The sequence below is a fragment of the Taudactylus pleione genome, unplaced genomic scaffold (genome assembly GCF_031769625.1).
Source record: "Taudactylus pleione unplaced genomic scaffold, aTauple2 ptg000070l, whole genome shotgun sequence".
NCBI lineage: Eukaryota > Metazoa > Chordata > Amphibia > Anura > Myobatrachidae > Taudactylus > Taudactylus pleione.
Window position 1 is genome coordinate 16,549,441 of NW_028284472.1, and position 576,716 is coordinate 17,126,156.

Genomic DNA, 576,716 nt, shown 5'->3' on the forward strand with positions numbered 1-576,716 from the left:
CTGTGTCAGGGGACAGTGCTGCAGTTCCAGGTGCTCCTGGTGTGGGAGGTGCCAGCTGGACATGGGGCCGCCTGTCACACTCTCAGGCAGTCCCCAGGTTACAGTTTGCATGGGGTAACCGTAACTCCATTGTATTGTACTTTCTTCTATTAGCTTGCACACTCAAATGACTCCATCTAAAGTGTCTGTCTGCTTAATTGCATAATAAAATGAATCATCCAGCCGATCAGTGGCTTATTGGGGCCTGGATGCAGAGCGCTGTGCCTCCCTGCATCAAAAGTGGAACCCTTAGGCAACCAACGCCCCCCCCCTCCCGCAAATAAAAAAATACTGGCAACTAGAGAACCTGATTTCAAAGGAATGTGCCCACTGTTACATGTATAGGGGTATTACCCCACTCCCACTCATCAACGTACAGTAGGAGATTGTCAAAACTACTTTAACCTTTTAGCTGAGTCTGAGATCTAAGGGGAAATTTATCAAAGCTTGGAGAGAGATAAAGTCACTGGAGAGAGATAATGTACCAACCAATCAGCTCCTGTCATTTTTCAAACACAGCTTCTAAAATGACAGTTAAAAGCTGATTGGTTGGTACTTTAGACCTCATTCAGAGTCGGTCGTAGTGGCCGCACGGTCGTATGCCACTGATGTTTGCTAAACTGCGCATGCGTAAAGTTCGCAGTGCGCGTGCGCAAACTACCCGCTACGATCAGAAATTTCTCTCTCCTTGAACACAGCCAGGTCGGTAGTTTGAGTGACAGATTGAGGTGTTTGTGGGTGGTAACAAGGGAAGGTGCTTGAAAACGGGGGAGTGGAGATCCGAACGCAGGCGTGCCTAATTATGCGAACGGCGTTTTATGGGAGTGCATAATTAACAAAGTAGCGTAATGGCACACGTGACATGGGAGGTTTTTACACTGACATGATCGTAGAACTTAAGAGAGGGTATGGTCAACCTTAAGCTCTATGACCAGTTCCGATGGTTCCCGATGGTCTCGATTAATCCTTATATGTCCGGAGATGACGTGTAATGCGTACGAGAAGGGGGCGTATTTTTTTTGTCTTCCGGCCGCTTCCTCCCCTTGGTCGGCCAGCTACCGAGGGCATCATTTGCATATCCGGCCCCTTTTCCCGTACGACCGTGCAGCCGCAACGACCAACTCTGAATGAGGTCCTTTATCTCTTTCCATGCTTTGATAAATCTTCTTACTAATCTATTGGTCAAAATACAGCTGTTCAGGAACATAGACATTGCTGCTGTGGAGATTCCTTTGTTCTGTACTGTACATCAATCTGTACCATTGTAGCGCCCACAATACAACTCAGTCCCGGAGAACAGTATATAGGTGCCCATAGCTGTCTGCAATGTGTATGTATATATTATATAAATTAGGCACTGTTTTATGTTATTAAATTCTAACTTGGACTCTTGTTTTTCTTTATCCTCATCAGCTTTATTATGAGCTGCAGATTTGCTCTGATAACTATCATGTGTTATTGGGAAATTTACTAGGGGTCTCTTCCCGGGACATTGACTCTGATAAGAGCCCGTTCCCAGCGAAGTTGGAACATTACATGCGTGGCCACCGGACTCTGATTGTGTAAGTGTTGTTGTTTTGTGATTCATTTGATATGCGACACTTGTACATGTGTACGAATGAGACTGGATCTGTGTACAAAGTGCTATGATGCAGCAGCCGCGGCTTTTTCTCACGCCAAGTTCCATTTTGTGTCATGTGCGACTTTGTACAGTATATATATAAAAGGAATTCCTGTGCGGTTAAAGTCGAAGCCCAGCGTTTCTAATACAGATTGAGCGGTGTTTCGCTGCGGTGCAACCGAGACGTAAATTAAAAACAAGTGACTTTGCACCCAAAGCAGTTAGTAAGGTCTATTGTTGATGAAAACAGACTGATACTTTTCAGAAAATGCATGTAGCCATAGGGATCACTGTGCCCAGGGTCGGAACTACTGGCGGTGCAGCCGGTGCACTGCACCGGGTCCTGCCGCAATATAGGGGTCCACACTGCCCAGCGCCATTTGTAGTTGTATGGCAGGTGCAGTGCAGCTGCTTTCTGGGCAGTCATGAAGACTGTGACTGAACCGGCCGGCAGCTACAGGCAGAGAGGAACAGGGCACAGTGCAGTCAGGCTCAGCACTGCAGTGCAATACTGTGTAATAAATCCCAGTAATCTCAGCAGTGGAGTCAGAGGAGCATGTGCTGAGCTCTGATTGGAGGAGCCCATCACATGCTCCTCTGACCTGGAGTTTAGCGGCAGCGCAGCCTCATGGGTGTGACTCATTGTGAGGCTGTGACTGCTGCCCTGCCGGCTGCCTGAGGATGCTGCTGGTGAGTACACTGTGTGGGCACTACAGGTGGCATAATGTGTGGGCACTAGAGGTGGCATAATGTGTGGAGACTACATTGTAGCATAATGTGTGGGCACTACAGGTGGCATAATGTGTGGCGACTACAGTGTAGCATAATGTGTGGGCACTACAGGTGGCATAATGTATGGGCATTACATGTGGCATAATGTGTGGAAACTACAGTGTAGCATAATGTGTGGGCACTCTAGTGTGGCATAATGTGTGGGGACTACAGTGTAGCATAATGTGTGGGCACTACAGGTGGCATAATGTGTGGGGACTACAGTGTAGCATAATGTGTGGGCACTCTAGTGTGGCATAATGTGTGGGGACTACAGTGTAGCATAATGTGTGGGCACTCTAGTGTGGCATAATGTGTGGGGACTACAGTGTAGCATAATGTGTGGGCACTCTAGTGTGGCATAATGTGTGGGGACTACAGTGTAGCATAATGTGTGGGCACTCTAGTGTGGCATAATGTGTGGGCACTACAGGTGGCATAATGTGTGGGGACGCTCGCGAGCGGGTCTGAATTAGGCCCTCTGTTCTATCGGGTAATTTTTGGCACTAGTTTTCTGGCCCATAAAGACAGAAACCACTTCTACAGTTTAATGAACTAAAATTTTAATAACATTGGCAGCAATAAAGCAGCTATTTAGTACTATCTGGATTACACAGCATTTTCCTGTGTAAGAATCTCATATAGTAACAACCCAGTGGAATTGTATCTAAAATGTAATATTAATCCCAAATTAACAAATCAAATAAATTGTCTAATTCCCGAGATACTGGATTAATAATTCATCATTTAATTATTCCATGAGTAAGTACTGTTTGTTTAATTGGTACTGCTCAGTATCTTAATTTGGCTGATTGGACATACTAATTCATTACTCTCATTACAGAGATTACGGATACTGCTGCTTCAGTATAAAATATAAATGGCCCGCATGTCTCTCACTGCTGTAATGTAATGCGTTCTGCACTCTGGACACTCATTTTAACACTTTCCAATCTGAAATGGTCTAATTGCATCTAATGAAATTTGCATTTGTACAGTCTGTCCTCCTGTGTGTATACAGTTATCATGCACAAGATGCCCAAATATTGTGTAATGAAATTACCATGAGAACATTAATAAGGAGTGATTATAAAGCACGAGGCTACAGGCAAGTACTTTTCACAGGTTCCAGACCTGCAAGGTGACTTCTCGTATTAGATGAGTTGACACAAAAGTCACAGGCGCTAACTGCGACATGCCCGCCACACTTCCACATCTGGCTAGTCACCCCCCTGTTACCACCCAGGAAATTGCCTTTCTCTGCTTCCAAATTGGTTCTGCGTCCCCCGGTGGTGACCATCGTTAAAGCGCTAATGGACGCATCTTCCCGATTCTGAATCCGTAAACATGGCGTGCGCATGTGCCGTACTAAGCATCCAAAGTAGCAAGTACTCTGGACGCATCCTTGCCGCACATTGTGTGAACAGATACTAATGAGAAGTCGCCGTTTCTGGGCAGCGACTGGGCATAGAGTATGAAGGTGCATGGAGCGCGGCTCTTTCTGGTGGGAGTGATTCGTGGTTGTGCGTCACAACGTCAGGGCTTCAGTGAGGGTGTTCAGATGCAGTTGGGACAATTGTTTCAGACTGATCTCTGGCACCTAGCATGGGGCTGGCGCAAGTCCATATACTAATGATGACAGCTGAAGCACAGATGCCAAAAAGTAACCGAGGACATAGCGACTGGGACTCAGGAAATCACAAGAATATACACATAGATGGACATATACCTATATTAGCATATCTTAGACACAAATTTGGGCGTGACTGCATTTGACTCAGAATCAGTCCCTGTGTGCGCAACTAGGATCAACTGTTGGTAATTAATTTCTTTATATGTCTGAGACAATCAGGGCCGCCATCAGGGGAGGACCACCGGGCCTCGAGTCCCGGGCCCAGTGGGAGGGGAGAGAGAGGGGCCCGGATTGCAGCGGTGCTACACCGGCAGCCATGGATGCAGGGAGAATTTATACAATGAATCAAAACCAGTGGCCGCAAGTCAGCCTGAGATCACGGAACGGCAGCCAATCAGGAGCAGCCGCTGCTGATTTACTCTTGGTTCGCGAGCTGCCCTGTGCTTCCCCCCTTGTTCAGCCACCTTTCCTGTCCTCCGCCTAGTCCAGCCAGCCTTCAATGCCTTGTGCTTCCCCCCTTGTTCAGCTACCTTTCCTGTCCTCCACCTAGTCCAGCCAGCCTTCCCTGCCCCCCCCTCCCCCTTGTCCAGCCAGCCTTCCCTGCCCTCTGTACTTCTACACTTACCCTTCCCTCTGGCTTTTTATGTGGATCCAGTCTTTTCAGTGTATTTTATGTATGTATATATTTTATGCATGTACATATTTATGTATGTACAATTGTACATATTGTATTTATGTAGCTGAATATCAAGGAGTGCAGGGCACATAAAAAGTACAAACAGAGAAAAAAGGAGCCAGCACTTCCAATTGAGTAATGAGAAAATACACAAGGGACACATAGCAGTGCCCCTTTTACACAATGCCCACATTTGTGCCCCTTATACACAATTCACACAGTAGTAGTGCCCCTTACACATAATTCCCACTATAGTGGTGCCCCTTATGCAATGCCCACTGTAGTGGTGCCTTTATGCAGTGCCCTCAGTAGTGGTGCCCCTAATGCAGTGCCCCAGTAGTGGTAGTGCCCCTTATGCAGTGCCCACAGTGGCAGTGCCCCTTATGCAGAGCCCACAGTAGTGGTGCCCCTTATGCAGAGCCCCTCTTATGCAGTGCCCCCAGGAGTGGTGCCTCCTATCAATGCCCCCTTTAGTAATCCTCCTGTAATAGTGCCCCCAATAGTAGTGCCCTTAGTAGTAATGACCCCTGTAGTAGTGCCCCCATGGTAGTGCCCCCAATAGTAGTGCCGCCGGAGTAATGCCCCCAAAAGTAATGTCCCCTGAGTAATGAACCCAGTAGAAGTACCCTCAATAGTAGTGCTGCATGAGTAATACCCCAATAGTAATGCCCCCAGTAGTAGTTCCCTCAATAGTAATTCCCCCAGTAGTAGTGCCCCCTGAGTAATGCCCCCAATAATAATGTCCCCTTAGTAATGCCCCCAGTAGTAGTGCCCCCGCAGTAATGCCCCCAGTAGTAGTGCCCCCTCAGTAATGCCCCCTGTAGTAATGCCCCCTGAGTAATGCCCCCAGTAGTAGTGTCCCCTGAATAATGCCCCCTACAGTGAAGCCGTTTACGCAATAAAAAACTAATACTTACCTTAAGCCCTGCTCCCGCGTCTGCTGCCGTTTGGTCCACCTGGCTGCTCCTCTCTGAACTGTGGGAGAGACGTCATGACGCCTCTTCCATAGTGCACTGCACACTGCAAGAGCCGGAAGCTGGAGTTCAGGTGCGAGTTTCAGCCTCCAGCTGCCGCAGGTGCTGCGGGGATGGAGCAGGGCGCCCGCTTAACAAAATCTCAGCAGATGCCCGTAAATGGAGCCTCCCAGCACCAGGCTGAGGTGGGTCGTAGGAGGCGGAATTCGTTCCGTCTCCAAATAGAAGCGCAAGAACGCATTTCTGGCCCACTTTTACCCCTACATACTGTGTGTATATATATATATATATATATATATATATATATATATAGAGTCTGGTTTGTGTGTGTGAATGTATAGTTTTCTCTCCAATACTTTCATATATTATATGATAGATTGACATGCTATAGAAACAATCACAGCCCAAAGTTTAAGAATTTTTATATACACCAATTGATGTCTCACCACCCAGTGTAGCACCGCCCAACTCTGCTCCACCCCCACACCCGCCGGGGGGCCCTGCCTATATTGACAGTACCGGGCCCCACAATTTCTGATGGCAGCCCTGGTGACAATGAATAATTATCAGCGCCTCTAGACTAATACACATGTAGTTCACTTCTACTCCCTACACCAGTGACGTGCGGTGAGGTAAATGGCTGGGGAGGCACTGGCTAGTATCAGAGCAGTGACATGTGGTGAGGTAAATGGCTGGGGAGGCACTAGCTAGTATCAGAGCCAGACTTACAGATACATATATGAACCTGAGGGTTCTTGTGGGCATTATACAGAGGTGCAGCAGTATATAGTGCTGGAAATTTGGTGTGTTTTGATCAGGGATGTGCAGGACAGGTAGACAGGGGAGGCAGTGCCTCACCTGCCATACACTTTTTACTCCAGAGTTTTAACTATAAAAATGATTTGAATAATACAAGGAAGATATTTATAATATTTTCTTTACATTGTTCTTATAATTTTTATAGTCAAAACTCTGAGTATGACAGGACTTAGTATACTTACTATACTTAGGGGCATATTCAATAAGAAGCGAAAAATCCCGTACTTTTTGCATGCCAGAGTCTTCGCCGACATCGCTGGTTTTCCATGCGAAAAAGTATCGTGCTCGTCTTTGCTTATCCCCGTATTCAATTAGAAATCTACGAAAACGGAACAAGGCGAAACGCAAACAGGCGAAAAGTGCTGTCTCGATTTAGGCAAATTAGCCTGACACCCCCCAAAATATGCACTGACATTGGGGATCACTATAGATACCCCCAAATAGGCCTGCTGAAGGTGTTTGGGGTACTTAAATACTCTAAATAGCTGCTAATTAACGTCTTTGCAGAAGTGGTGAAGAATAGCATTTACCAGGTTTTGTTGGGTGAAAATAAGTAGTCCCAGCAAATTTGGGGTACACGATATTTGGGTGCTAGCATATTTTAAAGTTGCTAAAGTGAAGACTTAATATTTTTAAAAATCCATCTGCTGCAACCACCTGCAAACATAAAAACACCTGGGGCATACATGGGGACCCCCCTGGAGTCTATTTCGCTAGTTTTTAAATTTGTTACCCAACTGTGGAATTTTTCACCCCCAAAATGAAACTACTTTTTTTTTGTGATCTAAAGTATTTTGACGCAGTTTACCTTTTGGGGGACTGTCCCAAGGGTGCAGGGGGGTTTTCCGAAGATTGCACCACAAATTCTGCACTTTTTTTCGACATCTATTCATAGGCGAAACTTTTCCGCCGGTTCCATTGCACTGAGTTTCCGCACCGGCGAAAAGTTTCCGGAATTGAATAGGGATGAAACTTTTCGCAAAATGACGTCACTTGCGATACTTTATCGCTAAAAGCGGCTTTTCGCTGCTAATTGAATACGACCCTTAGTATACAGTACTTACTACATACTTAGGTATTTTGTCTTAGGTCAAAATACCTAAGTATGACAGGAAAGACTCTGCTAACCGGCCTCACCTGACCGCGCATCACTGCCCTACACACAGGGCCTGATTCAGAGATTTCCGCTAACGCAATTGCGACAGATCTTTCACGGAACGCAATTGCTAAAATATGCCAATGCCTTCCAAAACATAGCCGAACATAAGAACGCCCACTGCTGCCTTCTCATATCTGTCCAATTACGTAAATTAGCGTAAACATCGGTCACAACGACGCACATTGGGCAGCCGCGCAGCATCTAAGTCAAGTTTGAACTGTCTCAAACACTGCGGCTCTCCTGACACTCTGGCCCTGATTCAGACCCTCTCGCTGCCGCAGGCATTCTCGCAGGGTCTGTGGGCATGTTTTTTTTCTCTGGCCGCTCGCAAAGCTGTGGGAGACCCTGCGATGAGACCCTGTGGCAGGATCTCGGCTACCGTAAGGCCGAGTGGACTTCCTGCTCTAATAAAGCAGGAAGTCCACTACTGATATCACGAGTGATGTCAGTAGGGCCACCCACAAACGCCAGGCGTTCCTAAGGTAACGCCTGAATTTGTGCAGCCACCCCTCCTCCCCGCCTACAAAATGGGGCAAGCTGTCACTCACCATTGACAGCCACCTCGTCATGTAGCGAGCCCCGTACTGACTGAGCTGCAGTCACTGGAAGGGCTTTGCGGATGCGCATGCCGGACACGGCTCATGCGCAGTGGGGTAACATCGAGCCGCTTGCGAGTGCTGTGCGCTTGCGAGCAGCTCTGAATCGGGCCCTCTGAACGCCCTCATGCTCTGAAGGAGATCACAATGGCTAATTGATGCATGCCCATGGAACAGCATTTAAACGGTCAGACATGTCTGCGTTTTTCTAACCACTCCCTCGTTACCTCCCCTAAATATTGACTACCTGTCACTAAACTAGTGAGTGAATCTTTTGGGCACTTGCTGCACATGCACAGTGCAGCTTTCACGCATGCGCAATGGCTAACAATCGCTCAATCTCCGTATATGTCGGCATTGTGTCAATATCAGAAACGGGCCCACATTCCGCAATGTTTGCTCTGAGGGCCTGATTCAGTAAGCACACTAGCAGACGCATGCACCTGTCACTGCGAGAATATGCTAATCAATGCATACGCACGGAGACCACAGCGCAAGATGCTGTCGAAGCTGGATAATTGGCTGAGACAAGATCAGTTTAAAATTGAAGCGTGCACGACGCCATATTGCGAATGGCAGCTAGACTCCATTTTAGAAACAAGAATCTACAATACGCCATTTTGCGACCAGCGCCATTTTAAGTTACAACTCACAAGCTAAGTACAGATAGCAATGTTTTTGATAATCTACCAAGGGCAACTGGAAGAACAGCTTCCTGAGAAAAAGTAAATAGAATAGACAATGAGTGTTTTTACATACAAATTGGGAATCCCTGTATGCAGACAAGTATAGTTGTGGCAATTGTAATATAATCCAGGCATTGATCTACACAATTGGATTTGTCTGAATCCTAAACAGGTTTTAGTCCCACACAGGATGGCCCCAGCTTCACAGCTTGGGGTAACACATTTGCATTCACACAAGAGTCTGGGAGAACAAAGGACTTTTCTTTAGAGCCTGGGAAAGGGGGGGGCTGCTGAGAGAGGGGGGGGCATGTGGAACTATATGGCTCAGCATTCCACACTGCTAGGTGTTCACTTAGTAAGTGAGATTTAAGTGCACCATTTTTCATACACACATTAATACGCACAATTGCGCTGGTAACTAATTGCATATTAGCGAATGCATAAGACCATGTATGAAAACACTGTTTTATTAGCTAAATGCGCACATGCATCTGTCCCCAGTTAACTAGCGTCTTTATATCAAACCCCATACACTCACACATTACATATTGACATACAAGGTTTCATAAGCTTTAAGGTATAAGATTTAAGTTTGTTCATTAAGTATAAATGCTATGAAATAAAGATTATTTGGTAACTAAGGTTTTATACATGCTAAGTAAGCCGTGTTTGGTTTTGTACTGATGCGTACTCTTTCAACAGAATTTCGGTATTATCGGTGTGGAGATCGCATCATGCATTCTTGACTTATGAACCGCAGAGACTTCAAGCAACAAAATGTATATAATATGAACAACTGTTAGGATGTTGCATGGGGCGGAAGGGCAGAGACCCCCAGTTGTTGGAGGCTGGGTTGAGTCTATTTGAATCAGCCTGTTAAACGCTCTGTAACAGATGTATCCCCCTTGGGAACCAATGACATCAGCAACAAACGTCTCTATTGTTTTGTCTATTCCTGGGGGGTATAAATATGTGTGCTCAAACGCTGGGTTGTTAGTCTTCGTGCTGAATGCTGATAGACGAGGGGTTTCTTGCTGATGCCTAACATCTGGTCCAGAAGCGCTTGGGTCTGTATAATTCCTTTGCGCCGAATTGTGTCTGGATCAATAGCATGTAACTGACTGTACTTTTACCTGAATAATACCGCACGGCCGCCTCAATGTTTTGCCAGTGCGCATGCGCATGAGGGAGCCGGCTCCCTCGTGAGTATGCGTGAGACCCGCTACGACCGACAGCGCCGGTCGTAGCGGGTCTCTTTCCAAAGGGGGCGAGCTGTCGATGTTGATTGACAGCTCGCCCCGTTTGGAAGGTGGGCTGGGGGGTGGCAGCCCAAATGGAGGCGTTCCCATGGGAATGCCTGCCATTTGGGGGAGGCCCCACTGACATCACTAGTAATGTCAGTGGAGAGCTTCCGGCTCTGACAGAGCCAGAAGCTCTCCGGGGCTTACGACAAGTGAGACCCTACCCTAGGGTCTCGTCATAAGCCCCGATGGTCGCGATGGTCTCTGACCATCGCGACCATCACCCGAGCGGTTGTTAGAACTGTGGGTGTTAATCCACAGCCTAACGACCGCAACAGAGGCGGGCGGTCAGGATGCAAGTGGCCACCCAGTTTCTGAGCGACCGCTTGCATCCTCCGACCGCCTCTGAATGAGGCCTTATATCCCTAGAATTATTAAAAATTATAAGGGGACTTATTTTACAGGTGACGTTTCCAAGAACAGGTGTAAGGTGATGGGTAACAACACTAAGATTATCCCAGACTGTCTTTTCCTTTATTTGTCCCCCTTTGAGATACTGTTCAAACAGGCAGCCTCATGTGAAAATATGATAATAAGGTTACTGTGCAGGGTCTCACGAAGATGAATGAGAATAACCGAAATTTAAAGTATTATTAACTAACATGTGTAATGCAAACTTTCATAATGTCACACCTGGAGAATTTGTTATGATCCAAATTTTTTTTAGCTCAGGTTGTTTGACTGATCAGTGGAAAGATCCGTACCTGACGATACCACATCCTCAAAGGGTGGCCGAGGAAGATACGTGGGTCTATCCCACTCACTATAGGGAGGTTAACCAACCGGTGGAGATACAAGGTGGAGGCAAGGCCGATAACGTGGACCTGTCGATTGCGAGCTTGTGCCAGAAGGATTAAAAAGGTGATGGTGAGATATCTGAGCTAAAGAAATGTGTAGATCAGTGCTTCCAGCAATGGAGTGGTCTGCTGTGGTCATCCTAGTTCTTTCTTCCAGAAGTTTCTGTCGTGATGATCTGTTTGGGGATACCCAGTTTCTGTGATGGGGGACCGATAAAGGAAATGTGAGCTGATGGCAGAGCTGATGGAGTGGAGTCAGGAGGAGGAGTGCTATACCAAACCAGGGGAGTGTCTGACCAATCTTAGTATTGTAATTGTTATGTTATTTGGGAAGAATACTTCCAGAAGTTATAACCCTCACACATGTTGAAATGCTTGGTATACATAAAAACACACCATCACCATATCTTCACATGCAATATGAACACAGAGGCAAAAGAAATATGATACCTGGTGACGTGCATAAAGCCACTCAGTTAATTAGTGAGACAACTGGCTTTCAAGTTTTAGTCACACTGGATCTCACCAGGATTGCTCGGGGTACATTAAACTTTAGATATATTCAGGAACTTGCTAAATTGATAGATAATATCACCAAGCTGTACAATGACACATCCAGGTATACAGGGAGAGAATATAAAGCGTACAAGAAAGAACTGGTGCAACACAGGCTAGTGTTAAATTATTTAACTGCTGTTACTGGAGGGTACTGCATAACTCTGGCCACCCAATTTGGAGTAAAATGTTGCACCTATATCACCAATGATACCAGCGACCCCAAGGAGGTGATAGACCGGAAGATGGATGAAATTCTGCAGCTAAAATGGGAATTTCGTAAGAACCATAACGCTTCAGTGGCTGAAGTAGGGGAGAAGATAGAAGGATGGGTTTCATGGCTGAACCCAGTGAAATGGTTCTCAGGTCTAGGGGAATGGGTCCAGAAAGTGATCGCCAGCATAGGCAAATTCTTGATCTTTATACTAATTGTCATCATAATAATTGGCATATGCGTCCAGTGTGTTCCTATTGTGTTGAAGTGTGGAAAATGTAAAAATAGAGTAAAACGCAAGAACGAAACTATGATGGTGGTCAGTAATGACAATATGAATACCGAGGTAAATATAGAACTGCATTACAACCCTTAACTAGGAAATACCATCATTTAATGTATCATATTTGGACATGCACAGAATGTATTATTGAAATGTTATTTTTAAAACACCTCAGCTAATGTAAAGTCTAAATCCTCCTTCAAGACTGCTTTTATAAGACTGGTGCATCCCCACACCTTTCACATGATCTTCCAAGATCCGCGGTGTGCGTATAATAGTGGTTTTATGTCCCCACTCAGAGACACATTATTGATGGAGTAAGAACCACCTTGTGCCATCCCATAATAACACTAAATAATATGTAAATGTAAGCCTAAATTAAATTCTAATAGCAGATTGTGATAGCATGTTGTTCGCTATCAAAGGGTGGACTGTTGAAGCTGGATAATTGGCTGAGACAAGATCAGTTTAAAATTGAAGCGTGCATGACGCCATCTTGCAAATGGCAGCTAGACTCCATTTTAGAACCAAGAATCTACAAGACGCCATTTTGCGACCAGCGCCATTTTAAGTTACAACTCACAAGCTAAGTACAGATGGCAATGTTTTTGATAATCTACCAAGGGCAACTGGAAGAACAGCTTCCTGAGAAAAAGTAAATTGAATAGACAATGAGTGTTTTTATATACAAATTGGGAATCCCTGTATGCAGACAAGTATAGTTATGGCAATTGTAATATAATCCAGGCATTGATCTACACAATTGGATTTGTCTGAATCCTAAACAGTTTTTAGGCATTGATCTACACAATTGGATTTGTCTGAATCCTAAACAGGTTTTAGTCCCACACCCAGACAGGATGGCCCCAGCTTCACAGCTTGGGGTAACACATTTGCATTCACACAAGAGTCTGGGAGAACAAAGGACTTTTCTTTAGAGCCTGGGAAAGGGGGGGCTGCTGAGAGAGGGGGGGCGTGTGGAACTATATGGCTCAGCATTCCACACTGCTAGGTGTTCACTTAGTAAGTGAGATTTAAGTGCACCATTTTTCATACACACATTAATACGCACAATTGCGCTGGTAACTAATTGCATATTAGCGAATGCATAAGACCATGTATGAAAACACTGTTTTATTAGCTAAATGCGCACACGCATCTGTCCCCAGTTAACTAGCGTCTTTATATCAAACCCCATACACTCACACATTACATATTGACATACAAGGTTCCATAAGCTTTAAGGTATAAGATTTAAGTTTGTTCATTAAGTATAAATGCTATGAAATAAAGATTATTTGGTAACTAAGGTTTTATACATGCTAAGTAAGCCGTGTTTGGTTTTGTACTGATGCGTACTCTTTCAACAGAATTTCGGTGTTATCGGTATGGAGATCGCATCATGCATTCTCGACTTATGAACTGCAGAGACTTCAAGTAACAAAATGTATATAATATGAACAACTGTTAGGTTGTTGCATGGGGCGGGAGGGCAGAGACCCCAGTTGTTGGAGACTGAGTTGAGTCTATTTGAATCAGCCTGTTAAACGCTCTGTAACAGATGTATCCCCCTTGGGAACCAATGACATCAGCAACAAATGTCTCTATTGTTTTGTCTATTCCTGGGGGGTATAAATATGTGTGCTCAAACGCTGGGTTGTTAGTCTTCGTGCTGAATGCTGATAGATGAGGGGTTTCTTGCTGATGCCTAACATCTGGTCCGGAAGTGCTGCGTATGTATACTGTACTTGGGTCTGTATAATTCCTTTGCGCCGAATTGTGTCTGGATCAATAGCGTGTAACTGACTGTACTTTTACCTGAATAATACTTGTGCTTTGGAACCACAGATTCCAGGTCTTAAGTCTTTATTTACTGTATGACTGCGTACGCAAATTAGCGTCATCCTTAGAGGTTTATAGGTAGGATATTAGAAGGTATAGGCAGGGGTATTTAGAGGTTCTGATCCAGTATCATCAATGCAGACGCCCAGCCCCATATTAAGCCGCCCATCTCCCTTTACTCCCTTTACTGATCAGCACGCAAGATAGCGTAAACATTGGTAACATCAAGAACCATCGGACTCATACACACAATAGTGGTTGATCTGACCTGCCGCAGGATATTGGCCGCTTCCTGTGTTACAGCTTACGGTATGGCTGCATATGGCACCGCGCTGCCTTAATTATGCACGCCCCTATAATGGCGTTATAATGCCTGCATTTGCCTGACCACCCCCCATCACCACCCACAAATGGCACTTCCTGTCAATCAATATCGGAAGCGTCTGTGTGCAAACTGCGTATGGTCTGCGCACCATAATCCAATCGCACTGGCTAGTTCGAGCACGCACAGTGTGATGCATATGCATGCTCAGAGCAAAAACAAAGGCCAAGTGCGTGCGTTCTCCTTTGTGTTCCTTGCTGAATCAGGCCCTGAGTCACAACAATTACAAGCATTTTGCTGTCTTATATACAATAGGCATTTCAGAGACTGATATACAGTACAGTGAGCATTCTAGTGACTGATCTACAATACAACACAGAGCATACTAGTGACCAATATACAATACAGAGAGCATTCTAGTGACCAACAAACAGCAATCTAATGACCAATACAGAAGGAGAAATCTAGTGATCGATGCACAATACATTGAGCATTCTAGTGACCACGATACAATACAGAGAGCATCTTAGTGACCAACATGTAATACAGGAAGCATCTTATTGACCACCATAAATCATTGGTAGACTAAATTTATTTTTATCACATAACTGCATGGAACATGTCAGCAAGGAGATGAGGTGAACAAAGACTGACTGAGAACACATAAAAGAAAAATTGTTCCATTCATTTAATTTCTGTTTGAATTGACTGTAGTTCCATCTACATGCCCACAACACACACTCAAAACACTTAGGACCTCATTCAGACCCGCTCGCAAGGGCTATGTGCTCGCAAGCGGGTTGATGGTGTGGGCCTGCGCACGCACAGCGCTCGCAATGCGAGAGCGCAAGCCGCAGAGCGAGTGACAAATTCACTTGCTCCGGGGCTCGCTACAAAAGGGGCGGCTGTCGATGTTGATTGACAGCTCGCCCCGTTTTGTAGGCGGGATGGGGGGGTGGTCGGACAAACGGAGGCGTTCCCGAAGGAACGCCTGCCGTTTGTAGGCAGCCCTACTGACATCACCAGTGATGTCAGTAGGGAGCTTCCTGCTCTGTTCAAGCTGGAAGCTACCTGGGGCTTGCGATAGACGAGACCCTACCCCAAGACCATCGCGAACATCACCTAGTCACTCACTAAAGCTGTGGGTGGTAACCCACAGCTTAGCGAGCGGCCAGGAGGCCGCCTTTCAAAAGAAAAGCGGCCGCCCTCATTCAGAGCGAGCGCTCGCTTTTTGCGAGCACCTCTGAATGAGGTCCTCAGGCAGAAGTCAGAAGCAGTAGAGCAGCTTGGACATTGTTCAAATGAACAACCCAATGGGCATTTGCAAGTGTAAAACAGTATTTGGTGCACTAGGGTCACACCTGAGAGACTTTATGGGGCATATTCAATTGGGCGCGAGGTAAAAAATCTCGCACCCCTCGTGCCAGTTTTGGATTACCATGGGTATCCAATAAAAAGTATCCAATAAAAAGAAGTGGTTGCGAGGTTTTCAGTTCTGAAAAACCCATGGAGAGTAAAAAAAAGTCACTTACCTGCCCGGGGGTCTCCGGTGGTCTCCGTGGCTCCCGATGTCCTCCATAGGCAAACGCAGGGGGGGTTTCCAGTTGCCTGGAAACCCCCCTCCCTAGCCCACATCATGACCACAATAGAAATAGTAATATAATAGAATATTACTAATGCTGCATGTTCTTCAATATGAAATAATTAGCACCACCTGTGGATCTTTTAACGTATGTTATCCAGTAATAAATACACTTGTGCATCAACTAGGAGATCTAGAAAACATGCATTGTTAAGCTGGCCACACACTAGACCAACTTACATCCAACCAGCCAACTTGTTGATTGGTTGGAATGAAAATCTGGTAACGTATGGGAGTAAATGATGATCAGCAATTTGCTCCTAAATGCCAGAAAACAGATGAAAATGGTCGTCAGACAAGTTTGTTAAATGTTTGATCTAAACAATTTGTTCAAACAACACTTTTTGTTCATTTTCCGGCGTTTGGGAGCAAATTGCTGATTGTCATTTGCTTTCATTCCTTACCAGATTTTCATTCCAACCAATCAACAAGTTGGCTGGTTGGATGTAAGTTGGTCTAGTGTGTGGCCAGCTTTAGGGGTGCACTGCTATAGACCATCAATAGGGTCAATTATTAATACCATATAATAATACACTATCTAGTGCATAATGAAACCAATATGTACATATATGTCCAAGGCAGAGCTACGTTCTTCTGCTACTCCCCCAGACTCCTGGACTTGCTCCCATACTCCCATGGCCCTACCATACTGCTGCATTTAGTGTGATCACTGGTCCTGTATATGCTGGAATTATGAGACACAATACACTTTGTATGATGCATATTAAAGCTGGATTATGCCCTCTAAAATCTAGAATTTGGAAACCCTCCTCTAGAAATCCTGCGTTTGCCACTGTCCTCCCCTCCTTTTTCTCACTGTGGAGGGGGCTGCTGAAAGTCCCGGGGCTGCTGGTAGGCTCCGGGGGCTGGTGGGAGGAGCAAAGATTGCTGGTAGATGTATTTCTCCCAGCGCCCTTAATTAGCCCTCAGGGGGGGTGCCGCCAGTTCCCAGAGCACGACCAACTGATTTTTCCTAAAATTAACGATTTTAGAAAAAATCAGACTTGCTCTGGAGGTGCTCAAAAAACTTCCCGGTGCTCAAATCCTGAAAAACCCTGCACCTAATTGAATAGCAAAAATCCCGCACCTGTAGGAAAACCTTGCAGGTGTGGGATTTTTGCTATTGTCGCCTCCAATTGAATATGCCCCTAATTATGTATGCAATCACTCTGCTGAGCAGCTGTAAGTGTAAAGCAGTAGACAGGCATATAATATATTCACAGTATAGTCACACCTTTGAGACTTTAACTACTGCATTCCGCTGGACAGTCACACACGAGATACCTAATTGCAAGTTTTGGAATAGTGAGATGACATTTCCAGGAAGATATTGTGGGGCTAATTCAGTAGTGCACATAATTATCGGGACTCTGCACATGCGCAGGACATATTCTGTGAGTGTGCAGAATGAGTCCTGCTAACATGCACACTAGCCCTTGAATGCAGAGGCATTTAAGAGGCGGTGCGGGGTCGGGCGCTGTTCCCGGAAATGTGGGCGTATTCGCCTCATCTTCCGGGAGTGGCAAGCCCAGGATCTGCATTGATCAACTCAGTATCCTGTGCTCAGAAGCTTGCCAGGCTGAGTAAGCCACTGTCTGGCTGCCCAGCTCCATCCACCATCGCGACCATTGTCCACCGATGGTGATCTAAGCCTGCGACCTCCGTCGCAGTGCTGGGATTACAAATGCAGCAGGGGGTGTCATACACCTTCTGCTGCATTTGCATTATTGCAAGGACGCAATTGCAAAGCCGCCTGCGTGAGTTAACAGGGCTAAGGATTATTGTGTTAATAGAATTTACAATTCCATTTGTTTAAAGTTTTATAAATGTTTTTGTTTTATAATAAAATCACCACTATATATATATATATATATATATATATATATATATATATATACTATTATATATTTTCTTATCTGTTCCTTGTGTGTTGTCTTATTGGGTAGGGTGGAGTACAACATTCACCGCACCAGCATTCCCCCCCCCCCTCCCCCCGGCCAGCTGCCTATCAGGGCTCTTCTGCAGGGGAGCCTAATGTGCAGCCCCCCAACAAGTTGTGGCTTTAGAAATGTGCCTCACGTGCCTGGTGGGAAGTCCCCCACTGCCCCGTTCCTTCATAAAGCGCCCCTGCCAGGGGCAGAACTATGGGAGACTATGGAGGCGCCTGCCGCCGGGCTCCAGCTCTGAAGGGGCACCTCCTCCATTGTCCACAACATATTCACCTCACTTAGGGCTGTAGCTATGTACCCGGAGTGTACCGTCATGGCCACCCAATACATGGCACCCCTTCCCGGCACCTGAGAAGCTACCATATACTAGTGGAGAGCTCCGTGTTAGACCATCAGTTGCTGCCTTCATCTATCTATAGCCTGTCTGCATGCAAATTGTTACATTACAGTGTCAGTGACTGTGATTGGGGGGGCACCAAATTATAATTTGCCTCTTGGCTTCTAGGATGAACTTATGCCACTGGCCCCTGCCCTTAATCTAAATTGTTTAGGGTGTATTTTCCAAGAATAAAAGTGAATAAACATATGGGCCTGATTCTGAGTCAGACCCCCATTTTATTTTTGGGGTTCCCACTTTCTGAGAATTTTCCAGCTCTGGGCTGACCAGTCTGGAGCTGGTTTATATTAAGTCAGGGGACTCCATGCTGTGGTTCAGCCAGGTGCTGGATGCTGGAAAATAGAAGGGACCCCATGCCGTTTTTTTCCCTGATTTCCCAGTACCATACCGGGCTCAGAGATCCAGAGCTAGATCTGTGCAGGCTTTTGAGTGGGGGGCTGGTGCACACAATGTTTTTTTTAATTTTTTTATATTAAACCATGTTTGTTCCTTTTCACTCAAAAGCCTGCACAAATCATAATGATCTGTGCAGCCTTTTGAATCCACTGCCGACTGTCAGTGGATTAATGCTTCTATTTGTCAGCAGAGTCTTATTTAAAATCCGTCTGATCTTGCACATGCCCGAAACTGATGACTATCGACAATCAAATACGCTGCTTAGTTAATTTGTGGTTTTGAGTCTAAAACATTCCAACGATGTCCACCGATTTGGTTTAGAGATAGACGTCAAACACGATTGCTAGTAACTTTACCCCACATACATGTTTCCTTTGATTTGCTGCTATCCATTAAAAATGTCCTCCCTTTTATTTTATCACTGCGTCTTTGGTTTACAATCACCACATATCTGAGAACCCCTCATTCCATTTCCTACCACTGTCATTTTCATTAGCGGAGCCCCATGTATCATACCATAGTCTCTGCTTCCCAGCGTGTAACACAGACAATGATTCACACACAGCAGATGGTACAGATACAAATAAATAGATTTCCTGGGTATGGATGACACCCAGCTAAATTCAGCAATTAAGTTAATCTCTATTAAATGATGTCAACTCAAAAGTGATAGTTTTAATATTGCATTTTTTTGGCTAATTAATAAGAGTTTTTCAACATTCTGCCATCTAGCGTGATTAATGTTATTATACTGTATATTACAAGTTTATGGTAGGGAAATGCACATTTCATTACAGCTAAATAAGAAAAGGAATATGTAGTAAGGCTGAATATAAAAGTTGTCCTCTCACTTCCATTCTACAGCAGCAAGATTTGAGTTAGTCTTATAATAGAGTTTATTTATCATTCTATGCACCCCAGCACCCTGAATATATATATATATATATATATATATATATCTATATATAATACTGCATCTTTGTGTCTAGAAGCTGGCCACTGAAAGCTGCCTAGCCCCCTCACAGCTATCACTGTACCTTAAAATATTTAAAGAGGGCTCTCCCATCACAACGTTTTCAGGAACCCGCCAAATAAGTTATTTGTGATAGGAGAAGGACCTGGATGACCCCCTCTATTGCACACAAAGCGAGAGAGAGAGAGAGAGTAGAGAGAGAAAGAGAGAGAGAGAGAGAGAGAGAAAGAGAGAGAGAGAGAGAGAGAGAGAAAGAAGGCAAGGGGGGATGGGTAGAGCCAGATAAGGGATAAAACAGGAGGAGGAAGACACAGAGAGATGGGGGAAAGAGGGGCAGACAAGATAAGGGGAGGATACAGAGAAAGGGGGAGGGGGAATGCCACAGAAGCTAGCAGCCCTGCGAATGACTTGGAATGATAAATATTTATATATATTTATTATTGACAAAAGTCCAGGAATGATGATGTTTGTCCATGCAAGATGACGTTTTGCCTCTTTCTGAGTCCCGTTTTTTGGAGGGAAAAATCCGAACTCGGTGTGCAAATTCGAACCTATCCGAGCCTGCACATCCCTAATAAATATATATATATATATATATATATACATTGATCAATACTTACCCCACTTTATGCCACAGTAATTGATCCAACATAACAATAGCAAACAATCTATACCCATAACATTTATGACAATGTATCTTGTATTCTTTTCCACAAGGGATATAGGAAAAAACATTATTATAGACAAATACCACATCCTCTTATAGGACTCTTCTCCACTTCATTCATTGAAAGAGAGGCTGGAAAATTGCCATGTGTATTGGGCAATTTATTACAGTGCTCTCACCAATAGAACGAGGGCCTAGTATAACCAGACGTCTGCAACAGGTGCTAGAGCTACTAGGGGATAATATGTTTTGTTTGTCTTTTTCATCATTTTCATACAGACATACAGTATTTCTTCTGCAGCTGCTCTATCTCCACTTCACACAGAGAAACCCAGTGACATCACTCTTGTATGCAAAGGATCTCCATCAATTCATACAAAGGTCCAGGCTAAGCTACATTAAGTCAGGGACAGACTTTGCAAAATCATCCAAAATCTAGGAGCTAACTCCCACAATTAGATTCTGTCATTGCGAAGGGATGTCTAGTGCCAAGCATTATACACTGAGCCATATCCAATGATGTAACTCCCGGAGGCACTGGAGGTGTTTGTCTCCGGGTGCCAGGTATTTGTGCATGGGGAGAGGAGGGGGAAGGAGGGTTATGGAGAAGGCTTTAGGGTGAGTAGAGAATTCTGGGCCCGTACCCTAGGGCACCTGGTCTTTGTCCAACGTCTTTGTAGCCTGTGACATGCTCCGCCTGTGGTATTAGAATGGTAGAGCACGGCCATCTACACAGTCAGCACTGCTTAGTGTGCCCCTGTGCGTCATTGCCCACTCCTGCCCTTTAGCTCCAATCCCAAGAGTGAGAAGCCTCATCAGAAGCCCAGCACAGGAGATACTGAAGCTCAGGGGAAGGGGACTGCTATATACTAGCTGTAAGAAATGAGGGGAAGGGTGGCGATATTGCCTGTATGCAGTGGGGATAAAGTCCTGCCACTGGCCATATCTGCTGGAAAGTATAATACACTGAATATCTATTTCTAACCTAAAGTGACCCACATATGGGGGGAGATGTATCAAACCTTAAAGAAAGATCAAGTATAGACAGGGCCATTGGGACATCCACAGGGCCCAGGTACTAAGGGGGCGTGCAATACAAAATAGTGGTTGCTCATGATCAACCTAATAGTTTTTCACAGGTGCTTGTAAAAGGATGGGACCAGCATTGGGAGGGTGTGCTGGATCCTGTAGTGCTATTTGGAGGTCTCTGGGTTACCTTCAGGTGAGTTGGCTCTCAAATTATTTATTTTGTAATATGGGGTATAGAAATGAGGATTCCAGACAGGCAGGTATTCGGTAAAGCAGTGTCTTTTAATGGCAGAAGACATTGCACATAGCAAACATGAGCTGACTCCTGGACACACAAAGGCATATAACACAAATTAACAACTAAACATAAAAGTCCCAGCATTTCTCGTACTCAGTAGTCAGCAGTGGCTTGCAGCCACAATCGGCCATGCTCTCCCAGTATAGCCCTTGGTCCCTGCCAATACAGACACTTAGTTCTACTACCTGGCCACTAGACAGCATCAGGGCAAAGAGCATCAAGTGTGTGAGAGTTTTAAACTCTTCCTCTGCTGCTCAGTGATGAGTTGCAGCTGGGCCTGTGCAACTGCGAAAACCTGGAGTTCCACACCTCCCTTGCTGCAAACTGGACAGGGTTCACTCTAGACTCCCTTGAAGGGAGCTTATCCCACCAGAATGTGGGTAATTCAGGTGAGAGACAACCCCTATCACCACAATATCTACAGTATGTAGTGCTGTTATCATGTGGCACTACAGTATGCAATTATATGACTCAGAGTGGGTGCTGTTATCATGTAGCGATGGTAACGCCGGTACAGAGAAGCCTTGACTTGGCCCGGTGGTTAACCATGTATTTGCAAATATATGCATCAATTTCTATTATCATGTAGTATTCACATGTTTTTGCTGTTTCTTTTGCAGTGTGGTGGAGGGGAAAAAAATTGTATTTTATTTCTAATTTAGAGTAAACCCCCTGCCTTTACAAGCTCCGTTGATCACGAGCAACCACTATTTTGTATTGCTGTTCTGACAGGCATGACTGACCAGTATTGGGAGGGTGTGCTGGTTCCTGTAGTGCTATTTGGAGGTCTTTGAGGTACCTTCAGGTGAGTTGGCTCTCAACTTAAATATATTTATGTATGTGCTGTTATCATGTGTCACTACAGTATGCAATTATATGACCCAGAGTGGGTGTTGTTATCATGTAGCTTTAGGGATGCCAATACAGAGAAGCCTTGACGTGACCCGGTGCTTAACTATGTCTTTGCAAATACAGTATATGCAAAGATTTTATAGAATTCAATTCTTTCTGCTGTTTCTTGGGGGGAATTTTTTTTCTTTTTTTTCTAACTGAGGGGGCATGGCCAAAATCCAGGAGGCATTGCCACATCCCCTCCAAAAAAAAAAATCAATGTAAAACTCGGCAAAGGTGGACATTCGTCTCCCCTCAGCAGCTGGCCCAGGCCCTCCAACAGACCAGGGCACATGTACTAATTAGCACCCGCCCCCTCCCCCCCTCGAACACACACACACACTTAGGGCTCTATTTATTAACATTATTTTTACTAAAATAAAGTGAAAAAGGGTGTTTTCACACCCTTTTCACATTATTTGAGTATCACCTATAGTTATTACAGGGCAATTGGAGTAGAATTCCTAAAATTCTACTCCAACCCCTAAGTATCACTTATTTTTAGTAATCAGATCGCATTTCCCATAATTGTAATGGGAAATGTGATCCGACCAGAGTTACTAAAAATAAATTGTGAAAAAATACCGGGGAAAGCCCTGTGATAATAACGCCACCTGGAGGTGGCGTTATCCAGGGTCTCCCCCGGTTACTGGACTCCTGCTCCACTCTGACGGGGGAGAGCAGAGCCCGAAACCGGCCCCAGTGATCAGCTGTGTGGTCTAAACAGACCACACACTGATAGTGTGTAAAAAAAAGTTAAAAAAAGAAAGTTAAAAAAAAAAAAACTTACCTGACTCCAGGGACCAGTGATCTGGGCTCCGGTGATGTTCTCTCTCCGGTCATCTGGTCTCCCATGCTGCATTGCTCCACTGGTCATCACCTGACAAAGTCCCAGTGCAGTATGGGATGTCAGCTGACCAGAGGACATGGAGGACATCACTGGAGCCCGGATCATCATGGGAGAGGGGGGTCGCGGGGGGGTCCGCGATCGTGGGGGGCGGGACTTGGCAATGTGGGCGGGGCTTAGTGCCGGGGGGGTAGCAGCAGCGGCCAGTCGGCGTATGCGCGGGGCACTTGTCACTGTATTTTTTTGCAAAAATACCGTGACTAGTGTGCGGAGGGGATTCGCAGGGACAGAGCTTTCTCGCAAGCTCTGTCCCTGCAAGGGATTTGTAGTAATTCCCTGTGATATTGCCTGAATTCACAATGTGAATTCACTCGATAATATCACACAATTTGCATTACCAATGCGGATTGTAGTAAATGGAGCCCATAGTGCCCCTGAGTGGACAAGTTGCCCATAGCAACCAAAAAATTTCTAGCTGTCATTCATCAAACATTGTCTATGAAATGACACAATTTTTTTTTCGTTGCTATGGGCAACTTCTCCACTTTATCTCTCTAAGGTTTGATATATCTCCCCCTAGGTGAGACAAATAGTTTACAATTATAATTTGAGCCATACTGTATCTGATACAAGTAATGTCAAATATTCACTTTCCTTCAAAAATGTATTCAAATAAATATTTATATTATCTAGCTCTGCAGACACAACCTTTGACACATATTAATATTAAACTGTGTCTTTATTTACTCTTTAAAGATAATTATCTTTTTATCATTGTCCCGTACAAGGCAACCAGTGACTGGAAAAAGATACAGTACAGTATCTGCGCTAAAGTATACTTTTAAGTAAAAACAAAGGGTTCTCATCTTTGTGATAAGAAAATAAAAGATTCAATGCACTCTGCTGTAATTCCATAGCAAGCGGCTTTCATGGCTGTCATTAAATTCTGGTATCTGCCGGCTTGCAGAGCGTCGCCTCACCTGTAATAAAACCGCAACCAAGAGGAATATTAAATTCACGCTACTTAATCTCACACGGGGAAAGGGATATTTGTTTCCCCCCTTAAGGCAGCAATATGACTTATAAATGTTCCTAGCAATCTGCATTAAAATCACTTAACTCCGTCACCACCATCTACGATAAGGGAAATTACGGATGTTCTCACTTCATCCTGGAAAATGTGTGCTTCCAATGGTTTTATTTCTAAAGTAATTATTCCTTTTATATAAAAAAAAAAGTTTAGTTAACCTCAGGTAGTTCTCAGAAAAAGAGGAAATACTTCTATGAAGTTTATGAAACAAGAATGCCCTGAAGAAGCGGCATACTGCTCAGATGGGAAATGATTGCTGTAGCAGCTGTCACATAATGCCCTATTTTATGAGCAACACGTTTTTATTGTGCAGAGAGGAGGAAACGCCAGAACTGTACCAGACGCTTACAAAACAGATTTTGTGATGGCTTTTCAAATATTTTAAATTGCACCTGTCAATGCCAATTGGCATTTTAAAATTGAATAGTATGTATATGTACTAAACTACTTACACCTTGAATTCAGAATTGCAGATATGAAGGGATGTGCCTAGGTATAGTACCACCTAATCAGGGCCGGTGCAAGGCTTCTAGGCACCTGAGGCAAAATCTCCGCCTGCTGCCCTCCCATATTTATATATATATATATAGATATATATATATATATATATATATATAAAGTGGGGGTAGAACTCGCCAGTCTTCCTAAAAGCATATCTTTATTACATCTTAGTAAAAATGTCACAACATTTGAAAGTCCGATGTTTCGGTCCTGTGCATGGACGCAGAATTAGTGCCCCTTTTCACATTATGCCACACAGTAGTGCCCCCCTTACCCGCTACCTCTTACTTCCCCGTGTCCCACTAGCATCCTATCACCTCCACATCAAGCAGTGGCCGCAGACCTCCCTCTCATGTGTCAGCAGCAGCAGGTGTGGATTTGGTGCCAGGCCCAGCAGGCATCCATGGAGAGACAGAGGCACGGCGCCGCAGTCATTTTGAATCTGGCAATGTCCACTAGCCAATTGTAGCTCACAGACTGCTACATGCACAGAAATCCAGTCTCTCCTGTGTTGTTGACAGTAGGTAAGTGGGCAGTAGATCGGTAAGTAGTAAGGTAGGTAGTTGGAAGGTGGGCAGTAGGTAAGTAGACAATTGGTAGTAAGGTTAATAGCAGGTTGGTAGTATATAGGCAGGTTGTAGGTAAGTAGAGAGTAGACAAGTAAAAAATAAGGTAGGTAGTAGGAAAGTGGGCAGTAGGTAAGAAGACAATAGGTAGTTAGGTTTATAGCAGGTAGGTAGTATGTAAGCAAGTGGTAGGTAACTATGTAGATAAGTAGTAGGGAATGTAGTAGGATGGTGGGCAGTTAGTAAGTACACAGTAGGTAGTTAGGTAGATTGCAGGTAGGTAGTATGTAGGCAGGTGGTAGGTAGGTAGGTAAGGAGAGAATAGGTAGGTAAATAGGGAGGTGGGCAGTTGGTAAGTAGATAGCAGGTAGGTAGTATGTAGGCAGGTGGTAGGTAAGTAGAGTGTAGGCAGGTAGATAGGAAGGTGGGCAGTTGGTAAGTAGATAACAGGTGGTAGGTAGGTAAGTAGAGAGTAGGCAGGTAGAAAGGTATGTAGGTAGTAGGCAGGCAAGCAGATAATAGGCAGGAGGCAGGTAGTATCGATAGCAGGGCACCAACTCCTCTGCCCTCAAACAGCAGGAGCCCCCGAGTGACTGGAGAGAAAGCAGCAGCCAGGTGAAAGACGCTGTTCTCAATCCGGGTGGAAACAACAGGGGGAGGTGGAGCCAGTGGGCCGAGGTGAAGGCGTGCGGAGGGTAAATTTTGGCACAGAGTCCTTACAACTAGAAATCCGGGAGGAGGGGGGGTATCAGCAAGCCGCTCCGAGGTAAGCTGCTGCTGCTGTTCTGCACTTCTCCTCCTGCGCTCTGCCAGGGCTCCCAGGCCGACAGGTCCACGAGCTATAATTGGCTCGCAGACCTGTCAACCTGGAATCCCTGGCAGAGCGCAGGAGGAGAAGTGCAGAACAGCTAAAGGACCTGTCAGCCTGGGAGCCCTGGCAGAGTGGGAGAGCAGAAATGCAGCAAATTACCTCGGGGGAGATGAGGCTCAGTGGCAGTAGGGACTTGGTCCGCTGTATCTCTGCCCCAAAAGTTATCCTCGGAGGGCGGGAGGCAGCAGCGGGAGGTGGGGGGAAGACACTGGTCCCAATCCCGAGCAGACCGGGGTCGGAGTAGAAGGGTGGGCCGGCCGATGACACACTGACATCACATGACATAGCTGCAGCAGTGTTTCACTCTCTGCTCTTGGTATGTGGGGGGGGAGGGTCGCCTTCTGCGGGACATGGGTGTAGATGGACACCTGCCGCTGGGGTATAGGCAGGTTTCAGGGGGTCTCTCAGCCAGCAGGAGAGGCACTCGGGAGAAGCAAGACAATGCCCCCTCTCCAATGCAGCCTCAGGTCCCAGCGCCCTTAGGCAGCTGCCTAATGGAAGTACCGGCCCTGCACCTAATGCAGTAACTGGTACGGTGCAGTTATTATTCAGTACAGCAGGAAACAGGCTTCCATATCGGCAGATATATGGGGTACTAAGTCCAGTAGTTAAACATATTTGGTTCTAAACCCATCTACATGACGATATAGAGATGATCCATTAGACAACCTAGAGTCCTGCCTAGGACCCAGTGGGCACTAGGGTGCACATATTCTCCTAACCCATTTTTATGTTGTATTTTATTTACTAATGGAGGTGGGAAGCAGGTCCAAAGCAGTATGTTATCTATGGCAGGGCTCGACAAATTTTTCTAAAATCTAGGAGCTAGCTTAAAAGTTTAGGAGCCAGACCATTGCCCCAACTAAAATATATGAAACCTTGTATAGACCACAGCACAAGCCCCTTCAATGCCCCTCAGAGTTCCCAACATGCCTTTTCAGTGCCCATCACACCCAACCACATGGTTATCTCAGATGCCCAATATATAGTATAAAACACAGTATGTATGTATATATATTGTGATGTCTTGGGGTTAATTAGCTCGGCAGAGGGTGAATGGGTGCAGTGTTTAGGTGCTTAATGAGGGTCCACACAAAGCTTTCAGGTGAAAATAAATGAGGTGATGCTTTACTTCCAGCATAAGAAATCAGGAAAGAAAAAATAACAAACAAACCTAGCCCTTGTTTAGGGCACTATCTCACTTCTTCAAACCTCTCTATAAGGGAGCAGCTAGTCTGCCAACATAGTCTCTGAGATTGTGGTCCTTCCTGCCACACTCAGGACTGGACCTGGCCTCCTGGCCTGGTATAGCTTCCTCAGCTTACAAACACAGTCTCTGTGCCTTCCCTGTATCCTCCAGGTATACAGAGGCCCTGGCTTCCTAAGCCTGCAGCTTAGCTGCCTCAATGTCACTCAGTCTGAGAGTTTGTGGTCTCCCCTTGCCTCCTGCAAGGTCCAGACACCGGTCTCCTGGCCCCCAATGGCTTGCTCAGCTTCACTGGGCTCTCTGCCACCACAATCCCACATGGACTGTCTCCCACAGCAGCCTGACTGGTCTGCCTTCACATAAGCCCACACCTGAGCTCTATCCACAAGGCAGCAATTAGGCATCTTCCCACAATGCTTTTCTAGACTGTGTGGGCGGATCTCCCCTGCCCCACACAGAATCTGCTGCTCACCAGTGCCACCTCTGGTGATACTGACAAAATATATATATATATATATATATATATATATATATACACACACACATGCACTCACAGTTTGTTACATTTTAAGGCAAATGTAATTATATATAGGCACACACTGAGCACATAAGTATACATACAGTATATATTGACCTGGGAATACCTTGTATGTATAGGCAGCGGGCGTCTGAGCTCTGTTGTCCGCCTCTCACTTCTTCTGGTCTGCAGTTCCCCAGATTGCGGCTGTGCAGGGTATAGACAGGATTATAGGCGGGGTGGCAACCTGGCGCTGAGGAGCTGTCACAGTACTTTGACTCATCATCTCACAAGACTGGTACTGTGACAAATCCTCAGTGGCCACGGTAACAGGTAATAACAGCTGAGCCACCGGGGAGGAGACCAAGGACCGGAGCTGACACAGCTAAATGCTGTACTCCGGGTGTGGGGGCACCGGGGTTGCCGCCCCACCTATAATCCTGTCTATACCCTGCACAGCTGCAATCTGGGGAACTGCTTCCTCGGATTCTCCCTCCCTGAAAAATCTGGTCGCCAGGCAACAAAATATAGTCGCCATGGCGACCTGGCCCCCGGGATTTGTTGAGCCCTGATCTATGGCCACATGATGTCGTTGGGGGAGATGTATCAAACCTTTGAGAGATAAAGGGGTCTATTTAATAAGCTGTGTTAGGAGATAAGGTGAACGGTGATAAAGTACCAGCCAATCAGCTCCTAACTGCCACGTCACATGCTGTGTTTGAAAAATGACAGTTAGGAGCTGATTGGCTGGTACCGTTCACTTTATCTTCTAACACTGCTTATTAAATAGACCCCAAAGTGATGAAGTTGCCGAAAGTAGCCAAACAGCTTCTAACTGTAATTTTATAGACTGTGATAGACAAATGATAGATAGATGCAGATTGGTTGCCATGGGTAACTTCTCCACTTTATCTCTTTCAAAGGTTGGATACATCTCCCATTTAATTTGGCTCTGCCCTTAACCAATGACAATCTGAATGGAGCATTGTTGGACAATATGGAAAATGGCCACAGGTAACCTTTTAGCCTGTGAGTGTGGCCATCTTCCAACTGCATTAACAGACCTTAATGACGCTGGAAGGGATTTGGAGGCTTGACCCTAACAATGAATTATGGGATCCAAGGGGAGATGTTTCAAACCTTGGAGAGAGATAAAGGACCACATTCAGAGCCGGTCGCACAGAACGTGCGACAAGACGTCCTCCTTTGCGGTGGTAAGGCTGTGGGTTAACACCCACAGCCTTACGACCGCCTAAGGTGATGGTCGCGATGGTCAAGACCATCGCGACCATCGGGGCTTACGACGAGACCCTAGGGTAGGGTCTCCCTTGTCGTAAGCCCCGGAGAGCTTTCGGCTCTGTCTGAGCCGGAAGCTCTCCACTGACATCACTAGTGATGTCAGTGGGGCCACCCCCAAACGGTAGGCGTTCCCATGGGAATGCCCCGATTTGGGCTGCCACCCCCCCGGCCCGCCTTCCAAACGGGGCGAGCTGTCAATCAACATCGACAGCTCGCCCCCTTTGGATCGAGACCCACTATGACCAGCACTGTCGGTCGTAGCGGGTCTCACGCATGCGCACGACGGCACCGGTGCCGTCTTGCGCATGCTCTGTGGGGGGCCATCGACCCAGTCCGAGCGCATCGGCGCTAACGACCGGGTCTGAATAACCCCCAAAGTACCAAGAAACCAGCTTCTAGCTGTCATTTTACAGGCTGTAGGGGAGACGTATTATAGTGCCATGGATTTTGCGTCTATAGCTCTTCCTGCTTTGCCTCTTTACCTTCGCAAAGCCGGAAGCAGTACCAACGAGATGTATTAACATCTTGTCTGCCAGAGTGGAGGAGTGTAATTACCCCCCTCTGGCGATCCCTGCTAGATATCACAAAGCATCAGCCTAGTGCAGATGCGATGTGTCTCACCTCCCGGCCGGCTCCAGTGGGAAAGCGTCACAAGAAATCTCATTCACAGCCTGGAGCCCAGAAGCCGACACAGCCAGGGACTACAGTTGCATCTGTCGAAATCGATAGCTGCAACTGTCAGAATGGTCATTACCACTAACCGTTCATAAATTGGCTGGCACATCAGTGCGCTATCTTCACATTCCTATCACATATAGGCAGGGTTACATATAGAGACATACACACACATACATACAGACAGGGTTACATATACAGAATACATACACATACAGACAGTTACATATAGAGACATACACACACATACAGACAGTTACATATAGAGACATACACACACATACAGATAGTTACATATAGACATACACACATACAGATAGCTAAATATAGAGACATACTGTACACACATACAGATGGTTACATATAGAGACATACACACACATACAGATAGCTAAATAAAGAGACATACTGTACACACATACAGATGGTTACATATAGAGACATACACACACATACAGATAGTTACATATAGATACATACTGTACACACATACAGATGGTTACATATAGAGACATATACACACACACATACAGATAATTACATATAGAGACATACACACACATACAGATAGTTACATATAGATACATACTGTACACACACATACAGATAGTTACATATACAAACATACTGTACACACACATACAGATGGTTACATATAGATACATACTGTACACACACATACAGATAGTTACATATAGATACTACTGTACACACACATACAGATGGTTACATAAAGAGACATACACACACACAGACAGGGTTACATATAGAGACATACACACATATTTAGACAGGGTTACACATAGAGATACAGTATATAATCACATACAGACAGGGTTACATATAGAGACATACACACACATACAGACAGGGTTACATGTAGAGACATACTCACATATAAAGATGGTTACATATAGAGACATACAGACAGGGTTACATAAACAGACACACACACATACAGACAATTACATATAGAGAGTGACATATGTACACATACAGACAGTTACATATAGAGATATATAAACACATACAGACAGGGTTACATATAGAGACATACACACACATGCAGACAGGGTTACACATAGAGATATACACACACATACAGACAGGGTTACACATAGAGATATATACACACATACAGACAGGGTTACACATAGAGGCATGCACACACATACAGACAGGGTAACATATAGAGGCATGCACACACATACAGACAGGGTTACATATAGAGACACACACATACAGACAAAGTTACACATAGAGATATATACACACATACAGACAGGGTTACCCATAGAGATATATACACACATACAGACAGGGTTACACATAGAGATATATACACACACAGACAGAGTGGGGGACACAAGCAATGTGCTCCCCTGTAGTATCACCATCTCTCACATTGATGTGGAGCCTCCAGCAGTTCCCTCATCTTCCATGCTGCCTGAACTGAAGAGTTGAGTAAGCTAGTATAGCCCCGCCTTTCTACTCAGGTCAGAGAAGCATGTGTGCTGGGATCCTCCTGTCAGCACTCATCACATGCTCTGACCCCCAGGTGTCTCACCATAAAGAAAGAGCAGGAAGGAGCTGCCTGTAAGTACTATGCCCTATCACTGCCCCTTTCCTGATGCAGCACGGCGGTAGTAGACAGGCACCATACCCCCTAAAACCACCGAACACTAGGCGTCCTCAGTTTGGTGCTCTACGAGGCCACCTATCTGGCATATTGGTGGGGCCAACCCTTCCTAGGCAACACAGAGTCAGCCATTTTGTGTGCTGAGCTAATATTCATTCGAACGCAGCCTATGAATCAACACAGAATGAATGAGGCATGAGGCACTTTGCGCTCTTCCTGGGGAGGAATAGGGATATGTCCACTTTAGTTAACCATGCACGAAACAAATGAGGTAACTAGTAGATGATTAGCCTCTTTGCATTGGTGCCACAAGGGGGCTGTGGGGTGTGTGGTCCACACCTGGGTGTCACCCGCCGAGGGGTAATAGGCACGGGGGTCCGGTCCACACCCGGGTGTCCCCCCAAGTAATAGGCATGGGGGTTCCAGCTGCATGGCCACGCCCCTCCTCGCGTTACCATTCCCCCTTTTCGGCATATCGTCCCTCCCCGCACCAGGTGACACCGCGGGGAGGGACGCCACTGCCTCTTTGTGCTGAAGAACTGTAAGTGACTGGTGATCGTTAGTACTTGTAATGGCAATGCACAGTATTAACCATAATTATTACACTACAAATGTCCTTACAATGAATTACTGTAATATAATGTCTCACTTTTACTTAATGAATAATAAATGCAGATTGTATTTATATTAGTAAAATTAAGTTGTGAGCGTAAAGTAAAAACACAATAAGCTGCATAAAGGTGACATATTTCAACTATAGTCTTGCCAGCGTGCCTTGTTCCAGTTTTATTTTCCCATTTCCAGGTGGATCAAAGAGAAATGACCTCTGGGCCGGTCTCCATGTGTTCAGTTCTTCCACGTCTCTTTGTTCTTCTTCCAGGTTCTGCCTCCTAATCTTGACTCTGAAGGGAACGCTGCGGACATCGGGCAGAAGAGAAGACAGAGCTTGAATGTCAGATACTTTGGGACATATTCAATTGGGTGGGTGAATTGCAAAAATCCTGCACCTGCAAGGTTTTACCTGCAGATGCGGGATTATTGCTATTCAATTAGGGGCGTGGTTTTTTAAAATTTTTGTGCCCCTTGAGGTTTTTTTCATGCACCTCCAGAGCAAGTGCGATTTTTCCAAACTCTTTACTTTTGTGGAAAATCACTGGGACTTGCTCTGGGACCCGTGCGGCACCCCCCTGAGGACTAATTAAGCAAATGGAAGTATCCAATTAGCTTAATTAGTCCATGATTAATCACCATCTGCAGCGCTGTTTTCTGCATTTCCTTCTTCATCCAGCGCCGGAAGCCGGGTCCTCTGCTGCAGGGTGAGTGTGTCAGTGTGTGTGTATAAGTGAGTGTGTGTGTGACTCCCGGTGTGTGCCCCCCCCCGTGTCTCTTTGCCCCTACCCCCCAGAATGGGCGCTGGGAGAACTACATATCCCAGTAGCCTTTGCCCATCCTACCAGCCCCTGGAGCCTACCAGCAGCCTCCGGGGATCCCAGCAGCCCCCTCTCTAGTGAGAAGATGGAGAGGAGGCCATCGGGAGCTGCGGAGACCCCCGGCCAGGTAAGTGAAGTATTTTTTTTTTCTCGCGTCGCAGGGTTTTCAGCTCCCAGAGCTGAAAACCCCGCAACCACTTATTTTAAATTGGATCGGGAGCGCGCATACCCGTGGTATTCCAAAATTACGCTGAACATTTCCATTGCTCTCTATGCTGCCTACGATTTCATTTGATTTGAATACTATGCTCAGTAAGATTATTATCAGTCCATATCTCCTCTGTGTACTAAATGTAGCTTGGAGGAACAGCAGTTTGCGAGAACCACCATCCCCGTGAGTTACATCCTGGCCACATTGGAGGAGTCTTTCACTTTATGGCACAGTGGGGCAGATGTATGAAGCTCTGGAAAGTGATAAAGTGCAGAGTGATAAACGACCAACCAATCAGCTCACAACTGTCATGTTACAGGCTGTGTTTGGAAAATGAGAGGTGGGAGCGGATTGGTTGGTCATTTATCACTCTGCACTTTATCACTTTCCACAGCTTCATACATCTGTCCCATTGTCAGTTACCGGAGCTGGGCGGAGGCTGCGGGAGAGGGATCGTAAGGAGAATGCCTTCATAGGCCTAAGCGGTTAACACCATCTGAGAATGGTGTTAACCGACTGGTCCAAACTTTTTTACATAGGGGTCAGACCACAGTCCCTATTAATAATAATGGGGACTGCGGTCTGCAGCGCTAATTAGGCCTATTGCAGGAGATTAAAATTATTCAGAAACTGCAGTTTCTACATAATTATATGGAAAAAAGGCTTAATACATAGGCTCAGAAATTTGGTAAAATGTAATATACTGTAAGTAAAGCTATAATGTCTTGGTCAAAAGCAGATGACTAGGACAGGCCCGCCAAGAGCCGCGGCGGGCCCGGGTAACAGGGGGCATGGCCTAATCGCGGGAGGCATGACCACGCCCCCTTCGGGAAAAAAAAAAATTTCAGCGTCGCGAAGGGCTGCTGTGAGGGAGGGGGGGTGGTGTCGGGCCCGGGCCCGGGTAATTTGTACCCGCTCCCCCCCTCTCAGCGCCCCTGGACTAGGATACCACCCTTTTTTGATTTCCATACTTACCAACACGCAAGATATGATTTATTTCCTGTGACAGGCCAATGTAACATGATGTACATAATGGAGGTTGACAGTCAATATGTCGACATTGACTATATCGACACCACAATGCCGGCACCATTATACCAATGCGATTCTACTGCTATTTAAAATGTTTTATATGATGTTAAAGTACAGTATATTTAAAGTTCTAATATCAACCTTGTTAAAATGCTTTAAGTAGCTTACAACCACGTCAGTGTCGACGTACCAGGGCTGTAACTACTGAGGTGTGACCTGCGCTCTACTTCCCAGAGCCGTCATCATGATGTCGCGGTTTTAGGGGCCGTCCTGTTGAGGCGCTGCAACGTACTGATTGTTGACAAACTAACCACAGGCCATAATATACCGTACAAGATCCAATTAGAGGCTGTTACAGGGGGCGTGCATAAATTAGCCACTGCGATGTCATACACAGCCTGGGCTTTCACTGCGTGTGCTGAGATTAACAATTCCTGAGTAAGGTCAGAGCTTGTGCAAGTGTGGGTGAGGCTGCGATGGTACTCCATGTCACCGATGGTTTTGCAGTCTTGCTAAGTATTACGGATTGTGTAAGGTAAGGTGGGCGTCCTTATGTTGTGTTGTGACGGCATAGCGATCGCAGTGGATTAGCATATCATTGCAGAGAGACTGCGTGCATAATCGTAACCACGATCGCCGTTTCGATCCTTGCTGACTCAGGCCCTAGATTCACAATTGTGTAGGGGTATATATGAATAATACGAACACAAAACAGAAAAAAGGAAGAGCTATTGTATTAGGTGCACTAGAGACATAGGTATATAAACAATTTAAAAGCATACATTTTATTTATATAGCTTAAAATAAATTGGGAATTCAATATCATATAATACTTCGCCATTATGTTGATTCCCAATTTATTTTAATATATATCAATAAAATGTATGTTTTAAAATTGTTTATATACCTACAGTATGTCTCTAGTGCACCTAATACAATAATTCTTCCTTTTTTCTGTTTTGTGTTCGTATAATCTATTAAGAGTTTTAGTGAGCACCTCATTGTACTATAAAGACATTTCTAGGGGTTTTATCCCTAAAAACATTTTCAATGAGATGAGACTTCATATATAATAGATTAAAGATCATGTAACTGGTGCGGGATTGAAATATAAGTTAGTGTTTTGAGTATATATGAATAATAGCTCATTTCTTTCACTTAGAATTCAAATTTGACTCTCTGGCGTGTCAGTTTAAACAGGAATAACTTTATTAGTTCTCAGATAGTAATATATTGGATACCTGCGCAATGGACTTGTATCGTAAAACTCTAGTTGTTTGGGAGTGCTGCTGGTAAAGAGCGTTTGCCTTTCCTCTCGTGATAATTATATAAAGAACAGGAAGTACTTTACCACGCTCACCCTTGGTGAATGGTGTACGTCTAGTGTATAAATTCAAGTCCCTATGTACAACAAACACTGTCTAGGTATACACCAAGAGAAGCATAATTATGTTCAATCTTTTACTATGTCATCATAAATAAAATGTATATTACACAAATACAAAATGAATATTCCTTAAATCACAAAACAATGTCAATAAGAGCATGAAAAGAACGATCAGCAAATCTGTAGATATATAATATCCAAATAAAGTAAGGAAAATAAGGGGGGGGGCGTGGCTGATTAAAATGGATGGTTGTGCATCTGTATCTAAAGTGAGTCGCCATTTGCCCTTGGTTAGTCCTCGGATGGTTGGACTAATTGTACTCAGGTTATGAAGTGTCCAGATGTCTTTGGAATAATCTGTATATGTAGATCCAAAAAAAAGTCTAAGTTAATGGTTGCCACGGCGTCCCGCTGATATTGATAGGTGATGGGTTTGATGGACGATCAGTGTGGTGCAGGAGCGGTGTATTGCTGGTGGATGAGGTGAACTTGCACAGGGTTGAGTCGGGGGTCTCCGGACTGTGCTGCCTTACCTGACTGCCAGGTGCTCGAGTCCGTCTTTCGGAGAGACGTGCCCGGCGGTCGTGGAGGTGCTACTGTCTGGGGAGGGGAAGTCACTGGTTCGGGTTTAGAGAAACCTGTCACCATGTGCCCCTGCCACTCGGAGACTTACCCGATAATCCCTGCGCTCTCTGTCTCTCCGTACCAGGGTCCTGTCCCATTGCTGGCCGCGGCGTCTATTTCCTCCGTCTGCCTCCTAGTTGTACCAGTCACGTGACTCCTGTGAAGCTGGCGCTCGTCTCTGCCTAGGTCTCTCTTGTTGATAGGGTAAATGGGGTAATAATGGTGTGTCCCAACGCGTTTCAGCTTGTTAAGCCTTCCTCTGGGGTTGTGAATACTGTTTGTTTGTTCAGATGCGTTTATATAGGCCTTGTGCAATGTTCTTGTTGAGTTTCATTATTGGTTAATTGATCAGATTCTCTATTTCTGTTGTGCTCTTATCTTGCAGTGGACATATTCTTGAAGCCCAGTGTATTATATGGGATAAGCCGCATGTGCAGGGTTAATCGGCCATTTTGGGTTGGCCTTAGTTGATCTTAAAGGTGAAGACGCAGATATATACATAAGATGTGATAGTAAGGTAAATAAAAGGTTATATAAAGGTAATTTGATACACTCTATGTCACTGAATGATTGTTATTGCTAATATATATAGGTACACTTTACCTTGTGTATATAATAGTGGGCAATAGTTGTTATTTTTTTAAATATATTTGAATATCCTCATTTCTATTAATGTCTGCATGTATAGTTCCCACCCTCCCAAAAAGGCAATGGGGGGGATGTATATCTGTATAGGGACAAAGGTAATTGGTGGTAATCATAAATGATAGGGTGATGATGGGTGGGATAAATGTCTACGTGTTAGTTGTGACAGATGATGGACCTGATCTCGTTGTCTAGATTCAGTCCTTTTGGGGCCAGTGTATCTAGTTGCATCATGGATTTGAGTTCTTCTTTATTAATGAGATGAATGTAATCTCCTCCTCTCCATCTTCTTTCCACTTCTTTTATGCCAATAAATTTTAGATTTGCTGGGTTGCAGTCGTGATGATCTTTATAATGAGATGATAGGGGATGGTCTTCAGTACCCCTTTGGATATTTCGTATATGCTCCCCCATTCTTGTTTTTAGGGGTCGAATGGTTCTACCTATATATCGTTTAGGACATGGGCATAGTAATGCATATACCACGCAGGGGCTGGCTGGCAACTATTAGCCTGGGGGGCAAATGCATGCAGGCGGCCCTGGCAGAGGAGTAGCGTGTAGCCAGGGTGCCCGAAGAACATGCGTGCTACGGCGCCCCCCCCCTCAAGTGTTCCAGGGAGGAGGCTGGCCATATGGGATTAATGTAAAGTAAAAATAAAGATTAGGGACAGCCCCGTCATGGTGCCCATATGCAGTGCCCCCATGTGCCACAGGAGAGGACCCCCTTATGCAGGCCTCCAGTAGTGCCCCCAGTAGTGATCCCCCCTATGCAGTGCCCCTTATACAGTGCCCCCAGTAGTGGTCCCCCCTGTGCAGTGCTCCTTATATAGTGCCCCCAGTAGCAGTCCACACCCCATGCAGTGCCCCCAATAGTGGTAATCCTTATGCAGTGCCCCTTAAATAGTGGCCCCAGTTGTAATCTCCCCCCTATGCAGTACCCCCAGTATTGCCCTTTTTATATAGCCCCCAGCAGTGGTCCCTCGATGCAGTGCCCCCAGTGGTAACCCCCTCCCCCCTATGCAGTGCCCCTAGTAGTTGTCCCCTCCCCTTATAGTGCCCATAGTAGTAGTAGTCCCCCCCTTGTAGTAGTAGTCCCCCCCCTTGTAGTGCCCCCAGTAGTAGTCCCCCCCTTGAAGTTCCCCAGTTATAATCCCCAGTAGTGATCTCCCCCTTGTAGTGCCCCCAGTAGTAGTCCCTTCCTCTTGTAGTGCCCCCAGTAGTGGTTCCCCCTTTGTAGTGCCCCCAGTAGTCCCCCCCTTGTAGTGCCCCCAGTAGTAGTATTCCCCCCCTTGTATTGCCCCCATTAGTAGTAGTCCCCCCTTGCAGTGCCTCCAGTAGTGGTTCCCCCCTTGTAGTGCCAGACCCCCCCCAGTAGACACACGTAATATAAAAAAACTAAATAAAAAAAAACACTTACCTGAATCCCCGCTCCCGCCGCCGCCATCCACTCCTCCGTCTGTCCTCCCGGGCTGGGCCGCTCTGCATTATGGGAGAGATGTCATATGACGTCATGACGCCTCTCCCATTACCCACTGCGGGAGCCGGAAGATGGAGTGGCTCCCGCAGTGGGCGCAGCAGCAGCTAATGAGAGTCTGACAGACTCTCATTGGCTGCTGCTAACAACAAACACACAGCTGCCGGAGCCGGAGGCTGTGTGTTTGTCACTTGTGTAGCGCTGACCGAACTCCGTCCGGTCAGCGCTACACACGCACCCTGCCCCCCGGACCAGCCCGCCACTGATACCATGCACTTGGAATTGCAAGCAATTCTTTCTTTGATTTTGAAAATGACATTGTTAGTAGGAGACGTGGTCTCTGTGGTGGGTTTGGTGTTTCTGTATCCGGTGATTTTGCACGCTTTACACGTCCCACAACGGAAAAATCCGCACCTTAGTGTACTGAACGGTAGTGTTGACTGTATCTGGGTGGTCGGAGGGGTATGGTTTTTAGTCAGTTTCATTTTGATGTCTGGGGCCTTCCTGAATGTAATTGTGGGTTTCTGCGGAAGAATATTCGCCAGAGTGTCATCTTGAAAGAGAATGTGCCAGTGTTTGTGTATGGTGCGTCTTATTTGATTAGCTTGCTGATTGTACTGTGTTATGAAATTGATGGATGTGTCATCATGTTGGTATTTGTTGGATTTGGATTTGTATTCTAATAGTATCTTCCTCTCTGATTCCCTCACTTATTGCTTAGCTATCTTGTTTTTTGTAGGATCGTACTTTTTAGAAATAAATTTGTTCTGCAAAAGGTCACTTTGTATATCATAATCACTCACTTTCATGCTGTTCCGTCATAGTCTTTTATATTGTCCTAGTGGTACATTATCTAACCATTTAGGATCAATATCAAAGATAGAATTACTTGCAATTCCAAGGGCGTGGTATACGCATTACTATGCCCATGTCCTAAATGATATATAGGCAGAACCATTCAACCCCTAAAAACAAGAATGGGGGAGCATATACGAAATATCCACAGGGGTACTGAAGACCATCCCCTATCATCTCATTATAAAGATTATCACAACTGCAACCCAGCAAATCTAAAATTAATTGGCATAAAAGAAGTGAAAAGAAGATGGAGAGGAGGATATTACATTCATCTCATTAATAAAGAAGAACTCAAATCCATGATCCAACTAGATACATTGGCCCCAGAAGGACTGAATCTAGACAACAAGATCAGGTCCATCATCTGTCACAACTAACACATACAGGGGTATTCAATACGGAGCCAAAGTAATTTTTTGCGATAATTTCGCACCGATTACGTAATTTTCGCTGGTTTTGGTTTTACACCGTATTTAATTTCAAAGACTTTTTGCAGGTTCGAAAAGTCTTTGAAAAAAAACGGGGATAACTTTTCACCACTGAATAGGTGGCGAAAAAAAGTGCAGAATTGGGGTTTAGGGGTGCAGGCTTAAAAAAAATAGCCTGCATCCCTGAGAATGTCATTTTAAAATAAACTGTGTCAAAAAAGTTTTTTAAAAAAAATAGGGACACCCCCAAAAAATAATTTTAAATTTGGGGTGAAAAAAAAAAAAGGGAAAAAAATGTTTAAAAATAGTGAAAGAGGTTCAGGGCTATTCTGCAAATATGCGGCAGCTGTATTCTAGAATAGAATACACCTGGAAAAAAAAATGGGAAAAAAATGTTTAAAAATAGTGAAATAGGTTCAGGGCTATTCTGCAAATATGCGGCAGGTGCATATTTGCAGAATTTTTAAATACAGACTTTAGGGACTTAAAATATGCTAGTACCCATTTTCATGTACCCCAAATTTGACGGGACCACTAAAAAAACTAAAATAAAAAACCTAAGTGCTCTTTTGCAACACTTCTTCAATGTCGGGAGAAAAACACCTGCAGCCTCTATTTAAATCCCGACTTTCATTTGCAGGCTAAAAACAGGGGTAGCCATAGTGATCCCCCATGTTTTTACAGCTTTAGGGGGGTCCTACAATTTATTCCAGGAAAATTTTGTATTTTTTTGCAAATCCCACTTCGCAGGTTCCCGTTTTCGTAGTTTTATATTGAATACGGGGATAAAGCGGGTACGCGCCCGATACTTTATCCAGGAAAATCTCCGATGTGGAGCGGAAAAGTCCAGCATGGACTTTTGACTCCCATATTGAATACCCCTGATAGACATAATTTATCCCACCCATCATCACCCTATCATTTATGATTACCACCAATTATCTTTGTCCCTATACAGATATACATCCCCCCTATTGCCATTTTGGGAGGGTGGGAACTATACATGCAGACATTAATAGAAATGAGGATATTCAAATATAATTAAAAAAATAACAACTATTGCCCACTATTATATACACAAGGTAAAGTGTACCTATATATATTAGCAATAACAATCATTCAGTGACATAGAGTGTATCAAATCACCTTTATATAACCTTTTATTTACCTTACTATCACATCTTATGTATATATATATATGTGTCTTCACCTTTAAGATCAACTAAGGCCAACCCAAAATGGCCAATTAACCCTGCACATGCGGGTTATCCCATATAATACACTGGGCTTCAAGAATATGGCCACTGCGAAATAAGAGCACAGCAGAAATAGAGAATCTGATCAATTTAACCAATTAACCAATAATGAAACTCAACAAGAACATTGCACAAGGCCTATATAAACCCATCTGAACAAACAAACAGTATTCACAACCCCAGATGAAGGCTTAACAAGCTGAAACGTGTTGGGACACACCATTATTACCCCATTTACCCTATCAACAAGAGAGACCTAGGCAGAGACGAGGGCCAGCTTCACAGGAGTCACATGACTGGTACAACTAGGAAGCAGACGGAGGAAATAGACGCCGCGGCCAGCAATGGGACAGGACCCTGGTACGGAGAGACAGAGATCGCAGGGATTATCAGGTAAGTCTCCGAGTGGCAGGGGCACATGGTGACAGGTTTCTCTAAACCCGAACCAGTGACTTCCCCTCCCCAGACAGTAGCACCTCCACGACCGCCGGGCCCCGGGCACGTCTCTCCGAAAGACGGACTCGAGCACCTGGCAGTCAGGTAAGACAGCACAGTCCGGAGACCCCCGACTCAACCCTGTGCAAGTTCATCTCATCCAGCAGCAATACACCGCTCCTGCACCACACTGATCGTCCATCAAACCCATCACCTATCAATATCAGCGGGACGCCGCTGCAACCATTAACTTAGACTTTTTTCCTGGATCTACCCTAACAGATTATTCCAAGGACATCTGGACACTTCATAACCTGACTACAATTAGTCCAACCATCCGAGGAATAACCAAGGGCAAGTGGCGACTCACTTTAGATACAGATGCATGACCATCCATGTTAATCAGCCACGCCCCCCCCCCTTATTTTCCTTTCTTTATTTGGATATTATATATCTACAGATTTACTGATCGTTCTTTTCATGCTCTTATTGACATTGTTTTTTGATTTAAGGAATATTCATTTTGTATTTGTGTAATAATATACATTTTATTTATGATGACATAGTAAAAGCTTGAACATAATTATGCTTCTCTTGGTGTATACATAGACAGTGTTTGTTGTACATAGGGACTGGAATTTATACACTAGACGTAGACCATTCACCAAGGCTGAGCGCGGTAAAGTACTTCCTGTTCTTTATTAGTTCTCAGTTTACTCAAACATGTTTTATATTGATTCTGTTGGGGCAATTAGGGCTTCTGTTAAAGATACAAAAAAATATATTTTTTCTTTATAATCATTATTGTCCTATAAAACAGACACCAATAGAAACATATCCGCTTTTTAATGATTATTTCCATAGTTACTGTATTGCAATTAGTGTTGTCTCAAAGATGATGACTGCAGCAGGGAACCCCTTGCTTTGTGCCTTCACTGGCCGGCACAATTGTTATGCCAACTTAGCTGGCAATTCAGACTGTGGTTGTACCCAATCATTCAGTTGCATTGGCGGCTGCTTTAGCACTCTTGTTATCAGCATCAGCTGATCATCCCGGTTCAGTTGCTATGGCACAAATCCGGCCATATGGCCTTCAATGATGAATAGGCATCATTGTGTGTAGAAGTTATAGAATAAGACTAGTAATTGTAAATGTAATGTTTTTGATACCAAACATTATTGTGTACAGAAACCGATTTATGTCCAACACTTTAGCAGCCACAGAAGGAACAGTTGGGAAAATATTATGATGGTAAGAACTGCTGGTTAATACTGTTAAAATACCTTCACATTATGAGGGGTATTCAATATGAAACGTTAACTTCACTGCCGAAGTTAACGTTTCATATCAGAGTTTTTACCTGCGTTAAAGTATCGGGCGCGCGCCCGCTTATCCCGTATTCAATATAAAATTAACGAAAACGGGAACCTCCGAAGTTGGATTTGCGTAAAGTTCCGAATTTTTCCTTAAAATAATTGTAAGACCCCCCTAAAGTTGTAAAAACATGGGGGATCACTATGGGTACCCCCGTTTTAGCCTTTAAATGAAAGTCAGGGATTTAAATATCCCAGGCAGGTGTTTTTTTCCCGACATTGAAGAAGTGATGCAGAAGAGCACTTAGGTTATTTTTTTTGTTTTTTTAAGTGGACCCATCAAATTTGGGGTACATGAAAATGGGTACTAGCATATTTTTAAGTCCCTAAAGTAAGTTTTTAAAAATTCTGCATTTGTGCACCTGCCGCTATAATTCTATTCTTCAAAACACCTGCCGCATACATGCAGAATAGCCCTAAACCTATTTCCCTATTGTTAAACAATTTTTTCCCATTTTTTTTTTTTTCACCCCAATTTTTAAATAAATTTTTTGGGGTGTCCCTATTTTTTTAAAAAAACTTTTTTTGACACAGTTCTTTTTTAAATGTCATTCCCAGGTGTGCAGGCTATTTTTTTTAAGCCTGCACCCCTAAACCCCAATTCTGCACTTTTTTTCGACACCTATTCAATGGTGAAAAGTTATCCCCGTTTTTTATCACAGACTTTTCAAAACTGCGATAAGTCTCTGAAATTGAATACGGTGTAAAAGTAAAACCTGCGATAATGACGTCATACCTCCGATATTAACGCAAAAACTGACTTATCGCTCCCATATTGAATACCCCTGTAAATGGTTATGTGCTGGACTGGATTGAGGTTAGTAACAAACCTGTGAGGGCCCCTAAAAATAAAGTTAATAAATGAAATTACTAAAAAGTATACTGTTTAAATGCTCCCAGCACCGCAAATGTCTTGAGCACACTATAGTTCCCCCAGTTCACATTATGCCGCACAGAACACACAGTTCACATTGCGTCGCAGTGTCCCCCATGTGTGGGGGTCCCGGGGCGCCTGCATCAGCCGCCCTGTTGTCAATCCAACATTGGTTAAACATAATTATTAAAGTCATATTTTAAAAATGTATTAAGAATCAATAAATTAGATTTTGCAACTCCTAAAACTTTTATTGGCCAATGCAAGGACCATGAGAATCTGCAATGCCAGCTTTTGACAGTCCCAGACTTCACTAGCCAAACCCCACTGTTAGTTTCCGTCTTGCACACCATTGGGAAAGAAACTGTACTTGTACTTACCAGGGTTCTTTGGGCAGCTTTTGAAGAGGAATAAATGTGTCTGCTTTAATCTTATAGGATCCCCTGCAAATTACAAGTCATAAAGCTTATCAAATGTGCTAAAAGAATTCTTGAATTCCTGACCGTTTCACTTACATTTTATAAATTAATTAGCACATTTTGAAAATTAAGTCTTACGTACAGTATGTTAGCTGCAAATGTCATTTATTATTCGTTACTTATCATACAAGGAAAATATATTAGGCCGTGCAACATTATATTGAAGAAAAAAAATCCAGCATTGAAATACCTGTTCATCTGGACACTTGCCCAAATTTTTAAGAACATAAAACTTGTGCACTGCTAGCACTTCCCTGATAGCTCAGCGGCTCCCCTGAAATCCGTAGCTGGCCGAAATGTTCCTGGCAGTAGTCATTTAGTGGCATTACAGGTGAATAGCTCATTGTTTAACGGCTGCCTGCATACTGCATAACGTGTGAGCCAGCAAGTTACGCAAGCATTTGGAAATGCGCGCGGCGACCATTCAGTGCAGGGAGGGGGCTGGGGGCAGCCCAGCTACTGACGGAGTGCTGGGCTTGCCCCCAGCATGATGTAAAACAGGAGGTGTGCCAAATGGGCACACCCCCAAATAACACCATATACTGGACGTGGTCTATGGAAATGAGACCACACCCACATTTCGGATGCACTTGGCTGCGCCGCGCGTGGGGGATAATGGGCGCCAGCCTACACTGGCACAGGACGCTGCTTTACCTGGAGCTGACCATGAGACTGTAGAGGGGACAATGGTGATATCCATGGAAAGGGAGTCATGGGTTTCACAGGTTCCTGTATTTATAAGGGCCAGCAGTGCTTTGGTATCTGCATGGTAGAGTGCTTGTAAGTAATGGACAGAGCATATCTAACTAACTAACTAACACACCCACATAATGAGCCTGACTTCAGAGGTGGACACAGACACGGCGCCATCTTTAGGCGGTCACCCAACTCCAACTACAAAGCCCTTCCCTGGTGCACACGTGTGCGTATGACGGTGCAAGGACTGAGACACCCACTTAGAGTATCTGTAGAGGCAGTAACACCGCCTGGTGCATCTTTAGACGCCATCACCGGTCGCACCATCAAAACCTGCACCAGCTCTATGGCAGGTGCAGATTTCCTGTCTGTGTGTCGGTTCCAATGTGAGCGATTGAGCGTCTAAGTATGCAAATGCCAGGCCCGCAACACCCTCTATAACACACCCATAAGACAGATCATCTTCGTGCGTCCGCTTAGCCAACTCAAAGGCACCTCCTAGGAGCACCCAGCACTTTTCCAAGGCATCTCCGATAACGTTTGTCTCAATCGCAGCAGCGCCTCTGTGTGGACACTCTGTGTAACGCATGCGCCGTTGAAGTCTTCGTGCACGTGCAATAGCGAAAAAATGCTCAACTGCGTGAACAACATAGGCATTATGTGCAGCTCTGAATCGAGGCCAATGACATAACATATTAAGCTAACTCTGGGTGTGCAAACTCAAATGTAAAGTGCAGTGTACAGATAAAGCTGGGCAGCATTCGTGGTCTACAGCACACGCAAAACCAGACAGTATTTACCCTGCATGCAAAAAGAATAAATGTATTTGTACCCCTTGCAGTGCAACATGATTTGTTCCAGGTGCACAGTTATTTGCTTTTTTTTACTTTTAACTCAGAATCAGCCCCACAGTGTGTGGCCTGTGATACTAACTATAACAATGAGTTCCTGGTGAATTAGTGGTTTCCTATATCATAAAAAAACATAACATAACTCCTCTCTTCCCTCTGTATAGGCAACGGGTGCCCTTTAATAAGGGTAGGGTATGGATTGCCAGCAGTCGGGATCCCGGCGGTCAGAATCCTGGCACCGGGATCCCGACAGGGTTGACATACCGACACTTGTTGGTCGGTATGCTGACCCTCCTCCTCTCCCTACCCTAACCCTCTCTTCTTGGTGCCTAACCCTAACCTCCCCACCTAGTGCCTGAAACCAGGGGCGCCGAGAGGGGGGGGGAGCGGGTACAGTTTACCCGGGCCCGGGCTTCCAGAGGGGCCAGGCGGGGGCCCGGGTCGGGCGCCCCCCCCTTACTTCCTCCGTCCCTCTGCAGCAGCCCAGCACACAGCGTGTGCTGGGCTGCAGCGGGAGATTGCTTGCGGCTGCTAAGTAGCAGCCACAGCAATCTCCTATGCCTGGAGGGGGGAGCGATCACACTGATCACGCCCCCCACTGGCTTTGCGCCAGGCTGAGGGGCTCACAGCGCCCCCTCCTCGGCGCGCAGCCCGCTTCGCGGCGCTGCAAAACTTTTTTTTTCTCAAGGGGGCGTGGCCACGCCTTCTGAAATTAGGCCACACCCCCTCTTTATCAGGGCCCAGCATGGCTCTCTACGCCCCTGCCTGAACCTAACACCCCCCCTCCCAGCTCCCTAAACCTAACCCTCCCCCATTAGTGCCTGACCCTAACCTTGCACCCTAACTCTCCCCCTAATCCCCGATATTAACCTTCGGGATGCCGACGGTCGGTATTCTGGAGCCGGGATCCCGACTGCTGTAGTGATTTCGGCGCCGGTATTTAGACCACCGGCATCCCGTCAGCCGGGATGCTGACTACATCTCCATTAATACACACCTGAAATTAACGACTGGTAATGTAGATCCAAATTTGTAAAAGCTGGGGCTGTATTCCACTGTATGGAAAGGTTTATCCCCCGGCTGGGCTGCAGGAATCCCGTTCCTAGGATCAGGCACTAGGAGGTAAAGGAGAATATTCACAGAGACATTATAAAATCTGCATTTTAACAGGTGATAAACGCTGTGTATGGTCTGTGCAATGAATCACTGCAGATACAGTACAACGTAAAATCAGCTTAATTTATAGGTAAGCCATTCTGTTCTATTAAGGATTTATAGAGAAGGCAGCTGTATGAATATTTAATTTAGACACAAATACTGCAACTTTCCATTCTTTATGGGAACAGCCATGAGCTTTTCTTATGCGAAATGAGTACATCAGAGTCAGTACATCTCATCACAAGAAAGGATTACGGACATCCATCTATCTAGTGATTGTGACAAAGCCGACAACTAATTATGCACCTTGTAATCCTAAACAACAGGCATGAAATTACCTTAGACTATGATGGATTATGACGGGATTGATTTAATTAATAAAAATGTACCATCATTTATGATTCAAGTGATATTGCATTTATATGTTACTTTACGGATTTTAAGATTGTTTGCTTTTTCAATGTACTAGTGAACTTAAAGTGTGTGTGTTTGTGTGTGTGTGTGTGTGTGTGGCTGCTGAGAGACTGACACATTATCAGACGCCAATATAAAAACATTTATTGGCGACAGCCGCTTTTGCGCGACTTCTGGCGGTGTGTGGTACGATTGGAATGATTGAAGACAGAGGAAGGTCAAAGAAGCTCAAATCGGACGCATTTTGTTTTTCAAACTTGTTCATTTACACAAATCGCAATAAAAAGTCTCCAGAATGTCTCAATTAAAAAACAGTTTTAGAAAATATAAAGTGTTTGATTATGTTCCATCTGGATGGACTGCAGTCAGGCCGGTTCACGTTAACTGACATGCCTTCAGCATTGTTTAATGTTTGTTGTATGCACTTTTTCTGTTTAAGTTCCCCGTAGTAGTCAGCCTGACATAAGCTTAGGCTCTACCTCATAGGCTTCCACCGGAGCTCCCCAATGCACCCTGGGCATATGATAGTACAGGTCCACCATTTTAGCCTCATTTTCCCATCAAACAGGCACAGCGATATTCTTCCTTTTAAAGGAGCAATGAAGGTAAGAATTCTGATTTACATTTGCTACTGTACCATCAGATCTGCTGACGGTTAGAATTTAGTTATGTCTGCATTTATTACACGGTAGCAGATTCTCCTGTATATATTTCATGATGTTTGCATACATTGCCATAGTTCACACTCAACACACAGTATTGTTTGTAATATACATGAAGTGCATATTGTAATTCCATTCCATTGCTTGTTTGTGTATCAGTTGTACCCAGTCACTTCACAAATCATAATACTACAATAAAACACCATGCTCCAGATATTTACATCTAGTTTGGATTAATTGAAAAGTACGAGTGGTTACTCAATCTGTCAATTTATACTCAGGCCATAGGGAAGTTTATAGAGAGGACAAAACAATATAAATTTTCAGTTGTGAGCCTTGAACACGCATGGTGAACTTTAATCACAATAGTGTTTGCAGTTGGAATTTGAAAAAAATACTTTTTTATTTAGAAATACTATTTATCATTTCAGCACAAAGAAATGTAAAAATGCTTTCTGTAACATGAACTATGAATGCAAACAGTGAACTTCAGGTGGGGTGAAAGCCAATCGCCAGCAGCAAACGTGATCTGCAAGAGCGAGCTGCAAATTTCAAACTACATATTTGAATCGTGTTCATGAAATATGATCATGGCTGTCCAACTGATAAAATTCCAACAAAATTAGAAGCGGTGCAACATTTTGGTATTTGGAGCCCAGGGCATATTTGAAAAGGGTGGCGCGCGCGTAAAAAAAAATGGTCGTGGTCACTTAAAAATGGAGCGTGTCAACATGACACACCCCTTTATTTTCACGCTGAACATTCCAATCCATATGCACCTTAACCCCAGTAGTACCCCTTATACAGTACCCCCAGTATGCAGTTGTGGTCCCTCTTATGCAGGCCCATAGTAGTGCCCCTTATACAGTATCCCCAGTAGTGGTCCCCCTTATACAGCCCCCAATTAGTTCCCCTTACTCAGTACCCCCAGTAGTGCCCCCCCCAAATGCAGTGCCCCATGTAGTATTCCCCCTTATGCAGTGCCCCCAGTAGCAGTCCCCACAATGCAGTGCGCCCAGTAGCGGTATCCCCTTATGCAGTGCCCTTTATATAGTGCCCCCAGTAGTAGTCCCCCCCTATGCAGTGCCCTTTATATAGTGCCCCCAGCAGTAATCCCCCCCATGCAGTTTTCCCAGTAGTGGTCCCCCTTATGCAGGCACCCATTAGTGATCCCCCTTATCCAGTGCCCCCTGTAGTGGCCCTTCCTATTATTGCCCCCAGTAGTGGTCCCCCCAGTGCAGTGCCTCTAGTAGTAGGCCCCTTTTATAATGCTCCCAGTGGTAGCTCCCCCCAAGTAGTAGTCCCCAGTAGAGGTTCCCCCTCCCAATTAAGTGCCCCCAGTAGTAGCCCCCCCCCAGTAGAGGTCCTCCCAATAATGGTGCCCCCAGTAGTAGCCACCCCCCTCCCCCGTTGTGCCCCCAGTAGTGCAGACAGGTTTAAAAAATATATATATAAAAATATACTTACCTGAATCCACGCATCAGAGCACCCAGAAAAGGGGGACAGAGCTACTCTTGCACGATTTGGGGCTTTGACAATTCAACTCTAGGGGTTATACATATGCTTCTCGGCGGGTTTGAGGTTAAAATTTAAAGCGGCACTAACATTAAAAATAAAGTTTCTGCTTCATAAATACTTACTGACTTTCTGGCTGTCCCCTCCGGATAAGGACAGACGGGTCTGTGCTGCAAGGGGCATGACAGCAGCAGTGCGGGGGTATGGCAGCGCGAACTGCATCATCGGATACCCCGGACGGCCCACTTTCACTCATTAAGTGGACGGCTGCAAGGAGGGTAGGTGGCTGGGAGGAGGGTGGGTGGGATTTTGCGTGGGTGGTGGCCGGGCTGTGAGAGTTGCCCTCTTTTGCGGGTGGCCGGAAGCGCAACCAGATTTTAATGAGCCACCTAACCATTGCGGTAGAGTCAGCAAGTATGGTAAATATGACCCCAGGGATCAATAGGCTTAGTGAAACTGGTTGGGAGTGGCAAACCAGTAATTCTTCTTGTTGGGAGATTAAAGTTTCCCTTGGGGTTAAGTAGATTGAAATGATATTATTAGTAATTTAAATAAAATAAATCTACAAATAAATTTAAGAAACCACAATGTTCCACTGTCCCCTATAAACCAGAGTAACTTAGAAATTATTAAAGTACTATCTTTATGTAATGACAACTCTACTCTGAAGGTCTATAATACTATAATATTTCACTGTGAAAATTTAGATACAGTATTGTTACACTATTGTGTTCAGAGCCCACGTCTTACGTAAAAACGTCCAAAATAAAACAATGATTACAAGTATTATAGAGGAATGCTGATCTAGAAATTGGAGGTGTCTTACTTGATCCATTTCACCTCCACTAAACAAGGAACTTCTACAGAAAAACACAACAGAACTTTTTCATTGGATCCCAGTTTATTTGTAGAAAAAAGTTTTCATATGGCAAAGCATTTTAGATATTGCTAACTGGTTGACTTTTATATTATAGGGCACTTCTCTTATTTGCAAGACACTGAGGTGTTTATATACCTGCTCCTGTTTTCTTCAATTTCCGCTACCTCGTTATATTTTTTCAGTTATAAAAAGAAGCGTGAAACATTCATTACTGGAAGAAGTGCAAAGGATTCTTGCAGAAAGTTATTGGATTTTATTGTGAACTTGACAAGTTATACCTGTAATGCACAGGGTCCCCCTGGTGGATGACATATGGAATTACAGTTAAAGATTGTTTACTGTATTACGGAAAAGTAACCTTTGTGCAAATTTTTTTTTACATTTCTTTCTTATTTTATTTTATTTTATGTTGCTGATCTGCGAATAAGGCGGTTTAAATACCTTTAATTGCTAATTGTAGATATTCTGAATATAGAGATGAGCTGTTATTGCAAAAATGTTACAAATTGCGATGTGATTATGGGTATTTCAGATGTAAGCATTGAAAATGTCAAGTTAAAGTAGGTATTAGTCATACAGTAAATGTGAAACAAGTGCTGAGGATATTTGGAAAACTCATGCAGTTCTGGAAGCTTTTAGTTGCTGAATTATGAGCAGCAAATGCGAACTTGTTTAAACGTAGCTTTTCCATTGTCTTATAAAATAAGTCTGTGAAAATATTCTGCATTTCTTTTCATGTATTTCTATGTTTTATATAAATACCATAATGCTTATATAATCTATTATACAAAAGTGATGGGTAATAGATATAACATCACCTCGTTTGGACGTGTTTGTGCACGGCACGCACAGTGGGAGCTGGAGGCACACCCTGCAGGCTCCCACCAAAATGATATTACAGATGGGCTTCCGTAGAAAAGGATTGGGAACAGGGGGTAAGTATAACTGGATGGGGCGGGCGAGATGGGGAGGGGGTGCCTGAGGTGACCCTGCAGATGCTGAGTCAGTAACTTAAGGCCTCGTTCAGAGATGTACGCTGTTCCGACACAGACGTATGTGCTGTGTTGTTGGCGCACATGCCTATGCGTAACCATGTGCCTTCGAGGAACACAGTGTGATTGACAGAAGGCCACAATTTGGGGGAGGAAACTGGGGAGTGCAGGCACGTCGGTGCCGTTTTGGAGGCAGGTCACAGCAGGCATCTCAGTCCCGGCGCCCATGCATTTGGTGATGGGGGCGTGGCCATACTATCAGCATCATTAGGCCCCGCCCCTCACAGTAAAATGGGCGTGAACCTGCATATGTAAATAGGTGCCGGGCCAAATGATACGATTCTCATAGAATTGCATTATTAGGCTCCACCCCTTACTCGCAGACCGACGGTCCTGGGAAAATTCTCCCCATTCTGCCAACTTCACTAGGAAGTGGGCGGGATGCAGTAGAAGTGCCTACTCTTCCGCGGGCGCATGGGGGTTACCTGAAAAACCGTGAGCTTCCCACAGGTCCCAGGAGAGTAGGCAGGTATGGTATGGTATGGGCTGCGAATGGGAACTAAGTTGCGGTGCAGTTGGCAATGGCTCCGGTGGGTGTCTCAGTACTATTAGGGGAGGGTGCGATTTTACTTAATCACAGCTGCGATTGCAACACTCTCCATCTCTGAATCAGGCCCTTAATCTGTTATTGATAAAGGGAAATTGGAAAAATAATAATGATCTAAACAAAAGCTGCAGTTATTTATGTTCCGTGTTGCAGGGCTGATACTGTTGTGCAGCGCTTGGCACACACATTTCACTCTCGTTCTGCTCAGCAGACTTCCTAATCAAGTGAGGTTACTCTATAAAAAATTCTATCAAGGTGATAAGAAAGATTTTATTATCAAAATGGAATCACTATATCAAATTTAATATAAATTCCATTAAAATTGCTCATAGAATAGTCCATTTTTATTGTATTTTTTCCTCAGGAGTAAACAGAAATAAAATGTCTGTTATGTGCAAAGTAGACATTTTTTTAACAGTACATTCACATATGAATTACAGTTTAATAATGAGTTTTTGGAATAGTCAGTATTTATTTGTTTTAGCTTGCCCAGTGGCCTGCCATATTAAACCAGCAATGTATGTGTTTTCCACTATTTACACTGGATGTATTTTCACTAGGATAACAAACCGTATTTCTATTTCATGCAGTATGTACTAGAACAGGGATGGGGAACCTCAGGCCCGGGGGCCGTATAAGGCTTGCAGCATCATTTGGTCTGGCCCTCGGAGCTTTTTTCTGCTAGCCTCATCTGGCTAGCAGGGGGCCTAGAATGACAACCTGCAGCCAGAATCTATGCAGCAGTGCCGCCTGGAGCATCCTTAGGACGCTTCAGACAGTCACACCGCTGCCCTTACAGCTCCCCAGAACATTCTCAGGATGCTCCAGGTATTGCTGTAATCACCGGTGATTGTGGTCAGGCCCCTGTGTGACATCACACAGAGGGGGCGTGGCCTGCACCAGGCCCGCAAATAAATTTATATATATCAAAATGGCCCTCGGCAGAAAAAAAGGTTCCCCACCCCTGTACTAGAGGGACTCAACTGCCAGCCCGGTGGCTGCCTACTGACCAGTTTGTGTCTGCCGAGTTCCAATAAGATTTTCTCTACATATACTGTAACTCAGATGCATTTGTCCGATAATTATAAAGTAATACGCTTGCTAATAAGAACAATAATTTTATAGGGAACAAGTCTATACCTGGATTCCACTATCCATAATTCTGGATATACTATGAACTATTTTTCAGTATATTAAGATCTCTCCTTTTAGTGCTATTGTCACAGATCAGTTTTGCAATTTATGTCCATTTGTTGTTCATAATAAATAAAACAAATTGTTATATTTGGCACCTGTGCAAGTTTTATTAAGAAGGTTATATATACAACGTTATCCACAAGAAGTGTTGTGAGGCATCTGGTGGGATTGATGGATCTAAATGCTTGCTGGCGTGTCATTACTTTTTTGGGGCAGGACTATCTTCCAGGTCTAAGTGTTACCATTCCAGTAACACTCGGGGATTCGCAATGTCTACATCATCCCTGTCCACCACTGACTTACATTGAGGATGTAGGAATAGCAGAATGCAATTAGTTAGAACAGCCAACCTGGCATCTAAGAGGGGATGTTCTGGATTTCAGTGAGTGCTCTGCAGAGTCCAGGTCCATCAAGAGCTCTGGCGGGCCTGAAGCTCCCACTCTCTCAGCGCTTCCCCATTGACATTAATGGGAATGACCGTGGGTGACCCGGTCATTTTGCGTTAGGTACTGTACCATATACAGTGCTGTCTGTGTTGGCTCGGGTGTTCAGTTATTTATTTTCTGAAGACCCTGGACTACTTGATGGATCCAAGATGACCCAATCTAAGGGTTGGTATTTTTTTTTTTTGTTTTAAATAAAGAACTTCCCAATTCGGAGTCCGTGCCCTGACATTATTTTTATATTCTCTTCACAGTGGGACTACAGGTGCTTGCTGTTCCTGAATGTCCGGGCATGCTGGCACTTGTTGTTCCACAAGTGCTAGCATGCTGGAGCAAGCGGCTGGGACCAGTAGTCCCACTGTAAAAAACAATATTATTTACTATATTTTACACCATTAACCCCGCACCAAAAAACCTCCAGGGGCTGGTGAATCCTCGGTAGGGGAACTCCATTTTTTTGGGGGGGGGAGGAGGGTCCCGACTTTTCGAGAATTTGAAGCCCTGTGTTGACCAAAGGTGCATACACATGAGTCGATATCTGTGAATGATATGAATGATAACGATATCGTTCAATGATATATCGTTCATATCGTTCTGTGTGTATGCAATGAACGACCAACAATGCGCGCTCCTGCTGGATGATAACGATATCGTCCATCGTCCATGCATGCAGGCCAACCTGGACGATATCGTTCATTTTCCATATGGGAGAACGATCGTTGGTCGTTGATGATATCTTTGGTGTGTGGATGAACAATATCGTTCATCCAGCACACTGGGAATTTCAAGGGAGATCGTTCAGCAATATCGTCCGCTGAACAGATCGTCCTGTGTGTACCCGGCATAAGAAAGCTGCACAGGTCATAGTGACCTGTACAGTGCTTCTCCCAAGCTCGCCTGCCACAGGCAGGTGTATTGTTTGGGCGGGGTAGCCGTCATTTTTACATCAGGTTTTGGTCAGTTCTAAAACCAACCTTTCGTAAATCTCCATTTTGTATAGTTTTCTATGTAAAAAAAATTTATGTTGGTCCGATGTTCGATCTTGGTCGAAAGTCGTTTTTCTTTTTGGGTCAATTTTTTGTCCTACTTTACTTTAGCAAACTGTGAACAAAGAAGTGTGATCGCAATGTGAGGTGATTTGGAGACTATTTTATTTGTTTTTTCTTTCCATTACACTACTACACCTGTGTCACCACGTGTACTGAGCTGTCTATGGAACTTGGCATTACAATGGGCCTGATTCAGACCCACTCGCGAGCGGCTGTCCGCTCGCAAGTGGGTCGATGGTCTGCACTGAGCATGCGCACGACGGAGGGAGCTCCGTCGCGCGCATGCGCCAGACACGACGAGCGAAGGACTTTCCTTCGCTCGTTGTGTCCGATCACATGTTGATTGACAGCACGCCCCCTTTGGTGGGCGTGCCGGGGGCGTGCCTCCCTGACGGGGGCGTTCCCACGGGAACGCCTCCCGTCAGAAGCCGGCCCACTGACATCACTAGTGATGTCAGTGGGAGTGATTTTGGCTCTGATAGAGCCAAAATCACTCCGGAGTTTGCGGTTGAAAACCTCAACCGCAGGCTCCGGCTCGCAATTTCGATGGTCGCGATGGTCACGACCATTGCGGCCATCAAAATGCACGCTCGTATAGCCTGTGGGTGGTGACCCACAGCTATACGAGCGTCCAGGAGGACGCTCCATGAAAATGGAGCCCGGCCCTCATTCAGAGCGTGCGCTCTGCTCAGAGCGTACGGCTCTGAATGAGGGCCAATGTCCCTATTACACTTAAATCCCTCAAAGCCTGACTAACATGGAGAGAGGAATGAGCTACCGTTGCTACTGGAAGGTGGCTGTGACAAACACCGCTGTACCATGCCACAAAAAGTGTAAAAGAGGACTTCAAACACATAGTTGGTATCACTAGCTGATTACATGCTTGGTTACGATAATGGGATTAGCAAGGAACAGTAATAAATTCCCTAATTTCCTAAAATATTCCAGTATCTTACCTTTCTTTTTCCTTCCTAAGCCCATTGGTAATGTCTGTATAGGTGTGGACGTCTGGCTGCTCCGGTGAATTCCATCAATAACACAGCGCTTTCCAACGTGGTAAGTGAGCGGAAATCCACAGTTGGGATAAAAACTCCATTCAGCTCCTATATCTAGGCTGCTTCCTGGAAGATATAAATACATTGGAAATAGCTTTTGGGATATCTTACCATCATCCTTCAGCATACCTACCTACTGTACCCTCCTTGAAGGTGTGGGAGACTCACAATTTTTCTGGTAGTCCCCCGCACCCATGGAAGAGTGGATGGATCTCTCACATGCCGCCCAGTATTGCGTGTTTGTATGGAGGGTTGGGGCTAAAATTATGCATTTTGCATTATTTTAACCCCACCTCCTCCATATGGACCAGCAATCAATGGCATTTTGCTACAACGGAAGCTTGTCCTAAGGACATGAGAGCCCAGCTCTGACCCCAGAACGGTCAACTGCATCTTCTTTCCGCGCTTCTCCTGGAAAGGAGCACTTCAAAGTTGGCAAGTATGTCCTTCAGCAATGCACAAAATCCAGGATATTATCAAAGTTTGGAGATAAATAAAGTGGAGAGAAATAAAGTACCAACCAATCAGCTCCTAATTGTCATTTTTCAAACACAGCCTGTAATATGACAGGAGCTGATTTGTTGGTACTTTATCTCTTTCCTTTCTCTCTCTCCAAGGTTTGATACATCTTCCCAATGGTTTGGTATCCAACTGTAGTCTTTAGGCTACATCCATATGGACATCTGGCCTGGTGGCTATACCTACACGTCTACACTCTGAGGAAAGCATTTGTGTTGACATAGCCAGAGGAACTTTAAAGCAAAATTTGGGTTTGCTGTTTTGAGTCCTTCACATCTTGCCAGCTGAACCCAAATTCTGAGTCATCTGAATCAATTTAAATTGATTTAAGTTGATTTCAATTTGTTGAAATATTGCTGTCGGTAGTTAATGGTGTATGCAATATGTAAGAATTTGGGCCCCGACTCATCATTTTTAACATGCAAATCAGAGTGTCATTTTGATTAAGTATTTTTCAAAATGTTTCCTAACAGAGATTAGGATGTAGAGAAATCTAAAGAGAGGGTTTTTGTGCATCCCTGTGGTCCTTGCTATGATGAATGACACACAAATATTAGTCTGTGCACAATTCATTTAATATTTATTTTGTCATCCTATGGGGCATATTCAATTAGCCGCAGGGTTTACCCCGCGGCTAATTGTCACGCTGGATGGGAATCAATTAGCGGGGATTCCACGCGCGGGTGTCCCTGAGACCCCGCGCACGAGTCCCCGCTGTTTGATTTTACCTCGCACCTCATGTAGGTGCGAGGTAAAATCACCGTGAGGCCGCCGTATTTGGCCTCGCGCGAGAGGTTAATACACACTGATTCCGCAGTTCTCGCGGAATCAGTGTGTTCTCGCGCAGGAGTCCCGGTCTAATGACACGGGGAAATAGCTATTTAATTGAATAGCTAAACCCATCGTCGCGGGTCTTTTGCCTGTCAAATAGCCGCGGGTGAAACCGCGCGGCTAATTGAATATGCCCCTATGTGTGGCTTGAAATACAAACTCCAGACCCAGCTTTCATAACAGCAATCCAACCACGATTAATGTACATACTGGAATTTCTCCCCATACATGGGTAAAGTACAGTAGTATATAAAATATGTAGAGTAGACCTATACTATAAATGCTGGGGGGTGTATGATATGTGGAGAGACATATGAGGTTTGCGTCTGGAGATGCAGTGTGCAAACCATCTCTTATGGCTTTGTGATGTTCAGTATTATAAATCGTCACACATGAATGCTGGTGAGCGAAACACCGTTTTTATTAGGGATGTGCGGATCAGTTCCCCAGAAATCCGAATCCACCCAAGTTGCATGAATCCAGATGCATTTGAGTGCTGGTTCTAATCTCCTGAGGAATCTCTTACAGATCTGAGTCACAGTTCTTTTTGTTGATCAGATTTCGGATTTTAAATCTAAATTTCAGGTTTTGGATTGAAAAAATTCCATGTTTTTTTTTTTTTTAAAAACCAAAGCCAAAACATGAAGATGAATCCAGATCTAATACCAAAACCTAAAAATGGGGTTAAGCTAACATACTTAGGGCCTGATTCAGAGCCGCTCATAAGCGCCGCTCGCTCGCTCCGAGCGATGTTCGCACATCTGCGCATGCACATGGGTCGTAATGCGCATGCGCCAACCAGTCATTGCGGTCGGAAATCGTGCACTCGCAAAACAGCGAGGGCCTGCTAATTTGAGTGACAGAATGAGGCGTTTGTGGGTGGTAACAGGGGAAGGTGTTTGAAAACGGGGAGTGGAGATCCGAACGCAGGCGTGCCAAATGGTCAAAACGGGCGTTTAATGGGAGTGCATAATTAACAAAGCAGCGTCATCGACCACGTCACTTGGTTGTCTTTTAGCCTGAACTGCTCACAGTGATTGCGGGAAGTAAAACCTACCACAAGCACTGCGAGCAGTTGAGATGCCTTTCGATGTTCCCGATTAATCTAATAAATAGCGGAGATGACGTATGATGCGAAAGGCCAGGGGGCGTCTTTACAAAATAGCGAGCGCATGTTTCATTCGCTCGCTCAGACATAGAGGCGTCAACAGACCGCAAAGAGCGAGCGCTCAATTTAAATAGCCAGCCCCTTTTTCTGAACGACCGTTCGCAAATAGCGTCCAACTCTGAATCAGGCCCTTAGTCTTTATCTTTGTGAGGAGCATAACTGGGCAAATCCTTCCATTACAAGAAGAGTGGTGGTAATTGGGCTTTATTTGTTATTAGCTATTATCTGTTTGCATTTTAATTAGGATGAGCATAGACAGAAACTCACAAACCAATTAAAAAAAAAATTGATTGTCTAAAAACTTAAATTTAAGTTCAAATCAATTATTTAGTTGCCTAATTGTGTCTACTCCTGTCACAATTAGGCCACTAAATAATTGAATCATTTATTTGATATATTTAAAAGGTTTTAATGAAGAATCTACGCACAGGAGCGTAAAATACATTGGAGTGTGCTCCAAAATATTTGCATATGAAAATAATAGGAGCCTTTGGGTAAAACTAAATGCTGATAGCGTCTCTGTTTTTCTTGTGGAAAATGACCCTCATAGTCCTGATTGTGAATTCCCTTAAAATAATGGGCAGTTTAATTGTGCTCACTTGGAAATGTTCGTTGAAGTTTAATTCCACCCAGGAATTTAATGTCTTTGACATGGGGCAGAGGATCATTTGAGTATCGAGGAGACGGCAGCCATCGTACGCAAGGTTTCCAATCAAGGTCGCAGCTGTGGGGAAAAGTATATTTTCTTACATATATTACAGGGAATGTATCACAGGGATATTATTAATTGTAATATACAGAACTTAAAAGCTAGAAAATTATTATTATTATTATTATTATTATTATTATTATTATTAGTGTTAACATTTATTTATAGAATTACAGCATATTCCGTTGCACTTTACAATTGGAAAATTTTATTTTAACACATTTGCGCTCTTATATGTTTTTTGGTAATTTATTTTTTGTACATGTTGTTATTTATTGGTTCTTGAGCGCTGTGTCCCGAATATAGGAGCAGAGCAATGTATTGCTGTGCCCCATAACAAGATTTGGGTAAGGGCTCTGCAAAAACACTTCAGCCTCCTGGGCCCCTACTTTGCATGTGAAGGCCTAGTACAAGTGCTCCGTGGTGTAAGTTCATCACAGTCGCCTAGGGGCAAGTTAGAGATTGTGTTCCCCCAGACAGAAAAAACACTCTAAAATAGAATTTGTAAATGTGTTTCTATTGGGTCTATTTACTAAAGCAGATATCGGGGGATATCCTTAAATTTATAATGTCCCTTAAATGTATCTGGGGGGGACCATCTATGTATATATGTATATATATATATATATATATATATGCCTAGTTTCCAGTCAGTCAGCCCGCCCGCCTGCCAGCTCCGTGGCCCCTAGAGATGCCCTGCATGAAGGCCACCAGCACCCCCAGTCAGCCAGCCTGCCTGCCTGCCTCACCAGCCAGCCAGACCCGCGGCCACCAGCTACATCAGCACAGCCAACCAGTCTGCATGCCTGCCTCACCAGCCAGCCCCGCGGCCACCAGCTCAACAGCACCCCCAGCTGCCAGTCTGCCTGCTTGCCTCACCAGCCAGCCACGCGGCCACCAGCTCTACCAGCCAGCCCCGCGGCCAGCAGCAATTCCAGCCAGCCAGCCCTGCAGCCACCAGCACCCCCAGCCAGCCAGCCCCATGCCCACCATCACCACCAGCCCACCAGCCAGCCCTGTGGCCACCAGCCAGCCAGCCCCGCAGCCACCAGTACCCCCATCCAGCCCCATGGCCAAAAGCACTGTCAGCCTGCCTGCCAGCCCCACAGCCACCAGCACCACCAGCCTGCCTGCATGCTGCACTCTGCTGATGAGGGACAGGTAGGGGCAGAAAAATTTAAATTTATATTTTATGTGGCAGCCAGTGTTCTTTGGTTTTTTGGGGGAGCAATGTGGGGTTTTTTTTCTTTATGGGCCAGCAATGTCTTTTTTTTCTGTGGGGACCTATGTATGTGTTTTATTCCTGTAAGGGCCAATGTATGTGGGTTTTATTCCTGTGTGGGCCAATGTATGCGTTTTATTCCTGTGAGGGCCAATGTATGTGGGTTTTATTCCTGTGAGGGCCAATGTATGTGGGTTTTATTCCTGTGGGGCCAATGTACAGTATGTAGGTTTTATTCCTGTGGGGGCCAATGTATGTGGGTTTTATTCCTGTGAGGGCCAATGTTATTTTTTTCTGTGGGGGCCAATGTATGTGGGTTTTATTCCTGTGGGGGCCAATGTATGGGTGTTTTATTCCTGTGAGGGCCAATGTATGTGTGTTTTATTCCTGTGGGGGCCAATGTATGTGTGTTTTATTCCTGTGAGGGAAGGGTATGTGTGTTTTATTCCTGTGGGGGCCAATGTACAGTATGTGTGTTTTATTCCTGTGAGGGAAGGGTATGTGTGTTTTATTCCTGTGGGGGCCAATGTACAGTATGTGTGTTTTATTCCTGTGGGGGCCAATATATGTGGGTTTTATTCCTAAGGGGGCCAATGTATGTGTGTTTTATTTCTCTGGGGCCAATGTAGTGTGTTTTATTTCTCTGGCGCCAATGTATGTGTTTTATTCTGTGGAGGCCAATGTATGTGGGTTTTATTCTGTGGAGGCCAGTGTATGTGTGTTTTATTCTGTGGAGACCAGTGTATGTGGTTTTATTCTGTGGGAGCCAATATGTATGTTTTTTCATAGGTCGTATCATCAGATGGTGCGACTTGCTAATTTTAAGATCTTGCGTAGTGTGCCTCGAGTTAAAAAAGGTTGAAAATCACTGCTGTAATGGACACTGAGTAGATTTTTCTTAAAGGTTGTCATGTGTTTAATTCACCTTCTTGCTGATTTTAAAATATCTGATAAAGTTAATGTTTTATTTCTTATAAAACTTTGGGTACATCTGACATAAAAGCAGAAGTGTGTCTAAATCTAGGTCCTTTTGTCTCTACACATCTTTGATTCTTTCCCTTCCAAAGCTACGACATTGTGTTTGTAAACTGTACCAATGGATTATATAGCTGGAGCTAGCAGCCCTTCTCCTCCTCAAGCTTCACAGACAGTCAGTTCTCCCTATTGCATGGTGGTTGCAGTGATACCTTTCCAAAAATTACACCTGAGGTATTGTACTCACCTGGAGCTGGACAAGCAGAAGGTAAGGTCAGGTGTATGTGTAGATGGACAACCATGATCGTATGATACATTGGTGCAAATATTTTAGGAAACGAGTAGCTACTTACTTAGGATAGGTGGGCACGTTGTAGTGAATAAGTGGAAAGTAAACTCGTTTACAATGCTCTACTTCACAATCTGAGGACAATTCATGTTGGTTGTAATTCCCACCACGATGAAGTAACTTATTGCAATCTTCTACATTATCTGCAAAACAATTAGAATACAATTCTATTGCTGGTACAAATGGTGACATCTTTTATGAATGTACTTTGTTTCGTATAAGTAAAAGTGCACTCGCCACCACAATCTGTCCAAATCAGTTGAACAGGTGAATCACTCTTGGTTATTGTTGTTAACATAAAAATACTCAGGCAAAATTTTAGATGGTGCCCCTTAGAGCTGATAGGAGAGGTCTTGTGATCTGCTGGCGGATCCTCTGTCCATCTCTCCAGTAGCACTGACATGGTGGGGAGATGCACAAAGGAGCCGCCAACTTGACGTCACCTCTCCAAAAAGCAGCACTATTGTGACAATGCTGCAAAAAGCACCGACTGTAGCAATGATACTGAGAGGTCAATACTGCAGGTGACCTCTCCTATAAATGTGTGCTGGGCAACATGGTCTGAAGTGCTTGCTGAGCGCCGTCCAGGAGCAATTGTGCCCTAGGCACTCGCCTATATGACCTTTGCTCAGGGCTGGCTCTGCTTACTGGCTACCTGCAGACATGGCCCCTCCCACTTATAACGCCTGCATATGGACATTCTGTGTGCTCTGGCTAAAGGTCTTCTAATTCCGGCCACTATATCTCCCAGTGATTTAGGCGGGATTGTGAGTCAGATGGATCTCTGTACACAAATGGTATTTGTCCATGCTCCTTGTTATGATAGAGGTGGTCAATTAGGCACATTCACAAAAAAATGGAAGGAGCTCAGACACTGAGCGCAGTAATGGTAGCTCCTTTCTGGCTAAGTGTGTCTCTGGAGGGTCCTCAGTTTGCTGGTGGTCTCAGGGGGCTCGGGGTTCACGGGCTTTCCCGCCGGCCCCGGACACTGGATGCCACCATGTTGATCCTGGTCAGCTGACCACTAAGTCTCCAATGGGTATCCAGGTCGGCAGCCACTTGATGGCATCAGCCAATCCTGCTGAGGCACAGAGTATAAAGCCTCACTTCTCACAGCATTCAGTGCTTGAACTTTGTCGCTGACACATGCTCTGTTTCTAGCTCCCATGCTAGTTGCGCTAGTCACTCTAAAAAATCCGGCTCCATTGTATTCTCCAAGTCCGGTTCCACTCCAACTCCAGTGTATTCTCCAAGTCTGGTTCCACTCCAAATCCAGTGTATTCATGAAGTCTGGTTCCACTCCAACACCAGTGTATTCTCCAAGTCTGGCTCCACTCGAATTCCAATGTATTCTCCAAGTGTGGTTCCACTCCAATTCCAGTGTATTCTTGAAGTCTGGTTCCACTCCAATGCCAGTGTCTTCTGCAAGTCTGGTTCCACTTCAACACCAGTATATTCTCCAAGTCTGGTTTAACTACAGCATCAGTGCATTCTCCAAGTCCAGTCTTACTGCAGCATAAGTGCACTCTCCAAGTCTGGTCTCATTTCATTACCAGTGTATTCTCCAATTCCGGATGCACTCCGGTCGCAATCCAGCCCAGTGCCTACCATAAGTGCTGCTCTTAGTCCTTGCTATCTGATAACACCCACGTGTATAGTCCTGTTGCTTATTCCATCTATGAGGAGGACTTATATACGACCATCTCTCCTGTACCATCAGTGAGCAAGTACCTGAGCCTCTACTGAGCAGTCCTGAGTGGTAATGTTCTTGTGAAAAGTGGGCTTGTCAGCAATATTTGTGAGTCACAATCTGTAGGAACCAGGGACATGCAGTCAGGGGAGGCAGAGCCTCCCCTGTCATTAATGATTAAAATAATACAAAGAAGATACTTATGACACATATTCTGTGTCATAAGTACCTGCTTTATATTATTCTAATAATTTTTACAATGGAAATAGAGTCAAATTTGTTTGGGAGGCATCGGGAGCTGAGAATAGCAAAGGAGATGAAGCAGGGGGCGGGGCCAAGCTGCCGGCAGTAAAGCCCATTGAGAAAAGCAGAGGCGTCACCGGGTCTAGTGAGAACAGGTTAACGCACTCTGGATACCCCCGCTCGCCAGAGGCAGCTTGGCTGAAAAGGGGGCGTGACATAAATAAAGGGGGCGTAGCCTCACGGGGGATGCCGATAACATCACATGATGCCACTGGAGAAAAGCAGGAGACCTATACAAGTGCCTCATTGACAGGGACATGCTTTCAGGCCACGTCAAAGCACACCCCAGTCAGTGAGGCAGATGTGATTGGGCATCAGATCCAGCTCTGACAGTGACTGTATCCGGCTGTCACTGTCAGTTCTGTACTCTGTGACTGGGAGAGTGTCAGTGTCAGTCTGCAGGGCCCAGGCAGGCATCTTGTGAGTGATTAATACACTCAATACATTCACTATCACTACTCACTAAGTGGCTATTTTATTGTCCAGGTCTTTCGTTAACTTAATATCGCCGCACCCGCTATTAGGTAAACTGAAGCCCTGGACAGGATATTTATATATGTTTTAGTGTTAGGTCTTAACTGGAATAAATGAGATTATTTACATGAGTATAACCACCTATTGCAAAACTCAATAAATCCTGAGTTGTTCAGATACAGGTAAATGTATTTCTAGTTATTGTGCTGTTGGCTTTAAGTATTCCTGTGCTGTACATTCTGTTTAGATATGTATCATGCAACCTGCCAATTGAATGGTGAATATAAGGTACCTCTTTCGAGTCCATATACTATATGTGTGTATAAATCTGACTCTGATACTGGCCAGGGCCTCACCAGCCACTGACCTCACCGCACGCCACTGGCAGGAACCTGAAAAAAACTTACCACCATTGTGGTTGTGTTTGGCTCAAAGGGCTTATTGTATTAATTATTTATTTTGTGAGTGTACCCAGCTTTGATGTACTGTAGGCAGGGATAATATGGTCTCTAGCGAGGGATGGATTGGGGCTTTAACCAGGCCCCAACATTCTTTCCTTGTGCGTGCCTTAGGGACAGTAGCGTGGTCACACATTACGGGGCATTTAGTGAGTCATAGGGTGTGGACTCATGTCATGCCCCATCTAAACATGCTGACTGAGCAGAGCGCCTGGAGGTTTAGTATCTCGGTAAGGCCTCTTATACTGTATGAGTAAAATCTGATATGAGGAGGGCAATGGAGGTCACTGGAAAGTCACAGTAAGGTAGTGGAGGTTACTACAGCAGAGTAGTAATATTTTTAGGTTCCTGTCAAATTGATGCAAGAAAATTGTATTGAGGCCTGCACCTCTCCATATAAACAGCCTGTAATCTTATAAGATGTCTGTAAGCAACTTTTGTTTATTTTATCGGAATTTTGCTCATGCCGAGATTTTTGTAACCTTGTATTTCCTGCTGACATTGTACCATGAATTTCTACCTTTGCCTAGGAAATATTGTAAATACAAACATTTACAGTACAGTCAAACCGTAGCAAATTCTTTATATTCCTCATTGTAGGTAACTAGTACGATTTGGTCAAAATGATCATCTTCAGTTACAGAGTGTTCAAGATACTGTTTTTTGCATAAATTTAAATATGCAGAGTCAGCTCTAATAAAACTTAGAAATTGCTGAATTGCAAAAATACTGCCAGGCAAAGCAAATGTATTATCAATCTACAAGAAAAAAGTTCTTTTGGCCTATGCAAAAAAAAAAAAAATGCATTAGATGTAGGTCTGCTGGCCTATTTTATTTGGAAATATCATCAGTCACAAAGATCTTTGTCTGGGGATAAGAGCTAATTGGACGGGGTGAATGTAGTACAGTTACAGTATATCTGAATCCAGACAGAGACCAGACAACGGGATAATAAATGGAGTTAAAAAGTGAAACATGCACTAGATGGATACTATTAGAAGTGCAATAATGAGACCTCTGTACAGCTATAACACACTACACAGCAGACTGAGGGCCTGATTCAATACAGATCGCTATACTGCGTATGCACGCACTGCATCTGCAATAGCAAGCTAATTCACTGTGATCGCAATGCAAACTCAGCAATACACAAGGACGCCCACTTTACCTTACACACATCCGTAATGTTTATTAGAATAGCGAAACCATCGGTACAATCGAGTACCATCGCAGCCACATGCACACTTGCACAAGCCCTGACCTTACTCAGAAATTGCTAACAACCACGCACGCTATGAGATCACACACTGCGTATGGGATCGCAGTGGATAATTTGTGCACGCCCCTGCAATGGCGTGCGAACGCACTTGCAGGCCTGTGTTCGGCCGGCCACCCACCCATCACCACCCACAAACGGTGCTTCTTGTCAATCACTATGCGAGGGGTCTGTGTAGTCATTGCGATCACAATCCCGATCGCAATAGCTAGTTCGCGCACTTGCTGTTACGCACGCAATCTTGTCTCAATGGCGGTTGTCGCTGATTTTAATCCGCAGCCTCTGAGTAGGATAAAAGTAGGGAAAAAAATTTATTTTAAGGTAAATATGTCGGGACTGAGTGCAGAACCTCTTGTACACCCTTCCCAATGACTATTTGTGCACTTGGAGGAATTTAAATAGCATAATTTGGCCGATAATGACATCATTTTTCAGGCGATTTTCAGTAAAAAGCTCAAAAAAGGCATTAATTATGGTAACGTATTTTGGTTGCTGTATTGATGGGGAAGTGCTTTTTGAACTTGCATTGTTTTTTTCCTCAATATTTTTACAACCTTCATAAAAAACATTTTAAATAATATTACAGACATTTTTCTGTGCCCCAAAATATTCTAAAGCTATAATCTGGTTGAAAAACATTTTTTCTCTAATAGTTTTCCACCGTTAATGAAAAGGGTAAGAATCAGCCATTTGACACCTTTAAGAACCTCAGATACTTTGCTTATGGCTGCTAATAGCCTTCTATATTTTAATCATATTTGCCACGTTTATGGGTTCAGGGTGCTTACCACACTTCTTCAACGCACTTCGCACTATAGAATTGCCGTTGCAATAAGTATTTTATAATTGAATATCATGGCCCCTTGGTGGATTTAGATTCGGGGGACAGTTATTAAATTCCTCATTTATTAATAATAAATGAAAATGACAAATAAAGCACCAACCATCAGCTGTGTTAGAAATATGACAGTTAGCAGCTGATCGGTTGCGATGAGCAACTTCTCCACTTTAGCTTTCGCCAAGATTTGATAAATCTCCCCCTCGGTGTATTTGTTGTAATACGAAAACTCAACGAAAGTGAAGAGTGAGGTTACGTGTGGACTGTAAGGGTCGATTTATGTAGATCGGGAAGCCATGAAGGTAATGTGGGCGACTCTGGAATATGATAAGCTTGTCTGAAGAGGTGAGTTTTCAGGGAACACCTGAAGGTTTGGAGACTAACGGAAAGTCTTATTGTGCATAGGAGGACATGCCGCAAAGTGGGTGCAGCCGGAAAAAAGTCCTGCAACTGTGAATGGGAGCAAGTAATGCGTGTGAATTAGAGACGCAGATCTTGTGCAGAGTGGAGATGTCGGGTTAGGAGGTATTTTGAGAAAAGTGGAGAGATGTATGTTTGTGTGGTTTGGTTAATAACCTTATGTGTAAGTAAAAGTATTTTATATTGAAAATGGCCACAGCGGCCATTTTCCAGTCGTTTTTGCAGCGCTGGACTCCTGTGCCGATGTGGGACTCCAGAGAGGTAAGTATTACTGTGGGTGCAGGGTGTGCGGGACACCCCTGGACCATACTTGCCTACTTTTGAAAAAGCTTTTCAGGGAGACTGTGAAAGCAACACCTATGAGCATGGCGTTAAAGTGGGTGTGTACTGCTACATCTGAGGGGCGTATCATACATGTGATTGGCGTGTACTGCTACATCTGAGGGGCGTGTCATACATGTGATGGGCGTGTACTGCTACATCTGAGGGGCGTGTCATATATCTGATGGGCGTGTACTGCTACATCTGAGGGGCGTGTCATACATGTGATGGGCGTGTACTGCTACATCTGAGGGGCGTGTCATACATGTGATGGGCGTGTACTGCTACATCTGAGGGGCGTGTCATATATGTGATGGGCGTGTACTGCTACATCTGAGGGGCATGTCATACATGTGATGGGCGTGTACTGCTACATCTGAGGGGCGTGTCATACATGTGACGGGCGTGTACTGCTACATCTGAGGGGCGTGTCTTAACACTGACTTACATCCAAATGTAAACGAGCCCCAAAGCAGTTAGTAAGATCTATTTGCTGATGAAAAAACACACTAATACTTTTCATAAAATGCATGTAGCCATAGGGATCATTGTGCCTTATACCCAATGCAGGGAAATTATACTAATGATCCCATTTGAATGTATATATCTCTGTTCTTTAATATATATAACAGCTTCACAATGGGTGTAAGATGGAATCAGGGAGATTGCTAGGCTCTTCAGGGAGACAGGGAGATTGCTGCTATTTCAGGGAGTCTCCCTGACAATGAGGGAGAGTTGACAAGTATGCCCTGGACCCAGGGGCCCGTGTGCCCCCCACACCATGCACCCATTATATATACGCCCATGCTAGACTAGAATAGTACAGAAATACCAGTACAGCCAATAACCACAGCAGCTGAAATACATACAATTGAATTGATATGGATTCGGTGTACCAGCATTAGTAATGTATAAGTAGTCCCCTGGTAAGGAACCTTGTTTTTCCCCACTGGCCTCTGGCTAACGCATTAATTGATCACTTTGTGAAAACTGCTTTGTACTTTTGTATTTAGTAATCACTTGCACATACTTATAGAGGAATTTGGGCCTCATTCAGACCCGCTCGCAAGCGCTATGCGCTCACAAGCAGGTCGATGGTGGGGCACTGTGCACGTGTGCCGTGCGCAATGCGCATGCACGATCCCCGGAGTGAGTGAGAAATTTGCTCGCTCCCGGGCTCGCTACAAACGGGGCGGCTGTCGATGTTGATCGACAGCTCGCCCCATTTTTGTAGGCGGGTCGGGTGGGGTGATCACTGTCTCAGTCCATGGATGGGATGCATCCCGTCTCCCTTCACATGCATGCCGGCATTAGTTACATGAAGAAAATCGCAAAGGACAGCTCCCTCGGTAAGAGCTGTGCTTTGCAAATGAGGGACTTCTGTGTCTATGACCCCGAAGTCCCTCTGGCGTCCTTCTGCGCATTCGCAGAAGAACGCGCGCACTGCGAGGGGTGCTAGGAGGGATCCGTTTGGATCCCTCTCACAGCACTCTCTGAAAAGAAGTCCATAGGCTTCTATAGGGTAACGCCATCTTTAGATGCATCCAAGTCGACTGTGGGCCTGATTCAGACCCGGACGCTATCCGCAGTGCGCTCGCTATTGCCGATGGTTGCTAATCTGCTGTGCGCAAGCTACACAGTGCGTTCGCAGATCCCTCGCTCGCACATCAAAGCCAGCCCAGCAGAATGAGTGACAGGAGAGGCCGTTTGTGGGTGGTAACAGGGGCAGTCCAGTAAAAACGGGGGAGTGGAGATGCGAACGCAGGCATGCCTGAGTGTTTCAACGCCGTTTTAGAGGCATGCATAATTAACAGGCAGCGTCATAGTACACGTCACCAGACATTTTTTTACTCTGTTTTCCTCGCAATGCTTGCGGTAGAAAAAAGCTACCACAAGCACTGTGTTCACATCCGGTAGTGATCGATGTACCAATGTTTTCACAAACTTCCAGGCGATGACGTGGGGCAGTGGGTGTCTCTGCATTTGCTAAGTGGAGTCTGCATACACAAAGCGAACACTCTTACAGGTAAGATGGGCGTGGTTATGCCTTGGCGAGTGATCGCTCCCCGCCGCGTCACTTTCAAATATTTACATACGCATTGAGCGAGTCGCTCATAGCGACCGGGTCTGAATCAGGCCCTGTGTTTGCAGTCAGATTTGGACGATATCATTAATTTTAAATACTGCCAGAAATCGTTCATCATTCATGAAATCGTTGGTCAAATCGTTCATCGTTGATCTAGCAAGTCTGACCGTGTGTATGCACCCTAAAGCTGGTTACACACGTAAAGATTTTCTGTCCAACCATCCAATTAGTTGATTGGTTGAAATGAAAATGTGGTAAAGTATGGGAGTAACTGATGATCAGCAATTTGCTCCCAAATGCCAGAAAATGGACAAAAACTGTTGTTTGAACAAATTGTTTCGATCAAACATTTAACAAACTTGTCTGACGACCATTTTCATCTGTTTTCTGGAATTTAGGAGCAAATTGCTGATCATCAGTTACTCCCATACATTACCAGATTTTCATTCCAACCAATCAACTAGTTGGATGGTTGGACAGAAAATCTTTACGTTTATATCCAGCTTAACAGCTAAATCTCAATTGCCTGGCTTCTTTTATTGTACTATAATTGGTGCAAATGTGCAATATGCATGCTTTATGAATTTACCAATCATGCACTTCCAAAAATAAACCGCTATAATAATAATAATAATAATAATAATAATAATAATAATAATAATATATTTCCACCTTTGTGCTGTAATTCTTAATCTTGGAACAAGATAAAATTATTTTTAAAGTCAATTGAAAACAGATAAAGCCTTTTCTTGGCTACATTGTGATTGTCTACATATCCACTATCAACATTACGACCATATCAACATTCTGGTGTCAACCTTCTGTATGTCAACATAATGACTACATACCATCAAAAGCTATAGGATAGATATAGTTATTATATCCAGGGTGGGGTTTACTGATATCATTTTATGGGCAATTGCAGATGACTCCTTGATCATTTAGTTATGGAAGTTTATTCTTGACATCCTCCATGATTAAATACTACTTAAATTTAAAAAAAATGTAAAAAAAACCCATCCTGGATTTGCATTTAAAATCGTTGCCCTTTTGAATACCGCAGGCAGAACCACCGAAAAATGTTAAGGTCACCAGAAATTAAAGTTGTGCGGTTCGGCTCTCCAGGAATCTGAATCCACCAGAATTTCGTGAATCCGGGTAAACCCAAGTCGCAGTTCTAATCTCCTGAGGAGATCCGGGGTAAATCGATTCTGATCTTTGTGCGGTTCGGAATTTGGATTTTAAATCTTAATTTCGGGTTTTTGGATTGCATAAATTATATGATTTGAGCTGTTTTTAAAACTTTTTATCTATTTTTTATTTAAAAAATCAAAATCCAGATCCAAAACCAAAACTCTTGAGGGTGGTTTGCAAAACCAAATCCAGATCCAAAACCTTGAAGGAGATACAGATCCAAAACTAAAACCAAAACACGGGGGTCGGCGCACATCCCTACCAGAAATGCCGATTGCTCCTTCAGCATCCGATGTGCCTCCCTGGTTTCAATTGGTAAGCCCGTGCCAGAGAGCTCCCACAAAAGTTACCAACAGCAATACCCTGCAAAAGCCATCGCCCTCTGAGGTGGCCTTTAATATCTTACAAGTTGTAACATGGAAGCAATAGGACTGAACCAATAAAGGAGAAACTGGGCACAACCTAACTGATAGAGGAAATGATGTCGGTGAAACATGCATTATACTGTATCACAGCAATATCAGGAATAGGGTGAAAGTTCCATGTCACTCATCACTACTAGAACAGGAACCGGGATGCAGAGACATTTATTGGGCCCTGCATGCTATGGGGGGTGGGTATGGCCACCGTAGAGGGGGAGCAAATACTCCCCCATGTTGCTTATATATTTATGATGCGCGCCAATGCGTTATGGCTGGGAATCGTGCTGATGCCTCACCTGCGCTACTGGGCAGAGGCCTCGGCCTCCCTCTTGGCACCCTAGAGTATAAACACAGATTATAGATAGCCAACCAGCAGATCTTACACTGTTGTGGAACTATAGGTCCCAGCATGCTGGAATTTGTAGTTCCACTACAGCTAACGAGTGACAAGTTGTCCAAGATGCATTGTATAAATGTGAGGCAATCTGTAGGCGTGCTGGAACACAGAGCGTTAATGAGCTACCTGAGAACTTGTTGACATTTATCCAGTTTCCTGTATTTCGTTATAGAAAGTGGATGAGTTACCTTTATGAGATAAGTGTTCTTGTAGCTCTGCCATGGGCTCTACGAATGACATATTCTCCGCAGCTTATGTACAGTAGATCATACTGTATGCTAACTCTTCCCCATACTGCAACGCACAGTCCTGGCATAGTCAGCTGCATGTTGTGGTAAACAGAACAAACCATTCATTCCTGACAACAGTTCCTGTAGTGAGAACAATAGTATCGCCTGGGAAACAGGCAAGACAAACCCCGGGAGCCACTGTATAACGTCAGTCTTCTGCTGTGTCACTCAGGTTACTGTGTAATGACAGCTGACAAATATTGTAACGGTGAAAGGCAATGACATATTTTATTGCTAATGCAGATATTTGTATAAACTGGCAGTGTTGCAGCATTTCCTGTGCCAATACTTACAGTATCTATGTATTTTTTCAGTGTTCTGAAATAACATTATGTTTAAAATAAAAAAGTTAAATAAAATGCAAACTGTACAATGTACAATGCTGTTACTGATACAATTGTTTGCATTTATATCAAATTCTAATTTTCTCTTAAAAACAAAAATACACAAAAATAAATGCCAACCCCATAAAAATAAACTAGTGATACTGCAGCTGCATCTTGGAGGCTTCTCAGCTGATGCCGTGGGTCTTGTAGCTGTCATGTGTCATGAAATATTGCTATTTACACTGTGATATTGCAAATAATATCTGGTGTGTGCCCCTTTATTGTAGCATTTCCTATTAACAATAATAATAATTTTCCCGACAAAATCAATAATCAATCAAGAAAAAAGGTAGAAAAAAGAAGTGTCTTGTGGTCAATGCCAATTAAATCATTCTGAGGCTGGTGCAGAGTGGGCAGCAAAATGGGCATAATTTATAGTGACAAAAATTATATGCAAAACAATGTTTTTCCAGTGCACCCATATGCTAAGTTAAGCCATCACTTGACCCCGCCCCCTCTATTTAAATATGCACTATTCGCGTCAATTTACAATTAGGGGGCTGAGCTTCATGACACTAAATGTCAGGCACCGCCCCCATCGACACCCACCTGCTTCTCCCGGGGAGGAAAAATGAAAAGTAGGCAAGTACTGTATGCTGCACACATCTCAAGGAGTGCTCAGGGGCATTTGTGCCCGGTTTACATTTGTTTTACTAACAAAATGTGTATTCTCTATTAGGCATGAATAAAACTTAAAAATGTCTCACTGCAGATACAACGCTCCAGATCATGTATGAAAATTTGTGCACATAAAAGCATAATATTTGCACAAGCAGCAAAAACGCACCTCTCAGTATTGCTGCATCAGTGCTGCATTTGCATAAAGGAAATCACAAATAATTCACTAGTGCTGGTGACGGTCGTGGTCATCATCCAGTATATCATCCAGATCCGGGCCTGGATCTCTCTGGGAGCGTAGTGGAGGAAATGCCACACTCCATAATATGCCATGGCCGCTCCCCCTGGGCAATGCAGCATGTGTACTGAAACCATGTCTGGCCCATGTCCTCTCCCCAGTACATGGGCCCTATAGTCTTGTAGGCCATGTTGGACTAGGTTCCCCAGGAGAGAGTCATGGCAGTTACACTTTTCGTAGCTCTCTCATGTTCTGACCCATTAGAGTGAAGCCATTTTGCTGGAAATATGTCAAACCTTCTAAAAAAAAGTGAGCAAGTGGAGAAGTTAGCCATATCAGCCAATCAGCTTCTAGCTGTCATTTATCAAGTACATAATATAAAATGATAGGTAGAAGCTGATTGGCTGCTATGGGTAACTTCTCTGATCCACTTCTTCTTTAGAATATTTGATACATGTCCCCCTCAGAGTCTGTATTGGTTTGTTGCCTTCTAGCCTATCATTATTGCTGTAAGGAATACTTGTGCGGTGTCAATGCGTGGTTTTTATTTTATCCTTTGGATTAAAATATGGAAGAAACAAGAGGATACCTCTGGAATTAAGTGGGCAATAAATGAATGCAAAAGAGATTGGGGTAAACTATAGTTAATTAAAGTATTTTTTCATAGTAAGTTTGTTTTATTTACTGTATATTTTATGTGGCACTACTGGTACCAGCAGGCCCTAACCATAAGGGCATGTTAGTGCTTATAGCTCTACAAGTGCCTACGTGCTCGGGCAGCAATGGGTATGCTTTGTATTTCTACAAGAGTCAGATTGCTAAACAGTTTATGACTGCCGGGCCTTGCATGGACTAGTACAGAGCAGGGCTGGCACCACTATTATACAGCTTTAGGCAGCTGCATATGGGCACCGGCCACTGGAGGGCGCCACTCCTTGTCCTTATGTTAGTGACACACAGACAGTGTATGGTCGCCCCTGTGTAAATTCCAAGCGGCGACCGCGGCACTTGTAAAGCCAGTCAAAGCCACCACGTTATGTAAGGGTGATACCTGTAGTGTGACTGCAGCACACCGTCTTCTTTTCCAGCTGCGTCGATGAGGTGCGCAACATCCCGACCACCTGCGGGACACTTCTGAAATCAAAAATGGCTGGGAGGGGTGCGCCCTCTATGGGGTGGCGAACGCACCGGTCGAACATGCCTCGAGCCGGATCTGACTGTCTAACATAAAACATGTACTGAGATTTAATTTTTTTCTCCGTTTCAAAAGAGAAGCCTGGGAAGGATTGACTGGAGAACCTGTGGGATTGCCACCTCTGGTGCATGAACCATGGTGGTGGTGGTGTGTGTGGGGGGGGGGAGGTAGGGGGGGGTAGGAGCATTTGACAGGAGTGGTGATAATAACAGTTTTTGGGATGTAGGGTTTACAGTCATACATAAACCTATTTGGGAAGTTAAGGACAACACATTATTGTTTAAATCCTTGATGAAGTTATTCATTAATTCAAGGACTGAACATATTGCTAATAGGGATGAGCGGGTTCGGATTTCTGAAATCTGAACCCCCCCGATCCGAGCCGGATACGAGTCAGGTTCGAGTTTTCCAGCCTGACTCGGATCTGAAATCGAGGCAAAATGTCATCATCCCACTGTCGGATTCTCGAGGGTTTTGGATTCAATAAAAGGTCCCTGCGTCTGCGCCATTTTTCACTCCAGCTGTGGACAGTGAAGAGGGAGTGTGGGGGTTGTGCTGCTGTTCTCGTCCATAGGGGCTGTGTCCACTCCAAAGTCCTTAGGGGCTGGCTGGGCTTTGTTGTGCAGTCTTTTGTCCATAGGGGCTGTGTACACTCCAAAGTCCATAGGGGCTGGCTGGACTGTGTTGTGCAGTGTCCCATAAAGGCTGTAGTCCTACAAGGGTGCTGTAGTGTTGTCCAGGGGGTGCTCTGTCCATCAGGGGTGCTCCCCCCAAGTGAAAAAAAAAAATATTTTTCTGTTTGTGTGCGCTGTAGCCGCATGTGCATCAACAAAGTAGCACCAAGCGTGCGCCTGTGTCATAAGTAAAGGGCCGGCTGGTTTGTCTGTTGAAGGGTGGTGTAACCCCCAAAGTACGCTCCAAAAAAAGAAAATCTTTTTCTGTGTTTGTGACTTGTGTGCGCTGTAGCCGCACGTGCATCAACAAAGGAGCGCCAGGCATGCGCCTGTGTCATAAGTAAAGGGCCGGCTGTCTCGTCTGTTGAAGGGTGGTGTAACTCCTAAAGTGCGCTCCAAAAAAAAATAAAAAAATGCATCAATATCACATAAATGGAGGACAAATATTTGTCAGATAAAAGAACCACTTCCTCCTAGTGGTGAAGCTGCTGCCACTAGTCATGACATAGACGATGAAATGCCATCAACGTTGTCTGCCAAGGCCGATGCCCAATGTCATAGTAGAGGGCATATAAAATCCCAAATGGCGAAGTTCAGGAAAATGACCTTAAAAAATAAATTTAAATCGTCTGAGGAGAAACGTAAACTTGCCAATATGCCATTTACGACACGGAATGGCAAGGAACGGCTAAGGTCCTCCCCTATTTATTTATTATCAGTTATTTATATAGCGCACACATATTCCGCAATGCTTTATAGAGAATATTTGCCCATTCACATCTGTCCCTTCCCCAGTGGAGCTTACAATCTATATTCCCTACCACATGCTCACACACATACACACTATGGTCAATTTTGTGGGGAGCCAATTGACCTACCAGTATAATTTTGGAGTGTGGGAGGAAACCGGAGTACCCAGAGGAAACCGCAAGCACAGGGAAAATATACAAACTCCACACAGTTAGGGCCGTAGTGGGAATCATACCCATGACTTCAGTGCTGTGCGGCAGTAACGCTAACCATTACACCATCTGTGCTCCCCTATGTTCATGACTAGTTGTTCAGCTTCACATGACGATGGAAGCCCTCCTCCCGATACAAAAATCAAATGAGTTAAGCTGGCAATAGCACAGCAAAGTGTGCTTTCTAATTCTAAGAAGATATCACAAATCCCCATGGAGAGTCCAAGTGTGGCGACGGTTGCGATGCCTGACCTTCCCCACACTGGACGGGAAGAGGTGGCTCCTTCCACCATTTGCACGCCCTCTGTAAGTGCTGGAAGGAGCACCCACAGTCCACTTGCTGATATTCAAATTGAAGATGTCACTATTGAAGTACAACAGGATGAGGATATTGGTGTAACTGGCGCTGAGGAGGAAGTTGATGAGGAGGATTCTGATGGTGAGGTGGTTTGTTTAGATCAGGCACCGGGGGAGACAGTTGTTGTCCGTGGGATGAAAAAGCCCATCACAGTCACACCTGGGCAGAAGACCAAACATTCCACCTCTTTGGTCTGGAAATATTTCTATCCAAATCCGGACAACAACTGTCTTGCCATATGTACCATATGTAAAGGTGGAATAAGTAGGGGTAGGGACGTTAACCACCTAGGAGCATCCTCCCTTATACGTCACCTGCAGCGCATTCTTAAAAAGTTACTGTCAAGTTCAGAAACTATGGCTAGGACCGTAAGCAGTCCAGGGACACCTAAATCCCTTTGTCCTGTTGTATCCAAGCACCTGCAAACCACACCGTCAACCCCTCCTCGTCAATTTCCTCCTCTGTCAGGATCGGAAGTAGTCCTGCAGGCCATGTCACTGGCATGACTGACTCCCCTATCCACTTCACTAGGCAGGCGATACCGAGAATGTACAGAGACGTCAGAAAAAGTGTCCTCAGTGTCCTAAAAAATGCGGTTATACCCAATGTCCACTTAACCACAGACATGTGGACAAGTGGAACAGGGCAGACTAAGGACTATATGACTGTGACAGCCCACTGGGTAGATGTATCGCCTTATGCAGCAACAACAGCAGCGTCACCAGTAGCAGCATCTCAGAAATGCCAGCTCATTCCAAGGCAGGCTACGCTGTGTATCACCAGTTTCAGTAAGAGGCACACCGCTGACAACCTCTTCGAGAAACTGAGGGAAATCATCGCCCAATGGCTTACCCCACTTAGACTCTCCTGGGGATTTGTGATATCTGACAACGCCACCAATACTGTGCAGGAATTATATCTGGGCAAATTCCAGCACATCTCATGTTTTGCTCACACAATAAATTTGGTGGTGCAGAATTTTCTGAAAAATGACAGGGGCGTACAGGAGACGTTTTGTGTGGCCCGAAAAATTTCTGGCATGTTGAAGACTGGAGCAACAGCAAACACTCTTGCACCTGCCCTGTCATCACCTGAAGCAAGAGGTTGTGATGCGGTGCAACTCAACCCTTTGTATGCTTTAGAGGATGGAGGAGCATCAAAAGGCCATTCAAGCCTATACATCCACTTATGACATAGGCAAAGGAGGGGGTATGCAACTGACTCAAGTGCAGTGGAGAAGGATTTCCATGTTGTGCAAGGTTCTCCAGCCCTTTGAACTTACAACACGTGAAGTCAGTTCAGACACTGCCAGCTTGAGTCAGGACATTCCCCTCATCAGGCTTTTGCAGAAGCAGCTGGAGAAAGTGAAGGAGGAGCTAAGACAGTGATTCCGCTCGGTATGTGGGACTTGTGGATGAAGCCATTCATTCGCTTTGCCAGGATTCGAGGGTGGTCAATCTGTTGAAATCAGACCACTACATTTTGGCCACCGTGCTCGATTCTAGGTTTAAAGCCTACGTGGTGTCTCTCTTTCCAGCTGACACAAGCCTGCAGAGGTGCAAAGACCTGCTGGTGAAAACACTGTCAGCTGAAGCGGAATGTGACATGTCAACAGCTCCTTCATTTTCTCCTGCAACTGGGGCTGCCAGGAAGCAACTTAGGTATCCTAAGCAACCCGCTGACTGTGATGCAGGGCAGACAGGACCAAGTTTGGACATCTGGTCCGGACTGAAGGACCTGCCAACAATTTCTGACATGTCTACTGTCACTGCATATGATACTGTCACCATTGACAGAATGGTGGAGGATTACATCGGTGACAGCATTCAAGTAGGCATGTCAGACAGTCTGTACCTGTACTTGAAGAAAAAGAGGCAATTTGGAGGCCCCTGTACAAACTGGCTCTATTTGACCTAAGTTGCCCACCTCCAGTGTGTACTGGAAAGAGTGTTTAGTGCAGCCGGGAACCTTGTCAGTAAAAGGCGTAGGAGGTTGCTTCCACAAAATGTGAAGAAGATGATGTTGATCAAAATTAATTATCAATTCTTCAAGGGAGACCAGCCTCCAGAAAGTACAGAGGGACCTGTGGTGGTGGATTCCAGTGGGGATGAATTAATACTCTGTGAGGATGAGGATGTACACGACACTGAAGAGGGTGAGGAATTGGTGGATGAGGAGGATGAGGATGATATCTTGCCTCTGTAGAGCCAGTTTGTGCAGAGACAGATTAATTGCCAGCTTGTTTTGTGGGGGCCCAAACGAACCAATCATTTCAGTCACAGTCGTGTGGCAGACCCTGGCGCTGAAATTATTAGTTTGTTAAAGTGTGCATGTCCTGTTTATACAACATAAGGGTGGGTGGGAGGGCCCAAGGACAATTCCATCTTGCACCTCTTTTTTTCTTTGCATTGTGTATTGTTTGGGGCTTAGTTTTTTAAACTGCCATCCTCTCTGCCACTGCAATGTCACTCCTAGATGGGCCACGTGTTTGTGCCACCCACTTGTGTCACTTTGCATTGTCATTCAGCTACCTTGGTGCAACCTTTTGGCCTAAAAACAATAGTGTGAGGTGTTCAGAATAGACTGGAAATGAGTGGAAATTAATGTTATTAAGGTTAATAATGGCATAGGAACAAAAAAAACACAAATTCTGTGATTTTAGCTGTTTTTATGCTTTTTTCCCAAAAAATACAGATCCAAAACACAAAACCCAGAACCCAAAACACGGAAGGGTGGTTTTGGCAAAACCAATCCAGATCCAAAACACAAAGAAAGATCCAGATCCAAAATCAAAACACAAAACACAAAAAGTGTCCGGTGCACACCCCAAATTGCTAACTGCACTAAGGTTTGTGCCTCAATAGCTGAGGCTATTCTGCTTAAGCTAGCATTAGTAGCAAAGGCACTGCAGAACACTTGTGGCGCCATATAAATAAATGATAATAATAATAATAATAATAATAATAATAATAATAATAATAATAATAATTAATGATGGTGGAGAAGTTTTTGATTGTTTTGTTATGTTTGAATGTCCATGAATTATATTTGTGATTGTTGAAATGCAGAAATATTTTGCATCATCTCAACTGCAGGAACCTTTGCTTGCATGTATGCTTAAGGTTGACTTGGTGAAGGTGCAGTAAGGACATGATCAGTCTTTTGTGCTCGTGGGGGTGAACTGATTGGGTATAGATCAATGGTCACCAATACTTCCTCTTCTCTAATAATAGGAGATGCATCCAGATCTTTTGTGTCCAACGTATCTTCATGAGAACATCCTGTGGAAAAATTGAACTGGTAAATATCATAGTAAAATAAATCCATTTGTCAACATTGTCACATATTGTTACATTAAATGACCAAAACACAGAAATTGTACATCTGTGTACTTGCAATTTTTAATTCTGGACAGTATTTTAGTAAGTTCTTACAAAGGTGTATGGGCCATTAGCAATTCTAAACACATGCTGTAGTGACTTTAAAAATGTTTGAAAAACCATATAGAAAGGGACAAATATTGCTTAAGAACATTTACAAAATTATTCCCATTACTTATTTTTCTTTTGTTTCGCAACAAAGATTTGTAAATGGAAATCAACACAGATAACATTAAGGGCTGTTGTGACATGTAAGGACATACAGATGTGATTAGGTGCTTTGCAAAGTAAGGCATAATTGTATTCATATTTTTAACTTTTACATTCCATGACAAACTTCCACAAGGGTGCACTCTCCAGCAATATTCTCCTGGGCAGCACAGCCATTAGATGGCTGATATCTCCAGCCTGATAGAACTGCAACATTCTCCTTGGTGGCAGTGGTAGCAGTTTGCTGACTTCTCTAACCTGATGGACCAGCAACATCCTTCAGAATGGCAGTGGCAGCAGATGGCTGACTTCCCCAGCCTGATGGATCAGCATTGTCCTTCTGGGTGACAGTGGCAGCAGATGATTCACTTATCCAACCTGAAGTACCAGCAACATCCACCTGGTCAGCAGTGGCAGCAGATGGCTGACGTTTGGTCTGATGGGGCAATATCCTCCTTGGTGGCAGTGGCAGTAGATAGCTGACATTTGGTCTGATGGGGCAATATCCTCCTTGGTGGCAGTGGCAGTAGATGGCTGACTTATCCTGCCTGATGGATCAGTAACATCCTCCTGGATGGCAGTGGCAGCAGATGGCTGACTTCTCTGGCCTGATCGACCAGCAACTTCCTCCTGGGTGACAGTGGCAACAAATGGCTGACATCTCTGGCCTGATGGACCAGCAAATCCTCTTGGGTAGCAGTGGTAACAGATGGCTGACTTATTTAGCCTAATGGACCAGCAACATTTTCATGAGAAGCTGTGGCAGCAGATTGCTGACTTCTCCAACCAGATGGACCAGCAACATTCTGTTGAGTGGAAGTGGCAGCAGATTGATGACTTCTCTGGCTTATGGTCTTCTCATTTCCTCCTGGACTACATGACTTGCTGAAGGACGTGCTTGTTATCTTGAAGGACCTGTTACTCACTATGCCAACTGCTTGGGATATTTTATTTTTTCCTATTTGAGGCTGCAATATTACCAAACATGCTTTACTTGACACTCAAATTGCAGGATGAGATCTGCATATGAGCAATGTGGCTTCTGCACACACCCAGGTCTCAAACCATCAAAGATGTATGTTAACATTGGAGTTCCATAAATCTCTGAATTAGGCCCATTCATCCTGTGTACAGGATGTAGTTAAATTGCCGGCGGATGTGTTGCCAGCCACCAAAAAACCGAAGCTGGAATCTCGCCGCCTGGCAAAATGCAGACACCAACATCCCGAAGGAGATCAGGATACCAGTGTCGTCATCCCGAATGCCGAAATCCCGAATGTCTGGACCCCAAGTATCACAGAATCCCCAGGGATGGTGGGTTAGGTTTAGGCACCCCTGGGGGGAGATTAGGGTTAGGCACCCCCCCCAGGGAGGGTTAGGGATAGGCTACTGGGAGGGGAGGTTAGGGTTAGGCACCCCCAAGGAGAGGTTATGGCTAGGCACTAGTGTGGGGAGGTTAGAGTTAGGCACCAAAGAGGGAGGGTTAGGGGTAGGGATAGTATACTTACCACCCCTATTGGGATCTTCAGTGTTCTGTCTTCCGGTGTCTGCATTATAATCGCCGGTATTTTATACCGGTTCCCTGTGTACTAGCTCTGGCAGTATAATCCTTTGCACCTCCTCTTCGCATTCAGTATAGTCCATATTCAGAGAGGGACCAACACCTGTCCTTAATGCAGCTGTGTAGTATAAATTAAGATGAACTTCCACACTGGAAAGCAGCCCAAAAATAAAAAAATAATAATATTGCAATTTTATGTAATTGTATGCAATGTAATATCAGATTCCTCTAAAGTCTAAACCAATGACTAGTGATCAAAAAATGATTTTTGTTCTACGGTATTTAACGAGCAACCTACTGTAATTCTCTGTTGTCTCTACACAACTAGCTGTGCTGATATTAAGGAGTATCTATACTAAAACATTATAAAAAATAATATTTATTTCAATACAATCCTTAACTGGGTACAACAAATGACGACACTAAATCCTTTTACTTGAAATACAACTTGCAGACAAAATCAGCTGTAGGAAAAATTAGACATGGCTGCTATAGCATTTGGGAGAACTGCTGTAAATAAGTATAACTTGGGCTCTGTGGCGCAATGGATAGCGCATTGGACTTTTAGCTGGTTGTAGTTATTCAAAGGTTGTGGGTTCAAGTCCCACCAAAGTTGTTACTTAGTTTTAAATGCAAATATTTAAGATTTACCTCAAACTATTCATAACATTATGATTGGAAATTGGAAACCCTTATACTACATAAACAAAATAATGATCGGTTGTTGACTGGAAAGTCCCTTTCAAAGTAACATCACAAGTTACAATTCAATTTAAATTCCTTTAAACCAGTAATTGATGTTTAGAAAACAATTTTGTCTCTACTCAGCTAGCTTTACTCAGATTAAGGGGTATGTATTCTAAAACATCATAAAAATATGTCTCCCTACAATCCTTAATTATGTATCACAAATTATGTCACTAAATCCGAATATTAAAATAGGACTTGTACCAAATATCAACAGGAGGAAGACTCAGACATGGCTGTTTTTGCATTTGGGAGACAGCATTTAAACAACATTTGGGAGACAGCATTTAAATTGTCAGGATGGCTGTGGCACAATGGATAGCGCATTGGGCTTCTAATCAGTTACAGTTGTTAAAAGGCTGTTGGTTCAAGCCCCACCAGAGTCATTATTTAGTTTCAAATGCTAATATTTAAGCTTTACATACAACTATTCAAAACAATATGATTGGAGATTGGAGACCCTTATACTACATAAACAATATAATGATCGGTTGTTGACTGGAAAATACCTTTCAAAGTTAGATCACAAATTCACAAATTACAATGTAATTTCAGATTCCTTTAAACCAGTTAATGGTGTTTTGAAAACACTTTTGTTTCTACTCTACTAGCCTTGCTCAGATTGAGGGATATGTATTATAAAACATCATAAAAGAAATGTCTCCCTACAGTCCTTAATTGTGTACCACAAATTATGTCACTAAATCCGCATACTTAAAATAGGACTTGCACCAAATATCAGCAAGAGGAAGACTCAGATATAGCTGTTTTTGCATTTGGGAGAACTATTGTAAATTTCTGACACTCCTTTGCAACTCTATGTATTCTACAAGTGCTGTAGTCGAACCAAATGCTAAAATCACCAGGGGCTCTGTGACGCACTGGATAGCGCATTGGACTTCTAGTTTGTTGTAATTATTCAAAGGTTATGGGTTTGAGTCCAGCCATGGTCGTTCTTTAGTTTGAAATGCAAATATTTATTTTTTGCATACAACTTTTCATAACAATATGATTGGAGATTGGAGATCCTTATACTACATAAACAATATAATGATTGATTGTTGACTGGAAAGTCCCTTTCAAAGTAAGATCACAATTTACAATGTAATTTCAGATTCCGTTAAACCAGTAATTGGTGTTTTGAAAACACTTTTGTCTCTACTCAACTAGCCTTGCTCAGATTGAGGGGTATGTATTCTAAAACATCATAAAAAATGTCTCCCTACAGTCCTTAATTGTGTACCACAAATTATGTCACTAAATCCGCATACTTAAAATAGGACTTGCACCAAATATCAGCAAGAGGAAGACTCAGATATAGCTGTTTTTGCATTTGGGAGAACTATTGTAAATATCTGACACTCCTTTGCCACTCTATGTATTCTACAAGTGCTACAGTCAAACCAAGCCCTTAAAACGCCAGGGGCTCTGTGATGCAATGTATAGCGCATTGGGCTTCTAGTTGGTTATAGTTATTCAAAGGTTGTGAGTTTGAGTCCCACCAGAGTCTTTCTTCAGTTTTAATTGCAAATAAATAGGATTTACATACATCTTTTCATAGCAATATGATCGGAGATTGGAAATCCTTATACTACATAAACAATATAATGATCGGTTTTTGACTGGAAAGTCACCTTTCAAAGTAAGATCACAAGTTACAATGTAATTTCAGATTCCTTTAAACCAGTAATTGGTGTTTTGAAAATACTTTTGTCTCTACTCAACTAGCCTTGCTCAGATTGAGGGGTATGTATTCTAAAACATCATAAAAAAATGTCTCCCTACAGTCCTTGATTGTGTACCACAAATTATGTCACTATATCTGCATATTTAAAATAAGACTTTCACCAAATATCAGCAAGAGGAAGACTCAGATATAGCTGATTTTGCATTTGCGAGAACTATTTTAAATATCTAACACTCCTTTGCCACTCTATGTTTTCTACAAGTGCTACAGTAAAACCAAGCGCGTAAACTGCCAGGTGCTCTATGGCGCAATAGATAGCGCAGTGGTCTTCTAGTTGGTTATAGTTATTCAAAGGTTGTGAGTTTGTGTCCCACCAGAGTTGTTCTTTAGTTTTAATTGCAAATAATTAGGATTTACATTCAACTTTTCATAACAGTATGATTGGAGATAGGAGATCCTTATACTACATAAACAATATAATGATTGGTTGTTCACTGGAAAGTCCCTTTCAAAGTAAGATCACAAGTTACAATGTAATTTCAGATTCCTTTAAACAGGTAATTGGTGTTTTGAAAATACTTTTGTCTCTACTCAACTAGCCTTGCTCAGATTGAGGGGTATGTATTCTAAAACATCATAAAAAAATGTCTCCCTACAGTCCTTAATTGTGTACCACAAATTATGTCACTATATCTTCATATTTAAAATAGGAATTGCACCAAATATCAGCAAGAGGAAGACTCAGATATAGCTGTTTTTGCATTTGCGAGAACTATTGTAAATATCTAACACTCCTTTGCCACTCTATGTATTCTACAAGTGCTACAGTCAAACCAAGCACATAAACTGCCAGGGGCTCTGTGGTACAATAGATAGCACATTGGACTTCTAGTTGGTTATAGTTATTCAAAGGTTGTGAGTTTGAGTCCCACCAGAGTCATTCTTTAGTTTTAATTGCAAATAATCAGGATTTACATTCGACTTTTCATAACAGTATGATTGGAGATTGGAGATCCTAATACTACATAAACAATATAATGATCGGTTGTTCACTGGAAAGTCCCTTTCAAAGTTAGATCACAAGTTACATTGTAATTTCAGATTCCTTTAAACCAGTAAATGGTGTTTTGAAAACTCTTTTGTCTCTACTCATCTAGCCTTGCTCAGATTGAGGGGTATGTATTCTAAAACATAATAAAAAAAGTCTCCCTACAGTCCTTAATTATGTACCACAAATTATGTCACTAAATCCGCATACTTAAAATAGGACTTGCACCAAATATCAGCAAGAGGAAGACTCAGATATAGCTGTTTTTGCATTTGGGAGATCTATTGTAAATATCTGACCCTCCTTTGCCACTCTATGTATTCTACAAGTGCTACAGTCGAACCAAGCGCTTAAACTGCCAGGGGCGCTGTGGCGCAATGGATTGCATGTTAGACTTCTAGTTGGTTGTAGTTATCCAAAAGTTGTGGGCTCGAGTCCCACCAGATTTGTTCTTTAATTTTAAATGCAAATATTTAGGATTTACATTCAACTTTTCATAACAATATGATTGGAGATTGGAAATCCTTATACTACATAAGCAATATAATGATCGGTTTTTGACTGGAAAGTCCCTTTCAAAGTTAGATCACAAGTTACAATGTAATTTCAGATTCCTTTAAACCAGTAATTGGTGTTTTGAAAATACTTTTGTCTCTGCTCAACTAGCCTTGCTCAGATTGAAGGGTATGTATTCTAAAACAGCATAAAAAAATGTCTCCCTACAGTCCTTAATTGTGTACCACAAATTATGTCACTAAATCCGCATACTTAAACTAGGATTTACACCAAATATCAGCAAGAGGAAGACTCAGATATAGCTGTTTTTGCATTTGGGAGAACTATTGTAAATATCTGACATTCCTTTGCCACTCTATGTATTCTACAAGTGCTACAGTCGAACCAAGCGCTAAAACTACCGGGGGCTCTGTGGCGCAATGGAAAGCGTATTGGATTTCTAGTTGGTTGTAGTTATTCAATGGTTGTGGGTTCAAGTCCCACCAGAGTAATTCTTTAGTTTTAAATGCAAATATTTAAGATTTACATTCAACTTTTCATTACAATATGATTGGAGATTGGAGATCCTTATACTACATAAACAATATAATCATCGGTTGTTCACTGGAAAGTCCCTTTCAAAGTAAGATCACAAGTTACAATGTAACTTCAGATTCCATTAAACCAGTAATTGCTGTTTTGAAAATACTTTTGTCTCTACTCAACTAGCCTTGCTCAGATTGAGGGGTATGTATTCTAAAACATCATAAAAAAATGTCTCCCTACAGTCCTTAATTGTGTACCACAAATAATGTAACTATATCTGCTTATTTATAATAGGACTTGCACCAAATATCAGCAAGAGGAAGACTCAGATATAGCTGTTTTTGCATTTGCGAGAACTATTGTAAATATCTAACACTCCTTTGCCACTCTATGTATTCTGCAAGTGCTATCGTCAAACCAAGCGCTTAAACTGCCAGGGGCTCTGTGGCGCAATGGATAGCGCATTGGACTTCTAGTTGGTTATAGTTATTCAAATGTTGTGAGTTTGAGTCCCACCAGAGTTGTTCTTTAGTTTTAATTGCAAATAATTAGGATTTACATTCAACTTTTCATAACAGTATGATTGGAGATTGGAGATCCTTATACTACATAAACAATATAATGATCGGTTGTTCACTGGAAAGTCCATTTCAAAGTTAGATCACAAGATACAATGTAATTTCAGATTCCTTTAAACAAGTAAGTGGTGTTTTGAAAACTCTTTTGTCTCTACTCAACTAGCCTTGCTCAGATTGAGTGGTATGTATTCTAAAACATCGTAAAAAAATGTCTCCCTACAGTCCTTAATTGTGTACCACAAATTATGTCACTAAATCCACATACTTAAAATAGGACTTGCACCAATTATCAGCAAGAGGAAGACTCAGATATAACTGTTTTTGCATTTGGGAGAACTATTGTAAATATCTGACACTCCTTTGCCACTCTATGTATTCTACAAGTGCTACAGTTGAACCAAGCGCTTAAACCGCCAGGGGCCCTGTGTCGCAATGGGTAGCACATTGGACTTCTAGTTGGTTGTAGTTATTCAAAGGTTGTGGGTTTGCATCCCACCAGAGTCGTTCGTTAGCTTTAAATGCAAATTATTAGGATTTACATACAACTTTTCATAACAATATGATTGGAGTTTGGAGATCCTTATACTACATAAACAATATAATCATCGGTTGTTGACTGGAAAGTCCCTTTCAAAGTAAGATCACAAGTTACAATGTAATTTCAGATTCCTTTAAATCAGTAATTGGTGTTTTGAAAACACTTTTATCTCTACTCAACTAGCCTTGCTCAGATTGAGTGGTATGTATTCTAAAACATCATAAACAATGTCTCCTTACAGTCATTAATTGTGTACCACAAATTATGTCACTAAATCCGCATACTTAAAATAGGACTTGCACCAAATATCAGCAAGAGGAAGACTCAGATATAGCTGTTTTTGCATTTGGGAGAACTATTGTAAATATCTGACACTCCTTTGCCACTCTATGTATTCTACAAGTGCTACAGTCGAGCCAACCGCTTGAACCACCAGGAACTCTGTGGCGCAATGTATAGCGCATTGGACTTGTAGTTGGTTGTAGTTATTCAAAGGTTGTGGGTTTGAGTCCCACCAGAGTTGTTCTTTAGTTTTAAATGCAAATAATTAGGATTTACATACAACTTTTCATAACAATATGATTGGAGATTGGAGATCCTTATACTACATAAACAATATAATGATCGGTTGTTGACTGGAAAGTCCCTTTCAAAGTAAGATCACAAGTTGCAATGTAATTTCAGATTCCTTTGCCACTCTATGCATTCTACAAGTGCTACAGTCGAACCAAGCGCTTAAATCGCCTGGGGATCTGTGGCGCGATGGATTGTGCTTTTGACTTCTAGTTGGTTGTAGTTATTCAAAGGTTGTGGGTTTGAGTCCCACCAGAGTCGTTCGTTAGATTTAAATGCAAATAATTAGGATTTACATACAACTTTTCATAACAATATGATTGGAGTTTGGAGATCCTTATACTACATAAACAATATAATGATCGGTTGTTGACTGGAAAGTCCCTTTCAAAGTAAGATCACAAGTTACAATGTAATTTCAGTTTCCTTTAAATCAGTAATTGGTGTTTTGAAAACACTTTTATCTCTACTCAACTAGCCTTGCTCAGATTGAGTGGTATGTATTCTAAAACATCATAAAAAAATGTCTCCCTACAGTCATTAATTGTGTACCACAAATTATGTCACTAAATCCGCATACTTAAAATAGGACTTGTACCAAATATCAGAAAGACGAAGACTCAGATATAGCTGTTTTTGCATTTGGGAGAACTATTGTAAATATCTGACACTCCTTTGCCACTCTATGTATTCAACAAGTGCTACAGTCGAACAAAGCGCTTAAGCAGCCAAGGGCGCTGTGGTGCAATAGATAGCGCATTAGACTTCTAGTTGGTTGAAGTTATTCAAAAGTTGTGGGCTCAAGTCCCACCAGAATCATTCTTTAGTTTTAAATGCAAATATTTAGGATTTATATTCAACTTTTTATAACAATATGATTGGAGATTGGAGATAATTATACTACATAAACAATATAATGATCGGTTATTGACTGGAAAGTCCCTTTCAAAGTTAGATTACAAGTTACAATGTAATTTCAGATTCCTTTAAACCAGTAATTGGTGTTTTGAAAACACTTTTATCTCTACTCATCTAGCCTTGCTCAGATTGAGGGGTATATATTCTTAAACATCATAAAAAATGTCTCCCTACAGTCCTTATTTGTGTACCACAAATTATGTCACTAAATCTGCATACTTAAAATAGGACTTGCACCAAATATCAGCAAGAGGAAGACTCAGATATAGATGTTTTTGCATTTGGGAGAACTATTGTAAATATCTGACACTCCTTTGCCACTCTATGTGTTCTACAAGTGCTACAGTTGAACCAAGCGCTTAAACCGCCAGGGACTCTGTGGCGCAATGGATAGCGCATTGGACTCATAGATGGTTGTAGTTATTCAAAGTTAGTGGGTTCGAATCCCACCAGAGTCATTCTTTAGTTTTAAATGCAAATAATTAGGATTTACATACAACTTTTCATAACAATATGATTGGAGTTTGGAGATCCTTATACTACATAAACAATATAATGATCGGTTGTTGACTGGAAAGTCCCTTTCAAAGTAAGATCACAAGTTGCAATGTAATTTCAGATTCCTTTGCCACTCTATGCATTCTACAAGTGCTACAGTCGAACCAAGCGCTTAAATCGCCAGGGGATCTGTGGCACGATGGATTGTGCTTTTGACTTCTAGTTGTTTATAGTTATTCAAAGGTTGTAGGTTTGAGTCCCACCAGAGTCGTTGTTTAGTTTTAAATGCAAATAATTAGGATTTACATTCAACTTTTCATAACAATATGATTGGAGTTTGGAGATCTTTATACTACATAAACAATATAATGATCGGTTGTTGACTGGAAAGTCCCTTTCAATGTAAGATCACAAGTTACAATGTAATTTCAGATACCTTTAAACCAGTAATTGGTGTTTTGAAAACACTTTTGTCTCTACTCAACTAGCCTTGCTCAGATTGAGGGGTATGTATTCTAAAACATCATAAAAAAATGTCTCCCTACAGTCCTTAATTGTGTACCACAAATTATGTCACTAAATCCGCATACTTAAAATAGGACTTGCACCAAATATCAGCAAGAGGAAGACTCAGATATAGCTGTTTTTGCATTTGGGAGAACTATTGAAAATATCTGACACTCCTTTGCCACTCTATGTATTCTACAAGTGCTACAGTCGAACAAAGCGCTTAAGCAGCCAAGGGCGCTGTGGTGCAATAGATAGCGCATTAGACTTCTAGTTGGTTGAAGTTATTCAAAAGTTGTGGGCTCAAGTCCCACCAGAATCATTCTTTAGTTTTAAATGCAAATATTTAGGATTTATATTCAACTTTTTATAACAATATGATTGGAGATTGGAGATAATTATACTACATAAACAATATAATGATCGGTTATTGACTGGAAAGTCCCTTTCAAAGTTAGATTACAAGTTACAATGTAATTTCAGATTCCTTTAAACCAGTAATTGGTGTTTTGAAAACACTTTTATCTCTACTCATCTAGCCTTGCTCAGATTGAGGGGTATATATTCTTAAACATCATAAAAAATGTCTCCCTACAGTCCTTATTTGTGTACCACAAATTATGTCACTAAATCTGCATACTTAAAATAGGACTTGCACCAAATATCAGCAAGAGGAAGACTCAGATATAGATGTTTTTGCATTTGGGAGAACTATTGTAAATATCTGACACTCCTTTGCCACTCTATGTGTTCTACAAGTGCTACAGTTGAACCAAGCGCTTAAACCGCCAGGGACTCTGTGGCGCAATGGATAGCGCATTGGACTCATAGATGGTTGTAGTTATTCAAAGTTAGTGGGTTCGAATCCCACCAGAGTCATTCTTTAGTTTTAAATGCAAATAATTAGGATTTACATACAACTTTTCATAACAATATGATTGGAGTTTGGAGATCCTTATACTACATAAACAATATAATGATCGGTTGTTGACTGGAAAGTCCCTTTCAAAGTAAGATCACAAGTTGCAATGTAATTTCAGATTCCTTTGCCACTCTATGCATTCTACAAGTGCTACAGTCGAACCAAGCGCTTAAATCGCCAGGGGATCTGTGGCACGATGGATTGTGCTTTTGACTTCTAGTTGTTTATAGTTATTCAAAGGTTGTAGGTTTGAGTCCCACCAGAGTCGTTGTTTAGTTTTAAATGCAAATAATTAGGATTTACATTCAACTTTTCATAACAATATGATTGGAGTTTGGAGATCTTTATACTACATAAACAATATAATGATCGGTTGTTGACTGGAAAGTCCCTTTCAATGTAAGATCACAAGTTACAATGTAATTTCAGATACCTTTAAACCAGTAATTGGTGTTTTGAAAACACTTTTGTCTCTACTCAACTAGCCTTGCTCAGATTGAGGGGTATGTATTCTAAAACATCATAAAAAAATGTCTCCCTACAGTCCTTAATTGTGTACCACAAATTATGTCACTAAATCCGCATACTTAAAATAGGACTTGCACCAAATATCAGCAAGAGGAAGACTCAGATATAGCTGTTTTTGCATTTGGGAGAACTATTGAAAATATCTGACACTCCTTTGCCACTCTATGTATTCTACAAGTGCTACAGTCGAACCAAGCGCTTTAGGAGCCAAGGGCGCTGTGGCGCAATAGATAGCGCGTTAGACTTCTAGTTGGTTGAAGTTATTCAAAAGTTGTGGGCTCAAGTCCCACCAGATTCATTCTTTAGTTTTAAATGCAAATATTTAGGATTTATATTCAACTTTTTATAACAATATGATTGGAGATTGGAGATAATTATGCTACATAAACAATATAATGATCGGTTTTTGACTGGAAAGTCCCTTTCAAAGTTAGATCACAAGTTACAATGTAATTTCAGATTCCATTAAACCAGTAATTGGTGTTTTCAAAACACTTTTGTCTCTGCTCAACTAGCCTTGCTCAGATTGAGGGGTATGTATTCTAAAACATCATAAAAAAATGTCTCCCTACAGTCCTTAATTGTGTACCACAAATTATGTCACTAAATCTGCATACTTAAAATAGGACTTGCACCAAATATCAGCAAGAGGAAGACTCAGATATAGCTGTTTTTGAATTTGGGAGAACTATTGTAAATATCTGACACTCCTTTGCCACTCGATGTATTCTAAAAGTGCTACAGTTGAACCAAGCGCGTAAACCGCCTGGGACTCTGTGGCGATGGATAGCCCATTGGACTTCTAGTTGGTTGTAGTTATTCAAAGGTTGTGGGTTTGAGTCCCACCATAGTCGTTCTTTAGTTTTAAATGCAAATATTTAGGATTTACAATCAACTTTTTATAACAATATGATTGGAGATTGGAGATCCTTATATTACATAAACAATATAATGATCGGTTGTTGACTGGAAAGTCCCGTTCAAAGTAAGATCACAAGTTACAATGTAATTTCAGATTCCTTTATACCAGTAATTGGTGTTTTGAAAACACTTTTGTCTCTTCTCAACTAGCCTTGCTCAGATTGAGGGGTATGTATTCTAAAACATCATAAAAAAATGTCTCCCTACAGTCCTTAATTGTGTACCACAAATTATGTCTCTAAATCCGCATACTTAAAATAGGACTTGCACCAAATATCATCAAGAGGAAGACTCAGATATAGCTGTTTTTGCATTTGGGAGAACTATTGTAAATATCTGACACTCCTTTGCCACTCTATGTATTCAACAAGTGCTACAGTCGAACAAAGCGCTTAAGCAGCCAAGGGCGCTGTGGTGCAATAGATAGCGCATTAGACTTCTAGTTGGTTGAAGTTATTCAAAAGTTGTGGGCTCAAGTCCCACCAGAATCATTCTTTAGTTTTAAATGCAAATATTTAGGATTTATATTCAACTTTTTATAACAATATGATTGGAGATTGGAGATAATTATACTACATAAACAATATAATGATCGGTTATTGACTGGAAAGTCCCTTTCAAAGTTAGATTACAAGTTACAATGTAATTTCAGATTCCTTTATACCAGTAATTGGTGTTTTGAAAACACTTTTGTCTCTTCTCAACTAGCCTTGCTCAGATTGAGGGGTATGTATTCTAAAACATCATAAAAAAATGTCTCCCTACAGTCCTTAATTGTGTACCACAAATTATGTCACTAAATCCGCATACTTAAAATAGGACTTGTACCAAATATCAGAAAGAGGAAGACTCAGATATAGCTGTTTTTGCATTTGGGAGAACTATTGTAAATATCTGACACTCCTTTGCCACTCTATGTATTCAACAAGTGCTACAGTCGAACAAAGCGCTTAAGCAGCCAAGGGCGCTGTGGTGCAATAGATAGCGCATTAGACTTCTAGTTGGTTGAAGTTATTCAAAAGTTGTGGGCTCAAGTCCCACCAGAATCATTCTTTAGTTTTAAATGCAAATATTTAGGATTTATATTCAACTTTTTATAACAATATGATTGGAGATTGGAGATAATTATGCTACATAAACAATATAATGATCGGTTTTTGACTGGAAAGTCCCTTTCAAAGTTAGATCACAAGTTACAATGTAATTTCAGATTCCATTAAACCAGTAATTGGTGTTTTCAAAACACTTTTGTCTCTGCTCAACTAGCCTTGCTCAGATTGAGGGGTATGTATTCTAAAACATCATAAAAAAATGTCTCCCTACAGTCCTTAATTGTGTACCACAAATTATGTCACTAAATCCGCATACTTAAAATAGGACTTGCACCAAATATCAGCAAGAGGAAGACTCAGATATAGCTGTTTTTGAATTTGGGAGAACTATTGTAAATATCTGACACTCCTTTGCCACTCGATGTATTCTAAAAGTGCTACAGTTGAACCAAGCGCGTAAACCGCCTGGGACTCTGTGGCGATGGATAGCCCATTGGACTTCTAGTTGGTTGTAGTTATTCAAAGGTTGTGGGTTTGAGTCCCACCACAGTCGTTCTTTAGTTTTAAATGCAAATATTTAGGATTTACAATCAACTTTTCATAACAATATGATTGGAGATTGGAGATCCTTATATTACATAAACAATATAATGATCGGTTGTTGACTGGAAAGTCCCGTTCAAAGTAAGATCACAAGTTACAATGTAATTTCAGATTCCTTTATACCAGTAATTGGTGTTTTGAAAACACTTTTGTCTCTTCTCAACTAGCCTTGCTCAGATTGAGGGGTATGTATTCTAAAACATCATAAAAAAATGTCTCCCTACAGTCCTTAATTGTGTACCACAAATTATGTCTCTAAATCCGCATACTTAAAATAGGACTTGAACCAAATATCATCAAGAGGAAGACTCAGATATAGCTGTTTTTGCATTTGGGAGAACTATTGTAAATATCTGACACTCCTTTGCCACTCTATGTATTCTACAAGTGCTACAGTCGAACCAAGCGCTAAAACTGCCAGTTGTTCTGTGGCGCAATCGATAGCGCATTGGACTTTTAGTTGGTTGTAGTTATTCAAAGCTTGTGGGTTCGAGTTTCACCAGAGTTGTTCTATAGATTTAAATGCAAATATGTAAGATTTTCAATCAACTTTTCATAACAATATAATTAGAGATTGGACATCTTTATACAGGTACTACATAAACAATATAATGATCGGTTATTGACTGGAAAGTCCCTTTCAAAGTTAGATTACAAGTTAAAATGTAATTTCAGATTCCTTTAAACCAGTAATTGGTATTTTGAAAACACTTTTGTCTCTACTCAACTAGCCTTGCTCAGATTGAGTGGTATGTATTCTAAAACATCATAAAAAAATGTCTCCCTACAGTCCTTAATTGTGTACCACAAATTATGTCACTAAATCCGCATACTTAAAATAGGACTTGCACCAAATATCAGCAAGAGGAAGACTCAGATATTGCTGTTTTTGCATTTGGGAGAACTATTGTAAATATCTGACACTCCTTTGCCACTCTATGTATTCTACAAGTGCTACAGTCGAGCCAACCGCTTGAACCGCCAGAAACTCTGTGGCGCAATGTATAGCGCATTGGACTTCTAGTTGGTTGTAGTTATTCAAAGGTTGTGGGTTTGAGTCCCACCAGAGTCGTTCTTTAGTTTTAAATGCAAATTATTAGGATTTACATACAACTTTTCATAACAATATGATTGGAGTTTGGAGATCCTTATACTACATAAACAATATAATGATCGGTTGTTGACTGGAAAGTCCCTTTCAAAGTAAGATCACAAGTTGCAATGTAATTTCAGATTCCTTTGCCACTCTATGCATTCTACAAGTGCTACAGTCGAACCAAGCGCTTAAATCGCCTGGGGATCTGTGGCGCGATGGATTGTGCTTTTGACTTCTAGTTGGTTGTAGTTATTCAAAGGTTGTGGGTTCGAATCCCACCAGAGTCAATCTTAAGTTTTAAATTCAAATAATTAGGATTTACATACAACTTTTCATAACAATATGATTGGAGTTTGGAGATCTTTATACTACATAAACAATATAATGATCGGTTGTTAACTGAAAAGTCCCTTTCAAAGTAAGATCACAAGTTACAATGTAATTTCAGATTCCTTTAAAGCAGTAATTGGTGTTTTGAAAACACTTTTGTCTCTAATCAACTAGCCTTGCTCAGATTGAGGGGTATGTATTCTAAAACATCATAAAAAAATTTCTCCCTTCAGTCCTTAATTGTGTACCACAAATTATGTCACTAAATCCGCATACTTAAAATAGGACTTGCACCAAATATCAGCAAGAGGAAGACTCAGATATAGCTGTTTTTGCATTTGGGAGAACTATTGTAAATTTCTGACTCTCCTTTGCCACTCTATGTATTCTACAAGTGCTACAGTCGAACCAAGCGTGTAAACCGCCTGGAGCTCTGTGGCGATGGATAGCGCATTGGACTTCTAGTTGGTTGTAGTTATTCAAAGGTTGTGGGTTTGAGTCCCACCAGAGTCGTTCTATAGTTTTAAATGCAAATATGTAAGATTTACATTCAACTTTTCATAACAATATGATTAAAGATAGGACATCCTTATACTACATAAACAATATAATGATCGGCTGTTGACTGGAAAGTCCCTTTCAAAGTAAGATCACAAGTTAAAATGTAATTTCAGATTCCTTTAAACCTGTAATTGGTGTTATGAAAACACTTTTGTCTCTGCTCAACTAGCCTTGCTCAGATTGATGGGTATGTATTCTAAAACATCATAAAAAAATGTCTCCCTACAGTCCTTAATTGTGTACCACAAATTGTGTCACTAAATCCGCATATTTAAAATAGGACTTGCACCAAATATCAGCAAGAGGAAGACTCAGATATAGCTGTTTTTGCATTTGGGAGAACTATTGTAAATATCTGACACTCCTTTGCCACTCTATGTATTCTACAAGTGCTACAGTCGAACCAAGCGCTTAAACAGCCATGGGCTCTGTGGCGCAATGGATAGCATATTGGAATTCTAGTTGGTTGTAGTTATTCAAAGGTTGTGGGTTTGAGTCCCACCAGAGTCGTTCTTCAGTTTTAAATGCAAATATGTTAGATTTACATTCATCTTTTCATAACAATATGATTGGAGATTGAACATCCTTATTCAGGTACTACATAAACAATATAATGATTGGTTATTGACTGGAAAGTCCCTTTCAAAGTTAGATTACAAGTTAAAATGTAATTTCAGATTCCTTTAAACCTGTAATTGGTACTATGAAAACACTTTTGTCTCTACTCAACTAGTCTTGCTCAGATTGAGTGGTATGCATTCTAAAACATCGTAAAAAATGTCTCCCTACAGTCCTTAATTGTGTACCACAAATTATGTCACTAAATCCGCATACTTAAAATAGGACTTGCACCAATTATCAGCAAGAGGAAGACTCAGATATAACTGTTTTTGCATTTGGGAGAACTATTGAAAATATCAGACACTCCTTTGCCACTCTATGTATTCTACAAGTGCTACAGTTGAACCAAGCACTTAAACCACCAGGGGCCCTGTGTTGCAATGGGTAGCGCATTGGACTTCTAGTTGGTTGTAGTTATTCAAAGGTTGTGGGTTTGCGTCCCACCAGAGTCGTTCGTTAGTTTTAAATGCAAATAATTAGGATTTACATACAACTTTTCATAACAATATGATTGGAGTTTGGAGATCCTTATACTACATAAACAATATAATGATCGGTTGTTGACTGGAAAGTCCCTTTCAAAGTAAGATCACAAGTTACAATGTAATTTCAGTTTCCTTTAAATCAGTAATTGGTGTTTTGAAAACACTTTTATCTCTACTCAACTAGCCTTGCTCAGATTGAGTGGTATGTATTCTAAAACATCATAAAAAAATGTCTCCCTACAGTCATTAATTGTGTACCACAAATTATGTCACTAAATCCGCATACTTAAAATAGGACTTGTACCAAATATCAGAAAGAGGAAGACTCAGATATAGCTGTTTTTGCATTTGGGAGAACTATTGTAAATATCTGACACTCCTTTGCCACTCTATGTATTCAACAAGTGCTACAGTCGAACCAAGCGCTTAAGCAGCCAAGGGCGCTGTGGTGCAATAGATAGCGCATTAGACTTCTAGTTGGTTGAAGTTATTCAAAAGTTGTGGGCTCAAGTCCCACCAGAATCATTCTTTAGTTTTAAATGCAAATATTTAGGATTTATATTCAACTTTTTATAACAATATGATTGGAGATTGGAGATAATTATACTACATAAACAATATAATGATCGGTTATTGACTGGAAAGTCCCTTTCAAAGTTAGATTACAAGTTACAATGTAATTTCAGATTCCTTTAAACCAGTAATTGGTGTTTTGAAAACACTTTTATCTCTACTCATCTAGCCTTGCTCAGATTGAGGGGTATATATTCTTAAACATCATAAAAAATGTCTCCCTACAGTCCTTATTTGTGTACCACAAATTATGTCACTAAATCTGCATACTTAAAATAGGACTTGCACCAAATATCAGCAAGAGGAAGACTCAGATATAGATGTTTTTGCATTTGGGAGAACTATTGTAAATATCTGACACTCCTTTGCCACTCTATGTGTTCTACAAGTGCTACAGTTGAACCAAGCGCTTAAACCGCCAGGGACTCTGTGGCGCAATGGATAGCGCATTGGACTCATAGATGGTTGTAGTTATTCAAAGTTAGTGGGTTCGAATCCCACCAGAGTCATTCTTTAGTTTTAAATGCAAATAATTAGGATTTACATACAACTTTTCATAACAATATGATTGGAGTTTGGAGATCCTTATACTACATAAACAATATAATGATCGGTTGTTGACTGGAAAGTCCCTTTCAAAGTAAGATCACAAGTTGCAATGTAATTTCAGATTCCTTTGCCACTCTATGCATTCTACAAGTGCTACAGTCGAACCAAGCGCTTAAATCGCCAGGGGATCTGTGGCACGATGGATTGTGCTTTTGACTTCTAGTTGTTTATAGTTATTCAAAGGTTGTAGGTTTGAGTCCCACCAGAGTCGTTGTTTAGTTTTAAATGCAAATAATTAGGATTTACATTCAACTTTTCATAACAATATGATTGGAGTTTGGAGATCTTTATACTACATAAACAATATAATGATCGGTTGTTGACTGGAAAGTCCCTTTCAATGTAAGATCACAAGTTACAATGTAATTTCAGATACCTTTAAACCAGTAATTGGTGTTTTGAAAACACTTTTGTCTCTACTCAACTAGCCTTGCTCAGATTGAGGGGTATGTATTCTAAAACATCATAAAAAAATGTCTCCCTACAGTCCTTAATTGTGTACCACAAATTATGTCACTAAATCCGCATACTTAAAATAGGACTTGCACCAAATATCAGCAAGAGGAAGACTCAGATATAGCTGTTTTTGCATTTGGGAGAACTATTGAAAATATCTGACACTCCTTTGCCACTCTATGTATTCAACAAGTGCTACAGTCGAACCAAGTGCTTTAGGAGCCAAGGGCGCTGTGGCGCAATAGATAGCGCGTTAGACTTCTAGTTGGTTGAAGTTATTCAAAAGTTGTGGGCTCAAGTCCCACCAGATTCATTCTTTAGTTTTAAATGCAAATATTTAGGATTTATATTCAACTTTTTATAACAATATGATTGGAGATTGGAGATAATTATGCTACATAAACAATATAATGATCGGTTTTTGACTGGAAAGTCCCTTTCAAAGTTAGATCACAAGTTACAATGTAATTTCAGATTCCATTAAACCAGTAATTGGTGTTTTCAAAACACTTTTGTCTCTGCTCAACTAGCCTTGCTCAGATTGAGGGGTATGTATTCTAAAACATCATAAAAAAATGTCTCCCTACAGTCCTTAATTGTGTACCACAAATTATGTCACTAAATCTGCATACTTAAAATAGGACTTGCACCAAATATCAGCAAGAGGAAGACTCAGATATAGCTGTTTTTGAATTTGGGAGAACTATTGTAAATATCTGACACTCCTTTGCCACTCGATGTATTCTAAAAGTGCTACAGTTGAACCAAGCGCGTAAACCGCCTGGGACTCTGTGGCGATGGATAGCCCATTGGACTTCTAGTTGGTTGTAGTTATTCAAAGGTTGTGGGTTTGAGTCCCACCATAGTCGTTCTTTAGTTTTAAATGCAAATATTTAGGATTTACAATCAACTTTTCATAACAATATGATTGGAGATTGGAGATCCTTATATTACATAAACAATATAATGATCGGTTGTTGACTGGAAAGTCCCGTTCAAAGTAAGATCACAAGTTACAATGTAATTTCAGATTCCTTTATACCAGTAATTGGTGTTTTGAAAACACTTTTGTCTCTTCTCAACTAGCCTTGCTCAGATTGAGGGGTATGTATTCTAAAACATCATAAAAAAATGTCTCCCTACAGTCCTTAATTGTGTACCACAAATTATGTCTCTAAATCCGCATACTTAAAATAGGACTTGCACCAAATATCATCAAGAGGAAGACTCAGATATAGCTGTTTTTGCATTTGGGAGAACTATTGTAAATATCTGACACTCCTTTGCCACTCTATGTATTCAACAAGTGCTACAGTCGAACAAAGCGCTTAAGCAGCCAAGGGCGCTGTGGTGCAATAGATAGCGCATTAGACTTCTAGTTGGTTGAAGTTATTCAAAAGTTGTGGGCTCAAGTCCCACCAGAATCATTCTTTAGTTTTAAATGCAAATATTTAGGATTTATATTCAACTTTTTATAACAATATGATTGGAGATTGGAGATAATTATACTACATAAACAATATAATGATCGGTTATTGACTGGAAAGTCCCTTTCAAAGTTAGATTACAAGTTACAATGTAATTTCAGATTCCTTTATACCAGTAATTGGTGTTTTGAAAACACTTTTGTCTCTTCTCAACTAGCCTTGCTCAGATTGATGGGTATGTATTCTAAAACATCATAAAAAAATGTCTCCCTACAGTCCTTAATTGTGTACCACAAATTATGTCACTAAATCCGCATACTTAAAATAGGACTTGTACCAAATATCAGAAAGAGGAAGACTCAGATATAGCTGTTTTTGCATTTGGGAGAACTATTGTAAATATCTGACACTCCTTTGCCACTCTATGTATTCAACAAGTGCTACAGTCGAACAAAGCGCTTAAGCAGCCAAGGGCGCTGTGGTGCAATAGATAGCGCATTAGACTTCTAGTTGGTTGAAGTTATTCAAAAGTTGTGGGCTCAAGTCCCACCAGAATCATTCTTTAGTTTTAAATGCAAATATTTAGGATTTATATTCAACTTTTTATAACAATATGATTGGAGATTGGAGATAATTATGCTACATAAACAATATAATGATCGGTTTTTGACTGGAAAGTCCCTTTCAAAGTTAGATCACAAGTTGCAATGTAATTTCAGATTCCTTTGCCACTCTATGCATTCTACAAGTGCTACAGTCGAACCAAGCGCTTAAATCGCCTGGGGATCTGTGGCGCGATGGATTGTGCTTTTGACTTCTAGTTGGTTGTAGTTATTCAAAGGTTGTGGGTTCGAATCCCACCAGAGTCAATCTTAAGTTTTAAATTCAAATAATTAGGATTTACATACAACTTTTCATAACAATATGATTGGAGTTTGGAGATCTTTATACTACATAAACAATATAATGATCGGTTGTTAACTGAAAAGTCCCTTTCAAAGTAAGATCACAAGTTACAATGTAATTTCAGATTCCTTTAAAGCAGTAATTGGTGTTTTGAAAACACTTTTGTCTCTACTCAACTAGCCTTGCTCAGATTGAGGGGTATGTATTCTAAAACATCATAAAAAAATTTCTCCCTTCAGTCCTTAATTGTGTACCACAAATTATGTCACTAAATCCGCATACTTAAAATAGGACTTGCACCAAATATCAGCAAGAGGAAGACTCAGATATAGCTGTTTTTGCATTTGGGAGAACTATTGTAAATTTCTGACTCTCCTTTGCCACTCTATGTATTCTACAAGTGCTACAGTCGAACCAAGCGTGTAAACCGCCTGGAGCTCTGTGGCGATGGATAGCGCATTGGACTTCTAGTTGGTTGTAGTTATTCAAAGGTTGTGGGTTTGAGTCCCACCAGAGTCGTTCTATAGTTTTAAATGCAAATATGTAAGATTTACATTCAACTTTTCATAACAATATGATTAAAGATAGGACATCCTTATACTACATAAACAATATAATGATCGGCTGTTGACTGGAAAGTCCCTTTCAAAGTAAGATCACAAGTTAAAATGTAATTTCAGATTCCTTTAAACCTGTAATTGGTGTTTTGAAAAAACTTTTGTCTCTGCTCAACTAGCCTTGCTCAGATTGATGGGTATGTATTCTAAAACATCATAAAAAAATGTCTCCCTACAGTCCTTAATTGTGTACCACAAATTGTGTCACTAAATCTGCATATTTAAAATAGGACTTGCACCAAATATCAGCAAGAGGAAGACTCAGATATAGCTGTTTTTGCATTTGAGAGAACTATTGTAAATATCTGACACTCCTTTGCCACTCTATGTATTCTACAAGTGCTACAGTCGAACCAAGCGCTTAAACAGCCATGGGCTCTGTGGCGCAATGGATAGCATATTGGAATTCTAGTTGGTTGTAGTTATTCAAAGGTTGTGGGTTTGAGTCCCACCAGAGTCGTTCTTCAGTTTTAAATGCAAATATGTTAGATTTACATTCATCTTTTCATAACAATATGATTGGAGATTGAACATCCTTATTCAGGTACTACATAAACAATATAATGATTGGTTATTGACTGGAAAGTCCCTTTCAAAGTTAGATTACAAGTTAAAATGTAATTTCAGATTCCTTTAAACCTGTAATTGGTACTATGAAAACACTTTTGTCTCTACTCAACTAGTCTTGCTCAGATTGAGTGGTATGCATTCTAAAACATCGTAAAAAATGTCTCCCTACAGTCCTTAATTGTGTACCACAAATTATGTCACTAAATCCGCATACTTAAAATAGGACTTGCACCAATTATCAGCAAGAGGAAGACTCAGATATAACTGTTTTTGCATTTGGGAGAACTATTGAAAATATCAGACACTCCTTTGCCACTCTATGTATTCTACAAGTGCTACAGTTGAACCAAGCACTTAAACCACCAGGGGCCCTGTGTTGCAATGGGTAGCGCATTGGACTTCTAGTTGGTTGTAGTTATTCAAAGGTTGTGGGTTTGAGTCCCACCAGAGTCGTTCGTTAGATTTAAATGCAAATAATTAGGATTTACATACAACTTTTCATAACAATATGATTGGAGTTTGGAGATCCTTATACTACATAAACAATATAATGATCGGTTGTTGACTGGAAAGTCCCTTTCAAAGTAAGATCACAAGTTACAATGTAATTTCAGTTTCCTTTAAATCAGTAATTGGTGTTTTGAAAACACTTTTATCTCTACTCAACTAGCCTTGCTCAGATTGAGTGGTATGTATTCTAAAACATCATAAAAAAATGTCTCCCTACAGTCATTAATTGTGTACCACAAATTATGTCACTAAATCCGCATACTTAAAATAGGACTTGTACCAAATATCAGAAAGACGAAGACTCAGATATAGCTGTTTTTGCATTTGGGAGAACTATTGTAAATATCTGACACTCCTTTGCCACTCTATGTATTCAACAAGTGCTACAGTCGAACCAAGCGCTTAAGCAGCCAAGGGCGCTGTGGTGCAATAGATAGCGCATTAGACTTCTAGTTGGTTGAAGTTATTCAAAAGTTGTGGGCTCAAGTCCCACCAGAATCATTCTTTAGTTTTAAATGCAAATATTTAGGATTTATATTCAACTTTTTATAACAATATGATTGGAGATTGGAGATAATTATACTACATAAACAATATAATGATCGGTTATTGACTGGAAAGTCCCTTTCAAAGTTAGATTACAAGTTACAATGTAATTTCAGATTCCTTTAAACCAGTAATTGGTGTTTTGAAAACACTTTTATCTCTACTCATCTAGCCTTGCTCAGATTGAGGGGTATATATTCTTAAACATCATAAAAAATGTCTCCCTACAGTCCTTATTTGTGTACCACAAATTATGTCACTAAATCTGCATACTTAAAATAGGACTTGCACCAAATATCAGCAAGAGGAAGACTCAGATATAGATGTTTTTGCATTTGGGAGAACTATTGTAAATATCTGACACTCCTTTGCCACTCTATGTGTTCTACAAGTGCTACAGATGAACCAAGCGCTTAAACCGCCAGGGACTCTGTGGCGCAATGGATAGCGCATTGGACTCATAGATGGTTGTAGTTATTCAAAGTTAGTGGGTTTGAATCCCACCAGAGTCATTCTTTAGTTTTAAATGCAAATAATTAGGATTTACATACAACTTTTCATAACAATATGATTGGAGTTTGGAGATCCTTATACTACATAAACAATATAATGATCGGTTGTTGACTGGAAAGTCCCTTTCAAAGTAAGATCACAAGTTGCAATGTAATTTCAGATTCCTTTGCCACTCTATGCATTCTACAAGTGCTACAGTCGAACCAAGCGCTTAAATCGCCAGGGGATCTGTGGCACGATGGATTGTGCTTTTGACTTCTAGTTGTTTATAGTTATTCAAAGGTTGTAGGTTTGAGTCCCACCAGAGTCGTTGTTTAGTTTTAAATGCAAATAATTAGGATTTACATTCAACTTTTCATAACAATATGATTGGAGTTTGGAGATCTTTATACTACATAAACAATATAATGATCGGTTGTTGACTGGAAAGTCCCTTTCAATGTAAGATCACAAGTTACAATGTAATTTCAGATACCTTTAAACCAGTAATTGGTGTTTTGAAAACACTTTTGTCTCTACTCAACTAGCCTTGCTCAGATTGAGGGGTATGTATTCTAAAACATCATAAAAAAATGTCTCCCTACAGTCCTTAATTGTGTACCACAAATTATGTCACTAAATCCGCATACTTAAAATAGGACTTGCACCAAATATCAGCAAGAGGAAGACTCAGATATAGCTGTTTTTGCATTTGGGAGAACTATTGAAAATATCTGACACTCCTTTGCCACTCTATGTATTCTACAAGTGCTACAGTCGAACCAAGCGCTTTAGGAGCCAAGGGCGCTGTGGCGCAATAGATAGCGCGTTAGACTTCTAGTTGGTTGAAGTTATTCAAAAGTTGTGGGCTCAAGTCCCACCAGATTCATTCTTTAGTTTTAAATGCAAATATTTAGGATTTATATTCAACTTTTTATAACAATATGATTGGAGATTGGAGATAATTATGCTACATAAACAATATAATGATCGGTTTTTGACTGGAAAGTCCCTTTCAAAGTTAGATCACAAGTTACAATGTAATTTCAGATTCCATTAAACCAGTAATTGGTGTTTTCAAAACACTTTTGTCTCTGCTCAACTAGCCTTGCTCAGATTGAGGGGTATGTATTCTAAAACATCATAAAAAAATGTCTCCCTACAGTCCTTAATTGTGTACCACAAATTATGTCACTAAATCCGCATACTTAAAATAGGACTTGCACCAAATATCAGCAAGAGGAAGACTCAGATATAGCTGTTTTTGAATTTGGGAGAACTATTGTAAATATCTGACACTCCTTTGCCACTCGATGTATTCTAAAAGTGCTACAGTTGAACCAAGCGCGTAAACCGCCTGGGACTCTGTGGCGATGGATAGCCCATTGGACTTCTAGTTGGTTGTAGTTATTCAAAGGTTGTGGGTTTGAGTCCCACCATAGTCGTTCTTTAGTTTTAAATGCAAATATTTAGGATTTACAATCAACTTTTCATAACAATATGATTGGAGATTGGAGATCCTTATATTACATAAACAATATAATGATCGGTTGTTGACTGGAAAGTCCCGTTCAAAGTAAGATCACAAGTTACAATGTAATTTCAGATTCCTTTATACCAGTAATTGGTGTTTTGAAAACACTTTTGTCTCTACTCAACTAGCCTTGCTCAGATTGAGGGGTATGTATTCTAAAACATCATAAAAAAATTTCTCCCTACAGTCCTTAATTGTGTACCACAAATTATGTCTCTAAATCCGCATACTTAAAATAGGACTTGCACCAAATATCATCAAGAGGAAGACTCAGATATAGCTGTTTTTGCATTTGGGAGAACTATTGTAAATATCTGACACTCCTTTGCCACTCTATGTATTCTACAAGTGCTACAGTCGAACCAAGCGCTAAAACTGCCAGTTGTTCTGTGGCGCAATCGATAGCGCATTGGACTTTTAGTTGGTTGTAGTTATTCAAAGCTTGTGGGTTCGAGTTTCACCAGAGTTGTTCTATAGATTTAAATGCAAATATGTAAGATTTACAATCAACTTTTCATAACAATATAATTGGAGATTGGACATCTTTATACAGGTACTACATAAACAATATAATGATCGGTTATTGACTGGAAAGTCCCTTTCAAAGTTAGATTACAAGTTAAAATGTAATTTCAGATTCCTTTAAACCAGTAATTGGTATTTTGAAAACACTTTTGTCTCTACTCAACTAGCCTTGCTCAGATTGAGTGGTATGTATTCTAAAACATCATAAAAAAATGTCTCCCTACAGTCCTTAATTGTGTACCACAAATTATGTCACTAAATCCGCATACTTAAAATAGGACTTGCACCAAATATCAGCAAGAGGAAGACTCAGATATTGCTGTTTTTGCATTTGGGAGAACTATTGTAAATATCTGACACTCCTTTGCCACTCTATGTATTCTACAAGTGCTACAGTCGAGCCAACCGCTTGAACCGCCAGGAACTCTGTGGCGCAATGTATAGCGCATTGGACTTCTAGTTGGTTGTAGTTATTCAAAGGTTGTGGGTTTGAGTCCCACCAGAGTCGTTCTTTAGTTTTAAATGCAAATTATTAGGATTTACATACAACTTTTCATAACAATATGATTGGAGTTTGGAGATCCTTATACTACATAAACAATATAATGATCGGTTGTTGACTAGAAAGTCCCTTTCAAAGTAAGATCACAAGTTGCAATGTAATTTCAGATTCCTTTGCCACTCTATGCATTCTACAAGTGCTACAGTCGAACCAAGCGCTTAAATCGCCTGGGGATCTGTGGCGCGATGGATTGTGCTTTTGACTTCTAGTTGGTTGTAGTTATTCAAAGGTTGTGGGTTCGAATCCCACCAGAGTCAATCTTAAGTTTTAAATTCAAATAATTAGGATTTACATACAACTTTTCATAACAATATGATTGGAGTTTGGAGATCTTTATACTACATAAACAATATAATGATCGGTTGTTAACTGAAAAGTCCCTTTCAAAGTAAGATCACAAGTTACAATGTAATTTCAGATTCCTTTAAAGCAGTAATTGGTGTTTTGAAAACACTTTTGTCTCTACTCAACTAGCCTTGCTCAGATTGAGGGGTATGTATTCTAAAACATCATAAAAAAATTTCTCCCTTCAGTCCTTAATTGTGTACCACAAATTATGTCACTAAATCCGCATACTTAAAATAGGACTTGCACCAAATATCAGCAAGAGGAAGACTCAGATATAGCTGTTTTTGCATTTGGGAGAACTATTGTAAATTTCTGACTCTCCTTTGCCACTCTATGTATTCTACAAGTGCTACAGTCGAACCAAGCGTGTAAACCGCCTGGAGCTCTGTGGCGATGGATAGCGCATTGGACTTCTAGTTGGTTGTAGTTATTCAAAGGTTGTGGGTTTGAGTCCCACCAGAGTCGTTCTATAGTTTTAAATGCAAATATGTAAGATTTACATTCAACTTTTCATAACAATATGATTAAAGATAGGACATCCTTATACTACATAAACAATATAATGATCGGCTGTTGACTGGAAAGTCCCTTTCAAAGTAAGATCACAAGTTAAAATGTAATTTCAGATTCCTTTAAACCTGTAATTGGTGTTTTGAAAACACTTTTGTCTCTGCTCAACTAGCCTTGCTCAGACTGATGGGTATGTATTCTAAAACATCATAAAAAAATGTCTCCCTACAGTCCTTAATTGTGTACCACAAATTGTGTCACTAAATCTGCATATTTAAAATAGGACTTGCACCAAATATCAGCAAGAGGAAGACTCAGATATAGCTGTTTTTGCATTTGGGAGAACTATTGTAAATATCTGACACTCCTTTGCCACTCGATGTATTCTACAAGTGCTACAGTCGAACCAAGCGCTTAAACAGCCATGGGCTCTGTGGCGCAATGGATAGCATATTGGAATTCTAGTTGGTTGTAGTTATTCAAAGGTTGTGGGTTTGAGTCCCACCAGAGTCGTTCTTCAGTTTTAAATGCAAATATGTTAGATTTACATTCATCTTTTCATAACAATATGATTGGAGATTGAACATCCTTATTCAGGTACTACATAAACAATATAATGATTGGTTATTGACTGGAAAGTCCCTTTCAAAGTTAGATTACAAGTTAAAATGTAATTTCAGATTCCTTTAAACCTGTAATTGGTACTATGAAAACACTTTTGTCTCTACTCAACTAGTCTTGCTCAGATTGAGTGGTATGCATTCTAAAACATCGTAAAAAATGTCTCCCTACAGTCCTTAATTGTGTACCACAAATTATGTCACTAAATCCGCATACTTAAAATAGGACTTGCACCAATTATCAGCAAGAGGAAGACTCAGATATAACTGTTTTTGCATTTGGGAGAACTATTGAAAATATCAGACACTCCTTTGCCACTCTATGTATTCTACAAGTGCTACAGTTGAACCAAGCACTTAAACCACCAGGGGCCCTGTGTTGCAATGGGTAGCGCATTGGACTTCTAGTTGGTTGTAGTTATTCAAAGGTTGTGGGTTTGCGTCCCACCAGAGTCGTTCGTTAGATTTAAATGCAAATAATTAGGATTTACATACAACTTTTCATAACAATATGATTGGAGTTTGGAGATCCTTATACTACATAAACAATATAATGATCGGTTGTTGACTGGAAAGTCCCTTTCAAAGTAAGATCACAAGTTACAATGTAATTTCAGTTTCCTTTAAATCAGTAATTGGTGTTTTGAAAACACTTTTATCTCTACTCAACTAGCCTTGCTCAGATTGAGTGGTATGTATTCTAAAACATCATAAAAAAATGTCTCCCTACAGTCATTAATTGTGTACCACAAATTATGTCACTAAATCCGCATACTTAAAATAGGACTTGTACCAAATATCAGAAAGACGAAGACTCAGATATAGCTGTTTTTGCATTTGGGAGAACTATTGTAAATATCTGACACTCCTTTGCCACTCTATGTATTCAACAAGTGCTACAGTCGAACCAAGCGCTTAAGCAGCCAAGGGCGCTGTGGTGCAATAGATAGCGCATTAGACTTCTAGTTGGTTGAAGTTATTCAAAAGTTGTGGGCTCAAGTCCCACCAGAATCATTCTTTAGTTTTAAATGCAAATATTTAGGATTTATATTCAACTTTTTATAACAATATGATTGGAGATTGGAGATAATTATACTACATAAACAATATAATGATCGGTTATTGACTGGAAAGTCCCTTTCAAAGTTAGATTACAAGTTACAATGTAATTTCAGATTCCTTTAAACCAGTAATTGGTGTTTTGAAAACACTTTTATCTCTACTCATCTAGCCTTGCTCAGATTGAGGGGTATATATTCTTAAACATCATAAAAAATGTCTCCCTACAGTCCTTATTTGTGTACCACAAATTATGTCACTAAATCTGCATACTTAAAATAGGACTTGCACCAAATATCAGCAAGAGGAAGACTCAGATATAGATGTTTTTGCATTTGGGAGAACTATTGTAAATATCTGACACTCCTTTGCCACTCTATGTGTTCTACAAGTGCTACAGTTGAACCAAGCGCTTAAACCGCCAGGGACTCTGTGGCGCAATGGATAGCGCATTGGACTCATAGATGGTTGTAGTTATTCAAAGTTAGTGGGTTCGAATCCCACCAGAGTCATTCTTTAGTTTTAAATGCAAATAATTAGGATTTACATACAACTTTTCATAACAGTATGATTGGAGTTTGGAGATCCTTATACTACATAAACAATATAATGATCGGTTGTTGACTGGAAAGTCCCTTTCAAAGTAAGATCACAAGTTGCAATGTAATTTCAGATTCCTTTGCCACTCTATGCATTCTACAAGTGCTACAGTCGAACCAAGCGCTTAAATCGCCAGGGGATCTGTGGCACGATGGATTGTGCTTTTGACTTCTAGTTGTTTATAGTTATTCAAAGGTTGTAGGTTTGAGTCCCACCAGAGTCGTTGTTTAGTTTTAAATGCAAATAATTAGGATTTACATTCAACTTTTCATAACAATATGATTGGAGTTTGGAGATCTTTATACTACATAAACAATATAATGATCGGTTGTTGACTGGAAAGTCCCTTTCAATGTAAGATCACAAGTTACAATGTAATTTCAGATACCTTTAAACCAGTAATTGGTGTTTTGAAAACACTTTTGTCTCTACTCAACTAGCCTTGCTCAGATTGAGGGGTATGTATTCTAAAACATCATAAAAAAATGTCTCCCTACAGTCCTTAATTGTGTACCACAAATTATGTCACTAAATCCGCATACTTAAAATAGGACTTGCACCAAATATCAGCAAGAGGAAGACTCAGATATAGCTGTTTTTGCATTTGGGAGAACTATTGAAAATATCTGACACTCCTTTGCCACTCTATGTATTCTACAAGTGCTACAGTCGAACCAAGCGCTTTAGGAGCCAAGGGCGCTGTGGCGCAATAGATAGCGCGTTAGACTTCTAGTTGGTTGAAGTTATTCAAAAGTTGTGGGCTCAAGTCCCACCAGATTCATTCTTTAGTTTTAAATGCAAATATTTAGGATTTATATTCAACTTTTTATAACAATATGATTGGAGATTGGAGATAATTATGCTACATAAACAATATAATGATCGGTTTTTGACTGGAAAGTCCCTTTCAAAGTTAGATCACAAGTTACAATGTAATTTCAGATTCCATTAAACCAGTAATTGGTGTTTTCAAAACACTTTTGTCTCTGCTCAACTAGCCTTGCTCAGATTGAGGGGTATGTATTCTAAAACATCATAAAAAAATGTCTCCCTACAGTCCTTAATTGTGTACCACAAATTATGTCACTAAATCTGCATACTTAAAATAGGACTTGCACCAAATATCAGCAAGAGGAAGACTCAGATATAGCTGTTTTTGAATTTGGGAGAACTATTGTAAATATCTGACACTCCTTTGCCACTCGATGTATTCTAAAAGTGCTACAGTTGAACCAAGCGCGTAAACCGCCTGGGACTCTGTGGCGATGGATAGCCCATTGGACTTCTAGTTGGTTGTAGTTATTCAAAGGTTGTGGGTTTGAGTCCCACCATAGTCGTTCTTTAGTTTTAAATGCAAATATTTAGGATTTACAATCAACTTTTCATAACAATATGATTGGAGATTGGAGATCCTTATATTACTTAAACAATATAATGATCGGTTGTTGACTGGAAAGTCCCGTTAAAAGTAAGATCACAAGTTACAATGTAATTTCAGATTCCTTTATACCAGTAATTGGTGTTTTGAAAACACTTTTGTCTCTACTCAACTAGCCTTGCTCAGATTGAGGGGTATGTATTCTAAAACATCATAAAAAAATGTCTCCCTACAGTCCTTAATTGTGTACCACAAATTATGTCTCTAAATCCGCATACTTAAAATAGGACTTGCACCAAATATCATCAAGAGGAAGACTCAGATATAGCTGTTTTTGCATTTGGGAGAACTATTGTAAATATCTGACACTCCTTTGCCACTCTATGTATTCTACAAGTGCTACAGTCGAACCAAGCGCTAAAACTGCCAGTTGTTCTGTGGCGCAATCGATAGCGCATTGGACTTTTAGTTGGTTGTAGTTATTCAAAGCTTGTGGGTTCGAGTTTCACCAGAGTTGTTCTATAGATTTAAATGCAAATATGTAAGATTTACAATCAACTTTTCATAACAATATAATTGGAGATTGGACATCTTTATACAGGTACTACATAAACAATATAATGATCGGTTATTGACTGGAAAGTCCCTTTCAAAGTTAGATTACAAGTTAAAATGTAATTTCAGATTCCTTTAAACCAGTAATTGGTATTTTGAAAACACTTTTGTCTCTACTCAACTAGCCTTGCTCAGATTGAGTGGTATGTATTCTAAAACATCATAAAAAAATGTCTCCCTACAGTCCTTAATTGTGTACCACAAATTATGTCACTAAATCCGCATACTTAAAATAGGACTTGCACCAAATATCAGCAAGAGGAAGACTCAGATATTGCTGTTTTTGCATTTGGGAGAACTATTGTAAATATCTGACACTCCTTTGCCACTCTATGTATTCTACAAGTGCTACAGTCGAGCCAACCGCTTGAACCGCCAGGAACTCTGTGGCGCAATGTATAGCGCATTGGACTTCTAGTTGGTTGTAGTTATTCAAAGGTTGTGGGTTTGAGTCCCACCAGAGTCGTTCTTTAGTTTTAAATGCAAATAATTAGGATTTACATACAACTTTTCATAACAATATGATTGGAGTTTGGAGATCCTTATACTACATAAACAATATAATGATCGGTTGTTGACTGGAAAGTCCCTTTCAAAGTAAGATCACAAGTTGCAATGTAATTTCAGATTCCTTTGCCACTCTATGCATTCTACAAGTGCTACAGTCGAACCAAGCGCTTAAATCGCCTGGGGATCTGTGGCGCGATGGATTGTGCTTTTGACTTCTAGTTGGTTGTAGTTATTCAAAGGTTGTGGGTTCGAATCCCACCAGAGTCAATCTTAAGTTTTAAATTCAAATAATTAGGATTTACATACAACTTTTCATAACAATATGATTGGAGTTTGGAGATCTTTATACTACATAAACAATATAATGATCGGTTGTTTACTGAAAAGTCCCTTTCAAAGTAAGATCACAAGTTACAATGTAATTTCAGATTCCTTTAAAGCAGTAATTGGTGTTTTGAAAACACTTTTGTCTCTACTCAACTAGCCTTGCTCAGATTGAGGGGTATGTATTCTAAAACATCATAAAAAAATGTCTCCCTTCAGTCCTTAATTGTGTACCACAAATTATGTCACTAAATCCGCATACTTAAAATAGGACTTGCACCAAATATCAGCAAGAGGAAGACTCAGATATAGCTGTTTTTGCATTTGGGAGAACTATTGTAAATTTCTGACTCTCCTTTGCCACTCTATGTATTCTACAAGTGCTACAGTCGAACCAAGCGCGTAAACCGCCTGGAGCTCTGTGGCGATGGATAGCGCATTGGACCTCTAGTTGGTTGTAGTTATTCAAAGGTTGTGGGTTTGAGTCCCACCAGAGTCGTTCTATAGTTTTAAATGCAAATATGTAAGATTTACATTCAACTTTTCATAACAATATGATTAAAGATAGGACATCCTTATACTACATAAACAATATAATGATCGGCTGTTGACTGGAAAGTCCCTTTCAAAGTAAGATCACAAGTTAAAATGTAATTTCAGATTCCTTTAAACCTGTAATTGGTGTTTTGAAAACACTTTTGTCTCTGCTCAACTAGCCTTGCTCAGATTGATGGGTATGTATTCTAAAACATCATAAAAAAATGTCTCCCTATAGTCCTTAATTGTGTACCACAAATTGTGTCACTAAATCCGCATATTTAAAATAGGACTTGCACCAAATATCAGCAAGAGGAAGACTCAGATATAGCTGTTTTTGCATTTGGGAGAACTATTGTAAATATCTGACACTCCATTGCCACTCTATGTATTCTACAAGTACTACATTTGATCCAAGCGCGCAAATCACCTGGGGCTCTGTGGCGATGAATAGCGCATTGGACTTCGAGTTGGTTGTAGTTATTCAAAGGTTGTGGGTTTGAGTCCCACCAGAGTTATTCCTTAGTTTTAAATGCAAATATTTAGGATTTACATACAACTTTTCATAACATTATGATTGGAGTTTGGAGATCCTTATACTACATAAACAATATAATGATCGGCTGTTGACTGGAAAGTCCCTTTCAAAGTAAGATCACAAGTTACAATGTAATTTCAGATTCTTTTAAACCAGTAATTGGTGTTTTGAAAACACTTTTGTCTCTGCTCAACTAGCCTTGCTCAGATTGATGGGTATGTATTCTAAAACATCATAAAAAAATTTCTCCCTGCAGTCCTTAATTGTGTACCACAAATTATGTCACTAAATCTGCATACTTAAAATAGGACTTGCACCAAATATCAGCAAGAGGAAGACTCAGATATAGCTGTTTTTGCATTTGGGAGAACTATTGTAAATATCTGACACTCCTTTGCCACTCTATGTATTCTACAAGTGCTACAGTCGAACCAAGCGCTTAAACTGCAAGGGGCTCTGTGACGCAATGGATAGCGCATTGGACTTCTAGTTGGTGGTAGTTATTCAAAGGTTGTGGGGTCGAGTCCCACCAGTGTCGTTCTTTAGTTTTAAATGCAAATATGTAAGATTTACATTCAACTTTTCATAACAATATGATTAAAGATAGGACATCCTTATACTACATAAACAATATAATGATCGGCTGTTGACTGGAAAGTCCCTTTCAAAGTAAGATCACAAGTTAAAATGTAATTTCAGATTCCTTTAAACCTGTAATTGGTGTTTTGAAAACACTTTTGTCTCTGCTCAACTAGCCTTGCTCAGATTGATGGGTATGTATTCTAAAACATCATAAAAAAATGTCTCCCTACAGTCCTTAATTGTGTACCACAAATTGTGTCACTAAATCCGCATATTTAAAATAGGACTTGCACCAAATATCAGCAAGAGGAAGACTCAGATATAGCTGTTTTTGCATTTGGGAGAACTATTGTAAATATCTGACACTCCATTGCCACTCTATGTATTCTACAAGTACTACATTTGATCCAAGCGCGCAAACCACCTGGGGCTCTGTGGCGATGAATAGCACATTGGACTTCGAGTTGGTTGTAGTTATTCAAAGGTTGTGGGTTTGAGTCCCACCAGAGTCATTCCTTAGTTTTAAATGCAAATATTTAGGATTTACATACAACTTTTCATAACATTATGATTGGAGTTTGGAGATCCTTATACTACATAAACAATATAATGATCGGCTGTTGACTGGAAAGTCCCTTTCAAAGTAAGATCACAAGTTACAATGTAATTTCAGATTCCTTTAAACCAGTAATTGGTGTTTTGAAAACACTTTTGTCTCTGCTCAACTAGCCTTGCTCAGATTGATGGGTATGTATTCTAAAACATCATAAAAAAATTTCTCCCTGCAGTCCTTAATTGTGTACCACAAATTATGTCACTAAATCTGCATACTTAAAATAGGACTTGCACCAAATATCAGCAAGAGGAAGACTCAGATATAGCTGTTTTTGCATTTGGGAGAACTATTGTAAATATCTGACACTCCTTTGCCACTCTATGTATTCTACAAGTGCTACAGTCGAACCAAGCGCTTAAACTGCAAGGGGCTCTGTGACGCAATGGATAGCGCATTGGACTTCTAGTTGGTGGTAGTTATTCAAAGGTTGTGGGTTTGAGTCCCACCAGAGTCGTTCTTCAGTTTTAAATGCAAATATGTTAGATTTACATTCATCTTTTCATAACAATATGATTGGAGATTGAACATCCTTATTCAGGTACTACATAAACAATATAATGATTGGTTATTGACTGGAAAGTCCCTTTCAAAGTTAGATTACAAGTTAAAATGTAATTTCAGATTCCTTTAAACCTGTAATTGGTACTATGAAAACACTTTTGTCTCTACTCAACTAGTCTTGCTCAGATTGAGTGGTATGCATTCTAAAACATCGTAAAAAATGTCTCCCTACAGTCCTTAATTGTGTACCACAAATTATGTCACTAAATCCGCATACTTAAAATAGGACTTGCACCAATTATCAGCAAGAGGAAGACTCAGATATAACTGTTTTTGCATTTGGGAGAACTATTGAAAATATCAGACACTCCTTTGCCACTCTATGTATTCTACAAGTGCTACAGTTGAACCAAGCACTTAAACCACCAGGGGCCCTGTGTTGCAATGGGTAGCGCATTGGACTTCTAGTTGGTTGTAGTTATTCAAAGGTTGTGGGTTTGCGTCCCACCAGAGTCGTTCGTTAGATTTAAATGCAAATAATTAGGATTTACATACAACTTTTCATAACAATATGATTGGAGTTTGGAGATCCTTATACTACATAAACAATATAATGATCGGTTGTTGACTGGAAAGTCCCTTTCAAAGTAAGATCACAAGTTACAATGTAATTTCAGTTTCCTTTAAATCAGTAATTGGTGTTTTGAAAACACTTTTATCTCTACTCAACTAGCCTTGCTCAGATTGAGTGGTATGTATTCTAAAACATCATAAAAAAATGTCTCCCTACAGTCATTAATTGTGTACCACAAATTATGTCACTAAATCCGCATACTTAAAATAGGACTTGTACCAAATATCAGAAAGACGAAGACTCAGATATAGCTGTTTTTGCATTTGGGAGAACTATTGTAAATATCTGACACTCCTTTGCCACTCTATGTATTCAACAAGTGCTACAGTCGAACCAAGCGCTTAAGCAGCCAAGGGCGCTGTGGTGCAATAGATAGCGCATTAGACTTCTAGTTGGTTGAAGTTATTCAAAAGTTGTGGGCTCAAGTCCCACCAGAATCATTCTTTAGTTTTAAATGCAAATATTTAGGATTTATATTCAACTTTTTATAACAATATGATTGGAGATTGGAGATAATTATACTACATAAACAATATAATGATCGGTTATTGACTGGAAAGTCCCTTTCAAAGTTAGATTACAAGTTACAATGTAATTTCAGATTCCTTTAAACCAGTAATTGGTGTTTTGAAAACACTTTTATCTCTACTCATCTAGCCTTGCTCAGATTGAGGGGTATATATTCTTAAACATCATAAAAAATGTCTCCCTACAGTCCTTATTTGTGTACCACAAATTATGTCACTAAATCTGCATACTTAAAATAGGACTTGCACCAAATATCAGCAAGAGGAAGACTCAGATATAGATGTTTTTGCATTTGGGAGAACTATTGTAAATATCTGACACTCCTTTGCCACTCTATGTGTTCTACAAGTGCTACAGTTGAACCAAGCGCTTAAACCGCCAGGGACTCTGTGGCGCAATGGATAGCGCATTGGACTCATAGATGGTTGTAGTTATTCAAAGTTAGTGGGTTCGAATCCCACCAGAGTCATTCTTTAGTTTTAAATGCAAATAATTAGGATTTACATACAACTTTTCATAACAGTATGATTGGAGTTTGGAGATCCTTATACTACATAAACAATATAATGATCGGTTGTTGACTGGAAAGTCCCTTTCAAAGTAAGATCACAAGTTGCAATGTAATTTCAGATTCCTTTGCCACTCTATGCATTCTACAAGTGCTACAGTCGAACCAAGCGCTTAAATCGCCAGGGGATCTGTGGCACGATGGATTGTGCTTTTGACTTCTAGTTGTTTATAGTTATTCAAAGGTTGTAGGTTTGAGTCCCACCAGAGTCGTTGTTTAGTTTTAAATGCAAATAATTAGGATTTACATTCAACTTTTCATAACAATATGATTGGAGTTTGGAGATCTTTATACTACATAAACAATATAATGATCGGTTGTTGACTGGAAAGTCCCTTTCAATGTAAGATCACAAGTTACAATGTAATTTCAGATACCTTTAAACCAGTAATTGGTGTTTTGAAAACACTTTTGTCTCTACTCAACTAGCCTTGCTCAGATTGAGGGGTATGTATTCTAAAACATCATAAAAAAATGTCTCCCTACAGTCCTTAATTGTGTACCACAAATTATGTCACTAAATCCGCATACTTAAAATAGGACTTGCACCAAATATCAGCAAGAGGAAGACTCAGATATAGCTGTTTTTGCATTTGGGAGAACTATTGAAAATATCTGACACTCCTTTGCCACTCTATGTATTCTACAAGTGCTACAGTCGAACCAAGCGCTTTAGGAGCCAAGGGCGCTGTGGCGCAATAGATAGCGCGTTAGACTTCTAGTTGGTTGAAGTTATTCAAAAGTTGTGGGCTCAAGTCCCACCAGATTCATTCTTTAGTTTTAAATGCAAATATTTAGGATTTATATTCAACTTTTTATAACAATATGATTGGAGATTGGAGATAATTATGCTACATAAACAATATAATGATCGGTTTTTGACTGGAAAGTCCCTTTCAAAGTTAGATCACAAGTTACAATGTAATTTCAGATTCCATTAAACCAGTAATTGGTGTTTTCAAAACACTTTTGTCTCTGCTCAACTAGCCTTGCTCAGATTGAGGGGTATGTATTCTAAAACATCATAAAAAAATGTCTCCCTACAGTCCTTAATTGTGTACCACAAATTATGTCACTAAATCTGCATACTTAAAATAGGACTTGCACCAAATATCAGCAAGAGGAAGACTCAGATATAGCTGTTTTTGAATTTGGGAGAACTATTGTAAATATCTGACACTCCTTTGCCACTCGATGTATTCTAAAAGTGCTACAGTTGAACCAAGCGCGTAAACCGCCTGGGACTCTGTGGCGATGGATAGCCCATTGGACTTCTAGTTGGTTGTAGTTATTCAAAGGTTGTGGGTTTGAGTCCCACCATAGTCGTTCTTTAGTTTTAAATGCAAATATTTAGGATTTACAATCAACTTTTCATAACAATATGATTGGAGATTGGAGATCCTTATATTACTTAAACAATATAATGATCGGTTGTTGACTGGAAAGTCCCGTTCAAAGTAAGATCACAAGTTACAATGTAATTTCAGATTCCTTTATACCAGTAATTGGTGTTTTGAAAACACTTTTGTCTCTACTCAACTAGCCTTGCTCAGATTGAGGGGTATGTATTCTAAAACATCATAAAAAAATGTCTCCCTACAGTCCTTAATTGTGTACCACAAATTATGTCTCTAAATCCGCATACTTAAAATAGGACTTGCACCAAATATCATCAAGAGGAAGACTCAGATATAGCTGTTTTTGCATTTGGGAGAACTATTGTAAATATCTGACACTCCTTTGCCACTCTATGTATTCTACAAGTGCTACAGTCGAACCAAGCGCTAAAACTGCCAGTTGTTCTGTGGCGCAATCGATAGCGCATTGGACTTTTAGTTGGTTGTAGTTATTCAAAGCTTGTGGGTTCGAGTTTCACCAGAGTTGTTCTATAGATTTAAATGCAAATATGTAAGATTTACAATCAACTTTTCATAACAATATAATTGGAGATTGGACATCTTTATACAGGTACTACATAAACAATATAATGATCGGTTATTGACTGGAAAGTCCCTTTCAAAGTTAGATTACAAGTTAAAATGTAATTTCAGATTCCTTTAAACCAGTAATTGGTATTTTGAAAACACTTTTGTCTCTACTCAACTAGCCTTGCTCAGATTGAGTGGTATGTATTCTAAAACATCATAAAAAAATGTCTCCCTACAGTCCTTAATTGTGTACCACAAATTATGTCACTAAATCCGCATACTTAAAATAGGACTTGCACCAAATATCAGCAAGAGGAAGACTCAGATATTGCTGTTTTTGCATTTGGGAGAACTATTGTAAATATCTGACACTCCTTTGCCACTCTATGTATTCTACAAGTGCTACAGTCGAGCCAACCGCTTGAACCGCCAGGAACTCTGTGGCGCAATGTATAGCGCATTGGACTTCTAGTTGGTTGTAGTTATTCAAAGGTTGTGGGTTTGAGTCCCACCAGAGTCGTTCTTTAGTTTTAAATGCAAATAATTAGGATTTACATACAACTTTTCATAACAATATGATTGGAGTTTGGAGATCCTTATACTACATAAACAATATAATGATCGGTTGTTGACTGGAAAGTCCCTTTCAAAGTAAGATCACAAGTTGCAATGTAATTTCAGATTCCTTTGCCACTCTATGCATTCTACAAGTGCTACAGTCGAACCAAGCGCTTAAATCGCCTGGGGATCTGTGGCGCGATGGATTGTGCTTTTGACTTCTAGTTGGTTGTAGTTATTCAAAGGTTGTGGGTTCGAATCCCACCAGAGTCAATCTTAAGTTTTAAATTCAAATAATTAGGATTTACATACAACTTTTCATAACAATATGATTGGAGTTTGGAGATCTTTATACTACATAAACAATATAATGATCGGTTGTTTACTGAAAAGTCCCTTTCAAAGTAAGATCACAAGTTACAATGTAATTTCAGATTCCTTTAAAGCAGTAATTGGTGTTTTGAAAACACTTTTGTCTCTACTCAACTAGCCTTGCTCAGATTGAGGGGTATGTATTCTAAAACATCATAAAAAAATGTCTCCCTTCAGTCCTTAATTGTGTACCACAAATTATGTCACTAAATCCGCATACTTAAAATAGGACTTGCACCAAATATCAGCAAGAGGAAGACTCAGATATAGCTGTTTTTGCATTTGGGAGAACTATTGTAAATTTCTGACTCTCCTTTGCCACTCTATGTATTCTACAAGTGCTACAGTCGAACCAAGCGCGTAAACCGCCTGGAGCTCTGTGGCGATGGATAGCGCATTGGACCTCTAGTTGGTTGTAGTTATTCAAAGGTTGTGGGTTTGAGTCCCACCAGAGTCGTTCTATAGTTTTAAATGCAAATATGTAAGATTTACATTCAACTTTTCATAACAATATGATTAAAGATAGGACATCCTTATACTACATAAACAATATAATGATCGGCTGTTGACTGGAAAGTCCCTTTCAAAGTAAGATCCCAAGTTAAAATGTAATTTCAGATTCCTTTAAACCTGTAATTGGTGTTTTGAAAACACTTTTGTCTCTGCTCAACTAGCCTTGCTCAGATTGATGGGTATGTATTCTAAAACATCATAAAAAAATGTCTCCCTACAGTCCTTAATTGTGTACCACAAATTGTGTCACTAAATCCGCATATTTAAAATAGGACTTGCACCAAATATCAGCAAGAGGAAGACTCAGATATAGCTGTTTTTGCATTTGGGAGAACTATTGTAAATATCTGACACTCCATTGCCACTCTATGTATTCTACAAGTACTACATTTGATCCAAGCGCGCAAATCACCTGGGGCTCTGTGGCGATGAATAGCGCATTGGACTTCGAGTTGGTTGTAGTTATTCAAAGGTTGTGGGTTTGAGTCCCACCAGAGTTATTCCTTAGTTTTAAATGCAAATATTTAGGATTTACATACAACATTTCATAACATTATGATTGGAGTTTGGAGATCCTTATACTACATAAACAATATAATGATCGGCTGTTGACTGGAAAGTCCCTTTCAAAGTAAGATCACAAGTTACAATGTAATTTCAGATTCTTTTAAACCAGTAATTGGTGTTTTGAAAACACTTTTGTCTCTGCTCAACTAGCCTTGCTCAGATTGATGGGTATGTATTCTAAAACATCATAAAAAAATTTCTCCCTGCAGTCCTTAATTGTGTACCACAAATTATGTCACTAAATCTGCATACTTAAAATAGGACTTGCACCAAATATCAGCAAGAGGAAGACTCAGATATAGCTGTTTTTGCATTTGGGAGAACTATTGTAAATATCTGACACTCCTTTGCCACTCTATGTATTCTACAAGTGCTACAGTCGAACCAAGCGCTTAAACTGCAAGGGGCTCTGTGACGCAATGGATAGCGCATTGGACTTCTAGTTGGTGGTAGTTATTCAAAGGTTGTGGGGTCGAGTCCCACCAGTGTCGTTCTTTAGTTTTAAATGCAAATATGTAAGATTTACATTCAACTTTTCATAACAATATGATTAAAGATAGGACATCCTTATACTACATAAACAATATAATGATCGGCTGTTGACTGGAAAGTCCCTTTCAAAGTAAGATCACAAGTTAAAATGTAATTTCAGATTCCTTTAAACCTGTAATTGGTGTTTTGAAAACACTTTTGTCTCTGCTCAACTAGCCTTGCTCAGATTGATGGGTATGTATTCTAAAACATCATAAAAAAATGTCTCCCTACAGTCCTTAATTGTGTACCACAAATTGTGTCACTAAATCCGCATATTTAAAATAGGACTTGCACCAAATATCAGCAAGAGGAAGACTCAGATATAGCTGTTTTTGCATTTGGGAGAACTATTGTAAATATCTGACACTCCATTGCCACTCTATGTATTCTACAAGTACTACATTTGATCCAAGCGCGCAAACCACCTGGGGCTCTGTGGCGATGAATAGCACATTGGACTTCGAGTTGGTTGTAGTTATTCAAAGGTTGTGGGTTTGAGTCCCACCAGAGTCATTCCTTAGTTTTAAATGCAAATATTTAGGATTTACATACAACTTTTCATAACATTATGATTGGAGTTTGGAGATCCTTATACTACATAAACAATATAATGATCGGCTGTTGACTGGAAAGTCCCTTTCAAAGTAAGATCACAAGTTACAATGTAATTTCAGATTCCTTTAAACCAGTAATTGGTGTTTTGAAAACACTTTTGTCTCTGCTCAACTAGCCTTGCTCAGATTGATGGGTATGTATTCTAAAACATCATAAAAAAATTTCTCCCTGCAGTCCTTAATTGTGTACCACAAATTATGTCACTAAATCTGCATACTTAAAATAGGACTTGCACCAAATATCAGCAAGAGGAAGACTCAGATATAGCTGTTTTTGCATTTGGGAGAACTATTGTAAATATCTGACACTCCTTTGCCACTCTATGTATTCTACAAGTGCTACAGTCGAACCAAGCGCTTAAACTGCAAGGGGCTCTGTGACGCAATGGATAGCGCATTGGACTTCTAGTTGGTGGTAGTTATTCAAAGGTTGTGGGGTCGAGTCCCACCAGTGTCGTTCTTTAGTTTTAAATGCAAATAATTAGGATTTACATACAACTTTTCATAACAATATGATAGGAGTTTGGAGATCCTTATACTACATAAACAATATAATGATCGGTTGTTGACTGGAAAGTCCCTTTCAAAGTAAGATCACAAGTTACAATGTAATTTCAGATTCCTTTAAACCAGTAATTGGTGTTTTGAAAACACTTTTGTCTCTGCTCAACTAGCCTTGCTCAGATTGATGGGTATGTATTCTAAAACATCATAAAAAAATGTCTCCCTACAGTCCTTAATTGTGTACCACAAATTGTGTCACTAAATCCGCATATTTAAAATAGGACTTGCACCAAATATCAGCAAGAGGAAGACTCAGATATAGCTGTTTTTGCATTTGGGAGAACTATTGTAAATATCTGACACTCCTTTGCCACTCTATGTATTCTACAAGTACTACATTTGAACCAAGCGCGCAAACCACCTGGGGCTCTGTGACGATGGATAGCGCATTGGACTTCGAGTTGGTTGTAGTTATTCAAAGGTTGTGGGTTTGAGTCCCACCAGAGTCATTCTTTAGTTTTAAATGCAAATATTTAGGATTTACATACAACTTTTCATAACATTATGATTGGAGTTTGGAGATCCTTATACTACATAAACAATATAATGATCGGCTGTTGACTGGAAAGTCCCTTTCATAGTAAGATCACAAGTTACAATGTAATTTCAGATTCCTTTAAAGCAGTAATTGGTGTTTTGAAAACACTTTTGTTTCTACTCAACTAGCCTTGCTCAGATTGAGGGGTATGTATTCTAAAACATCATAAAAAAATGTCTCCCTACAGTCCTTAATTGTGTACCACAAATTATGTCACTAAATCCGCATACTTAAAATAGGACTTGCACCAAATATCAGCAAGAGGAAGACTCAGATATAGCTGTTTTTGCATTTGGGAGAACTATTGTAAATTTCTGACTCTCCTTTGCCACTCTATGAATTCTACAAGTGCTACAGTCAAACCAAGCGCGTAAACCGCCTGGAGCTCTGTGGCGATGGATAGCGCATTGGACTTCTAGTTGGTTGTAGTTATTCAAAGGTTGTGGGTTTGAGTCCCACCAGAGTCGTTCTATTGTTTTAAATGCAAATATGTAAGATTTACATTCAACTTTTCATAACAATATGATTAAAGATAGGACATCCTTATACTACATAAACAATATAATGATCGGTTGTTGACTGGAAAGTCCCTTTCAAAGTAAGATCACAAGTTACAATGTAATTTCAGATTCCTTTAAACCAGTAATTGGTGTTTTGAAAACACTTTTGTCTCTGCTCAACTAGCCTTGCTCAGATTGATGGGTATGTATTCTAAAACATCATAAAAAAAGTCTCCCTGCAGTCCTTAATTGTGTACCACAAATTATGTCACTAAATCTGCATACTTAAAATAGGACTTGCACCAAATATCAGCAAGAGGAAGACTCAGATATAGCTGTTTTTGCATTTGGGAGAACTATTGTAAATATCTGACACTCCTTTGCCACTCTATGTATTCTACAAGTGCTACAGTCGAACCAAGCACTTAAACTGCCAGGGGCTCTGTGGCGCAATGGATAGCGCATTGGACTTCTAGTTGGTGGTAGTTATTCAAAGGTTGTGGGTTCAAGTCCCACCAGAGTCGTTCTTTAGTTTTAAATTCAAATAATTAGGATTTACATACAACTTTTCATAACAATATAATTGGAGTTTGGAGATCCTTATACTACATAAACAATATAATGATCGGTTGTTGACTGAAAAGTCCCTTTCAAAGTAAGATCACAAGTTACAATGTAATTTCAGATTCCTTTATACCAGTAATTGGTGTTTTGAAAACACTTTTGTCTCTACTCAACTAGCCTTGCTCAGATTGAGGGGTAAGTATTCTAAAACGTCATAAAAAAATGTCTCCCTACAGTCCTAAATTGTATACCACAAATTATCTCACTAAATCCGCATACTTAAAATAGGACTTGCACCAAATATCAGCAAGAGGAAGACTCAGATATAGCTGTTTTTGCAATTGGGAGAACTATTGTAAATTTCTGACACTCCTTTGCCACTCTATGTATTCTACAAGTGCTACAGTCGAACAAAGCGCTAAAACTGCCAGGGGCTCTGTGGCGCAATGGATAGTGCATTGGACTTCTAGTTGGTTGCAGTTATTCAAAGGTTGTGGGTTTGAGTCCCACCAGAGTCGTTCTATAGTTTTAAATGCAAATATGTAAGATTTACATTCAACTTTTCATAACAATATGATTAAATATAGGACATCCTTATACTACATAAACAATATAATGATCGGTTGTTGACTGGAAAGTCCCTTTCAAAGTAAGATTACAAGTTACAATGTAATTTCAGATTCCTTTAAACCAGTAATTGGTGTTTTGAAAACACTTTTGTCTCTGCTCAACTAGCCTTGCTCAGATTGATGGGTATATATTCTAAAACATCATAAAAAAATGTCTCCCTACTGTCCTTAATTGTGTACCACAAATTATATCACTAAATCCGCATACTTAAAATAGGACTTGCACCAAATATCAGCAAGAGGAAGACTCAGATATAGCTGTTTTTGCATTTGGGAGAACTATTGTAAATATCTGACACTCCTTTGCCACTCTATGTATTCTACAAGTAATACATTTGAACCAAGCGCGCAAACCGCCTGGGGCTCTGTGGCGCAATCGATAGCGCATTGGACTTCTAGTTGGTTGTAGTTATTCAAAGGTTGTGGTTTCGAGTCTCACATGAGTCGTTCTATAGTTTTAAATGCAATAATGTAAGATTTGCAATCAACTTTTCATAACAATATAATTGGAGATTGGACATCCTTATACTACATAAAGAATATAATGATCGGTTGTTGACTGGAAAGTCCCTTTCAAAGTAAGATCACAAGATGCAATGTAATTTCAGATTCATTTGCCACTCTATGTATTCTACAAGTGCTACAGTCGAACCAAGCGCTTAAACCGCCAGGGGATCTGTGGCGCAATGGATTGTGCTTTTGACTTCTAGTTGGTTGTAGTTATTCAAAGGTTGTGGGTTTGAGTCCCACCAGAGTCGTGTTTTAGTTTTAAATGCAAATAACCAGGAATTACATACAACTTTTCATAACAATATGATTGGAGTTTGGAGATCTTTATACTACATAAATAATATAATGATCGGTTGTTGACTGGAAAGTCCCTTTCAATGTAAGATCACAAGTTACAATGTAATTTCAGATACCTTTAAACCAGTAATTGGTGTTTTGAAAACACTTTTGTCTCTACTCAACTAGCCTTGCTCAGATTGAGGGGAATGTATTCTAAAACATCATAAAAAAATGTCTCCCTACAGTCCTTAATTGTGTACCACAAATTATGTCACTAAATCCGCACACTTAAAATAGGACTTGCACCAAATATCAGCAAGAGGAAGACTGAGATATAGCTTTTTTGCATTTGGGAGAACTATTGTAAATTTCTGACACTCCTTTGCCACTCTATGTATTCTACAAGTGCTACAGTCGAACCAAGCGCTTAAACTGCCAGGGGCTCTGTGACACAATGGATAGTGCATTGGACTTCTAGTTGGTGGTAGTTATTCAAAGGTTGTGGGGTCGAGTCCCACCAGTGTCGTTCTTTAGTTTTAAATGCAAATAATTAGGATTTACATACAACTTTTCATAACAATATGATTGGAGTTTGGAGATCCTTATACTACATAAACAATATAATGATCGGTTGTTGACTGGAAAGTCCCTTTCAAAGTAAGATCACAAGTTACAATGTAATTTCAGATTCCTTTAAACCAGTAATTGGTCTTTGAAAACACTTTTGTCTCTACTCAACTTGTCTTGCTCAGATTGAGGGGTATGTATTCTAAAACATCACAAAAAAATGTCTCCCTACAGTCCTTAATTGTGTACCACAAATTATGTCTCTAAATCCGCATACTTAAAATAGGACTTGCACCAAATATCAGCAAGAGGAAGACTCAGATATAGCTGTTTTTGCATTTGGGAGAACTATTGTAAATATCTGACACTCCTTTGCCACTCTATGTATTCTACAAGTGCTATAGTCGAACCAAGCGCGAAAACCACCAGGGGCTCTGCAAAAACAATGTAATTTCAGATTCCTTTAAACCAGTAATTGGTGTTTTGAAAACACTTTTCTCTCTACTCAACTAGCCTTGCTCAGATTGAGTGGTATGTATTCTAAAAGAGCATAAAAAAATGTCTCCCTGCAGTCCTTAATTGTGTACCACAAATTATGTCACTAAATCCACATACTTAAAATAGGACGTGCATCAAATATCAGCAAGAGGAAGACTCAGATATAGCTGTTTTTGCATTTGAGAGAACTATTGTAAATATCTTACACTCCTTTGCCACTCTATGTATTCTACAAGTGCTACAGTCGAACCAAGCACTTAAACCACTAGGGGATCTGTGGCGCAATGGATAGCCCATTGGACTTCTAGTTGGTTGTAGTTATTCAAAGGTTGTGGGTTCGAGTCCCACCAGAGTCGTTCTTTAGTTTTAAATGCAAATAATTAGGATTTACATACAACTTTTCATAACAATATGGTTGGAGTTTGGAGATCCTTATACTATATAAACAATATAATGATCGGTTGTTGACTGGAAAGTCCCTTTCAAAGTTAGATTACAAGTTACAATGTAATTTCAGATTCCTTTAAACCAGTAATTGGTGTTTTGAAAACACTTTTGTCTCTGCTCAACTAGCCTTGCTCAGATTGACGGGTATGTATTCTATAACATCATAAAAAAATGTCTCCCTACAGTCCATAATTGTGTACCACAAATTATGTCACTAAATCTGCATACTTAAAAAAGGACTTGCATGGGGGGCTTGGCCTGACTGCAGACGCGAGTGGACACAATCCCAGTGGGCTCCTGCTGAATCCCCTACAAAAGGGGTTAATGAGACCCTCTCCCGGACCCCAAAGGTCTGAAGCGCTTTGCGGGGCCTCTCGGGAGTCTGCTGGGACACCTGCGGCTGTGTCAGAAGTCCGGGGAAAGTGTCAGCCGACCACCGGCGCATAGCGACGCACTGAGGCCTGTCAGACCTGTGAAGCCGGGGACTGGATTTGGAGTGGGACCCGCCGGAGCGCCCCACGGTAACGCGCAACTTGGTCCTTAAGGTAGCCTCTTTCTCCTGCCCCGCATTATCCGGAGATCTCTTTGAGGGACTGCTGGTGCTCACCTTACCCTCTAGAAGGAGGATTAACAGGCCCCAGGAGTCAGCTGTATTTGTAGCTGGGCGTCCTGCACTCAGCCTGCATCTGTCAACTGCGCTGTCCTGCTGGTGTGAGTAGGTGGCTTAGGCTGCCTGATATAAACTGGCTTGAGATTGCTCCCCTCCTGCCTTTCCCCCAGTCCTGACATCCAAGAGTCAGGGGCAGATTTTCCCCAGCACAGCCAGGCCTGAAATGAGATCTCTATAAAGGTCCGGTGGCCATTTTGGAAAGTATTCAGGCTGACTCTTCTGCTTAAGCACAGCCAATTTTATTTTATTTGAGCAAATCTATCAGTAATTACTCTGCAAGTATATTCTGAACTCAGTGAGATGTAGTCGCTACTTCACTTTAACACATGTTCAATACCGCCTATAGTAAGACCTGAGATCAGTTCAGCATATTGAAGTCATTACATGTTGGTGTGTCTGTGCTAATTCATATTTCTATTCTGCAACAATCTTAATATCATACATGGCGCCTAAGAAGCCGAGAGTCGAGAAACCTGTCTCTCAAATTTCTTTCTTCAAAGCCTCATCTCAATCTCCTAAATCAAAGGCTGTTGAGGAGTCTGCAGCACGAAAGGGGTCCGCTATATCTCAACCTGCACAAAGCAAAGGGGCGACACCTCCGGGCCCCTCTCAGGATACTCCAGAGGATGGAGCAGTTCTTACAGTGGGTACAATGAAAAAACTCCTCTCACAATTTAAAAATGAAGTTGCAGCTGAATTTCGGGCTACTCTTCAGTCTTGTCAACACTCCATAGATGATCTTGGAGGTCGTACGGATGATTTGGAGACGAAAATGGGTGAAGTGGTGGGGTCACATAACGATCTCATCACAATGCATGAAGCAATGCAGAATGAAATAGCATCACTCAAAGATAAAGTGTGTGACTTGGAGGACCGTTCACGCCGAAATAATCTAAAGCTACGAGGCGTTCCTGAGAATATATCCAATAGCAGCCTCCACGATTACACAATGTCTCTGTTTCAAAAGCTTCTTCCTTCTGCGAAATCTACTGATCTTTTGATCGACCGTATTCATAGGCTCCCCAAAGCCAAAAGGGCACCAGAGAACGCATCAAGAGATGTCCTCATGTGTATGCACTTCTTCCATATTAAAGAGGCTCTGTTGAAAGCTGCTCGTCCATCGGAGGAAACGGCCGCTGTTATGGGCCAGTTGCAATTATATGGAGATCTATCGCAGGCTACTCTACTAAAGAGACGTTCTCTTCAACCTATCACTTCTGCCCTTCGAAAAGCTGATATTCTTTACAGATGGGGCTTTCTTACTAAACTCCTCATCTCACGCAATGGCTCCTTGACCACCATTTCCTCTATTGAAGAGGGTGAGAAATTTCTTTCAGAGATGAAGGTAGAAGTGTCCTCTTCTAGATGCTCTCCTCTTCGCCATATTCAGAAGGACTGGTCGACTGCTGAATCGTAATGATTTCGAATAACTTTGTTTTTTGTTTTTTCCCCATGCCTATATGGTAGAGTTGATTAGTCTCAAGAACCGTAAGACTGTAATATTGAGTTAGATTCTTTGTTATTATGTTGGTCATAGTGTCTAAATGGGTTCCTCTGTAGGCTGGGGAGAAATTCAAGTTATCTTATCTCAGGTCTAGAAGTTCCGCTGATCTAGGTTATAGTTATGACCTTGTATTCCTAATGTTGTTTAAGGTGGTGTATGACATGTGTTTAATTTCCCATGTACCCCAATCGTGTTGCCATGGTTAGGCAACCGTCTCTGACCTCAAGTGAGGGCATTTCAGTTAGTTTATCTTTTTGTTGTTATTTAATTTTTATCATTGTGTTTTTATTTTTCTGTTTTTTATTTATTCATTTATTTTTTCTTCCCCCTTTTGTTTTTTTATTATTTGATTGTAGTAGGCCAAGATGTACTGATTCAAATTGTCGCTATACACAGCTCAGGGGTTACAAATTCCCACTGGTTTTCAACTATCTCATAATACTTTATTATGGTTAATCTGATATCAATTAATGCCAAAGGGCTTAATTCACCGCATAAGAGAAGGCTCGCTTTAAATCATTTCCATAAATTAAAGGCTCAAATTGTAGCAGTTCAGGAGACACATTTCTGCGTCTCCTCTCCACCAGCGTTTAATAATGATAGATTTCCCCTTTGCTATATGGCTAGCGGTCCATCTAAGAAAGCTGGAGTAGCAATCCTTATCTCAAAACATTGTTCATTTGTACTGAACAAACAATATTCTGACCCGGGAGGGAGATATTTAGTGCTGGTGGGTCAATTAGAGGGTAAGGAGGTTACCATAGCGTCCCTATATGCCCCCAATACACGTCAATTGAATTTTTGTAGGAAATTTTGTGCTTTTCTCCAGAAATACAGTAAAGGTGCCATTATTATTATGGGAGACTTTAACCTTGTGCCCGACCCCTTGTTAGATAGGTCCAGTAAAAGTTTGCCCAGGAATCGGCAGTCTACCGAGTGTTCTAGAGGATTCCGACAGCTCCTTGCAGAATATGAGCTATATGACATTTGGAGAATTAAACATCCAGCAGATAGAGATTTCTCATTTTTCTCACATGTTCATGGCTCGTACTCAAGAATAGACTTAGTACTAGCTGATAAATTTACGCTATCTTCTATTAAAAAAATAGATATTATGCCTATGGCATGGTCTGATCATTCCCCTATTTTCTTTTCATGGGACATTGCACATAGACAACATATCCCTGGCCCGTGGAGATTAGGTAAACATATGTTTGCTCAGCCAGAGGCTCAACAACATATTCAAAAGTCCTTATCAGAATACTTAATCAATAACAAACCAGATGAGACCTCTGTCTTTAATTTTTGGTGCACCTTGAAGGCTGTTGTTCGGGGCTCTGCAATACAAATTGCCACCAAGTTTAAACGAGAATATAGATTAAAATGGGCAAACTTAGAAGAGGTTGTTAACTCACTAGAAACAGCTCATAAAGCGGACCCAGCAAATAAAACCATATATAAAGAGTTAGCTGGGGCACGCAAGCAACTTAATGTCTTTTTACTACAGGAGGTGCATAGGAACCTTGCCCGTTTGAATCAGAAGTTCTATGTATTTGGAAACCGTGCATCGAGATTACTTGCCCGTAAGTTAAGAGGAAAGCGTGCTAGAGAAAAGATATATTCGATTAATAAATCGAAAGGGGGTAGGGTGATCGATCCGTTTAAAATAGCAAACTCCTTTGCTGAGTATTATGCTAAATTATATAATCTACGGGAGGATCCTTTAACTCCTCAACCAAGCTTAGAGGGAATTAAAGAGTTCCTCAGGGATGTAGATCTCCCTGTCCTAGACTCGGCCACATGTGAAACTCTTAATGCTCCGTGGACCATAGAAGAGGTTGAGAAAGCTATAGATCTCATGCCCTTAGATAAAGCCCCTGGTCCTGATGGATATCCCTCTAATTTTTATAAGGTTTACAAGGCGGATTTGGCGCCGGTACTTTTACTAGTGTTTAATGAAGCTACCAAGTCAGGAATATTTCCCAAAGAAATGCTAGAAGCCCAGATTATAGCCATTCATAAACCAGGCAAACCCACCACTGAGGTTCAGAATTATAGGCCCATTGCTCTACTAAATGCTGATATTAAGCTCTTCGCCAAATTAATAGCTTTAAGACTCAACCCACTGCTACCATCTTTAATTAATGCAGACCAGGTGGGTTTTGTTATGGGTCGCCAATCACCTGATAACACCAGACGAGCCTTTAATATTATAGAACATTGTGAGAAGGCTCAAAAACAACTACTACTCTTATCATTAGACGCGGAAAAGGCCTTCGACAGACTACACTGGGGCTACCTCCGGGAGGTTTTTACAAAATTTGGGTTTCAGGGATTAATTGTAGATTCCATTCTGGCATTGTACATGGTCCCCTCAGCTAGGGTATATGTAAACGGTTGCCTTTCCTCTAATTTTAGCATCTCTAATGGCACCCGTCAGGGGTGTCCTCTCTCCCCATTAATTTTCGCGCTAGCAATTGAGCCTCTGGCTGAAAAAATCAGAGGGTCACATGAAATTCAGGGCCCTAAGCTGGGGAATACTAGCCACAAAATTTGTCTATTTGCGGATGATGTTTTGATTAGTCTGTATAATCCCCGAGACTCCCTCCCTGCTCTACACCATCTGCTGGATGCTTATTCAAGGGTCTCATTATATAAGCTTAATTCTAATAAATCCGAAGCCCTCCCAATAAATATCCCCATGGACACATTAGAATTTTTAAAATCATCCTTTAACTATTCATGGGTATCATGTTCCCTGAAATATTTAGGAGTGCGCCTGACTAGAACCAAAGATATAATTGAATGCAATTATGCCCCTCTACTGGCCAATTTTGAAGTGGCCTTGAAAGACTGGATGCTACATGAAGTATCCTGGCTGGGCAGAATAGCTGCCTTTAAAATGGTGCTACTGCCAAAACTGCTGTATCTGTTTCGTACTATTCCCAGAGTTCTTCCTAAACCTATGTGCAATAAATTTAACAAAGCCATAGGCCGATACATCTGGAAAGGGGGTAGGCCGAAAATAGCAAGAGCAACTCTCTCTTTACCTAAACTTGAAGGAGGAGTTGCATTCCCAGTTATAGAGAAATACCAGTATGCTTGTTTGATAAATCAGGCGAGAGATTGGTTTATGGAGGATAACATTAAACCTTGGGTTGCGTGGGAATCGGAGGCCGTTAAACCCCTAGCTCTCCCAGATTTGTTATGGCTTCCGGTCGCCGCAGAGCCCCCAAGTTCCAGGCACTCTGGTTCAGTTGGTGCCACAATACAGGCATGGAATAGATTCGTTATTAAGCGTGAAGATGTTTCCTTACCGACAACTGCTCTCTCATTATCTTGTATAGCTAGACTAATTGGAAACCTACAGGTGGAGTCTTGGAATGCTGCAGGAATTAATTCATTGGGGGATATGATGTCGGGTGGAAAAGTTATCTCCTTTTCTGAGCTTCAGAGTAAGTTCAGTCTCCCGAAACAGGATTTTTTTAAATACTTGCAGATGCGGCATTGGGTTCAGAGCCTACCCTCCCTCAATCTCCAACACAGTTCCTTACCTGGGTATATACTAAAACAATTCCAGAACTCTACTCAAAAAGGTGGCATTACATGGTGGTATCAACAGCTAATAACGGAGAATAGACCAAACAAATTCACATCATTACAAAAATGGGAGAAGGATTGGTCAAGAACATTGGAAAAGGAAGATTGGGAAATGGTTTTTCGAACCTGCTATAAGATTTCCCGTTGTATGAATCACTCAGAAATGTTCTTAAAATTGCTCCATAGATCATATTTCACCCCTGAGAAACAACATAAGATTTGGCCATCCATTTCTAAATTTTGCTGGAGAAAGTGTGGAGAAGTGGGCAGTATCTTCCATGTATTTTGGTCATGCCCTCTACTGAGACCTATTTGGGTCGAAGTGTTCACCTTGATTGGGGACATTGCGGGAGTGGGGATACCACTGGACCCGGTTATTGCTCTGTTTCATTTTTTCCCGGGGAACTTATCAAAGGGAGATAGATATATATTGGGGCACATTCTGATTTCTGCAAAAGCTGCTATTGCTCAATTGTGGAGAACAGACTGTGTGCCCAGCTTAGGTCATATAATAAATAAAGTAAATTGCCATTGTGATTTTGAGACAGCGGACAGTAACTATTCTACTGCGGTCTCTTCGCCCCATATGCTGTGGTTTAAATGGAAAGAATATAGGGATAGTCTGGGAGGAAATCCCTTGAGACCTGGCCCAACTGATATTGGAATACTACATTCTCCTTCTCCTTCCAATAATATTGTCTCTTGAGTTCCAAAAGTGTATTGTTTTGTCGATATAGAACTGGGTTATACAATACCGTTTTGAAAATGTGATATTTGTATGTATTTTCTGAGTGTGTAGTATCAAAATTTAGCTATTTACTCTTTTACTTTTGTCCCCCTCCTTTTATTTTATTGTGTTTTTAAATATTATTTTATTTTATTTTTTGTATATGTTATTGTTGAGATTATTATAATATTTCAATTTATTTACGGTATCTAATAAAAATATAATTGGTAAAAAAAAAAAAAAAAAAGGACTTGCACCAAATATCAGGAAGAGGAAGACTCAGATATAGCTGTTTTTGCATTTGGGAGAACTATTGTAAATATCTGACACTCCTTTGCCACTCTATGTATTCTACAAGTGCTACAGTCGAACCAAGCGCTTAAACCGCCAGGGGCTCTGTGGTGCAATGGATAGCGCATTGGACTTCTAGTTGGTTGTAGTTATTCAAAGGTTGTGGGTTTGAGTCCCACCAGAGTCGTTCTTCAGTTTTAAATGCAAATATGTAAGATTTACATCCATCTTTTCATAACAGTATGATTGGAGATTGAACATCCTTATTCAGGTACTACATAAACAATATAATGATCGGTTATTGACTGGAAAGTCCCTTTCAAAGTTAGATTACAAGTTAAAATGTAATGTCAGATTCCTTTAAACCTGTAATTGTTACTTTGAAAACACTTTTGTCTCTACTCAACTAGCCTTGCTCAGATTGAGTGGTATGTATTCTAAAAGAGCATAAAAAAAGTCTCCCTGCAGTCCTTAATTGTGTACCACAAATTATGTCACTAAATCCGCATACTTAAAATAGGACTTGCACCAAATATCAGCAAGAGGAAGACTCAGATATAGCTGTTTTTGCATTTGAGAGAACTATTGTAAATATCTTACACTTCTTTGCCACTCTATGTATTCTACAAGTGCTACAGACGAACCAAGCGCTTAAACCACTAAGGAATCTGTGGCGCAATTGATAGCGCATTGGACTTCTAGTTGGTTCTAGTTATTCAAAGGTTGTGGGTTCGAGTCCCACCAGAGTCGATCTTTAGTTTTAAATGCAAATAATTTGGATTTACATACAACTTTTCATAACAATATGATTGGAGTTTGGAGATCCTTATACTATATAAAAAATATAATGATCGGTTGTTGACTGGAAAGTCCCTTTCAAAGTTAGATTACAAGTTACAATGTAATTTCAGATTCCTTTAAACCAGTAATTGGTGTTTTGAAAACACTTTTGTCTCTGCTCAACTAGCCTTGCTCAGATTGACGGGTATGTATTCTATAACATCATAAAAAAATGTCTCCCTACAGTCCATAATTGTGTACCACAAATTATGTCACTAAATCTGCATACTTAAAAAAGGACTTGCACCAAATATCAGCAAGAGGAAGACTCAGATATAGCTGTTTTTGCATTTGGGAGAACTATTGTAAATATCTGACACTCCTTTGCCACTCTATGTATTCTACAAGTGCTACAGTCGAACCAAGCGCTTAAACCGCCAGGGGCTCTGTGGTGCAATGGATAGCGCATTGGACTTCTAGTTGGTTGTAGTTATTCAAAGGTTGTGGGTTTGAGTCCCACCAGAGTCGTTCTTCAGTTTTAAATGCAAATATGTAAGATTTACATCCATCTTTTCATAACAGTATGATTGGAGATTGAACATCCTTATTCAGGTACTACATAAACAATATAATGATCGGTTATTGACTGGAAAGTCCCTTTCAAAGTTAGATTACAAGTTAAAATGTAATGTCAGATTCCTTTAAACCTGTAATTGTTAATTTGAAAACACTTTTGTCTCTACTCAACTAGCCTTGCTCAGATTGAGTGGTATGTATTCTAAAAGAGCATAAAAAAATGTCTCCCTGCAGTCCTTAATTGTGTACCACAAATAATGTCACTAAATCCGCATACTTAATATAGGACTTGCACCAAATATCAGCAAGAGGAAGACTCAGATATAGCTGTTTTTGCATTTGAGAGAACTATCGTAAATACCTGACACTCCTTTACATCTCTATGTATTCTACAAGTGCTACAGTCGAACCAAGCGCTTAAACCACCAGGGGCTCTGTGGCGCAAAGGATAGTGCATTGGACTTCTCGTTGGTTGTAGTTATTCAAAGGTTGTGGGTTTGAGTCCCACCAGAGTCATTCTTTAGTTTTAAATGCAAATAATTAGGATTTACATACAACTTTTCATAACAATATGATTGGAGTTTGGAGATCCTTATTCTACAAAAACAATATAATGATCGGTTGTTGACTGGAAAGTCCCTTTCAAAGTAAGATCACAAGTTACAATGTAATTTCAGATTCCTTTAAACCAGTAATTGGTGTTTTGAAAACACTTTTGTCTCTACTCAACTAGCCTTGCTCAGATTGAGGGGTATGTATTCTAAAACATCATAAAAAAATGTCTCCCTACAGTCCTTAATTGTCTACCACGAATTTTGTCACTAAATCCGCTTACTTAAAATAGGACTTGCACCAAATATCAGCAAGAGGAAGACTCAGATATGGCTGTTTTTGCATTTGGGAGAACTATTGTAAATTTCTGACACTCCTTTGCATCTCTATGTATTCTACAAGTGCTACAGTCGAACCTTGCGCTTAAACCACCAGGGGCTCTGCAAAAACAATGAAATTTCAGATTCCTTTAAACCAGTAATTGGTGTTTTGAAAACACTTTTCTCTCTACTCAACTAGCCTTGCTCAGAATGAGTGGTATGTATTCTAAAACATCATAAAAAATGTCTCCCTACAGTCCTTAATTTGTACCACAAATTATGTCACTAAATCCGCATACTTAAAATAGGACAAGCACCAAATATCAGCAAGAGGAAGTCTCAGATATAGCTGTTTTTGCATTTGGGAGAACTATTGTAAATATCTGACACTCCTTTGCCACTCTATGTATTCTACAAGTGCTACAGTCGAACCAAGCGCTTAAACCGCCAGGGGCTCTGTGGCGCAATGGATAGCGCATTGGACTTCTAGTTGGTTGTAGTTATTCAAAGGTTGTGGGTTCGAGTCCCACCAGATTCATTCTTTAGTTTTAAATGCAAATATGTAGGATTTACATACAACTTTTCATAACATTATGATTGGAGTTTGGAGATCCTTATACTACATAAACAATATAATGATCGGTTATTGACTGGAAAGTCCCTTTCAAAGTTAGATTACAAGTTACAATGTCATTTCAGATTCCTTTAAACCAGTAATTGTTGTTTTGAAAACACTTTTGTCTCTGCTCAACTAGCCTTGCTCAGATTGACGGGTATGTATTCTATAACATCATAAAAAAATGTCTCCCTACAGACCATAATTGTGTACCACAAATTATATCACTAAATCCGCATACTTAAAATAGGACTTGCACCAAATATCAGCAAGAGGAAGACTCAGATATAGCTGTTTTTGCATTTGGGAGAACTATTGTAAATATCTGACACTCCTTTGCCACTCTATGTATTCTACAAGTAATACATTTGAACCAAGCGCGCAAACCGCCTGGGGCTCTGTGGCGCAATCGATAGCGCATTGGACTTCTAGTTGGTTGTAGTTATTCAAAGGTTGTGGTTTCGAGTCTCACATGAGTCGTTCTATAGTTTTAAATGCAATAATGTAAGATTTGCAATCAACTTTTCATAACAATATAATTGGAGATTGGACATCCTTATACTACATAAACAATATAATGATCGGTTGTTGACTGGAAAGTCCCTTTCAAAGTAAGATCACAAGATGCAATGTAATTTCAGATTCATTTGCCACTCTATGTATTCTACAAGTGCTACAGTCGAACCAAGCGCTTAAACCGCCAGGGGATCTGTGGCGCAAAGGATTGTGCTTTTGACTTCTAGTTGGTTGTAGTTATTCAAAGGTTGTGGGTTTGAGTCCCACCAGAGTCGTGTTTTAGTTTTAAATGCAAATAACTAGGATTTACATACAACTTTTCATAACAATATGATTGGAGATTGGAGATCTTTATACTACATAAATAATATAATGATCGGTTGCTGACTGGAAAGTCCCTTTCAATGTAAGATCACAAGTTACAATGTAATTTCAGATACCTTTAAACCAGTAATTGGTGTTTTGAAAACACTTTTGTCTCTACTCAACTAGCCTTGCTCAGATTGAGGGGAATGTATTCTAAAACATCATAAAAAAATGTCTCCCTACAGTCCTTAATTGTGTACCACAAATTATGTCACTAAATCCGCATACTTAAAATAGGACTTGCACCAAATATCAGCAAGAGGAAGACTCAGATATAGCTTTTTTGCATTTGGGAGAACTATTGTAAATTTCTGACACTCCTTTGCCACTCTATGTATTCTACAAGTGCTACAGTCGAACCAAGCGCTTAAGCTGCCAGGGGCTCTGTGACGCAATGGATAGTGCATTGGACTTCTAGTTGGTGGTAGTTATTCAAAGGTTGTGGGGTCGAGTCCCACCAGTGTCGTTCTTTAGTTTTAAATGCAAATAATTAGGATTTACATACAACTTTTCATAACAATATGATAGGAGTTTGGAGATCCTTATACTACATAAACAATATAATGATCGGTTGTTGACTGGAAAGTCCCTTTCAAAGTAAGATCACAAGTTACAATGTAATTTCAGATTCCTTTAAACCAGTAATTGGTCTTTGAAAACACTTTTGTCTCTACTCAACTTGTCTTGCTCAGATTGAGGGGTATGTATTCTAAAACATCACAAAAAAATGTCTCCCTACAGTCCTTAATTGTGTACCACAAATTATGTCTCTAAATCCGCATACTTAAAATAGGACTTGCACCAAATATCAGCAAGAGGAAGACTCAGATATAGCTGTTTTTGCATTTGGGAGAACTATTGTAAATATCTGACACTCCTTTGCCACTCTATGTATTCTACAAGTGCTATAGTCGAACCAAGCGCGAAAACCACCAGGGGCTCTGCAAAAACAATGTAATTTCAGATTCCTTTAAACCAGTAATTGGTGTTTTGAAAACACTTTTCTCTCTACTCAACTAGCCTTGCTCAGATTGAGTGGTATGTATTCTAAAAGAGCATAAAAAAATGTCTCCCTGCAGTCCTTAATTGTGTACCACAAATTATGTCACTAAATCCACATACTTAAAATAGGACGTGCATCAAATATCAGCAAGAGGAAGACTCAGATATAGCTGTTTTTGCATTTGAGAGAACTATTGTAACTATCTTACACTCCTTTGCCACTCTATGTATTCTACAAGTGCTACAGTCGAACCAAGCACTTAAACCACTAGGGGATCTGTGGCGCAATGGATAGCCCATTGGACTTCTAGTTGGTTGTAGTTATTCAAAGGTTGTGGGTTCGAGTCCCACCAGAGTCGTTCTTTAGTTTTAAATGCAAATAATTAGGATTTACATACAACTTTTCATAACAATATGATTGGAGTTTGGAGATCCTTATACTATATAAACAATATAATGATCGGTTGTTGACTGGAAAGTCCCTTTCAAAGTTAGATTACAAGTTACAATGTAATTTCAGATTCCTTTAAACCAGTAATTGGTGTTTTGAAAACACTTTTGTCTCTGCTCAACTAGCCTTGCTCAGATTGACGGGTATGTATTCTATAACATCATAAAAAAATGTCTCCCTACAGTCCATAATTGTGTACCACAAATTATGTCACTAAATCTGCATACTTAAAAAAGAACTTGCATGGGGGGCGTGGCCTGACTGCAGACGCGAGTGGACACAATCCCAGTGGGCTCCTGCTGAATCCCCTACAAAAGGGGTTAATGAGACCCTCTCCCGGACCCCAAAGGTCTGAAGCGCTTTGCGGGGCCTCTCGGGAGTCTGCTGGGACACCTGCGGCTGTGTCAGAAGTCCGGGGAAAGTGTCAGCCGACCACCGGCGCATAGCGACGCACTGAGGCCTGTCAGACCTGTGAAGCCGGGGACTGGATTTGGAGTGGGACCCGCCGGAGCGCCCCGCGGTAACGCGCAACTTGGTCCTTAAGGTAGCCTCTTTCTCCTGCCCCGCATTATCCGGAGATCTCTTTGAGGGACTGCTGGTGCTCACCTTACCCTCTAGAAGGAGGATTAACAGGCCCCAGGAGTCGGCTGTATTTGTAGCTGGGCGTCCTGCACTCAGCCTGCATCTGTCAACTGCGCTGTCCTGCTGGTGTGAGTAGGTGGCTTAGGCTGCCTGATATAAACTGGCTTGAGATTGCTCCCCTCCTGCCTTTCCCCCAGTCCTGACATCCAAGAGTCAGGGGCAGATTTTCCCCAGCACAGCCAGGCCTGAAATGAGATCTCTATAAAGGTCCGGTGGCCATTTTGGAAAGTATTCAGGCTGACTCTTCTGCTTAAGCACAGCCAATTTTATTTTATTTGAGCAAATCTATCAGTAATTACTCTGCAAGTATATTCTGAACTCAGTGAGATGTAGTCGCTACTTCACTTTAACACATGTTCAATACCGCCTATAGTAAGACCTGAGATCAGTTCAGCATATTGAAGTCATTACATGTTGGTGTGTCTGTGCTAATTCATATTTCTATTCTGCAACAATCTTAATTTCATACATGGCGCCTAAGAAGCCGAGAGTCGAGAAACCTGTCTCTCAAATTTCTTTCTTCAAAGCCTCATCTCAATCTCCTAAATCAAAGGCTGTTGAGGAGTCTGCAGCACGAAAGGGGTCCGCTATATCTCAACCTGCACAAAGCAAAGGGGCGACACCTCCGGGCCCCTCTCAGGATACTTCAGAGGATGGAGAAGTTCTTACAGTGGGTACAATGAAAAAACTCCTCTCACAATTTAAAAATGAAGTTGCAGCTGAATTTCGGGCTACTCTTCAGTCTTGTCAACACTCCATAGATGATCTTGGAGGTCGTACGGATGATTTGGAGATGAAAATGGGTGAAGTGGTGGGGTCACATAACGATCTCATCACAATGCATGAAGCAATGCAGAATGAAATAGCATCACTCAAAGATAAAGTGTGTGACTTGGAGGACCGTTCACGCCGAAATAATCTAAAGCTACGAGGCGTTCCTGAGAATATATCCAATAGCAGCCTCCACGATTACACAATGTCTCTGTTTCAAAAGCTTCTTCCTTCTGCGAAATCTACTGATCTTTTGATCGACCGTATTCATAGGCTCCCCAAAGCCAAAAGGGCACCAGAGAACGCATCAAGAGATGTCCTCATGTGTATGCACTTCTTCCATATTAAAGAGGCTCTGTTGAAAGCTGCTCGTCCATCGGAGGAAACGGCCGCTGTTATGGGCCAGTTGCAATTATATGGAGATCTATCGCAGGCTACTCTACTAAAGAGACGTTCTCTTCAACCTATCACTTCTGCCCTTCGAAAAGCTGATATTCTTTACAGATGGGGCTTTCTTACTAAACTCCTCATCTCACGCAATGGCTCCTTGACCACCATTTCCTCTATTGAAGAGGGTGAGAAATTTCTTTCAGAGATGAAGGTAGAAGTATCCTCTTCTAGATGCTCTCCTCTTCGCCATATTCAGAAGGACTGGTCGACTGCTGAATCGTAATGATTTCGAATAACTTTGTTTTTTGTTTTTTCCCCATGCCTATATGGTAGAGTTGATTAGTCTCAAGAACCGTAAGACTGTAATATTGAGTTAGATTCTTTGTTATTATGTTGGTCATAGTGTCTAAATGGGTTCCTCTGTAGGCTGGGGAGAAATTCAAGTTATCTTATCTCAGGTCTAGAAGTTCCGCTGATCTAGGTTATAGTTATGACCTTGTATTCCTAATGTTGTTTAAGGTGGTGTATGACATGTGTTTAATTTCCCATGTACCCCAATCGTGTTGCCATGGTTAGGCAACCGTCTCTGACCTCAAGTGAGGGCATTTCAGTTAGTTTATCTTTTTGTTGTTATTTAATTTTTATCATTGTGTTTTTATTTTTCTGTTTTTTATTTATTCATTTATTTTTTCTTCCCCCTTTTGTTTTTTTATTATTTGATTGTAGTAGGCCAAGATGTACTGATTCAAATTGTCGCTATACACAGCTCAGGGGTTACAAATTCCCACTGGTTTTCAACTATCTCATAATACTTTATTATGGTTAATCTGATATCAATTAATGCCAAAGGGCTTAATTCACCGCATAAGAGAAGGCTCACTTTAAATCATTTCCATAAATTAAAGGCTCAAATTGTAGCAGTTCAGGAGACACATTTCTGCGTCTCCTCTCCACCAGCGTTTAATAATGATAGATTTCCCCTTTGCTATATGGCTAGCGGTCCATCTAAGAAAGCTGGAGTAGCAATCCTTATCTCAAAACATTGTTCATTTGTACTGAACAAACAATATTCTGACCCGGGAGGGAGATATTTAGTGCTGGTGGGTCAATTAGAGGGTAAGGAGGTTACCATAGCGTCCCTATATGCCCCCAATACACGTCAATTGAATTTTTGTAGGAAATTTTGTGCTTTTCTCCAGAAATACAGTAAAGGTGCCATTATTATTATGGGAGACTTTAACCTTGTGCCCGACCCCTTGTTAGATAGGTCCAGTAAAAGTTTGCCCAGGAATCGGCAGTCTACCGAGTGTTCTAGAGGATTCCGACAGCTCCTTGCAGAATATGAGCTATATGACATTTGGAGAATTAAACATCCAGCAGATAGAGATTTCTCATTTTTCTCACATGTTCATGGCTCGTACTCAAGAATAGACTTAGTACTAGCTGATAAATTTACGCTATCTTCTATTAAAAAAATAGATATTATGCCTATGGCATGGTCTGATCATTCCCCTATTTTCTTTTCATGGGACATTGCACATAGACAACATATCCCTGGCCCGTGGAGATTAGGTAAACATATGTTTGCTCAGCCAGAGGCTCAACAACATATTCAGAAGTCCTTATCGGAATACTTAATCAATAACAAACCAGATGAGACCTCTGTCTTTAATTTTTGGTGCACCTTGAAGGCTGTTGTTCGGGGCTCTGCAATACAAATTGCCGCCAAGTTTAAACGAGAATATAGATTAAAATGGGCAAACTTAGAAGAGGTTGTTAACTCACTAGAAACAGCTCATAAAGCGGACCCAGCAAATAAAACCATATATAAAGAGTTAGCTGGGGCACGCAAGCAACTTAATGTCTTTTTACTACAGGAGGTGCATAGGAACCTTGCCCGTTTGAATCAGAAGTTCTATGTATTTGGAAACCGTGCATCGAGATTACTTGCCCGTAAGTTAAGAGGAAAGCGGGCTAGAGAAAAGATATATTCGATTAATAAATCGAAAGGGGGTAGGGTGATCGATCCGTTTAAAATAGCAAACTCCTTTGCTGAGTATTATGCTAAATTATATAATCTACGGGAGGATCCTTTAACTCCTCAACCAAGCTTAGAGGGAATTAAAGAGTTCCTCAGGGATGTAGATCTCCCTGTCCTAGACTCGGCCACATGTGAAACTCTTAATGCTCCGTGGACCATAGAAGAGGTTGAGAAAGCTATAGATCTCATGCCCTTAGATAAAGCCCCTGGTCCTGATGGATATCCCTCTAATTTTTATAAGGTTTACAAGGCGGATTTGGCGCCGGTACTTTTACTAGTGTTTAATGAAGCTACCAAGTCAGGAATATTTCCCAAAGAAATGCTAGAAGCCCAGATTATAGCCATTCATAAACCAGGCAAACCCACCACTGAGGTTCAGAATTATAGGCCCATTGCTCTACTAAATGCTGATATTAAGCTCTTCGCCAAATTAATAGCTTTAAGACTCAACCCACTGCTACCATCTTTAATTAATGCAGACCAGGTGGGTTTTGTTATGGGTCGCCAATCACCTGATAACACCAGACGAGCCTTTAATATTATAGAACATTGTGAGAAGGCTCAAAAACAACTACTACTCTTATCATTAGACGCGGAAAAGGCCTTCGACAGACTACACTGGGGCTACCTCCGGGAGGTTTTTACGAAATTTGGGTTTCAGGGATTAATTGTAGATTCCATTCTGGCATTGTACACGGTCCCCTCAGCTAGGGTATATGTAAACGGTTGCCTTTCCTCTAATTTTAGCATCTCTAATGGCACCCGTCAGGGGTGTCCTCTCTCCCCATTAATTTTCGCGCTAGCAATTGAGCCTCTGGCTGAAAAAATCAGAGGGTCACATGAAATTCAGGGCCCTAAGCTGGGGAATACTAGCCACAAAATTTGTCTATTTGCGGATGATGTTTTGATTAGTCTGTATAATCCCCGAGACTCCCTCCCTGCTCTACACCATCTGCTGGATGCTTATTCAAGGGTCTCATTATATAAGCTTAATTCTAATAAATCCGAAGCCCTCCCAATAAATATCCCCACGGACACATTAGAATTTTTAAAATCATCCTTTAACTATTCATGGGTATCATGTTCCCTGAAATATTTAGGAGTGCGCCTGACTAGAACCAAAGATATAATTGAATGCAATTATGCCCCTCTACTGGCCAATTTTGAAGTGGCCTTGAAAGACTGGATGCTACATGAAGTATCCTGGCTGGGCAGAATAGCTGCCTTTAAAATGGTGCTACTGCCAAAACTGCTGTATCTGTTTCGTACTATTCCCAGAGTTCTTCCTAAACCTATGTGCAATAAATTTAACAAAGCCATAGGCCGATACATCTGGAAAGGGGGTAGGCCGAAAATAGCAAGAGCAACTCTCTCTTTACCTAAACTTGAAGGAGGAGTTGCATTCCCAGATATAGAGAAATACCAGTATGCTTGTTTGATAAATCAGGCGAGAGATTGGTTTATGGAGGATAACATTAAACCTTGGGTTGCGTGGGAATCGGAGGCCGTTAAACCCCTAGCTCTCCCAGATTTGTTATGGCTTCCGGTCGCCGCAGAGCCCCCAAGTTCCAGGCACTCTGGTTCAGTTGGTGCCACAATACAGGCATGGAATAGATTCGTTATTAAGCGTGAAGATGTTTCCTTACCGACAACTGCTCTCTCATTATCTTGTATAGCTAGACTAATTGGAAACCTACAGGTGGAGTCTTGGAATGCTGCAGGAATTAATTCATTGGGGGATATGATGTCGGGTGGAAAAGTTATCTCCTTTTCTGAGCTTCAGAGTAAGTTCAGTCTCCCGAAACAGGATTTTTTTAAATACTTGCAGATGCGGCATTGGGTTCAGAGCCTACCCTCCCTCAATCTCCAACACAGTTCCTTACCTGGGTATATACTAAAACAATTCCAGTCCTCTACTCAAAAAGGTGGCATTACATGGTGGTATCAACAGCTAATAACGGAGAATAGACCAAACAAATTCACATCATTACAAAAATGGGAGAAGGATTGGTCAAGAACATTGGAAAAGGAAGATTGGGAAATGGTTTTTCGAACCTGCTATAAGATGTCCCGTTGTATGAATCACTCAGAAATGTTCTTAAAATTGCTCCATAGATCATATTTCACCCCTGAGAAACAACATAAGATTTGGCCATCCATTTCTAAATTTTGCTGGAGAAAGTGTGGAGAAGTGGGCAGTATCTTCCATGTATTTTGGTCATGCCCTCTACTGAGACCTATTTGGGTCGAAGTGTTCACCTTGATTGGGGACATTGCGGGAGTGGGGATACCACTGGACCCGGTTATTGCTCTGTTTCATTTTTTCCCGGGGAACTTATCAAAGGGAGATAGATATATATTGGGGCACATTCTGATTTCTGCAAAAGCTGCTATTGCTCAATTGTGGAGAACAGACTGTGTGCCCAGCTTAGGTCATATAATAAATAAAGTAAATTGCCATTGTGATTTTGAGACAGCGGACAGTAACTATTCTACTGCGGTCTCTTCGCCCCATATGCTGTGGTTTAAATGGAAAGAATATAGGGATAGTCTGGGAGGAAATCCCTTGAGACCTGGCCCAACTGATATTGGAATACTACATTCTCCTTCTCCTTCCAATAATATTGTCTCTTGAGTTCCAAAAGTGTATTGTTTTGTCGATATAGAACTGGGTTATACAATACCGTTTTGAAAATGTGATATTTGTATGTATTTTCTGAGTGTGTAGTATCAAAAATTTAGCTATTTACTCTTTTACTTTTGTCCCCCTCCTTTTATTTTATTGTGTTTTTAAATATTATTTTATTTTATTTTTTGTATATGTTATTGTTGAGATTATTATAATATTTCAATTTATTTACGGTATCTAATAAAAATATAATTGGTAAAAAAAAAAAAAAAAAAGGACTTGCACCAAATATCAGGAAGAGGAAGACTCAGATATAGCTGTTTTTGCATTTGGGAGAACTATTGTAAATATCTGACACTCCTTTGCCACTCTATGTATTCTACAAGTGCTACAGTCGAACCAAGCGCTTAAACCGCCAGGGGCTCTGTGGTGCAATGGATAGCGCATTGGACTTCTAGTTGGTTGTAGTTATTCAAAGGTTGTGGGTTTGAGTCCCACCAGAGTCGTTCTTCAGTTTTAAATGCAAATATGTAAGATTTACATCCATCTTTTCATAACAGTATGATTGGAGATTGAACATCCTTATTCAGGTACTACATAAACAATATAATGATCGGTTATTGACTGGAAAGTCCCTTTCAAAGTTAGATTACAAGTTAAAATGTAATGTCAGATTCCTTTAAACCTGTAATTGTTACTTTGAAAACACTTTTGTCTCTACTCAACTAGCCTTGCTCAGATTGAGTGGTATGTATTCTAAAAGAGCATAAAAAAAGTCTCCCTGCAGTCCTTAATTGTGTACCATAAATTATGTCACTTAATCCGCATACTTAAAATAGGACTTGCACCAAATATCAGCAAGAGGAAGACTCAGATATAGCTGTTTTTGCATTTGAGAGAACTATTGTAAATATCTTACACTTCTTTGCCACTCTATGTATTCTACAAGTGCTACAGACGAACCAAGCGCTTAAACCACTAGGGGATCTGTGGCGCAATGGATAGCGCATTGGACTTCTAGTTGGTTGTAGTTATTCAAAGGTTGTGGGTTCGAGTCCCACCAGAGTCGTTCTTTAGTTTTAAATGCAAATAATTCGGATTTACATACAACTTTTCATAACAATATGATTGGAGTTTGGAGATCCTTATACTATATAAACAATATAATGATCGGTTGTTGACTGGAAAGTCCCTTTCAAAGTTAGATTACAAGTTACAATGTAATTTCAGATTCCTTTAAACCAGTAATTGGTGTTTTGAAAACACTTTTGTCTCTGCTCAACTAGCCTTGCTCAGATTGACGGGTATGTATTCTATAACATCATAAAAAAATGTCTCCCTACAGTCCATAATTGTGTACCACAAATTATGTCACTAAATCTGCATACTTAAAAAAGGACTTGCATGGGGGGCGTGGCCTGACTGCAGACGCGAGTGGACACAATCCCAGTGGGCTCCTGCTGAATCCCCTACAAAAGGGGTTAATGAGACCCTCTCCCGGACCCCAAAGGTCTGAAGCGCTTTGCGGGGCCTCTCGGGAGTCTGCTGGGACACCTGCGGCTGTGTCAGAAGTCCGGGGAAAGTGTCAGCCGACCACCGGCGCATAGCGACGCACTGAGGCCTGTCAGACCTGTGAAGCCGGGGACTGGATTTGGAGTGGGACCCGCCGGAGCGCCCCGCGGTAACGCGCAACTTGGTCCTTAAGGTAGCCTCTTTCTCCTGCCCCGCATTATCCGGAGATCTCTTTGAGGGACTGCTGGTGCTCACCTTACCCTCTAGAAGGAGGATTAACAGGCCCCAGGAGTCGGCTGTATTTGTAGCTGGGCGTCCTGCACTCAGCCTGCATCTGTCAACTGCGCTGTCCTGCTGGTGTGAGTAGGTGGCTTAGGCTGCCTGATATAAACTGGCTTGAGATTGCTCCCCTCCTGCCTTTCCCCCAGTCCTGACATCCAAGAGTCAGGGGCAGATTTTCCCCAGCACAGCCAGGCCTGAAATGAGATCTCTATAAAGGTCCGGTGGCCATTTTGGAAAGTATTCAGGCTGACTCTTCTGCTTAAGCACAGCCAATTTTATTTTATTTGAGCAAATCTATCAGTAATTACTCTGCAAGTATATTCTGAACTCAGTGAGATGTAGTCGCTACTTCACTTTAACACATGTTCAATACCGCCTATAGTAAGACCTGAGATCAGTTCAGCATATTGAAGTCATTACATGTTGGTGTGTCTGTGCTAATTCATATTTCTATTCTGCAACAATCTTAATTTCATACATGGCGCCTAAGAAGCCGAGAGTCGAGAAACCTGTCTCTCAAATTTCTTTCTTCAAAGCCTCATCTCAATCTCCTAAATCAAAGGCTGTTGAGGAGTCTGCAGCACGAAAGGGGTCCGCTATATCTCAACCTGCACAAAGCAAAGGGGCGACACCTCCGGGCCCCTCTCAGGATACTTCAGAGGATGGAGAAGTTCTTACAGTGGGTACAATGAAAAAACTCCTCTCACAATTTAAAAATGAAGTTGCAGCTGAATTTCGGGCTACTCTTCAGTCTTGTCAACACTCCATAGATGATCTTGGAGGTCGTACGGATGATTTGGAGACGAAAATGGGTGAAGTGGTGGGGTCACATAACGATCTCATCACAATGCATGAAGCAATGCAGAATGAAATAGCATCACTCAAAGATAAAGTGTGTGACTTGGAGGACCGTTCACGCCGAAATAATCTAAAGCTACGAGGCGTTCCTGAGAATATATCCAATAGCAGCCTCCACGATTACACAATGTCTCTGTTTCAAAAGCTTCTTCCTTCTGCGAAATCTACTGATCTTTTGATCGACCGTATTCATAGGCTCCCCAAAGCCAAAAGGGCACCAGAGAACGCATCAAGAGATGTCCTCATGTGTATGCACTTCTTCCATATTAAAGAGGCTCTGTTGAAAGCTGCTCGTCCATCGGAGGAAACGGCCGCTGTTATGGGCCAGTTGCAATTATATGGAGATCTATCGCAGGCTACTCTACTAAAGAGACGTTCTCTTCAACCTATCACTTCTGCCCTTCGAAAAGCTGATATTCTTTACAGATGGGGCTTTCTTACTAAACTCCTCATCTCACGCAATGGCTCCTTGACCACCATTTCCTCTATTGAAGAGGGTGAGAAATTTCTTTCAGAGATGAAGGTAGAAGTATCCTCTTCTAGATGCTCTCCTCTTCGCCATATTCAGAAGGACTGGTCGACTGCTGAATCGTAATGATTTCGAATAACTTTGTTTTTTGTTTTTTCCCCATGCCTATATGGTAGAGTTGATTAGTCTCAAGAACCGTAAGACTGTAATATTGAGTTAGATTCTTTGTTATTATGTTGGTCATAGTGTCTAAATGGGTTCCTCTGTAGGCTGGGGAGAAATTCAAGTTATCTTATCTCAGGTCTAGAAGTTCCGCTGATCTAGGTTATAGTTATGACCTTGTATTCCTAATGTTGTTTAAGGTGGTGTATGACATGTGTTTAATTTCCCATGTACCCCAATCGTGTTGCCATGGTTAGGCAACCGTCTCTGACCTCAAGTGAGGGCATTTCAGTTAGTTTATCTTTTTGTTGTTATTTAATTTTTATCATTGTGTTTTTATTTTTCTGTTTTTTATTTATTCATTTATTTTTTCTTCCCCCTTTTGTTTTTTTATTATTTGATTGTAGTAGGCCAAGATGTACTGATTCAAATTGTCGCTATACACAGCTCAGGGGTTACAAATTCCCACTGGTTTTCAACTATCTCATAATACTTTATTATGGTTAATCTGATATCAATTAATGCCAAAGGGCTTAATTCACCGCATAAGAGAAGGCTCACTTTAAATCATTTCCATAAATTAAAGGCTCAAATTGTAGCAGTTCAGGAGACACATTTCTGCGTCTCCTCTCCACCAGCGTTTAATAATGATAGATTTCCCCTTTGCTATATGGCTAGCGGTCCATCTAAGAAAGCTGGAGTAGCAATCCTTATCTCAAAACATTGTTCATTTGTACTGAACAAACAATATTCTGACCCGGGAGGGAGATATTTAGTGCTGGTGGGTCAATTAGAGGGTAAGGAGGTTACCATAGCGTCCCTATATGCCCCCAATACACGTCAATTGAATTTTTGTAGGAAATTTTGTGCTTTTCTCCAGAAATACAGTAAAGGTGCCATTATTATTATGGGAGACTTTAACCTTGTGCCCGACCCCTTGTTAGATAGGTCCAGTAAAAGTTTGCCCAGGAATCGGCAGTCTACCGAGTGTTCTAGAGGATTCCGACAGCTCCTTGCAGAATATGAGCTATATGACATTTGGAGAATTAAACATCCAGCAGATAGAGATTTCTCATTTTTCTCACATGTTCATGGCTCGTACTCAAGAATAGACTTAGTACTAGCTGATAAATTTACGCTATCTTCTATTAAAAAAATAGATATTATGCCTATGGCATGGTCTGATCATTCCCCTATTTTCTTTTCATGGGACATTGCACATAGACAACATATCCCTGGCCCGTGGAGATTAGGTAAACATATGTTTGCTCAGCCAGAGGCTCAACAACATATTCAGAAGTCCTTATCGGAATACTTAATCAATAACAAACCAGATGAGACCTCTGTCTTTAATTTTTGGTGCACCTTGAAGGCTGTTGTTCGGGGCTCTGCAATACAAATTGCCGCCAAGTTTAAACGAGAATATAGATTAAAATGGGCAAACTTAGAAGAGGTTGTTAACTCACTAGAAACAGCTCATAAAGCGGACCCAGCAAATAAAACCATATATAAAGAGTTAGCTGGGGCACGCAAGCAACTTAATGTCTTTTTACTACAGGAGGTGCATAGGAACCTTGCCCGTTTGAATCAGAAGTTCTATGTATTTGGAAACCGTGCATCGAGATTACTTGCCCGTAAGTTAAGAGGAAAGCGGGCTAGAGAAAAGATATATTCGATTAATAAATCGAAAGGGGGTAGGGTGATCGATCCGTTTAAAATAGCAAACTCCTTTGCTGAGTATTATGCTAAATTATATAATCTACGGGAGGATCCTTTAACTCCTCAACCAAGCTTAGAGGGAATTAAAGAGTTCCTCAGGGATGTAGATCTCCCTGTCCTAGACTCGGCCACATGTGAAACTCTTAATGCTCCGTGGACCATAGAAGAGGTTGAGAAAGCTATAGATCTCATGCCCTTAGATAAAGCCCCTGGTCCTGATGGATATCCCTCTAATTTTTATAAGGTTTACAAGGCGGATTTGGCGCCGGTACTTTTACTAGTGTTTAATGAAGCTACCAAGTCAGGAATATTTCCCAAAGAAATGCTAGAAGCCCAGATTATAGCCATTCATAAACCAGGCAAACCCACCACTGAGGTTCAGAATTATAGGCCCATTGCTCTACTAAATGCTGATATTAAGCTCTTCGCCAAATTAATAGCTTTAAGACTCAACCCACTGCTACCATCTTTAATTAATGCAGACCAGGTGGGTTTTGTTATGGGTCGCCAATCACCTGATAACACCAGACGAGCCTTTAATATTATAGAACATTGTGAGAAGGCTCAAAAACAACTACTACTCTTATCATTAGACGCGGAAAAGGCCTTCGACAGACTACACTGGGGCTACCTCCGGGAGGTTTTTACGAAATTTGGGTTTCAGGGATTAATTGTAGATTCCATTCTGGCATTGTACACGGTCCCCTCAGCTAGGGTATATGTAAACGGTTGCCTTTCCTCTAATTTTAGCATCTCTAATGGCACCCGTCAGGGGTGTCCTCTCTCCCCATTAATTTTCGCGCTAGCAATTGAGCCTCTGGCTGAAAAAATCAGAGGGTCACATGAAATTCAGGGCCCTAAGCTGGGGAATACTAGCCACAAAATTTGTCTATTTGCGGATGATGTTTTGATTAGTCTGTATAATCCCCGAGACTCCCTCCCTGCTCTACACCATCTGCTGGATGCTTATTCAAGGGTCTCATTATATAAGCTTAATTCTAATAAATCCGAAGCCCTCCCAATAAATATCCCCACGGACACATTAGAATTTTTAAAATCATCCTTTAACTATTCATGGGTATCATGTTCCCTGAAATATTTAGGAGTGCGCCTGACTAGAACCAAAGATATAATTGAATGCAATTATGCCCCTCTACTGGCCAATTTTGAAGTGGCCTTGAAAGACTGGATGCTACATGAAGTATCCTGGCTGGGCAGAATAGCTGCCTTTAAAATGGTGCTACTGCCAAAACTGCTGTATCTGTTTCGTACTATTCCCAGAGTTCTTCCTAAACCTATGTGCAATAAATTTAACAAAGCCATAGGCCGATACATCTGGAAAGGGGGTAGGCCGAAAATAGCAAGAGCAACTCTCTCTTTACCTAAACTTGAAGGAGGAGTTGCATTCCCAGATATAGAGAAATACCAGTATGCTTGTTTGATAAATCAGGCGAGAGATTGGTTTATGGAGGATAACATTAAACCTTGGGTTGCGTGGGAATCGGAGGCCGTTAAACCCCTAGCTCTCCCAGATTTGTTATGGCTTCCGGTCGCCGCAGAGCCCCCAAGTTCCAGGCACTCTGGTTCAGTTGGTGCCACAATACAGGCATGGAATAGATTCGTTATTAAGCGTGAAGATGTTTCCTTACCGACAACTGCTCTCTCATTATCTTGTATAGCTAGACTAATTGGAAACCTACAGGTGGAGTCTTGGAATGCTGCAGGAATTAATTCATTGGGGGATATGATGTCGGGTGGAAAAGTTATCTCCTTTTCTGAGCTTCAGAGTAAGTTCAGTCTCCCGAAACAGGATTTTTTTAAATACTTGCAGATGCGGCATTGGGTTCAGAGCCTACCCTCCCTCAATCTCCAACACAGTTCCTTACCTGGGTATATACTAAAACAATTCCAGTCCTCTACTCAAAAAGGTGGCATTACATGGTGGTATCAACAGCTAATAACGGAGAATAGACCAAACAAATTCACATCATTACAAAAATGGGAGAAGGATTGGTCAAGAACATTGGAAAAGGAAGATTGGGAAATGGTTTTTCGAACCTGCTATAAGATGTCCCGTTGTATGAATCACTCAGAAATGTTCTTAAAATTGCTCCATAGATCATATTTCACCCCTGAGAAACAACATAAGATTTGGCCATCCATTTCTAAATTTTGCTGGAGAAAGTGTGGAGAAGTGGGCAGTATCTTCCATGTATTTTGGTCATGCCCTCTACTGAGACCTATTTGGGTCGAAGTGTTCACCTTGATTGGGGACATTGCGGGAGTGGGGATACCACTGGACCCGGTTATTGCTCTGTTTCATTTTTTCCCGGGGAACTTATCAAAGGGAGATAGATATATATTGGGGCACATTCTGATTTCTGCAAAAGCTGCTATTGCTCAATTGTGGAGAACAGACTGTGTGCCCAGCTTAGGTCATATAATAAATAAAGTAAATTGCCATTGTGATTTTGAGACAGCGGACAGTAACTATTCTACTGCGGTCTCTTCGCCCCATATGCTGTGGTTTAAATGGAAAGAATATAGGGATAGTCTGGGAGGAAATCCCTTGAGACCTGGCCCAACTGATATTGGAATACTACATTCTCCTTCTCCTTCCAATAATATTGTCTCTTGAGTTCCAAAAGTGTATTGTTTTGTCGATATAGAACTGGGTTATACAATACCGTTTTGAAAATGTGATATTTGTATGTATTTTCTGAGTGTGTAGTATCAAAAATTTAGCTATTTACTCTTTTACTTTTGTCCCCCTCCTTTTATTTTATTGTGTTTTTAAATATTATTTTATTTTATTTTTTGTATATGTTATTGTTGAGATTATTATAATATTTCAATTTATTTACGGTATCTAATAAAAATATAATTGGTAAAAAAAAAAAAAAAAAAGGACTTGCACCAAATATCAGGAAGAGGAAGACTCAGATATAGCTGTTTTTGCATTTGGGAGAACTATTGTAAATATCTGACACTCCTTTGCCACTCTATGTATTCTACAAGTGCTACAGTCGAACCAAGCGCTTAAACCGCCAGGGGCTCTGTGGTGCAATGGATAGCGCATTGGACTTCTAGTTGGTTGTAGTTATTCAAAGGTTGTGGGTTTGAGTCCCACCAGAGTCGTTCTTCAGTTTTAAATGCAAATATGTAAGATTTACATCCATCTTTTCATAACAGTATGATTGGAGATTGAACATCCTTATTCAGGTACTACATAAACAATATAATGATCGGTTATTGACTGGAAAGTCCCTTTCAAAGTTAGATTACAAGTTAAAATGTAATGTCAGATTCCTTTAAACCTGTAATTGTTACTTTGAAAACACTTTTGTCTCTACTCAACTAGCCTTGCTCAGATTGAGTGGTATGTATTCTAAAAGAGCATAAAAAAAGTCTCCCTGCAGTCCTTAATTGTGTACCATAAATTATGTCACTTAATCCGCATACTTAAAATAGGACTTGCACCAAATATCAGCAAGAGGAAGACTCAGATATAGCTGTTTTTGCATTTGAGAGAACTATTGTAAATATCTTACACTTCTTTGCCACTCTATGTATTCTACAAGTGCTACAGACGAACCAAGCGCTTAAACCACTAGGGGATCTGTGGCGCAATGGATAGCGCATTGGACTTCTAGTTGGTTGTAGTTATTCAAAGGTTGTGGGTTCGAGTCCCACCAGAGTCGTTCTTTAGTTTTAAATGCAAATAATTCGGATTTACATACAACTTTTCATAACAATATGATTGGAGTTTGGAGATCCTTATACTATATAAACAATATAATGATCGGTTGTTGACTGGAAAGTCCCTTTCAAAGTTAGATTACAAGTTACAATGTAATTTCAGATTCCTTTAAACCAGTAATTGGTGTTTTGAAAACACTTTTGTCTCTGCTCAACTAGCCTTGCTCAGATTGACGGGTATGTATTCTATAACATCATAAAAAAATGTCTCCCTACAGTCCATAATTGTGTACCACAAATTATGTCACTAAATCTGCATACTTAAAAAAGGACTTGCACCAAATATCAGCAAGAGGAAGACTCAGATATAGCTGTTTTTGCATTTGGGAGAACTATTGTAAATATCTGACACTCCTTTGCCACTCTATGTATTCTACAAGTGCTACAGTCGAACCAAGCGCTTAAACCGCCAGGGGCTCTGTGGTGCAATGGATAGCGCATTGGACTTCTAGTTGGTTGTAGTTATTCAAAGGTTGTGGGTTTGAGTCCCACCAGAGTTGTTCTTCAGTTTTAAATGCAAATATGTAAGATTTACATCCATCTTTTCATAACAGTATGATTGGAGATTGAACATCCTTATTCAGGTACTACATAAACAATATAATGATCGGTTATTGACTGGAAAGTCCCTTTCAAAGTTAGATTACAAGTTAAAATGTAATGTCAGATTCCTTTAAACCTGTAATTGTTACTTTGAAAACACTTTTGTCTCTACTCAACTAGCCTTGCTCAGATTGAGTGGTATGTATTCTAAAAGAGCATAAAAAAATGTCTCCCTGCAGTCCTTAATTGTGTACCACAAATAATGTCACTAAATCCGCATACTTAATATAGGACTTGCACCAAATATCAGCAAGAGGAAGACTCAGATATAGCTGTTTTTGCATTTGAGAGAACTATTGTAAATACCTGACACTCCTTTACATCTCTATGTATTCTACAAGTGCTACAGTCGAACCAAGCGCTTAAACCACCAGGGGCTCTGTCGCGCAATGGATAGCGCATTGGACTTCTCGTTGGTTGTAGTTATTCAAAGGTTGTGGGTTCGAGTCCCACCAGAGTCATTCTTTAGTTTTAAATGCAAATAATTAGGATTTACATACAACTTTTCATAACAATATGATTGGAGTTTGGAGATCCTTATTCTACAAAAACAATATAATGATCGGTTGTTGACTGGAAAGTCCCTTTCAAAGTAAGATCACAAGTTACAATGTAATTTCAGATTCCTTTAAACCAGTAATTGGTGTTTTGAAAACACTTTTGTCTCTACTCAACTAGCCTTGCTCAGATTGAGGGGTATGTATTCTAAAACATCATAAAAAAATGTCTCCCTACAGTCCTTAATTGTCTACCACAAATTTTGTCACTAAATCCGCTTACTTAAAATAGGACTTGCACCAAATATCAGCAAGAGGAAGACTCAGATATGGCTGTTTTTGCATTTGGGAGAACTATTGTAAATTTCTGACACTCCTTTGCATCTCTATGTATTCTACAAGTGCTACAGTCGAACCATGCGCTTAAACCACCAGGGGCTCTGCAAAAACAATGAAATTTCAGATTCCTTTAAACCAGTAATTGGTGTTTTGAAAACACTTTTCTCTCTACTCAACTAGCCTTGCTCAGAATGAGTGGTATGTATTCTAAAACATCATAAAAAAATGTCTCCCTACAGTCCTTAATTTGTACCACAAATTATGTCACTAAATCCGCATACTTAAAATAGGACAAGCACCAAATATCAGCAAGAGGAAGTCTCAGATATAGCTGTTTTTGCATTTGGGAGAACTATTGTAAATATCTGAAACTCCTTTGCCACTCTATGTATTCTACAAGTGCTACAGTCGAACCAAGCGCTTAAACCGCCAGGGGCTCTGTGGCGCAATGGATAGCGCATTGGACTTCTAGTTGGTTGTACTTATTCAAAGGTTGTGGGTTCGAGTCCCACCAGATTCATTCTTTAGTTTTAAATGCAAATATGTAGGATTTACATACAACTTTTCATAACATTATGATTGGAGTTTGGAGATCCTTATACTACATAAACAATATAATGATCGGTTATTGACTGGAAAGTCCCTTTCAAAGTTAGATTACAAGTTACAATGTAATTTCAGATTCCTTTAAACCAGTAATTGTTGTTTTGAAAATACTTTTGTCTCTGCTCAACTAGCCTTGCTGAGATTGACGGGTATGTATTCTATAACATCATAAAAAAATGTCTCCCTACAGACCATAATTGTGTACCACAAATTATGTCACTAAATCTGCATACTTAAAAAAGGACTTGCACCAAATATCAGCAAGAGGAAGACTCAGATATAGCTGTTTTTGCATTTGGGAGAACTATTGTAAATATCTGACACTCCTTTGCCACTCTATGTGTTCTACAAGTGCTACAGTCGAACCAAGCGCTCGAACCGCCTGGGGCTCTGTGGCGCAATGGATAGCGCATTGGACTTCTAGTTGGTTGTAGTTATTCAAAGGTTTTGGGTTTGAGTCCCACCAGAGTCGTTCTTTAGTTTTAAATGCAAATAATTAGGATTTACATACAACTTTTCATAACAATATGATTGGAGTTTGGAGATCGTTATACTACATAAACAATATAATGATCGGTTGTTGACTGGAAAGTCCCTTTCAAAGTAAGATCACAAGTTGCAATGTAATTTCAGATTCCTTTGCCACTCTATGTATTCTACAAGTGCTACAGTCGAACCAAGCGCTTAAACCGCCAGGGGATCTGTGGCGCAATGGATTGTGCTTTTGACTTCTAGTTGGTTGTAGTTATTCAAAGGTTGTGGGTTTGAGTCCCACCAGAGTCATTATTTAGTTTTAAATGCAAATAATTAGGATTTACATACAACTTTTCATAACAATATGATTGGAGTTTGGAGATCTATATACTACATAAACAATATAATGATCGGTTGTTGACTGGAAAGTCCCTTTCAATGTAAGATCACAAGTTACAATGTAATTTCAGATTCCTTTAAACCAGTAATTGGTGTTTTGAAAACACTTTTGTCTCTACTCAACTAGCCTTGCTCAGATTGAGGGGTATGTATTCTAAACATCATAAAAAAAAGTCTCCCTACAGTCCTTAATTGTGTACCACAAGTTATGTCACTAAATCTGCATACTTAAAATAGGACTTGCACCAAATATCAGCAAGAGGAAGACTCAGATATAGCTGTTTTTGCATTTGGGAGAACTATTGTAAATTTATGACACTCCTTTACCACTCTATGTATTCTACAAGTACTACAGTCGAACCAAGCGCTTAAACTGCCAGGGGCTCTGTGACGCAATGGATAGCGCATTGGACTTCTAGTTGGTTGTAGTTATTCAAAGGTTGTGGCGTCGAGTCCCACCAGAGTCGTTCTTTAGTTTTAAATGCAAATAATTAGGATTTCCATACAACTTTTCATAACAATATGACAGGAGTTTGGAGATCCTTATACTACATAAACAATATAATGATCGGTTGATGACTGGAAAGTCCCTTTCAAAGTAAGATCACAAGTTGCAATGTAATTTCAGATTCCTTTGCCACTCTATGTATTCTACAAGTGCTACAGTCAAACCAAGCACTTAAACCGCCAGCAGTTCTGTGGCGCAATGGAAAGTGCATTGGACTTCTAGTTGGTTGTAGTTATTCAAAGGTTGTGGGTTCGAGTCCACCAGATTCGTTCTTTAGTTTTAAATGCAAATATGTAGGATTTACATACAACTTTTTATAACAATATGATTGGAGATTGGAGATACTTATACTACATAAACAATATAATGATCGGTTTTTGACTGGAAAGCCCCTTTCAAAGTTAGATCACAAGTTACAATGTAATTTCAGATTCCTTTAAACCTGTAATTGGTACTTTGAAAACACTTTTGTCTCTACTCAACTAGCCTTGCTCAGATTGAGTGGTATGTATTGTAAAACATCACAAAAAAATGTCTCCCTACAGTCCTTAATTGTGTACCACAAATTATGTCAATAAATCCGCATACTTAAAATAGGACTTGCACCAAATATCAGCAAGACGAAGACTCAGATATAGCTGTATTTGCATTTGGGAGAACTATTGAAAATTTCTGACACTCCTTTGCCACTCTATCTATTCTACAAGTGCTACAGTCGAACCAAGCGCTTAAACTGCCAGGGGCGCGGTGGAGCAATAGATAGCGCGTTAGACTTCCAGTTGGTTGTAGTTATTCAAAAGATGTGGGCTTGAGTCCCACCAGAGTCGTTCTTTAGTTTTAAATGCAAATATTTAGGATTTACATACAACTTTTCATAACAATATGATTGGTGATTGGAGATCCTTATACTACATAAACAATATAATGATCGGTTATTGACTGGAAAGTCCCTTTCAAAGTTAGATTACAAGTTAAAATGTAATTTCAGATTCCTTTAAACCTGTAATTGGTACTTTGAAAACACTTTTGTCTCTACTCAACTAGCCTTGCTCAGATTGAGTGGTATGTATTCTAAAACATCATAAAAAAATGTCTCCCTACAGTCCTTAATTGTGTACCACAAATTATGTCAATAAATCCACATACTTAAAATAGGACTTGCAACAATTATCAGCAAGAGGAAGACTCAGATATAGCTGTTTTTGCATTTGGGAGAACTATTGTAAATATCTGACACTCCTTTGCCACTCTATGTATTCTACAAGTGCTACAGTCGAACCAAGCGCTTAAACCGCCAGGGGCTCTGTGGCGCAATGGGTAGCATGTTAGACTTCTAGTTGGTAGTAGTTATTCAAAAGTTGTGGGTTCGAGTCCCACCAAAGTCATTCTTTAGTTTTAAATGCAAATATTTAAGATTAACATTCAACTTTTCATAACAATATGATAGGAGATTGGAGATCCTTATACTATATAAACAATATAATGATCGGTTGTTGACTGGAAAGTCCCTTTCAAAGTTAAATTACAAGTAATAATGTAATTTCAGATTCCTTTAAACCAGTAATTGGTGTTTTGAAAACACTTTTGTCTCTACTCAACTAGCCTTGCTCAGATTGAGGGGTATGTATTCTAAAACATCATAAAAAAATGTCTCCCTTCAGTCCTTAAGTGTGTAACACAAATTATGTCACTAAATACGCATACTTAAAATAGGACTTGCACCAAATATCAGCAAGAGGAAGACTCAGATATAGCTGTTTTTGCATTTGGGACAACTATTGTAAATATCTGACACTCCTTTGCCACTCTATGTATTCTACAAGTGCTACAGTCGAACCAAAAGCTTAAACAGCCAGGGGCTCTGTGGCCCAATGGATAGCGCATTGGTCTTCTAGTTGGATGTATTTATTCAAAGGTTGTGGGTTCGAGTCCCTCCTTAGTCATTCTTTAGTTTTAAAAGCAAATATTTAGGATTTACATTCAACTTTTCATAACAATATGATTGGAGATTGGAGATCCTTATACTACATATACATTATAATGATCGGTTTTTGACTGGAAAGTCCCTTTCAAAGTAAGATCACAAGTTACAATGTAATTTTAGATTCCTTTAAACCAGTAATTGGTGTTTTGAAAACACTTTTGTCTCTATTCAACTAGCCTTGCTCAGATTGAGGGCTATGTATTCTAAAACATCATAAAAAAATGTCTCCCTACAGTCCTTAATTGTGTACCACAAATTATGTCACTAAATCCGCATACTTAAAATAGGACTTGCACCAAATATCAGCAAGAGGAAGACTCAGATATAGCTGTTTTTGCATTTGGGAGAACTATTGTAAATTTCTGACACTCCTTTGCCACTCTATGTATTCTACAAGTGCTACAGTCGAACCAAGCGCTAAAACCGCCATGGGCTCTGTGGCGCAATGGATAGCGCATTGGACTTCTAGTTGGTTGTAGTTATTCAAAGGTTGTGGGTTCGAGTCCCACCTTAGTCGTTCTTTAGTTTTAAATGCAAATATTTAGGATTTACATTCAACTTTTCATAACAATATGATTGGAGATTGGAGATCCTTATACTACGTAAACAATATAATGATCGGTTGTTGACTGGAAAGTCCCTTTCGAAGTTAGATCACAAGTTACAATGTAATTTCAGATTCCTTTAAACCAGTAATTGGTGTTTTGAAAAATTACATTGTATCCGCATACTTAAAATAGGACTTGCACCAAATATCAGCAAGAGGAAGACTCAGATATAGCTATTATTGCATTTGGGAGAACTATTGTAAATTTCTGACACTCATTTGCCACTGTATGTATTCTACAAGTGCTACAGTCGAAACAAGCACTTAAACTACCAAGGGCACGGTGGTGCAATGGATAGCACGTTAGACTTCTAGTTGGTTGTAGTTATTCAAAAGTTGTGGGCTTGAGTCCCACCAGAGTCATTCTTTAGTTTTAAATGCAAATATTTAGGATTTACATACAACTTTTCATAACAATATGATTGGAGATTGGAGATCCTTATACTACATAAACATTATAATGATCGGTTTTTGACTGGAAAGTCCCTTTCAAAGTAAGATCACAAGTTACAATGTAATTTCAGATTCCTTTAAACCAGTAATTGGTGTTTTGAAAACACTTTTGTCTCTATTCAACTAGCCTTGCTCAGATTGAGGGCTATGTATTCTAAAACATCATAAAAAAATGTCTCCCTACAGTCCTTAATTGTGTACCACAAATTATGTCACTAAATCCGCATACTTAAAATAGGACTTGCACCAAATATCAGCAAGAGGAAGACTCATATATAGCTGTTTTTGCATTTGGGAGAACTATTGTAAATTTCTGACACTCCTTTGCAACTCTATGTATTCTACAAGTGCTACAGTCGAACCAAGCGCTAAAACCGCCATGGGCTCTGTGGTGCAATGGATAGCACATTGGACTTCTATTTGGTTGTAGTTATTCAAAGGTTGTGGTTTCAAGTCCCACCAGAGTCGTTAATTCATTTTAAATGCAAATATGTAAGATTTAAATTTAACTTTTCATAACAATATGATTGGAGATTGGACATCCTTAAACAGGTACTACGTAAACAATATAATGATCGGTTATTGACTGGAAAGACCCTTTCAAAGTTAGATTACAAGTTACAATGTCATTTAAGATTCCTTTAAACCAGTAATTGGTGTTTTGAAAACACTTTTGTCTCTACTCAACTAGCCTTGCTCAGATTGAGTGGTATGTATTCAAAAACATCATAAAAAAATGTCTCCCTACAGTCCTTAATTGTGTACCACAAATTATGTCACTAAATCCGCATAGTTAAAATAGGATTTGCACCAAATATCAGCAATAGGAAGACTCAGATATAGCTGCTTTTGCATTTCGGAGAACTATTGTAAATATCTGACACTCCTTTGCCACTCTATCTATTCTACAAGTGCTACAGTCGAACCAAGCGCTTAAACTGCCAGGGGCGCGGTGGCGCAATGGATAGCGCGTTAGACTTCTAGTTGGTTGCAGTTATTCAAAAGTTGTGGGCTTGAGTCCCACCAGAGTCATTCTTTAGTTTTAAATGCAAATATTTAGGATTTACATACAACTTTTCATAACAATATGATTGGAGATTGGAGATCCTTATACTACATAAACAATATAATGATCGGGTTTTGACTGGAAAGTCCCTTTCAAAGTTAGATTACAAGTTACAATGCAATTTCAGATTCCTTTAAACCAGTAATTGGTGTTCTGAAAACACTTTTGTCTCTACTCAACTAGCCTTGCTCAGATTGAGTGGTATGTATTCTAAAACATCAGAAAGAATTGTCTCCCTACAGTCCTTAATTGTGTACCACAAGTTATGTCACTAAATCCGCATACTTAAAATAGGACTTGCACCAAATATCAGCAAGAGGAAGACTCAGATATAGCTGTTTTTGCATTTGGGAGAACTATTGTAAATATCTGACACTCATTTGCCACTCTATGTATTCTACAAGTGCTACAGTCGAACCAAGTGCTTAAACTGCCAGGGGCACTGTGGCGCAATGGATAGCGTGTTAGACTTCTAGTTGGTTGTAGTTATTCAAAAGTTGTGGGCTTGAGTCCCACCAGAGTCGTTCTATAGTTTTAAATGCAAATATTTAGGATTTACATACAACTTTTCATAACAATATGATTGGAGATTGGAGATCCTTATACTACATAAACAATATAATGATCGGTTTTTGACTGGAAAGTCCCTTTCAAAGTAAGATCACAAGTTACAATGGAATTTCAGATTCCTTTAAACCAGTAATTGGTGTTTTGAAAACACTTTTGTCTCTACTCAACTAGCCTTGCTCAGATTGAGGGGTATGTATTCTAAAACATCATAAAAAAATGTCTCCCTACAGTCCTTAATTGTGTACCACAAATTATGTCACTAAATCCGCATACTTAAAATAGGACTTGCACCAAATATCAGCAAGAGGAAGACTCAGATATAGCTGTTTTTGCATTTGGGAGAACTATTGTAAATTTCTGACACTCCTTTGCCACTCTATGTATTCTACAAGTGCTACAGTCGAACCAAGCGCAAAAACCGCCATGGGCTCTGTGGCGCAATGGATAGCGCATTGGACTTCTAGTTGGTTGTAGTTATTCAAAGGTTGTGGGTTCAAGTCCCACCAGAGTCTTTCTTTAGTTTTAAATGCAAATATGTAAGATTTAAATTCAACTTTTCATAAAAATATGATTGGAGATTGGACATCCTTATACTACATAAACAATATAATGATCGGTTTTTGACTGGAAAGTCCCTTTCAAAGTTAGATTACAAGTTACAATGCAATTTCAGATTCCTTTAAACCAGTAATTGGTGTTTTGAAAACACTTTTGTCTCTACTCAACTAGCCTTGCTCAGATTGAGTGGTATGTATTCTAAAACATCAGAAAAAATTGTCTCCCTACAGTCCTTAATTGTGTACCACAAGTTATTTCACTAAATCCGCATACTTAAAATAGGACTTGCACCAAATATCAGCAGGAGGAAGACTCAGATATAGCTGTTTTTGCATTTGGGAGAACTATTGTAAATATCTGACACTCCTTTGCCACTCTATGTATTCTACAAGTGCTACAGTCGAACCAAGTGCTAGAACCGAAAGGGGCTCTATGGCGCAATGGATAGCGAATTGGACTTCTAGTTGGTTGTAGTTATTAAAAAGTTGTGGGTTCAAGTCCCCCCAGAGTCATTCTTTTGTTTAAAATGCAAATATTTAGGAATTACATTCAAGTTTTCATAACAATATGATTGGAGATTGGACATCCTTATACTACATAAACAATATAATGATCGGTTTTTGACTGGAATGTCCCTTTCAAAGTTAGATCACAAGTTACAATGTAATTTCAGATTCCTTTAAACCAGTAATTGGTGTTTTGAAAACACTTTTCTCTCTGCTCAACTAGCCTTGCTCAGATTGAGGGGTATGTATTCTAAAACATCATAAATAAATGTCTCCCTACAGTCCTTAATTGTGTACCACAAATGATGTCAATAAATCAGCATTCTTAAAATAGGACTTGCACCAAATATCAGCAAAAGGAAGACTCAGATATAGCTGTTTTTGCATTTGGGAGAACTATTGTAAATATCTGACACTCCTTTGCCACTCTATGTATTCTACAAGTGCTACAGTTGAACCAAGCGCGGATACCGCCTTGGGCTCTGTGGCGATTTATAGCGCATTAGACTTCTAGTTGGTTGTAGTTATTCAAAGGTTGTGGGTTTGAGTGCCACCAGAGTCGTTATTTAGTTTTAAATGCAAATATTTAGGATTTACATACAACTTTTCATAACAATATGATTGGAGATTGGAGATCCTTATACTATATAAACAATATAATGATCGGTTGTTGACTGGAAAGTCCCTTTCAAAGTAAGAACACAAGTTACAATGTAATTTCAGATTCCTTTAAACCAGTAATTGGTGTTTTCAAAACTCTTTTGTCTCTACTCAACTAGCCTTTCTCAGATTGAGGGGTATGTATTCTAAAACATCATAAAAAAATGTCTCCCTACAGTCCTTAATTGTGTACCACAAATTATGTCACTAAATCCGCATACTTAAAATAGGACTTGCACCAAATATCAGCAAGAGGAAGACTCAGATATAGCTGTTTTTGCATTTGGGAGAACTATTGTAAATTTCTGACACTCCTTTGCCACTCTATGTATTCTACAAGTGCTACAGTCGAACCAAGCGCAAAAACCGCCATGGGCTCTGTGGCGCAATGGATAGTGCATTTGACTTCTAGTTGGTTGTAGTTATTCAAAGGTTGTGGGTTCGAGTCCCACCAGAATCTTTCTTTAGTTTTAAATGCAAATATGTAAGATTTAAATTCAACTTTTCATAAAAATATGATTGGAGATTGGACATCCTTATACTACATAAACAATATAATGATCGGTTTTTGACTGGAAAGTCCCTTTCAAAGTTAGATTACAAGTTACAATGCAATTTCAGATTCCTTTAAACCAGTAATTGGTGTTTTGAAAACACTTTTGTCTCTACTCAACTAGCCTTGCTCAGATTGAGTGGTATGTATTCTAAAACATCAGAAAAAATTGTCTCCCTACAGTCCTTAATTGTGTACCACAAGTTATGTCACTAAATCCGCATACTTAAAATAGGACTTGCACCAAATATCAGCAGGAGGAAGACTCAGATATAGCTGTTTTTGCATTTGGGAGAACTATTGTAAATATCTGACACTCCTTTGCCACTCTATGTATTCTACAAGTGCTACAGTCGAACCAAGCGCTAGAACCGAAAGGGGCTCTATGGCGCAATGGATAGCGAATTGGACTTCTAGTTGGTTGTAGTTATTCAAAGGTTGTGGGTTCAAGTCCCCCCAGAGTCATTCTTTTGTTTAAAATGCAAATATTTAGGAATTACATTCAAGTTTTCATAACAATATGATTGGAGATTGGACATCCTTATACTACATAAACAATATAATGATCGGTTTTTGACTGGAATGTCCCTTTCAAAGTTAGATCACAAGTTACAATGTAATTTCAGATTCCTTTAAACCAGTAATTGGTGTTTTGAAAACACTTTTCTCTCTGCTCAACTAGCCTTGCTCAGATTGAGGGGTATGTATTCTAAAACATCATAAATAAATGTCTCCCTACAGTCCTTAATTGTGTACCACAAATTATGTCAATAAATCAGCATTCTTAAAATAGGACTTGCACCAAATATCAGCAAAAGGAAGACTCAGATATAGCTGTTTTTGCATTTGGGAGAACTATTGTAAATATCTGACACTCCTTTGCCACTCTATGTATTCTACAAGTGCTACAGTTGAACCAAGCGCGGAAACCGCCTTGGGCTCTGTGGCGATTTATAGCGCATTGGACTTCTAGTTGGTTGTAGTTATTCAAAGGTTGTGGGTTTGAGTGCCACCAGAGTCGTTATTTAGTTTTAAATGCAAATATTTAGGATTTACATTCAACTTTTCATAACAATATGATTGGAGATTGGAGATCCTTATACTATATAAACAATATAATGATCGGTTGTTGACTGGAAAGTCCCTTTCAAAGTTAGATTACAAGTTACAATGCAATTTCAGATTCCTTTAAACCAGTAATTGGTGTTTTGAAAACACTTTTGTCTCTACTCAACTAGCCTTGCTCAGATTGAGTGGTATGTATTATAAAACATCAGAAAAAATTGTCTCCCTACAGTCCTTAATTGTGTACCACAAGTTATTTCACTATATCCGCATACTTAAAATAGGACTTGCACCAAATATCAGCAGGAGGAAGACTCAGATATAGCTGTTTTTGCATTTGGGAGAACTATTGTAAATATCTGACACTCCTTTGCCACTCTATGTATTCTACAAGTGCTACAGTCGAACCAAGCGCTAGAACCGAAAGGGGCTCTATGGCGCAATGGATAGCGAATTGGACTTCTAGTTGGTTGTAGTTATTCAAAGGTTGTGGGTTCAAGTGCCCCCAGAGTCATTCTTTTGTTTAAAATGCAAATATTTAGGAATTACATTCAAGTTTTCATAACAATATGATTGGAGATTGGACATCCTTATACTACATAAACAATATAATGATCGGTTTTTGACTGGAATGTCCCTTTCAAAGTTAGATCACAAGTTACAATGTAATTTCAGATTCCTTTAAACCAGTAATTGGTGTTTTGAAAACACTTTTCTCTCTGCTCAACTAGCCTTGCTCAGATTGAGGGGTATGTATTCTAAAACATCATAAATAAATGTCTCCCTACAGTCCTTAATTGTGTACCACAAATTATGTCAATAAATCAGCATTCTTAAAATAGGACTTGCACCAAATATCAGCAAAAGGAAGACTCAGATATAGCTGTTTTTGCATTTGGGAGAACTATTGTAAATATCTGACACTCCTTTGCCACTCTATGTATTCTACAAGTGCTACAGTTGAACCAAGCGCGGAAACCGCCTTGGGCTCTGTGGCGATTTATAGCGCATTGGACTTCTAGTTGGTTGTAGTTATTCAAAGGTTGTGGGTTTGAGTGCCACCAGAGTCGTTATTTAGTTTTAAATGCAAATATTTAGGATTTACATACAACTTTTCATAACAATATGATTGGAGATTGGAGATCCTTATACTATATAAACAATATAATGATCGGTTGTTGACTGGAAAGTCCCTTTCAAAGTAAGAACACAAGTTACAATGTAATTTCAGATTCCTTTAAACCAGTAATTGGTGTTTTCAAAACTCTTTTGTCTCTACTCAACTAGCCTTTCTCAGATTGAGGGGTATGTATTCTAAAACATCATAAAAAAATGTCTCCCTACAGTCCTTAATTGTGTACCACAAATTATGTCACTAAATCCGCATACTTAAAATAGGACTTGCACCAAATATCAGCAAGAGGAAGACTCAGATATAGCTGTTTTTGCATTTGGGAGAACTATTGTAAATTTCTGACACTCCTTTGCCACTCTATGTATTCTACAAGTGCTACAGTCGAACCAAGCGCAAAAACCGCCATGGGCTCTGTGGCGCAATGGATAGCGCATTGGACTTCTAGTTGGTTGTAGTTATTCAAAGGTTGTGGGTTTGAGTCCCACCAGAATCTTTCTTTAGTTTTAAATGCAAATATGTAAGATTTAAATTCAACTTTTCATAAAAATATGATTGGAGATTGGACATCCTTATACTACATAAACAATATAATGATCGGTTTTTGACTGGAAAGTCCCTTTCAAAGTTAGATTACAAGTTACAATGCAATTTCAGATTCCTTTAAACCAGTAATTGGTGTTTTGAAAACACTTTTGTCTCTACTCAACTAGCCTTGCTCAGATTGAGTGGTATGTATTCTAAAACATCAGAACAAATTGTCTCCCTACAGTCCTTAATTGTGTACCACAAGTTATGTCACTAAATCCGCATACTTAAAATAGGACTTGCACCAAATATCAGCAGGAGGAAGACTCAGATATAGCTGTTTTTGCATTTGGGAGAACTATTGTAAATATCTGACACTCCTTTGCCACTCTATGTATTCTACAAGTGCTACAGTCGAACCAAGCGCTAGAACCGAAAGGGGCTCTATGGCGCAATGGATAGCGAATTGGACTTCTAGTTGGTTGTAGTTATTCAAAGGTTGTGGGTTCAAGTCCCCCCAGAGTCATTCTTTTGTTTAAAATGCAAATATTTAGGAATTACATTCAAGTTTTCATAACAATATGATTGGAGATTGGACATCCTTATACTACATAAACAATATAATGATCGGTTTTTGACTGGAATGTCCCATTCAAAGTTAGATCACAAGTTACAATGTAATTTCAGATTCCTTTAAACCAGTAATTGGTGTTTTGAAAACACTTTTCTCTCTGCTCAACTAGCCTTGCTCAGATTGAGGGGTATGTATTCTAAAACATCATAAATAAATGTCTCCCTACAGTCCTTAATTGTGTACCACAAATTATGTCAATAAATCAGCATTCTTAAAATAGGACTTGCACCAAATATCAGCAAAAGGAAGACTCAGATATAGCTGTTTTTGCATTTGGGAGAACTATTGTAAATATCTGACACTCCTTTGCCACTCTATGTATTCTACAAGTGCTACAGTTGAACCAAGCGTGGAAACCGCCTTGGGCTCTGTGGCGATGGATAGCGCATTGGACTTCTAGTTGGTTGTAGTTATTCAAAGGTTGTGGGTTTGAGTGCCACCAGAGTCGTTATTTAGTTTTAAATGCAAATATTTAGGATTTACATACAACTTTTCATAACAGTATGATTGGAGATTGGAGATCCTTATACTATATAAACAATATAATGATCGGTTGTTGACTGGAAAGTCCCTTTCAAAGTAAGAACACAAGTTACAATGTAATTTCAGATTCCTTTAAACCAGTAATTGGTGTTTTCAAAACTCTTTTGTCTCTACTCAACTAGCCTTGCTCAGATTGAGGGGTATGTATTCTAAAACATCATAAAAAAATGTCTCCCTACAGTCCTTAATTGTGTACCACAAATTATGTCACTAAATCCGCATACTTAAAATAGGACTTGCACCAAATATCAGCAAGAGGAAGACTCAGATATAGCTGTTTTTGCATTTGGGAGAACTATTGTAAATTTCTGACACTCCTTTGCCACTCTATGTATTCTACAAGTGCTACAGTCGAACCAAGCGCAAAAACCGCCATGGGCTCTGTGGCGCAATGGATAGCGCATTGGACTTCTAGTTGGTTGTAGTTATTCAAAGGTTGTGGGTTCAAGTCCCACCAGAGTCTTTCTTTAGTTTTAAATGCAAATATGTAAGATTTAAATTCAACTTTTCATAAAAATATGATTGGAGATTGGACATCCTTATACTACATAAACAATATAATGATCGGTTTTTGACTGGAAAGTCCCTTTCAAAGTTAGATTACAAGTTACAATGCAATTTCAGATTCCTTTAAACCAGTAATTGGTGTTTTGAAAACACTTTTGTCTCTACTCAACTAGCCTTGCTCAGATTGAGTGGTATGTATTCTAAAACATCAGAAAAAATTGTCTCCCTACAGTCCTTAATTGTGTACCACAAGTTATGTCACTAAATCCGCATACTTAAAATAGGACTTGCACCAAATATCAGCAGGAGGAAGACTCAGATATAGCTGTTTTTGCATTTGGGAGAACTATTGTAAATATCTGACACTCCTTTGCCACTCTATGTATTCTACAAGTGCTACAGTCGAACCAAGCGCTAGAACCAAAAGGGGCTCTATGGCGAAATGGATAGCGAATTGGACTTCTAGTTGGTTGTAGTTATTCAAAGGTTGTGGGTTCAAGTCCCCCCAGAGTCATTCTTTTGTTTAAAATGCAAATATTTAGGAATTACATTCAAGTTTTTATAACAATATGATTGGAGATTGGACATCCTTATACTACATAAACAATATAATGATCGGTTTTTGACTGGAATGTCCCTTTCAAAGTTAGATCACAAGTTACAATGTAATTTCAGATTCCTTTAAACCAGTAATTGGTGTTTTGAAAACACTTTTCTCTCTGCTCAACTAGCCTTGCTCAGATTGAGGGGTATGTATTCTAAAACATCATAAATAAATGTCTCCCTACAGTCCTTAATTGTGTACCACAAATTATGTCAATAAATCAGCATTCTTAAAATAGGACTTGCACCAAATATCAGCAAAAGGAAGACTCAGATATAGCTGTTTTTGCATTTGGGAGAACTATTGTAAATATCTGACACTCCTTTGCCACTCTATGTATTCTACAAGTGCTACAGTTGAACCAAGCGCGGAAACCGCCTTTGGCTCTGTGGCGATTTATAGCGCATTGGACTTCTAGTTGGTTGTAGTTATTCAAAGGTTGTGGGTTTGAGTGCCACCAGAGTCGTTATTTAGTTTTAAATGCAAATATTTAGGATTTACATACAACTTTTCATAACAATATGATTGGAGATTGGAGATCCTTATACTATATAAACAATATAATGATCGGTTGTTGACTGGAAAGTCCCTTTCAAAGTAAGAACACAAGTTACAATGTAATTTCAGATTCCTTTAAACCAGTAATTGGTGTTTTCAAAACTCTTTTGTCTCTACTCAACTAGCCTTTCTCAGATTGAGGGGTATGTATTCTAAAACATCATAAAAAAATGTCTCCCTACAGTCCTTAATTGTGTACCACAAATTATGTCACTAAATCCGCATACTTAAAATAGGACTTGCACCAAATATCAGCAAGAGGAAGACTCAGATATAGCTGTTTTTGCATTTGGGAGAACTATTGTAAATTTCTGACACTCCTTTGCCACTCTATGTATTCTACAAGTGCTACAGTCGAACCAAGCGCAAAAACCGCCATGGGCTCTGTGGCGCAATGGATAGCGCATTGGACTTCTAGTTGGTTGTAGTTATTCAAAGGTTGTGGGTTCGAGTCCCACCAGAATCTTTCTTTAGTTTTAAATGCAAATATGTAAGATTTAAATTCAACTTTTCATAAAAATATGATTGGAGATTGGACATCCTTATACTACATAAACAATATAATGATCGGTTTTTGACTGGAAAGTCCCTTTCAAAGTTAGATTACAAGTTACAATGCAATTTCAGATTCCTTTAAACCAGTAATTGGTGTTTTGAAAACACTTTTGTCTCTACTCAACTAGCCTTGCTCAGATTGAGTGGTATGTATTCTAAAACATCAGAAAAAATTGTCTCCCTACAGTCCTTAATTGTGTACCACAAGTTATGTCACTAAATCCGCATACTTAAAATAGGACTTGCACCAAATATCAGCAGGAGGAAGACTCAGATATAGCTGTTTTTGCATTTGGGAGAACTATTGTAAATATCTGACACTCCTTTGCCACTCTATGTATTCTACAAGTGCTACAGTCGAACCAAGCGCTAGAACCGAAAGGGGCTCTATGGCACAATGGATAGCGAATTGGACTTCTAGTTGGTTGTAGTTATTCAAAGGTTGTGGGTTCAAGTCCCCCCAGAGTCATTCTTATGTTTAAAATGCAAATATTTAGGAATTACATTCAAGTTTTCTTAACAATATGATTGGAGATTGGACATCCTTATACTACATAAACAATATAATGATCGGTTTTTGACTGGAATGTCCCTTTCAAAGTTAGATCACAAGTTACAATGTAATTTCAGATTCCTTTAAACCAGTAATTGGTGTTTTGAAAACACTTTTCTCTCTGCTCAACTAGCCTTGCTCAGATTGAGGGGTATGTATTCTAAAACATCATAAATAAATGTCTCCCTACAGTCCTTAATTGTGTACCACAAATTATGTCAATAAATCAGCATTCTTAAAATAGGACTTGCACCAAATATCAGCAAAAGGAAGACTCAGATATAGCTGTTTTTGCATTTGGGAGAACTATTGTAAATATCTGACACTCCTTTGCCACTCTATGTATTCTACAAGTGCTACAGTTGAACCAAGCGCGGAAACCGCCTTGGGCTCTGTGGCGATTTATAGCGCATTGGACTTCTAGTTGGTTGTTGTTATTCAAAGGTTGTGGGTTTGAGTGCCACCAGAGTCGTTATTTAGTTTTAAATGCAAATATTTAGGATATACATTCAACTTTTCATAAAAATATGATTGGAGATTGGACATCCTTATACTACATAAACAATATAATGATCGGTTTTTGACTGGAAAGTCCCTTTCAAAGTTAGATTACAAGTTACAATGCAATTTCAGATTCCTTTAAACCAGTAATTGGTGTTTTGAAAACACTTTTGTCTCTACTCAACTAGCCTTGCTCAGATTGAGTGGTATGTATTCTAAAACATCAGAAAAAATTGTCTCCCTACAGTCCTTAATTGTGTACCACAAGTTATGTCACTAAATCCGCATACTTAAAATAGGACTTGCACCAAATATCAGCAGGAGGAAGACTCAGATATAGCTGTTTTTGCATTTGGGAGAACTATTGTAAATATCTGACACTCCTTTGCCACTCTATGTATTCTACAAGTGCTACAGTCGAACCAAGCACTAGAACCGAAAGGGGCTCTATGGCGCAATGGATAGCGAATTGGACTTCTAGTTGGTTGTAGTTATTCAAAGGTTGTGGGTTCAAGTCCCCCCAGAGTCATTCTTTTGTTTAAAATGCAAATATTTAGGAATTACATTCAAGTTTTCATAACAATATGATTGGAGATTGGACATCCTTATACTACATAAACAATATAATGATCGGTTTTTGACTGGAATGTCCCTTTCAAAGTTAGATCACAAGTTACAATGTAATTTCAGATTCCTTTAAACCAGTAATTGGTGTTTTGAAAACACTTTTCTCTCTGCTCAACTAGCCTTGCTCAGATTGAGGGGTATGTATTCTAAAACATCATAAATAAATGTCTCCCTACAGTCCTTAATTGTGTACCACAAATTATGTCAATAAATCAGCATTCTTAAAATAGGACTTGCACCAAATATCAGCAAAAGGAAGACTCAGATATAGCTGTTTTTGCATTTGGGAGAACTATTGTAAATATCTGACACTCCTTTGCCACTCTATGTATTCTACAAGTGCTACAGTTGAACCAAGCGCGGAAACCGCCTTGGGCTCTGTGGCGATTTATAGCGCATTGGACTTCTAGTTGGTTGTAGTTATTCAAAGGTTGTGGGTTTGAGTGCCACCAGAGTCGTTATTTAGTTTTAAATGCAAATATTTAGGATTTACATACAACTTTTCATAACAATATGATTGGAGATTGGAGATCCTTATACTATATAAACAATATAATGATCGGTTGTTGACTGGAAAGTCCCTTTCAAAGTAAGAACACAAGTTACAATGTAATTTCAGATTCCTTTAAACCAGTAATTGGTGTTTTCAAAACTCTTTTGTCTCTACTCAACTAGCCTTGCTCAGATTGAGGGGTATGTATTCTAAAACATCATAAAAAAATGTCTCCCTACAGTCCTTAATTGTGTACCACAAATTATGTCACTAAATCCGCATACTTAAAATAGGACTTGCACCAAATATCAGCAAGAGGAAGACTCAGATATAGCTGTTTTTCCATTTCAGAGAACTATTTTAAATATCTGACACTCCTTTGCCAAGCTATGTATTCTACAAGTGCTACAGTCGAACCAAGCGCAAAAACCGCCATGGGCTCTGTGGCGCAATGGGTTGCATGTTAAACTTCTAGTTGGTAGTAGTTATTCAAAAGTTGTGGGTTCGAGTCCCACCAAAGTCATTCTTTTGTTTTAAATGCAAATATTTAAGATTAACATTCAACTTTTCATAACAATATGATTGGAGATTGGAGATCCTTATACTATATAAACAATATAATGATCGGTTGTTGACTGGAAAGTCCCTTTCAAAGTTAGATTACAAGTTACAATGTAATTTCAGATTCCTTTAAACCAGTAATTGGTGTTTTGAAAACACTTTTGTCTCTACTCAACTAGCCTTGCTCAGATTGAGGGGTATGTATTCTAAAACATCATAAAAAAATGTCTCCCTACAGTCCTTAAGTGTGTAACACAAATTATGTCACTAAATACGCATACTTAAAATAGGACTTGCACCAAATATCAGCAAGAGGAAGACTCAGATATAGCTGTTTTTGCATTTGGGAGAACTATTGTAAATATCTGACACTCCTTTGCCACTCTATGTATTCTACAAGTGCTACAGTCGAACCAAAAGCTTAAACAGCCAGGGTCTCTGTGGCCCAATGGATAGCGCATTGGTCTTCTAGTTGGTTGTAGTTATTCAAAGGTTGTGGGTCCGAGTCCCACCTTAGTCGTTCCTTAGTTTTAAATGCAAATATTTAGGATTTACATTCAACTTTTCATAACAATATGATTGGAGATTGGAGATCCCTATACTACGTAAACAATATAATGATCGGTTGTTGACTGGAAAGTCTCTTTCGAAGTTAGATCACAAGTTACAATGTAATTTCAGATTCCTTTAAACCAGTAATTGGTGTTTTGAAAAATTACATTGTATCCGCATACTTAAAATAGGACTTGCACCAAATATCAGCAAGAGGAAGACTCAGATATAGCTATTATTGCATTTGGGAGAACTATTGTAAATTTCTGACACTCATTTGCCACTGTATGTATTCTACAAGTGCTACAGTCGAAACAAGCACTTAAACTACCAAGGGCACGGTGGCGCAATGGATAGCGCGTTAGACTTCTAGTTGGTTGTAGTTATTCAAAAGTTGTGGGCTTGAGTCCCACCAGAGTCATTCTTTAGTTTTAAATGCAAATATTTAGGATTTACATACAACTTTTCATAACAATATGATAGGAGATTGGAGATCCTTATACTACATAAACATTATAATCATCGGTTTTTGACTGGAAAGTCCCTTTCAAAGTAAGATCACAAGTTACAATGTAATTTCAGATTCCTTTAAACCAGTAATTGGTGTTTTGAAAACACTTTTGTCTCTATTCAACTAGCCTTGCTCAGATTGAGGGCTATGTATTCTAAAACATCATAAAAAAATGTCTCCCTACAGTCCTTAATTGTGTACCACAAATTATGTCACTAAATCCGCATACTTAAAATAGGACTTGCACCAAATATCAGCAAGAGGAAGACTCAGATATAGCTGTTTTTGCATTTGGGAGAACTATTGTAAATTTCTGACACTCCTTTGCCACTCTATGTATTCTACAAGTGCTACAGTCGAACCAAGTACTAAAACCGCCATGGGCTCTGTGGCGCAATGGATAGCACATTGGACTTCTATTTGGTTGTAGTTATTCAAAGGTTGTGGTTTCAAGTCCCACCAGAGTCGTTCTTTCGTTTTAAATGCAAATATGTAAGATTTAAATTCAACTTTTCATAACAATATGATTGGAGATTGGACATCCTTATACAGGTACTAGGTAAACAATATAATGATCGGTTATTGACTGGAAAGTCCCTTTCAAAGTTAGATTACAAGTTACAATGTCATTTCAGATTCCTTTAAACCAGTAATTGGTGTTTTGAAAACACTTTTGTCTCTACTCATCTAGCCTTGCTCAGATTGAGTGGTATGTATTCAAAAACATCATAAAAAAATGTCTCCCTACAGTCCTTAATTGTGTACCACAAATTATGTCACTAAATCCGCATAGTTAAAATAGGATTTGCACCAAATATCAGCAATAGGAAGACTCAGATATAGCTGCTTTTGCATTTCGGAGAACTATTGTAAATATCTGACACTCCTTTGCCACTCTATCTATTCTACAAGTGCTACAGTCGAACCAAGCGCTTAAACTGCCAGGGGCGCGGTGGCGCAATGGATAGCGCGTTAGACTTCTAGTTGGTTGCAGTTATTCAAAAGTTGTGGGCTTGAGTCCCACCAGAGTCATTCTTTAGTTTTAAATGCAAATATTTAGGATTTACATACAACTTTTCATAACAATATGATTGGAGATTGGAGATCCTTATACTACATAAACAATATAATGATCGGTTTTTGACAGGAAAGTCCCTTTCAAAGTAAGATCACAAGTTACAATGTAATTTCAGATTCCTTTAAATCAGTAATTGGTGTTTTGAAAACACTTTTGTCTCTACTCAACTAGCCTTGCTCAGATTGAGGGGTATGTATTCTAAAACATCATAAAAAATTGTCTCCCTACAGTCCTTAATTGTGTACCACAAATTATGTCACTAAATCCGCATACTTAAAATAGGACTTGCACCAAATATCAGCAAGAGGAAGACTCAGATATAGCTGTTTTTGCATTTGGGAGAACTATTGTAAATATCTGACACTCATTTGCCACTCTATGTATTCTACAAGTGCTACAGTCGAACCAAGTGCTTAAACTGCCAGGGGCGCTGTGGCGCAATGGATAGCGTGTTAGACTTCTAGTTGGTTGTAGTTATTCAAAAGTTGTGGGCTTGAGTCCCACCAGAGTCGTTCTATAGTTTTAAATGCAAATATGTAAGATTTAAATTCAACTTTTCATAACAATATGATTGGAGATTGGACATCCTTATACTACATAAACAATATAATGATCGGTTTTTGACTGGAAAGTCCCTTTCAAAGTTAGATTACAAGTTACAATGCAATTTCAGATTCCTTTAAACCAGTAATTGGTGTTTTGAAAACACTTTTGTCTCTACTCAACTAGCCTTGCTCAGATTGAGTGGTATGTATTCTAAAACATCAGAAAAAATTGTCTCCCTACAGTCCTTAATTGTGTACCACAAGTTATGTCACTAAATCTGCATACTTAAAATAGGACTTGCACCAAATATCAGCAGGAGGAAGACTCAGATATAGCTGTTTTTGCATTTGGGAGAACTATTGTAAATATCTGACACTCCTTTGCCACTCTATGTATTCTACAAGTGCTACAGTCGAACCAAGCACTAGAACTGAAAGGGGCTCTGTGGCGCAATGGATAGCGAATTGGACTTCTAGTTGGTTGTAGTTATTCAAAGGTTGTGGGTTCAAGTCCCCCCAGAGTCATTCTTTTGTTTAAAATGCAAATATTTAGGAATTACATTCAAGTTTTCATAACAATATGATTGGAGATTGGACATCCTTATACTACATAAACAATATAATGATCAGTTTTTGACTGGAATGTCCCTTTCAAAGTTAGATCACAAGTTACAATGTAATTTCAGATTCCTTTAACCCAGTAATTGGTGTTTTGAAAACACTTTTCTCTCTGCTCAACTAGCCTTGCTCAGATTGAGGGGTATGTATTCTAAAACATCATAAATAAATGTCTCCCTACAGTCCTTAATTGTGTACCACAAATTATGTCAATAAATCAGCATTCTTAAAATAGGACTTGCACCAAATATCAGCAAAAGGAAGACTCAGATATAGCTGTTTTTGCATTTGGGAGAACTATTGTAAATATCTGACACTCCTTTGCCACTCTATGTATTCTACAAGTGCTACAGTTGAACCAAGCGTGGAAACCGCCTTGGGCTCTGTGGCGATGGATAGCGCATTGGACTTCTAGTTATTTGTAGTTATTCAAAGGTTGTTGGTTCGAGTCCCACCAGAGTCATTCTTAAGTTTTAAATGCAAATATTTAGGATTTACATTCAACTTTTCATAACAATATGATTGGAGATTGGACATCCTTATACTACATAAACAATATAATGATTGGTTGTTGACTGGAAAGTCCCTTTCAAAGTTAGATCACAAGTTACAATGTAATTTCATATTCCTTTAAAGCAGTAATTGGTGTTTTGAAAACACTTTTCTCTCTACTCAACTAGCCTTGCTCAGATTGAGGGGTATGTATTCTAAAACATCATAAAAAAATGTCTCCCTACAGTCCTTAAATGTGTACCACAAATTATGTCACTAAATCGCATACTTAAAATAGGACTTGCACCAAATATCAGCAAGATGAAGACTCAGATATAGCTGTTTTTCCATTTGGGAGAACTATTATAAATATCTGACACTCCTTTGCCACGCAATGTATTCTACAAGTGCTACAGTCGAACCAAGCGCTAAAACCGCCAGGGGCTCTGTGGTGCAATGGATAGCGCATTGGAATTCTAGTTGGTTGTAATTATTCAAAGGTTGAGGGTTCGAGTCCCACCGGAGTCGTTCTTTAGTTTTAAATGCAAATATTTAGGATTTACATTCAACTTTTCATAACAATATGATTGGAGATTGGACATCCATATACTACATAAACAATATAATGATCGGTTTTTGACTGGAAAGTCCCTTTCAAAGTTAGATCACAAGTTACAATGTAATTTCAGATTCCTTTAAACCAGTAATTGGTGTTTTGAAAACTCTTTTCTCTCTGCTCAACTAGCCTTGCTCAGATAGAGGGGTATGTATTCTAAAACATCATAAAAATATGTCTCCCTACAGTCCTTAAATGTGTACCACAAATTATGTCAATAAATCTGCATACTTAAAGTAGGACTTGCACCAAATATCAGCAAGAGGAAGACTCAGATATAGCTGTTTTTGCATTTGGGAGAACTATTGTAAATATCTGACACTCCTTTGCCACTCTATGTATTCTACAAGTGCTACAGTTGAACCAAGCGCGTAAACCGCCTGGGGCTCTGTGGCAATGGATAGCGCATTGGACTTCTAGTTGGTTGTACTTATTCAAAGCTTGTGGGTTTGAGTCCCACCAGAGTCGTTCTTAAGTTTTAAATGCAAATATTTAGGATTCACATACAAGTTTTCATAACAATATGATTGGAGATTGGAGATCCTTATACTACATAAACAATATAATGATCGGTTGTTGACTGGAAAGTCCCATTCAAAGTAAGATCACAAGTTACAATGTAATTTCAGATTACTTTAAACCAGTAATTAGTGTTTCGAAATCACTTTTGTCTCTACTCAACTAGCCTTGCTCAGATTGAGGGGTATGTATTCTAAAACATCATAAAAAAAGTCTCCCTACAGTCCTTAATTGTGTACCACAAATTATGTCAATAAATCCGCCTACTTAAAATAGGACTTGCACCAAATATCAGCAAGAGGAAGACTCAGATATAGCTGTTTTTCCATTTTGGAGAACTATTGTAAATATCTGACACTCCTTTGCCACGCTATGTATTCTACAAGTGCTACAGTCGAACCAAGCGGTAAAACAACCAGGGGCTCTCTGGCGCAATGGATAGCGCATTGGACTTCTAGTTGGTTGTAGTTATTCAAAGGTTGTGGGTTCGAGTCCCACCAGAGTCGTTCTTTAGTTTTAAATGCAAATATTTAGGATTTACATACAACTTTTCATAACAATATGATTGGAGTTTGGAGATCCTTATACTACATAAACAATATAATGATCGGTTGTTGACTGGAAAGTCCCATTCAAAGTAAGATCACAAGTTACAATGTAATTTCAGATTACTTTAAACCAGTAATTGGTGTTTTGAAAACACTTTTGTCTCTACTCAACTAGCCTTGCTCAGATTGAGGGGTATGTATTCTAAAACATCATAAAAAAATGTCTCCCTACAGTCCTTAATTGTGTACCACAAATTATGTCACTAAATCCGCATACTTAAAATAGGACTTGCACCAAATATCAGCAAGAGGAAGACTCAGATATAGCTATTTTTGCATTTGGGAGAACTATTGTAAATTTATGACACTCCTTTGCCACTCGATGTATTCTACAAGTGCTACAGTCGAACCAAGCGCTAAAGCAGCCAGGGGCTCTGTGGCGCAATGGATAGCGCATTGGACTTCTTGTTGGTTGTAGTTATTCAAAAGTTGAGTGTTCAAGTCCCTCTTGAGTCGTTCTTTAGTTTTAAATGCAAATATTTAGGATTTACATTCAACTTTTCATAACAATATGATTGGAGATTTGACATCCTTATACAGGTACTACATAAACAATATAATGATCGGTTATTGACTGGAAAGTCCCTTTCAAAGTTAGATTACAAGTTACAATGTAATTTCAGATTCCTTTAAACCAGTAATTGGTGTTTTGAAAACACTTTTGTCTCTACTCAACTAGCCTTGCTCAGATTGAGTGGTATGTATTCTAAAATATCATAAAAAATGTCTCCCTACAGTCCTTAATTGTGTACCACAAATTATTTCACTAAATCTGCATACTTAAAATAGGACTTGCACCAAATATCAGCAAGAGGAAGACTCAGATATAGCTATTTTTGCATTTGCGAGAACTATTGTAAATATCTGACACTCCTTTGCCACTCTATGTTTTCTACAAGTGCTACAGTCGAACCAAGCGCTTAAACTGCCAGGGGCGCTGTGGCGCAATGGATAGTGTGTTAGACTTCTAGTTGGTAGTAGTTATTCAAAAGTTGTGGGTTTGAGTCCCACCAGAGTCATTCTTTTATTTTAAATGCAAATATTTAGGAATTAAATTCAAGTTTTCATAACAATATGATTGGAGATTGGACATCCTTATACTACATAAACAATATAATGATCGGTTTTTGACTGGAATGTCCCTTTCAAAGTTAGATCACAAGTTACAATGTAATTTCAGATTCCTTTAAACCAGTAATTGGTGTTTTGAAAACACTTTTCTCTCTGCTCAACTAGCCTTGCTCAGATTGAGGGGTATGTATTCTAAAACATCATAAAAAAATGTCTCCCTACAGTCCTTAATTGTGTACCACAAATTATGTCAATAAATCAGCATACTTAAAATAGGACTTGCACCAAATATCAGCAAGAGGAAGACTCAGATATAGCTGTTTTTGCATTTGGGAGAACTATTGTAAATATCTGACACTCCTTTGCCACTCTATGTATTCTACAAGTGCTACAGTTGAACCAAGTGCGTAAACCGCCTTGGGCTCTGTGGCGATGGATAGCGCATTGGACTTCTAGTTGGTTGTAGTTATTCAAAGGTTGTGGGTTTGAGTGCCACCAGAGTCGTTATTTAGTTTTAAATGCAAATATTTAGGATTTACATACAACTTTTCATAACAATATGTTTGGAGATTGGAGATCCTTATACTATATAAACAATATAATGATCTGTTGTTGACTGGAAAGTCCCTTTCAAAGTAAGAACACAAGTTACAATGTAATTTCAGATTCCTTTAAACCAGTAATTGGTGTTTTCAAAACACTTTTGTCTCTACTCAACTAGCCTTGCTCAGATTGAGGGGTATGTATTCTAAAACATCATAAAAAAATGTCTCCCTACAGTCCTTAATTGTGTACCACAAATTATGTCACTAAATCCGCATACTTAAAATAGGACTTGCACCAAATATCAGCAAGAGGAAGACTCAGATATAGCTGTTTTTGCATTTGGGAGAACTATTGTAAATTTCTGACACTCCTTTGCCACTCTATGCATTCTACAAGTGCTACAGTCGAACCAAGCGCTTAAACTGCCAGGGGCGTGGTGGCGCAATGGATAGCGCGTTAGACTTCTAGTTGGTTGTAGTTATTCAAAAGTTGTGGGCTTGAGTCCCACCAGAGTCGTTCTTAAGTTTTAAATGCAAATATTTAGGATTTACTTACAACTTTTCATAACAATATGATTGGAGATTGGAGATCCTTATACTACATAAACATTATAATGATCGGTTATTGACTGGAAAGTCCCTTTCAAAGTAAGATCACAAGTTACAATGTAATTTCAGATTCCTTTAAACCAGTAATTGGTGTTTTGAAAACACTTTTGTCTCTACTCAACTAGCCTTGCTCAGATTGAGGGGTATGTATTCTAAAACATCATAAAAAATTGTCTCCCTACAGTCCTTAATTGTGTACCACAAATTATGTCACTAAATCCGCATACTTAAAATAGGACTTGCACCAAATATCAGCAAGAGGAAGACTCAGATATAGCTGTTTTTGCATTCGGGAGAACTATTGTAAATATCTGACACTCCTTTGTAACTCTATGTATTCTACAAGTGCTACATTCGAACCAAGCGCTAAAACTGCCATGGGCTCTGTGGCGCAATGGATAGCGCATTGGACTTCTAGTTGGTTGTAGTTATTCAAAGGTTGTGGGTTCGAGTCCCACCAGAGTCGTTCTTTAGTTTTAAATGCAAATATTTAGGATTTACATTCAACTTTTCATAACAATATGATTGGAGATTGGAGTTCCTTATACTACATAAACAATATAATGATCGGTTTTTGACTGGAAAGTCCCTTTCAAAGTTAGATCACAAGTTACAATGTAATTTCAGATTCCTTTAAACCAGTAATTGGTGTTTTGAAAACTCTTTTCTCTCTGCTCAACTAGCCTTGCTCAGATTGAGGGGTATGTATTCTAAAACATCATAAAAAACTGTCTCCCTACAGTCCTTAATTGTGTACCACAAATTATGTCAATAAATCTGCATACTTAAAATAGGACTTGCACCAAATATCAGCAAGAGGAAGACTCAGATATAGCTGTTTTTGCATTTGGGAGAACTATTGTAAATATCTGACACGCCTTTGCTACTCTATGTATTCTACAAGTGCTACAGTTGAACCAAGTGCGTAAACCACCTGGATCTGTGGCGATGGATAGCGCATTGGACTTCTAGTTGGTTGTACTTATTCAAAGGTTGTGGGTTTGAGTCCCACCAGAGTCGTTCTTTAGTTTTAAATGCAAATATTTAGGATTTACATTCAACTTTTCATAACAATATGATTGGAGATTGGACATCCTTATACAGGTACTACATAAACAATATAATGATCGGTTATTGACTGGAAAGTCCCTTTCAAAGTTAGATTACAAGTTACAATGTAATTTCAGATTCCTTTAAACCAGTAATTGGTGTTTTGAAAACACTTTTGTCTCTACTCCACTAGCCTTGCTCAGATTGAGTGGTATGTATTCTAAAATATCATAAAAAAATGTCTCCCTACAGTCCTTAATTGTGTACCACAAATTATGTCACTAAATCCGCATACTTAAAATAGGACTTGCACCAAATATCAGCAAGAGGAAGACTCAGATATAGCTGTTTTTGCATTTGGGAGAACTATTGTAAATATCTGACACTCCTTTGCCACTCTATGTATTCTACAAGTGCTACAGTCGAACCAAGCGCTTAAACTGCCAGGGGCGTGGTGGCGCAATGGATAGCGCGTTAGACTTCTAGTTGGTTGTAGTTATTCAAAAGTTGTGGGCTTGAGTCCCACCAGAGTCGTTCTTTAGTTTTAAATGCAAATATTTAGGATTTACATACAACTTTTCATAACAATATGATTGGAGATTGGAGATCCTTATACTACATAAACAATATAATGATTGGTTGTTGACTGGAAAGTCCCTTTCGAAGTTAGATCACAAGTTACAATGTAATTTCAGATTCCTTTAAACCAGTAATTGGTGTTTTGAAAAATTACATTGTATCCGCATACTTAAAATAGGACTTGCACCAAATATCAGCAAGAGGAAGACTCAGATATAGCTGTTTTTGCATTTGGGAGAACTGTTGTAAATTTCTGACACTCCTTTGCCACTCTATGTATTCTACAAGTGCTACAGTCGAACCAAGCGCTAAAACCGCAAGGGGTTTTGAGGCGCAATGGATAGCGCATTGGACTTCTTGTTATTTGTAGTTAATCAAAGGTTGTGGGTTCGAGTCCCACCAGAGTCATTCTTAAGTTTTAAATGCAAATATTTAGGATTTACATTCAAGTTTTCATAACAATATGATTGGAGATTGGACATCCTTATACTACATAAACAATATAATGATCGGTTTTTGACTGGAATGTCCCTTTCAAAGTTAGATTACAAGTTACAATGCAATTTCAGATTCCTTTAAACCAGTAATTGGTGTTTTGAAAACAATTTTGTCTCTACTCAACTAGCCTTGCTCAGATTGAGGGGTATGTATTCTAAAACATCATAAAAAAATGTCTCCCTACAGTCCTTAATTGTTTACCACAAATTATGTCACTAAATCCGCATACTTAAAATAGGACTTGCACCAAATATCAGAAAGAGGAAGACTCAGATATAGCTGTTTTTGCATTTGGGAGAACTATTGTAAATTTCTGACACTCCTTTGACACTCGATGTATTCTACAAGTGCTACAGTCGAACCAAGCGCTAAAACAGCCAGGGGCTCTGTGGCGCAATGGATAGCGCATTGGACTTCTAGTTGGTTGTAGTTATTCAAAAGTTGTGTGTTCGAGTCCCTCCTGAGTTGTTCTTTAGTTTTAAATGCAAATATTTAGGATTTACATTCAACTTTTCATAACAATATGATTGGAGATTGGACATCCTTATACAGGTACTACATAAACAATATAATGATCGGTTATTGACTGGAAAGTCCCTTTCAAAGTTAGATTACAAGTTACAATGTAATTTCAGATTCCATTAAACCAGTAATTGGTGTTTTGAAAACACTTTTGTCTCTACTCCACTAGTCTTGCTCAGATTCAGTGGTATGTATTCTAAAATATCATAAAAAAATGTCTCCCTACAGTCCTTAATTGTGTACCACAAATTATGTCACTAAATCCGCATACTTAAAATAGGACTTGCACCAAATATCAGCAAGAGGAAGACTCAGATATAGCTGTTTATGCATTTGGGAGAACTATTGTAAATTTCTGACACTCCTTTGCCACTCTATGTATTCTACAAGTGCTACAGTCGAACCAAGCGCTTAAACTGCCAGGGGCGCGGTGGCACAATGGATAGCGCGTTAGACTTCTAGTTGGTTGTAGTTATTCAAAAGTTGTGGGCTTGCGTCCCACCAGAGTCATTCTTTAGTTTTAAATGCAAATATTTAGGATTTACATTCAACTTTTCATAACAATATGATTGGAGATTGGAGATCCTTATACTACATAAACAATATAATGATCGGTTGTTGACTGGAAAGTCCCTTTCGAAGTTAGATCACAAGTTACAATGTAATTTCAGATTCCTTTAAACCAGTAATTGGTGTTTTGAAAAATTACATTGTATCCGCATACTTAAAATAGGACATGCAACAATTATCAGCAAGAGGAAGACTCAGATATAGCTGTTTTTCCATTTGGGAGAACTATTATAAATAACTGACACTCCTTTGCCACGCTATGTATTCTACAAGTGCTACAGTCGAACCAAGCGCTAAAACCGCCAGGGGCTCTGTGGCGCAATGGATAGCGCATTGGACTTCTAGTTGGTTGTAGTTATTCAAAGGTTGTGGGTTCGAGTCCCACCAGAGTCGTTCTTTAGTTTTAAATGCAAATATTTAGGATTTACATTCAACTTTTCATAACAATATGATTGGAGATTGGACATCCTTATACTACATAAACAATATAATGATCGGTTGTTGACTGGAAAGTCCTTTTCGAAGTTAGATCACAAGTTACAATGTAATTTCAGATTCCTTTAAACCAGTAATTGGTGTTTTGAAAAATTAAATTGTATCCGCATACTTAAAATAGGACTTGCACCAAATATCAGCAAGAGGAAGACTCAGATATAGCTGTTTTTGCATTTGGGAGAACTATTGTAAATATCTGACACTCCTTTGCCACTCTATGAATTCTACAAGAGCTATAGTTGAACCAAGCGTGTAAACCGCCTGGGGCTCTGTGGTGATGGATAGCGCATTGGAATTCTAGTTGGTTGTAGTTATTTAAAGGTTGTGGGTTTGAGTCCCACCAGAGTCGTTCTTTAGTTTTAAATGCAAATATTTAGGATTTACATACAACTTTTCATAACAATATGATTGGAGATTGGAGATCCTTATACTGCATAAACAATATAATTATCGGTTGTTGACTGGAAAGTCCCTTTCAAAGAAAGATCTCAAGTTACAATGTAAATTCAGATTCCTTTAATCCAGTAATTGGTGTTTTGAAAACACTTTTGTCTCTACTCAACTAGCCTTGCTCAGATTGAGGGGTATGTATTCTAAAACATCATAAAAAAATGTCTCCCTACAGTCCTTAATTGTGTACCACAAATAATGACACTAAATCCGCATACTTAAAATAGGACTTGCACCAAATATCAGCAAGAGGAAGACTCAGATATAGCTGATTTTGCATTTGTGAGAACAATTGTAAATATCTGACACTCCTTTGCCACTCTATGTATTCTACAAGTGCTACAGTCGAACCAAGCGCTTAAACTGCCAGGGGCACTGTGGCGCAATAGATAGCTTGTTAGACTTCTAGTTGGTTGTAATTATTCAAAAGTTGTGGGCTTGAGTCCCCCCAGATTCATTCTTTAGTTTTAAATGCAAATATTTAGGATTTACATTCAACTTTTCATAACAATATGATTGGAGATTGGAGATCCTTATACTACATAAACAATATAATGATCGGTTTTTGACTGGAAAGTCCCTTTCAAAGTAAGATCACAAGTTACAATGTAATTTCAGATTCCTTTAAACCAGTAATTGGTGTTTTGAAAACACTTTTGTTTCTACTCAACTAGCCTTGCTCAGATAGAGTGGTATGTATTCTAAAACAACCTAAAAAAATGTCTCCCTACAGTCCTTAATTGTGTACCACAAATTATGTCACTAAATCCGCATACTTAAAATAGGACTTGCACCAAATATCAGCAAGAGGAAGACTCAGATATAGCTGTTTTTCCATTTGGAAGAACTATAGTAAATATCTGACACTCCTTTGCCACTCTATGTATTCTACAAGTGCTACAGTCGAACCAATAGCTTAAACTGCCAGGGGCTCTGTGGCCCAATGGATAGCGCATTGGTCGTCTAGTTGATTGTAGTTATTCAAAGGTTGTGGGTTCGAGTCCTACCTTAGTCATTCTTTAGTTTTAAATGCAAATATTTAGGATTTACATTCAACTTTTCATAACAATATGACTGGAGATAGGAGATCCTTATACTACATAAACAATATAATGATCGGTTGTTGACTGGAAAGTCCTTTTCGAAGTTAGATCACAAGTTACAATGTAATTTCAGATTCCTTTAAACCAGTAATTGGTGTTTTGAAAAATTTAATTGTATTCACATACTTAAAATAGGACTTGCACCAAATATCAGCAAGAGGAAGACTCAGATATAGCTGTTTTTGCATTTGGGAGAACTATTGTAAATATCTGACACTCCTTTGCCACTCTATGTATTCTACAAGAGCTACAGTTGAACCAAGCGTGTAAACTGCCTGGGGCTCTGTGGTGATGGATAGCGCATTGGAATTCTAGTTGGTTGTAGTTATTTAAAGGTTGTGGGTTAGAGTCCCACCAGAGTCGTTCTTTAGTTTTAAATGCAAATATTTAGGATTTACATACAACTTTTCATAACAATATGATTGGAGATTGGAGATCCTTATACTGCATAAACAATATAATGATCGGTTGTTGACTGGAAAGTCCCTTTCAAAGTAAAATCTCAAGTTACAATGTAAATTCAGATTCCTTTAATCCAGTAATTGGTGTTTTGAAAACACTTTTGTCTCTACTCAACTAGCCTTGCTCAGATTGAGGGGTATGTATTCTAAAACATCATAAAAAAATGTCTCCCTACAGTCCTTAATTGTGTACCACAAATTATGTCACTATATCCGCATACTTAAAATAGGACTTGCACCAAATATCAGCAAGAGGAAGACTCAGATATAGCTGTTTTTGCATTTGGGAGAACTATTGTAAATATCTGACACTCCTTTGCCACTCTATGTATTCTACAAGTGCTACAGTCGAACCAAGCGCTTAAACTGCCAGGGGCGTGGTGGCGCAATGGATAGCACGTTAGACTTCTAGTTGGTTGTAGTTATTCAAAAGTTGTGGGCTTGAGTCCCACCAGAGTCGTTCTTTAGTTTTAAATGCAAATATTTAGGATTTACATACAACTTTTCATAACAATATGATTGGAGATTGGAGATCCTTATACTACATAAACAATATAATGATCGGTTGTTGACTGGAAAGTCCCTTTCGAAGTTAGATCACAAGTTACAATGTAATTTCTGATTCCTTTAAACAAGTTATTGGTGTTTTGAAAAATTACATTGTATCCGCATACTTAAAATAGGACTTGCTCCAAATATCAGCAAGAGGAAGACTCAGATATAGCTGTTTTTGCATTTGGGAGAACTATTGTAAATATCTGACACTCCTTTGCCACTCTATGTATTCTACAAGTGCTACAGTCGAACCAAGCGCTTAAACTGCCAGGGGCGTGGTGGTGCAATGGATAGCGCGTTAGACTTCTAGTTGGTTGTAGTTATTCAAAAGTTGTGGGCTTGAGTCCCACCAGAGTCGTTCTTTAGTTTTAAATGCAAATATTTAGGATTTACATACAACTTTTCATAACAATATGATTGGAGATTGGAGATCCTTATACTACATAAACAATATAATGATCGGTTTTTGATTCGAAAGTCCCTTTCAAAGTAAGATCACAAGTTACAATGTAATTTCAGATTCCTTTAAACCAGTAATTGGTGTTTTGAAAAATTAAATTGTATCCGCATACTTAAAATAGGACTTGCACCAAATATCAGCAAGAGGAAGACTCAGATATAGCTGTTTTTGCATTTGGGAGAACTATTGTAAATATCTGACACTCCTTTGCCACTCTATGTATTCTACAAGTGCTACAGTTGAACCAAGCGTGTAAACCGCCTGGGGCTCTGTGGTGATGGATAGCGCATTGGAATTCTAGTTATTTGTAGTTATTCAAAGGTTGTGGGTTCGAGTCCCACCAGAGTCATTCTTAAGTTTTAAATGCAAATATTTAGGATTTACATTCAAGTTTTCATAACAATATGATTGGAGATTGAACATCCTTATACTACATAAACAATATAATGATCGGTTTTTGACTGGAATGTCCCTTTCAAAGTTAGATTACAAGTTACAATGCAATTTCAGATTCCTTTAAACCAGTAATTGGTGTTTTGAAAACAATTTTGTCTTTACTCAACTAGCCTTGCTCAGATTGAGGGGTATGTATTCTAAAACATCATAAAAAAATGTCTCCCTACAGTCCTTAATTGTTTACCACAAATTATGTAACTAAATCCGCATACTTAAAATAGGACTTGCACCAAATATCAGAAAGAGGAAGACTCAGATATAGCTGTTTTTGCATTTGGGAGAACTATTGTAAATATCTGACACTCCTTTGACACTCGATGTATTCTACAAGTGCTACAGTCGAACCAAGCGCTAAAACAGCCAGAGGCTCTGTGGCGCAATGGATAGCGCATTGGACTTCTAGTTGGTTGTAGTTATTTAAAAGTTGTGTGTTCGAGTCCCTCCTGAGTTGTTCTTTAGTTTTAAATGCAAATATTTAGGATTTACATTCAACTTTTCATAACAATATGATTGGAGATTGGACATCCTTATACAGGTACTACATAAACAATATAATGATCGGTTATTGACTGGAAAGTCCCTTTCAAAGTTAGATTACAAGTTACAATGTAATTTCAGATTCCATTAAACCAGTAATTGGTGTTTTGAAAACACTTTTGTCTCTACTCCACTAGTCTTGCTCAGATTGAGTGGTATGTATTCTAAAATATCATAAAAAAATGTCTCCCTACAGTCCTTAATTGTGTACCACAAATTATGTCACTAAATCCGCATACTTAAAATAGGACGCACCAAATATCAGCAAGAGGAAGACTCAGATATAGCTGTTTTTGCATTTGGGAGAACTATTGTAAATTTCTGACACTCCTTTGCCACTCTATGTATTCTACAAGTGCTACAGTCGAACCAAGCGCTGAAACTGCCAGGGGCGCGGTGGCACAATGGATAGCGCGTTAGACTTCTAGTTGGTTGTAGTTATTCAAAAGTTGTGGGCTTGAGTCCCACCAGAGTCGTTCTTTAGTTTTAAATGCAAATATTTAGGATTTACATACAACTTTTCATAACAATATGATTGGAGATTAGAGATCCTTATACTACATAAACAATATAATGATCGGTTGTTGACTGGAAAGTCCCTTTCGAAGTTAGATCACAAGTTACATTGTAATTTCAGATTCCTTTAAACCAGTAATTGGTGTTTTGAAAAATTACATTGTATCCGCATACTTAAAATAGGACTTGCACCAATTATCAGCAAGAGGAAGACTCAGATATAGCTGTTTTTCCATTTGGGAGAACTATTATAAATAACTGACACTCCTTTGCCACGCTATGTATTCTACAAGTGCTACAGTCGAACCAAGCGCTAAAACCACCAGGGGCTCTGTGGCGCAATGGATAGCGCATTGGACTTCTAGTTGGTTGTAGTTATTCAAAGGTTGTGGGTTCGAGTCCCACCAGAGTCATTCTTTAGTTTTAAATGCAAATATTTAGGATTTACATTCAACTTTTCATAACAATATGATTGGAGATTGGACATCCTTATACTACATAAACAATATAATGATCGGTTGTTGACTGGAAAGTCCTTTTCGAAGTTAGATCACAAGTTACAATGTAATTTCAGATTCCTTTAAACCAGTAATTGGTGTTTTGAAAAATTAAATTGTATCCGCATACTTAAAATAGGACTTGCACCAAATATCAGCAAGAGGAAGACTCAGATATAGCTGTTTTTGCATTTGGGAGAACTATTGTAAATATCTGACACTCCTTTGCCACTCTATGAATTCTACAAGAGCTATAGTTGAACCAAGCGTGTAAACCGCCTGGGGCTCTGTGGTGATGGATAGCGCATTGGAATTCTAGTTGGTTGTAGTTATTTAAAGGTTGTGGGTTTGAGTCCCACCAGAGTCGTTCTTTAGTTTTAAATGCAAATATTTAGGATTTACATACAACTTTTCATAACAATATGATTGGAGATTGGAGATCCTTATACTGCATAAACAATATAATTATCGGTTGTTGACTGGAAAGTCCCTTTCAAAGAAAGATCTCAAGTTACAATGTAAATTCAGATTCCTTTAATCCAGTAATTGGTGTTTTGAAAACACTTTTGTCTCTACTCAACTAGCCTTGCTCAGATTGAGGGGTATGTATTCTAAAACATCATAAAAAAATGTCTCCGTACAGTCCTTAATTGTGTACCACAAATTATGACACTAAATCCGCATACTTAAAATAGGACTTGCACCAAATATCAGCAAGAGGAAGACTCAGATATAGCTGATTTTGCATTTGTGAGAACAATTGTAAATATCTGACACTCCTTTGCCACTCTATGTATTCTACAAGTGCTACAGTCGAACCAAGTGCTTAAACTGCCAGGGGCGCTGTGGCGCAATAGATAGCTTGTTAGACTTCTAGTTGGTTGTAATTATTCAAAAGTTGTGGGCTTGAGTCCCCCCAGATTCATTCTTTAGTTTTAAATGCAAATATTTAGGATTTACATTCAACTTTTCATTACAATATGATTGGAGATTGGAGATCCTTATACTACATAAACAATATAATGATCGGTTTTTGACTGGAAAGTCCCTTTCAAAGTAAGATCACAAGTTACAATGTAATTTCAGATTCCTTTAAACCAGTAATTGGTGTTTTGAAAACACTTTTGTTTCTACTCAACTAGCCTTGCTCAGATAGAGTGGTATGTATTCTAAAACAACCTAAAAAAATGTCTCCCTACAGTCCTTAATTGTGTACCACAAATTATGTCACTAAATCCGCATACTTAAAATAGGACTTGCACCAAATATCAGCAAGAGGAAGACTCAGATATAGCTGTTTTTCCATTTGGAAGAACTATTGTAAATATCTGACACTCCTTTGCCACTCTATGTATTCTACAAGTGCTACAGTGAAACCAATAGCTTAAACTGCCAGGGGCTCTGTGGCCCAATGGATAGCGCATTGGTCGTCTAGTTGATTGTAGTTATTCAAAGGTTGTGGGTTCGAGTCCTACCTTAGTCGTTCTTTAGTTTTAAATGCAAATATTTAGGATTTACATTCAACTTTTCATAACAATATGACTGGAGATAGGAGATCCTTATACTACATAAACAATATAATGATCGGTTGTTGACTGGAAAGTCCTTTTCGAAGTTAGATCACAAGTTACAATGTAATTTCAGATTCCTTTAAACCAGTAATTGGTGTTTTGAAAAATTTAATTGTATTCACATACTTAAAATAGGACTTGCACCAAATATCAGCAAGAGGAAGACTCAGATATAGCTGTTTTTGCATTTGGGAGAACTATTGTAAATATCTGACACTCCTTTGCCACTCTATGTATTCTACAAGAGCTACAGTTGAACCAAGCGTGTAAACCGCCTGGGGCTCTGTGGTGATGGATAGCGCATTGGAATTCTAGTTGGTTGTAGTTATTTAAAGGTTGTGGGTTTGAGTCCCATGAGAGTCGTTCTTACGTTTTAAATGCAAATATTTAGGATTTACATACAACTTTTCATAACAATATGATTGGAGATTGGAGATCCTTATACTGCATAAACAATATAATGATCGGTTGTTGACTGGAAAGTCCCTTTCAAAGTAAAATCTCAAGTTACAATGTAAATTCAGATTCCTTTAATCCAGTAATTGGTGTTTTGAAAACACTTTTGTCTCTACTCAACTAGCCTTGCTCAGATTGAGGGGTATGTATTCTAAAACATCATAAAAAAATGTCTCCCTACAGTCCTTAATAGTGTACCACAAATTATGACACTAAATCGCATACTTAAAATAGGACTTGCACCAATTATCAGCAAGAGGAAGACTCAGATATAGCTGTTTTTCCATTTGGGAGAACTATTATAAATAACTGACACTCCTTTGCCACTCTATGTATTCTACAAGTGCTACAGTCGAACCAAGCGCTTAAACTGCCAGGGGCGCTGTGGCGCAATAGATAGCTTGTTAGACTTCTAGTTGGTTGTAATTATTCAAAAGTTGTGGGCTTGAGTCCCCCCAGATTCATTCTTTAGTTTTAAATGCAAATATTTAGGATTTACATTCAACTTTTCATAACAATATGATTGGAGATTGGAGATCCTTATACTACATAAACAATATAATGATCGGTTTTTGACTGGAAAGTCCCTTTCAAAGTAAGATCACAAGTTACAATGTAATTTCAGATTCCTTTAAACCAGTAATTGGTGTTTTGAAAACACTTTTGTTTCTACTCAACTAGCCTTGCTCAGATAGAGTGGTATGTATTCTAAAACAACCTAAAAAAATGTCTCCCTACAGTCCTTAATTGTGTACCACAAATTATGTCAATAAATCAGCATACTTAAAATAGGACTTGCACCAAATATCAGCAAGAGGAAGACTCAGATATAGCTGTTTTTCCATTTCGGAGAACTATTTTAAATATCTGACACTCCTTTGCCAAGCTATGTATTCTACAAGTGCTACAGTCGAACCAAGCGCTAAAACCGCAAGGGGTTTTGAGGCGCAATAGATAGCGCATTGGATTTCTAGTTATTTGTAGTTATTCAAAGGTTGTGGGTTCGAGTCCCACCAGAGTCATTCTTAAGTTTTAAATGCAAATATTTAGGATTTACATTCAAGTTTTCATAACAATATGATTGGAGATTGGACATCCTTATACTACATAAACAATATGATGATCGGTTTTTGACTGGAATGTCCCTTTCAAAGTTAGATTACAAGTTACAATGCAATTTCAGATTCCTTTAAACCAGTAATTGGTGTTTTGAAAACAATTTTGTCTCTACTCAACTAGCCTTGCTCAGATTGAGGGGTATGTATTCTAAAACATCATAAAAAAATGTCTCCCTACAGTCCTTAATTGTTTACCACAAATTATGTCACTAAATCCGCATACTTAAAATAGGACTTGCACCAAATATCAGAAAGAGGAAGACTCAGATATAGCTGTTTTTGCATTTGGGAGAACTATTGTAAATTTCTGACACTCCTTTGACACTCGATGTATTCTACAAGTGCTACAGTCGAACCAAGCGCTAAAACAGCCAGGGGCTCTGTGGCGCAATGGATAGCGCATTGGACTTCTAGTTGGTTGTAGTTATTTAAAAGTTGTGTGTTCAAGTCCCTCCTGAGTTGTTCTTTAGTTTTAAATGCAAATATTTAGGATTTACATTCAACTTTTCATAACAATATGATTGGAGATTGGACATCCTTATACAGGTACTACATAAACAATATAATGATCGGTTATTGACTGGAAAGTCCCTTTCAAAGTTAGATTACAAGTTACAATGTAATTTCAGATTCCATTAAACCAGTAATTGGTGTTTTGAAAACACTTTTGTCTCTACTCCACTAGTCTTGCTCAGATTGAGTGGTATGTATTCTAAAATATCATAAAAAAATGTCTCCCTACAGTCCTTAATTGTGTACCACAAATTATGTCACTAAATCCGCATACTTAAAATAGGACTTGCACCAAATATCAGCAAGAGGAAGACTCAGATATAGCTGTTTTTGCATTTGTGAGAACTATTGTAAATTTCTGACACTCCTTTGCCACTCTATGTATTCTACAAGTGCTACAGTCGAACCAAGCGCTTAAACTGCCAGGGGTGCGGTGGCACAATGGATAGCGCGTTAGACTTCTAGTTGGTTGTAGTTATTCAAAAGTTGTGGGCTTGAGTCCCACCAGAGTCGTTCTTTAGTTTTAAATGCAAATATTTAGGATTTACATACAACTTTTCATAACAATATGATTGGAGATTGGAGATCCTTATACTACATAAACAATATAATGATCGGTTGTTGACTGGAAAGTCCCTTTCGAAGTTAGATCACAAGTTACAATGTAATTTCAGATTCCTTTAAACCAGTAATTGGTGTTTTGAAAAATTACATTGTATCCGCATACTTAAAATAGGACTTGCACCAATTATCAGCAAGAGGAAGACTCAGATATAGCTGTTTTTCCATTTGGGAGAACTATTATAAATAACTGACACTCCTTTGCCACGCTATGTATTCTACAAGTGCTACAGTCGAACCAAGCGCTAAAACCGCCAGGGGCTCTGTGGCACAATGGATAGCGCATTTGACTTCTAGTTGGTTGTAGTTATTCAAAGGTTGAGGGTTCGAGTCCCACCAGAGTCGTTCTTTAGTTTTAAATGCAAATATTTAGGATTTACATTCAACTTTTCATAACAATATGATTGGAGATTGGACATCCTTATACTACATAAACAATATAATGATCGGTTGTTGACTGGAAAGTCCTTTTCGAAGTTAGATCACAAGTTACAATGTAATTTCAGATTCCTTTAAACCAGTAATTGGTGTTTTGAAAAATTTAATTGTATCCGCATACTTAAAATAGGACTTGCACCAAATATCAGCAAGAGGAAGACTCAGATATAGCTGTTTTTGCATTTGGGAGAACTATTGTAAATATCTGACACTCCTTTGCCACTCTATGAATTCTACAAGAGCTATAGTTGAACCAAGCGTGTACACCGCCTGGGGCTCTGTGGTGATGGATAGCGCATTGGAATTCTAGTTAGTTGTAGTTATTTAAAGGTTGTGGGTTTGAGTCCCACCAGAGTCGTTCTTTAGTTTTAAATGCAAATATTTAGGATTTACATACAACTTTTCATAACAATATGATTGGAGATTGGAGATCCTTATACTGCATAAACAATATAATTATCGGTTGTTGACTGGAAAGTCCCTTTCAAAGAAAGATCTCAAGTTACAATGTAAATTCAGATTCCTTTAATCCAGTAATTGGTGTTTTGAAAACACTTTTGTCTCTACTCAACTAGCCTTGCTCAGATTGAGGGGTATGTATTCTAAAACATCATAAAAAAATGTCTCCCTACAGTCCTTAATTGTGTACCACAAATTATGACACTAAATCCGCATACTTAAAATAGGACTTGCACCAAATATCAGCAAGAGGAAGACTCAGATATAGCTGATTTTGCATTTGTGAGAACAATTGTAAATATCTGACACTCCTTTGCCACTCTATGTATTCTACAAGTGCTACAGTCGAACCAAGCGCTTAAACTGCCAGGGGCGCTGTGGCGCAATAGATAGCTTGTTAGACTTCTAGTTGGTTGTAATTATTCAAAAGTTGTGGGCTTGAGTCCCCCCAGATTCATTCTTTAGTTTTAAATGCAAATATTTAGGATTTACATTCAACTTTTCATAACAATATGATTGGAGATTGGAGATCCTTATACTACATAAACAATATAATGATCGGTTTTTGACTGGAAAGTCCCTTTCAAAGTAAGATCACAAGTTACAATGTAATTTCAGATTCCTTTAAACCAGTAATTGGTGTTTTGAAAACACTTTTGTTTCTACTCAACTAGCCTTGCTCAGATAGAGTGGTATGTATTCTAAAACAACCTAAAAAAATGTCTCCCTACAGTCCTTAATTGTGTACCACAAATTATGTCACTAAATCCGCATACTTAAAATAGGACTTGCACCAAATATCAGCAAGAGGAAGACTCAGATATAGCTGTTTTTCCATTTGGAAGAACTATTGTAAATATCTGACACTCCTTTGCCACTCTATGTATTCTACAAGTGCTACAGTCGAACCAATAGCTTAAACTGCCAGGGGCTCTGTGGCCCAATGGATAGCGCATTGGTCGTCTAGTTGATTGTAGTTATTCAAAGGTTGTGGGTTCGAGTCCTACCTTAGTCGTTCTTTAGTTTTAAATGCAAATATTTAGGATTTACATTCAACTTTTCATAACAATATGACTGGAGATAGGAGATCCTTATACTACATAAACAATATAATGATCGGTTGTTGACTGGAAAGTCCTTTTCGAAGTTAGATCACAAGTTACAATGTAATTTCAGATTCCTTTAAACCAGTAATTGGTGTTTTGAAAAATTTAATTGTATTCACATACTTAAAATAGGACTTGCACCAAATATCAGCAAGAGGAAGACTCAGATATAGCTGTTTTTGCATTTGGGAGAACTATTGTAAATATCTGACACTCCTTTGCCACTCTATGTATTCTACAAGAGCTACAGTTTAACCAAGCGTGTAAACCGCCTGGGGCTCTGTGGTGATGGATAGCGCATTGGAATTCTAGTTGGTTGTAGTTATTTAAAGGTTGTGGGTTTGAGTCCCACGAGAGTCGTTCTTTAGTTTTAAATGCAAATATTTAGGATTTACATACAACTTTTCATAACAATATGATTGGTGATTGGAGATCCTTATACTGCATAAACAATATAATGATCGGTTGTTGACTGGAAAGTCCCTTTCAAAGTAAAATCTCAAGTTACAATGTAAATTCAGATTCCTTTAATCCAGTAATTGGTGTTTTGAAAACACTTTTGTCTCTACTCAACTAGCCTTGCTCAGATTGAGGGGTATGTATTCTAAAACATCATAAAAAATGTCTCCCTACAGTCCTTAATTGTGTACCACAAATTATGACACTAAATCGCATACTTAAAATAGGACTTGCACCAATTATCAGCAAGAGGAAGACTCAGATATAGCTGTTTTTCCATTTGGGAGAACTATTATAAATAACTGACACTCCTTTGCCACTCTATGTATTCTACAAGTGCTACAGTCGAACCAAGCGCTTAAACTGCCAGGGGCGCTGTGGCGCAATAGATAGCTTGTTAGACTTCTAGTTGATTATAATTATTCAAAAGTTGTGTGCTTGAGTCCCCCCAGATTCATTCTTTAGTTTTAAATGCAAATATTTAGGATTTACATTCAACTTTTCATAACAATATGATTGGAGATTGGAGATCCTTATAATACATAAACAATATAATGATCGGTTTTTGACTGGAAAGTCCCTTTCAAAGTAAGATCACAAGTTACAATGTAATTTCAGATTCCTTTAAACCAGTAATTGGTGTTTTGAAAACACTTTTGTTTCTACTCAACTAGCCTTGCTCAGATAGAGTGGTATGTATTCTAAAACAACCTAAAAAATGTCTCCCTACAGTCCTTAATTGTGTACCACAAATTATGTCACTAAATCCGCATACTTAAAATAGGACTTGCACCAAATATCAGCAAGAGGAAGACTCAGATATAGCTGTTTTTCCATTTGGATGAACTAATGTAAATATCTGACACTCCTTTGCCACGCTATGTATTCTACAAGTGCTACAGTTGAACCAAGCGCATAAACCGCCAGGGGCTCTGTGGCGCAATGGATAGCGCATTGGACTTCTAGTTGGTTGTAGTTATTCAAAGGTTGTGGGTTCGAGTCCCACCAGAGTCATTCTTTAGTTTTAAATGCAAATATTTAGGATTTACATTCAACATTTCATTACAATATGATTGGAGATTGGACATCCTTTTACTACATAAACAATATAATGATCGGTTGTTGACTGGAAAGTCCCTTTCAAAGTAAGAACACAAGTTACAATGTAATTTCAGATTCCTTTAAACCAGTAGTTGGTGTTTTCAAAACACTTTTGTCTCTACTCAACTAGCCTTGCTCAGATTGAGGGGTATGTATTCTAAAACATCATAAAAAAATGTCTCCCTACAGTCCTTAATTGTGTACCACAAATTATGTCACTAAATCCGCATACTTAAAATAGGACTTGCACCAAATATCAGCAAGAGGAAGACTCAGGTATAGCTGTTTTTGCATTTGGGAGAACTATTGTAAATATCTGACACTCCTTTGCCATGCTATGTATTCTACAAGTGCTATAGTCGAACCAAGCGCTAAAACCGCCAGGGCCTCTGTGGCGCAATGGATAGCGCATTGGACTTCTAGTTGGTTGTAGTTATTCAAAAGTTGTGGGCTTGAGTCCCACTAGAGTCGTTCTTTAGTTCTAAATGCAAGTATTTAGGATTTACATACAACTTTTCATAACAATATGATTGGAGATTGGAGATCCTTATACTACATAAACAATATAATGATCGGTTGTTGACTGGAAAGTCCCTTTCGAAGTTAGATCACAAGTTACAATGTAATTTCAGATTCCTTTAAACCAGTAATTGGTGTTTTGAAAAATTACATTGTATCCGCATACTTAAAATAGGACTTGCACCAAATATCAGCAAGAGGAAGACTCAGATATAGCTGTTTTTGCATTTGGGAGAACTATTGTAAATATCTGACACTCCTTTGCCACTCTATGTATTCTACAAGTGCTACAGTCGAACCAAGCACTTAAACTGCCAGGGGCGTGGTGGCGCAATGGATAGCGCGTTAGACTTCTAGTTGTTTGTAGTTATTCAAAAGTTGTGGGCTTGAGTCCCACCAGAGTCGTTCTTTAGTTTTAAATGCAAATATTTAGGATTTACATACAACTTTTCATAACAATATGATTGGAGATTGGAGATCCTTATACTGCATAAACAATATAATGATCGTTTGTTGACTGGAAAGTCCCTTTCAAAGTAAGATCACAAGTTACAATGTAAATTCAGATTCCATTAATCCAGTAATTGGTGTTTTGAAAACACTTTTGTCTCTACTCAACTAGCCTTGCTCAGATTGAGGGGTATGTATTCTAAAACATCATAAAAAAATGTCTCCCTACAGTCCTTAATTGTGTACCACAAATTATGTCACTAAATCCGCATACTTAAAATAGGATTTGCACCAAATATCAGCAAGAGGAAGACTCAGATATAGCTGTTTTTCCATTTGGGAGAACTATTGTAAATATCTGACACTCCTTTGCCACTCTATGTATTCTACAAGTGTTACAGTTGAACCAAGCGTGTAAACCGCCTGGGGCTCTGTGGTGATGGATAGCGCATTGGAATTCTAGTTGGTTGTAGTTATTTAAAGGTTGTGGGTTTGAGTCCCACCAGAGTCGTTCTTTAGTTTTAAATGCAAATATTTAGGATTTACATACAACTTTTCATAACAATATGATTGGAGATTGGAGATCCTTATACTGCATAAACAATATAATGATCGTTTGTTGACTGGAAAGTCCCTTTCAAAGTAAGATCTCAAGTTACAATGTAAATTCAGATTCCATTAATCCAGTAATTGGTGTTTTGAAAACACTTTTGTCTCTACTCAACTAGCCTTGCTCAGATTGAGGGGTATGTATTCTAAAACATCATAAAAAAATGTCTCCCTACAGTCCTTAATTGTGTACCACAAATTATGTCACTAAATCCGCATACTTAAAATAGGACTTGCACCAAATATCAGCAAGAGGAAGACTCAGATATAGCTGTTTTTCCATTTGGGAGAACTATTGTAAATATCTGACAATCCTTTGCCACGCTATGTATTCTACAAGTGCTACAGTCGAACCAAACGCTAGAACCGAAAGGGGCTCTGTGGCGCAATGAATAGCGCATTGGACTTCTAGTTGGTTGTAGTTATTCAAAGGTTGTGGGTTTGAGTCCCCCCCCAGAGTCATTCTTTTGTTTTAAATGCAAATATTTAGGAATTACATTCAAGTTTTCATAACAATATGATTGGAGATTGGACATCCTTATACTACATAAACAATATAATGATCGGTTTTTCACTGGAATGTCCCTTTCAAAGTAAGATCACAAGTTACAATGTAATTTCAGATTCCTTTAAACCAGTAATTGTGTTTTGAAAACACTTTTCTCTCTGCTCAACTAGCCTTGCTCAGATTGAGGGGTATGTATTCTAAAACATCATAAAAAAATGTCTCCCTACAGTCCTTAATTGTGTACCACAAATTATGTCAATAAATCAGCATACTTAAAATAGGACTTACACCAAATATCAGCAAGAGGAAGACTCAGATATAGCTGTTTTTGCATTTGGGAGAACTATTGTAAATATCTGACACTCCTTTGTCACTCTATGTATTCTACAAGTGCTACAGTTGAACCAAGCACGTAAACCGCCTTGGGCTCTGTGGCGATGGATAGCGCATTGGACTTCTAGTTGGTTGTAGTTATTCAAAGGTTGTGGGTTTGAGTGCCACCAGAGTCGTTATTTAGTTTTAAATGCAAATATTTAGGATTTACATACAACTTTTCATAACAATATGATTGGAGATTGGAGATCCTTATACTATATAAACAATATAATGATCGGTTGTTGACTGGAAAGTCCCTTTCAAAGTATGAACACAAGTTACAATGTAATTTCAGATTCCTTTAAACCAGTAATTGGTGTTTTCAAAACACATTTGTCTCTACTCAACTAGCCTTGCTCAGATTGAGGGGTATGTATTCTAAAACATCATAAAAAAATGTCTCCCTACAGTCCTTAATTGTGTACCACAAATTATGTCACTAAATCCGCATACTTAAAATAGGACTTGCACCAAATATCAGCAAGAGGAAGACTCAGATATAGCTGTTTTTCCATTTCGGAGAACTATTTTAAATATCTGACACTCCTTTGCCAAGCTATGTATTCTACAAGTGCTACAGTCGAACCAAGCGCTAAAACCGCAAGGGGTTTTGAGGCGCAATGGATAGCGCATTGGACTTCTAGTTATTTGTAGTTATTCAAAGGTTGTGGGTTCGAGTCCCACCAGAGTCATTCTTAAGTTTTAAATGCAAATATTTAGGATTTACATTCAACTTTTCATAACAATATGAATGGAGATTGGACATCCTTATACTACATAAACAATATAATGATTGGTTGTTGACTGGAAAGTCCCTTTCAAAGTTAGATCACAAGTTACAATGGAATTTCAGATTCCTTTAAAGCAGTAATTGATGTTTTGAAAACACTTTTCTCTCTACTCAACTAGCCTTGCTCAGATTGAGGGGTATGTATTCTAAAACATCATAAAAAAATGTCTCCCTACAGTCCTTAATTGTGTACCACAAATTATGTCACTAAATCGCATACTTAAAATAGGACTTGCACCAAATATCAGCAAGAGGAAGACTCAGATATAGCTGTTTTTCCATTTGGGAGAACTATTGTAAATATCTGACACTACTTTGCCACTCTATGTATTCTACAAGTGCTACAGTTGAACCAAGCGCATAAACCGCCAGGGGCTCTGTGGCGCAATGGATAGCGCAGTGGACTTCTAGTTGGTTGTAGTTATTCAAAGGTTGTGGGTTCGAGTCCCACCAGAGTCATTCTTTAGTTTTAAATGCAAATATTTAGGATTTACATTCAACTTTTCATAACAATATGATTGGAGATTGGACATCCTTATACTACATAAACAATATAATGACCGGTTTTTGACTGGAAAGTCCCTTTCAAAGTTAGATCACAAGTTACAATGTAATTTCAGATTCCTTTAAACCAGTAATTGGTGTTTTGAAAACACTTTTCTCTCTGCTCAACTAGCCTTACTCAGATTGAGGGGTATGTATTCTAAAACATGAAAAAAAAATGTCTCCCTACAGTTCTTAATTGTGTACCACAAATTATGTCAATAAATCAGCATACTTGAAATAGGACTTGCACCAAATATCAGCAAGAGGAAGACTCAGATATAGCTGTTTTTGCATTTGGGAGAACTATTGTAAATATCTGACACTCCTTTGCCACTCTATGTATTCTACAAGTGCTACAGTTGAACCAAGCGCGTAAACCCCCTTGGGCTCTGTGGCGATGGATAGCGCATTGGACTTCTAGCTGGTTGTAGTTATTCAAAGGTTGTGGGTTTGAGTGCCACCAGAGTCGTTATTTAGTTTTAAATGCAAATATTTAGGATTTACATACAACTTTTCATAACAATATGATTGGAGATTGGAGATCCTTATACTATATAAACAATATAATGATCGGTTGTTGACTGGAAAGTCCCTTTCAAAGTAAGAACACAAGTTACAATGTAATTTCAGATTCCTTTAAACCAGTAATTGGTGTTTTCAAAACACTTTTGTCTCTACTCAACTAGCCTTGCTCAGATTGAGGGGTATGTATTCTAAAACATCATAAAAAAATGTCTCCCTACAGTCCTTAATTGTGTACCACAAATTATGTCACTAAATCTGCATACTTAAAATAGGACTTGCACCAAATATCAGCAAGAGGAAGACTCAGATATAGCTGTTTTTGCATTTGGGAGAACTATTGTAAATATCTGACACTCCTTTGCCATGCTATGTATTCTACAAGTGCTATAGTCGAACCAAGCACTAAAACCGTCAGGGCCTCTGTGGCGCAATGGATAGCGCATTGGACTTCTAGTTGGTTGTAGTTATTCAAAAGTTGTGGGCTTGAGTCCCACTAGAGTCGTTCTTTAGTTTTAAATGCAAATATTTAGGATTTACATACAACTTTTCATAACAATATGATTGGAGATTGGAGATCCTTATACTACATAAACAATATAATGATCGGTTGTTGACTGGAAAGTCCCTTTCGAAGTTAGATCACAAGTTACAATGTAATTTCAGATTCCTTTAAACCAGTAATTGGTGTTTTGAAAAATTACATTGTATCCGCATACTTAAAATAGGACTTGCACCAAATATCAGCAAGAGGAAGACTCAGATATAGCTGTTTTTGCATTTGGGAGAACTATTGTAAATATCTGACACTCCTTTGCCACTCTATGTATTCTACAAGTGCTACAGTCGAACCAAGCGCTTAAACTGCCAGGGGCGTGGTGACGCAATGGATAGCGCGTTAGACTTCTAGTTGGTTGTAGTTATTCAAAAGTTGTGGGCTTGAGTCCAACCAGAGTCGTTCTTTAGTTTTAAATGCAAATATTTAGGATTTACATTCAACTTTTCCTAACAATATGATTGGAGATTGGAGATCCTTATACTACATAAACAATATAATGATCGGTTTTTGACTGGAAAGTCCCTTTCAAAGTAAGATCACAAGTTACAATGTAATTTCAGATTCCTTTAAACCAGTAATTGGTGTTTTGAAAACACTTTTGTCTCTACTCAACTAGCCTTGCTCAGATTGAGGGGTATGTATTCTAAAACATCATAAAAAAATGTCTCCCTACAGTCCTTAATTGTGTACCACAAATTATGTCACTAAATCCGCATACTTAAAATAGGATTTGCACCAAATATCAGCAAGAGGAAGACTCAGATATAGCTGTTTTTCCATTTGGGAGAACTATTGTAAATATCTGACACTCCTTTGCCACTCTATGTATTCTACAAGTGCTACATTCTAACCAAGCGCTAAAACCGCCATGGGCTCTGTGGCGCAATGGATAGCGCATTGGACTTCTAGTTGGTTGTAGTTATTCAAAGGTTGTGGGTTCGAGTCCCACCAGAGTTGTTCTTTAGTTTTAAATGCAAATATTTAGGATTTACATTCAACTTTTCATAACAATATGATTGGAGATTGGAGTTCCTTATACTACATAAACAATATAATGATCGGTTTTTGACTGGAAAGTCCCTTTCAAAGTTAGATCACAAGTTACAATGTAATTTCAGATTCCTTTAAACCAGTAATTGGTGTTTTCAAAACACTTTTGTCTCTACTCAACTAGCCTTGCTCAGATTGAGGGGTATGTATTCTAAAACATCATAAAAAAATGTCTCACTACAGTCCTTAATTGTGTACCACAAATTATGTCACTAAATCTGCATACTTAAAATAGGACTTGCACCAAATATCAGCAAGAGGAAGACTCAGATATAGCTGTTTTTGCATTTGGGAGAACTATTGTAAATATCTGACACTCCTTTGCCACTCTATGTATTCTACAAGTGCTACAGTCGAACCAAGCGCTTAAACTGCCAGGGGCATGGTGACGCAATGGATAGCGCGTTAGACTTCTAGTTGGTTGTAGTTATTCAAAAGGTGTGGGCTTGAGTCCCACCAGAGTCGTTCTTTAGTTTTAAATGCAAATATTTAGGATTTACATACAACTTTTCATAACAATATGATTGGAGATTGGAGATCCTTATACTACATAAACAATATAATGATCGGTTGTTGACTGGAAAGTCTCTTTCGAAGTTAGATCACAAGTTACAATGTAATTTCAGATTCCTTTAAACCAGTAATTGGTGTTTTGAAAAATTACATTGTATCCGCATACTTAAAATAGGACTTGCACCAAATATCAGCAAGAGGAAGACTCAGATATAGCTGTTTTTGCATTTGGGAGAACTATTGTAAATATCTGACACTCCTTTGCCACTCTATGTATTCTACAAGTGCTACAGTCGAACCAAGCGCTTAAACTGCCAGGGGCGTGGTGGCGCAATGGATAGCGCGTTAGACTTCTAGTTGGTTGTAGTTATTCAAAAGTTGTGGGCTTGAGTCCCACCAGAGTCGTTCTTTAGTTTTAAATGCAAATATTTAGGATTTACATTCAACTTTTCATAACAATATGATTGGAGATTGGAGATCCTTATACTACATAAACAATATAATGATCGGTTTTTGACTGGAAAGTCCCTTTCAAAGTAAGATCACAAGTTACAATGTAATTTCAGATTCCTTTGAACCAGTAATTGGTGTTTTGAAAACACTTTTGTCTCTACTCAACTAGCCTTGCTCAGATTGAGGGGTATGTATTCTAAAACATCATAAAAAAATGTCTCCCTACAGTCCTTAATTGTGTACCACAAATTATGTCACTAAATCCGCATACTTAAAATAGGATTTGCACCAAATATCAGCAAGAGGAAGACTCAGATATAGCTGTTTTTGCATTTGGGAGAACTATTGTAAATATCTGACACGCCTTTGCCACTCTATGTATTCTACAAGTGCAACATTCTAACCAAGCGCTAAAACCGCCATGGGCTCTGTGGCGCAATGGATAGCGCATTGGACTTCTAGTTGGTTGTAGTTATTCAAAGGTTGTGGGTTCGAGTCCCACCAGAGTTGTTCTTTAGTTTTAAATGCAAATATTTAGGATTTACATTCAACTTTTCATAACAATATGATTGGAGATTGGAGTTCCTTATACTACATAAACAATATAATGATCGGTTTTTGACTGGAAAGTCCCTTTCAAAGTTAGATCACAAGTTACAATGTAATTTCAGATTCCTTTAAACCAGTAATTGGTGTTTTGAAAACACTTTTCTCTCTGCTCAACTAGCCTTGCTCAGATTGAGGGGTATGTATTCTAAAACATCATAAAAAAATGTCTCCCTACAGTCCTTAATTGTGTACCACAAATTATGTCACTAAATCCGCATACTTAAAATAGGATTTGCACCAAATATCAGCAAGAGGAAGACTCAGATATAGCTGTTTTTGCATTTGGGAGAACTATTGTAAATATCTGACACTCCATTGCCACTCTATGTATTCTACAAGTGTTACAGTCGAACCAAGCGCTAAAACAGCCAGGGGCTCTGTAGCGCAATGGATCGCGAATTGGACTTTTAGTTGGTTGTAGTTATTCAAAAGTTGTGTGTTCAAGTCGTTCTTTAGTTTTAAATGCAAATATTTAGGATTTACATTCAACTTTTCATAACAATATGATTGGAGATTGGACATCCTTATACTGGTACTACATAAACAATATAATGATCGGTTATTGACTGGAAAGTCCCTTTCAAAGTTAGATTACAAGTTACAATGTAATTTCAGATTCCTTTAAACCAGTAATTGGTGTTTTGAAAACACTTTTGTCTCTACTCAACTAGCCTTGCTCAGATTGAGTGGTATGTATTCTAAAATATCATAAAAAAATGTCTCCCTACAGTCCTTAATTGTGTACCACAAATTATGTCACTAAATCCGCATACTTAAAATAGGTCTTGCACCAAATATCAGCAAGAGGAAGACTCAGATATAGCTGTTTTTGCATTTGGGAGAACTATTGTAAATATCTGACACTCCTTTGCCACTCTATGTATTCTACAAGTGCTACAGTCGAACCAAGCGCTAAAACCGCAAGGGGTTTTGAGGCGCAATGGATAGCGCATTGGACTTCTAGTTATTTGTAGTTATTCAAAGGTTGTGGGTTCGAGTCCCACCAGAGTCATTCTTAAGTTTTAAATGCAAATATTTAGGATTTACATTCAACTTTTCATAACAATATGATTGGAGATTGTACATCCTTATACTACATAAACAATATAATGATTGGTTGTTGACTGGAAAGTCCCTTTCAAAGTTAGATCACAAGTTACAATGTAATTTCAGATTCCTTTAAAGCAGTAATTGATGTTTTGAAAACACTTTTCTCTCTACTCAACTAGCCTTGCTCAGATTGAGGGGTATGTATTCTAAAACATCATAAAAAAATGTCTCCCTACAGTCCTTAATTGTGTACCACAAATTATGTCACTAAATCGCATACTTAAAATAGGACTTGCACCAAATATCAGCAAGAGGAACACTCAGATATAGCTGTTTTTCCATTTGGGAGAACTATTGTAAATATCTGACACTCCTTTGCCACTCTATGTATTCTACAAGTGCTACAGTTGAACCAAGCACGTAAACCGCCAGGGGCTCTGTGGCGCAATGGATAGCGCAGTGGACTTCTAGTTGGTTGTAGTTATTCAAAGGTTGTGGGTTCGAATCCCACCAGAGTCATTCTCTAGTTTTAAATGCAAATATTTAGGATTTACATTCAACTTTTCATAACAATATGATTGGAGATTGGACATCCTTATACTACATAAACAATATAATGACCGGTTTTTGACTGGAAAGTCCCTTTCAAAGTTAGATCACAAGTTACAATGTAATTTCAGATTCCTTTAAACCAGTAATTGGTGTTTTGAAAACACTTTTCTCTCTGCTCAACTATCCTTGCTCAGATTGAGGGGTATGTATTCTAAAACATGAAAAAAAAATGTCTCCCTACAGTCCTTAATTGTGTACCACAAATTATGTCAATAAATCAGCATACTTGAAATAGGACTTGCACCAAATATCAGCAAGAGGAAGACTCAGATATAGCTGTTTTTGCATTTGGGAGAACTATTGTAAATATCTGACACTCCTTTGCCACTCTATGTATTCTACAAGTGCTACAGTTGAACCAAGCGCGTAAACCCCCTTGGGCTCTGTGGCGATGGATAGCGCATTGGACTTCTAGCTGGTTGTAGTTATTCAAAGGTTGTGGGTTTGAGTGCCACCAGAGTCGTTATTTAGTTTTAAATGCAAATATTTAGGATTTACATACAACTTTTCATAACAATATGATTGGAGATTGGAGATCCTTATACTATATAAACAATATAATGATCGGTTGTTGACTGGAAAGTCCCTTTCAAAGTAAGAACACAAGTTACAATGTAATTTCAGATTCCTTTAAACCAGTAATTGGTGTTTTCAAAACACTTTTGTCTCTACTCAACTAGCCTTGCTCAGATTGAGGGGTATGTATTCTAAAACATCATAAAAAAATGTCTCCCTACAGTCCTTAATTGTGTACCACAAATTATGTCACTAAATCTGCATACTTAAAATAGGACTTGCACCAAATATCAGCAAGAGGAAGACTCAGATATAGCTGTTTTTGCATTTGGGAGAACTATTGTAAATATCTGACACTCCTTTGCCATGCTATGTATTCTACAAGTGCTATAGTCGAACCAAGCGCTAAAACCGCCAGGGCCTCTGTGGCGCAATGGATAGCGCATTGGACTTCTAGTTGGTTGTAGTTATTCAAAAGTTGTGGGCTTGAGTCCCACTAGAGTCGTTCTTTAGTTTTAAATGCAAATATTTAGGATTTACATACAACTTTTCATAACAATATGATTGGAGATTGGAGATCCTTATACTACATAAACAATATAATGATCGGTTGTTGACTGGAAAGTCCCTTTCGAAGTTAGATCACAAGTTACAATGTAATTTCAGATTCCTTTAAACCAGTAATTGGTGTTTTGAAAAATTACATTGTATCCGCATACTTAAAATAGGACTTGCACCAAATATCAGCAAGAGGAAGACTCAGATATAGCTGTTTTTGCATTTGGGAGAACTATTGTAAATATCTGACACTCCTTTGCCACTCTATGTATTCTACAAGTGCTACAGTCGAACCAAGCGCTTAAACTGCCAGGGGCGTGGTGGCGCAATGGATAGCGCGTTAGACTTCTAGTTGGTTGTAGTTATTCAAAAGTTGTGGGCTTGAGTCCCACCAGAGTCGTTCTTTAGTTTTATATGCAAATATTTAGGATTTACATACAACTTTTCATAACAATATGATTGGAGATTGGAGTTCCTTATACTACATAAACAATATAATGATCGGTTTTTGACTGGAAAGTCCCTTTCAAAGTTAGATCACAAGTTACAATGTAATTTCAGATTCCTTTAAACCAGTAATTGGTGTTTTCAAAACACTTTTGTCTCTACTCAACTAGCCTTGCTCAGATTGAGGGGTATGTATTCTAAAACATCATAAAAAAATGTCTCACTACAGTCCTTAATTGTGTACCACAAATTATGTCACTAAATCTGCATACTTAAAATAGGACTTGCACCAAATATCAGCAAGAGGAAGACTCAGATATAGCTGTTTTTGCATTTGGGAGAACTATTGTAAATATCTGACACTCCTTTGCCACTCTATGTATTCTACAAGTGCTACAGTCGAACCAAGCGCTTAAACTGCCAGGGGCGTGGTGACGCAATGGATAGCGCGTTAGACTTCTAGTTGGTTGTAGTTATTCAAAAGTTGTGGGCTTGAGTCCCACCAGAGTCGTTCTTTAGTTTTAAATGCAAATATTTAGGATTTACATACAACTTTTCATAACAATATGATTGGAGATTGGAGATCCTTATACTACATAAACAATATAATGATCGGTTGTTGACTGGAAAGTCCCTTTCGAAGTTAGATCACAAGTTACAATGTAATTTCAGATTCCTTTAAACCAGTAATTGGTGTTTTGAAAAATTACATTGTATCCGCATACTTAAAATAGGACTTGCACCAAATATCAGCAAGAGGAAGACTCAGATATAGCTGTTTTTGCATTTGGGAGAACTATTGTAAATATCTGACACTCCTTTGCCACTCTATGTATTCTACAAGTGCTACAGTCGAACCAAGCGCTTAAACTGCCAGGGGCGTGGTGCGCAATGGATAGCGCGTTAGACTTCTAGTTGGTTGTAGTTATTCAAAAGTTGTGAGCTTGAGTCCCACCAGAGTCGTTCTTTAGTTTTAAATGTAAATATTTAGGATTTACATTCAACTTTTCATAACAATATGATTGGAGATTGGAGATCCTTATACTACATAAACAATATAATGATCGGTTTTTGACTGGAAAGTCCCTTTCAAAGTAAGATCACAAGTTACAATGTAATTTCAGATTCCTTTAAACCAGTAATTGGTGTTTTGAAAACACTTTTGTCTCTACTCAACTAGCCTTGCTCAGATTGAGGGGTATGTATTCTAAAACATCATAAAAAAATGTCTCCCTACAGTCCTTAATTGTGTACCACAAATTATGTCACTAAATCCGCATACTTAAAATAGGATTTGCACCAAATATCAGCAAGAGGAAGACTCAGATATAGCTGTTTTTGCATTTGGGAGAACTATTGTAAATATCTGACACTCCTTTGCCACTCTATGTATTCTACAAGTGCAACATTCTAACCAAGCGCTAAAACCGCCATGGGCTCTGTGGCGCAATGGATAGCGCATTGGACTTCTAGTTGGTTGTAGTTATTCAAAGGTTGTGGGTTCGAGTCCCACCAGAGTTGTTCTTTAGTTTTAAATGCAAATATTTAGGATTTACATTCAACTTTTCATAACAATATGATTGGAGATTGGAGTTCTTTATACTACATAAACAATATAATGATCGGTTTTTGACTGGAAAGTCCCTTTCAAAGTTAGATCACAAGTTACAATGTAATTTCAGATTCCTTTAAACCAGTAATTGGTGTTTTGAAAACACTTTTCTCTCTTGTCAACTAGCCTTGCTCAGATTGAGGGGTATGTATTCTAAAACATCATAAAATAATGTCTCCCTACAGTCCTTAATTGTGTACCACAAATTATGTCACTAAATCCGCATACTTAAAATAGGAATTGCACCAAATATCAGCAAGAGGAAGACTCAGATATAGCTGTTTTTGCATTTGGGAGAACTATTGTAAATATCTGACACTCCATTGCCACTCTATGTATTCTACAAGTGTTACAGTCGAACCAAGCGCTAAAACAGCCAGGGGCTCTGTAGCGCAATGGATCGCGAATTGGACTTCTAGTTGGTTGTAGTTATTCAAAAGTTGTGTGTTCGAGTCGTTCTTTAGTTTTAAATGCAAATATTTAGGATTTACATTCAACTTTTCATAACAATATGATTGGAGATTGGACATCCTTATACTGGTACTACATAAACAATATAATGATCGGTTATTGACTGGAAAGTCCCTTTCAAAGTTAGATTACAAGTTACAATGTAATTTCAGATTCCTTTAAACCAGTAATTGGTGTTTTGAAAACACTTTTGTCTCTACTCAACTAGCCTTGCTCAGATTGAGGGGTATATATTCTAAAACATCATAAAAAAATGTCTCCCTACAGTCCTTAATTGTGTACCACAAATTATGTCACTAAATCCGCATACTTAAAATAGGACTTGCACCAAATATCAGCAAGAGGAAGACTCAGATATAGCTGTTTTTGCATTTGGGAGAACTATTGTAAATTTCTGACACTCCTTTGCCACTCTATGTATTCTACAAGTGCTACAGTCGAACCAAGCACTTAAACTGCCAGGGGCGCGGTGGCGCAATGGATAGCGCGTTAGACTTCTAGTTGGTTGTAGTTATTCAAAAGTTGTGGGTTCAAGTCCCACCAGAGTTGTTCTTTAGTTTTAAATGCAAATATTTAGGATTTACATTCAACTTTTCATAACAATATGATTGGAGATTGGAGATCCTTATTCTACATAAACATTATAATGATCGGTTTTTGACTGGAAAGTCCCTTTCAAAGTAAGATCACAAGTTACAATGTAATTTCAGATTCCTTTAAACCAGTAATTGGTGTTTTGAAAACACTTTTGTCTCTACTCAACTAGCCTTGCTCAGATTGAGGGGTATATATTCTAAAACATCATAAAAAAATGTCTCCCTACAGTCCTTAATTGTGTACCACAAATTATGTCACTAAATCCACATACTTAAAATAGGATTTGCACCAAATATCAGCAAGAGGAAGACTCAGATTTAGCTGTTTTAGCATTTGTGAGAACTATTGTAAATATCTGACACTCCTTTGCCACTCTATGTATTCTACAAGAGCTACAGTTGTACCAAGCGTGTAAACCGCCTGGGGCTCTGTGGTGATGGATAGCGCATTGGAATTCTAGTTGGTTGTAGTTATTTAAAGGTTGTGGGTTTGAGTCCCACCAAAGTCGTTCTTTAGTTTTAAATGCAAATATTTAGGATTTACATACAACTTTTCATAACAATATGATTGGAGATTGGAGATCCTTATACTACATAAACAATATAATGATCGGTTTTTGACTGGAAAGTCCCTTTCAAAGTAAGATCACAAGTTACAATGTAATTTCAGATTCCTTTAAACCAGTAATTGGTGTTTTGAAAACACTTTTGTCTCTACTCAACTAGCCTTGCTCAGATTGAGGGGTATGTATTCTAAAACATCATAAAAAAATGTCTCCCTACAGTCCTTAATTGTGTACCACAAATTATGTCACTAAATCCGCATACTTAAAATAGGATTTGCACCAAATATCAGCAAGAGGAAGACTCAGATATAGCTGTTTTTGCATTTGGGAGAACTATTGTAAATATCTGACACTCCTTTGCCACTCTATGTATTCTACAAGTGCAACATTCTAACCAAGCGCTAAAACCGCCATGGGCTCTGTGGCGCAATGGATAGTGCATTGGACTTCTAGTTGGTTGTAGTTATTCAAAGGTTGTGGGTTCGAGTCCCACCAGAGTTGTTCTTTAGTTTTAAATGCAAATATTTAGGATTTACATTCAACTTTTCATAACAATATGATTGGAGATTGGAGTTCCTTATACTACATAAACAATATAATGATCGGTTTTTGACTGGAAAGTCCCTTTCAAAGTTAGATCACAAGTTACAATGTAATTTCAGATTCCTTTAAACCAGTAATTGGTGTTTTGAAAACACTTTTCTCTCTTGTCAACTAGCCTTGCTCAGATTGAGGGGTATGTATTCTAAAACATCATAAAAAAATGTCTCCCTACAGTCCTTAATTGTGTACCACAAATTATGTCACTAAATCCGCATACTTAAAATAGGAATTGCACCAAATATCAGCAAGAGGAAGACTCAGATATAGCTGTTTTTGCATTTGGGAGAACTATTGTAAATATCTGACACTACATTGCCACTCTATGTATTCTACAAGTGTTACAGTCGAACCAAGCGCTAAAACAGCCAGGGGCTCTGTAGCGCAATGGATCGCGAATTGGACTTCTAGTTGGTTGTAGTTATTCAAAAGTTGTGTGTTCGAGTCGTTCTTTAGTTTTAAATGCAAATATTTAGGATTTACATTCAACTTTTCATAACAATATGATTGGAGATTGGACATCCTTATACTGGTACTACATAAACAATATAATGATCGGTTATTGACTGGAAAGTCCCTTTCAAAGTTAGATTACAAGTTACAATGTAATTTCAGATTCCTTTAAACCAGTAATTGGTGTTTTGAAAACACTTTTGTCTCTACTCAACTAGCCTTGCTCAGATTGAGGGGTATATATTCTAAAACATCATAAAAAAATGTCTCCCTACAGTCCTTAATTGTGTACCACAAATTATGTCACTAAATCCGCATACTTAAAATAGGACTTGCACCAAATATCAGCAAGAGGAAGACTCAGATATAGCTGTTTTTGCATTTGGGAGAACTATTGTAAATATCTGACACTCCTTTGCCACTCTATGTATTCTACAAGTGCTACAGTCGAACCAAGCGCTTAAACTGCCAGGGGCGCGGTGGCGCAATGGATAGCGCGTTAGACTTCTAGTTGGTTGTAGTTATTCAAAAGTTGTGGGTTCAAGTCCCACCAGAGTTGTTCTTTAGTTTTAAATGCAAATATTTAGGATTTACATTCAACTTTTCATAACAATATGATTGGAGATTGGAGATCCTTATTCTACATAAACATTATAATGATCGGTTTTTGACTGGAAAGTCCCTTTCAAAGTAAGATCACAAGTTACAATGTAATTTCAGATTCCTTTAAACCAGTAATTGGTGTTTTGAAAACACTTTTGTCTCTACTCAACTAGCCTTGCTCAGATTGAGGGGTATATATTCTAAAACATCATAAAAAAATGTCTCCCTACAGTCCTTAATTGTGTACCACAAATTATGTCACTAAATCCGCATACTTAAAATAGGACTTGCACCAAATATCAGCAAGAGGAAGACTCATATATAGCTGTTTTTGCATTTGGGAGAACTATTGTAAATTTCTGACACTCCTTTGCAACTCTATGTATTCTACAAGTGCTACAGTCGAACCAAGCGCTAAAACCGCCATGGGCTCTGTGGTGCAATGGATAGCACATTGGACTTCTATTTGGTTGTAGTTATTCAAAGGTTGTGGTTTCAAGTCCCACCAGAGTCGTTAATTCATTTTAAATGCAAATATGTAAGATTTAAATTTAACTTTTCATAACAATATGATTGGAGATTGGACATCCTTAAACAGGTACTACGTAAACAATATAATGATCGGTTATTGACTGGAAAGACCCTTTCAAAGTTAGATTACAAGTTACAATGTCATTTAAGATTCCTTTAAACCAGTAATTGGTGTTTTGAAAACACTTTTGTCTCTACTCAACTAGCCTTGCTCAGATTGAGTGGTATGTATTCAAAAACATCATAAAAAAATGTCTCCCTACAGTCCTTAATTGTGTACCACAAATTATGTCACTAAATCCGCATAGTTAAAATAGGATTTGCACCAAATATCAGCAATAGGAAGACTCAGATATAGCTGCTTTTGCATTTCGGAGAACTATTGTAAATATCTGACACTCCTTTGCCACTCTATCTATTCTACAAGTGCTACAGTCGAACCAAGCGCTTAAACTGCCAGGGGCGCGGTGGCGCAATGGATAGCGCGTTAGACTTCTAGTTGGTTGCAGTTATTCAAAAGTTGTGGGCTTGAGTCCCACCAGAGTCATTCTTTAGTTTTAAATGCAAATATTTAGGATTTACATACAACTTTTCATAACAATATGATTGGAGATTGGAGATCCTTATACTACATAAACAATATAATGATCGGGTTTTGACTGGAAAGTCCCTTTCAAAGTTAGATTACAAGTTACAATGCAATTTCAGATTCCTTTAAACCAGTAATTGGTGTTCTGAAAACACTTTTGTCTCTACTCAACTAGCCTTGCTCAGATTGAGTGGTATGTATTCTAAAACATCAGAAAGAATTGTCTCCCTACAGTCCTTAATTGTGTACCACAAGTTATGTCACTAAATCCGCATACTTAAAATAGGACTTGCACCAAATATCAGCAAGAGGAAGACTCAGATATAGCTGTTTTTGCATTTGGGAGAACTATTGTAAATATCTGACACTCATTTGCCACTCTATGTATTCTACAAGTGCTACAGTCGAACCAAGTGCTTAAACTGCCAGGGGCACTGTGGCGCAATGGATAGCGTGTTAGACTTCTAGTTGGTTGTAGTTATTCAAAAGTTGTGGGCTTGAGTCCCACCAGAGTCGTTCTATAGTTTTAAATGCAAATATTTAGGATTTACATACAACTTTTCATAACAATATGATTGGAGATTGGAGATCCTTATACTACATAAACAATATAATGATCGGTTTTTGACTGGAAAGTCCCTTTCAAAGTAAGATCACAAGTTACAATGGAATTTCAGATTCCTTTAAACCAGTAATTGGTGTTTTGAAAACACTTTTGTCTCTACTCAACTAGCCTTGCTCAGATTGAGGGGTATGTATTCTAAAACATCATAAAAAAATGTCTCCCTACAGTCCTTAATTGTGTACCACAAATTATGTCACTAAATCCGCATACTTAAAATAGGACTTGCACCAAATATCAGCAAGAGGAAGACTCAGATATAGCTGTTTTTGCATTTGGGAGAACTATTGTAAATTTCTGACACTCCTTTGCCACTCTATGTATTCTACAAGTGCTACAGTCGAACCAAGCGCAAAAACCGCCATGGGCTCTGTGGCGCAATGGATAGCGCATTGGACTTCTAGTTGGTTGTAGTTATTCAAAGGTTGTGGGTTCAAGTCCCACCAGAGTCTTTCTTTAGTTTTAAATGCAAATATGTAAGATTTAAATTCAACTTTTCATAAAAATATGATTGGAGATTGGACATCCTTATACTACATAAACAATATAATGATCGGTTTTTGACTGGAAAGTCCCTTTCAAAGTTAGATTACAAGTTACAATGCAATTTCAGATTCCTTTAAACCAGTAATTGGTGTTTTGAAAACACTTTTGTCTCTACTCAACTAGCCTTGCTCAGATTGAGTGGTATGTATTCTAAAACATCAGAAAAAATTGTCTCCCTACAGTCCTTAATTGTGTACCACAAGTTATTTCACTAAATCCGCATACTTAAAATAGGACTTGCACCAAATATCAGCAGGAGGAAGACTCAGATATAGCTGTTTTTGCATTTGGGAGAACTATTGTAAATATCTGACACTCCTTTGCCACTCTATGTATTCTACAAGTGCTACAGTCGAACCAAGCGCTAGAACCGAAAGGGGCTCTATGGCGCAATGGATAGCGAATTGGACTTCTAGTTGGTTGTAGTTATTAAAAAGTTGTGGGTTCAAGTCCCCCCAGAGTCATTCTTTTGTTTAAAATGCAAATATTTAGGAATTACATTCAAGTTTTCATAACAATATGATTGGAGATTGGACATCCTTATACTACATAAACAATATAATGATCGGTTTTTGACTGGAATGTCCCTTTCAAAGTTAGATCACAAGTTACAATGTAATTTCAGATTCCTTTAAACCAGTAATTGGTGTTTTGAAAACACTTTTCTCTCTGCTCAACTAGCCTTGCTCAGATTGAGGGGTATGTATTCTAAAACATCATAAATAAATGTCTCCCTACAGTCCTTAATTGTGTACCACAAATTATGTCAATAAATCAGCATTCTTAAAATAGGACTTGCACCAAATATCAGCAAAAGGAAGACTCAGATATAGCTGTTTTTGCATTTGGGAGAACTATTGTAAATATCTGACACTCCTTTGCCACTCTATGTATTCTACAAGTGCTACAGTTGAACCAAGCGCGGATACCGCCTTGGGCTCTGTGGCGATTTATAGCGCATTAGACTTCTAGTTGGTTGTAGTTATTCAAAGGTTGTGGGTTTGAGTGCCACCAGAGTCGTTATTTAGTTTTAAATGCAAATATTTAGGATTTACATACAACTTTTCATAACAATATGATTGGAGATTGGAGATCCTTATACTATATAAACAATATAATGATCGGTTGTTGACTGGAAAGTCCCTTTCAAAGTAAGAACACAAGTTACAATGTAATTTCAGATTCCTTTAAACCAGTAATTGGTGTTTTCAAAACTCTTTTGTCTCTACTCAACTAGCCTTTCTCAGATTGAGGGGTATGTATTCTAAAACATCATAAAAAAATGTCTCCCTACAGTCCTTAATTGTGTACCACAAATTATGTCACTAAATCCGCATACTTAAAATAGGACTTGCACCAAATATCAGCAAGAGGAAGACTCAGATATAGCTGTTTTTGCATTTGGGAGAACTATTGTAAATTTCTGACACTCCTTTGCCACTCTATGTATTCTACAAGTGCTACAGTCGAACCAAGCGCAAAAACCGCCATGGGCTCTGTGGCGCAATGGATAGTGCATTGGACTTCTAGTTGGTTGTAGTTATTCAAAGGTTGTGGGTTCGAGTCCCACCAGAATCTTTCTTTAGTTTTAAATGCAAATATGTAAGATTTAAATTCAACTTTTCATAAAAATATGATTGGAGATTGGACATCCTTATACTACATAAACAATATAATGATCGGTTTTTGACTGGAAAGTCCCTTTCAAAGTTAGATTACAAGTTACAATGCAATTTCAGATTCCTTTAAACCAGTAATTGGTGTTTTGAAAACACTTTTGTCTCTACTCAACTAGCCTTGCTCAGATTGAGTGGTATGTATTCTAAAACATCAGAAAAAATTGTCTCCCTACAGTCCTTAATTGTGTACCACAAGTTATGTCACTAAATCCGCATACTTAAAATAGGACTTGCACCAAATATCAGCAGGAGGAAGACTCAGATATAGCTGTTTTTGCATTTGGGAGAACTATTGTAAATATCTGACACTCCTTTGCCACTCTATGTATTCTACAAGTGCTACAGTCGAACCAAGCGCTAGAACCGAAAGGGGCTCTATGGCGCAATGGATAGCGAATTGGACTTCTAGTTGGTTGTAGTTATTCAAAGGTTGTGGGTTCAAGTCCCCCCAGAGTCATTCTTTTGTTTAAAATGCAAATATTTAGGAATTACATTCAAGTTTTCATAACAATATGATTGGAGATTGGACATCCTTATACTACATAAACAATATAATGATCGGTTTTTGACTGGAATGTCCCTTTCAAAGTTAGATCACAAGTTACAATGTAATTTCAGATTCCTTTAAACCAGTAATTGGTGTTTTGAAAACACTTTTCTCTCTGCTCAACTAGCCTTGCTCAGATTGAGGGGTATGTATTCTAAAACATCATAAATAAATGTCTCCCTACAGTCCTTAATTGTGTACCACAAATTATGTCAATAAATCAGCATTCTTAAAATAGGACTTGCACCAAATATCAGCAAAAGGAAGACTCAGATATAGCTGTTTTTGCATTTGGGAGAACTATTGTAAATATCTGACACTCCTTTGCCACTCTATGTATTCTACAAGTGCTACAGTTGAACCAAGCGCGGAAACCGCCTTGGGCTCTGTGGCGATTTATAGCGCATTGGACTTCTAGTTGGTTGTAGTTATTCAAAGGTTGTGGGTTTGAGTGCCACCAGAGTCGTTATTTAGTTTTAAATGCAAATATTTAGGATTTACATTCAACTTTTCATAACAATATGATTGGAGATTGGAGATCCTTATACTATATAAACAATATAATGATCGGTTGTTGACTGGAAAGTCCCTTTCAAAGTTAGATTACAAGTTACAATGCAATTTCAGATTCCTTTAAACCAGTAATTGGTGTTTTGAAAACACTTTTGTCTCTACTCAACTAGCCTTGCTCAGATTGAGTGGTATGTATTCTAAAACATCAGAAAAAATTGTCTCCCTACAGTCCTTAATTGTGTACCACAAGTTATTTCACTATATCCGCATACTTAAAATAGGACTTGCACCAAATATCAGCAGGAGGAAGACTCAGATATAGCTGTTTTTGCATTTGGGAGAACTATTGTAAATATCTGACACTCCTTTGCCACTCTATGTATTCTACAAGTGCTACAGTCGAACCAAGCGCTAGAACCGAAAGGGGCTCTATGGCGCAATGGATAGCGAATTGGACTTCTAGTTGGTTGTAGTTATTCAAAGGTTGTGGGTTCAAGTGCCCCCAGAGTCATTCTTTTGTTTAAAATGCAAATATTTAGGAATTACATTCAAGTTTTCATAACAATATGATTGGAGATTGGACATCCTTATACTACATAAACAATATAATGATCGGTTTTTGACTGGAATGTCCCTTTCAAAGTTAGATCACAAGTTACAATGTAATTTCAGATTCCTTTAAACCAGTAATTGGTGTTTTGAAAACACTTTTCTCTCTGCTCAACTAGCCTTGCTCAGATTGAGGGGTATGTATTCTAAAACATCATAAATAAATGTCTCCCTACAGTCCTTAATTGTGTACCACAAATTATGTCAATAAATCAGCATTCTTAAAATAGGACTTGCACCAAATATCAGCAAAAGGAAGACTCAGATATAGCTGTTTTTGCATTTGGGAGAACTATTGTAAATATCTGACACTCCTTTGCCACTCTATGTATTCTACAAGTGCTACAGTTGAACCAAGCGTGGAAACCGCCTTGGGCTCTGTGGCGATTTATAGCGCATTGGACTTCTAGTTGGTTGTAGTTATTCAAAGGTTGTGGGTTTGAGTGCCACCAGAGTCGTTATTTAGTTTTAAATGCAAATATTTAGGATTTACATACAACTTTTCATAACAATATGATTGGAGATTGGAGATCCTTATACTATATAAACAATATAATGATCGGTTGTTGACTGGAAAGTCCCTTTCAAAGTAAGAACACAAGTTACAATGTAATTTCAGATTCCTTTAAACCAGTAATTGGTGTTTTCAAAACTCTTTTGTCTCTACTCAACTAGCCTTTCTCAGATTGAGGGGTATGTATTCTAAAACATCATAAAAAAATGTCTCCCTACAGTCCTTAATTGTGTACCACAAATTATGTCACTAAATCCGCATACTTAAAATAGGACTTGCACCAAATATCAGCAAGAGGAAGACTCAGATATAGCTGTTTTTGCATTTGGGAGAACTATTGTAAATTTCTGACACTCCTTTGCCACTCTATGTATTCTACAAGTGCTACAGTCGAACCAAGCGCAAAAACCGCCATGGGCTCTGTGGCGCAATGGATAGCGCATTGGACTTCTAGTTGGTTGTAGTTATTCAAAGGTTGTGGGTTTGAGTCCCACCAGAATCTTTCTTTAGTTTTAAATGCAAATATGTAAGATTTAAATTCAACTTTTCATAAAAATATGATTGGAGATTGGACATCCTTATACTACATAAACAATATAATGATCGGTTTTTGACTGGAAAGTCCCTTTCAAAGTTAGATTACAAGTTACAATGCAATTTCAGATTCCTTTAAACCAGTAATTGGTGTTTTGAAAACACTTTTGTCTCTACTCAACTAGCCTTGCTCAGATTGAGTGGTATGTATTCTAAAACATCAGAACAAATTGTCTCCCTACAGTCCTTAATTGTGTACCACAAGTTATGTCACTAAATCCGCATACTTAAAATAGGACTTGCACCAAATATCAGCAGGAGGAAGACTCAGATATAGCTGTTTTTGCATTTGGGAGAACTATTGTAAATATCTGACACTCCTTTGCCACTCTATGTATTCTACAAGTGCTACAGTCGAACCAAGCGCTAGAACCGAAAGGGGCTCTATGGCGCAATGGATAGCGAATTGGACTTCTAGTTGGTTGTAGTTATTCAAAGGTTGTGGGTTCAAGTCCCCCCAGAGTCATTCTTTTGTTTAAAATGCAAATATTTAGGAATTACATTCAAGTTTTCATAACAATATGATTGGAGATTGGACATCCTTATACTACATAAACAATATAATGATCGGTTTTTGACTGGAATGTCCCATTCAAAGTTAGATCACAAGTTACAATGTAATTTCAGATTCCTTTAAACCAGTAATTGGTGTTTTGAAAACACTTTTCTCTCTGCTCAACTAGCCTTGCTCAGATTGAGGGGTATGTATTCTAAAACATCATAAATAAATGTCTCCCTACAGTCCTTAATTGTGTACCACAAATTATGTCAATAAATCAGCATTCTTAAAATAGGACTTGCACCAAATATCAGCAAAAGGAAGACTCAGATATAGCTGTTTTTGCATTTGGGAGAACTATTGTAAATATCTGACACTCCTTTGCCACTCTATGTATTCTACAAGTGCTACAGTTGAACCAAGCGCGGAAACCGCCTTGGGCTCTGTGGCGATGGATAGCGCATTGGACTTCTAGTTGGTTGTAGTTATTCAAAGGTTGTGGGTTTGAGTGCCACCAGAGTCGTTATTTAGTTTTAAATGCAAATATTTAGGATTTACATACAACTTTTCATAACAGTATGATTGGAGATTGGAGATCCTTATACTATATAAACAATATAATGATCGGTTGTTGACTGGAAAGTCCCTTTCAAAGTAAGAACACAAGTTACAATGTAATTTCAGATTCCTTTAAACCAGTAATTGGTGTTTTCAAAACTCTTTTGTCTCTACTCAACTAGCCTTGCTCAGATTGAGGGGTATGTATTCTAAAACATCATAAAAAAATGTCTCCCTACAGTCCTTAATTGTGTACCACAAATTATGTCACTAAATCCGCATACTTAAAATAGGACTTGCACCAAATATCAGCAAGAGGAAGACTCAGATATAGCTGTTTTTGCATTTGGGAGAACTATTGTAAATTTCTGACACTCCTTTGCCACTCTATGTATTCTACAAGTGCTACAGTCGAACCAAGCGCAAAAACCGCCATGGGCTCTGTGGCGCAATGGATAGCGCATTGGACTTCTAGTTGGTTGTAGTTATTCAAAGGTTGTGGGTTCAAGTCCCACCAGAGTCTTTCTTTAGTTTTAAATGCAAATATGTAAGATTTAAATTCAACTTTTCATAAAAATATGATTGGAGATTGGACATCCTTATACTACATAAACAATATAATGATCGGTTTTTGACTGGAAAGTCCCTTTCAAAGTTAGATTACAAGTTACAATGCAATTTCAGATTCCTTTAAACCAGTAATTGGTGTTTTGAAAACACTTTTGTCTCTACTCAACTAGCCTTGCTCAGATTGAGTGGTATGTATTCTAAAACATCAGAAAAAATTGTCTCCCTACAGTCCTTAATTGTGTACCACAAGTTATGTCACTAAATCCGCATACTTAAAATAGGACTTGCACCAAATATCAGCAGGAGGAAGACTCAGATATAGCTGTTTTTGCATTTGGGAGAACTATTGTAAATATCTGACACTCCTTTGCCACTCTATGTATTCTACAAGTGCTACAGTCGAACCAAGCGCTAGAACCAAAAGGGGCTCTATGGCGAAATGGATAGCGAATTGGACTTCTAGTTGGTTGTAGTTATTCAAAGGTTGTGGGTTCAAGTCCCCCCAGAGTCATTCTTTTGTTTAAAATGCAAATATTTAGGAATTACATTCAAGTTTTTATAACAATATGATTGGAGATTGGACATCCTTATACTACATAAACAATATAATGATCGGTTTTTGACTGGAATGTCCCTTTCAAAGTTAGATCACAAGTTACAATGTAATTTCAGATTCCTTTAAACCAGTAATTGGTGTTTTGAAAACACTTTTCTCTCTGCTCAACTAGCCTTGCTCAGATTGAGGGGTATGTATTCTAAAACATCATAAATAAATGTCTCCCTACAGTCCTTAATTGTGTACCACAAATTATGTCAATAAATCAGCATTCTTAAAATAGGACTTGCACCAAATATCAGCAAAAGGAAGACTCAGATATAGCTGTTTTTGCATTTGGGAGAACTATTGTAAATATCTGACACTCCTTTGCCACTCTATGTATTCTACAAGTGCTACAGTTGAACCAAGCGCGGAAACCGCCTTTGGCTCTGTGGCGATTTATAGCGCATTGGACTTCTAGTTGGTTGTAGTTATTCAAAGGTTGTGGGTTTGAGTGCCACCAGAGTCGTTATTTAGTTTTAAATGCAAATATTTAGGATTTACATACAACTTTTCATAACAATATGATTGGAGATTGGAGATCCTTATACTATATAAACAATATAATGATCGGTTGTTGACTGGAAAGTCCCTTTCAAAGTAAGAACACAAGTTACAATGTAATTTCAGATTCCTTTAAACCAGTAATTGGTGTTTTCAAAACTCTTTTGTCTCTACTCAACTAGCCTTTCTCAGATTGAGGGGTATGTATTCTAAAACATCATAAAAAAATGTCTCCCTACAGTCCTTAATTGTGTACCACAAATTATGTCACTAAATCCGCATACTTAAAATAGGACTTGCACCAAATATCAGCAAGAGGAAGACTCAGATATAGCTGTTTTTGCATTTGGGAGAACTATTGTAAATTTCTGACACTCCTTTGCCACTCTATGTATTCTACAAGTGCTACAGTCGAACCAAGCGCAAAAACCGCCATGGGCTCTGTGGCGCAATGGATAGCGCATTGGACTTCTAGTTGGTTGTAGTTATTCAAAGGTTGTGGGTTCGAGTCCCACCAGAATCTTTCTTTAGTTTTAAATGCAAATATGTAAGATTTAAATTCAACTTTTCATAAAAATATGATTGGAGATTGGACATCCTTATACTACATAAACAATATAATGATCGGTTTTTGACTGGAAAGTCCCTTTCAAAGTTAGATTACAAGTTACAATGCAATTTCAGATTCCTTTAAACCAGTAATTGGTGTTTTGAAAACACTTTTGTCTCTACTCAACTAGCCTTGCTCAGATTGAGTGGTATGTATTCTAAAACATCAGAAAAAATTGTCTCCCTACAGTCCTTAATTGTGTACCACAAGTTATGTCACTAAATCCGCATACTTAAAATAGGACTTGCACCAAATATCAGCAGGAGGAAGACTCAGATATAGCTGTTTTTGCATTTGGGAGAACTATTGTAAATATCTGACACTCCTTTGCCACTCTATGTATTCTACAAGTGCTACAGTCGAACCAAGCGCTAGAACCGAAAGGGGCTCTATGGCACAATGGATAGCGAATTGGACTTCTAGTTGGTTGTAGTTATTCAAAGGTTGTGGGTTCAAGTCCCCCCAGAGTCATTCTTATGTTTAAAATGCAAATATTTAGGAATTACATTCAAGTTTTCTTAACAATATGATTGGAGATTGGACATCCTTATACTACATAAACAATATAATGATCGGTTTTTGACTGGAATGTCCCTTTCAAAGTTAGATCACAAGTTACAATGTAATTTCAGATTCCTTTAAACCAGTAATTGGTGTTTTGAAAACACTTTTCTCTCTGCTCAACTAGCCTTGCTCAGATTGAGGGGTATGTATTCTAAAACATCATAAATAAATGTCTCCCTACAGTCCTTAATTGTGTACCACAAATTATGTCAATAAATCAGCATTCTTAAAATAGGACTTGCACCAAATATCAGCAAAAGGAAGACTCAGATATAGCTGTTTTTGCATTTGGGAGAACTATTGTAAATATCTGACACTCCTTTGCCACTCTATGTATTCTACAAGTGCTACAGTTGAACCAAGCGCGGAAACCGCCTTGGGCTCTGTGGCGATTTATAGCGCATTGGACTTCTAGTTGGTTGTTGTTATTCAAAGGTTGTGGGTTTGAGTGCCACCAGAGTCGTTATTTAGTTTTAAATGCAAATATTTAGGATATACATTCAACTTTTCATAAAAATATGATTGGAGATTGGACATCCTTATACTACATAAACAATATAATGATCGGTTTTTGACTGGAAAGTCCCTTTCAAAGTTAGATTACAAGTTACAATGCAATTTCAGATTCCTTTAAACCAGTAATTGGTGTTTTGAAAACACTTTTGTCTCTACTCAACTAGCCTTGCTCAGATTGAGTGGTATGTATTCTAAAACATCAGAAAAAATTGTCTCCCTACAGTCCTTAATCGTGTACCACAAGTTATGTCACTAAATCCGCATACTTAAAATAGGACTTGCACCAAATATCAGCAGGAGGAAGACTCAGATATAGCTGTTTTTGCATTTGGGAGAACTATTGTAAATATCTGACACTCCTTTGCCACTCTATGTATTCTACAAGTGCTACAGTCGAACCAAGCACTAGAACCGAAAGGGGCTCTATGGCGCAATGGATAGCGAATTGGACTTCTAGTTGGTTGTAGTTATTCAAAGGTTGTGGGTTCAAGTCCCCCCAGAGTCATTCTTTTGTTTAAAATGCAAATATTTAGGAATTACATTCAAGTTTTCATAACAATATGATTGGAGATTGGAGATCCCTATACTACGTAAACAATATAATGATCGGTTGTTGACTGGAAAGTCTCTTTCGAAGTTAGATCACAAGTTACAATGTAATTTCAGATTCCTTTAAACCAGTAATTGGTGTTTTGAAAAATTACATTGTATCCGCATACTTAAAATAGGACTTGCACCAAATATCAGCAAGAGGAAGACTCAGATATAGCTATTATTGCATTTGGGAGAACTATTGTAAATTTCTGACACTCATTTGCCACTGTATGTATTCTACAAGTGCTACAGTCGAAACAAGCACTTAAACTACCAAGGGCACGGTGGCGCAATGGATAGCGCGTTAGACTTCTAGTTGGTTGTAGTTATTCAAAAGTTGTGGGCTTGAGTCCCACCAGAGTCATTCTTTAGTTTTAAATGCAAATATTTAGGATTTACATACAACTTTTCATAACAATATGATAGGAGATTGGAGATCCTTATACTACATAAACATTATAATCATCGGTTTTTGACTGGAAAGTCCCTTTCAAAGTAAGATCACAAGTTACAATGTAATTTCAGATTCCTTTAAACCAGTAATTGGTGTTTTGAAAACACTTTTGTCTCTATTCAACTAGCCTTGCTCAGATTGAGGGCTATGTATTCTAAAACATCATAAAAAAATGTCTCCCTACAGTCCTTAATTGTGTACCACAAATTATGTCACTAAATCCGCATACTTAAAATAGGACTTGCACCAAATATCAGCAAGAGGAAGACTCAGATATAGCTGTTTTTGCATTTGGGAGAACTATTGTAAATTTCTGACACTCCTTTGCCACTCTATGTATTCTACAAGTGCTACAGTCGAACCAAGTACTAAAACCGCCATGGGCTCTGTGGCGCAATGGATAGCACATTGGACTTCTATTTGGTTGTAGTTATTCAAAGGTTGTGGTTTCAAGTCCCACCAGAGTCGTTCTTTCGTTTTAAATGCAAATATGTAAGATTTAAATTCAACTTTTCATAACAATATGATTGGAGATTGGACATCCTTATACAGGTACTAGGTAAACAATATAATGATCGGTTATTGACTGGAAAGTCCCTTTCAAAGTTAGATTACAAGTTACAATGTCATTTCAGATTCCTTTAAACCAGTAATTGGTGTTTTGAAAACACTTTTGTCTCTACTCAACTAGCCTTGCTCAGATTGAGTGGTATGTATTAAAAAACATCATAAAAAAATGTCTCCCTACAGTCCTTAATTGTGTACCACAAATTATGTCACTAAATCCGCATAGTTAAAATAGGATTTGCACCAAATATCAGCAATAGGAAGACTCAGATATAGCTGCTTTTGCATTTCGGAGAACTATTGTAAATATCTGACACTCCTTTGCCACTCTATCTATTCTACAAGTGCTACAGTCGAACCAAGCGCTTAAACTGCCAGGGGCGCGGTGGCGCAATGGATAGCGCGTTAGACTTCTAGTTGGTTGCAGTTATTCAAAAGTTGTGGGCTTGAGTCCCACCAGAGTCATTCTTTAGTTTTAAATGCAAATATTTAGGATTTACATACAACTTTTCATAACAATATGATTGGAGATTGGAGATCCTTATACTACATAAACAATATAATGATCGGTTTTTGACAGGAAAGTCCCTTTCAAAGTAAGATCACAAGTTACAATGTAATTTCAGATTCCTTTAAATCAGTAATTGGTGTTTTGAAAACACTTTTGTCTCTACTCAACTAGCCTTGCTCAGATTGAGGGGTATGTATTCTAAAACATCATAAAAAATTGTCTCCCTACAGTCCTTAATTGTGTACCACAAATTATGTCACTAAATCCGCATACTTAAAATAGGACTTGCACCAAATATCAGCAAGAGGAAGACTCAGATATAGCTGTTTTTGCATTTGGGAGAACTATTGTAAATATCTGACACTCATTTGCCACTCTATGTATTCTACAAGTGCTACAGTCGAACCAAGTGCTTAAACTGCCAGGGGCGCTGTGGCGCAATGGATAGCGTGTTAGACTTCTAGTTGGTTGTAGTTATTCAAAAGTTGTGGGCTTGAGTCCCACCAGAGTCGTTCTATAGTTTTAAATGCAAATATGTAAGATTTAAATTCAACTTTTCATAACAATATGATTGGAGATTGGACATCCTTATACTACATAAACAATATAATGATCGGTTTTTGACTGGAAAGTCCCTTTCAAAGTTAGATTACAAGTTACAATGCAATTTCAGATTCCTTTAAACCAGTAATTGGTGTTTTGAAAACACTTTTGTCTCTACTCAACTAGCCTTGCTCAGATTGAGTGGTATGTATTCTAAAACATCAGAAAAAATTGTCTCCCTACTGTCCTTAATTGTGTACCACAAGTTATGTCACTAAATCTGCATACTTAAAATAGGACTTGCACCAAATATCAGCAGGAGGAAGACTCAGATATAGCTGTTTTTGCATTTGGGAGAACTATTGTAAATATCTGACACTCCTTTGCCACTCTATGTATTCTACAAGTGCTACAGTCGAACCAAGCACTAGAACTGAAAGGGGCTCTGTGGCGCAATGGATAGCGAATTGGACTTCTAGTTGGTTGTAGTTATTCAAAGGTTGTGGGTTCAAGTCCCCCCAGAGTCTTTCTTTTGTTTAAAATGCAAATATTTAGGAATTACATTCAAGTTTTCATAACAATATGATTGGAGATTGGACATCCTTATACTACATAAACAATATAATGATCAGTTTTTGACTGGAATGTCCCTTTCAAAGTTAGATCACAAGTTACAATGTAATTTCAGATTCCTTTAACCCAGTAATTGGTGTTTTGAAAACACTTTTCTCTCTGCTCAACTAGCCTTGCTCAGATTGAGAGGTATGTTTTCTAAAACATCATAAATAAATGTCTCCCTACAGTCCTTAATTGTGTACCACAAATTATGTCAATAAATCAGCATTCTTAAAATAGGACTTGCACCAAATATCAGCAAAAGGAAGACTCAGATATAGCTGTTTTTGCATTTGGGAGAACTATTGTAAATATCTGACACTCCTTTGCCACTCTATGTATTCTACAAGTGCTACAGTTGAACCAAGCGTGGAAACCGCCTTGGGCTCTGTGGCGATGGATAGCGCATTGGACTTCTAGTTATTTGTAGTTATTCAAAGGTTGTTGGTTCGAGTCCCACCAGAGTCATTCTTAAGTTTTAAATGCAAATATTTAGGATTTACATTCAACTTTTCATAACAATATGATTGGAGATTGGACATCCTTATACTACATAAACAATATAATGATTGGTTGTTGACTGGAAAGTCCCTTTCAAAGTTAGATCACAAGTTACAATGTAATTTCATATTCCTTTAAAGCAGTAATTGGTGTTTTGAAAACACTTTTCTCTCTACTCAACTAGCCTTGCTCAGATTGAGGGGTATGTATTCTAAAACATCATAAAAAAATGTCTCCCTACAGTCCTTAAATGTGTACCACAAATTATGTCACTAAATCGCATACTTAAAATAGGACTTGCACCAAATATCAGCAAGATGAAGACTCAGATATAGCTGTTTTTCCATTTGGGAGAACTATTATAAATATCTGACACTCCTTTGCCACGCAATGTATTCTACAAGTGCTACAGTCGAACCAAGCGCTAAAACCGCCAGGGGCTCTGTGGTGCAATGGATAGCGCATTGGAATTCTAGTTGGTTGTAATTATTCAAAGGTTGAGGGTTCGAGTCCCACCGGAGTCGTTCTTTAGTTTTAAATGCAAATATTTAGGATTTACATTCAACTTTTCATAACAATATGATTGGAGATTGGACATCCATATACTACATAAACAATATAATGATCGGTTTTTGACTGGAAAGTCCCTTTCAAAGTTAGATCACAAGTTACAATGTAATTTCAGATTCCTTTAAACCAGTAATTGGTGTTTTGAAAACTCTTTTCTCTCTGCTCAACTAGCCTTGCTCAGATAGAGGGGTATGTATTCTATAACATCATAAAAATATGTCTCCCTACAGTCCTTAAATGTGTACCACAAATTATGTCAATAAATCTGCATACTTAAAGTAGGACTTGCACCAAATATCAGCAAGAGGAAGACTCAGATATAGCTGTTTTTGCATTTGGGAGAACTATTGTAAATATCTGACACTCCTTTGCCACTCTATGTATTCTACAAGTGCTACAGTTGAACCAAGCGCGTAAACCGCCTGGGGCTCTGTGGCAATGGATAGCGCATTGGACTTCTAGTTGGTTGTACTTATTCAAAGCTTGTGGGTTTGAGTCCCACCAGAGTCGTTCTTAAGTTTTAAATGCAAATATTTAGGATTCACATACAAGTTTTCATAACAATATGATTGGAGATTGGAGATCCTTATACTACATAAACAATATAATGATCGGTTGTTGACTGGAAAGTCCCATTCAAAGTAAGATCACAAGTTACAATGTAATTTCAGATTACTTTAAACCAGTAATTAGTGTTTCGAAATCACTTTTGTCTCTACTCAACTAGCCTTGCTCAGATTGAGGGGTATGTATTCTAAAACATCATAAAAAAAGTCTCCCTACAGTCCTTAATTGTGTACCACAAATTATGTCAATAAATCCGCCTACTTAAAATAGGACTTGCACCAAATATCAGCAAGAGGAAGACTCAGATATAGCTGTTTTTCCATTTTGGAGAACTATTGTAAATATCTGACACTCCTTTGCCACGCTATGTATTCTACAAGTGCTACAGTCGAACCAAGCGGTAAAACAACCAGGGGCTCTCTGGCGCAATGGATAGCGCATTGGACTTCTAGTTGGTTGTAGTTATTCAAAGGTTGTGGGTTCGAGTCCCACCAGAGTCGTTCTTTAGTTTTAAATGCAAATATTTAGGATTTACATACAACTTTTCATAACAATATGATTGGAGTTTGGAGATCCTTATACTACATAAACAATATAATGATCGGTTGTTGACTGGAAAGTCCCATTCAAAGTAAGATCACAAGTTACAATGTAATTTCAGATTACTTTAAACCAGTAATTGGTGTTTTGAAAACACTTTTGTCTCTACTCAACTAGCCTTGCTCAGATTGAGGGGTATGTATTCTAAAACATCATAAAAAAATGTCTCCCTACAGTCCTTAATTGTGTACCACAAATTATGTCACTAAATCCGCATACTTAAAATAGGACTTGCACCAAATATCAGCAAGAGGAAGACTCAGATATAGCTATTTTTGCATTTGGGAGAACTATTGTAAATTTATGACACTCCTTTGCCACTCGATGTATTCTACAAGTGCTACAGTCGAACCAAGCGCTAAAGCAGCCAGGGGCTCTGTGGCGCAATGGATAGCGCATTGGACTTCTTGTTGGTTGTAGTTATTCAAAAGTTGAGTGTTCAAGTCCCTCTTGAGTCGTTCTTTAGTTTTAAATGCAAATATTTAGGATTTACATTCAACTTTTCATAACAATATGATTGGAGATTTGACATCCTTATACAGGTACTACATAAACAATATAATGATCGGTTATTGACTGGAAAGTCCCTTTCAAAGTTAGATTACAAGTTACAATGTAATTTCAGATTCCTTTAAACCAGTAATTGGTGTTTTGAAAACACTTTTGTCTCTACTCAACTAGCCTTGCTCAGATTGAGTGGTATGTATTCTAAAATATCATAAAAAATGTCTCCCTACAGTCCTTAATTGTGTACCACAAATTATTTCACTAAATCTGCATACTTAAAATAGGACTTGCACCAAATATCAGCAAGAGGAAGACTCAGATATAGCTATTTTTGCATTTGCGAGAACTATTGTAAATATCTGACACTCCTTTGCCACTCTATGTTTTCTACAAGTGCTACAGTCGAACCAAGCGCTTAAACTGCCAGGGGCGCTGTGGCGCAATGGATAGTGTGTTAGACTTCTAGTTGGTAGTAGTTATTCAAAAGTTGTGGGTTTGAGTCCCACCAGAGTCATTCTTTTATTTTAAATGCAAATATTTAGGAATTAAATTCAAGTTTTCATAACAATATGATTGGAGATTGGACATCCTTATACTACATAAACAATATAATGATCGGTTTTTGACTGGAATGTCCCTTTCAAAGTTAGATCACAAGTTACAATGTAATTTCAGATTCCTTTAAACCAGTAATTGGTGTTTTGAAAACACTTTTCTCTCTGCTCAACTAGCCTTGCTCAGATTGAGGGGTATGTATTCTAAAACATCATAAAAAAATGTCTCCCTACAGTCCTTAATTGTGTACCACAAATTATGTCAATAAATCAGCATACTTAAAATAGGACTTGCACCAAATATCAGCAAGAGGAAGACTCAGATATAGCTGTTTTTGCATTTGGGAGAACTATTGTAAATATCTGACACTCCTTTGCCACTCTATGTATTCTACAAGTGCTACAGTTGAACCAAGTGCGTAAACCGCCTTGGGCTCTGTGGCGATGGATAGCGCATTGGACTTCTAGTTGGTTGTAGTTATTCAAAGGTTGTGGGTTTGAGTGCCACCAGAGTCGTTATTTAGTTTTAAATGCAAATATTTAGGATTTACATACAACTTTTCATAACAATATGTTTGGAGATTGGAGATCCTTATACTATATAAACAATATAATGATCTGTTGTTGACTGGAAAGTCCCTTTCAAAGTAAGAACACAAGTTACAATGTAATTTCAGATTCCTTTAAACCAGTAATTGGTGTTTTCAAAACACTTTTGTCTCTACTCAACTAGCCTTGCTCAGATTGAGGGGTATGTATTCTAAAACATCATAAAAAAATGTCTCCCTACAGTCCTTAATTGTGTACCACAAATTATGTCACTAAATCCGCATACTTAAAATAGGACTTGCACCAAATATCAGCAAGAGGAAGACTCAGATATAGCTGTTTTTGCATTTGGGAGAACTATTGTAAATTTCTGACACTCCTTTGCCACTCTATGCATTCTACAAGTGCTACAGTCGAACCAAGCGCTTAAACTGCCAGGGGCGTGGTGGCGCAATGGATAGCGCGTTAGACTTCTAGTTGGTTGTAGTTATTCAAAAGTTGTGGGCTTGAGTCCCACCAGAGTCGTTCTTAAGTTTTAAATGCAAATATTTAGGATTTACTTACAACTTTTCATAACAATATGATTGGAGATTGGAGATCCTTATACTACATAAACATTACAATGATCGGTTATTGACTGGAAAGTCCCTTTCAAAGTAAGATCACAAGTTACAATGTAATTTCAGATTCCTTTAAACCAGTAATTGGTGTTTTGAAAACACTTTTGTCTCTACTCAACTAGCCTTGCTCAGATTGAGGGGTATGTATTCTAAAACATCATAAAAAATTGTCTCCCTACAGTCCTTAATTGTGTACCACAAATTATGTCACTAAATCCGCATACTTAAAATAGGACTTGCACCAAATATCAGCAAGAGGAAGACTCAGATATAGCTGTTTTTGCATTTGGGAGAACTATTGTAAATATCTGACACTCCTTTGTAACTCTATGTATTCTACAAGTGCTACATTCGAACCAAGCGCTAAAACTGCCATGGGCTCTGTGGCGCAATGGATAGCGCATTGGACTTCTAGTTGGTTGTAGTTATTCAAAGGTTGTGGGTTCGAGTCCCACCAGAGTCGTTCTTTAGTTTTAAATGCAAATATTTAGGATTTACATTCAACTTTTCATAACAATATGATTGGAGATTGGAGTTCCTTATACTACATAAACAATATAATGATCGGTTTTTGACTGGAAAGTCCCTTTCAAAGTTAGATCACAAGTTACAATGTAATTTCAGATTCCTTTAAACCAGTAATTGGTGTTTTGAAAACTCTTTTCTCTCTGCTCAACTAGCCTTGCTCAGATTGAGGGGTATGTATTCTAAAACATCATAAAAAACTGTCTCGCTACAGTCCTTAATTGTGTACCACAAATTATGTCAATAAATCTGCATACTTAAAATAGGACTTGCACCAAATATCAGCAAGAGGAAGACTCAGATATAGCTGTTTTTGCATTTGGGAGAACTATTGTAAATATCTGACACGCCTTTGCTACTCTATGTATTCTACAAGTGCTACAGTTGAACCAAGTGCGTAAACCACCTGGATCTGTGGCGATGGATAGCGCATTGGACTTCTAGTTGGTTGTACTTATTCAAAGGTTGTGGGTTTGAGTCCCACCAGAGTCGTTCTTTAGTTTTAAATGCAAATATTTAGGATTTACATTCAACTTTTCATAACAATATGATTGGAGATTGGACATCCTTATACAGGTACTACATAAACAATATAATGATCGGTTATTGACTGGAAAGTCCCTTTCAAAGTTAGATTACAAGTTACAATGTAATTTCAGATTCCTTTAAACCAGTAATTGGTGTTTTGAAAACACTTTTGTCTCTACTCCACTAGCCTTGCTCAGATTGAGTGGTATGTATTCTAAAATATCATAAAAAAATGTCTCCCTACAGTCCTTAATTGTGTACCACAAATTATGTCACTAAATCCGCATACTTAAAATAGGACTTGCACCAAATATCAGCAAGAGGAAGACTCAGATATAGCTGTTTTTGCATTTGGGAGAACTATTGTAAATATCTGACACTCCTTTGCCACTCTATGTATTCTACAAGTGCTACAGTCGAACCAAGCGCTTAAACTGCCAGGGGCGTGGTGGCGCAATGGATAGCGCGTTAGACTTCTAGTTGGTTGTAGTTATTCAAAAGTTGTGGGCTTGAGTCCCACCAGAGTCGTTCTTTAGTTTTAAATGCAAATATTTAGGATTTACATACAACTTTTCATAACAATATGATTGGAGATTGGAGATCCTTATACTACATAAACAATATAATGATTGGTTGTTGACTGGAAAGTCCCTTTCGAAGTTAGATCACAAGTTACAATGTAATTTCAGATTCCTTTAAACCAGTAATTGGTGTTTTGAAAAATTACATTGTATCCGCATACTTAAAATAGGACTTGCACCAAATATCAGCAAGAGGAAGACTCAGATATAGCTGTTTTTGCATTTGGGAGAACTGTTGTAAATTTCTGACACTCCTTTGCCACTCTATGTATTCTACAAGTGCTACAGTCGAACCAAGCGCTAAAACCGCAAGGGGTTTTGAGGCGCAATGGATAGCGCATTGGACTTCTTGTTATTTGTAGTTAATCAAAGGTTGTGGGTTCGAGTCCCACCAGAGTCATTCTTAAGTTTTAAATGCAAATATTTAGGATTTACATTCAAGTTTTCATAACAATATGATTGGAGATTGGACATCCTTATACTACATAAACAATATAATGATCGGTTTTTGACTGGAATGTCCCTTTCAAAGTTAGATTACAAGTTACAATGCAATTTCAGATTCCTTTAAACCAGTAATTGGTGTTTTGAAAACAATTTTGTCTCTACTCAACTAGCCTTGCTCAGATTGAGGGGTATGTATTCTAAAACATCATAAAAAAATGTCTCCCTACAGTCCTTAATTGTTTACCACAAATTATGTCACTAAATCCGCATACTTAAAATAGGACTTGCACCAAATATCAGAAAGAGGAAGACTCAGATATAGCTGTTTTTGCATTTGGGAGAACTATTGTAAATTTCTGACACTCCTTTGACACTCGATGTATTCTACAAGTGCTACAGTCGAACCAAGCGCTAAAACAGCCAGGGGCTCTGTGGCGCAATGGATAGCGCATTGGACTTCTAGTTGGTTGTAGTTATTCAAAAGTTGTGTGTTCGAGTCCCTCCTGAGTTGTTCTTTAGTTTTAAATGCAAATATTTAGGATTTACATTCAACTTTTCATAACAATATGATTGGAGATTGGACATCCTTATACAGGTACTACATAAACAATATAATGATCGGTTATTGACTGGAAAGTCCCTTTCAAAGTTAGATTACAAGTTACAATGTAATTTCAGATTCCATTAAACCAGTAATTGGTGTTTTGAAAACACTTTTGTCTCTACTCCACTAGTCTTGCTCAGATTCAGTGGTATGTATTCTAAAATATCATAAAAAAATGTCTCCCTACAGTCCTTAATTGTGTACCACAAATTATGTCACTAAATCCGCATACTTAAAATAGGACTTGCACCAAATATCAGCAAGAGGAAGACTCAGATATAGCTGTTTATGCATTTGGGAGAACTATTGTAAATTTCTGACACTCCTTTGCCACTCTATGTATTCTACAAGTGCTACAGTCGAACCAAGCGCTTAAACTGCCAGGGGCGCGGTGGCACAATGGATAGCGCGTTAGACTTCTAGTTGGTTGTAGTTATTCAAAAGTTGTGGGCTTGCGTCCCACCAGAGTCATTCTTTAGTTTTAAATGCAAATATTTAGGATTTACATTCAACTTTTCATAACAATATGATTGGAGATTGGAGATCCTTATACTACATAAACAATATAATGATCGGTTGTTGACTGGAAAGTCCCTTTCGAAGTTAGATCACAAGTTACAATGTAATTTCAGATTCCTTTAAACCAGTAATTGGTGTTTTGAAAAATTACATTGTATCCGCATACTTAAAATAGGACATGCAACAATTATCAGCAAGAGGAAGACTCAGATATAGCTGTTTTTCCATTTGGGAGAACTATTATAAATAACTGACACTCCTTTGCCACGCTATGTATTCTACAAGTGCTACAGTCGAACCAAGCGCTAAAACCGCCAGGGGCTCTGTGGCGCAATGGATAGCGCATTGGACTTCTAGTTGGTTGTAGTTATTCAAAGGTTGTGTGTTCGAGTCCCACCAGAGTCGTTCTTTAGTTTTAAATGCAAATATTTAGGATTTACATTCAACTTTTCATAACAATATGATTGGAGATTGGACATCCTTATACTACATAAACAATATAATGATCGGTTGTTGACTGGAAAGTCCTTTTCGAAGTTAGATCACAAGTTACAATGTAATTTCAGATTCCTTTAAACCAGTAATTGGTGTTTTGAAAAATTAAATTGTATCCGCATACTTAAAATAGGACTTGCACCAAATATCAGCAAGAGGAAGACTCAGATATAGCTGTTTTTGCATTTGGGAGAACTATTGTAAATATCTGACACTCCTTTGCCACTCTATGAATTCTACAAGAGCTATAGTTGAACCAAGCGTGTAAACCGCCTGGGGCTCTGTGGTGATGGATAGCGCATTGGAATTCTAGTTGGTTGTAGTTATTTAAAGGTTGTGGGTTTGAGTCCCACCAGAGTCGTTCTTTAGTTTTAAATGCAAATATTTAGGATTTACATACAACTTTTCATAACAATATGATTGGAGATTGGAGATCCTTATACTGCATAAACAATATAATTATCGGTTGTTGACTGGAAAGTCCCTTTCAAAGAAAGATCTCAAGTTACAATGTAAATTCAGATTCCTTTAATCCAGTAATTGGTGTTTTGAAAACACTTTTGTCTCTACTCAACTAGCCTTGCTCAGATTGAGGGGTATGTATTCTAAAACATCATAAAAAAATGTCTCCCTACAGTCCTTAATTGTGTACCACAAATAATGACACTAAATCCGCATACTTAAAATAGGACTTGCACCAAATATCAGCAAGAGGAAGACTCAGATATAGCTGATTTTGCATTTGTGAGAACAATTGTAAATATCTGACACTCCTTTGCCACTCTATGTATTCTACAAGTGCTACAGTCGAACCAAGCGCTTAAACTGCCAGGGGCACTGTGGCGCAATAGATAGCTTGTTAGACTTCTAGTTGGTTGTAATTATTCAAAAGTTGTGGGCTTGAGTCCCCCCAGATTCATTCTTTAGTTTTAAATGCAAATATTTAGGATTTACATTCAACTTTTCATAACAATATGATTGGAGATTGGAGATCCTTATACTACATAAACAATATAATGATCGGTTTTTGACTGGAAAGTCCCTTTCAAAGTAAGATCACAAGTTACAATGTAATTTCAGATTCCTTTAAACCAGTAATTGGTGTTTTGAAAACACTTTTGTTTCTACTCAACTAGCCTTGCTCAGATAGAGTGGTATGTATTCTAAAACAACCTAAAAAAATGTCTCCCTACAGTCCTTAATTGTGTACCACAAATTATGTCACTAAATCCGCATACTTAAAATAGGACTTGCACCAAATATCAGCAAGAGGAAGACTCAGATATAGCTGTTTTTCCATTTGGAAGAACTATAGTAAATATCTGACACTCCTTTGCCACTCTATGTATTCTACAAGTGCTACAGTCGAACCAATAGCTTAAACTGCCAGGGGCTCTGTGGCCCAATGGATAGCGCATTGGTCGTCTAGTTGATTGTAGTTATTCAAAGGTTGTGGGTTCGAGTCCTACCTTAGTCATTCTTTAGTTTTAAATGCAAATATTTAGGATTTACATTCAACTTTTCATAACAATATGACTGGAGATAGGAGATCCTTATACTACATAAACAATATAATGATCGGTTGTTGACTGGAAAGTCCTTTTCGAAGTTAGATCACAAGTTACAATGTAATTTCAGATTCCTTTAAACCAGTAATTGGTGTTTTGAAAAATTTAATTGTATTCACATACTTAAAATAGGACTTGCACCAAATATCAGCAAGAGGAAGACTCAGATATAGCTGTTTTTGCATTTGGGAGAACTATTGTAAATATCTGACACTCCTTTGCCACTCTATGTATTCTACAAGAGCTACAGTTGAACCAAGCGTGTAAACTGCCTGGGGCTCTGTGGTGATGGATAGCGCATTGGAATTCTAGTTGGTTGTAGTTATTTAAAGGTTGTGGGTTAGAGTCCCACCAGAGTCGTTCTTTAGTTTTAAATGCAAATATTTAGGATTTACATACAACTTTTCATAACAATATGATTGGAGATTGGAGATCCTTATACTGCATAAACAATATAATGATCGGTTGTTGACTGGAAAGTCCCTTTCAAAGTAAAATCTCAAGTTACAATGTAAATTCAGATTCCTTTAATCCAGTAATTGGTGTTTTGAAAACACTTTTGTCTCTACTCAACTAGCCTTGCTCAGATTGAGGGGTATGTATTCTAAAACATCATAAAAAAATGTCTCCCTACAGTCCTTAATTGTGTACCACAAATTATGTCACTATATCCGCATACTTAAAATAGGACTTGCACCAAATATCAGCAAGAGGAAGACTCAGATATAGCTGTTTTTGCATTTGGGAGAACTATTGTAAATATCTGACACTCCTTTGCCACTCTATGTATTCTACAAGTGCTACAGTCGAACCAAGCGCTTAAACTGCCAGGGGCGTGGTGGCGCAATGGATAGCACGTTAGACTTCTAGTTGGTTGTAGTTATTCAAAAGTTGTGGGCTTGAGTCCCACCAGAGTCGTTCTTTAGTTTTAAATGCAAATATTTAGGATTTACATACAACTTTTCATAACAATATGATTGGAGATTGGAGATCCTTATACTACATAAACAATATAATGATCGGTTGTTGACTGGAAAGTCCCTTTCGAAGTTAGATCACAAGTTACAATGTAATTTCTGATTCCTTTAAACAAGTTATTGGTGTTTTGAAAAATTACATTGTATCCGCATACTTAAAATAGGACTTGCTCCAAATATCAGCAAGAGGAAGACTCAGATATAGCTGTTTTTGCATTTGGGAGAACTATTGTAAATATCTGACACTCCTTTGCCACTCTATGTATTCTACAAGTGCTACAGTCGAACCAAGCGCTTAAACTGCCAGGGGCGTGGTGGTGCAATGGATAGCGCGTTAGACTTCTAGTTGGTTGTAGTTATTCAAAAGTTGTGGGCTTGAGTCCCACCAGAGTCGTTCTTTAGTTTTAAATGCAAATATTTAGGATTTACATACAACTTTTCATAACAATATGATTGGAGATTGGAGATCCTTATACTACATAAACAATATAATGATCGGTTTTTGATTCGAAAGTCCCTTTCAAAGTAAGATCACAAGTTACAATGTAATTTCAGATTCCTTTAAACCAGTAATTGGTGTTTTGAAAAATTAAATTGTATCCGCATACTTAAAATAGGACTTGCACCAAATATCAGCAAGAGGAAGACTCAGATATAGCTGTTTTTGCATTTGGGAGAACTATTGTAAATATCTGACACTCCTTTGCCACTCTATGTATTCTACAAGTGCTACAGTTGAACCAAGCGTGTAAACCGCCTGGGGCTCTGTGGTGATGGATAGCGCATTGGAATTCTAGTTATTTGTAGTTATTCAAAGGTTGTGGGTTCGAGTCCCACCAGAGTCATTCTTAAGTTTTAAATGCAAATATTTAGGATTTACATTCAAGTTTTCATAACAATATGATTGGAGATTGAACATCCTTATACTACATAAACAATATAATGATCGGTTTTTGACTGGAATGTCCCTTTCAAAGTTAGATTACAAGTTACAATGCAATTTCAGATTCCTTTAAACCAGTAATTGGTGTTTTGAAAACAATTTTGTCTTTACTCAACTAGCCTTGCTCAGATTGAGGGGTATGTATTCTAAAACATCATAAAAAAATGTCTCCCTACAGTCCTTAATTGTTTACCACAAATTATGTAACTAAATCCGCATACTTAAAATAGGACTTGCACCAAATATCAGAAAGAGGAAGACTCAGATATAGCTGTTTTTGCATTTGGGAGAACTATTGTAAATATCTGACACTCCTTTGACACTCGATGTATTCTACAAGTGCTACAGTCGAACCAAGCGCTAAAACAGCCAGAGGCTCTGTGGCGCAATGGATAGCGCATTGGACTTCTAGTTGGTTGTAGTTATTTAAAAGTTGTGTGTTCGAGTCCCTCCTGAGTTGTTCTTTAGTTTTAAATGCAAATATTTAGGATTTACATTCAACTTTTCATAACAATATGATTGGAGATTGGACATCCTTATACAGGTACTACATAAACAATATAATGATCGGTTATTGACTGGAAAGTCCCTTTCAAAGTTAGATTACAAGTTACAATGTAATTTCAGATTCCATTAAACCAGTAATTGGTGTTTTGAAAACACTTTTGTCTCTACTCCACTAGTCTTGCTCAGATTGAGTGGTATGTATTCTAAAATATCATAAAAAAATGTCTCCCTACAGTCCTTAATTGTGTACCACAAATTATGTCACTAAATCCGCATACTTAAAATAGGACGCACCAAATATCAGCAAGAGGAAGACTCAGATATAGCTGTTTTTGCATTTGGGAGAACTATTGTAAATTTCTGACACTCCTTTGCCACTCTATGTATTCTACAAGTGCTACAGTCGAACCAAGCGCTGAAACTGCCAGGGGCGCGGTGGCACAATGGATAGCGCGTTAGACTTCTAGTTGGTTGTAGTTATTCAAAAGTTGTGGGCTTGAGTCCCACCAGAGTCGTTCTTTAGTTTTAAATGCAAATATTTAGGATTTACATACAACTTTTCATAACAATATGATTGGAGATTAGAGATCCTTATACTACATAAACAATATAATGATCGGTTGTTGACTGGAAAGTCCCTTTCGAAGTTAGATCACAAGTTACATTGTAATTTCAGATTCCTTTAAACCAGTAATTGGTGTTTTGAAAAATTACATTGTATCCGCATACTTAAAATAGGACTTGCACCAATTATCAGCAAGAGGAAGACTCAGATATAGCTGTTTTTCCATTTGGGAGAACTATTATAAATAACTGACACTCCTTTGCCACGCTATGTATTCTACAAGTGCTACAGTCGAACCAAGCGCTAAAACCACCAGGGGCTCTGTGGCGCAATGGATAGCGCATTGGACTTCTAGTTGGTTGTAGTTATTCAAAGGTTGTGGGTTCGAGTCCCACCAGAGTCATTCTTTAGTTTTAAATGCAAATATTTAGGATTTACATTCAACTTTTCATAACAATATGATTGGAGATTGGACATCCTTATACTACATAAACAATATAATGATCGGTTGTTGACTGGAAAGTCCTTTTCGAAGTTAGATCACAAGTTACAATGTAATTTCAGATTCCTTTAAACCAGTAATTGGTGTTTTGAAAAATTAAATTGTATCCGCATACTTAAAATAGGACTTGCACCAAATATCAGCAAGAGGAAGACTCAGATATAGCTGTTTTTGCATTTGGGAGAACTATTGTAAATATCTGACACTCCTTTGCCACTCTATGAATTCTACAAGAGCTATAGTTGAACCAAGCGTGTAAACCGCCTGGGGCTCTGTGGTGATGGATAGCGCATTGGAATTCTAGTTGGTTGTAGTTATTTAAAGGTTGTGGGTTTGAGTCCCACCAGAGTCGTTCTTTAGTTTTAAATGCAAATATTTAGGATTTACATACAACTTTTCATAACAATATGATTGGAGATTGGAGATCCTTATACTGCATAAACAATATAATTATCGGTTGTTGACTGGAAAGTCCCTTTCAAAGAAAGATCTCAAGTTACAATGTAAATTCAGATTCCTTTAATCCAGTAATTGGTGTTTTGAAAACACTTTTGTCTCTACTCAACTAGCCTTGCTCAGATTGAGGGGTATGTATTCTAAAACATCATAAAAAAATGTCTCCGTACAGTCCTTAATTGTGTACCACAAATTATGACACTAAATCCGCATACTTAAAATAGGACTTGCACCAAATATCAGCAAGAGGAAGACTCAGATATAGCTGATTTTGCATTTGTGAGAACAATTGTAAATATCTGACACTCCTTTGCCACTCTATGTATTCTACAAGTGCTACAGTCGAACCAAGTGCTTAAACTGCCAGGGGCGCTGTGGCGCAATAGATAGCTTGTTAGACTTCTAGTTGGTTGTAATTATTCAAAAGTTGTGGGCTTGAGTCCCCCCAGATTCATTCTTTAGTTTTAAATGCAAATATTTAGGATTTACATTCAACTTTTCATTACAATATGATTGGAGATTGGAGATCCTTATACTACATAAACAATATAATGATCGGTTTTTGACTGGAAAGTCCCTTTCAAAGTAAGATCACAAGTTACAATGTAATTTCAGATTCCTTTAAACCAGTAATTGGTGTTTTGAAAACACTTTTGTTTCTACTCAACTAGCCTTGCTCAGATAGAGTGGTATGTATTCTAAAACAACCTAAAAAAATGTCTCCCTACAGTCCTTAATTGTGTACCACAAATTATGTCACTAAATCCGCATACTTAAAATAGGACTTGCACCAAATATCAGCAAGAGGAAGACTCAGATATAGCTGTTTTTCCATTTGGAAGAACTATTGTAAATATCTGACACTCCTTTGCCACTCTATGTATTCTACAAGTGCTACAGTGAAACCAATAGCTTAAACTGCCAGGGGCTCTGTGGCCCAATGGATAGCGCATTGGTCGTCTAGTTGATTGTAGTTATTCAAAGGTTGTGGGTTCGAGTCCTACCTTAGTCGTTCTTTAGTTTTAAATGCAAATATTTAGGATTTACATTCAACTTTTCATAACAATATGACTGGAGATAGGAGATCCTTATACTACATAAACAATATAATGATCGGTTGTTGACTGGAAAGTCCTTTTCGAAGTTAGATCACAAGTTACAATGTAATTTCAGATTCCTTTAAACCAGTAATTGGTGTTTTGAAAAATTTAATTGTATTCACATACTTAAAATAGGACTTGCACCAAATATCAGCAAGAGGAAGACTCAGATATAGCTGTTTTTGCATTTGGGAGAACTATTGTAAATATCTGACACTCCTTTGCCACTCTATGTATTCTACAAGAGCTACAGTTGAACCAAGCGTGTAAACCGCCTGGGGCTCTGTGGTGATGGATAGCGCATTGGAATTCTAGTTGGTTGTAGTTATTTAAAGGTTGTGGGTTTGAGTCCCATGAGAGTCGTTCTTACGTTTTAAATGCAAATATTTAGGATTTACATACAACTTTTCATAACAATATGATTGGAGATTGGAGATCCTTATACTGCATAAACAATATAATGATCGGTTGTTGACTGGAAAGTCCCTTTCAAAGTAAAATCTCAAGTTACAATGTAAATTCAGATTCCTTTAATCCAGTAATTGGTGTTTTGAAAACACTTTTGTCTCTACTCAACTAGCCTTGCTCAGATTGAGGGGTATGTATTCTAAAACATCATAAAAAAATGTCTCCCTACAGTCCTTAATAGTGTACCACAAATTATGACACTAAATCGCATACTTAAAATAGGACTTGCACCAATTATCAGCAAGAGGAAGACTCAGATATAGCTGTTTTTCCATTTGGGAGAACTATTATAAATAACTGACACTCCTTTGCCACTCTATGTATTCTACAAGTGCTACAGTCGAACCAAGCGCTTAAACTGCCAGGGGCGCTGTGGCGCAATAGATAGCTTGTTAGACTTCTAGTTGGTTGTAATTATTCAAAAGTTGTGGGCTTGAGTCCCCCCAGATTCATTCTTTAGTTTTAAATGCAAATATTTAGGATTTACATTCAACTTTTCATAACAATATGATTGGAGATTGGAGATCCTTATACTACATAAACAATATAATGATCGGTTTTTGACTGGAAAGTCCCTTTCAAAGTAAGATCACAAGTTACAATGTAATTTCAGATTCCTTTAAACCAGTAATTGGTGTTTTGAAAACACTTTTGTTTCTACTCAACTAGCCTTGCTCAGATAGAGTGGTATGTATTCTAAAACAACCTAAAAAAATGTCTCCCTACAGTCCTTAATTGTGTACCACAAATTATGTCAATAAATCAGCATACTTAAAATAGGACTTGCACCAAATATCAGCAAGAGGAAGACTCAGATATAGCTGTTTTTCCATTTCGGAGAACTATTTTAAATATCTGACACTCCTTTGCCAAGCTATGTATTCTACAAGTGCTACAGTCGAACCAAGCGCTAAAACCGCAAGGGGTTTTGAGGCGCAATAGATAGCGCATTGGATTTCTAGTTATTTGTAGTTATTCAAAGGTTGTGGGTTCGAGTCCCACCAGAGTCATTCTTAAGTTTTAAATGCAAATATTTAGGATTTACATTCAAGTTTTCATAACAATATGATTGGAGATTGGACATCCTTATACTACATAAACAATATGATGATCGGTTTTTGACTGGAATGTCCCTTTCAAAGTTAGATTACAAGTTACAATGCAATTTCAGATTCCTTTAAACCAGTAATTGGTGTTTTGAAAACAATTTTGTCTCTACTCAACTAGCCTTGCTCAGATTGAGGGGTATGTATTCTAAAACATCATAAAAAAATGTCTCCCTACAGTCCTTAATTGTTTACCACAAATTATGTCACTAAATCCGCATACTTAAAATAGGACTTGCACCAAATATCAGAAAGAGGAAGACTCAGATATAGCTGTTTTTGCATTTGGGAGAACTATTGTAAATTTCTGACACTCCTTTGACACTCGATGTATTCTACAAGTGCTACAGTCGAACCAAGCGCTAAAACAGCCAGGGGCTCTGTGGCGCAATGGATAGCGCATTGGACTTCTAGTTGGTTGTAGTTATTTAAAAGTTGTGTGTTCAAGTCCCTCCTGAGTTGTTCTTTAGTTTTAAATGCAAATATTTAGGATTTACATTCAACTTTTCATAACAATATGATTGGAGATTGGACATCCTTATACAGGTACTACATAAACAATATAATGATCGGTTATTGACTGGAAAGTCCCTTTCAAAGTTAGATTACAAGTTACAATGTAATTTCAGATTCCATTAAACCAGTAATTGGTGTTTTGAAAACACTTTTGTCTCTACTCCACTAGTCTTGCTCAGATTGAGTGGTATGTATTCTAAAATATCATAAAAAAATGTCTCCCTACAGTCCTTAATTGTGTACCACAAATTATGTCACTAAATCCGCATACTTAAAATAGGACTTGCACCAAATATCAGCAAGAGGAAGACTCAGATATAGCTGTTTTTGCATTTGTGAGAACTATTGTAAATTTCTGACACTCCTTTGCCACTCTATGTATTCTACAAGTGCTACAGTCGAACCAAGCGCTTAAACTGCCAGGGGTGCGGTGGCACAATGGATAGCGCGTTAGACTTCTAGTTGGTTGTAGTTATTCAAAAGTTGTGGGCTTGAGTCCCACCAGAGTCGTTCTTTAGTTTTAAATGCAAATATTTAGGATTTACATACAACTTTTCATAACAATATGATTGGAGATTGGAGATCCTTATACTACATAAACAATATAATGATCGGTTGTTGACTGGAAAGTCCCTTTCGAAGTTAGATCACAAGTTACAATGTAATTTCAGATTCCTTTAAACCAGTAATTGGTGTTTTGAAAAATTACATTGTATCCGCATACTTAAAATAGGACTTGCACCAATTATCAGCAAGAGGAAGACTCAGATATAGCTGTTTTTCCATTTGGGAGAACTATTATAAATAACTGACACTCCTTTGCCACGCTATGTATTCTACAAGTGCTACAGTCGAACCAAGCGCTAAAACCGCCAGGGGCTCTGTGGCACAATGGATAGCGCATTTGACTTCTAGTTGGTTGTAGTTATTCAAAGGTTGAGGGTTCGAGTCCCACCAGAGTCGTTCTTTAGTTTTAAATGCAAATATTTAGGATTTACATTCAACTTTTCATAACAATATGATTGGAGATTGGACATCCTTATACTACATAAACAATATAATGATCGGTTGTTGACTGGAAAGTCCTTTTCGAAGTTAGATCACAAGTTACAATGTAATTTCAGATTCCTTTAAACCAGTAATTGGTGTTTTGAAAAATTTAATTGTATCCGCATACTTAAAATAGGACTTGCACCAAATATCAGCAAGAGGAAGACTCAGATATAGCTGTTTTTGCATTTGGGAGAACTATTGTAAATATCTGACACTCCTTTGCCACTCTATGAATTCTACAAGAGCTATAGTTGAACCAAGCGTGTACACCGCCTGGGGCTCTGTGGTGATGGATAGCGCATTGGAATTCTAGTTAGTTGTAGTTATTTAAAGGTTGTGGGTTTGAGTCCCACCAGAGTCGTTCTTTAGTTTTAAATGCAAATATTTAGGATTTACATACAACTTTTCATAACAATATGATTGGAGATTGGAGATCCTTATACTGCATAAACAATATAATTATCGGTTGTTGACTGGAAAGTCCCTTTCAAAGAAAGATCTCAAGTTACAATGTAAATTCAGATTCCTTTAATCCAGTAATTGGTGTTTTGAAAACACTTTTGTCTCTACTCAACTAGCCTTGCTCAGATTGAGGGGTATGTATTCTAAAACATCATAAAAAAATGTCTCCCTACAGTCCTTAATTGTGTACCACAAATTATGACACTAAATCCGCATACTTAAAATAGGACTTGCACCAAATATCAGCAAGAGGAAGACTCAGATATAGCTGATTTTGCATTTGTGAGAACAATTGTAAATATCTGACACTCCTTTGCCACTCTATGTATTCTACAAGTGCTACAGTCGAACCAAGCGCTTAAACTGCCAGGGGCGCTGTGGCGCAATAGATAGCTTGTTAGACTTCTAGTTGGTTGTAATTATTCAAAAGTTGTGGGCTTGAGTCCCCCCAGATTCATTCTTTAGTTTTAAATGCAAATATTTAGGATTTACATTCAACTTTTCATAACAATATGATTGGAGATTGGAGATCCTTATACTACATAAACAATATAATGATCGGTTTTTGACTGGAAAGTCCCTTTCAAAGTAAGATCACAAGTTACAATGTAATTTCAGATTCCTTTAAACCAGTAATTGGTGTTTTGAAAACACTTTTGTTTCTACTCAACTAGCCTTGCTCAGATAGAGTGGTATGTATTCTAAAACAACCTAAAAAAATGTCTCCCTACAGTCCTTAATTGTGTACCACAAATTATGTCACTAAATCCGCATACTTAAAATAGGACTTGCACCAAATATCAGCAAGAGGAAGACTCAGATATAGCTGTTTTTCCATTTGGAAGAACTATTGTAAATATCTGACACTCCTTTGCCACTCTATGTATTCTACAAGTGCTACAGTCGAACCAATAGCTTAAACTGCCAGGGGCTCTGTGGCCCAATGGATAGCGCATTGGTCGTCTAGTTGATTGTAGTTATTCAAAGGTTGTGGGTTCGAGTCCTACCTTAGTCGTTCTTTAGTTTTAAATGCAAATATTTAGGATTTACATTCAACTTTTCATAACAATATGACTGGAGATAGGAGATCCTTATACTACATAAACAATATAATGATCGGTTGTTGACTGGAAAGTCCTTTTCGAAGTTAGATCACAAGTTACAATGTAATTTCAGATTCCTTTAAACCAGTAATTGGTGTTTTGAAAAATTTAATTGTATTCACATACTTAAAATAGGACTTGCACCAAATATCAGCAAGAGGAAGACTCAGATATAGCTGTTTTTGCATTTGGGAGAACTATTGTAAATATCTGACACTCCTTTGCCACTCTATGTATTCTACAAGAGCTACAGTTTAACCAAGCGTGTAAACCGCCTGGGGCTCTGTGGTGATGGATAGCGCATTGGAATTCTAGTTGGTTGTAGTTATTTAAAGGTTGTGGGTTTGAGTCCCACGAGAGTCGTTCTTTAGTTTTAAATGCAAATATTTAGGATTTACATACAACTTTTCATAACAATATGATTGGTGATTGGAGATCCTTATACTGCATAAACAATATAATGATCGGTTGTTGACTGGAAAGTCCCTTTCAAAGTAAAATCTCAAGTTACAATGTAAATTCAGATTCCTTTAATCCAGTAATTGGTGTTTTGAAAACACTTTTGTCTCTACTCAACTAGCCTTGCTCAGATTGAGGGGTATGTATTCTAAAACATCATAAAAAATGTCTCCCTACAGTCCTTAATTGTGTACCACAAATTATGACACTAAATCGCATACTTAAAATAGGACTTGCACCAATTATCAGCAAGAGGAAGACTCAGATATAGCTGTTTTTCCATTTGGGAGAACTATTATAAATAACTGACACTCCTTTGCCACTCTATGTATTCTACAAGTGCTACAGTCGAACCAAGCGCTTAAACTGCCAGGGGCGCTGTGGCGCAATAGATAGCTTGTTAGACTTCTAGTTGATTGTAATTATTCAAAAGTTGTGTGCTTGAGTCCCCCCAGATTCATTCTTTAGTTTTAAATGCAAATATTTAGGATTTACATTCAACTTTTCATAACAATATGATTGGAGATTGGAGATCCTTATAATACATAAACAATATAATGATCGGTTTTTGACTGGAAAGTCCCTTTCAAAGTAAGATCACAAGTTACAATGTAATTTCAGATTCCTTTAAACCAGTAATTGGTGTTTTGAAAACACTTTTGTTTCTACTCAACTAGCCTTGCTCAGATAGAGTGGTATGTATTCTAAAACAACCTAAAAAATGTCTCCCTACAGTCCTTAATTGTGTACCACAAATTATGTCACTAAATCCGCATACTTAAAATAGGACTTGCACCAAATATCAGCAAGAGGAAGACTCAGATATAGCTGTTTTTCCATTTGGATGAACTAATGTAAATATCTGACACTCCTTTGCCACGCTATGTATTCTACAAGTGCTACAGTTGAACCAAGCGCATAAACCGCCAGGGGCTCTGTGGCGCAATGGATAGCGCATTGGACTTCTAGTTGGTTGTAGTTATTCAAAGGTTGTGGGTTCGAGTCCCACCAGAGTCATTCTTTAGTTTTAAATGCAAATATTTAGGATTTACATTCAACATTTCATTACAATATGATTGGAGATTGGACATCCTTTTACTACATAAACAATATAATGATCGGTTGTTGACTGGAAAGTCCCTTTCAAAGTAAGAACACAAGTTACAATGTAATTTCAGATTCCTTTAAACCAGTAGTTGGTGTTTTCAAAACACTTTTGTCTCTACTCAACTAGCCTTGCTCAGATTGAGGGGTATGTATTCTAAAACATCATAAAAAAATGTCTCCCTACAGTCCTTAATTGTGTACCACAAATTATGTCACTAAATCCGCATACTTAAAATAGGACTTGCACCAAATATCAGCAAGAGGAAGACTCAGGTATAGCTGTTTTTGCATTTGGGAGAACTATTGTAAATATCTGACACTCCTTTGCCATGCTATGTATTCTACAAGTGCTATAGTCGAACCAAGCGCTAAAACCGCCAGGGCCTCTGTGGCGCAATGGATAGCGCATTGGACTTCTAGTTGGTTGTAGTTATTCAAAAGTTGTGGGCTTGAGTCCCACTAGAGTCGTTCTTTAGTTCTAAATGCAAGTATTTAGGATTTACATACAACTTTTCATAACAATATGATTGGAGATTGGAGATCCTTATACTACATAAACAATATAATGATCGGTTGTTGACTGGAAAGTCCCTTTCGAAGTTAGATCACAAGTTACAATGTAATTTCAGATTCCTTTAAACCAGTAATTGGTGTTTTGAAAAATTACATTGTATCCGCATACTTAAAATAGGACTTGCACCAAATATCAGCAAGAGGAAGACTCAGATATAGCTGTTTTTGCATTTGGGAGAACTATTGTAAATATCTGACACTCCTTTGCCACTCTATGTATTCTACAAGTGCTACAGTCGAACCAAGCACTTAAACTGCCAGGGGCGTGGTGGCGCAATGGATAGCGCGTTAGACTTCTAGTTGTTTGTAGTTATTCAAAAGTTGTGGGCTTGAGTCCCACCAGAGTCGTTCTTTAGTTTTAAATGCAAATATTTAGGATTTACATACAACTTTTCATAACAATATGATTGGAGATTGGAGATCCTTATACTACATAAACAATATAATGATCGGTTTTTGACTGGAAAGTCCCTTTCAAAGTAAGATCACAAGTTACAATGTAATTTCAGATTCCTTTAAACCAGTAATTGGTGTTTTGAAAACACTTTTGTCTCTACTCAACTAGCCTTGCTCAGATTGAGGGGTATGTATTCTAAAACATCATAAAAAAATGTCTCCCTACAGTCCTTAATTGTGTACCACAAATTATGTCACTAAATCCGCATACTTAAAATAGGATTTGCACCAAATATCAGCAAGAGGAAGACTCAGATATAGCTGTTTTTCCATTTGGGAGAACTATTGTAAATATCTGACACTCCTTTGCCACTCTATGTATTCTACAAGTGTTACAGTTGAACCAAGCGTGTAAACTGCCTGGGGCTCTGTGGTGATGGATAGCGCATTGGAATTCTAGTTGGTTGTAGTTATTTAAAGGTTGTGGGTTTGAGTCCCACCAGAGTCGTTCTTTAGTTTTAAATGCAAATATTTAGGATTTACATACAACTTTTCATAACAATATGATTGGAGATTGGAGATCCTTATACTGCATAAACAATATAATGATCGTTTGTTGACTGGAAAGTCCCTTTCAAAGTAAGATCTCAAGTTACAATGTAAATTCAGATTCCATTAATCCAGTAATTGGTGTTTTGAAAACACTTTTGTCTCTACTCAACTAGCCTTGCTCAGATTGAGGGGTATGTATTCTAAAACATCATAAAAAAATGTCTCCCTACAGTCCTTAATTGTGTACCACAAATTATGTCACTAAATCCGCATACTTAAAATAGGACTTGCACCAAATATCAGCAAGAGGAAGACTCAGATATAGCTGTTTTTCCATTTGGGAGAACTATTGTAAATATCTGACAATCCTTTGCCACGCTATGTATTCTACAAGTGCTACAGTCGAACCAAACGCTAGAACCGAAAGGGGCTCTGTGGCGCAATGAATAGCGCATTGGACTTCTAGTTGGTTGTAGTTATTCAAAGGTTGTGGGTTCGAGTCCCCCCCCAGAGTCATTCTTTTGTTTTAAATGCAAATATTTAGGAATTACATTCAAGTTTTCATAACAATATGATTGGAGATTGGACATCCTTATACTACATAAATAATATAATGATCGGTTTTTCACTGGAATGTCCCTTTCAAAGTAAGATCACAAGTTACAATGTAATTTCAGATTCCTTTAAACCAGTAATTGTGTTTTGAAAACACTTTTCTCTCTGCTCAACTAGCCTTGCTCAGATTGAGGGGTATGTATTCTAAAACATCATAAAAAAATGTCTCCCTACAGTCCTTAATTGTGTACCACAAATTATGTCAATAAATCAGCATACTTAAAATAGGACTTACACCAAATATCAGCAAGAGGAAGACTCAGATATAGCTGTTTTTGCATTTGGGAGAACTATTGTAAATATCTGACACTCCTTTGTCACTCTATGTAGTCTACAAGTGCTACAGTTGAACCAAGCACGTAAACCGCCTTGGGCTCTGTGGCGATGGATAGCGCATTGGACTTCTAGTTGGTTGTAGTTATTCAAAGGTTGTGGGTTTGAGTGCCACCAGAGTCGTTATTTAGTTTTAAATGCAAATATTTAGGATTTACATACAACTTTTCATAACAATATGATTGGAGATTGGAGATCCTTATACTATATAAACAATATAATGATCGGTTGTTGACTGGAAAGTCCCTTTCAAAGTATGAACACAAGTTACAATGTAATTTCAGATTCCTTTAAACCAGTAATTGGTGTTTTCAAAACACATTTGTCTCTACTCAACTAGCCTTGCTCAGATTGAGGGGTATGTATTCTAAAACATCATAAAAAAATGTCTCCCTACAGTCCTTAATTGTGTACCACAAATTATGTCACTAAATCCGCATACTTAAAATAGGACTTGCACCAAATATCAGCAAGAGGAAGACTCAGATATAGCTGTTTTTCCATTTCGGAGAACTATTTTAAATATCTGACACTCCTTTGCCAAGCTATGTATTCTACAAGTGCTACAGTCGAACCAAGCGCTAAAACCGCAAGGGGTTTTGAGGCGCAATGGATAGCGCATTGGACTTCTAGTTATTTGTAGTTATTCAAAGGTTGTGGGTTCGAGTCCCACCAGAGTCATTCTTAAGTTTTAAATGCAAATATTTAGGATTTACATTCAACTTTTCATAACAATATGAATGGAGATTGGACATCCTTATACTACATAAACAATATAATGATTGGTTGTTGACTGGAAAGTCCCTTTCAAAGTTAGATCACAAGTTACAATGGAATTTCAGATTCCTTTAAAGCAGTAATTGATGTTTTGAAAACACTTTTCTCTCTACTCAACTAGCCTTGCTCAGATTGAGGGGTATGTATTCTAAAACATCATAAAAAAATGTCTCCCTACAGTCCTTAATTGTGTACCACAAATTATGTCACTAAATCGCATACTTAAAATAGGACTTGCACCAAATATCAGCAAGAGGAAGACTCAGATATAGCTGTTTTTCCATTTGGGAGAACTATTGTAAATATCTGACACTACTTTGCCACTCTATGTATTCTACAAGTGCTACAGTTGAACCAAGCGCATAAACCGCCAGGGGCTCTGTGGCGCAATGGATAGCGCAGTGGACTTCTAGTTGGTTGTAGTTATTCAAAGGTTGTGGGTTCGAGTCCCACCAGAGTCATTCTTTAGTTTTAAATGCAAATATTTAGGATTTACATTCAACTTTTCATAACAATATGATTGGAGATTGGACATCCTTATACTACATAAACAATATAATGACCGGTTTTTGACTGGAAAGTCCCTTTCAAAGTTAGATCACAAGTTACAATGTAATTTCAGATTCCTTTAAACCAGTAATTGGTGTTTTGAAAACACTTTTCTCTCTGCTCAACTAGCCTTACTCAGATTGAGGGGTATGTATTCTAAAACATGAAAAAAAAATGTCTCCCTACAGTTCTTAATTGTGTACCACAAATTATGTCAATAAATCAGCATACTTGAAATAGGACTTGCACCAAATATCAGCAAGAGGAAGACTCAGATATAGCTGTTTTTGCATTTGGGAGAACTATTGTAAATATCTGACACTCCTTTGCCACTCTATGTATTCTACAAGTGCTACAGTTGAACCAAGCGCGTAAACCCCCTTGGGCTCTGTGGCGATGGATAGCGCATTGGACTTCTAGCTGGTTGTAGTTATTCAAAGGTTGTGGGTTTGAGTGCCACCAGAGTCGTTATTTAGTTTTAAATGCAAATATTTAGGATTTACATACAACTTTTCATAACAATATGATTGGAGATTGGAGATCCTTATACTATATAAACAATATAATGATCGGTTGTTGACTGGAAAGTCCCTTTCAAAGTAAGAACACAAGTTACAATGTAATTTCAGATTCCTTTAAACCAGTAATTGGTGTTTTCAAAACACTTTTGTCTCTACTCAACTAGCCTTGCTCAGATTGAGGGGTATGTATTCTAAAACATCATAAAAAAATGTCTCCCTACAGTCCTTAATTGTGTACCACAAATTATGTCACTAAATCTGCATACTTAAAATAGGACTTGCACCAAATATCAGCAAGAGGAAGACTCAGATATAGCTGTTTTTGCATTTGGGAGAACTATTGTAAATATCTGACACTCCTTTGCCATGCTATGTATTCTACAAGTGCTATAGTCGAACCAAGCACTAAAACCGTCAGGGCCTCTGTGGCGCAATGGATAGCGCATTGGACTTCTAGTTGGTTGTAGTTATTCAAAAGTTGTGGGCTTGAGTCCCACTAGAGTCGTTCTTTAGTTTTAAATGCAAATATTTAGGATTTACATACAACTTTTCATAACAATATGATTGGAGATTGGAGATCCTTATACTACATAAACAATATAATGATCGGTTGTTGACTGGAAAGTCCCTTTCGAAGTTAGATCACAAGTTACAATGTAATTTCAGATTCCTTTAAACCAGTAATTGGTGTTTTGAAAAATTACATTGTATCCGCATACTTAAAATAGGACTTGCACCAAATATCAGCAAGAGGAAGACTCAGATATAGCTGTTTTTGCATTTGGGAGAACTATTGTAAATATCTGACACTCCTTTGCCACTCTATGTATTCTACAAGTGCTACAGTCGAACCAAGCGCTTAAACTGCCAGGGGCGTGGTGACGCAATGGATAGCGCGTTAGACTTCTAGTTGGTTGTAGTTATTCAAAAGTTGTGGGCTTGAGTCCAACCAGAGTCGTTCTTTAGTTTTAAATGCAAATATTTAGGATTTACATTCAACTTTTCCTAACAATATGATTGGAGATTGGAGATCCTTATACTACATAAACAATATAATGATCGGTTGTTGACTGGAAAGTCCCTTTCGAAGTTAGATCACAAGTTACAATGTAATTTCAGATTCCTTTAAACCAGTAATTGGTGTTTTGAAAAATTACATTGTATCCGCATACTTAAAATAGGACTTGCACCAAATATCAGCAAGAGGAAGACTCAGATATAGCTGTTTTTGCATTTGGGAGAACTATTGTAAATATCTGACACTCCTTTGCCACTCTATGTATTCTACAAGTGCTACAGTCGAACCAAGCGCTTAAACTGCCAGGGGCGTGGTGACGCAATGGATAGCGCGTTAGACTTCTAGTTGGTTGTAGTTATTCAAAAGTTGTGGGCTTGAGTCCAACCAGAGTCGTTCTTTAGTTTTAAATGCAAATATTTAGGATTTACATTCAACTTTTCCTAACAATATGATTGGAGATTGGAGATCCTTATACTACATAAACAATATAATGATCGGTTTTTGACTGGAAAGTCCCTTTCAAAGTAAGATCACAAGTTACAATGTAATTTCAGATTCCTTTAAACCAGTAATTGGTGTTTTGAAAACACTTTTGTCTCTACTCAACTAGCCTTGCTCAGATTGAGGGGTATGTATTCTAAAACATCATAAAAAAATGTCTCCCTACAGTCCTTAATTGTGTACCACAAATTATGTCACTAAATCCGCATACTTAAAATAGGATTTGCACCAAATATCAGCAAGAGGAAGACTCAGATATAGCTGTTTTTCCATTTGGGAGAACTATTGTAAATATCTGACACTCCTTTGCCACTCTATGTATTCTACAAGTGCTACATTCTAACCAAGCGCTAAAACCGCCATGGGCTCTGTGGCGCAATGGATAGCGCATTGGACTTCTAGTTGGTTGTAGTTATTCAAAGGTTGTGGGTTCGAGTCCCACCAGAGTTGTTCTTTAGTTTTAAATGCAAATATTTAGGATTTACATTCAACTTTTCATAACAATATGATTGGAGATTGGAGTTCCTTATACTACATAAACAATATAATGATCGGTTTTTGACTGGAAAGTCCCTTTCAAAGTTAGATCACAAGTTACAATGTAATTTCAGATTCCTTTAAACCAGTAATTGGTGTTTTCAAAACACTTTTGTCTCTACTCAACTAGCCTTGCTCAGATTGAGGGGTATGTATTCTAAAACATCATAAAAAAATGTCTCACTACAGTCCTTAATTGTGTACCACAAATTATGTCACTAAATCTGCATACTTAAAATAGGACTTGCACCAAATATCAGCAAGAGGAAGACTCAGATATAGCTGTTTTTGCATTTGGGAGAACTATTGTAAATATCTGACACTCCTTTGCCACTCTATGTATTCTACAAGTGCTACAGTCGAACCAAGCGCTTAAACTGCCAGGGGCATGGTGACGCAATGGATAGCGCGTTAGACTTCTAGTTGGTTGTAGTTATTCAAAAGGTGTGGGCTTGAGTCCCACCAGAGTCGTTCTTTAGTTTTAAATGCAAATATTTAGGATTTACATACAACTTTTCATAACAATATGATTGGAGATTGGAGATCCTTATACTACATAAACAATATAATGATCGGTTGTTGACTGGAAAGTCTCTTTCGAAGTTAGATCACAAGTTACAATGTAATTTCAGATTCCTTTAAACCAGTAATTGGTGTTTTGAAAAATTACATTGTATCCGCATACTTAAAATAGGACTTGCACCAAATATCAGCAAGAGGAAGACTCAGATATAGCTGTTTTTGCATTTGGGAGAACTATTGTAAATATCTGACACTCCTTTGCCACTCTATGTATTCTACAAGTGCTACAGTCGAACCAAGCGCTTAAACTGCCAGGGGCGTGGTGGCGCAATGGATAGCGCGTTAGACTTCTAGTTGGTTGTAGTTATTCAAAAGTTGTGGGCTTGAGTCCCACCAGAGTCGTTCTTTAGTTTTAAATGCAAATATTTAGGATTTACATTCAACTTTTCATAACAATATGATTGGAGATTGGAGATCCTTATACTACATAAACAATATAATGATCGGTTTTTGACTGGAAAGTCCCTTTCAAAGTAAGATCACAAGTTACAATGTAATTTCAGATTCCTTTGAACCAGTAATTGGTGTTTTGAAAACACTTTTGTCTCTACTCAACTAGCCTTGCTCAGATTGAGGGGTATGTATTCTAAAACATCATAAAAAAATGTCTCCCTACAGTCCTTAATTGTGTACCACAAATTATGTCACTAAATCCGCATACTTAAAATAGGATTTGCACCAAATATCAGCAAGAGGAAGACTCAGATATAGCTGTTTTTGCATTTGGGAGAACTATTGTAAATATCTGACACGCCTTTGCCACTCTATGTATTCTACAAGTGCAACATTCTAACCAAGCGCTAAAACCGCCATGGGCTCTGTGGCGCAATGGATAGCGCATTGGATTTCTAGTTGGTTGTAGTTATTCAAAGGTTGTGGGTTCGAGTCCCACCAGAGTTGTTCTTTAGTTTTAAATGCAAATATTTAGGATTTACATTCAACTTTTCATAACAATATGATTGGAGATTGGAGTTCCTTATACTACATAAACAATATAATGATCGGTTTTTGACTGGAAAGTCCCTTTCAAAGTTAGATCACAAGTTACAATGTAATTTCAGATTCCTTTAAACCAGTAATTGGTGTTTTGAAAACACTTTTCTCTCTGCTCAACTAGCCTTGCTCAGATTGAGGGGTATGTATTCTAAAACATCATAAAAAAATGTCTCCCTACAGTCCTTAATTGTGTACCACAAATTATGTCACTAAATCCGCATACTTAAAATAGGATTTGCACCAAATATCAGCAAGAGGAAGACTCAGATATAGCTGTTTTTGCATTTGGGAGAACTATTGTAAATATCTGACACTCCATTGCCACTCTATGTATTCTACAAGTGTTACAGTCGAACCAAGCGCTAAAACAGCCAGGGGCTCTGTAGCGCAATGGATCGCGAATTGGACTTTTAGTTGGTTGTAGTTATTCAAAAGTTGTGTGTTCAAGTCGTTCTTTAGTTTTAAATGCAAATATTTAGGATTTACATTCAACTTTTCATAACAATATGATTGGAGATTGGACATCCTTATACTGGTACTACATAAACAATATAATGATCGGTTATTGACTGGAAAGTCCCTTTCAAAGTTAGATTACAAGTTACAATGTAATTTCAGATTCCTTTAAACCAGTAATTGGTGTTTTGAAAACACTTTTGTCTCTACTCAACTAGCCTTGCTCAGATTGAGTGGTATGTATTCTAAAATATCATAAAAAAATGTCTCCCTACAGTCCTTAATTGTGTACCACAAATTATGTCACTAAATCCGCATACTTAAAATAGGTCTTGCACCAAATATCAGCAAGAGGAAGACTCAGATATAGCTGTTTTTGCATTTGGGAGAACTATTGTAAATATCTGACACTCCTTTGCCACTCTATGTATTCTACAAGTGCTACAGTCGAACCAAGCGCTAAAACCGCAAGGGGTTTTGAGGCGCAATGGATAGCGCATTGGACTTCTAGTTATTTGTAGTTATTCAAAGGTTGTGGGTTCGAGTCCCACCAGAGTCATTCTTAAGTTTTAAATGCAAATATTTAGGATTTACATTCAACTTTTCATAACAATATGATTGGAGATTGTACATCCTTATACTACATAAACAATATAATGATTGGTTGTTGACTGGAAAGTCCCTTTCAAAGTTAGATCACAAGTTACAATGTAATTTCAGATTCCTTTAAAGCAGTAATTGATGTTTTGAAAACACTTTTCTCTCTACTCAACTAGCCTTGCTCAGATTGAGGGGTATGTATTCTAAAACATCATAAAAAAATGTCTCCCTACAGTCCTTAATTGTGTACCACAAATTATGTCACTAAATCGCATACTTAAAATAGGACTTGCACCAAATATCAGCAAGAGGAACACTCAGATATAGCTGTTTTTCCATTTGGGAGAACTATTGTAAATATCTGACACTCCTTTGCCACTCTATGTATTCTACAAGTGCTACAGTTGAACCAAGCACGTAAACCGCCAGGGGCTCTGTGGCGCAATGGATAGCGCAGTGGACTTCTAGTTGGTTGTAGTTATTCAAAGGTTGTGGGTTCGAATCCCACCAGAGTCATTCTCTAGTTTTAAATGCAAATATTTAGGATTTACATTCAACTTTTCATAACAATATGATTGGAGATTGGACATCCTTATACTACATAAACAATATAATGACCGGTTTTTGACTGGAAAGTCCCTTTCAAAGTTAGATCACAAGTTACAATGTAATTTCAGATTCCTTTAAACCAGTAATTGGTGTTTTGAAAACACTTTTCTCTCTGCTCAACTAGCCTTGCTCAGATTGAGGGGTATGTATTCTAAAACATGAAAAAAAAATGTCTCCCTACAGTCCTTAATTGTGTACCACAAATTATGTCAATAAATCAGCATACTTGAAATAGGACTTGCACCAAATATCAGCAAGAGGAAGACTCAGATATAGCTGTTTTTGCATTTGGGAGAACTATTGTAAATATCTGACACTCCTTTGCCACTCTATGTATTCTACAAGTGCTACAGTTGAACCAAGCGCGTAAACCCCCTTGGGCTCTGTGGCGATGGATAGCGCATTGGACTTCTAGCTGGTTGTAGTTATTCAAAGGTTGTGGGTTTGAGTGCCACCAGAGTCGTTATTTAGTTTTAAATGCAAATATTTAGGATTTACATACAACTTTTCATAACAATATGATTGGAGATTGGAGATCCTTATACTATATAAACAATATAATGATCGGTTGTTGACTGGAAAGTCCCTTTCAAAGTAAGAACACAAGTTACAATGTAATTTCAGATTCCTTTAAACCAGTAATTGGTGTTTTCAAAACACTTTTGTCTCTACTCAACTAGCCTTGCTCAGATTGAGGGGTATGTATTCTAAAACATCATAAAAAAATGTCTCCCTACAGTCCTTAATTGTGTACCACAAATTATGTCACTAAATCTGCATACTTAAAATAGGACTTGCACCAAATATCAGCAAGAGGAAGACTCAGATATAGCTGTTTTTGCATTTGGGAGAACTATTGTAAATATCTGACACTCCTTTGCCATGCTATGTATTCTACAAGTGCTATAGTCGAACCAAGCGCTAAAACCGCCAGGGCCTCTGTGGCGCAATGGATAGCGCATTGGACTTCTAGTTGGTTGTAGTTATTCAAAAGTTGTGGGCTTGAGTCCCACTAGAGTCGTTCTTTAGTTTTAAATGCAAATATTTAGGATTTACATACAACTTTTCATAACAATATGATTGGAGATTGGAGATCCTTATACTACATAAACAATATAATGATCGGTTGTTGACTGGAAAGTCCCTTTCGAAGTTAGATCACAAGTTACAATGTAATTTCAGATTCCTTTAAACCAGTAATTGGTGTTTTGAAAAATTACATTGTATCCGCATACTTAAAATAGGACTTGCACCAAATATCAGCAAGAGGAAGACTCAGATATAGCTGTTTTTGCATTTGGGAGAACTATTGTAAATATCTGACACTCCTTTGCCACTCTATGTATTCTACAAGTGCTACAGTCGAACCAAGCGCTTAAACTGCCAGGGGCGTGGTGGCGCAATGGATAGCGCGTTAGACTTCTAGTTGGTTGTAGTTATTCAAAAGTTGTGGGCTTGAGTCCCACCAGAGTCGTTCTTTAGTTTTATATGCAAATATTTAGGATTTACATACAACTTTTCATAACAATATGATTGGAGATTGGAGTTCCTTATACTACATAAACAATATAATGATCGGTTTTTGACTGGAAAGTCCCTTTCAAAGTTAGATCACAAGTTACAATGTAATTTCAGATTCCTTTAAACCAGTAATTGGTGTTTTCAAAACACTTTTGTCTCTACTCAACTAGCCTTGCTCAGATTGAGGGGTATGTATTCTAAAACATCATAAAAAAATGTCTCACTACAGTCCTTAATTGTGTACCACAAATTATGTCACTAAATCTGCATACTTAAAATAGGACTTGCACCAAATATCAGCAAGAGGAAGACTCAGATATAGCTGTTTTTGCATTTGGGAGAACTATTGTAAATATCTGACACTCCTTTGCCACTCTATGTATTCTACAAGTGCTACAGTCGAACCAAGCGCTTAAACTGCCAGGGGCGTGGTGACGCAATGGATAGCGCGTTAGACTTCTAGTTGGTTGTAGTTATTCAAAAGTTGTGGGCTTGAGTCCCACCAGAGTCGTTCTTTAGTTTTAAATGCAAATATTTAGGATTTACATACAACTTTTCATAACAATATGATTGGAGATTGGAGATCCTTATACTACATAAACAATATAATGATCGGTTGTTGACTGGAAAGTCCCTTTCGAAGTTAGATCACAAGTTACAATGTAATTTCAGATTCCTTTAAACCAGTAATTGGTGTTTTGAAAAATTACATTGTATCCGCATACTTAAAATAGGACTTGCACCAAATATCAGCAAGAGGAAGACTCAGATATAGCTGTTTTTGCATTTGGGAGAACTATTGTAAATATCTGACACTCCTTTGCCACTCTATGTATTCTACAAGTGCTACAGTCGAACCAAGCGCTTAAACTGCCAGGGGCGTGGTGCGCAATGGATAGCGCGTTAGACTTCTAGTTGGTTGTAGTTATTCAAAAGTTGTGGGCTTGAGTCCCACCAGAGTCGTTCTTTAGTTTTAAATGCAAATATTTAGGATTTACATACAACTTTTCATAACAATATGATTGGAGATTGGAGATCCTTATACTACATAAACAATATAATGATCGGTTGTTGACTGGAAAGTCCCTTTCGAAGTTAGATCACAAGTTACAATGTAATTTCAGATTCCTTTAAACCAGTAATTGGTGTTTTGAAAAATTACATTGTATCCGCATACTTAAAATAGGACTTGCACCAAATATCAGCAAGAGGAAGACTCAGATATAGCTGTTTTTGCATTTGGGAGAACTATTGTAAATATCTGACACTCCTTTGCCACTCTATGTATTCTACAAGTGCTACAGTCGAACCAAGCGCTTAAACTGCCAGGGGCGTGGTGCGCAATGGATAGCGCGTTAGACTTCTAGTTGGTTGTAGTTATTCAAAAGTTGTGGGCTTGAGTCCCACCAGAGTCGTTCTTTAGTTTTAAATGCAAATATTTAGGATTTACATACAACTTTTCATAACAATATGATTGGAGATTGGAGATCCTTATACTACATAAACAATATAATGATCGGTTTTTGACTGGAAAGTCCCTTTCAAAGTAAGATCACAAGTTACAATGTAATTTCAGATTCCTTTAAACCAGTAATTGGTGTTTTGAAAACACTTTTGTCTCTACTCAACTAGCCTTGCTCAGATTGAGGGGTATGTATTCTAAAACATCATAAAAAAATGTCTCCCTACAGTCCTTAATTGTGTACCACAAATTATGTCACTAAATCCGCATACTTAAAATAGGATTTGCACCAAATATCAGCAAGAGGAAGACTCAGATATAGCTGTTTTTGCATTTGGGAGAACTATTGTAAATATCTGACACTCCTTTGCCACTCTATGTATTCTACAAGTGCAACATTCTAACCAAGCGCTAAAACCGCCATGGGCTCTGTGGCGCAATGGATAGCGCATTGGACTTCTAGTTGGTTGTAGTTATTCAAAGGTTGTGGGTTCGAGTCCCACCAGAGTTGTTCTTTAGTTTTAAATGCAAATATTTAGGATTTACATTCAACTTTTCATAACAATATGATTGGAGATTGGAGTTCTTTATACTACATAAACAATATAATGATCGGTTTTTGACTGGAAAGTCCCTTTCAAAGTTAGATCACAAGTTACAATGTAATTTCAGATTCCTTTAAACCAGTAATTGGTGTTTTGAAAACACTTTTCTCTCTTGTCAACTAGCCTTGCTCAGATTGAGGGGTATGTATTCTAAAACATCATAAAATAATGTCTCCCTACAGTCCTTAATTGTGTACCACAAATTATGTCACTAAATCCGCATACTTAAAATAGGAATTGCACCAAATATCAGCAAGAGGAAGACTCAGATATAGCTGTTTTTGCATTTGGGAGAACTATTGTAAATATCTGACACTCCATTGCCACTCTATGTATTCTACAAGTGTTACAGTCGAACCAAGCGCTAAAACAGCCAGGGGCTCTGTAGCGCAATGGATCGCGAATTGGACTTCTAGTTGGTTGTAGTTATTCAAAAGTTGTGTGTTCGAGTCGTTCTTTAGTTTTAAATGCAAATATTTAGGATTTACATTCAACTTTTCATAACAATATGATTGGAGATTGGACATCCTTATACTGGTACTACATAAACAATATAATGATCGGTTATTGACTGGAAAGTCCCTTTCAAAGTTAGATTACAAGTTACAATGTAATTTCAGATTCCTTTAAACCAGTAATTGGTGTTTTGAAAACACTTTTGTCTCTACTCAACTAGCCTTGCTCAGATTGAGGGGTATATATTCTAAAACATCATAAAAAAATGTCTCCCTACAGTCCTTAATTGTGTACCACAAATTATGTCACTAAATCCGCATACTTAAAATAGGACTTGCACCAAATATCAGCAAGAGGAAGACTCAGATATAGCTGTTTTTGCATTTGGGAGAACTATTGTAAATTTCTGACACTCCTTTGCCACTCTATGTATTCTACAAGTGCTACAGTCGAACCAAGCGCTTAAACTGCCAGGGGCGCGGTGGCGCAATGGATAGCGCGTTAGACTTCTAGTTGGTTGTAGTTATTCAAAAGTTGTGGGTTCAAGTCCCACCAGAGTTGTTCTTTAGTTTTAAATGCAAATATTTAGGATTTACATTCAACTTTTCATAACAATATGATTGGAGATTGGAGATCCTTATTCTACATAAACATTATAATGATCGGTTTTTGACTGGAAAGTCCCTTTCAAAGTAAGATCACAAGTTACAATGTAATTTCAGATTCCTTTAAACCAGTAATTGGTGTTTTGAAAACACTTTTGTCTCTACTCAACTAGCCTTGCTCAGATTGAGGGGTATATATTCTAAAACATCATAAAAAAATGTCTCCCTACAGTCCTTAATTGTGTACCACAAATTATGTCACTAAATCCACATACTTAAAATAGGATTTGCACCAAATATCAGCAAGAGGAAGACTCAGATATAGCTGTTTTAGCATTTGTGAGAACTATTGTAAATATCTGACACTCCTTTGCCACTCTATGTATTCTACAAGAGCTACAGTTGTACCAAGCGTGTAAACCGCCTGGGGCTCTGTGGTGATGGATAGCGCATTGGAATTCTAGTTGGTTGTAGTTATTTAAAGGTTGTGGGTTTGAGTCCCACCAAAGTCGTTCTTTAGTTTTAAATGCAAATATTTAGGATTTACATACAACTTTTCATAACAATATGATTGGAGATTGGAGATCCTTATACTACATAAACAATATAATGATCGGTTTTTGACTGGAAAGTCCCTTTCAAAGTAAGATCACAAGTTACAATGTAATTTCAGATTCCTTTAAACCAGTAATTGGTGTTTTGAAAACACTTTTGTCTCTACTCAACTAGCCTTGCTCAGATTGAGGGGTATGTATTCTAAAACATCATAAAAAAATGTCTCCCTACAGTCCTTAATTGTGTACCACAAATTATGTCACTAAATCCGCATACTTAAAATAGGATTTGCACCAAATATCAGCAAGAGGAAGACTCAGATATAGCTGTTTTTGCATTTGGGAGAACTATTGTAAATATCTGACACTCCTTTGCCACTCTATGTATTCTACAAGTGCAACATTCTAACCAAGCGCTAAAACCGCCATGGGCTCTGTGGCGCAATGGATAGTGCATTGGACTTCTAGTTGGTTGTAGTTATTCAAAGGTTGTGGGTTCGAGTCCCACCAGAGTTGTTCTTTAGTTTTAAATGCAAATATTTAGGATTTACATTCAACTTTTCATAACAATATGATTGGAGATTGGAGTTCCTTATACTACATAAACAATATAATGATCGGTTTTTGACTGGAAAGTCCCTTTCAAAGTTAGATCACAAGTTACAATGTAATTTCAGATTCCTTTAAACCAGTAATTGGTGTTTTGAAAACACTTTTCTCTCTTGTCAACTAGCCTTGCTCAGATTGAGGGGTATGTATTCTAAAACATCATAAAAAAATGTCTCCCTACAGTCCTTAATTGTGTACCACAAATTATGTCACTAAATCCGCATACTTAAAATAGGAATTGCACCAAATATCAGCAAGAGGAAGACTCAGATATAGCTGTTTTTGCATTTGGGAGAACTATTGTAAATATCTGACACTACATTGCCACTCTATGTATTCTACAAGTGTTACAGTCGAACCAAGCGCTAAAACAGCCAGGGGCTCTGTAGCGCAATGGATCGCGAATTGGACTTCTAGTTGGTTGTAGTTATTCAAAAGTTGTGTGTTCGAGTCGTTCTTTAGTTTTAAATGCAAATATTTAGGATTTACATTCAACTTTTCATAACAATATGATTGGAGATTGGACATCCTTATACTGGTACTACATAAACAATATAATGATCGGTTATTGACTGGAAAGTCCCTTTCAAAGTTAGATTACAAGTTACAATGTAATTTCAGATTCCTTTAAACCAGTAATTGGTGTTTTGAAAACACTTTTGTCTCTACTCAACTAGCCTTGCTCAGATTGAGGGGTATATATTCTAAAACATCATAAAAAAATGTCTCCCTACAGTCCTTAATTGTGTACCACAAATTATGTCACTAAATCCGCATACTTAAAATAGGACTTGCACCAAATATCAGCAAGAGGAAGACTCAGATATAGCTGTTTTTGCATTTGGGAGAACTATTGTAAATTTCTGACACTCCTTTGCCACTCTATGTATTCTACAAGTGCTACAGTCGAACCAAGCGCTTAAACTGCCAGGGGCGCGGTGGCGCAATGGATAGCGCGTTAGACTTCTAGTTGGTTGTAGTTATTCAAAAGTTGTGGGTTCAAGTCCCACCAGAGTTGTTCTTTAGTTTTAAATGCAAATATTTAGGATTTACATTCAACTTTTCATAACAATATGATTGGAGATTGGAGATCCTTATTCTACATAAACATTATAATGATCGGTTTTTGACTGGAAAGTCCCTTTCAAAGTAAGATCACAAGTTACAATGTAATTTCAGATTCCTTTAAACCAGTAATTGGTGTTTTGAAAACACTTTTGTCTCTACTCAACTAGCCTTGCTCAGATTGAGGGGTATATATTCTAAAACATCATAAAAAAATGTCTCCCTACAGTCCTTAATTGTGTACCACAAATTATGTCACTAAATCCACATACTTAAAATAGGATTTGCACCAAATATCAGCAAGAGGAAGACTCAGATATAGCTGTTTTAGCATTTGTGAGAACTATTGTAAATATCTGACACTCCTTTGCCACTCTATGTATTCTACAAGAGCTACAGTTGTACCAAGCGTGTAAACCGCCTGGGGCTCTGTGGTGATGGATAGCGCATTGGAATTCTAGTTGGTTGTAGTTATTTAAAGGTTGTGGGTTTGAGTCCCACCAGAGTCGTTCTTTAGTTTTAAATGCAAATATTTAGGATTTACATACAACTTTTCATAACAATATGATTGGAGATTGGAGATCCTTATACTACATTAACAATATATTGATCGGTTTTTGACTGGAAAGTCCCTTTCAAAGTAAGATCACAAGTTACAATGTAATTTCAGATTCCTTTAAACCAGTAATTGGTGTTTTGAAAACACTTTTGTCTCTACTCAACTAGCCTTGCTCAGATTGAGGGGTATGTATTCTAAAACATCATAAAAAAATGTCTCCCTACAGTCCTTAATTGTGTACCACAAATTATGACACTAAATCCGCATACTTAAAATAGGAATTGCACCAAATATCAGCAAGAGGAAGACTCAGATATAGCTGTTTTTCCATTTGGGAGAACTATTGTAAATATCTGACACTCCTTTGCCATGCTATGTATTCTACAAGTGCTACAGTCGAACCAAGCGCTAGAACCGAAAGGGGCTCTGTTGCGCAATGGATAGCGCATTGGACTTCTAGTTGGTTGTAGTTATTCAAAGGTTGTGGGTTTGAGTCCCCCCAGAGTCATTCTATTGTTTTAAATGCAAATATTTAGGAATTACATTCAAGTTTTCATAACAATATGATTGGAGATTGGACATCCTTATACTACATAAACAATATAATGATCGGTTTTTGACTGGAATGTCCCTTTCAAAGTTAGATCACAAGTTACAATGTAATTTCAGATTCCTTTAAACCAGTAATTGGTGTTTTGAAAACACTTTTCTCTCTGCTCAACTAGCCTTGCTCAGATTGAGGGGTATGTATTCTAAAACATCATAAAAAAATGTCTCCCTACAGTCCTTAATTGTGTACCACAAATTATGTCACTAAATCTGCATACTTAAAATAGGACTTGCACCAAATATCAGCAAGAGGAAGACTCAGATATAGCTGTTTTTCCATTTGGGAGAAGTATTGTAAATATCTGACACTCCTTTGCCACGCTATGTATTCTACAAGTGCTACAGTCGAACCAAGCGCTAAAACCGCAATGGTCTCTGTGGCACAATGGATAGCGCTTTGGACTTCTAGTTGGTTGTAGTTATTCAAAGGTTGTGGGTTTGAGTCCCACCAGAGTTGTTCTTTAGTTTTAAATGCAAATATTTAGCATTTACATTCAACTTTTCTTAACAATATGATTGGAGATTGGAGTTGCTTATACTACATAAACAATATAATGATCGGTTTTTGACTGGAAAGTCCCTTTCAAAGTTAGATCACAAGTTACAATGTAATTTCAGATTCCTTTAAACCAGTAATTGGTGTTTTCAAAACACTTTTGTCTCTACTCAACTAGCCTTGCTCAGATTGAGGGGTATGTATTCTAAAACATCATAAAAAAATGTCTCACTACAGTCCATAATTGTGTACCACAAATTATGTCACTAAATCTGCATACTTAAAATTGGACTTGCACCAAATATCAGCAAGAGGAAGACTCAGATATAGCTGTTTTTGCATTTGGGAGAACTATTGTAAATATCTGACACTCCTTTGCCACTCTATGTATTCTACAAGTGCTACAGTCGAACCAAGCGCTTAAACTGCCAGGGGCGTGGTGGCGCAATGGATAGCGCGTTAGACTTCTAGTTGGTTGTAGTTATTCAAAAGTTGTGGGCTTGAGTCCCACCAGAGTCGTTCTTTAGTTTTAAATGCAAATATTTAGGATTTACATACAACTTTTCATAACAATATGATTGGAGATTGGAGATCCTTATACTACATAAACAATATAATGATCGGTTTTTGACTGGAAAGTCCCTTTCAAAGTAAGATCACAAGTTACAATGTAATTTCAGATTCCTTTAAACCAGTAATTGGTGTTTTGAAAACACTTTTGTCTCTACTCAACTAGCCTTGCTCAGATTGAGGGGTATGTATTCTAAAACATCATAAAAAAATGTCTCCCTACAGTCCTTAATTGTGTACCACAAATTATGTCACTAAATCCGCATACTTAAAATAGGATTTGCACCAAATATCATCAAGAGGAAGACTCAGATATAGCTGTTTTTGCATTTGGGAGAACTATTGTAAATATCTGACACTCCTTTGCCACTCTATGTATTCTACAAGTGCTACATTCTAACCAAGCGCTATAACCGCCATGGGCTCTGTGGCGCAATGGATAGCGCATTGGACTTCTAGTTGGTTGTAGTTATTCAAAGGTTGTGGGTTCGAGTCCCACCAGAGTTGTTCTTTAGTTTTAAATGCAAATATTTAGGATTTACATTCAACTTTTCATAACAATATGATTGGAGATTGGAGTTCCTTATACTACATAAACAATATAATGATCGGTTTTTGACTGGAAAGTCCCTTTCAAAGTTAGATCACAAGTTACAATGTAATTTCAGATTCCTTTAAACCAGTAATTGGTGTTTTGAAAACACTTTTCTCTGTGCTCAACTAGCCTTGCTCAGATTGAGGGGTATGTATTCTAAAACATCATAAAAAAATGTCTCCCTACAGTCCTTAATTGTGTACCACAAATTATGTCAATAAATCTGCATACTTAAAATAGGACTTACACCAAATATCAGCAAGAGGAAGACTCAGATATAGCTGTTTTTGCATTTGGGAGAACTATTGTAAATATCTGACACTCCATTGCCACTCTATGTATTCTACAAGTGTTACAGTCGAACCAAGCGCTAAAACAGCCAGGGGCTCTGTAGCGCAATGGATCGCGAATTGGACTTCTAGTTGGTTGTAGTTATTCAAAAGTTGTGTGTTCGAGTCCCTCCTGAGTCGTTCTTTAGTTTTAAATGCAAATATTTAGGATTTACATTCAACTTTTCATAACAATATGATTGGAGATTGGACATCCTTATACAGGTACTACATAAACAATATAATGATCGGTTATTGACTGGAAAGTCCCTATAAAAGTTAGATTACAAGTTACAATGTAATTTCAGATTCCTTTAAACCAGTAATTGGTGTTTTGAAAACACTTTTGTCTCTACTCAACTAGCCTTGCTCAGATTGAGTGGTATGTATTCTAAAATATCATAAAAAAATGTCTCCCTACAGTCCTTAATTGTGTACCACAAATTATGTCACTAAATCCGCATACTTAAAATAGGTCTTGCACCAAATATCAGCAAGAGGAAGACTCAGATATAGCTGTTTTTGCATTTGGGAGAACTATTGTAAATATCTGACACTCCTTTGCCACTCTATGTATTCTACAAGTGCTACAGTCGAACCAAGCGCTTCAATTGCCAGGGGCGCGGTGGCGCAATGGATAGCGCGTTAGACTTCTAGTTGGTTGTAGTTATTCAAAAGTTGTGGGCTTGAGTCCCACCAGAGTCGTTCTTAGGTTTTATATGCAAATATTTAGGATTTACATTCAACTTTTCATAACAATATGATTGGAGATTGGAGATCCTTATTCTACATAAACATTATAATGATCGGTTTTTGACTGGAAAGTCCCTTTCAATGTAAGATCACAAGTTACAATGTAATTTCAGATTCCTTTAAACCAGTAATTGGTGTTTTGAAAACACTTTTGTCTCTACTCAACTAGCCTTGCTCAGATTGAGGGGTATATATTCTAAAACATCATAAAAAAATGTCTCCCTACAGTCCTTAATTGTGTACCACAAATTATGTCACTAAATCCGCATACTTAAAATAGGATTTGCACCAAATATCAGCAAGAGGAAGACTCAGATATAGCTGTTTTAGCATTTGTGAGAACTATTGTAAATATCTGACACTCCTTTGCCACTCTATGTATTCTACAAGTGCTACATTCGAACCAAGCGCTAAAACCGCCATGGGCTCTGTGGCGCAATGGATAGCGCATTGGACTTCTAGTTTGTTGTTTTTATTCAAAGGTTGTGGGTTCAAGTCCCACCAGAATCGTTCTTTAGTTTTAAATGCAAATATGTAAGATTTAAATTCAACTTTTCATAACAATATAATTGGAGATTGGAGATCCTTATACTACATAAACAATATAATGATCGGTTTTGACTGGAAAGTCCCTTTCAAAGTAAGATCACAAGTTACAATGTAATTTCAGATTCCTTTAAACCAGTGATTAGTGTTTTGAAAACAGTTTTGTCTCTACTCAACTAGCCTTGCTCAGATTGAGGGCTATGTATTCTAAAACATCATAAAAAAATGTCTCCCTGCAGTCCTTAATTGTGTACCACAAATTATGTCACTAAATCCGCATACTTAAAATAGGACTTGCACCAAATATTAGCAAGAGGATGACTCAGATATAGCTGTTTTTGCATATGGGAGAACTATTGTAAATTTCTGACACTCCTTTGCCACTCTATGTATTCTACAAGTGCTACAGTCGAACCAAGCGCTAAAACCGCCATGGTCTCTGTGGCACAATGGATAGCGCATTGGACTTCTAGTTGGTTGTAGTTATTCAAAGGTTGTGGGTTCAAGTCCCACCAGAGTTGTTCTTTAGTTTTAAATGCAAATATGTAAGATTTAAATTAAACTTTTCATAACAATATGATTGGAGATTGGACATCCTTATACTAAATAAGCAATATAATGATCGGTTTTTGACTGGAAAGTCCCTTTCAAAGTTAGATCACAAGTTACAATGTAATTTCAGAATCCTTTAAACCAGTAATTGGTGTTTTGAAAACACTTTTGTTTCTACTCAACTAGCCTTGCTCAGATAGAGTGGTATGTATTCTAAAACAACCTAAAAAAATGTCTCCCTACAGTCCTTAATTGTGTACCACAAATTATGTCACTAAATCCGCATACTTAAAATAGGACTTGCACCAAATATCAGCAAGAGGAAGACTCAGATATAGCTGTTTTTCCATTTGGAAGAACTATTGTAAATATCTGACACTCCTTTGCCACTCTATGTATTCTACAAGTGCTACAGTTGAACCAAGCGTGTAAACCGCCTGGGGCTCTGTGGTGATGGATAGCGCATTGGAATTCTAGTTGGTTGTAGTTATTTAAAGGTTGTGGGTTTGAGTCCCACCAGAGTCGTTCTTTTGTTTTAAATGCAAATATTTAGGAATTACATTCAAGTTTTCATAACAATATGATTGGAGATTGGACATCCTTATACTACATAAACAATATAATGATCGGTTTTTGACTGGAATGTCCCTTTCAAAGTTAGATCACAAGTTACAATGTAATTTCAGATTCCTTTAAACCAGTAATTGGTGTTTTGAAAACACTTTTCTCTCTGCTCAACTAGCCTTGCTCAGATTGAGGGGTATGTATTCTAAAACATCATAAAAAAATGTCTCCCTACAGTCCTTAATTGTGTACCACAAATTATGTCAATAAATCAGCATACTTAAAATAGGACTTGCACCAAATATCAGCAAGAGGAAGACTCAGATATAGCTGTTTTTGCATTTGGGAGAACTATTGTAAATATCTGACACTCCTTTGCCACTCTATGTATTCTACAAGTGCTACAGTTGAACCAAGCGCGTAAACCGCCTGGGGCTCTGTGGTGATGGATAGCACATTGGAATTCTAGTTGGTTGTAGTTATTTAAAGGTTGTGGGTTTAAATCCCACCAGAGTCGTTCTTTAGTTTTAAATGCAAATATTTAGGATTTACATACAACTTTTCATAACAATATGATTGGAGATTGGAGATCCTTATACTGCATAAACAATATAATGATCGTTTGTTGACTGGAAAGTCCCTTTCAAAGTAAGATCTCAAGTTACAATGTAAATTCAGATTCCTTTAATCCAGTAATTGGTGTTTTGAAAAATTAAATTGTATCCGCATACTTAAAATAGGACTTGCACCAAATATCAGCAAGAGGAAGACTCAGATATAGCTGTTTTTGCATTTGGGAGAACTATTGTAAATATCTGACACTCCTTTGCCACTCTATGTATTCTACAAGTGCTACAGTTGAACCAAGCGTGTAAACCGTCTTGGGCTCTGTGGTGATGGATAGCGCGTTGGAATTCTAGTTGGTTGTAGTTATTTAAAGGTTGTGGGTTTGAGTCCCACCAGAGTCGTTCTTTAGTTTTAAATGCAAATATTTAGGATTTACATACAACTTTTCATAACAATATGATTGGAGATTGGAGATCCTTATACTGCATAAACAATATAATGATCGTTTGTTGACTGGAAAGTCCCTTTCAAAGTAAGATCTCAAGTTACAATGTAAATTCAGATTCCTTTAATCCAGTAATTGGTGTTTTGAAAACACTTTTGTCTCTACTCAACTAGCCTTGCTCAGATTGAGGGGTATGTATTCTAAAACATCATAAAAAAATGTCTCCCTACAGTCCTTAATTGAGTACCACAAATTATGTCACTAAATCCGCATACTTAAAATAGGACTTGCACCAAATATCAGCAAGAGGAAGACTCAGATATAGCTGTTTTTCCATTTGGGAGAAGTATTGTAAATATCTGACACTCCTTTGCCACGCTATGTATTCTACAAGTGCTACGGTCGAACCAAGCACGAAAACCGCAATGGTCTCTGTGGCACAATGGATAGCGCTTTGGACTTCTAGTTGGTTGTAGTTATTCAAAGGTTGTGGGTTTGAGTCCCACCAGAGTTGTTCTTTAGTTTTAAATGCAAATATTTAGGATTTACATTCAACTTTTCATAACAATATGATTGGAGATTGGAGTTCCTTATACTACATAAACAATATAATGATCGGTTTTTGACTGGAAAGTCCCTTTCAAAGTTAGATCACAAGTTACAAAGTAATTTCAGATTCCTTTAAACCAGTAATTGGTGTTTTCAAAACACTTTTGTCTCTACTCAACTAGCCTTGCTCAGATTGAGGGGTATGTATTCTAAAACATCATAAAAAAATGTCTCACTACAGTCCTTAATTGTGTACCACAAATTATGTCACTAAATCTGCATACTTAAAATAGGACTTGCACCAAATATCAGCAAGAGGAAGACTCAGATATAGCTGTTTTTGCATTTGGGAGAACTATTGTAAATATCTGACACTCCTTTGCCACTCTATGTATTCTACAAGTGCTACAGTCGAACCAAGCGCTTAAACTGCCAGGGGCGTGGTGACGCAATGGATAGCGCGTTAGACTTCTAGTTGGTTGTAGTTATTCAAAAGTTGTGGGCTTGAGTCCCACCAGAGTCGTTCTTTAGTTTTAAATGCAAATATTTAGGATTTACATACAACTTTTCATAACAATATGATTGGAGATTGGAGATCCTTATACTACATAAACAATATAATGATCGGTTGTTGACTGGAAAGTCCCTTTCGAAGTTAGATCACAAGTTACAATGTAATTTCAGATTCCTTTAAACCAGTAATTGGTGTTTTGAAAAATTACATTGTATCCGCATACTTAAAATAGGACTTGCACCAAATATCAGCAAGAGGAAGACTCAGATATAGCTGTTTTTGCATTTGGGAGAACTATTGTAAATATCTGACACTCCTTTGCCACTCTATGTATTCTACAAGTGCTACAGTCGAACCAAGCGCTTAAACTGCCAGGGGCGTGGTGGCGCAATGGGTAGCACGTTAGACTTCTAGTTGGTTGTAGTTATTCAAAAGTTGTGTGCTTGAGTCCCACCAGAGTCGTTCTTTAGTTTTAAATGCAAATATTTAGGATTTACATACAACTTTTCATAACAATATGATTGGAGATTGGAGATCCTTATACTACATAAACAATATAATGATCGGTTTTTGACTGGAAAGTCCCTTTCAAAGTAAGATCACAAGTTACAATGTAATTTCAGATTCCTTTAAATCAGTAATTGGTGTTTTGAAAACACTTTTGTTTCTACTGAACTAGCCTTGCTCAGATAGAGTGGTATGTATTCTAAAACAACCTAAAAAAATGTCTCCCTACAGTCCTTAATTGTGTACCACAAATTATGTCACTAAATCCGCATACTTAAAATAGGACTTGCACCAAATATCAGCAAGAGGAAGACTCAGATATAGCTGTTTTTCCATTTGGAAGAACTATTGTAAATATCTGACACTCCTTTGCCACTCTATGTATTCTACAAGTGCTACAGTCGAACCAAGAGCTTAAACTGCCAGGGGCTCTGTGGCCCAATGGATAGCGCATTGGTCGTCTAGTTGATTGTAGTTCTTCAAAGGTTGTGGGTTCGAGTCCTACCTTTGTCGTTCTTTAGTTTTAAATGCAAATATTTAGGATTTACATTCAACTTTTCATAACAATATGACTGGAGATAGGAGATCCTTATACTACATAAACAATATAATGATCGGTTGTTGACTGGAAAGTCCTTTTCGAAGTTAGATCACAAGTTACAATGTAATTTCAGATTCCTTTAAACCAGTAATTGGTGTTTTGAAAAATTAAATTGTATCCGCATACTTAAAATAGGACTTGCACCAAATATCAGCAAGAGGAAGACTCAGATATAGCTGTTTTTGCATTTGGGAGAACTATTGTAAATATCTGACACTCCTCTGCCACTCTATGTATTCTACAAGTGCTACAGTTGAACCAAGCGTGTAAACCGCCTCGGGCTCTGTGGTGATGGATAGCGCATTGGAATTCTAGTTGGTTGTAGTTATTTAAAGGTTGTGGGTTTGAGTCCCACCAGAGTCGTTCTTTAGTTTTAAATGCAAATATTTAGGATTTACATACAACTTTTCATAACAATATGATTGGAGATTGGAGATCCTTATACTGCATAAACAATATAATGATCGTTTGTTGACTGGAAAGTCCCTTTCAAAGTAAGGTCTCAAGTTACAATGTAAATTCAGATTCCTTTAATCCAGTAATTGGTGTTTTGAAAACACTTTTGTCTCTACTCAACTAGCCTTGCTCAGATTGTGGGGTATGTATTCTAAAACATCATAAAAAAAATGTCTCCCTACAGTCCTTAATTGTGTACCACAAATTATGTCACTAAATCCGCATACTTAAAATAGGACTTGCACCAAATATCAGCAAGAGGAAGACTCAGATATAGCTGTTTTTCCATTTGGGAGAAGTATTGTAAATATCTGACACTCTTTGCCACGCTATGTATTCTACAAGTGCTACAGTCGAACCAAGCGCTTAAACCGCCTGGGGCTCTGTGGCGCAATGGATAGCGCATTGGACTTCTAGTTGGTTGTAGTTATTCAAAGGTTGTGGGTTCAAGTCCCACCAGAGTAATTCTTTAGTTTTAAATGCAAATATTTAGGATTTACATTCAACTTTTCATAACAATATGATTGGAGATTGGACATCCTTATACTACATAAACAATATAATGATCTGTTTTTGACTGGAAAGTCCCTTTCAAAGTTAGATCACAAGTTACAATGTAATTTCAGATTCCTATAAACCAGTAATTGGTGTTTTGAAAACACTTTTCTCTCTGCTCAACTAGCCTTGCTCAGATTGAGGGGTATGTATTCTAAAACCTCAAAAAAAAATGTCTCCCTACAGTCCTTAATTGTGTACCACAAATTATGTCAATAAATCAGCATACTTAAAATAGGACTTGCACCAAATATCAGCAAGAGGAAGACTCAGATATAGCTGTTTTTGCATTTGGGAGAACTATTGTAAATATCTGACACTCCTTTGACACTCTATGTATTCTACAAGTGCTACAGTTGAACCAAGCGTGTAAACCGCCTGGGGCTCTGTGGTGATGGATAGCGCATTGGAATTCTAGTTGGTTGTAGTTATTTAAAGGTTGTGGGTTTGAGTCCCACCAGAGTCGTTCTTTAGTTTTAAATGCAAATATTTAGGATTTACATACAACTTTTCATAACAATATGATTGGAGTTTGGACTTCCTTATACTACATAAACAATATAATGATTGGTTATTGACTGGAAAGTCCCTTTCAAAGTTAGATTACAAGTTACAATGCAATTTCAGATTCCTTTAAACCAGTAATTGGTGTTTTGAAAACACTTTTGTCTCTACTCAACTAGCCTTGCTCAGATTGAGGGGTATATATTCTAAAACATCATAAAAAAATGTCTCCCTACAGTCCTTAATTGTGTACCACAAATTATGTCACTAAATCCGCATACTTAAAATAGGATTTGCACCAAATATCAGCAAGAGGAAGACTCAGATATAGCTGTTTTAGCATTTGTGAGAACTATTGTAAATATCTGACACTCCTTTGCCACTCTATGTATTCTACAAGTGCTACATTCGAACCAAGCGCTAAAACCGCCATGGGCTCTGTGGCGCAATGGATAGCGCATTGGACTTCTAGTTTGTTGTTTTTATTCAAAGGTTGTGGGTTCAAGTCCCACCAGAATCGTTCTTTAGTTTTAAATGCAAATATGTAAGATTTAAATTCAACTTTTCATAACAATATAATTGGAGATTGGAGATCCTTATACTACATAAACAATATAATGATCGGTTTTGACTGGAAAGTCCCTTTCAAAGTAAGATCACAAGTTACAATGTAATTTCAGATTCCTTTAAACCAGTGATTAGTGTTTTGAAAACAGTTTTGTCTCTACTCAACTAGCCTTGCTCAGATTGAGGGCTATGTATTCTAAAACATCATAAAAAAATGTCTCCCTGCAGTCCTTAATTGTGTACCACAAATTATGTCACTAAATCCGCATACTTAAAATAGGACTTGCACCAAATATTAGCAAGAGGATGACTCAGATATAGCTGTTTTTGCATATGGGAGAACTATTGTAAATTTCTGACACTCCTTTGCCACTCTATGTATTCTACAAGTGCTACAGTCGAACCAAGCGCTAAAACCGCCATGGTCTCTGTGGCACAATGGATAGCGCATTGGACTTCTAGTTGGTTGTAGTTATTCAAAGGTTGTGGGTTCAAGTCCCACCAGAGTTGTTCTTTAGTTTTAAATGCAAATATGTAAGATTTAAATTAAACTTTTCATAACAATATGATTGGAGATTGGACATCCTTATACTAAATAAGCAATATAATGATCGGTTTTTGACTGGAAAGTCCCTTTCAAAGTTAGATCACAAGTTACAATGTAATTTCAGAATCCTTTAAACCAGTAATTGGTGTTTTGAAAACACTTTTGTTTCTACTCAACTAGCCTTGCTCAGATAGAGTGGTATGTATTCTAAAACAACCTAAAAAAATGTCTCCCTACAGTCCTTAATTGTGTACCACAAATTATGTCACTAAATCCGCATACTTAAAATAGGACTTGCACCAAATATCAGCAAGAGGAAGACTCAGATATAGCTGTTTTTCCATTTGGAAGAACTATTGTAAATATCTGACACTCCTTTGCCACTCTATGTATTCTACAAGTGCTACAGTTGAACCAAGCGTGTAAACCGCCTGGGGCTCTGTGGTGATGGATAGCGCATTGGAATTCTAGTTGGTTGTAGTTATTTAAAGGTTGTGGGTTTGAGTCCCACCAGAGTCGTTCTTTTGTTTTAAATGCAAATATTTAGGAATTACATTCAAGTTTTCATAACAATATGATTGGAGATTGGACATCCTTATACTACATAAACAATATAATGATCGGTTTTTGACTGGAATGTCCCTTTCAAAGTTAGATCACAAGTTACAATGTAATTTCAGATTCCTTTAAACCAGTAATTGGTGTTTTGAAAACACTTTTCTCTCTGCTCAACTAGCCTTGCTCAGATTGAGGGGTATGTATTCTAAAACATCATAAAAAAATGTCTCCCTACAGTCCTTAATTGTGTACCACAAATTATGTCAATAAATCAGCATACTTAAAATAGGACTTGCACCAAATATCAGCAAGAGGAAGACTCAGATATAGCTGTTTTTGCATTTGGGAGAACTATTGTAAATATCTGACACTCCTTTGCCACTCTATGTATTCTACAAGTGCTACAGTTGAACCAAGCGCGTAAACCGCCTGGGGCTCTGTGGTGATGGATAGCACATTGGAATTCTAGTTGGTTGTAGTTATTTAAAGGTTGTGGGTTTAAATCCCACCAGAGTCGTTCTTTAGTTTTAAATGCAAATATTTAGGATTTACATACAACTTTTCATAACAATATGATTGGAGATTGGAGATCCTTATACTGCATAAACAATATAATGATCGTTTGTTGACTGGAAAGTCCCTTTCAAAGTAAGATCTCAAGTTACAATGTAAATTCAGATTCCTTTAATCCAGTAATTGGTGTTTTGAAAAATTAAATTGTATCCGCATACTTAAAATAGGACTTGCACCAAATATCAGCAAGAGGAAGACTCAGATATAGCTGTTTTTGCATTTGGGAGAACTATTGTAAATATCTGACACTCCTTTGCCACTCTATGTATTCTACAAGTGCTACAGTTGAACCAAGCGTGTAAACCGTCTTGGGCTCTGTGGTGATGGATAGCGCGTTGGAATTCTAGTTGGTTGTAGTTATTTAAAGGTTGTGGGTTTGAGTCCCACCAGAGTCGTTCTTTAGTTTTAAATGCAAATATTTAGGATTTACATACAACTTTTCATAACAATATGATTGGAGATTGGAGATCCTTATACTGCATAAACAATATAATGATCGTTTGTTGACTGGAAAGTCCCTTTCAAAGTAAGATCTCAAGTTACAATGTAAATTCAGATTCCTTTAATCCAGTAATTGGTGTTTTGAAAACACTTTTGTCTCTACTCAACTAGCCTTGCTCAGATTGAGGGGTATGTATTCTAAAACATCATAAAAAAATGTCTCCCTACAGTCCTTAATTGAGTACCACAAATTATGTCACTAAATCCGCATACTTAAAATAGGACTTGCACCAAATATCAGCAAGAGGAAGACTCAGATATAGCTGTTTTTCCATTTGGGAGAAGTATTGTAAATATCTGACACTCCTTTGCCACGCTATGTATTCTACAAGTGCTACGGTCGAACCAAGCACGAAAACCGCAATGGTCTCTGTGGCACAATGGATAGCGCTTTGGACTTCTAGTTGGTTGTAGTTATTCAAAGGTTGTGGGTTTGAGTCCCACCAGAGTTGTTCTTTAGTTTTAAATGCAAATATTTAGGATTTACATTCAACTTTTCATAACAATATGATTGGAGATTGGAGTTCCTTATACTACATAAACAATATAATGATCGGTTTTTGACTGGAAAGTCCCTTTCAAAGTTAGATCACAAGTTACAAAGTAATTTCAGATTCCTTTAAACCAGTAATTGGTGTTTTCAAAACACTTTTGTCTCTACTCAACTAGCCTTGCTCAGATTGAGGGGTATGTATTCTAAAACATCATAAAAAAATGTCTCACTACAGTCCTTAATTGTGTACCACAAATTATGTCACTAAATCTGCATACTTAAAATAGGACTTGCACCAAATATCAGCAAGAGGAAGACTCAGATATAGCTGTTTTTGCATTTGGGAGAACTATTGTAAATATCTGACACTCCTTTGCCACTCTATGTATTCTACAAGTGCTACAGTCGAACCAAGCGCTTAAACTGCCAGGGGCGTGGTGACGCAATGGATAGCGCGTTAGACTTCTAGTTGGTTGTAGTTATTCAAAAGTTGTGGGCTTGAGTCCCACCAGAGTCGTTCTTTAGTTTTAAATGCAAATATTTAGGATTTACATACAACTTTTCATAACAATATGATTGGAGATTGGAGATCCTTATACTACATAAACAATATAATGATCGGTTGTTGACTGGAAAGTCCCTTTCGAAGTTAGATCACAAGTTACAATGTAATTTCAGATTCCTTTAAACCAGTAATTGGTGTTTTGAAAAATTACATTGTATCCGCATACTTAAAATAGGACTTGCACCAAATATCAGCAAGAGGAAGACTCAGATATAGCTGTTTTTGCATTTGGGAGAACTATTGTAAATATCTGACACTCCTTTGCCACTCTATGTATTCTACAAGTGCTACAGTCGAACCAAGCGCTTAAACTGCCAGGGGCGTGGTGGCGCAATGGGTAGCACGTTAGACTTCTAGTTGGTTGTAGTTATTCAAAAGTTGTGTGCTTGAGTCCCACCAGAGTCGTTCTTTAGTTTTAAATGCAAATATTTAGGATTTACATACAACTTTTCATAACAATATGATTGGAGATTGGAGATCCTTATACTACATAAACAATATAATGATCGGTTTTTGACTGGAAAGTCCCTTTCAAAGTAAGATCACAAGTTACAATGTAATTTCAGATTCCTTTAAATCAGTAATTGGTGTTTTGAAAACACTTTTGTTTCTACTGAACTAGCCTTGCTCAGATAGAGTGGTATGTATTCTAAAACAACCTAAAAAAATGTCTCCCTACAGTCCTTAATTGTGTACCACAAATTATGTCACTAAATCCGCATACTTAAAATAGGACTTGCACCAAATATCAGCAAGAGGAAGACTCAGATATAGCTGTTTTTCCATTTGGAAGAACTATTGTAAATATCTGACACTCCTTTGCCACTCTATGTATTCTACAAGTGCTACAGTCGAACCAAGAGCTTAAACTGCCAGGGGCTCTGTGGCCCAATGGATAGCGCATTGGTCGTCTAGTTGATTGTAGTTCTTCAAAGGTTGTGGGTTCGAGTCCTACCTTTGTCGTTCTTTAGTTTTAAATGCAAATATTTAGGATTTACATTCAACTTTTCATAACAATATGACTGGAGATAGGAGATCCTTATACTACATAAACAATATAATGATCGGTTGTTGACTGGAAAGTCCTTTTCGAAGTTAGATCACAAGTTACAATGTAATTTCAGATTCCTTTAAACCAGTAATTGGTGTTTTGAAAAATTAAATTGTATCCGCATACTTAAAATAGGACTTGCACCAAATATCAGCAAGAGGAAGACTCAGATATAGCTGTTTTTGCATTTGGGAGAACTATTGTAAATATCTGACACTCCTCTGCCACTCTATGTATTCTACAAGTGCTACAGTTGAACCAAGCGTGTAAACCGCCTCGGGCTCTGTGGTGATGGATAGCGCATTGGAATTCTAGTTGGTTGTAGTTATTTAAAGGTTGTGGGTTTGAGTCCCACCAGAGTCGTTCTTTAGTTTTAAATGCAAATATTTAGGATTTACATACAACTTTTCATAACAATATGATTGGAGATTGGAGATCCTTATACTGCATAAACAATATAATGATCGTTTGTTGACTGGAAAGTCCCTTTCAAAGTAAGGTCTCAAGTTACAATGTAAATTCAGATTCCTTTAATCCAGTAATTGGTGTTTTGAAAACACTTTTGTCTCTACTCAACTAGCCTTGCTCAGATTGTGGGGTATGTATTCTAAAACATCATAAAAAAATGTCTCCCTACAGTCCTTAATTGTGTACCACAAATTATGTCACTAAATCCGCATACTTAAAATAGGACTTGCACCAAATATCAGCAAGAGGAAGACTCAGATATAGCTGTTTTTCCATTTGGGAGAAGTATTGTAAATATCTGACACTCCTTTGCCACGCTATGTATTCTACAAGTGCTACAGTCGAACCAAGCGCTTAAACCGCCTGGGGCTCTGTGGCGCAATGGATAGCGCATTGGACTTCTAGTTGGTTGTAGTTATTCAAAGGTTGTGGGTTCAAGTCCCACCAGAGTAATTCTTTAGTTTTAAATGCAAATATTTAGGATTTACATTCAACTTTTCATAACAATATGATTGGAGATTGGACATCCTTATACTACATAAACAATATAATGATCTGTTTTTGACTGGAAAGTCCCTTTCAAAGTTAGATCACAAGTTACAATGTAATTTCAGATTCCTATAAACCAGTAATTGGTGTTTTGAAAACACTTTTCTCTCTGCTCAACTAGCCTTGCTCAGATTGAGGGGTATGTATTCTAAAACCTCAAAAAAAAATGTCTCCCTACAGTCCTTAATTGTGTACCACAAATTATGTCAATAAATCAGCATACTTAAAATAGGACTTGCACCAAATATCAGCAAGAGGAAGACTCAGATATAGCTGTTTTTGCATTTGGGAGAACTATTGTAAATATCTGACACTCCTTTGACACTCTATGTATTCTACAAGTGCTACAGTTGAACCAAGCGTGTAAACCGCCTGGGGCTCTGTGGTGATGGATAGCGCATTGGAATTCTAGTTGGTTGTAGTTATTTAAAGGTTGTGGGTTTGAGTCCCACCAGAGTCGTTCTTTAGTTTTAAATGCAAATATTTAGGATTTACATACAACTTTTCATAACAATATGATTGGAGTTTGGACTTCCTTATACTACATAAACAATATAATGATTGGTTATTGACTGGAAAGTCCCTTTCAAAGTTAGATTACAAGTTACAATGCAATTTCAGATTCCTTTAAACCAGTAATTGGTGTTTTGAAAACAATTTTGTCTCTACTCAACTAGCCTTGCTCAGATTGAGGGGTATGTATTCTAAAACATCATAAAAAAATGTCTCCCTACAGTCCTTAATTGTGTACCACAAATTATGTCACTAAATCCGCATACTTAAAATAGGACTTGCACCAAATATCAGCAAGAGGAAGACTCAGATATAGCTGTTTTTGCATTTGTGAGAACAATTGTAAATATCTGACACTCCTTTGCCACTCTATGTATTCTACAAGTGCTACAGTCGAACCAAGCGCTTAAACTGCCAGGGGCGCTGTGGCGCAATAGATAGCTTGTTAGACTTCTAGTTGGTTGTAATTATTCAAAGGTTGTGGGCTTGAGTCCCCCCAGATTCATTCTTTAGTTTTAAATGCAAATATTTAGGATTTACATTCAACTTTTCATAACAATATGACTGGAGATAGCAGATCCTTATACTACATAAACAATATAATGATCGGTTGTTGACTGGAAAGTCCTTTTCGAAGTTAGATCACAAGTTACAATGTAATTTCAGATTCCTTTAAACCAGTAATTGGTGTTTTGAAAAATTAAATTGTATCCGCATACTTAAAATAGGACTTGCACCAAATATCAGCAAGAGGAAGACTCAGATATAGCTGTTTTTGCATTTGGGAGAACTATTGTAAATATCTGACACTCCTTTGCCACTCTATGTATTCTACAAGAGCTACAGTTGAACCAAGCGTGTAAACCGCCTGGGGCTCTGTGGTGATGGATAGCGCATTGGAATTCTAGTTGGTTGTAGTTATTTAAAGGTTGTGGGTTTGAGTCCCACCAGAGTCGTTCTTTAGTTTTAAATGCAAATATTTAGGATTTACATACAACTTTTCATAACAATATGATTGGAGATTGGAGATCCTTATACTGCATAAACAATATAATGATCGGTTGTTGACTGGAAAGTCCCTTTCAAAGTAAGATCTCAAGTTACAATGTAAATTCAGATTCCTTTAATCCAGTAATTGGTGTTTTGAAAACACTTTTGTCTCTACTCAACTAGCCTTGCTCAGATTGAGGGGTATGTATTCTAAAACATCATAAAAAAATGTCTCCCTACAGTCCTTAATTGTGTACCACAAATTATCACACTAAATCGCATACTTAAAATAGGACTTGCACCAATTATCAGCAAGAGGAAGACTCAGATATAGCTGTTTTTCCATTTGGGAGAACTATTATAAATAACTGACACTCCTTTGCCAAGCTATGTATTCTACAAGTGCTACAGTCGAACCAAGCGCTAAAACCGCAAGGGGTTTTGAGGCGCAATGGATAGCGCATTGGACTTCTAGTTATTTGTAGTTATTCAAAGGTTGTGGGTTCGAGTCCCACCAGAGTCATTCTTAAGTTTTAAATGCAAATATTTAGGATTTACATTCAACTTTTCATAACAATATGATTGGAGATTGGACATCCTTATACTACATAAACAATATAATGACCGGTTTTTGACTGGAAAGTCCCTTTCAAAGTTAGATCACAAGTTACAATGTAATTTCAGATTCCTTTAAACCAGTAATTGGTGTTTTGAAAACACTTTTCTCTCTGCTCAACTAGCCTTGCTCAGATTGAGGGGTATGTATTCTAAAACATGAAAAAAAAATGTCTCCCTACAGTCCTTAATTGTGTACCACAAATTATGTCAATAAATCAGCATACTTGAAATAGGACTTGCACCAAATATCAGCAAGAGGAAGACTCAGATATAGCTGTTTTTGCATTTGGGAGAACTATTGTAAATATCAGACACTCCTTTGCCACTCTATGTATTCTACAAGTGCTACAGTTGAACCAAGCGCGTAAACCGCCTTGGGCTCTGTGGCGATGGATAGCGCATTGGACTTCTAGCTGGTTGTAGTTATTCAAAGGTTGTGGGTTTGAGTGCCACCAGAGTCGTTATTTAGTTTTAAATGCAAATATTTAGGATTTACATACAACTTTTCATAACAATATTATTGGAGATTGGAGATCCTTATACTATATAAACAATATAATGATCGGTTGTTGACTGGAAAGTCCCTTTCAAAGTAAGAACACAAGTTACAATGTAATTTCAGATTCCTTTAAACCAGTAATTGGTGTTTTCAAAACACTTTTGTCTCTACTCAACTAGCCTTGCTCAGATTGAGGGGTATGTATTCTAAAACATCATAAAAAAATGTCTCCCTACAGTCCTTAATTGTGTACCACAAATTATGTCACTAAATCTGCATACTTAAAATAGGACTTGCACCAAATATCAGCAAGAGGAAGACTCAGATATAGCTGTTTTTGCATTTGGGAGAACTATTGTAAATATCTGACACTCCTTTGCCACTCTATGTATTCTACAAGTGCTACAGTCGAACCAAGCGCTTAAACTGCCAGGGGCGTGGTGGCGCAATGGATAGCGCGTTAGACTTCTAGTTGGTTGTAGTTATTCAAAAGTTGTGGGCTTGAGTCCCACCAGAGTCGTTCTTTAGTTTTAAATGCAAATATTTAGGATTTACATACAACTTTTCATAACAATATGATTGGAGATTGGAGATCCTTATACTACATAAACAATATAATGATCGGTTTTTGACTGGAAAGTCCCTTTCAAAGTAAGATCACAAGTTACAATGTAATTTCAGATTCCTTTAAACCAGTAATTGGTGTTTTGAAAAATTAAATTGTATCCGCATACTTAAAATAGGACTTGCACCAAATATCAGCAAGAGGAAGACTCAGATATAGCTGTTTTTGCATTTGGGAGAACTATTGTAAATATCTGACACTCCTTTGCCACTCTATGTATTCTACAAGAGCTACAGTTGAACCAAGCGTGTAAACTGCCTGGGGCTCTGTGGTGATGGATAGCGCATTGGAATTCTAGTTGGTTGTAGTTATTTAAAGGTTGTGGGTTTGAGTCCCACCAGAGTCGTTCTTTAGTTTTAAATGCAAATATTTAGGATTTACATACAACTTTTCATAACAATATGCTTGGAGATTGGAGATCCTTATACTGCATAAACAATATAATGATCGGTTGTTGACTGGAAAGTCCCTTTCAAAGTAAGATCTCAAGTTACAATGTAAATTCAGATTCCTTTAATCCAGTAATTGGTGTTTTGAAAACACTTTTGTCTCTACTCAACTAGCCTTGCTCAGATTGAGGGGTATGTATTCTAAAACATCATAAAAAAATGTCTCCCTACAGTCCTTAATTGTGTACCACAAATTATGACACTAAATCGCATACTTAAAATAGGACTTGCACCAATTATCAGCAAGAGGAAGACTCAGATATAGCTGTTTTTCCATTTGGGAGAACTATTATAAATAACTGACACTCCTTTGCCACGCTATGTATTCTACAAGTGCTACAGTCGAACCAAGCGCTAAAACCGCCTGGGGCTCTGTGGAGCAATGGATAGCGCATTGGACTTCTAGTGGGTTGTAGTTATTCAAAGGTCGTGGGTTCGAGTCCCACCAGAGTCGTTCTTTAGTTTTAAATGCAAATATTTAGGATTTACATTCAACTTTTCATAACAATATGATTGGAGATTGGACATCCTTATACTACATAAACAATATAATGATCTGTTTTTGACGGGAAAGTCCCTTTCAAAGTTAGATCACAAGTTACAATGTAATTTCAGATTCCTTTAAACCAGTAATTGGTGTTTTGAAAACACTTTTCTCTCTGCTCAACTAGCCTTGCTCAGATTGAGGGGTATGTATTCTAAAACATCAAAAAAAAATGTCTCCCTACAGTCCTTAATTGTGTACCACAAATTATGTCAATAAATCAGCATACTTAAAATAGGACTTGCACCAAATATCAGCAAGAGGAAGACTCAGATATAGCTGTTTTTGCATTTGGGAGAACTATTGTAAATATCTGACACTCCTTTGCCACTCTATGTATTCTACAAGTGCTACAGTTGAACCAAGCGCATAAACCGCCAGGGGCTCTGTGGCGCAATGGATAGCGCATTGGACTTCTAGTTGGTTGTAGTAATTCAAAGGTTGTGGGTTCGAGTCCCACCAGAGTCATTCTTTAGTTTTAAATGCAAATATTTAGGATTTACATTCAACTTTTCATAACAATATGATTGGAGATTGGACATCCTTATACTACATAAACAATATAATGATCGGTTGTTGACTGGAAAGTCCCTTTCAAAGTAAGAACACAAGTTAAAATGTAATTTCAGATTCCTTTAAACCAGTAGTTGGTGTTTTCAAAACACTTTTGTCTCTACTCAACTAGCCTTGCTCAGATTGAGGGGTATGTATTCTAAAACATCATAAAAAAATGTCTCCCTAGAGTCCTTAATTGTGTACCACAAATTTTGTCACTAAATCCGCATACTTAAAATAGGACTTGCACCAAATATCAGCAAGAGGAAGACTCAGATATAGCTGTTTTTGCATTTGGGAGAACTATTGTAAATATCTGACACTCCTTTGCCACTCTATGTATTCTACAAGTGCTACAGTCGAACCAAGCGCTTAAACTGCCTGGGGCGTGGTGGCGCAATGGATAGCGCGTTAAACTTCTAGTTGGTTGTAGTTACTCAAAAGTTGTGGGCTTGAGTCCCACCAGAGTCTTTCTTTAGTTTTAAATGCAAATATTTAGGATTTACATACAACTTTTCATAACAATATGATTGGAGATTGGAGATCCTTCTACTACATAAACAATATAATGATCGGTTTTTGACTGGAAAGTCCCTTTCAAAGTAAGATCACAAGTTACAATGTAATTTCAGATTCCTTTAAACCAGTAATTGGTGTTTTGAAAACACTTTTGTCTCTACTCAACTAGCCTTGCTCAGATTGAGGGGTATGTATTCTAAAACATCATAAAAAAATGTCTCCCTACAGTCCTTAATTGTGTACCACAAATTTTGTCACTAAATCCGCATACTTAAAATAGGACTTGCACCAAATATCAGCAAGAGGAAGACTCAGATATAGCTGTTTTTGCATTTGGGAGAACTATTGTAAATATCTGACACTCCTTTGCCACTCTATGTATTCTACAAGTGCTACAGTCGAACCAAGCGCTTAAACTGCCTGGGGCGTGGTGGCGCAATGGATAGCGCGTTAGACTTCTACTTGGTTGTAGTTATTCAAAAGTTGTGGGCTTGAGTCCCACCAGAGTCGTTCTTTAGTTTTAAATGCAAATATTTAGGATTTACATACAACTTTTCATAACAATATGATTGGAGATTGGAGATCCTTATACTACATAAACAATATAATGATCGGTTGTTGACTGGAAAGTCCCTTTCGAAGTTAGATCACAAGTTACAATGTAATTTCAGATTCCTTTAAACCAGTAATTGGTGTTTTGAAAAATTACATTGTATCCGCATACTTAAAATAGGACTTGCACCAAATATCAGCAAGAGGAAGACTCAGATATAGCTGTTTTTGCATTTGGGAGAACTATTGTAAATATCTGACACTCCTTTGCCACTCTATGTATTCTACAAGTGCTACAGTCGAACCAAGCGCCTAAACTGCCAGGGGCGTGGTGGCGCAATGGATAGCGCATTAGACTTCTTGTTGGTTGTAGTTATTCAAAAGTTGTGGGCTTGAGTCCCACCAGAGTCGTTCTTTAGTTTTAAATGCAAATATTTAAAATTTACATACAACTTTTCATAACAATATGATTGGAGATTGGAGATCCTTCTACTACATAAACAATATAATGATCGGTTTTTGACTGGAAAGTCCCTTTCAAAGTAAGATCACAAGTTACAATGTAATTTCAGATTCCTTTAAACCAGTAATTGGTGTTTTGAAAACACTTTTGTCTCTACTCAACTAGCCTTGCTCAGATTGAGGGGTATGTATTCTAAAACATCATAAAAAAATGTCTCCCTACAGTCCTTAATTGTGTACCACAAATTATGTCACTAAATCCGCATACTTAAAATAGGACTTGCACCAAATATCAGCAAGAGGAAGACTCAGATATAGCTGTTTTTCCATTTGGAAGAACTATTGTAAATATCTGACACTCCTTTGCCACTCTATGTATTCTACAAGTGCTACAGTTGAACCAAGCGCATAAACCGCCAGGGGCGTGGTGGCGCAATGGATAGCGCGTTAGACTTCTAGTTGGTTGTAGTTATTCAAAAGTTGTGGGCTTGAGTCCCACCAGAGTCGTTCTTTAGTTTTAAATGCAAATATTTAGGATTTACATACAACTTTTCATAACAATATGATTGGAGATTGGAGATCCTTATACTACATAAACAATATAATGATCGGTTGTTGACTGGAAAGTCCCTTTCGAAGTTAGATCACAAGTTACAATGTAATTTCAGATTCCTTTAAACCAGTAATTGGTGTTTTGAAAAATTACATTGTATCCGCATACTTAAAATAGGACTTGCACCAAATATCAGCAAGAGGAAGACTCAGATATAGCTGTTTTTGCATTTGGGAGAACTATTGTAAATATCTGACACTCCTTTGCCACTCTATGTATTCTACAAGTGCTACAGTCGAACCAAGCGCTTAAACTGCCAGGGGCGTGGTGGCGCAATGGATAGCGCGTTAGACTTCTAGTTGGTTGTAGTTATTCAAAAGTTGTGGGCTTGAGTCCCACCAGAGTCATTCTTTAGTTTTAAATGCAAATATTTAGGATTTACATACAACTTTTCATAACAATATGATTGGAGATTGGAGATCCTTCTACTACATAAACAATATAATGATCGGTTTTTGACTGGAAAGTCCCTTTCAAAGTAAGATCACAAGTTACAATGTAATTTCAGATTCCTTTAAACCAGTAATTGGTGTTTTGAAAACACTTTTGTCTCTACTCAACTAGCCTTGCTCAGATTGAGGGGTATGTATTCTAAAACATCATAAAAAAATGTCTCCCTACAGTCCTTAATTGTGTACCACAAATTTTGTCACTAAATCCGCATACTTAAAATAGGACTTGCACCAAATATCAGCAAGAGGAAGACTCAGATATAGCTGTTTTTGCATTTGGGAGAACTATTGTAAATATCTGACACTCCTTTGCCACTCTATGTATTCTACAAGTGCTACAGTCGAACCAAGCGCTTAAACTGCCTGGGGCGTGGTGGCGCAATGGATAGCGCGTTAGACTTCTAGTTGGTTGTAGTTATTCAAAAGTTGTGGCCTTGAGTCCCACCAGAGTCGTTCTTTAGTTTTAAATGCAAATATTTAGGATTTACATACAACTTTTCATAACAATATGATTGGAGATTGGAGATCCTTATACTACATAAACAATATAATGATCGGTTGTTGACTGGAAAGTCCCTTTCGAAGTTAGATCACAAGTTACAATGTAATTTCAGATTCCTTTAAACCAGTAATTGGTGTTTTGAAAAATTACATTGTATCCGCATACTTAAAATAGGACTTGCACCAAATATCAGCAAGAGGAAGACTCAGATATAGCTGTTTTTGCATTTGGGAGAACTATTGTAAATATCTGACACTCCTTTGCCACTCTATGTATTCTACAAGTGCTACAGTCGAACCAAGCGCCTAAACTGCCAGGGGCGTGGTGGCGCAATGGATAGCGCGTTAGACTTCTAGTTGGTTGTAGTTATTCAAAAGTTGTGGGTTTGAGTCCCACCAGAGTCGTTCTTTAGTTTTAAATGCAAATATTTAGGATTTACATACAACTTTTCATAACAATATGATTGGAGATTGGAGATCCTTCTACTACATAAACAATATAATGATCGGTTTTTGACTGGAAAGTCCCTTTCAAAGTAAGATCACAAGTTACAATGTAATTTCAGATTCCTTTAAACCAGTAATTGGTGTTTTGAAAACACTTTTGTCTCTACTCAACTAGCCTTGCTCAGATTGAGGGGTATGTATTCTAAAACATCATAAAAAAATGTCTCCCTACAGTCCTTAATTGTGTACCACAAATTATGTCACTAAATCCGCATACTTAAAATAGGACTTGCACCAAATATCAGCAAGAGGAAGACTCAGATATAGCTGTTTTTCCATTTGGAAGAACTATTGTAAATATCTGACACTCCTTTGCCACTCTATGTATTCTACAAGTGCTACAGTTGAACCAAGCGTATAAACCGCCAGGGGCTCTGTGGCGCAATGGATAGCGCATTAGACTTCTAGTTGGTTGTAGTAATTCAAAGGTTGTGGGTTCGAGTCCCACCAGAGTCATTCTTTAGTTTTAAATGCAAATATTTAGGATTTACATTCAACTTTTCATAACAATATGATTGGAGATTGGACATCCTTATACTACATAAACAATATAATGATCGGTTTTTGACTGGAAAGTCCCTTTCAAAGTAAGATCACAAGTTACAATGTAATTTCAGATTCCTTTAAACCAGTAATTGGTGTTTTGAAAACACTTTTGTCTCTACTCAACTAGCCTTGCTCAGATTGAGGGGTATGTATTCTAAAACATCATAAAAAAATGTCTCCCTACAGTCCTTAATTGTGTACCACAAATTTTGTCACTAAATCCGCATACTTAAAATAGGACTTGCACCAAATATCAGCAAGAGGAAGACTCAGATATAGCTGTTTTTGCATTTGGGAGAACTATTGTAAATATCTGACACTCCTTTGCCACTCTATGTATTCTACAAGTGCTACAGTCGAACCAAGCGCTTAAACTGCCTGGGGCGTGGTGGCGCAATGGATAGCGCGTTAGACTTCTACTTGGTTGTAGTTATTCAAAAGTTGTGGGCTTGAGTCCCACCAGAGTCATTCTTTAGTTTTAAATGCAAATATTTAGGATTTACATACAACTTTTCATAACAATATGATTGGAGATTGGAGATCCTTATACTACATAAACAATATAATGATCGGTTGTTGACTGGAAAGTCCCTTTCGAAGTTAGATCACAAGTTACAATGTAATTTCAGATTCCTTTAAACCAGTAATTGGTGTTTTGAAAAATTACATTGTATCCGCATACTTAAAATAGGACTTGCACCAAATGTCAGCAAGAGGAAGACTCAGATATAGCTGTTTTTGCATTTGGGAGAACTATTGTAAATATCTGACACTCCTTTGCCACTCTATGTATTCTACAAGTGCTACAGTCGAACCAAGCGCTTAAACTGCCAGGGGCGTGGTGGCGCAATGGATAGCGCGTTAGACTTCTAGTTGGTTGTAGTTATTCAAAAGTTGTGGGCTTGAGTCCCACCAGAGTCATTCTTTAGTTTTAAATGCAAATATTTAGGATTTACATACAACTTTTCATAACAATATGATTGGAGATTGGAGATCCTTCTACTACATAAACAATATAATGATCGGTTTTTGACTGGAAAGTCCCTTTCAAAGTAAGATCACAAGTTACAATGAAATTTCAGATTCCTTTAAACCAGTAATTGGTGTTTTGAAAACACTTTTGTCTCTACTCAACTAGCCTTGCTCAGATTGAGGGGTATGTATTCTAAAACATCATAAAAAAATGTCTCCCTACAGTCCTTAATTGTGTACCACAAATTTTGTCACTAAATCCGCATACTTAAAATAGGACTTGCACCAAATATCAGCAAGAGGAAGACTCAGATATAGCTGTTTTTGCATTTGGGAGAACTATTGTAAATATCTGACACTCCTTTGCCACTCTATGTATTCTACAAGTGCTACAGTCGAACCAAGCGCTTAAACTGCCTGGGGCGTGGTGGCGCAATGGATAGCGCGTTAGACTTCTAGTTGGTTGTAGTTATTCAAAAGTTGTGGGCTTGAGTCCCACCAGAGTCGTTCTTTAGTTTTAAATGCAAATATTTAGGATTTACATACAACTTTTCATAACAATATGATTGGAGATTGGAGATCCTTATACTACATAAACAATATAATGATCGGTTGTTGACTGGAAAGTCCCTTTCGAAGTTAGATCACAAGATACAATGTAATTTCAGATTCCTTTAAACCAGTAATTGGTGTTTTGAAAAATTACATTGTATCCGCATACTTAAAATAGGACTTGCACCAAATATCAGCAAGAGGAAGACTCAGATATAGCTGTTTTTGCATTTGGGAGAACTATTGTAAATATCTGACACTCCTTTGCCACTCTATGTATTCTACAAGTGCTACAGTCGAACCAAGCGCCTAAACTGCCAGGGGCGTGGTGGCGCAATGGATAGCGCGTTAGACTTCTAGTTGGTTGTAGTTATTCAAAAGTTGTGGGTTTGAGTCCCACCAGAGTCGTTCTTTAGTTTTAAATGCAAATATTTAGGATTTACATACAACTTTTCATAACAATATGATTGGAGATTGGAGATCCTTCTACTACATAAACAATATAATGATCGGTTTTTGACTGGAAAGTCCCTTTCAAAGTAAGATCACAAGTTACAATGTAATTTCAGATTCCTTTAAACCAGTAATTGGTGTTTTGAAAACACTTTTGTCTCTACTCAACTAGCCTTGCTCAGATTGAGGGGTATGTATTCTAAAACATCATAAAAAAATGTCTCCATACAGTCCTTAATTGTGTACCACAAATTATGTCACTAAATCCGCATACTTAAAATAGGACTTGCACCAAATATCAGCAAGAGGAAGACTCAGATATAGCTGTTTTTCCATTTGGAAGAACTATTGTAAATATCTGACACTCCTTTGCCACTCTATGTATTCTACAAGTGCTACAGTTGAACCAAGCGCATAAACCGCCAGGGGCTCTGTGGCGCAATGGATAGCGCATTAGACTTCTAGTTGGTTGTAGTAATTCAAAGGTTGTGGGTTCGAGTCCCACCAGAGTCATTCTTTAGTTTTAAATGCAAATATTTAGGATTTACATTCAACTTTTCATAACAATATGATTGGAGATTGGACATCCTTATACTACATAAACAATATAATGATCGGTTGTTGACTGGAAAGTCCCTTTCAAAGTAAGAACACAAGTTAAAATGTAATTTCAGATTCCTTTAAACCAGTAGTTGGTGTTTTCAAAACACTTTTGTCTCTACTCAACTAGCCTTGCTCAGATTGAGGGGTATGTATTCTAAAACATCATAAAAAAATGTCTCCCTACAGTCCTTAATTGTGTACCACAAATTTTGTCACTAAATCCGCATACTTAAAATAGGACTTGCACCAAATATCATCAAGAGGAAGACTCAGATATAGCTGTTTTTGCATTTGGGAGAACTATTGTAAATATCTGACACTCCTTTGCCACTCTATGTATTCTACAAGTGCTACAGTCGAACCAAGCGCTTAAACTGCCTGGGGCGTGGTGGCGCAATGGATAGCGCGTTAGACTTCTAGTTGGTTGTAGTTATTCAAAAGTTGTGGGCTTGAGTCCCACCAGAGTTGTTCTTTAGTTTTAAATGCAAATATTTAGGATTTACATACAACTTTTCATAACAATATGATTGGAGATTGGAGATCCTTATACTACATAAACAATATAATGATCGGTTGTTGACTGGAAAGTCCCTTTCGAAGTTAGATCACAAGTTACAATGTAATTTCAGATTCCTTTAAACCAGTAATTGGTGTTTTGAATAATTAAATTGTAACCGCATACTTAAAATAGGACTTGCACCAAATATCAGCAAGAGGAAGACTCAGATATAGCTGTTTTTGCATTTGGGAGAACTATTGTAAATATCTGACACTCCTTTGCCACTCTATGTATTCTACAAGTGCTACAGTCGAACCAAGCGCTTAAACTGCCAGGGGCGTGGTGGCGCAATGGATAGCGCGTTAGACTTCTAGTTGGTTGTAGTTATTCAAAAGTTGTGGGCTTGAGTCCCACCAGAGTCGTTCTTTAGTTTTAAATTCAAATATTTAGGATTTACATACAACTTTTCATAACAATATGATTGGAGATTGGAGATCCTTCTACTACATAAACAATATAATGATGGGTTTTTGACTGGAAAGTCCCTTTCAAAGTAAGATCACAAGTTACAATGTAATTTCAGATTCCTTTAAACCAGTAATTGGTGTTTTGAAAACACTTTTGTCTCTACTCAACTAGCCTTGCTCAGATTGAGGGGTATGTATTCTAAAACATCATAAAAAAATGTCTCCCTACAGTCCTTAATTGTGTACCACAAATTATGTCACTAAATCCGCATACTTAAAATAGGACTTGCACCAAATATCAGCAAGAGGAAGACTCAGATATAGCTGTTTTTCCATTTGGAAGAACTATTGTAAATATCTGACACTCCTTTGCCACTCTATGTATTCTACAAGTGCTACAGTCGAACCAAGAGCTTAAACTGCCAGGGGCTCTGTGGCCCAATGGATAGCGCATTGGTCATCTAGTTTGTTGTAGTTATGCAAAAGTTGTGGGTTCGAGTCCCACCTTAGTCGTTCTTTAGTTTTAAATGCAAATATTTAGGATTTACATTCAACTTTTCATAACAATATGATTGGAGATAGGAGATCCTTATACTACATAAACAATATAATGATCGGTTGTTGACTGGAAAGTCCCTTTCGAAGTTAGATCACAAGTTACAATGTAATTTCAGATTCCTTTAAACCAGTAATTGGTGTTTTGAAAAATTAAATTGTATCTGCATACTTAAAATAGGACTTGCACGAAATATCAGCAAGAGGAAGACTCAGATATAGCTGTTTTTGCATTTGGGAGAACTATTGTAAATATCTGACACTCCTTTGCCACTCTATGTATTCTACAAGTGCTACAGTTGAACCAAGCGTGTAAACCGCCTGGGGCTCTGTGGTGATGGATAGCGCATTGGAATTCTAGTTGGTTGTAGTTATTTAAAGGTTGTGGGTTTGAGTCCCACCAGAGTCGTTCTTTAGTTTTAAATGCAAATATTTAGGATTTACATAAAACTTTTCATAACAATATGATTGGAGATTGGAGATCCTTATACTGCATAAACAATATAATGATCGTTTGTTGACTGGAAAGTCCCTTTCAAAGTAAGATCTCAAGTTACAATGTAAATTCAGATTCCATTAATCCAGTAATTGGTGTTTTGAAAACACTTTTGTCTCTACTCAACTAGCCTTGCTCAGATTGAGGGGTATGTATTCTAAAAAATCATAAAAAAATGTCTCCCTACAGTCCTTAATTGAGTACCACAAATTATGTCACTAAATCCGCATACTTAAAATAGGACTTGCACCAAATATCAGCAAGAGGAAGACTCAGATATAGCTGTTTTTCCATTTGGGAGAACTATTGTAAATATCTGACACTCCTTTGCCACGCTATGTATTCTACAAGTGCTACAGTCGAACCAAGCGCTAGAACCGAAAGGGGCTCTGTGGCGCAATGCATAGCGCATTGGACTTCTACTTGGTTGTAGTTATTCAAAGGTTGTGGGTTCAAGTCCCCCCAGAGTCATTCTTTTGTTTTAAATGCAAATATTTAGGAATTACATTCAAGTTTTCATAACAATATGATTGGAGATTGGACATCCTTATACTACATAAACAATATAATGATCGGTTTTTGACTGGAATGTCCCTTTCAAAGTGAGATCACAGTTTACAATGTAATTTCAGATTCCTTTAAACCAGTAATTGGTGTTTTGAAAACACTTTTCTCTCTGCTCAACTAGCCTTGCTCAGATTGAGGGGTATGTATTCTAAAACATCATAAAAAAATGTCTCCCTACAGTCCTTAATTGTGTACCACAAATTATGTCAATAAATCAGCATACTTAAAATAGGACTTGCACCAAATATCAGCAAGAGGAAGACTCAGATATAGCTGTTTTTGCATTTGGGAGAACTATTGTAAATATCTGACACTCCTTTGCCACTCTATGTATTCTACAAGTGCTACAGTTGAACCAAGCGCGTAAACCGCCTTGGGCTCTGTGGCGATGGATAGCGCATTGGACTTCTAGTTGGTTGTAGTTATTCAAAGGTTGTGGGTTTGAGTGCTACCAGAGTCGTTATTTAGTTTTAAATGCAAATATTTAGGATTTACATACAACTTTTCATAACAATATGATTGGAGATTGGAGATCCTTATACTATATAAACAATATAATGATCGGTTGTTGACTGGAAAGTCCCTTTCAATGTATGAACACAAGTTACAATGTAATTTCAGATTCTTTTAAACCAGTAATTGGTGTTTTCAAAACACTTTTGTCTCTACTCAACTAGCCTTGCTCAGATTGAGGGGTATGTATTCTAAAACATCATAAAAAAATGTCTCCCTACAGTCCTTAATTGTGTACCACAAATTATGTCACTAAATCCGCATACTTAAAATAGGACTTGCACCAAATATCAGCAAGAGGAAGACTCAGATATAGCTGTTTTTCCATTTCGGAGAACTATTTTAAATATCTGACACTCCTTTGCCAAGCTATGTATTCTACAAGTGCTACAGTCGAACCAAGCGCTAAAACCGCTAGGGGTTTTGAGGCACAATGGATAGCGCATTGGACTTCTAGTTATTTGTAGTTATTCAAAGGTTGTGGGTTCGAGTCCCACCAGAGTCATTCTTAAGTTTTAAATGCAAATATTTAGGATTTACATTCAACTTTTCATAACAATATGATTGGAGATTGGACATCCTTATACTACATAAACAATATAATGATTGGTTGTTGACTGGAACGTCCCTTTCAAAGTTAGATCACAAGTTACAATGTAATTTCAGATTCCTTTAAAGCAGTAATTGATGTTTTGAAAACACTTTTCTCTCTACTCAACTAGCCTTGCTCAGATTGAGGGGTATGTATTCTAAAACATCATAAAAAAATGTCTCCCTACAGTCCTTAATTGTGTACCACAAATTATGTCACTAAATCGCATTCTTAAAATAGGACTTGCACCAAATATCAGCAAGAGGAAGACTCAGATATAGCTGTTTTTCCATTTGGGAGAACTATTGTAAATATCTGACACTCCTTTGCCACTCTATGTATTCTACAAGTGCTACAGTTGAACCAAGGGCGTAAACCGCCAGGGGCTCTGTGGCGCAATGGATAGCGCATTGGACTTCTAGTTGGTTGTAGTTATTCAAAGGTTGTGGGTTCGAGTCCCACCAGAGTCATTCTTTAGTTTTAAATGCAAATATTTAGGATTTACATACAACTTTTCATAACAATATGATTGGAGATTGGAGATCCTTCTACTACATAAACAATATAATGATCGGTTTTTGACTGGAAAGTCCCTTTCAAAGTAAGATCACAAGTTACAATGTAATTTCAGATTCCTTTAAACCAGTAATTGGTGTTTTGAAAACACTTTTGTCTCTACTCAACTAGCCTTGCTCAGATTGAGGGGTATGTATTCTAAAACATCATAAAAAAATGTCTCCCTACAGTCCTTAATTGTGTACCACAAATTATGTCACTAAATCTGCATACTTAAAATAGGACTTGCACCAAATATCAGCAAGAGGAAGACTCAGATATAGCTGTTTTTGCATTTGGGAGAACTATTGTAAATATCTGACACTCCTTTGCCACTCTATGTATTCTACAAGTGCTACAGTCGAACCAAGCGCTTAAACTGCCAGGGGCGTGGTGACGCAATGGATAGCGCGTTAGACTTCTAGTTGGTTGTAGTTATTCAAAAGTTGTTGGCTTGAGTCCCTCCAGAGTCGTTCTTTAGTTTTAAATGCAAATATTTAGGATTTACATACAACTTTTCATAACAATATGACTGCAGATTGGAGATCCTTATACTACATAAACAATATAATGATCGGTTGTTGACTGGAAAGTCCCTTTCGAAGTTAGATCACAAGTTACAATGTAATTTCAGATTCCTTTAAACCAGTAATTGGTGTTTTGAAAAATTACATTGTATCCGCATACTTAAAATAGGACTTGCACCAAATATCAGCAAGAGGAAGACTCAGATATAGCTGTTTTTGCATTTGGGAGAACTATTGTAAATATCTGACACTCCTTTGCCACTCTATGTATTCTACAAGTGCTACAGTCGAACCAAGCGCTTAAACTGCCAGGGGCGTGGTGGCGCAATGGATAGCGCGTTAGACTTCTAGTTGGTTGTAGTTATTCAAAAGTTGTGGGCTTGAGTCCCACCAGAGTTGTTCTTTAGTTTTAAATGCAAATATTTAGGATTTACATACAACTTTTCATAACAATATGATTGGAGATTGGAGATCCTTATACTACATAAACAATATAATGATCGGTTTTTGACTGGAAAGTCCCTTTCAAAGTAAGATCACAAGTTACAATGTAATTTCAGATTCCTTTAAACCAGTAATTGGTGTTTTGAAAACACTTTTGTCTCTACTCAACTAGCCTTGCTCAGATTGAGGGGTATGTATTCTAAAACATCATAAAAAAATGTCTCCCTACAGTCCTTAATTGTGTACCACAAATTATGTCACTAAATCCGCATACTTAAAATAGGATTTGCACCAAATATCAGCAAGAGGAAGACTCAGATATAGCTGTTTTTGCATTTGGGAGAACTATTGTAAATATCTGACACTCCTTTGCCACTCTATGTATTCTACAAGTGCTACAGTCGAACCAAGCGCTTAAACTGCCAGGGGCGTGGTGACGCAATGGATAGCGCGTTAGACTTCTAGTTGGTTGTAGTTATTCAAAAGTTGTGGGCTTGAGTCCCACCAGAGTCGTTCTTTAGTTTTAAATGCAAATATTTAGGATTTACATACAACTTTTCATAACAATATGATTGGAGATTGGAGATCCTTATACTACATAAACAATATAATGATCGGTTGTTGACTGGAAAGTCCCTTTCGAAGTTAGATCACAAGTTACAATGTAATTTCAGATTCCTTTAAACCAGTAATTGGTGTTTTGAAAAATTACATTGTATCCGCATACTTAAAATAGGACTTGCACCAAATATCAGCAAGAGGAAGACTCAGATATAGCTGTTTTTGCATTTGGGAGAACTATTGTAAATATCTGACACTCCTTTGCCACTCTATGTATTCTACAAGTGCTACAGTCGAACCAAGCACTTAAACTGCCAGGGGCGTGGTGGCGCAATGGATAGCGTGTTAGACTTCTAGTTGGTTGTAGTTATTCAAAAGTTGTGGGCTTGAGTCCCACCAGAGTCGTTCTTTAGTTTTAAATGCAAATATTTAGGATTTACATACAACTTTTCATAACAATATGATTGGAGATTGGAGATCCTTATACTACATAAACAATATAATGATCGGTTTTTGACTGGAAAGTCCCTTTCAAAGTAAGATCACAAGTTACAATGTAATTTCAGATTCCTTTAAACCAGTAATTGGTGTTTTGAAAACACTTTTGTCTCTACTCAACTAGCCTTGCTCAGATTGAGGGGTATGTATTCTAAAACATCATAAAAAAATGTCTCCCTACAGTCCTTAATTGTGTACCACAAATTATGTCACTAAATCCGCATACTTAAAATAGGATTTGCACCAAATATCAGCAAGAGGAAGACTCAGATATAGCTGTTTTTCCATTTGGGAGAACTATTGTAAATATCTGACACTCCTTTGCCACTCTATGTATTCTACAAGTGCTACATTCTAACCAAGCGCTAAAACCGCCATGGGCTCTGTGGCGCAATGGATAGTGCATTGGGCTTCTAGTTGGTTGTAGTTATTCAAAGGTTGTGGGTTCGAGTCCCACCAGAGTTGTTCTTTAGTTTTAAATGCAAATATTTAGGATTTACATTCAACTTTTCATAACAATATGATTGGAGATTGGAGTTCCTTATACTACATAAACAATATAATGATCGGTTTTTGACTGGAAAGTCCCTTTCAAAGTTAGATCACAAGTTACAATGTAATTTCAGATTCCTTTAAACCAGTAATTGGTGTTTTCAAAACACTTTTGTCTCTACTCAACTAGCCTTGCTCAGATTGAGGGGTATGTATTCTAAAACATCATAAAAAAATGTCTCACTACAGTCCTTAATTGTGTACCACAAATTATGTCACTAAATCTGCATACTTAAAATAGGACTTGCACCAAATATCAGCAAGAGGAAGACTCAGATATAGCTGTTTTTGCATTTGGGAGAACTATTGTAAATATCTGACACTCCTTTGCCACTCTATGTATTCTACAAGTGCTACAGTCGAACCAAGCGCTTAAACTGCCAGGGGCGTGGTGACGCAATGGATAGCGCGTTAGACTTCTAGTTGGTTGTAGTTATTCAAAAGTTGTGGGCTTGAGTCCCACCAGAGTCGTTCTTTAGTTTTAAATGCAAATATTTAGGATTTACATACAACTTTTCATAACAATATGATTGGAGATTGGAGATCCTTATACTACATAAACAATATAATGATCGGTTGTTGACAGGAAAGTCCCTTTCGAAGTTAGATCACAAGTTACAATGTAATTTCAGATTCCTTTAAACCAGTAATTGGTGTTTTGAAAAATTTAATTGTATCCGCATACTTAAAATAGGACTTGCACCAAATATCAGCAAGAGGAAGACTCAGATATAGCTGTTTTTGCATTTGGGAGAACTATTGTAAATATCTGACACTCCTTTGCCACTCTATGTATTCTACAAGTGCTACAGTCGAACCAAGCGCCTAAACTGCCAGGGGCGTGGTGGCGCAATGGATAGCGCGTTAGACTTCTAGTTGGTTGTAGTTATTCAAAAGTTGTGGGTTTGAGTCCCACCAGAGTCGTTCTTTAGTTTTAAATGCAAATATTTAGGATTTACATACAACTTTTCATAACAATATGATTGGAGATTGGAGATCCTTCTACTACATAAACAATATAATGATCGGTTTTTGACTGGAAAGTCCCTTTCAAAGTAAGATCACAAGTTACAATGTAATTTCAGATTCCTTTAAACCAGTAATTGGTGTTTTGAAAACACTTTTGTCTCTACTCAACTAGCCTTGCTCAGATTGAGGGGTATGTATTCTAAAACATCATAAAAAAATGTCTCCCTACAGTCCTTAATTGTGTACCACAAATTATGTCACTAAATCCGCATACTTAAAATAGGACTTGCACCAAATATCAGCAAGAGGAAGACTCAGATATAGCTGTTTTTCCATTTGGAAGAACTATTGTAAATATCTGACACTCCTTTGCCACTCTATGTATTCTACAAGTGCTACAGTTGAACCAAGCGCATAAACCGCCAGGGGCTCTGTGGCGCAATGGATAGCGCATTAGACTTCTAGTTGGTTGTAGTAATTCAAAGGTTGTGGGTTCGAGTCCCACCAGAGTCATTCTTTAGTTTTAAATGCAAATATTTAGGATTTACATTCAACTTTTCATAACAATATGATTGGAGATTGGACATCCTTATACTACATAAACAATATAATGATCGGTTGTTGACTGGAAAGTCCCTTTCAAAGTAATAACACAAGTTAAAATGTAATTTCAGATTCCTTTAAACCAGTAGTTGGTGTTTTCAAAACACTTTTGTCTCTACTCAACTAGCCTTGCTCAGATTGAGGGGTATGTATTCTAAAACATCATAAAAAAATGTCTCCCTACAGTCCTTAATTGTGTACCACAAATTTTGTCACTAAATCCGCATACTTAAAATAGGACTTGCACCAAATATCATCAAGAGGAAGACTCAGATATAGCTGTTTTTGCATTTGGGAGAACTATTGTAAATATCTGACACTCCTTTGCCACTCTATGTATTCTACAAGTGCTACAGTCGAACCAAGCGCTTAAACTGCCTGGGGCGTGGTGGCGCAATGGATAGCGCGTTAGACTTCTAGTTGGTTGTAGTTATTCAAAAGTTGTGGGCTTGAGTCCCACCAGAGTTGTTCTTTAGTTTTAAATGCAAATATTTAGGATTTACATACAACTTTTCATAACAATATGATTGGAGATTGGAGATCCTTATACTACATAAACAATATAATGATCGGTTGTTGACTGGAAAGTCCCTTTCGAAGTTAGATCACAAGTTACAATGTAATTTCAGATTCCTTTAAACCAGTAATTGGTGTTTTGAATAATTAAATTGTAACCGCATACTTAAAATAGGACTTGCACCAAATATCAGCAAGAGGAAGACTCAGATATAGCTGTTTTTGCATTTGGGAGAACTATTGTAAATATCTGACACTCCTTTGCCACTCTATGTATTCTACAAGTGCTACAGTCGAACCAAGCGCTTAAACTGCCAGGGGCGTGGTGGCGCAATGGATAGCGCGTTAGACTTCTAGTTGGTTGTAGTTATTCAAAAGTTGTGGGCTTGAGTCCCACCAGAGTCGTTCTTTAGTTTTAAATTCAAATATTTAGGATTTACATACAACTTTTCATAACAATATGATTGGAGATTGGAGATCCTTCTACTACATAAACAATATAATGATGGGTTTTTGACTGGAAAGTCCCTTTCAAAGTAAGATCACAAGTTACAATGTAATTTCAGATTCCTTTAAACCAGTAATTGGTGTTTTGAAAAATTACATTGTATCCGCATACTTAAAATAGGACTTGCACCAAATATCAGCAAGAGGAAGACTCAGATATAGCTGTTTTTGCATTTGGGAGAACTATTGTAAATATCTGACACTCCTTTGCCACTCTATGTATTCTACAAGTGCTACAGTCGAACCAAGCGCTTAAACTGCCAGGGGCGTGGTGGCGCAATGGATAGCGCGTTAGACTTCTAGTTGGTTGTAGTTATTCAAAAGTTGTGGGCTTGAGTCCCACCAGAGTCATTCTTTAGTTTTAAATGCAAATATTTAGGATTTACATACAACTTTTCATAACAATATGATTGGAGATTGGAGATCCTTCTACTACATAAACAATATAATGATCGGTTTTTGACTGGAAAGTCCCTTTCAAAGTAAGATCACAAGTTACAATGTAATTTCAGATTCCTTTAAACCAGTAATTGGTGTTTTGAAAACACTTTTGTCTCTACTCAACTAGCCTTGCTCAGATTGAGGGGTATGTATTCTAAAACATCATAAAAAAATGTCTCCCTACAGTCCTTAATTGTGTACCACAAATTTTGTCACTAAATCCGCATACTTAAAATAGGACTTGCACCAAATATCAGCAAGAGGAAGACTCAGATATAGCTGTTTTTGCATTTGGGAGAACTATTGTAAATATCTGACACTCCTTTGCCACTCTATGTATTCTACAAGTGCTACAGTCGAACCAAGCGCTTAAACTGCCTGGGGCGTGGTGGCGCAATGGATAGCGCGTTAGACTTCTAGTTGGTTGTAGTTATTCAAAAGTTGTGGCCTTGAGTCCCACCAGAGTCGTTCTTTAGTTTTAAATGCAAATATTTAGGATTTACATACAACTTTTCATAACAATATGATTGGAGATTGGAGATCCTTATACTACATAAACAATATAATGATCGGTTGTTGACTGGAAAGTCCCTTTCGAAGTTAGATCACAAGTTACAATGTAATTTCAGATTCCTTTAAACCAGTAATTGGTGTTTTGAAAAATTACATTGTATCCGCATACTTAAAATAGGACTTGCACCAAATATCAGCAAGAGGAAGACTCAGATATAGCTGTTTTTGCATTTGGGAGAACTATTGTAAATATCTGACACTCCTTTGCCACTCTATGTATTCTACAAGTGCTACAGTCGAACCAAGCGCCTAAACTGCCAGGGGCGTGGTGGCGCAATGGATAGCGCGTTAGACTTCTAGTTGGTTGTAGTTATTCAAAAGTTGTGGGTTTGAGTCCCACCAGAGTCGTTCTTTAGTTTTAAATGCAAATATTTAGGATTTACATACAACTTTTCATAACAATATGATTGGAGATTGGAGATCCTTCTACTACATAAACAATATAATGATCGGTTTTTGACTGCAAAGTCCCTTTCAAAGTAAGATCACAAGTTAAAATGTAATTTCAGATTCCTTTAAACCAGTAATTGGTGTTTTGAAAACACTTTTGTCTCTACTCAACTAGCCTTGCTCAGATTGAGGGGTATGTATTCTAAAACATCATAAAAAAATGTCTCCCTACAGTCCTTAATTGTGTACCACAAATTATGTCACTAAATCCGCATACTTAAAATAGGACTTGCACCAAATATCAGCAAGAGGAAGACTCAGATATAGCTGTTTTTCCATTTGGAAGAACTATTGTAAATATCTGACACTCCTTTGCCACTCTATGTATTCTACAAGTGCTACAGTTGAACCAAGCGTATAAACCGCCAGGGGCTCTGTGGCGCAATGGATAGCGCATTAGACTTCTAGTTGGTTGTAGTAATTCAAAGGTTGTGGGTTCGAGTCCCACCAGAGTCATTCTTTAGTTTTAAATGCAAATATTTAGGATTTACATTCAACTTTTCATAACAATATGATTGGAGATTGGACATCCTTATACTACATAAACAATATAATGATCGGTTTTTGACTGGAAAGTCCCTTTCAAAGTAAGATCACAAGTTACAATGTAATTTCAGATTCCTTTAAACCAGTAATTGGTGTTTTGAAAACACTTTTGTCTCTACTCAACTAGCCTTGCTCAGATTGAGGGGTATGTATTCTAAAACATCATAAAAAAATGTCTCCCTACAGTCCTTAATTGTGTACCACAAATTTTGTCACTAAATCCGCATACTTAAAATAGGACTTGCACCAAATATCAGCAAGAGGAAGACTCAGATATAGCTGTTTTTGCATTTGGGAGAACTATTGTAAATATCTGACACTCCTTTGCCACTCTATGTATTCTACAAGTGCTACAGTCGAACCAAGCGCTTAAACTGCCTGGGGCGTGGTGGCGCAATGGATAGCGCGTTAGACTTCTACTTGGTTGTAGTTATTCAAAAGTTGTGGGCTTGAGTCCCACCAGAGTCATTCTTTAGTTTTAAATGCAAATATTTAGGATTTACATACAACTTTTCATAACAATATGATTGGAGATTGGAGATCCTTATACTACATAAACAATATAATGATCGGTTGTTGACTGGAAAGTCCCTTTCGAAGTTAGATCACAAGTTACAATGTAATTTCAGATTCCTTTAAACCAGTAATTGGTGTTTTGAAAAATTACATTGTATCCGCATACTTAAAATAGGACTTGCACCAAATATCAGCAAGAGGAAGACTCAGATATAGCTGTTTTTGCATTTGGGAGAACTATTGTAAATATCTGACACTCCTTTGCCACTCTATGTATTCTACAAGTGCTACAGTCGAACCAAGCGCTTAAACTGCCAGGGGCGTGGTGGCGCAATGGCTAGCGCGTTAGACTTCTAGTTGGTTGTAGTTATTCAAAAGTTGTGGGCTTGAGTCCCACCAGAGTCATTCTTTAGTTTTAAATGCAAATATTTAGGATTTACATACAACTTTTCATAACAATATGATTGGAGATTGGAGATCCTTCTACTACATAAACAATATAATGATCGGTTTTTGACTGGAAAGTCCCTTTCAAAGTAAGATCACAAGTTACAATGTAATTTCAGATTCCTTTAAACCAGTAATTGGTGTTTTGAAAACACTTTTGTCTCTACTCAACTAGCCTTGCTCAGATTGAGGGGTATGTATTCTAAAACATCATAAAAAAATGTCTCCCTACAGTCCTTAATTGTGTACCACAAATTTTGTCACTAAATCCGCATACTTAAAATAGGACTTGCACCAAATATCAGCAAGAGGAAGACTCAGATATAGCTGTTTTTGCATTTGGGAGAACTATTGTAAATATCTGACACTCCTTTGCCACTCTATGTATTCTACAAGTGCTACAGTCGAACCAAGCGCTTAAACTGCCTGGGGCGTGGTGGCGCAATGGATAGCGCGTTAGACTTCTAGTTGGTTGTAGTTATTCAAAAGTTGTGGGCTTGAGTCCCACCAGAGTCGTTCTTTAGTTTTAAATGCAAATATTTAGGATTTACATACAACTTTTCATAACAATATGATTGGAGATTGGAGATCCTTATACTACATAAACAATATAATGATCGGTTGTTGACTGGAAAGTCCCTTTCGAAGTTAGATCACAAGATACAATGTAATTTCAGATTCCTTTAAACCAGTAATTGGTGTTTTGAAAAATTACATTGTATCCGCATACTTAAAATAGGACTTGCACCAAATATCAGCAAGAGGAAGACTCAGATATAGCTGTTTTTGCATTTGGGAGAACTATTGTAAATATCTGACACTCCTTTGCCACTCTATGTATTCTACAAGTGCTACAGTCGAACCAAGCGCCTAAACTGCCAGGGGCGTGGTGGCGCAATGGATAGCGCGTTAGACTTCTAGTTGGTTGTAGTTATTCAAAAGTTGTGGGTTTGAGTCCCACCAGAGTCGTTCTTTAGTTTTAAATGCAAATATTTAGGATTTACATACAACTTTTCATAACAATATGATTGGAGATTGGAGATCCTTCTACTACATAAACAATATAATGATCGGTTTTTGACTGGAAAGTCCCTTTCAAAGTAAGATCACAAGTTACAATGTAATTTCAGATTCCTTTAAACCAGTAATTGGTGTTTTGAAAACACTTTTGTCTCTACTCAACTAGCCTTGCTCAGATTGAGGGGTATGTATTCTAAAACATCATAAAAAAATGTCTCCCTACAGTCCTTAATTGTGTACCACAAATTATGTCACTAAATCCGCATACTTAAAATAGGACTTGCACCAAATATCAGCAAGAGGAAGACTCAGATATAGCTGTTTTTCCATTTGGAAGAACTATTGTAAATATCTGACACTCCTTTGCCACTCTATGTATTCTACAAGTGCTACAGTTGAACCAAGCGCATAAACCGCCAGGGGCTCTGTGGCGCAATGGATAGCGCATTAGACTTCTAGTTGGTTGTAGTAATTCAAAGGTTGTGGGTTCGAGTCCCACCAGAGTCATTCTTTAGTTTTAAATGCAAATATTTAGGATTTACATTCAACTTTTCATAACAATATGATTGGAGATTGGACATCCTTATACTACATAAACAATATAATGATCGGTTGTTGACTGGAAAGTCCCTTTCAAAGTAAGAACACAAGTTAAAATGTAATTTCAGATTCCTTTAAACCAGTAGTTGGTGTTTTCAAAACACTTTTGTCTCTACTCAACTAGCCTTGCTCAGATTGAGGGGTATGTATTCTAAAACATCATAAAAAAATGTCTCCCTACAGTCCTTAATTGTGTACCACAAATTTTGTCACTAAATCCGCATACTTAAAATAGGACTTGCACCAAATATCATCAAGAGGAAGACTCAGATATAGCTGTTTTTGCATTTGGGAGAACTATTGTAAATATCTGACACTCCTTTGCCACTCTATGTATTCTACAAGTGCTACAGTCGAACCAAGCGCTTAAACTGCCTGGGGCGTGGTGGCGCAATGGATAGCGCGTTAGACTTCTAGTTGGTTGTAGTTATTCAAAAGTTGTGGGCTTGAGTCCCACCAGAGTTGTTCTTTAGTTTTAAATGCAAATATTTAGGATTTACATACAACTTTTCATAACAATATGATTGGAGATTGGAGATCCTTATACTACATAAACAATATAATGATCGGTTGTTGACTGGAAAGTCCCTTTCGAAGTTAGATCACAAGTTACAATGTAATTTCAGATTCCTTTAAACCAGTAATTGGTGTTTTGAATAATTAAATTGTAACCGCATACTTAAAATAGGACTTGCACCAAATATCAGCAAGAGGAAGACTCAGATATAGCTGTTTTTGCATTTGGGAGAACTATTGTAAATATCTGACACTCCTTTGCCACTCTATGTATTCTACAAGTGCTACAGTCGAACCAAGCGCTTAAACTGCCAGGGGCGTGGTGGCGCAATGGATAGCGCGTTAGACTTCTAGTTGGTTGTAGTTATTCAAAAGTTGTGGGCTTGAGTCCCACCAGAGTCGTTCTTTAGTTTTAAATTCAAATATTTAGGATTTACATACAACTTTTCATAACAATATGATTGGAGATTGGAGATCCTTCTACTACATAAACAATATAATGATGGGTTTTTGACTGGAAAGTCCCTTTCAAAGTAAGATCACAAGTTACAATGTAATTTCAGATTCCTTTAAACCAGTAATTGGTGTTTTGAAAACACTTTTGTCTCTACTCAACTAGCCTTGCTCAGATTGAGGGGTATGTATTCTAAAACATCATAAAAAAATGTCTCCCTACAGTCCTTAATTGTGTACCACAAATTATGTCACTAAATCCGCATACTTAAAATAGGACTTGCACCAAATATCAGCAAGAGGAAGACTCAGATATAGCTGTTTTTCCATTTGGAAGAACTATTGTAAATATCTGACACTCCTTTGCCACTCTATGTATTCTACAAGTGCTACAGTCGAACCAAGAGCTTAAACTGCCAGGGGCTCTGTGGCCCAATGGATAGCGCATTGGTCATCTAGTTTGTTGTAGTTATGCAAAAGTTGTGGGTTCGCGTCCCACCTTAGTCGTTCTTTAGTTTTAAATGCAAATATTTAGGATTTACATTCAACTTTTCATAACAATATGATTGGAGATAGGAGATCCTTATACTACATAAACAATATAATGATCGGTTGTTGACTGGAAAGTCCCTTTCGAAGTTAGATCACAAGTTACAATGTAATTTCAGATTCCTTTAAACCAGTAATTGGTGTTTTGAAAAATTAAATTGTATCTGCATACTTAAAATAGGACTTGCACGAAATATCAGCAAGAGGAAGACTCAGATATAGCTGTTTTTGCATTTGGGAGAACTATTGTAAATATCTGACACTCCTTTGCCACTCTATGTATTCTACAAGTGCTACAGTTGAACCAAGCGTGTAAACCGCCTGGGGCTCTGTGGTGATGGATAGCGCATTGGAATTCTAGTTGGTTGTAGTTATTTAAAGGTTGTGGGTTTGAGTCCCACCAGAGTCGTTCTTTAGTTTTAAATGCAAATATTTAGGATTTACATAAAACTTTTCATAACAATATGATTGGAGATTGGAGATCCTTATACTGCATAAACAATATAATGATCGTTTGTTGACTGGAAAGTCCCTTTCAAAGTAAGATCTCAAGTTACAATGTAAATTCAGATTCCATTAATCCAGTAATTGGTGTTTTGAAAACACTTTTGTCTCTACTCAACTAGCCTTGCTCAGATTGAGGGGTATGTATTCTAAAAAATCATAAAAAAATGTCTCCCTACAGTCCTTAATTGAGTACCACAAATTATGTCACTAAATCCGCATACTTAAAATAGGACTTGCACCAAATATCAGCAAGAGGAAGACTCAGATATAGCTGTTTTTCCATTTGGGAGAACTATTGTAAATATCTGACACTCCTTTGCCACGCTATGTATTCTACAAGTGCTACAGTCGAACCAAGCGCTAGAACCGAAAGGGGCTCTGTGGCGCAATGCATAGCGCATTGGACTTCTACTTGGTTGTAGTTATTCAAAGGTTGTGGGTTCGAGTCCCCCCAGAGTCATTCTTTTGTTTTAAATGCAAATATTTAGGAATTACATTCAAGTTTTCATAACAATATGATTGGAGATTGGACATCCTTATACTACATAAACAATATAATGATCGGTTTTTGACTGGAATGTCCCTTTCAAAGTGAGATCACAGTTTACAATGTAATTTCAGATTCCTTTAAACCAGTAATTGGTGTTTTGAAAACACTTTTCTCTCTGCTCAACTAGCCTTGCTCAGATTGAGGGGTATGTATTCTAAAACATCATAAAAAAATGTCTCCCTACAGTCCTTAATTGTGTACCACAAATTATGTCAATAAATCAGCATACTTAAAATAGGACTTGCACCAAATATCAGCAAGAGGAAGACTCAGATATAGCTGTTTTTGCATTTGGGAGAACTATTGTAAATATCTGACACTCCTTTGCCACTCTATGTATTCTACAAGTGCTACAGTTGAACCAAGCGCGTAAACCGCCTTGGGCTCTGTGGCGATGGATAGCGCATTGGACTTCTAGTTGGTTGTAGTTATTCAAAGGTTGTGGGTTTGAGTGCTACCAGAGTCGTTATTTAGTTTTAAATGCAAATATTTAGGATTTACATACAACTTTTCATAACAATATGATTGGAGATTGGAGATCCTTATACTATATAAACAATATAATGATCGGTTGTTGACTGGAAAGTCCCTTTCAATGTATGAACACAAGTTACAATGTAATTTCAGATTCTTTTAAACCAGTAATTGGTGTTTTCAAAACACTTTTGTCTCTACTCAACTAGCCTTGCTCAGATTGAGGGGTATGTATTCTAAAACATCATAAAAAAATGTCTCCCTACAGTCCTTAATTGTGTACCACAAATTATGTCACTAAATCCGCATACTTAAAATAGGACTTGCACCAAATATCAGCAAGAGGAAGACTCAGATATAGCTGTTTTTCCATTTCGGAGAACTATTTTAAATATCTGACACTCCTTTGCCAAGCTATGTATTCTACAAGTGCTACAGTCGAACCAAGCGCTAAAACCGCTAGGGGTTTTGAGGCACAATGGATAGCGCATTGGACTTCTAGTTATTTGTAGTTATTCAAAGGTTGTGGGTTCGAGTCCCACCAGAGTCATTCTTAAGTTTTAAATGCAAATATTTAGGATTTACATTCAACTTTTCATAACAATATGATTGGAGATTGGACATCCTTATACTACATAAACAATATAATGATTGGTTGTTGACTGGAACGTCCCTTTCAAAGTTAGATCACAAGTTACAATGTAATTTCAGATTCCTTTAAAGCAGTAATTGATGTTTTGAAAACACTTTTCTCTCTACTCAACTAGCCTTGCTCAGATTGAGGGGTATGTATTCTAAAACATCATAAAAAAATGTCTCCCTACAGTCCTTAATTGTGTACCACAAATTATGTCACTAAATCGCATTCTTAAAATAGGACTTGCACCAAATATCAGCAAGAGGAAGACTCAGATATAGCTGTTTTTCCATTTGGGAGAACTATTGTAAATATCTGACACTCCTTTGCCACTCTATGTATTCTACAAGTGCTACAGTTGAACCAAGTGCGTAAACCGCCAGGGGCTCTGTGGCGCAATGGATAGCGCATTGGACTTCTAGTTGGTTGTAGTTATTCAAAGGTTGTGGGTTCGAGTCCCACCAGAGTCATTCTTTAGTTTTAAATGCAAATATTTAGGATTTACATACAACTTTTCATAACAATATGATTGGAGATTGGAGATCCTTCTACTACATAAACAATATAATGATCGGTTTTTGACTGGAAAGTCCCTTTCAAAGTAAGATCACAAGTTACAATGTAATTTCAGATTCCTTTAAACCAGTAATTGGTGTTTTGAAAACACTTTTGTCTCTACTCAACTAGCCTTGCTCAGATTGAGGGGTATGTATTCTAAAACATCATAAAAAAATGTCTCCCTACAGTCCTTAATTGTGTACCACAAATTATGTCACTAAATCTGCATACTTAAAATAGGACTTGCACCAAATATCAGCAAGAGGAAGACTCAGATATAGCTGTTTTTGCATTTGGGAGAACTATTGTAAATATCTGACACTCCTTTGCCACTCTATGTATTCTACAAGTGCTACAGTCGAACCAAGCGCTTAAACTGCCAGGGGCGTGGTGACGCAATGGATAGCGCGTTAGACTTCTAGTTGGTTGTAGTTATTCAAAAGTTGTTGGCTTGAGTCCCTCCAGAGTCGTTCTTTAGTTTTAAATGCAAATATTTAGGATTTACATACAACTTTTCATAACAATATGACTGGAGATTGGAGATCCTTATACTACATAAACAATATAATGATCGGTTGTTGACTGGAAAGTCCCTTTCGAAGTTAGATCACAAGTTACAATGTAATTTCAGATTCCTTTAAACCAGTAATTGGTGTTTTGAAAAATTACATTGTATCCGCATACTTAAAATAGGACTTGCACCAAATATCAGCAAGAGGAAGACTCAGATATAGCTGTTTTTGCATTTGGGAGAACTATTGTAAATATCTGACACTCCTTTGCCACTCTATGTATTCTACAAGTGCTACAGTCGAACCAAGCGCTTAAACTGCCAGGGGCGTGGTGGCGCAATGGATAGCGCGTTAGACTTCTAGTTGGTTGTAGTTATTCAAAAGTTGTGGGCTTGAGTCCCACCAGAGTTGTTCTTTAGTTTTAAATGCAAATATTTAGGATTTACATACAACTTTTCATAACAATATGATTGGAGATTGGAGATCCTTATACTACATAAACAATATAATGATCGGTTTTTGACTGGAAAGTCCCTTTCAAAGTAAGATCACAAGTTACAATGTAATTTCAGATTCCTTTAAACCAGTAATTGGTGTTTTGAAAACACTTTTGTCTCTACTCAACTAGCCTTGCTCAGATTGAGGGGTATGTATTCTAAAACATCATAAAAAAATGTCTCCCTACAGTCCTTAATTGTGTACCACAAATTATGTCACTAAATCCGCATACTTAAAATAGGATTTGCACCAAATATCAGCAAGAGGAAGACTCAGATATAGCTGTTTTTGCATTTGGGAGAACTATTGTAAATATCTGACACTCCTTTGCCACTCTATGTATTCTACAAGTGCTACAGTCGAACCAAGCGCTTAAACTGCCAGGGGCGTGGTGACGCAATGGATAGCGCGTTAGACTTCTAGTTGGTTGTAGTTATTCAAAAGTTGTGGGCTTGAGTCCCACCAGAGTCGTTCTTTAGTTTTAAATGCAAATATTTAGGATTTACATACAACTTTTCATAACAATATGATTGGAGATTGGAGATCCTTATACTACATAAACAATATAATGATCGGTTGTTGACTGGAAAGTCCCTTTCGAAGTTAGATCACAAGTTACAATGTAATTTCAGATTCCTTTAAACCAGTAATTGGTGTTTTGAAAAATTACATTGTATCCGCATACTTAAAATAGGACTTGCACCAAATATCAGCAAGAGGAAGACTCAGATATAGCTGTTTTTGCATTTGGGAGAACTATTGTAAATATCTGACACTCCTTTGCCACTCTATGTATTCTACAAGTGCTACAGTCGAACCAAGCACTTAAACTGCCAGGGGCGTGGTGGCGCAATGGATAGCGTGTTAGACTTCTAGTTGGTTGTAGTTATTCAAAAGTTGTGGGCTTGAGTCCCACCAGAGTCGTTCTTTAGTTTTAAATGCAAATATTTAGGATTTACATACAACTTTTCATAACAATATGATTGGAGATTGGAGATCCTTATACTACATAAACAATATAATGATCGGTTTTTGACTGGAAAGTCCCTTTCAAAGTAAGATCACAAGTTACAATGTAATTTCAGATTCCTTTAAACCAGTAATTGGTGTTTTGAAAACACTTTTGTCTCTACTCAACTAGCCTTGCTCAGATTGAGGGGTATGTATTCTAAAACATCATAAAAAAATGTCTCCCTACAGTCCTTAATTGTGTACCACAAATTATGTCACTAAATCCGCATACTTAAAATAGGATTTGCACCAAATATCAGCAAGAGGAAGACTCAGATATAGCTGTTTTTCCATTTGGGAGAACTATTGTAAATATCTGACACTCCTTTGCCACTCTATGTATTCTACAAGTGCTACATTCTAACCAAGCGCTAAAACCGCCATGGGCTCTGTGGCGCAATGGATAGTGCATTGGGCTTCTAGTTGGTTGTAGTTATTCAAAGGTTGTGGGTTCGAGTCCCACCAGAGTTGTTCTTTAGTTTTAAATGCAAATATTTAGGATTTACATTCAACTTTTCATAACAATATGATTGGAGATTGGAGTTCCTTATACTACATAAACAATATAATGATCGGTTTTTGACTGGAAAGTCCCTTTCAAAGTTAGATCACAAGTTACAATGTAATTTCAGATTCCTTTAAACCAGTAATTGGTGTTTTCAAAACACTTTTGTCTCTACTCAACTAGCCTTGCTCAGATTGAGGGGTATGTATTCTAAAACATCATAAAAAAATGTCTCACTACAGTCCTTAATTGTGTACCACAAATTATGTCACTAAATCTGCATACTTAAAATAGGACTTGCACCAAATATCAGCAAGAGGAAGACTCAGATATAGCTGTTTTTGCATTTGGGAGAACTATTGTAAATATCTGACACTCCTTTGCCACTCTATGTATTCTACAAGTGCTACAGTCGAACCAAGCGCTTAAACTGCCAGGGGCGTGGTGACGCAATGGATAGCGCGTTAGACTTCTAGTTGGTTGTAGTTATTCAAAAGTTGTGGGCTTGAGTCCCACCAGAGTCGTTCTTTAGTTTTAAATGCAAATATTTAGGATTTACATACAACTTTTCATAACAATATGATTGGAGATTGGAGATCCTTATACTACATAAACAATATAATGATCGGTTGTTGACAGGAAAGTCCCTTTCGAAGTTAGATCACAAGTTACAATGTAATTTCAGATTCCTTTAAACCAGTAATTGGTGTTTTGAAAAATTACATTGTATCCGCATACTTAAAATAGGACTTGCACCAAATATCAGCAAGAGGAAGACTCAGATATAGCTGTTTTTGCATTTGGGAGAACTATTGTAAATATCTGACACTCCTTTGCCACTCTATGTATTCTACAAGTGCTACAGTCGAACCAAGCGCCTAAACTGCCAGGGGCGTGGTGGCGCAATGGATAGCGCGTTAGACTTCTAGTTGGTTGTAGTTATTCAAAAGTTGTGGGTTTGAGTCCCACCAGAGTCGTTCTTTAGTTTTAAATGCAAATATTTAGGATTTACATACAACTTTTCATAACAATATGATTGGAGATTGGAGATCCTTCTACTACATAAACAATATAATGATCGGTTTTTGACTGGAAAGTCCCTTTCAAAGTAAGATCACAAGTTACAATGTAATTTCAGATTCCTTTAAACCAGTAATTGGTGTTTTGAAAACACTTTTGTCTCTACTCAACTAGCCTTGCTCAGATTGAGGGGTATGTATTCTAAAACATCATAAAAAAATGTCTCCCTACAGTCCTTAATTGTGTACCACAAATTATGTCACTAAATCCGCATACTTAAAATAGGACTTGCACCAAATATCAGCAAGAGGAAGACTCAGATATAGCTGTTTTTCCATTTGGAAGAACTATTGTAAATATCTGACACTCCTTTGCCACTCTATGTATTCTACAAGTGCTACAGTTGAACCAAGCGCATAAACCGCCAGGGGCTCTGTGGCGCAATGGATAGCGCATTAGACTTCTAGTTGGTTGTAGTAATTCAAAGGTTGTGGGTTCGAGTCCCACCAGAGTCATTCTTTAGTTTTAAATGCAAATATTTAGGATTTACATTCAACTTTTCATAACAATATGATTGGAGATTGGACATCCTTATACTACATAAACAATATAATGATCGGTTGTTGACTGGAAAGTCCCTTTCAAAGTAAGAACACAAGTTAAAATGTAATTTCAGATTCCTTTAAACCAGTAGTTGGTGTTTTCAAAACACTTTTGTCTCTACTCAACTAGCCTTGCTCAGATTGAGGGGTATGTATTCTAAAACATCATAAAAAAATGTCTCCCTACAGTCCTTAATTGTGTACCACAAATTTTGTCACTAAATCCGCATACTTAAAATAGGACTTGCACCAAATATCATCAAGAGGAAGACTCAGATATAGCTGTTTTTGCATTTGGGAGAACTATTGTAAATATCTGACACTCCTTTGCCACTCTATGTATTCTACAAGTGCTACAGTCGAACCAAGCGCTTAAACTGCCTGGGGCGTGGTGGCGCAATGGATAGCGCGTTAGACTTCTAGTTGGTTGTAGTTATTCAAAAGTTGTGGGCTTGAGTCCCACCAGAGTTGTTCTTTAGTTTTAAATGCAAATATTTAGGATTTACATACAACTTTTCATAACAATATGATTGGAGATTGGAGATCCTTATACTACATAAACAATATAATGATCGGTTGTTGACTGGAAAGTCCCTTTCGAAGTTAGATCACAAGTTACAATGTAATTTCAGATTCCTTTAAACCAGTAATTGGTGTTTTGAATAATTAAATTGTAACCGCATACTTAAAATAGGACTTGCACCAAATATCAGCAAGAGGAAGACTCAGATATAGCTGTTTTTGCATTTGGGAGAACTATTGTAAATATCTGACACTCCTTTGCCACTCTATGTATTCTACAAGTGCTACAGTCGAACCAAGCGCTTAAACTGCCAGGGGCGTGGTGGCGCAATGGATAGCGCGTTAGACTTCTAGTTGGTTGTAGTTATTCAAAAGTTGTGGGCTTGAGTCCCAAAAGAGTCGTTCTTTAGTTTTAAATTCAAATATTTAGGATTTACATACAACTTTTCATAACAATATGATTGGAGATTGGAGATCCTTCTACTACATAAACAATATAATGATGGGTTTTTGACTGGAAAGTCCCTTTCAAAGTAAGATCACAAGTTACAATGTAATTTCAGATTCCTTTAAACCAGTAATTGGTGTTTTGAAAACACTTTTGTCTCTACTCAACTAGCCTTGCTCAGATTGAGGGGTATGTATTCTAAAACATCATAAAAAAATGTCTCCCTACAGTCCTTAATTGTGTACCACAAATTATGTCACTAAATCCGCATACTTAAAATAGGACTTGCACCAAATATCAGCAAGAGGAAGACTCAGATATAGCTGTTTTTCCATTTGGAAGAACTATTGTAAATATCTGACACTCCTTTGCCACTCTATGTATTCTACAAGTGCTACAGTCGAACCAAGAGCTTAAACTGCCAGGGGCTCTGTGGCCCAATGGATAGCGCATTGGTCATCTAGTTTGTTGTAGTTATGCAAAAGTTGTGGGTTCGAGTCCCACCTTAGTCGTTCTTTAGTTTTAAATGCAAATATTTAGGATTTACATTCAACTTTTCATAACAATATGATTGGAGATAGGAGATCCTTATACTACATAAACAATATAATGATCGGTTGTTGACTGGAAAGTCCCTTTCGAAGTTAGATCACAAGTTACAATGTAATTTCAGATTCCTTTAAACCAGTAATTGGTGTTTTGAAAAATTAAATTGTATCTGCATACTTAAAATAGGACTTGCACGAAATATCAGCAAGAGGAAGACTCAGATATAGCTGTTTTTGCATTTGGGAGAACTATTGTAAATATCTGACACTCCTTTGCCACTCTATGTATTCTACAAGTGCTACAGTTGAACCAAGCGTGTAAACCGCCTGGGGCTCTGTGGTGATGGATAGCGCATTGGAATTCTAGTTGGTTGTAGTTATTTAAAGGTTGTGGGTTTGAGTCCCACCAGAGTCGTTCTTTAGTTTTAAATGCAAATATTTAGGATTTACATAAAACTTTTCATAACAATATGATTGGAGATTGGAGATCCTTATACTGCATAAACAATATAATGATCGTTTGTTGACTGGAAAGTCCCTTTCAAAGTAAGATCTCAAGTTACAATGTAAATTCAGATTCCTTTAAACCAGTAATTGGTGTTTTGAAAACACTTTTCTCTCTGCTCAACTAGCCTTGCTCAGATTGAGGGGTATGTATTCTAAAACATCATAAAAAAATGTCTCCCTACAGTCCTTAATTGTGTACCACAAATTATGTCAATAAATCAGCATACTTAAAATAGGACTTGCACCAAATATCAGCAAGAGGAAGACTCAGATATAGCTGTTTTTGCATTTGGGAGAACTATTGTAAATATCTGACACTCCTTTGCCACTCTATGTATTCTACAAGTGCTACAGTTGAACCAAGCGCGTAAACCGCCTTGGGCTCTGTGGCGATGGATAGCGCATTGGACTTCTAGTTGGTTGTAGTTATTCAAAGGTTGTGGGTTTGAGTGCTACCAGAGTCGTTATTTAGTTTTAAATGCAAATATTTAGGATTTACATACAACTTTTCATAACAATATGATTGGAGATTGGAGATCCTTATACTATATAAACAATATAATGATCGGTTGTTGACTGGAAAGTCCCTTTCAATGTATGAACACAAGTTACAATGTAATTTCAGATTCTTTTAAACCAGTAATTGGTGTTTTCAAAACACTTTTGTCTCTACTCAACTAGCCTTGCTCAGATTGAGGGGTATGTATTCTAAAACATCATAAAAAAATGTCTCCCTACAGTCCTTAATTGTGTACCACAAATTATGTCACTAAATCCGCATACTTAAAATAGGACTTGCACCAAATATCAGCAAGAGGAAGACTCAGATATAGCTGTTTTTCCATTTCGGAGAACTATTTTAAATATCTGACACTCCTTTGCCAAGCTATGTATTCTACAAGTGCTACAGTCGAACCAAGCGCTAAAACCGCTAGGGGTTTTGAGGCACAATGGATAGCGCATTGGACTTCTAGTTATTTGTAGTTATTCAAAGGTTGTGGGTTCGAGTCCCACCAGAGTCATTCTTAAGTTTTAAATGCAAATATTTAGGATTTACATTCAACTTTTCATAACAATATGATTGGAGATTGGACATCCTTATACTACATAAACAATATAATGATTGGTTGTTGACTGGAACGTCCCTTTCAAAGTTAGATCACAAGTTACAATGTAATTTCAGATTCCTTTAAAGCAGTAATTGATGTTTTGAAAACACTTTTCTCTCTACTCAACTAGCCTTGCTCAGATTGAGGGGTATGTATTCTAAAACATCATAAAAAAATGTCTCCCTACAGTCCTTAATTGTGTACCACAAATTATGTCACTAAATCGCATTCTTAAAATAGGACTTGCACCAAATATCAGCAAGAGGAAGACTCAGATATAGCTGTTTTTCCATTTGGGAGAACTATTGTAAATATCTGACACTCCTTTGCCACTCTATGTATTCTACAAGTGCTACAGTTGAACCAAGGGCGTAAACCGCCAGGGGCTCTGTGGCGCAATGGATAGCGCATTGGACTTCTAGTTGGTTGTAGTTATTCAAAGGTTGTGGGTTCGAGTCCCACCAGAGTCATTCTTTAGTTTTAAATGCAAATATTTAGGATTTACATTCAACTTTTCATAACAATATGATTGGAGATTGGACATCCTTATACTACATAAACAATATAATGATCGGTTGTTGACTGGAAAGTCCCTTTCAAAGTAAGAACACAAGTTAAAATGTAATTTCAGATTCCTTTAAACCAGTAGTTGGTGTTTTCAAAACACTTTTGTCTCTACTCAACTAGCCTTGCTCAGATTGAGGGGTATGTATTCTAAAACATCATAAAAAAATGTCTCCCTACAGTCCTTAATTGTGTACCACAAATTTTGTCACTAAATCCGCATACTTAAAATAGGACTTGCACCAAATATCATCAAGAGGAAGACTCAGATATAGCTGTTTTTGCATTTGGGAGAACTATTGTAAATATCTGACACTCCTTTGCCACTCTATGTATTCTACAAGTGCTACAGTCGAACCAAGCGCTTAAACTGCCTGGGGCGTGGTGGCGCAATGGATAGCGCGTTAGACTTCTAGTTGGTTGTAGTTATTCAAAAGTTGTGGGCTTGAGTCCCACCAGAGTTGTTCTTTAGTTTTAAATGCAAATATTTAGGATTTACATACAACTTTTCATAACAATATGATTGGAGATTGGAGATCCTTATACTACATAAACAATATAATGATCGGTTGTTGACTGGAAAGTCCCTTTCGAAGTTAGATCACAAGTTACAATGTAATTTCAGATTCCTTTAAACCAGTAATTGGTGTTTTGAATAATTAAATTGTAACCGCATACTTAAAATAGGACTTGCACCAAATATCAGCAAGAGGAAGACTCAGATATAGCTGTTTTTGCATTTGGGAGAACTATTGTAAATATCTGACACTCCTTTGCCACTCTATGTATTCTACAAGTGCTACAGTCGAACCAAGCGCTTAAACTGCCAGGGGCGTGGTGGCGCAATGGATAGCGCGTTAGACTTCTAGTTGGTTGTAGTTATTCAAAAGTTGTGGGCTTGAGTCCCACCAGAGTCGTTCTTTAGTTTTAAATTCAAATATTTAGGATTTACATACAACTTTTCATAACAATATGATTGGAGATTGGAGATCCTTCTACTACATAAACAATATAATGATGGGTTTTTGACTGGAAAGTCCCTTTCAAAGTAAGATCACAAGTTACAATGTAATTTCAGATTCCTTTAAACCAGTAATTGGTGTTTTGAAAACACTTTTGTCTCTACTCAACTAGCCTTGCTCAGATTGAGGGGTATGTATTCTAAAACATCATAAAAAAATGTCTCCCTACAGTCCTTAATTGTGTACCACAAATTATGTCACTAAATCCGCATACTTAAAATAGGACTTGCACCAAATATCAGCAAGAGGAAGACTCAGATATAGCTGTTTTTCCATTTGGAAGAACTATTGTAAATATCTGACACTCCTTTGCCACTCTATGTATTCTACAAGTGCTACAGTCGAACCAAGAGCTTAAACTGCCAGGGGCTCTGTGGCCCAATGGATAGCGCATTGGTCATCTAGTTTGTTGTAGTTATGCAAAAGTTGTGGGTTCGAGTCCCACCTTAGTCGTTCTTTAGTTTTAAATGCAAATATTTAGGATTTACATTCAACTTTTCATAACAATATGATTGGAGATAGGAGATCCTTATACTACATAAACAATATAATGATCGGTTGTTGACTGGAAAGTCCCTTTCGAAGTTAGATCACAAGTTACAATGTAATTTCAGATTCCTTTAAACCAGTAATTGGTGTTTTGAAAAATTAAATTGTATCTGCATACTTAAAATAGGACTTGCACGAAATATCAGCAAGAGGAAGACTCAGATATAGCTGTTTTTGCATTTGGGAGAACTATTGTAAATATCTGACACTCCTTTGCCACTCTATGTATTCTACAAGTGCTACAGTTGAACCAAGCGTGTAAACCGCCTGGGGCTCTGTGGTGATGGATAGCGCATTGGAATTCTAGTTGGTTGTAGTTATTTAAAGGTTGTGGGTTTGAGTCCCACCAGAGTCGTTCTTTAGTTTTAAATGCAAATATTTAGGATTTACATAAAACTTTTCATAACAATATGATTGGAGATTGGAGATCCTTATACTGCATAAACAATATAATGATCGTTTGTTGACTGGAAAGTCCCTTTCAAAGTAAGATCTCAAGTTACAATGTAAATTCAGATTCCTTTAAACCAGTAATTGGTGTTTTGAAAACACTTTTCTCTCTGCTCAACTAGCCTTGCTCAGATTGAGGGGTATGTATTCTAAAACATCATAAAAAAATGTCTCCCTACAGTCCTTAATTGTGTACCACAAATTATGTCAATAAATCAGCATACTTAAAATAGGACTTGCACCAAATATCAGCAAGAGGAAGACTCAGATATAGCTGTTTTTGCATTTGGGAGAACTATTGTAAATATCTGACACTCCTTTGCCACTCTATGTATTCTACAAGTGCTACAGTTGAACCAAGCGCGTAAACCGCCTTGGGCTCTGTGGCGATGGATAGCGCATTGGACTTCTAGTTGGTTGTAGTTATTCAAAGGTTGTGGGTTTGAGTGCTACCAGAGTCGTTATTTAGTTTTAAATGCAAATATTTAGGATTTACATACAACTTTTCATAACAATATGATTGGAGATTGGAGATCCTTATACTATATAAACAATATAATGATCGGTTGTTGACTGGAAAGTCCCTTTCAATGTATGAACACAAGTTACAATGTAATTTCAGATTCTTTTAAACCAGTAATTGGTGTTTTCAAAACACTTTTGTCTCTACTCAACTAGCCTTGCTCAGATTGAGGGGTATGTATTCTAAAACATCATAAAAAAATGTCTCCCTACAGTCCTTAATTGTGTACCACAAATTATGTCACTAAATCCGCATACTTAAAATAGGACTTGCACCAAATATCAGCAAGAGGAAGACTCAGATATAGCTGTTTTTCCATTTCGGAGAACTATTTTAAATATCTGACACTCCTTTGCCAAGCTATGTATTCTACAAGTGCTACAGTCGAACCAAGCGCTAAAACCGCTAGGGGTTTTGAGGCACAATGGATAGCGCATTGGACTTCTAGTTATTTGTAGTTATTCAAAGGTTGTGGGTTCGAGTCCCACCAGAGTCATTCTTAAGTTTTAAATGCAAATATTTAGGATTTACATTCAACTTTTCATAACAATATGATTGGAGATTGGACATCCTTATACTACATAAACAATATAATGATTGGTTGTTGACTGGAACGTCCCTTTCAAAGTTAGATCACAAGTTACAATGTAATTTCAGATTCCTTTAAAGCAGTAATTGATGTTTTGAAAACACTTTTCTCTCTACTCAACTAGCCTTGCTCAGATTGAGGGGTATGTATTCTAAAACATCATAAAAAAATGTCTCCCTACAGTCCTTAATTGTGTACCACAAATTATGTCACTAAATCGCATTCTTAAAATAGGACTTGCACCAAATATCAGCAAGAGGAAGACTCAGATATAGCTGTTTTTCCATTTGGGAGAACTATTGTAAATATCTGACACTCCTTTGCCACTCTATGTATTCTACAAGTGCTACAGTTGAACCAAGGGCGTAAACCGCCAGGGGCTCTGTGGCGCAATGGATAGCGCATTGGACTTCTAGTTGGTTGTAGTTATTCAAAGGTTGTGGGTTCGAGTCCCACCAGAGTCATTCTTTAGTTTTAAATGCAAATATTTAGGATTTACATACAACTTTTCATAACAATATGATTGGAGATTGGAGATCCTTCTACTACATAAACAATATAATGATCGGTTTTTGACTGGAAAGTCCCTTTCAAAGTAAGATCACAAGTTACAATGTAATTTCAGATTCCTTTAAACCAGTAATTGGTGTTTTGAAAACACTTTTGTCTCTACTCAACTAGCCTTGCTCAGATTGAGGGGTATGTATTCTAAAACATCATAAAAAAATGTCTCCCTACAGTCCTTAATTGTGTACCACAAATTATGTCACTAAATCTGCATACTTAAAATAGGACTTGCACCAAATATCAGCAAGAGGAAGACTCAGATATAGCTGTTTTTGCATTTGGGAGAACTATTGTAAATATCTGACACTCCTTTGCCACTCTATGTATTCTACAAGTGCTACAGTCGAACCAAGCGCTTAAACTGCCAGGGGCGTGGTGACGCAATGGATAGCGCGTTAGACTTCTAGTTGGTTGTAGTTATTCAAAAGTTGTTGGCTTGAGTCCCTCCAGAGTCGTTCTTTAGTTTTAAATGCAAATATTTAGGATTTACATACAACTTTTCATAACAATATGACTGGAGATTGGAGATCCTTATACTACATAAACAATATAATGATCGGTTGTTGACTGGAAAGTCCCTTTCGAAGTTAGATCACAAGTTACAATGTAATTTCAGATTCCTTTAAACCAGTAATTGGTGTTTTGAAAAATTACATTGTATCCGCATACTTAAAATAGGACTTGCACCAAATATCAGCAAGAGGAAGACTCAGATATAGCTGTTTTTGCATTTGGGAGAACTATTGTAAATATCTGACACTCCTTTGCCACTCTATGTATTCTACAAGTGCTACAGTCGAACCAAGCGCTTAAACTGCCAGGGGCGTGGTGGCGCAATGGATAGCACGTTAGACTTCTAGTTGGTTGTAGTTATTCAAAAGTTGTGGGCTTGAGTCCCACCAGAGTTGTTCTTTAGTTTTAAATGCAAATATTTAGGATTTACATACAACTTTTCATAACAATATGATTGGAGATTGGAGATCCTTATACTACATAAACAATATAATGATCGGTTTTTGACTGGAAAGTCCCTTTCAAAGTAAGATCACAAGTTACAATGTAATTTCAGATTCCTTTAAACCAGTAATTGGTGTTTTGAAAACACTTTTGTCTCTACTCAACTAGCCTTGCTCAGATTGAGGGGTATGTATTCTAAAACATCATAAAAAAATGTCTCCCTACAGTCCTTAATTGTGTACCACAAATTATGTCACTAAATCCGCATACTTAAAATAGGATTTGCACCAAATATCAGCAAGAGGAAGACTCAGATATAGCTGTTTTTGCATTTGGGAGAACTATTGTAAATATCTGACACTCCTTTGCCACTCTATGTATTCTACAAGTGCTACAGTCGAACCAAGCGCTTAAACTGCCAGGGGCGTGGTGACGCAATGGATAGCGCGTTAGACTTCTAGTTGGTTGTAGTTATTCAAAAGTTGTGGGCTTGAGTCCCACCAGAGTCGTTCTTTAGTTTTAAATGCAAATATTTAGGATTTACATACAACTTTTCATAACAATATGATTGGAGATTGGAGATCCTTATACTACATACACAATATAATGATCGGTTGTTGACTGGAAAGTCCCTTTCGAAGTTAGATCACAAGTTACAATGTAATTTCAGATTCCTTTAAACCAGTAATTGGTGTTTTGAAAAATTACATTGTATCCGCATACTTAAAATAGGACTTGCACCAAATATCAGCAAGAGGAAGACTCAGATATAGCTGTTTTTGCATTTGGGAGAACTATTGTAAATATCTGACACTCCTTTGCCACTCTATGTATTCTACAAGTGCTACAGTCGAACCAAGCACTTAAACTGCCAGGGGCGTGGTGGCGCAATGGATAGCGTGTTAGACTTCTAGTTGGTTGTAGTTATTCAAAAGTTGTGGGCTTGAGTCCCACCAGAGTCGTTCTTTAGTTTTAAATGCAAATATTTAGGATTTACATACAACTTTTCATAACAATATGATTGGAGATTGGAGATCCTTATACTACATAAACAATATAATGATCGGTTTTTGACTGGAAAGTCCCTTTCAAAGTAAGATCACAAGTTACAATGTAATTTCAGATTCCTTTAAACCAGTAATTGGTGTTTTGAAAACACTTTTGTCTCTACTCAACTAGCCTTGCTCAGATTGAGGGGTATGTATTCTAAAACATCATAAAAAAATGTCTCCCTACAGTCCTTAATTGTGTACCACAAATTATGTCACTAAATCCGCATACTTAAAATAGGATTTGCACCAAATATCAGCAAGAGGAAGACTCAGATATAGCTGTTTTTCCATTTGGGAGAACTATTGTAAATATCTGACACTCCTTTGCCACTCTATGTATTCTACAAGTGCTACATTCTAACCAAGCGCTAAAACCGCCATGGGCTCTGTGGCGCAATGGATAGTGCATTGGGCTTCTAGTTGGTTGTAGTTATTCAAAGGTTGTGGGTTCGAGTCCCACCAGAGTTGTTCTTTAGTTTTAAATGCAAATATTTAGGATTTACATTCAACTTTTCATAACAATATGATTGGAGATTGGAGTTCCTTATACTACATAAACAATATAATGATCGGTTTTTGACTGGAAAGTCCCTTTCAAAGTTAGATCACAAGTTACAATGTAATTTCAGATTCCTTTAAACCAGTAATTGGTGTTTTCAAAACACTTTTGTCTCTACTCAACTAGCCTTGCTCAGATTGAGGGGTATGTATTCTAAAACATCATAAAAAAATGTCTCACTACAGTCCTTAATTGTGTACCACAAATTATGTCACTAAATCTGCATACTTAAAATAGGACTTGCACCAAATATCAGCAAGAGGAAGACTCAGATATAGCTGTTTTTGCATTTGGGAGAACTATTGTAAATATCTGACACTCCTTTGCCACTCTATGTATTCTACAAGTGCTACAGTCGAACCAAGCGCTTAAACTGCCAGGGGCGTGGTGACGCAATGGATAGCGCGTTAGACTTCTAGTTGGTTGTAGTTATTCAAAAGTTGTGGGCTTGAGTCCCACCAGAGTCGTTCTTTAGTTTTAAATGCAAATATTTAGGATTTACATACAACTTTTCATAACAATATGATTGGAGATTGGAGATCCTTATACTACATAAACAATATAATGATCGGTTGTTGACAGGAAAGTCCCTTTCGAAGTTAGATCACAAGTTACAATGTAATTTCAGATTCCTTTAAACCAGTAATTGGTGTTTTGAAAAATTACATTGTATCCGCATACTTAAAATAGGACTTGCACCAAATATCAGCAAGAGGAAGACTCAGATATAGCTGTTTTTGCATTTGGGAGAACTATTGTAAATATCTGACACTCCTTTGCCACTCTATGTATTCTACAAGTGCTACAGTCGAACCAAGCGCTTAAACTGCCAGGGGCGTGGTGGCGCAATGGATAGCGCGTTAGACTTCAAGTTGGTTGTAGTTATTCAAAAGTTGAGGGCTTGAGTCCCACCAGAGTCGTTCTATAGTTTTAAATGCAAATATTTAGGATTTACATACAACTTTTCATAACAATATGATTGGAGATTGGAGATCCTTATACTACATAAACAATATAATGATCGGTTTTTGACTGGAAAGTCCCTTTCAAAGTAAGATCACAAGTTACAATGTAATTTCAGATTCCTTTAAACCAGTAATTGGTGTTTTGAAAACACTTTTGTCTCTACTCAACTAGCCTTGCTCAGATTGAGGGGTATGTATTCTAAAACATCATAAAAAAATGTCTCCCTACAGTCCTTAATTGTGTACCACAAATTATGTCACTAAATCCGCATACTTAAAATAGGATTTGCACCAAATATCAGCAAGAGGAAGACTCAGATATAGCTGTTTTTGCATTTGGGAGAACTATTGTAAATATCTGACACTCCTTTGCCACTCTATGTATTCTACAAGTGCTACATTCTAACCAAGTGCTAAAACCGCCATGGGCTCTGTGGCGCAATGGATAGCGCATTGGACTTCTAGTTGGTTGTAGTTATTCAAAGGTTGTGGGTTCGAGTCCCACCAGAGTTGTTCTTTAGTTTTAAATGCAAATATTTAGGATTTACATTCAACTTTTCATAACAATATGATTGGAGATTGGAGTTCCTTATACTACATAAACAATATAATGATCGGTTTTTGACTGGAAAGTCCCTTTCAAAGTTAGATCACAAGTTACAATGTAATTTCAGATTCCTTTAAACCAGTAATTGGTGTTTTGAAAACACTTTTCTCTCTGCTCAACTAGCCTTGCTCAGATTGAGGGGTATGTATTCTAAAAAATCATAAAAAAATGTCTCCCTACAGTCCTTAATTGTGTACCACAAATTATGTCAATAAATCTGCATACTTAAAATAGGACTTACACCAAATATCAGCAAGAGGAAGACTCAGATATAGCTGTTTTTGCATTTGGGAGAACTATTGTAAATATCTGACACTCCATTGCCACTCTATGTATTCTACAAGTGTTACAGTCGAACCAAGCGCTAAAACAGCCAGGGGCTCTGTAGCGCAATGGATCGCGCATTGGACTTCTAGTTAGTTGTAGTTATTCAAAGTTGTGTGTTCGAGTCCCTCCAGAGTCATTCTTTAGTTTTAAATGCAAATATTTAGGATTTACATTCAACTTTTCATAACAATATGATTGGAGATTGGACATCCTTATACAGGTACTACATAAACAATATAATGATCGGTTATTAACTGGAAAGTCCCTTTCAAAGTTAGATCACAAGTTACAATGTAATTTCAGATTCCTTTAAACCAGTAATTGGTGTTTTGAAAACACTTTTGTCTCTACTCAACTAGCCTTGCTCAGATTGAGTGGTATGTATTCTAAAATATCATAAAAAAATGTCTCCCTACAGTCCTTAATTGTGTACCACAAATTATGTCACTAAATCCGCATACTTAAAATAGGTCTTGCACCAAATATCAGCAAGAGGAATACTCAGATATAGCTGTTTTTGCATTTGGGAGAACTATTGTAAATATCTGACACTCCTTTGCCACTCTATGTATTCTACAAGTGCTACAGTCGAACCAAGCGCTTAAACTGCCAGGGGCGTGGTGGCGCAATGGATAGCGCGTTAGACTTCTAGTTGGTTGTAGTTATTCAAAAGTTGTGGGCTTGAGTCCCACCAGAGTCGTTCTTTAGTTTTAAATGCAAATATTTAGGATTTACATACAACTTTTCATAACAATATGATTGGAGATTGGAGATTTTTATACTACATAAACAATATAATGATCGGTTGTTGACTGGAAAGTCCCTTTCAAAGTTAGATCACAAGTTACAATGTAATTTCAGATTCCTTTAAACCAGTAATTGGTGTTTTGAAAAATTACATTGTATCCGCATACTTAAAAAAAGACTTGCACCAAATATCAGCAAGAGGAAGACTCAGATATAGCTGTTTTTGCATATGGGAGAACTATTGTAAATTTCTGACACTCCTTTGCCACTCTATGTATTCTACAAGTGCTACAGTCGAACCAAGCGCTTAAACTGCTAGGGGCGTGGTGGCGCAATGGATAGCGCGTTATACTTCTAGTTGGTTGTAGTTATTCAAAAGTTGTGGGCTTGAGTCCCACCAGAGTCGTTCTTAGGTTTTAAATGCAAATATTTAGGATTTACATACAACTTTTCATAACAATATGATTGGAGATTGGAGATCCTTATTCTACATAAACATTATAATGATCGGTTTTTGACTGGAAAGTCCCTTTCAAAGTAAGATCACAAGTTACAATGTAATTTCAGATTCCTTTAAACCATTAATTGGTGTTTTGAAAACACTTTTGTCTCTACTCAACTAGCCTTGCTCAGATTGAGGGGTATATATTCTAAAACATCATAAAAAAATGTCTCCCTACAGTCCTTAATTGTGTACCACAAATTATGTCACTAAATCCGCATACTTAAAATAGGATTTGCACCAAATATCAGCAAGAGGAAGACTCAGATATAGCTGTTTTAGCATTTGTGAGAACTATTGTAAATATCTGACACTCCTTTGCCACTCTATGTATTCTACAAGTGCTACATTCGAACCAAGCGCTAAAACCGCCATGGGCTCTGTGGCGCAATGGATAGCGCATTGGACTTCTAGTTTGTTGTATTTATTCAAAGGTTGTGGGTTCAAGTCCCACCAGAGTCATTCTTTAGTTTTAAATGCAAATATGTAAGATTTAAATTCAACTTTTCATAACAATATAATTGGAGATTGGAGATCCTTATACTACATAAACAATATAATGATCGGTTTTGACTGGAAAGTCCCTTTCAAAGTAAGATCACAAGTTACAATGTAATTTCAGATTCCTTTAAACCAGTGATTAGTGTTTTGAAAACAGTTTTGTCTCTACTCAACTAGCCTTGCTCAGATTGAGGGCTATGTATTCTAAAACATCATAAAAAAATGTCTCCCTGCAGTCCTTAATTGTGTACCACAAATTATGTCACTAAATCCGCATACTTAAAATAGGACTTGCACCAAATATTAGCAAGAGGAAGACTCAGATATAGCTATTTTTGCATATGGGAGAACTATTGTAAATTTCTGACACTCCTTTGCCACTCTATGTATTCTACAAGTGCTACAGTCGAACCAAGCGCTAAAACTGCCATGGTCTCTGTGGCACAATGGATAGCGCATTGGACTTCTAGTTGGTTGTAGTTATTCAAAGGTTGTGGGTTCAAGTCCCACCAGAGTCGTTCTTTAGTTTTAAATGCAAATATGTAAGATTTAAATTAAACTTTTAATAACAATATGATTGGAGTTTGGACATCCTTATACTACATAAACAATATAATGATTGGTTATTGACTGGAAAGTCCCTTTCAAAGTTAGATTACAAGTTACAATGCAATTTCAGATTCCTTTAAACCAGTAATTTGTGTTTTGAAAACAAATTTGTCTCTACTCAACTAGCCTTGCTCAGATTGAGGGGTATGTATTCTAAAACATCATAAAAAAATGTCTCCCTACAGTCCTTAATTGTGTACCACAAATTATGTCACTAAATCCGCATACTTAAAATAGGACTTGCACCAAATATCAGCAAGAGGAAGACTCAGATATAGCTGTTTTTGCATTTGTGAGAACAATTGTAAATATCTGACACTCCTTTGCCACTCTATGTATTCTACAAGTGCTACAGTCGAACCAAGCGCTTAAATTGCCAGGGGCGCTGTGGCGCAATAGATAGCTTGTTATACTTCTAGTTGGTTGTAATTATTCAAAAGTTGTGGGCTTGAGTCCCCCCAGATTCATTCTTTAGTTTTAAATGCAAATATTTAGGATTTACATTCAACTTTTCATAACAATATGATTGGAGATTGGAGATCCTTATACTACATAAACAATATAATGATCGGTTTTTGACTGGAAAGTCCCTTTCAAAGTAAGATCACAAGTTACAATGTAATTTCAGATTCCTTTAAACCAGTAATTGGTGTTTTGAAAACACTTTTGTTTCTACTCAACTAGCCTTGCTCAGATAGAGTGGTATGTATTCTAAAACAACATAAAAAAATATCTCCCTACAGTCCTTAATTGTGTACCACAAATTATGTCACTAAATCCGCATACTTAAAATAGGACTTGCACCAAATATCAGCAAGAGGAAGACTCAGATATAGCTGTTTTTCCATTTGGAAGAACTATTGTAAATATCTGACACTCCTTTGCCACTCTATGTATTCTACAAGTGCTACAGTCGAACCAAGAGCTTAAACTGCCAGGGGCTCTGTGGCCCTATGGATAGCGCATTGGTCGTCTAGTTGATTGTAGTTATTCAAAGGTTGTAGTTTCGAGTCCCACCTTAGTCGTTCTTTAGTTTTAAATGCAAATATTTAGGATTTACATTCAACTTTTCATAACAATATGATTGGAGATAGGAGATCCTTATACTACATAAACAATATAATTATCGGTTGTTGACTGGAAAGTCCCTTTCGAAGTTAGATCACAAGTTACAATGTAATTTTAGATTCCTTTAAACCAGTAATAGGTGTTTTGAAAAATTAAATTGTATTCGCATACTTAAAATAGGACTTGCACCAAATATCAGCAAGAGGAAGACTCAGATATAGCTGTTTTTGCATTTGGGAGAACTATTGTAAATATCTGACACTACTTTGCCACGCTATGTATTCTACAAGTGCTACAGTCGAACCAAGAGCTAAAACAGCCAGGGGCTCTGTGGCGCAAGGGATAGCGCATTGGACTTCTTGTTGGTTGTAGTTATTCAAAGGTTGTGGGTTCGAGTCCCACCAGAGGCATTCTTTAGTTTTAAATGCAAATATTTAGGATTTACATTCAACTTTTCATAACAATATGATTGGAGATTGGAGTTCCTTATACTACATAAACAATATAATGATCGGTTTTTGACTGGAAAGTCTCTTTCAAAGTTAGATCACAAGTTACAATGTAATTTCAGATTCCTTTAAACCAGTAATTGGTGTTTTGAAAACACTTTTCTCTCTGCTCAACTAGCCTTGCTCAGATTGAGGGGTATGTATTCTAAAATATCATAAAAAACTGTCTCCCTACAGTCCTTAATTGTGTACCACAAATTATGTCAATAAATCTGCATACTTAAAATAGGACTTGCACCAAATATCAGCAAGAGGAAGACTCAGATATAGCTGTTTTTGCATTTGGGAGAACTATTGTAAATATCTGACACTCCTTTGCCACTCTATGTATTCTACAAGTGCTACAGTTGAACCAAGTGCGTAAACCGCCTGGGGCTCTGTGGCGATGGATAGCGCATTGGACTTCTAGTTGGTTGTACTTATTCAAAGGTTGTGGGTTTGAGTCCCACCAGAGTTGTTCTTTAGTTTTAAATGCAAATATTTAGGATTCACATACAACTTTTCATAACAATATGATTGGAGATTGGAGATCCTTATAGTACATAAACAATATAATGATCGGTTTTTGACTGGAAAGTCCCTTTCAAAGTTAGATCACAAGTTACAATGTAATTTCAGATTCCTTTAAACCAGTAATTGGTGTTTTGAAAACACTTTTCTCTCTGCTCAACTAGCCTTGCTCAGATTGAGGGGTATGTATTCTAAAACATCATAAAAAAATGTCTCCCTACAGTCCTTAATTGTGTACCACAAATTATGTCAATAAATCTGCATACTTAAAATAGGACTTGCACCAAATATCAGCAAGAGGAAGACTCAGATATAGCTGTTTTTGCATTTGGGAGAACTATTGTAAATATCTGACACTCCTTTGCCACTCTATGTATTCTACAAGTGCTACAGTTGAACCAAGTGCGTAAACCGCCTGGGGCTCTGTGGCGATGGATAGCGCATTGGACTTCTAGTTGGTTGTACTTATTCAAAGGTTGTGGGTTTGAGTCCCACCAGAGTTGTTCTTTAGTTTTAAATGCAAATATTTAGGATTCACATACAACTTTTCATAACAATATGATTGGAGATTGGAGATCCTTATAGTACATAAACAATATAATGATCGGTTTTTGACTGGAAAGTCCCTTTCAAAGTTAGATCACAAGTTACAATGTAATTTCAGATTCCTTTAAACCAGTAATTGGTGTTTTGAAAACACTTTTCTCTCTGCTCAACTAGCCTTGCTCAGATTGAGGGGTATGTATTCTAAAACATCATAAAAAAATGTCTCCCTACAGTCCTTAATTGTGTACCACAAATTATGTCAATAAATCTGCATACTTAAAATAGGACTTGCACCAAATATCAGCAAGAGGAAGACTCAGATATAGCTGTTTTTGCATTTGGGAGAACTATTGTAAATATCTGACACTCCTTTGCCACTCTATGTATTCTACAAGTGCTACAGTTGAACCAAGTGCGTAAACCGCCTGGGGCTCTGTGGCGATGGATAGCGCATTGGACTTCTAGTTGGTTGTACTTATTCAAAGGTTGTGGGTTTGAGTCCCACCAGAGTTGTTCTTTAGTTTTAAATGCAAATATTTAGGAGTCACATACAACTTTTCATAACAATATGATTGGAGATTGGAGATCCTTATACTACATAAACAATATAATGATCGGTTGCTGACTGGAAAGTCCCATTCAAAGTAAGATCACAAGTTACAATGTAATTTCAGATTCCTTTAAACCAGGAATTGGTGTTTTGAAAACACTTTTGTCTCTACTCAACTAGCCTTGCTCAGATTGAGGGGTATGTATTCTAAAACATCATAAAAAAATGTCTCCCTACAGTCCTTAATTGTGTACCACAAATTATGTCACTAAATCCGCATACTTAAAATAGGACTTGCACCAAATATCAGCAAGAGGAAGACTCAGATATAGCTATTTTTGCATTTGGGAGAACTATTGTAAATTTCTGACACTCCTTTGCCACTCGATGTATTCTACAAGTGCTACAGTCGAACCAAGCACTAAAACAGCCAGGGGCTCTGTGGCGCAATGGTTAGCGCATTGGACTTCTAGTTGGTTGTAGTTATTCAAAAGTTGTGGGTTCGAGTCCTTCCAGAGTCATTCTTTAGTTTTAAATGCAAATATTTAGGATTTACATTCAACTTTTCATAACAATATGATTGGAGATTGGACATCCTTATACAGGTACTACATAAACAATATAATGATCGGTTATTGACTGTAAAGTCCCTTTCAAAGTTAGATTAGAAGTTACAATTTAATTTCAGATTCCTTTAAACCAGTAATTGGTGTTTTGAAAACACTTTTGTCTCTACTCAACTAGCCTTGCTCAGATTGAGGGGTATGTATTCTAAAATATCATAAAAAACTGTCTCCCTACAGTCCTTAATTGTGTACCACAAATTATGTCATTAAATCCGCATACTTAAAATAGGACTTGCACCAAATATCAGCAAGAGGAAGACTCAGATATAGCTGTTTTTGCATTTGGGAGAACTATTGTAAATATCTGACACTCCTTTGCCACTCTATGTATTCTACAAGTGCTACAGTCGAGCCAAGCGCTTAAACTGCCGGGGGAGTGGTGGCGCAATGGATAGCGCGTTAGACTTCTAGTTGGTTGTAGTTATTCAAAAGTTGTGGGCTTGAGTCCCACCAGAGTCGTTCTTTAGTTTTAAATGCAAATATTTAGGATTTACATACAACTTTTCATAACAATATGGTTGGAGATTGGAGATCCTTATACTACATAAACAATATAATGATCGGTTGTTGACTGGAAAGTCCCTTTCGAAGTTAGATCACAAGTTACAATGTAATTTCAGATTCCTTTAAACGAGTAATTGGTGTTTTGAAAACACTTTTGTCTCTACTCAACTAGCCTTGCTCAGATTGCGGGGTATGTATTCTAAAACATCATAAAAAAATGTCTCCCTACAGTCCTTAATTGTGTACCACAAATTATGTCACTAAATCCGCATACTTAAAATAGGACTTGCACCAAATATCAGCAAGAGGAAGACTCAGATATAGCTGTTTTTGCATTTGGGAGAACTATTGTAAATTTCTGACACTCCTTTGCCACTCTATGTATTCTACAAGTGCTACAGTCGAACCAAGCACTAAAACCGCCATGGTCTCTGTGGCACAATGGATAGTGCATTAGACTTCTAGTTGGTTGTAATTATTCAAAGGTTGTGGGTTCAAGTCCCACCATAGTCGTTCTTTAGTTTTAAATGCAAATATGTAAGATTTAAATTCAACTTTTCATAACAATATGATTGGAGATTGGACATCCTTATACTACGTAAACAATATAATGATCGGTTATAGACTGTAAAGTCCCTTTCAAAGTTAGATTACAAGTTACAATGCAATTTCAGATTCCATTAAACCAGTAATTGGTGTTTTGAAAACACTTTTGTCTCTATTCAACTAGCCTTGCTCAGATTGAGGGGTATGTAATCTAAATCATCATAAAAAAATGTCTCCCTACAGTCCTTAATTGTGTACCTTAAATTATGTCACTAAATCCGCATACTTAAAATAGGAATTGCACCAAATATCAGCAAGGAGAAGATTCAGATATAGCTGTTTTTGCATTTGTGAGAACAATTGTAAATATCTGACACTCCTTTGCCACTCTATGTATTCTACAAGTGCTACAGTCGAACCAAGCGCTTAAACTGCCAGGGGCACTGTGGCGCAATAGATAGCTTGTTAGACTTCTAGTTGGTTGTAATTATTCAAAGGTTGTGGGCTTGAGTCCCTCCAGATTCAATCTTTGGTTTTAAATGCAAATATTTAGGATTTACATTCAACTTTTCATAACAATATGATTGGAGATTGGAGATCCTTATACTACATAAACAATAGAATGATCGGTTTTTGACTGGAAAGTCCCTTTCAAAGTAAGATCACAAGTTACAATGTAATTTCAGATTCCTTTAAACCAGTAATTGGTGTTTTGAAAACACTTTTGTTTCTACTCAACTAGCCTTGCTCAGATAGAGTGGTATGTATTCTAAAACAACATAAAAAAATGTCTCCCTACAGTCCTTAATTGTGTACCACAAATTATGTCACTAAATCCGCATACATAAAATAGGACTTGCACCAAATATCAGCAAGAGGAAGACTCAGATATAGCTGTTTTTCCATTTGGAAGAACTATTGTAAATATCTGACACTCCTTTGCCACTCTATGTATTCTACAAGTGCTACAGTCGAACCAAGAGCTTAAACTGCCAGGGGCTCTGTGGCCCAATGGATAGCGCATTGGTCGTCTAGTTGGTTGTAGTTATTCAAAGGTTGTGGGTTCGCGTCCCCCCAGAGTCTTTCTTTTGTTTTAAATGCAAATATTTAGGAATTACATTCAAGTTTTCATAACAATATGATTTGAGATTGGACATCCTTATACTACATAAACAATATAATGATCGGTTTTTGACTGGAATGTCCCTTTCAAAGTTAGATCACAAGTTACAATGTAATTTCAGATTCCTTTAAACCAGTAATTGGTGTTTTGAAAACACTTTTCTCTCTGCTCAACTAGCCTTGCTCAGATTGAGGGGTATGTATTCTAAAACATCATAAAAAAATGTCTCCCTACAGTCCTTAATTGTGTACCACAAATTATGTCACTAAATCCGCATACTTAAAATAGGACTTGCACCAAATATCAGCTAGAGGAAGACTCAGATATAGCTGTTTTTCCATTTGGGAGAACTATTGTAAATTTCTGACACTCCTTTGCCACGCTATGTATTCTACAAGTGCTACAGTCGAACCAAGCGCTAAAACAGCCTGGGGCTCTGTGGCGCAATGGATAGCGCCTTGGACTTCTAGTTGGTTGTAGTTATTCAAAGGTTGTAGGTTCAAGTCCCACCAGAGTCATTCTTTAGTTTTAAATGCAAATATTTAGGATTTACATTCAACTTTTCATAACAATATGATTGGAGATTGGAGTTCCTTATACTACATAAACAATATAATGATCGGTTTTTGACTGGAAAGTCCCTTTCAAAGTTAGATCACAAGTTACAATGTAATTTCAGATTCCTTTAAACCAGTAATTGGTGTTTTGAAAACACTTTTGTTTCTACTCAACTAGCCTTGCTCAGATAGAGTGGTATGTATTCTAAAACAACATAAAAAAATGTCTCCCTACAGTCCTTAATCGTGTACCACAAATTATGTCACTAAATCCGCATACATAAAATAGGACTTGCACCAAATATCAGCAAGAGGAAGACTCAGATATAGCTGTTTTTCCATTTGGAAGAACTATTGTAAATATCTGACACTCCTTTGCCACTCTATGTATTCTACAAGTGCTACAGTCGAACCAAGAGCTTAAACTGCCAGGGGCTCTGTGGCCCAATGGATAGCGCATTGGTCGTCTAGTTGGTTGTAGTTATTCAAAGGTTGCGGGTTCGAGTCCCACCTTAGTCGTTCTTTAGTTTTAAATGCAAATATTTAGGATTTACTTTCAACTTTTCATAACAATATGATTGGAGATAGGAGATCCTTATACTGCATAAACAATATAATGATCGGTTGTTGACTGGAAAGTCCCTTTAAAAGTAAGATCTCAAGTTACAATGTAAATTCAGATTCCTTTAATCCAGTAATTGGTGTTTTGAAAACACTTTTGTCTCTACTCAAATAGCCTTGCTCAGATTGAGGGGTATGTATTCTAAAACATCATAAAAAAATGTCTCCCTACAGTCCTTAATTGTGTACCACAAATTATGTCACTAAATCCGCATACTTAAAATAGGAATTGCACCAAATATCAGCAAGAGGAAGACTCAGATATAGCTGTTTTTCCATTTGGGAGAACTATTGTAAATATCTGACACTCCTTTGCCACGCTATGTATTCTACAAGTGCTACAGTCGAACCAAGCGCTAGAACCAAAAGGGGCTTTGTGGTGCAATGGATAGCGCATTGGAATTCTAGTTGGTTGTAGTTATTCAAAGGTTGTGGGTTCGCGTCCCCCCAGAGTCTTTCTTTTGTTTTAAATGCAAATATTTAGGAATTACATTCAAGTTTTCATAACAATATGATTTGAGATTGGACATCCTTATACTACATAAACAATATAATGATCGGTTTTTGACTGGAATGTCCCTTTCAAAGTTAGATCACAAGTTACAATGTAATTTCAGATTCCTTTAAACCAGTAATTGGTGTTTTGAAAACACTTTTCTCTCTGCTCAACTAGCCTTGCTCAGATTGAGGGGTATGTATTCTAAAACATCATAAAAAAATGTCTCCCTACAGTCCTTAATTGTGTACCACAAATTATGTCACTAAATCCGCATACTTAAAATAGGACTTGCACCAAATATCAGCTAGAGGAAGACTCAGATATAGCTGTTTTTCCATTTGGGAGAACTATTGTAAATTTCTGACACTCCTTTGCCACGCTATGTATTCTACAAGTGCTACAGTCGAACCAAGCGCTAAAACAGCCTGGGGCTCTGTGGCGCAATGGATAGCGCCTTGGACTTCTAGTTGGTTGTAGTTATTCAAAGGTTGTAGGTTCAAGTCCCACCAGAGTCATTCTTTAGTTTTAAATGCAAATATGTAAGATTTAAATTCAACTTTTCATAACAATATGATTGGAGATTGGACATCCTTATACTACATAAACAATATAATGATCGGTTATTGACTGGAAAGTCCCTTTCAAAGTTAGATTACAAGTTACAATGCAATTTCAGATTCCTTTAAACCAGTAATTGGTGTTTTCAAAACACTTTTGTCTCTATTCAACTAGCCTTGCTCAGATTGAGGGGTATGTAATCTAAAACATCATAAAAAAATGTCTCCCTGCAGTCCTTAATTGTGTACCACAAATTATGTCACTAAATCCGCATACTTAAAATACGACTTGCACCAAATATCAGCAAGGAGAAGATTCAGATATAGCTGTTTTTGCATTTGTGAGAACAATTGTAAATATCTGACACTCCTTTGCCACTCTATGTATTCTACAAGTGCTACAGTCGAACCAAGCGCTTAAACTGCCAGGGGCGCTGTGGCGCAATAGATAGCTTGTTAGACTTCTAGTTGGTTGTAATTATTCAAAGGTTGTGGGCTTGAGTCCCCCCAGATTCATTCTTTGGTTTTAAATGCAAATATTTAGGATTTACATACAACTTTTCATAACAATATGATTGGAGATTGGAGATCCTTATACTACGTAAACAATATAATGATCGGTTTTTGACTGGAAAGTCCCTTTCAAAGTAAGATCACAAGTTACAATGTAATTTCAGATTCCTTTAAACCAGTAATTGGTGTTTTGAAAACACTTTTCTCTCTGCTCAACAAGCCTTGCTCAGATTGAGGGGTATGTATTCTAAAATATCATAAAAAACTGTCTCCCTACAGTCCTTAATTGTGTACCACAAATTATGTCAATAAATCTGCATACTTAAAATAGGACTTGCACCAAATATCAGCAAGAGGAAGACTCAGATATAGCTGTTTTTGCATTTGGGAGAACTATTGTAAATATCTGACACTCCTTTGCCACTCTATGTATTCTACAAGTGCTACAGTTGAACCAAGTGCATAAACCGCCTGGGGCTCTGTGGCGATGGATAGCGCATTGGACTTCTAGTTGGTTGTACTTATTCAAAGGTTGTGGGTTTGAGTCCCACCAGAGTCGTTCTTTAGTTTTAATGCAAATATTTAGGATTCACATACAACTTTTCATAACAATATGATTGGAGATTGGAGATCCTTATACTACATAAACAATATAATGATCGGTTGTTGACTGGAAAGTCCCATTCAAAGTAAGATCACAAGTTACAATGTAATTTCAGATTACTTTAAACCAGTAATTGGTGTTTTGAAAACACTTTTGTCTCTACTCAACTAGCCTTGCTCAGATTGAGGGGTATGTATTCTAAAACATCATAAAAAAATGTCTCCCTACAGTCCTTAATTGTGTACCACAAATTATGTCACTAAATCCGCATACTTAAAATAGGACTTGCACCAAATATCAGCAAGAGGAAGACTCAGATATAGCTATTTTTGCATTTGGGAGAACTATTATAAATATCTGACACTCCTTTGCCATGCTATGTATTCTACAAGTGCTACAGTCGAACCAAGAGCTAAAACCGTCAGGGGCTCTGTGGTGCAATGGATAGCGCATTGCACTTCTAGTTGGTTGTAGTTATTCAAAGGTTGTTGGTTCGAGTCCCACCAGAGTCATTCTTTAGTTTTAAATGCAAATATTTAGGATTTACATTCAACTTTTCATAACAATATGATTGGAGATTGGACATCCTTATACTACATAAACAATATAATGATCGGTTTTTGACTGGAAAGTCCCTTTCAAAGTTAGATCACAAGTTACAATGTAATTTCAGATTCCTTTAAACCAGTAATTGGTGTTTTGAAAACACTTTTCTCTCTGCTCAACTAGCCTTGCTCAGATTGAGGGGTATGTATTCTAAAACATCATAAAAAAATGTCTCCCTACAGTCCTTAATTGTGTACCACAAATTATGTCAATAAATCTGCATACTTAAAATAGGACTTGCACCAAATATCAGCAAGAGGAAGACTCAGATATAGCTGTTTTTGCATTTGGGAGAACTATTGTAAATATCTGACACTCCTTTGCCACTCTATGTATTCTACAAGTGCTACAGTTGAACCAAGTGCGTAAACCGCCTGGGGCTCTGTGGCGATGGATAGCGCATTGGACTTCTAGTTGGTTGTACTTATTCAAAGGTTGTGGGTTTGAGTCCCACCAGAGTTGTTCTTTAGTTTTAAATGCAAATATTTAGGATTCACATACAACTTTTCATAACAATATGATTGGAGATTGGAGATCCTTATACTACATAAACAATATAATGATCGGTTGTTGACTGGAAAGTCCCATTCAAAGTAAGATCACAAGTTACAATGTAATTTCAGATTCCTTTAAACCAGTAATTGGGGTTTTGAAAACACTTTTGTCTCTACTCAACTAGCCTTGCTCAGATTGAGGGGTATGTATTCTAAAACATCATAAAAAAATGTCTCCCTACAGTCCTTAATTGTGTACCACAAATTATGTCACTAAATCCGCATACTTAAAATAGGACTTGCACCAAATGTCAGCAAGAGGAAGACTCAGATATAGCTATTTTTGCATTTGGGAGAACTATTGTAAATTTCTGACACTCCTTTGCCACTCGATGTATTCTACAAGTGCTACAGTCGAACCAAGCGCTAAAACAGCCAGGGGCTCTGTGGCGCAATGGTTAGCGCATTGGACTTCTAGTTGGTTGTAGTTATTCAAAAGTTGTGGGTTCGAGTCCTTCCAGAGTCATTCTCTAGTTTTAAATGCAAATATTTAGGATTTACATTCAACTTTTCATAACAATATGATTGGAGATTGGACATCCTTATACAGGTACTACATAAACAATATAATGATCGGTTATTGACTGTAAAGTCCCTTTCAAAGTTAGATTACAAGTTACATTTTAATTTCAGATTCCTTTAAACCAGTAATTGGTGTTTTGAAAACACTTTTGTCTCTACTCAACTAGCCTTGCTCAGATTGAGGGGTATGTATTCTAAAATATCATAAAAAACTGTCTCCCTACAGTCCTTAATTGTGTACCACAAATTATGTCACTAAATCCGCATACTTAAAATAGGACTTGCACCAAATATCAGCAAGATGAAGACTCAGATATAGCTGTTTTTGCATTTGGGAGAACTATTGTAAATATCTGGCACTCCTTTGCCACTCTATGTATTCTACAAGTGCTACAATCGAACCAAGCGCTTAAACTGCCAGGGGCGTGGTGGCGCAATGGATAGCATGTTAGACTTCTAGTTGCTTGTAGTTATTCAAAAGTTGTGGGCTTGAGTCCCACCAGAGTCGTTCTTTAGTTTTAAATGCAAATATTTAGGATTTACATACAACTTTTCATAACAATATGGTTGGAGATTGGAGATCCTTATACTACATAAACAATATAATGATCTGTTTTTGACTGGAAAGTCCCTTTCGAAGTTAGATCACAAGTTACAATGTAATTTCAGATTCCTTTAAACGAGTAATTGGTGTTTTGAAAACACTTTTGTCTCTACTCAACTAGCCTTGCTCAGATTGCGGGGTATGTATTCTAAAACATCATAAAAAAATGTCTCCCTACAGTCCTTAATTGTGTACCACAAATTATGTCACTAAATCCGCATACTTAAAATAGGATTTGCACCAAATATCAGCAAGAGGAAGACTCAGATATAGCTGTTTTTGCATTTGGGAGAACTATTGTAAATATCTGACACTCCTTTGCCACTCTATGTATTCTACAAGTGCTACATTCGAACCAAGCGCTAAAACCGCCATGGGCTCTGTGGCGCAATGGATAGCGCATTGGACTTCTAGTTGGTTGTAGTTATTCAAAGGTTGTGGGTTCAAGTCCCACCAGAGTCGTTCTTTAGTTTTAAATGCAAATATGTAAGATTTAAATTCAACTTTTCATAACAATATAATTGGAGATTGGAGATCCTTATACTACATAAACAATATAATGATCGGTTTTGACTGGAAAGTCCCTTTCAAAGTAAGATCACAAGTTACAATGTAATTTCAGATTCCTTTAAACCAGTAATTAGTGTTTTGAAAACAGTTTTGTCCCTACTCAACTAGCCTTGCTCAGATTGAGGGCTATGTATTCTAAAACATCATAAAAAAATGTCTCCCTACAGTCCTTAATTGTATACCACAAATTATGTCACTAAATCCGCATACTTAAAATAGGACTTGCACCAAATATCAGCAAGAGGAAGACTCAGATATAGCTGTTTTTGCATTTGGGAGAACTATTGCAAATTTCTGACACTCCTTTGCCACTCTATGTATTCTACAAGTGCTACAGTCGAACCAAGCACTAAAACCTCCATGGTCTCTGTGGCACAATGGATAGTGCATTAGACTACTAGTTGGTTGTAGTTATTCAAAGGTTGTGGGTTCAAGTCCCACCATAGTCGTTCTTTAGTTTTAAATGCAAATATGTAAGATTTAAATTCAACTTTTCATAACAATATGATTGGAGATTGGACATCCTTATACTACATAAACAATATAATGATCGGTTATAGACTGTAAAGTCCCTTTCAAAGTTAGATTACAAGTTACAATGCAATTTCAGATTCCTTTAAACCAGTAATTGGTGTTTTGAAAACACTTTTGTCTCTATTCAACTAGCCTTGCTCAGATTGAGGGGTATGTAATCTAAATCATCATAAAAAAATGTCTCCCTACAGTCCTTAATTGTGTACCACAAATTATGTCACTAAATCCGCATACTTAAAATACGACTTGCACCAAATATCAGCAAGGAGAAGATTCAGATATAGCTGTTTTTGCATTTGTGAGAACAATTGTAAATATCTGACACTCCTTTGCCACTCTATGTATTCTACAAGTGCTACAGTCGAACCAAGCGCTTAAACTGCCAGGGGCGCTGTGGCGCAATAGATAGCTTGTTAGACTTCTAGTTGGTTGTAATTATTCAAAGGTTGTGGGCTTGAGTCCCCCCAGATTCATTCTTTGGTTTTAAATGCAAATATTTAGGATTTACATTCAACTTTTCATAACAATATGATTGGAGATTGGAGATCCTTATACTACATAAACAATATAATGATCGGTTTTTGACTGGAAAGTCCCTTTCAAAGTAAGATCACAAGTTACAATGTAATTTCAGATTCCTTTAAACCAGTAATTGGTGTTTTGAAAACACTTTTGTTTCTACTCAACTAGCCTTGCTCAGATAGAGTGGTATGTATTCTAAAACAACATAAAAAAATGTCTCCCTACAGTCCTTAATTGTGTACCACAAATTATGTCACTAAATCCGCATACATAAAATAGGACTTGCACCAAATATCAGCAAGAGGAAGACTCAGATATAGCTGTTTTTGCATTTGGAAGAACTATTGTAAATATCTGACACTCCTTTGCCACTCTATGTATTCTACAAGTGCTATAGTTGAACCAAGTGCGTAAACCGCCTGGGGCTCTGTGGCGATGGATAGCGCATTGGACTTCTAGTTGGTTGTACTTATTCAAAGGTTGTGGGTTTGAGTCCCACCAGAGTCGTTCTTTAGTTTTAAATGCAAATATGTAAGATTTAAATTCAACTTTTCATAACAATATGATTGGAGATTGGACATCCTTATACTACATAAACAATATAATGATCGGTTATTGACTGTAAAGTCCCTTTCAAAGTTAGATTACAAGTTACAATTTAATTTCAGATTCCTTTAAACCAGTAATTGGTGTTTTGAAAACACTTTTGTCTCTACTCAACTAGCCTTGCTCAGATTGAGGGGTATGTATTCTAAAATATCATAAAAAACTGTCTCCCTACAGTCCTTAATTGTGTACCACAAATTATGTCACTAAATCCGCATACTTAAAATAGGACTTGCACCAAATATCAGCAAGAGGAAGACTCAGATATAGCTGTTTTTGCATTTGGGAGAACTATTGTAAATATCTGGCACTCCTTTGCCACTCTATGTATTCTACAAGTGCTACAATCGAACCAAGCGCTTAAACTGCCAGGGGCGTGGTGGCGCAATGGATAGCGTGTTAGACTTCTAGTTGCTTGTAGTTATTCAAAAGTTGTGGGCTTGAGTCCCACCAGAGTCGTTCTTTAGTTTTAAATGCAAATATTTAGGATTTACATACAACTTTTCATAACAATATGGTTGGAGATTGGAGATCCTTATACTACATAAACAATATAATGATCGGTTTTTGACTGGAAAGTCCCTTTCGAAGTTAGATCACAAGTTACAATGTAATTTCAGATTCCTTTAAACGAGTAATTGGTGTTTTGAAAACACTTTTGTCTCTACTCAACTAGCCTTGCTCAGATTGCGGGGTATGTATTCTAAAACATCATAAAAAAATGTCTCCCTACAGTCCTTAATTGTGTACCACAAATTATGTCACTAAATCCGCATACTTAAAATACGACTTGCACCAAATATCAGCAAGGAGAAGATTCAGATATAGCTGTTTTTGCATTTGTGAGAACAATTGTAAATATCTGACACTCCTTTGCCACTCTATGTATTCTACAAGTGCTACAGTCGAACCAAGCGCTTAAACTGCCAGGGGCGCTGTGGCGCAATAGATAGCTTGTTAGACTTCTAGTTGGTTGTAATTATTCAAAGGTTGTGGGCTTGAGTCCCCCCAGATTCATTCTTTGGTTTTAAATGCAAATATTTAGGATTTACATTCAACTTTTCATAACAATATGATTGGAGATTGGAGATCCTTATACTACATAAACAATATAATGATCGGTTTTTGACTGGAAAGTCCCTTTCAAAGTAAGATCACAAGTTACAATGTAATTTCAGATTCCTTTAAACCAGTAATTGGTGTTTTGAAAACACTTTTGTTTCTACTCAACTAGCCTTGCTCAGATAGAGTGGTATGTATTCTAAAACAACATAAAAAAATGTCTCCCTACAGTCCTTAATTGTGTACCACAAATTATGTCACTAAATCCGCATACTTAAAATAGGAATTGCACCAAATATCAGCAAGAGGAAGACTCAGATATAGCTGTTTTTCCATTTGGGAGAACTATTGTAAATATCTGACACTCCTTTGCCACGCTATGTATTCTACAAGTGCTACAGTCGAACCAAGCGCTAGAACCAAAAGGGGCTTTGTGGTGCAATGGATAGCGCATTGGAATTCTAGTTGGTTGTAGTTATTCAAAGGTTGTGGGTTCGCGTCCCCCCAGAGTCTTTCTTTTGTTTTAAATGCAAATATTTAGGAATTACATTCAAGTTTTCATAACAATATGATTTGAGATTGGACATCCTTATACTACATAAACAATATAATGATCGGTTTTTGACTGGAATGTCCCTTTCAAAGTTAGATCACAAGTTACAATGTAATTTCAGATTCCTTTAAACCAGTAATTGGTGTTTTGAAAACACTTTTCTCTCTGCTCAACTAGCCTTGCTCAGATTGAGGGGTATGTATTCTAAAACATCATAAAAAAATGTCTCCCTACAGTCCTTAATTGTGTACCACAAATTATGTCACTAAATCCGCATACTTAAAATAGGACTTGCACCAAATATCAGCTAGAGGAAGACTCAGATATAGCTGTTTTTCCATTTGGGAGAACTATTGTAAATTTCTGACACTCCTTTGCCACGCTATGTATTCTACAAGTGCTACAGTCGAACCAAGCGCTAAAACAGCCTGGGGCTCTGTGGCGCAATGGATAGCGCCTTGGACTTCTAGTTGGTTGTAGTTATTCAAAGGTTGTAGGTTCAAGTCCCACCAGAGTCATTCTTTAGTTTTAAATGCAAATATTTAGGATTTACATTCAACTTTTCATAACAATATGATTGGAGATTGGAGTTCCTTATACTACATAAACAATATAATGATCGGTTTTTGACTGGAAAGTCCCTTTCAAAGTTAGATCACAAGTTACAATGTTATTTCAGATTCCTTTAAACCAGTAATTGGTGTTTTGAAAACACTTTTCTCTCTGCTCAACTAGCCTTGCTCAGTTTGAGGGGTAGGTATTCTAAAACATCATAAAAATCTGTCTCCCTACAGTCCTTAATTGTGTACCACAAATTATGTCAATAAATCTGCATACTTAAAATAAGACTTGCACCAAATATCAGCAAGAGGAAGACTCAGATATAGCTGTTTTTGCATTTGGGAGAACTATTGTAAATATCTGACACTCCTTTGCCACTCTATGTATTCTACAAGTGCTATAGTTGAACCAAGTGCGTAAACCGCCTGGGGCTCTGTGGCGATGGATAGCGCATTGGACTTCTAGTTGGTTGTACTTATTCAAAGGTTGTGGGTTTGAGTCCCACCAGAGTCGTTCTTTAGTTTTAAATGCAAATATTTAGGATTCACATACAACTTTTCATAACAATATGATTGGAGATTGGAGATCCTTATACTACATAAACAATATAATGATCGGTTGTTGACTGGAAAGTCCCTTTCAAAGTAAGATCACAAGTTGCAATGTAATTTCAGATTACTTTAAACCAGTAATTGGTGTTTTGAAAACACTTTTGTCTCTACTCAACTCGCCTTGCTCAGATTGAGGGGTATGTATTCTAAAACATCATAAAAAAATGTCTCCCTACAGTCCTTAATTGTGTACCACAAATTATGTCACGAAATTCGCATACTTAAAATAGGACTTGCACCAAATATCAGCAAGACGAAGACTCAGATATAGCTATTTTTGCATTTGGGAGAACTATTGTAAATTTCTGACACTCCTTTGCCACTCGATGTATTCTACAAGTGCTACAGTCGAACCAAGCACTAAAACAGCCAGGGTCTCTGTGGCACAATGGATAGTGCATTAGACTTCTAGTTGGTTGTAGTTATTCAAAGGTTGTGGGTTCAAGTCCCACCATAGTCGTTCTTTAGTTTTAAATGCAAATATGTAAGATTTAAATTCAACTTTTCATAACAATATGATTGGAGATTGGACATCCTTATACTACATAAACAATATAATGATCGGTTATTGACTGGAAAGTCCCTTTCAAAGTTAGATTACAAGTTACAATGCAATTTCAGATTCCTTTAAACCAGTAATTGGTGTTTTCAAAACACTTTTGTCTCTATTCAACTAGCCTTGCTCAGATTGAGGGGTATGTAATCTAAAACATCATAAAAAAATGTCTCCCTGCAGTCCTTAATTGTGTACCACAAATTATGTCACTAAATCTGCATACTTAAAATACGACTTGCACCAAATATCAGCAAGGAGAAGATTCAGATATAGCTGTTTTTGCATTTGTGAGAACAATTGTAAATATCTGACACTCCTTTGCCACTCTATGTATTCTACAAGTGCTACAGTCGAACCAAGCGCTTAAACTGCCAGGGGCGCTGTGGCGCAATAGATAGCTTGTTAGACTTCTAGTTGGTTGTAATTATTCAAAGGTTGTGGGCTTGAGTCCCCCCAGATTCATTCTTTGGTTTTAAATGCAAATATTTAGGATTTACTTTCAACTTTTCATAACAATATGATTGGAGATTGGAGATCCTTATACTACGTAAACAATATAATGATCGGTTTTTGACTGGAAAGTCCCTTTCAAAGTAAGATCACAAGTTACAATGTAATTTCAGATTCCTTTAAACCAGTAATTGGTGTTTTGAAAACACTTTTCTCTCTGCTCAACAAGCCTTGCTCAGATTGAGGGGTATGTATTCTAAAATATCATAAAAAACTGTCTCCCTACAGTCCTTAATTGTGTACCACAAATTATGTCAATAAATCTGCATACTTAAAATAGGACTTGCACCAAATATCAGCAAGAGGAAGACTCAGATATAGCTGTTTTTGCATTTGGGAGAACTATTGTAAATATCTGACACTCCTTTGCCACTCTATGTATTCTACAAGTGCTACAGTTGAACCAAGTGCGTAAACCGCCTGGGGCTCTGTGGCGATGGATAGCGCATTGGACTTCTAGTTGGTTGTAATTATTCAAAGGTTGTGGGTTTGAGTCCCACCAGAGTTGTTCTTTAGTTTTAATGCAAATATTTAGGATTCACATACAACTTTTCATAACAATATGATTGGAGATTGGAGATCCTTATACTACATAAACAATATAATGATCGGTTGTTGACTGGAAAGTCCCATTCAAAGTAAGATCACAAGTTACAATGTAATTTCAGATTACTTTAAACCAGTAATTGGTGTTTTGAAAACACTTTTGTCTCTACTCAACTAGCCTTGCTCAGATTGAGGGGTATGTATTCTAAAACATCATAAAAAAATGTCTCCCTACAGTCCTTAATTGTGTACCACAAATTATGTCACTAAATCCGCATACTTAAAATAGGACTTGCACCAAATATCAGCAAGAGGAAGACTCAGATATAGCTATTTTTGCATTTGGGAGAACTATTATAAATATCTGACACTCCTTTGCCATGCTATGTATTCTACAAGTGCTACAGTCGAACCAAGAGCTAAAACCGTCAGGGGCTCTGTGGTGCAATGGATAGCGCATTGGACTTCTAGTTGGTTGTAGTTATTCAAAGGTTGTTGGTTCGAGTCCCACCAGAGTCATTCTTTAGTTTTAAATGCAAATATTTAGGATTTACATTCAACTTTTCATAACAATATGATTGGAGATTGGACATCCTTATACTACATAAACAATATAATGATCGGTTTTTGACTGGAAAGTCCCTTTCAAAGTTAGATCACAAGTTACAATGTAATTTCAGATTCCTTTAAACCAGTAATTGGTGTTTTGAAAACACTTTTCTCTCTGCTCAACTAGCCTTGCTCAGATTGAGGGGTATGTATTCTAAAACATCATAAAAAAATGTCTCCCTACAGTCCTTAATTGTGTACCACAAATTATGTCAATAAATCTGCATACTTAAAATAGGACTTGCACCAAATATCAGCAAGAGGAAGACTCAGATATAGCTGTTTTTGCATTTGGGAGAACTATTGTAAATATCTGACACTCCTTTGCCACTCTATGTATTCTACAAGTGCTACAGTTGAACCAAGTGCGTAAACCGCCTGGGGCTCTGTGGCGATGGATAGCGCATTGGACTTCTAGTTGGTTGTACTTATTCAAAGGTTGTGGGTTTGAGTCCCACCAGAGTTGTTCTTTAGTTTTAAATGCAAATATTTAGGATTCACATACAACTTTTCATAACAATATGATTGGAGATTGGAGATCCTTATACTACATAAACAATATAATGATCGGTTGTTGACTGGAAAGTCCCATTCAAAGTAAGATCACAAGTTACAATGTAATTTCAGATTCCTTTAAACCAGTAATTGGGGTTTTGAAAACACTTTTGTCTCTACTCAACTAGCCTTGCTCAGATTGAGGGGTATGTATTCTAAAACATCATAAAAAAATGTCTCCCTACAGTCCTTAATTGTGTACCACAAATTATGTCACTAAATCCGCATACTTAAAATAGGACTTGCACCAAATATCAGCAAGAGGAAGACTCAGATATAGCTATTTTTGCATTTGGGAGAACTATTGTAAATTTCTGACACTCCTTTGCCACTCGATGTATTCTACAAGTGCTACAGTCGAACCAAGCGCTAAAACAGCCAGGGGCTCTGTGGCGCAATGGTTAGCGCATTGGACTTCTAGTTGGTTGTAGTTATTCAAAAGTTGTGGGTTCGAGTCCTTCCAGAGTCATTCTCTAGTTTTAAATGCAAATATTTAGGATTTACATTCAACTTTTCATAACAATATGATTGGAGATTGGACATCCTTATACAGGTACTACATAAACAATATAATGATCGGTTATTGACTGTAAAGTCCCTTTCAAAGTTAGATTACAAGTTACATTTTAATTTCAGATTCCTTTAAACCAGTAATTGGTGTTTTGAAAACACTTTTGTCTCTACTCAACTAGCCTTGCTCAGATTGAGGGGTATGTATTCTAAAATATCATAAAAAACTGTCTCCCTACAGTCCTTAATTGTGTACCACAAATTATGTCACTAAATCCGCATACTTAAAATAGGACTTGCACCAAATATCAGCAAGATGAAGACTCAGATATAGCTGTTTTTGCATTTGGGAGAACTATTGTAAATATCTGGCACTCCTTTGCCACTCTATGTATTCTACAAGTGCTACAATCGAACCAAGCGCTTAAACTGCCAGGGGCGTGGTGGCGCAATGGATAGCATGTTAGACTTCTAGTTGCTTGTAGTTATTCAAAAGTTGTGGGCTTGAGTCCCACCAGAGTCGTTCTTTAGTTTTAAATGCAAATATTTAGGATTTACATACAACTTTTCATAACAATATGGTTGGAGATTGGAGATCCTTATACTACATAAACAATATAATGATCTGTTTTTGACTGGAAAGTCCCTTTCGAAGTTAGATCACAAGTTACAATGTAATTTCAGATTCCTTTAAACGAGTAATTGGTGTTTTGAAAACACTTTTGTCTCTACTCAACTAGCCTTGCTCAGATTGCGGGGTATGTATTCTAAAACATCATAAAAAAATGTCTCCCTACAGTCAATAATTGTGTACCACAAATTATGTCACTAAATCCGCATACTTAAAATAGGATTTGCACCAAATATCAGCAAGAGGAAGACTCAGATATAGCTGTTTTTGCATTTGGGAGAACTATTGTAAATATCTGACACTCCTTTGCCACTCTATGTATTCTACAAGTGCTACATTCGAACCAAGCGCTAAAACCGCCATGGGCTCTGTGGCGCAATGGATAGCGCATTGGACTTCTAGTTGGTTGTAGTTATTCAAAGGTTGTGGGTTCAAGTCCCACCAGAGTCGTTCTTTAGTTTTAAATGCAAATATGTAAGATTTAAATTCAACTTTTCATAACAATATAATTGGAGATTGGAGATCCTTATACTACATAAACAATATAATGATCGGTTTTGACTGGAAAGTCCCTTTCAAAGTAAGATCACAAGTTACAATGTAATTTCAGATTCCTTTAAACCAGTAATTAGTGTTTTGAAAACAGTTTTGTCCCTACTCAACTAGCCTTGCTCAGATTGAGGGCTATGTATTCTAAAACATCATAAAAAAATGTCTCCCTACAGTCCTTAATTGTGTACCACAAATTATGTCACTAAATCCGCATACTTAAAATAGGACTTGCACCAAATATCAGCAAGAGGAAGACTCAGATATAGCTGTTTTTGCATTTGGGAGAACTATTGTAAATTTCTGACACTCCTTTGCCACTCTATGTATTCTACAAGTGCTACAGTCGAACCAAGCACTAAAACCGCCATGGTCTCTGTGGCACAATGGATAGTGCATTAGACTACTAGTTGGTTGTAGTTATTCAAAGGTTGTGGGTTCAAGTCCCACCATAGTCGTTCTTTAGTTTTAAATGCAAATATGTAAGATTTAAATTCAACTTTTCATAACAATATGATTGGAGATTGGACATCCTTATACTACATAAACAATATAATGATCGGTTATAGACTGTAAAGTCCCTTTCAAAGTTAGATTACAAGTTACAATGCAATTTCAGATTCCTTTAAACCAGTAATTGGTGTTTTGAAAACACTTTTGTCTCTATTCAACTAGCCTTGCTCAGATTGAGGGGTATGTAATCTAAATCATCATAAAAAAATGTCTCCCTACAGTCCTTAATTGTGTACCACAAATTATGTCACTAAATCCGCATACTTAAAATACGACTTGCACCAAATATCAGCAAGGAGAAGATTCAGATATAGCTGTTTTTGCATTTGTGAGAACAATTGTAAATATCTGACACTCCTTTGCCACTCTATGTATTCTACAAGTGCTACAGTCGAACCAAGCGCTTAAACTGCCAGGGGCGCTGTGGCGCAATAGATAGCTTGTTAGACTTCTAGTTGGTTGTAATTATTCAAAGGTTGTGGGCTTGAGTCCCCCCAGATTCATTCTTTGGTTTTAAATGCAAATATTTAGGATTTACATTCAACTTTTCATAACAATATGATTGGAGATTGGAGATCCTTATACTACATAAACAATATAATGATCGGTTTTTGACTGGAAAGTCCCTTTCAAAGTAAGATCACAAGTTACAATGTAATTTCAGATTCCTTTAAACCAGTAATTGGTGTTTTGAAAACACTTTTGTTTCTACTCAACTAGCCTTGCTCAGATAGAGTGGTATGTATTCTAAAACAACATAAAAAAATGTCTCCCTACAGTCCTTAATTGTGTACCACAAATTATGTCACTAAATCCGCATACATAAAATAGGACTTGCACCAAATATCAGCAAGAGGAAGACTCAGATATAGCTGTTTTTGCATTTGGAAGAACTATTGTAAATATCTGACACTCCTTTGCCACTCTATGTATTCTACAAGTGCTATAGTTGAACCAAGTGCGTAAACCGCCTGGGGCTCTGTGGCGATGGATAGCGCATTGGACTTCTAGTTGGTTGTACTTATTCAAAGGTTGTGGGTTTGAGTCCCACCAGAGTCGTTCTTTAGTTTTAAATGCAAATATTTAGGATTCACATACAACTTTTCATAACAATATGATTGGAGATTGGAGATCCTTATACTACATAAACAATATAATGATCGGTTGTTGACTGGAAAGTCCCTTTCAAAGTAAGATCACAAGTTACAATGTAATTTCAGATTACTTTAAACCAGTAATTGGTGTTTTGAAAACACTTTTGTCTCTACTCAACTCGCCTTGCTCAGATTGAGGGGTATGTATTCTAAAACATCATAAAAAAATGTCTCCCTACAGTCCTTAATTGTGTACCACAAATTATGTCACGAAATTCGCATACTTAAAATAGGACTTGCACCAAATATCAGCAAGACGAAGACTCAGATATAGCTATTTTTGCATTTGGGAGAACTATTGTAAATTTCTGACACTCCTTTGCCACTCGATGTATTCTACAAGTGCTACAGTCGAACCAAGGACTAAAACAGCCAGGGTCTCTGTGGCACAATGGATAGTGCATTAGACTTCTAGTTGGATGTAGTTATTCAAAGGTTGTGGGTTCAAGTCCCACCATAGTCGTTCTTTAGTTTTAAATGCAAATATGTAAGATTTAAATTCAACTTTTCATAACAATATGATTGGAGATTGGACATCCTTATACTACATAAACAATATAATGATCGGTTATTGACTGTAAAGTCCCTTTCAAAGTTAGATTACAAGTTACAATTTAATTTCAGATTCCTTTAAACCAGTAATTGGTGTTTTGAAAACACTTTTGTCTCTACTCAACTAGCCTTGCTCAGATTGAGGGGTATGTATTCTAAAATATCATAAAAAACTGTCTCCCTACAGTCCTTAATTGTGTACCACAAATTATGTCACTAAATCCGCATACTTAAAATAGGACTTGCACCAAATATCAGCAAGAGGAAGACTCAGATATAGCTGTTTTTGCATTTGGGAGAACTATTGTAAATATCTGGCACTCCTTTGCCACTCTATGTATTCTACAAGTGCTACAATCGAACCAAGCGCTTAAACTGCCAGGGGCGTGGTGGCGCAATGGATAGCGTGTTAGACTTCTAGTTGCTTGTAGTTATTCAAAAGTTGTGGGCTTGAGTCCCACCAGAGTCGTTCTTTAGTTTTAAATGCAAATATTTAGGATTTACATACAACTTTTCATAACAATATGGTTGGAGATTGGAGATCCTTATACTACATAAACAATATAATGATCGGTTTTTGACTGGAAAGTCCCTTTCGAAGTTAGATCACAAGTTACAATGTAATTTCAGATTCCTTTAAACGAGTAATTGGTGTTTTGAAAACACTTTTGTCTCTACTCAACTAGCCTTGCTCAGATTGCGGGGTATGTATTCTAAAACATCATAAAAAAATGTCTCCCTACAGTCCTTAATTGTGTACCACAAATTATGTCACTAAATCCGCATACTTAAAATACGACTTGCACCAAATATCAGCAAGGAGAAGATTCAGATATAGCTGTTTTTGCATTTGTGAGAACAATTGTAAATATCTGACACTCCTTTGCCACTCTATGTATTCTACAAGTGCTACAGTCGAACCAAGCGCTTAAACTGCCAGGGGCGCTGTGGCGCAATAGATAGCTTGTTAGACTTCTAGTTGGTTGTAATTATTCAAAGGTTGTGGGCTTGAGTCCCCCCAGATTCATTCTTTGGTTTTAAATGCAAATATTTAGGATTTACATTCAACTTTTCATAACAATATGATTGGAGATTGGAGATCCTTATACTACATAAACAATATAATGATCGGTTTTTGACTGGAAAGTCCCTTTCAAAGTAAGATCACAAGTTACAATGTAATTTCAGATTCCTTTAAACCAGTAATTGGTGTTTTGAAAACACTTTTGTTTCTACTCAACTAGCCTTGCTCAGATAGAGTGGTATGTATTCTAAAACAACATAAAAAAATGTCTCCCTACAGTCCTTAATTGTGTACCACAAACTATGTCACTAAATCCGCATACATAAAATAGGACTTGCACCAAATATCAGCAAGAGGAAGACTCAGATATAGCTGTTTTTCCATTTGGAAGAACTATTGTAAATATCTGACACTCCTTTGCCACTCTATGTATTCTACAAGTGCTACAGTCGAACCAAGAGCTTAAACTGCCAGGGGCTCTGTGGCCCAATGGATAGCGCATTGGTCGTCTAGTTGGTTGTAGTTATTCAAAGGTTGTGGGTTCGAGTTCCACCTTAGTCATTCTTTAGTTTTAAATGCAAATATTTAGGATTTACATTCAAATTTTCATAACAATATGATTGGTGATAGGAGATCCTTATACTACATAAACAATATAATGATCGGTTGTTGACTGGAAAGTCCCTTTCGAAGTTAGATCACAAGTTACAATGTAATTTCAGATTCCTTTAAACCAGTAATTGGTGTTTTGAAAAATTACATTGTATCCGCATACTTAAAATAGGACTTGCACCAAATATCAGCAAGAGGAAGACTCAGATATAGCTGTTTTTGCATTTGGGAGAACTATTGTAAATATCTGACACTCCTTTGCCACTCTATGTATTCTACAAGTGCTACAGTTGAACCAAGCGTGTAAACCGCCTGGGGCTCTGTGGTGATGGATAGCGCATTGGAATTCTAGTTGGTTGTAGTTATTTAAAGGTTGTGGGTTTGAGTCCCACCAGAGTCATTCTTTAGTTTTAAATGCAAATATTTAGGATTTACATACAACTTTTCATAACAATATGATTGGAGATCCTTATACTGCATAAACAATATAATGATCGGTTGTAGACTGGAAAGTCCCTTTCAAAGTAAGATCTCAAGTTACAATGTAAATTCAGATTCCTTTAATCCAGTAATTGGTGTTTTGAAAACACTTTTGTCTCTACTCAACTAGCCTTGCTCAGATTGAGGGGTATGTATTCTAAAACATCATAAAAAAATGTCTCCCTACAGTCCTTAATTGTGTACAACAAATTATGTCACTAAATCAGCATACTTAAAAAAAGGAATTGCACCAAATATCAGCAAGAGGAAGACTCAGATATAGCTGTTTTTGCATTTGGGAGAACTATTGTAAATATCTGACACTCCTTTGCCACTCTATGTATTCTACAAGTGCTACAGTTGAACCAAGTGCGTAAACCGCCTGGGGCTCTGTGGCGATGGATAGCGCATTGGACTTCTAGTTGGTTGTACTTATTCAAAGGTTGTGGGTTTGAGTCCCACCAGAGTTGTTCTTTAGTTTTAATGCAAATATTTAGGATTCACATACAACTTTTCATAACAATATGATTGGAGATTGGAGATCCTTATACTACATAAACAATATAATGATCGGTTGTTGACTGGAAAGTCCCATTCAAAGTAAGATCACAAGTTACAATGTAATTTCAGATTACTTTAAACCAGTAATTGGTGTTTTGAAAACACTTTTGTCTCTACTCAACTAGCCTTGCTCAGATTGAGGGGTATGTATTCTAAAACATCATAAAAAAATGTCTCCCTACAGTCCTTAATTGTGTACCACAAATTATGTCACTAAATCCGCATACTTAAAATAGGACTTGCACCAAATATCAGCAAGAGGAAGACTCAGATATAGCTATTTTTGCATTTGGGAGAACTATTATAAATATCTGACACTCCTTTGCCATGCTATGTATTCTACAAGTGCTACAGTCGAACCAAGAGCTAAAGCCGTCAGGGGCTCTGTGGTGCAATGGATAGCGCATTGGACTTCTAGTTGGTTGTAGTTATTCAAAGGTTGTTGGTTCGAGTCCCACCAGAGTCGTTCTTTAGTTTTAAATGCAAATATTTAGGATTTACATTCAACTTTTCATAACAATATGATTGGAGATTGGACATCCTTATACTACATAAACAATATAATGATCGGTTTTTGACTGGAAAGTCCCTTTCAAAGTTAGATCACAAGTTACAATGTAATTTCAGATTCCTTTAAACCAGTAATTGGTGTTTTGAAAACACTTTTCTCTCTGCTCAACTAGCCTTGCTCAGATTGAGGGGTATGTATTCTAAAACATCATAAAAAAATGTCTCCCTACAGTCCTTAATTGTGTACCACAAATTATGTCAATAAATCTGCATACTTAAAATAGGACTTGCACCAAATATCAGCAAGAGGAAGACTCAGATATAGCTGTTTTTGCATTTGGGAGAACTATTGTAAATATCTGACACTCCTTTGCCACTCGATGTATTCTACAAGTGCTACAGTCGAACCAAGCGCTAAAACAGCCAGGGGCTCTGTGGCGCAATGGTTAGCGCATTGGACTTCTAGTTGGTTGTAGTTATTCAAAAGTTGTGGGTTCGAGTCCTTCCAGAGTCATTCTCTAGTTTTAAATGCAAATATTTAGGATTTACATTCAACTTTTCATAACAATATGATTGGAGATTGGACATCCTTATACAGGTACTACATAAACAATATAATGATCGGTTATTGACTGTAAAGTCCCTTTCAAAGTTAGATTACAAGTTACAATTTAATTTCAGATTCCTTTAAACCAGTAATTGGTGTTTTGAAAACACTTTTGTCTCTACTCAACTAGCCTTGCTCAGATTGAGGGGTATGTATTCTAAAATATCATAAAAAACTGTCTCCCTACAGTCCTTAATTGTGTACCACAAATTATGTCACTAAATCCGCATACTTAAAATAGGACTTGCACCAAATATCAGCAAGAGGAAGACTCAGATATAGCTGTTTTTGCATTTGGGAGAACTATTGTAAATATCTGGCACTCCTTTGCCACTCTATGTATTCTACAAGTGCTACAATCGAACCAAGCGCTTAAACTGCCAGGGGCGTGGTGGCGCAATGGATAGCGTGTTAGACTTCTAGTTGCTTGTAGTTATTCAAAAGTTGTGGGCTTGAGTCCCACCAGAGTTGTTCTTTAGTTTTAATGCAAATATTTAGGATTCACATACAACTTTTCATAACAATATGATTGGAGATTGGAGATCCTTATACTACATAAACAATATAATGATCGGTTGTTGACTGGAAAGTCCCATTCAAAGTAAGATCACAAGTTACAATGTAATTTCAGATTACTTTAAACCAGTAATTGGTGTTTTGAAAACACTTTTGTCTCTACTCAACTAGCCTTGCTCAGATTGAGGGGTATGTATTCTAAAACATCATAAAAAAATGTCTCCCTACAGTCCTTAATTGTGTACCACAAATTATGTCACTAAATCCGCATACTTAAAATAGGACTTGCACCAAATATCAGCAAGAGGAAGACTCAGATATAGCTATTTTTGCATTTGGGAGAACTATTATAAATATCTGACACTCCTTTGCCATGCTATGTATTCTACAAGTGCTACAGTCGAACCAAGAGCTAAAACCGTCAGGGGCTCTGTGGTGCAATGGATAGCGCATTGGACTTCTAGTTGGTTGTAGTTATTCAAAGGTTGTTGGTTCGAGTCCCACCAGAGTCGTTCTTTAGTTTTAAATGCAAATATTTAGGATTTACATTCAACTTTTCATAACAATATGATTGGAGATTGGACATCCTTATACTACATAAACAATATAATGATCGGTTTTTGACTGGAAAGTCCCTTTCAAAGTTAGATCACAAGTTACAATGTAATTTCAGATTCCTTTAAACCAGTAATTGGTGTTTTGAAAACACTTTTCTCTCTGCTCAACTAGCCTTGCTCAGATTGAGGGGTATGTATTCTAAAACATCATAAAAAAATGTCTCCCTACAGTCCTTAATTGTGTACCACAAATTATGTCAATAAATCTGCATACTTAAAATAGGACTTGCACCAAATATCAGCAAGAGGAAGACTCAGATATAGCTGTTTTTGCATTTGGGAGAACTATTGTAAATATCTGACACTCCTTTGCCACTCTATGTATTCTACAAGTGCTACAGTTGAACCAAGTGCGTAAACCGCCTGGGGCTCTGTGGCGATGGATAGCGCATTGGACTTCTAGTTGGTTGTAATTATTCAAAGGTTGTGGGTTTGAGTCCCACCAGAGTTGTTCTTTAGTTTTAAATGCAAATATTTAGGATTCACATACAACTTTTCATAACAATATGATTGGAGATTGGAGATCCTTATACTACATAAACAATATAATGATCGGTTGTTGACTGGAAAGTCCCATTCAAAGTAAGATCACAAGTTACAATGTAATTTCAGATTCCTTTAAACCAGTAATTGGTGTTTTGAAAACACTTTTGTCTCTACTCAACTAGCCTTGCTCAGATTGAGGGGTATGTATTCTAAAACATCATAAAAAAATGTCTCCCTACAGTCCTTAATTGTGTACCACAAATTATGTCACTAAATCCGCATACTTAAAATAGGACTTGCACCAAATATCAGCAAGAGGAAGACTCAGATATAGCTATTTTTGCATTTGGGAGAACTATTGTAAATTTCTGACACTCCTTTGCCACTCGATGTATTCTACAAGTGCTACAGTCGAACCAAGCGCTAAAACAGCCAGGGGCTCTGTGGCGCAATGGTTAGCGCATTGGACTTCTAGTTGGTTGTAGTTATTCAAAAGTTGTGGGTTCGAGTCCTTCCAGAGTCATTCTCTAGTTTTAAATGCAAATATTTAGGATTTACATTCAACTTTTCATAACAATATGATTGGAGATTGGACATCCTTATACAGGTACTACATAAACAATATAATGATCGGTTATTGACTGTAAAGTCCCTTTCAAAGTTAGATTACAAGTTACAATTTAATTTCAGATTCCTTTAAACCAGTAATTGGTGTTTTGAAAACACTTTTGTCTCTACTCAACTAGCCTTGCTCAGATTGAGGGGTATGTATTCTAAAATATCATAAAAAACTGTCTCCCTACAGTCCTTAATTGTGTACCACAAATTATGTCACTAAATCCGCATACTTAAAATAGGACTTGCACCAAATATCAGCAAGAGGAAGACTCAGATATAGCTGTTTTTGCATTTGGGAGAACTATTGTAAATATCTGGCACTCCTTTGCCACTCTATGTATTCTACAAGTGCTACAATCGAACCAAGCGCTTAAACTGCCAGGGGCGTGGTGGCGCAATGGATAGCGTGTTAGACGTCTAGTTGCTTGTAGTTATTCAAAAGTTGTGGGCTTGAGTCCCACCAGAGTCGTTCTTTAGTTTTAAATGCAAATATTTAGGATTTACATACAACTTTTCATAACAATATGGTTGGAGATTGGAGATCCTTATACTACATAAACAATATAATGATCGGTTTTTGACTGGAAAGTCCCTTTCGAAGTTAGATCACAAGTTACAATGTAATTTCAGATTCCTTTAAACGAGTAATTGGTGTTTTGAAAACACTTTTGTCTCTACTCAACTAGCCTTGCTCAGATTGCGGGGTATGTATTCTAAAACATCATAAAAAAATGTCTCCCTACAGTCCTTAATTGTGTACCACAAATTATGTCACTAAATCCGCATACTTAAAATAGGATTTGCACCAAATATCAGCAAGAGGAAGACTCAGATATAGCTGTTTTTGCATTTGGGAGAACTATTGTAAATATCTGACACTCCTTTGCCACTCTATGTATTCTACAAGTGCTACATTCGAAACAAGCGCTAAAACCGCCATGGGCTCTGTGGCGCAATGGATAGCGCATTTGACTTCTAGTTGGTTGTAGTTATTCAAAGGTTGTGGGTTCAAGTCCCACCAGAGTCGTTCTTTAGTTTTAAATGCAAATATGTAAGATTTAAATTCAACTTTTCATAACAATATAATTGGAGATTGGAGATCCTTATACTACATAAACAATATAATGATCGGTTTTGACTGGAAAGTCCCTTTCAAAGTAAGATCACAAGTTACAATGTAATTTCAGATTCCTTTAAACCAGTAATTAGTGTTTTGAAAACAGTTTTGTCCCTACTCAACTAGCCTTGCTCAGATTGAGGGCTATGTATTCTAAAACATCATAAAAAAATGTCTCCCTACAGTCCTTAATTGTGTACCACAAATTATGTCACTAAATCCGCATACTTAAAATAGGACTTGCACCAAATATCAGCAAGAGGAAGACTCAGATATAGCTGTTTTTGCATTTGGGAGAACTATTGTAAATTTCTGACACTCCTTTGCCACTCTATGTATTCTACAAGTGCTACAGTCGAACCAAGCACTAAAACCGCCATGGTCTCTGTGGCACAATGGATAGTGCATTAGACTACTAGTTGGTTGTAGTTATTCAAAGGTTGTGGGTTCAAGTCCCACCATAGTTGTTCTTTAGTTTTAAATGCAAATATGTAAGATTTAAATTCAACTTTTCATAACAATATGATTGGAGATTGGACATCCTTATACTACATAAACAATATAATGATCGGTTATAGACTGTAAAGTCCCTTTCAAAGTTAGATTACAAGTTACAATGCAATTTCAGATTCCTTTAAACCAGTAATTGGTGTTTTGAAAACACTTTTGTCTCTATTCAACTAGCCTTGCTCAGATTGAGGGGTATGTAATCTAAATCATCATAAAAAAATGTCTCCCTACAGTCCTTAATTGTGTACCACAAATTATGTCACTAAATCCGCATACTTAAAATACGACTTGCACCAAATATCAGCAAGGAGAAGATTCAGATATAGCTGTTTTTGCATTTGTGAGAACAATTGTAAATATCTGACACTCCTTTGCCACTCTATGTATTCTACAAGTGCTACAGTCGAACCAAGCGCTTAAACTGCCAGGGGCGCTGTGGCGCAATAGATAGCTTGTTAGACTTCTAGTTGGTTGTAATTATTCAAAGGTTGTGGGCTTGAGTCCCCCCAGATTCATTCTTTGGTTTTAAATGCAAATATTTAGGATTTACATTCAACTTTTCATAACAATATGATTGGAGATTGGAGATCCTTATACTACATAAACAATATAATGATCGGTTTTTGACTGGAAAGTCCCTTTCAAAGTAAGATCACAAGTTACAATGTAATTTCAGATTCCTTTAAACCAGTAATTGGTGTTTTGAAAACACTTTTGTTTCTACTCAACTAGCCTTGCTCAGATAGAGTGGTATGTATTCTAAAACAACATAAAAAAATGTCTCCCTACAGTCCTTAATTGTGTACCACAAATTATGTCACTAAATCCGCATACATAAAATAGGACTTGCACCAAATATCAGCAAGAGGAAGACTCAGATATAGCTGTTTTTCCATTTGGAAGAACTATTGTAAATATCTGACACTCCTTTGCCACTCTATGTATTCTACAAGTGCTACAGTCGAACCAAGAGCTTAAACTGCCAGGGGCTCTGTGGCCCAATGGATAGCGCATTGGTCGTCTAGTTGGTTGTAGTTATTCAAAGGTTGTGGTTTCGAGTCCCACCTTAGTCATTCTTTAGTTTTAAATGCAAATATTTAGGATTTACATTCAAATTTTCATAACAATATGATTGGTGATAGGAGATCCTTATATTACATAAACAATATAATGATCGGTTGTTGACTGGAAAGTCCCTTTCGAAGTTAGATCACAAGTTACAATGTAATTTCAGATTCCTTTAAACCAGTAATTGGTGTTTTGAAAAATTACATTGTATCCGCATACTTAAAATAGGACCTGCACAAAATATCAGCAAGAGGAAGACTCAGATATAGCTGTTTTTGCATTTGGGAGAACTATTGTAAATATCTGACACTCCTTTGCCACTCTATGTATTCTACAAGTGCTACAGTTGAACCAAGCGTGTAAACCGCCTGGGGCTCTGTGGTGATGGATAGCGCATTGGAATTCTAGTTGGTTGTAGTTATTTAAAGGTTGTGGGTTTGAGTCCCACCAGAGTCATTCTTTAGTTTTAAATGCAAATATTTAGGATTTACATACAACTTTTCATAACAATATGATTGGAGATCCTTATACTGCATAAACAATATAATGATCGGTTGTAGACTGGAAAGTCCCTTTCAAAGTAAGATCTCAAGTTACAATGTAAATTCAGATTCCTTTAATCCAGTAATTGGTGTTTTGAAAACACTTTTGTCTCTACTCAACTAGCCTTGCTCAGATTGAGGGGTATGTATTCTAAAACATCATAAAAAAATGTCTCCCTACAGTCCTTAATTGTGTACAACAAATTATGTCACTAAATCAGCATACTTAAAAAAAGGAATTGCACCAAATATCAGCAAGAGGAAGACTCAGATATAGCTGTTTTTCCATTTGGGAGAACTATTGTAAATATCTGACACTCCTTTGCCACGCTATGTATTCTACAAGTGCTACAGTCGAACCAAGCGCTAGAACCGAAAGGGGCTCTGTGGTGCAATGGATAGCACATTGGAATTCTAGTTGGTTGTAGTTATTCAAAGGTTGTGGGTTCGCGACCCCCCAGAGTCTTTCTTTTGTTTTAAATGCAAATATTTAGGAATTACATTCAAGTTTTCATAACAATATGATTTGAGATTGGACATCCTTATACTACATAAACAATATAATGATCGGTTTTTGACTGGAAAGTCCCTTTCAAAGTAAGATCACAAGTTACAATGTAATTTCAGATTCCTTTAAACCAGTAACTGGTGTTTTGAAAACACTTTTCTCTCTGCTCAACTAGCCTTGCTCAGATTGAGGGGTATGTATTCTAAAACATCATAAAAAAATGTCTCCCTACAGTCCTTAATTGTGTACCACAAATTATGTCACAAAATCCGCATACTTAAAATAGGACTTGCACCAAATATCAGCAAGAGGAAGACTCAGATATAGCTGTTTTTCCATTTGGGAGAACTATTGTAAATTTCTGACACTCCTTTGCCACGCTATGTATTCTACAAGTGCTACAGTCGAACCAAGCGCTAAAACAGCCAGGGGCTCTGTGGCGCAATGGATAGCGCTTTGGACTTCTAGTTGGTTGTAGTTATTCAAAGGTTGTAGGTTCGAGTCCCACCAGAGTCGTTCTTTAGTTTTAAATGCAAATATTTAGGATTTACATTCAACTTTTCATAACAATATGATTGGAGATTGGAGTTCCTTATACTACATAAACAATATAATGATCGGTTTCTGACTGGAAAGTCCCTTTCAAAGTTAGATCACAAGTTACAATGTAATTTCAGATTCCTTTAAACCAGTAATTGGTGTTTTGAAAACACTTTTCTCTCTGCTCAACTAGCCTTGCTCAGATTGAGGGGTAGGTATTCTAAAACATCATAAAAAACTGTCTCCCTACAGTCCTTAATTGTGTACCACAAATTATGTCAATAAATCTGCATACTTAAAATAAGACTTGCACCAAATATCAGCAAGAGGAAGACTCAGATATAGCTGTTTTTGCATTTGGGAGAACTATTGTAAATATCTGACACTCCTTTGCCACTCTATGTATTCTACAAGTGCTATAGTTGAACCAAGTGCGTAAACCGCCTGGGGCTCTGTGGCGATGGATAGCGCATTGGACTTTTAGTTGGTTGTACTTATTCAAAGGTTGTGGGTTTGAGTCCCACCAGAGTCGTTCTTTAGTTTTAAATGCAAATATTTAGGATTCACATACAACTTTTCATAGCAATATGATTGGAGATTGGAGATCCTTATACTACATAAACAATATAATGATCGGTTGTTGACTGGAAAGTCCCTTTCAAAGTAAGATCACAAGTTACAATGTAATTTCAGATTACTTTAAACCAGTAATTGGTGTTTTGAAAACACTTTTGTCTCTACTCAACTCGCCTTGCTCAGATTGAGGGGTTTGTATTCTAAAACATCATAAAAAAATGTCTCCCTACAGTCCTTAATTGTGTACCACAAATTATGTCACGAAATCCGCATACTTAAAATAGGACTTGCACCAAATATCAGCAAGACGAAGACTCAGATATAGCTATTTTTGCATTTGGGAGAACTATTGTAAATTTCTAACACTCCTTTGCCACTCGATGTATTCTACAAGTGCTAAAGTCGAACCAAGCACTAAAACAGCCCGGGTCTTTGTGGCACAATGGATAGTGCATTAGACTTCTAGTTGGTTGTAGTTATTCAAAGGCTGTGGGTTCAAGTCCCACCATAGTCATTCTTTAGTTTTAAATGCAAATATGTAAGATTTAAATTCAACTTTTCATAACAATATGATTGGAGATTGGACATCCTTATACTACATAACCAATATAATGATCGGTTATTGACTGGAAAGTCCCTTTCAAAGTTAGATAACAAGTTACAATGCAATTTCAGATTCCTTTAAACCAGTAATTGGTGTTTTGAAAACACTTTTGTCTCTATTCAACTAGCCTTGCTCAGATTGAGGGGTATGTAATCTAAAACATCATAAAAAAATGTCTCCCTACAGTCCTTAATTGTGTACCACAAATTATGTCACTAAATCCGCATACTTAAAATACGACTTGCACCAAATATCAGCAAGGAGAAGATTCAGATATAGCTGTTTTTGCATTTGTGAGAACAATTGTAAATATCTGACACTCCTTTGCCACTCTATGTATTCTACAAGTGCTACAGTCGAACCAAGCACTAAAACTGCCAGGGGCGCTGTGGCACAATAGATAGCTTGTTAGACTTCTAGTTGGTTGTAATTATTCAAAGGTTGTGGGCTTGAGTCCCCCCAGATTCATTCTTTGGTTTTAAATGCAAATATTTAGGATTTACATTCAACTTTTCATAACAATATGATTGGAGATTGGAGATCCTTATACTACATAAAGAATATAATGATCGGTTTTTGACTGGAAAGTCCCTTTCAAAGTAAGATCACAAGTTACAATGTAATTTCAGATTCCTTTAAACCAGTAATTGGTGTTTTGAAAACACTTTTGTTTCTACTCAACTAGCCTTGCTCAGATAGAGTGGTATGTATTCTAAAACAACATAAAAAAATGTCTCCCTACAGTCCTTAATTGTGTACCACAAATTATGTCACTAAATCCGCATACTTAAAATAGGACTTGCACCAAATATCAGCAAGAGGAAGACTCAGATATAGCTGTTTTTCCATTTGGAAGAACTATTGTAAATATCTGACACTCCTTTGCCACTCTATGTATTCTACAAGTGCTACAGTCGAACCAAGAGCTTAAACTGCCAGGGGCTCTGTGGCCCAATGGATAGCGCATTGATCGTCTAGTTGGTTGTAGTTATTTAAAGGTTGTGGGTTCGAGTCCCACCTTAGTCGTTCTTTAGTTTTAAATGCAAATATTTAGGATTTACATTCAACTTTTCATAACAATATGATTGGAGATAGGAGATCCTTATACTACATAAACAATATAATGATCGGTTGTTGACTGGAAAGTCCCTTTCGAAGTTAGATCACAAGTTACAATGTAATTTCAGATTCCTTTAAACCAGTAATTGGTGTTTTGAAAAATTAAATTGTATCCGCATACTTAAAATAGGACCTGCACCAAATATCAGCAAGAGGAAGACTCAGATATAGCTGTTTTTGCATTTGGGAGAACTATTGTAAATATCTGACACTCCTTTGCCACTCTATGTATTCTACAAGTGCTACAGTTGAACCAAGCGTGTAAACCGCCTGGGGCTCTGTGGTGATGGATAGCGCATTGGAATTCTAGTTGGTTGTAGTTATTTAAAGGTTGGGGGTTTGAGTCCCACCAGAGTCGTTCTTTAGTTTTAATTGCAAATATTTAGGATTTACATTCAACTTTTCATAACAATATGATTGGAGATTGGACATCCTTATACTACATAAACAATATAATGATCGGTTTTTGACTGGAAAGTCCCTTTCAAAGTTAGATCACAAGTTACAATGTAATTTCAGATTCCTTTAAACCAGTAATTGGTGTTTTGAAAACAATTTTCTCTCTGCTCAACTAGCCTTGCTCAGATTGAGGGGTATGTATTCTAAAACATCATAAAAAAATGTCTCCCTACAGTCCTTAATTGTGTACCACAAATTATGTCAATAAATCTGCATACTTAAAATAGGACTTGCACCAAATATCAGCAAGAGGAAGACTCAGATATAGCTGTTTTTGCATTTGGGAGAACTATTGTAAATATCTGACACTCCTTTGCCACTCTATGTATTCTACAAGTGCTACAGTTGAACCAAGTGCGTAAACCGCCTGGGGCTCTGTGGCGATGGATAGCGCATTGGACTTCTAGTTGGTTGTACTTATTCAAAGGTTGTGGGTTTGAGTCCCACCAGAGTTGTTCTTTAGTTTTAAATGCAAATATTTAGGATTCACATACAACTTTTCATAACAATATGATTGGAGATTGGTGATCCTTATACTCAGATATAGCTATTTTTGCATTTGGGAGAACTATTGTAAATTTCTGACACTCCTTTGCCACTCGATGTATTCTACAAGTGCTACAGTCGAACCAAGCGCTAAAACAGCCAGGGGCTCTGTGGCGCAATGGTTAGCGCATTGGACTTCTAGTTGGTTGTAGTTATTCAAAAGTTGTGGGTTCGAGTCCTTCCAGAGTCATTCTCTAGTTTTAAATGCAAATATTTAGGATTTACATTCAACTTTTCATAACAATATGATTGGAGATTGGACATCCTTATACAGGTACTACATAAACAATATAATGATCGGTTATTGACTGTAAAGTCCCTTTCAAAGTTAGATTACAAGTTACAATTTAATTTCAGATTCCTTTAAACCAGTAATTGGTGTTTTGAAAACACTTTTGTCTCTACTCAACTAGCCTTGCTCAGATTGAGGGGTATGTATTCTAAAATATCATAAAAAACTGTCTCCCTACAGTCCTTAATTGTGTACCACAAATTATGTCACTAAATCCGCATACTTAAAATAGGACTTGCACCAAATATCAGCAAGAGGAAGACTCAGATATAGCTGTTTTTGCATTTGGGAGAACTATTGTAAATATCTGGCACTCCTTTGCCACTCTATGTATTCTACAAGTGCTACAATCGAACCAAGCGCTTAAACTGCCAGGGGCGTGGTGGCGCAATGGATAGCGTGTTAGACTTCTAGTTGCTTGTAGTTATTCAAAAGTTGTGGGCTTGAGTCCCACCAGAGTCGTTCTTTAGTTTTAAATGCAAATATTTAGGATTTACATACAACTTTTCATAACAATATGGTTGGAGATTGGAGATCCTTATACTACATAAACAATATAATGATCGGTTTTTGACTGGAAAGTCCCTTTCGAAGTTAGATCACAAGTTACAATGTAATTTCAGATTCCTTTAAACGAGTAATTGGTGTTTTGAAAACACTTTTGTCTCTGCTCAACTAGCCTTGCTCAGATTGCGGGGTATGTATTCTAAAACATCATAAAAAAATGTCTCCCTACAGTCCTTAATTGTGTACCACAAATTATGTCACTAAATCCGCATACTTAAAATAGGATTTGCACCAAATATCAGCAAGAGGAAGACTCAGATATAGCTGTTTTTGCATTTGGGAGAACTATTGTAAATATCTGACACTCCTTTGCCACTCTATGTATTCTACAAGTGCTACATTCGAACCAAGCGCTAAAACCGCCATGGGCTCTGTGGCGCAATGGATAGCGCATTGGACTTCTAGTTGGTTGTAGTTATTCAAAGGTTGTGGGTTCAAGTCCCACCAGAGTCGTTCTTTAGTTTTAAATGCAAATATGTAAGATTTAAATTCAACTTTTCATAACAATATAATTGGAGATTGGAGATCCTTATACTACATAAACAATATAATGATCGGTTTTGACTGGAAAGTCCCTTTCAAAGTAAGATCACAAGTTACAATGTAATTTCAGATTCCTTTAAACCAGTAATTAGTGTTTTGAAAACAGTTTTGTCCCTACTCAACTAGCCTTGCTCAGATTGAGGGCTATGTATTCTAAAACATCATAAAAAAATGTCTCCCTACAGTCCTTAATTGTGTACCACAAATTATGTCACTAAATCCGCATACTTAAAATAGGACTTGCACCAAATATCAGCAAGAGGAAGACTCAGATATAGCTGTTTTTGCATTTGGGAGAACTATTGTAAATTTCTGACACTCCTTTGCCACTCTATGTATTCTACAAGTGCTACAGTCGAACCAAGCACTAAAACCGCTATGGTCTCTGTGGCACAATGGATAGTGCATTAGACTACTAGTTGGTTGTAGTTATTCAAAGGTTGTGGGTTCAAGTCCCACCATAGTCGTTCTTTAGTTTTAAATGCAAATATGTAAGATTTAAATTCAACTTTTCATAACAATATGATTGGAGATTGGACATCCTTATACTACATAAACAATATAATGATCGGTTATAGACTGTAAAGTCCCTTTCAAAGTTAGATTACAAGTTACAATGCAATTTCAGATTCCTTTAAACCAGTAATTGGTGTTTTGAAAACACTTTTGTCTCTATTCAACTAGCCTTGCTCAGATTGAGGGGTATGTAATCTAAATCATCATAAAAAAATGTCTCCCTACAGTCCTTAATTGTGTACCACAAATTATGTCACTAAATCCGCATACTTAAAATACGACTTGCACCAAATATCAGCAAGGAGAAGATTCAGATATAGCTGTTTTTGCATTTGTGAGAACAATTGTAAATATCTGACACTCCTTTGCCACTCTATGTATTCTACAAGTGCTACAGTCGAACCAAGCGCTTAAACTGCCAGGGGCGCTGTGGCGCAATAGATAGCTTGTTAGACTTCTAGTTGGTTGTAATTATTCAAAGGTTGTGGGCTTGAGTCCCCCCAGATTCATTCTTTGGTTTTAAATGCAAATATTTAGGATTTACATTCAACTTTTCATAACAATATGATTGGAGATTGGAGATCCTTATACTACATAAACAATATAATGATCGGTTTTTGACTGGAAAGTCCCTTTCAAAGTAAGATCACAAGTTACAATGTAATTTCAGATTCCTTTAAACCAGTAATTGGTGTTTTGAAAACACTTTTGTTTCTACTCAACTAGCCTTGCTCAGATAGAGTGGTATGTATTCTAAAACAACATAAAAAAATGTCTCCCTACAGTCCTTAATTGTGTACCACAAATTATGTCACTAAATCCGCATACATAAAATAGGACTTGCACCAAATATCAGCAAGAGGAAGACTCAGATATAGCTGTTTTTCCATTTGGAAGAACTATTGTAAATATCTGACACTCCTTTGCCACTCTATGTATTCTACAAGTGCTACAGTCGAACCAAGAGCTTAAACTGCCAGGGGCTCTGTGGCCCAATGGATAGCGCATTGGTCGTCTAGTTGGTTGTAATTATTCAAAGGTTGTGGGTTCGAGTCCCACCTTAGTCATTCTTTAGTTTTAAATGCAAATATTTAGGATTTACATTCAAATTTTCATAACAATATGATTGGTGATAGGAGATCCTTATACTACATAAACAATATAATGATCGGTTGTTGACTGGAAAGTCCCTTTCGAAGTTAGATCACAAGTTACAATGTAATTTCAGATTCCTTTAAACCAGTAATTGGTGTTTTGAAAAATTACATTGTATCCGCATACTTAAAATAGGACCTGCACAAAATATCAGCAAGAGGAAGACTCAGATATAGCTGTTTTTGCATTTGGGAGAACTATTGTAAATATCTGACACTCCTTTGCCACTCTATGTATTCTACAAGTGCTACAGTTGAACCAAGCGTGTAAACCGCCTGGGGCTCTGTGGTGATGGATAGCGCATTGGAATTCTAGTTGGTTGTAGTTATTTAAAGGTTGTGGGTTTGAGTCCCACCAGAGTCATTCTTTAGTTTTAAATGCAAATATTTAGGATTTACATACAACTTTTCATAACAATATGATTGGAGATCCTTATACTGCATAAACAATATAATGATCGGTTGTAGACTGGAAAGTCCCTTTCAAAGTAAGATCTCAAGTTACAATGTAAATTCAGATTCCTTTAATCCAGTAATTGGTGTTTTGAAAACACTTTTGTCTCTACTCAACTAGCCTTGCTCAGATTGAGGGGTATGTATTCTAAAACATCATAAAAAAATGTCTCCCTACAGTCCTTAATTGTGTACAACAAATTATGTCACTAAATCAGCATACTTAAAAAAAGGAATTGCACCAAATATCAGCAAGAGGAAGACTCAGATATAGCTGTTTTTCCATTTGGGAGAACTATTGTAAATATCTGACACTCCTTTGCCACGCTATGTATTCTACAAGTGCTACAGTCGAACCAAGCGCTAGAACCGAAAGGGGCTCTGTGGTGCAATGGATAGCACATTGGAATTCTAGTTGGTTGTAGTTATTCAAAGGTTGTGGGTTCGCGACCCCCCAGAGTCTTTCTTTTGTTTTAAATGCAAATATTTAGGAATTACATTCAAGTTTTCATAACAATATGATTTGAGATTGGACATCCTTATACTACATAAACAATATAATGATCGGTTTTTGACTGGAAAGTCCCTTTCAAAGTAAGATCACAAGTTACAATGTAATTTCAGATTCCTTTAAACCAGTAACTGGTGTTTTGAAAACACTTTTCTCTCTGCTCAACTAGCCTTGCTCAGATTGAGGGGTATGTATTCTAAAACATCATAAAAAAATGTCTCCCTACAGTCCTTAATTGTGTACCACAAATTATGTCACAAAATCCGCATACTTAAAATAGGACTTGCACCAAATATCAGCAAGAGGAAGACTCAGATATAGCTGTTTTTCCATTTGGGAGAACTATTGTAAATTTCTGACACTCCTTTGCCACGCTATGTATTCTACAAGTGCTACAGTCGAACCAAGCGCTAAAACAGCCAGGGGCTCTGTGGCGCAATGGATAGCGCTTTGGACTTCTAGTTGGTTGTAGTTATTCAAAGGTTGTAGGTTCAAGTCCCACCAGAGTCGTTCTTTAGTTTTAAATGCAAATATTTAGGATTTACATTCAACTTTTCATAACAATATGATTGGAGATTGGAGTTCCTTATACTACATAAACAATATAATGATCGGTTTCTGACTGGAAAGTCCCTTTCAAAGTTAGATCACAAGTTACAATGTAATTTCAGATTCCTTTAAACCAGTAATTGGTGTTTTGAAAACACTTTTCTCTCTGCTCAACTAGCCTTGCTCAGATTGAGGGGTAGGTATTCTAAAACATCATAAAAAACTGTCTCCCTACAGTCCTTAATTGTGTACCACAAATTATGTCAATAAATCTGCATACTTAAAATAAGACTTGCACCAAATATCAGCAAGAGGAAGACTCAGATATAGCTGTTTTTGCATTTGGGAGAACTATTGTAAATATCTGACACTCCTTTGCCACTCTATGTATTCTACAAGTGCTATAGTTGAACCAAGTGCGTAAACCGCCTGGGGCTCTGTGGCGATGGATAGCGCATTGGACTTCTAGTTGGTTGTACTTATTCAAAGGTTGTGGGTTTGAGTCCCACCAGAGTCGTTCTTTAGTTTTAAATGCAAATATTTAGGATTCACATACAACTTTTCATAGCAATATGATTGGAGATTGGAGATCCTTATACTACATAAACAATATAATGATCGGTTGTTGACTGGAAAGTCCCTTTCAAAGTAAGATCACAAGTTACAATGTAATTTCAGATTACTTTAAACCAGTAATTGGTGTTTTGAAAACACTTTTGTCTCTACTCAACTCGCCTTGCTCAGATTGAGGGGTTTGTATTCTAAAACATCATAAAAAAATGTCTCCCTACAGTCCTTAATTGTGTACCACAAATTATGTCACGAAATCCGCACACTTAAAATAGGACTTGCACCAAATATCAGCAAGACGAAGACTCAGATATAGCTATTTTTGCATTTGGGAGAACTATTGTAAATTTCTAACACTCCTTTGCCACTCGATGTATTCTACAAGTGCTACAGTCGAACCAAGCACTAAAACAGCCCGGGTCTTTGTGGCACAATGGATAGTGCATTAGACTTCTAGTTGGTTGTAGTTATTCAAAGGTTGTGGGTTCAAGTCCCACCATAGTCATTCTTTAGTTTTAAATGAAAATATGTAAGATTTAAATTCAACTTTTCATAACAATATGATTGGAGATTGGACATCCTTATACTACATAACCAATATAATGATCGGTTATTGACTGGAAAGTCCCTTTCAAAGTTAGATAACAAGTTACAATGCAATTTCAGATTCCTTTAAACCAGTAATTGGTGTTTTGAAAACACTTTTGTCTCTATTCAACTAGCCTTGCTCAGATTGAGGGGTATGTAATCTAAAACATCATAAAAAAATGTCTCCCTACAGTCCTTAATTGTGTACCACAAATTATGTCACTAAATCCGCATACTTAAAATACGACTTGCACCAAATATCAGCAAGGAGAAGATTCAGATATAGCTGTTTTTGCATTTGTGAGAACAATTGTAAATATCTGACACTCCTTTGCCACTCTATGTATTCTACAAGTGCTACAGTCGAACCAAGCACTAAAACTGCCAGGGGCGCTGTGGCGCAATAGATAGCTTGTTAGACTTCTAGTTGGTTGTAATTATTCAAAGGTTGTGGGCTTGAGTCCCCCCAGATTCATTCTTTGGTTTTAAATGCAAATATTTAGGATTTACATTCAACTTTTCATAACAATATGATTGGAGATTGGAGATCCTTATACTACATAAAGAATATAATGATCGGTTTTTGACTGGAAAGTCCCTTTCAATGTAAGATCACAAGTTACAATGTAATTTCAGATTCCTTTAAACCAGTAATTGGTGTTTTGAAAACACTTTTGTTTCTACTCAACTAGCCTTGCTCAGATAGAGTGGTATGTATTCTAAAACAACATAAAAAAATGTCTCCCTACAGTCCTTAATTGTGTACCACAAATTATGTCACTAAATCCGCATACTTAAAATAGGACTTGCACCAAATATCAGCAAGAGGAAGACTCAGATATAGCTGTTTTTCCATTTGGAAGAACTATTGTAAATATCTGACACTCCTTTGCCACTCTATGTATTCTACAAGTGCTACAGTCGAACCAAGAGCTTAAACTGCCAGGGGCTCTGTGGCCCAATGGATAGCGCATTGGTCGTCTAGTTGGTTGTAGTTATTTAAAGGTTGTGGGTTCGAGTCCCACCTTAGTCGTTCTTTAGTTTTAAATGCAAATATTTAGGATTTACATTCAACTTTTCATAACAATATGATTGGAGATAGGAGATCCTTATACTACATAAACAATATAATGATCGGTTGTTGACTGGAAAGTCCCTTTCGAAGTTAGATCACAAGTTACAATGTAATTTCAGATTCCTTTAAACCAGTAATTGGTGTTTTGAAAAATTAAATTGTATCCGCATACTTAAAATAGGACCTGCACCAAATATCAGCAAGAGGAAGACTCAGATATAGCTGTTTTTGCATTTGGGAGAACTATTGTAAATATCTGACACTCCTTTGCCACTCTATGTATTCTACAAGTGCTACAGTTGAACCAAGCGTGTAAACCGCCTGGGGCTCTGTGGTGATGGATAGCGCATTGGAATTCTAGTTGGTTGTAGTTATTTAAAGGTTGGGGGTTTGAGTCCCACCAGAGTCGTTCTTTAGTTTTAATTGCAAATATTTAGGATTTACATACAACTTTTCATAACAATATGATTGGAGATCCTTATACTGCATAAACAATATAATGATCGGTTGTTGACTGGAAAGTCCCTTTCAAAGTAAGATCTCAAGTTACAATGTAAATTCAGATTCCTTTAATCCAGTAATTGGTGTTTTGAAAACACTTTTGTCTCTACTCAACTAGCCTTGCTCAGATTGAGGGGTATGTATTCTAAAACATCATAAAAAAATGTCCCCCTACAGTCCTTAATTGTGTACCACAAATTATGTCACTAAATCCGCATACTTAAAATAGGAATTGCACCAAATATCAGCAAGAGGAAGACTCAGATATAGCTGTTTTTCCATTTGGGAGAACTATTGTAAATATCTGACACTCCTTTGCCACGCTATGTATTCTACAAGTGCTACAGTCGAACCAAGCGCTAGAACCGAAAGGGGCTCTGTGGTGCAATGGATAGCGCATTGGAATTCTAGTTGGTTGTAGTTATTCAAAGGTTGTGGGTTCGAGTCCCCCCAGAGTCTTTCTTTTGTTTTAAATGCAAATATTTAGGAATTACATTCAAGTTTTCATAACAATATGATTTGAGATTGGACATCCTTATACTACATAAACAATATAATGATCGGTTTTTGACTGGAATGTCCCTTTCAAAGTTAGATCACAAGTTACAATGTAATTTCAGATTCCTTTAAACCAGTAATTGGTGTTTTGAAAACACTTTTCTCTCTGCTCAACTAGCCTTGCTCAGATTGAGGGGTATGTATTCTAAAACATCATAAAAAAATGTCTCCCTACAGTCCTTAATTGTGTACCACAAATTATGTCACTAAATCCGCATACTTAAAATAGGACTTGCACCAAATATCAGCAAGAGGAAGACTCAGATATAGCTGTTTTTCCATTTGGGAGAACTATTGTAAATTTCTGACACTCCTTTGCCACGCTATGTATTCTACAAGTGCTACAGTCGAACCAAGCGATAAAACAGCCAGGGGCTCTGTGGTGCAATGGATAGCACATTGGACTTCTAGTTGGTTGTAGTTATTCAAAGGTTGTAGGTTCGAGTCCCACCAGAGTCATTCTTTAGTTTTAAATGCAAATATTTAGGATTTACATTCAACTTTTCATAACAATATGATTGGAGATTGGAGTTCCTTATACTACATAAACAATATAATGATCGGTTTTTGACTGGAAAGTCCCTTTCAAAGTTAGATCACAAGTTACAATGTAATTTCAGATTCCTTTAAACCAGTAATTGGTGTTTTGAAAACACTTTTCTCTCTGCTCAACTAGCCTTGCTCAGATTGAGGGGTAGGTATTCTAAAACATCATAAAAAACTGTCTCCCTACAGTCCCTAATTGTGTACCACAAATTATGTCAATAAATCTGCATACTTAAAATAGGACTTGCACCAAATATCAGCAAGAGGAAGACTCAGATATAGCTGTTTTTGCATTTGGGAGAACTATTGTAAATATCTGACACTCCTTTGCCACTCTATGTATTCTACAAGTGCGACAGTCGAACCAAGCGCTTAAACTGCCAGGGACACTGTGGCGCAATAGATAGCTTGTTAGACTTTTAGTTGGTTGTAATTATTCAAAGGTTGTGGGCTTGAGTCCCCCCAGATTCATTCTTTAGTTTTAAATGCAAATATTTTGGATTTACATTCAACTTTTCATAACATTATGATTGGAGATTGGAGATCCTTATACTACATAAACAATATAATGATCGGTTTTTGCCTGGAAAGTCCCTTTCAAAGTAAGATCACAAGTTACAATGTAATTTCAGATTCCTTTAAACCAGTAATTGGTGTTTTGAAAACACTTTTGTTTCTACTCAACTAGCCTTGCTCAGATAGAGTGGTATGTATTCTAAAACAACATAAAAAAATGTCTCCCTACAGTCCTTAATTGTGTACCACAAATTATGTCACTAAATCCGCATACTTAAAATAGGACTTGCACCAAATATCAGCAAGAGGAAGACTCAGATATAGCTGTTTTTCCATTTGGAAGAACTATTGTAAATATCTGACACTCCTTTGCCACTCTATGTATTCTACAACTGCTACAGTCGAACCAAGAGATTAAACTGCCAAGGGCTCTGTGGCCCAATGGATAGCGCATTGGTCGTCTAGTTGGTTGTAGTTATTCAAAGGTTGTGGGTTCGAGTCCCACCTTAGTCGTTCTTTAGTTTTAAATGCAAATATTTAGGATTTACATTCAACTTTTCATAACAATATGATTGGAGATAGGAGATCCTTATACTACATAAACAATATAATGATCGGTTGTTGACTGGAAAGTCCCTTTCGAAGTTAGATCACAAGTTACAATGTAATTTCAGATTCCTTTAAACCAGTAATTGGTGTTTTGAAAAATTAAATTGTATCCGCATACTTAAAATAGGACTTGCACCAAATATCAGCAAGAGGAAGACTCAGATATAGCTGTTTTTGCATTTGGGAGAACTATTGTAAATATCTGACACTCCTTTGCCACTCTATGTGTTCTACAAGTGCTACAGTTGAACCAAGCGTGTAAACCGCCTGGTGCTCTGTGGTGATGGATAGCGCATTGGAATTCTAGTTGGTTGTAGTTATTTAAAGGTTGTGGGTTTGAGTCCCACCAGAGTCGTTCTTTAGTTTTAAATGCAAATATTTAGGATTTACATACAACTTTTCATAACAATATGATTGGAGATTGGAGTTCCTTATGCTACATAAACAATATAATGATCGGTTTTTGACTGGAAAGTCCCTTTCAAAGTTAGATCACAAGTTACAATGTAATTTCAGATTCCTTTAAACCAGTAATTGGTGTTTTGAAAACACTTTTCTCTCTGCTCAACTAGCCTTGCTCAGATTGAGGGGTAGGTATTCTAAAACATCATAAAAAACTGTCTCCCTACAGTCCCTAATTGTGTACCACAAATTATGTCAATAAATCTGCATACTTAAAATAGGACTTGCACCAAATATCAGCAAGAGGAAGACTCAGATATAGCTGTTTTTGCATTTGGGAGAACTATTGTAAATATCTGACACTCCTTTGCCACTCTATGTATTCTACAAGTGCGACAGTCGAACCAAGCGCTTAAACTGCCAGGGACACTGTGGCGCAATAGATAGCTTGTTAGACTTCTAGTTGGTTGTAATTATTCAAAGGTTGTGGGCTTGAGTCCCCCCAGATTCATTCTTTAGTTTTAAATGCAAATATTTTGGATTTACATTCAACTTTTCATAACATTATGATTGGAGATTGGAGATCCTTATACTACATAAACAATATAATGATCGGTTTTTGCCTGGAAAGTCCCTTTCAAAGTAAGATCACAAGTTACAATGTAATTTCAGATTCCTTTAAACCAGTAATTGGTGTTTTGAAAACTCTTTTGTTTCTACTCAACTAGCCTTGCTCAGATAGAGTGGTATGTATTCTAAAACAACATAAAAAAATGTCTCCCTACAGTCCTTAATTGTGTACCACAAATTATGTCACTAAATCCGCATACTTAAAATAGGACTTGCACCAAATATCAGCAAGAGGAAGACTCAGATATAGCTGTTTTTCCATTTGGAAGAACTATTGTAAATATCTGACACTCCTTTGCCACTCTATGTATTCTACAAGTGCTACAGTTGAACCAAGCGTGTAAACCGCCTGGTGCTCTGTGGTGATGGATAGCGCATTGGAATTCTAGTTGGTTGTAGTTATTTAAAGGTTGTGGGTTTGAGTCCCACCAGAGTCGTTCTTTAGTTTTAAATGCAAATATTTAGGATTTACATACAACTTTTCATAACAATATGATTGGAGATTGGAGATCCTTATACTGCATAAACAATATAATGATCGGTTGTTGACTGGAAAGTCCCTTTCAAAGTAAGATCTCAAGTTACAATGTAAATTCAGATTCCTTTAATCCAGTAATTGGTGTTTTGAAAACACTTTTGTCTCTACTCAACGAGCCTTGCTCAGATTGAGGGGTATGTATTCTAAAACATCATAAAAAAATGTCTCCCTACAGTCCTTAATTGTGTACCTTAAATTATGTCACTAAATCCGCATACTTAAAATAGGAATTGCACCAAATATCAGCAAGAGGAAGACTCAGATATAGCTGTTTTTCCATTTGGGAGAACTATTGTAAATATCTGACACTCCTTTGCCACGCTATGTATTCTACAAGTGCTACAGTTGAACCAAGCGCTAGAACCGAAAGGGGCTTTGTGGCGCAATGGATAGCGCATTGGACTTCTAGTTGGTTGTAGTTATTCAAAGGTTGTGGGTTCAAGTCCCCCCAAAGTCATTCTTTTGTTTTAAATGCAAATATTTAGGAATTACATTCAAGTTTTCATAACAATATGATTGGAGATTGGACATCCTTATACTACATAAACAATATAATGATCGGTTTTTGACTGGAATGTCCCTTTCAAAGTTAGATCACAAGTTACAATGTAATTTCAGATTCCTTTAAACCAGTAATTGGTGTTTTGAAAACACTTTTCTCTCTGCTCAACTAGCCTTGCTCAGATTGAGGGGTATGTATTCTAAAACATCATAAAAAAATGTCTCCCTACAGTCCTTAATAGTGTACCACAAAATGTCAATAAATCAGCATACTTAAAATAGGACTTGCACCAAATATCAGCAAGAGGAAGACTCAGATATAGCTGTTTTTGCAATTGGGAGAACTATTGTAAATATCTGACACTCCTTTGCCACTCTATGTATTCTACAAGTGCTACAGTTGAACCAAGCACGTAAACCGCCTTGGGCTCTGTGGCGATGGATAGCGCATTGGACTTCTAGTTGGTTGTAGTTATTCAAAGGTTGTGGGTTTGAGTGCCACCAGAGTCGTTATTTAGTTTTAAATGCAAATATTTAGGATTTACATACAACTTTTCATAACAATATGATTGGAGATTGGAGATCCTTATACTATATAAAGAATATAATGATCGGTTGTTGACTGGAAAGTCCCTTTCAAAGTAAGAACACAAGTTACAATGTAATTTCAGATTCCTTTAAACCAGTAATTGGTGTTTTGAAAACACTTTTGTTTCTACTCAACTAGCCTTGCTCAGATAGAGTGGTATGTATTCTAAAACAACATAAAAAAATGTCTCCCTACAGTCCTTAATTGTGTACCACAAATTATGTCACTAAATCCGCATACATAAAATAGGACTTGCACCAAATATCAGCAAGAGGAAGACTCAGATATAGCTGTTTTTCCATTTGGAAGAACTATTGTAAATATCTGACACTCCTTTGCCACTCTATGTATTCTACAAGTGCTACAGTCGAACCAAGAGCTTAAACTGCCAGGGGCTCTGTGGCCCAATGGATAGCGCATTGGTCGTCTAGTTGGTTGTAATTATTCAAAGGTTGTGGGTTCGAGTCCCACCTTAGTCATTCTTTAGTTTTAAATGCAAATATTTAGGATTTACATTCAAATTTTCATAACAATATGATTGGTGATAGGAGATCCTTATACTACATAAACAATATAATGATCGGTTGTTGACTGGAAAGTCCCTTTCGAAGTTAGATCACAAGTTACAATGTAATTTCAGATTCCTTTAAACCAGTAATTGGTGTTTTGAAAAATTACATTGTATCCGCATACTTAAAATAGGACCTGCACAAAATATCAGCAAGACGAAGACTCAGATATAGCTGTTTTTGCATTTGGGAGAACTATTGTAAATATCTGACACTCCTTTGCCACTCTATGTATTCTACAAGTGCTACAGTTGAACCAAGCGTGTAAACCGCCTGGGGCTCTGTGGTGATGGATAGCGCATTGGAATTCTAGTTGGTTGTAGTTATTTAAAGGTTGTGGGTTTGAGTCCCACCAGAGTCATTCTTTAGTTTTAAATGCAAATATTTAGGATTTACATACAACTTTTCATAACAATATGATTGGAGATCCTTATACTGCATAAACAATATAATGATCGGTTGTAGACTGGAAAGTCCCTTTCAAAGTAAGATCTCAAGTTACAATGTAAATTCAGATTCCTTTAATCCAGTAATTGGTGTTTTGAAAACACTTTTGTCTCTACTCAACTAGCCTTGCTCAGATTGAGGGGTATGTATTCTAAAACATCATAAAAAAATGTCTCCCTACAGTCCTTAATTGTGTACAACAAATTATGTCACTAAATCAGCATACTTAAAAAAAGGAATTGCACCAAATATCAGCAAGAGGAAGACTCAGATATAGCTGTTTTTCCATTTGGGAGAACTATTGTAAATATCTGACACTCCTTTGCCACGCTATGTATTCTACAAGTGCTACAGTCGAACCAAGCGCTAGAACCGAAAGGGGCTCTGTGGTGCAATGGATAGCACATTGGAATTCTAGTTGGTTGTAGTTATTCAAAGGTTGTGGGTTCGCGACCCCCCAGAGTCTTTCTTTTGTTTTAAATGCAAATATTTAGGAATTACATTCAAGTTTTCATAACAATATGATTTGAGATTGGACATCCTTATACTACATAAACAATATAATGATCGGTTTTTGACTGGAAAGTCCCTTTCAAAGTAAGATCACAAGTTACAATGTAATTTCAGATTCCTTTAAACCAGTAACTGGTGTTTTGAAAACACTTTTCTCTCTGCTCAACTAGCCTTGCTCAGATTGAGGGGTATGTATTCTAAAACATCATAAAAAACTGTCTCCCTACAGTCCTTAATTGTGTACCACAAATTATGTCAATAAATCTGCATACTTAAAATAAGACTTGCACCAAATATCAGCAAGAGGAAGACTCAGATATAGCTGTTTTTGCATTTGGGAGAACTATTGTAAATATCTGACACTCCTTTGCCACTCTATGTATTCTACAAGTGCTATAGTTGAACCAAGTGCGTAAACCGCCTGGGGCTCTGTGGCGATGGATAGCGCATTGGACTTCTAGTTGGTTGTACTTATTCAAAGGTTGTGGGTTTGAGTCCCACCAGAGTCGTTCTTTAGTTTTAAATGCAAATATTTAGGATTCACATACAACTTTTCATAGCAATATGATTGGAGATTGGAGATCCTTATACTACATAAACAATATAATGATCGGTTGTTGACTGGAAAGTCCCTTTCAAAGTAAGATCACAAGTTACAATGTAATTTCAGATTACTTTAAACCAGTAATTGGTGTTTTGAAAACACTTTTGTCTCTACTCAACTCGCCTTGCTCAGATTGAGGGGTTTGTATTCTAAAACATCATAAAAAAATGTCTCCCTACAGTCCTTAATTGTGTACCACAAATTATGTCACGAAATCCGCACACTTAAAATAGGACTTGCACCAAATATCAGCAAGACGAAGACTCAGATATAGCTATTTTTGCATTTGGGAGAACTATTGTAAATTTCTAACACTCCTTTGCCACTCGATGTATTCTACAAGTGCTACAGTCGAACCAAGCACTAAAACAGCCCGGGTCTTTGTGGCACAATGGATAGTGCATTAGACTTCTAGTTGGTTGTAGTTATTCAAAGGTTGTGGGTTCAAGTCCCACCATAGTCATTCTTTAGTTTTAAATGCAAATATGTAAGATTTAAATTCAACTTTTCATAACAATATGATTGGAGATTGGACATCCTTATACTACATAACCAATATAATGATCGGTTATTGACTGGAAAGTCCCTTTCAAAGTTAGATAACAAGTTACAATGCAATTTCAGATTCCTTTAAACCAGTAATTGGTGTTTTGAAAACACTTTTGTCTCTATTCAACTAGCCTTGCTCAGATTGAGGGGTATGTAATCTAAAACATCATAAAAAAATGTCTCCCTACAGTCCTTAATTGTGTACCACAAATTATGTCACTAAATCCGCATACTTAAAATACGACTTGCACCAAATATCAGCAAGGAGAAGATTCAGATATAGCTGTTTTTGCATTTGTGAGAACAATTGTAAATATCTGACACTCCTTTGCCACTCTATGTATTCTACAAGTGCTACAGTCGAACCAAGCACTAAAACTGCCAGGGGCGCTGTGGCGCAATAGATAGCTTGTTAGACTTCTAGTTGGTTGTAATTATTCAAAGGTTGTGGGCTTGAGTCCCCCCAGATTCATTCTTTGGTTTTAAATGCAAATATTTAGGATTTACATTCAACTTTTCATAACAATATGATTGGAGATTGGAGATCCTTATACTACATAAAGAATATAATGATCGGTTTTTGACTGGAAAGTCCCTTTCAATGTAAGATCACAAGTTACAATGTAATTTCAGATTCCTTTAAACCAGTAATTGGTGTTTTGAAAACACTTTTGTTTCTACTCAACTAGCCTTGCTCAGATAGAGTGGTATGTATTCTAAAACAACATAAAAAAATGTCTCCCTACAGTCCTTAATTGTGTACCACAAATTATGTCACTAAATCCGCATACTTAAAATAGGACTTGCACCAAATATCAGCAAGAGGAAGACTCAGATATAGCTGTTTTTCCATTTGGAAGAACTATTGTAAATATCTGACACTCCTTTGCCACTCTATGTATTCTACAAGTGCTACAGTCGAACCAAGAGCTTAAACTGCCAGGGGCTCTGTGGCCCAATGGATAGCGCATTGGTCGTCTAGTTGGTTGTAGTTATTTAAAGGTTGTGGGTTCGAGTCCCACCTTAGTCGTTCTTTAGTTTTAAATGCAAATATTTAGGATTTACATTCAACTTTTCATAACAATATGATTGGAGATAGGAGATCCTTATACTACATAAACAATATAATGATCGGTTGTTGACTGGAAAGTCCCTTTCGAAGTTAGATCACAAGTTACAATGTAATTTCAGATTCCTTTAAACCAGTAATTGGTGTTTTGAAAAATTAAATTGTATCCGCATACTTAAAATAGGACCTGCACCAAATATCAGCAAGAGGAAGACTCAGATATAGCTGTTTTTGCATTTGGGAGAACTATTGTAAATATCTGACACTCCTTTGCCACTCTATGTATTCTACAAGTGCTACAGTTGAACCAAGCGTGTAAACCGCCTGGGGCTCTGTGGTGATGGATAGCGCATTGGAATTCTAGTTGGTTGTAGTTATTTAAAGGTTGGGGGTTTGAGTCCCACCAGAGTCGTTCTTTAGTTTTAATTGCAAATATTTAGGATTTACATACAACTTTTCATAACAATATGATTGGAGATCCTTATACTGCATAAACAATATAATGATCGGTTGTTGACTGGAAAGTCCCTTTCAAAGTAAGATCTCAAGTTACAATGTAAATTCAGATTCCTTTAATCCAGTAATTGGTGTTTTGAAAACACTTTTGTCTCTACTCAACTAGCCTTGCTCAGATTGAGGGGTATGTATTCTAAAACATCATAAAAAAATGTCCCCCTACAGTCCTTAATTGTGTACCACAAATTATGTCACTAAATCCGCATACTTAAAATAGGAATTGCACCAAATATCAGCAAGAGGAAGACTCAGATATAGCTGTTTTTCCATTTGGGAGAACTATTGTAAATATCTGACACTCCTTTGCCACGCTATGTATTCTACAAGTGCTACAGTCGAACCAAGCGCTAGAACCGAAAGGGGCTCTGTGGTGCAATGGATAGCGCATTGGAATTCTAGTTGGTTGTAGTTATTCAAAGGTTGTGGGTTCGAGTCCCCCCAGAGTCTTTCTTTTGTTTTAAATGCAAATATTTAGGAATTACATTCAAGTTTTCATAACAATATGATTTGAGATTGGACATCCTTATACTACATAAACAATATAATGATCGGTTTTTGACTGGAATGTCCCTTTCAAAGTTAGATCACAAGTTACAATGTAATTTCAGATTCCTTTAAACCAGTAATTGGTGTTTTGAAAACACTTTTCTCTCTGCTCAACTAGCCTTGCTCAGATTGAGGGGTATGTATTCTAAAACATCATAAAAAAATGTCTCCCTACAGTCCTTAATTGTGTACCACAAATTATGTCACTAAATCCGCATACTTAAAATAGGACTTGCACCAAATATCAGCAAGAGGAAGACTCAGATATAGCTGTTTTTCCATTTGGGAGAACTATTGTAAATTTCTGACACTCCTTTGCCACGCTATGTATTCTACAAGTGCTACAGTCGAACCAAGCGATAAAACAGCCAGGGGCTCTGTGGTGCAATGGATAGCACATTGGACTTCTAGTTGGTTGTAGTTATTCAAAGGTTGTAGGTTCGAGTCCCACCAGAGTCATTCTTTAGTTTTAAATGCAAATATTTAGGATTTACATTCAACTTTTCATAACAATATGATTGGAGATTGGAGTTCCTTATACTACATAAACAATATAATGATCGGTTTTTGACTGGAAAGTCCCTTTCAAAGTTAGATCACAAGTTACAATGTAATTTCAGATTCCTTTAAACCAGTAATTGGTGTTTTGAAAACACTTTTCTCTCTGCTCAACTAGCCTTGCTCAGATTGAGGGGTAGGTATTCTAAAACATCATAAAAAACTGTCTCCCTACAGTCCCTAATTGTGTACCACAAATTATGTCAATAAATCTGCATACTTAAAATAGGACTTGCACCAAATATCAGCAAGAGGAAGACTCAGATATAGCTGTTTTTGCATTTGGGAGAACTATTGTAAATATCTGACACTCCTTTGCCACTCTATGTATTCTACAAGTGCGACAGTCGAACCAAGCGCTTAAACTGCCAGGGACACTGTGGCGCAATAGATAGCTTGTTAGACTTTTAGTTGGTTGTAATTATTCAAAGGTTGTGGGCTTGAGTCCCCCCAGATTCATTCTTTAGTTTTAAATGCAAATATTTTGGATTTACATTCAACTTTTCATAACATTATGATTGGAGATTGGAGATCCTTATACTACATAAACAATATAATGATCGGTTTTTGCCTGGAAAGTCCCTTTCAAAGTAAGATCACAAGTTACAATGTAATTTCAGATTCCTTTAAACCAGTAATTGGTGTTTTGAAAACACTTTTGTTTCTACTCAACTAGCCTTGCTCAGATAGAGTGGTATGTATTCTAAAACAACATAAAAAAATGTCTCCCTACAGTCCTTAATTGTGTACCACAAATTATGTCACTAAATCCGCATACTTAAAATAGGACTTGCACCAAATATCAGCAAGAGGAAGACTCAGATATAGCTGTTTTTCCATTTGGAAGAACTATTGTAAATATCTGACACTCCTTTGCCACTCTATGTATTCTACAACTGCTACAGTCGAACCAAGAGATTAAACTGCCAAGGGCTCTGTGGCCCAATGGATAGCGCATTGGTCGTCTAGTTGGTTGTAGTTATTCAAAGGTTGTGGGTTCGAGTCCCACCTTAGTCGTTCTTTAGTTTTAAATGCAAATATTTAGGATTTACATTCAACTTTTCATAACAATATGATTGGAGATAGGAGATCCTTATACTACATAAACAATATAATGATCGGTTGTTGACTGGAAAGTCCCTTTCGAAGTTAGATCACAAGTTACAATGTAATTTCAGATTCCTTTAAACCAGTAATTGGTGTTTTGAAAAATTAAATTGTATCCGCATACTTAAAATAGGACTTGCACCAAATATCAGCAAGAGGAAGACTCAGATATAGCTGTTTTTGCATTTGGGAGAACTATTGTAAATATCTGACACTCCTTTGCCACTCTATGTGTTCTACAAGTGCTACAGTTGAACCAAGCGTGTAAACCGCCTGGTGCTCTGTGGTGATGGATAGCGCATTGGAATTCTAGTTGGTTGTAGTTATTTAAAGGTTGTGGGTTTGAGTCCCACCAGAGTCGTTCTTTAGTTTTAAATGCAAATATTTAGGATTTACATACAACTTTTCATAACAATATGATTGGAGATTGGAGTTCCTTATGCTACATAAACAATATAATGATCGGTTTTTGACTGGAAAGTCCCTTTCAAAGTTAGATCACAAGTTACAATGTAATTTCAGATTCCTTTAAACCAGTAATTGGTGTTTTGAAAACACTTTTCTCTCTGCTCAACTAGCCTTGCTCAGATTGAGGGGTAGGTATTCTAAAACATCATAAAAAACTGTCTCCCTACAGTCCCTAATTGTGTACCACAAATTATGTCAATAAATCTGCATACTTAAAATAGGACTTGCACCAAATATCAGCAAGAGGAAGACTCAGATATAGCTGTTTTTGCATTTGGGAGAACTATTGTAAATATCTGACACTCCTTTGCCACTCTATGTATTCTACAAGTGCGACAGTCGAACCAAGCGCTTAAACTGCCAGGGACACTGTGGCGCAATAGATAGCTTGTTAGACTTCTAGTTGGTTGTAATTATTCAAAGGTTGTGGGCTTGAGTCCCCCCAGATTCATTCTTTAGTTTTAAATGCAAATATTTTGGATTTACATTCAACTTTTCATAACATTATGATTGGAGATTGGAGATCCTTATACTACATAAACAATATAATGATCGGTTTTTGCCTGGAAAGTCCCTTTCAAAGTAAGATCACAAGTTACAATGTAATTTCAGATTCCTTTAAACCAGTAATTGGTGTTTTGAAAACTCTTTTGTTTCTACTCAACTAGCCTTGCTCAGATAGAGTGGTATGTATTCTAAAACAACATAAAAAAATGTCTCCCTACAGTCCTTAATTGTGTACCACAAATTATGTCACTAAATCCGCATACTTAAAATAGGACTTGCACCAAATATCAGCAAGAGGAAGACTCAGATATAGCTGTTTTTCCATTTGGAAGAACTATTGTAAATATCTGACACTCCTTTGCCACTCTATGTATTCTACAAGTGCTACAGTTGAACCAAGCGTGTAAACCGCCTGGTGCTCTGTGGTGATGGATAGCGCATTGGAATTCTAGTTGGTTGTAGTTATTTAAAGGTTGTGGGTTTGAGTCCCACCAGAGTCGTTCTTTAGTTTTAAATGCAAATATTTAGGATTTACATACAACTTTTCATAACAATATGATTGGAGATTGGAGATCCTTATACTGCATAAACAATATAATGATCGGTTGTTGACTGGAAAGTCCCTTTCAAAGTAAGATCTCAAGTTACAATGTAAATTCAGATTCCTTTAATCCAGTAATTGGTGTTTTGAAAACACTTTTGTCTCTACTCAACGAGCCTTGCTCAGATTGAGGGGTATGTATTCTAAAACATCATAAAAAAATGTCTCCCTACAGTCCTTAATTGTGTACCTTAAATTATGTCACTAAATCCGCATACTTAAAATAGGAATTGCACCAAATATCAGCAAGAGGAAGACTCAGATATAGCTGTTTTTCCATTTGGGAGAACTATTGTAAATATCTGACACTCCTTTGCCACGCTATGTATTCTACAAGTGCTACAGTCGAACCAAGCGCTAGAACCAAAAGGGGCTCTATGGCGAAATGGATAGCGAATTGGACTTCTAGTTGGTTGTAGTTATTCAAAGGTTGTAGGTTCGAGTCCCACCAGAGTCATTCTTTAGTTTTAAATGCAAATATTTAGGATTTACATTCAACTTTTCATAACAATATGATTGGAGATTGGAGTTCCTTATACTACATAAACAATATAATGATCGGTTTTTGACTGGAAAGTCCCTTTCAAAGTTAGATCACAAGTTACAATGTAATTTCAGATTCCTTTAAACCAGTAATTGGTGTTTTGAAAACACTTTTCTCTCTGCTCAACTAGCCTTGCTCAGATTGAGGGGTAGGTATTCTAAAACATCATAAAAAACTGTCTCCCTACAGTCCCTAATTGTGTACCACAAATTATGTCAATAAATCTGCATACTTAAAATAGGACTTGCACCAAATATCAGCAAGAGGAAGACTCAGATATAGCTGTTTTTGCATTTGGGAGAACTATTGTAAATATCTGACACTCCTTTGCCACTCTATGTATTCTACAAGTGCGACAGTCGAACCAAGCGCTTAAACTGCCAGGGACACTGTGGCGCAATAGATAGCTTGTTAGACTTTTAGTTGGTTGTAATTATTCAAAGGTTGTGGGCTTGAGTCCCCCCAGATTCATTCTTTAGTTTTAAATGCAAATATTTTGGATTTACATTCAACTTTTCATAACATTATGATTGGAGATTGGAGATCCTTATACTACATAAACAATATAATGATCGGTTTTTGCCTGGAAAGTCCCTTTCAAAGTAAGATCACAAGTTACAATGTAATTTCAGATTCCTTTAAACCAGTAATTGGTGTTTTGAAAACACTTTTGTTTCTACTCAACTAGCCTTGCTCAGATAGAGTGGTATGTATTCTAAAACAACATAAAAAAATGTCTCCCTACAGTCCTTAATTGTGTACCACAAATTATGTCACTAAATCCGCATACTTAAAATAGGACTTGCACCAAATATCAGCAAGAGGAAGACTCAGATATAGCTGTTTTTCCATTTGGAAGAACTATTGTAAATATCTGACACTCCTTTGCCACTCTATGTATTCTACAACTGCTACAGTCGAACCAAGAGATTAAACTGCCAAGGGCTCTGTGGCCCAATGGATAGCGCATTGGTCGTCTAGTTGGTTGTAGTTATTCAAAGGTTGTGGGTTCGAGTCCCACCTTAGTCGTTCTTTAGTTTTAAATGCAAATATTTAGGATTTACATTCAACTTTTCATAACAATATGATTGGAGATAGGAGATCCTTATACTACATAAACAATATAATGATCGGTTGTTGACTGGAAAGTCCCTTTCGAAGTTAGATCACAAGTTACAATGTAATTTCAGATTCCTTTAAACCAGTAATTGGTGTTTTGAAAAATTAAATTGTATCCGCATACTTAAAATAGGACTTGCACCAAATATCAGCAAGAGGAAGACTCAGATATAGCTGTTTTTGCATTTGGGAGAACTATTGTAAATATCTGACACTCCTTTGCCACTCTATGTGTTCTACAAGTGCTACAGTTGAACCAAGCGTGTAAACCGCCTGGTGCTCTGTGGTGATGGATAGCGCATTGGAATTCTAGTTGGTTGTAGTTATTTAAAGGTTGTGGGTTTGAGTCCCACCAGAGTCGTTCTTTAGTTTTAAATGCAAATATTTAGGATTTACATACAACTTTTCATAACAATATGATTGGAGATTGGAGTTCCTTATGCTACATAAACAATATAATGATCGGTTTTTGACTGGAAAGTCCCTTTCAAAGTTAGATCACAAGTTACAATGTAATTTCAGATTCCTTTAAACCAGTAATTGGTGTTTTGAAAACACTTTTCTCTCTGCTCAACTAGCCTTGCTCAGATTGAGGGGTAGGTATTCTAAAACATCATAAAAAACTGTCTCCCTACAGTCCCTAATTGTGTACCACAAATTATGTCAATAAATCTGCATACTTAAAATAGGACTTGCACCAAATATCAGCAAGAGGAAGACTCAGATATAGCTGTTTTTGCATTTGGGAGAACTATTGTAAATATCTGACACTCCTTTGCCACTCTATGTATTCTACAAGTGCGACAGTCGAACCAAGCGCTTAAACTGCCAGGGACACTGTGGCGCAATAGATAGCTTGTTAGACTTCTAGTTGGTTGTAATTATTCAAAGGTTGTGGGCTTGAGTCCCCCCAGATTCATTCTTTAGTTTTAAATGCAAATATTTTGGATTTACATTCAACTTTTCATAACATTATGATTGGAGATTGGAGATCCTTATACTACATAAACAATATAATGATCGGTTTTTGCCTGGAAAGTCCCTTTCAAAGTAAGATCACAAGTTACAATGTAATTTCAGATTCCTTTAAACCAGTAATTGGTGTTTTGAAAACTCTTTTGTTTCTACTCAACTAGCCTTGCTCAGATAGAGTGGTATGTATTCTAAAACAACATAAAAAAATGTCTCCCTACAGTCCTTAATTGTGTACCACAAATTATGTCACTAAATCCGCATACTTAAAATAGGACTTGCACCAAATATCAGCAAGAGGAAGACTCAGATATAGCTGTTTTTCCATTTGGAAGAACTATTGTAAATATCTGACACTCCTTTGCCACTCTATGTATTCTACAAGTGCTACAGTTGAACCAAGCGTGTAAACCGCCTGGTGCTCTGTGGTGATGGATAGCGCATTGGAATTCTAGTTGGTTGTAGTTATTTAAAGGTTGTGGGTTTGAGTCCCACCAGAGTCGTTCTTTAGTTTTAAATGCAAATATTTAGGATTTACATACAACTTTTCATAACAATATGATTGGAGATTGGAGATCCTTATACTGCATAAACAATATAATGATCGGTTGTTGACTGGAAAGTCCCTTTCAAAGTAAGATCTCAAGTTACAATGTAAATTCAGATTCCTTTAATCCAGTAATTGGTGTTTTGAAAACACTTTTGTCTCTACTCAACGAGCCTTGCTCAGATTGAGGGGTATGTATTCTAAAACATCATAAAAAAATGTCTCCCTACAGTCCTTAATTGTGTACCTTAAATTATGTCACTAAATCCGCATACTTAAAATAGGAATTGCACCAAATATCAGCAAGAGGAAGACTCAGATATAGCTGTTTTTCCATTTGGGAGAACTATTGTAAATATCTGACACTCCTTTGCCACGCTATGTATTCTACAAGTGCTACAGTTGAACCAAGCGCTAGAACCGAAAGGGGCTTTGTGGCGCAATGGATAGCGCATTGGACTTCTAGTTGGTTGTAGTTATTCAAAGGTTGTGGGTTCAAGTCCCCCCAAAGTCATTCTTTTGTTTTAAATGCAAATATTTAGGAATTACATTCAAGTTTTCATAACAATATGATTGGAGATTGGACATCCTTATACTACATAAACAATATAATGATCGGTTTTTGACTGGAATGTCCCTTTCAAAGTTAGATCACAAGTTACAATGTAATTTCAGATTCCTTTAAACCAGTAATTGGTGTTTTGAAAACACTTTTCTCTCTGCTCAACTAGCCTTGCTCAGATTGAGGGGTATGTATTCTAAAACATCATAAAAAAATGTCTCCCTACAGTCCTTAATAGTGTACCACAAAATGTCAATAAATCAGCATACTTAAAATAGGACTTGCACCAAATATCAGCAAGAGGAAGACTCAGATATAGCTGTTTTTGCAATTGGGAGAACTATTGTAAATATCTGACACTCCTTTGCCACTCTATGTATTCTACAAGTGCTACAGTTGAACCAAGCACGTAAACCGCCTTGGGCTCTGTGGCGATGGATAGCGCATTGGACTTCTAGTTGGTTGTAGTTATTCAAAGGTTGTGGGTTTGAGTGCCACCAGAGTCGTTATTTAGTTTTAAATGCAAATATTTAGGATTTACATACAACTTTTCATAACAATATGATTGGAGATTGGAGATCCTTATACTATATAAAGAATATAATGATCGGTTGTTGACTGGAAAGTCCCTTTCAAAGTAAGAACACAAGTTACAATGTAAATTCAGATTCCTTTAAACCAGTAATTGCAGTTTTCAAAACACTTTTGTCTCTACTCAACTAGCCTTGCTCAGATTGAGGGGTATGTATTCTAAAACATCATAAAAAAATGTCTCCCTACAGTCCTTAATTGTGTACCACAAATTATGTCACTAAATCCGCATACTTAAAATAGGACTTGCACCAAATATCAGCAAGAGGACGACTCAGATATAGCTGTTTTTCCATTTGGGAGAACTATTATAAATATCTGACACTCCTTTGCCATGCTATGTATTCTACAAGTGCTATAGTCGAACCAAGCGCTAAAACCGCCAGGGCTTCTGTGGCGCAATGGATAGCGCATTGGACTTCTAGTTGGTTGTAGTTATTCAATGGTTGTGGGTTCGAGTCCCACCAGAGTCATTCTTTAGTTTTAAATGCAAATATTTAGGATTTACATTCAACTTTTCATAACAATATGATTGGAGATTGGACATCCTTATACTACATAAACAATATAATGATTGGTTTTTGACTGGAAAGTCCCTTTCAAAGTTAGATCACAAGTTACAATGCAATTTCAGATTCCTTTAAACCAGTAATTGGTGTTTTGAAAACACTTTTGTCTCTATTCAACTAGCCTTGCTCAGATTGAGGGGTATGTAATCTAAAACATCATAAAAAAATGTCTCCCTACAGTCCTTAATTGTGTACCACAAATTATGTCACTAAATCCGCATACTTAAAATACGACTTGCACCAAATATCAGCAAGGAGAAGATTCAGATATAGCTGTTTTTGCATTTGTGAGAACAATTGTAAATATCTGACACTCCTTTGCCACTCTATGTATTCTACAAGTGCTACAGTCGAACCAAGCACTAAAACTGCCAGGGGTGCTGTGGCGCAATAGATAGCTTGTTAGACTTCTAGTTGGTTGTAATTATTCAAAGGTTGTGGGCTTGAGTCCCCCCAGATTCATTCTTTGGTTTTAAATGCAAATATTTAGGATTTACATTCAACTTTTCATAACAATATGATTGGAGATTGGAGATCCTTATACTACATAAAGAATATAATGATCGGTTTTTGACTGGAAAGTCCCTTTCAAAGTAAGATCACAAGTTACAATGTAATTTCAGATTCCTTTAAACCAGTAATTGGTGTTTTGAAAACACTTTTGTTTCTACTCAACTAGCCTTGCTCAGATAGAGTGGTATGTATTCTAAAACAACATAAAAAAATGTCTCCCTACAGTCCTTAATTGTGTACCACAAATTATGTCACTAAATCCGCATACTTAAAATAGGACTTGCACCAAATATCAGCAAGAGGAAGACTCAGATATAGCTGTTTTTCCATTTGGAAGAACTATTGTAAATATCTGACACTCCTTTGCCACTCTATGTATTCTACAAGTGCTACAGTCGAACCAAGAGCTTAAACTGCCAGGGGCTCTGTGGCCCAATGGATAGCGCATTGGTCGTCTAGTTGGTTGTAGTTATTTAAAGGTTGTGGGTTCGAGTCCCACCTTAGTCGTTCTTTAGTTTTAAATGCAAATATTTAGGATTTACATTCAACTTTTCATAACAATATGATTGGAGATAGGAGATCCTTATACTACATAAACAATATAATGATCGGTTGTTGACTGGAAAGTCCCTTTCGAAGTTAGATCACAAGTTACAATGTAATTTCAGATTCCTTTAAACCAGTAATTGGTGTTTTGAAAAATTAAATTGTATCCGCATACTTAAAATAGGACCTGCACCAAATATCAGCAAGAGGAAGACTCAGATATAGCTGTTTTTGCATTTGGGAGAACTATTGTAAATATCTGACACTCCTTTGCCACTCTATGTATTCTACAAGTGCTACAGTTGAACCAAGCGTGTAAACCGCCTGGGGCTCTGTGGTGATGGATAGCGCATTGGAATTCTAGTTGGTTGTAGTTATTTAAAGGTTGGGGGTTTGAGTCCCACCAGAGTCGTTCTTTAGTTTTAATTGCAAATATTTAGGATTTACATACAACTTTTCATAACAATATGATTGGAGATCCTTATACTGCATAAACAATATAATGATCGGTTGTTGACTGGAAAGTCCCTTTCAAAGTAAGATCTCAAGTTACAATGTAAATTCAGATTCCTTTAATCCAGTAATTGGTGTTTTGAAAACACTTTTGTCTCTACTCAACTAGCCTTGCTCAGATTGAGGGGTATGTATTCTAAAACATCATAAAAAAATGTCCCCCTACAGTCCTTAATTGTGTACCACAAATTATGTCACTAAATCCGCATACTTAAAATAGGAATTGCACCAAATATCAGCAAGAGGAAGACTCAGATATAGCTGTTTTTCCATTTGGGAGAACTATTGTAAATATCTGACACTCCTTTGCCACGCTATGTATTCTACAAGTGCTACAGTCGAACCAAGCGCTAGAACCGAAAGGGGCTCTGTGGTGCAATGGATAGCGCATTGGAATTCTAGTTGGTTGTAGTTATTCAAAGGTTGTGGGTTCGAGTCCCCCCAGAGTCTTTCTTTTGTTTTAAATGCAAATATTTAGGAATTACATTCAAGTTTTCATAACAATATGATTTGAGATTGGACATCCTTATACTACATAAACAATATAATGATCGGTTTTTGACTGGAAAGTCCCTTTCAAAGTTAGATCACAAGTTACAATGTAATTTCAGATTCCTTTAAACCAGTAATTGGTGTTTTGAAAACACTTTTCTCTCTGCTCAACTAGCCTTGCTCAGATTGAGGGGTAGGTATTCTAAAACATCATAAAAAACTGTCTCCCTACAGTCCCTAATTGTGTACCACAAATTATGTCAATAAATCTGCATACTTAAAATAGGACTTGCACCAAATATCAGCAAGAGGAAGACTCAGATATAGCTGTTTTTGCATTTGGGAGAACTATTGTAAATATCTGACACTCCTTTGCCACTCTATGTATTCTACAAGTGCGACAGTCGAACCAAGCGCTTAAACTGCCAGGGACACTGTGGCGCAATAGATAGCTTGTTAGACTTCTAGTTGGTTGTAATTATTCAAAGGTTGTGGGCTTGAGTCCCCCCAGATTCATTCTTTAGTTTTAAATGCAAATATTTTGGATTTACATTCAACTTTTCATAACATTATGATTGGAGATTGGAGATCCTTATACTACATAAACAATATAATGATCGGTTTTTGCCTGGAAAGTCCCTTTCAAAGTAAGATCACAAGTTACAATGTAATTTCAGATTCCTTTAAACCAGTAATTGGTGTTTTGAAAACTCTTTTGTTTCTACTCAACTAGCCTTGCTCAGATAGAGTGGTATGTATTCTAAAACAACATAAAAAAATGTCTCCCTACAGTCCTTAATTGTGTACCACAAATTATGTCACTAAATCCGCATACTTAAAATAGGACTTGCACCAAATATCAGCAAGAGGAAGACTCAGATATAGCTGTTTTTCCATTTGGAAGAACTATTGTAAATATCTGACACTCCTTTGCCACTCTATGTATTCTACAAGTGCTACAGTCGAACCAAGAGATTAAACTGCCAAGGGCTCTGTGGCCAAATGGATAGCGCATTGGTCGTCTAGTTGGTTGTAGTTATTCAAAGGTTGTGGGTTCGAGTCCCACCTTAGTCGTTCTTTAGTTTTAAATGCAAATATTTAGGATTTACATTCAACTTTTCATAACAATATGATTGGAGATAGGAGATCCTTATACTACATAAACAATATAATGATCGGTTGTTGACTGGAAAGTCCCTTTCGAAGTTAGATCACAAGTTACAATGTAATTTCAGATTCCTTTAAACCAGTAATTGGTGTTTTGAAAAATTAAATTGTATCCGCATACTTAAAATAGGACTTGCACCAAATATCAGCAAGAGGAAGACTCAGATATAGCTGTTTTTGCATTTGGGAGAACTATTGTAAATATCTGACACTCCTTTGCCACTCTATGTATTCTACAAGTGCTACAGTTGAACCAAGCATGTAAACCGCCTGGTGCTCTGTGGTGATGGATAGCGCATTGGAATTCTAGTTGGTTGTAGTTATTTAAAGGTTGTGGGTTTGAGTCCCACCAGAGTCGTTCTTTAGTTTTAAATGCAAATATTTAGGATTTACATACAACTTTTCATAACAATATGATTGGAGATTGGAGATCCTTATTCTGCATAAACAATATAATGATCGGTTGTTGACTGGAAAGTCCCTTTCAAAGTAAGATCTCAAGTTACAATGTAAATTCAGATTCCTTTAATCCAGTAATTGGTGTTTTGAAAACACTTTTGTCTCTACTCAACGAGCCTTGCTCAGATTGAGGGGTATGTATTCTAAAACATCATAAAAAAATGTCTCCCTACAGTCCTTAATTGTGTACCTTAAATTATGTCACTAAATCCGCATACTTAAAATAGGAATTGCACCAAATATCAGCAAGAGGAAGACTCAGATATAGCTGTTTTTCCATTTGGGAGAACTATTGTAAATATCTGACACTCCTTTGCCACGCTATGTATTCTACAAGTGCTACAGTTGAACCAAGCGCTAGAACCGAAAGGGGCTTTGTGGCGCAATGGATAGCGCATTGGACTTCTAGTTGGTTGTAGTTATTCAAAGGTTGTGGGTTCAAGTCCCCCCAGAGTCATTCTTTTGTTTTAAATGCAAATATTTAGGAATTACATTCAAGTTTTCATAACAATATGATTGGAGATTGGACATCCTTATACTACATAAACAATATAATGATCGGTTTTTGACTGGAATGTCCCTTTCAAAGTTAGATCACAAGTTACAATGTAATTTCAGATTCCTTTAAACCAGTAATTGGTGTTTTGAAAACACTTTTCTCTCTGCTCAACTAGCCTTGCTCAGATTGAGGGGTATGTATTCTAAAACATCATAAAAAAATGTCTCCCTACAGTCCTTAATTGTGTACCACAAATTATGTCAATAAATCAGCATACTTAAAATAGGACTTGCACCAAATATCAGCAAGAGGAAGACTCAGATATAGCTGTTTTTGCATTTGGGAGAACTATTGTAAATATCTGACACTCCTTTGCCACTCTATGTATTCTACAAGTGCTACAGTTGAACCAAGCACGTAAACCGCCTTGGGCTCTGTGGCGCTGGATAGCGCATTGGACTTCTAGTTGGTTGTAGTTATTCAAAGGTTGTGGGTTTGAGTGCCACCAGAGTCGTTATTTAGTTTTAAATGCAAATATTTAGGATTTACATACAACTTTTCATAACAATATGATTGGAGATTGGAGATCCTTATACTATATAAAGAATATAATGATCGGTTGTTGACTGGAAAGTCCCTTTCAAAGTAAGAACACAAGTTACAATGTAATTTCAGATTCCTTTAAACCAGTAATTGCAGTTTTCAAAACACTTTTGTCTCTACTCAACTAGCCTTGCTCAGATTGAGGGGTATGTATTCTAAAACATCATAAAAAAATGTCTCCCTACAGTCCTTAATTGTGTACCACAAATTATGTCACTAAATCCGCACACTTAAAATAGGACTTGCACCAAATATAAGCAAGAGGACGACTCAGATATAGCTGTTTTTCCATTTGGGAGAACTATTATAAATATCTGACACTCCTTTGCCATGCTATGTATTCTACAAGTGCTATAGTCGAACCAAGCGCTAAAACCGCCAGGGCTTCTGTGGCGCAATGGATAGCGCATTGGACTTCTAGTTGGTTGTAGTTATTCAAAGGTTGTGGGTTCGAGTCCCACCAGAGTCATTCTTTAGTTTTAAATGCAAATATTTAGGATTTACATTCAACTTTTCATAACAATATGATTGGAGATTGGACATCCTTATACTACATAAACAATATAATGATTGGTTTTTGACTGGAAAGTCCCTTTCAAAGTTAGATCACAAGTTACAATGTAATTTCAGATTCCTTTAAACCAGGAATTGGTGTTTTGAAAAGACTTTTCTCTCTGCTCAACTAGCCTTGCTCAGATTGAGGGGTATGTATTCTAAAACATCATAAAAAAATGTCTCCCTACAGTCCGTAATTGTGTACCACAAATTATGTCAATAAATCTGCATACTTAAAATAGGACTTGCACCAAATATCAGCAAGAGGAAGACTCAGATATAGCTGTTGTTGCATTTGGGAGAACTATTGTAAATATCTGACACTCCTTTGCCACTCTATGTATTCTACAAGTGCTACAGTTTAACCAAGCGCGTAAACCGCCTGGGGCTCTGTGGCAATGGATAGCGCATTGGACTTCTAGTTGGTTGTACTTATTCAAAGCTTGTGGGTTTGAGTCCCACCAGAGTCATTCTTTAGTTTTAAATGCAAATATTTAGGATTCACATACAACTTTTCATAACAATATGATTGGAGATTGGAGATCCTTATACTACATAAACAATATAATGATCGGTTGTTGACTGGAAAGTCCCTTTCAAAGTAAGATCACAAGTTACAATGTAATTTCAGATTCCTTTAAACCAGTAATTGGTGTTTTGAAAACACTTTTGTTTCTACTCAACTAGCCTTGCTCAGATAGAGTGGTATGTATTCTAAAACAACATAAAAAAATGTCTCCCTACAGTCCTTAATTGTGTACCACAAATTATGTCACTAAATCCGCATACTTAAAATAGGACTTGCACCAAATATCAGCAAGAGGAAGACTCAGATATAGCTGTTTTTCCATTTGGAAGAACTATTGTAAATATCTGACACTCCTTTGCCACTCTATGTATTCTACAAGTGCTACAGTCGAACCAAGAGCTTAAACTGCCAGGGGCTCTGTGGCCCAATGGATAGCGCATTGGTCGTCTAGTTGGTTGTAGTTATTTAAAGGTTGTGGGTTCGAGTCCCACCTTAGTCGTTCTTTAGTTTTAAATGCAAATATTTAGGATTTACATTCAACTTTTCATAACAATATGATTGGAGATAGGAGATCCTTATACTACATAAACAATATAATGATCGGTTGTTGACTGGAAAGTCCCTTTCGAAGTTAGATCACAAGTTACAATGTAATTTCAGATTCCTTTAAACCAGTAATTGGTGTTTTGAAAAATTAAATTGTATCCGCATACTTAAAATAGGACCTGCACCAAATATCAGCAAGAGGAAGACTCAGATATAGCTGTTTTTGCATTTGGGAGAACTATTGTAAATATCTGACACTCCTTTGCCACTCTATGTATTCTACAAGTGCTACAGTTGAACCAAGCGTGTAAACCGCCTGGGGCTCTGTGGTGATGGATAGCGCATTGGAATTCTAGTTGGTTGTAGTTATTTAAAGGTTGGGGGTTTGAGTCCCACCAGAGTCGTTCTTTAGTTTTAATTGCAAATATTTAGGATTTACATACAACTTTTCATAACAATATGATAGGAGATCCTTATACTGCATAAACAATATAATGATCGGTTGTTGACTGGAAAGTCCCTTTCAAAGTAAGATCTCAAGTTACAATGTAAATTCAGATTCCTTTAATCCAGTAATTGGTGTTTTGAAAACACTTTTGTCTCTACTCAACTAGCCTTGCTCAGATTGAGGGGTATGTATTCTAAAACATCATAAAAAAATGTCCCCCTACAGTCCTAAATTGTGTACCACAAATTATGTCACTAAATCCGCATACTTAAAATAGGAATTGCACCAAATATCAGCAAGAGGAAGACTCAGATATAGCTGTTTTTCCATTTGGGAGAACTATTGTAAATATCTGACACTCCTTTGCCACGCTTCGTATTCTACAAGTGCTACAGTCGAACCAAGCGCTAGAACCGAAAGGGGCTCTGTGGTGCAATGGATAGCGCATTGGAATTCTAGTTGGTTGTAGTTATTCAAAGGTTGTGGGTTCGAGTCCCCCCAGAGTCTTTCTTTTGTTTTAAATGCAAATATTTAGGAATTACATTCAAGTTTTCATAACAATATGATTTGAGATTGGACATCCTTATACTACATAAACAATATAATGATCGGTTTTTGACTGGAAAGTCCCTTTCAAAGTTAGATCACAAGTTACAATGTAATTTCAGATTCCTTTAAACCAGTAATTGGTGTTTTGAAAACACTTTTCTCTCTGCTCAACTAGCCTTGCTCAGATTGAGGGGTAGGTATTCTAAAACATCATAAAAAACTGTCTCCCTACAGTCCCTAATTGTGTACCACAAATTATGTCAATAAATCTGCATACTTAAAATAGGACTTGCACCAAATATCAGCAAGAGGAAGACTCAGATATAGCTGTTTTTGCATTTGGGAGAACTATTGTAAATATCTGACACTCCTTTGCCACTCTATGTATTCTACAAGTGCGACAGTCGAACCAAGCGCTTAAACTGCCAGGGACACTGTGGCGCAATAGATAGCTTGTTAGACTTCTAGTTGGTTGTAATTATTCAAAGGTTGTGGGCTTGAGTCCCCCCAGATTCATTCTTTAGTTTTAAATGCAAATATTTTGGATTTACATTCAACTTTTCATAACATTATGATTGGAGATTGGAGATCCTTATACTACATAAACAATATAATGATCGGTTTTTGCCTGGAAAGTCCCTTTCAAAGTAAGATCACAAGTTACAATGTAATTTCAGATTCCTTTAAACCAGTAATTGGTGTTTTGAAAACTCTTTTGTTTCTACTCAACTAGCCTTGCTCAGATAGAGTGGTATGTATTCTAAAACAACATAAAAAAATGTCTCCCTACAGTCCTTAATTGTGTACCACAAATTATGTCACTAAATCCGCATACTTAAAATAGGACTTGCACCAAATATCAGCAAGAGGAAGACTCAGATATAGCTGTTTTTCCATTTGGAAGAACTATTGTAAATATCTGACACTCCTTTGCCACTCTATGTATTCTACAAGTGCTACAGTCGAACCAAGAGATTAAACTGCCAAGGGCTCTGTGGCCAAATGGATAGCGCATTGGTCGTCTAGTTGGTTGTAGTTATTCAAAGGTTGTGGGTTCGAGTCCCACCTTAGTCGTTCTTTAGTTTTAAATGCAAATATTTAGGATTTACATTCAACTTTTCATAACAATATGATTGGAGATAGGAGATCCTTATACTACATAAACAATATAATGATCGGTTGTTGACTGGAAAGTCCCTTTCGAAGTTAGATCACAAGTTACAATGTAATTTCAGATTCCTTTAAACCAGTAATTGGTGTTTTGAAAAATTAAATTGTATCCGCATACTTAAAATAGGACTTGCACCAAATATCAGCAAGAGGAAGACTCAGATATAGCTGTTTTTGCATTTGGGAGAACTATTGTAAATATCTGACACTCCTTTGCCACTCTATGTATTCTACAAGTGCTACAGTTGAACCAAGCGTGTAAACCGCCTGGTGCTCTGTGGCGCAATGGATAGCGCATTGGACTTCTAGTTGGTTGTAGTTATTCAAAGGTTGTGGGTTCGAGTCCCACCAGAGTCATTCTTTAGTTTTAAATGCAAATATTTAGGATTTACATTCAACTTTTCATAACAATATGATTGGAGATTGGACATCCTTATACTACATAAACAATATAATGATTGGTTTTTGACTGGAAAGTCCCATTCAAAGTTAGATCACAAGTTACAATGTAATTTCAGATTCCTTTAAACCAGGAATTGGTGTTTTGAAAAGACTTTTCTCTCTGCTCAACTAGCCTTGCTCAGATTGAGGGGTATGTATTCTAAAACATCATAAAAAAATGTCTCCCTACAGTCCGTAATTGTGTACCACAAATTATGTCAATAAATCTGCATACTTAAAATAGGACTTGCACCAAATATCAGCAAGAGGAAGACTCAGATATAGCTGTTTTTCCATTTGGGAGAACTATTGTAAATATCTGACACTCCTTTGCCACTCTATGTATTCTACAAGTGCTACAGTTGAACCAAGTGCGTAAACCGCCTGGGGCTCTGTGGCAATGGATAGCGCATTGGACTTCTAGTTGGTTGTACTTATTCAAAGCTTGTGGGTTTGAGTCCCACCAGAGTCGTTCTTTAGTTTTATATGCAAATATTTAGGATTCACATACAACTTTTCATAACAATATGATTGGAGATTGGAGATCCTTATACTACATAAACAATATAATGATCGGTTGTTGACTGGAAAGTCCCATTCAAAGTAAGATCACAAGATACAATGTAATTTCAGATTACTTTAAACCAGTAATTAGTGTTTCGAAATCACTTTTATCTCTACTCAACTAGCCTTGCTCAGATTGAGGGGTATGTATTCTAAAACATCATAAAAAAATGTCTCCCTACAGTCCTTAATTGTGTACCACAAATTATGTCACTAAATCCGCATACTTAAAATAGGACTTGCACCAAATATCAGCAAGAGGAAGACTCAGATATAGCTGTTTTTCCATTTGGGAGAACTATTGTAAATATCTGACACTCCTTTGCCACGCTATGTATTCTACAAGTGCTACAGTCGAACCAAGCGCTAAAACAGCCAGGGGTTCTGTGGCGCAATGTATAGCGCATTGGACTTCTAGTTGGTTGTAGTTATTCAAAGGTTGTGGGTTCGAGTCCCACCAGAGTCATTCTTTAGTTTTAAATGCAAATATTTAGGATTTACATTCAACTTTTCATAACAATATGATTGGAGATTGGAGTTCCTTATACTACATAAACAATATAATGATCGGTTTTTGACTGGAAAGTCCCTTTCAAAGTTAGATCACAAGTTACAATGTAATTTCAGATTCCTTTAAACCAGTAATTGGTGTTTTGAAAACACTTTTCTCTCTGCTCAACTAGCCTTGCTCAGATTGAGGGGTATGTATTCTAAAACATCATAAAAAACTGTCTACCTACAGTACTTAATTGTGTACCACAAATTATGTCAATAAATCTGCATACTTAAAATAGGACTTGCACCAAATATCAGCAAGAGGAAGACTCAGATATAGCTGTTTTTGCATTTGGGAGAACTATTGAAAATATCTGACACTCCTTTGCCACTCTATGTATTCTACAAGTGCTACAGTTGAACCAAGTGCGTAAACCGCCTGGGGCTCTGTGGCGATGGATAGCGCATTGGACTTCTAGTTGGTTGTACTTATTCAAAGGTTGTGGGTTTGAGTCCCACCAAAGTCGTTCTTTAGTTTTAAATGCAAATATTTAGGATTCACATACAACTTTTCATAACAATATGAATGGAGATTGGAGATCCTTATACTGCATAAACAATATAATGATCGGTTGTTGACTGGAAAGTCCCATTCAAAGTAAGATCAAAAGTTACAATGTAATTTCAGATTACTTTAAACCAGTAATTAGTGTTTCGAAATCACTTTTGTCTCTACTCAACTAGCCTTGCTCAGATTGAGGGGTATGTATTCTAAAACATCATAAAAAAATGTCTCCCTACAGTCCTTAATTGTGTACCACAAATTATGTCACTAAATCCGCATACTTAAAATAGGACTTGCACCAAATATCAGCAAGAGGAAGACTCAGATATAGCTGTTTTTCCATTTGGGAGAACTATTGTAAATATCTGACACTCCTTTGCCACTCTATGTATTCTACAAGTGCTACAGTTGAACCAAGCGTGTAAACCGCCTGGGGCTCTGTGGCAATGGATAGCGCATTGGACTTCTAGTTGGTTGTACTTATTCAAAGCTTGTGGGTTTGAGTCCCACCAGAGTCGTTCTTTAGTTTTAAATGCAAATATTTAGGATTCACATACAACTTTTCATAACAATATGATTGGAGATTGAAGTTCCTTATACTACATAAACAATATAATGATCGGTTTTTGACTGGAAAGTCCCTTTCAAAGTTAGATCACAAGTTACAATGTAATTTCAGATTCCTTTAAACCAGTAATTGGTGTTTTGAAAACACTTTTCTCTCTGCTCAACTAGCCTTGCTCAGATTGAGGGGTATGTATTCTAAAACATCATAAAAAACTGTCTCCCTACAGTCCTTAATTGTGTACCACAAATTATGTTAATAAATCTGCATACTTAAAATAGGACTTGCACCAAATATCAGCAAGAGGAAGACTCAGATATAGCTGTTTTTGCATTTGGGAGAACTATTGAAAATATCTGACACTCCTTTGCCACTCTATGTATTCTACAAGTGCTACAGTTGAACCAAGTGCGTAAACCGCCTGGGGCTCTGTGGCGATGGATAGCGCATTGGACTTCTAGTTGGTTGTACTTATTCAAAGGTTGTGGGTTTGAGTCCCACCAAAGTCGTTCTTTAGTTTTAAATGCAAATATTTAGGATTCACATACAACTTTTCATAACAATATGAATGGAGATTGGAGATCCTTATACTGCATAAACAATATAATGATCGGTTGTTGACTGGAAAGTCCCATTCAAAGTAAGATCAAAAGTTACAATGTAATTTCAGATTACTTTAAACCAGTAATTAGTGTTTCGAAATCACTTTTGTCTCTACTCAACTAGCCTTGCTCAGATTGAGGGGTATGTATTCTAAAACATCATAAAAAAATGTCTCCCTACAGTCCTTAATTGTGTACCACAAATTATGTCACTAAATCCGCATACTTAAAATAGGACTTGCACCAAATATCAGCAAGAGGAAGACTCAGATATAGCTGTTTTTCCATTTGGGAGAACTATTGTAAATATCTGACACTCCTTTGCCACGCTATGTATTCTACAAGTGCTACAGTCGAACCAAGCGCTAAAACAGCCAGGGGCTCTGTGGCGCAATGTATAGCGCATTGGACTTCTAGTTGGTTGTAGTTATTCAAAGGTTGTGGGATCGAGTCCCACCAGAGTCATTCTTTAGTTTTAAATGCAAATATTTAGGATTTACTTTCAACTTTTCATAACAATATGATTGGAGATTGGAGTTCCTTATACTACATAAACAATATAATGATCGGTTTTTGACTGGAAAGTCCCTTTCAAAGTTAGATCACAAGTTACAATGTAATTTCAGATTCCTTTAAACCAGTAATTGGTGTTTTGAAAACACTTTTCTCTCTGCTCAACTAGCCTTGCTCAGATTGAGGGGTATGTATTCTAAAACATCATAAAAAACTGTCTCCCTACAGTCCTTAATTGTGTACCACAAATTATGTCAATAAATCTGCATACTTAAAATAGGACTTGCACCAAATATCAGCAAGAGGAAGACTCAGATATAGCTGTTTTTGCAATTGGGAGAACTATTGAAAATATCTGACACTCCTTTGCCACTCTATGTATTCTACAAGTGCTACAGTTGAACCAAGTGCGTAAACAGCCTGGGGCTCTGTGGCGATGGATAGCGCATTGGACTTCTAGTTGGTTGTACTTATTCAAAGGTTGTGGATTTGAGTCCCACCAAAGTCGTTCTTTAGTTTTAAATGCAAATATTTAGGATTCACATACAACTTTTCATAACAATATGAATGGAGATTGGAGATCCTTATACTACATAAACAATGTAATGATCGGTTGTTGACTGGAAAGTCCCATTCAAAGTAAGATCAAAAGTTACAATGTAATTTCAGATTACTTTAAACCAGTAATTAGTGTTTCGAAATCACTTTTGTCTCTACTCAACTAGCCTTGCTCAGATTGATGGGTATGTATTCTAAAACATCATAAAAAAATGTCTCCCTACAGTCCTTAATTGTGTACCACAAATTATGTCTCTAAATCCGCATACTTAAAATAGGACTTGCACCAAATATCAGCAAGAGGAAGACTCAGATATAGCTGTTTTTCCATTTGGGAGAACTATTGTAAATATCTGACACTCCTTTGCCACTCTATGTATTCTACAAGTGCTACAGTTGAACCAAGCGTGTAAACCGCCTGGGGCTCTGTGGCAATGGATAGCGCATTGGACTTCTAGTTGGTTGTACTTATTCAAAGCTTGTGGGTTTGAGTCCCACCAGAGTCGTTCTTTAGTTTTAAATGCAAATATTTAGGATTCACATACAACTTTTCATAACAATATGATTGGAGATTGGAGATCCTTATACTACATAAACAATATAATGATCGGTTGTTGACTGGAAAGTCCCATTCAAAGTAAGATCACAAGTTACAATGTAATTTCAGATTACTTTAAACCAGTAATTAGTGTTTCGAAATCACTTTTGTCTCTACTCAACTAGCCTTGCTCAGATTGAGGGGTATGTATTCTAAAACATCATAAAAAAATGTCTCCCTACAGTCCTTAATTGTGTACCACAAATTATGTCACTAAATCCGCATTCTTAAAATAGGACTTGCACCAAATATCAGCAAGAGGAAGACTCAGATATAGCTGTTTTTCCATTTGGGAGAACTATTGTAAATATCTGACACTCCTTTGCCACGCTATGTATTCTACAAATGCTACAGTCGAACCAAGCGCTAAAACAGCCAGGGGCTCTGTGGCGCAATGGATAGCGCATTGGACTTCTAGTTGGTTGTAGTTATTCAAAGGTTGTGGGTTCGAGTCCCACCAGAGTCATTCTTTAGTTTTAAATGCAAATATTTAGGATTTACATTCAACTTTTCATAACAATATGATTGGAGATTGGAGTTCCTTATACTACATAAACAATATAATGATTGGTTGTTGACTGGAAAGTTCCTTTCGAAGTTAGATCACAAGTTACAATGTAATTTCAGATTCTTTTAAACCAGTAATTGCTGTTTTGAAAACACTTTTCTCTCTGCTCAACTAGCCTTGCTCAGATTGAGGGGTATGTATTCTAAAACATCATAAAAAACTGTCTCCCTACAGTCCTTAATTGTGTACCACAAATTATGTCAATAAATATGCATACTTAAAATAGGACTTGCACCAAATATCAGCAAGAGGAAGATTCAGATATAGCTGTTTTTGCATTTGGGAGAACTATTGTAAATATCTGACACTCCTTTGCCACTCTATGTATTCTACAAGTGCTACAGTTGAACCAAGTGCGTAAACCGCCTGGGGCTCTGTGGCGATGGATAGCGCATCGGACTTCTAGTTGGTTGTACTTATTCAAAGGTTGTGGGTTTGAGTCCCACCAGAGTCGTTCTTTAGTTTTAAATGCAAATATTTAGGATTCACATACAACTTTTCATAACAATATGATTGGAGATTGGAGATCCTTATACTACATAAACAATATAATGATCGGTTGTTGACTGGAAAGTCCCTTTCAAAGTAAGATCACAAGTTACAATGTAATTTCAGATTACTTTAATCCAGTAATTGGTGTTTTGAAAACACTTTTGTCTCTACTCAACAAGCCTTGCTCAGATTGAGGGGTATGTATTCTAAAACATCATAAAAAAATGTCTCCCTACAGTCCTTAAATGTGTACCACAAATTATGTCACTAAATCCGCATACTTAAAATAGGACTTGCACCAAATATCAGCAAGAGGAAGACTCAGATATAGCTATTTTTGCATTTGGGAGAACTATTGTAAATTTCTGACACTCCTTTGCCACTCGATGTATTCTACAAGTGCTACAGTCGAACCAAGCACTAAAGCAGCCAGGGGCTCTGTGGTGCAATGGATAGCGCATTGGACTTCTAGTTGGTTGTAGTTATTCAAACGTTGTGGGTTCGAGTCCTTCCAGAGTTGTTCTTTAGATGCAAATATTTAGGATTTACATTCAACTTTTCATAACAATATGATTGGAGATTGGAGATCCTTATACTACATAAACAATATAATGATCGGTTGTTGACTGGAAGGTCCCTTTCGAAGTTAGATCACAAATTACAATGTTATTTCAGATTCCTTTACACCAGTAATTGGTGTTTTGAAAAATTACATTGTATCCGCATACTTAAAATAGGACTTGCACCAAATATTAGCAAGAGGAAGACTCAGATATAGCTGTTTTTGCATTTGGGAGAACTATTGTAAATATCTGACACTCCTTTGCCACTCTATGTATTCTACAAGTGCTACAGTCGAACCAAGAGCTTAAACTGCCAGGGGCTCTGTGGCCCAATGGATAGCGCCTTGTTCGTCTAGTTGGTTGTAGTTAATCAAAGGTTGTGGGTTCGAGTCCCACCTTAGTCGTTCTTTAGTTTTAAATGCAAATATTTAGGATTTACATTCAACTTTTCCTAACAATATGATTGGAGATAGGAGATCCTTATACTACATAAACAATATAATGATCGGTTGTTGACTGGAAAGTCCCTTTCGAAGTTAGATCACAAGTTACAATGTAATTTCAGATTCCTTTAAACCAGTAATTGGTGTTTTGAAAAATTAAATTGTATCCGCATACTTAAAATAGGACTTGCACCAAATATCAGCAAGAGGAAGACTCAGATATAGCTGTTTTTGCATTTGGGAGAACTATTGTAAATATCTGACACTCCTTTGCCACTCTATGTATTCTACAAGTGCTACAGTTGAACCAAGCGTGTAAACCGCCTGGTGCTCTGTGGTGATGGATAGCGCATTGGAATTCTAGTTGGTTGTAATTATTTAAAGGTTGTGGGTTTGAGTCCCACCAGAGTCGTTCTTTAGTTTTAAATGCAAATATTTAGGATTCACATACAACTTTTCATAACAATATGATTGGAGATTGGAGATCCTTATACTGCATAAACAATATAATGATCGGTTGTTGACTGGAATGTCCCTTTCAAAGTAAGATCTCAAGTTACAATGTAAATTCAGATTCCTTTAATCCAGTAATTGGTGTTTTGAAAACACTTTTGTCTCTACTCAACTAGCCTTGCTCAGATTGAGGGGTATGTATTCTAAAACATCATAAAAAAATGTCTCCCTACAGTACTTAATTGTGTACCACAAATTATGTCACTAAATCCGCATACTTAAAATAGGAATTGCACCAAATATCAGCAAGAGGAAGACTCAGATATAGCTGTTTTTCCATTTGGGAGAACTATTGTAAATATCTGACACTCCTTTGCCACGCTATGTATTATACAAGTGCTACAGTTGAACCAAGCGCTAGAAACAAAAGGGGCTCTGTGGCGCAATGGATAGCGCATTGGACTTCTAGTTGGTTGTAGGTATTCAAAGGTTGTGCGTTCGAGTCCCCCCAGTGTGATTCTTTTGTTTTAAATGCAAATATTTAGGAATTACTTTCAAGTTTTCATAACAATATGATTGGAGATTGGACATCCTTATACTACATAAACAATATAATGATCGGTTTTTGACTGGAAAGTCCCTTTCAAAGTAAGATCACAAGTTACAATGTAATTTCAGATTCCTTTAAACCAGTAATTGGTGTTTTGAAAAGACTTTTCTCTCTGCTCAACTAGCCTTGCTCAGATTGAGGGGTATGTATTCTAAAACATCATAAAAAAATGTCTCCCTACAGTCCTTAATTGTGTACCACAAATTATGTCAATAAATCTGCATACTTAAAATAGGACTTGCACCAAATATCAGCAAGAGGAAGACTCAGATATAGCTGTTTTTGCATTTGGGAGAACTATTGTAAATATCTGACACTCCTTTGCCACTCTATGTATTCTACAAGTGCTACAGTTGAACCAAGTGCGTAAACCGCCTGGGGCTCTGTGGCAATGGATAGCGCATCGGACTTCTAGTTGGTTGTACTTATTCAAAGGTTGTGGGTTTGAGTCCCACCAAAGTCGTTCTTTAGTTTTAAATGCAAATATTTAGGATTTACATTCAACTTTTCCTAACAATATGATTGGAGATAGGAGATCCTTATACTACATAAACAATATAATGATCGGTTGTTGACTGGAAAGTCCCTTTCGAAGTTAGATCACAAGTTACAATGTAATTTCAGATTCCTTTAAACCAGTAATTGGTGTTTTGAAAAATTAAATTGTATCCGCATACTTAAAATAGGACTTGCACCAAATATCAGCAAGAGGAAGACTCAGATATAGCTGTTTTTGCATTTGGGAGAACTATTGTAAATATCTGACACTCCTTTGCCACTCTATGTATTCTACAAGTGCTACAGTTGAACCAAGCGTGTAAACCGCCTGGTGCTCTGTGGTGATGGATAGCGCATTGGAATTCTAGTTGGTTGTAATTATTTAAAGGTTGTGGGTTTGAGTCCCACCAGAGTCGTTCTTTAGTTTTAAATGCAAATATTTAGGATTCACATACAACTTTTCATAACAATATGATTGGAGATTGGAGATCCTTATACTGCATAAACAATATAATGATCGGTTGTTGACTGGAATGTCCCTTTCAAAGTAAGATCTCAAGTTACAATGTAAATTCAGATTCCTTTAATCCAGTAATTGGTGTTTTGAAAACACTTTTGTCTCTACTCAACTAGCCTTGCTCAGATTGAGGGGTATGTATTCTAAAACATCATAAAAAAATGTCTCCCTACAGTACTTAATTGTGTACCACAAATTATGTCACTAAATCCGCATACTTAAAATAGGAATTGCACCAAATATCAGCAAGAGGAAGACTCAGATATAGCTGTTTTTCCATTTGGGAGAACTATTGTAAATATCTGACACTCCTTTGCCACGCTATGTATTATACAAGTGCTACAGTTGAACCAAGCGCTAGAAACAAAAGGGGCTCTGTGGCGCAATGGATAGCGCATTGGACTTCTAGTTGGTTGTAGGTATTCAAAGGTTGTGCGTTCGAGTCCCCCCAGTGTGATTCTTTTGTTTTAAATGCAAATATTTAGGAATTACTTTCAAGTTTTCATAACAATATGATTGGAGATTGGACATCCTTATACTACATAAACAATATAATGATCGGTTTTTGACTGGAAAGTCCCTTTCAAAGTAAGATCACAAGTTACAATGTAATTTCAGATTCCTTTAAACCAGTAATTGGTGTTTTGAAAAGACTTTTCTCTCTGCTCAACTAGCCTTGCTCAGATTGAGGGGTATGTATTCTAAAACATCATAAAAAAATGTCTCCCTACAGTCCTTAATTGTGTACCACAAATTATGTCAATAAATCTGCATACTTAAAATAGGACTTGCACCAAATATCAGCAAGAGGAAGACTCAGATATAGCTGTTTTTGCATTTGGGAGAACTATTGTAAATATCTGACACTCCTTTGCCACTCTATGTATTCTACAAGTGCTACAGTTGAACCAAGTGCGTAAACCGCCTGGGGCTCTGTGGCAATGGATAGCGCATCGGACTTCTAGTTGGTTGTACTTATTCAAAGGTTGTGGGTTTGAGTCCCACCAAAGTCGTTCTTTAGTTTTAAATGCAAATATTTAGAATTCACATACAACTTTTCATAACAATATGATTGGAGATTGGAGATCCTTATACTACATAAACAATATAATGATCGGTTGTTGACTGGAAAGTCCCATTCAAAGTAAGATCACAAGTTACAATGTAATTTCAGATTACTTTAAACCAGTAATTAGTGTTTCGAAATCACTTTTGTCTCTACTCAACTAGCCTTGCTCAGATTGAGGGGTATGTATTCTAAAACATCATAAAAAAATGTCTCCCTACAGTCCTTAATTGTGTACCACAAATTATGTCACTAAATCTGCATACTTAAAATAGGACTTGCACCAAATATCAGCAAGAGGAAGACTCAGATATAGCTGTTTTTCCATTTGGGAGAACTATTGTAAATATCTGACACTCCTTTGCCACGCTATGTATTCTACAAGTGCTACAGTCGAACCAAGCGCTAAAACAGCCAGGGGCTCTGTGGCGCAATGGATTGCGCATTGGACTTCTAGTTGGTTGTAGTTATTCAAATGTTGTGGGTTCGAGTCCCACCAGAGTCATTCTTTAGTTTTAAATGCAAATATTTAGGATTTACATTCAACTTTTCATAACAATATGATTGGAGATTGGAGTTCCTTATACTACATAAACAATATAATGATCGGTTTTTGACTGGAAAGTCCCTTTCAAAGTTAGATCACAAGTTACAATGTAATTTCAGATTCCTTTAAACAAGTAATTGGTGTTTTGAAAACACTTTTCTCTCTGCTCAACTAGCCTTGCTCAGATTGAGGGGTATGTATTCTAAAACATCATAAAAAACTGTCTCCCTACAGTCCTTAATTGTGTACCACAAATTATGTCAATAAATCTGCATACTTAAAATAGGACTTGCACCAAATATCAGCAAGAGGAAGACTCAGATATAGCTGTTTTTGCATTTGGGAGAACTATTGTAAATATCTGACACTCCTTTGCCACTCTATGTATTCTACAAGTGCTACAGTTGAACCAAGTGCGTAAACAGCCTGGGGCTCTGTGGCGATGGATAGCGCATCGGACTTCTAGTTGGTTGTACTTATTCAAAGGTTGTGGGTTTGAGTCCCACCAGATTCATTCTTTAGTTTTAAATGCAAATATTTAGGATTTACATTCAACTTTTCATAACAATATGATTGGAGATTGGACATCCTTATACTACATAAACAATATAATGATCGGTTTTTGACTGGAAAGTCCCTTTCAAAGTAAGATCACAAGTTACAATGTAAATTCAGATTCCTTTAATCCAGTAATTGGTGTTTTGAAAACACTTTTGTCTCTACTCAACTAGCCTTGCTCAGATTGAGGGGTATGTATTCTAAAACATCATAAAAAATGTCTCCCTACAGTCCTTAATTGTGTACCACAAATTATGTCACTAAATCCGCATACTTAAAATAGGAATTGCACCAAATATCAGCAAGAGGAAGACTCAGATATAGCTGTTTTTCCATTTGGGAGAACTATTGTAAATATCTGACACTCCTTTGCCACGCTATGTATTCTACAAGTGCTACAGTTGAACCAAGCACTAGAACCGAAAGGGGCTCTGTGGCGCAATGGATAGCGCATTGGACTTCTAGTTGGTTGTAGGTATTCAAAGGTTGTGGGATCGAGTCCCCCCAGAGTCATTCTTTTGTTTTAAATGCAAATATTTAGGAATTACTTTCAAGTTTTCATAACAATATGATTGGAGATTGGACATCCTTATACTACATAAACAATATAATGATCGGTTTTTGACTGGAAAGTCCCTTTCAAAGTAAGATCACAAGTTACAATGTAATTTCAGATTCCTTTAAACCAGTAATTGGTGTTTTGAAAAGACTTTTCTCTCTGCTCAACTAGCCTTGCTCAGATTGAGGGGTATGTATTCTAAAACATCATAAAAAATGTCTCCCTACAGTCCTTAATTGTGTACCACAAATTATGTCAATAAATCTGCATACTTAAAATAGGACTTGCACCAAATATCAGCAAGAGGAAGACTCAGATATAGCTGTTTTTGCATTTGGGAGAACTATTGTAAATATCTGACACTCCTTTGCCACTCTATGTATTCTACAAGTGCTACAGTTGAACCAAGCACGTAAACTGCCTGGGGCTCTGTGGCAATGGATAGCGCTTTGGACTTCTAGTTGGTTGTACTTATTCAAAGCTTGTGGGTTTGAGTCCCACCAGTGTCGTTCTTTAGTTTTAAATGCAAATATTTAGGATTCACATACAGCTTTTCATAACAATATGATTGGAGATTGGAGATCCTTATACTACATAAACAATATAATGATCGGTTGTTGACTGGAAAGTCCCATTCAAAGTAAGATCACAAGTTACAATGTAATTTCAGATTACTTTAAACCAGTAATTAGTGTTTCGAAATCACTTTTGTCTCTACTCAACTAGCCTTGCTCAGATTGAGGGGTATGTATTCTAAAACATCATAAAAAAATGTCTCCCTACAGTCCTTAATTGTGTACCACAAATTATGTCACTAAATCCGCATACTTAAAATAGGACTTGCACCAAATATCAGCAAGAGGAAGACTCAGATATAGCTGTTTTTCCATTTGGGAGAACTATTGTAAATATCTGACACTCCTTTGCCACGCTATGTATTCTACAAATGCTACAGAGGAACATCGCACTAAAACAGCCAGGGGCTCTGTGGCGCAATGGATAGCGCATTGGACTTCTAGTTGGTTGTAGTTATTCAAAGGTTGTGGGTTCGAGTCCCACCAGAGTCATTCTTTAGTTTTAAGTGCAAATATTTAGGATTTACATTCAACTTTTCATAACAATATGATTGGAGATTGGAGTTCCTTATACTACATAAACAATATAATGATCGGTTGTTGACTGGAAAGTCCCTTTCGAAGTTAGATCACAAGTTACAATGTAATTTCAGATTCCTTTAAACCAGTAATTGGTGTTTTGAAAACACTTTTCTCTCTGCTCAACTAGCCTTGCTCAGATTGAGGGGTATGTATTCTAAAACATCATAAAAAACTGTCTCCCTACAGTCCTTAATTGTGTACCACAAATTATGTCAATAAATCTGCATACTTAAAATAGGACTTGCACCAAATATCAGCAAGAGGAAGACTCAGATATAGCTGTTTTTCCATTTGGGAGAACTATTGTAAATATCTGACACTCCTTTGCCACGCTATGTATTCTACAAATGCTACAGTCGAACCAAGTGCTAAAACAGCCAGGGGCTCTGTGGTGCAATGGATAGCACATTGGACTTCTAGTTGGTTGTAGTTATTCAAACGTTGTGGGTTCGAGTCCTTCCAGAGTCATTCTTTAGTTGCAAATATTTAGGATTTACATTCAACTTTTCATAACAATATGATTGGAGATTGGACATCCTAATACAGGTAGTACATAAACAATATAATGATCGGTTATTGACTGGAAAGTCCCTTTCAAAGTTAGATTACAAGTTACAATGTAATTTCAGATTCCTTTAAACCAGTAATTGGTGTTTTGAAAACACTTTTGTCTCTACTCAACTAGCCTTGCTCAGATTGAGTGGTATGTATTCTAAAATATCATAAAAAAATGTCTCCCTACTGTCCTTAATTGTGTACCACAAATTATGTCACTAAATCGGCATACTTAAAATAGGACTTGCACAAAATATCAGCAAGAGGAAGACTCAGATATAGCTGTTTTTGCATTTGGGAGAACTATTGTAAATATCTGACACTCCTTTGCCACTCTATGTATTCTACAAGTGCTACAGTCGAACCAAGCGCTTAAACCGCCAGGGGCGTGGTGGCGCAATGGATAGTGCGTTAGACTTCTAGTTGGTTGTAGTTATTCAAAAGTTGTGGGCTTGAGTCCCACCAGAGTCGTTCTTTAGTTTTAAATGCAAATATTTAGGATTTACATACAACTTTTCATAACAATATGATTGGAGATTGGAGATCCTTATACTACATAAACAATATAATGATCGGTTGTTGACTGGAAAGTCCCTTTCGAAGTTAGATCACAAGTTACAATGTAATTTCAGATTCCTTTAAACCAGTAATTGGTGTTTTCAAAAATTACATTGTATCCGCATACTTAAAATAGGACTTGCACCAAATATTAGCAAGAGGAAGACTAAGATATAGCTGTTTTTGCATTTGGGAGAACTATTGTAAATATCTGACACTCCTTTGCCACTCTATGTATTCTACAAGTGCTACAGTCGAACCAAGAGCTTAAACTGCCAGGGGCTCTGTGGCCCAATGGATAGCGCCTTGGTCGTCTAGTTGGTTGTAGTTATTCAAAGGTTGTGGGTTCGAGTCCCACCTTAGTCATTCTTTAGTTTTAAATGCAAATATTTAGGATTTACATTCAACTTTTCCTAACAATATGATTGGAGATAGGAGATCCTTATACTACATAAACAATATAATGATCGGTTGTTGACTGGAAAGTCCCTTTCGAAGTTAGATCACAAGTTACAATGTAACTTCAGATTCCTTTAAACCAGTAATTGGTGTTTTGAAAAATTACATTGTATCCGCATACTTAAAATAGGACTTGCACCAAATATCAGCAAGAGGAAGACTCAGATATAGCTGTTTTTGCATTTGGGAGAACTATTGTAAATATCTGACACTCCTTTGCCACTCTATGTATTCTACAAGTGCTACAGTTGAACCAAGCGTGTAAACCGCCTGGTGCTCTGTGGTGATGGATAGCGCATTGGAATTCTAGTTGGTTGTAATTATTTAAAGGTTGTGGGTTTGAGTTCCACCAGAGTCGTTCTTTAGTTTTAAATGCAAATATTTAGGATTTACATACAACTTTTCATAACAATATGATTGGAGATTGGAGATCCTTATACTGCATAAACAATATAATGATCGGTTGTTGACTGGAAAGTCCCTTTCAAAGAAAGATCTCAAGTTACAATGTAAATTCAGATTCCTTTAATCCAGTAATTGGTGTTTTGAAAACACTTTTGTCTCTACTCAACTAGCATTGCTCAGATTGAGGGGTATGTATTCTAAAACATCATAAAAAAATGTCTCCCTACAGTCCTTAATTGTGTACCACAAATTATGTCACTAAATCCGCATACTTAAAATAGGAATTGCACCAAATATCAGCAAGAGGAAGACTCAGATATAGCTGTTTTTCCATTTGGGAGAACTATTGTAAATATCTGACACTCCTTTGCCACTCTATGTATTCTACAAGTGCTACAGTTGAACCAAGCGCTAGAACCGAAAGGGACTCTGTGGCGCAATGGATAGCACATTGGACTTCTAGTTGGTTGTAGTTATTCAAAGGTTGTGGGTTCGAGTCCCCCCAGAGTCATTCTTTTGTTTTAAATGCAAATATTTAGGAATTACATTCAAGTTTTCATAACAATATGATTGGAGATTGGACATCCTTATACTACATAAACAATATAATGATCGGTTTTTGACTGGAATGTCCCTTTCAAAGTTAGATCACAAGTTACAATGTAATTTCAGATTCCTTTAAAGCAGTAATTGGTGTTTTGAAAACACTTTTCTCTCTACTCAACTAGCCTTGCTTAGATTGAGGGTTATGTATTCTAAAACATCATAAAAAAATGTCTCCCTACAGTCCTTAATTGTGTACCACAAATTATGTCACTAAATCGCATACTTAAAATAGGACTTGCACCAAATATCAGCAAGAGGAAGACTCAGATATAGCTGTTTTTCCATTTGGGAGAACTATTATAAATATCTGACACTCCTTTGCCATGCTATGTATTCTACAAGTGCTATAGTCGAACCAAGCACTAAAACCGCCAGGGCCTCTGTGGCGCAATGGATAGCGCATTGGACTTTTAGTTGGTTGTAGTTATTCAAAGGTTGTGGGTTCAAGTCCCACCAGAGTCATTCTTTAGTTTTAAATGCAAATATTTTGGATTTAAATTCAACTTTTCATAACAATATGATTGGAGATTGGACATCCTTATACTACATAAACAATATAATGATCGGTTTTTGACTGGAAAGTCCCTTTCAAAGTAAGATCACAAGTTACAATGTAATTTCAGATTCCTTTAAACCAGTAATTGGTGTTTTGAAAAGACTTTTCTCTCTGCTCAACTAGCCTTGCTCAGATTGAGGGGTATGTATTCTAAAACATCATAAAAAAATGTCTCCCTACAGTCCTTAACTGTGTACCACAAATTATGTCAATAAATCTGCATACTTAAAATAGGACTTGCACCAAATATCAGCAAGAGGAAGACTCAGATATAGCTGTTTTTGCATTTGGGAGAACTATTGTAAATATCTGACACTCCTTTGCCACTCTATGTATTCTACAAGTGCTACAGTTGAACCAAGCATGTAAACCGCCAGGGGCTCTGTGGCAATGGATAGCGCATTGGACTTCTAGTTGGTTGTACTTATTCAAAGCTTGTGGGTTTGAGTCCCACCAGAGTTGTTCTTTAGTTTTAAATGCAAATATTTAGGATTCACATACAACTTTTCATAACAATATGATTGGAGATTGGAGATCCTTATACTACATAAACAATATAATGATCGGTTGTTGACTGGAAAGTCCCATTCAAAGTAAGATCACAAGTTACAATGTACTTTCAGATTACTTTAAACCAGTAATTAGTGTTTCGAAATCACTTTTGTCTCTACTCAACTAGCCTTGCTCAGATTGAGGGGTATGTATTCTAAAACATCATAAAAAAATGTCTCCCTACAGTCCTTAATTGTGTACCACAAATTATGTCACTAAATCCGCATACTTAAAATAGGACTTGCACCAAATATCAGCAAGAGGAAGACTCAGATATAGCTGTTTTTCCATTTGGGAGAACTATTGTAAATATCTGACACTCCTTTGCCACGCTATGTATTCTACAAGTGCTACAGTCGAACCAAGCACTAAAACAGCCAGGGGCTCTGTGGCACAATGGATTGCGCATTGGACTCTAAGTTGGTTGTAGTTATTCAAAGGTTGTGGGTTCGAGTCCCACCAGAGTCATCCTTTAGTTTTAAATGCAAATATTTAGGATTTACATTCAACTTTTCATAACAATATGATTGGAGATTGGAGTTCCTTATACTACATAAACAATATAATGATCGGTTTTTGACTGGAAAGTCCCTTTCAAAGTTAGATCACAAGTTACAATGTAATTTCAGATTCCTTTAAACCAGTAATTGGTGTTTTGAAAACACTTTTCTCTCTGCTCAACTAGCCTTGCTCAGATTGAGGGGTATGTATTCTAAAACATCATAAAAAACTGTCTCCCTACAGTCCTTAATTGTGTACCACAAATTATGTCAATAAATCTGCATACTTAAAATAGGACTTGCACCAAATATCAGCAAGAGGAAGACTCAGATATAGCTGTTTTTGCATTTGGGAGAACTATTGTAAATATCTGACACTCCTTTGCCACTCTATGTATTCTACAAGTGCTACAGTTGAACCAAGTGCGTAATTCGCCTGGGGCTCTGTGGCGATGGATAGCGCATCGGACTTCTAGTTGGTTGTACTTATTCAAAGGTTGTGGGTTTGAGTCCCACCAGATTCATTCTTTAGTTTTAAATGCAAATATTTAGGATTTACATTCAACTTTTCATAACAATATGATTGGAGATTGGACATCCTTATACTACATAAACAATATAATGATCGGTTTTTGACTGGAAAGTCCCTTTCAAAGTAAGATCACAAGTTACAATGTAATTTCAGATTCCTTTAAACCAGTTATTGGTGTTTTGAAAAGTCTTTTCTCTCTGCTCAACTAGCCTTACTCAGATTGAGGGGTATGTATTCTAAAACATCATAAAAAAATGTCTCCCTACAGTCCTTAATTGTGTACCACAAATTATGTCAATAAATCTGCATACTTAAAATAGGACTTGCACCAAATATCAGCAAGAGGAAGACTCAGATATAGCTGTTTTTGCATTTGGGAGAACTATTGTAAATATCTGACACTCCTTTGCCACGCTATGTATTCTACAAGTGCTACAGTCGAACCAAGCGCTAAAACAGCCAGGGGCTCTGTGGCGCAATGGATTGCGCATGGGACTTCTAGTTGGTTGTAGTTATTCAAAGGTTGTGGGTTCGAGTCCCACCAGAGTCATTCTTTAGTTTTAAATGCAAATATTTAGGATTTACATTCAACTTTTCATAACAATATGATTGGAGATTGGAGTTCCTTATACTACATAAACAATATAATGATCGGATTTTGACTGGAAAGTCCCTTTCAAAGTTAGATCACAAGTTACAATGTAATTTCAGATTCCTTTAAACCAGTAATTGGTGTTTTGAAAACACTTTTCTCTCTGCTCAACTAGCCTTGCTCAGATTGAGGGGTATGTATTCTAAAACATCATAAAAAACTGTCTCCCTACAGTCCTTAATTGTGTACCACAAATTATGTCAATAAATCTGCATACTTAAAATAGGATTTGCACCAAATATCAGCAAGAGGAAGACTCAGATATAGCTGTTTTTGCATTTGGGAGAACTATTGTAAATATCTGACACTCCTTTGCCACTCTATGTATTCTACAAGTGCTACAGTTGAACCAAGTGCGTAAACCGCCTGGGGCTCTGTGGCGATGGATAGCGCATCGGACTTCTAGTTGGTTGTACTTATTCAAAGGTTGTGGGTTTGAGTCCCACCAGAGTCGTTCTTTAGTTTTAAATGCAAATATTTAGGATTCACATACAACTTTTCATAACAATATGATTGGAGATTGGAGATCCTTATACTACATAAACAATATAATGATCGGTTGTTGACTGGAAAGTCCCTTTAAAAGTAAGATCACAAGTTACAATGTAATTTCAGATTACTTTAAACCAGTAATTAGTGTTTCGAAATCACTTTTGTCTCTACTCAACTAGCCTTGCTCAGATTGAGGGGTATGTATTCTAAAACATCATAAAAAAATGTCTCCCTACAGTCCTTAATTGTGTACCACAAATTATGTCACTAAATCGCATACTTAAAATAGGACTTGCACCAAATATCAGCAAGAGGAAGACTCAGATATAGCTGTTTTTCCATTTGGGAGAACTATTATAAATATCTGACACTCCTTTGCCACTCTATGTATTCTACAAGTGCTACAGTTGAACCAAGTGCGTAAATCGCCTGGGGCTCTGTGGCGATGGATAGCGCATCGGACTTCTAGTTGGTTGTACTTATTCAAAGGTTGTGGGTTTGAGTCCCACCAGATTCATTCTTTAGTTTTAAATGCAAATATTTAGGATTTACATTCAACTTTTCATAACAATATGATTGGAGATTGGACATCCTTATACTACATAAACAATATAATGATCGGTTTTTGACTGGAAAGTCCCTTTCAAAGTAAGATCACAAGTTACAATGTAATTTCAGATTCCTTTAAACCAGTTATTGGTGTTTTGAAAAGACTTTTCTCTCTGCTCAACTAGCCTTACTCAGATTGAGGGGTATGTATTCTAAAACATCATAAAAAAATGTCTCCCTACAGTCCTTAATTGTGTACCACAAATTATGTCAATAAATCTGCATACTTAAAATAGGACTTGCACCAAATATCAGCAAGAGGAAGACTCAGATATAGCTGTTTTTGCATTTGGGAGAACTATTGTAAATATCTGACACTCCTTTGCCACGCTATGTATTCTACAAGTGCTACAGTCGAACCAAGCGCTAAAACAGCCAGGGGCTCTGTGGCGCAATGGATTGCGCATTGGACTTCTAGTTGGTTGTAGTTATTCAAAGGTTGTGGGTTCGAGTCCCACCAGAGTCATTCTTTAGTTTTAAATGCAAATATTTAGGATTTACATTCAACTTTTCATAACAATATGATTGGAGATTGGAGTTCCTTATACTACATAAACAATATAATGATCGGTTTTTGACTGGAAAGTCCCTTTCAAAGTTAGATCACAAGTTACAATGTAATTTCAGATTCCTTTAAACCAGTAATTGGTGTTTTGAAAACACTTTTCTCTCTGCTCAACTAGCCTTGCTCAGATTGAGGGGTATGTATTCTAAAACATCATAAAAAACTGTCTCCCTACAGTCCTTAATTGTGTACCACAAATTATGTCAATAAATCTGCATACTTAAAATAGGACTTGCACCAAATATCAGCAAGAGGAAGACTCAGATATAGCTGTTTTTGCATTTGGGAGAACTATTGTAAATATCTGACACTCCTTTGCCACTCTATGTATTCTACAAGTGCTACAGTTGAACCAAGTGCGTAAACAGCCTGGGGCTCTGTGGCGATGGATAGCGCATCGGACTTCTAGTTGGTTGTACTTATTCAAAGGTTGTGGGTTTGAGTCCCACCAGAGTCGTTCTTTAGTTTTAAATGCAAATATTTAGGATTCACATACAACTTTTCATAACAATATGATTGGAGATTGGAGATCCTTATACTACATAAACAATATAATGATCGGTTGTTGACTGGAAAGTCCCTTTAAAAGTAAGATCACAAGTTACAATGTAATTTCAGATTACTTTAAACCAGTAATTAGTGTTTCGAAATCACTTTTGTCTCTACTCAACTAGCCTTGCTCAGATTGAGGGGTATGTATTCTAAAACATCATAAAAAAATGTCTCCCTACAGTCCTTAATTGTGTACCACAAATTATGTCACTAAATCGCATACTTAAAATAGGACTTGCACCAAATATCAGCAAGAGGAAGACTCAGATATAGCTGTTTTTCCATTTGGGAGAACTATTATAAATATCTGACACTCCTTTGCCATGCTATGTATTCTACAAGTGCTATAGTCGAACCAAGCGCTAAAACCGGCAGGGACTCTGTGGCGCAATGGATAGCGCATTGGACTTCTAGTTGGTTGTAGTTATTCAAAGGTTGTGGGTTCAAGTCCCACCAGAGTCGTTCTTTAGTTTTAAATGCAAATATTTAGGATTTACATTCAACTTTTCATAACAATATGATTGGAGATTGGACATCCTTATACTACATAAACAATATAATGATCGGTTGTTTACTGGAAAGTCCCTTTCAAAGTAAGATCACAAGTTACAATGTAATTTCAGATTCCTTTAAACCAGTAATTGGTGTTTTGAAAAGACTTTTCTCTCTGCTCAACTAGCCTTGCTCAGATTGAGGGGTATGTATTCTAAAACATCATAAAAAAATGTCTCCCTACAGTCCTTAACTGTGTACCACAAATTATGTCAATAAATCTGCATACTTAAAATAGGACTTGCACCAAATATCAGCAAGAGGAAGACTCAGATATAGCTGTTTTTGCATTTGGGAGAACTATTGTAAATATCTGACACTCCTTTGCCACTCTATGTATTCTACAAGTGCTACAGTTGAACCAAGCATGTAAACCGCCTGGGGCTCTGTGGCAATGGATAGCGCATTGGACTTCTAGTTGGTTGTACTTATTCAAAGCTTGTGGGTTTGAGTCCCACCAGAGTCGTTCTTTAGTTTTAAATGCAAATATTTAGGATTCACATACAACTTTTCATAACAATATGATTGGAGATTGGAGATCCTTATACTACATAAACAATATAATGATCGGTTGTTGACTGGAAAGTGCCATTCAAAGTAAGATCACAAGTTACAATGTAATTTCAGATTACTTTAAACCAGTAATTAGTGTTTCGAAATCACTTTTGTCTCTACTCAACTAGCCTTGCTCAGATTGAGGGGTATGTATTCTAAAACATCATAAAAAAATGTCTCCCTACAGTCCTTAATTGTGTACCACAAATTATGTCACTAAATCCGCATACTTAAAATAGGACTTGCACCAAATATCAGCAAGAGGAAGACTCAGATATAGCTGTTTTTCCATTTGGGAGAACTATTGTAAATATCTGACACTCCTTTGCCACGCTATGTATTCTACAAGTGCTACAGTCGAACCAAGCGCTAAAACAGCCAGGGGCTCTGTGGCGCAATGGATTGCGCATTGGACTCTAAGTTGGTTGTAGTTATTCAAAGGTTGTGGGTTCAAGTCCCACCAGAGTCATTCTTTAGTTTTAAATGCAAATATTTAGGATTTACATTCAACTTTTCATAACAATATGATTGGAGATTGGAGTTCCTTATACTACATAAACAATATAATGATCGGTTTTTGACTGGAAAGTCCCTTTCAAAGTTAGATCACAAGTTACAATGTAATTTCAGATTCCTTTAAACCAGTAATTGGTGTTTTGAAAACACTTTTCTCTCTGCTCAACTAGCCTTGCTCAGATTGAGGGGTATGTATTCTAAAACATCATAAAAAACTGTCTCCCTACAGTCCTTAATTGTGTACCACAAATTATGTCAATAAATCTGCATACTTAAAATAGGACTTGCACCAAATATCAGCAAGAGGAAGACTCAGATATAGCTGTTTTTGCATTTGGGAGAACTATTGTAAATATCTGACACTCCTTTGCCACTCTATGTATTCTACAAGTGCTACAGTTGAACCAAGTGCGTAAACCGCCTGGGGCTCTGTGGCGATGGATAGCGCATCGGACTTCTAGTTGGTTGTACTTATTCAAAGGTTGTGGGTTTGAGTCCCACCAGATTCATTCTTTAGTTTTAAATGCAAATATTTAGGATTCACATACAACTTTTCATAACAATATGATTGGAGATTGGAGATCCTTATACTACATAAACAATATAATGATCGGTTGTTGACTGGAAAGTCCCATTCAAAGTAAGATCACAAGTTACAATGTAATTTCAGATTACTTTAAACCAGTAATTAGTGTTTCGAAATCACTTTTGTCTCTACTCAACTAGCCTTGCTCAGATTGAGGGGTATGTATTCTAAAACATCATAAAAAAATGTCTCCCTACAGTCCTTAATTGTGTACCACAAATTATGTCACTAAATCCGCATACTTAAAATAGGACTTGCACCAAATATCAGCAAGAGGAAGACTCAGATATAGCTGTTTTTCCATTTGGGAGAACTATTGTAAATATCTGACACTCCTTTGCCACGCTATGTATTCTACAAGTGCTACAGTCGAACCAAGCGCTAAAACAGCCAGGGGCTCTGTGGCGCGATGGATTGCGCATTGGACTTCTAGTTGGTTGTAATTATTCAAAGGTTGTGGGATCGAGTCCCACCAGAGTCATTCTTTAGTTTTAAATGCAAATATTTAGGATTTACATTCAACTTTTCATAACAATATGATTGGAGATTGGAGTTCCTTATACTACATAAACAATATAATGATCGGTTTTTGACTGGAAAGTCCCTTTCAAAGTTAGATCACAAGTTACAATGTAATTTCAGATTCCTTTAAACCAGTAATTGGTGTTTTGAAAACACTTTTCTCTCTGCTCAACTAGCCTTGCTCAGATTGAGGGGTATGTATTCTAAAACATCATAAAAAACTGTCTCCCTACAGTCCTTAATTGTGTACCACAAATTATGTCAATAAATCTGCATACTTAAAATAGGACTTGCACCAAATATCAGCAAGAGGAAGACTCAGATATAGCTGTTTTTGCATTTGGGAGAACTATTGTAAATATCTGACACTCCTTTGCCACTCTATGTATTCTACAAGTGCTACAGTTGAACCAAGTGCGTAAACCGCCTGGGGCTCTGTGGCGATGGATAGCGCATCGGACTTCTAGTTGGTTGTACTTATTCAAAGGTTGTGGGTTTGAGTCCCACCAGAGTCGTTCTTTAGTTTTAAATGCAAATATTTAGGATTCACATACAACTTTTCATAACAATATGATTGGAGATTGGAGATCCTTATACTACATAAACAATATAATGATCGGTTGTTGACTGGAAAGTCCCTTAAAAGTAAGATCACAAGTTACAATGTAATTTCAGATTACTTTAAACCAGTAATTAGTGTTTCGAAATCACTTTTGTCTCTACTCAACTAGCCTTGCTCAGATTGAGGGGTATGTATTCTAAAACATCATAAAAAAATGTCTCCCTACAGTCCTTAATTGTGTACCACAAATTATGTCACTAAATCGCATACTTAAAATAGGACTTGCACCAAATATCAGCAAGAGGAAGACTCAGATATAGCTGTTTTTCCATTTGGGAGAACTATTATAAATATCTGACACTCCTTTGCCATGCTATGTATTCTACAAGTGCTATAGTCGAACCAAGCGCTAAAACCGGCAGGGACTCTGTGGCGCAATGGATAGCGCATTGGACTTCTAGTTGGTTGTAGTTATTCAAAGGTTGTGGGTTCAAGTCCCACCAGAGTCGTTCTTTAGTTTTAAATGCAAATATTTAGGATTTACATTCAACTTTTCATAACAATATGATTGGAGATTGGACATCCTTATACTACATAAACAATATAATGATCGGTTGTTTACTGGAAAGTCCCTTTCAAAGTAAGATCACAAGTTACAATGTAATTTCAGATTCCTTTAAACCAGTAATTGGTGTTTTGAAAAGACTTTTCTCTCTGCTCAACTAGCCTTGCTCAGATTGAGGGGTATGTATTCTAAAACATCATAAAAAAATGTCTCCCTACAGTCCTTAACTGTGTACCACAAATTATGTCAATAAATCTGCATACTTAAAATAGGACTTGCACCAAATATCAGCAAGAGGAAGACTCAGATATAGCTGTTTTTGCATTTGGGAGAACTATTGTAAATATCTGACACTCCTTTGCCACTCTATGTATTCTACAAGTGCTACAGTTGAACCAAGCATGTAAACCGCCTGGGGCTCTGTGGCAATGGATAGCGCATTGGACTTCTAGTTGGTTGTACTTATTTAAAGCTTGTGGGTTTGAGTCCCACCAGAGTCGTTCTTTAGTTTTAAATGCAAATATTTAGGATTCACATACAACTTTTCATAACAATATGATTGGAGATTGGAGATCCTTATACTACATAAACAATATAATGATCGGTTGTTGACTGGAAAGTCCCATTCAAAGTAAGATCACAAGTTACAATGTAATTTCAGATTACTTTAAACCAGTAATTAGTGTTTCGAAATCACTTTTGTCTCTACTCAACTAGCCTTGCTCAGATTGAGGGGTATGTATTCTAAAACATCATAAAAAAATGTCTCCCTACAGTCCTTAATTGTGTACCACAAATTATGTCACTAAATCCGCATACTTAAAATAGGACTTGCACCAAATATCAGCAAGAGGAAGACTCAGATATAGCTGTTTTTCCATTTGGGAGAACTATTGTAAATATCTGACACTCCTTTGCCACGCTATGTATTCTACAAGTGCTACAGTCGAACCAAGCGCTAAAACAGCCAGGGGCTCTGTGGCGCAATGGATTGCGCATTGGACTCTAAGTTGGTTGTAGTTATTCAAAGGTTGTGGGTTCAAGTCCCACCAGAGTCATTCTTTAGTTTTAAATGCAAATATTTAGGATTTACATTCAACTTTTCATAACAATATGATTGGAGATTGGAGTTCCTTATACTACATAAACAATATAATGATCGGTTTTTGACTGGAAAGTCCCTTTCAAAGTTAGATCACAAGTTACAATGTAATTTCAGATTCCTTTAAACCAGTAATTGGTGTTTTGAAAACACTTTTCTCTCTGCTCAACTAGCCTTGCTCAGATTGAGGGGTATGTATTCTAAAACATCATAAAAAACTGTCTCCCTACAGTCCTTAATTGTGTACCACAAATTATGTCAATAAATCTGCATACTTAAAATAGGACTTGCACCAAATATCAGCAAGAGGAAGATTCAGATATAGCTGTTTTTGCATTTGGGAGAACTATTGTAAATATCTGACACTCCTTTGCCACTCTATGTATTCTACAAGTGCTACAGTTGAACCAAGTGCGTAAACCGCCTGGGGCTCTGTGGCGCAATGGATTGCGCATTGGACTTCTAGTTGGTTGTAGTTATTCAAAGGTTGTGGGTTCGAGTCCCACCAGAGTCATTCTTTAGTTTTAAATGCAAATATTTAGGATTTACATTCAACTTTTCATAACAATATGATTGGAGATTGGAGTTCCTTATACTACATAAACAATATAATGATCGGTTTTTGACTGGAAAGTCCCTTTCAAAGTTAGATCACAAGTTACAATGTAATTTCAGATTCCTTTAAACCAGTAATTGGTGTTTTGAAAACACTTTTCTCTCTGCTCAACTAGCCTTGCTCAGATTGAGGGGTATGTATTCTAAAACATCATAAAAAACTGTCTCCCTACAGTCCTTAATTGTGTACCACAAATTATGTCAATAAATCTGCATACTTAAAATAGGACTTGCACCAAATATCAGCAAGAGGAAGACTCAGATATAGCTGTTTTTGCATTTGGGAGAACTATTGTAAATATCTGACACTCCTTTGCCACTCTATGTATTCTACAAGTGCTACAGTTGAACCAAGTGCGTAAACCGCCTGGGACTCTGTGGCGATGGATAGCGCATCGGACTTCTAGTTGGTTGTACTTATTCAAAGGTTGTGGGTTTGAGTCCCACCAGATTCATTCTTTAGTTTTAAATGCAAATATTTAGGATTCACATACAACTTTTCATAACAATATGATTGGAGATTGGAGATCCTTATACTACATAAACAATATAATGATCGGTTGTTGACTGGAAAGTCCCATTCAAAGTAAGATCACAAGTTACAATGTAATTTCAGATTCCTTTAAACCAGTAATTGGTGTTTTGAAAACACTTTTCTCTCTGCTCAACTAGCCTTGCTCAGATTGAGGGGTATGTATTCTAAAACATCATAAAAAACTGTCTCCCTACAGTCCTTAATTGTGTACCACAAATTATGTCAATAAATCTGCATACTTAAAATAGGACTTGCACCAAATATCAGCAAGAGGAAGACTCAGATATAGCTGTTTTTGCATTTGGGAGAACTATTGTAAATATCTGACACCCCTTTGCCACTCTATGTATTCTACAAGTGCTACAGTTGAACCAAGTGCGTAAACCGCCTGGGGCTCTGTGGCGATGGATAGCGCATCGGACTTCTAGTTGGTTGTACTTATTCAAAGGTTGTGGGTTTGAGTCCCACCAGATTCATTCTTTAGTTTTAAATGCAAATATTTAGGATTTACATTCAACTTTTCATAACAATATGATTGGAGATTGGACATCCTTATACTACATAAACAATATAATGATCGGTTTTTGACTGGAAAGTCCCTTTCAAAGTAAGATCACAAGTTACAACGTAATTTCAGATTCCTTTAAACCAGTAATTGGTGTTTTGAAAAGACTTTTCTCTCTGCTCAACTAGCCTTGCTCAGATTGAGGGGTATGTATTCTAAAACATCATAAAAAAATGTCTCCCTACAGTCCTTAATTGTGTACCACAAATTATGTCAATAAATCTGCATACTTAAAATAGGACTTGCACCAAATATCAGCAAGAGGAAGACTCAGATATAGCTGTTTTTGCATTTGGGAGAACTATTGTAAATATCTGACACTCCTTTGCCACTCTATGTATTCTACAAGTGCTACAGTTGAACCAAGCACGTAAACCGCCTGGGGCTCTGTGGCAATGGATAGCGCATTGGACTTCTAGTTGGTTGTACTTATTCAAAGCTTGTGGGTTTGAGTCCCACCAGAGTCGTTCTTTAGTTTTAAATGCAAATATTTAGGATTCACATACAACTTTTCATAACAATATGATTGGAGATTGGAGATCCTTATACTACATAAACAATATAATGATCGGTTGTTGACTGGAAAGTCCCATTCAAAGTAAGATCACAAGTTACAATGTAATTTCAGATTACTTTAAACCAGTAATTAGTGTTTTGAAAACACTTTTGTCTCTACTCAACTAGCCTTGCTCAGATTGAGGGGTATGTATTCTAAAACATCATAAAAAAATGTCTCCCTACAGTCCTTAATTGTGTACCACAAATTATGTCACTAAATCCGCATACTTAAAATAGGACTTGCACCAAATATCAGCAAGAGGAAGACTCAGATATAGCTGTTTTTCCATTTGGGAGAACTATTGTAAATATCTGACACTCCTTTGCCACGCTATGTATTCTACAAGTGCTACAGTCGAACCAAGCGCTAAAACAGCCAGGGGCTCTGTGGCGCAATGGATTGCGCATTGGACTTCTAGTTGGTAGTAGTTGTTCAAAGGTTGTGGGTTCGAGTCCCACCAGAGTCATTCTTTAGTTTTAAATGCAAATATTTAGGATTTACATTCAACTTTTCATAACAATATGATTGGAGATTGGAGTTCCTTATACTACATAAACAATATAATGATCGGTTTTTGACTGGAAAGTCCCTTTCAAAGTTAGATCACAAGTTACAATGTAATTTCAGATTCCTTTAAACCAGTAATTGGTGTTTTGAAAACACTTTTCTCTCTGCTCAACTAGCCTTGCTCAGATTGAGGGGTATGTATTCTAAAACATCATAAAAAACTGTCTCCCTACAGTCCTTAATTGTGTACCACAAATTATGTCAATAAATCTGCATACTTAAAATAGGACTTGCACCAAATATCAGCAAGAGGAAGACTCAGATATAGCTGTTTTTGCATTTGGGAGAACTATTGTAAATATCTGACACTCCTTTGCCACTCTATGTATTCTACAAGTGCTACAGTTGAACCAAGTGCGTAAACCGCCTGGGGCTCTGTGGCGATGGATAGCGCATCGGACTTCTAGTTGGTTGTACTTATTCAAAGGTTGTGGGTTTGAGTCCCACCAGAGTCGTTCTTTAGTTTTAAATGCAAATATTTAGGATTCACATACAACTTTTCATAACAATATGATTGGAGATTGGAGATCCTTATACTACATAAACAATATAATGATCGGTTGTTGACTGGAAAGTCCCACTCAAAGTAAGATCACAAGTTACAATGTAATTTCAGATTACTTTAAACCAGTAATTAGTGTTTTGAAATCACTTTTGTCTCTACTCAACTAGCCTTGCTCAGATTGAGGGGTATGTATTCTAAAACATCATAAAAAAATGTCTCCCTACAGTCCTTAATTGTGTACCACAAATTATGTCACTAAATCTGCATACTTAAAATAGGACTTGCACCAAATATCAGCAAGAGGAAGACTCAGATATAGCTGTTTTTCCATTTGGGAGAACTATTGTAAATATCTGACACTCCTTTGCCACTCTATGTATTCTACAAGTGCTACAGTTGAACCAAGCGCATAAACCGCCTGGGGCTCTGTGGCAATGGATAGCGCATTGGACTTCTAGTTGGTTGTACTTATTCAAAGCTTTTGGGTTTGAGTCCCACCAGAGTCGTTCTTTAGTTTTAAATGCAAATATTTAGGATTCACATACAACTTTTCATAACAATATGATTGGAGATTGGAGATCCTTATACTACATGAACAATATAATGATCGGTTGTTGACTGGAAAGTCCCATTCAAAGTAAGATCACAAGTTACAATGTAATTTCAGATTACTTTAAACCAGTAATTAGTGTTTCGAAATCACTTTTGTCTCTACTCAACTAGCCTTGCTCAGATTGAGGGGTATGTATTCTAAAACATCATAAAAAAATGTATCCCTACAGTCCTTAATTGTGTACCACAAATTATGTCACTAAATCCGCATACTTAAAATAGGACTTGCACCAAATATCAGCAAGAGGAAGACTCAGATATAGCTGTTTTTCCATTTGGGAGAACTATTGTAAATATCTGACACTCCTTTGCCACGCTATGTATTCTACAAGTGCTACAGTCGAACCAAGCGCTAAAACAGCCAGGGGCTCTGTGGTGCAATGGATAGCGCATTGGACTTCTAGTTGGTTGTAGTTATTCAAAGGTTGTGGGTTCGAGTCCCACCAGAGTCATTCTTTAGTTTTAAATGCAAATATTTAGGATTTACATTCAACTTTTCATAACAATATGATTGGAGATTGGAGTTCCTTATACTACATAAACAATATAATGATCGGTTTTTGACTGGAAAGTCCCTTTCAAAGTTAGATCACAAGTTACAATGTAATTTCAGATTCCTTTAAACCAGTAATTGGTGTTTTGAAAACACTTTTCTCTCTGCTCAACTAGCCTTGCTCAGATTGAGGGGTATGTATTCTAAAACATCATAAAAAACTGTCTCCCTACAGTCCTTAATTGTGTACCACAAATTATGTCAATAAATCTGCATACTTAAAATAGGACTTGCACCAAATATCAGCAAGAGGAAGACTCAGATATAGCTGTTTTTGCATTTGGGAGAACTATTGTAAATATCTGACACTCCTTTGCCACTCTATGTATTCTACAAGTGCTACAGTTGAACCAAGTGCGTAAACCACCTGGGGCTCTGTGGTGATGGATAGCGCATCGGACTTCTAGTTGGTTGTACTTATTCAAAGGTTGTGGGTTTGAGTCCCACCAGAGTCGTTCTTTAGTTTTAAATGCAAATATTTAGGATTCACATACAACTTTTCATAACAATATGATAGGAGATTGGAGATCCTTATACTACATAAACAATATAATGATCGGTTGTTGACTGGAAAGTCCCATTCAAAGTAAGATCACAAGTTACAATGTAATTTCAGATTACTTTAAACCAGTAATTGGTGTTTTGAAAACACTTTTGTCTCTACTCAACAAGCCTTGCTCAGATTGAGGGGTATGTATTCTAAAACATCATAAAAAAATGTCTCCCTACAGTCCTTAATTGTGGACCACAAATTATGTCACTAAATCCGCATACTTAAAATAGGACTTGCACCAAATATCAGCAAGAGGAAGACTCAGATATAGCTATTTTTGCATTTGGGAGAACTATTGTAAATTTCTGACACTCCTTTGCCACTCGATGTATTCTACAAGTGCTACAGTCGAACCAAGCGCTAAAACAGCCAGGGGCTCTGTGGTGCAATGGATAGCGCATTGGACTTCTAGTTGGTTGTAGTTATTCAAAAGTTGTGGGTTCGAGTCCTTCCAGGGTCGTTCTTTAGTTTTAAATGCAAATATTTATGATTTACATTCAACTTTTCATAACAATATGATTGGAGATTGGACATCCTAATACAGGTAGTACATAAACAATATGATGATCGGTTATTGACTGGAAAGTCCCTTTCAAAGTTAGATTACAAGTTACAATGTAATTTCAGATTCCTTTAAACCAGTAATTGGTGTTTTGAAAACACTTTTGTCTCTACTCAACTAGCCTTCCTCAGAATGAGTGGTATGTATTCTAAAATATCTTAAAAAAATGTCTCCCTACTGTCCTTAATTGTGTACCACAAATTATGTCACTAAATCCGCATACTTAAAATAGGACTTGCACAAAATATCAGCAAGAGGAAGACTCAGATATAGCTGTTTTTGCATTTGGGAGAACTATTGTAAATATCTGACACTCCTTTGCCACTCTATGTATTCTACAAGTGCTACAGTCGAACCAAGCGCTTAAACTGCCAGGGGCGTGGTGGCGCAATGGATCGCGCGTTTGACTTCTAGTTGGTTGTAGTTATTCAAAAGTTGTGGGCTTGAGTCCCACCAGAGTCGTTCTTTAGTTTTAAATGCAAATATTTAGGATTTACATACAACTTTTCATAACAATATGATTGGAGATTGGAGATCCTTATACTACATAAACAATATAATGATCGGTTGTTGACTGGAAAGTCCCTTTCGAAGTTAGATCACAAGTTACAATGTAATTTCAGATTCCTTTAAACCAGTAATTGGTGTTTTGAAAAATTACATTGTATCCGCATACTTAAAATAGGACTTGCACCAAATATTAGCAAGAGGAAGACTCAGATATAGCTGTTTTTGCATTTGGGAGAACTATTGTAAATATCTGACACTCCTTTGCCACTCTATGTAATCTACAAGTGCTACAGTCGAACCAAGACCTTAAACTGCCAGGGGCTCTGTGGCCCAATGGATAGCGCATTGGTCGTCTAGTTGGTTGTAGTTATTCAAAGGTTGTGGGTTCGAGTCCCACCTTAGTCGTTCTTTAGTTTTAAATGCAAATATTTAGGATTTACATTCAACTTTTCCTAACAATATGATTGGAGATAGGAGATCCTAATACTACATAAACAATATAATGATCGGTTGTTGACTGGAAAGTCCCTTTCGAAGTTAGATCACAAGTTACAATGTAATTTCAGATTCCTTTAAACCAGTAATTGGTGTTTTGAAAAATTAAATTGTATCCGCATACTTAAAATAGGACTTGCACCAAATATCATCAAGAGGAAGACTCAGATATAGCTGTTTTTGCATTTGGGAGAACTATTGTAAATATCTGACACTCCTTTGCCACTCTATGTATTCTACAAGTGCTACAGTTGAACCAAGCGTGTAAACCGCCTGGTGCTTTGTGGTGATGGATAGCGCATTGGAATTCTAGTTGGTTGTAGTTATTTAAAGGTTGTGGGTTTGAGTCCCACCAGAGTCGTTCTTTAGTTTTAAATGCAAATATTTAGGATTTACATACAACTTTTCATAACAATATGATTGGAGATTGGAGATCCTTATACTGCATAAACAATATAATGATCGGTTGTTGACTGGAAAGTCCCTTTCAAAGTAAGACCTCAAGTTACAATGTAAATTCAGATTCCTTTAATCCAGTAATTGGTGTTTTGAAAACACTTTTGTCTCTACTCAACTAGCCTTGCTCAGATTGAGGGGTATGTATTCTAAAACATCATAAAAAAGTGTCTCCCTACAGTCCTTAATTGTGTACCACAAATTATGTCACTAAATCCGCATACTTAAAATAGGAATTGCACCAAATATCAGCAAGAGGAAGACTCAGATATAGCTGTTTTTCCATTTGGGAGAACTATTGTAAATATCTGACACTCCTTTGCCACGCTATGTATTCTACAAGTGCTACAGTTGAACCAAGCGCTAGAAACGAAAGGGGCTCTGTGGCGCAATGGATAGCGCATTGGACTTCTAGTTGGTTGTAGTTATTCAAAGGTTGTGGGTTCGAGTCCCCCCAGAGTCATTCTTTTGTTTTAAATGCAAATATTTAGGAATTACATTCAAGTTTTCATAACAATATGATTGGAGATTGGACATCCTTATACTACATAAACAATATAATGATCGGTTTTTGACTGGAATGTCCCTTTCAAAGTTAGATCACAAGTTACAATGTAATTTCAGATTCCTTTAAACCAGTAATTGGTGTTTTGAAAACACTTTTCTCTCTGCTCAACTAGCCTTGCTCAGATTGAGGGGTATGTATTCTAAAACATCATAAAAAAATGTCTCCCTACAGTCCTTAATTGTGTACCACAAATTATGTCAATAAATCAGCATACTTAAAATAGGACTTGCACCAAATATCAGCAAGAGGAAGACTCAGATATAGCTGTTTTTGCATTTGGGAGAACTATTGTAAATATCTGACACTCCTTTGCCACTCTATGTATTCTACAAGTGCTAAAGTTGAACCAAGCGCGTAAACCGCCTTGGGCTCTGTGGCGATGGATAGCGCATTGGACTTCTAGTTGGTTGTAGTTATTCAAAGGTTGTGGGTTTGAGTGCCACCAGAGTCGTTATTTAGTTTTAAATGCAAATATTTAGGATTTACATACAACTTTTCATAACAATATGATTGGATATTGGAGATCCTTATACTATATAAACAATATAATGATCGGTTGTTGACTGGAAAGTCCCTTTCCAAGTAAGAACACAAGTTACAATGTAATTTCAGATTACTTTAAACCAGTAATTAGTGTTTCGAAATCACTTTTGTCTCTACTCAACTAGCCTTGCTCAGATTGAGGGGTATGTATTCTAAAGCATCATAAAAAATGGCTCCCTACAGTCCTTAATTGTGTACCACAAATTATGTCACTAAATCTGCATACTTAAAATAGGACTTGCACCAAATATCAGCAAGAGGAAGACTCAGATATAGCTGTTTTTCCATTTCGGAGAACTATTTTAAATATCTGACACTCCTTTGCCAAGCTATGTATTCTACAAGTGCTACAGTCGAACCAAGCGCTAAAACCGCAAGGGGTTTTGAGGCGCAATGGATAGCGCATTGGACTTCTAGTTATTTGTAGTTATTCAAAGGTTGTGGGTTTGAGTCCCACCAGAGTCATTCTTAAGTTTTAAATGCAAATATTTAGGATTTACATTCAACTTTTCATAACAATATGATTGGAGATTGGAGATCCTTATACTGCATAAACAATATAATGATCGGTTGTTGACTGGAAAGTCCCTTTCAAAGTAAGATCTCAAGTTACAATGTAAATTCAGATTCCTTTAATTCAGTAATTGGTGTTTTGAAAACACTTTTGTCTCTACTCAACTAGCCTTGCTCAGATTGAGGGGTATGTATTCTAAAACATCATAAAAAAATGTCTCCCTACAGTCCTTAATTGTGTACCACAAATTATGTCACTAAATCCGCATACTTAAAATAGGAATTGCACCAAATATCAGCAAGAGGAAGACTCAGATATAGCTGTTTTTCCATTTGGGAGAACTATTGTAAATATCTGACACTCCTTTGCCAAGCTATGTATTCTACAAGTGCTACAGTCAAACCAAGCGCTAAAACCGCAAGGGGTTTTGAGGCGCAATGGATAGCGCATTGGACTTCTAGTTATTTGTAGTTATTCAAAGGTTGTGGGTTCGAGTCCCACCAGAGTCATTCTTAAGTTTTAAATGCAAATATTTAGGATTTACATTCAACTTTTCATAACAATATGATTGGAGATTGGAGTTCCTTATACTACATAAACAATATAATGATCGGTTTTTGACTGGAAAGTCCCTTTCAAAGTTAGATCACAAGTTACAATGTAATTTCAGATTCCTTTAAACCAGTAATTGGTGTTTTGAAAAATTAAATTGTATCCGCATACTTAAAATAGGACTTGCACCAAATATCATCAAGAGGAAGACTCAGATATAGCTGTTTTTGCATTTGGGAGAACTATTGTAAATATCTGACACTCCTTTGCCACTCTATGTATTCTACAAGTGCTACAGTTGAACCAAGCGTGTAAACCGCCTGGTGCTTTGTGGTGATGGATAGCGCATTGGAATTCTAGTTGGTTGTAGTTATTTAAAGGTTGTGGGTTTGAGTCCCACCAGAGTCGTTCTTTAGTTTTAAATGCAAATATTTAGGATTTACATACAACTTTTCATAACAATATGATTGGAGATTGGAGATCCTTATACTGCATAAACAATATAATGATCGGTTGTTGACTGGAAAGTCCCTTTCAAAGTAAGATCTCAAGTTACAATGTAAATTCAGATTCCTTTAATCCAGTAATTGGTGTTTTGAAAACACTTTTGTCTCTACTCAACTAGCCTTGCTCAGATTGAGGGGTATGTATTCTAAAACATCATAAAAAAATGTCTCCCTACAGTCCTTAATTGTGTACCACAAATTATGTCACTAAATCCGCATACTTAAAATAGGAATTGCACCAAATATCAGCAAGAGGAAGACTCAGATATAGCTGTTTTTCCATTTGGGAGAACTATTGTAAATATCTGACACTCCTTTGCCACGCTATGTATTGTACAAGTGCTACAGTTGAACCAAGCGCTAGAAACGAAAGGGGCTCTGTGGCGCAATGGATAGCGCATTGGACTTCTAGTTGGTTGTAGTTATTCAAAGGTTGTGGGTTCGAGTCCCCCCAGAGTCATTCTTTTGTTTTAAATGCAAATATTTAGGAATTACATTCAAGTTTTCATAACAATATGATTGGAGATTGGACATCCTTATACTACATAAACAATATAATGATCGGTTTTTGACTGGAATGTCCCTTTCAAAGTTAGATCACAAGTTACAATGTAATTTCAGATTCCTTTAAACCAGTAATTGGTGTTTTGAAAACACTTTTCTCTCTGCTCAACTAGCCTTGCTCAGATTGAGGGGTATGTATTCTAAAACATCATAAAAAAATGTCTCCCTACAGTCCTTAATTGTGTACCACAAATTATGTCAATAAATCAGCATACTTAAAATAGGACTTGCACCAAATATCAGCAAGAGGAAGACTCAGATATAGCTGTTTTTGCATTTGGGAGAACTATTGTAAATATCTGACACTCCTTTGCCACTCTATGTATTCTACAAGTGCTACAGTTGAACCAAGCGCATAAACCGCCTTGGGCTCTGTGGCGATGGATAGCGCATTGGACTTCTAGTTGGTTGTAGTTATTCAAAGGTTGTGGGTTTGAGTGCCACCAGAGTCGTTATTTAGTTTTAAATGCAAATATTTAGGATTTACATACAACTTTTCATAACAATATGATTGGATATTGGAGATCCTTATACTATATAAACAATATAATGATCGGTTGTTGACTGGAAAGTCCCTTTCCAAGTAAGAACACAAGTTACAATGTAATTTCAGATTACTTTAAACCAGTAATTAGTGTTTCGAAATCACTTTTGTCTCTACTCAACTAGCCTTGCTCAGATTGAGGGGTATGTATTCTAAAGCATCATAAAAAAATGGCTCCCTACAGTCCTTAATTGTGTACCACAAATTATGTCACTAAATCCGCATACTTAAAATAGGACTTGCACCAAATATCAGCAAGAGGAAGACTCAGATATAGCTGTTTTTCCATTTCGGAGAACTATTTTAAATATCTGACACTCCTTTGCCAAGCTATGTATTCTACAAGTGCTACAGTCGAACCAAGCGCTAAAACCGCAAGGGGTTTTGAGGCGCAATGGATAGCACATTGGACTTCTAGTTATTTGTAGTTATTCAAAGGTTGTGCGTTCGAGTCCCACCAGAGTCATTCTTAAGTTTTAAATGCAAATATTTAGGATTTACATTCAACTTTTCATAACAATATGATTGGAGATTGGAGATCCTTATACTGCATAAACAATATAATGATCGGTTGTTGACTGGAAAGTCCCTTTCAAAGTAAGATCTCAAGTTACAATGTAAATTCAGATTCCTTTAATTCAGTAATTGGTGTTTTGAAAACACTTTTGTCTCTACTCAACTAGCCTTGCTCAGATTGAGGGGTATGTATTCTAAAACATCATAAAAAAATGTCTCCCTACAGTCCTTAATTGTGTACCACAAATTATGTCACTAAATCCGCATACTTAAAATAGGAATTGCACCAAATATCAGCAAGAGGAAGACTCAGATATAGCTGTTTTTCCATTTGGGAGAACTATTGTAAATATCTGACACTCCTTTGCCAAGCTATGTATTCTACAAGTGCTACAGTCAAACCAAGCGCTAAAACCGCAAGGGGTTTTGAGGCGCAATGGATAGCGCATTGGACTTCTAGTTATTTGTAGTTATTCAAAGGTTGTGGGTTCGAGTCCCACCAGAGTCATTCTTAAGTTTTAAATGCAAATATTTAGGATTTACATTCAACTTTTCATAACAATATGATTGGAGATTGGAGTTCCTTATACTACATAAACAATATAATGATCGGTTTTTGACTGGAAAGTCCCTTTCAAAGTTAGATCACAAGTTACAATGTAATTTCAGATTCCTTTAAACCAGTAATTGGTGTTTTGAAAACACTTTTCTCTCTGCTCAACTAGCCTTGCTCAGATTGAGGGGTATGTATTCTAAAACATCATAAAAAACTGTATCCCTACAGTCCTTAATTGTGTACCACAAATTATGTCAATAAATCTGCATACTTAAAATAGGACTTGCACCAAATATCAGCAAGAGGAAGACTCAGATATAGCTGTTTTTGCATTTGGGAGAACTATTGTAAATATCTGACACTCCTTTGCCACTCTATGTATTCTACAAGTGCTACAGTTGAACCAAGTGCGTAAACCGCCTGGGGCTCTGTGGCGATGGATAGCGCATCGGACTTCTAGTTGGTTGTACTTATTCAAAGGTTGTGGGTTTGAGTCCCACCAGAGTCGTTCTTTAGTTTTAAATGCAAATATTTAGGATTCACATACAACTTTTCATAACAATATGATTGGAGATTGGAGATCCTTATACTACATAAACAATATAATGATCGGTTGTTGACTGGAAAGTCCCATTCAAAGTAAGATCACAAGTTACAATGTAATTTCAGATTACTTTAAACCAGTAATTAGTGTTTCGAAATCACTTTTGTCTCTACTCAACTAGCCTTGCTCAGATTGAGGGGTATGTATTCTAAAACATCATAAAAAAATGTCTCCCTACAGTCCTTAATTGTGTACCACAAATTATGTCACTAAATCCGCATACTTAAAATAGGACTTGCACCAAATATCAGCAAGAGGAAGACTCAGATATAGCTGTTTTTCCATTTGGGAGAACTATTGTAAATATCTGACACTCCTTTGCCACTCTATGTATTCTACAAGTGCTACAGTTGAACCAAGCGCGTAAACCACCTGGGGCTCTGTGGCAATGGATAGCGCATTGGACTTCTAGTTGGTTGTACTTATTCAAAGCTTGTGGGTTTGAGTCCCACCAGAGTCGTTCTTTAGTTTTAAATGCAAATATTTAGGATTCACATACAACTTTTCATAACAATATGATAGGAGATTGGAGATCCTTATACTACATAAACAATATAATGATCGGTTGTTGACTGGAAAGTCCCATTCAAAGTAAGATCACAAGTTACAATGTAATTTCAGATTACTTTAAACCAGTAATTAGTGTTTCGAAATCACTTTTGTCTCTACTCAACTAGCCTTGCTCAGATTGAGGGGTATGTATTCTAAAACATCATAAAAAACTGTCTCCCTACTGTCCTTAATTGTGTACCACAAATTATGTCACTAAATCCGCATACTTAAAATAGGACTTGCACCAAATATCTGCAAGAGGAAGAATCAGATATAGCTGTTTTTCCATTTGGAAGAACTATTGTAAATACCTTACACTCCTTTGCCGCGCTATGTATTCTACAAGTGCTACAGTCGAACCAAGAGCTTAAACTGCCTGGGGCTCTGTGGCCCAATGGATAGCGCATTGGTCGTCTAGTTGGTTGTAGTTATTCAAAGGTTGTGGGTTCAAGTCCCACCTTAGTCGTTCTTTAGTTTTAAATGCAAATATTTAGGATTTACATTCAACTTTTCATAACAATATGATTGGAGATAGGAGATCTTTATACTACATAAACAATATAATGATCGGTTGTTTACTGGAAAGTCCCTTTCGAAGTTAGATCACAAGTTACAATGTAATTTCAGATTCCTTTAAACCAGTAATTGGTGTTTTGAAAAATTACATTGTATCCGCATACTTAAAATAGGACTTGCACCAAATATCAGCAAGAGGAAGACTCAGATATAGCTGTTTTTGCATTTGGGAGAACTATTGTAAATATCTGACACTCCTTTGCCACTCTATGTATTCTACAAGTGCTACAGTTGAACCAAGTGCGTAAACCGCCTGGGGCTCTGTGGCGATGGATAGCGCATCGGAGTTCTAGTTGGTTGTACTTATTCAAAGGTTGTGGGTTTGAGTCCCACCAGAGTCGTTCTTTAGTTTTAAATGCAAATATTTAGGATTCACATACAACTTTTCATAACAATATGATTGGAGATTGGAGATCCTTATACTACATAAACAATATAATGATCGGTTGTTGACTGGAAAGTCCCATTCAAAGTAAGATCACAAGTTACAATGTAATTTCAGATTACTTTAAACCAGTAATTGGTGTTTTGAAAACACTTTTGTCTCTACTCAACAAGCCTTGCTCAGATTGAGGGGTATGTATTCTAAAACATCATAAAAAAATGTCTCCCTACAGTCCTTAATTGTGTACCACAAATTATGTCACTAAATCCGCATACTTAAAATAGGACTTGCACCAAATATCAGCAAGAGGAAGACTCAGATATAGCTATTTTTGCATTTGGGAGAACTATTGTAAATTTCTGACACTCCTTTGCCACTCGATGTATTCTACAAGTGCTACAGTCGAACCAAGCGCTAAAACAGCCTGGGGCTCTGTGGCACAATGGATAGCGCATTGGACTTTTAGTTGGTTGTAGTTATTCAAAAGTTGTGGGTTCGAGTCCTTCCAGAGTCGTTCTTTAGTTTTAAATGCAAATATTTAGGATTCACATTCAACTTTTCATAACAATATGATTGGAGATTGGACATCCTAATACAGGTAGTACATAAACAATATAATGATCGGTTATTGACTGGAAAGTCCCTTTCAAAGTTAGATTACAAGTTACAATGTAATTTCAGATTCCTTTAAACCAGTAATTGGTGTTTTGAAAACACTTTTGTCTCTACTCAACTAGCCTTGCTCAGATTGAGTGGTATGTATTCTAAAATATCATAAAAAAATGTCTCCCTACAGTCCTTAATTGTGTACCACAAATTATGTCACTAAATCCGCATACTTAAAATAGGTCTTGCACAAAATATCAGCAAGAGGAAGACTCAGATATAGCTGTTTTTGCATTTGGGAGAACTATTGTAAATATCTGACACTCCTTTGCCACTCTATGTATTCTACAAGTGCTACATTCTAACCAAGCGCTAAAACCACCATGGTCTCTGTGGCACAATGGATAGTGCATTGGACTTCTAGTTGGTTGTAGTTATTCAAAAGTTGTGGGCTTGAGTCCCACCAGAGTCATTCTTTAGTTTTAAATGCAAATATTTAGGATTTACATACAACTTTTCATAACAATATGATTGGAGATTGGACATCCTTATACTACATAAACAATATAATGATCGGTTATTGACTGGAAAGTCCCTTTCAAAGTTAGATTACAAGTTACAATGCATATTCAGATTCCTTTAAACCAGTAATTGGTGTTTTGAAAACACTTTTGTCTCTACTCAACTAGCCTTGCTCAGATTGAGGGGTATGTATTCTAAAACATCATAAAAAAATGTCTCCCTACAGTCCTTAATTGTGTACCACAAATTATGTCACTAAATCCGCATACTTAAAATACGACTTGCACCAAATATCGGCAAGAGGAAGACTCAGATATAGCTGTTTTTGCATTTGGGAGAACAATTGTAAATATCTGACACTCCTTTGCCACTCTATGTATTCTACAAGTGCTACAGTCGAACCAAGCGCTTAAACTGCCAGGGGCGCTGTGGCGCAATAGATAGCTTGTTAGACTTCTAGTTGGTTGTAATTATTCAAAAGTTGTGGGCTTGAGTCCCCCCAGATTCATTCTTTAGTTTTAAATGCAAATATTTAGGATTTACATTCAACTTTTCATAACAATATGATTGGAGATTGGAGATCCTTATACTACATAAACAATATAATGATCGGTTTTTGACTGGAAAGTCCCTTTCAAAGTAAGATCACAAGTTACAATGTAATTTCAGATTCCTTTAAACCAGTAATTGGTGTTTTGAAAACACTTTTGTTTCTACTCAACTAGCCTTGCTCAGATAGAGTGGTATGTATTCTAAAACAACATAAAAAAATGTCTCTCTACAGTCCTTAATTGTGTACCACAAATTATGTCACTAAATCCGCATACTTAAAATAGGACTTGCACCAAATATTAGCAAGAGGAAGACTCAGATATAGCTGTTTTTGCATTTGGGAGAACTCTTGAAAATTTCTGACACTCCTTTGCCACTCTATGTATTCTACAAGTGCTACAGTCGAACCAAGCGCTAAAACCGCCATGGTCTCTGTGGCACAATGGATAGTGTATTGGACTTCTACTTGGTTGTAGTTATTCAAAGGTTGTGGGCTCAAGTCCCACCAGAGTCGTTCTTTAGTTTTAAATGCAAATATGTAAGATTTAAATTCAACTTTTCATAACAATATGATTGGAGATTGGAGATCCTTATACTACATAAACAATAAAATGATCGGTTTTTGACTGGAAAGTCCCTTTCAAAGTAAGATCACAAGTTACAATGTAATTTCAGATTCCTTTAAAACAGTAATTGGTGTTTTGAAAACACTTTTGTTTCTACTCAACTAGCCTTGCTCAGATAGAGTGGTATGTATTCTAAAACAACATAAAAAAATGTCTCTCTACAGTCCTTAATTGTGTACCACAAATTATGTCACTAAATCCGCATACTTAAAATAGGACTTGCACCAAATATCTGCAAGAGGAAGACTCAGATATAGCTGTTTTTCCATTTGGAAGAACAATTGTAAATACCTTACACTCCTTTGCCACGCTATGTATTCTACAAGTGCTACAGTCGAACCAAGAACTTAAACTGCCAGGGGCTCTGTGGCCCAATGGATAGCGCATTGGTCGTCTAGTTGGTTGTAGTTATTCAAAGGTTGTGGGTTCGAGTCCCACCTTAGTCGTTCTTTAGTTTTAAATGCAAATATTTAGGATTTACATTCAACTTTTCATAACAATATGATTGGAGATAGGAGATCTTTATACTACATAAACAATATAATGATCGGTTGTTGACTGGAAAGTCCCTTTCGAAGTTAAATCACAAGTTACAATGTAATTTCAGATTCCTTTAAACCAGTAATTGGTGTTTTGAAAAATTACATTGTATCCGCATACTTAAGATAGGACTTGCACCAAATATCAGCAAGAGGAAGACTCAGATATAGCTGTTTTTGCATTTGGGAGAACTATTGTAAATATCTGACACTCCTTTGCCACTCTATGTATTCTACAAGTGCTACAGTTGAACCAAGCGTGTAAACCGCCTGGGGCTCTGTGGTGATGGATAGCGCATTGGAATTCTAGTTGGTTGTAGTTATTTAAAGGTTGTGGGTTTGAGTCCCACCAGAGTCGTTCTTTAGTTTTAAATGCAAATATTTAGGATTTACATACAACTTTTCATAACAATATGATTGGAGATTGGAGACCCTTATACTGCATAAACAATATAATGATCGGTTGTTGACTGGAAAGTCCCTTTCAAAGTAAGATCTCAAGTTACAATGTAAATTCAGATTCCATTAATCCAGTAATTGGTGTTTTGAAAACACTTTTGTCTCTACTCAACTAGCCTTGCTCAGATTGAGGGGTATGTATTCTAAAACATCATTAAAAAATGTCTCCCTACAGTCCTTAATTGTGTACCACAAATTATGTCACTAAATCCGAATACTTAAAATAGGACTTGCACAAAATATCAGCAAGAGGAAGACTCAGATATAGCTGTTTTTGCATTTGGGAGAACTATTGTAAATATCTGACACTCCTTTGCCACTCTATGTATTCTACAAGTGCTACAGTTGAACCAAGTGCGTAAACCGCCTGGGGCTCTGTGGCGATGGATAGCGCATCGGACTTCTAGTTGGTTGTACTTATTCAAAGGTTGTGGGTTTGAGTCCCACCAGAGTCGTTCTTTAGTTTTAAATGCAAATATTTAGGATTCACATACAACTTTTCATAACAATATGATTGGAGATTGGAGATCCTTATACTACATAAACAATATAATGATCGGTTGTTGACTGGAAAGTCCCATTCAAAGTAAGATCACAAGTTACAATGTAATTTCAGATTACTTTAAACCAGTAATTGGTGTTTTGAAAACACTTTTGTCTCTACTCAACAAGCCTTGCTCAGATTGAGGGGTATGTATTCTAAAACATCATAAAAAAATGTCTCCCTACAGTCCTTAATTGTGTACCACAAATTATGTCACTAAATCCGCATACTTAAAATAGGACTTGCACCAAATATCAGCAAGAGGAAGACTCAGATATAGCTATTTTTGCATTTGGGAGAACTATTGTAAATTTCTGACACTCCTTTGCCACTCTATGTATTCTACAAGTGCTACAGTCGAACCAAGCACTAAAACAGCCAGGGGCTCTGTGGTGCAATGGATAGCGCATTGGACTTCTAGTTGGTTGTAGTTATTCAAAAGTTGTGGGTTCAAGTCCTTCCAGAGTCATTCTTTAGTTTTAAATGCAAATATTTAGGATTTACATTCAACTTTTCATAACAATATGATTGGAGATTGGACATCCTTATACAGGTACTACATAAACAATATAATGATCGGTTATTGAATTGGAAAGTCCCTTTCAAAGTTAGATTACAAGTTACAATGTAATTTCAGATTCCTTTAAACCAGTAATTGGTGTTTTGAAAACACTTTTGTCTCTACTCAACTAGCCTTGCTCAGATTGAGTGGTATGTATTCTAAAATATCATAAAAAAATGTCTCCCTACAGTCCTTAATTCTGTACCACAAATTATGTCACTAAATCCGCATACTTAAAATAGGACTTGCACAAAATATCAGCAAGATGAAGACTCAGATATAGCTGTTTTTGCATTTGGGAGAACTATTGTAAATATCTGACACTCCTTTGCCACTCTATGTATTCTACAAGTGCTACAGTTGAACCAAGCGCTTAAACTGCCAGGGGCGTGGTGGCGCAATGGATAGCGCGTTAGACTTCTAGTTGGTTGTAGTTATTCAAAAGTTGTGGGCTTGAGTCCCACCAGAGTCGTTCTTTAGTTTTAAATGCAAATATTTAGGATTTACATACAACTTTTCATAACAATATGATTGGAGATTGGAGATCCTTATACTACATAAACAATATAATGATCGGTTGTTGACTGGAAAGTCCCTTTCGAAGTTAGATCACAAGTTACAATGTAATTTCAGATTCCTTTAAACCAGTAATTGGTGTTTTGAAAAATTACATTGTATCCGCATACTTAAAATAGGACTTGCACCAAATATTAGCAAGAGGAATACTCAGATATATCTGTTTTTGCATTTGGGAGAACTATTGTAAATTTCTGAGACTCCTTTGCCACTCTATGTATTCTACAAGTGCTACAGTCGAACCAAGCGCTAAAACCACCATGGTATCTGTGGCACAATGGATAGTGTATTGGACTTCTAGTTGGTTGTAGTTATTCAAAGGTTGTGGGTTCAAGTCCCACCAGAGTTGTTCTTTAGTTTTAAATGCAAATATGTAAGATTTAAATTCAACTTTTCATAACAATATGATTGGAGATTGGACATCCTTATACTACATAAACAATATAATGATCGGTTATTGACTGGAAAGTCCCTTTCAAAGTTAGATTACAAGTTACAATGCAATTTCAGATTCCTTTAAACCAGTAATTGGTGTTTTGAAAACACTTTTGTCTCTACTCAACTAGCCTTGCTCAGATTGAGGGGTATGTATTCTAAAACATCATAAAAAAATGTCTCCCTACAGTCCTTAATTGTGTACCACAAATTATGTCACTAAATCCGCATACTTAAAATACGACTTGCACCAAATATCGGCAAGAGGAAGACTCAGATATAGCTGTTTTTGCATTTGGGAGAACAATTGTAAATATCTGACACTCCTTTGCCACTCTATGTATTCTACAAGTGCTACAGTCGAACCAAGCGCTTAAACTGCCAGGGGCGCTGTGGCGCAATAGATAGCTTGTTAGACTTCTAGTTGGTTGTAATTATTCAAAAGTTGTGGGCTTGAGTCCCCCCAGATTCATTCTTTAGTTTTAAATGCAAATATTTAGGATTTACATTCAACTTTTCATAACAATATGATTGGAGATTGGAGATCCTTATACTACATAAACAATATAATGATCGGTTTTTGACTGGAAAGTCCCTTTCAAAGTAAGATCACAAGTTACAATGTAATTTCAGATTCCTTTAAACCAGTAATTGGTGTTTTGAAAACACTTTTGTTTCTACTCAACTAGCCTTGCTCAGATAGAGTGGTATGTATTCTAAAACAACATAAAAAAATGTCTCTCTACAGTCCTTAATTGTGTACCACAAATTATGTCACTAAATCCGCATACTTAAAATAGGACTTGCACCAAATATCAGCAAGAGGAAGACTCAGATATAGCTGTTTTTGCATTTGGGAGAACTATTGTAAATATCTGACACTCCTTTGCCACTCTATGTATTCTACAAGTGCTACAGTTGAACCAAGCGCGTAAACCGCCTGGGGCTCTGTGGCAATGGATAGCGCATTGGACTTCTAGTTGGTTGTACTTATTCAAAGCTTGTGGGTTTGAGTCCCACCAGAGTCGTTCTTTAGTTTTAAATGCAAATATTTAGGATTCACATACAACTTTTCATAACAATATGATTGGAGATTGGAGATCCTTATACTACATAAACAATATAATGATCGGTTGTTGACTGGAAAGTCCCATTCAAAGTAAGATCACAAGTTAAAATGTAATTTCAGATTACTTTAAACCAGTAATTAGTGTTTCGAAATCACTTTTGTCTCTACTCAACTAGCCTTGCTCAGATTGAGGGGTATGTATTCTAAAACATCATAAAAAAATGTCTCCCTACAGTCCTTAATTGTGTACCACAAATTATGTCACTAAATCTGCATACTTAAAATAGGACTTGCACCAAATATCAGCAAGAGGAAGACTCAGATATAGCTGTTTTTCCATTTGGGAGAACTATTGTAAATATCTGACATTCCTTTGCCACGCTATGTATTCTACAAGTGCTACAGTCGAACCAAGCGCTAAAACAGCCTGGGGCTCTGTGCCGCAATGGATAGCGCATTGGACTTCTAGTTGGTTGTAGTTATTCAATGGTTCTGGGTTCAAGTCCCACCAGAGTCGTTCTTTAGTTTTAAATGCAAATATGTAAGATTTAAATTCAACTTTTCATAACAATATGATTGGAGATTGGACATCCTTATACTACATAAACAATATAATGATCGGTTATTGACTGGAAAGTCCCTTTCAAAGTTAGATTACAAGTTACAATGCAATTTCAGATTCCTTTAAACCAGTAATTGGTGTTTTGAAAACACTTTTGTCTCTACTCAACTAGCCTTGCTCAGATTGAGGGGTATGTATTCTAAAACATCATAAAAAATGTCTCCCTACAGTCCTTAATTGTGTACCACAAATTATGTCACTAAATCCGCATACTTAAAATACGACTTGCACCAAATATCGGCAAGAGGAAGACTCAGATATAGCTGTTTTTGCATTTGGGAGAACAATTGTAAATATCTGACACTCCTTTGCCACTCTATGTATTCTACAAGTGCTACAGTCGAACCAAGCGCTTAAACTGCCAGGGGCGCTGTGGCGCAATAGATAGCTTGTTAGACTTCTAGTTGGTAGTAATTATTCAAAAGTTGTGGGCTTGAGTCCCCCCAGATTCATTCTTTAGTTTTAAATGCAAATATTTAGGATTTACATTCAACTTTTCATAACAATATGATTGGAGATTGGAGATCCTTATACTACATAAACAATATAATGATCGGTTTTTGACTGGAAAGTCCCTTTCAAAGTAAGATCACAAGTTACAATGTAATTTCAGATTCCTTTAAACCAGTAATTGGTGTTTTGAAAACACTTTTGTTTCTACTCAACTAGCCTTGCTCAGATAGAGTGGTATGTATTCTAAAACAACATAAAAAAATGTCTCTCTACAGTCCTTAATTGTGTACCACAAATTATGTCACTAAATCCGCATACTTAAAATAGGACTTGCACCAAATATCAGCAAGAGGAAGACTCAGATATAGCTGTTTTTGCATTTGGGAGAACTATTGTAAATATCTGACACTCCTTTGCCACTCTATGTATTCTACAAGTGCTACAGTTGAACCAAGCGCGTAAACCGCCTGGGGCTCTGTGGCAATGGATAGCGCATTGGACTTCTAGTTGGTTGTACTTATTCAAAGCTTGTGGGTTTGAGTCCCACCAGAGTCGTTCTTTAGTTTTAAATGCAAATATTTAGGATTCACATACAACTTTTCATAACAATATGATTGGAGATTGGAGATCCTTATACTACATAAACAATATAATGATCGGTTGTTGACTGGAAAGTCCCATTCAAAGTAAGATCACAAGTTAAAATGTAATTTCAGATTACTTTAAACCAGTAATTAGTGTTTCGAAATCACTTTTGTCTCTACTCAACTAGCCTTGCTCAGATTGAGGGGTATGTATTCTAAAACATCATAAAAAAATGTCTCCCTACAGTCCTTAATTGTGTACCACAAATTATGTCACTAAATCTGCATACTTAAAATAGGACTTGCACCAAATATCAGCAAGAGGAAGACTCAGATATAGCTGTTTTTCCATTTGGGAGAACTATTGTAAATATCTGACATTCCTTTGCCACGCTATGTATTCTACAAGTGCTACAGTCGAACCAAGCGCTAAAACAGCCTGGGGCTCTGTGCCGCAATGGATAGCGCATTGGACTTCTAGTTGGTTGTAGTTATTCAATGGTTCTGGGTTCAAGTCCCACCAGAGTCGTTCTTTAGTTTTAAATGCAAATATGTAAGATTTAAATTCAACTTTTCATAACAATATGATTGGAGATTGGACATCCTTATACTACATAAACAATATAATGATCGGTTATTGACTGGAAAGTCCCTTTCAAAGTTAGATTACAAGTTACAATGCAATTTCAGATTCCTTTAAACCAGTAATTGGTGTTTTGAAAACACTTTTGTCTCTACTCAACTAGCCTTGCTCAGATTGAGGGGTATGTATTCTAAAACATCATAAAAAAATGTCTCCCTACAGTCCTTAATTGTGTACCACAAATTATGTCACTAAATCCGCATACTTAAAATACGACTTGCACCAAATATCGGCAAGAGGAAGACTCAGATATAGCTGTTTTTGCATTTGGGAGAACAATTGTAAATATCTGACACTCCTTTGCCACTCTATGTATTCTACAAGTGCTACAGTCGAACCAAGCGCTTAAACTGCCAGGGGCGCTGTGGCGCAATAGATAGCTTGTTAGACTTCTAGTTGGTAGTAATTATTCAAAAGTTGTGGGCTTGAGTCCCCCCAGATTCATTCTTTAGTTTTAAATGCAAATATTTAGGATTTACATTCAACTTTTCATAACAATATGATTGGAGATTGGAGATCCTTATACTACATAAACAATATAATGATCGGTTTTTGACTGGAAAGTCCCTTTCAAAGTAAGATCACAAGTTACAATGTAATTTCAGATTCCTTTAAACCAGTAATTGGTGTTTTGAAAACACTTTTGTTTCTACTCAACTAGCCTTGCTCAGATAGAGTGGTATGTATTCTAAAACAACATAAAAAAATGTCTCTCTACAGTCCTTAATTGTGTACCACAAATTATGTCACTAAATCCGCATACTTAAAATAGGACTTGCACCAAATATTAGCAAGAGGAAGACTCAGATATAGCTGTTTTTGCATTTGGGAGAACTCTTGAAAATTTCTGACACTCCTTTGCCACTCTATGTATTCTACAAGTGCTACAGTCGAACCAAGCGCTAAAACCGCCATGGTCTCTGTGGCACAATGGATAGTGCATTGGACTTCTAGTTGGTTGTAGTTTTTCAAAGGTTGTGGGTTCAAGTCCCACCAGAGTTGTTCTTTAGTTTTAAATGCAAATATGTAAGATTTAAATTCAACTTTGCATAACAATATGATTGGAGATTGGACATCCTTATACTACATAAACAATATAATGATCGGTTATTGACTGGAAAGTCCCTTTCAAAGTTAGATTACAAGTTACAATGCAATTTCAGATTCCTTTAAACCAGTAATTGGTGTTTTGAAAACACTTTTGTCTCTACTCAACTAGCCTTGCTCAGATTGAGGGGTATGTATTCTAAAACATCATAAAAAAATGTCTCCCTACAGTCCTTAATTGTGTACCACAAATTATGTCACTAAATCCGCATACTTAAAATACGACTTGCACCAAATATCTGCAAGAGGAAGACTCAGATATAGCTGTTTTTCCATTTGGAAGAACAATTGTAAATACCTTACACTCCTTTGCCACGCTATGTATTCTACAAGTGCTACAGTCGAACCAAGAACTTAAACTGCCAGGGGCTCTGTGGCCCAATGGATAGCGCATTGGTCGTCTAGTTGGTTGTAGTTATTCAAAGGTTGTGGGTTCGAGTCCCACCTTAGTCGTTCTTTAGTTTTAAATGCAAATATTTAGGATTTACATTCAACTTTTCATAACAATATGATTGGAGATAGGAGATCTTTATACTACATAAACAATATAATGATCGGTTGTTGACTGGAAAGTCCCTTTCGAAGTTAAATCACAAGTTACAATGTAATTTCAGATTCCTTTAAACCAGTAATTGGTGTTTTGAAAAATTACATTGTATCCGCATACTTAAAATAGGACTTGCACCAAATATCAGCAAGAGGAAGACTCAGATATAGCTGTTTTTGCATTTGGGAGAACTATTGTAAATATCTGACACTCCTTTGCCACTCTATGTATTCTACAAGTGCTACAGTTGAACCAAGCGTGTAAACCGCCTGGGGCTCTGTGGTGATGGATAGCGCATTGGAATTCTAGTTGGTTGTAGTTATTTAAAGGTTGTGGGTTTGAGTCCCACCAGAGTCGTTCTTTATTTTTAAATGCAAATATTTAGGATTTACATACAACTTTTCATAACAATATGATTGGAGATTGGAGACCCTTATACTGCATAAACAATATAATGATCGGTTGTTGACTGGAAAGTCCCTTTCAAAGTAAGATCTCAAGTTACAATGAAAATTCAGATTCCATTAATCCAGTAATTGGTGTTTTGAAAACACTTTTGTCTCTACTCAACTAGCCTTGCTCAGATTGAGGGGTATGTATTCTAAAACATCATAAAAAAATGTCTCCCTACAGTCCTTAATTGTGTACCACAAATTATGTCACTAAATCCGCATACTTAAAATAGGACTTGCACAAAATATCAGCAAGAGGAAGACTCAGATATAGCTGTTTTTGCATTTGGGAGAACTATTGTAAATATCTGACACTCCTTTGCCACTCTATGTATTCTACAAGTGCTACAGTTGAACCAAGTGCGTAAACCGCCTGGGGCTCTGTGGCGATGGATAGCGCATCGGACTTCTAGTCGGTTGTAGTTATTCAAAAGTTGTGGGTTTGAGTCCCACCAGAGTCGTTCTTTAGTTTTAAATGCAAATATTTAGGATTCACATACAACTTTTCATAACAATATGATTGGAGATTGGAGATCCTTATACTACATAAACAATATAATGATCGGTTATTGACTGGAAAGTCCCTTTCAAAGTTAGATTACAAGTTACAATGTAATTTCAGATTCCTTTAAACCAGTAATTGGTGTTTTGAAAACACTTTTGTCTCTACTCAACTAGCCTTGCTCAGATTGAGTGGTATGTATTCTAAAATATCATAAAAAAATGTCTCCCTACAGTCCTTAATTCTGTACCACAAATTATGTCACTAAATCCGCATACTTAAAATAGGACTTGCACAAAATATCAGCAAGAGGAAGACTCAGATATAGCTGTTTTTGCATTTGGGAGAACTATTGTAAATATCTGACACTCCTTTGCCACTCTATGTATTCTACAAGTGCTACAGTCGAACCAAGCGCTTAAACTGCCAGGGGCGCTGTGGCGCAATAGATAGCTTGTTAGACTTCTAGTTGGTTGTAATTATTCAAAAGTTGTGGGCTTGAGTCCCCCCAGATTCATTCTTTAGTTTTAAATGCAAATATTTAGGATTTACATTCAACTTTTCATAACAATATGATTGGAGATTGGAGATCCTTATACTACATAAACAATATAATGATCGGTTTTGACTGGAAAGTCCCTTTCAAAGTAAGATCACAAGTTACAATGTAATTTCAGATTCCTTTAAACCAGTAATTGGTGTTTTGAAAACACTTTTGTTTCTACTCAACTAGCCTTGCTCAGATAGAGTGGTATGTATTCTAAAACAACATAAAAAAATGTCTCTCTACAGTCCTTAATTGTGTACCACAAATTATGTCACTAAATCCGCATACTTAAAATAGGACTTGCACCAAATATCAGCAAGAGGAAGACTCAGATATAGCTGTTTTTGCATTTGGGAGAACTATTGTAAATATCTGACACTCCTTTGCCACTCTATGTATTCTACAAGTGCTACAGTTGAACCAAGCGCGTAAACCGCCTGGGGCTCTGTGGCAATGGATAGCGCATTGGACTTCTAGTTGGTTGTACTTATTCAAAGCTTGTGGGTTTGAGTCCCACCAGAGTCGTTCTTTAGTTTTAAATGCAAATATTTAGGATTCACATACAACTTTTCATAACAATATGATTGGAGATTGGAGATCCTTATACTACATAAACAATATAATGATCGGTTGTTGACTGGAAAGTCCCATTCAAAGTAAGATCACAAGTTAAAATGTAATTTCAGATTACTTTAAACCAGTAATTAGTGTTTCGAAATCACTTTTGTCTCTACTCAACTAGCCTTGCTCAGATTGAGGGGTATGTATTCTAAAACATCATAAAAAAATGTCTCCCTACAGTCCTTAATTGTGTACCACAAATTATGTCACTAAATCTGCATACTTAAAATAGGACTTGCACCAAATATCAGCAAGAGGAAGACTCAGATATAGCTGTTTTTCCATTTGGGAGAACTATTGTAAATATCTGACACTCCTTTGCCACGCAATGTATTCTACAAGTGCTACAGTCGAACCAAGAACTTAAACTGCCAGGGGCTCTGTGGCCCAATGGATAGCGCATTGGTCGTCTAGTTGGTTGTAGTTATTCAAAGGTTGTGGGTTCGAGTCCCACCTTAGTCGTTCTTTAGTTTTAAATGCAAATATTTAGGATTTACATTCAACTTTTCATAACAATATGATTGGAGATAGGAGATCTTTATACTACATAAACAATATAATGATCGGTTGTTGACTGGAAAGTCCCTTTCGAAGTTAAATCACAAGTTACAATGTAATTTCAGATTCCTTTAAACCAGTAATTGGTGTTTTGAAAAATTACATTGTATCCGCATACTTAAAATAGGACTTGCACCAAATATCAGCAAGAGGAAGACTCAGATATAGCTGTTTTTGCATTTGGGAGAACTATTGTAAATATCTGACACTCCTTTGCCACTCTATGTATTCTACAAGTGCTACAGTTGAACCAAGCGTGTAAACCGCCTGGGGCTCTGTGGTGATGGATAGCGCATTGGAATTCTAGTTGGTTGTAGTTATTTAAAGGTTGTGGGTTTGAGTCCCACCAGAGTCGTTCTTTAGTTTTAAATGCAAATATTTAGGATTTACATACAACTTTTCATAACAATATGATTGGAGATTGGAGACCCTTATACTGCATAAACAATATAATGATCGGTTGTTGACTGGAAAGTCCCTTTCAAAGTAAGATCTCAAGTTACAATGTAAATTCAGATTCCATTAATCCAGTAATTGGTATTTTGAAAACACTTTTGTCTCTACTCAACTAGCCTTGCTCAGATTGAGGGGTATGTATTCTAAAACATCATAAAAAAATGTCTCCCTACAGTCCTTAATTGTGTACCACAAATTATGTCACTAAATCCGCATACTTAAAATAGGACTTGCACAAAATATCAGCAAGAGGAAGACTCAGATATAGCTGTTTTTGCATTTGGGAGAACTATTGTAAATATCTGACACTCCTTTGCCACTCTATGTATTCTACAAGTGCTACAGTTGAACCAAGTGCGTAAACCGCCTGGGGCTCTGTGGCGATGGATAGCGCATCGGACTTCTAGTTGGTTGTAGTTATTCAAAAGTTGTGGGTTTGAGTCCCACCAGAGTCGTTCTTTAGTTTTAAATGCAAATATTTAGGATTCACATACAACTTTTCATAACAATATGATTGGAGATTGGAGATCCTTATACTACATAAACAATATAATGATCGGTTATTGACTGGAAAGTCCCTTTCAAAGTTAGATTACAAGTTACAATGTAATTTCAGATTCCTTTAAACCAGTAATTGGTGTTTTGAAAACACTTTTGTCTCTACTCAATTAGCCTTGCTCAGATTGAGTGGTATGTATTCTAAAATATCATAAAAAAATGTCTCCCTACAGTCCTTAATTCTGTACCACAAATTATGTCACTAAATCCGCATACTTAAAATAGGACTTGCACAAAATATCAGCAAGAGGAAGACTCAGATATAGCTGTTTTTGCATTTTAGGAGAACTATTGTAAATATCTGACACTCCTTTGCCACTCTATGTATTATACAAGTGCTACAGTCGAACCAAGCGCTTAAACTGCCAGGGGGCGTGGTGGCGCAATGGATAGCGCGTTAGACTTCTAGTTGGTTGTAGTTATTCAAAAGTTGTGGGCTTGAGTCCCACCAGAGTCGTTCTTTAGTTTTAAATGCAAACATTTAGGATTTACATACAACTTTTCATAACAATATGATTGGAGATTGGAGATCCTTATACTACATAAACAATATAATGATCGGTTGTTGACTGGAAAGTCCCTTTCGAAGTTAGATCACAAGTTACAATGTAATTTCAGATTCCTTTAAACCAGTAATTGGTGTTTTGAAAAATTACATTGTATCCGCATACTTAAAATAGGACTTGCACCAAATATTAGCAAGAGGAATACTCAGATATATCTGTTTTTGCATTTGGGAGAACTATTGTAAATTTCTGAGACTCCTTTGCCACTCTATGTATTCTACAAGTGCTACAGTCGAACCAAGCGCTAAAACCACCATGGTATCTGTGGCACAATGGATAGTGTATTGGACTTCTACTTGGTTGTAGTTATTCAAAGGTTGTGGGTTCAAGTCCCACCAGAGTCGTTCTTTAGATTTAAATGCAAATATGTAAGATTTAAATTCAACTTTTCATAACAATATGATTGGAGATTGGACATCCTTATACTACATAAACAATATAATGATCGGTTATTGACTGGAAAGTCCCTTTCAAAGTTAGATTACAAGTTACAATGCAATTTCAGATTCCTTTAAACCAGTAATTGGTGTTTTGAAAACACTTTTGTCTCTACTCAACTAGCATTTGCTCAGATTGAGGGGTATGTATTCTAAAACATCATAAAAAAATGTCTCCCTACAGTCCTTAATTGTGTACCACAAATTATGACACTAAATCCGCATACTTAAAATACGACTTGCACCAAATATCAGCAAGAGGAAGACTCAGATATAGCTGTTTTTGCTTTTGGGAGAACAATTGTAAATATCTGACACTCCTTTGCCACTCTATGTATTCTACAAGTGCTACAGTCGAACCAAGCGCTTAAACTGCCAGGGGCGCTGTGGCGCAATAGATAGATTGTTAGACTTCTAGTTGGTTGTAATTATTCAAAAGTTGTGGGCTTGAGTCCCCCCAGATTCTTTCTTTAGTTTTAAATGCAAATATTTAGGATTTATATTCAACTTTTCATAACAATATGATTGGAGATTGGAGATCCTTATACTACATAAACAATATAATGATCGGTTTTTGACTGGAAAGTCCCTTTCAAAGTAATATCACAAGTTACAATGTAATTTCAGATTCCTTTAAACCAGTAATTGGTGTTTTGAAAACACTTTTGTTTCTACTCAACTAGCCTTGCTCAGATAGAGTGGTATGTATTCTAAAACAACATAAAAAAATGTCTCTCTACAGTCCTTAATTGTGTACCACAAATTATGTCACTAAATCCGCATACTTAAAATAGGACTTGCACCAAATATCAGCAAGAGGAAGACTCAGATATAGCTGTTTTTGCATTTGGGAGAACTATTGTAAATATCTGACACTCCTTTGCCACGCTATGTATTCTACAAGTGCTACAGTCGAACCAAGAGCTTAAGCTGCCAGGGGCTCTGTGGCCCAATGGATAGCGCATTGGTAGTCTAGTTGGTTGTAGTTATTCAAAGGTTGTGGGTTCGAGTCCCACCTTAGTCGTTCTTTAGTTTTAAATGCAAATATTTAGGATTTACATTCAACTTTTCATAACAATATGATTGGAGATAGGAGATCTTTATACTACATAAACAATATAATGATCGGTTGTTGATTGGAAAGTCCCTTTCGAAGTTAGATCACAAGTTACAATGCAATTTCAGATTCCTTTAAACCAGTAATTGGTGTTTTGAAAACACTTTTGTCTCTACTCAACTAGCATTTGCTCAGATTGAGGGGTATGTATTCTAAAACATCATAAAAAAATGTCTCCCTACAGTCCTTAATTGTGTACCACAAATTATGACACTAAATCCGCATACTTAAAATACGACTTGCACCAAATATCAGCAAGAGGAAGACTCAGATATAGCTGTTTTTGCTTTTGGGAGAACAATTGTAAATATCTGACACTCCTTTGCCACTCTATGTATTCTACAAGTGCTACAGTCGAACCAAGCGCTTAAACTGCCAGGGGCGCTGTGGCGCAATAGATAGGTTGTTAGACTTCTAGTTGGTTGTAATTATTCAAAAGTTGTGGGCTTGAGTCCCCCCAGATTCATTCTTTAGTTTTAAATGCAAATATTTAGGATTTATATTCAACTTTTCATAACAATATGATTGGAGATTGGAGATCCTTATACTACATAAACAATATAATGATCGGTTTTTGACTGGAAAGTCCCTTTCAAAGTAATATCACAAGTTACAATGTAATTTCAGATTCCTTTAAACCAGTAATTGTTGTTTTGAAAACACTTTTGTTTCTACTCAACTAGCCTTGCTCAGATAGAGTGGTATGTATTCTAAAACAACATAAAAAAATGTCTCTCTACAGTCCTTAATTGTGTACCACAAATTATGTCACTAAATCCGCATACTTAAAATAGGACTTGCACCAAATATCAGCAAGAGGAAGACTCAGATATAGCTGTTTTTGCATTTGGGAGAACTATTGTAAATATCTGACACTCCTTTGCCACGCTATGTATTCTACAAGTGCTACAGTCGAACCAAGAGCTTAAGCTGCCAGGGGCTCTGTGGCCCAATGGATAGCGCATTGGTAGTCTAGTTGGTTGTAGTTATTCAAAGGTTGTGGGTTCGAGTCCCACCTTAGTCGTTCTTTAGTTTTAAATGCAAATATTTAGGATTTACATTCAACTTTTCATAACAATATGATTGGAGATAGGAGATCTTTATACTACATAAACAATATAATGATCGGTTGTTGATTGGAAAGTCCCTTTCGAAGTTAGATCACAAGTTACAATGTAATTTCAGATTCCTTTAAACCAGTAATTGGTGTTTTGAAAAATTACATTGTATCCGCATACTTAAAATAGGACTTGCACCAAATATCAGCAAGAGGAAGACTCAGATATAGCTGTTTTTGCATTTGGGAGAACTATTGTAAATATCTGACACTCCTTTGCCACTCTATGTATTCTACAAGTGCTACAGTTGAACCAAGAGTGTAAACCGCCTGGGGCTCTGTGGTGATGGATAGCGCATTGGAATTCTAGTTGGTTGTAGTTATTCAAAGGTTGTGGGTTCAAGTCCCACCAGAGTCGTTCTTTAGATTTAAATGCAAATATGTAAGATTTAAATTCAACTTTTCATAACAATATGATTGGAGATTGGACATCCTTATACTACATAAACAATATAATGATCGGTTATTGACTGGAAAGTCCCTTTCAAAGTTAGATTACAAGTTACAATGCAATTTCAGATTCCTTTAAACCAGTAATTGGTGTTTTGAAAACACTTTTGTCTCTACTCAACTAGCCTTGCTCAGATTGAGGGGTATGTATTCTAAAACATCATAAAAAAATGTCTCCCTACAGTCCTTAATTGTGTACCACAAATTATGACACTAAATCCGCATACTTAAAATACGACTTGCACCAAATATCAGCAAGAGGAAGACTCAGATATAGCTGTTTTTGCTTTTGGGAGAACAATTGTAAATATCTGACACTCCTTTGCCACTCTATGTATTCTACAAGTGCTACAGTCGAACCAAGCGCTTAAACTGCCAGGGGCGCTGTGGCGCAATAGATAGATTGTTAGACTTCTAGTTGGTTGTAATTATTCAAAAGTTGTGGGCTTGAGTCCCCCCAGATTCATTCTTTAGTTTTAAATGCAAATATTTAGGATTTATATTCAACTTTTCATAACAATATGATTGGAGATTGGACATCCTTATACTACATAAACAATATAATGATCGGTTTTTGACTGGAAAGTCCCTTTCAAAGTAATATCACAAGTTACAATGTAATTTCAGATTCCTTTAAACCAGTAATTGGTGTTTTGAAAACACTTTTGTTTCTACTCAACTAGCCTTGCTCAGATAGAGTGGTATGTATTCTAAAACAACATAAAAAAATGTCTCTCTACAGTCCTTAATTGTGTACCACATATTATGTCACTAAATTCGCATACTTAAAATAGGACTTGCACCAAATATCAGCAAGAGGAAGACTCAGATATAGCTGTTTTTGCATTTGGGAGAACTATTGTAAATATCTGACACTCCTTTGCCACGCTATGTATTCTACAAGTGCTACAGTCGAACCAAGAGCTTAAGCTGCCAGGGGCTCTGTGGCCCAATGGATAGCGCATTGGTAGTCTAGTTGGTTGTAGTTATTCTAAGGTTGTGGGTTCAAGTCCCACCTTAGTCATTCTTTAGTTTTAAATGCAAATATTTAGGATTTACATTCAACTTTTCATAACAATATGATTGGAGATAGGAGATCTTTATACTACATAAACAATATAATGATCGGTTGTTGATTGGAAAGTCCCTTTTGAAGTTAGATCACAAGTTACAATGTAATTTCAGATTCCTTTAAACCAGTAATTGGTGTTTTGAAAAATTACATTGTATCCGCATACTTAAAATAGGACTTGCACCAAATATCAGCAAGAGGAAGACTCAGATATAGCTGTTTTTGCATTTGGGAGAACTATTGTAAATATCTGACACTCCTTTGCCACTCTATGTATTCTACAAGTCCTACAGTTGAACCAAGAGTGTAAACCGCCTGGGGATCTGTGGTGCAATGGATAGCGCATTGGACTTCTAGTTGGTTATAGTTATTCAAAGGTTGTGGGTTCGAGTCCCCCCAGAGTCATTCTTCTGTTTTAAATGCAAATATTTAGGAATTACATTCAAGTTTTCATAACAATATGATTGGAGATTGGACATCCTTATACTACATAAACAATATAATGATCAGATTTTGACTGGAATGTCCCTTTCAAAGTTAGATCACAAGTTACAATGTAATTTCAGATTCCTTTAAACCAGTAATTCGTGTTTTGAAAACACTTTTCTCTCTGCTCAACTAGCCTTGCTCAGATTGAGGGGTATGTATTCTAAAACATCATAAAAAAATGTCTCCCTACAGTCCTTAATTGTGTACCACAAATTACGTCAATAAATCAGCATACTTAAAATAGGACTTGCACCAAATATCAGCAAGAGGAAGACTCAGATATAGCTGTTTTTGCATTTGGGAGAACTATTGTAAATATCTGACACTCCTTTGCCACTATATGTATTCTACAAGTGCTACAGTTGAACCAAGCGCGTAAACCGCCTTGGGCTCTGTGGTGATGGATAGCGCATTGGACTTCTAGTTGGTTGTAGTTATTCAAAGGTTGTGGGTTTGAGTGCCACCAGAGTCGTTATTTAGTTTTAAATGCAAATATTTAGGATTTACATACAACTTTTCATAACAATATGATTGGAGATTGGAGATCCTTATACTATATAAACAATATAATGATCGGTTGTTGACTGGAAAGTCCCTTTCAAAGTAAGAACACAAGTTACAATGTAATTTCAGATTCCTTTAAACCAGTAATTGGTGTTTTCAAAACACTTTTGTCTCTACTCAACTAGCCTTGCTCAGATTGAGGGGTATGTATTCTAAATCATCATAAAAAAATGTCTCCCTACAGTCCTTAATTGTGTACCACAAATTATGTCACTAAATCTGCATACTTAAAATAGGACTAGCACCATATATCAGCAAGAGGAAGACTCAGATATAGCTGTTTTTCCATTTCGGAGAACTATTTTAAATATCTGACACTCCTTTGCCAAGCTATGTATTCTACAAGTGCTACTGTCGAACCAAGTGCTAAAACTGCAAGGGGCTTTGAGGCGCAATGGATAGCGCATTGGACTTCTAGTTGGTTGTAGTTATTCAAAGGTTGTGGGTTCGAGTCCCACCAGAGTTGTTCTTTAGTTTTAAATGCAAATATTTAGGATTTACATTCAACTTTTCATAACAATATGATTGGATATTGGACATCCTTATACTACATAAACAATATAATGATCGGTTTTTGACTGGAAAGTCCCTTTCAAAGTTAGATCACAAGTTACAATGTAATTTCAGATTCCTTTAAACCAGTAATTCGTGTTTTGAAAACACTTTTCTCTCTGCTCAACTAGCCTTGCTCAGATTGAGGGGTATGTATTCTAAAACATCATAAAAAAATGTCTCCCTACAGTCCTTAATTGTGTACCACAAATTATGTCAATAAATCAGCATACTTAAAATAGGACTTGCACCAAATATCAGCAAGAGGAAGACTCAGATATAGCTGTTTTTGCATTTGGGAGAACTATTGTAAATATCTGACACTCCTTTGCCACTCTATGTATTCTACAAGTGCTACAGTTGAACCAAGCGCGTAAACCGCCTTGGGCTCTGTGGCAATGGATAGCGCATTGGACATCTAGTTGGTTGTAGTTATTCAAAGGTTGTGGGTTTGAGTGCCACCAGAGTCGTTATTTAGTTTTAAATGCAAATATTTAGGATTTACATACAACTTTTCATAACAATATGATTGGAGATTGGACATCCTTATACTACATAAACAATATAATGATCGGTTATTGACTGGAAAGTCCCTTTCAAAGTTAGATTACAAGTTACAATGCAATTTCAGATTCCTTTAAACCAGTAATTGGTGTTTTGAAAACACTTTTGTCTCTACTCAACTAGCCTTGCTCAGATTGAGGGGTATGTATTCTAAAACATCATAAAAAAATGTCTCCCTACAGTCCTTAATTGTGTACCACAAATTATGTCACTAAATCCGCATTCTTAAAATACGACTTGCACCAAATATCAGCAAGAGGAAGACTCAGATTTAGCTGTTTTTGCATTTGGGAGAACAATTGTAAATATCTGACACTCCTTTGCCACTCTATGTATTCTACAAGTGCTACAGTCGAACCAAGCGCTTAAACTGCCAGGGGCGCTGTGGCGCAATAGATAGCTTGTTAGACTTCTAGTTGGTTGTAATTATTCAAAAGTTGTGGGCTTGAGTCCCCCCAGATTCATTCTTTAGTTTTAAATGCAAATATTTAGGATTTACATTCAACTTTTCATAACAATATGATTGGAGATTGGACATCCTTATACAGGTACTACATAAACAATATAATGATCGGTTATTGACTGGAAAGTCCCTTTCAAAGTTAGATTACAAGTTACAATGTAATTTCAGATTCCTTTAAACCAGTAATTGGTGTTTTGAAAACACTTTTGTCTCTACTCAACTAGCCTTGCTCAGATTGAGTGGTATGTATTCTAAAATATCATAAAAAAATGTCTCCCTACAGTCCTTAATTCTGTACCAGAAATTATGTCACTAAATCCGCATACTTAAAATAGGACTTGCACAAAATATCAGCAAGAGGAAGACTCAGATATAGCTGTTTTTGCATTTGGGAGAACTATTGTAAATATCTGACACTCCTTTGCCACGCTATGTATTCTACAAGTGCTACAGTCGAACCAAGCGCTTAAACTGCCAGGGGCGTGGTGGCGCAATGGATAGCGCGTTAGACTTCTAGTTGGTTGTAGTTATTCAAAAGTTGTGGGCTTGAGTCCCACCAGAGTCGTTCTTTAGTTTTAAATGCAAATATTTAGGATTTACATACAACTTTTCATAACAATATGATTGGAGATTGGAGATCCTTATACTACATAAACAATATAATGATCGGTTGTTGACTGGAAAGTCCCTTTCGAAGTTAGATCACAAGTTACAATGTAATTTCAGATTCCTTTAAACCAGTAATTGGTGTTTTGAAAAATTACATTGTATCCGCATACTTAAAATAGGACTTGCACCAAATATTAGCAAGAGGAATACTCAGATATATCTGTTTTTGCATTTGGGAGAACTATTGTAAATTTCTGAGACTCCTTTGCCACTCTATGTATTCTACAAGTGCTACAGTCGAACCAAGCGCTAAAACCACCATGGTATCTGTGGCACAATGGATAGTGTATTGGACTTCTAGTTGGTTGTAGTTATTCAAAGGTTGTGGGTTCAAGTCCCACCAGAGTTGTTCTTTAGTTTTAAATGCAAATATGTAAGATTTAAATTCAACTTTTCATAACAATATGATTGGAGATTGGACATCCTTATACTACATAAACAATATAATGATCGGTTATTGACTGGAAAGTCCCTTTCAAAGTTAGATTACAAGTTACAATGCAATTTCAGATTCCTTTAAACCAGTAATTGGTGTTTTGAAAACACTTTTGTCTCTACTCAACTAGCCTTGCTCTGATTGGGGGGTATGTATTCTAAAACATCATAAAAAAATGTCTCCCTACAGTCCTTAATTGTGTACCACAAATTATGTCACTAAATCCGCATACTTAAAATACGACTTGCACCAAATATCGGCAAGAGGAAGACTCAGATATAGCTGTTTTTGCATTTGGGAGAACAATTGTAAATATCTGACACTCCTTTGCCACTCTATGTATTCTACAAGTGCTACAGTCGAACCAAGCGCTTAAACTGCCAGGGGCGCTGTGGCGCAATAGATAGCTTGTTAGACTTCTAGTTGGTTGTAATTATTCAAAAGTTGTGGGCTTGACTCCCCCCAGATTCATTCTTTAGTTTTAAATGCAAATATTTAGGATTTACATTCAACTTTTCATAACAATATGATTGGAGATTGGAGATCCTTATACTACATAAACAATATAATGATTGGTTTTTGACTGGAAAGTCCCTTTCAAAGTAAGATCACAAGTTACAATGTAATTTCAGATTCCTTTAAACCAGTAATTGGTGTTTTGAAAACACTTTTGTTTCTACTCAACTAGCCTTGCTCAGATAGAGTGGTATGTATTCTAAAACAACATAAAAAAATGTCTCTCTACAGTCCTTAATTGTGTACCACAAATTATGTCACTAAATCCGCATACTTAAAATAGGACTTGCACCAAATATTAGCAAGAGGAAGACTCAGATATAGCTGTTTTTGCATTTGGGAGAACTATTGAAAATTTCTGACACTCCTTTGCCACTCTATGTATTCTACAAGTGCTACAGTCGAACCAAGCGCTAAAACCGCCATGGTCTCTGTGGCACAATAGATAGTGCATTGGACTTCTAGTTGGTTGTAGTTATTCAAAGGTTGTGGGTTCAAGTCCCACCAGAGTTGTTCTTTAGTTTTAAATGCAAATATGTAAGATTTAAATTCAACTTTTCATAACAATATGATTGGAGATATGAGATCTTTATACTACATAAACAATATAATGATCGGTTGTTGACTGGAAAGTCCCTTTCGAAGTTAGATCACAAGTTACAATGTAATTTCAGATTCCTTTAAACCAGTAATTGGTGTTTTGAAAAATTACATTGTATCCGCATACTTAAAATAGGACTTGCACCAAATATCAGCAAGAGGAAGACTCAGATATAGCTGTTTTAGCATTTGGGAGAACTATTGTAAATTTCTGACACTCCTTTGCCACTCTATGTATTCTACAAGTGCTACAGTCGAACCAAGCGCTTAAACTGCCAGGGGCGTGGTGGCGCGATGGATAGCGCGTTAGACTTCTAGTTGGTTGTAGTTATTCAAAAGTTGTGGGCTTGAGTCCCACCAGAGTCATTCTTAAGTTTTAAATGCAAATATTTTTGATTTACATACAACTTTTCATAACAATATGATTGGAGATTGGAGATCCTTATACTACATAAACATTATAATGATCGGTTTTTGACTGGAAAGTCCCTTTCAAAGTAAGATCACAAGTTACAATGTAATTTCAGATTCCTTTAAACCAGTAATTGGTGTTTTGAAAACACTTTTGTCTCTACTCAACTAGCCTTGCTCAGATTGAGGGCTATGTATTCTAAAACATCATAAAAAAATGTCTCCCTACAGTCCTTAATTGTGTACCACAAATTATGTCACTAAATCCGCATACTTAAAATACGACTTGCACCAAATATCAGCAAGAGGAAGACTCAGATATAGCTGTTTTTGCTTTTGGGAGAACAATTGTAAATATCTGACACTCCTTTGCCACTCTATGTATTCTACAAGTGCTACAGTTGAACCAAGCGTGTAAACCGCCTGGGCTCTGTGGCAATGGATAGCGCATTGGACTTCTAGTTGGTTGTACTTATTCAAAGCTTGTGGGCTTGAGTCCCACCAGAGTCGTTCTTTAGTTTTAAATGCAAATATTTAGGATTCACATACAACTTTTCATAACAATATGATTGGAGATTGGAGATCCTTATACTACATAAACAATATAATGATCGGTTTTTGACTGGAAAGTCCCTTTCAAAGTAAGATCACAAGTTACAATGTAATTTCAGATTCCTTTAAACGAGTAATTGGTGTTTTGAAAAATTACATTGTATCCGCATACTTAAAATACGACTTGCACCAAATATCAGCAAGAGGAAGACTCAGATATAGCTGTTTTTGCATTTGGGAGAACTATTGTAAATATCTGACACTCCTTTGCCACTCTATGTATTCTACAAGTGCTACAGTTGAACCAAGCGCTAGAACCGAAAGGGGCTCTGTGGTGCAATGGATAGCGCATTGGACTTCTAGTTGGTTGTAGTTATTCAAAGGTTGTGGGTTCGAGTCCCCCCAGAGTCATTCCTCTGTTTTAAATGCAAATATTTAGGAATTACATTCAAGTTTTCATAACAATATGATTGGAGATTGGACATCCTTATACTACATAAACATACTTAAAATAGGACTAGCACCAAATATCAGCAAGAGGAAGACTCAGATATAGCTGTTTTTCCATTTCGGAGAACTATTTTAAATATCTGACACTCCTTTGCCAAGCTATGTATTCTACAAGTGCTACTGTCGAACCAAGTGCTAAAACTGCAAGGGGCTTTGAGGCGCAATGGATAGCGCATTGGACAAAGGTTGTGGGTTCGAGTCCCACCAGAGTCGTTCTTTAGTTTTAAATGCAAATATTTAGGATTTACATTCAACTTTTCATAACAATATGATTGGAGATTGGAGATCCTTATACTATATAAACAATATAATGATCGGTTGTTGACTGGAAAGTCCCTTTCAAAGTAAGAACACAAGTTACAATGTAATTTCAGATTCCTTTAAACCAGTAATTGGTGTTTTCAAAACACTTTTGTCTCTACTCAACTAGCCTTGCTCAGATTGAGGGGTATGTATTCTAAAACATCATAAAAAAAGTCTCCCTACGGTCCTTAATTGTGTACCACAAATTATGTCACTAAATCCGCATACTTAAAATAGGACTTGCACCAAATATCAGCAAGAGAAAGACTCAGATATAGCTGTTTTTCCATTTGGGAGAACTATTGTAAATATCTGACACTCCTTTGCCACGCTATGTATTCTACAAGTGCTACAGTCGAACCAAGCGCTGAAACAGCCAGGGGCTCTGTGGCGCAATGGATAGTGCATTGGACATCTAGATGGTTGTAGTTATTCAAAGGTTGTGGGTTCAAGTCCCACCAGAATCATTCTTTAGTTTTAAATGCAAATATTTAGGATTTACATTCAACTTTTCATAACAATATGATTGGAGATAGGACATCCTTATACAGGTACTACATAAACAATATAATGATCGGTTATTGACTGGAAAGTCCCTTTCAAAGTTAGATTACAAGTTACAATGTAATTTCAGATTCCTTTAAACCAGTAATTGGTGTTTTGAAAACACTTTTGTCTCTACTCAACTAGCCTTGCTCAGATTGAGTGGTATGTATTCCAAAATATCATACAAAAATGTCTCCCTACAGTCCTTAATTGTGTACCACAAATAATGCACTAAATCCGCATACTTAAAATAGGACTTGCACCAAATATCAGCAAGAGGAAAACTCAGATATAGCTGTTTTTGCATTTGGGAGAACTATTTTAAATTTCTGACACTCCTTTGCCACTCTATGTATTCTACAAGTGGTAGAGTCGAACCAAGCGCTAAAACCGCCAAGTGCGCTGTGGCGCAATGGATAGGGCATTGGACTTCTAGTTGGTTGTAGTTATTCAAAGGTTGTGGGTATGAGTGCCACCAGAGTTGTTCTTTAGTTTTAAATGCAAATATTTAGGATTTACATACAACTTTTCATAACAATATGATTGGAGATTGGACATCCTTATACAGGTACTACATAAACAATATAATGATCGGTTATTGACTGGAAAGTCCCTTTCAAAGTTAGATTACAAGTTACAATGTAATTTCAGATTCCTTTAAACCAGTAATTGGTGTTTTGAAAACACTTTTCTCTCTGCTCAACTAGCCTTGCTCAGATTGAGGGGTATGTATTCTAAAACATCATAAAAAAATGTCTCCCTACAGTCCTTAATTGTGTACGACAAATTATGTCAATAAATCTGCCTACTTAAAATAGGACTTGCACCAAATATCAGCAAGAGGAAGACTCAGACATAGCTGTTTTTGCATTTGGGAGAACTATTGTAAATATCTGACACTCCTTTGCCACTCTATGTATTCTACAAGTGCTACAGTTGAACCAAGCGTGTAAACCGCCTGGGGCTCTGTGGCAATGGATAGCGCATTGGACTTCTAGCTGGTTGTACTTATTTAAAGCTTGTGGGTTTGAGTCCCACCAGAGTCGTTCTTTAGTTTTAAATGCAAATATGTAAGATTTAAATTCAACTTTTCATTACAATATAATTGGAGATTGGAGATCCTTATACTACATAAACAATATAATGATCGTTTTTGACTGGAAAGTCCCTTTCAAAGTAAGATCACAAGTTACAATGTAATTTCAGATTCCTTTAAACCAGTAATTAGTGTTTTGAAAACAGTTTTGTCTCTACTCAACTAGCCTTGCTCAGATTGAGGGCTATGTATTCTAAAACATCATAAAAAAATGTCTCCCTACAGTCCTTAATTGTGTACCACAAATTATGTCACTAAATCCGCATACTTAAAATAGGACTTGCATCAAATATCAGCAAGAGGAAGACTCAGATATAGCTGTTTTGCATTTGGGAGAACTATTGTAAATATCTGACACTCCTTTGCCACTCTATGTATTCTACAAGTGCTACATTCGAACCAAGCGCTAAAACCGCCATGGGCTCTGTGGCGCAATGGATAGCGCATTGGACTTCTAGTTGGTTGTAGTTATTCAAAGGTTGTGGGTTCAAGTCCCACCAGAGTCGTTCTTTAGTTTTAAATGCAAATATGTAAGATTTAAATTCAACTTTTCATAACAATATGATTGGAGATTGGACATCCTTATACTACATAAACAATATAATGATCGGTTATTGACTGGAAAGTCCCTTTCAAAGTTAGATTACAAGTTACAATGCAATTTCATATTCCTTTAAACCAGTAATTGGTGTTTTGAAAACACTTTTGTCTCTACTCAACTAGCCTTGCTCAGATTGAGGGGTATGTATTCTAAAACATCATAAAAAAATGTCTCCCTACAGTCCTTAATTGTGTACCACAAATTATGTCACTAAATCCGCATACTTAAAATACGACTTGCACCAAATATCAGCAAGAGGAAGACTCAGATATAGCTGTTTTTGCATTTAGGAGAACAATTGTAAATATCTGACACTCATTTGCCACTCTATGTATTCTACAAGTGCTACAGTCGAACCAAGCGCTTAAACTGCCAGGGGCGCTGTGGCGCAATAGATAGATTGTTAGACTTCTAGTTGGTTGTAATTATTCAAAAGTTGTGGGCTTGAGTCCCCCCAGATTCATTCTTTAGTTTTAAATGCAAATATTTAGGATTTACATTCAACTTTTCATAACAATATGATTGGAGATTGGAGATCCTTATACTACATAAACAATATAATGATCGGTTTTTGACTGGAAAGTCCCTTTCAAAGTAATATCACAAGTTACAATGTAATTTCAGATTCCTTTAAACCAGTAATTGGTGTTTTGAAAACACTTTTGTTTCTACTCAACTAGCCTTGCTCAGATAGAGTGGTATGTATTCTAAAACAACATAAAAAAATGTCTCTCTACAGTCCTTAATTGTGTACCACAAATTATGTCACTAAATCCGCATACTTAAAATAGGACTTGCACCAAATATCAGCAAGAGGAAGACTCAGATATAGCTGTTTTTGCATTTGGGAGAACTATTGTAAATATCTGACACTCCTTTGCCACGCTATGTATTCTACAAGTGCTACAGTCGAACCAAGAGCTTAAACTGCCAGGGGCTCTGTGGCCCAATGGATAGCGCATTGGTAGTCTAGTTGGTTGTAGTTATTCAAAGGTTGTGGGTTCGCGTCCCACCTTAGTCATTCTTTAGTTTTAAATGCAAATATTTAGGATTTACATTCAACTTTTCATAACAATATGATTGGAGATAGGAGATCTTTATACTACATAAACAATATAATGATCGGTTGTTGACTGGAAAGTCCCTTTCAAAGTAAGAACACAAGTTACAATGTAATTTCAGATTCCTTTAAACCAGTAATTGGTGTTTTCAAAACACTTTTGTCTCTACTCAACTAGCCTTGCTCAGATTGAGGGGTATGTATTCTAAAACATCATAAAAAAAGTCTCCCTACGGTCCTTAATTGTGTACCACAAATTATGTCACTAAATCCGCATACTTAAAATAGGACTTGCACCAAATATCAGCAAGAGAAAGACTCAGATATAGCTGTTTTTCCATTTGGGAGAACTATTGTAAATATCTGACACTCCTTTGCCACGCTATGTATTCTACAAGTGCTACAGTCGAACCAAGCGCTGAAACAGCCAGGGGCTCTGTGGCGCAATGGATAGTGCATTGGACATCTAGTTGGTTGTAGTTATTCAAAGGTTGTGGGTTCAAGTCCCACCAGAATCATTCTTTAGTTTTAAATGCAAATATTTAGGATTTACATTCAACTTTTCATAACAATATGATTGGAGATAGGACATCCTTATACAGGTACTACATAAACAATATAATGATCGGTTATTGACTGGAAAGTCCCTTTCAAAGTTAGATTACAAGTTACAATGTAATTTCAGATTCCTTTAAACCAGTAATTGGTGTTTTGAAAACACTTTTGTCTCTACTCAACTAGCCTTGCTCAGATTGAGTGGTATGTATTCCAAAATATCATACAAAAATGTCTCCCTACAGTCCTTAATTGTGTACCACAAATAATGCACTAAATCCGCATACTTAAAATAGGACTTGCACCAAATATCAGCAAGAGGAAAACTCAGATATAGCTGTTTTTGCATTTGGGAGAACTATTTTAAATTTCTGACACTCCTTTGCCACTCTATGTATTCTACAAGTGGTAGAGTCGAACCAAGCGCTAAAACCGCCAAGGGCTCTGTGGCGCAATGGATAGGGCATTGGACTTCTAGTTGGTTGTAGTTATTCAAAGGTTGTGGGTATGAGTGCCACCAGAGTTGTTCTTTAGTTTTAAATGCAAATATTTAGGATTTACATACAACTTTTCATAACAATATGATTGGAGATTGGAGATCCTTATACTACATAAACAATATAATGATCAGTTGTTGACTGGAAAGTCCCTTTCAAAGTAAGATCACAAGTTACAATGTAATTTCAGATTCCTTTAAACCAGTAATTGGTGTTTTCAAAACACTTTTGTCTCTACTCAATTAGCCTTGCTCAGATTGAGGGGTATGTATTCTAAAACATCATAAAAAAATGTCTCCCTACAGTCCTTAATTGTGTACCACAAATTATGTCACTAAATCCGCATACTTAAAATAGGACTTGCACCAAATATCAGCAAGAGGAAGACTCAGATATAGCTTTTTTTGCATTTGGGAGAACTATTGTAAATATCTGACACTCCTTTGCCACTCTATGTATTCTACAAGTGCTACATTCGAACCAAGCGCTAAAACCGCCATGGGCTCTGTTGCGCAATGGATAGCGCATTGGACTTCTAGTTGGTTGTAGATATTCAAAGGTTGTGGGTTCAAGTCCCACCAGAGTTGTTCTTTAGTTTTAAATGCAAATATGTAAGATTTAAATTCAACTTTTCATTACAATATAATTGGAGATTGGAGATCCTTATACTACATAAACAATATAATGATCGTTTTTGACTGGAAAGTCCCTTTCAAAGTAAGATCACAAGTTACAATGTAATTTCAGATTCCTTTAAACCAGTAATTAGTGTTTGGAAAACAGTTTTGTCTCTACTCAACTAGCCTTGCTCAGATTGAGGTCTATGTATTCTAAAACATCATAAAAAAATGTCTCCCTACAGTCCTTAATTGTGTACCACAAATTATGTCACTAAATCCGCATACTTAAAATAGGACTTGCACCAAATATCAGCAAGAGGAAGACTCAGATATAGCTGTTTTGCATTTGGGAGAACTATTGTAAATATCTGACACTCCTTTGCCACTCTATGTATTCTACAAGTGTTACAGTTGAACCAAGCGTGTAAACTGCCTGGGCTCTGTGGCAATGGATAGCGCATTGGACTTCTAGTTGGTTGTACTTATTCAAAGCTTGTGGGCTTGAGTCCCACCAGAGTCGTTCTTTAGTTTTAAATGCAAATATTTAGGATTCACATACAACTTTTCATAACAATATGATTGGAGATTGGAGATCCTTATACTACATAAACAATATAATGATCGGTTTTTGACTGGAAAGTCCCTTTCAAAGTAAGATCACAAGTTACAATGTAATTTCAGATTCCTTTAAACGAGTAATTGGTGTTTTGAAAAATTACATTGTATCCGCATACTTAAAATACGACTTGCACCAAATATCAGCAAGAGGAAGACTCAGATATAGCTGTTTTTGCATTTGGGAGAACTATTGTAAATATCTGACACTCCTTTGCCACTCTATGTATTCTACAAGTGCTACAGTTGAACCAAGCGCTAGAACCGAAAGGGGCTCTGTGGTGCAATGGATAGCGCATTGGACTTCTAGTTGGTTGTAGTTATTCAAAGGTTGTGGGTTCGAGTCCCCCCAGAGTCATTCCTCTGTTTTAAATGCAAATATTTAGGAATTACATTCAAGTTTTCATAACAATATGATTGGAGATTGGACATCCTTATACTACATAAACATACTTAAAATAGGACTAGCACCAAATATCAGCAAGAGGAAGACTCAGATATAGCTGTTTTTCCATTTCGGAGAACTATTTTAAATATCTGACACTCCTTTGCCAAGCTATGTATTCTACAAGTGCTACTGTCGAACCAAGTGCTAAAACTGCAAGGGGCTTTGAGGCGCAATGGATAGCGCATTGGACAAAGGTTGTGGGTTCGAGTCCCACCAGAGTCGTTCTTTAGTTTTAAATGCAAATATTTAGGATTTACATTCAACTTTTCATAATAATATGATTGGAGATTGGAGATCCTTATACTATATAAACAATATAATGATCGGTTGTTGACTGGAAAGTCCCTTTCAAAGTAAGAACACAAGTTACAATGTAATTTCAGATTCCTTTAAACCAGTAATTGGTGTTTTCAAAACACTTTTGTCTCTACTCAACTAGCCTTGCTCAGATTGAGGGGTATGTATTCTAAAACATCATAAAAAAATGTCTCCCTACAGTCCTTAATTGTGTACCACAAATTATGTCACTAAATCCGCATACTTAAAATAGGACTTGCACCAAATATCAGCAGGAGGAAGACTCAGATATAGCTGTTTTTCCATTTCGGAGAACTATTGTAAATATCTGACACTCCTTTGCCACTCTATGTATTCTACAAGTGCTACAGTCGAACCAAGCGCTAAAACCGCCAGGGGCTCTGTGGCGCAATGGATAGCGTGTTGGACTTCTAGTTGGTTGTAGTTATTCAAAGGTTGTGGGTTCAAGTCCCACCAGAGTTGTTCTTTAGTTTTAAATGCAAATATGTAAGATTTAAATTCAACTTTTCATTACAATATAATTGGAGATTGGAGATCCTTATACTACATAAACAATATAATGATCGTTTTTGACAGGAAAGTCCCTTTCAAAGTAAGATCACAAGTTACAATGTAATTTCAGATTCCTTTAAACCAGTAATTAGTGTTTTGAAAACAGTTTTGTCTCTACTCAACTAGCCTTGCTCAGATTGAGGGCTATGTATTCTAAAACATCATAAAAAAATGTCTCCCTACAGTCCTTAATTGTGTACCACAAATTATGTCACTAAATCCGCATACTTAAAATAGGACTTGCACCAAATATCAGCAAGAGGAAGACTCAGATATAGCTGTTTTGCATTTGGGAGAACTATTGTAAATATCTGACACTCCTTTGCCACTCTATGTATTCTACAAGTGCTACATTTGAACCAAGCGCTAAAACCGCCATGGGCTCTGTGGCGCAATGGATAGCGCATTGGACTTCTAGTTGGTTGTAGTTATTCAAAGGTTGTGGGTTCAAGTCCCACCAGAGTCGTTCTTTAGTTTTAAATGCAAATATGTAAGATTTAAATTCAACTTTTCATAACAATATGATTGGAGATTGGACATCCTTATACTACATAAACAATATAATGATCGGTTATTGACTGGAAAGTCCCTTTCAAAGTTAGATTACAAGTTACAATGCAATTTCATATTCCTTTAAACCAGTAATTGGTGTTTTGAAAACACTTTTGTCTCTACTCAACTAGCTTTGCTCAGATTGAGGGGTATGTATTCTAAAACATCATAAAAAAATGTCTCCCTACAGTCCTTAATTGTGTACCACAAATTATGTCTCTAAATCCGCATACTTAAAATACGACTTGCACCAAATATCAGCAAGAGGAAGACTCAGATATAGCTGTTTTTGCATTTAGGAGAACAATTGTAAATATCTGACACTCATTTGCCACTCTATGTATTCTACAAGTGCTACAGTCGAACCAAGCGCTTAAACTGCCAGGGGCGCTGTGGCGCAATAGATAGATTGTTAGACTTCTAGTTGGTTGTAATTATTCAAAAGTTGTGGGCTTGAGTCCCCCCAGATTCATTCTTTAGTTTTAAATGCAAATATTTAGGATTTACATTCAACTTTTCATAACAATATGATTGGAGATTGGAGATCCTTATACTACATAAACAATATAATGATCGGTTTTTGACTGGAAAGTCCCTTTCAAAGTAAGATCACAAGTTACAATGTAATTTCAGATTCCTTTAAACCAGTAATTGGTGTTTTGAAAACACTTTTGTTTCTACTCAACTAGCCTTGCTCAGATAGAGTGGTATGTATTCTAAAACAACATAAAAAAATGTCTCTCTACAGTCCTTAATTGTGTACCACAAATTATGTCACTAAATCCGCATACTTAAAATAGGACTTGCACCAAATATCAGCAAGAGGAAGACTCAGATATAGCTGTTTTTGCATTTGGGAGAACTATTGTAAATATCTGACACTCCTTTGCCACGCTATGTATTCTACAAGTGCTACAGTCGAACCAAGAGCTTAAACTGCCAGGGGCTCTGTGGCCCAATGGATAGCGCATTGGTAGTCTAGTTGGTTGTAGTTATTCAAAGGTTGTGGGTTCGAGTCCCACCTTAGTCGTTCTTTAGTTTTAAATGCAAATATTTAGGATTTACATTCAACTTTTCATAACAATATGATTGGAGATAGGAGATCTTTATACTACATAAACAATATAATGATCGGTTGTTGACTGGAAAGTCCCTTTCGAAGTTAGATCACAAGTTACAATGTAATTTCAGATTCCTTTAAACCAGTAATTGGTGTTTTGAAAAATTACATTGTATCCGCATACTTAAAATAGGACTTGCACCAAATATCAGCAAGAGGTAGACTCAGATATAGCTGTTTTTGCATTTGGGAGAACTATTGTAAATATCTGACACTCCTTTGCCACTCTATGTATTCTACAAGTGCTACAGTTGAACCGAAAGGGGCTCTGTGGTGCAATGGATAGCGCATTGGACTTCTAGTTGGTTGTAGTTATTCAAAGGTTGTGGGTTCGAGTCCCCCCAGAGTCATTCTTCTGTTTTAAATGCAAATATTTAGGAATTACATTCAAGTTTTCATAACAATATGATTGGAGATTGGACATCCTTATACTACATAAACATACTTAAAATAGGACTAGCACCAAATATCAGCAAGAGGAAGACTCAGATATAGCTGTTTTTCCATTTCGGAGAACTATTTTAAATATCTGACACTCCTTTGCCAAGCTATGTATTCTACAAGTGCTACTGTCGAACCAAGTGCTAAAACTGCAAGGGGCTTTGAGGCGCAATGGATAGCGCATTGGACAAAGGTTGTGGGTTCGAGTCCCACCAGAGTCGTTCTTTAGTTTTAAATGCAAATATTTAGGATTTACATTCAACTTTTCATAACAATATGATTGGAGATTGGAGATCCTTATACTATATAAACAATATAATGATCGGTTGTTGACTGGAAAGTCCCTTTCAAAGTAAGAACACAAGTTACAATGTAATTTCAGATTCCTTTAAACCAGTAATTGGTGTTTTCAAAACACTTTTGTCTCTACTCAACTAGCCTTGCTCAGATTGAGGGGTATGTATTCTAAAACATCATAAAAAAATGTCTCCCTACAGTCCTTAATTGTGTACCACAAATTATGTCACTAAATCCGCATACTTAAAATAGGACTTGCACCAAATATCAGCAAGAGGAAGACTCAGATATAGCTGTTTTTCCATTTCGGAGAACTATTTTAAATATCTGACACTCCTTTGCCAAACTATGTATTCTACAAGTGCTACAGTCGAACCAAGCGCTATAACCGCAAGGGGCTTTGAGGCGCAATGGATAGCGCATTGGACTTCTAGTTATTTGTCGTTATTCAAAGGTTGTGGGTTCGAGTCCCACCAGAGTCATTCTTAAGTTTTAAATGCAAATATTTAGGATTTACATTCAACTTTTCATAACAATATGATTGGAGATTGGACATCCTTATACTACATAAACAATATAATGATTGGTTGTTGACTGGAAAGTCCCTTTCAAAGTTAGATCACAAGTTACAATGTAATTTCAGATTCCTTTAAAGCAGTAATTGGTGTTTTGAAAACACTTTTCTCTCTACTCAACTAGCCTTGCTCAGATTGAGGGGTATGTATTCTAAAACATCATAAAAAAATGTCTCCCTACAGTCCTTAATTGTGTACCACAAATTATGTCACTAAATCGCATACTTAAAATAGGACTTGCACCAAATGTCAGCAAGAGGAAGACTCAGATATAGCTGTTTTTCCATTTGGGAGAACTATTATAAAGATCTGACACTCCTTTGCCACGCTATGTATTCTACAAGTGCTACAGTCGAACCAAGCGCTAAAACCGCCAGGGGCTCTGTGGCGCAATGGATAGCGCATTGGACTTCTAGTTGGTTGTAGTTATTCAAAGGTTGTGGGTTCGAGTCCCACCCGAGTCATTCTTTAGTTTTAAATGCAAATATTTAGGATTTACATTCAACTTTTCATAACAATATGATTGGAGATTGGACATCCTTATACAGGTACTACATAAACAATATAATGATCGGTTATTGACTGGAAAGTCCCTTTCAAAGTTAGATTACAAGTTACAATGTAATTTCAGATTCCTTTAAACCAGTAATTGGTGTTTTGAAAACACTTTTCTCTCTGCTCAACTAGCCTTGCTCAGATTGAGGGGTATGTATTCTAAAACATCATAAAAAAATGTCTCCCTACAGTCCTTAATTGTGTACGACAAATTATGTCAATAAATCTGCCTACTTAAAATAGGACTTGCACCAAATATCAGCAAGAGGAAGACTCAGATATAGCTGTTTTTGCATTTGGGAGAACTATTGTAAATATCTGACACTCCTTTGCCACTCTATGTATTCTACAAGTGCTACAGTTGAACCAAGCGTGTAAACCGCCTGGGGCTCTGTGGCAATGGATAGCGCATTGGACTTCTAGCTGGTTGTACTTATTTAAAGCTTGTGGGTTTGAGTCCCACCAGAGTCGTTCTTTAGTTTTAAATGCAAATATGTAAGATTTAAATTCAACTTTTCATTACAATATAATTGGAGATTGGAGATCCTTATACTACATAAACAATATAATGATCGTTTTTGACTGGAAAGTCCCTTTCAAAGTAAGATCACAAGTTACAATGTAATTTCAGATTCCTTTAAACCAGTAATTAGTGTTTTGAAAACAGTTTTGTCTCTACTCAACTAGCCTTGCTCAGATTGAGGGCTATGTATTCTAAAACATCATAAAAAAATGTCTCCCTACAGTCCTTAATTGTGTACCACAAATTATGTCACTAAATCCGCATACTTAAAATAGGACTTGCATCAAATATCAGCAAGAGGAAGACTCAGATATAGCTGTTTTGCATTTGGGAGAACTATTGTAAAAATCTGACACTCCTTTGCCACTCTATGTATTCTACAAGTGCTATATTCGAACCAAGCGCTAAAACCGCCATGGGCTCTGTGGCGCAATGGATAGCGCATTGGACTTCTAGTTGGTTGTAGTTATTCAAAGGTTGTGGGTTCAAGTCCCACCAGAGTCGTTCTTTAGTTTTAAATGCAAATATGTAAGATTTAAATTCAACTTTTCATAACAATATGATTGGAGATTGGACATCCTTATACTACATAAACAATATAATGATCGGTTATTGACTGGAAAGTCCCTTTCAAAGTTAGATTACAAGTTACAATGCAATTTCATATTCCTTTAAACCAGTAATTGGTGTTTTGAAAACACTTTTGTCTCTACTCAACTAGCCTTGCTCAGATTGAGGGGTATGTATTCTAAAACATCATAAAAAAATGTCTCCCTACAGTCCTTAATTGTGTAGCACAAATTATGTCACTAAATCCGCATACTTAAAATACGACTTGCACCAAATATCAGCAAGAGGAAGACTCAGATATAGCTGTTTTTGCATTTAGGAGAACAATTGTAAATATCTGACACTCATTTGCCACTCTATGTATTCTACAAGTGCTACAGTCGAACCAAGCGCTTAAACTGCAAGGGGCGCTGTGGCGCAATAGATAGATTGTTAGACTTCTAGTTGGTTGTAATTATTCAAAAGTTGTGGGCTTGAGTCCCCCCAGATTCATTCTTTAGTTTTAAATGCAAATATTTAGGATTTACATTCAACTTTTCATAACAATATGATTGGAGATTGGAGATCCTTATACTACATAAACAATATAATGATCGGTTTTTGACTGGAAAGTCCCTTTCAAAGTAAGATCACAAGTTACAATGTAATTTCAGATTCCTTTAAACCAGTAATTGGTGTTTTGAAAACACTTTTGTTTCTACTCAACTAGCCTTGCTCAGATAGAGTGGTATGTATTCTAAAACAACATAAAAAAATGTCTCTCTACAGTCCTTAATTGTGTACCACAAATGATGTCACTAAATCGCATACTTAAAATAGGACTTGCACCAAATATCAGCAAGAGGAAGACTCAGATATAGCTGTTTTTCCATTTGGGAGAACTATTATAAATATCTGACACTCCTTTGCCACGCTATGTATTCTACAAGTGCTACAGTCGAACCAAGCGCTAAAACCGCCAGGGGCTCTGTGGCGCAATGGATAGCGCATTGGACTTCTAGTTGGTTGTAGTTATTCAAAGGTTGTGGGTTCGAGTCCCACCAGAGTCGTTCTTTAGTTTTAAATGCAAATATTTAGGATTTACATTCAACTTTTCATAACAATATGATTGGAGATTGGACATCCTTATACAGGTACTACATAAACAATATAATGATCGGTTATTGACTGGAAAGTCCCTTTCAAAGTTAGATTACAAGTTACAATGTAATTTCAGATTCCTTTAAACGAGTAATTGGTGTTTTGAAAACACTTTTCTCTCTGCTCAACTAGCCTTGCTCAGATTGAGGGGTATGTATTCTAAAACATCATAAAAAAATGTCTCCCTACAGTCCTTAATTGTGTACGACAAATTATGTCAATAAATCTGCCTACTTAAAATAGGACTTGCACCAAATATCAGCAAGAGGAAGACTCAGATATAGCTGTTTTTGCATTTGGGAGAATTATTGTAAATATCTGACACTCCTTTGCCACTCTATGTATTCTACAAGTGCTACAGTTGAACCAAGCGTGTAAACCGCCTGGGGCTCTGTGGCAATGGATAGCGCATTGGACTTCTAGCTGGTTGTACTTATTCAAAGCTTGTGGGTTTGAGTCCCACCAGAGTCGTTCTTTAGTTTTAAATGCAAATATGTAAGATTTAAATTCAACTTTTCATTACAATATAATTGGAGATTGGAGATCCTTATACTACATAAACAATATAATGATTGTTTTTGACTGGAAAGTCCCTTTCAAAGTAAGATCACAAGTTACAATGTAATTTCAGATTCCTTTAAACCAGTAATTAGTGTTTTGAAAACAGTTTTGTCTCTACTCAACTAGCCTTGCTCAGATTGAGGGCTATGTATTCTAAAACATCATAAAAAAATGTCTCCCTACAGTCCTTAATTGTGTACCACAAATTATGTCACTAAATCCGCATACTTAAAATAGGACTTGCACCAAATATCAGCAAGAGGAAGACTCAGATATAGCTGTTTTTGCATTTGGGAGAACTATTGTAAATATCTGACACTCCTTTGCCACGCTATGTATTCTACAAGTGCTACAGTCGAACCAAGAGCTTAAACTGCCAGGGGCTCTGTGGCCCAATGGATAGCGCATTGGTAGTCTAGTTGGTTGTAGTTATTCAAAGGTTGTGGGTTCGAATCCCACCTTAGTCATTCTTTAGTTTTAAATGCAAATATTTAGGATTTACATACAACTTTTCATAACAATATGATTGGAGATAGGAGATCTTTATACTACATAAACAATATAATGATCGGTTGTTGACTGGAAAGTCCCTTTCGAAGTTAGATCACAAGTTACAATGTAATTTCAGATTCCTTTAAACCAGTAATTGGTGTTTTGAAAAATTACATTGTATCCGCATACTTAAAATAGGACTTGCACCAAATATCAGCAAGAGGAAGACTCAGATATAGCTGTTTTTCCATTTCGGAGAACTATTTTAAATATCTGACACTCCTTTGCCAAGCTATGTATTCTACAAGTGCTACAGTCGAACCAAGCGCTATAACCGCAAGGGGCTTTGAGGCACAATGGATAGCGCATTGGACTTCTAGTTATTTGTCGTTATTCAAAGGTTGTGGGTTCGAGTCCCACCAGAGTCATTGTTAAGTTTTAAATGCAAATATTTAGGATTTACATTCAACTTTTCATAACAATATGATTGGAGATTGGACATCCTTATACTACATAAACAATATAATGATTGGTTGTTGACTGGAAAGTCCCTTTCAAAGTTAGATCACAAGTTACAATGTAATTTCAGATTCCTTTAAAGCAGTAATTGGTGTTTTGAAAACACTTTTCTCTCTACTCAACTAGCCTTGCTCAGATTGAGGGGTATGTATTCTAAAACATCATAAAAAAATGTCTCCCTACAGTCCTTAATTGTGTACCACAAATTATGTCACTAAATCGCATACTTAAAATAGGACTTGCACCAAATATCAGCAAGAGGAAGACTCAGATATAGCTGTTTTTCCATTTGGGAGAACTATTATAAATATCTGACACTCCTTTGCCATGCTATGTATTCTACAAGTGCTACAGTCGAACCAAGCGCTAAAACCGCCAGGGGCTCTGTGGCGCAATGGATAGCGCATTGGACTTCTAGTTGGTTGTAGTAATTCAAAGGTTGTGGGTTCGAGTCCCACCAGAGTCGTTCTTTAGTTTTAAATGCAAATATTTAGGATTTACATTCAACTTTTCATAACAATATGATTGGAGATTGGACATCCTTATACAGGTACTACATAAACAATATAATGATTGGTTATTGACTGGAAAGTCCCTTTCAAAGTTAGATTACAAGTTACAATGTAATTTCAGATTCCTTTAAACCAGTAATTGGTATTTTGAAAACACTTTTCTCTCTGCTCAACTAGCCTTGCTCAGATTGAGGGGTATGTATTCTAAAACATCATAAAAAAATGTCTCCCTACAGTCCTTAATTGTGTACGACAAATTATGTCAATAAATCTGCCTACTTAAAATAGGACTTGCACCAAATATCAGCAAGAGGAAGACTCAGATATAGCTGTTTTTGCATTTGGGAGAACTATTGTAAATATCTGACACTCCTTTGCCACTCTATGTATTCTATAAGTTCTACAGTTGAACCAAGCGTGTAAACCACCTGGGGCTCTGTGGCAATGGATAGCGCATTGGACTTCTAGCTGGTTGTACTTATTCAAAGCTTGTGGGTTTGACTCCCACCAGAGTCGTTCTTTAGTTTTAAATGCAAATATTTAGGATTCACATACAACTTTTCATAACAATATGATTGGAGATTGGAGATCCTTATACTACATAAACAATATAATGATCGGTTGTTGACTGGAAAGTCCCATTCAAAGTAAGATCACAAGTTACAATGTAATTTCAGATTACTTTAAACCAGTAATTAGTGTTTTGAAATCACTTTTGTCTCTACTCAACTAGCCTTGCTCAGATTGAGGGGTATGTATTCTAAAACATCATAAAAAAAGTCTCCCTACAGTCCTTAATTGTGTACCACAAATTATGTCACTAAATTAGCATACTTAAAATAGGACTTGCACCAAATATCAGCAAGAGGAAGACTCAGATATAGCTGTTTTTCCATTTGGGAGAACTATTGTAAATATCTGACACTCCTTTGCCACGCTATGTATTCTACAAGTGCTACAGTCGAACCAAGCGCTAAAACAGCCAGGGGCTCTGTGGCGCAATGGATAGTGCATTGGACTTCTAGTTGGTTGTAGTTATTGAAAGGTTGTGGGTTCAAGTCCAACCAGAGTCATTCTTTAGTTTTAAATGCAAATATTTAGGATTTACATTCAACTTTTCATAACAATATGATTGGAGATTGGACATCCTTATACAGGTACTACATAAACAATATAATGATCGGTTATTGACTGGAAAGTCCCTTTCAAAGTTAGATTACAAGTTACAATGTAATTTCAGATTCCTTTAAACCAGTAATTGGTGTTTTGAAAACACTTTTGTCTCTACTCAACTAGCCTTGCTCAGATTGAGTGATATGTATTCCAAAATATCATACAAAAATGTCTCCCTACAGTCCTTAATTGTGTACCACAAATAATGCACTAAATCCGCACACTTAAAATAGGACTTGCACCAAATATCAGCAAGAGGAAAACTCAGATATAGCTGTTTTTGCATTTGGGAGAACTATTTTAAATTTCTGACACTCCTTTGCCACTCTATGTATTCTACAAGTGGTACAGTCGAACCAAGCGCTAAAACCGCCAAGGGCTCTGTGGCGCAATGGATAGGGCATTGGACTTCTAGTTGGTTGTAGTTATTCAAAAGTTGTGGTCTTGAGTCCCCCCAGAGTCGTTCTTTAGTTTTAAATGCAAATATTTAGGAATTACATTCAACTTTTCATAACAATATGATTGGAGATTGGACATCCTCATACTACATAAACAATATAATGATCGGTTATTGACTGTAAAGTCCCTTTCAAAGTTAGATTACAAGTTACAATGTAATTTCAGATTCCTTTAAACCAGTAATTGGTGTTTTGAAAACACTTTTGTCTCTACTCAACTAGCCTTGCTCAGATTGAGTGGTATGTATTCTAAAACATCATTAAAAAATGTATCCCTACAGTCCTTAATTGTGTACCACAAATTATGTCACTAAATCCGCACACTTAAAATAGGACTTGCACCAAATATCAGCAAGAGGAAGACTCAGATATAGCTGTTTTTCCATTTGGAAGAACTATTGTAAATATCTGACACTCCTTTGCCACGCTATGTATTCTACAAGTGCTACAGTCAAACCAAGAGCTAAAACTGCCAGGGGCTCTGTGGACCAATGTATAGCGAATTGCTCTTCTAGTTGGTTTTAGTTATTCAAAGGTTGTGGGTTCGAGTCCCACCTTAGTCATTCTTTAGTTCTAAATGCAAATATTCAGGATTTACATTCAACTTTTCATAACAATTTGATTGGAGATTGGAGATCCTTATACTACATAAACAATATAATGATCGGTTATTGACTGGAAAGTCCCTTTCGAAGTTAGATCACAAGTTACAATGTAATTTCAGATTCCTTTAAACCAGTAATTGGTGTTTTGAAAAATTACATTGTATCCGCATACTTAAAATAGGACTTGCACCAAATATCAGCAAGAGGAAGACTCAGATATAGCTGTTTTTGCATTTGGGAGAACTATTGTAAATATCTGACACTCCTTTGCCACTCTATGTATTCTACAAGTGCTACAGTTGAACCATGCGCGTAAACCGCCTTGGACTCTGTGGCGATGGATAGCACATTGGACTTCTAGTTGGTTCTAGTTATTCAAAGGTTGTGAGTTTGAGTCCCACCAGAGTCGTTCTTTAGTTTTAAATGCAAATATATAGGATTTACGTGCAACTTCTCATAACAATATGATTGGAGATTGGAGATCCTTATACTACATAAACAATATAATGATCGGTTGTTGACTGGAAAGTCCCTTTCAATGTAAGATCACAAGTTACAATGTAATATCAGATTCCTTTAAACCAGTAATTGGTGTTTTGAAAACACTTTTGTCTCTACTCAACTAGCCTTGCTCAGATTGAGAAGAAAGTATTCTAAAACATCATAAAAAAATGTCTCCCTACAGTCCTTAATTGTGTACCACAAATTATGTCACTAAATCCGCATACTTAAAATAGGACTTGCACCAAATATCAGCAAGAGGAAGACTCAGATATAGCTGTTTTTCCATTTGGTAGAACTATTGTAAATATCTGACACTCCTTTGCCATGCTATGTATTCTACAAGTGCTACAGTCGAACCAAGCATTAAAACCGCAAGGGGCTCTGTGGCGCAATGGATAGCGCATTGGACTTCTAGTTGGTTGTAGATATTCAAAGGTTGTGGGTTCAAGCCCCCCCAGAGTCATTCTTTAGTTTTAAATGCAAATATTTAGGATTTACATTCAACTTTTCATAACAATATGATTGGAGATTGGACATCCTTATACTACATAAACAATATAATGATCGGTTTTTGACTGGAAAGTCCCTTTCAAAGTTAGATCACAAGTTACAATGTAATTTCAGATTCCTTTAAACCAGTAATTGGTGTTTTGAAAACACTTTTCTCTCTGCTCAACTAGCCTTGCTCAGATTGAGGGGTATGTATTCTAAAACATCATAAAGAAATGTCTCCCTACAGTCCTTAATTGTGTACCACAAATTATGTCAATAAATCCGCATACTTAAAATAGGATTTGCACCAAATATCAGCAAGAGGAAGACTCAGATATAGCTGTTTATGCATTTGGGAGAACTATTGTAAATATCTGACACTCCTTTGCCACTCTATGTATTCTACAAGTGCTACAGTTGAACCAAGCGCGTAAACCGCCTGGGGCTCTGTGGCGATGGATAGCGCATTGGAATTCTAGTTGGTTGTAGTTATTCAAAGGTTGTGGGTTTGAGTCCCACCAGAGTCATTCTTTAGTTTTAAATGCAAATATTTAGGATTTACATTCAACTTTTCATAACAATATGATTGGAGATTGGACATCTTTATACAGGTACTACATAAACAATATAATGATCGGTTATGGACCGGAAAGTCCCCTTCGAAGTTAGATTACAAGTTACAATGTAATTTCAGATTCCTTTAAACCAGTAATTGGTGTTTTGAAAAATTACATTGTATCCGCATACTTAAAATAGGACTTGCACCAAATATCAGCAAGAGGAAGACTCAGATATAGCTGTTTTTGCATTTGGGAGAACTATTGTAAATATCTGACACTCCTTTGCCACTCTATGTATTCTACAAGTGCTACAGTTGAACCATGCGCGTAAACCGCCTTGGACTCTGTGGCGATGGATAGCACATTGGACTTCTAGTTGGTTCTAGTTATTCAAAAGTTGTGAGTTTGAGTCCCACCAGAGTCGTTCTTTAGTTTTAAATGCAAATATTTAGGATTTACATGCAACTTCTCATAACAATATGGTTGGAGATTGGAGATCCTTATACTACATAAACAATATAATGATCGGTTGTTGACTGGAAAGTCCCTTTCAATGTAAGATCACAAGTTACAATGTAATATCAGATTCCTTTAAACCAGTAATTGGTGTTTTGAAAACACTTTTGTCTCTACTCAACTAGCCTTGCTCAGATTGAGGGGTATGTACTCTAAAACATCATAAAAAAATGTCTCCCTACAGTCCTTAATTGTGTACCACAAATTATGTCACTAAATCCGTATACTTAAAATAGGACTTGCACCAAATATCAGCAAGAGGAAGACTCAGATATAGCTGTATTTGCATTTGGGAGACCTATTGTAAATTTCTGACACTCCTTTGCCACTCTATCTATTCTACAAGTGCTACAGTCGAACCAAGCGCAAAAACTGCCAGGGGCACGGTGGCGCAATGGATAGCGTGTTAGACTTCTAGTTGGTTGTAGTTATTCAAAAGTTGTGGTCTTGAGACCCACCAGAGTTGTTCTTTAGTTTTAAATGCAAATATTTAGGATTTACATACAACTTTTCATAACAATATGATTGGAGATTGGAGATCCTTATACTACATAAACAATATAATGATCGATTTTTGACTGGAAAGTCCCTTTCAAAGTAAGATCACAAATTACAATGTAAATTCAGATTCCTTTAAACCAGTAATTGGTGTTTTGAAAACACTTTTGTCTCTACTCAACTAGCCTTGCTCAGATTGAGGGGTAAGTATTCTAAAACATCATAAAAAAATGTCTCCCTACAGTCCTTAATTGTGTACCACATATTATGTCACTAAATCCGCATACTTAAAATAGGACTTGCACCAAATATCAGCAAGAGGAAGACTCAGATATAGCTGTTTTTCCATTTGGGAGAACTATTGTAAATATCTGACACTCCTTTGCCACGCTATGTATTCTACAAGTGCTACAGTCGAACCAAGCGCTAAAACCAGCAGGGGCTCTGTGGCGCAATGGATAGCGCATTGGACTTCTAGTTGGTTGTAGTTATTCAAAGGTTGTGGGTTCAAGTCCCCCCAGAGTTGTTCTTTAGATTTAAATGCAAATATTTAGGATTTACATTCAACTTTTCATAACAATATGATTGGAGATTGGACATCCTTATACTACATAAACAATATAATGATTGGTTGTTGACTGGAAAGTCCCTTTCAAAGTTAGATCACAAGTTACAAAGTAATTTCAGATTCCTTTAAACCAGTAATTGGTGTTTTGAAAACACTTTTCTCTCTACTCAACTAGCCTTGCTCAGATTGAGTGGTATGTATTCTAAAACATCATAAAAAAATGTCTCCCTACAGTCCTTAATTGTGTACCACATATTAAGTCAATAAATCCGCATACTTAAAATAGGACTTGCACCAAATATCAGCAAGAGGAAGACTCAGATATAGCTGTTTTTCCATTTGGGAGAACTATTGCAAATATCTGACACTCCTTTGCCACGCTATGTATTCTACAAGTGCTACAGTCGAACCAAGCGCTTAAACCGCCTGGGGCTCTGTGGCGATGGATAGCGCATTGGACTACTAGTTGGTTGTAGATATACAAAGGTTGTGGGTTTGAGTCCCACCAAAGTCGTTCTTTAGTTTGAAATGCAAATATTTAAGATTTACATTCAACTTTTCATAACAATATGATTGGAGATTGGAGATCCTTATACTATATAAACAGTATAATGATCGGTTGTTGACTGGAAAGTCCCTTTCAAAGTTAGATTACAAGTTACAATGTAATTTCAGATTCCTTTAAACCAGTAATTGGTGTTTTGAAAACACTTTTGTCTCTACTCAACTAGCCTTGCTCAGATTCAGTGGTATGTATTCTAAAACATCATTAAAAAATGTCTCCCTACAGTCCTTAATTGTGTACCACAAATTATGTCACTAAATCCGCATACTTAAAATAGGACTTGCACCAAATATCAGCAAGAGGAAGACTCTGATATAGCTGTTTTTCCATTTGGGAGAACTATTGTAAATATCTGACACTCCTTTTCCACGCTATGTATTCTACAAGTGTTACAGTCGAACCAAGCGTGTAAACCGCCTGGGGCTCTGTGGCGATGGATAGCGCATTGGTCTTCTAGTTATTTGTAGTTATTCAAAGGTTGTGGGTTCGAGTCCCACCAGAGTCATTCTTTAGTTGTAAATGCAAATATTTAGGATTTACATTCAACTTTTCAGAACAATATGATTGGAGATTGGACATCCAAATACTACATTAAGAATATAATGATCGGTTGTTGACTGGAAAGTCCCTTTCAAAGTTAGATCACAAGTTACAATGTAATATCAGATTCCTTTAAAGCAGTAATTGGTATTTTGAAAACACTTTTCTCTCTACTCAACTAGCCTTGCTCAGATTGAGGGGTATGTATTCTAAAACATCATAAAAAATGTCTCCCTACAGTCCTTAATTGTGTACCACAAATTATGTCACTAAATCGCATATTTAAAATAGGACTTGCACCAAATATCAGCAAGAGGAAGACTCAGATATTGCTGTTTTTCCATTTGGGAGAACTATTGTAAATATCTGACACTCCTTTGCCTCGCTATGTATTCTACAAGTGCTACAGTCGAACCAAGCGCTAAAACTGCCTGGGGCTCTGTGGCGCAATGGATAGCGCATTGGACTTCTAGTTGGTTGTAGTTATTCAAAGGTTGTGGGTTCGAGTCCCACCAGAGTCGCTCTTTAGTTTTAAATGCAAATATTTAGGATTTACATTCAACTTTTCATAACAATATGATTGGAGATTGGACATCCTTATACTACATAAACAATATAATGATCGGTTTTTGAATGGAAAGTCCCTTTCAAAGTTAGATCACAAGTTACAATGTAATTTCAGATTCCTTTAAACCAGTAATTGGTGTTTTGAAAACATTTTTCTCTATGCTCAACTAGCCTTGCTCAGATTGAGGGGTATGTATTCTAAAACATCATAAAAAAATGTCTCCCTACAGTCCTTAATTGTGTACCATAAATTATGTCAATAAATCAGCATACTTAAAATAGGACTTGCACCAAATATCAGCAAGAGGAAGACTCAGAAATAGCTGTTTTTGCATTTGGGAGAACTATTGTAAATATCTGACACTCCTTTGCCACTCTATGTATTCTACAAGTGCTACAGTTGAACCAAGCGCGTAAATCTCCCAGGGGCTCTGTGGCCCAATGGATAGCACCTTGGAATTCTAGTTGGTTGTAGTTATTCAAAGGTTGTGGGTTAAAGTCCCACCAGAGTCGTTCTTTAATTTTAAATGCAAATATTTAGGATTTACATTCAACTTTTCATAACAATATGATTGGAGATTGGACATCCTTATACTACATAAACAATATAATTATCGGTTGTTGACTGGAAAGTCCCCTTCGAAGTTAGATTACAAGTTACAATGTAATTTCAGATTCCTTTAAACCAGTAATTGGTGTTTTGAAAAATTACATTGTATCCGCATACTTAAAATAGGACTTGCACCAAATATCAGCAAGAATGAAGTCTCAGATATAGCTGTTTTTGCATTTGGGAGAACTATTGTAAATATCTGACACTCCTTTCCCACTCTATGTATTCTACAAGTGCTACAGTTGAACCAAGCGCATAAAACGCCTGGGGCTCTGTGGCGATGGAAAGCGCATTGGACTTCTAGTTGGTTGTAGTTATTCAAAGGTTGTGGGTTTGAGTCCCACCAAAGTCGTTCTTTAGTTTTAAATGCAAATATTTAGGATTTACATGCAACTTCTCATAACAATATGATTGGAGATTGGAGATCCTTATACTACATAAACAATATAATGATCGGTTGTTGACTGGAAAGTCCCTTTCAAAGTAAGATCACACGTTACAATGTAATTTCAGAATCCTTTAAACCAGTAATTGGTGTTTTGAAAACACTTTTGTCTCTACTCAACTAGCCTTGCTCAGATTGAGGGGTATGTATTCTAAAACATCACAAAATAATGTCTCCCTACAGTCCTTAATTGTGTACCACAAATTATGTCACTAAATCCGCATACTTAAAATAGGACTTGCACCAAATATCAGCAAGAGGAAGACTCAGATATAGCTGTTTTTGCATTTGGGAGAACTATTGTAAATATCTGACACTCCTTTGCCACTCTATGTATTCTACAAGTGCTACAGTCGAACCAAGCGCTTAAACTGCCAGGGGTGCTGTGGCGCAATGGATAGCGTGTTAGAAATTTAGTTGGTTGTAATTATTCAAAAGTTGTGGGCTTGAGTCCCACCAGATTCATTCTTTAGTTTTAAATGCAAATATTTACTATTTACATTCAACTTTTCATAACAATATGATTGGAGATTGGAGATCCTTATACTACATAAACAATATAATGATCGGTTGTTGACTGGAAAGTCCCCTTCGAAGTTAGATCACAAGTTACAATGTAATTTCAGATTCCTTTAAACCAGTAATTGGTGTTTTGAAAAATTACATTGTATCCGCATACTTAAAATAGGACTTGCACCAAATATCAGCAAGAGGAAGACTCAGATATAGCTGTTTTTGCATTTGAGAGAACTATTGTAAATATCTGACACTCCGTTGCCACTCTATGTATTCTACAAGTGCTACAGTTGAACCATGAGCGTAAACCGCCTTGGACTCTGTGGCGATGGATAGCGCATTGGACTTCTAGTTGGTTCTAGTTATTCAAAGGTTGTGAGTTTGAGTCCCACCAGAGTCGTTCTTTAGTTTTAAATGCAAATATTTAGGATTTACATGCAACTTATCATAACAATATGATTGGAGATTGGAGATCCTTATACTACATAAACAATATAATGATCGGTTTTTGACTGGAAAGTCCCTTTCAAAGTAAGATCACAAGTTACAATGTAATTTCAGATTCCTTTAAACCAGTAATTGGTGTTTTGAAAAAACTTTTGTCTCTACTCAACTAGCCTTGCTCAGATTGAGGGCTATGTATTCTAAAACATCATAAAAAAATGTCTCCCTACAGTCCTTAATTGTGTACCACAAATTATGTCACCAAATCCGCAAACTTAAAATAGGACTTGCACCAAATATCAGCAAGAGGAAGACTCAGATATAGATGTTTTTGCATTTGGGAGAACTATTTTAAATTTCTGACACTCCTTTGGCACTCTATGTATTCTACAAGTGCTACAGTCGAACCAAGCGCTAAAACCGCGATGGGCTCTGTGGTGCAATGGATAGTGCGTTGGTCTTCTAGTTGGTTGTAGTTATTCAAAGGTTGTGGGTTCAAGTCCCACCAGAGTCATTCTTTAGTTTTAAATGCAAATATGTAAAATTTAAATTCAACTTTTCATAACAATATGATTGGAGATTGGAGATCATTATACTATATAAACAATATATTGATCGGTTGTTGACTGGAAAGTCCCTTTCAAAGTAAGATCACAAATTACAATGTAATTTCAGATTCCTTTAAATCAGTAATTGGTGTTTTGAAAACACTTTTGTCTCTACTCAACTAGCCTTGCTCAGACTGAGGGGTATGTATTCTAAAACATCATAAAAAAATTTCTCCCTAGAGTCCTTAATTGTGTACCACAAATTATGTCACTAAATCCGCATACTTAAAACAGGACTTGCACCAATATCAGCAAGAGGAAGACTCAGATATAGCTGTTTTTCCATTTGGAAGAACTATTGTAAATATCTGACACTCCTTTCCCACGCTATGTATTCTACAAGTGCTACAGTCGAACCAAGCGTTAAAACTGCCATGGGCTCTGTGGCCCAATGGATAGCGCATTGGAATTCTAGTTGGTTGTAGTTATTCAAAGGTTGTGGGTTACAGTCCCACCAGAGTCATTCTTTAGTTTTAAATGCAAATAATTAGGATTTACATTCAACTTTTCATAACAATATGATTGGAGATTGGAGATCCTTATACTACATAAACAATATAATGATCGGTTGTTGACTGGAAAGTCCCCTTCGAAGTTAGATCACAAGTTACAATGTAATTTCAGATTCCTTTAAACCAGTAATTGGTGTTTTGAAAAATTACATTGTATCCGCATACTTAAAATAGGACTTGCACCAAATATCAGCAAGAGGAAGACTCAGATATAGCTGTTTTTGCATTTGAGAGAACTATTGTAAATATCTGACACTCCTTTGCCACTCTATGTATTCTACAAGTGCTACAGTTGAACCATGAGCGTAAACCGCCTTGGACTCTGTGGCGATGGATAGCGCATTGGACTTCTAGTTGGTTCTAGTTATTCAAAGGTTGTGAGTTTGAGTCCCACCAGAGTCGTTCTTTAGTTTTAAATGCAAATATTTAGGATTTACATGCAACTTATCATAACAATATGATTGGAGATTGGAGATCCTTATACTACATAAACAATATAATGATCGGTTTTTGAATGGAAAGTCCCTTTCAAAGTAAGATCACAAGTTACAATGTAATTTCAGATTCCTTTAAACCAGTAATTGGTGTTTTGAAAAAACTTTTGTCTCTACTCAACTAGCCTTGCTCAGATTGAGGGTTATGTATTCTAAAACATCATAAAAAAATGTCTCCCTACAGTCCTTAATTGTGTACCACAAATTATGTCACCAAATCCGCAAACTTAAAATAGGACTTGCACCAAATATCAGCAAGAGGAAGACTCAGATATAGATGTTTTTGCATTTGGGAGAACTATTTTAAATTTCTGACACTCCTTTGGCACTCTATGTATTCTACAAGTGCTACAGTCGAACCAAGCGCTAAAACTGCCGTGGGCTCTGTGGTGCAATGGATAGTGCGTTGGTCTTCTAGTTGGTTGTAGTTATTCAAAGGTTGTGGGTTCAAGTCCCACAAGAGTCATTCTTTAGTTTTAAATGCAAATATGTAAGATTTAAATTCAACTTTTCATAACAATATGATTGGAGATTGGAGATCATTATACTATATAAACAATATATTGATCGGTTGTTGACTGGAAAGTCCCTTTCAAAGTAAGATCACAAATTACAATGTAATTTCAGATTCCTTTAAATCAGTAATTGGTGTTTTGAAAACACTTTTGTCTCTACTCAACTAGCCTTGCTCAGACTGAGGGGTATGTATTCTAAAACATCATAAAAAAATTTCTCCCTAGAGTCCTTAATTGTGTACCACAAATTATGTCACTAAATCCGCATACTTAAAACAGGACTTGCACCAATATCAGCAAGAGGAAGACTCAGATATAGCTGTTTTTCCATTTGGAAGAACTATTGTAAATATCTGACACTCCTTTCCCACGCTATGTATTCTACAAGTGCTACAGTTGAACCAAGCGTTAAAACTGCCATGGGCTCTGTGGCCCAATGGATAGCGCATTGGAATTCTAGTTGGTTGTAGTTATTCAAAGGTTGTGGGTTACAGTCCCACCAGAGTCATTCTTTAGTTTAAAATGCAAATAATTAGGATTTACATTCAACTTTTCATAACAATATGATTGGAGATTGGAGATCCTTATACTACATAAACAATATAATGATCGGTTGTTGACTGGAAAGTCCCCTTCGAAGTTAGATCACAAGTTACAATGTGATTTCAGATTCCTTTAAACCAGTAATTGGTGTTTTGAAAAATTACATTGTATCCGCATACTTAAAATAGGACTTGCACCAAATATCAGCAAGAGGAAGACTCAGATATAGCTGTTTTTGCATTTGAGAGAACTATTGTAAATATCTGACACTCCTTTGCCACTCTATGTATTCTACAAGTGCTACAGTTGAACCATGAGCGTAAACCGCCTTGGACTCTGTGGCGATGGATAGCGCATTGGACTTCTAGTTGGTTCTAGTTATTCAAAGGTTGTGAGTTTGAGTCCCACCAGAGTCGTTCTTTAGTTTTAAATGCAAATATTTAGGATTTACATGCAACTTATCATAACAATGTGATTGGAGATTGGAGATCCTTATACTACATAAACAATATAATGATCGGTTGTTGACTGGAAAGTCCCTTTCAATGTAAGATCACAAGTTACAATGTAATATCAGATTCCTTTAAACCAGTAATTGGTGTTTTGAAAACACTTTTGTCTCTACTCAACTAGCCTTGCTCAGATTGAGGGGTATGTATTCTAAAACATCATAAAAAAATGTCTCCCTACAGTCCTTAATTGTGTACCACAAATTATGTCACTAAATCCGCATACTTAAAATAGGACTTGCACCAAATATCAGCAAGAGGAAGACTCAGATATAGCTGTATTTGCATTTGGGAGAACTATTGTAAATTTCTGACACTCCTTTGCCACTCTATCTATTCTACAAGTGCTACAGTCGAACCAAGCGCTTAAACTGCCAGGGCCGCGGTGGCGCAATGGATAGCCTGTTAGACTTCCAGTTGGTTGTAGTTATTCAAAAGTTGTGGTCTTGAGACCCACCAGAGTTGTTCTTTAGTTTTAAATGCAAATATTTATGATTTACATACAACTTTTCATAACAATGTGATTGGAGATTGGAGATCCTTATACTACATAAACAATATAATGATCGGTTGTTGACTGGAAAGTCCCTTTCAAAGTAAGATCACAAGTTACAATGTAAATTCAGATTCCTTTAAACCAATAATTGGTGTTTTGAAAACACTTTTGTCTCTACTCAACTAGCCTTGCTCAGATTGAGGGGTAAGTATTCTAAAACATCATAAAAAAATGTCTCCCTACAGTCCTTAATTGTGTACCACATATTATGTCACTAAATCCGCATACTTAAAATAGGACTTGCACCAAATATCAGCAAGAGGAAGACTCAGATATAGCTGTTTTTCCATTTGGGAGAACTATTGTAAATATCTGACACTCCTTTGCCACGCTATGTATTCTACAAGTGCTACAGTCGAACCAAGCGCTAAAACCGGCAGGGGCTCTGTGGCACAATGGATAGCGCATTGGACTTCTAGTTGCTTGTAGTTATTCAAAGGTTGTGGGTTCAAGTCCCCCCAGAGTCGTTCTTTAGTTTTAAATGCAAATATTTAGGATTTACATTCAACTTTTCATAACAATATGATTGGAGATTGGACATCCTTATACTACATAAACAATATAATGATCGGTTTTTGACTGGAAAGTCCCTTTCAAAGTTAGGTCACAAGTTACAAAGTAATTTCAGATTCCTTTAAACCAGTAATTGGTGTTTTGAAAACACTTTTCTCTCTGCTCAACTAGCCTTGCTCAGATTGAGGGTTATGTATTCTAAAACATCATAAAAAAATGTCTCCCTACAGTCCTTAATTGTGTACCACAAATTATGTCAATAAATCCGCATACTTAAAATAGGACTTGCACCAAATATCAGCAAGAGGAAGACTCAGATATAGCTGTTTTTGCATTTGGGAGAACTATTGAAAATATCTGACACTCCTTTGCCACGCTATGTATTCTACAAGTGCTACAGTCGAACCAAGCGCTAAAACCGGCAGGGGCTCTGTGGCGCAATGGATAGCGCATTGGACTTCTAGTTGGTTGTAGTTATTCAAAGGTTGTGGGTTTGAGTCCCACCAGAGACATTCTTTAGTTTTAAATGCAAATATTTAGGATTTTCATTCAACTTTTCATAACAATATGATTGGAGATTGGACATCCTTATACAGGTACTACATAAACAATATAATGATCGGTTATGGACTGGAAAGTCCCTTTCCAAGTTAGATTACAAGTTACAATGTAATTTCAGATTCCTTTAAACCAGTAATTGGTGTTTTGAAAACACTTTTATTTCTACTCAACTAGCCTTGCTCAGATTGAGTGGTATGTATTCTAAAACATCATAAAAAAATGTCTCCCTACAGTCCTTAATTCTGTACCACAAATTATGTCACTAAATCCGCATACTTAAAATAGAACTTGCACCAAATATCAGCAAGAGGAAGACTCAGATATAGCTGTTTTTGCATTTGGGAGAACTATTGTAAATATCTGACCCTCCTTTGCCACTCTATGCATTCTACAAGTGCTACAGTTGAACCAAGCGCTTAAACCGCCTGGGGTTCTGTGGCGATGGATAGCGCATTGGACTACTAGTTGGTTGTAGTTATACAAAGGTTGTTTGTTTGAGTCCCACCAGAGTCGTTCTTTAGTTTGAAATGCAAATATTTAAGATTTACATTCAACTTTTCATAACAATATGATTGGAGATTGGAGATCCTTATACTATATAAACAGTATAATGATCGGTTGTTGACTGGAAAGTCCCTTTCAAAGTTAGATTACAAGTTACAATGTAATTTCAGATTCCTTTAAACCAGTAAATGCTGTTTTGAAAACACTTTTGTCTCTACTCAACTAGCCTTGCTCAGATTGAGGGCTATGTATTCTAAAACATCATAAAAAAATGTCTCCCTACAGTCCTTAATTGTGTACCGCAAATTATGTCACTAAATCTGCATACTTAAAATAGGACTTGCACCAAATATCAGCAAGAGGAAGACTCAGATATAGCTGTTTTTGCATTTGGGAGAACTATTTTAAATTTCTGACACTCCTTTGCCACTCTATGTGTTCTACAAGTGCTACAGTCGAACCAAGCGCTAAAACCGCCATGGGCTCTGTGGTGCAATGGATGGTGCGTTGGACTTCTAGTTGGTTGTAGTTATTCAAAGGTTGTGGGTTCGAGTCCCACCTTAGTCATTCTTTAGTTCTAAATGCAAATATTCAGGATTTACATTCAACTTTTCATAACAATTTGATTGTAGATTGGAGATCCTTATACTACATAAACAATATAATGATCGGTTATTGACTGGAAAGTCCCTTTCGAAGTTAGATCACAAGTTACAATGTAATTTCAGATTCCTTTAAACCAGTAATTGGTGTTTTGAAAAATTACATTGTATCCGCATACTTAAAATAGGACTTGCACCAAATATCAGCAAGAGGAAGACTCAGACATAGCTGTTTTTGCATTTGGACGAACTATTGTAAATATCTGACACTCCTTTGCCTCGATATTTATTTTACAACTGCTACAGTCGAACCAAGCGTTAAGATTGCGTAAATCTGCCAGGGGCTCTGTGGCCCAATGGTTAGCACCTTGGAATTCTAGTTGGTTGTAGTTATTCAAAGGTTGTGGGTTAAAGTCCCACCAGAGTCATTCTTTAGATTTAAATGCAAATATTTAGGATTTACATTCAACTTTTCATAACAATATGATTGGAGATTGGACATCCTTATACTACATAAACAATATAATGATCGGTTGTTGACTGGAAAGTCCCCTTCAAAGTTAGATTACAAGTTACAATGTAATTTCAGATTCCTTTAAACCAGTAATTGGTGTTTTGAAAAATTACATTGTATCCACATACTTAAAATAGGACTTACACCAAATATCAGCAAGAATGAAGACTCAGATATAGCTGGTTTTCCATTTGGGAGAACTATTGTAAATATCGGACACTCCTTTGCCATGCTATTTATTCTACAAGTGCTACAATCGAACCAAGCACTAAAACCGCAAGGGGCTCTGTGGCGCAATGGATAGCGCATTGGACTTCTAGTTGGTTGTAGATATTCAAAGGTTGTGGGTTCAAGCCCCCCCAGAGTCGTTCCTTAGTTTTAAATGCAAATATTTAGGATTTACATTCAACTTTTCATAACAATATGATTGGAGATTGGACATCCTTATACTACATAAACAATATATTGATCGATTTTTGACTGGAAAGTCCCTTTCAAAGTTAGATCACAAGTTACAATGTAATTTCAGATTCCTTTAAACCAGTAATTGGTGTTTTGAAAACACTTTTCTCTCTGCTCAACTAGCCTTGCTCAGATTGAGGGGTATGTATTCTAAAACATCATAAAGAAATGTCTCCCTACAGTCCTTAATTGTGTACCACAAATTATGTCAATAAATCCGCATACTTAAAATAGGATTTGCACCAAATATCAGCAAGAGGAAGACTCAGATATAGCTGTTTATGCATTTGGGAGAACTATTGTAAATATCTGACACTCCTTTGCCACTCTATGTATTCTACAAGTGCTACAGTTGAACCAAGCGCGTAAACCGCCTGGGGCTCTGTGGCGATGGATAGCGCATTGGAATTCTAGTTGGTTGTAGTTATTCAAAGGTTGTGGGTTTGAGTCCAACCAGAGTCATTCTTTAGTTTTAAATGCAAATATTTAGGATTTACATTCAACTTTTCATAACAATATGATTGGAGATTGGACATCTTTATACAGGTACTACATAAACAATATAATGATCGGTTATGGACTGGAAAGTCCCCTTCGAAGTTAGATTACAAGTTACAATGTAATTTCAGATTCCTTTAAACCAGTAATTGGTGTTTTGAAAAATTACATTGTATCAGCATACTTAAAATAGGACTTGCACCAAATATCAGCAAGAGGAAGACTCAGATATAGCTGTTTTTGCATTTGGGAGAACTATTGTAAATATCTGACACTCCTTTGCCACTCTATGTATTCTACAAGTGCTACAGTTGAACCATGCGCGTAAACCGCCTTGGACTCTGTGGCGATGGATAGCACATTGGACTTCTAGTTGGTTCTAGTTATTCAAAGGTTGTGAGTTTGAGTCCCACCAGAGTCGTTCTTTAGTTTTAAATGCAAATATTTAGGATTTACATGCAACTTCTCATAACAATATGATTGGAGATTGGAGATCCTTATACTACATAAACAATATAATGATCGGTTGTTGACTGGATAGTCCCTTTCAATGTAAGATCACAAGTTACAATGTAATATCAGATTCATTTAAACCAGTAATTGGTGTTTTGAAAACACTTTTGTCTCTACTCAACTAGCCTTGCTCAGATTGAGGGGTATGTATTCTAAAACATCATAAAAAAATGTCTCCCTACAGTCCTTAATTGTGTACCACAAATTATGTCACTAAATCCGCATACTTAAAATAGGACTTGAACCAAATATCAGCAAGAGGAAGACTCAGATATAGCTGTATTTGCATTTGGGAGAACTATTGTAAATTTCTGACACTCCTTTGCCACTCTATCTATTCTACAAGTGCTACAGTCGAACCAAGTGCTTAAACTGCCAGGGGCGCGGTGGCGCAATGGATAGCGTGTTAGACTTCTAGTTGGTTGTAGTTATTCAAAAGTTGTGGTCTTGAGACCCACCAGAGTTGTTCTTTAGTTTTAAATGCAAATATTTAGGATTTACATACAACTTTTCATAACAATATGATTGGAGATTGGAGATCCTTATACTACATAAACAATATAATGATCGATTTTTGACTGGAAAGTCCCTTTCAAAGTAAGATCACAAATTACAATGTAAATTCAGATTCCTTTAAACCAGTAATTGGTGTTTTGAAAACACTTTTGTCTCTACTCAACTAGCCTTGCTCAGATTGAGGGGTAAGTATTCTAAAACATCATAAAAAAATGTCTCCCTACAGTCCTTAATTGTGTACCACATATTATGTCACTAAATCCACATACTTAAAATAGGACTTGCACCAAATATCAGCAAGAGGAAGACTCAGATATAGCTGTTTTTCCATTTGGGAGAACTATTGTAAATATCTGACACTCCTTTGCCACGCTATGTATTCTACAAGTGCTACAGTCGAACCAAGCTCGAAAATTGCCAGGTGCTCTGTGGCTCAATGGATAGCACATTGGACTTCTAGTTGGTTGTAGTTATTCAAAGGTTGTGGGTTCAAGTCCCCCCAGAGTCGTTCTTTAGTTTTAAATGCAAATATTTAGGATTTACATTCAACTTTTCATAACAATATGATTGGAGATTGGACATCATTATACTACATAAACAATATAATGATTGGTTGTTGACTGGAAAGTCCCTTTCAAAGTTAGATCACAAGTTACAATGTAATTTCAGATTCCTTAAAACCAGTAATTGGTGTTTTGAAAACACTTTTATCTCTACTCAACTTGCCTTTCTCAGATTGAGTGGTATGTATTCTAAAACATCATAGAAAAATGTCTCCCTACAGTCCTTAATTGTGTACCACAAATTATGTCACTAAATCCGCATACTTAAAATAGGACTTGCACCAAATATCAGCAAGAGGAAGACTCAGATATAGCTGTTTTTGCATTTGGGAGAACTATTGTAAATATCTGACACTCCTTTGCCACGCTATGTATTCTACAAGTGCTACAGTCGAACCAAGCGCTAAAACCTGCAGGGGCTCTGTGGCGCAATGGACAGCGCATTGGACTTCTAGTTGGTTGTAGTTATTCAAAGGTTGTGGGTTTGAGTCCCACCAGAGTTGTTCTTTAGTTTTAAATGCAAATATTTAGGATTTTCATTCAACTTTTCATAACAATATGATTGGAGATTGGACTTCCTTATACAGGTACTACATAAACAATATAATGATCGGTTATGGACTGGAAAGTCCCTTTCAAAGTTAGATTACAAGTTACAATGTAACTTCAGATTCCTTTAAATCAGTAATTGGTGTTTTGAAAACACTTTTATTTCTACTCAACTAGCCTTGCTCAGATTGAGTGGTATGTATTCTAAAACATCATAAAAAAATGTCTCCCTACAGTCCTTAATTGTGTACCACAAATTAAGTCACTAAATCCGCATACTTAAAATAGAACTTGCACCAAATATCAGCAAGAGGAAGACTCAGATATAGCTGTTTTTGCATTTGGGAGAACTATTGTAAATATCTGACACTCCTTTGCCACTCTATGTATTCTACAAGTGCTACAGTCGAACCAAGCGCTTAAACCGCCTGGGGCTCTGTGGCGATGGATAGCGCATTGGACTACTAGTTGGTTGTAGTTATACAAAGGTTGTGGGTTTGAGTCCCACCAGAGTCATTCTTTAGTTTGAAATGCAAATATTTAAGATTTACATTCAACTTTTCATAACAATATGATTGGAGATTGGAGATCCTTATACTATATAAACAGTATAATGATCGGTTGTTGACTGGAAAGTCCCTTTCAAAGTAAGATTACAAGTTACAATGTAATTTCAGATTCCTTTAAACCAGTAATTGGTGTTTTGAAAACACTTTTGTCTCTACTCAACTAGCTTTGCTCAGATTGAGGGCTATGTATTCTAAAACATCATAAAAAAATGTCTCCCTACAGTCCTTAATTGTGTACCACAAATTATGTCACTAAATCCGCATACTTAAAATAGGACTTGCACCAAATATCAGCAAGAGGAAGACTCTGATATAGCTGTTTTTGCATTTCGGAGAACTATTGTAAATTTCTGACACACCTTTGCCACTCTATGTATTCTACAAGTGCTACAGTCGAACCAAGCGCCTAAACTGCAAGGGGCGTGGTGGTGCAATGGATAGCGCGTTAGACTTCTAGTTGGTTGTAGTTATTCAAAAGTTGTGGGCTTGAGTCCCACCAGAGTCGTTCTTTAGTTTTAAATGCAAATATTTATGATTTACATACAACTTTTCATAACAATATGATTGGAGATTGGAGATCCTTATACTACATAAACAATATAATGATCGGATGTTGAATGGAAAGTCCCTTTCAAAGTAAGATCACAAGTTACAAAGTAAATTCAGATTCCTTTAAACCAGTAATTGGTGTTTTGAAAACACTTTTGTCTCTACTCAACTTGCATTGCTCAGATTGAGGGGTAAGTATTCTAAAACATCATAAAAAAATGTCCCCCTACAGTCCTTAATTGTGTACCACAAATTATGTCACTAAATCGCATACTTAAAATAGGACTTGCACCAAATATCAGCAAGAGGAAGACTCAGATATAGTTTTTTTTCCATTTGGGAGAACAATTGTAAATATCTGACACTCCTTTGCCACGCTATGTATTCTACAAGTGCTACAGTCGAACAAAGCGCTAAAACCGCCAGGGGCTCTGTGGCGCAATGGATAGCACATTGGACTTCAAAGGTTGTGGGTTCGAGTCCCCCCAGAGTCGTTCTTTAGTTTTAAATGCAAATATTTAGGATTTACATTCAACTTTTCATAACAATATGATTGGAGATTGGACATCCTTATACTACATAAACAATATAATGATCGGTTGTTGACTGGAAAGTCCCTTTCAAAGTTAGATTACAAGTTACAATGTAATTTCAGATTCCTTTAAATCAGTAATTGGTGTTTTGAAAACACTTTTGTCTCTACTCAACTTGCCTTGCTCAGATTGAGGGGTATGTATTCTAAAACATCATAAAAAAATGTCTCCCTACTGTCATTAATTGTGTACCACAAATTATGTCACTAAATCCGCTTTCTTAAAATAGGACTTGCACCAAATATCAGCAAGAGGAAGACTCAGATATAGCTGTTTTTGCATTTGGGAGAACTATTGTAAATATCTGACACTCCTTTGCCACTCTATGTATTCTACAAGTGCTACAGTCGAACCAAGCTCTAAAGCCACCAGTGGCTCTGTGGCGCAATGGATAGCGCATTGGACTTCTTGTTGGTTGTAGTTATTCAAAGGTTGTGGGTTCGAGTCCCACCAGAGTCGTTCTTTAGCTTTAAATGCAAATATTTAGGAACTACATTCAACTTTTCATAACAATATGATTGGAGATTGGACATCCTTATACTACATAAACAATATAATGATCGGTTATTGACTGGAAAGTCCCTTTCAAAGTTAGATTACAAGTTACAATGTAATTTCAGATTCCTTTAAACCAGTAATTGGTGTTTTGAAAACACTTTTGTCTCTTCTCAACTAGCCTTGCTCAGATTGAGTGGTATGTATTCTAAAACATCATAAAAAGATGTCTCCCTACTGTCCTTAATTGTGTACCACAAATTATGTCACTAAATCCGCATACTTAAAATAAGACTTGCACCAAATATCAGCAAGAGGAAGACTCAGATATTGCTGTTTTTGCATTTGGGAGAACTATTGTAAATATCTGACACTCTTTTGCCACTCTATGTATTCTACAAGTGCTACAGTCGAACCAAGAGCTAAATTCTCCAGGGGTTCTGTGGCACAATTTATAGTGCATAGGACTTCTAGTTGGTTGTAGTTATTTAAGGGTTGTGGGTTCGAGACCCACCAGAGTTGTTCATTAGTTTTTAAATTCAAATATTTAGGAATTACATTCAACTTTTCATAACAATATGATAGGAGATTGGACATCCTTATACTACATAAACAATATAATGATCGGTTGTTGACTGGAAAGTTCCTTTCAAAGTTAGATCACAAGTTACAATGTAATTTCAGATTCCTTAAAACCAGTAATTGGTGTTTTGAAAACACTTTTATCTCTACTCAACTTGCCTTTCTCAGATTGAGTGGTATGTATTCTAAAACATCATAAAAAAATGTCTCCCTACAGTCCTTAATTGTGTACCACAAATTATGTCACTAAATCCGCATACTTAAAATAGGACTTGCACCAAATATCAGCAAGAGGAAGACTCAGATATAGCTGTTTTTGCATTTGGGAGAACTATTGTAAATATCTGACACTCCTTTGCCACTCTATGTATTCTACAAGTGCTACAGTCGAACCAAGCGCTAAAGCTGCCAGGGCGCTGTGGTGCAATGGAAAGCGCGTTAGACTTCTAGTTGGTTGTAGTTATTCAAAAGTTGAGGGCTCGAGTCCCACCAGATTCATTCTTTAATTTTAAATGCAAATATTTAGGATTTACATTCAACTTTTCATAACAATATGATTGGAGATTGGACAACCTTATACTACATAAACAATATAATGATCGGTTGTTGACTGGAAAGTTCCTTTCAAAATTAGATCACAAGTTACAATGTAATTTCAGATTCCTTTAAACCAGTAATTGGTGTTTTGAAAACACTTTTATCTCTACTCAACTTGCCTTTCTCAGATTGAGTGGTATGTATTCTAAAACATCATAGAAAAATGTCTCCCTACAGTCCTTAATTGTGTACCACAAATTATGTCACTAAATCCGCATACTTAAAATAGGACTTGCACCAAATATCAGCAAGAGGAAGACTCAGATATAGCTGTTTTTGCATTTGGGAGAACTATTGTAAATATCTGACACTCCTTTGCCACGCTATGTATTCTACAAGTGCTACAGTCGAACCAAGCGCTAAAACCTGCAGGGGCTCTGTGGCGCAATGGACAGCGCATTGGACTTCTAGTTGGTTGTAGTTATTCAAAGGTTGTGGGTTTGAGTCCCACCAGAGTTGTTCTTTAGTTTTAAATGCAAATATTTAGGATTTTCATTCAACTTTTCATAACAATATGATTGGAGATTGGACTTCCTTATACAGGTACTACATAAACAATATAATGATCGGTTATGGACTGGAAAGTCCCTTTCAAAGTTAGATTACAAGTTACAATGTAACTTCAGATTCCTTTAAATCAGTAATTGGTGTTTTGAAAACACTTTTATTTCTACTCAACTAGCCTTGCTCAGATTGAGTGGTATGTATTCTAAAACATCATAAAAAAATGTCTCCCTACAGTCCTTAATTGTGTACCACAAATTAAGTCACTAAATCCGCATACTTAAAATAGAACTTGCACCAAATATCAGCAAGAGGAAGACTCAGATATAGCTGTTTTTGCATTTGGGAGAACTATTGTAAATATCTGACACTCCTTTGCCACTCTATGTATTCTACAAGTGCTACAGTCGAACCAAGCGCTTAAACCGCCTGGGGCTCTGTGGCGATGGATAGCGCATTGGACTACTAGTTGGTTGTAGTTATACAAAGGTTGTGGGTTTGAGTCCCACCAGAGTCATTCTTTAGTTTGAAATGCAAATATTTAAGATTTACATTCAACTTTTCATAACAATATGATTGGAGATTGGAGATCCTTATACTATATAAACAGTATAATGATCGGTTGTTGACTGGAAAGTCCCTTTCAAAGTAAGATTACAAGTTACAATGTAATTTCAGATTCCTTTAAACCAGTAATTGGTGTTTTGAAAACACTTTTGTCTCTACTCAACTAGCTTTGCTCAGATTGAGGGCTATGTATTCTAAAACATCATAAAAAAATGTCTCCCTACAGTCCTTAATTGTGTACCACAAATTATGTCACTAAATCCGCATACTTAAAATAGGACTTTCACCAAATATCAGCAAGAGGAAGACTCTGATATAGCTGTTTTTGCATTTCGGAGAACTATTGTAAATTTCTGACACACCTTTGCCACTCTATGTATTCTACAAGTGCTACAGTCGAACCAAGCGCCTAAACTGCAAGGGGCGTGGTGGTGCAATGGATAGCGCGTTAGACTTCTAGTTGGTTGTAGTTATTCAAAAGTTGTGGGCTTGAGTCCCACCAGAGTCGTTCTTTAGTTTTAAATGCAAATATTTATGATTTACATACAACTTTTCATAACAATATGATTGGAGATTGGAGATCCTTATACTACATAAACAATATAATGATCGGATGTTGAATGGAAAGTCCCTTTCAAAGTAAGATCACAAGTTACAAAGTAAATTCAGATTCCTTTAAACCAGTAATTGGTGTTTTGAAAACACTTTTGTCTCTACTCAACTTGCATTGCTCAGATTGAGGGGTAAGTATTCTAAAACATCATAAAAAAATGTCCCCCTACAGTCCTTAATTGTGTACCACAAATTATGTCACTAAATCGCATACTTAAAATAGGACTTGCACCAAATATCAGCAAGAGGAAGACTCAGATATAGTTTTTTTTCCATTTGGGAGAACAATTGTAAATATCTGACACTCCTTTGCCACGCTATGTATTCTACAAGTGCTACAGTCGAACAAAGCGCTAAAACCGCCAGGGGCTCTGTGGCGCAATGGATAGCACATTGGACTTCAAAGGTTGTGGGTTCGAGTCCCCCCAGAGTCGTTCTTTAGTTTTAAATGCAAATATTTAGGATTTACATTCAACTTTTCATAACAATATGATTGGAGATTGGACATCCTTATACTACATAAACAATATAATGATCGGTTGTTGACTGGAAAGTCCCTTTCAAAGTTAGATTACAAGTTACAATGTAATTTCAGATTCCTTTAAATCAGTAATTGGTGTTTTGAAAACACTTTTGTCTCTACTCAACTTGCCTTGCTCAGATTGAGGGGTATGTATTCTAAAACATCATAAAAAAATGTCTCCCTACTGTCATTAATTGTGTACCACAAATTATGTCACTAAATCCGCTTTCTTAAAATAGGACTTGCACCAAATATCAGCAAGAGGAAGACTCAGATATAGCTGTTTTTGCATTTGGGAGAACTATTGTAAATATCTGACACTCCTTTGCCACTCTATGTATTCTACAAGTGCTACAGTCGAACCAAGCTCTAAAGCCACCAGTGGCTTTGTGGCGCAATGGATAGCGCATTGGACTTCTTGTTGGTTGTAGTTATTCAAAGGTTGTGGGTTCAAGTCCCACCAGAGTCATTCTTTAGCTTTAAATGCAAATATTTAGGAACTACATTCAACTTTTCATAACAATATGATTGGAGATTGGACATCCTTATACTACATAAACAATATAATGATCGGTTAATGACTGGAAAGTCCCTTTCAAAGTTAGATTACAAGTTACAATGTAATTTCAGATTCCTTTAAATCAGTAATTGGTGTTTTGAAAACACTTTTGTCTCTTCTCAACTAGCCTTGCTCAGATTGAGTGGTATGTATTCTAAAACATCATAAAAAGATGTCTCCCTACTGTCCTTAATTGTGTACCACAAATTATGTCACTAAATCCGCATACTTAAAATAAGACTTGCACCAAATATCAGCAAGAGGAAGACTCAGATATTGCTGTTTTTGCATTTGGGAGAACTATTGTAAATATCTGACACTCTTTTGCCACTCTATGTATTCTACAAGTGCTACAGTCGAACCAAGAGCTAAATTCTCCAGGGGTTCTGTGGCACAATTTATAGTGCATAGGACTTCTAGTTGGTTGTAGTTATTTAAGGGTTGTGGGTTCGAGACCCACCAGAGTTGTTCATTAGTTTTTAAATTCAAATATTTAGGAATTACATTCAACTTTTCATAACAATATGATAGGAGATTGGACATCCTTATACTACATAAACAATATAATGATCGGTTGTTGACTGGAAAGTTCCTTTCAAAGTTAGATCACAAGTTACAATGTAATTTCAGATTCCTTAAAACCAGTAATTGGTGTTTTGAAAACACTTTTATCTCTACTCAACTTGCCTTTCTCAGATTGAGTGGTATGTATTCTAAAACATCATAAAAAAATGTCTCCCTACAGTCCTTAATTGTGTACCACAAATTATGTCACTAAATCCGCATACTTAAAATAGGACTTGCACCAAATATCAGCAAGAGGAAGACTCAGATATAGCTGTTTTTGCATTTGGGAGAACTATTGTAAATATCTGACACTCCTTTGCCACTCTATGTATTCTACAAGTGCTACAGTCGAACCAAGCGCTAAAGCTGCCAGGGCGCTGTGGTGCAATGGAAAGCGCGTTAGACTTCTAGTTGGTTGTAGTTATTCAAAAGTTGAGGGCTCGAGTCCCACCAGATTCATTCTTTAATTTTAAATGCAAATATTTAGGATTTACATTCAACTTTTCATAACAATATGATTGGAGATTGGACAACCTTATACTACATAAACAATATAATGATCGGTTGTTGACTGGAAAGTTCCTTTCAAAATTAGATCACAAGTTACAATGTAATTTCAGATTCCTTAAAACCAGTAATTGGTGTTTTGAAAACACTTTTATCTCTACTCAACTTGCCTTTCTCAGATTGAGTGGTATGTATTCTAAAACATCATAGAAAAATGTCTCCCTACAGTCCTTAATTGTGTACCACAAATTATGTCACTAAATCCGCATACTTAAAATAGGACTTGCACCAAATATCAGCAAGAGGAAGACTCAGATATAGCTGTTTTTGCATTTGTGAGAACTATTGTAAATATCTGACACTCCTTTGCCACTCTATGTATTCTACAAGTGCTACAGTCGAACCAAGCGCTAAAACCGCCAGTGGCTCTGTGGCGCAATGGATAGCGCATTGGACTTCTAGTTAGTTGTAGTTATTCAAAGGTTGTTGGTTCGAGTCCCACCAGAGTCGTTCTTTAGTTTTAAATGCAAATATTTAGGATTTACATTCAACTTTTCATAATAATATGATTGGAGATTAGACATCCTTATACTACATAAACAATATAATGATCGGTTATTAACTGGAAAGTCCCTTTCAAAGTTAGATTACAAGTTACAATGTAATTTCAGATTCCTTTAAATCAGTAATTGGTGTTTTGAAAACACTTTTGTCTCTACTCAACTAGCCTTGCTCAGATTGAGGGGTATGTATTCTAAAACTTCATAAAAAAATGTCTCCCTACTGTCATTAATTGTGTACCACAAATTATGTCACTAAATCCGCTTTCTTAAAATAGGACTTGCACCAAATATCAGCAAGAGGAAGACTCAGATATAGCTGTTTTTGCATTTGGGAGAACTATTGTAAATATCTGACACTCCTTTGCCACTCTATGTATTCTACAAGTGCTACAGTCGAACCAAGCGCGAAAGCTGCCAGGGGCACTGTGGTGCAATGGAAAGTGCGGTCGACTTCAAGTTGGTTGTAGGTATACAAAAGTTGTGGGCTCGAGTCCCACCAGATTCATTCTTTAATTTTAAATGCAAATATTTAGGATTTACATTCAACTTTTTATAACAATATGATTGGAGATTGGAGATTCTTATACTACATAAAAAATATAATGATCGCTTTTTGACTGGAAAGTCCCTTTCAAAGTTAGATCACAAGTTACAAAGTAAATTCAGATTCCTTTAAACCAGTAATTGGTGTTTTGAAAACACTTTTGTCTCTACTCAACTAGCCTTGCTCAGATTGAGGGGTATGTATTCTAAAACATCATAAAAAAATGTCTCCCTACAGTCATTAATTGTGTACCACAAATTATGTCACTAAATCCGCATACTTAAAATAGGACTTGCACCAAATATCAGCAAGAGGAAGACTCAGATATAGCTGTTTTTGCATTTGGGAGAACTATTGTAAATATCTGACACTCCTTTGCCACTCTATGTATTCTACAAGTGCTACAGTCAAACCAAGCGCAAAAACAGCCAGGGGCTCTGTGGCTCAATTGATAGCGCATTGGACTTCTAGTTGGTTGTAGTTATTCAAATGTTGTGGCTTCAAGTCCCACCAGAGATGTTCTTTAGTTTTAAATGCAAATATTTAGGATTTACATTCAACTTTTCATAACAATATGATTGGAGATTGGACATCCTTATACTACATAAACAATATAATGATCGGTTGTTGACTGGAAAGTTCCTTTCAAAGTTAGATCACAAGTTACAAGGTAATTTCAGATTAATTTAAACCAGTAATTGGTGTTTTGAAAACACTTTTATCTCTACTCAACTAGCCTTGCTCAGATTGAGGGGTATGTATTCTAAAACATCATAAAAAAATGTCTCCCTACAGTCATTAATTGTGTACCACAAATTAAGTCACTATATCCGCGTACTTAAAATAGGACTTGCACCAAATATCAGCAAGAGGAAGACTCAGATATAGCTGTTTTTGCATTTGGGAGAACTATTGTAAATATCTGACACTCCTTTGCCATTCTATGTATTCTACAAGTGCTACAGTCGAACCAAGCGCTAAAACCGCCGGTGGCTCTGTGGTGCAATGGATAGTGCATTGGACTTTTAGTTGGTTGTAGTTATTCAAAGGTTGTGGGTTCTAGTCCCAACAGAGTCGTTCTTTAGTTTTAAATGCAAATATTTAGGATTTACATTCAACTATTCATAACAATATTATTGGAGATTGGACATCCTTATACTAAATAAACAATATAATGATCGGTTGTTGACAGGAAAGTTCCTTTCAAAGTTAGATCACAAGTTACAATGTAATTTCATATTCCTTTAAAACAGTAATTGGTGTTTTGAAAACACTTTTGTCTCTACTCAACTAGCCTTGCTCAGATTGAGGGGTATGTATTCTAAAACATCATAAAAAAATGTCTCCCTACAGTCCTTAATTGTGTACTACAAATTATGTCACTAAATGCGCATACTTAAAATAGGACTTGCACCAAATATCAGCAAGAGGAAGACTCAGATATAGCAGTGTTTGCATTTGGGAGAACTATTGTAAATTTCTGACACTCCTTTGCCACTCTATGTATTCTACAAGTGCTACTGTCGAACCAAGCGGCAAATCTGCAGGGGCTCTGTGGCGCAATGGATAGCGCTTTGGCCTTCTAGTTGGTTGTAGTTATTCAAAGGTTGTGGGTTCGACTCCCATCAGAGTTGTTCTTTAGTTTTAAATGCAAATATTTAAGATTTACATTCAACTTTTCATAACAATATGATTGGAGATTGGACATCCTTATACAGGTTCAGTCTCCCATATCCAAATATTCCGAAATACGGAATATTCCGAATTACGGAATAATTTCGGCTTGACTGAGATAATAAAACCTTTGATTTTTGATGGTTCAATGTACAAAAACTTTGTCTAAGGCACAAATTATTAAAAATATGGTATAAAATTACCTTCAGGTTGTGTGTATAGGGTGTAAATGCAACATTAGTTTATTTCATGTATGTACACAAACATTGCTTGAGCCACAAAATTATTGAAAATATTGTATAAAATGAGCTGCAGGCTGTGAGTATAAGGTGCATATAACACATATATGCATTCTGTGTGTATATTGGGGTCCCATTCCCAAGATATTTCATTATGATATGCAATTATTCCAAAATACGGAATATTCCATTATCCAAAATACCCCTGGTACCAAGCATTTTGGATATGGGAGACTCAACCAGTACTACATAAACAATATAATGATCGGTTTTTGACTGGAAAGTCCCTTTCAAAGTTAGATCACAAGTTACAATGTAATTTCAGATTCCTTTAAACCAGTAATTGGTGTTTTGAAAACATTTTTGTCTCTGCTCAACTAGCCTTGCTCAGATTGAGGGGTATGTATTCTAAAACATCATGAAAAAATGTCTCCCTACAGTCCTTAATTGTGTACCACAAATTATCAAATTATATCACTAAATCCGCATACTTAAAATAGGACTTGCACCAAATATCAGCAAGAGGAAGACTCAGATATAGCTGTTTTTGCATTTTGGAGAACTATTGTAAATATCTGACACTCCTTTGCCACTATATGTATTCTACAATTGCTAGAGTCGAACCAAGCGCTAAAGCTGCCAGGGGCGCTGTGGTGCAATGGAAAGCGCGTTAGACTTCTAGTTGGTTGTGGTTATTCAAAAGTTGTGGGCTCGAGTCCCTCCAGATTCATTCTTTAATTTTAAATGCAAATATTTAGGATTTACATTCATCTTTTTATAACAATATGATTGGAGATTGGAGATTCTTATACTACATAAACAATATAATGATCGCTTTTTGACTGGAAAGTCCCTTTCAAAGTTAGATCACAAGTTACAATGTAATTTCAGATTCCTTTAAACCAGTAATTGGTGTTTTGATAACACTTTTGTCTCTACTCAACTAGCCTTGCTCAGATTGAGGGGTATGTATTCTAAAACATCATAAAAAAATGTCTCCCTACAGTCATTAATTGTGTACCACAAATTATGTCACTAAATCCGCATACTTAAAATAGGACTTGCACCAAATATCAGCAAGAGGAAGACTCAGATATAGCTGTTTTTGCATTTGGGAGAACTATTGTAAATATCTGACACTCCTTTGCCACTCTATATATTCTACAAGTGCTACAGTCGAACCAAGCACAAAAACTGCAAGTGGCTCTGTGGCGCAATGAATAGCGCATTGGACTTCTAGTTGGTTGTAGTTATTCAAAGGTTGTGGGTTCGAATCCCACCAGAGACAGTCTATAGTTTCAAATGCAAATATTTAAGATTTACTTTCAACTTTTCATAACAATATGATAGGAGATTGGATATCTATATACTACCTAAACAATATAATGATCGCTTTTTGACAGGAAAGTCCCTTTCAAAGTTAGATCACAAGTTACAATGTAATTTCAGATTCCTTTAAATCAGGAATTGGTGTTTTGAAAACACTTTTGTCTCTACTCAACTAGCCTTGCTCAGATTGAGGGGTATGTATTCTAAAACATCATAAAAAAATGTCTCTCTACTGTCATTAATTGTGTACCACAAATTATGTCACTAAATCCGCTTTCTTAAAATAGGACTTGCACCAAATATCAGCAAGAGGAAGACTCAGATTTAGCTGTTTTTGCATTTGGGAGAACTATTGTAAATATCTGACACTCCTTTGCCACTCTATGTATTCTACAAGTGCTACAGTCGAACCAAGCGCTAAAGCTGCCAGGGGCGCTGTGGTGCAATGGAAAGCGCGTTAGACTTCTAGTTGGTTGTAGTTATTCAAAGGTTGTGGGTTCAAGTCCCACCAGAGTCGTTCTTTAGTTTTAAATGCAAATATTTAGGAACTACATTCCACTTTTCATAACAATATGATTGGAGATTGGACATCCTTATACTACATAAACAATATAATGATCGGTTGTTGACTGGAAAGTTCCTTTCAAAGTTAGATCACAAGTTACAATGTAATTTCAGATTCCTTAAAACCAGTAATTGGTGTTTTGAAAACACTTTTATCTCTACTCAACTAGCCTTTCTCAGATTGAGTGGTATGTATTCTAAAACATCATAAAAAAATGTCTCCCTACAGTCCTTAATTGTGTACCACAAATTATGACACTAAATCCGCATACTTAAAATAGGACTTGCACCAAATATCAGCAAGAGGAAGACTCAGATATAGCTGTTTTTGCATTTGGGAGAACTATTGTAAATATCTGACACTCCTTTGCCACTCTATGTATTCTACAAGTGCTACAGTAGAACCAAGCGCGAAAGCTGCCAGGGGCACTGTGGTGCAATGGAAAGTGCGGTAGACTTCAAGTTGGTTGTAGTTATTCAAAAGTTGTGGGCTCGAGTCCCACCAGATTAATTCTTTAATTTTAAATGCAAATATTTAGGATTTACATTCAACTTTTTATAACAATATGATTGGAAATTGGAGATTCTTATACTACATAAAAAATATAATGATCGCTTTTTGACTGGAAAGTCCCTTTCAAAGTTAGATCACAAGTTACAATGTAATTTCAGATTCCTTTAAACCAGTAATTGGTGTTTTGAAAACACTTTTGTCTCTACTCAACTAGCCTTGCTCAGATTGAGGGGTATGTATTCTAAAACATCATAAAAAAATGTCTCCCTACAGTCATTAATTGTGTACCACAAATTATGTCACTAAATCCGCATACTTAAAATAGGACTTGCACCAAATATCAGCAAGAGGAAGACTCAGATATAGCTGTTTTTGCATTTGGGAGAACTATTGTAAATATCTGACACTCCTTTGCCACTCTATGTATTCTACAAGTGCTACAGTCGAACCAAGCGCAAAAACAGCCAGGGGCTCTGTGGCTCAATTGATAGCGCATTGGACTTCTAGTTGGTTGTAGTTATTCAAAGGTTGTGGCTTCAAGTCCCACCAGAGTTGTTCTTTAGTTTTAAATGCAAATATTTAGGATTTACATTCAACTTTTCATAACAATATGATTTGAGATTGGACATCCTTATACTACATAAACAATATAATGATCGGTTGTTGACTGGAAAGTTCCTTTCAAAGTTAAATCACAAGTTACAAGGTAATTTCAGATTAATTTAAACCAGTAATTGGTGTTTTGAAAACACTTTTATCTCTACTCAACTAGCCTTGCTCAGATTGAGGGGTATGTATTCTAAAACATCATAAAAAAATGTCTCCCTACAGTCATTAATTGTGTACCACAAATTAAGTCACTATATCCGCATACTTAAAATAGGACTTGCACCAAATATCAGCAAGAGGAAGACTCAGATATAGCTGTTTTTGCATTTGGGAGAACTATTGTAAATATCTGACACTCCTTTGCCACTCTATGTAATCTACAAGTGCAACAGTCGAACCAAGCTCTAAAACCACCAGTGGCTCTGTGGCGCAATGGATAGCGCATTGGACTTCTAGTTGGTTGTAGTTATTCAAAGGTTGTGGGTTCAAGTCCCACCAGAGTCGTTCTTTAGTTTTAAATGCAAATATTTAGGATTTACATTCCACTTTTCATAACAATATGATTGGAGATTGGACATCCTTATACTACATAAACAATATAATGATTGGTTATTAACTGGAAAGTCCCTTTCAAAGTTAGATTACAAGTTACAATGTAATTTCAGATTCCTTTAAACCAGTAATTGGTGTTTTGAAAACACTTTTGTCTCTTCTCAACTAGCCTTGCTCAGATTGAGTGGTATGTATTCTAAAACATCATAAAAAAATGTCTCCCTACAGTCCTTAATTGTGTACCACAAATTATGTCACTAAATCGCATACTTAAAATAAGACTTGCACCAAATATCAGCAAGAGGAAGACTCAGATATAGCTGTTTTTGCATTTGGGAGAACTATTGTAAATATCTGACACTCCTTTGCCACTCTATGTATTCTACAAGTGCTACAGTCGAACCAAGCGCTAAAGCTGCCAGGCGCGCTGTGGTGCAATGGAAAGCGCGGTAGACTTCTAGTTGGTTGTAGTTATTCAAAAGTTGTGGGCTCGAGTACCACCAGATTCATTCTTTAATTTTAAATGCAAATATTTAGGATTTACATTCAACTTTTTATAACAATATGATTGGAGATTGGAGATTCTTATACTACATAAACAATATAATGATCGCTTTTTGACTGGAAAGTCCCTTTCAAAGTTAGATCACAAGTTACAATGTAATTTCAGATTCCTTTAAACCAGTAATTGGTGTTTTGAAAACACTTTTGTCTCTACTCAACTAGCCTTGCTCAGATTGAGGGGTATGTATTCTAAAACATCATAAAAAAATGTCTCCCTACAGTCATTAATTGTGTACCACAAATTATGTCACTAAATCTGCATACTTAAAATAGGACTTGCACCAAATATCAGCAAGAGGAAGACTCAGATATAGCTGTTTTTGCATTTGGGAGAACTATTGTAAATATCTGACACTCCTTTGCCACTCTATGTATTCTACAAGTGCTACAGTCGAACCAAGCTCGAAAACAGCCAGTGGCTCTGTGGCGCAATGGATAGTGCATTGGACTTATAGTTGGTTGTAGTTATTCAAAGGTTTTGGGTTCGAGTCAAACCAGAGTCGTTCTTTAGTTTTAAATGCAAATATTTAAGATTTACATTCAACTTTTCATAACAATATGATTGGAGATTGGACATCCTTATAATACATAAACAATATAATGATCGGTTATTAACTGGAAAGTCCCTTTCAAAGTTAAATTACAAGTTACAAAGTAATTTCAGATTTCTTTAAACCAGTAATTGGTGTTTTGAAAACACTTTTGTCTCTTCTCAACTAGCCTTGCTCAGATTGAGTGGTATGTATTCTAAAACATCATAAAAAAATGTCTCCCTACAGTCCTTAATTGTGTACCACAAATTATGTCACTAAATCGCATACTTAAAATAAGACTTGCACCAAATATCAGCAAGAGGAAGACTCAGATATAGTTGTTTTTGCATTTGGGAGAACTATTGTAAATATCTGACACTCCTTTGCCACTCTATGTATTCTACAAGTGCTACAGTCGAACCAAGCGCTAAAGCTGGCAGGGGCGCTGTGGTGCAATGGAAAGCGCGGTAGACTTCTAGTTGGTTGTAGTTATTCAAAAGTTGTGGGCTCGAGTACCACCAGATTCATTCTTTAATTTTAAATGCAAATATTTAGGATTTACATTCAACTTTTTATAACAATATGATTGGAGATTGGAGATTCTTATACTACATAAACAATATAATGATCGCTTTTTGACTGGAAAGTCCCTTTCAAAGTTAGATCACAAGTTACAATGTAATTTCAGATTCCTTTAAACCAGTAATTGGTGTTTTGAAAACACTTTTGTCTCTACTCAACTAGCCTTGCTCAGATTGAGGGGTATGTATTCTAAAACATCATAAAAAAATGTCTCCCTACAGTCATTAATTGTGTACCACAAATTATGTCACTAAATCCGCATACTTAAAATAGGACTTGCACCAAATATCAGCAAGAGGAAGACTCAGATATAGCTGTTTTTGCATTTGGGAGAACTATTGTAAATATCTGACACTCCTTTGCCACTCTATGTATTCTACAAGTGCTACAGTCGAACCAAGCTCAAAAACAGCCAGTGGCTCTGTGGCGCAATGGATAGTGCATTGGACTTATAGTTGGTTGTAGTTATTCAAAGGTTGTGGGTTCGAGTCAAACCAGAGTCATTCTTTAGTTTTAAATGCAAATATTTAAGATTTACATTCAACTTTTCATAACAATATGATTGGAGATTGGACATCCTTATAATACATAAACAATATAATGATCGGTTATTAACTGGAAAGTCCCTTTCAAAGTTAAATTACAAGTTACAAAGTAATTTCAGATTTCTTTAAACCAGTAATTGGTGTTTTGAAAACACTTTTGTCTCTTCTCAACTAGCCTTGCTCAGATTGAGTGGTATGTATTCTAAAACATCATAAAAAAATGTCTCCCTACAGTCCTTAATTGTGTACCACAAATTATGTCACTAAATCGCATACTTAAAATAAGACTTGCACCAAATATCAGCAAGAGGAAGACTCAGATATAGCTGTTTTTGCATTTGGGAGAACTATTGTAAATATCTGACACTCCTTTGCCACTCTATGCATTCTACAAGTGCTACAGTCGAACCAAGCGCTAAAGCTGCCAGGGGCGCTGTGGTGCAATGGAAAGCGCAGTAGACTTCTAGTTGGTTGTAGTTATTCAAAAGTTGTGGGCTCGAGTACCACCAGATTCATTCTTTAATTTTAAATGCAAATATTTAGGATTTACATTCAACTTTTTATAACAATATGATTGGAGATTGGAGATTCTTATACTACATAAACAATATAATGATCGCTTTTTGACTGGAAAGTCCCTTTCAAAGTTAGATCACAAGTTACAATGTAATTTCAGATTCCTTTAAACCAGTAATTGGTGTTTTGAAAACACTTTTGTCTCTACTCAACTAGCCTTGCTCAGATTGAGGGGTATGTATTCTAAAACATCATAAAAAAATGTCTCCCTACAGTCATTAATTGTGTACCACAAATTATGTCACTAAATCCGCATACTTAAAATAGGACTTGCACCAAATATCAGCAAGAGGAAGACTCAGATATAGCTGTTTTTGCATTTGGGAGAACTATTGTAAATATCTGACACTCCTTTGCCACTCTATGTATTCTACAAGTGCTACAGTCGAACCAAGCTCGAAAACAGCCAGTGGCTCTGTGGCGCAATGGATAGTGCATTGGACTTATAGTTGGTTGTAGTTATTCAAAGGTTGTGGGTTCGAGTCAAACCAGAGTCATTCTTTAGTTTTAAATGCAAATATTTAAGATTATTTCAACTTTTCATAACAATATGATTGGAGATTGGACATCCTTATAATACATAAACAATATAATGATCGGTTATTAACTGGAAAGTCCCTTTCAAAGTTAAATTACAAGTTACAAAGTAATTTCAGATTTCTTTAAACCAGTAATTGGTGTTTTGAAAACACTTTTGTCTCTTCTCAACTAGCCTTGCTCAGATTGAGTGGTATGTATTCTAAAACATCATAAAAAAATGTCTCCCTACATTCCTTAATTGTGTACCACAAATTATGTCACTAAATCCGCATACTTAAAATAGGACTTGCACCAAATATCAGCAAGAGGAAGACTCAGATATAGCTGTTTTTGCATTTGGGAGAACTATTGTAAATATCTGACACTCTTTTGCCACTCTATGTATTCTACAAGTGCTACAGTCGAACCAACCTCGAAAACTGCCAGGGGCTCTGGGGCTCAATTGATAGCGCATTGGACTTCTAGTTGGTTGTAGTTATTCAAAGGTTGTGGCTTCAAGTCCCACCAGAGTCGTTTTTTAGGTTTAAATGCAAATATTTAGGATTTACATTCAACTTTTCATAACAATATGATTGGAGATTGGACATCCTTATACTACATAAACAATATAATGATCGGTTGTTGACTGGAAAGTTCCTTTCAAAGTTAGATCGCAAGTTACAATGTAATTTCAGATTCCTTTAAACCAGTAATTGGTGTTTTGAAAACACTTTTATCTCTACTCAACTAGCCTTGCTCAGATTGAGGGGTATGTATTCTAAAACATCATAAAAAAATGTCTCCCTACAGTCATTAATTGTGTACCACAAATTATGTCACTAAATCCGCATACTTAAAATAGGACTTGCACCAAATATCAGCAAGAGGAAGACTCAGATATAGCTGTTTTTGCATTTGGGAGAACTATTGTAAATATCTGATACTCCTTTGCCACTCTATGTATTCTACAAGTGCTACAGTCGAACCAAGCACTAAAACCGCCAGTGGCTCTGTGGCGCAATGGATAGTGCATTGGACTTCTAGTTGGTTGTAGTTATTCAAGGGTTGAGGGTTCGAGTCCCACCAGAGTCGTTCCTTAGTTTTAAATGCAAATATTTAGGATTTACATTCAACTATTCATAACAATATTATTGGAGATTGGACATCCTTATACTAAATAAACAATATAATGATCGGTTGTTGACAGGAAAGTTCCTTTCAAAGTTAGATCTTAAGTTACAATGTAATTTCAGATTCCTTTAAAACAGTAATTGGTGTTATGAAAACACTTTTGTCTCTACTCAACTAGCCTTGCTCAGATTGACGGGTATGTATTCTAAAACATCATAAAAAAATGTCTCCCTACAGTCCTTAATTGTGTACTACAAATTATGTCACTAAATGCGCATACTTAAAATAGGACTTGCACCAAATATCAGCAAGAGGAAGACTCAGATATAGCAGTTTTTGCATTTGGGAGAACTATTGTAAATTTCTGACACTCCTTTGCCACTCTATGTATTCTACAAGTGCTACAGTCGAACCAAGCGCCAAATCTGCAGGGGCTCTGTGGCGCAATGGATAGCGCATTGGACTTCTAGTTGGTTGTAGTTATTCAAAGGTTGTGGGTTCGACTCCCTTCAGAGTTATTCTTTAGTTTTAAATGCAAATATTTAAGATTTACATTCAACTTTTCATAACAATATGATTGGAGATTGGACATCCTTATACAGGTTCAGTCTCCCATATCCAAATATTCCGAAATACGGAATATTCCGAATTACGGAATAATTTCGGCTTGACTGAGATAATAAAACCTTTGATTTTTGATGGTTCAATGTACAAAAACTTTGTCTAAGGCACAAATTATTAAAAATATGGTATAAAATTACCTTCAGGTTGTGTGTATAGGGTGTAAATGCAACATTAGTTTATTTCATGTATGTACACAAACATTGCTTGAGCCACAAAATTATTGAAAATATTGTATAAAATGAGCTGCAGGCTGTGTGTATAAGGTGCATATAACACATATATGCATTATGTGTGTATATTGGGGTCCCATTCCCAAGATATTTCATTATGATATGCAATTATTCCAAAATACGGAATATTCCATTATCCAAAATACCCCTGGTACCAAGCTTTTTGGATATGGGAGACTCAATCAGTACTACATAAACAATATAATGATCGGTTTTTGACTGGAAAGTCCCTTTCAAAGTTAGATCACAAGTTACAATGTAATTTCAGATTCCTTTAAACCAGTAATTGGTGTTTTGAAAACATTTTTGTCTCTGCTCAACTAGCCTTGCTCAGATTGAGGGGTATGTATTCTAAAACATCATGAAAAAATGTCTCCCTACAGTCCTTAATTGTGTACCACAAATTATGTCACTAAATCCACATACTTAAAATAGGACTTGCACTAAATATCAGCAAGAGGAAGACTCAGATATAGCAGTTTTTGCATTTGGGAGAACTATTGTAAATATCTGACACTCCTTTGCCACTCTATGTATTCTACAAGTGCTACAGTCGAACCAAGCGCTAAAGCTGCCAGGGGCGCTGTGGTGCAATTGAAAGCGTGTTAGACTTCTAGTTGGTTGTAGTTATTCAAAAGTTGTGGGCTCGAGTCCCACCAGATTCATTCTTTAATTTTAAATGCAAATATTTATAATTTACATTCAACTTTTTATAACAATATGATTGGAGATTGGAGATTCTTATACTACATAAACAATATAATGATCGCTTTTTGACTGGAAAGTCCCTTTCAAAGTGAGATCACAAGTTACAATGTAATTTCAGATTCCTTTAAACCAGTAATTGGTGTTTTGAAAACACTTTTGTCTCTACTCACCTAGCCTTGCTCAGATTGAGGGGTATGTATTCTAAAACATCATAAAAAAATGTCTCCCTACAGTCATTAATTGTGTACCACAAATTATGTCACTAAATCCGCATACTTAAAATAGGACTTGCACCAAATATCAGCAAGAGGAAGACTCAGATATAGCTGTTTTTGCATTTGGGAGAACTATTGTAAATATCTGACACTCCTTTGCCACTCTATGTATTCTACAAGTGCTACAGTCGAACCAAGCTCAAAAACTGCCAGGGGCTCTGTGGCTCAATGGATAGCGCATTGGACTTCTAGTTGGTTGTAGTTATTCAAAGGTTGTGGCTTCAAGTCCCACCAGAGTCGTTCTTTAGTTTTAAATGCAAATATTTAGGATTTACATTCAACTTTTCATAACAATATGATTGGAGATTGGACATCCTTATACTACATAAACAATATAATGATCGGTTGTTGACTGGAAAGTCCGTTTCAAAGTTAGATCACAAGTTACAATGTAATTTCAGATTCCTTTAAACCCGTAATTGGTGTTTTGAAAACACTTTTATCTCTACTCAACTAGCCTTTCTCAGATTGAGTGGTATGTATTCTAAAACATCATAAAAAAATGTCTCCCTACAGTCCTTAATTGTGTACCACAAATTATGTCTCTAAATCCGCATACTTAAAATAGGACTTGCACCAAATATCAGCAAGAGGAAGACTCAGATATAGCTGTTTTTGCATTTGGGAGAACTATTGTAAATATCTGACACTCCTTTGCCACTCTATGTATTCTACAAGTGCTACAGTCGAACCAAGCGCTAAAGCTGCCAGGGGCGCTGTGGTGCAATGGAAAGCGCGTTAGACTTCTAGTTGGTTGTAGTTATTCGAAAGTTGTGGGCTCGAGTCCCACCAGATTCATTCTTTAATTTTAAATGCAAATATTTAGGATTTACATTCAACTTTTTATAACAATATGATTGGAGATTGGAGATTCTTATACTACATAAACAATATAATGATCGCTTTTTGACTGGAAAGTCCCTTTCAAAGTTAGATCACAAGTTACAATGTAATTTCAGATTCCTTTAAACCAGTAATTGGTGTTTTGAAAACACTTTTGTCTCTACTCAACTAGCCTTGCTCAGATTGAGTGGTATGTATTCTAAAACATCATAAAAAAATGTCTCCCTACTGTCATTAATTGTGTACCACAAATTATGTCACTAAATCCGCTTTCTTAAAATAGGACTTGCACCAAATATAAGCAAGAGGAAGACTCAGATATAGCTGTTTTTGCATTTGGAAGAACTATTGTAAATATCTGACACTCCTTTGCCACTCTATGTATTCTACAAGTGCTACAGTCGAACCAAGCTCTAAAACCGCCAGTGGCTCTGTGGCGCAATGGATAGCGCATAGGACTTCTAGTTGGTTGTAGTTATTCAAAAGTTGTGGGTTCAAGTCCCACCAGAGTCGTTCTTTAGTTTTAAATGCAAATATTTAGGATTTACATTCAACTTTTCATAACAATATGATTGGAGATTGGACATCCTTATACTACATAAACAATATAATGATCGGTTTTTAACTGGAAAGTCCCTTTCAAAGTTAGATTACAAGTTACAATGTAATTTCAGATTCTTTTAAACCAGTAATTGGTGTTTTGAAAACACTTTTGTCTCTACTCAACTAGCCTTGCTCAGATTGAGGGGTATGTATTCTAAAACATCATAAAAAAATGACTCCCTACAGTCATTAATTGTGTACCACAAATTATGTCACTAAATCCGCATACTTAAAATAGGACTTGCACCAAATATCAGCAAGAGGAAGACTCAGATATAGCTGTTTTTGCATTTGGGAGAACTATTGTAAATATCTGACACTCTTTTGCCACTCTATGTATTCTACAAGTGCTACAGTCGAACCAAGCTCGAAAACTACCAGGGGCTCTGTGGCTCAATGGATAGCGCATTGGACTTCTAGTTGGTTGTAGTTATTCAAAGGCTGTGGCTTCAAGTCCCACCAGAGTCATTCTTTAGTTTTAAATGCAAATATTTAGGATTTACATTCAACTTTTCATAACAATATGATTGGAGATTGGACATCCTTATACTACATAAACAATATAATGATCGGTTGTTGGCTGGAAAGTCCCTTTCAAAGTTAGATCACAAGTAACAATGTAATTTCAGACTCCTTTAAACCCGTTATTGGTGTTTTGAAAACACTTTTATCTCTACTCAACTAGCCTTTCTCAGATTGAGTGGTATGTATTCTAAAACATCATAAAAAAATGTCTCCCTACAGTCCTTAATTGTGTACCACAAATTATGTCTCTAAATCCGCATACTTAAAATAGGACTTGCACCAAATATCAGCAAGAGGAAGACTCAGATATAGCTGTTTTTGCATTTGGGAGAACTATTGTAAATATCTGACACTCCTTTGCCACTCTATGTATTCTAAAAGTGCTACAGTCGAACCAAGCGCTAAAGCTGCCAGGGGCGCTGTGGTGCAATGGAAAGCGCGTTAGACTTCTAGTTGGTTGTAGTTATTCGAAAGTTGTGGGCTCGAGTCCCACCAGATTTATTCTTTAATTTTAAATGCAAATATTTAGGATTTACATTCAACTTTTTATAACAATATGATTGGAGATTGGAGATTCTTATACTACATAAACAATATAATGATCGCTTTTTGACTGGAAAGTCCCTTTCAAAGTTAGATCACAAGTTACAATGTAATTTCAGATGCCTTTAAACCAGTAATTGGTGTTTTGAAAACACTTTTGTCTCTACTCAACTAGCCTTGCTCAGATTGAGGGGTATGTATTCTAAAACATCATAAAAAAATGTCTCCCTACTGTCATTAATTGTGTACCACAAATTATGTCACTAAATCCGCTTTCTTAAAATAGGACTTGCACCAAATATCAGCAAGAGGAAGACTGAGATATAGCTGTTTTTGCATTTGGGAGAACTATTGTAAATATCTGACACTCCTTTGCCACTCTATGTATTCTACAAGTGCTACAGTCGAACCAAGCTCTAAAACCACCAGCGGCTCTGTGGCGCAATGGATAGCGCATTGGACTTCTAGTTGGTTGTAGTTAGTCAAAGGTTGTGGGTTCGAGTCCCACCAGAGTTGTTCTTTAGTTTTAAATGCAAATATTTAGGAACTACATTCCACTTTTCATAACAATGTGATTGGAGATTGGACATCCTTATACTACATAAACAATATAATGATCGGTTGTTGACTGGAAAGTTCCTTTCAAAGTTAGATCACAAGTTACAATGTAATTTCAGATTCCTTAAAACCAGTAATTGGTGTTTTGAAAACACTTTTATCTCTACTCAACTAGCCTTTCTCAGATTGAGTGGTATGTATTCTAAAACATCATAAAAAAATGTCTCCCTACAGTCCTTATTTGTGTACCACAAATTATGACACTAAATCCGCATACTTAAAATAGGACTTGCACCAAATATCAGCAAGAGGAAGACTCAGATATAGCTGTTTTTGCATTTGGGAGAACTATTGTAAATATCTGACACTCCTTTGCCACTCTATGTATTCTAAAAGTGCTATAGTCGAACCAAGCGCTAAAGCTGCCAGGGGCGCTGTGGTGCAATGGAAAGTGTGTTAGACTTCTAGTTGGTTGTAGTTATTCAAAAGTTGTGGGCTCGAGTCCCAACAGATTCATTCTTTAATTTTAAATGCAAATATTTAGGATTTACATTCAACTTTTTATAACAATATGATTGGAGATAGGAGATTCTTATACTACATAAACAATATAATGATCGCTTTTTGACTGGAAAGTCCCTTTCAAAGTTAGATCACAAGTTACAATGTAATTTCAGATTCTTTTAAACCAGTAATTGGTGTTTTGAAAACACTTTTGTCTCTACTCAACTAGCCTTGCTCAGATTGAGGGGTATGTATTCTAAAACATCATAAAAAAATGTCTCCCTACTGTCATTAATTGTGTACCACAAATTATGTCACTAAATCCGCTTTCTTAAAATAGGACTTGCACCAAATATCAGCAAGAGGAAGACTCAGATATAGCTGTTTTTGCATTTGGGAGAACTATTGTAAATATCTGACACTCCTTTGCCACTCTATGTATTCTACAAGTGCTACAGTCGAACCAAGCTCTAAAACCGCCAGTGGCTCTGTGGCGCAATGGATAGCGCATAGGACTTCTAGTTGGTTGTAGTTATTCAAAGGTTGTGGGTTCAAGTCCCACCAGAGTCGTTCTTTAGTTTTAAATGCAAATATTTAGGATTTACATTCAACTTTTCATAACAATATGATTGGAGATTGGACATCCTTATACTACATAAACAATATAATGATCGGTTGTTGACTGGAAAGTCCCTTTCAAAGTTAGATCACAAGTTACAATGTAATTTCAGATTCCTTTAAACCCGTAATTGGTGTTTTGAAAACACTTTTATCTCTACTCAACTAGCCTTGCTCAGATTGAGGGGTATGTATTCTAAAACATCATAAAAAAATGTCTCCCTACTGTCATTAATTGTGTACCACAAATTATGTCACTAAATCCGCTTTCTTAAAATAGGACTTGCACCAAATATCAGCAAGAGGAAGACTCAGATATAGCTGTTTTTGCATTTGGGAGAACTATTGTAAATGTCTGACACTCCTTTGCCACTCTATGTATTCTACAAGTGCTACAGTCGAACCAAGCTCTAAAACCACCAGTGGCTCTGTGGCGCAATGGATAGCGCATTGGACTTCTAGTTGGTTGTAGTTATTCAAAGGTTGTGGGTTTGAGTCCCACCAGAGTCATTCTTTAGTTTTAAATGCAAATATTTAGGATTTACATTCAACTTTTCATAACAATATGATTGGAGATTGGACATCCTTATACTACATAAACAATATAATGATCGGTTGTTGACTGGAAAGTTCCTTTCAAAGTTAGATCACAGGTTACAATGTAATTTCAGATTCCTTAAAACCAGTAATTGGTGTTTTGAAAACACTTTTATCTCTACTCAACTAGCCTTTCTCAGATTGAGTGGTATGTATTCTAAAACATCATAAAAAAATGTCTCCCTACAGTCCTTATTTGTGTACCACAAATTTTGACACTAAATCCGCATACTTAAAATAGGACTTGCACCAAATATCAGCAAGAGGAAGACTCAGATATAGCTGTTTTTGCATTTGGGAGAACTATTGTAAATATCTGACACTCCTTTGCCACTCTATGTATTCTACAAGTGCTACAGTCGAACCAAGCGCTAAAGCTGCCAGGGGCGCTGTGGTGCAATGGAAAGCGCGTTAGACTTCTAGTTGGTTGTAGTTATTCAAAAGTTGTGGGCTCGAGTCCCACCAGATTCATTCTTTAATTTTAAATGCAAATATTTAGGATTTACATTCAACTTTTTATAACAATATGATTGGAGATTGGAGATTCTTATACTACATAAACAATATAATGATCGCTTTTTGACTGGAAAGTCCCTTTCAAAGTTAGATCACAAGTTACAATGTAATTTCAGATTCTTTTAAACCAGTAATTGGTGTTTTGAAAACACTTTTGTCTCTACTCAACTAGCCTTGCTCAGATTGAGGGGTATGTATTCTAAAACATCATAAAAAAATGACTCCCTACAGTCATTAATTGTGTACCACAAATTATGTCACTAAATCTGCATACTTAAAATAGGACTTGCACCAAATATCAGCAAGAGGAAGACTCAGATATAGCTGTTTTTGCATTTGGGAGAACTATTGTAAATATCTGACACTCTTTTGCCACTCTATGTATTCTACAAGTGCTACAGTCGAACCAAGCGCTAAAACTGCCAGGGGCTCTGTGGCTCAATGGATAGCGCATTGGACTTCTAGTTGGTTGTAGTTATTCAAAGGCTGTGGCTTCAAGTCCCACCAGAGTCATTCTTTAGTTTTAAATGCAAATATTTAGGATTTACATTCAACTTTTTATAACAATATGATTGGAGATTGGAGATTCTTATACTACATAAACAATATAATGATCGCTTTTTGACTGGAAAGTCCCTTTCAAAGTTAGATCACAAGTTACAATGTAATTTCAGATGCCTTTAAACCAGTAATTGGTGTTTTGAAAACACTTTTGTCTCTACTCAACTAGCCTTGCTCAGATTGAGGGGTATGTATTCTAAAACATCATAAAAAATGTCTCCCTACTGTCATTAATTGTGTACCACAAATTATGTCACTAAATCCGCTTTCTAAAAATAGGACTTGCACCAAATATCAGCAAGAGGAAGACTCAGATATAGCTGTTTTTGCATTTGGGAGAACTATTGTAAATATCTGACACTCCTTTGCCACTCTATATATTCTACAAGTGCTACAGTCGAACCAAGCTCTAAAACCACCAGTGGCTCTGTGGCGCAATGGATAGCGCATTGGACTTCTAGTTGGTTGTAGTTATTCAAAGGTTGTGGGTTTGAGTCCCACCAGAGTCGTTCTTTAGTTTTAAATGCAAATATTTAGGAACTACATTCCACTTTTCATAACAATATGATTGGAGATTGGACATCCTTATACTACATAAACAATATAATGATCGGTTGTTGACTGGAAAGTTCCTTTCAAAGTTAGATCACAAGTTACAATGTAATTTCAGATTCCTTAAAACCAGTAATTGGTGTTTTGAAAACACTTTTATCTCTACTCAACTAGCCTTTCTCAGATTGAGTGGTATGTATTCTAAAACATCATAAAAAAATGTCTCCCTACAGTCCTTATTTGTGTACCACAAATTATGACACTAAATCTGCATACTTAAAATAGGACTTGCACCAAATATCAGCAAGAGGAAGACTCAGATATAGCTGTTTTTGCATTTGGGAGAACTATTGTAAATATCTGACACTCCTTTGCCACTCTATGTATTCTACAAGTGCTACAGTCGAACCAAGCGCTAAAGCTGCCAGGGGCGCTGTGGTGCAATGGAAAGCGCATTAGACTTCTAGTTGGTTGTAGTTATTCAAAAGTTGTGGGCTCGAGTCCCACCAGATTCATTCTTTAATTTTAAATGCAAATATTTAGGATTTACATTCAACTTTTTATAACAATATGATTGGAGATTGGAGATTCTTATATTACATAAACAATATAATGATCGTTTTTTGACTGGAAAGTCCCTTTCAAAGTTAGATCACAAGTTACAATGTAATTTCAGATTCATTTAAACCAGTAATTGGTGTTTTGAAAACACTTTTGTCTCTACTCAACTAGCCTTGCTCAGATTGAGGGGTATGTATTCTAAAACATCATAAAAAAATGACTCCCTACAGTCATTAATTGTGTACCACAAATTATGTCACTAAATCCGCATACTTAAAATAGGACTTGCACCAAATATCAGCAAGAGGAAGACTCAGATATAGCTGTTTTTGCATTTGGGAGAACTATTGTAAATATCTGACACTCTTTTGCCACTCTATGTATTCTACAAGTGCTACAGTCGAACCAAGCTCGAAAACTGCCAGGTGCTCTGTAGCTCAATGGATAGCGCATTGGACTTCTAGTTGGTTGTAGTTATTCAAAGGCTGTGGCTTCAAGTCCCACCAGAGTCATTCTTTAGTTTTAAATGCAAATATTTAGGATTTACATTCAACTTTTCATAACAATATGATTGGAGATTGGACATCCTTATACTACATAAACAATATAATGATCGGTTGTTGACTGGAAAGTTCCTTTCAAAGTTCGATCACAAGTTACAATGTAATTTCAGATTCCTTAAAACCAGTAATTGGTGTTTTGAAAACACTTTTATCTCTACTCAACTAGCCTTTCTCAGATTGAGTGGTATGTATTCTAAAACATCATAAAAAAATGTCTCCCTACAGTCCTTATTTGTGTACCACAAACTATGACACTAAATCTGCATACTTAAAATAGGACTTGCACCAAATATCAGCAAGAGGAAGACTCAGATATAGCTGTTTTTGCATTTGGGAGAACTATTGTAAATATCTGACACTCCTTTGCCACTCTATGTATTCTACAAGTGCTACAGTCGAACCAAGCGCTAAAGCTGCCAGGGGCGCTGTGGTGCAATGGAAAGCACATTAGACTTCTAGTTGGTTGTAGTTATTCAAAAGTTGTGGGCTCGAGTCCCACCAGATTCATTCTTTAATTTTAAATGCAAATATTTAGGATTTACATTCAACTTTTTATAACAATATGATTGGAGATTGGAGATTCTTATACTACATAAACAATATAATGATCGCTTTTTGACTGGAAAGTCCCTTTCAAAGTTAGATCACAAGTTACAATGTAATTTCAGATTCTTTTAAACCAGTAATTGGTGTTTTGAAAACACTTTTGTCTCTACTCAACTAGCCTTGCTCAGATTGAGGGGTATGTATTCTAAAACATCATAAATAAATGACTCCCTACAGTCATTAATTGTGTACCACAAATTATGTCACTAAATCCGCTTTCTTAAAATAGGACTTGCACCAAATATCAGCAAGAGGAAGACTCAGATATAGCTGTTTTTGCATTTGGGAGAACTATTGTAAATATCTGACACTCCTTTGCCACTCTATGTATTCTACAAGTGCTACAGTCGAACCAAGCTCTAAAACCACCAGTGGCTCTGTGGCGCAATGGATAGCGCATTGGACTTCTAGTTGGTTGTAGTTATTCAAAGGTTGTGGGTTCGAGTCCCACCAGAGTCGTTTTTTAGTTTTAAATGCAAATATTTAGGAACTACATTCCACTTTTCATAACAATATGATTGGAGATTGGACATCCTTATACTACATAAACAATATAATGATCGGTTGTTGACTGGAAAGTTCCTTTCAAAGTTAGATCACAAGTTACAATGTAATTTCAGATTCCTTAAAACCAGTAATTGGTGTTTTGAAAACACTTTTATCTCTACTCAACTAGCCTTTCTCAGATTGAGTGGTATGTATTCTAAAACATCATAAAAAAATGTCTCCCTACAGTCCTTATTTGTGTACCACAACTTATGACACTAAATCTGCATACTTAAAATAGGACTTGCACCAAATATCAGCAAGAGGAAGACTCAGATATAGCTGTTTTTGCATTTGGGAGAACTATTGTAAATATCTGACACTCCTTTGCCACTCTATGTATTCTACAAGTGCTACAGTCGAACCAAGCGCTAAAGCTGCCAGGGGCGCTGTGGTGCAATGGAAAGCGCATTAGACTTCTAGTTGGTTGTAGTTATTCAAAAGTTGTGGGCTCGAGTCCCACCAGATTCATTCTTTAATTTTAAATGCAAATATTTAGGATTTACATTCAACTTTTTATAACAATATGATTGGAGATTGGAGATTCTTATACTACATAAACAATATAATGATCGTTTTTTGACTGGAAAGTCCCTTTCAAAGTTAGATCACAAGTTACAATGTAATTTCAGATTCTTTTAAACCAGTAATTGGTGTTTTGAAAACACTTTTGTCTCTACTCAACTAGCCTTGCTCAGATTGAGGGGTATGTATTCTAAAACATCATAAAAAAATGACTCCCTACAGTCATTAATTGTGTACCACAAATTATGTCACTAAATCCGCATACTTAAAATAGGACTTGCACCAAATATCAGCAAGAGGAAGACTCAGATATAGCTGTTTTTGCATTTGGGAGAACTATTGTAAATATCTGACACTCTTTTGCCACTCTATGTATTCTACAAGTGCTACAGTCGAACCAAGCTCAAAAACTGCCAGGTGCTCTGTAGCTCAATGGATAGCGCATTGGACTTCTAGTTGGTTGTAGTTATTCAAAGGCTGTGGCTTCAAGTCCCACCAGAGTCGTTCTTTAGTTTTAAATGCAAATATTTAGGATTTACATTCAACTTTTCATAACAATATGATTAGAGATTTGACATCCTTATACTACATAAACAATATAATGATCGGTTGTTGACTGGAAAGTTCCTTTCAAAGTTAGATCACAAGTTACAATGTAATTTCAGATTCCTTAAAACCAGTAATTGGTGTTTTGAAAACACTTTTATCTCTACTCAACTAGCCTTTCTCAGATTGAGTTGTATGTATTCTAAAACATCATAAAAAAATGTCTCCCTACAGTCCTTATTTGTGTACCACAAATTATGACACTAAATCTGCATACTTAAAATAGGACTTGCACCAAATATCAGCAAGAGGAAGACTCAGATATAGCTGTTTTTGCATTTGGGAGAACTATTGTAAATATCTGACACTCCTTTGCCACTCTATGTATTCTACAAGTGCTACAGTCGAACCAAGCGCTAAAGCTGCCAGGGGCGCTGTGGTGCAATGGAAAGCGCGTTAGACTTCTAGTTGGTTGTAGTTATTCAAAAGTTGTGGGCTTGAGTCCCACCAGATTCATTCTTTAATTTTAAATGCAAATATTTAGGATTTACATTCAACTTTTTATAACAATATGATTGGAGATTGGAGATTCTTATACTACATAAACAATATAATGATCGCTTTTTGACTGGAAAGTCCCTTTCAAAGTTAGATCACAAGTTACAATGTAATTTCAGATTCTTTTAAACCAGTAATTGGTGTTTTGAAAACACTTTTGTCTCTACTCAACTAGCCTTGCTCAGATTGAGGGGTATGTATTCTAAAACATCATAAAAAAATGACTCCCTACAGTCATTAATTGTGTACCACAAATTATGTCACTAAATCCGCATACTTAAAATAGGACTTGCACCAAATATCAGCAAGAGGAAGACTCAGATATAGCTGTTTTTGCATTTGGGAGAACTATTGTAAATATCTGACACTCTTTTGCCACTCTATGTATTCTACAAGTGCTACAGTCGAACCAAGCTCAAAAACTGCCAGGTGCTCTGTAGCTCAATGGATAGCGCATTGGACTTCTAGTTGGTTGTAGTTATTCAAAGGCTGTGGCTTCAAGTCCCACCAGAGTTGTTCTTTAGTTTTAAATGCAAATATTTAGGATTTACATTCAACTTTTCATAACAATATGATTGGAGATTGGACATCCTTATACTACATAAACAATATAATGATCGGTTGTTGACTGGAAAGTTCCTTTCAAAGTTAGATCACAAGTTACAATGTAATTTCAGATTCCTTAAAACCAGTAATTGGTGTTTTGAAAACACTTTTATCTCTACTCAACTAGCCTTTCTCAGATTGAGTGGTATGTATTCTAAAACATCATAAAAAATGTCTCCCTACAGTCCTTATTTGTGTACCACAAATTATGACACTAAATCTGCATACTTAAAATAGGACTTGCACCAAATATCAGCAAGAGGAAGACTCAGATATAGCTGTTTTTGCATTTGGGAGAACTATTGTAAATATCTGACACTCTTTTGCCACTCTATGTATTCTACACGTGCTACAGTCGAACCAAGCTCAAAAACTGCCAGGTCCTCTGTGGCTCAATGGATAGCGCATTGGACTTCTAGTTGGTTGTAGTTATTCAAAGGCTGTGGCTTCAAGTCCCACCAGAGTCGTTCTTTAGTTTTAAATGCAAATATTTAGGATTTACATTCAACTTTTCATAACAATATGATTGGAGATTGGACATCCTTATACTACATAAACAATATAATGATCGCTTTTTGACTGGAAAGTCCCTTTCAAAGTTAGATCACAAGTTACAATGTAATTTCAGATGCCTTTAAACCAGTAATTGGTGTTTTGAAAACACTTTTGTCTCTACTCAACTAGCCTTGCTCAGATTGAGGGGTATGTATTCTAAAACATCATAAAAAAATGTCTCCCTACTGTCATTAATTGTGTACCACAAATTATGTCACTAAATCCGCTTTCTTAAAATAGGACTTGCACCAAATATCAGCAAGAGGAAGACTCAGATATAGCTGTTTTTGCATTTGGGAGAACTATTGTAAATATCTGACACTCCTTTGCAACTATATGTATTCTACAAGTGCTACAGTCGAACCAAGCTCTAAAACCACCAGTGGCTCTGTGGCGCAATGGATAGCGCATTGGACTTCTAGTTGGTTGTAGTTATTCAAAGGTTGTGGGTTCGAGTCCCACCAGAGTCGTTCTTTAGTTTTAAATGCAAATATTTAGGAACTACATTCCACTTTTCATAACAATATGATTGGAGATTGGACATCCTTATACTACATAAACAATATAATGATCGGTTGTTGACTGGAAAGTTCCTTTCAAAGTTAGATCACAAGTTACAATGTAATTTCAGATTCCTTAAAACCAGTAATTGGTGTTTTGAAAACACTTTTATCTCTACTCAACTAGCCTTTCTCAGATTGAGTGGTATGTATTCTAAAACATCATAAAAAAATGTCTCCCTACAGTCCTTATTTGTGTACCACAAATTTTGACACTAAATCCGCATACTTAAAATAGGACGTGCACCAAATATCAGCAAGAGGAAGACTCAGATATAGCTGTTTTTGCATTTGGGAGAACTATTGTAAATATCTGACACTCCTTTGCCACTCTATGTATTCTACAAGTGCTACAGTCGAACCAAGCGCTAAAGCTGCCAGGGGCGCTGTGGTGCAATGGAAAGCGCGTTAGACTTCTAGTTGGTTGTAGTTATTCAAAAGTTGTGGGCTCGAGTCCCACCAGATTCATTCTTTAATTTTAAATGCAAATATTTAGGATTTACATTCAACTTTTTATAACAATATGATTGGAGATTGGAGATTCTTATACTACATAAACAATATAATGATCGCTTTTTGACTGGAAAGTCCCTTTCAAAGTTAGATCACAAGTTACAATGTAATTTCAGATTCTTTTAAACCAGTAATTGGTGTTTTGAAAACACTTTTGTCTCTACTCAACTAGCCTTGCTCAGATTGAGGGGTATGTATTCTAAAACATCATAAAAAAATGACTCCCTACAGTCATTAATTGTGTACCACAAATTATGTCACTAAATCTGCATACTTAAAATAGGACTTGCACCAAATATCAGCAAGAGGAAGACTCAGATATAGCTGTTTTTGCATTTGGGAGAACTATTGTAAATATCTGACACTCTTTTGCCACTCTATGTATTCTACAAGTGCTACAGTCGAACCAAGCGCTAAAACTGCCAGGGGCTCTGTGGCTCAATGGATAGCGCATTGGACTTCTAGTTGGTTGTAGTTATTCAAAGGCTGTGGCTTCAAGTCCCACCAGCGTCATTCTTTAGTTTTAAATGCAAATATTTAGGATTTACATTCAACTTTTTATAACAATATGATTGGAGATTGGAGATTCTTATACTACATAAACAATATAATGATCGCTTTTTGACTGGAAAGTCCCTTTCAAAGTTAGATCACAAGTTACAATGTAATTTCAGATGCCTTTAAACCAGTAATTGGTGTTTTGAAAACACTTTTGTCTCTACTCAACTAGCCTTGCTCAGATTGAGGGGTATGTATTCTAAAACATCATAAAAAAATGTCTCCCTACTGTCATTAATTGTGTACCACAAATTATGTCACTAAATCCGCTTTCTAAAAATAGGACTTGCACCAAATATCAGCAAGAGGAAGACTCAGATATAGCTGTTTTTGCATTTGGGAGAACTATTGTAAATATCTGACACTCCTTTGCCACTCTATATATTCTACAAGTGCTACAGTCGAACCAAGCTCTAAAACCACCAGTGGCTCTGTGGCGCAATGGATAGCGCATTGGACTTCTAGTTGGTTGTAGTTATTCAAAGGTTGTGGGTTCGAGTCCCACCAGAGTCGTTCTTTAGTTTTAAATGCAAATATTTAGGAACTACATTCCACTTTTCATAACAATATGATTGGAGATTGGACATCCTTATACTACATAAACAATATAATGATCGGTTGTTGACTGGAAAGTTCCTTTCAAAGTTAGATCACAAGTTACAATGTAATTTCAGATTCCTTAAAACCAGTAATTGGTGTTTTGAAAACACTTTTATCTCTACTCAACTAGCCTTTCTCAGATTGAGTGGTATGTATTCTAAAACATCATAAAAAAATGTCTCCCTACAGTCCTTATTTGTGTACCACAAATTATGACACTAAATCTGCATACTTAAAATAGGACTTGCACCAAATATCAGCAAGAGGAAGACTCAGATATAGCTGTTTTTGCATTTGGGAGAACTATTGTAAATATCTGACACTCCTTTGCCACTCTATGTATTCTACAAGTGCTACAGTCGAACCAAGCGCTAAAGCTGCCAGGGGCGCTGTGGTGCAATGGAAAGCGCATTAGACTTCTAGTTGGTTGTAGTTATTCAAAAGTTGTGGGCTCGAGTCCCACCAGATTCATTCTTTAATTTTAAATGCAAATATTTAGGATTTACATTCAACTTTTTATAACAATATGATTGGAGATTGGAGATTCTTATACTACATAAACAATATAATGATCGTTTTTTGACTGGAAAGTCCCTTTCAAAGTTAGATCACAAGTTACAATGTAATTTCAGATTCATTTAAACCAGTAATTGGTGTTTTGAAAACACTTTTGTCTCTACTCAACTAGCCTTGCTCAGATTGAGGGGTATGTATTCTAAAACATCATAAAAAAATGACTCCCTACAGTCATTAATTGTGTACCACAAATTATGTCACTAAATCCGCATACTTAAAATAGGACTTGCACCAAATATCAGCAAGAGGAAGACTCAGATATAGCTGTTTTTGCATTTGGGAGAACTATTGTAAATATCTGACACTCTTTTGCCACTCTATGTATTCTACAAGTGCTACAGTCGAACCAAGCTCGAAAACTGCCAGGTGCTCTGTAGCTCAATGGATAGCGCATTGGACTTCTATTTGGTTGTAGTTATTCAAAGGCTGTGGCTTCAAGTCCCACCAGAGTCATTCTTTAGTTTTAAATGCAAATATTTAGGATTTACATTCAACTTTTCATAACAATATGATTGGAGATTGGACATCCTTATACTACATAAACAATATAATGATCGGTTGTTGACTGGAAAGTTCCTTTCAAAGTTCGATCACAAGTTACAATGTAATTTCAGATTCCTTAAAACCAGTAATTGGTGTTTTGAAAACACTTTTATCTCTACTCAACTAGCCTTTCTCAGATTGAGTGGTATGTATTCTAAAACATCATAAAAAAATGTCTCCCTACAGTCCTTATTTGTGTACCACAAACTATGACACTAAATCTGCATACTTAAAATAGGACTTGCACCAAATATCAGCAAGAGGAAGACTCAGATATAGCTGTTTTTGCATTTGGGAGAACTATTGTAAATATCTGACACTCCTTTGCCACTCTATGTATTCTACAAGTGCTACAGTCGAACCAAGCGCTAAAGCTGCCAGGGGCGCTGTGGTGCAATGGAAAGCACGTTAGACTTCTAGTTGGTTGTAGTTATTCAAAAGTTGTGGGCTCGAGTCCCACCAGATTCATTCTTTAATTTTAAATGCAAATATTTAGGATTTACATTCAACTTTTTATAACAATATGATTGGAGATTGGAGATTCTTATACTACATAAACAATATAATGATCGCTTTTTGACTGGAAAGTCCCTTTCAAAGTTAGATCACAAGTTACAATGTAATTTCAGATTCTTTTAAACCAGTAATTGGTGTTTTGAAAACACTTTTGTCTCTACTCAACTAGCCTTGCTCAGATTGAGGGGTATGTATTCTAAAACATCATAAAAAAATGACTCCCTACAGTCATTAATTGTGTACCACAAATTATGTCACTAAATCCGCTTTCTTAAAATAGGACTTGCACCAAATATCAGCAAGAGGAAGACTCAGATATAGCTGTTTTTGCATTTGGGAGAACTATTGTAAATATCTGACACTCCTTTGCCACTCTATGTATTCTACAAGTGCTACAGTCGAACCAAGCTCTAAAACCACCAGTGGCTCTGTGGCGCAATGGATAGTGCATTGGACTTCTAGTTGGTTGTAGTTATTCAAAGGTTGTGGGTTCGAGTCCCACCAGAGTCGTTTTTTAGTTTTAAATGCAAATATTTAGGAACTACATTCCACTTTTCATAACAATATGATTGGAGATTGGACATCCTTATACTACATAAACAATATAATGATCGGTTGTTGACTGGAAAGTTCCTTTCAAAGTTAGATCACAAGTTACAATGTAATTTCAGATTCCTTAAAACCAGTAATTGGTGTTTTGAAAACACTTTTATCTCTACTCAACTAGCCTTTCTCAGATTGAGTGGTATGTATTCTAAAACATCATAAAAAAATGTCTCCCTACAGTCCTTATTTGTGTACCACAACTTATGACACTAAATCTGCATACTTAAAATAGGACTTGCACCAAATATCAGCAAGAGGAAGACTCAGATATAGCTGTTTTTGCATTTGGGAGAACTATTGTAAATATCTGACACTCCTTTGCCACTCTATGTATTCTACAAGTGCTACAGTCGAACCAAGCGCTAAAGCTGCCAGGGGAGCTGTGGTGCAATGGAAAGCGCATTAGACTTCTAGTTGGTTGTAGTTATTCAAAAGTTGTGGGCTCGAGTCCCACCAGATTCATTCTTTAATTTTAAATGCAAATATTTAGGATTTACATTCAACTTTTTATAACAATATGATTGGAGATTGGAGATTCTTATACTACATAAACAATATAATGATCGTTTTTTGACTGGAAAGTCCCTTTCAAAGTTAGATCACAAGTTACAATGTAATTTCAGATTCTTTTAAACCAGTAATTGGTGTTTTGAAAACACTTTTGTCTCTACTCAACTAGCCTTGCTCAGATTGAGGGGTATGTTTTCTAAAACATCATAAAAAAATGACTCCCTACAGTCATTAATTGTGTACCACAAATTATGTCACTAAATCCGCATACTTAAAATAGGACTTGCACCAAATATCAGCAAGAGGAAGACTCAGATATAGCTGTTTTTGCATTTGGGAGAACTATTGTAAATATCTGACACTCTTTTGCCACTCTATGTATTCTACAAGTGCTACAGTCGAACCAAGCTCAAAAACTGCCAGGTGCTCTGTAGCTCAATGGATAGCGCATTGGACTTCTAGTTGGTTGTAGTTATTCAAAGGCTGTGGCTTCAAGTCCCACCAGAGTCGTTCTTTAGTTTTAAATGCAAATATTTAGGATTTACATTCAACTTTTCATAACAATATGATTAGAGATTTGACATCCTTATACTACATAAACAATATAATGATCGGTTGTTGACTGGAAAGTTCCTTTCAAAGTTAGATCACAAGTTACAATGTAATTTCAGATTCCTTAAAACCAGTAATTGGTGTTTTGAAAACACTTTTATCTCTACTCAACTAGCCTTTCTCAGATTGAGTTGTATGTATTCTAAAACATCATAAAAAAATGTCTCCCTACAGTCCTTATTTGTGTACCACAAATTATGACACTAAATCTGCATACTTAAAATAGGACTTGCACCAAATATCAGCAAGAGGAAGACTCAGATATAGCTGTTTTTGCATTTGGGAGAACTATTGTAAATATCTGACACTCCTTTGCCACTCTATGTATTCTACAAGTGCTACAGTCGAACCAAGCGCTAAAGCTGCCAGGGGCGCTGTGGTGCAATGGAAAGCGCGTTAGACTTCTAGTTGGTTGTAGTTATTCAAAAGTTGTGGGCTTGAGTCCCACCAGATTCATTCTTTAATTTTAAATGCAAATATTTAGGATTTACATTCAACTTTTTATAACAATATGATTGGAGATTGGAGATTCTTATACTACATAAACAATATAATGATCGCTTTTTGACTGGAAAGTCCCTTTCAAAGTTAGATCACAAGTTACAATGTAATTTCAGATTCTTTTAAACCAGTAATTGGTGTTTTGAAAACACTTTTGTCTCTACTCAACTAGCCTTGCTCAGATTGAGGGGTATGTATTCTAAAACATCATAAAAAAATGACTCCCTACAGTCATTAATTGTGTACCACAAATTATGTCACTAAATCCGCATACTTAAAATAGGACTTGCACCAAATATCAGCAAGAGGAAGACTCAGATATAGCTGTTTTTGCATTTGGGAGAACTATTGTAAATATCTGACACTCTTTTGCCACTCTATGTATTCTACAAGTGCTACAGTCGAACCAAGCTCAAAAACTGCCAGGTGCTCTGTAGCTCAATGGATAGCGCATTGGACTTCTAGTTGGTTGTAGTTATTCAAAGGCTGTGGCTTCAAGTCCCACCAGAGTTGTTCTTTAGTTTTAAATGCAAATATTTAGGATTTACATTCAACTTTTCATAACAATATGATTGGAGATTGGACATCCTTATACTACATAAACAATATAATGATCGGTTGTTGACTGGAAAGTTCCTTTCAAAGTTAGATCACAAGTTACAATGTAATTTCAGATTCCTTAAAACCAGTAATTGGTGTTTTGAAAACACTTTTATCTCTACTCAACTAGCCTTTCTCAGATTGAGTGGTATGTATTCTAAAACATCATAAAAAAATGTCTCCCTACAGTCCTTATTTGTGTACCACAAATTATGACACTAAATCTGCATACTTAAAATAGGACTTGCACCAAATATCAGCAAGAGGAAGACTCAGATATAGCTGTTTTTGCATTTGGGAGAACTATTGTAAATATCTGACACTCTTTTGCCACTCTATGTATTCTACACGTGCTACAGTCGAACCAAGCTCAAAAACTGCCAGGTCCTCTGTGGCTCAATGGATAGCGCATTGGACTTCTAGTTGGTTGTAGTTATTCAAAGGCTGTGGCTTCAAGTCCCACCAGAGTCGTTCTTTAGTTTTAAATGCAAATATTTAGGATTTACATTCAACTTTTCATAACAATATGATTGGAGATTGGACATCCTTATACTACATAAACAATATAATGATCGCTTTTTGACTGGAAAGTCCCTTTCAAAGTTAGATCAGAAGTTACAATGTAATTTCAGATGCCTTTAAACCAGTAATTGGTGTTTTGAAAACACTTTTGCCTCTACTCAACTAGCCTTGCTCAGATTGAGGGGTATGTATTCTAAAACATCATAAAAAAATGTCTCCCTACTGTCATTAATTGTGTACCACAAATTATGTCACTAAATCCGCTTTCTTAAAATAGGACTTGCACCAAATATCAGCAAGAGGAAGACTCAGATATAGCTGTTTTTGCATTTGGGAGAACTATTGTAAATATCTGACACTCCTTTGCAACTATATGTATTCTACAAGTGCTACAGTCGAACCAAGCTCTAAAACCACCAGTGGCTCTGTGGCGCAATGGATAGCGCATTGGACTTCTAGTTGGTTGTAGTTATTCAAAGGTTGTGGGTTCGAGTCCCACCAGAGTCGTTCTTTAGTTTTAAATGCAAATATTTAGGAACTACATTCCACTTTTCATAACAATATGATTGGAGATTGGACATCCTTATACTACATAAACAATATAATGATCGGTTGTTGACTGGAAAGTTCCTTTCAAAGTTAGATCACAAGTTACAATGTAATTTCAGATTCCTTAAAACCAGTAATTGGTGTTTTGAAAACACTTTTATCTCTACTCAACTAGCCTTTCTCAGATTGAGTGGTATGTATTCTAAAACATCATAAAAAAATGTCTCCCTACAGTCCTTATTTGTGTACCACAAATTATGACACTAAATCTGCATACTTAAAATAGGACTTGCACCAAATATCAGCAAGAGGAAGACTCAGATATAGCTGTTTTTGCATTTGGGAGAACTATTGTAAATATCTGACACTCCTTTGCCACTCTATGTATTCTACAAGTGCTACAGTCGAACCAAGCGCTAAAGCTGCCAGGGGCGCTGTGGTGCAATGGAAAGCGCGTTAGACTTCTAGTTGGTTGTAGTTATTCAAAAGTTGTGGGCTCGAGTCTCACCAGATTCATTCTTTAATTTTAAATGCAAATATTTAGGATTTACATTCAACTTTTTATAACAATATGATTGGAGATTGGAGATTCTTATACTACATAAACAATATAATGATCGTTTTTTGACTGGAAAGTCCCTTTCAAAGTTAGATCACAAGTTACAATGTAATTTCAGATTCTTTTAAACCAGTAATTGGTGTTTTGAAAACACTTTTGTCTCTACTCAACTAGCCTTGCTCAGATTGAGGGGTATGTATTCTAAAACATCATAAAAAATGACTCCCTACAGTCATTAATTGTGTACCACAAATTATGTCACTAAATCCGCATACTTAAAATAGGACTTGCACCAAATATCAGCAAGAGGAAGACTCAGATATAGCTGTTTTTGCATTTGGGAGAACTATTGTAAATATCTGACACTCTTTTGCCACTCTATGTATTCTACAAGTGCTACAGTCGAACCAAGCTCGAAAACTGCCAGGTGCTCTGTGGCTCAATGGATAGCGCATTGGACTTCTAGTTGGTTGTAGTTATTCAAAGGCTGTGGCTTCAAGTCCCACCAGAGTCGTTCTTTAGTTTTAAATGCAAATATTTAGGATTTACATTCAACTTTTCATAACAATATGATTGGAGATTGGACATCCTTATACTACATAAACAATATAATGATCGGTTGTTTACTGGAAAGTTCCTTTCAAAGTTAGATCACAAGTTACAATGTAATTTCAGATTCCTTAAAACCAGTAATTGGTGTTTTGAAAACACTTTAATCTCTACTCAACTAGCCTTTCTCAGATTGAGTGGTATGTATTCTAAAACATCATAAAAAAATGTCTCCCTACAGTCCTTATTTGTGTACCACAAATTATGACACTAAATCTGCATACTTAAAATAGGACTTGCACCAAATATCAGCAAGAGGAAGACTCAGATATAGCTGTTTTTGCATTTGGGAGAACTATTGTAAATATCTGACACTCCTTTGCCACTCTATGTATTCTACAAGTGCTACAGTCGAACCAAGCGCTAAAGCTGCCAGGGGCGCTGTGGTGCAATGGAAAGCACGTTAGACTTCTAGTTGGTTGTAGTTATTCAAAAGTTGTGGGCTCAAGTCCCACCAGATTCATTCTTTAATTTTAAATGCAAATATTTAGGATTTACATTCAACTTTTTATAACAATATGATTGGAGATTGGAGATTCTTATACTACATAAACAATATAATGATCGTTTTTTGACTGGAAAGTCCCTTTCAAAGTTAGATCACAAGTTACAATGTAATTTCAGATTCTTTTAAACCAGTAATTGGTGTTTTGAAAACACTTTTGTCTCTACTCAACTAGCCTTGCTCAGATTGAGGGGTATGTATTCTAAAACATCATAAAAAAATGACTCCCTACTGTCATTAATTGTGTACCACAAATTATGTCACTAAATCCGCATACTTAAAATAGGACTTGCACCAAATATCAGCAAGAGGAAGACTCAGATATAGCTGTTTTTGCATTTGGGAGAACTATTGTAAATATCTGACACTCTTTTGCCACTCTATGTCTTCTACAAGTGCTACAGTCGAACCAATCTCAAAAACTGCCAGGTGCTCTGTGGCTCAATGGATAGCGCATTGGACTTCTAGTTGATTGTAGTTATTCAAAGGCTGTGGCTTCAAGTCCCACCAGAGTCGTTCTTTAGTTTTAAATGCAAATATTTAGGATTTACATTCAACTTTTCATAACAATATGATTGGAGATTGGACATCCTTATACTACATAAACAATATAATGATCGCTTTTTGACTGGAAAGTCCCTTTCAAAGTTAGATCACAAGTTACAATGTAATTTCAGATTCTTTTAAACCAGTAATTGGTGTTTTGAAAACACTTTTGTCTCTACTCAACTAGCCTTGCTCAGATTGAGGGGTATGTATTCTAAAACATCATAAAAAAATGACTCCCTACAGTCATTAATTGTGTACCACAAATTATGTCACTAAATCCGCATACTTAAAATAGGACTTGCACCAAATATCAGCAAGAGGAAGACTCAGATATAGCTGTTTTTGCATTTGGGAGAACTATTGTAAATATCTGACACTCTTTTGCCACTCTATGTATTCTACAAGTGCTACAGTCGAACCAAGCTCAAAAACTGCCAGGTGCTCTGTGGCTCAATGGATAGCGCATTGGACTTCTAGTTGGTTGTAGTTATTCAAAGGCTGTGGCTTCAAGTCCCACCAGAGTCGTTCTTTAGTTTTAAATGCAAATATTTAGGATTTACATTCAACTTTTCATAACAATATGATTGGAGATTGGACATCCTTATACTACATAAACAATATAATGATCGCTTTTTGACTGGAAAGTCCCTTTCAAAGTTAGATCAGAAGTTACAATGTAATTTCAGATGCCTTTAAACCAGTAATTGGTGTTTTGAAAACACTTTTGCCTCTACTCAACTAGCCTTGCTCAGATTGAGGGGTATGTATTCTAAAACATCATAAAAAAATGTCTCCCTACTGTCATTAATTGTGTACCACAAATTATGTCACTAAATCCGCTTTCTTAAAATAGGACTTGCACCAAATATCAGCAAGAGGAAGACTCAGATATAGCTGTTTTTGCATTTGGGAGAACTATTGTAAATATCTGACACTCCTTTGCAACTATATGTATTCTACAAGTGCTACAGTCGAACCAAGCTCTAAAACCACCAGTGGCTCTGTGGCGCAATGGATAGCGCATTGGACTTCTAGTTGGTTGTAGTTATTCAAAGGTTGTGGGTTCGAGTCCCACCAGAGTCGTTCTTTAGTTTTAAATGCAAATATTTAGGAACTACATTCCACTTTTCATAACAATATGATTGGAGATTGGACATCCTTATACTACATAAACAATATAATGATCGGTTGTTGACTGGAAAGTTCCTTTCAAAGTTAGATCACAAGTTACAATGTAATTTCAGATTCCTTAAAACCAGTAATTGGTGTTTTGAAAACACTTTTATCTCTACTCAACTAGCCTTTCTCAGATTGAGTGGTATGTATTCTAAAACATCATAAAAAAATGTCTCCCTACAGTCCTTATTTGTGTACCACAAATTATGACACTAAATCTGCATACTTAAAATAGGACTTGCACCAAATATCAGCAAGAGGAAGACTCAGATATAGCTGTTTTTGCATTTGGGAGAACTATTGTAAATATCTGACACTCCTTTGCCACTCTATGTATTCTACAAGTGCTACAGTCGAACCAAGCGCTAAAGCTGCCAGGGGCGCTGTGGTGCAATGGAAAGCGCGTTAGACTTCTAGTTGGTTGTAGTTATTCAAAAGTTGTGGGCTCGAGTCTCACCAGATTCATTCTTTAATTTTAAATGCAAATATTTAGGATTTACATTCAACTTTTTATAACAATATGATTGGAGATTGGAGATTCTTATACTACATAAACAATATAATGATCGTTTTTTGACTGGAAAGTCCCTTTCAAAGTTAGATCACAAGTTACAATGTAATTTCAGATTCTTTTAAACCAGTAATTGGTGTTTTGAAAACACTTTTGTCTCTACTCAACTAGCCTTGCTCAGATTGAGGGGTATGTATTCTAAAACATCATAAAAAATGACTCCCTACAGTCATTAATTGTGTACCACAAATTATGTCACTAAATCCGCATACTTAAAATAGGACTTGCACCAAATATCAGCAAGAGGAAGACTCAGATATAGCTGTTTTTGCATTTGGGAGAACTATTGTAAATATCTGACACTCTTTTGCCACTCTATGTATTCTACAAGTGCTACAGTCGAACCAAGCTCGAAAACTGCCAGGTGCTCTGTGGCTCAATGGATAGCGCATTGGACTTCTAGTTGGTTGTAGTTATTCAAAGGCTGTGGCTTCAAGTCCCACCAGAGTCGTTCTTTAGTTTTAAATGCAAATATTTAGGATTTACATTCAACTTTTCATAACAATATGATTGGAGATTGGACATCCTTATACTACATAAACAATATAATGATCGGTTGTTTACTGGAAAGTTCCTTTCAAAGTTAGATCACAAGTTACAATGTAATTTCAGATTCCTTAAAACCAGTAATTGGTGTTTTGAAAACACTTTAATCTCTACTCAACTAGCCTTTCTCAGATTGAGTGGTATGTATTCTAAAACATCATAAAAAAATGTCTCCCTACAGTCCTTATTTGTGTACCACAAATTATGACACTAAATCTGCATACTTAAAATAGGACTTGCACCAAATATCAGCAAGAGGAAGACTCAGATATAGCTGTTTTTGCATTTGGGAGAACTATTGTAAATATCTGACACTCCTTTGCCACTCTATGTATTCTACAAGTGCTACAGTCGAACCAAGCGCTAAAGCTGCCAGGGGCGCTGTGGTGCAATGGAAAGCACGTTAGACTTCTAGTTGGTTGTAGTTATTCAAAAGTTGTGGGCTCAAGTCCCACCAGATTCATTCTTTAATTTTAAATGCAAATATTTAGGATTTACATTCAACTTTTTATAACAATATGATTGGAGATTGGAGATTCTTATACTACATAAACAATATAATGATCGTTTTTTGACTGGAAAGTCCCTTTCAAAGTTAGATCACAAGTTACAATGTAATTTCAGATTCTTTTAAACCAGTAATTGGTGTTTTGAAAACACTTTTGTCTCTACTCAACTAGCCTTGCTCAGATTGAGGGGTATGTATTCTAAAACATCATAAAAAAATGACTCCCTACTGTCATTAATTGTGTACCACAAATTATGTCACTAAATCCGCATACTTAAAATAGGACTTGCACCAAATATCAGCAAGAGGAAGACTCAGATATAGCTGTTTTTGCATTTGGGAGAACTATTGTAAATATCTGACACTCTTTTGCCACTCTATGTCTTCTACAAGTGCTACAGTCGAACCAATCTCAAAAACTGCCAGGTGCTCTGTGGCTCAATGGATAGCGCATTGGACTTCTAGTTGATTGTAGTTATTCAAAGGCTGTGGCTTCAAGTCCCACCAGAGTCGTTCTTTAGTTTTAAATGCAAATATTTAGGATTTACATTCAACTTTTCATAACAATATGATTGGAGATTGGACATCCTTATACTACATAAACAATATAATGATCGCTTTTTGACTGGAAAGTCCCTTTCAAAGTTAGATCACAAGTTACAATGTAATTTCAGATTCTTTTAAACCAGTAATTGGTGTTTTGAAAACACTTTTGTCTCTACTCAACTAGCCTTGCTCAGATTGAGGGGTATGTATTCTAAAACATCATAAAAAAATGACTCCCTACAGTCATTAATTGTGTACCACAAATTATGTCACTAAATCCGCATACTTAAAATAGGACTTGCACCAAATATCAGCAAGAGGAAGACTCAGATATAGCTGTTTTTGCATTTGGGAGAACTATTGTAAATATCTGACACTCTTTTGCCACTCTATGTATTCTACAAGTGCTACAGTCGAACCAAGCTCAAAAACTGCCAGGTGCTCTGTGGCTCAATGGATAGCGCATTGGACTTCTAGTTGGTTGTAGTTATTCAAAGGCTGTGGCTTCAAGTCCCACCAGAGTCATTCTTTAGTTTTAAATGCAAATATTTAGGATTTACATTCAACTTTTCATAACAATATGATTGGAGATTGGACATCCTTATACTACATAAACAATATAATGATCGGTTGTTGGCTGGAAAGTCCCTTTCAAAGTTAGATCACAAGTTACAATGTAATGTCAGATTCCTTTAAACCCGTTATCGGTGTTTTGAAAACACTTTTATCTCTACTCAACTAGCCTTTCTCAGATTGAGTGGTATGTATTCTAAAACATCATAAAAAAATGTCTCCCTACAGTCCTTAATTGTGTACCACAAATTATGTCTCTAAATCCGCATACTTAAAATAGGACTTGCACCAAATATCAGCAAGAGGAAGACTCAGATATAGCTGTTTTTGCATTTGGGAGAACTATTGTAAATATCTGACACTCCTTTGCCACTCTATGTATTCTACAAGTGCTACAGTCGAACCAAGCGCTAAAGCTGCCAGGGGCGCTGTGGTGCAATGGAAAGCGCGTTAGACTTCTAGTTGGTTGTAGTTATTCAAAAGTTGTGGGCTCGAGTCCCACCAGATTCATTCTTTAATTTTAAATGCAAATATTTAGGATTTACATTCAACTTTTTATAACAATATGATTGGAGATTGGAGATTATTATACTACATAAACAATATAATGATCGTTTTTTGACTGGAAAGTCCCTTTCAAAGTTAGATCACAAGTTACAATGTAATTTCAGATTCTTTTAAACCAGTAATTGGTGTTTTGAAAACACTTTTGTCTCTACTCAACTAGCCTTGCTCAGATTGAGGGGTATGTATTCTAAAACATCATAAAAAATGACTCCCTACAGTCATTAATTGTGTACCACAAATTATGTCACTAAATCCGCATACTTAAAATAGGACTTGCACCAAATATCAGCAAGAGGAAGACTCAGATATAGCTGTTTTTGCATTTGGGAGAACTATTGTAAATATCTGACACTCTTTTGCCACTCTATGTATTCTACAAGTGCTACAGTCGAACCAAGCTCAAAAACTGCCAGGTGCTCTGTGGCTCAATGGATAGCGCATTGGACTTCTAGTTGGTTGTAGTTATTCAAAGGCTGTGGCTTCAAGTCCCACCAGAGTCGTTCTTTAGTTTTAAATGCAAATATTTAGGATTTACATTCAACTTTTCATAACAATATGATTGGAGATTGGACATCCTTATACTACATAAACAATATAATGATCGGTTGTTTACTGGAAAGTTCCTTTCAAAGTTAGATCACAAGTTACAATGTAATTTCAGATTCCTTAAAACCAGTAATTGGTGTTTTGAAAACACTTTTATCTCTACTCAACTAGCCTTTCTCAGATTGAGTGGTATGTATTCTAAAACATCATAAAAAAATGTCTCCCTACAGTCCTTATTTGTGTACCACAAATTATGACACTAAATCTGCATACTTAAAATAGGACTTGCACCAAATATCAGCAAGAGGAAGACTCAGATATAGCTGTTTTTGCATTTGGGAGAACTATTGTAAATATCTGACACTCCTTTGCCACTCTATGTATTCTACAAGTGCTACAGTCGAACCAAGCGCTAAAGCTGCCAGGGGCGCTGTGGTGCAATGGAAAGCACGTTAGACTTCTAGTTGGTTGTAGTTATTCAAAAGTTGTGGGCTCGAGTCCCACCAGATTCATTCTTTAATTTTAAATGCAAATATTTAGGATTTACATTCAACTTTTTATAACAATATGATTGGAGATTGGAGATTCTTATACTACATAAACAATATAATGATCGTTTTTTGACTGGAAAGTCCCTTTCAAAGTTAGATCACAAGTTACAATGTAATTTCAGATTCTTTTAAACCAGTAATTGGTGTTTTGAAAACACTTTTGTCTCTACTCAACTAGCCTTGCTCAGATTGAGGGGTATGTATTCTAAAACATCATAAAAAAATGACTCCCTACTGTCATTAATTGTGTACCACAAATTATGTCACTAAATCCGCATACTTAAAATAGGACTTGCACCAAATATCAGCAAGAGGAAGACTCAGATATAGCTGTTTTTGCATTTGGGAGAACTATTGTAAATATCTGACACTCTTTTGCCACTCTATGTCTTCTACAAGTGCTACAGTCGAACCAAGCTCAAAAACTGCCAGGTGCTCTGTGGCTCAATGGATAGCGCATTGGACTGCTAGTTGGTTGTAGTTATTCAAAGGCTGTGGCTTCAAGTCCCACCAGAGTCGTTCTTTAGTTTTAAATGCAAATATTTAGGTTTTACATTCAACTTTTCATAACAATATGATTGGAGATTGGACATCCTTATACTACATAAACAATATAATGATCGGTTGTTGACTGGAAAGTTCCTTTCAAAGTTAGATCACAAGTTACAATGTAATTTCAGATTCCTTAAAACCAGTAATTGGTGTTTTGAAAACACTTTTATCTCTACTCAACTAGCCTTTCTCAGATTGAGTGGTATGTATTCTAAAACATCATAAAAAAATATCTCCCTACAGTCCTTATTTGTGTACCACAAATTATGACACTAAATCTGCATACTTAAAATAGGACTTGCACCAAATATCAGCAAGAGGAAGACTCCGATATAGCTGTTTTTGCATTTGGGAGAACTATTGTAAATATCTGACACTCCTTTGCCACTCTATGTATTCTACAAGTGCTACAGTCGAACCAAGCGCTAAAGCTGCCAGGGGCGCTGTGGTGCAATGGAAAGCGCGTTAGACTTCTAGTTGGTTGTAGTTATTCAAAAGTTGTGGGTTCGAGTCCCACCAGATTCATTCTTTAATTTTAAATGCAAATATTTAGGATTTACATTCAACTTTTTATAACAATATGATTGGAGATTGGAGATTCTTATACTACATAAACAATATAATGATCGCTTTTTGACTGGAAAGTCCCTTTCAAAGTTAGATCACAAGTTACAATGTAATTTCAGATTCTTTTAAACCAGTAATTGGTGTTTTGAAAACACTTTTGTCTCTACTCAACTAGCCTTGCTCAGATTGAGGGGTATGTATTCTAAAACATCATAAAAAAATGACTCCCTACAGTCATTAATTGTGTACCACAAATTATGTCACTAAATCCGCATACTTAAAATAGGACTTGCACCAAATATCAGCAAGAGGAAGACTCAGATATAGCTGTTTTTGCATTTGGGAGAACTATTGTAAATATCTGACACTCTTTTGCCACTCTATGTATTCTACAAGTGCTACAGTCGAACCAAGCTCAAAAACTGCCAGGTGCTCTGTGGCTCAATGGATAGCGCATTGGACTTCTAATTGGTTGTAGTTATTCAAAGGCTGTGGCTTCAAGTCCCACCAGAGTCGTTCTTTAGTTTTAAATGCAAATATTTAGGATTTACATTCAACTTTTCATAACAATATGATTGGAGATTGGACATCCTTATACTACATAAACAATATAATGATCGGTTGTTGGCTGGAAAGTCCCTTTCAAAGTTAGATCACAAGTTACAATGTAATGTCAGATTCCTTTAAACCCGTTATCGGTGTTTTGAAAACACTTTTATCTCTACTCAACTAGCCTTTCTCAGATTGAGTGGTATGTATTCTAAAACATCATAAAAAAATGTCTCCCTACAGTCCTTAATTGTGTACCACAAATTATGTCTCTAAATCCGCATACTTAAAATAGGACTTGCACCAAATATCAGCAAGAGGAAGACTCAGATATAGCTGTTTTTGCATTTGGGAGAACTATTGTAAATATCTGACACTCCTTTGCCACTCTATGTATTCTACAAGTGCTACAGTCGAATCAAGCGCTAAAGCTGCCAGGGGCGCTGTGGTGCAATGGAAAGCGCGTTAGACTTCTAGTTGGTTGTAGTTATTCGAAAGTTGTGGGCTCGAGTCCCAGCAGATTCATTCTTTAATTTTAAATGCAAATATTTAGGATTTACATTCAACTTTTTATAACAATATGATTGGAGATTGGAGATTCTTATACTACATAAACAATATAATGATCGTTTTTTGACTGGAAAGTCCCTTTCAAAGTTAGATCACAAGTTACAATGTAATTTCAGATTCTTTTAAACCAGTAATTGGTGTTTTGAAAACACTTTTGTCTCTACTCAACTAGCCTTGCTCAGATTGAGGGGTATGTATTCTAAAACATCATAAAAAATGACTCCCTACAGTCATTAATTGTGTACCACAAATTATGTCACTAAATCCGCATACTTAAAATAGGACTTGCACCAAATATCAGCAAGAGGAAGACTCAGATATAGCTGTTTTTGCATTTGGGAGAACTATTGTAAATATCTGACACTCTTTTGCCACTCTATGTATTCTACAAGTGCTACAGTCGAACCAAGCTCGAAAACTGCCAGGTGCTCTGTGGCTCAATGGATAGCGCATTGGACTTCTAGTTGGTTGTAGTTATTCAAAGGCTGTGGCTTCAAGTCCCACCAGAGTCGTTCTTTAGTTTTAAATGCAAATATTTAGGATTTACATTCAACTTTTCATAACAATATGATTGGAGATTGGACATCCTTATACTACATAAACAATATAATGATCGGTTGTTTACTGGAAAGTTCCTTTCAAAGTTAGATCACAAGTTACAATGTAATTTCAGATTCCTTAAAACCAGTAATTGGTGTTTTGAAAACACTTTTATCTCTACTCAACTAGCCTTTCTCAGATTGAGTGGTATGTATTCTAAAACATCATAAAAAAATGTCTCCCTACTGTCCTTATTTGTGTACCACAAATTATGACACTAAATCTGCATACTTAAAATAGGACTTGCACCAAATATCAGCAAGAGGAAGACTCAGATATAGCTGTTTTTGCATTTGGGAGAACTATTGTAAATATCTGACACTCCTTTGCCACTCTATGTATTCTACAAGTGCTACAGTCGAACCAAGCGCTAAAGCTGCCAGGGGCGCTGTGGTGCAATGGAAAGCACGTTAGACTTCTAGTTGGTTGTAGTTATTCAAAAGTTGTGGGCTCGAGTCCCACCAGATTCATTCTTTAATTTTAAATGCAAATATTTAGGATTTACATTCAACTTTTTATAACAATATGATTGGAGATTGGAGATTCTTATACTACATAAACAATATAATGATCGTTTTTTGACTGGAAAGTCCCTTTCAAAGTTAGATCACAAGTTACAATGTAATTTCAGATTCTTTTAAACCAGTAATTGGTGTTTTGAAAACACTTTTGTCTCTACTCAACTAGCCTTGCTCAGATTGAGGGGTATGTATTCTAAAACATCATAAAAAAATGACTCCCTACTGTCATTAATTGTGTACCACAAATTATGTCACTAAATCCGCATACTTAAAATAGGACTTGCACCAAATATCAGCAAGAGGAAGACTCAGATATAGCTGTTTTTGCATTTGGGAGAACTATTGTAAATATCTGACACTCTTTTGCCACTCTATGTATTCTACAAGTGCTACAGTCGAACCAAGCTCGAAAACTCCCAGGTGCTCTGTGGCTCAATGGATAGCGCATTGGACTTCTAGTTGGTTGTAGTTATTCAAAGGCTGTGGCTTCAAGTCCCACCAGAGTCGTTCTTTAGTTTTAAATGCAAATATTTAGGATTTACATTCAACTTTTCATAACAATATGATTGGAGATTGGACATCCTTATACTACATAAACAATATAATGATCGGTTGTTGACTGGAAAGTTCCTTTCAAAGTTAGATCACAAGTTACAATGTAATTTCAGATTCCTTAAAACCAGTAATTGGTGTTTTGAAAACACTTTTATCTCTACTCAACTAGCCTTTCTCAGATTGAGTGGTATGTATTCTAAAACATCATAAAAAAATATCTCCCTACAGTCCTTATTTGTGTACCACAAATTATGACACTAAATCTGCATACTTAAAATAGGACTTGCACCAAATATCAGCAAGAGGAAGACTCAGATATAGCTGTTTTTGCATTTGGGAGAACTATTGTAAATATCTGACACTCCTTTGCCACTCTATGTATTCTACAAGTGCTACAGTCGAACCAAGCGCTAAAGCTGCCAGGGGCGCTGTGGTGCAATGGAAAGCGCGTTAGACTTCTAGTTGGTTGTAGTTATTCAAAAGTTGTGGGCTCGAGTCCCACCAGATTCATTCTTTAATTTTAAATGCAAATATTTAGGATTTACATTCAACTTTTTATAACAATATGATTGGAGATTGGAGATTCTTATACTACATAAACAATATAATGATCGCTTTTTGACTGGAAAGTCCCTTTCAAAGTTAGATCACAAGTTACAATGTAATTTCAGATTCTTTTAAACCAGTAATTGGTGTTTTGAAAACACTTTTGTCTCTACTCAACTAGCCTTGCTCAGATTGAGTGGTATGTATTCTAAAACATCATAAAAAAATGACTCCCTACAGTCATTAATTGTGTACCACAAATTATGTCACTAAATCCGCATACTTAAAATAGGACTTGCACCAAATATCAGCAAGAGGAAGACTCAGATATAGCTGTTTTTGCATTTGGGAGAACTATTGTAAATATCTGACACTCTTTTGCCACTCTATGTATTCTACAAGTGCTACAGTCGAACCAAGCTCAGAAACTGCCAGGTGCTCTGTGGCTCAATGGATAGCGCATTGGACTTCTAGTTGGTTGTAGTTATTCAAAGGCTGTGGCTTCAAATCCCACCAGAGTCGTTCTTTAGTTTTAAATGCAAATATTTAGGATTTACATTCAACTTTTCATAACAATATGATTGGAGATTGGACATCCTTATACTACATAAACAATATAATGATCGGTTGTTGGCTGGAAAGTCCCTTTCAAAGTTAGATCACAAGTTACAATGTAATGTCAGATTCCTTTAAACCCGTTATTGGTGTTTTGAAAACACTTTTATCTCTACTCAACTAGCCTTTCTCAGATTGAGTGGTATGTATTCTAAAACATCATAAAAAAATGTCTCCCTACAGTCCTTAATTGTGTACCACAAATTATGTCTCTAAATCCGCATACTTAAAATAGGACTTGCACCAAATATCAGCAAGAGGAAGACTCAGATATAGCTGTTTTTGCATTTGGGAGAACTATTGTAAATATCTGACACTCCTTTGCCACTCTATGTATTCTACAAGTGCTACAGTCGAATCAAGCGCTAAAGCTGCCAGGGGCGCTGTGGTGCAATGGAAAGTGCGTTAGACTTCTAGTTGGTTGTAGTTATTCGAAAGTTGTGGGCTCGAGTCCCAGCAGATTCATTCTTTAATTTTAAATGCAAATATTTAGGATTTACATTCAACTTTTTATAACAATATGATTGGAGATTGGAGATTCTTATACTACATAAACAATATAATGATCGCTTTTTGACTGGAAAGTCCCTTTCAAAGTTAGATCACAAGTTACAATGTAATTTCAGATTCCTTTAAACCAGTAATTGGTGTTTTGAAAACACTTTTGTCTCTACTCAACTAGCCTTGCTCAGATTGAGGGGTATGTATTCTAAAACATCATAAAAAAATGTCTCCCTACTGTCATTAATTGTGTACCACAAATTATGTCACTAAATCCGCTTTCTTAAAATAGGACTTGCACCAAATATCAGCAAGAGGAAGACTCAGATATAGCTGTTTTTGCATTTGGGAGAACTATTGTAAATATCTGACACTCCTTTGCCACTCTATATATTCTACAAGTGCTACAGTCGAACCAAGCTCTAAAACCGCCAGTGGCTCTGTGGCTCAATGGATAGCGCATTGGACTTCTAGTTGGTTGTAGTTATTCAAAGGTTGTGGGTTCAAGTCCCACCAGAGTCGTTCTTTAGTTTTAAATGCAAATATTTAGGATTTACATTCAACTTTTCATAACAATATGATTGGAGATTGGACATCCTTATACTACATAAACAATATAATGATTGGTTGTTGACTGGAAAGTTCCTTTCAAAGTTAGATCACAAGTTACAATGTAATTTCAGATTCCTTAAAACCAGTAATTGGTGTTTTGAAAACACTTTTATCTCTACTCAACTAGCCTTTCTCAGATTGAGTGGTATGTATTCTAAAACATCATAAAAAAATGTCTCCCTACAGTCCTTAATTGTGTACCACAAATTATGACACTAAATCCGCATACTTAAAATAGGACTTGCACCAAATATCAGCAAGAGGAAGACTCAGATATAGCTGTTTTTGCATTTGGGAGAACTATTGTAAATATCTGACACTCCTTTGCCACTCTATGTATTCTACAAGTGCTACAGTCGAACCAAGCGCTAAAGCTGCCAGGGGTGCTGTGGTGCAATGGAAAGCATGGTAGACTTCTAGTTGGTTGTAGTTATTCAAAAGTTGTGGGCTCGAGTCCCACCAGATTCTTTCTTTAATTTTAAATGCAAATATTTAGGATTTACATTCAACTTTTTATAACAATATGATTGGAGATAGGAGATTCTTATACTACATAAACAATATAATGATCGCTTTTTGACTGGAAAGTCCCTTTCAAAGTTAGATCACAAGTTACAATGTAATTTCAGATTCCTTTAAACCAGTAATTGGTGTTTTGAAAACACTTTTGTCTCTACTCAACTAGCCTTGCTCAGATTGAGGGGTATGTATTCTAAAACATCATAAAAAAATGTCTCCCTACAGTCATTAATTGTGTACCACAAATTATGTCACTAAATCCGCATACTTAAAATAGGACTTGCACCAAATATCAGCAAGAGGAAGACTCAGATATAGCTGTTTTTGCATTTGGGAGAACTATTGTAAATATCTGACACTCCTTTGCCACTCTATGTATTCTACAAGTGCTACAGTCGAACCAAGCGCTAAAACAGCCAGTGGCTCTGTGGCGCAATGTATAGCGCATTGGACTTCTAGTTGGTTGTAGTTATTCAAAGGTTGTGGGTTCAAGTCCCACCAGAGTCGTTCTTTAGTTTTAAATGCAAATATTTAGGATTTACATTCAACTTTTCATAACAATATGATTGGAGATTGGACATCCTTATACTACATAAACAATATAATGATCGGTTTTTAACTGGAAAGTTCCTTTCAAAGTTAGATTACAAGTTACAATGTAATTTCAGATTCCTTTAAACCAGTAATTGGTGTTTTGAAAACACTTTTGTCTCTACTCAACTAGCCTTTCTCAGATTGAGTGGTATGTATTCTAAAACATCATAAAAAAATGTCTCCCTACAGTCCTTAATTGTGTACCACAAATTATGACACTAAATCCGCATACTTAAAATAGGACTTGCACCAAATATCAGCAAGAGGAAGACTCAGATATAGCTGTTTTTGCATTTGGGAGAACTATTGTAAATATCTGACACTCCTTTGCCACTCTATGTATTCTACAAGTGCTACAGTCGAACCAAGCGCTAAAGCAGCCAGGGGCGCTGTGGTGCAATGGAAAGTGCGGTAGACTTCTAGTTGGTTGTAGTTATTCAAAAGTTGTGGGCTCGAGTCCCACCAGATTCATTCTTTAATTTTAAATGCAAATATTTAGGATTTACATTCAACTTTTTATAACAATATGATTGGAGATTGGAGATTCTTATACTACATAAACAATATAATGATCGCTTTTTGACTGGAAAGTCCCTTTCAAAGTTAGATCACAAGTTACAAAGTAATTTCAGATTCCTTTAAACCAGTAATTGGTGTTTTGAAAACACTTTTGTCTCTACTCAACTAGCCTTGCTCAGATTGAGTGGTATGTATTCTAAAACATCATAAAAAAATGTCTCCCTACATTCCTTAATTGTGTACCACAAATTATGTCACTAAATCCGCATACTTAAAATAGGACTTGCACCAAATATCAGCAAGAGGAAGACTTAGATATAGCTGTTTTTGCATTTGGGAGAACTATTGTAAATATCTGACACTCTTTTGCCACTCTATGTATTCTACAAGTGCTACAGTCGAACCAAGCTCAAAAACTGCCAGGGGCTCTGTGGCTCAATGGATAGCGCATTGGACTTCTAGTTGGTTGTAGTTTTTCAAAGGCTGTGGCTTCAAGTCCCACCAGAGTCTTTCTTTAGTTTTAATTGCAAATATTTAGGATTTACATTCAACTTTTCATAACAATATGATTGGAGATTGGACATCCTTATACTACATAAACAATATAATGATCGGTTGTTGACTGGAAAGTCCCTTTCAAACTTAGATCACAAGTTACAATGTAATTTCAGATTCCTTTAAACCCGTAATTGGTGTTTTGAAAACACTTTTATCTCTACTCAACTAGCCTTTCTCAGATTGAGTGGTATGTATTCTAAAACATCATAAAAAAATGTCTCCCTACAGTCCTTAATTGTGTACCACAAATTATGTCACTAAATCCGCATACTTAAAATAGGACTTGCACCAAATATCAGCAAGAGGAAGACTCAGATATAGCTGTTTTTGCATTTGGGAGAACTATTGTAAATATCTGACACTCCTTTGCCACTCTATGTATTCTACAAGTGCTACAGTCGAACCAAGCGCTAAAGCTGCCAGGGGCACTGTGGTGCAATGGAAAGCGCGTTAGACTTCTAGTTGGTTGTAGTTATTCAAAAGTTGTGGGCTCTAGTCCCACCAGATTCATTCTTTAATTTTAAATGCAAATATTTAGGATTTACATTCAACTTTTTATAACAATATGATTGGAGATTGGAGATTCTTATACTACATAAACAATATAATGATCGCTTTTTGACTGGAAAGTCCCTTTCAAAGTTAGATCACAAGTTACAATGTAATTTCAGATTCCTTTAAACCAGTAATTGGTGTTTTGAAAACACTTTTGTCTCTACTCAACTAGCCTTGCTCAGATTGAGGGGTATGTATTCTAAAACATCATAAAAAAATGTCTCCCTACAGTCATTAATTGTGTACCACAAATTATGTCATTAAATCCGCATACTTAAAATAGGACTTGCACCAAATATCAGCAAGAGGAAGACTCAGATATAGCTGTTTTTGCATTTGGGAGAACTATTGTAAATATCTGACACTCTTTTGCCACTCTATGTATTCTACAAGTGCTACAGTCGAACCAAGCTCGAAAACTGCCAGGGGCTCTGTGGCTCAATGGATAGCGCATTGGACTTCTAGTTGGTTGTAGTTATTCAAAGGTTGTGGCTTCAAGTCCCACCAGAGTCGTTCTTTAGTTTTAAATGCAAATATTTAGGATTTACATTCAACTTTTCATAACAATATGATTGGAGATTGGACATCCTTATACTACATAAACAATATAATGATCGGTTGTTGACTGGAAAGTCCGTTTCAAAGTTAGATCACAAGTTACAATGTAATTTCAGATTCCTTTAAACCCGTAATTGGTGTTTTGAAAACACTTTTATCTCTACTCAACTAGCCTTTCTCAGATTGAGTGGTATGTATTCTAAAACATCATAAAAAAATGTCTCCCTACAGTCCTTAATTGTGTACCACAAATTATGTCACTAAATCCGCATACTTAAAATAGGACTTGCACCAAATATCAGCAAGAGGAAGACTCAGATATAGCTGTTTTTGCATTTGGGAGAACTATTGTAAATATCTGACACTCTTTTGCCACTCTATGTATTCTACAAGTGCTACAGTCGAACCACGCTCGAAAACTGCCAGGGGCTCTGTGGCTCAATGGATAGCGTATTGGACTTCTAGTTGGTAGTAGTTTTTCAAAGGCTGTGGCTTCAAGTCCCACCAGAGTCATTCTTTAGTTTTAATTGCAAATATTTAGGATTTACATTCAACTTTTCATAACAATATGATTGGAGATTGGACATCCTTATACTACATAAACAATATAATGTTCGGATGTTGACTGGAAAGTCCCTTTCAAAGTTAGATCACAAGTTACAATGTAATTTCAGATTCCTTTAAACCAGTAATTGGTGTTTTGAAAACACTTTTGTCTCTACTCAACTAGCCTTGCTCAGATTGAGGGGTATGTATTCTAAAACATCATAAAAAAATGTCTCCCTACAGTCATTAATTGTGTACCACAAATTATGTCATTAAATCCGCATACTTAAAATAGGACTTGCACCAAATATCAGCAAGAGGAAGACTCAGATATAGCTGTTTTTGCATTTGGGAGAACTATTGTAAATATCTGACACTCTTTTGCCACTCTATGTATTCTACAAGTGCTACAGTCGAACCAAGCTCGAAAACTGCCAGGGGCTCTGTGGCTCAATGGATAGCGCATTGGACTTCTAGTTGGTTGTAGTTATTCAAAGGTTGTGGCTTCAAGTCCCACCAGAGTCGTTCTTTAGTTTTAAATGCAAATATTTAGGATTTACATTCAACTTTTCATAACAATATGATTGGAGATTGGACATCCTTATACTACATAAACAATATAATGATCGGTTGTTGACTGGAAAGTCCGTTTCAAAGTTAGATCACAAGTTACAATGTAATTTCAGATTCCTTTAAACCCGTAATTGGTGTTTTGAAAACACTTTTATCTCTACTCAACTAGCCTTTCTCAGATTGAGTGGTATGTATTCTAAAACATCATAAAAAAATGTCTCCCTACAGTCCTTAATTGTGTACCACAAATTATGTCACTAAATCCGCATACTTAAAATAGGACTTGCACCAAATATCAGCAAGAGGAAGACTCAGATATAGCTGTTTTTGCATTTGGGAGAACTATTGTAAATATCTGACACTCCTTTGCCACTCTATGTATTCTACAAGTGCTACAGTCGAACCAAGCGCTAAAGCTGCCAGGGGCACTGTGGTGCAATGGAAAGCGCGTTAGACTTCTAGTTGGTTGTAGTTATTCAAAAGTTGTGGGCTCTAGTCCCACCAGATTCATTCTTTAATTTTAAATGCAAATATTTAGGATTTACATTCAACTTTTTATAACAATATGATTGGAGATTGGAGATTCTTATACTACATAAACAATATAATGATCGCTTTTTGACTGGAAAGTCCCTTTCAAAGTTAGATCACAAGTTACAATGTAATTTCAGATTCCTTTAAACCAGTAATTGGTGTTTTGAAAACACTTTTGTCTCTACTCAACTAGCCTTGCTCAGATTGAGGGGTATGTATTCTAAAACATCATAAAAAAATGTCTCCCTACAGTCATTAATTGTGTACCACAAATTATGTCATTAAATCCGCATACTTAAAATAGGACTTGCACCAAATATCAGCAAGAGGAAGACTCAGATATAGCTGTTTTTGCATTTGGGAGAACTATTGTAAATATCTGACACTCTTTTGCCACTCTATGTATTCTACAAGTGCTACAGTCGAACCAAGCTCGAAAACTGCCAGGGGCTCTGTGGCTCAATGGATAGCGCATTGGACTTCTAGTTGGTTGTAGTTATTCAAAGGTTGTGGCTTCAAGTCCCACCAGAGTCGTTCTTTAGTTTTAAATGCAAATATTTAGGATTTACATTCAACTTTTCATAACAATATGATTGGAGATTGGACATCCTTATACTACATAAACAATATAATGATCGGTTGTTGACTGGAAAGTCCGTTTCAAAGTTAGATCACAAGTTACAATGTAATTTCAGATTCCTTTAAACCCGTAATTGGTGTTTTGAAAACACTTTTATCTCTACTCAACTAGCCTTTCTCAGATTGAGTGGTATGTATTCTAAAACATCATAAAAAAATGTCTCCCTACAGTCCTTAATTGTGTACCACAAATTATGTCACTAAATCCGCATACTTAAAATAGGACTTGCACCAAATATCAGCAAGAGGAAGACTCAGATATAGCTGTTTTTGCATTTGGGAGAACTATTGTAAATATCTGACACTCTTTTGCCACTCTATGTATTCTACAAGTGCTACAGTCGAACCACGCTCGAAAACTGCCAGGGGCTCTGTGGCTCAATGGATAGCGTATTGGACTTCTAGTTGGTAGTAGTTTTTCAAAGGCTGTGGCTTCAAGTCCCACCAGAGTCATTCTTTAGTTTTAATTGCAAATATTTAGGATTTACATTCAACTTTTCATAACAATATGATTGGAGATTGGACATCCTTATACTACATAAACAATATAATGATCGGATGTTGACTGGAAAGTCCCTTTCAAAGTTAGATCACAAGTTACAATGTAATTTCAGATTCCTTTAAACCAGTAATTGGTGTTTTGAAAACACTTTTGTCTCTACTCAACTAGCCTTGCTCAGATTGAGGGGTATGTATTCTAAAACATCATAAAAAAATGTCTCCCTACAGTCATTAATTGTGTACCACAAATTATGTCATTAAATCCGCATACTTAAAATAGGACTTGCACCAAATATCAGCAAGAGGAAGACTCAGATATAGCTGTTTTTGCATTTGGGAGAACTATTGTAAATATCTGACACTCTTTTGCCACTCTATGTATTCTACAAGTGCTACAGTCGAACCAAGCTCGAAAACTGCCAGGGGCTCTGTGGCTCAATGGATAGCGCATTGGACTTCTAGTTGGTTGTAGTTATTCAAAGGTTGTGGCTTCAAGTCCCACCAGAGTCGTTCTTTAGTTTTAAATGCAAATATTTAGGATTTACATTCAACTTTTCATAACAATATGATTGGAGATTGGACATCCTTATACTACATAAACAATATAATGATCGGTTGTTGACTGGAAAGTCCGTTTCAAAGTTAGATCACAAGTTACAATGTAATTTCAGATTCCTTTAAACCCGTAATTGGTGTTTTGAAAACACTTTTATCTCTACTCAACTAGCCTTTCTCAGATTGAGTGGTATGTATTCTAAAACATCATAAAAAAATGTCTCCCTACAGTCCTTAATTGTGTACCACAAATTATGTCACTAAATCCGCATACTTAAAATAGGACTTGCACCAAATATCAGCAAGAGGAAGACTCAGATATAGCTGTTTTTGCATTTGGGAGAACTATTGTAAATATCTGACTCTCCTTTGCCACTCTATGTATTCTACAAGTGCTACAGTCGAACCAAGCGCTAAAGCTGCCAGGGGCACTGTGGTGCAATGGAAAGCGCGTTAGACTTCTAGTTGGTTGTAGTTATTCAAAAGTTGTGGGCTCTAGTCCCACCAGATTCATTCTTTAATTTTAAATGCAAATATTTAGGATTTACATTCAACTTTTTATAACAATATGATTGGAGATTGGAGATTCTTATACTACATAAACAATATAATGATCGCTTTTTGACTGGAAAGTCCCTTTCAAAGTTAGATCACAAGTTACAATGTAATTTCAGATTCCTTTAAACCAGTAATTGGTGTTTTGAAAACACTTTTGTCTCTACTCAACTAGCCTTGCTCAGATTGAGGGGTATGTATTCTAAAACATCATAAAAAAATGTCTCCCTACAGTCATTAATTGTGTACCACAAATTATGTCATTAAATCCGCATACTTAAAATAGGACTTGCACCAAATATCAGCAAGAGGAAGACTCAGATATAGCTGTTTTTGCATTTGGGAGAACTATTGTAAATATCTGACACTCTTTTGCCACTCTATGTATTCTACAAGTGCTACAGTCGAACCAAGCTCGAAAACTGCCAGGGGCTCTGTGGCTCAATGGATAGCGCATTGGACTTCTAGTTGGTTGTAGTTATTTAAAGGTTGTGGCTTCAAGTCCCACCAGAGTCGTTCTTTAGTTTTAAATGCAAATATTTAGGATTTACATTCAACTTTTCATAACAATATGATTGGAGATTGGACATCCTTATACTACATAAACAATATAATGATCGGTTGTTGACTGGAAAGTCCGTTTCAAAGTTAGATCACAAGTTACAATGTAATTTCAGATTCCTTTAAACCCGTAATTGGTGTTTTGAAAACACTTTTATCTCTACTCAACTAGCCTTTCTCAGATTGAGTGGTATGTATTCTAAAACATCATAAAAAAATGTCTCCCTACAGTCCTTAATTGTGTACCACAAATTATGTCACTAAATCCGCATACTTAAAATAGGACTTGCACCAAATATCAGCAAGAGGAAGACTCAGATATAGCTGTTTTTGCATTTGGGAGAACTATTGTAAATATCTGACACTCTTTTGCCACTCTATGTATTCTACAAGTGCTACAGTCGAACCACGCTCGAAAACTGCCAGGGGCTCTGTGGCTCAATGGATAGCGTATTGGACTTCTAGTTGGTAGTAGTTTTTCAAAGGCTGTGGCTTCAAGTCCCACCAGAGTCATTCTTTAGTTTTAATTGCAAATATTTAGGATTTACATTCAACTTTTCATAACAATATGATTGGAGATTGGACATCCTTATACTACATAAACAATATAATGATCGGATGTTGACTGGAAAGTCCCTTTCAAAGTTAGATCACAAGTTATAATGTAATTTCAGATTCCTTTAAACCCGTAATTGGTGTTTTGAAAACACTTTTTTGTCTCTACTCAACTAGCCTTTCTCAGATTGAGTGGTATGTATTCTAAAACATCATAAAAAAATGTCTCCCTACAGTCCTTAATTGTGTACCACAAATTATGTCACTAAATCCGCATACTTAAAATAGGACTTGCACCAAATATCAGCAAGAGGAAGACTCAGATATAGCTGTTTTTGCATTTGGGAGATCTACTGTAAATATCTGACACTCCTTTGCCACTCTATGTATTCTACAAGTGCTACAGTCGAACCAAGCGCTAAAGCTGCCAGGGGCACTGTGGTGCAATGGAAAGCGCGTTAGACTTCTAGTTGGTTGTAGTTATTCAAAAGTTGTGGGCTCTAGTCCCACCAGATTCATTCTTTAATTTTAAATGCAAATATTTAGGATTTACATTCAACTTTTTATAACAATATGATTGGAGATTGGAGATTCTTATACTACATAAACAATATAATGATCGCTTTTTGACTGGAAAGTCCCTTTCAAAGTTAGATCACAAGTTACAATGTAATTTCAGATTCCTTTAAACCAGTAATTGGTGTTTTGAAAACACTTTTGTCTCTACTCAACTAGCCTTGCTCAGATTGAGGGGTATGTATTCTAAAACATCATAAAAAAATGTCTCCCTACAGTCATTAATTGTGTACCACAAATTATGTCATTAAATCCGCATACTTAAAATAGGACTTGCACCAAATATCAGCAAGAGGAAGACTCAGATATAGCTGTTTTTGCATTTGGGAGAACTATTGTAAATATCTGACACTCTTTTGCCACTCTATGTATTCTACAAGTGCTACAGTCGAACCAAGCTCGAAAACTGCCAGGGGCTCTGTGGCTCAATGGATAGCGCATTGGACTTCTAGTTGGTTGTAGTTATTCAAAGGTTGTGGCTTCAAGTCCCACCAGAGTCGTTCTTTAGTTTTAAATGCAAATATTTAGGATTTACATTCAACTTTTCATAACAATATGATTGGAGATTGGACATCCTTATACTACATAAACAATATAATGATCGGTTGTTGACTGGAAAGTCCGTTTCAAAGTTAGATCACAAGTTACAATGTAATTTCAGATTCCTTTAAACCCGTAATTGGTGTTTTGAAAACACTTTTATCTCTACTCAACTAGCCTTTCTCAGATTGAGTGGTATGTATTCTAAAACATCATAAAAAAATGTCTCCCTACAGTCCTTAATTGTGTACCACAAATTATGTCACTAAATCCGCATACTTAAAATAGGACTTGCACCAAATATCAGCAAGAGGAAGACTCAGATATAGCTGTTTTTGCATTTGGGAGAACTATTGTAAATATCTGACACTCTTTTGCCACTCTATGTATTCTACAAGTGCTACAGTCGAACCACGCTCGAAAACTGCCAGGGGCTCTGTGGCTCAATGGATAGCGTATTGGACTTCTAGTTGGTTGTAGTTTTTCAAAGGCTGTGGCTTCAAGTCCCACCAGAGTCATTCTTTAGTTTTAATTGCAAATATTTAGGATTTACATTCAACTTTTCATAACAATATGATTGGAGATTGGACATCCTTATACTACATAAACAATATAATGATCGGTTGTTGACTGGAAAGTCCCTTTCAAAGTTAGATCACAAGTTACAATGTAATTTCAGATTCCTTTAAACCCGTAATTGATGTTTTGAAAACACTTTTATCTCTACTCAACTAGCCTTTCTCAGATTGAGTGGTATGTATTCTAAAACATCATAAAAAAATGTCTCCCTACAGTCCTTAATTGTGTACCACAAATTATGTCACTAAATCCGCATACTTAAAATAGGACATGCACCAAATATCAGCAAGAGGAAGACTCAGATATAGCTGTTTTTGCATTTGGGAGAACTATTGTAAATATCTGACACTCCTTTGCCACTCTATGTATTCTACAAGTGCTACAGTCGAACCAAGCGCTAAAGCTGCCAGGGGCGCTGTGGTGCAATGGAAAGTGCGTTAGACTTCTAGTTGGTTGTAGTTATTCAAAAGTTGTGGGCTCGAGTCCCACCAGATTCATTCTTTAATTTTAAATGCAAATATTTAGGATTTACATTCAACTTTTTATAACAATATGATTGGAGATTGGAGATTCTTATACTACATAAACAATATAATGATCGCTTTTTGACTGGAAAGTCCCTTTCAAAGTTAGATCACAAGTTACAATGTAATTTCAGATTCCTTTAAACCAGTAATTGGTGTTTTGAAAACACTTTTGTCTCTACTCAACTAGCCTTGCTCAGATTGAGGGGTATGTATTCTAAAACATCATAAAAAAATGTCTCCCTACAGTCATTAATTGTGTACCACAAATTATGTCATTAAATCCGCATACTTAAAATAGGACTTGCACCAAATATCAGCAAGAGGAAGACTCAGATATAGCTGTTTTTGCATTTGGGAGAACTATTGTAAATATCTGACACTCTTTTGCCACTCTATGTATTCTACAAGTGCTACAGTCGAACCAAGCTCGAAAACTGCCAGGGGCTCTGTGGCTCAATGGATAGCGCATTGGACTTCTAGTTGGTTGTAGTTATTCAAAGGTTGTGGCTTCAAGTCCCACCAGAGTCGTTCTTTCGTTTTAAATGCAAATATTTAGGATTTACATTCAACTTTTCATAACAATATGATTGGAGATTGGACATCCTTATACTACATAAACAATATAATGATCGGTTGTTGACTGGAAAGTCCGTTTCAAAGTTAGATCACAAGTTACAATGTAATTTCAGATTCCTTTAAACCCGTAATTGGTGTTTTGAAAACACTTTTATCTCTACTCAACTAGCCTTTCTCAGATTGAGTGGTATGTATTCTAAAACATCATAAAAAAATGTCTCCCTACAGTCCTTAATTGTGTACCACAAATTATGTCACTAAATCCGCATACTTAAAATAGGACTTGCACCAAATATCAGCAAGAGGAAGACTCAGATATAGCTGTTTTTGCATTTGGGAGAACTATTGTAAATATCTGACACTCCTTTGCCACTCTATGTATTCTACAAGTGCTACAGTCGAACCAAGCGCTAAAGCTGCCAGGGGCACTGTGGTGCAATGGAAAGCGCGTTAGACTTCTAGTTGGTTGTAGTTATTCAAAAGTTGTGGGCTCTAGTCCCACCAGATTCATTCTTTAATTTTAAATGCAAATATTTAGGATTTACATTCAACTTTTTATAACAATATGATTGGAGATTGGAGATTCTTATACTACATAAACAATATAATGATCGCTTTTTGACTGGAAAGTCCCTTTCAAAGTTAGATCACAAGTTACAATGTAATTTCAGATTCCTTTAAACCAGTAATTGGTGTTTTGAAAACACTTTTGTCTCTACTCAACTAGCCTTGCTCAGATTGAGGGGTATGTATTCTAAAACATCATAAAAAAATGTCTCCCTACAGTCATTAATTGTGTACCACAAATTATGTCATTAAATCCGCATACTTAAAATAGGACTTGCACCAAATATCAGCAAGAGGAAGACTCAGATATAGCTGTTTTTGCATTTGGGAGAACTATTGTAAATATCTGACACTCTTTTGCCACTCTATGTATTCTACAAGTGCTACAGTCGAACCAAGCTCGAAAACTGCCAGGGGCTCTGTGGCTCAATGGATAGCGCATTGGACTTCTAGTTGGTTGTAGTTATTCAAAGGTTGTGGCTTCAAGTCCCACCAGAGTCATTCTTTAGTTTTAAATGCAAATATTTAGGATTTACATTCAACTTTTCATAACAATATGATTGGAGATTGGACATCCTTATACTACATAAACAATATAATGATCGGTTGTTGACTGGAAAGTCCGTTTCAAAGTTAGATCACAAGTTACAATGTAATTTCAGATTCCTTTAAACCCGTAATTGGTGTTTTGAAAACACTTTTATCTCTACTCAACTAGCCTTTCTCAGATTGAGTGGTATGTATTCTAAAACATCATAAAAAAATGTCTCCCTACAGTCCTTAATTGTGTACCACAAATTATGTCACTAAATCCGCATACTTAAAATAGGACTTGCACCAAATATCAGCAAGAGGAAGACTCAGATATAGCTGTTTTTGCATTTGGGAGAACTATTGTAAATATCTGACACTCTTTTGCCACTCTATGTATTCTACAAGTGCTACAGTCGAACCACGCTCGAAAACTGCCAGGGGCTCTGTGGCTCAATGGATAGCGTATTGGACTTCTAGTTGGTAGTAGTTTTTCAAAGGCTGTGGCTTCAAGTCCCACCAGAGTCATTCTTTAGTTTTAATTGCAAATATTTAGGATTTACATTCAACTTTTCATAACAATATGATTGGAGATTGGACATCCTTATACTACATAAACAATATAATGATCGGATGTTGACTGGAAAGTCCCTTTCAAAGTTAGATCACAAGTTATAATGTAATTTCAGATTCCTTTAAACCCGTAATTGGTGTTTTGAAAACACTTTTTTGTCTCTACTCAACTAGCCTTTCTCAGATTGAGTGGTATGTATTCTAAAACATCATAAAAAAATGTCTCCCTACAGTCCTTAATTGTGTACCACAAATTATGTCACTAAATCCGCATACTTAAAATAGGACTTGCACCAAATATCAGCAAGAGGAAGACTCAGATATAGCTGTTTTTGCATTTGGGAGATCTACTGTAAATATCTGACACTCCTTTGCCACTCTATGTATTCTACAAGTGCTACAGTCGAACCAAGCGCTAAAGCTGCCAGGGGCACTGTGGTGCAATGGAAAGCGTGTTAGACTTCTAGTTGGTTGTAGTTATTCAAAAGTTGTGGGCTCTAGTCCCACCAGATTCATTCTTTAATTTTAAATGCAAATATTTAGGATTTACATTCAACTTTTTATAACAATATGATTGGAGATTGGAGATTCTTATACTACATAAACAATATAATGATCGCTTTTTGACTGGAAAGTCCCTTTCAAAGTTAGATCACAAGTTACAATGTAATTTCAGATTCCTTTAAACCAGTAATTGGTGTTTTGAAAACACTTTTGTCTCTACTCAACTAGCCTTGCTCAGATTGAGGGGTATGTATTCTAAAACATCATAAAAAAATGTCTCCCTACAGTCATTAATTGTGTACCACAAATTATGTCATTAAATCCGCATACTTAAAATAGGACTTGCACCAAATATCAGCAAGAGGAAGACTCAGATATAGCTGTTTTTGCATTTGGGAGAACTATTGTAAATATCTGACACTCTTTTGCCACTCTATGTATTCTACAAGTGCTACAGTCGAACCAAGCTCGAAAACTGCCAGGGGCTCTGTGGCTCAATGGATAGCGCATTGGACTTCTAGTTGGTTGTAGTTATTCAAAGGTTGTGGCTTCAAGTCCCACCAGAGTCGTTCTTTAGTTTTAAATGCAAATATTTAGGATTTACATTCAACTTTTCATAACAATATGATTGGAGATTGGACATCCTTATACTACATAAACAATATAATGATCGGTTGTTGACTGGAAAGTCCGTTTCAAAGTTAGATCACAAGTTACAATGTAATTTCAGATTCCTTTAAACCCGTAATTGGTGTTTTGAAAACACTTTTATCTCTACTCAACTAGCCTTTCTCAGATTGAGTGGTATGTATTCTAAAACATCATAAAAAAATGTCTCCCTACAGTCCTTAATTGTGTACCACAAATTATGTCACTAAATCCGCATACTTAAAATAGGACTTGCACCAAATATCAGCAAGAGGAAGACTCAGATATAGCTGTTTTTGCATTTGGGAGAACTATTGTAAATATCTGACACTCTTTTGCCACTCTATGTATTCTACAAGTGCTACAGTCGAACCACGCTCGAAAACTGCCAGGGGCTCTGTGGCTCAATGGATAGCGTATTGGACTTCTAGTTGGTTGTAGTTTTTCAAAGGCTGTGGCTTCAAGTCCCACCAGAGTCATTCTTTAGTTTTAATTGCAAATATTTAGGATTTACATTCAACTTTTCATAACAATATGATTGGAGATTGGACATCCTTATACTACATAAACAATATAATGATCGGTTGTTGACTGGAAAGTCCCTTTCAAAGTTAGATCACAAGTTACAATGTAATTTCAGATTCCTTTAAACCCGTAATTGATGTTTTGAAAACACTTTTATCTCTACTCAACTAGCCTTTCTCAGATTGAGTGGTATGTATTCTAAAACATCATAAAAAAATGTCTCCCTACAGTCCTTAATTGTGTACCACAAATTATGTCACTAAATCCGCATACTTAAAATAGGACATGCACCAAATATCAGCAAGAGGAAGACTCAGATATAGCTGTTTTTGCATTTGGGAGAACTATTGTAAATATCTGACACTCCTTTGCCACTCTATGTATTCTACAAGTGCTACAGTCGAACCAAGCGCTAAAGCTGCCAGGGGCGCTGTGGTGCAATGGAAAGCGCGTTAGACTTCTAGTTGGTTGTAGTTATTCAAAAGTTGTGGGCTCGAGTCCCACCAGATTCATTCTTTAATTTTAAATGCAAATATTTAGGATTTACATTCAACTTTTTATAACAATATGATTGGAGATTGGAGATTCTTATACTACATAAACAATATAATGATCGCTTTTTGACTGGAAAGTCCCTTTCAAAGTTAGATCACAAGTTACAATGTAATTTCAGATTCCTTTAAACCAGTAATTGGTGTTTTGAAAACACTTTTGTCTCTACTCAACTAGCCTTGCTCAGATTGAGGGGTATGTATTCTAAAACATCATAAAAAAATGTCTCCCTACAGTCATTAATTGTGTACCACAAATTATGTCATTAAATCCGCATACTTAAAATAGGACTTGCACCAAATATCAGCAAGAGGAAGACTCAGATATAGCTGTTTTTGCATTTGGGAGAACTATTGTAAATATCTGACACTCTTTTGCCACTCTATGTATTCTACAAGTGCTACAGTCGAACCAAGCTCGAAAACTGCCAGGGGCTCTGTGGCTCAATGGATAGCGCATTGGACTTCTAGTTGGTTGTAGTTATTCAAAGGTTGTGGCTTCAAGTCCCACCAGAGTCGTTCTTTAGTTTTAAATGCAAATATTTAGGATTTACATTCAACTTTTCATAACAATATGATTGGAGATTGGACATCCTTATACTACATAAACAATATAATGATCGGTTGTTGACTGGAAAGTCCGTTTCAAAGTTAGATCACAAGTTACAATGTAATTTCAGATTCCTTTAAACCCGTAATTGGTGTTTTGAAAACACTTTTATCTCTACTCAACTAGCCTTTCTCAGATTGAGTGGTATGTATTCTAAAACATCATAAAAAAATGTCTCCCTACAGTCCTTAATTGTGTACCACAAATTATGTCACTAAATCCGCATACTTAAAATAGGACTTGCACCAAATATCAGCAAGAGGAAGACTCAGATATAGCTGTTTTTGCATTTGGGAGAACTATTGTAAATATCTGACACTCTTTTGCCACTCTATGTATTCTACAAGTGCTACAGTCGAACCACGCTCGAAAACTGCCAGGGGCTCTGTGGCTCAATGGATAGCGTATTGGACTTCTAGTTGGTTGTAGTTTTTCAAAGGCTGTGGCTTCAAGTCCCACCAGAGTCATTCTTTAGTTTTAATTGCAAATATTTAGGATTTACATTCAACTTTTCATAACAATATGATTGGAGATTGGACATCCTTATACTACATAAACAATATAATGATCGGTTGTTGACTGGAAAGTCCCTTTCAAAGTTAGATCACAAGTTACAATGTAATTTCAGATTCCTTTAAACCCGTAATTGATGTTTTGAAAACACTTTTATCTCTACTCAACTAGCCTTTCTCAGATTGAGTGGTATGTATTCTAAAACATCATAAAAAAATGTCTCCCTACAGTCCTTAATTGTGTACCACAAATTATGTCACTAAATCCGCATACTTAAAATAGGACATGCACCAAATATCAGCAAGAGGAAGACTCAGATATAGCTGTTTTTGCATTTGGGAGAACTATTGTAAATATCTGACACTCCTTTGCCACTCTATGTATTCTACAAGTGCTACAGTCGAACCAAGCGCTAAAGCTGCCAGGGGCGCTGTGGTGCAATGGAAAGCGCGTTAGACTTCTAGTTGGTTGTAGTTATTCAAAAGTTGTGGGCTCAAGTCCCACCAGATTCATTCTTTAATTTTAAATGCAAATATTTAGGATTTACATTCAACTTTTTATAACAATATGATTGGAGATTGGAGATTCTTATACTACATAAACAATATAATGATCGCTTTTTGACTGGAAAGTCCCTTTCAAAGTTAGATCACAAGTTACAATGTAATTTCAGATTCCTTTAAACCAGTAATTGGTGTTTTGAAAACACTTTTGTCTCTACTCAAATAGCCTTGCTCAATTTGAGGGGTATATATTCTAAAACATCATAAAAAAATGTCTCCCTACAGTCATTAATTGTGTACCACAAATTATGTCATTAAATCCGCATACTTAAAATAGGACTTGCACCAAATATCAGCAAGAGGAAGACTCAGATATAGCTGTTTTTGCATTTGGGAGAACTATTGTAAATATCTGACACTCTTTTGCCACTCTATGTATTCTACAAGTGCTACAGTCGAACCAAGCTCGAAAACTGCCAGGGGCTCTGTGGCTCAATGGATAGCGCATTGGACTTCTAGTTGGTTGTAGTTATTCAAAGGTTGTGGCTTCAAGTCCCACCAGAGTCGTTCTTTCGTTTTAAATGCAAATATTTAGGATTTACATTCAACTTTTCATAACAATATGATTGGAGATTGGACATCCTTATACTACATAAACAATATAATGATCAGTTGTTGACTGGAAAGTCCATTTCAAAGTTAGATCACAAGTTACAATGTAATTTCAGATTCCTTTAAACCCGTAATTGGTGTTTTGAAAACACTTTTATCTCTACTCAACTAGCCTTTCTCAGATTGAGTGGTATGTATTCTAAAACATCATAAAAAAATGTCTCCCTACAGTCCTTAATTGTGTACCACAAATTATGTCACTAAATCCGCATAATTAAAATAGGACTTGCACCAAATATCAGCAAGAGGAAGACTCAGATATAGCTGTTTTTGCATTTGGGAGAACTATTGTAAATATCTGACACTCCTTTGCCACTCTATGTATTCTACAAGTGCTACAGTCGAACCAAGCGCTAAAGCTGCCATGGGCACTGTGGTGCAATGGAAAGCGCGTTAGACTTCTAGTTGGTTGTAGTTATTCAAAAGTTGTGGGCTCTAGTCCCACCAGATTCATTCTTTAATTTTAAATGCAAATATTTAGGATTTACATTCAACTTTTTATAACAATATGATTGGAGATTGGAGATTCTTATACTACATAAACAATATAATGATCGCTTTTTGACTGGAAAGTCCCTTTCAAAGTTAGATCACAAGTTACAATGTAATTTCAGATTCCTTTAAACCAGTAATTGGTGTTTTGAAAACACTTTTGTCTCTACTCAACTAGCCTTGCTCAGATTGAGGGGTATGTATTCTAAAACATCATAAAAAAATGTCTCCCTACAGTCATTAATTGTGTACCACAAATTATGTCATTAAATCCGCATACTTAAAATAGGACTTGCACCAAATATCAGCAAGAGGAAGACTCAGATATAGCTGTTTTTGCATTTGGGAGAACTATTGTAAATATCTGACACTCTTTTGCCACTCTATGTATTCTACAAGTGCTACAGTCGAACCAAGCTCGAAAACTGCCAGGGGCTCTGTGGCTCAATGGATAGCGCATTGGACTTCTAGTTGGTTGTAGTTATTCAAAGGTTGTGGCTTCAAGTCCCACCAGAGTCATTCTTTAGTTTTAAATGCAAATATTTAGGATTTACATTCAACTTTTCATAACAATATGATTGGAGATTGGACATCCTTATACTACATAAACAATATAATGATCGGATGTTGACTGGAAAGTCCGTTTCAAAGTTAGATCACAAGTTACAATGTAATTTCAGATTCCTTTAAACCCGTAATTGGTGTTTTGAAAACACTTTTATCTCTACTCAACTAGCCTTTCTCAGATTGAGTGGTATGTATTCTAAAACATCATAAAAAAATGTCTCCCTACAGTCCTTAATTGTGTACCACAAATTATGTCACTAAATCCGCATACTTAAAATAGGACTTGCACCAAATATCAGCAAGAGGAAGACTCAGATATAGCTGTTTTTGCATTTGGGAGAACTATTGTAAATATCTGACACTCTTTTGCCACTCTATGTATTCTACAAGTGCTACAGTCGAACCACGCTCGAAAACTGCCAGGGGCTCTGTGGCTCAATGGATAGCGTATTGGACTTCTAGTTGGTAGTAGTTTTTCAAAGGCTGTGGCTTCAAGTCCCACCAGAGTCATTCTTTAGTTTTAATTGCAAATATTTAGGATTTACATTCAACTTTTCATAACAATATGATTGGAGATTGGACATCCTTATACTACATAAACAATATAATGATCGGATGTTGACTGGAAAGTCCCTTTCAAAGTTAGATCACAAGTTATAATGTAATTTCAGATTCCTTTAAACCCGTAATTGGTGTTTTGAAAACACTTTTTTGTCTCTACTCAACTAGCCTTTCTCAGATTGAGTGGTATGTATTCTAAAACATCATAAAAAAATGTCTCCCTACAGTCCTTAATTGTGTACCACAAATTATGTCACTAAATCCGCATACTTAAAATAGGACTTGCACCAAATATCAGCAAGAGGAAGACTCAGATATAGCTGTTTTTGCATTTGGGAGATCTACTGTAAATATCTGACACTCCTTTGCCACTCTATGTATTCTACAAGTGCTACAGTCGAACCAAGCGCTAAAGCTGCCAGGGGCACTGTGGTGCAATGGAAAGCGTGTTAGACTTCTAGTTGGTTGTAGTTATTCAAAAGTTGTGGGCTCTAGTCCCACCAGATTCATTCTTTAATTTTAAATGCAAATATTTAGGATTTACATTCAAATTTTTATAACAATATGATTGGAGATTGGAGATTCTTATACTACATAAACAATATAATGATCGCTTTTTGACTGGAAAGTCCCTTTCAAAGTTAGATCACAAGTTACAATGTAATTTCAGATTCCTTTAAACCAGTAATTGGTGTTTTGAAAACACTTTTGTCTCTACTCAACTAGCCTTGCTCAGATTGAGGGGTATGTATTCTAAAACATCATAAAAAAATGTCTCCCTACAGTCATTAATTGTGTACCACAAATTATGTCATTAAATCCGCATACTTAAAATAGGACTTGCACCAAATATCAGCAAGAGGAAGACTCAGATATAGCTGTTTTTGCATTTGGGAGAACTATTGTAAATATCTGACACTCTTTTGCCACTCTATGTATTCTACAAGTGCTACAGTCGAACCAAGCTCGAAAACTGCCAGGGGCTCTGTGGCTCAATGGATAGCGCATTAGACTTCTAGTTGGTTGTAGTTATTCAAAGGTTGTGGCTTCAAGTCCCACCAGAGTCGTTCTTTAGTTTTAAATGCAAATATTTAGGATTTACATTCAACTTTTCATAACAATATGATTGGAGATTGGACATCCTTATACTACATAAACAATATAATGATCGGTTGTTGACTGGAAAGTCCGTTTCAAAGTTAGATCACAAGTTACAATGTAATTTCAGATTCCTTTAAACCCGTAATTGGTGTTTTGAAAACACTTTTATCTCTACTCAACTAGCCTTTCTCAGATTGAGTGGTATGTATTCTAAAACATCATAAAAAAATGTCTCCCTACAGTCCTTAATTGTGTACCACAAATTATGTCACTAAATCCGCATACTTAAAATAGGACTTGCACCAAATATCAGCAAGAGGAAGACTCAGATATAGCTGTTTTTGCATTTGGGAGAACTATTGTAAATATCTGACACTCTTTTGCCACTCTATGTATTCTACAAGTGCTACAGTCGAACCACGCTCGAAAGCTGCCAGGGGCTCTGTGGCTCAATGGATAGCGTATTGGACTTCTAGTTGGTTGTAGTTTTTCAAAGGCTGTGGCTTCAAGTCCCACCAGAGTCATTCTTTAGTTTTAATTGCAAATATTTAGGATTTACATTCATCTTTTCATAACAATATGATTGGAGATTGGACATCCTTATACTACATAAACAATATAATGATCGGTTGTTGACTGGAAAGTCCCTTTCAAAGTTAGATCACAAGTTACAATGTAATTTCAGATTCCTTTAAACCCGTAATTGATGTTTTGAAAACACTTTTATCTCTACTCAACTAGCCTTTCTCAGATTGAGTGGTATGTATTCTAAAACATCATAAAAAAATGTCTCCCTACAGTCCTTAATTGTGTACCACAAATTATGTCACTAAATCCGCATACTTAAAATAGGACATGCACCAAATATCAGCAAGAGGAAGACTCAGATATAGCTGTTTTTGCATTTGGGAGAACTATTGTAAATATCTGACACTCCTTTGCCACTCTATGTATTCTACAAGTGCTACAGTCGAACCAAGCGCTAAAGCTGCCAGGGGCGCTGTGGTGCAATGGAAAGCGCGTTAGACTTCTAGTTGGTTGTAGTTATTCAAAAGTTGTGGGCTCGAGTCCCACCAGATTCATTCTTTAATTTTAAATGCAAATATTTAGGATTTACATTCAACTTTTTATAACAATATGATTGGAGATTGGAGATTCTTATACTACATAAACAATATAATGATCGCTTTTTGACTGGAAAGTCCCTTTCAAAGTTAGATCACAAGTTACAATGTAATTTCAGATTCCTTTAAACCAGTAATTGGTGTTTTGAAAACACTTTTGTCTCTACTCAACTAGCCTTGCTCAGATTGAGGGGTATGTATTCTAAAACATCATAAAAAAATGTCTCCCTACAGTCATTAATTGTGTACCACAAATTATGTCATTAAATCCGCATACTTAAAATAGGACTTGCACCAAATATCAGCAAGAGGAAGACTCAGATATAGCTGTTTTTGCATTTGGGAGAACTATTGTAAATATCTGACACTCTTTTGCCACTCTATGTATTCTACAAGTGCTACAGTCGAACCAAGCTCGAAAACTGCCAGGGGCTCTGTGGCTCAATGGATAGCGCATTGGACTTCTAGTTGGTTGTAGTTATTCAAAGGTTGTGGCTTCAAGTCCCACCAGAGTCGTTCTTTAGTTTTAAATGCAAATATTTAGGATTTACATTCAACTTTTCATAACAATATGATTGGAGATTGGACATCCTTATACTACATAAACAATATAATGATCGGTTGTTGACTGGAAAGTCCGTTTCAAAGTTAGATCACAAGTTACAATGTAATTTCAGATTCCTTTAAACCCGTAATTGGTGTTTTGAAAACACTTTTATCTCTACTCAACTAGCCTTTCTCAGATTGAGTGGTATGTATTCTAAAACATCATAAAAAAATGTCTCCCTACAGTCCTTAATTGTGTACCACAAATTATGTCACTAAATCCGCATACTTAAAATAGGACTTGCACCAAATATCAGCAAGAGGAAGACTCAGATATAGCTGTTTTTGCATTTGGGAGAACTATTGTAAATATCTGACACTCTTTTGCCACTCTATGTATTCTACAAGTGCTACAGTCGAACCACGCTCAAAAACTGCCAGGGGCTCTGTGGCTCAATGGATAGCGTATTGGACTTCTAGTTGGTAGTAGTTTTTCAAAGGCTGTGGCTTCAAGTCCCACCAGAGTCATTCTTTAGTTTTAATTGCAAATATTTAGGATTTACATTCAACTTTTCATAACAATATGATTGGAGATTGGACATCCTTATACTACATAAACAATATAATGATCGGATGTTGACTGGAAAGTCCCTTTCAAAGTTAGATCACAAGTTATAATGTAATTTCAGATTCCTTTAAACCCGTAATTGGTGTTTTGAAAACACTTTTTTGTCTCTACTCAACTAGCCTTTCTCAGATTGAGTGGTATGTATTCTAAAACATCATAAAAAAATGTCTCCCTACAGTCCTTAATTGTGTACCACAAATTATGTCACTAAATCCGCATACTTAAAATAGGACTTGCACCAAATATCAGCAAGAGGAAGACTCAGATATAGCTGTTTTTGCATTTGGGAGATCTACTGTAAATATCTGACACTCCTTTGCCACTCTATGTATTCTACAAGTGCTACAGTCGAACCAAGCGCTAAAGCTGCCAGGGGCACTGTGGTGCAATGGAAAGCGCGTTAGACTTCTAGTTGGTTGTAGTTATTCAAAAGTTGTGGGCTCTAGTCCCACCAGATTCATTCTTTAATTTTAAATGCAAATATTTAGGATTTACATTCAACTTTTTATAACAATATGATTGGAGATTGGAGATTCTTATACTACATAAACAATATAATGATCGCTTTTTGACTGGAAAGTCCCTTTCAAAGTTAGATCACAAGTTACAATGTAATTTCAGATTCCTTTAAACCAGTAATTGGTGTTTTGAAAACACTTTTGTCTCTACTCAACTAGCCTTGCTCAGATTGAGGGGTATGTATTCTAAAACATCATAAAAAAATGTCTCCCTACAGTCATTAATTGTGTACCACAAATTATGTCATTAAATCCGCATACTTAAAATAGGACTTGCACCAAATATCAGCAAGAGGAAGACTCAGATATAGCTGTTTTTGCATTTGGGAGAACTATTGTAAATATCTGACACTCTTTTGCCACTCTATGTATTCTACAAGTGCTACAGTCGAACCAAGCTCGAAAACTGCCAGGGGCTCTGTGGCTCAATGGATAGCGCATTGGACTTCTAGTTGGTTGTAGTTGTTCAAAGGTTGTGGCTTCAAGTCCCACCAGAGTCGTTCTTTAGTTTTAAATGCAAATATTTAGGATTTACATTCAACTTTTCATAACAATATGATTGGAGATTGGACATCCTTATACTACATAAACAATATAATGATCGGTTGTTGACTGGAAAGTCCGTTTCAAAGTTAGATCACAAGTTACAATGTAATTTCAGATTCCTTTAAACCCGTAATTGGTGTTTTGAAAACACTTTTATCTCTACTCAACTAGCCTTTCTCAGATTGAGTGGTATGTATTCTAAAACATCATAAAAAAATGTCTCCCTACAGTCCTTAATTGTGTACCACAAATTATGTCACTAAATCCGCATACTTAAAATAGGACTTGCACCAAATATCAGCAAGAGGAAGACTCAGATATAGCTGTTTTTGCATTTGGGAGAACTATTGTAAATATCTGACACTCTTTTGCCACTCTATGTATTCTACAAGTGCTACAGTCGAACCACGCTCGAAAACTGCCAGGGGCTCTGTGGCTCAATGGATAGCGTATTGGACTTCTAGTTGGTTGTAGTTTTTCAAAGGCTGTGGCTTCAAGTCCCACCAGAGTCATTCTTTAGTTTTAATTGCAAATATTTAGGATTTACATTCAACTTTTCATAACAATATGATTGGAGATTGGACATCCTTATACTACATAAACAATATAATGATCGGTTGTTGACTGGAAAGTCCCTTTCAAAGTTAGATCACAAGTTACAATGTAATTTCAGATTCCTTTAAACCCGTAATTGATGTTTTGAAAACACTTTTATCTCTACTCAACTAGCCTTTCTCAGATTGAGTGGTATGTATTCTAAAACATCATAAAAAAATGTCTCCCTACAGTCCTTAATTGTGTACCACAAATTATGTCACTAAATCCGCATACTTAAAATAGGACATGCACCAAATATCAGCAAGAGGAAGACTCAGATATAGCTGTTTTTGCATTTGGGAGAACTATTGTAAATATCTGACACTCCTTTGCCACTCTATGTATTCTACAAGTGCTACAGTCGAACCAAGCGCTAAAGCTGCCAGGGGCGCTGTGGTGCAATGGAAAGCGCGTTAGACTTCTAGTTGGTTGTAGTTATTCAAAAGTTGTGGGCTCGAGTCCCACCAGATTCATTCTTTAATTTTAAATGCAAATATTTAGGATTTACATTCAACTTTTTATAACAATATGATTGGAGATTGGAGATTCTTATACTACATAAACAATATAATGATCGCTTTTTGACTGGAAAGTCCCTTTCAAAGTTAGATCACAAGTTACAATGTAATTTCAGATTCCTTTAAACCAGTAATTGGTGTTTTGAAAACACTTTTGTCTCTACTCAACTAGCCTTGCTCAGATTGAGGGGTATGTATTCTAAAACATCATAAAAAAATGTCTCCCTACAGTCATTAATTGTGTACCACAAATTATGTCATTAAATCCGCATACTTAAAATAGGACTTGCACCAAATATCAGCAAGAGGAAGACTCAGATATAGCTGTTTTTGCATTTGGGAGAACTATTGTAAATATCTGACACTCTTTTGCCACTCTATGTATTCTACAAGTGCTACAGTCGAACCAAGCTCGAAAACTGCCAGGGGCTCTGTGGCTCAATGGATAGCGCATTGGACTTCTAGTTGGTTGTAGTTATTCAAAGGTTGTGGCTTCAAGTCCCACCA

The 576,716-nt window shown here is 37.4% G+C and overlaps 1 protein-coding gene and 150 non-coding genes across 151 annotated transcripts; 150 read left to right on the forward strand and 1 right to left on the reverse strand.

Moving 5' to 3' along the window:
• Positions 1-32,412: 32,412 nt before the first annotated feature.
• Positions 32,413-71,720, reverse strand: SPATS1 (spermatogenesis associated serine rich 1). Its single transcript, XM_088467369.1, has 7 exons — positions 71,609-71,720; positions 61,546-61,684; positions 58,886-59,010; positions 55,670-55,834; positions 46,794-46,911; positions 44,151-44,213; positions 32,413-32,656 (listed from the first exon to the last, which is right to left on the reverse strand). The coding sequence occupies exons 1-7, from the start codon at positions 71,658-71,660 to the stop codon at positions 32,497-32,499; spliced, it is 822 nt and encodes a 273-aa protein (XP_088323495.1). The 5' UTR covers positions 71,661-71,720; the 3' UTR covers positions 32,413-32,496.
• A 13,975-nt stretch (positions 71,721-85,695) lies between these two features.
• Positions 85,696-85,781, forward strand: TRNAR-UCU (transfer RNA arginine (anticodon UCU)). The gene is given in 2 exon segments: positions 85,696-85,732; positions 85,746-85,781. It is a non-coding gene; the product is annotated as a tRNA-Arg (tRNA).
• A 28,697-nt stretch (positions 85,782-114,478) lies between these two features.
• TRNAR-UCU (transfer RNA arginine (anticodon UCU)) lies at positions 114,479-114,564 on the forward strand. The gene is given in 2 exon segments: positions 114,479-114,515; positions 114,529-114,564. It is a non-coding gene; the product is annotated as a tRNA-Arg (tRNA).
• An 8,903-nt stretch (positions 114,565-123,467) lies between these two features.
• On the forward strand, positions 123,468-123,553 carry TRNAR-UCU (transfer RNA arginine (anticodon UCU)). The gene is given in 2 exon segments: positions 123,468-123,504; positions 123,518-123,553. It is a non-coding gene; the product is annotated as a tRNA-Arg (tRNA).
• A 472-nt stretch (positions 123,554-124,025) lies between these two features.
• On the forward strand, positions 124,026-124,111 carry TRNAR-UCU (transfer RNA arginine (anticodon UCU)). The gene is given in 2 exon segments: positions 124,026-124,062; positions 124,076-124,111. It is a non-coding gene; the product is annotated as a tRNA-Arg (tRNA).
• A 9,305-nt stretch (positions 124,112-133,416) lies between these two features.
• TRNAR-UCU (transfer RNA arginine (anticodon UCU)) lies at positions 133,417-133,502 on the forward strand. Its single transcript is given in 2 exon segments — positions 133,417-133,453; positions 133,467-133,502. It is a non-coding gene; the product is annotated as a tRNA-Arg (tRNA).
• A 477-nt stretch (positions 133,503-133,979) lies between these two features.
• TRNAR-UCU (transfer RNA arginine (anticodon UCU)) lies at positions 133,980-134,065 on the forward strand. Its single transcript is given in 2 exon segments — positions 133,980-134,016; positions 134,030-134,065. It is a non-coding gene; the product is annotated as a tRNA-Arg (tRNA).
• Positions 134,066-134,537: 472 nt separating this feature from the next.
• On the forward strand, positions 134,538-134,623 carry TRNAR-UCU (transfer RNA arginine (anticodon UCU)). Its single transcript is given in 2 exon segments — positions 134,538-134,574; positions 134,588-134,623. It is a non-coding gene; the product is annotated as a tRNA-Arg (tRNA).
• Positions 134,624-135,995: 1,372 nt separating this feature from the next.
• Positions 135,996-136,081, forward strand: TRNAR-UCU (transfer RNA arginine (anticodon UCU)). Its single transcript is given in 2 exon segments — positions 135,996-136,032; positions 136,046-136,081. It is a non-coding gene; the product is annotated as a tRNA-Arg (tRNA).
• Positions 136,082-145,387: 9,306 nt separating this feature from the next.
• Positions 145,388-145,473, forward strand: TRNAR-UCU (transfer RNA arginine (anticodon UCU)). The gene is given in 2 exon segments: positions 145,388-145,424; positions 145,438-145,473. It is a non-coding gene; the product is annotated as a tRNA-Arg (tRNA).
• Positions 145,474-145,950: 477 nt separating this feature from the next.
• On the forward strand, positions 145,951-146,036 carry TRNAR-UCU (transfer RNA arginine (anticodon UCU)). The gene is given in 2 exon segments: positions 145,951-145,987; positions 146,001-146,036. It is a non-coding gene; the product is annotated as a tRNA-Arg (tRNA).
• Positions 146,037-153,021: 6,985 nt separating this feature from the next.
• On the forward strand, positions 153,022-153,107 carry TRNAR-UCU (transfer RNA arginine (anticodon UCU)). The gene is given in 2 exon segments: positions 153,022-153,058; positions 153,072-153,107. It is a non-coding gene; the product is annotated as a tRNA-Arg (tRNA).
• A 477-nt stretch (positions 153,108-153,584) lies between these two features.
• TRNAR-UCU (transfer RNA arginine (anticodon UCU)) lies at positions 153,585-153,670 on the forward strand. Its single transcript is given in 2 exon segments — positions 153,585-153,621; positions 153,635-153,670. It is a non-coding gene; the product is annotated as a tRNA-Arg (tRNA).
• A 1,036-nt stretch (positions 153,671-154,706) lies between these two features.
• On the forward strand, positions 154,707-154,792 carry TRNAR-UCU (transfer RNA arginine (anticodon UCU)). Its single transcript is given in 2 exon segments — positions 154,707-154,743; positions 154,757-154,792. It is a non-coding gene; the product is annotated as a tRNA-Arg (tRNA).
• Positions 154,793-155,601: 809 nt separating this feature from the next.
• Positions 155,602-155,687, forward strand: TRNAR-UCU (transfer RNA arginine (anticodon UCU)). Its single transcript is given in 2 exon segments — positions 155,602-155,638; positions 155,652-155,687. It is a non-coding gene; the product is annotated as a tRNA-Arg (tRNA).
• Positions 155,688-159,569: 3,882 nt separating this feature from the next.
• On the forward strand, positions 159,570-159,655 carry TRNAR-UCU (transfer RNA arginine (anticodon UCU)). Its single transcript is given in 2 exon segments — positions 159,570-159,606; positions 159,620-159,655. It is a non-coding gene; the product is annotated as a tRNA-Arg (tRNA).
• Positions 159,656-160,580: 925 nt separating this feature from the next.
• On the forward strand, positions 160,581-160,666 carry TRNAR-UCU (transfer RNA arginine (anticodon UCU)). Its single transcript is given in 2 exon segments — positions 160,581-160,617; positions 160,631-160,666. It is a non-coding gene; the product is annotated as a tRNA-Arg (tRNA).
• Positions 160,667-162,260: 1,594 nt separating this feature from the next.
• TRNAR-UCU (transfer RNA arginine (anticodon UCU)) lies at positions 162,261-162,346 on the forward strand. The gene is given in 2 exon segments: positions 162,261-162,297; positions 162,311-162,346. It is a non-coding gene; the product is annotated as a tRNA-Arg (tRNA).
• A 4,372-nt stretch (positions 162,347-166,718) lies between these two features.
• On the forward strand, positions 166,719-166,804 carry TRNAR-UCU (transfer RNA arginine (anticodon UCU)). Its single transcript is given in 2 exon segments — positions 166,719-166,755; positions 166,769-166,804. It is a non-coding gene; the product is annotated as a tRNA-Arg (tRNA).
• Positions 166,805-168,390: 1,586 nt separating this feature from the next.
• On the forward strand, positions 168,391-168,476 carry TRNAR-UCU (transfer RNA arginine (anticodon UCU)). The gene is given in 2 exon segments: positions 168,391-168,427; positions 168,441-168,476. It is a non-coding gene; the product is annotated as a tRNA-Arg (tRNA).
• Positions 168,477-170,062: 1,586 nt separating this feature from the next.
• On the forward strand, positions 170,063-170,148 carry TRNAR-UCU (transfer RNA arginine (anticodon UCU)). The gene is given in 2 exon segments: positions 170,063-170,099; positions 170,113-170,148. It is a non-coding gene; the product is annotated as a tRNA-Arg (tRNA).
• An 8,175-nt stretch (positions 170,149-178,323) lies between these two features.
• On the forward strand, positions 178,324-178,409 carry TRNAR-UCU (transfer RNA arginine (anticodon UCU)). The gene is given in 2 exon segments: positions 178,324-178,360; positions 178,374-178,409. It is a non-coding gene; the product is annotated as a tRNA-Arg (tRNA).
• Positions 178,410-181,116: 2,707 nt separating this feature from the next.
• On the forward strand, positions 181,117-181,202 carry TRNAR-UCU (transfer RNA arginine (anticodon UCU)). The gene is given in 2 exon segments: positions 181,117-181,153; positions 181,167-181,202. It is a non-coding gene; the product is annotated as a tRNA-Arg (tRNA).
• A 3,060-nt stretch (positions 181,203-184,262) lies between these two features.
• TRNAR-UCU (transfer RNA arginine (anticodon UCU)) lies at positions 184,263-184,348 on the forward strand. The gene is given in 2 exon segments: positions 184,263-184,299; positions 184,313-184,348. It is a non-coding gene; the product is annotated as a tRNA-Arg (tRNA).
• A 4,967-nt stretch (positions 184,349-189,315) lies between these two features.
• On the forward strand, positions 189,316-189,401 carry TRNAR-UCU (transfer RNA arginine (anticodon UCU)). The gene is given in 2 exon segments: positions 189,316-189,352; positions 189,366-189,401. It is a non-coding gene; the product is annotated as a tRNA-Arg (tRNA).
• A 7,753-nt stretch (positions 189,402-197,154) lies between these two features.
• TRNAR-UCU (transfer RNA arginine (anticodon UCU)) lies at positions 197,155-197,240 on the forward strand. The gene is given in 2 exon segments: positions 197,155-197,191; positions 197,205-197,240. It is a non-coding gene; the product is annotated as a tRNA-Arg (tRNA).
• A 3,711-nt stretch (positions 197,241-200,951) lies between these two features.
• TRNAR-UCU (transfer RNA arginine (anticodon UCU)) lies at positions 200,952-201,037 on the forward strand. Its single transcript is given in 2 exon segments — positions 200,952-200,988; positions 201,002-201,037. It is a non-coding gene; the product is annotated as a tRNA-Arg (tRNA).
• A 2,039-nt stretch (positions 201,038-203,076) lies between these two features.
• Positions 203,077-203,162, forward strand: TRNAR-UCU (transfer RNA arginine (anticodon UCU)). The gene is given in 2 exon segments: positions 203,077-203,113; positions 203,127-203,162. It is a non-coding gene; the product is annotated as a tRNA-Arg (tRNA).
• A 1,483-nt stretch (positions 203,163-204,645) lies between these two features.
• Positions 204,646-204,731, forward strand: TRNAR-UCU (transfer RNA arginine (anticodon UCU)). Its single transcript is given in 2 exon segments — positions 204,646-204,682; positions 204,696-204,731. It is a non-coding gene; the product is annotated as a tRNA-Arg (tRNA).
• A 1,582-nt stretch (positions 204,732-206,313) lies between these two features.
• On the forward strand, positions 206,314-206,399 carry TRNAR-UCU (transfer RNA arginine (anticodon UCU)). Its single transcript is given in 2 exon segments — positions 206,314-206,350; positions 206,364-206,399. It is a non-coding gene; the product is annotated as a tRNA-Arg (tRNA).
• A 3,049-nt stretch (positions 206,400-209,448) lies between these two features.
• On the forward strand, positions 209,449-209,534 carry TRNAR-UCU (transfer RNA arginine (anticodon UCU)). The gene is given in 2 exon segments: positions 209,449-209,485; positions 209,499-209,534. It is a non-coding gene; the product is annotated as a tRNA-Arg (tRNA).
• A 2,139-nt stretch (positions 209,535-211,673) lies between these two features.
• TRNAR-UCU (transfer RNA arginine (anticodon UCU)) lies at positions 211,674-211,759 on the forward strand. The gene is given in 2 exon segments: positions 211,674-211,710; positions 211,724-211,759. It is a non-coding gene; the product is annotated as a tRNA-Arg (tRNA).
• A 1,583-nt stretch (positions 211,760-213,342) lies between these two features.
• TRNAR-UCU (transfer RNA arginine (anticodon UCU)) lies at positions 213,343-213,428 on the forward strand. Its single transcript is given in 2 exon segments — positions 213,343-213,379; positions 213,393-213,428. It is a non-coding gene; the product is annotated as a tRNA-Arg (tRNA).
• A 1,594-nt stretch (positions 213,429-215,022) lies between these two features.
• Positions 215,023-215,108, forward strand: TRNAR-UCU (transfer RNA arginine (anticodon UCU)). The gene is given in 2 exon segments: positions 215,023-215,059; positions 215,073-215,108. It is a non-coding gene; the product is annotated as a tRNA-Arg (tRNA).
• Positions 215,109-216,694: 1,586 nt separating this feature from the next.
• Positions 216,695-216,780, forward strand: TRNAR-UCU (transfer RNA arginine (anticodon UCU)). Its single transcript is given in 2 exon segments — positions 216,695-216,731; positions 216,745-216,780. It is a non-coding gene; the product is annotated as a tRNA-Arg (tRNA).
• Positions 216,781-219,480: 2,700 nt separating this feature from the next.
• Positions 219,481-219,566, forward strand: TRNAR-UCU (transfer RNA arginine (anticodon UCU)). The gene is given in 2 exon segments: positions 219,481-219,517; positions 219,531-219,566. It is a non-coding gene; the product is annotated as a tRNA-Arg (tRNA).
• Positions 219,567-221,152: 1,586 nt separating this feature from the next.
• Positions 221,153-221,238, forward strand: TRNAR-UCU (transfer RNA arginine (anticodon UCU)). Its single transcript is given in 2 exon segments — positions 221,153-221,189; positions 221,203-221,238. It is a non-coding gene; the product is annotated as a tRNA-Arg (tRNA).
• Positions 221,239-222,824: 1,586 nt separating this feature from the next.
• Positions 222,825-222,910, forward strand: TRNAR-UCU (transfer RNA arginine (anticodon UCU)). The gene is given in 2 exon segments: positions 222,825-222,861; positions 222,875-222,910. It is a non-coding gene; the product is annotated as a tRNA-Arg (tRNA).
• A 6,503-nt stretch (positions 222,911-229,413) lies between these two features.
• TRNAR-UCU (transfer RNA arginine (anticodon UCU)) lies at positions 229,414-229,499 on the forward strand. The gene is given in 2 exon segments: positions 229,414-229,450; positions 229,464-229,499. It is a non-coding gene; the product is annotated as a tRNA-Arg (tRNA).
• A 2,707-nt stretch (positions 229,500-232,206) lies between these two features.
• Positions 232,207-232,292, forward strand: TRNAR-UCU (transfer RNA arginine (anticodon UCU)). Its single transcript is given in 2 exon segments — positions 232,207-232,243; positions 232,257-232,292. It is a non-coding gene; the product is annotated as a tRNA-Arg (tRNA).
• Positions 232,293-235,352: 3,060 nt separating this feature from the next.
• On the forward strand, positions 235,353-235,438 carry TRNAR-UCU (transfer RNA arginine (anticodon UCU)). Its single transcript is given in 2 exon segments — positions 235,353-235,389; positions 235,403-235,438. It is a non-coding gene; the product is annotated as a tRNA-Arg (tRNA).
• A 4,967-nt stretch (positions 235,439-240,405) lies between these two features.
• On the forward strand, positions 240,406-240,491 carry TRNAR-UCU (transfer RNA arginine (anticodon UCU)). The gene is given in 2 exon segments: positions 240,406-240,442; positions 240,456-240,491. It is a non-coding gene; the product is annotated as a tRNA-Arg (tRNA).
• Positions 240,492-248,244: 7,753 nt separating this feature from the next.
• TRNAR-UCU (transfer RNA arginine (anticodon UCU)) lies at positions 248,245-248,330 on the forward strand. The gene is given in 2 exon segments: positions 248,245-248,281; positions 248,295-248,330. It is a non-coding gene; the product is annotated as a tRNA-Arg (tRNA).
• Positions 248,331-252,041: 3,711 nt separating this feature from the next.
• On the forward strand, positions 252,042-252,127 carry TRNAR-UCU (transfer RNA arginine (anticodon UCU)). Its single transcript is given in 2 exon segments — positions 252,042-252,078; positions 252,092-252,127. It is a non-coding gene; the product is annotated as a tRNA-Arg (tRNA).
• Positions 252,128-254,619: 2,492 nt separating this feature from the next.
• Positions 254,620-254,705, forward strand: TRNAR-UCU (transfer RNA arginine (anticodon UCU)). The gene is given in 2 exon segments: positions 254,620-254,656; positions 254,670-254,705. It is a non-coding gene; the product is annotated as a tRNA-Arg (tRNA).
• Positions 254,706-256,188: 1,483 nt separating this feature from the next.
• Positions 256,189-256,274, forward strand: TRNAR-UCU (transfer RNA arginine (anticodon UCU)). The gene is given in 2 exon segments: positions 256,189-256,225; positions 256,239-256,274. It is a non-coding gene; the product is annotated as a tRNA-Arg (tRNA).
• Positions 256,275-257,856: 1,582 nt separating this feature from the next.
• TRNAR-UCU (transfer RNA arginine (anticodon UCU)) lies at positions 257,857-257,942 on the forward strand. Its single transcript is given in 2 exon segments — positions 257,857-257,893; positions 257,907-257,942. It is a non-coding gene; the product is annotated as a tRNA-Arg (tRNA).
• Positions 257,943-261,443: 3,501 nt separating this feature from the next.
• TRNAR-UCU (transfer RNA arginine (anticodon UCU)) lies at positions 261,444-261,529 on the forward strand. The gene is given in 2 exon segments: positions 261,444-261,480; positions 261,494-261,529. It is a non-coding gene; the product is annotated as a tRNA-Arg (tRNA).
• A 2,139-nt stretch (positions 261,530-263,668) lies between these two features.
• On the forward strand, positions 263,669-263,754 carry TRNAR-UCU (transfer RNA arginine (anticodon UCU)). The gene is given in 2 exon segments: positions 263,669-263,705; positions 263,719-263,754. It is a non-coding gene; the product is annotated as a tRNA-Arg (tRNA).
• A 3,813-nt stretch (positions 263,755-267,567) lies between these two features.
• TRNAR-UCU (transfer RNA arginine (anticodon UCU)) lies at positions 267,568-267,653 on the forward strand. The gene is given in 2 exon segments: positions 267,568-267,604; positions 267,618-267,653. It is a non-coding gene; the product is annotated as a tRNA-Arg (tRNA).
• Positions 267,654-269,247: 1,594 nt separating this feature from the next.
• On the forward strand, positions 269,248-269,333 carry TRNAR-UCU (transfer RNA arginine (anticodon UCU)). The gene is given in 2 exon segments: positions 269,248-269,284; positions 269,298-269,333. It is a non-coding gene; the product is annotated as a tRNA-Arg (tRNA).
• A 5,170-nt stretch (positions 269,334-274,503) lies between these two features.
• TRNAR-UCU (transfer RNA arginine (anticodon UCU)) lies at positions 274,504-274,589 on the forward strand. The gene is given in 2 exon segments: positions 274,504-274,540; positions 274,554-274,589. It is a non-coding gene; the product is annotated as a tRNA-Arg (tRNA).
• A 1,028-nt stretch (positions 274,590-275,617) lies between these two features.
• TRNAR-UCU (transfer RNA arginine (anticodon UCU)) lies at positions 275,618-275,703 on the forward strand. The gene is given in 2 exon segments: positions 275,618-275,654; positions 275,668-275,703. It is a non-coding gene; the product is annotated as a tRNA-Arg (tRNA).
• A 5,170-nt stretch (positions 275,704-280,873) lies between these two features.
• Positions 280,874-280,959, forward strand: TRNAR-UCU (transfer RNA arginine (anticodon UCU)). Its single transcript is given in 2 exon segments — positions 280,874-280,910; positions 280,924-280,959. It is a non-coding gene; the product is annotated as a tRNA-Arg (tRNA).
• Positions 280,960-285,117: 4,158 nt separating this feature from the next.
• TRNAR-UCU (transfer RNA arginine (anticodon UCU)) lies at positions 285,118-285,203 on the forward strand. The gene is given in 2 exon segments: positions 285,118-285,154; positions 285,168-285,203. It is a non-coding gene; the product is annotated as a tRNA-Arg (tRNA).
• A 472-nt stretch (positions 285,204-285,675) lies between these two features.
• TRNAR-UCU (transfer RNA arginine (anticodon UCU)) lies at positions 285,676-285,761 on the forward strand. The gene is given in 2 exon segments: positions 285,676-285,712; positions 285,726-285,761. It is a non-coding gene; the product is annotated as a tRNA-Arg (tRNA).
• Positions 285,762-289,824: 4,063 nt separating this feature from the next.
• Positions 289,825-289,910, forward strand: TRNAR-UCU (transfer RNA arginine (anticodon UCU)). Its single transcript is given in 2 exon segments — positions 289,825-289,861; positions 289,875-289,910. It is a non-coding gene; the product is annotated as a tRNA-Arg (tRNA).
• A 2,494-nt stretch (positions 289,911-292,404) lies between these two features.
• Positions 292,405-292,490, forward strand: TRNAR-UCU (transfer RNA arginine (anticodon UCU)). Its single transcript is given in 2 exon segments — positions 292,405-292,441; positions 292,455-292,490. It is a non-coding gene; the product is annotated as a tRNA-Arg (tRNA).
• Positions 292,491-296,653: 4,163 nt separating this feature from the next.
• TRNAR-UCU (transfer RNA arginine (anticodon UCU)) lies at positions 296,654-296,739 on the forward strand. Its single transcript is given in 2 exon segments — positions 296,654-296,690; positions 296,704-296,739. It is a non-coding gene; the product is annotated as a tRNA-Arg (tRNA).
• Positions 296,740-300,802: 4,063 nt separating this feature from the next.
• TRNAR-UCU (transfer RNA arginine (anticodon UCU)) lies at positions 300,803-300,888 on the forward strand. The gene is given in 2 exon segments: positions 300,803-300,839; positions 300,853-300,888. It is a non-coding gene; the product is annotated as a tRNA-Arg (tRNA).
• A 2,947-nt stretch (positions 300,889-303,835) lies between these two features.
• On the forward strand, positions 303,836-303,921 carry TRNAR-UCU (transfer RNA arginine (anticodon UCU)). Its single transcript is given in 2 exon segments — positions 303,836-303,872; positions 303,886-303,921. It is a non-coding gene; the product is annotated as a tRNA-Arg (tRNA).
• A 2,494-nt stretch (positions 303,922-306,415) lies between these two features.
• Positions 306,416-306,501, forward strand: TRNAR-UCU (transfer RNA arginine (anticodon UCU)). The gene is given in 2 exon segments: positions 306,416-306,452; positions 306,466-306,501. It is a non-coding gene; the product is annotated as a tRNA-Arg (tRNA).
• A 4,163-nt stretch (positions 306,502-310,664) lies between these two features.
• TRNAR-UCU (transfer RNA arginine (anticodon UCU)) lies at positions 310,665-310,750 on the forward strand. The gene is given in 2 exon segments: positions 310,665-310,701; positions 310,715-310,750. It is a non-coding gene; the product is annotated as a tRNA-Arg (tRNA).
• Positions 310,751-314,813: 4,063 nt separating this feature from the next.
• TRNAR-UCU (transfer RNA arginine (anticodon UCU)) lies at positions 314,814-314,899 on the forward strand. The gene is given in 2 exon segments: positions 314,814-314,850; positions 314,864-314,899. It is a non-coding gene; the product is annotated as a tRNA-Arg (tRNA).
• Positions 314,900-318,504: 3,605 nt separating this feature from the next.
• TRNAR-UCU (transfer RNA arginine (anticodon UCU)) lies at positions 318,505-318,590 on the forward strand. Its single transcript is given in 2 exon segments — positions 318,505-318,541; positions 318,555-318,590. It is a non-coding gene; the product is annotated as a tRNA-Arg (tRNA).
• Positions 318,591-322,195: 3,605 nt separating this feature from the next.
• Positions 322,196-322,281, forward strand: TRNAR-UCU (transfer RNA arginine (anticodon UCU)). Its single transcript is given in 2 exon segments — positions 322,196-322,232; positions 322,246-322,281. It is a non-coding gene; the product is annotated as a tRNA-Arg (tRNA).
• A 4,063-nt stretch (positions 322,282-326,344) lies between these two features.
• Positions 326,345-326,430, forward strand: TRNAR-UCU (transfer RNA arginine (anticodon UCU)). The gene is given in 2 exon segments: positions 326,345-326,381; positions 326,395-326,430. It is a non-coding gene; the product is annotated as a tRNA-Arg (tRNA).
• A 2,046-nt stretch (positions 326,431-328,476) lies between these two features.
• TRNAR-UCU (transfer RNA arginine (anticodon UCU)) lies at positions 328,477-328,562 on the forward strand. The gene is given in 2 exon segments: positions 328,477-328,513; positions 328,527-328,562. It is a non-coding gene; the product is annotated as a tRNA-Arg (tRNA).
• Positions 328,563-329,033: 471 nt separating this feature from the next.
• Positions 329,034-329,119, forward strand: TRNAR-UCU (transfer RNA arginine (anticodon UCU)). The gene is given in 2 exon segments: positions 329,034-329,070; positions 329,084-329,119. It is a non-coding gene; the product is annotated as a tRNA-Arg (tRNA).
• A 1,483-nt stretch (positions 329,120-330,602) lies between these two features.
• TRNAR-UCU (transfer RNA arginine (anticodon UCU)) lies at positions 330,603-330,688 on the forward strand. The gene is given in 2 exon segments: positions 330,603-330,639; positions 330,653-330,688. It is a non-coding gene; the product is annotated as a tRNA-Arg (tRNA).
• Positions 330,689-332,828: 2,140 nt separating this feature from the next.
• On the forward strand, positions 332,829-332,914 carry TRNAR-UCU (transfer RNA arginine (anticodon UCU)). The gene is given in 2 exon segments: positions 332,829-332,865; positions 332,879-332,914. It is a non-coding gene; the product is annotated as a tRNA-Arg (tRNA).
• A 2,710-nt stretch (positions 332,915-335,624) lies between these two features.
• TRNAR-UCU (transfer RNA arginine (anticodon UCU)) lies at positions 335,625-335,710 on the forward strand. The gene is given in 2 exon segments: positions 335,625-335,661; positions 335,675-335,710. It is a non-coding gene; the product is annotated as a tRNA-Arg (tRNA).
• Positions 335,711-337,298: 1,588 nt separating this feature from the next.
• Positions 337,299-337,384, forward strand: TRNAR-UCU (transfer RNA arginine (anticodon UCU)). Its single transcript is given in 2 exon segments — positions 337,299-337,335; positions 337,349-337,384. It is a non-coding gene; the product is annotated as a tRNA-Arg (tRNA).
• A 2,699-nt stretch (positions 337,385-340,083) lies between these two features.
• Positions 340,084-340,169, forward strand: TRNAR-UCU (transfer RNA arginine (anticodon UCU)). The gene is given in 2 exon segments: positions 340,084-340,120; positions 340,134-340,169. It is a non-coding gene; the product is annotated as a tRNA-Arg (tRNA).
• Positions 340,170-341,205: 1,036 nt separating this feature from the next.
• TRNAR-UCU (transfer RNA arginine (anticodon UCU)) lies at positions 341,206-341,291 on the forward strand. The gene is given in 2 exon segments: positions 341,206-341,242; positions 341,256-341,291. It is a non-coding gene; the product is annotated as a tRNA-Arg (tRNA).
• Positions 341,292-345,108: 3,817 nt separating this feature from the next.
• TRNAR-UCU (transfer RNA arginine (anticodon UCU)) lies at positions 345,109-345,194 on the forward strand. The gene is given in 2 exon segments: positions 345,109-345,145; positions 345,159-345,194. It is a non-coding gene; the product is annotated as a tRNA-Arg (tRNA).
• Positions 345,195-347,893: 2,699 nt separating this feature from the next.
• Positions 347,894-347,979, forward strand: TRNAR-UCU (transfer RNA arginine (anticodon UCU)). The gene is given in 2 exon segments: positions 347,894-347,930; positions 347,944-347,979. It is a non-coding gene; the product is annotated as a tRNA-Arg (tRNA).
• A 1,028-nt stretch (positions 347,980-349,007) lies between these two features.
• Positions 349,008-349,093, forward strand: TRNAR-UCU (transfer RNA arginine (anticodon UCU)). Its single transcript is given in 2 exon segments — positions 349,008-349,044; positions 349,058-349,093. It is a non-coding gene; the product is annotated as a tRNA-Arg (tRNA).
• Positions 349,094-350,129: 1,036 nt separating this feature from the next.
• TRNAR-UCU (transfer RNA arginine (anticodon UCU)) lies at positions 350,130-350,215 on the forward strand. The gene is given in 2 exon segments: positions 350,130-350,166; positions 350,180-350,215. It is a non-coding gene; the product is annotated as a tRNA-Arg (tRNA).
• A 5,375-nt stretch (positions 350,216-355,590) lies between these two features.
• On the forward strand, positions 355,591-355,676 carry TRNAR-UCU (transfer RNA arginine (anticodon UCU)). The gene is given in 2 exon segments: positions 355,591-355,627; positions 355,641-355,676. It is a non-coding gene; the product is annotated as a tRNA-Arg (tRNA).
• A 472-nt stretch (positions 355,677-356,148) lies between these two features.
• On the forward strand, positions 356,149-356,234 carry TRNAR-UCU (transfer RNA arginine (anticodon UCU)). Its single transcript is given in 2 exon segments — positions 356,149-356,185; positions 356,199-356,234. It is a non-coding gene; the product is annotated as a tRNA-Arg (tRNA).
• Positions 356,235-357,269: 1,035 nt separating this feature from the next.
• Positions 357,270-357,355, forward strand: TRNAR-UCU (transfer RNA arginine (anticodon UCU)). The gene is given in 2 exon segments: positions 357,270-357,306; positions 357,320-357,355. It is a non-coding gene; the product is annotated as a tRNA-Arg (tRNA).
• Positions 357,356-358,383: 1,028 nt separating this feature from the next.
• Positions 358,384-358,469, forward strand: TRNAR-UCU (transfer RNA arginine (anticodon UCU)). The gene is given in 2 exon segments: positions 358,384-358,420; positions 358,434-358,469. It is a non-coding gene; the product is annotated as a tRNA-Arg (tRNA).
• Positions 358,470-359,505: 1,036 nt separating this feature from the next.
• On the forward strand, positions 359,506-359,591 carry TRNAR-UCU (transfer RNA arginine (anticodon UCU)). Its single transcript is given in 2 exon segments — positions 359,506-359,542; positions 359,557-359,591. It is a non-coding gene; the product is annotated as a tRNA-Arg (tRNA).
• Positions 359,592-362,739: 3,148 nt separating this feature from the next.
• TRNAR-UCU (transfer RNA arginine (anticodon UCU)) lies at positions 362,740-362,825 on the forward strand. Its single transcript is given in 2 exon segments — positions 362,740-362,776; positions 362,790-362,825. It is a non-coding gene; the product is annotated as a tRNA-Arg (tRNA).
• A 3,432-nt stretch (positions 362,826-366,257) lies between these two features.
• On the forward strand, positions 366,258-366,343 carry TRNAR-UCU (transfer RNA arginine (anticodon UCU)). Its single transcript is given in 2 exon segments — positions 366,258-366,294; positions 366,308-366,343. It is a non-coding gene; the product is annotated as a tRNA-Arg (tRNA).
• Positions 366,344-367,379: 1,036 nt separating this feature from the next.
• On the forward strand, positions 367,380-367,465 carry TRNAR-UCU (transfer RNA arginine (anticodon UCU)). Its single transcript is given in 2 exon segments — positions 367,380-367,416; positions 367,430-367,465. It is a non-coding gene; the product is annotated as a tRNA-Arg (tRNA).
• Positions 367,466-370,613: 3,148 nt separating this feature from the next.
• On the forward strand, positions 370,614-370,699 carry TRNAR-UCU (transfer RNA arginine (anticodon UCU)). The gene is given in 2 exon segments: positions 370,614-370,650; positions 370,664-370,699. It is a non-coding gene; the product is annotated as a tRNA-Arg (tRNA).
• Positions 370,700-374,403: 3,704 nt separating this feature from the next.
• On the forward strand, positions 374,404-374,489 carry TRNAR-UCU (transfer RNA arginine (anticodon UCU)). Its single transcript is given in 2 exon segments — positions 374,404-374,440; positions 374,454-374,489. It is a non-coding gene; the product is annotated as a tRNA-Arg (tRNA).
• A 3,153-nt stretch (positions 374,490-377,642) lies between these two features.
• On the forward strand, positions 377,643-377,728 carry TRNAR-UCU (transfer RNA arginine (anticodon UCU)). Its single transcript is given in 2 exon segments — positions 377,643-377,679; positions 377,693-377,728. It is a non-coding gene; the product is annotated as a tRNA-Arg (tRNA).
• Positions 377,729-383,547: 5,819 nt separating this feature from the next.
• TRNAR-UCU (transfer RNA arginine (anticodon UCU)) lies at positions 383,548-383,633 on the forward strand. Its single transcript is given in 2 exon segments — positions 383,548-383,584; positions 383,598-383,633. It is a non-coding gene; the product is annotated as a tRNA-Arg (tRNA).
• Positions 383,634-390,025: 6,392 nt separating this feature from the next.
• On the forward strand, positions 390,026-390,111 carry TRNAR-UCU (transfer RNA arginine (anticodon UCU)). Its single transcript is given in 2 exon segments — positions 390,026-390,062; positions 390,076-390,111. It is a non-coding gene; the product is annotated as a tRNA-Arg (tRNA).
• A 1,025-nt stretch (positions 390,112-391,136) lies between these two features.
• On the forward strand, positions 391,137-391,223 carry TRNAR-UCU (transfer RNA arginine (anticodon UCU)). Its single transcript is given in 2 exon segments — positions 391,137-391,174; positions 391,188-391,223. It is a non-coding gene; the product is annotated as a tRNA-Arg (tRNA).
• Positions 391,224-395,380: 4,157 nt separating this feature from the next.
• TRNAR-UCU (transfer RNA arginine (anticodon UCU)) lies at positions 395,381-395,466 on the forward strand. Its single transcript is given in 2 exon segments — positions 395,381-395,417; positions 395,431-395,466. It is a non-coding gene; the product is annotated as a tRNA-Arg (tRNA).
• Positions 395,467-396,493: 1,027 nt separating this feature from the next.
• On the forward strand, positions 396,494-396,580 carry TRNAR-UCU (transfer RNA arginine (anticodon UCU)). The gene is given in 2 exon segments: positions 396,494-396,531; positions 396,545-396,580. It is a non-coding gene; the product is annotated as a tRNA-Arg (tRNA).
• Positions 396,581-400,179: 3,599 nt separating this feature from the next.
• TRNAR-UCU (transfer RNA arginine (anticodon UCU)) lies at positions 400,180-400,265 on the forward strand. Its single transcript is given in 2 exon segments — positions 400,180-400,216; positions 400,230-400,265. It is a non-coding gene; the product is annotated as a tRNA-Arg (tRNA).
• A 1,028-nt stretch (positions 400,266-401,293) lies between these two features.
• On the forward strand, positions 401,294-401,379 carry TRNAR-UCU (transfer RNA arginine (anticodon UCU)). The gene is given in 2 exon segments: positions 401,294-401,330; positions 401,344-401,379. It is a non-coding gene; the product is annotated as a tRNA-Arg (tRNA).
• Positions 401,380-403,519: 2,140 nt separating this feature from the next.
• TRNAR-UCU (transfer RNA arginine (anticodon UCU)) lies at positions 403,520-403,605 on the forward strand. Its single transcript is given in 2 exon segments — positions 403,520-403,556; positions 403,570-403,605. It is a non-coding gene; the product is annotated as a tRNA-Arg (tRNA).
• Positions 403,606-405,189: 1,584 nt separating this feature from the next.
• TRNAR-UCU (transfer RNA arginine (anticodon UCU)) lies at positions 405,190-405,275 on the forward strand. The gene is given in 2 exon segments: positions 405,190-405,226; positions 405,240-405,275. It is a non-coding gene; the product is annotated as a tRNA-Arg (tRNA).
• Positions 405,276-410,438: 5,163 nt separating this feature from the next.
• On the forward strand, positions 410,439-410,524 carry TRNAR-UCU (transfer RNA arginine (anticodon UCU)). The gene is given in 2 exon segments: positions 410,439-410,475; positions 410,489-410,524. It is a non-coding gene; the product is annotated as a tRNA-Arg (tRNA).
• Positions 410,525-411,551: 1,027 nt separating this feature from the next.
• TRNAR-UCU (transfer RNA arginine (anticodon UCU)) lies at positions 411,552-411,637 on the forward strand. The gene is given in 2 exon segments: positions 411,552-411,588; positions 411,602-411,637. It is a non-coding gene; the product is annotated as a tRNA-Arg (tRNA).
• Positions 411,638-412,664: 1,027 nt separating this feature from the next.
• TRNAR-UCU (transfer RNA arginine (anticodon UCU)) lies at positions 412,665-412,750 on the forward strand. The gene is given in 2 exon segments: positions 412,665-412,701; positions 412,715-412,750. It is a non-coding gene; the product is annotated as a tRNA-Arg (tRNA).
• Positions 412,751-415,242: 2,492 nt separating this feature from the next.
• Positions 415,243-415,328, forward strand: TRNAR-UCU (transfer RNA arginine (anticodon UCU)). The gene is given in 2 exon segments: positions 415,243-415,279; positions 415,293-415,328. It is a non-coding gene; the product is annotated as a tRNA-Arg (tRNA).
• Positions 415,329-418,027: 2,699 nt separating this feature from the next.
• TRNAR-UCU (transfer RNA arginine (anticodon UCU)) lies at positions 418,028-418,113 on the forward strand. Its single transcript is given in 2 exon segments — positions 418,028-418,064; positions 418,078-418,113. It is a non-coding gene; the product is annotated as a tRNA-Arg (tRNA).
• A 1,583-nt stretch (positions 418,114-419,696) lies between these two features.
• On the forward strand, positions 419,697-419,782 carry TRNAR-UCU (transfer RNA arginine (anticodon UCU)). Its single transcript is given in 2 exon segments — positions 419,697-419,733; positions 419,747-419,782. It is a non-coding gene; the product is annotated as a tRNA-Arg (tRNA).
• Positions 419,783-420,809: 1,027 nt separating this feature from the next.
• TRNAR-UCU (transfer RNA arginine (anticodon UCU)) lies at positions 420,810-420,895 on the forward strand. Its single transcript is given in 2 exon segments — positions 420,810-420,846; positions 420,860-420,895. It is a non-coding gene; the product is annotated as a tRNA-Arg (tRNA).
• Positions 420,896-424,149: 3,254 nt separating this feature from the next.
• Positions 424,150-424,235, forward strand: TRNAR-UCU (transfer RNA arginine (anticodon UCU)). Its single transcript is given in 2 exon segments — positions 424,150-424,186; positions 424,200-424,235. It is a non-coding gene; the product is annotated as a tRNA-Arg (tRNA).
• A 1,586-nt stretch (positions 424,236-425,821) lies between these two features.
• TRNAR-UCU (transfer RNA arginine (anticodon UCU)) lies at positions 425,822-425,907 on the forward strand. The gene is given in 2 exon segments: positions 425,822-425,858; positions 425,872-425,907. It is a non-coding gene; the product is annotated as a tRNA-Arg (tRNA).
• A 2,140-nt stretch (positions 425,908-428,047) lies between these two features.
• TRNAR-UCU (transfer RNA arginine (anticodon UCU)) lies at positions 428,048-428,133 on the forward strand. The gene is given in 2 exon segments: positions 428,048-428,084; positions 428,098-428,133. It is a non-coding gene; the product is annotated as a tRNA-Arg (tRNA).
• A 1,584-nt stretch (positions 428,134-429,717) lies between these two features.
• On the forward strand, positions 429,718-429,803 carry TRNAR-UCU (transfer RNA arginine (anticodon UCU)). Its single transcript is given in 2 exon segments — positions 429,718-429,754; positions 429,768-429,803. It is a non-coding gene; the product is annotated as a tRNA-Arg (tRNA).
• A 3,054-nt stretch (positions 429,804-432,857) lies between these two features.
• Positions 432,858-432,943, forward strand: TRNAR-UCU (transfer RNA arginine (anticodon UCU)). Its single transcript is given in 2 exon segments — positions 432,858-432,894; positions 432,908-432,943. It is a non-coding gene; the product is annotated as a tRNA-Arg (tRNA).
• Positions 432,944-435,537: 2,594 nt separating this feature from the next.
• Positions 435,538-435,623, forward strand: TRNAR-UCU (transfer RNA arginine (anticodon UCU)). Its single transcript is given in 2 exon segments — positions 435,538-435,574; positions 435,588-435,623. It is a non-coding gene; the product is annotated as a tRNA-Arg (tRNA).
• Positions 435,624-464,500: 28,877 nt separating this feature from the next.
• On the forward strand, positions 464,501-464,586 carry TRNAR-UCU (transfer RNA arginine (anticodon UCU)). The gene is given in 2 exon segments: positions 464,501-464,537; positions 464,551-464,586. It is a non-coding gene; the product is annotated as a tRNA-Arg (tRNA).
• Positions 464,587-467,050: 2,464 nt separating this feature from the next.
• TRNAR-UCU (transfer RNA arginine (anticodon UCU)) lies at positions 467,051-467,136 on the forward strand. The gene is given in 2 exon segments: positions 467,051-467,087; positions 467,101-467,136. It is a non-coding gene; the product is annotated as a tRNA-Arg (tRNA).
• A 2,708-nt stretch (positions 467,137-469,844) lies between these two features.
• TRNAR-UCU (transfer RNA arginine (anticodon UCU)) lies at positions 469,845-469,930 on the forward strand. The gene is given in 2 exon segments: positions 469,845-469,881; positions 469,895-469,930. It is a non-coding gene; the product is annotated as a tRNA-Arg (tRNA).
• Positions 469,931-470,850: 920 nt separating this feature from the next.
• Positions 470,851-470,936, forward strand: TRNAR-UCU (transfer RNA arginine (anticodon UCU)). The gene is given in 2 exon segments: positions 470,851-470,887; positions 470,901-470,936. It is a non-coding gene; the product is annotated as a tRNA-Arg (tRNA).
• Positions 470,937-471,720: 784 nt separating this feature from the next.
• Positions 471,721-471,806, forward strand: TRNAR-UCU (transfer RNA arginine (anticodon UCU)). The gene is given in 2 exon segments: positions 471,721-471,757; positions 471,771-471,806. It is a non-coding gene; the product is annotated as a tRNA-Arg (tRNA).
• Positions 471,807-472,276: 470 nt separating this feature from the next.
• Positions 472,277-472,362, forward strand: TRNAR-UCU (transfer RNA arginine (anticodon UCU)). Its single transcript is given in 2 exon segments — positions 472,277-472,313; positions 472,327-472,362. It is a non-coding gene; the product is annotated as a tRNA-Arg (tRNA).
• Positions 472,363-473,832: 1,470 nt separating this feature from the next.
• TRNAR-UCU (transfer RNA arginine (anticodon UCU)) lies at positions 473,833-473,918 on the forward strand. Its single transcript is given in 2 exon segments — positions 473,833-473,869; positions 473,883-473,918. It is a non-coding gene; the product is annotated as a tRNA-Arg (tRNA).
• Positions 473,919-474,702: 784 nt separating this feature from the next.
• Positions 474,703-474,788, forward strand: TRNAR-UCU (transfer RNA arginine (anticodon UCU)). Its single transcript is given in 2 exon segments — positions 474,703-474,739; positions 474,753-474,788. It is a non-coding gene; the product is annotated as a tRNA-Arg (tRNA).
• Positions 474,789-475,259: 471 nt separating this feature from the next.
• On the forward strand, positions 475,260-475,345 carry TRNAR-UCU (transfer RNA arginine (anticodon UCU)). The gene is given in 2 exon segments: positions 475,260-475,296; positions 475,310-475,345. It is a non-coding gene; the product is annotated as a tRNA-Arg (tRNA).
• Positions 475,346-476,377: 1,032 nt separating this feature from the next.
• TRNAR-UCU (transfer RNA arginine (anticodon UCU)) lies at positions 476,378-476,463 on the forward strand. Its single transcript is given in 2 exon segments — positions 476,378-476,414; positions 476,428-476,463. It is a non-coding gene; the product is annotated as a tRNA-Arg (tRNA).
• A 1,029-nt stretch (positions 476,464-477,492) lies between these two features.
• On the forward strand, positions 477,493-477,578 carry TRNAR-UCU (transfer RNA arginine (anticodon UCU)). Its single transcript is given in 2 exon segments — positions 477,493-477,529; positions 477,543-477,578. It is a non-coding gene; the product is annotated as a tRNA-Arg (tRNA).
• A 2,043-nt stretch (positions 477,579-479,621) lies between these two features.
• TRNAR-UCU (transfer RNA arginine (anticodon UCU)) lies at positions 479,622-479,707 on the forward strand. The gene is given in 2 exon segments: positions 479,622-479,658; positions 479,672-479,707. It is a non-coding gene; the product is annotated as a tRNA-Arg (tRNA).
• A 3,163-nt stretch (positions 479,708-482,870) lies between these two features.
• TRNAR-UCU (transfer RNA arginine (anticodon UCU)) lies at positions 482,871-482,956 on the forward strand. The gene is given in 2 exon segments: positions 482,871-482,907; positions 482,921-482,956. It is a non-coding gene; the product is annotated as a tRNA-Arg (tRNA).
• A 2,043-nt stretch (positions 482,957-484,999) lies between these two features.
• On the forward strand, positions 485,000-485,085 carry TRNAR-UCU (transfer RNA arginine (anticodon UCU)). Its single transcript is given in 2 exon segments — positions 485,000-485,036; positions 485,050-485,085. It is a non-coding gene; the product is annotated as a tRNA-Arg (tRNA).
• Positions 485,086-486,667: 1,582 nt separating this feature from the next.
• Positions 486,668-486,753, forward strand: TRNAR-UCU (transfer RNA arginine (anticodon UCU)). Its single transcript is given in 2 exon segments — positions 486,668-486,704; positions 486,718-486,753. It is a non-coding gene; the product is annotated as a tRNA-Arg (tRNA).
• Positions 486,754-489,245: 2,492 nt separating this feature from the next.
• Positions 489,246-489,331, forward strand: TRNAR-UCU (transfer RNA arginine (anticodon UCU)). Its single transcript is given in 2 exon segments — positions 489,246-489,282; positions 489,296-489,331. It is a non-coding gene; the product is annotated as a tRNA-Arg (tRNA).
• A 3,604-nt stretch (positions 489,332-492,935) lies between these two features.
• On the forward strand, positions 492,936-493,021 carry TRNAR-UCU (transfer RNA arginine (anticodon UCU)). Its single transcript is given in 2 exon segments — positions 492,936-492,972; positions 492,986-493,021. It is a non-coding gene; the product is annotated as a tRNA-Arg (tRNA).
• A 472-nt stretch (positions 493,022-493,493) lies between these two features.
• On the forward strand, positions 493,494-493,579 carry TRNAR-UCU (transfer RNA arginine (anticodon UCU)). Its single transcript is given in 2 exon segments — positions 493,494-493,530; positions 493,544-493,579. It is a non-coding gene; the product is annotated as a tRNA-Arg (tRNA).
• Positions 493,580-495,530: 1,951 nt separating this feature from the next.
• Positions 495,531-495,616, forward strand: TRNAR-UCU (transfer RNA arginine (anticodon UCU)). The gene is given in 2 exon segments: positions 495,531-495,567; positions 495,581-495,616. It is a non-coding gene; the product is annotated as a tRNA-Arg (tRNA).
• Positions 495,617-498,217: 2,601 nt separating this feature from the next.
• On the forward strand, positions 498,218-498,303 carry TRNAR-UCU (transfer RNA arginine (anticodon UCU)). The gene is given in 2 exon segments: positions 498,218-498,254; positions 498,268-498,303. It is a non-coding gene; the product is annotated as a tRNA-Arg (tRNA).
• A 2,130-nt stretch (positions 498,304-500,433) lies between these two features.
• On the forward strand, positions 500,434-500,519 carry TRNAR-UCU (transfer RNA arginine (anticodon UCU)). Its single transcript is given in 2 exon segments — positions 500,434-500,470; positions 500,484-500,519. It is a non-coding gene; the product is annotated as a tRNA-Arg (tRNA).
• Positions 500,520-502,107: 1,588 nt separating this feature from the next.
• On the forward strand, positions 502,108-502,193 carry TRNAR-UCU (transfer RNA arginine (anticodon UCU)). The gene is given in 2 exon segments: positions 502,108-502,144; positions 502,158-502,193. It is a non-coding gene; the product is annotated as a tRNA-Arg (tRNA).
• A 2,130-nt stretch (positions 502,194-504,323) lies between these two features.
• TRNAR-UCU (transfer RNA arginine (anticodon UCU)) lies at positions 504,324-504,409 on the forward strand. The gene is given in 2 exon segments: positions 504,324-504,360; positions 504,374-504,409. It is a non-coding gene; the product is annotated as a tRNA-Arg (tRNA).
• Positions 504,410-505,997: 1,588 nt separating this feature from the next.
• Positions 505,998-506,083, forward strand: TRNAR-UCU (transfer RNA arginine (anticodon UCU)). Its single transcript is given in 2 exon segments — positions 505,998-506,034; positions 506,048-506,083. It is a non-coding gene; the product is annotated as a tRNA-Arg (tRNA).
• A 3,712-nt stretch (positions 506,084-509,795) lies between these two features.
• On the forward strand, positions 509,796-509,881 carry TRNAR-UCU (transfer RNA arginine (anticodon UCU)). The gene is given in 2 exon segments: positions 509,796-509,832; positions 509,846-509,881. It is a non-coding gene; the product is annotated as a tRNA-Arg (tRNA).
• A 2,146-nt stretch (positions 509,882-512,027) lies between these two features.
• TRNAR-UCU (transfer RNA arginine (anticodon UCU)) lies at positions 512,028-512,113 on the forward strand. The gene is given in 2 exon segments: positions 512,028-512,064; positions 512,078-512,113. It is a non-coding gene; the product is annotated as a tRNA-Arg (tRNA).
• Positions 512,114-519,718: 7,605 nt separating this feature from the next.
• On the forward strand, positions 519,719-519,804 carry TRNAR-UCU (transfer RNA arginine (anticodon UCU)). The gene is given in 2 exon segments: positions 519,719-519,755; positions 519,769-519,804. It is a non-coding gene; the product is annotated as a tRNA-Arg (tRNA).
• A 1,588-nt stretch (positions 519,805-521,392) lies between these two features.
• On the forward strand, positions 521,393-521,478 carry TRNAR-UCU (transfer RNA arginine (anticodon UCU)). Its single transcript is given in 2 exon segments — positions 521,393-521,429; positions 521,443-521,478. It is a non-coding gene; the product is annotated as a tRNA-Arg (tRNA).
• Positions 521,479-522,508: 1,030 nt separating this feature from the next.
• TRNAR-UCU (transfer RNA arginine (anticodon UCU)) lies at positions 522,509-522,594 on the forward strand. The gene is given in 2 exon segments: positions 522,509-522,545; positions 522,559-522,594. It is a non-coding gene; the product is annotated as a tRNA-Arg (tRNA).
• A 472-nt stretch (positions 522,595-523,066) lies between these two features.
• On the forward strand, positions 523,067-523,152 carry TRNAR-UCU (transfer RNA arginine (anticodon UCU)). The gene is given in 2 exon segments: positions 523,067-523,103; positions 523,117-523,152. It is a non-coding gene; the product is annotated as a tRNA-Arg (tRNA).
• Positions 523,153-524,739: 1,587 nt separating this feature from the next.
• TRNAR-UCU (transfer RNA arginine (anticodon UCU)) lies at positions 524,740-524,825 on the forward strand. Its single transcript is given in 2 exon segments — positions 524,740-524,776; positions 524,790-524,825. It is a non-coding gene; the product is annotated as a tRNA-Arg (tRNA).
• Positions 524,826-526,971: 2,146 nt separating this feature from the next.
• Positions 526,972-527,057, forward strand: TRNAR-UCU (transfer RNA arginine (anticodon UCU)). The gene is given in 2 exon segments: positions 526,972-527,008; positions 527,022-527,057. It is a non-coding gene; the product is annotated as a tRNA-Arg (tRNA).
• A 3,261-nt stretch (positions 527,058-530,318) lies between these two features.
• Positions 530,319-530,404, forward strand: TRNAR-UCU (transfer RNA arginine (anticodon UCU)). The gene is given in 2 exon segments: positions 530,319-530,355; positions 530,369-530,404. It is a non-coding gene; the product is annotated as a tRNA-Arg (tRNA).
• A 1,588-nt stretch (positions 530,405-531,992) lies between these two features.
• TRNAR-UCU (transfer RNA arginine (anticodon UCU)) lies at positions 531,993-532,078 on the forward strand. The gene is given in 2 exon segments: positions 531,993-532,029; positions 532,043-532,078. It is a non-coding gene; the product is annotated as a tRNA-Arg (tRNA).
• Positions 532,079-534,224: 2,146 nt separating this feature from the next.
• Positions 534,225-534,310, forward strand: TRNAR-UCU (transfer RNA arginine (anticodon UCU)). Its single transcript is given in 2 exon segments — positions 534,225-534,261; positions 534,275-534,310. It is a non-coding gene; the product is annotated as a tRNA-Arg (tRNA).
• Positions 534,311-537,572: 3,262 nt separating this feature from the next.
• TRNAR-UCU (transfer RNA arginine (anticodon UCU)) lies at positions 537,573-537,658 on the forward strand. The gene is given in 2 exon segments: positions 537,573-537,609; positions 537,623-537,658. It is a non-coding gene; the product is annotated as a tRNA-Arg (tRNA).
• Positions 537,659-540,919: 3,261 nt separating this feature from the next.
• TRNAR-UCU (transfer RNA arginine (anticodon UCU)) lies at positions 540,920-541,005 on the forward strand. The gene is given in 2 exon segments: positions 540,920-540,956; positions 540,970-541,005. It is a non-coding gene; the product is annotated as a tRNA-Arg (tRNA).
• Positions 541,006-551,518: 10,513 nt separating this feature from the next.
• TRNAR-UCU (transfer RNA arginine (anticodon UCU)) lies at positions 551,519-551,604 on the forward strand. The gene is given in 2 exon segments: positions 551,519-551,555; positions 551,569-551,604. It is a non-coding gene; the product is annotated as a tRNA-Arg (tRNA).
• A 1,030-nt stretch (positions 551,605-552,634) lies between these two features.
• Positions 552,635-552,720, forward strand: TRNAR-UCU (transfer RNA arginine (anticodon UCU)). The gene is given in 2 exon segments: positions 552,635-552,671; positions 552,685-552,720. It is a non-coding gene; the product is annotated as a tRNA-Arg (tRNA).
• The last annotated feature ends 23,996 nt before the right edge of the window (positions 552,721-576,716 follow it).

Excerpts from the sequence above, each read along its gene's own strand:
- SPATS1 (XM_088467369.1), bottom strand. The coding sequence starts at position 71,660 with ATGTCATTCGTAGAGCCCATGGCAGAGCTACAAGAACACTTATCTCAT. Across the intron at positions 61,685-71,608 it reads AGAACACTTATCTCATAAAG|ATAATGTAGAAGATTGCAAT; the intron begins GTAACTCATCCA and ends ATTGTTTTGCAG. Across the intron at positions 55,835-58,885 it reads ACTTCAACGAACATTTCCAA|GAAGCAGCCTAGATATAGGA; the intron begins GTGAGCACAATT and ends TATATCTTCCAG.